The sequence below is a fragment of the Geotrypetes seraphini genome, chromosome 2, assembly GCF_902459505.1.
Source record: "Geotrypetes seraphini chromosome 2, aGeoSer1.1, whole genome shotgun sequence".
In the NCBI taxonomy this organism is placed as follows: Eukaryota; Metazoa; Chordata; class Amphibia; order Gymnophiona; family Dermophiidae; genus Geotrypetes; species Geotrypetes seraphini.
In genome coordinates, this window is record NC_047085.1 from 328,683,852 (window position 1) to 329,140,096 (window position 456,245).

The following is a 456,245-nucleotide window of genomic DNA, read 5'->3' on the forward strand; positions in this document are numbered from 1 at the left end:
GCCCTATCTACACTCATACATACTCTCTCCTACACACAGCTAGTCACACACACTTGCATCCAAACGAAAGTTCCTAATCCAAATTCCAGTACTAGAAATCAGAAACCTAGAAGCTTCACAATAGATCTATTATATAATTTACCGTATTTTTTTTTTTTGTCTGTGATCTATTTACCAGCATTCCGCCTTAGTACCTGTTAATAAGATTAGTGATTTAAAAAACTGATAAGAACTGGGAAAGACTATATCCCTCTGAGGCATGTTGGTGTGGAAGACTGCAGGCAGCTGAAGCTGGGCACTGCAAGCATTCCAGCTAAGAAGTCGCACGCTTACACAGAGTTCAGCTTGCTCTGGAACGGGAGATGGAGAAGCCACGGCCCTTGTGGGACAATCCCTTACAGTTTGTGTTTGCCTGTATTTCCTATGCTGTGGGCTTGGGAAACGTTTGGAGATTTCCATATTTGTGTCAGATGTATGGAGGAGGTAAGGGGGATTTGCTTCTGTTTCAGAATTTGCCATCAAAGGAACCTTGTTGTGGGGTATTTTGATTAGGAGGCAGGGGCAGCATTTTGCCTGAAGGGAACAAATAGTTTACATTTTTTTTAAACCATTACTTTTCTATTTAATTTATTAATTTCGGAGGTGCTGGATAGACAGCGTTGAACACAAGTCCTTCATAGGCAGAATTAGGATAAACTTCCTATGCTGCTCTACAGATGTGCTCAGTCCTGATCTGCAGGGATCTCGCTGGAGGCTATTTCTCCAAATGGGATAGCTTTGCACATACCATGACAGGAATGAACCTCACTCCTAAGCCAGGGTATGTGGAGCATGATCTCAGTCTCACAAATGTACTTCTAACGCTCGCTGTAAAACTTCCTTCTCGAGTTCATAAGATGCAGCACGTATAGGCAACTTATCCAGGTGTGTTTATCTCTGGGGGTGATTCAAAAAGAGATGCTGCACTTCTCTAACTCAGCACTAGAGAGTCCCCAGACCTTCAGTCAAGTTTTACTTCTGTGTTTAATTTTCTTGTTTTCTAAATCCCACCTTTTTTTCATGAATAGCCGGTATAGATCCAAGTGATGTTTTAGCAACTGATGCACAAAGCTCCGACACCACGGTAAAAAAAATACCCTAGTGAGAGCAGGTTTATATTTTTACTGGGGATACTCAGCATAATAGTATGCAAATTCTATACATGATATTAACTAGTTCCTCCTCCTACCTGCCCGAACTCCCCCCCAAAAAAAAAAGTTCCTGCTGTCCCTGCCTGTCAGTTCAGCTGCTTGGGGGCAGGAGAATCCCCGATCAGCTGAATCAGCCGGTCTTCCCAAAGCTGACGCAGAATGGTCCTTAGATGCCTGAGTCAATCAGGGCTTTAGGCCCCTCCCGGTACATCCCAGGATGCACTGGAAAGGGGAAGGCCTGCAATTTTGAAGAGGTAGGCCTAAAGGCAGGAGGGAGTGGCATCTTTCCTGCCCAACTTCAATTGTAAGGTATGGAAAGGGGTTGAAGGGGAGATTAACCCTTTGGCAGGAGGGAAGTGGCATCTCTTCTGCTGATTTTTTTTGTCTTGTTAAAGTTCAAGGGCATCAGGAGGATGTGGTGGGGGTCACAGGAGGGGGACTATGAATGGCTGGGGGGATTGGAGAGAGAGAGGAAGGGATTGGGAATTAAAAAAAAAAAAAAAAAAAAATTTGCAGGGGGGTTCTGCGCTGTCAAGCCTTATTTTCCTTTCAGTGCCTGAGCCAATCAGCGCTCAAGCACTGACAGGAAAGTAAGGCTACGACAGCTCAGACCATGCCATTAAAGTTTGCACAGGAAACAACACATTTCCCTGCTGTGCATTCCCTTGTAATGCATTAGCATAAGATTCTCAGTGACTGCTATGACAATCGGTAGCAGCCATGGAAAACCCTTTTGTGCACCAGGATGAAGGTTTTCCTGCCAGTAAGACTGCTTTAACAAGTCTTACTGGCATGGAAAACCTTTTGTGCATTGGGGCCTGACTTAGGCACAGATTCACTAAAGATAGTGGAGTCAATCGCAATGTCAGCCCAATTTTTTAAAAAGTTTTTAAAAACCCCACCCCCACCCTCTACTGACAAGTGCCCTTTCCCCCCTTCCTTCCCAAACCAAAATAAAATGTGTGCTCCCCACTCCCTCCTGCCATCTGTACCACTCCTGACTTCCCACGCCCCGCAAACAAATGGCAGGAGGGATGTCAACTCCCTCATGCCACCCAAGGGATGCCCCCTCCCCGGTCCCGGTCCCCTCCCCACCTCTACTCCCTGTACCTGTAACGGAGCAGGAGGGGTGCTCAGTCCCTCCTGCTCCAATGCGACCAGCGATGGTTCTGAGGTCTTAGGCCCCACCCCAGTGCATCATGTGATGCACAGGAAGGGGCCTAAGACCCTGATTGGCTCAGGTGCCTGAGGATCCTCCCTTGGGAGGGGCCAGATTTGCTATTGGTTTGCCAAACCAATAGCCAATCAGGGACTTCCTTAGGCTACTCCCTAAGGAAGTCCCTGATTAGCTCAAGAGCCTCAGGCCCCTCCAAAGGGAGGAGCCTGAGGCGCCTGAGCCAATCAGGGCCTTAGGTCCCTCCCCGTGCATCACATGATGCACCGGGGTGGGGCCTAAGGCCTCAGAACCATCGCGGGAGGTATTGGAGGAGGGACTGAGCACACCTCCTGCTCCGTTACAAGTACAGGGAGGGGGGTGGGGAGGGGACCGGGAACAGAGAGGGGGGTATCCCTTGGGTGGCAGGAGGGAGTCGGCATCCCTCCTGCCATGTGTTTGGATTTTTTTTTGGGGGGGAAGTCAGGAGTGGTACAGATGGCAGGAGGGAATGGGAATCTCTCCTGCCACAGAGGTGGCGATGGGCATCAGGTGACAACGGCAGTATGCATCTGCGCGGGTTAAAACTACGGCCTCACAATGCGCTTTTTATTGAATATATAAAAAAGGAAGAATGTTAAACAGATTTAATGCAGTTTTCATCCAATATCTTCAAATTAAGCATGCAAAAAAAACCTACTCCCCCCAAAAAAAATCACAAGACAAGTAGTACACAGTACATTGTAGTCTTTCAGCTGCACATGACATAAAACTGGATTATACTACTACTACTATTATTTCTATAATGCTACCCGACACACGCAGCGCTGCACAGAGTCACAAAGAAGAAGAAACAGTCCCTGCTCGAAAGAGCTTACAATCTTAACAGCCAAGACAGACAAACAAGATGTCATGGATACAGTTAAGAGGAACGGTTAATCAGCAGGCTGGGTTGGAGAGCAGAGGAGTAGGGTTGTGGATTGAAGGCTATATCAAAAAGGTGGGTTTTCAATCTCCTTTTAAATAAGGGAAGGGAAGGGACTTGACGGACAAACTCGGGTAATTTATTCCAGGCATAGGGGGCAGCTAGATGAAAGAAACAAAGTCTGAAATTGACATTGAAGGAGAAGGGTAAAGCTATGAGTGACTTATATCACTTGCTAATTGACAGATCATTTAGCGTTTTCACACTGCTGAAGACCTTTGCTTCCAAATGATAGCTAACCTGAGGCCTTCCAACTGAGAGGGGTTTAAGCAATGATTAATGAGAAGTGTTGTGCCAGCCCCACCTGGGGAATGACCTATCTGCAAAATCAGGTAAGACGGAAGAGCTCACAAGCAAGCTTTGCTTGTGGGTGTCAATTTCCCTTGGCTTGAAGCATTTCTAAGAGCAATGACAATGTCCTTCCCGTCAGTGGAGCAGTGATTCAGAAAGTCATGGAAGAGAAATAGTATCTTGCTTCTATGTAGATATTTATTCTTAAAAAAAAAAAAATCCTAACATTTATATTTTTGATTTGAAGAAATATGTTTTCTGTAAGAAATAACCCCAGTGTACTGTGCATTTTCTTTTGAGTGTAGTTTCAGGCACTTCTTGTTTCACGTAACTGTCCTGGTAAATGTGTGTTTTAACTTTAAAATTGCAGTAAAACGTGCCCTGCTAAATTACAGCAACTCAGAATGGAATATGATGCTGCTTTCTGTTGACATAATTCTCTAGCACATTGGTCTCCCTACCTAAAGAAGGATATAAAACTGCTGGAGAGGGTGCAGAGGCGAGCAACTAAACTAGTGAAGGGTATGGAGAAACTGGAATATGAGGATCGACTTAAAACACTGGGATTGTTCTCCCTTGAGAAAAGGAGACTGCGTGGGGATATGATCGAGACCTTCAAAATACTGAAAGGAATCGACAAAATAGAGCAGAGAAGATTATTTACATTGTCCAATTTGACACGGACTAGAGGACATAAAATGAAGCTAAGGGGGGGCAAGTTCAGGACTAATATCAGGAAGTTCTGCTTCACACAGAGAGTGGTGGACATCTGGAATACTCTCCCAGGGGAGATTATTGCAGAATCGACAGTCCTAGGCTTCAAGGGCAAACTAGATGCATATCTCCTTGAGAGAGGCATATAGAGATATGGTTGGCTATAGGGTAAGCCAGGTGTATACCTGGCAGGGCCTCCGCGTGTGCGGATCACCGGACTAGATGGACCGAAGGTCTGATCCGGAGATGGCGCTTCTTATGTTCTTATGTTCAAAAACTAAAAAGTGAAACTTAATTGGGGATTTCTGTATATGACACCAAACATTAGGCACTTCTTGCAGGCCAAATTTTCAGTATGGAAAAAATAGTTCTAATCTACGCTGAAATTAAAAAGGTACGGGAAAGGGGCACACGTGCAGGGCAGGGGGCGCTGCTCACCCTTGTTACGCTACTATCTGAGAACACTTCTTTTTACTTTCTTAGAACTATATGTAGCTAAAATAAAGGTAGACAAAGCAATGTGGCCGGATGGTGTACATCTGAGGGTGCTGAAGGAACTTAGGGAAGTTCTGGTAGCGCCGCTGACTGAACTTTTCAATGAGTCTCTAGAGTCGGGAGTGGTACAGGAGGACTGGAGAAGGGCGGATGTGGTCCCTTTCCACAAAAGTGGAAGTAAGGATGAAGTAGGGAATTACAGGCTGGTAAGTCTGACTTCTGGGGTAAGCAAATTAATGGAAACACTTTTAAAACAGAGAATGGTCAAGTTTCTGGAATCCTGTGGATTACAGGACTGGAAGCAACTAGAGGCAGGTCTTGTCAGACAAATTTGGGTGACCACAGAACTGGTTGGGAGTGCGCTAGATGTGGTGTATTTAGATTATAGCAAAGCCTTTGACAGTGTTCCGCACAGACGTCTAATAAATAAACTGAGTGCCCTCAGGTTGGGTCAAGAATTGGTTGAGAGGAAGGTGACAGAGGGTAGTGATCAATGGAGATCGCTCTGAGGAAAGGGATGTTACCAGTGGTGTGCCTCGAGGTTCTGTTCTTGGGCCTGTTCTTTTTGACATTTTTATAAATGATATTGCTTAAGGGTTGACGGGTAAGATTTGCCTCTGTGCGGATGATACCAAAATCTGCAATAGAACAGACACCCCTGATTGTATGGATTACATGAGGAACGACCTCGTGAAGCTTGAGGAATTGTCTGAAATATGGCAGCTAATATTTAATACTAAGAAATGCAAGGTTAAGCATTTGGGCTTCAAATACCCAAGGGAACAGTACCGTTTAGAGCAGGGGTGTCAAAGTCCCTCCTCGAGGGCTGCAATCCATTTGGGTTTTCAGGATTTTCCCAATGAATATGCATGAGATCTATTTGCATACACTGCTTTCATTGTATGCTAATAGATCTCATATGGGTGTCCCGAAAGTCACTACACACTTTTAATAAATTCTTAAAAATTGCACAAGAAACTGAGTTTATTCATATTCTTAGCATCAACAAAAGAGTCGTTGCAATTTTACTTGCTAGGCTTGTCATCACGTTCCAATGCCTCAAAGACTAGTTGTATACCTCCACATGAGCGCCTTCATTTTTGATAACTTTCAGCCACCTTCGGACGCATGCCTCTCCGACATTTTGTAGCATCTCTTCCCCGACCTTAGAAACATAGAATATAAAGGCAGAAAAGGGCCAACGGCCCAACAAGTCTGCCCACTCAAGAACCCTCCCTCCCAACTAGTCTGCCTACTCAAGAACCCTTCTTCCCTGGAGTATCTATCATTTGAGCATAACTCTGTAGTACTCCCACCTGTTTGTCCCATCGACTCTTGAAGTCGAGCATGCTACTGGCCCCGACCACCTGGCAGGGGAAGATCATTCCATCGATCAATCACCCGTTCGGTGAAGTATTTCCTGGTGTCACAATGAAATCTTCCTTCCTTAAGTTTTAGTCGATGCCCTCTTGTCGCCGTGGGACCCTTTAGAAAAAAGATTTCCTCCTCCGCTTTGATGTGACCCATGATGTATTTAAATGTTTCTATCATGTCCCTCCTTTCTCTGCGCTCCTCAAGAGAATATAAGCGCAGTCTGATCAGGCGTACTTCATATGGGATGTCTTTAAATCCTGAGACCATTCTAGTGGCCATTCTCTGTATCGACTCCATTCTTTTCACATCCTTTTGATAATGTGGCCTCCAAAATTGGACACAATACTCCAGATGTGGTCTCACCATGGATCTGTATAACGGTAGTATGACTTACGGCTTTCGGCTGATAAAGCTCCTTCTGATGCAACCCAGCATTTGTCTGGCCTTTGCTTAAGCTTTCTCCACCTGATTAGCAGCTTTCATATCTTCCCGGATGAGAACTCCCAAGTCCCTTTCTGCAGTAGTTCTTGTTAAGTTTTCACCATTCAAGGTGTATGTTTTGCATGGATTTCTGCTCCCAAGAGGCATTACTTTACATTTCTTGGCATTAAAGTTTAGTTGCCAAGTACTGGACCATTTTTCCAAAACAAGCAGGTCGTGCTCCATAGTGTTGGGCCTGGTTGCGCTGTCAGGTTCTGAGGCCTTGCCCACAACGCTGCATAGTTTAGCATCATCAGCAAATAGTGTAATTTTGCCTCAAAGGCCCTGAGTCAGATCCCCTACAAAGATATTAAATAGCATCGGGCCCAAGACCGAGCCCTGCGGCACTCCACTGGTCACTCTCGACATTTTTGAGGGGATACTGTTTACCACCACTCTTTGAAGCCTGCCACTAAGCCAGTCTTGTACCCCATGCTGTCAGTGTTTCTCCTAGTCCTAGCGAGTTCATCTTGTTTAATAACCTACGGTGTGGAACACTATCAAAAGCCTTACTAAAGTCCAAATACACTATGTCCAGGGACTCACCCTCATCCAGTTTTTTTGTTACTCAATCAAAGAAGTTTATCAGATTGGATTGACAAGACCTTCCCTTTGTAAAGCCATGCTGGTGGGGATCTCTTAATCTTTCATCTTCCAGGAACGTGTCTAATCTGTTCTTAATCAATTTTTCCATGAGTTTACTCACTATTGATGTGAGATTCACCGGTCCTTGCTGCAGGCCGTGCATATTCTTTCCTCAAGCTGTGACAGGTTACAGGGCTTATTCTTTTGCTGATGGCCTCAAGTCTCTCCGAATGATACCTGGAATGAAAAAGAAAAAAAAAAGTGTGTAGTGACTTTTCCCATATAGTGATTAGTTCCAGAGTTTTAATACTGCCAGAGTTTCCTAGTTCATTGTCCATCTAAGGCCCTTGGCTTGAGTCCCTTGACTGAGGCACAACTGAAGCTTGAAGGATATTGAGTCCAAAGTTGTTCGTGATCTACAAGGGACAGTCCCCTTCTAAGGGGATACCTAGCTGCCCTTTTTTTAGTCCATGTCCGGTAGGAGTATTTTCCATGATGAAAGAAGTGCTGATGCCTTCCATTTTGACTATAGTATCTTGATCGTTGTCATAGAGCAGTGTCCCTGTTGGTTTGAAGAAAGCAATAATTTGTCCGTTATTGAAAAACCGGTTGGATGGTAGTTTTTTACAGCATTTCCACCCAATTTCCTCATTAAATTTTCTTGCTAAGGTGCTAGAAAAAATAGTGTTTAGACAGCTTCAGGATTTTCTTGAAAAATATAGCATTTTGGATGATTGTCAGTTTGGATCATCAGTGGTGGGAGGGAGTGGGCTTCCCTCCTGCTGTCCTTCAATTCGGGGGTCTTTTTTTTTTTTTACTTTGTGGTGAGGGGGGTCTGAACTGTCAAGCCTTACTTTCCTGGCAGTGCCTGAGCCAATCAGCACTCAGGCACTGTCCAGAAAGTAGAGCTACAACAGCTCAGACCCTGTCAGAAAATGTTACCCGCAAATGTGGCACAATTAGGTTAGGGAATCACCCGGCGATGATAGAGAATCACCCAGAATGCTCCTTTAACTATTGAGGAGCCCATTTTACTACCATTTTAATATTAATGACCTTGTTGTACTACATTTGCATGTCGGAGTCTGCTAGGAAACTCGGAAAAGGCCATTCTGATTATCAGCTGGTAAAATACTGGCACGCTAAACCGGCTGGAACCGGTTTAGCAACCATTGTTAAGGGCACGGTAACTTTTGAGAATCCTCTGCTTAATATTGTTGCCAAGAAATGATCCCTTATCCTGGAACTGTCTTTTTTGGATGTGCTTGCATTGCATTTTCAGTTCTCCCCACTTTCCCCTCTGCCACCTTCCATGCAAAAAAGCAGCATGTACTTGGGAGAGATTGTATTAAAGTCAATAAGTCTGATATAGACACCTTTGACCATGATAAGAACAAATTTGAAATAGTTTTACAATGTGTAATAAAGTAAAAGTATATTGCTCAGCTTTGAATTGGCAAATGTTTAACTCAGAAATTCAGTGCATGTTCAAGGCCAGTTTTAAACCATCTTCAAATCTGACTAAGATTTTCCCCTCAACCCACTCCCCCCCAAAAAAAAAAATAAAAAAAGATGAGATTATATTTGAATTTGTATCAGGTCAAAAAGATAAATCAAAGGAAAATTAGACCAGAATAAATGTGGGCTAGATAGACATAATTGTTAGACATTTCCTTTTATTTGGGGTTTGTAAATCTATTCTTATTGTTCTTTCAAGAATTGTATGATGTAAAGGTTAAAAAAAAAAAAGAATAGAGTTGTGCATGTGCTGGATTCATGTATTTGGGATATGTCCCAGATGAAGTTGAACCAGTCTTCCTCCCTTTCCCACCTTGCTTCAGTAGGATAGGAACACAAAAAAGAGTATGTGCAAAACACCCTGAAACTACTGAGATTAGAGAAGAGTTCCACTTTCAATTATATTTCAAAAATGTAGAAAAATTTTTAACCATAGCAACTTACCCCCTCTTCTACGAAACCACGGTAGCGGTTTTTAGCACAAAGAACCGCACTGAATAGCTCACACTGCTCCCGACGCTCATTGAGTTCCTACGAGGTGTCGGGAGCAGCGCGGGCCATTCAGCGAGGCTCCCCACACTAGAAACTGCTGGCGCAGAGAGGGTTATCTTTGAGAAGGATTTAATCTTTGGTCAGAAAATCCCCTCCACTTGCTTGTCAAAATTAGAACCAGAAATGGGGGAAAAAGGGGAAGCAAGATGGCCGCGGTGCAGTGAGGACGCTCATTATCGGTTCTCCTGTGTTTACTATTTTCCTCGAGTCGGCTCGATATGCCAAAAAGAAGGGGAAGAGCGGCTGCCACAGCCCGGCAGGCTTAACTTACCCCGAGAAGACAAGAGACGATTTCGAGCTTCTTCTCTTCTTCCCCATGGGGCGAACCGGCTCAGCCGAGGCAGAGGGAGGTCTCGGCTATCGGGAGTGATATCTCACTTAGCCCTGCAGGACCTGAGCCTCCCCAACAGCCGCGAGACCAGGGAACTACGGCAGCTCTGCAGGGACAGGAAGGATCCACCCTGAGAGAGCTGGAGGGCTTACCGGTATCCCTGGTTGCTCAGGCAGAGACTTCAGCGTTGGAGAAGGCAGAGTTGGCATCAGAGGTTGGGGGACAAATTCCATCGGTCCCCCCACTGGTAAGGCCAACTGAATTCACTCTGGAATCTATCTGGACTGCTTTAGACTCACTATACAAATTATGTGCAGGAACTCTTCCTTTGGTAAATGCACATAATATAAAGATTAACTCTATGCAGGAGGAAATAAAAACTCAGGGGGAAAAGATGGATTGCCTGGATCAACGGGTCCAAGGCATTCAATCAACACAGACTGTTTTAATGAAGGACAAATTGCTATTAGTAAGGAAAGTAGAAAATTTGGAAAATTATACTAAAATGTTGAATTTAAGATTACTTAACTTTCCTAAAACTTTAGCAATGACGCCTAAAGATTTATTCTACAAATTTCTGAAAGAGATATTTAAATATCCTGAGAATGGTTTTCCTCCATTACACAAAGTTTATTACCTTCCAGTTTCAAAGAAGGCTTCTAAAACTGAGGCTTCAGCTAATTTAAGCCCTATGGATGTTACAAAAATTTTGGAAACCTCAGAGGATGAAGTCATCTCATATTCTACACTTCTGGTGACATTTGTTTTTCAGCAAGATAAAGAGGCACTTCTTAGGCTGTTTTTTAGGCTTAAAGAGGTGACCTTTATGGACTCAAAGATTTCCATGTTTCCGGATGTATCCAAATTAACTCAATCCCAAAGGAAAGAGTTCCTGGAAATGAGACAACTTGTATTAACTTTGGGGGCTAAGTTTCAACTCAGATATCCCTGCAAATGTTTGATCTTGTTGGATCAACATTCATATATTTTTTTTGATCCCCCCCAATTACGATTTTTTCTTGAGTCTAAAGGGGTAATGCTGTCCAGTGCTCCCACAGTGGAATAAGGTCTAGTTTTCATTTATTTGAAGAAGTAACACTGCATTTTCGTATTATAAATTTCTGTATAATATAAGGCCCTACTAATGTGAATTGCTTTTCCAATAATGTGGACTTTTTGGAGAGATGATTTATATTGCATTGGAAGTTGTTTAGTTTTCTTCTTTTTCCTTTTTATTTTTAATTAATGTGTTTAATCTCTCTTTCTCATATACATATTGTATGAATGTATATCTATAAAATTAAATAAATAATTTAAAAAAAAGAAATGGGGGAAAAAAAGAGGAGATCTTCTTAATCGACATATGAATTCATTGTACTTCACTTTACCATGAATCAATGCCAAGATCCAACTCGCTCAAAAATATTAAAAATTGCACTTATCTTATAAATGAGTTCTGTGTGTAAAGTTTTCTCCAGATCTCCTGAAAGAGATTCCCAGTTTCCCAAAGCTGCCTCGGGGATCATTTTCATACATCTTAAAATCGCTATCGTGGTTTTGTAAAAGAGGAGGGGGTAATTCAATTCTTCACCCTTTAATTGTGGAGAGATGGAGAATAGAATTACCATTGTTTTCTTTTTAATGTACATATATACAGTTATGTATATATCATTCCATGATTCCTAAATACTGAAATCTGTTCTATTTATCCTCTGCAAGCTAACCTGTGATGTTTAATTTATTTATTTTTTTTAATGATACATGATTAATTAAAATGTTAAAAAAGGTCACCAAACTGTACTAGCTCGTAAAGTCTTCACAGTACTCATTAGCATGTTATTTAAAAGGCAGGTGTTTATTATGGCTTCCAAACGATTCCATGAGGCATATTACATGCAAAGCTATATGTAGTGCAAAGCGTTCCGTGCCCAACAGCCAAAAGAGATGAGGCGCACGGAGACAGTGAGCAGCAGGGTGGAACAGTTTTAGAGAGCAGGAAGCCAGGAGGTTCTGCCTACTGGAGCAGAAGCAATGACCCGACAGACTAATAAGCACAGCAGGAAATGCAGGTGTTACAGCTGAAGTAGGGACTGGCTACCAGTTATTCTCCTTTCATTTTGTGATGGGCTTTTCCACTAATAATGTGGTGAATGACAGCAGAAAAAGACCAACCAATTCATCTAGTGTCTGTGGAGTTCTTCCTGTCTGCACTGCCAAGGCTATATCTTAGCTGCCAGCTAGAGTTTGGCAGCTTGTCAGGCCTCACTCCTTATCCACAAAGAAATGGGGAAAATGATGGTCAAAAATGTTCATATGGCCCATTCAGACTAACAACCCAAAACTTCAAACTTCACATACGGAATCAGATGTGTTATCCGTTGCATTATTGCCCATATTTTTTTGTCATCTTCCTCTCTATTTCATTTTAGTTTACTCCCAGTGCTCTCCATTCTCAGGTGCAATCACAAGATTCCTCAATAATCGAAACAGCAGAGCACATCTCATACCTGAATATCCCATGCCTTTCTAGATGGCATTCCTTCTTTCCCTACCAGTGCTGACTTGCAGTCTGGCTATATGAGCGCCTGTATTTCCACTTTTTTAAAAAAAATATATAGATCTCAGCTAAGTCAATCTCAACCTAATTCTAGTCCACCTGGGAAAGTAAACCCCTAGAAGAATCTCCTCTGTAGCACAGCCTCGTACCACAACGGCAACCGCCAACCATCATCCCTCAACAATAACCCCCAAAACCCATCACAGCTCTGACAGACCTAGTAACACAACATCTCCAGCACAAACCAAAACAAGGTAATAATCAAATCACAAGAAAAAGCCATAAGAACATAAGAGTTGCCATATTGGGACAGACTGAAGGTCCATCAAGGCCAGTATTCTGTTTCCAACAGTGGCCAACACAGGTTACAAGTACCTTGCAAAGAGTACAACAGATTTTATGCTGCTTATCCTAGAGATAAGCAGTAGATTTTCCTATCTGAATAATGACTTATGGACTTCTCTTTTAGAATATTATCCAAACCTTTTATAAACCCTGCTAAGCTAACTGCTTTTACCACATTCTCTGGCAACAAATTCCAGAGTTTAATTACACGTTGAGTGAAGAAATATTTTCTCTGGTTTGTTTTAAATTTACTACTTAGTAGCTTCATTGCATGTCCCCTAGTCCTAATATTTTTGGAGAGAGTAAACAAACGGTTTACCTCTAACTGTTCCACTCCATTCAGTATTGTATAGACCTCAAGTTCCCTCTGTCATCTCTTCTCCAAGCTGAAGAGCCTTAGCCGCTTTAGCCTTTCCTCATAGGAGAATTATCCCATCCCCTTCTTTGTACCTCTTCTAATTCCGCTATATCTTTACTGAGATTGGCAACCAGAACTGCACACAGTATTCGAGATGTGGCCACATCATGGAATAATACAAAGGCATTATAATATTTTCATCTTTGTTTTCCATTTCTTTCCTGATACAAGTAATTCCTAACATTCTAAAGACAGGACAAGGGAATGGAAGTGAGGAGAATGAACCTACTGGGAATAACCCAATGGATAATTGCTCAATGATCCACTCTCTAGGCCACTTTCTCTTCTGACATAGATAGAGTTATGATTCTTAAGTATTATTTTAGAAAAAAAAAGATTCCCTATTTTTTGGAGGTAAACTCCAGATATTTCTAGAATTACTAATCTAGATAAAAGCAATTTCTACAACTAAAGTCAAGGGTGTTGGCTTGGGGGGCAACTTTTTAAAGTTTCTCTCAAAATGTTTGGTATCTCTCTCAGACACATATTATGTTTTCTTTGAGCCAGATCAGCTGGAAAGATTAATTAGCTTCCTTATCCAATATCAATTAAATCATTTGTGGGTAATTGGTGTTTCTATCGAGCCTAAATGAGACCAGATTCATTTCTACATTTGGTTGTTGGATTTATGGTTATTTCTTTTCTCCTCTCGTGATGTAGACTAGTGAATTTCATATATATTTTCTTAATACCTATGAAAAATATTGTTTAAAAAAATTATGAGGGTTCTTCAAAAAGTGTCTGCACTTTCATATTTTTGTGGGAAACAGTTGGGGCAGAGAAGTGGTAAGAGGGCGTGTCGTAGAATGTCATGTGTCAGTCTGGCAAGCCCACTTACATTGCAGGTAGTGATGTAATTTGCTTTTGAGATATTTTTTTTATTTTTTTATTTATTATTTTATATATAGATACATATACATTGCTTGTATAAGAAAATAAAGAGAGAACTTCCACATATTTTTTTAAAGGAAAAATATATCTGGATACTGTCCATTTCATAATTAAACAAAATTTCGCTCTTAAGTTAGTCCACATTCTGGGTTCTGGAGGAGAAACAATTCACATTTGTGAGAGATATATAATGAATTAATTCAATAAACCATATTTGTAGAGTACATCTTCTTCTTACATTACTATGGGATTGATCCTACATTCCCTTCAGAGATATTTGAAGTTGTTATTCCCTTTCCTTCAAGAAAAAATTGTAATTGTGAGGGTTCAAAGAATATGTATGAATGTTGATCCAAAAGGATCTTACATTTACAAGGGTATCTCAATTGGTATTTAGCCCCCAACTGTATTACAAACTGTCTCAGTTCAAGGAACCTGCTTTTGAGATATTTAATAAATAGTGTTTAAAAAAAATAAAAGTGTGGAAACTTTTTGAAGATCCCTCGTACTTGCTACAGAAGTCCAACTTACCGACTTATAGTTCCCAATCTCTTCCATACTTCTGCTTTTGTGGAGAAGGATCATATCCGCCCTTCTATTGTCCTCTGGTACCATTTCCAACTCTAAAGAAGTATTGAAAAGGTAAGCCCATGAAGCAAGTAGAGTTTCCCTATGTTCCCTCAATACCCTCATAAATATGCCATCTAGCCCCATCACGTTGTCCACCATTAGTTTAGCTAGCTCCTCACAAACGCAGTCCTCTGGAAATCGATTAGGGTCTACCACACCTCTATTTCCTGTTTGCATTTGTCTTCTGCAGTCCTACTCCTGGCCCTTCAGCTGTGAACACACAGAAACATAACAAGAGTAGCCTTACTGGGTCAGACCAATGGTCCATCTACCCAGTAGCCCGTCTTCACAGTGGCCAATCCAGGTCACTAGTACCTGGCCAAAACCCAAATAGTAGCAACATTCTATGCTATCGATCTAGGGCAAGCAATGGCTTCCCCCATGTCTATTAAGTAATTAACCTTATATTTATCAGCTTCTATATATTCCTCCCCTATACCTTTGAGTCTTGCAATACACTTTTGCACTTCTTCCTATCACTAACATACCTAAAAAGAAATGTCACGTCCCCCTGTTTTACCGTGTTTGCTATATTGAAATTCAGGCCTGTTTGCAAAACTGAAAAGCTCTGTCCTAGTCTAAGTGTATTCTAAGTTGTGTAGCTTTGACTCCATTTTGTTGATGAGTAGCTTACACACATCTGACCTCTGCAAAAGGAGTAGCACATTCAGTGACAGGTTTATATAGTTAAAAAGTGATAGTTTAACTTCGTAAGACTGCTATTGATATGCAGATTCCAATGAATTCTAGCCTTTGCATTTTTTTATTTATTCCAAATAGGTGGAACGCCCTTAACCTTTTGCGCTTTTTTTCAAAATTTGCAGTCATTATGGAACTTCTCTGGGGTAAAATACCTTATTTTGAACTAGTTCCAAACAGTAGGTAAATAACAGTAGACAATGGCAAACAGAGAAACATTGAAAAATGAAGGCAGATAAAGACAACACGGCCTCTCCAATCTGCCCTTCCATGCCATATACTCTGCTTTTACTGACTTAGAGATCTTGTCCTGACCTTTCTTGCATTCAGATACAGTTTTCATCTCCACCACCTCTAACAGGAGACCATTCCAAGAATTCACCATACTTTGAAGAGCCGATTGCTTCTTCTTAACTACCCAGGATTGAAGTTAAGAGATGATAGACTCAAGAGTATGATTACCAGATTTTCCATCTAGAAAATCTGGACCCCCTAGACCGGCCCCCCAGGCCTGCCCAGTCCCACCCATCCCCACCCCATCATGCCCCTGAGCCCGTCCCAGCCCCGCCTCCATTCCCCCCAGCCCCCATTGCTTGTTCACATCTGGCAGCACATCCGTACATGCCCTCCTGCCCGAAGGAAAGCTTTTCAAAATCCAGACAAAGTGCCGGGTTATGAAAAGCTGTCAGGACCCCCGGACATGTCCTCAAAAGGAGAAATCTGGGGAAATCTGGATGTCTGATAACCCTACTCAAGAATAATCTAAGGAAATACTTTTTTACAGAAAGGGTGGTAAATGCATGGACTCATCTCCAGGTAGAGGTGGTGGAGATGAGTTCAAGAAGGCATGGGCAGGCATGTGGGATCTCATAGCGAGAGACGGAGATAGTTGATGCTGTGGATGGGCAAACTGAATGGGCCATTTGGCCTTTATCTGCCATCATGTTTCGAGGTTTTCTCTGTTTCTATGACTAGATAAAAATGTACACTGCTCCTTGTGACCCTGGGCAAGTCACTTAATCCCTCATTGCCCCCGGAACATTAGACAGAGTGTGAGGCCACTGGGACAGATAGAGAAAAAATGCTTGAGTACCTGAATGTAAACCACTTAGGCTATAAATGGTATATAAATACAATACTAAAAAAATAAATACATTTCAAATGCTATATAAATAAACTCCAGAATAGGAGAAAACAAGTTTGAAAAAATACTGAGAGAGTGGGTCCAATATACTGTATTATACATTTATGATTTACTTGGTTGAGGAAATAAGAATTGTATTCCATAAACTTGACTTTTGCTTGTTGAGTCACCAACTCTCAACAGTGACATCTAGGAGTGAATCTAGGATCCAGTGCAATCATCATCAATGGGCTTCTTTGAAGAACTGTTTTATAGTAACATAGTAGATGATGGCAGATAAAGACCTGAATGGTCCATCTAGTCTGCCCAACCTGATTCAATCTAAAAATTTGTTGGGTTCTTTTTTCTTCTTCTTAGCAATTTCTGGGCAAGAATCCAAAGCTCTGCCCGGTACTGTTCTTAGGTTCCAACTACTGAAGGCTCCATCAAAGCTCACTCCAGTCCATCTACACCCTCCCAGACATTGAAGCCCTCCCCAGCCCATCCTCCACCGAACGGCCATATACAGACACAGACCATGCAAGTCTTCCCAGTACTGGCCTTAGTTCTTCAATATTTACTATTATTTTCTGATTCTAGATCCTCTGTGTTCATCCCACGCTTTTTTGAACTCCGTCACCATTTTCATCTCCACCACCTCTCTCGGGAGCACATTCCAGACATCCACCATCCTCTCCGTAAAGAAGAATTTCCTTACATTGCTCATGAGTCTCCTATCTCTCAGCCTCAAATTATGCCCTGTGGTTTTACCATTTTCCTTTATCTGGAAAAGATTTTGTTGTACATTAATACTTTTCAAGTTTTTGAACATCTGAATCGTATCTCCCCTGTCCCTCCTTTCCTCTAAGGCAGGGGTGTCAAAGTCCCTTCTTGAGGGCCACAATCCAGTTGGGTTTTTAGGATTTCCACAATGAATATGCATGAGATCTATTTGCATGCACTGCTTTCATTGTATGCTAATAGATCTCATGCATATTCATTAGGAAAATCCTGAAAACCTGGCTGGATTGTGGTCCTCAAGGAGGGACTTTGACACCCCTGCTCTAAAGTATACATATTCAGGTCTTCCAGTCTCGCCTCATACATCTTTTGGCGCAAACCTCCTATCATTTTTGTCGCCCTCCTCTGGACCAATGCACTCCCTCCTTTGTAGATTTCAGTAACTCATCTGATGAGCATTGCCCCAACATGCTCGCTCTCTCCTTTGCAACTCCATGCCCACCACGGTAGCACTTCCCTGAAGCCGCGCAGCAGGCCCCGCAGCAGGAACAGCACTTTGATATAACTCACATTGTGGTCAGCCAACCTGTGCCACTGAAAACAAAGAAAGAAGCACTAACCCTCTCTGGTTGTTCCCTCCTTCAGCCAAATGCCCCTAAGTGAACCCTCTTTCTTTGCAGGGCCATGAGTGCACGCTGAATGTGGCTGACTCGAAAGCCTTCCCTTTGATGTCAGCTCTGATATCAGAGGGAAAGCTTCCGGGTCAGCTGCAGGCGGGGAGCATTGCAAGCGGCTTTGTGGAGGAGCGAGTGTGGCTGAAGGGCAGGAAGAAGGAGGCACTGCTGGACACACACTAGTGAAAGCCCTTTGAGGTGCCTCCATCCCCATGGGATCCCCACAGGATTCCTGTCAACCCCGTTCCTGTGCAGCTCTCTCATTCTGATAGAGTAGTGTTTCCCAGCTCTAATCATCAGATTCCCCAGCATATCTATGAGCATACATTCAAGAAACCAAGGGTGATGATACAGAGAAACTGAAAGAAATCTTGGTGAACTTGGAAGATGTTCTAAGCCAAATTGACAAGTTAAAGAGTGATAAATCACCTGAACCAGATGGCATACATCCCAGGGTACTAAAAGAACTCAAACATGAAATTGCTGATCTGCTGTTAGTGATCTGTTGCTAAAATTGTCTATAGTACCTGAAGATTTGAGGGTGGCCAATGTTACGCTGATTTATAAAAAGGGTTCCAGGGGAGATCTGGGAAATTATAGACCGGTAAGCCTGACTTCAGTTTCGGGCAAAATAGTAGAAACAATTATAAAACACAAAATTGTGGAATACATAGACAAAAATGACTTAATGGGACGGAATCAGCATGGGTTCAGCCAAGAGAGGTCTTGTCTCACCAATTTGAAGGTGTGAATAACCATGTGGCTAAAAGTGAGCCATCGAATGTAGTGTATCTACCAGTGGCGTACCTAGGGTATGTGGCACCCGGGGCCCATCATTTTTTGACACCCCCCCCCCCCCCCCCCCATGTAAAAATTTTTTTTTTTTTTTTTGCAATAACCATGAAATGGAATAAATGGTCAGAATAGAAACAGGCAGTGAAAATTTTCTTTTATTGAACCTCATATATGTAACCATTATTCCAAACATAACAAAACATAAATTATGTCTAAATTGTCATGACATTAGAAGTACATATGGAGTAGTTGCAGGCAGTGGCGTACTTAGGGTATGTGGCACCCAGGGCCCATCATTTTTTGACACCCCCCCCCATCTATATGAAAAATATGATTTTTAGTACCAATCTACATATCGCACCACAAGAGTGTACCTAGGAAAAGGCTGCATCTTAAACACTGCAGTGAGCACTAGAACACCAACACATACATTGTAAAACTAAACAAGCCAGATCCCGCACAGTCAATTGGTCCTGTAGTCAATGCCAACTGAAAACTATGTCTTTTTCATACACACAGAACAGAGATACACCCTCGCCCAAAATGGAATAATCACAAACTAAAAATAGAAATATGTAGACAAAAGTTAAACTGATCCGCCAAGAAACCAGACCCTGGATACAATGCAACACCACAAAAAACAGTAACACATGTCCTCTAATACAGTGCAAAATATAAAGACAGTAGATGTAAATTGAAAAAACTGATACATAACAATCACCACTTTATAAATTAACAAATAAAAATAAAACAAATAATGAGATATAAAAAAATACAATTTTATTGGACTAATCCCCGTAAGCTCGGTCCCCATCCCCGCAAACCACCTGATTCCATCCACACAAGCCTTGAATTGTTTATATTAAAGTATAAAAAGAAACAATATTCTGTACAATTGTCAATTTATAAATCAGCGTCTTCTCCCCACTCTCTTCCCCATTTCCCTTCAGCATCCTCAGCCCACTCTCTCTCCACTTTCCTTCAGCGCACGCACATAAAAACAAGCAAGTAATTTTATATCATTTTCATTCTATTCATTCATAGAAATTAAAGTCTAGATAATGCCAGTCACATAACAAAACATGATTTTACAAAAATAATTCCCTGCAGTCAAGCCTGCAAGGATTATTAGATGTCTTTCAGCAGTTCCCCTCCCTCCCTCCCCCTTACCTTTGTGGCCAAGTCAAAATGATCTACCAACAATAAATTTTAAAAACACAAAGCACGCTGTACGCAGAGAAAATGTTAATTATCATTTATATTCCGCGGGTTTTCAAAGAGGTCAAGGCAGATGACTTTATGCAATGTCACCTCAGTAACAACTATACAAAAATAGACAAATATTCCCCCTCCCTTTTTACTAAACTGCGATAGCGGTTTTTAGCGTAGGGAGCTGCGCTGAATGCCCCACACTGCTCTCGACGCTCATAGGCTCCCTGCGCTAAAAAACTCTATTGCGGTTTAGTAAAAGGGGGGCCATAGTGCAAAATATAGACAGCAGATATAAATTTTCAAAACGGACACATTTTGATCACTAAGTTGAAAATAAAATCATTTTTCCTACTTTTTTGTCTGGTGATTTCATGAGTCTCTGGTCCTTCTTCTTTCTCTCTCCCCTTGGTCCCCCTCTTTCTTTCTGCCTTTCTTTCTCTCTCCCCCTGGCCCCCCCTCTTTATTTTTTCCTTTCTTTCTCTCTCCCCCTAGCCTGCACAAAGCCATCGTGCCGATTTCTCCACTTCCACGATTCTTTCCCTACCCTCACCCCCAAGCCAGCAGCCGATTTCTCCCTGCTCCTTCCCCGATGTCCTGATGTCCTGAACTTCATCGGGCAGCAGCAGCATTCACAATTCACTGATGTTGCCCGCTTCAGGCCTTCCTCTCTGTCGGGTCCTGTCTTCATGAAAACTGGAAGTAGGCAGGACCAGGCAGAGAACAAGGCCTGAAGCCGGCAACAGCAGCGAATTGTAAACGCTGCTGCTGCCCGAAGAAGGTAATGGAGCACCGAGGCAGTCCGCTTCTCCCCCCTCCCAGCCGAACCCCCGCTGACCCTCCTATCTCCCCCCCCCCCGTGAACCTTTCCGACCTTCCCAGCGAGAGCAGCAAACCTCCTTCGCGGCTTTCTCCTCCCTCTGCCGCGTTACTGATGACGTCATCAGTGATGCGGCAGAGGGAGGATAAAGCCGACGCTACTGGAGGGAGGTTTGCTGCTTTCGCTGGGAGGGTCAGAAAGGTTCACTTGGGGGAGGAGAGAGATAGGATGGTCAGCGGGGTTTCGGCTGGGAGGGGGGAGAAGCGGTCTGCCTTGGTGCTCCAAGGCTTGGCGCCATTACCTTTTTCGATAATGGCGCCGATGCTGCTTTCGCTGGGAGGGTAGGAGCGCGATAGGGACCGGGCCAGCTGTGCACCCCCCCCCTAAGGCGGCACCCGGGATGGACCTCCCCCTCGCCCCCCTTGGTACGCTACTGCCCTGGGGAAACAGCCTGCAACAAGATCGCGCGATGCCAGAGGTCTTTGCCTGCTTCGGCTGTTTCCTCCGCCGCGGTCCCATCAGAGGAGGGGCAGGACCGTGGCGGAGGAAACAGTCGAAGCAGGCAAAGATCTCTGGCATCGCGATCTTGCTGCAGGCTGTTTCCAGACGCGACACCCGGCGCAGGGGGGGGGTAACTGGACCGGACCGGGAGCACCCCCTCAGGGCTTGGTACCCGGGGCGGACCGCCCCCCCCGCCCCCCCCCCCCTTGGTACGCCACTGGTATCTACAGAAAGCTTTTGATAAAGTTCCTCATGAGATGCTCCTAAGAGTCATGGGATAGGAAGCAATGGTCAATTGTTTATTAGGAATTGGTTATCAGAAAGAAACCAGAGGGTAGGGTTAAATGGTCATTTTTCTTAATGGAAGTGGTAAATAGTGAAGGATCTGTACTGGGACTGGTGCTATTTAACTTATTTATAAATGAACTGGAAATTGGAACGATGAGTGAGGTGATTATGGTGAGGTGAGGATGGTCTCGGGACTCAAAGACTTCCCGTATGAAGAAAGGCTGAATAAATTGCAGCTATATTCACTCGAAGAACGTAGAGAGAGAGGAGACATGATAGAGACATTTAAATATATCACCGGCCATATTGAGGTGGAGGATGATATCTTCTTTTTTAAAGGTCCCTCGGCCACAAGAGGACATCCGCTGAAAATCAGGGGTGGGAAATTTCATGGCGACACCAGGAAGTTCTTCTTCACCGAAAGGGTGGTCGATCGTTGGAATGAACTTCCACTTCAGGTGATTCAGGCCAGCAGCGTGCCGGATTTTAAGAGGAAATGGGATACACATGTGGGATCTCTAGGGCAGTGTTTTTCAACCTTTTTTGGGCAAAGGCACACTTGTTTCATGAAAAAAATCACAAGGCACACCACCATTAGAAAATGTTAAAAAATTCAACTCTGTGCCTATATTGACTATATATAAAGTAATTCTCTTGAATAGGAATCAAATAAACACAAAGAAAGTATTTTATAATGCTGCCACTGCCATCAACACCGTTGGTGGCAGTGGCACTCAAGTGGCTAGGGACAACACTGGAGGGTGGCCAGCTGTGCACCCCCTTGGGACGTAAACCTGGGGTGGGGCAGACCGCACCCCCCCACCCTGGTATGCCACTATCTGTACCTCACTCCCTCCCTATGACCAAAAATTCTCCTTTCTTCTATTCCCCGTGTACACAACCATCTCTTTCCCTCCCTTCCTCTCTCCAAAGTCCATGCCTTCTGTGTCCAAACATTCATTCCCTCCCCCACCTCAGCATCTCTTTCCCTCCCTTCCTCTCTCCCAAGTCCATTTCTTCTGTGTCCAAAAACGCATTCCCTCCCCCACCTCAGCATCTCTTTCCCTCCCTTCCTCTCTCCCAAGTCCATTTCTTCTGTGTCCAAAAACGCATTCCCTCCCCCACCTCAGCATCTCTTTCCCTCCCTTCCTCTCTCCCAAGTCCATGCCTTCTGTGTCCAAAAACCCATTCCCTCCACCACCTCAGCATCTCTTTCCCTCCCTTCCTCTCTCCCAAGTCCATGCCTTCTGTGTCCAAAAACCCATTCCCTCCCCCACCTCAGCATCTCTTTCCCTCCCTTCCTCTCTCCAAAGTCCATGCCTTCTGTGTCCAAAAACCCATTCCCTCCACCACCTCAGCATCTCTTTCCCTCCCTTCCTCTCTCCCAAGTTCATGCCTTGTGTCCAAAATGCACTCCCTCCCCCCTTTTGTGTTCCGTGTTTGCCTCCCAGCCCATCTTTGCAACTTTCTCAGCCAAACGAAGCTCAAGCCGCGAGGCTTGTCTTCTGCTTCCTGCCTGCCCTGCTGCGCACAAATAGCCAAACGGAAGTATTCTCCGACGTCAGCGCTGACGTCGGAGGGCAGGCTTTGCTTAAGCCCTCCCTCCGACGTCAGCGCTGACATCGGGGAACGCTTGCGATCGGCTATATGTTAGCTGCAGGGCAGGCAGGAACAGAAGACGAGCCTCGCGGCTTGAGATGTATTGAACTCCGCGGGTCCCCCGTCCAGCTCTCTCCTGTCCACGTGGGGCGGACCGCCCCTCTCCCTAGACTGGTGGTACTGCCCTGATGGCGGCCCTGACCGTACGGAACACCAGGCAACATCTCGCGGCACACTAACAGCGGTTGAAAAACACTGCTCTAGGGGGTTAAATTCAAGGGGGTAGGGTTGTTGGAGTGGGCAGACTTGATGGGCTGTGGCCCTTTTCTGCCGTCATCTTCTATGTTTCTATGTTTCTATTAAATTTGCAGATGACACTAAACTGTTCAAAGTTGTTAAAACACATGCAGACTGTGAAAAATTGCAGGAAGGAAATTTGAAGATTGGGCGTCCAAATAGAAGAATAAATTTTTAATGTGGACAAATGCAAAGTGATGCATAGTGGGAAGAATAACCCAAATCACAGTTACCAGATGCTTGGGTCCACCTTGGCGGTCAGCGTCCAAGAAAAAGATCTGGGTGTCATTGTAGACAATACACTGAAGTCTTCCACCCAATGTGTGGCAGTGACCAAAAAAGCAAAAAAGATGCTAGGAATTATTAGAAAGAGATAGTAAACAAGACTAAGAAAGTTATAACACCTCTGTATCGCACCATGGTGCAACCTCACCTTGAGTATTGCGTTCAATTCTGGTGTTTTTATCTCAAAACAGATTTAGTGGAACTAGAAAAGGTTCAAAGAAGAGCAACCAAGATGATAAAGGGAACGGAACTCCTCTTGTATGAAAAAGACTAAAGAGGTTAGGGATCTTCAGCTTGGAAAAGAGACAGCTGAGGGGAGCTATGACTGAAGTCTACAAAATCCTGAGGTGGAAGTGGATCGATTTTTTACTTCATCAAAAATTACAAGGACTAAGGGACACGATGAAATTACAGGGAAATACTTTTAAAATTAATAGGAGGAAATATTTTTTTACTCAGAAAATGGTTAAGTTCTGGAATGCATTTCCAGAGGATGTGGTAAAAGTGATTAACGTAGCTGTCTTTAAAAAAGGTTTGGACAACTTCTTGGAGGAAAAGTCCATAGTCTGATATTGAGACAAACATGGGAAAAGCCACTACTTGCCCTGAATCAGTATCATGGAATATTGCTAATATAGTATTTGATTTTTTTTTTTGCCAGGTACTAGTGACCTGGATTGGCCACTGTGAAGATGGGATACTGGGCTAGATGGACCATTGGTTTGACCCAGTGAGGCTATTCTTATGTTCTTAATATGTACATTAAAAGCATAGAACACATATATGCAAATGTTACTAATGAATATTCACTGTGAATAGCCTATACACTAGATCTGTTTGGTATGAAGATGGGGAAGGATTTGGGAAACATATTAAAGAAAGTGTGCACTGCCCCTTTAAATGATTTAATCATGCCTAATTATGTATTAAATCAATGTGTTGTTCAAATTAGGGAAAGCAGAAACTACTTGAAATTTAAAGTAGATACCTTTCAAATAGTATGAGCTAAACAAAATCAGCCAAGGTGGGTGATTGTTAATATAAGCCCAGCTAGGGGGTAACACGCTAAGTCCTCAAATGAGATGTATTATTGCTCAGTATTACACTCATTTACATCAATTACTGTGATGACTGCATTCATTTACAGGGTGGTGCTAGGCAAGACAAATATAGTCCACTAGAAGGAATGTTAATACAAGGGATTACATTCTGAATATGAAGATTGGTTTTCTGTTGTTGCATCAATGTATTTAGCTTGCTTTGAAGGAGAAAAGAAAGGAAAGACTTCATTCAGCAAAGCTGGTTTTGACCTAATCAGCAAATCTAGCAGAGGTGAATTCAAAGTCAAAGACAGAGGCATTCTTCTAAAGCGCTTAGGATGGGAGGGACCTAGAAAAGCACAGCATGGTGGTCAGTCAAGCGATCTATGTTTTACTACTACATACCTTTCTGGGACTGGGTAAAACGAGGATCTCCACGGACCTTGCGGATCGCTACCGCTTGACTTTAAAAAAAGAAAGCGGCCATGGCATGGGGTCCACATGGATCCTTGTTTTAACTCCCATGGACCTCACGGATCCCACTCACACCACGTATCTTCATCTTACCCCCTCCAGCGGGATCCGTGAGGTTCGCAAGAGTTTAAAAAATGAGGATCCTTACGGACCCCACACCATGGCCGCTTTCTTTTTAAGGCCATGCACTTTTATTTCTGTGGGGGCCGTGAGATCCTCTTTTTAACTTCGACCTTTGCTGGCTTCTTTTCTGTTGGTGGTTGGGATTGCTGGTACTGAATACTGCAATCTCACCCTAGTTCTCCCTTTTGTTGTGCCCAGCTTTTCTGCACCCCAGTGTCCCAAATTCCTTCTACCTGGAGGCCCCACAGATCCTACGGAGCTAAAGCGCACGGCCTCAAAAAGAAAGCAACAGTGATGTAGGGCCCAAAGCGATCCTCGTTTTAACTCCCGCAGACCTCACAGATCCTACTCACCCCCTGAGATGAGCACATTTTTTTTAAGGGCATGCAGTTAAGATTCGCGAGGTTCGTGAGGTCTGCATGGTCCGCGTTTTACCCAGTCCCTACATTTCTTTCTCTCGTTCATAATTGCACAAACCTAAGGGCAAACCATGTTGAAATCAGTGTTATCCGTGTTTTTAGAATAATACTGACAGGTACAGTTGTTACTGAGAGATCTATCTGTCGTATCGGCAAGAAATAAAATCCTTTGGCTCTCACCCAGATCAAAACGATCGCAATACTGGGTGTGCATGGGTGAATGAACTTCATCCAAAGACAAAGACAGTCCTTAAATCAGCTAAATTATGGCACCTCACCAGTTCAAAGTGCTCTTCAAAAATGGTGCTGCTACTTTATCATAAGCTGTCAGCAATTGATCTCATTGGTAATGATGCGATGTGTTGAACGGAGCTGCTGCAGCTGCTTGCAAATGCCTTGTTATATAATTTTATGAGAAAATGGAGTTGGTGAAAGCCCCTTGATAAACCTCCGGCAGTGTGTCTTTAATCACAGGATTTCTGACAAAGCCTGCAGCTCCATTCACTTTTGTTTATGGATTATTATGTAATGCTCAGGATTTGTTGCTATGATTTATTGTTACTGTGTGCCTCTTGCGAACTGGTACTTCACTTTGAGCAGGGGTTACCAGAGATCCAGATTTATCCAGACCCGTCCTCTTTTTAGAGGACTGTCCAAGCGTCCGGAAGGCTTTTCAAAACCCCGGCGCTTTGTCTGGGTTTTGAAAAACGAGATCGGGGCCACCCTGGAGGGCATCCGTGCGCGCGTGGGTACGATGCGGTGATGTCGCACGAAGGCGGGCGACATCATTGTGTCGCATCAGCACGTGCGCAGATGCACTCCAGACTCGCTCCAAAGAGACGAGGTTTGTGTGAGGATGGGGGAAGTACTAGGTGTGGCGGGGGTGGGTGGAATGGAGCAGGGCCGGGGCGGGGCCACGCCTCCTCTTTTTCCCAATCTAAAATCTGGTAACCCTAGCTTTGAGCACTATTTTAGCAATGATGGCAAGTTACAAATGTTACCAATAAATAAGTAATAATTAGCCTGCACAATGATGAAAAAGGAAACTAAAAGCCGATTGAATTTCAGTTTCAGTTTCGGATTCAGCGCTGACTGGCCTGAAGTTCGGGTTTGGATTTTGGCCAAAAATGTACCGCATTTTTGGCTGAAATCAAAACTTTCTCTCCCCTTGTCACAATCATTCTCTCGAGAGTACGACGGGAGATCACGGCAACCATTTCCTATGAGTGGTCTGCAGGGGCAGGAGCGTAGGAAGATCACTCCTGCCCCGAAAGCCCACTAGACCACTAGGTGAGGTACGGGATGCTGGGGCAAAGGCGGGAGGGAGGCGGGGGTGGGTCAGAGCCGGCCAAAAAGTTATTCACAAATTTTCAACATTCACGGTCCAGCTCTGCCCCTAACCCCCATGAATACTGTGGGAGAAGAGTACTATGTTTTCCACTACCATTATTACTAGTACTACATCTACTCTCTCGTTACCTGAGGAAAAAAATCAGCAGTACTGGGCTTTATAGTGAATATAAATGTTAATTTTTAGCTGTACCTCACAGACCCCCTGAAACCCATCCATGGAACACAATTCTTATTTCCTCAACCATGTAAATCATAAATGTAAAATACAGTATATTGGACCCACTCTCTTTAGTATTCTTTTCAAACTTGTTTTCTCCTATTCTGGAGTTTATTTATAAAGCATTTGAAATGTATTTATTTTTTTAGTATAGCCTAAGTGGTTTACATTCAGGTACTCAAGCATTTTTTCTCTATCTGCCCCAGGGGCCTCACACTCTGTCTAATGTTCCGGGGGCAATGAGGGATTAAGTGACTTGCCCAGGGTCACAAGGAGCAGTGTACATTTTTATCTAGTCATAGAAACAGAGAAAACCTCGAAACATGATGGCAGATAAAGGCCAAATGGCCCATTCAGTTTGCCCATCCACAGCATCAACTATCTCCATCTCTCCCTATGAGATCCCACATGCCTGCCCATGCCTACTTGAACTCATCTCCACCACCTCTACCTGGAGATGAGTCCATGTATTTCCTTAGATTATTCTTGAGTAGGGTTATCAGACATCCAGATTTCCCCAGATTTCTCCTTTTGAGGACATGTCCGGGGGTCCTGACAGCTTTTCATAACCCGGCACTTTGTCTGGATTTTGAAAAGCTTTCCTTCGGGCAGGAGGTCATGCACGGATGTGCTGCCAAATGAGAACAAGCAACGGGGGCTGGGGGGAATGGAGGCGGGGCTGGGACGGGCTCAGGGGCATGATGGGGTGGGAATGGGTGGGACTGGGCAGGCCTGGGGGCGAGTCTAGGGGTCCAGATTTTCTAGATGGAAAATCTGGTAACCATACTCTTGAGTCTATCACCTCTTAACTTCAATACTGGGTGTTAAGAAGAAGCAATCGGCTCTTCAAAGTATGGTGAATTCTTGGAATGGTCTCCTGTTAGAGGTAGTGGAAATGAAAACTGTATCTGAATGCAAGAAAGCTCAGGACAAGATCTCTTAAGTCAGTGAAAGCAGACTATATGGCATGGAAGGGCAGATTGGAGAGGCTGTGTTGTCTTTGGCTTGTGAGCTATTTTTAAAATGACCAAGTCAAAATGATCTACCAACAATAAAATTAAAAAAAAACACAAAGCACACTGTACGCAGATAAAATGTTAATTATCATTTGTATTTGGGGTTTTTTTCTGAGGTCACCTCAGTAACAACTATACAAAAATATACAAATATACTTCTTCCCCTTTTACTAAACTGTGAAAGCGGTTTTTAGCACAGGGAGCTGCGCTGAATGTCCCTCACAGCTCCTGACGCTAAAAACCACTATCGCGGGTTAGTAAAAGGGGGCCACAGTGCAAAATGTAGACAGCAGACTCAAAATGGACACATTTTGATCATAAATTGAAAATAAAATCATTTTTCCTACCTTTTTGACTGGTGATTTCATGAGTCTCTGGTTGCACTTCCTTCTTCTGTAAATCCAATATTTCTTTCTTTCTTTCTTTCCTTCTGCCCTCTCCCCTTTTCTTTCTGTCTCTCTTTCTTTCTCTCTCCCCTGCCCCCCTCTTTATTTCTGTCTTTCTCTCTCGCCCTGCCCCCTCTTTATTTCTGTCTTTCTTTCTCTCTCCCCCTGCCTGACTTTCTTTCTCTCTCCCCCTGCCCCCCCCAAGCCATCATGCCGATTTCTCCACTTCCCCGATTTTTTTTCTCTCTCCCTGCCATTCCCCCCCACCCAGCCACCACACTACCATGCTGATTTCTCCCTCCTTCCCCGAGCCAGACCTGACGTGTACAGGCGCCGGGCCCACAAGACTTCACCTCAGATGTTGGAGAGGAAGTTCCAGGCCAGCCAGGTAGCAATTAGCTGGCCCAGAATTGACGTCGGAGGTGAAGTCTTGTGGGTCCGGCGCTTGTACGTGCCTGGCCTGGCTCAGGGAGGAAGGAAGAAGATCAAAGGCAATGTGATCGACTCGCGTTGCCTTTGCAATCTACTGGTCGATCGTGATCGACCATTTGGGCACCCCTGCTCTAACCAGTCACTCATCTGAAGAATTCCAGACCATACTGAAAGTTGGGCACAAACTAAACTCCAAACAGGAATTGCAACCAAAACAACAAACTATTTACAGAGCCTCTTTTAATAGGTTTGGCATGATAATTGTAAATCTCCTATCTGTAAGATCCTCCAGGTTGGTGGAATCCTGATCTTAAGGTGGAGATCGACCAAAAGACATTCTCCCACCCAAAGCAGGAGCTTAAGAAACCTCTGATGATGTCACTCATGTATTTCTTTGAATCCACTAGTCAGAGAGCTCCAAGCCCTGCCTGGGTTCTCATGCACTGCACATTTCTAAAAGTTACTGGAAAGCTGGGTTTCCAACTGTCTTTATGCAAGTAGTTTACTGCTCACACACAGGGCATATCAGGTTTCACATTCCATTCACCTCTACTGATTAAGCAGCCCTAAGCTGGCTGCTGGCACTCATGTTAGACTCTGGGGAGATTCATGCATAGGGTTACTAGATATCCGGGAAAACCTGGGCATGTCTTTTTAGAGGACTGCCCGGGTTCCCGGACACTCTCCAAAACCAGGCAGTTTCTCCGGGTTTTGGAAAGCCCCAGACTTCGGCCATGTCTGGAGGACCTTCAACATTTATGTAAGAACATAAGAATAGCCTTACTGGGTCAAACTATTTTCTGAGTGAAAAAAAAATTTCCTCCTATTGGTTTTAAAAGTATTTCTCTGTAACTTCATCGTGTGTCCCCTAGCCTTTGTAATTTTTGGCGGATAATGTCACATGCATCCGCATAGCTGGAGATCGGGAAAAAGAGAAGCGGCTTTTGGGGGGTTGGGCTGGGTGGCAGAATGGGGCAGGGCCATGTGTCCGGGGTTTTTCCTTCTTTAATTCTGGTAACCCTATTCATGTACCCTAACTCCTCGCGTATATCCTGATGTATAAATCTGCCCCAGGTTACATTCTCCCCCTCTTGTTAATCAAATGATTATCTATTAGTGAAAATCATTTGGGATGTCCCTATCTGGTGCTTCAACCTGTACCAGGGAAATATAACTTCCTATGAGCCATCTGAAATCTCAAATAAATGCTGAACATCATGCATGCAGTGCAATGAATGTCCAGTCCAGAACACTACATGATGAACCCAACAGATGGAATAGAAATTAAAATGGCAAAATTAAAAAATAAAAATAAAAAAAAAATCCAAAACCCTTCAAATATGTTCAAAACTGTTTATTGGTCAAAAGCACAAGCAATAAGAACTTCAATAACAAATCAGTACAGACCAAGATTTTTAAAACATATTAAAAAAAAAAAAAAAAAAACACCCCAAAAACACCAAAACCCCCCTCAAAAAAAACCCCTCCCCCCTCTCAAACGAAAAAAAAAAGGAAGAGGTAGGACATGGAGTAGCATGAGAGCGAGCAGCACATACAGTACAGTTGAATCAGAAATGCACACTCAAATATTCAGTACATGACTATTAGCATACCCGGTCAAGGAGGCCCAAAAAGGCTAAAAATCTTCAAATATAACACACTCTTTGTCGCCCTGTATTAGAAGAAACACCTTCAAAATTTCTTTAACATTTGCTCCCTGGAAGGAAACCAAAATATTTAAATTACAATTTGCAAGAGAGTGCAACATTTCACCTGTTAATACATTTCACCAAATTTCAGACTTGTTTCCCTGTGTGGGGAGGAAATACCCACAATCCAAATTAATCTCCCTAGTAATACCAGTGATAGAGGCAGCGTTGGGCCAGCCACAGAAATATTTAGGTTAGGTGACAGCGTTGTTGCTACTTGAACATACTTGAACAAATGAAACCTGGGCCACTTTGGTTCCCAAATGTAGAAGCTGGAAAGGTAAGAAAAAAAGGTTAGCCTTCATAAATAACAAGATGTCGCAGAAAGATGAAGACAGGCAAAAACATGTGGAAAAGCTAAGAAAAGCTGGGAAAACTGTCAGAAAAGCAAAGATGCAAATGGAAGAAAAACTGTGGGACAAGACATTTTTTAGATATGTAAGTGATAAGAGGAAGTGTCAAAATGGCATTGTGAGGCTCAAGGGTGAAAAGAACAATATGCAGAAACTGATAAGGATAAGGCTGAACTGCTTAACAATTATTTCTGTTTTATTTTCACGAATGAAAGACCAGGGATAGGACTGCAGAAAACAAATGCAAATGGGAATGCATGTGGTAGACAAGGAGAGATTCTCAGAAGACTGTGTTTGTGAAGAGCTATCTAAATTAAAAATAGAAAAATCGATGGGCCCTACTCTCTACTTTCTAAAATAGAAAAAAAAAAAAAGGGATTCTGGTGATGGACAGTTATTTTGTAGCTGGATTCTTCAAAAAGTTTTCGCACTCAATCTCCTACCCCATTATTCTATTCCTTCTTATTTTAAGCTCTTGTAAACCATGCCAAGCTCTATAATTATGGAGAGGATGCGGTATATAAATTTAAGGTTTAGTTTTTCATATTTTTGTGGGAAATGGTTGGGGCGGGAGAAGAGGTAAGAGGGCGTGTCATAGAAAGTCATGTGACTAGTCAGGCACAACAGTGGAAAAGTGGAAAAGTGAGGTAATTCGCTTTTGAGATATTAAATAAATAGTGTATAAAAAAAATAAAAGTGAGGAAACCTTTTGAAGATCTCTCATATAAGAAAAGAATTTGCAGGCAGCTACCTAATGTTCCCCTTATTTTGCAGGTGGCTTTCTAATTCCCTACCTCATCATGTTAATCGTGGAGGGGATGCCGCTGCTATACTTGGAGCTAGCGGTTGGACAACAAATGCGTCAAGGGAGCATAGGTGCATGGAGAACCATAAGCCCTTATCTCAGCGGGGTTGGTATGTTATTTTGTCATTCTTGTGTACAGCTATTAACCCTCAAGCCCATTTCCATCTCTTGTGGCAATGTTGCGATGTTATTTTTAATTAAACTTACACAATTTGAAAAGGCTAAGCACGGTGCCCTTGCCAATTGACATGAAAGATAATGGTGGGACAATCGCGCGCCAGACACCAGTGCGCCGACAATCGAGCGCTGACAATTTGGCACAAGATACAAGCACGCTGCGGGAAAACTTAGTTTTAAAGAGCTCCCACTTTACGGCATACTGTTCGCGCTGCCGTTGGGGGGGTTTGGGGTGTGCAACCCCCCACATTATAGAGAAAAACGGAACTTTTCCTGAAAAAAATCGGAAAAAGTTCCGTTTTCTCTATAATGGAGGGTTCCAACCCCCCAAACCCCCCCCCCAACAGCAGTGCGAACACTATGCAGTAAAGTGGGTGGGTTCCCCACTCACATCCCGCTTCGGAGCTCTTTAAAACTAAGTTTTTCCGCGGCGCGCTGGTGTCTTGCGCTGAATTGTCTGCCCTCTATTGTCAGTGCGCTGGTGTCTCACGCATGACTGACTTTGAACCACGATAATGTTATCAAACTTTTCTCAAATTAGGGAGTACAAATAATTTAATACCTCTGTGTCCAAAAGTAATAGAATTTCACTCTAGATCACAGAAAAAATGTACAACAATACACATTTTTAAAAATTAGGGCATAAAAGGCCCAATTCTGTAACCAGCGCCTAAAGTTAGTCACCTATTTCGGAGGCGCCCAACTAGATAGGCGCCTATCTAAATTGAATAACAAGCTCAATTAAACTTTTTAATCCGCAGTAATTGAAACTTAGGCGCCTATCAAGAAAGCGTGATTCTGTAACAAGGCGCCTCTAAAAATTTAGGCGGCCTTCAAAAAAATAGGCGCTATGCATGTTAGGTGTGGGCATGGCTACATGTTAGGCGCCTTGTTGCAGAATCACCGCTCTTAAGCGATGCTTAAGTGCTCAGCTAGGTGCCTAACTTTTAGTTGTGCCTAGAGCTGGCCTATTTCTTGGGCGCCTCCAAAATAGGTTCTGCTCAGTGTGATTCATTAAACAGCACCCAATTTTATTTGAATTGCGCTGAACGGTGCCTAATTAGGCGCCTAACTTTTGGGCGCTTCTTATAGAATTTGCCCTAAAGTGCTCAGACCATCCACCAATGTGCTCAATAGGTTCGAGCAAAGGTAGCAACGGGACCATCACAGCACTTTGCAGGTCCCATACCGCCTGGAAGGTAATAAAGCACCCCAAAAAGTTGGTACTTATCTTAATATGGTAGAAAATGAAACACGGGTCCTGATGTCTGCTACTCTTTAGTGAACCCCTTGTGATCATACATAATGCAAAACAAATGAAAAAAACTGCTTCCCAATAGCGTTTAATCCTCACTATGTTGTACATTTTTTCTGTGATCTAGAGTGAAATTCATGAAATGCATACCCGAAAATTCTAGTTTTCGGGTATGCATTATACCCGAAAACTAGAGGCTACACCTGGAAGCCAAAGGATGATAACACCATCTTGGGTCCCTTGCTGTGACCATTGCAAGGACAGAGAATCAGAAGGTAGATGGTCCTTCAGTGTGCTGCTTCGTAAGGGAGTTCAGGCTCAATCCACCTTTCAGAGGCTGGGCTTTCACTAGGCAAATAGGAGAATACTGGGGTTTTCTGTTGTAGTTGACTGCACATAAATAAATGGATTTAATATGATGTGATATTGTGGTGCTGTTTTAAAGCACATGCAAATTTATTCAGAAAGGCCAAAATATGTGGGACATGCAGAAAACAAGGTCTGGGAGGGGCCTAAGACACTGACTGGCCCAAGTGCATAAGGCATAAGCACACATTTTCCTTTTAGTCCAGGGCTCTGAAATTCTATTTCAGAGGTTACTAGGCTGGAGAGTGGTTTATTACACTTCAATCAATAAATAACAAGTGTACCACTCTAGTTCCACTGAAAAAGTCACTTCTTTTTTTTTTTTTTTTTTTTTAATTCTTTATTCATTTTTGCATATTACAACAAGTGTATTAGATAAAATCATATGAACATAAATACACACTTGATTAACTTTCATGTAACACGTTAAATACAACATTTCATTACATATTACATATAAGGAAAAAGTCACTTCTAACGGAAGAAAAAGCTTCAGGTCTTTTGGTAGAGCATAAGCTCAAACCACCTCCGCCCATATCATTGGCTCAAAAAACATCTGCTTAGAGCGACTAATTGCTTTTTAAATTTTCAATAGGGACTGGGATATTAAGCAACAGTTTTAAATTATGTGCTAACAGACTTTTACGATGTCTCATATGTAGCCAACGTTTCACGGGTATCAGCCGTTTCTTCAGGGCTCTTGAGCTTTCATAATATGTTTACACAATTCTGTAAATATAATTTTATAAGGAATGTTTCACTTTCTTTTTTCACATAAATATATCTTAGCGTTTAAAACATTGTTACTTACTGGACTGTTGCGTAGTCAATCTCTCCAGCGTCCTGCTTGGAATATACCATTCTCTCAGATCTCCTTAAAAAAGAAGAAAAGCCAATCACGTTCCTCCTCGTCATTGTTGGAGGACGAGTTGGCTTCTCCTTATTGGTTGGCTAGCTCAGAAACTACAACCGTGGATTGGTTTGACGAAAAAGCAGGCAGACATGCAAACTAAAAGAGTTTTAATCAATAGTAGTAATACCAGTCTATGTATGCATTCAAACCTTTAGGAATAATAGAATCTAATTCATAGATCCACCGTTGCTCTTTTTTTCTGGAGGCACAACTGTCTGTTGCCTCCTCGAGTGTCTTGAATCACGTGGTCTAATATATAACACTTTAACTTAAAAAAAAAATCATGATCTGAATCAATGCAGTGCCTAACAATAGGCAATATGAAATTGGTGAAAGCTCATTTATTTGCGATGGCCGTTAATGCAGCTTGAGCTTTGTTTTTTGGGGGAATTTCAGCAGATGAGGCGGTTTCTTGGATTTTGCTATTTGGTAGGCATGTGGTTGTTGTTGTAACAGTTTGCATGTGCCATGTTCAAAGAAGTGTGGGATGAACATAGAGGATCTAGACTCAGAAAATAATATTAAATATTGAACTAAGGTCAGTACTGGGCAGACATGCATGGTCTGTGTCTGTGTTTGGCCGTTTGGGGGAGGATGGGCTGGGGAGGGCTTCAATGGCTGGGAGGGTGTAGATGGGCTGGAGTCAGTTTTGACGGAGATTTCGGCAGTTGGAACCAAAGCACAGTACTGGATTCTTGCCCAGAAATAGCTAAGAAGAAAAAATTTAAAAAAATTTTAATTGAATCAGGTTGGGCAGACTGGATGGACCATTTGGGTCTTTATCTGCCGTCATCTACTATGTTATTATGGGCTCCTTTTACAAAGGTGCATTAGGGCCTTAATGTGCAGAATGGCATGCACTAAAATGTCGCATGCGCTAGCCACTACCACCTCCTCTTGAGCAGGCAGCAATTTTTCGGCTAGCGCACGCTAATCCGGTGCGTGCGTTAAAAACGCTAGCGCACCTTCGTAAAAGGAGCCCTTTGTGTTGCTACTTTGTTTTATGTGCTGTTTTATTGTTACATTGGCATATATGTTGTATTATTTCTTATGTTTGTTTGTTTTTTAATCATACTCTGCTTAGTACTGTGGAGAGGTGGACTAGAAATAAATAAGTGCATTCATAAATAAATGTTGGTTAACTGCTAAGAGTGATTACAGTAAAGTGGCATAATTGCAAATCTCTCTTTAACATACTTGATGCAAGGCCATTCTGTGCAACACTCCAACTCCTTAGTGTTTATTGCTTTATGGCCCATCTATTCCTTTTCTTTTATTGATCCAAAATAGCTGAGATAAACTGTTTCAACTGTGGGTCAACCAGCTGAGAATCTACTGTGGTTATAATTAGGCATGGGTGTATGTTTTGGAGACGGAACAGAGGTGCTAGCCAGATCACAAATTTTATAATCATAATTTTACAACATTTAATCATGAAAATCTTGACAATTAGGCTCCCTTTTATCAAGCTGCGTTAGGGTTTTTTTTATTTATCACCGGCCGCTGCAGTAAAAGCTCCGAAGCTCATAAGAATTCTATGAGTGTTGGAGATTTTACTGCAGCTGCCGGCGATAAAAAAAAAAAAACCCTAACGCAGCTTGATAAAAGGGAGCTGTTACCGCTGCAGCCGGCACTAAAAACCATGCTATGGTTTTGTAAAAGGGGGAGTTAGCCAGCTAACGCTGAATATTAACTGTGATTTTAAAAAAATGGCTGGAGTATTCTATAACTTGATGCCTAACTTTTGGGAAGAACAGAAAATGGGGGAAAAAATTCCCTCAAATATACTGTATGTTAAGGGCAATATAAGATATAGGAATATGTGAACAACACAATGTTCAACATCCTTAATTCCTACAATTTCTAAGGTGTATCAAAAGAAATTAAACTTTGAATGCAAAGAGTATTTTTAAGTGTGCTTAGAGACCCAGAGATGGCAAAAGTGTTACTAGTCTCAGACATCACTTTAGGCTCAAGGTATAATCATTACACACAAAGGGCCTGATTCTGTATTGGACACCGGTATTGGCAGCTGCCTAAGAAGCGACCACTGATCGCATGTCAATCACGCAGCGGCGTCTTATTCAGAATCGGGTCTGCACTCCTGGACAGACGCCTTAAATGTAGGCCAGCATTTTGCAGGCCTACATTAAAGGCGTCTGTCTCCCATCTATGGAGATGCATACCGATGCTTAGGCCTACCCTAGGCCACTTCCGGGTGATTCCACGCCCATGCCCCACCTTGGACGTGCTTAAGCGTACCTGCGTGTCTCTGTAAATGCACTACAAATGCCTTCCTTACAGGTGTCTTTCCTCAGCAGCATTTTTTCTAAAAACATGCGTCCCGATTGTCTGCCGGATGGCAGTAGGACGCCTACCACCGCCTAAAATCGAAATGCACAGTTCGAGAATCAGCCCCAAGTTTTTCTTATAATCGTAGCAAAATCTACAAAACATGAATAATGTGAAAAAATATGAAAGAACTCTTTTTACTTAGCTTGACAAAATCAGGGTTTCAACATGGACCATGTTTTGACACCTGCTTCAGGGAACCAAATGCAAAGGTTTGACTAAAAAACTTCAATCTTTTCAAAATGTATCTGTTAGGATATACCTTAGAAATTGTAGGAATTAAGGGTGTGGAACACTGTTGTTTACATATTCATATATCTTAACTTTTGGGAATACCCATGACCCTCCTATGCTTCTTCCATGGATACTAGCTGTACTGCAAGACTGGATGAAAAATGACAATCTCCATATTGGATGTGATCATGGCCTGGGCAGGAATGAATGGGCATCGCTCCTGTACCAATGGACCCCCACTATACCACCAGTGTTTAAGGTAGGCCAAGGAGGGTTTACAGATAGTAGGTGGAAGGCCCACAGAGGTATGAAGAGGGCAAGCTGGAAGGGTGGAGCCTTGGATCATAGGGTGATCTGTTATTGCCAAACAAAACAATGCCCATTTTTGCTTGACAATGACAGGAACCAACAGAGGAAATGTCATTGACATTTCCTAAATCATTGTTAATGACTGCCCATCCCTATTTATTATTCTCCTCCTTCCTTTCTTTTAGTCCCTGGGATAAGGAACTAAGTCTCTGATAGGCCCCCTAGGTAGGGTTCCCCATTTTTTCTACTCCTCTGTACTCAGCTGTTCCTGAGGTGTTGGCGGGGCACGACTGACGCCAGTATAACAAGACCCACCTGCTTCCACAAGAGAGAGGAAGACTCTGCTCAGGTGAATTTCTATAGCTCTTTAGCATAACCAATAGAATGGCATGGCAAGTATCTGATCCACAAAGAAAAGACTGTTTATTCCACACTGTGGTCAAAAAGAAATGTCATCAAAACAGCTTTATAGCGTATAGTCCAAAATGGCTTTTGCAACAGAGATCTAGTATCCTGGCACAGCAGGGCCTTAAGGCTTGACTCTCAATAGGGCTCAAAGGTTCAAACTATTGTGGAAGTAAGGCCTCTCAAAACAAAGTTCCTAAATCTGCTTCTTTCCAAAAGACAGCCTTAAAACAGTTCAAGCAAGGCAAAAGATTCAGGGCTTCAGCATTCCCCAAACATATTCCACTTAAGATTTCCTTCTCAGCTGGACAAACGTTAAGTGCAGCTGACCATCAGCTCCTGTGAGCTGCAGGAGGGAGAATTAGAAAATCCACCTTAAGTTAGCAGCTCACAAAATGCTCACCATGTTCCCACACCTAAGATGACTGGTGAATTCTCCCCAAATTCTCTAATGCCTCCTCATGTTTCACATAAAAGAGAAAAATGCACACAAAAAACACCCTTTCAAATAGTCCCATAACCAGATCTCTACTTGTCCTGCTGAATCTGCCACTGCACAGAGAAAAAGGAATCTTCAAAGAGACAAAAAAACAAACTTTAATGCTTCTGTGCTACACCCAGCTGGTTAGTTTTACTAACTCACACAATTTTCACAGTCTCTGTGTCCAAAAATACAGCTCCCAAAAATTCAGCATTGCCTTAGCACAGCAGTAAAAGAAAAACTCTTTTAAACCAAAAGAGAATCAACTCACATTCATGGCAACTCATATATAAAAATATATAGGTTCTTTTCATGTTTTTTTAAACAATAGCACTCAAGCTTTGGAGTCTTCGAATTCTGTATTTCAGAAAGCCTGCCTCTGTTTTACAGATATTGGCAGAGCAGTATTATGAAGACCTTTAATATAGTACTACTGTATAATGCACACGATCTGGAGATAATACTGGCTCGACTGGAGGATGATGAAAAGATTAAAAACTGAGACTGTATTATTTGTCACTTTTCTCATTTCTTCTTTAGGCATTGCCAGCGTTGTTGTATCCTTCTTCCTTTCCATGTATTATAATGTTATAAATGCCTGGGCCTTTTGGTATCTCTTCCATTCATTTCAGGTAGGTAACAATAATTTATTCAGTTTGCAATGGTGAGGTTTTAAGAAATCTAAACAGTTTTTCCTTCATTGAGAAAGCACCATGGTTTTGTTTTTTTTCATAAATGGTCCCCATGTCTTCTTAAGGGTTTCAAAAAGCTTTTATATTTCACTGTAAATATTAATAAATTTCTTTAGACACTTCACTGAAGTATTTAATTCCAGATGGTCTTAGCTCAATCTTTCTTTGAATGTTTGGGGGCAAAGTTAAGTATATGGACCTAAGGGACAGATGGTGGCTTCCACATAACACAAGCACAGTCTAGCTTTGAAAATTACCCTGGCACAACAAAAAGTCATAAAAGTATTACAACTTTCTAATTAAAACTAACACTGAAGAAAGTCTAAAATGTATAGATTAGAAGTACAAGGATATGATAACAAATATCATGAGAAAGGCAGAGACCACAGGAGCACAAGAGGAGTAATGCTGAAAGGGGACATGAGAGAGAAAGAGAGAGAGGAGGAGATAGTGGGAGAGGAAAGGTCTGGACATTGGTGAGGAGAGAATAGATAAATAAAGGAGACGTGCTAGATTTGGGGAGGTGGAGGAAGAAGACTAAGAGGCTGGCACTAATAAATGGTAAGGTGGGAGAAGTGTCTGACGCTGTGGCTGGGAGAAGAGTTTGACAGACAAATGCTAAATGCTGGGGCTGGGAGAAGGGGGCTGAGGGCTGACACAGGGGCTGCGGATGGAATTGAAAGAAGGGGATTTTGGAAGAAAGGTCCAGTTCTAGGGTAGGAGAAGAGGGAAGATACTGTCAGGTGGTTGTGAAGTGATGGGATTGATGCTGGGGAGTAAGAAAGAAGAGGAGGCAGACAGTGTGGAGGATGAAGCAAGGACATATGTGGTAGAAGGTGGAGATGGAGAAGCAGATGCTGGGTGCAAATAGAACAAGCAGGGTAAATACATACCGTAGGGAGAAATTATGAGGGAATGGATGCAAGGGATAGTGTAGATGTGGGCAATGGATGTTAGGGAAAGGAAGAAATGCAGAGGGCTATGAGGAGAATGAGAGTCAAAGAAAGGGTACAAGCAAGTGAGAGAAGTTGAAAATAGGAAAGTAAAAGGGGTTATCTTAGGCCAAGCACGGAGTATATTCTCTCATCATCCATGGAGCCTGATACAGACATTATTAAAGTGTGCTATCACTTAAAAAAATGTTCAAAGTCTTGAGACTGTTTGTACTGCACATGCACCTGCACCATGCACCATGCACCATGCACATGCCTTTCCGCCCAACATGAGCTTTCAGGACCATCAACTGTTTTTCTTGTAGCTTTTCTAAGTGCACCAAACTTTGAGATTTTGTGCCTTCCCGTTTATTATTTTTGTGTTTTTTAATTATAGATTTTTATTTTTTCTTCTTACCTTTTACCCCAGTTAAAAATGCTTTCATTTTTTAATGTTTTTTATTTTCGGGCCTTCGGGCACTTTGAAGCCTGTTTTCAGGCTAGAAGCATCAAAGTTTTTCAGCAGTCCATTTACTTGACCTCCCCAGACCATTCAGTCCTTTGACCTTGTTTGACGATATTCCCCTCAATGACCAAACCTGCCAGTGGCTTCAAGCAGTACACTTGATGTAGCAGGACTATTTTGTCTATTGACCCACATAACTGGTATGTTCAGTGCCTAGGTCCTGACCACCGTGCTGAGTCTTACTCCCACTGCTCTACTTTGCAGAAGAGGTCACAAGGTAAGGCAAGGCCAATATGAAAAGCTTTTCGGTACAATATTGGGAACATCAAGGATGTCTGCCAACTCCAATGCCAATGCCCAAAGACTATCTTCTGCATTGATACCGGTGCAGGCATCAACACCGCAGTCCACCTCTATTTCATCAGTGATGTCTCCATCAGGGGAACTAGCTAAAAAGGTTAAGAAACACAAGCGCTCCTCTCCATCTAAAAATGCATCGGCCTCATCTCAAGCATCTACTCCATCCATTCATTCTAAACACCGATACACTGAGGCAAGATCATCTTATTGCAAGTGATGTCTCCTCAGAGGCGTGCCTCATCATTGAGGTCACCAATGCCTCAACACCCAACACAACCTGCACCATCTGGTCCAATGACTACCTTGATACTGGTGCTTTCCTTACAAGACCAGATCATAGAACTTGTACAAAAGGAATTGGCTGGGCTGCTGCAGATGCCCTCAGTGCCAATACCTGCCATGAAAGATCCAGTACCACTTCAGTTTAAGCAATACTTCCAGTAGTTATCGAGAACTAGATCCCAGATCCCACACTAATAATGTTCAGTGCCCAGGTGAGTTGCATCGTCGAGGGACCACAGTTCTACTTCCCACTCAAGGCACTCTTCAAGTCAATGTTGACACTGACGTTCTTCACCGAGGACATCTCAAAGTGATTCTTGACACTCCCCTCAATACTCTCCTATTCCCCCACGCATGCCTCAACCTTCACAACATCAGTCTCAACATTCTTCATCTATGAAGCAGGACATCAAGGAATATGATTCAGATCTATCTCACCTTTCCTCCTCTGATTACCCAGAGCTCTCTGCTGAGGAATATTATGGTATTGAGACAGATCCATCTCTTCCTCCTCCTCCTCAATGGAAAGTCTCTCATTTACAGAATTTATTAGGCAAATAGGACCAGCTCAACCCATCAAAATGGGTTCAGAGTCTGAGCCCAGAGCAGAACTCTTTGATGCATTGGACTACAAGGAATGGCCAAAGGATTGTCTCAATCTCATGAGAGCTACTATGTTCAAAAACTGGGAGGTGCCTCTGCTAATTTCAGTGGCTGCATGCAGACTGGACACTTTATATAGAATACAGTCTTGTCCAGGATTTGATAAGCCTCAGTAACAGCATCAGTCCCTGCTAGTCAAATCCGCTTTAAAGAAAGCAAGCAGCTCAAGAACTTATGTCAGTACTCCTCCTGGCAGAGAGGGCAGAACCTTAGATAAATTTGGTTATGTTAACCAGTAGACTCCTTACTTATAATTTTTATATGAAATTCTATATGAAACATCTGATTCAAAAGTTATCTCACAATGAGCACTATATCCCAGAAGATCACTTCAACACTTTTCAACACATTTCCAGTGATCTTCTAGAAACGAGGAAATATAGGGCATGCTTAGTCTTTGATGCCTTCGATGTCACCTCTAGAACATCAGCAGTTTCAATTGCTATGAGAAGGCAGGCATGGCTTTGAGTATCTGATCTAGATGCCAATGTCCAGGAGCATTTAGCTAACATCCCTTGTACTGGAGATGAATTATATGGTGACAAGAGAGAAGAAGCCATTCAGAAAATCAAAAGATATGAGGATTCTATGACCACTTTGTCATCTGCTAAAATATCTAAATCTCAAATGACAAAGCATTTTTATAATCCCAAACACTCTACTTATTATTCAAAATGCAAGTATAATCTTCTAGAACTCCTGCTCAGAGGCGTCCCAGATAGCAGCATACCCAAAAATCACAACCCCAGGCACAGCAAAAGTCTCAAAAGTCTTTTTGACTTTCTCATAGAGAGACTTTCTCAAGGAGAGACTTTCTCATGGAGAGTTTAGCCAGCATTTGTCAACCTCCATCTCTTCCTATAGGAGGTCATCTCACTCACTTTTACCAGTGTTGGACCCTTGATGGACCTTTGGACTGTCCTAGTATGGCAATTCATATGTTCTTATGAGACTACTGGGTCCTCCACAAGAGACCTCTAAATTATCCTCCAAGAAAGTCCAATTTCAATTCCCATCAAAAGACCCTTCTTAGCTCTCAGTCCTCCTCCAACTCAATACTACAGAGAAAGTTCCTCTACTGGAGAAGGTCTGAGGGTTCCACTCCAAATATTTTCTCATACCAGAAAAGACTGGAAATCTCCATCTAATTCTGGACCTCCATGCTCTCAACAAATAGTGAAGAATAAATTTCAAATGGTCTCTCTGGTTACCCTATTACTGTTTTTAGAGAAGAATAACTGGTTCTGCTCTCTAGATCTCCTACACGCATGTTCCCATCCTCCTGGCCCACAGGAAATACTTCTAACGAAGAGCAAAAACAGATATTCTGCTTGTCTTCAGTTACTTTCGGCTATCTGCTCAAAGACAAGTTATTTGCTTTTAATCCTTTTTATTTTTTTGTGTTTTTACATCAACTGGACTCCTGGGGAAGGTGTGTTCACCAAAACACGGACCGTGTAGGGTTCAGTCGGACTATTATATTTGTAATTGTAATTTTATGATTTTATTGTGAAGAGAAATAAATCATTTTCAGAACATCCTATCCACAGTCTGTTTTTGCTCTTCGTTGGATCGATTTTACTGTGGATTGTTGGGTCTTCTTTTGTTTTTTGTTGTGCCACAGGAAATACCTCCCATTTGGACTAGCATTAGCACCCTGAGTATTCATGAAATGTTTAGTAGTAGTGGCTGCAATCCTCTGCTCACACAGTTTTCCCATGTTCCCATACCTGGATGAGTGGTTAATCAAGGCCCCAACACCTCAACAAGCTCACCAGGCCACAAATTCAACAATACGTCTATTAGAACTTCTTGGATTTTCAAGCAATTACCAGAAATCTTATTTACAACCCACTGAAATTCTAGAGTGCACATGCCTTTTTGCAACAACAGAGGTTCCACACTCTGATTCATATCTGCCAGAAGATCTCCTCTCTTCAATGCATTACAGCACACCAAATGATGAATCTCCTAGGCCACATGGCATATACAGTTCATGTAACTCCATTTGCTCGTCTACTTCTCAGAAATCCTCAGTGAGCACTCTCAACTCAATAGTCTCAAGCCACCAGAGCATTATCCCAATGATTGTGAGTAACCTCGGAGCTTCGTCATTCCATGCTCAGTTGGGGAGCTCACCTCAATGTCTTCCACATTCAAGGCAGTTGGACCCCTAATGAGAAAACTCTACACATCAATATCCCCAAGCTTCAAGCAATCCGCAATGCTCTATGCACATTTCAGGATAACTTCCTCAATAAAGTAATACTTATTCATACAGACAATCAAGTAGCCATGCACTGGGGTATGGGTCTCACCGGCTCTGCCAAGAAGTGATCCAAATCTGGTCTTGGGTGATTCCTTGCAACATTTTCCTGAAAGTAGTCTACCTAGCAAGAAAACAGAATATCTTAGCAGTCAAGTTGAGCAGACTCCTACAACTTCACAAGTAGTCACTCAACTCGACTGTGATAAAATATATATTATCCCAGGACAAGCAGGCAGGTATTCTCACTAGTGGGTGATGTCATCAGACAGAGCCCCGGTACGGACGTCTCACAAGCACGTGTTGCTTGTAGAAACTTAAAGTTTCTAGATGCCTGCACCGCGCATGCGCCGGTGCCTTCCTGCCCGGAGATCCGGGCGTGTCTCCTCAGTTCTTTCTTTTCCGCGGAGCTGAGAAGTTCAACTTCATCATGCGCTAGCTGAATTCAGTTAAATTTGCCTTCCTTGTCCGCGTTTTCGCTTTCTTTTAATTACAGTTAACAGTACTTTTCTTTTTCAGTAAAAAAAAAAAAAAAAAAAGAAGATTATTTCCTCCGGCGGGTCGAACGGGCCGGCCACGTGGCTCAGGCCCACTGGCTTCGACCTCGCGGCGGAGATTTTCCGGCCTATGTCCCGGCCAATCACCGGGTTTAAAAAGTGCAGCAAGTGCCAACGCGCGATTTCACTCACGGACCCTCACTGGCGCTGTTTGCAGTGTTTGGGCCCTGACCACATCCCGAAATCGTGCAGGCCTTGCTCTACCCTTACGGCACGCTCATTCAAGCGGCGTTGCCTATTGTGGGAATCGATGTTCAAGATGGACGCAGCTAAGGATCCCTCAGCCTCCACTTCATCTGATACCTCCCCGGTTCGGGCGAAACCGGTATCGACCCCTCCTGCATCGAGTGTGGTGAAACCGGCATCGCTCAACCCGACACCATCCACGAGCTCGACGTCGGTGCCTGCCCCGGTCTCCTCGGTTCAGGTACCTCTTCCTTCCACAGTGCCACCAGTGGTCATCAAAGTGCCGAAAGCTACTAAGCAGAAGCACTCGGCCTCGAAGGAGCGCGATGTCCGTGCAGGAGGACCCCCTTTCGGTGCGGATCCCTCCTTATCGGCTTCGCTACGGTCCGTGCTGGAAGCTCAATTCGTTGAGCTCATGCAGACCATCGGACCCGGGCTCATCGCTGCCATACAGGGTGACCTCCCGGTACCGGTCCAAAGGGGCGGTCCGCCCCCTCCCCCTCCCCCACACCGTTCGACCTCGACAACCGACGAGGACGAACGGGGGAGGCCGGCGATGCCCACGCGGCAAGCCTCGCTTACCGATATGCCGCCATTAGAACCCATTACGCCTCCGCGCCAACATGGGACCAGACCTCCGATCGATACTCGAAGCCCTGGGCATAGTCAGGAAGAGTTCTTCCGTACTCCTTACCAGACTTGGGTAGCATCGCAAGAACCCGCATCGCAAACCCAGTTGCGATCCACCGCTTCCAGCCCTATCCACTTGGGGGCCTCGGGAGACCATGCGATGCACAGACGATCCCGATCCCCGTCTCGCCACCGAGACGGGCACCGATCGAGACACTCATCCTGGCACTCCTCACGCCATTCGGAGGTGTCACCGCAGAAAAAACTGCAACGTAGGGGATACTCCTCATCAGAGGTGTCCCCTCCGGGGGGCCCGGAGTACGAGGAGACATCGGTGCCCGATTCTCCTTGCCACTCCCCGATGTCCATGGACCTGGAGGCCTCCTCCTCCTCCAGCCCGTCCCACAGACCGACGCTGGCGGAACAATTGTCCTTCTCATCATTCCTCCGACAAATAGCGGATGATCTGGATGTGACCCTTGACACGGGCTCCCGATACTCCAAAGAGTATCTGGACACCATGCATTTACCTAACCCTCCAACGGAGTCGCTTCGGCTCCCCTTGCACAAATTACTGGACCAGACCTTCATGCAGTGCTTCGAAACACCGTATTCCATACCGGCGATCCCCAGCAAACTCGATGCTCGATACCGCATCGTGCACCATAAAGGGTTTGAGGGCCCTCAACTCTCCCACCAATCACTACTGGTCGAGTCCTCCCTTAAACGCTCTCATCCCTCCCAGGTCTACGCCTCTGTACCGCCGGGCCGAGAGGGGAGAACGATGGACAAATTTGGTAGAAAATTCTACCAAAACTCCATGATGGCGTCACGGGTACTAAACTACAATTTCTTTTTCTCTTCCTATCTGGAGTTCTTCTTGCCGGTGCTCCGCAAGTTCACTCCGTTCATAGACAACCAAGCTCGATTCGAGTTCGAGGAAGTGGTAGCCTCCCTCTCCCAATTACGCCTCCAGCTGATGCAATCCTCCTTCGATGCATTCGAACTCTCGGCACGCGCCGCCGCAAGCGCGGTAGCTATGCGTCGCCTGGCATGGCTCCGTACAATCGATATGGATCCCAACCTCCAGGACAGACTCGCCAACGTACCATGTGCTGGAGCTGACCTGTTCGATGAGTCTATCGAAACTGTTACCAAGAAGCTGTCGGATCATGAAAAATCTTTTCAATCCATCCTGCGGCCCAAACCCAAACCTCAACAGTCTCGACCTTCCAGGCCACCCCTGATTTACCAGCGGCGTTACATGCCCAGACAAACGCCTGCTGCGAGACAGCCTGCGAAGAGACAACCTCCCCAGAAGTCTCAGCAAAAACCTCAGCCACCGGCTGCACCTAAGGCTCCCCAGCCCTTTTGACGCCCCTCCCGGGAGCATAACCTCGGCCTCTCCCATAGGGGGCCGCCTCCATCTTTTTTACCATCGATGGGAGGCCATAACCACGGACCTATGGGTCCTCACCATCATAAGAGAAGGATACTCTCTTCAATTCCACCGGGTCCTCCCGGACCATCCTCCAAGAGAGTATCCTTCAAGCTCGACGCAGACCGCCCTTCTTCTCCAGGAAGTCCAAACCTTACTTCAGCTTCGGGCTGTCGAGCCGGTCCCGTCAGACCAATTGAACCGAGGGTTTTACTCCCGGTACTTCCTCGTCCCGAAGAAAACGGGCGACCTGCGACCCATTTTAGACCTTCGGGCCCTCAACAAGTTTCTGGTCAAAGAGAAGTTTCGCATGCTGACTTTGGCTTCTCTATACCCCCTCCTCGAGCAGAACGACTGGTTATGCTCCCTGGATCTCAAGGAGGCCTACACTCACATCCCCATTCACCCGGCCTCCCGAAAGTTCCTCAGATTTCGGGTGGGAAATCTGCACCTACAGTATCGAGTGCTACCATTCGGCCTATCTTCGTCCCTCAGAGTCTTCACAAAGTGCCTGGTGGTAGTGGCCGCGGCACTCCGGGACAGGAGTCTACAGGTGTTCCCATACCTCGACGACTGGCTCATCAAGGCCCCGTCAGCCCCAGAGGTCACTTCGGCGGCCTTGGCTACAACCTACTTCCTCCAAAATTTGGGCTTCGAGATCAACTTTTCCAAGTCTCATCTACAACCCACCCAGTCCCTCCCCTTCATCGGAGCGGTCCTGGACACCACCCGACTCCGAGCATTCCTGCCCCTGCAACGCATGGAGTCCCTTCTTCATCTCTGCCAGGCGGTGTCTACTCGCCAAACTCTACCGGCGAGACAACTGATGGTGCTCCTGGGCCATATGGCCTCCACAGTACACGTGACACCCTTTGCCAGACTCCACCTCAGGATCCCCCAGTGGACCCTGGCATCACAGTGGAATCAGACGTCCGATCCACTATCCAAACACATCTCAGTCACACCTGCTCTTCGGCAGTCTCTACTTTGGTGGATGACCTCTTCGAATCTATCCAGAGGTTTGCTGATGCACTCTCCCCCCCATCAGAAAGTTCTCACAACCGATTCGTCGAATTATGCATGGGGGGCCCACCTGGATGGTCTCCGCACCCAAGGATTCTGGACCAGTGCGGAAAGACTACACCAAATCAATCTACTGGAACTCAGAGCCATCTTCAATGCGCTCCAAGCTTTCCAACATCTACTTCACGACATGGTAATCCTCATTCGCACAGACAATCAGGCCGCCATGTATTATATCAACAAGCAAGGAGGCACGGGCTCGGCCCTCCTTTGCCAGGAAGCTCTACGAGTCTGGGACTGGGCGGTGCGCCACAACGCCCTACTCAGAGCAGTATACATCCAGGGGGAGAACAACGTCTTAGCAGACAAACTAAGCCGTCTGCTACAACCGCACGAATGGACTCTCCATTCCAGCCCCCTTCACCAAATCTTCACGCAATGGGGGACGCCTCAGATAGACCTCTTTGCGGCTCCCCACAACTCCAAACTGCCTCAGTTTTGCTCCAGGATCTACACTCCTCATCGCCTCGAGGCAGATGCTTTTCTACTGAACTGGGGGAAACGATTTCTATATGCGTTCCCACCATTCCCGCTGATCCAGAAGACTCTGGTCAAGCTGAAACTCGAACGGGCCACCATGATTCTAATAGCTCCTCGGTGGCCCAGACAACCTTGGTTCTCCCTCCTACTCCAACTCAGCAGCAGGGAACCAGTACCACTTCCAGTGTTTCCTTCACTGCTTACTCAACATCAAGGATCACTACTTCATCCCAACCTGCAGTCTCTCCACCTGACAGCTTGGTTCCTCTCAACGTAACCCCTCACCAATTCTCACAAGAAGTGAGGGAGGTCTTGGAAGCTTCCAGGAAGCCCGCCACTCGACAATGCTACTCCCAGAAATGGACCAGATTTTCCTCATGGTGTGTTTCTAAGTCAAAGGAACCTCAGCGAGCTTCCTTATCCTCCGTGCTGGACTATCTCCTACACCTATCTCAATCTGGGCTCAAGTCCACATCCATACGAGTCCACCTGAGCGCTATTGCGGCGTTCCACCAGCCCCTACAAGGGAAACCCCTCTCGGCCCATCCAGTGGTCGCCAGATTTATGAAAGGACTCTTCCATGTTAACCCTCCTCTCAAACCACCCCCAGTAGTTTGGGACCTCAATGTAGTCCTTTCCCGTCTCATGAAGCCCCCGTTTGAACCACTCAACAGGGCCCCTCTTAAGTACCTCACCTGGAAAGTGCTTTTTCTTGTAGCCCTTACGTCCGCTCGCAGAGTCAGCGAACTCCAGGCATTGATGGCGGATCCACCATTCACAGTATTCCATCATGACAAGGTGGTCCTACGCACTCACCCGAAATTCCTGCCTAAGGTGGTCTCCGAATTCCATCTCAACCAATCCATTGTACTTCCAGTATTCTTCCCTAAGCCCCATTCTCACCACGGAGAATCGGCCCTTCACACTCTAGACTGTAAACGTGCCTTGGCTTCCTACCTGGATCGCACCAAGCCACACAGAACCACTCCTCAACTTTTTGTCTCCTTCGATCCTAACAAGTTGGGAAGACCCGTATCGAAGCGCACCATCTCTAATTGGATGGCGGCTTGTATCTCTTTCTGCTATGCCCAGGCTGGATTATCACTTCCTTGTAAGGTCACAGCCCATAAGGTCAGAGCAATGGCAGCCTCAGTAGCATTCCTCAGATCAACACCAATCGAGGAAATTTGTAAGGCTGCCACCTGGTCCTTGGTTCACACATTCACCTCACATTATTGTCTGGATACTCTCTCCAGACGGGATGGACAGTTTGTCCAAACAGTATTGAAAAATTTATTCTCTTAAGTCGCCAACTCCCCCTCCATCCCACTGAGGTTAGCTTGGAGGTCACCCACTAGTGAGAATACCTGCCTGCTTGTCCTGGGATAAAGCAATGTTACTTACCGTAACAGTTGTTATCCAGGGACAGCAGGCAGCTATTCTCACGTCCCACCCACCTCCCCTGGGTTGGCTTCTCAGGCTAGCTACCTGAACTGAGGAGACACGCCCGGATCTCCGGGCAGGAAGGCACCGGCGCATGCGCGGTGCGGGCATCTAGAAACTTTAAGTTTCTACAAGCAACACGTGCTTGTGAGACGTCCGTACCGGGGCTCTGTCTGATGACATCACCCACTAGTGAGAATAGCTGCCTGCTGTCCCTGGATAACAACTGTTACGGTAAGTAACATTGCTTTTCAGGATTGGGGAATCCCAGAAGTAGACCTTTTTTGCTTCCCCCACAATCACAAACTTCCAGTCTTCTGTTCCAGAATCTACACGCCCAATCATCTGGAGTCCGATGCCTTCCTCCTTGACTAGCGAGACAGATTTCTGTATGCTTTCCCACCAATACCTCTACTTACAAAGACTTACAAAGATTTTTTTCTCAATCAGTCTATAGTTCTACCAGTCTTCTTTCCAAAACCACATTTTCACCCTGGTGAAATAGCACTTCACACATTAGACTGTACTCTAGCTTAGATCATACAAATCATCACAGGACTTCTGAACTATTCCTGTCATTTGATCCAAACATACTAGGAACTTCTTTTACCAAAAGAACCATCTCAACATGGCTAGCTGACTGCATTTCTTTTTGCTATGCTCGGACTGGGCTGATGTTGGAAGGTCATATCATGGCACATAAAGTTAGAGCAACAGCGACTTCAGTAGCCCATCTATGTTCAACTCCCATTAAGGGTTTTTGTAAAGCAGCCACCTGGTTCTCAATTCATACCTTCATATCCCACTACTGTTTGAAGAATCACTCCAAATGGGATAATCAGTTCAGCCAAGCAGTTCTACAACATTTATTCACTGTTTAAATGCCAACTTCCCTCCAGTCCTGATCATAAGACCTAGGGAGTCCCACATGTGAGAATATACTGCCTGCTTGTCCTAGGATAAAGCACAGTTACTTACTTGTAGCAGGTGTTATCCAAGTACAGCAGGCAGATATTCTCACAACTCTCTTACCTCCTCTAGTTGACTTCTTAGCTTTTTCTACAGAACTGATGGTTCAACGAGCTGACGTTGGGCGGGAAGGCATCAGGGCATACATGGTAAGAACGGTCTTGAGGCTTTGAAAAATGTTTAAAGTAATAATACACTTTAATACTCTCCTTACTGGGCTCTGTGGATGATGTCACCCACATGTGAGAATATCTGCCTGCTGTCCTCGGATAACACCTGTTACAGGTAAGTGTGTTGAATGAGAGCCTATTTAAGACAAAAGAAAGGGATTGGAGGTGGAGAAGGGATGAGTGACGGGGAACGAAACAGGGTTGGGTGAGGGGGTGAAAAGCAGAGGTAGATGAGGTTAGATAGGGAATGAATACAGAGGGTGGAAATAGGGAACTAGAAGGTGGCTGAAAGATGGGAATGAGAGATGATGGTAGAAATAGGAGGATTAGAGAAGTAAGCATCTGAAATGTAAGGACACAGAAATGTAGGAGGAAAAGAAGGAATAAAATCTAACTAAAAGATTAAAAGGCAGATAAGAATAATAGAGGAAAAAATGAAAAGATGGATCAGAGTCAGATAGAGCTGAAGGGAAAAAGACAGTGAGAAGAGAAACTGAAAATGGAAAATGAGATCCTGGAAAAGGACTTAAAACCAAGAGGAAGTGCGAAGAGAAACCAGGACCAACCAAACATGAAAAATAAAATGATCAAAAATACAAAATATTTGTTTGCAGTTCTTAGAAAATGAAAGTTTCAGCTTTGAAAATATGCATTACTTATATTTTGCTCTGTACAGGAGGCACATTTGGTTTTCTTTCTTTAGGGCTCCTTTTACTAAGGTGCACTAGCAGTTTTAGCGCACACAGAGTATTACCGCACGCTATACTGCACACTACATGGCTAGAACTAACGCCAGCTCAATGCTGGCGTTAGTGTCTAGCGTGCGGGGCAATGTAGCAAGTGCTATTCCGTGCGTTAATGCCCTAACACAGCTTAGTAAAAGGAGCCCTTAGTGTTCCACCGTTAACAGAGTCTGGCGTTTCCATTTAATTTCTATGTCTCCATAATTAATCTCTAATTTTCAGTCTCTTATATTTATTAGGTGATGGTCTATATTTTCTATGTACCACTGAAGTGATAGATTTTGGTGATGTATAGGAACCTGTAGTATCCAGCTGGTCTTCGTATACTATTTGGAGATGGACTGCTGACTTATTGTTGTTGCAGTCTGAGTTCTTAGACTTGCTGCTGGTATAGTTTGAGATGTTCCTGAGTGCCCATTTGCAGGGTTTTCTGTTACAGTGCAGTATCTAGTAGTGGGGAAAGAAGTCGAGTGTGCTAAGGGAGAAGGATAGCATAGTAGCAGACTGTTGTGAGCCAAAGAGGTCATGGATGGTAGACATACCAACTTTGTGCCCCTCACAACAGCACAGGAGGGGGGGGGGGGTAGGTGCAAATACAGAGCTTGGTATGTATAGCACAAAATAACTTATAATGTAATTTGTGACTGTTGGTTTTACTTCAAGTTGTTTGTTGGTTGTGGCCTGCCTAGAAGCATCAAGATTGGCAGGATATAAATAATGAAATGAAATACTGAAGAATTCTTTGGTAGGATGATAGTTCTGCTTGTCATATTATGAGAAGTGCTAACAAGAAAGACTTTTGTATAGAAGAATTTATCCGTATCACAACTGCAATGCTTTTTAATGCATGTAATTTACAAATATACAATAACACACAATGATATTTCAAATAAAAAGAACTAATTTGATAAAGCTTAATACTCTCCTAGTGTCCCGCATGGAATTTGTTGCTGCACCAGACCTCAAGCCCCTGTCCCACTCCCCCAACAATGGTTCCCGGCTCCTATGTTGCATTTAAATTATGATATTAATAAACAACAGTGAAAAGTTCTCATGTTTTCCTTTCTTGCTTGATCCTAAAAGGATCCACTGCCATGGTCCAGTTGCCCACTGAACAGCAATTTCACTGGTTATGTTGAGGAATGTGAGAAGAGCTCACCCACCCAGTACTTTTGGTACAGAGAAACCATCAACATTTCACCATCTATTTCAGAGAATGGGAGCATTCGGTGGGAGCAGGCTGTCTGTCTGATTCTGGCTTGGTTTACAGTGTATCTCTGCATCCTAAGAGGAACTGAATCAACTGGAAAGGTATAAAAAGAGGCAACTTCTGACCATAGCAACAACCTTTGGGTTCTATTAGCCTATGATTCATGTAACTATTTACCACATCTCCAATGTTTATTTCTTTAACACCCCCACCCCCCTACTTTTATGAAGCCAAGTTAGGCTTTTTTATCGACGGCCGCAGCTGTATTATCTCCGGTATTAGCACCGCAGCCGGCAATAAAAAAGCCGGCTTTGTAAAAGGAGCCCTAAATAATTTCTAGCCCAGCTACAGCTAAGTTTCTGTGTTTTCTAACTTTTCCAATCTTCTTTTCGAATCTTCCTTGCTGATGATTTAATTATTACCCTAACTGAACCTACTAATATCTTTACCTAATCTCTCAAAACTATTTAACCAGCCAGGAGCAACTCTTGGCCAGTTAAACAGCATATTGGCACCTAATTGCAGATAGCCTAGTTAGTGGCTACTTGATATCTGCTATATTGCGTGACTTAACCAGCGTGACATGAATTTCAGCGAGTTACCATTTGTATGACTATCCCTGTCATAATTAAGAAAAGCCTGCATTTATAGCAGTCCAGGGGGGGCTTAATATGCAGCAATGTTCCACATATAACTACCTCATATGTCAATGGAATTATTGATTCCAATATGAGATTAATATGTCCCCATAGTGACTTTCAAAGTTGAGTATCAAAGGACAATAGAACAACAGATGATCCAGTGTCTAGATGACAACAGATGATCAATGTCTAGATGACAGTGCCAGCATCTATTAGATTTAGAACTGTCCAACCTTTGACCCCTAACGGGGGTCCAAAAAGATCTATGTAACATTAAAAAACCATGTTTTCACAGAAGATTCTTGTTGAGGAGTTTCCACACTAAGTATTTTGGAAGGAGTTGAGGTTGACACCTTTCCTTCGGGCCTTTATGAGCACTGAGAAGGCAGCTGTGCAATGGGATTAGTGATCTCTAAGAATGCACACACCATTTTAAAAATTGTCTGGCAGTCATTTTGGGCAACTGTACTTTTAAAGCTACTGTAACAGAAGGTTCATGGAAGAGTCAACTCATATGCAGATCCGACCAGCTTTTGTGCAGAGAAGAACTTCTTTTAATCCTTCTGAAACAAGCAATCTCGTAGTTACAAAGGCAATTCAGACAGGAGGCACACGAGCAGGAATGTATTGGATCACTGTAGAGTACTTATGAAAGACTGCAGCTCATTGCAAATTTAATAATAATAATAACAGTTTATATACCGCAAGACCATGAAGTTCTATGCGGTTTACAATGATTAAAAAATAATACAAATTGAGTGGAATTGACAAGTTAATACTAGTGAATCGTGGTTCTAGGGATCAGTTAAGTGGGAAAGATTGTACAAATCAGTTGCCGAAGTAGTTCAGGAACAGATATTTTTTTAGGTGTTTCCTAAATTTCCTGTAAGTATTAGCTAGCATAAGTAATTGTTCCAGGTCTGTACCCCATAATGCTGCTTGATATGAGAGAAGATGTTGGTGGTGACTTTTGAATTTACATACTATACAAATTGCTTTTACAGTCAAAAACATGTTCATGATTTGGAAACTATGACTCATACCTAGCACATCATACCAGTCTACCAAAGAAAGACTAGATTAGGGTGACAACCTACCAGTTAACTTCTCAAGGATTGTCAACTGGGCTGATTTGCAAGGCAACTAAACAATTTACCACATATACTCAAATATGAGATTTGGGGGCCAAAAAAGTGGCCTAAAAATGGGGGTCTCATCCTATGTTCGGGTCAGCGCCCACCCGCCCCCCTCCCAGACTTGTTGCAGGCCTCCGCCAGCCTGCCGTATGACCTGGTGCCGTATGACTCAGAAAATTTTTTTACCTTCCTCCCGCGTACCTTTTTTAATCACTGGTGATCAAGCGGTATACTGGGCAGGAGCGAGTTTTCCAATCTCCTGCCACATTCTGTGCCTCTCTGAATAGCTGCTGTGAGTTCTTGCAGTCCAGAAGTGTACCGGGCAGGAGTGAGCTTTTTGCGCTCCTGCCTGGCACTGAACTGATCACTGAATGGCTGCCACCAGTTCTCACGGGATTCGTGAGAACTGGCAGCAGGGAACGGCTCAGGGCCGGGCAAGAGAGCTAAAAGCTCACTCATGCTCGGTACACCACTATGCCATGAGAACTTGAGGCAGCTATTCAGGGAGGTGCTCAGCGCAGGGCAGGAGTGCATAAAGCTCGCTCCTTCCAGGTACACTGCTGGACCACCATGGATTCAAAAAGGAGGTGGGAGGGAGGTAAAAAAATTGTCAGAGTTGGCCAGGACAGAAGACACGAGGGATCCCTCCTGTCCCAGCCTATCATTGGACCACCAGGTCATAAGGCAGGCTTGGTGGAGGCCTGCAGGACATTGGGAGATAGGGGGGACAGGGTACAGGGCAGGGAGGTGGGACAGGGTACAGAGCCTGTCAGGGAAGGAGGGGGACAGGGTGGAAAGCCTGTCAGGGAGGGAGGGGAACAGGGTAGAGAGCCTAGCAGGGAGGGAGTGAGGGAGGCTGGTGCAGAGCCTATCAGAGCAGGACACATGAATATTAACACACACACACACCACTTATATTCAAGTCAACCTTTTTTGCTCCTTTTTGGGGTAGAAAAGGGTACTTCAACTTATATTCATATTGTTTTATATTCAAGTATATAAGGTACATTAAAATAGTTTGTAAACCAAATACACAAAAATGTATCTTGTGAGCTTCCACTACAGACAATTTGAAAGCCAGAAGTACTAGGGCCCCCTGGAGGAATGAAGTTGTGCAGCTCCTGAACAGGTTCACAGTCAGGCAAGTGTTGCTGTCAGGGTGTGTCTTAAGTGAGCAAGGGGCCTTCTAATGAAAAGTATAAATACAATTTAACAATAAGTTTTTTAGGTTCATCATTACTGCATTGCATTTTATACTAGACAAGGGAGAAGATGAGAAAAAAAAGCATTATCCTCTTCACTATCTCACACTGCAAATAGTTGAATTATACTTACAGTTGTTTAGTCATCAGTGGCTATAACGCTATAGAATTGGGAAAAATGCACAGGAGAAATAATCTTTTATTGATAGGTAGCAGATAGCTATCAATATTGAACTACTGCCTCAATTTCAGAATGTCTAAATTTAGTTGAGTTTGATCATTGTTGCCTCTTTGTTGATAATAGGGCTTTCCTAGTCTCAAACTGGCAAAATATGTTTATGGAACAATAGAATGAAAATTCTTTCATGACTTTTTCATGTCGCCTGTTTGCTCTTTCTTACAGGTTGTCTATGTGACCGCTTCTTTGCCCTACTTTGTCCTCCTCATATATTTAATTAGAGGACTGACTTTACACGGAGCAGTAAATGGACTGACGTACATGTTTACACCAAAGGTACAGAAATAGATATTTTATGGTGAAAAAATGTATTTACAATAATACTTACAACAGACTATTATTATGAACTGTGGGAAGTCCGGAATATAATTTTTAAATAAAATAAAAATGTTATGCGATATTGCCTCTTCTTCCATGAAGCTTCTAAGAACCTGGTAGGCCCGTCCCAGGAGGTGCAAAGGAGCCAACTCAGGGGAGTCACAGGTTTGTTTATTTTTTTTTTGCTGGTTTTGACCCGTGATCGGGAGCGAGGGAGGGGGGCTTGTGGACCCGTGATAGGGAGGGATGGGATGGTTGGATAGGCTGGAGCCAGCAGTTGGAACTTAGGACAGTATCAGGTGGCCAGAAATATCAAAGAAAAGAGACAAGTTAATTTAATCATGTATTTTTAATGAGTACAACTAATGGGCAAACTGGATGGACTGTTCAGGTCTTTATCTGCCATCATTTACTATGTTACTATGTAGAAACAATGAACTTTTCAATACTTCATTTATTTGAGGTTCAAAAGATAGATAGATCAAAGTATCTATCTAATCTATCTATCTATCTATCTAATCTATCTATCAATCAGAAGTAATATTCTTTCTCTGAACAAACTCTGGGAAGACACCAAAGTGAAGCAGCAAATTGTTTATTTAGCATTCTTGCAAGACCGGGTGTCCAACAAGTAGGCACACCCGGCACACTTTTACTTCACATTATTTATTTTTTATTTAAAAAATTTCTATCCTGTTTACAACTAAACGGTTTAGATAGTTTACATACATAGTTTTAAAACAAAAACATGATAAAATAAACATAAAACCCGACCTTAAAAATCATGGCTGCAAAATAATACCATCGCTTTGTGTAATAGCGATTATGAGTAGTTCATCAACTCTACCAAAGAAAATTATTTCTAGAGAAAGGCATCTACAAATAACTGCATTTTAAGTAATTTCCTTTTTTTAAAAAATATATTCTTTATTCATTTTTTAATCTTACAAGTGTACAAATAATAAAACATTTAAAATTAAATACATCACTTGAATTTCTTTCTAGTATAACATATCAAATAAATAAATTTATTCCCTTCCCACCCACCCTTTCCTTTAGCATTTAATCAAAAATATACAAATATAAATATTATTTTCTATTGATTAAACCTACAGTAAACTTTAATCCACCCTCCTCCCATTTGCAAATATACTTTCAATAGAAAATGGTATCTACTCATTACAGTAAGTTGTCAATGGCCCCCAGATCCTTTCACGACAATTCCGTATCTGACCCACCAGAGAGTTCCATATCTTAACTCCTGCTAAACAAAAAGTCTTTTTACCAGTCTCAACAAGTTTATTTTCCCATTCCACCTCCTCTTGTCCACGTGCCCATTGGTTCAGGCTGAGGTGGCTCACATCCTATCAGCTCTCCCCTAAACTTCTTCCGTTCTCTCCTCCCCTATTTACATCTCCCACTACTCTCATTCTTCCCCTCCCAGAATGATCCCAACCCTTATTTTCTTTTACCCTTATATGGTCTATCTCTTCACCTACCCTCCCTGTCCTAACCTCAATCTAGGTTCATGGACATTGTTTCCTGCCTATGCTGCAAAAGCTGCTTATCTTCTATCTCGCTCAAGCAGTCTACTGTGTTACCCTCCCCCCCCCCCCCATGCTCCTGCCTATGCTCACCTGCAATAAGTAACATAGGGTTTCTCAATCACACAAATCTTAATAACCAGAGATAAAGTATATTTCATTTGATTAATCATGGTATGAGTAAAATTAACTAATCTGGAGATATTATGTTGATTAGATTTAGGGTCCATATTAGCTGACTGCCATAGGGTGATTGTAGCCCCTGGCTGAAGATTGTTGCTGTAATGATTAAGTTGACTTAATAAGGGGATATAAAAATAAGGGGAATAAATTCTTATTTACAAGAGAAGACTCGTGGCACCATGGCTAGCAGTAGTATATCCAATCTATAATTGGCTAACACTCATAATCCCTTGGGGAGAATGTTTGGACTTAATTAAGAATTAACTATTAAAGAAAAATTGAAATAATGGACATCAGTATGGGCCCATTACATACAAGCAGTAGTATAGCCAGAACTAAATTTTTTAGCAGGACGAGGTTATCTTGGGGGAAGGGCACTAGGCAGAGTGAATATTGACTACTTCCAATTCTCCTCTCATTGGTCTGTGCCCCTGATGCTGACTGGCTGAGCTAAACTTCAAAGGAAAGAAAGGAAGGAAGGGAAGGAGGGAGGTCACAGCTTACCTATGTCCATGTCCCTGGTAGCTAGGAGAGCTGAAAGCTCAGAGAAGGAAGAAACTGTCAGTCCAAAAGAGAAAAAATACATCTGTTGAATCATTTAGAAGGGAATGTGGCCTAGTGGTCAGAGCTGCTGCCTCAGCACCCTGAGGTTGCAGGTTGGATCCCAGCCTTCTCCTTGTGACTCTGGGCAAGCCGCTTAGCTCACCATTGCTCCAGGTACCACAGATAGATTATGAGCTTGCCAGGACTGATAGGGAAAATACCTAAGAGTAGCTGAATACTATTCAATGTATTGTAAACTGCTTTGGGTGAATCTCTTCATGTAAAGGCAGTTAATAAATCCCAGTAGCATTCAGGCAGTAGTTCGGTGCACTGTGTAGCGATACTTCATCTCCTGCTGGACTCAAATACTAATTGTTGAGGGATATAGCTACAGGTAGGTGGGGTGGGCCGGGCAGTAGTCTCCTTCCTCTCTTTTGGAGTTCAGCTCACCCAAGAAGCGTCAGCAGCAAAGGCCAATGAGAGGAGCTAAGAAGAGTCAAACTTGTGCATCCTGCTTAGCAATTCTGACTCATATTTCTGTCATATTACAGAATGCCAGAGCTTTTCTACAACCCTGGACATAGCCAGTTAAAATAGATGAAAATTATAACAAATTGATATATGCCAATCTTATGCAGAGCTGTCTGATTGCAGAGTATGTGTGTAGAGGGAGGGAAGACCCAAATGGCTGTGGTGCATCATTTGTGAATTCACTTGTACTTTTGCTTTGCCACTTGTGAATTAAGTTACCTCTGATTTCAGACAGTACGTCTATAAACCTAGAAGGGAATATAGGGCTTGAAGTGTACGCATACGCTGTTTGAATGGCTCCATTTTTCTTTTGTAGCTGGAGCAGCTAGCAAACCCTAAGGCCTGGATTAATGCAGCTACACAGATATTTTTCTCGCTGGGGCTCGGCTTTGGAACTCTGATAGCTTTTGCTAGCTACAACGAGCCAAACAACAACTGTGAAAAACACGCCATTGTTGTCTCACTGATAAATAGTGGCACCTCCATATTTGCCAGCATTGTGACTTTCTCCATCTATGGCTTCAAAGCAACCTTTAACTATGAAAATTGCCTGAGCAGGTAAGCAAATGTAGAACCTTTCTTGGTCTTCATGGGATGAAAGTATCAAAAATTTAAGAAACTCTTAGCTAAGAATTTTAGATTTCTTATTTCTGGCACCTAGGGGATAGCTTGGAGACTGTGATACAATAATAAATTCTTCATCAATGTGTTATTCTACAGTACTGTATATTAGCTTTTAGGGCCCCATAGGTCTTTTCTACAGAAATCTGTCCTTTCTTCCCTTCAAAGTATGCTACTATTTCTGGGGCTAATCCATCAACATTATAACATACTATCATTGATGACAAACTTGATAGCAGTGCACTTTTGAAACATTTAAGTACCTCACGGGACGTGTCAAAGTGGAAGATGATATTTTCTTTCTCAAGGGACCCTCGGCCACAAGAGGGCACCCGCTCAAACTCAGGGGCGGAAAATTTCATGGCGACACCAGAAAGTATTTCTTCACAGAGAGAGTGGTTGATCATTGGAACAAGCTTCCAGTGCAGGTGATCGAGGCAGACAGCGTGCCAGACTTTAAGAATAAATGGGATACCCATGTGGGATCCCTACGAGGGTCAAGATAAGGAAATTGGGTCATTAGGGCATAGACAGGGGATGGGTAAGTAGAGTGGGCAGACTTGATGGGCTGTAGCTCTTTTCTGCCGTCATCTTCTATGTTTCTATGTTTCTATGACCCTGGTCAACTCCCTTTTGGCAAGGATGGTTCATTCTATTCTAGAATTCAATGTGAGTTGCGAAGACAGAAGTCTTAAGCAAAATGAAATAAGATAAAACAATAATCTGAGCTTACATAATGAGAGTTAAATTTATATTCAGAAGAGAGTTGTTTCTTCAAAGTAGTTTTGAAATAAGTATGCTTTCAGGGCTTTATGGAATAGAATGGATGATGGTATGAGTCTAATCTGTAACAGAATATCATTCCAAATTGGAGCTACAGAACAATTTTTGGACTTTTATAGGGTCCGGATTGTTCCCTCTAAGCGGGCGGGTGTTGTGAGCAAACTTTTTTCACTGTGAGCTAAAAATATCGGGCGCCAGCAAGTTATGAGCCAAATAAATATGTTGCTTTCTACCACAGAACTTCCTTACGTTTGTATGGAATCTATCCCCTTTCAACTTTAGAGAGTGCCCTCTCGTTCTCCCTGCCTTAGCTACTAAGTCTATTCCCTTCAGTACCTTGAATGTTTCTATCATGTCCCCTCTCAATCTCCTCTGCTCAAGGGAGAAGAGGCCCAGTTTCTCTAATCTTTCGCTGTACGGCAACTCCTCCAGCCCCTTAACCATACGTGACAAAAAATCAATTCATGTAGCAAATGCTACATTTATCTTTTGGCATGGCCCATCATGTAGCAAATGCTATAACTGATGGGCCATGCCAAAAGATAAATATATATATACTAAAAAATAAAAATAAATATATACTAGGAGTAAAGGGGCATGCAATAAAGCTTTTAAGTAGTAGATTTAAAACAAACCTGGGAAAATATTTTTCATTCAACATGTAATTAAAAAAAGATTTGGATAATTTCCTTAAAAAATCTGCATGACATTATTAAGATGGACTTAGGAAAGCCCACTGCTTATTCCTAGAATAAACAGCATAAAATCTGTTTTACTCTTTTGCACTGTTGTGCTTTCAGCAAAATGTTTTAAACACAAAAACAGAAAATCACATGCACAGGCATTAGGTCACCCAGGCATCTAGAATTAGCAATCTTGCACAGCCAGCCTATGATTGACAGGAGCTGCCAAATCACATTGAAAAGGATGATAAGGAAGGCAGATAAGAGATGGTGGAAGGAAGACAAAACGAAAAGGCAAGAACAAAACTGAAGTAGAAACGAGCCAAACATACAGTATAGCATACAAAAAATGTATGTTTTCCTTTGGCTTCCAAAAACTGATTGGCATCCAAGTTCCCTAAAGTTTCACACAGTCATCTTCTAATAATGTCACCATATACAGTTGGCTTGCCAGAAATATGTTTAGGATGCCACTGCAACTCTACCAACAGCATATTAACTTAACAGTGTAGCTTCAAAATAACTGCATCTCTATCCTTCCCTCCCCCCTGTGGTTTTTAGCATATCTCTCTTCTCATTTCCTCCACTCAGATCTGATCATTCTCTGCTCTCTCTTCCCTTTTCTTCTCTGGTCTTCCTTCTCTATTTTCTGCCTCCATCTAAATTAAATTCTTTCTTACTATTTAGTCCCGTTTCCCTCTTTTCACTGTGTCTACACACAGCTTGTCACCCCTTTCCCTCACCCCTCCATTATCTTACTATTTTCTTCCCCCTTTATTTATCTCCTCCTTCCATCCAGTATGTGTTCTTTCCCCACTTCCATTCAGCATCTGCTCTCCCTTCTCAACTGACATCCATCTGCCTTCTGCTCTCTCTCCCTTCTTCTCACTTCCATCATCTGTCCCCTTCTCTCTCTCTCTCATCTCCTCCATTCCATCATCTGCCCCTTCTCTCTCTCTCTCTCCCCCCCCCCAACTTCCATCATCTGCCCCCCTTCCCCTCACCTTTGTGGGTCACTTTCTTTCCCCTGAGGGTGGCTCATGTCACAGGGGAAGCTTTGGCCGAGCAGAACCGCTTGATTGACAGTGGAACTTACTTGATTGATGTCGATGCTGGGGCCCGTTGCCGTTTGAAGGAAAAAAAAAAAAGGTGGAAAAAAGGAACCTGTAAAGGCGAGAGGAAGGGAAACCTCCAGGACAGCTGCTTTTTGCCCTCCTTCAGCGGCCCAAGAGTTCAGACCAGCAGCGGCAGCTCTGTATGCTTTTAACTTCGGCACAGAGCTGCCCCTAATCAATAGTTTAGCGCGGTTTCATGAGGCAGCCTCGGGGCCTTTGATAGCCGGCCCGCTTCGATGATGCGATGTGGGCCGGCCTAGCAAAGGCCCCGAGGCTGCCTTATGAAACCGCGCTAAACTATTGATTAGGGGCAGCTCTGTGCCGAAGTTAAAAGCATACACAGCTGCCGCTGCTGGTCTGGAGGTGCGGAGACAAGGCAGGAGGCAAACGCGGTGGAAGGCAGGAGTCCCGGCACAGCGACTGCAACAGGAAGTTGCAAGTCAGCTGACGCCGGCCTTTCGTTGCGGCGGGGACCGAATCCTTCGCGGACCGGCAAGATTTTGTTTGCGGACCGGCGGTTGAAGAACTGTGCTCTACACTGTGTGCGCTGTGACGAGAAACTTGTGCGCTGCGAGGTAATATTTTGTGCGCCAACGCACCCCAGCGCAGCTTAGCGGGAACACTACGAATATAAGGGGTAGACTCTGTCTCCAAGGTCTTTAAACGACAACTAACTCAGCAGTCAGTACTCTGTTTAATGTTAATTTCTTTGTTGACTCGAGAACAGATCCACAGGGGTGCAAATGAAAAATTCATTTTAATGAATAAATGTGGATGTTAACAATTTGGGGCCCAATATTAAAAAAAAAAAAGCTGAGCTCCTAAAGTTTTGCTCTTACATTGGTGCCCTATTTTTAGTCAGGAGCCTAAATCTTGAGCTGAAAATTCATCTTAAATTAGGAGCATAACAGTTATGCTCGTAGGGGTCCTTTTACTAAGGTGTGCTAACCGATTTAGCGCGCGCTAAAGATTAGCATACACTAAATGCTAATGCGCCCATTATATTCTATGGGCGCTAAATCGGTTTGCGTGCCTTAGTAAAAGGACCCCATAGTTTTAAAGCTGCCATTTGGTTGCCTTGATTTATGAGCCTAGAGCGGAAAACCAGTGCTAAGTTCCTAACTTCTTTCCTTAGCACCTAAATCCACCCCTGTTAACACCCACTTTTTGAAAACTCATTTATTTGTAGCTGCTTTTTTGTGAGGTTTAAGCAGACTTAGAGGTAGAAAGCAGCACATACACAGTGTTTATTGTTTTATTTTATTATGTATGTCCTTTAGGAAACCATCTAGGTGTAAACAGTATATAAATTTTTAAATTTTTTTTTTTTAAAGTTTTTAAATTTAAGAGTTCAGTGTAATTTTGAGTAAACCTTCTGCACTCAGCCCTAGAAAATTTCCAAATTAGCCAATTTATGAACATAGCTCTCAAAGTTAGGAGCATAAATCTTTGAATATCAGGCCCTTGATTTTTCCAAAATAAGCTCTGAAGTAGTCTTTGCAATCACTAGTGAGGTAAGTCAATCTTATCCTCTAGTGGTTATTTTTCCACCTTCTAGGACACCACATACAGGCCTCTGCTTCTGCTATTCCTTAGATCTTGACCTTGGTGTTATCCATTTCTCTAGCTCCAGGCACTATCCTCCCATATAAACCTTTTTCTCATGTCATTATACTCCATACAAATATTTATAGAGGTTTCTTCTTTTCTTGCACTACTAGTGCGTTAGATTGAATTGGTCTGCCCCCCTCACCTTGTACAGGTTTTAGTCCCTGGGCTTCCGAGGGCTCTGCATTATATAGGGGTGATAGGAAAGCTGCTGGGGAAAGCCTCCAGGTTCTTGGTTCCTTGGTTCAGGTGAGGCTTTGGCAGCACTCTCCTTCAATCCATTTTATTGCTTCTAGACCAACTCTAAGCCCTTTGCAATGAATCAGTTTGGCAGAAAGGAACCGTTAAGGTCAGGGAAATGGAATAACAAAGACCAAACCAAAGCCAAGACCAAGGCATAGGCGAAGACCCTTTTCCTCGACAAAACAGAGACTTATATAATTTAGGGTCCCTCAGTTCCTCCTTGAGTTCTTCCCCATTTTTAGGAACCCAGATAGAAAATAACTAGGGATATACTTTCTTATGTTGCTTCCAGGAAAGAATCAACCCTGAATGGGCCTGTAAGAAAAAATGTTCTTATTGCAAGGCTTTAAAGACACCCAGAAGACACTGTTCTTCAAACAGGACCCCCTGCCTCCCTTGGTAACAGCTCTGATACTCATAGGAATCCTATGAGCGTTGGAGCTGTTACCACTGTGGCCGGCGCTAAAAGCTGTGCTATGGTTTTGTAAAAAAAGGGGGGGGGATAGTTTAAAGAGGGAACATAATATGCAAATTTATGAAAAAGTGCCACAGAATTTTGACAAATCTTACATAATTTCCAAATTCTTGCTGCAGAATTATGAAAAAATTTGTTGTAAGAAACTGGGAGCTCTTCCTCCAATTAAAGCACAGACAGGATTCACTAGGTTTTCATGTTTTGTTGCAGCCCCTTCCTTCTCTGTTAGACAGCTGCATGGCGTGCACCGTTAAGGTAGAAGCATCATGCAGAGAAAACATGATAATTAAGAAAAATCTTTAGTTATTATAAAATAATTTGGAATTTTAGTAAATGGTCATAAGAACATAAGCATTGCCTCTGCCGGGTCAGACCAGGGGTCCATCGTGCCCAGCAGTCCGCTCCCGTGGCGGCCCCCCAGGTCCATGACCTGTAAGTGATCCTTTACCTAAATCGTGTATTCCCTATTCATTTACTGTCCTGTATAGTTACCCTCTATCTGTATCCTTCAATCCCCTTCATCTTCAGGAAGTCATCCAATCCCTTTTTGAAACCAAATATCGTACTCTGTCCTATCACCTCTTCTGGAAGCGCATTCCACCCTCTGAGTGAAGAAGAACTTCTTAGCATTTGTTCTGAATCTGTCTCCTTTCAATTTTTCTGAATGCCCTCTTGTTTTTGTTGTCCCCGCTAGTCTGAAGAATCTGTCCCTCTCCACCTTCTCTATGCCTTTCATGATTTTATAAGTCTCTATCATGTCCCCTCTAAGTCTCCGCTTTTCCAGGGTAAAGAGCCCCAGCTTCTCCAGCCTTTCAGCATACGAAAGGTTTTCCATGCCCTTTATCATCCTAGTCGCTCTTCTCTGGACCCTCTCGAGTATCGCCATATCCTTCTTAAGGTACGGCGACCAGTATTGGACGCAGTACTCTAGATGCGGGTGCACCATCGCTTGATACAGTGGTAGGATAACTTCCTTTGTTCTGGTAGTGATACCCTTTTTGATAATGCCCAACATTCTGTTCGCCTTCTTTGAGGCCGCTGCATATTGCGCCACCAGCTTCATTGTTTTGTCCACCAATACCCCAAGTCTTTTTCTAGGTTGCCTTCCCCAGTACCCTCCCTCCCATCATATAGCTGTACATCGGGTTCCCTTTCCCTATATGCAAGACTTTACATTTCTCAACATTGAAGCTCATCTGCCATCTTTCTGCCCACTCGCTCAGTTTGTTCAGGTCTCTTTGCAGATCTTTGCATTCCTCAACAGTTCTGACCCTACTGGATAGTTTTGTGTCATCCGCGAATTTTATAACTTTGCACTTCGTCCCTGTTTCCAGGTCATTTATGAATATATTGAACAGCAGCGGTCCCAACACTGACCCCTGTGGGACACCACTTGTGACCCCTTTCCAGTCAGAGTAGTGTCCCTTTACTCCTACCCTCTGTTTCCTGTCCGCCAGCCAATTCCTGATCCATCTGTGCACGTCCCCTACCACCCCGTGGCTCCACAGTTTTCTTAGTAGGTGCTCATGAGGTACCTTGTCGAAGGCTTTTTGGAAATCCAGATATACGATGTCTATGGGGTCACCCTTGTCCAATTGTTCGCTTATCCCCTCAAAGAAATGAAGTAGGTTCGTTTGGCATGATCTTCCTTTACAGAAACCATGATGGCTTGTTCTCATCAGATTATTTATTTCTAAATGCTCATTGATACTTTCCTTGATCAATGATTTGGCCATCTTTCACTTATTAAATAACCAAAGAAATAGCATTAAAATATGGAATTAAAATATGCATGTTTCATAATGCACATCAGTCTACAGATTTGTGCTTTATGTCAGGTTAATCTGAAATCTCCATTTCTATACTGAGGAACTGCAGTTTAACAACTTTGACAAATAGAATAAAAAATAGCCAGTCAGCCCCCACTCCCTTCCTTCATCTTTCCCTTTCTTCTACAACCAGAAAAAAGTCAGGGGAAAGGGGAAAAGCAGAGATCTGAGGAGTGGGAGAGAGTTTACTAATGGGAAAGTTTGAAATCTTGGCTATTTAAGAAATATTATTTAGACCTGTGTAATTAAGAAGGGATGGATTATGTGTGTTTTAATTCTGAAGTTGTCTTTAGGCCATTAGTTGTATTACTTTGGATTACTCTTGTATGTGATGATATAATCTGAGATCCACTTAAAACTTCTATTAAGGTTAAGGGAAATAGAAATGCCACAGTTAAATTAAATTAAATTCAAGACTGACAGAAGAATGCCAGAAATTACATTTCTGTTTTAAAAATCCTGCCAATAACCAGAACCAAATAGGGTGGCCAAATACTAGGCAGTTGCCAAGCTAATGTTCAACTAAGAATCTAAATCAATCTCAGCTCTGGTTTAGTTAGACTCCTGCAGCTCTGCCCATATTGAAATTAGTGGAAGCTTCTGCAAGCCATCACATTTCTTGAAAAAGAGATCAAAGGACTCTCTCAACTCTTAAAACCCAGAATGAGAATAGCATTGGGCCAGATTTGTTCTAAAAAGGGTTTTGACCTTAGCCTGATACAGTTCATTAACCCAGGCCAGCTGCAATCTGTTCTCCACATCGGGATGATTTCATTGATTGATTTCATTTTCTATCCCGTCCTCCCCAAAGAGCCCAGAATGGGTTACAGGTTGACATACATAATACACAGTTAACAATTTGCCATAGTTATATTACAAGTGTTTGGGTTTGGGGGGTTTTTTTGGAGGGGGGTTGGCACACGTGTTATCCTAATTTGACATATACTAAGTTTCTAATACCAATAAATTTATTTATTCAGTTTTCTATACTGCTTTCCCAGGGGAGCTCAGAATGGTCTGACATGAATTTATTCAGGTATTCAAGCATTTTCTCCTATCTGTCCTGGTGGGCTTACCCAGGGTCACAAGGAGAAGTGTGGCTTTGAACCCACAACCTGAGGGTGCTGAGGCTGTAGCTTTAACCACTGTGCCACACGTTCCCCTGTTACTCAATCTCTCTCCACTACTAACAAAAACCACACAACTGTTAATAGTAAAATGAGAAACAAACAAATAAATTGGTGCCTGACTCATCAAAGGACTTCTTCTGTGGACACAGTGTAGAAGAAAAGCCTCTACGAATCAGAGCCTAAATCGTTTCTTCAAATATCAGCTGAAACCAAATTACCTGAGTCTCACTGACTTCACAGGGTCATACTGCTGCTGACCAATACGTTTGATCTGGAAGAAGGACTCATCAATGCAGACAACCTTGCAGACATGAAAGACTTCCTGAATGCCAGCTTCCCCGACAAATATGCCTCTGTGTTTCCTCAGATTAAAAACTGCAGTTTGGAAGCTGAGCTGAACACGGTACGGTATTGTTAGTATTCATACTTTTCTTTTCAGCAGCTGCTTCTTACTGTTTACACAGTGTCGACGGCAGGAACTAGTAGTATTTTATTCCTCTGGGTACAGGAGAATCAAATATTACTGTATGCTGCCTTCATAAAGAGGTCTAGTGGACAGGCTACCCTTCTCATCCCGAATAAGATTCAAGACATCCTGTATCATACATCACATAATCTACGGTAACTCAGCCGCCTCTCTAATCAAACTCTTCTCTGTTGCATGGCCCGCCTCTCGCAAAATTCTTAACAGGATTCAGCGGAACCTCCCGTCGACAAAAAAATTCAAGTCCAAAAGAATTTTCCAATCCACTTTCATCTTCCTGGGCGTCAAAATTTGGAACGATCTAGCAGAGACAATAAGAACAGAAGCCAACCAAGACCTATTCTGAAAGAAACAGAAAACTCTACTCTTTGACAATTAATTTTACAAGATCTCCATACGTACCTGTTCTTTTGCATAGTATTATTAGGCTCTTCTTCTCCTCTTCCCCTTCCTTCCTCCATACCAGTGGTCTCAAACTCGCGATTCGCCAGGTACTATTTTGAGGCCCTCGGTATGTTTATCATAATCACAAAAGTAAAATAAAACAGTTTCTTGATCATATGTCTCTTTAACTATAAATTACAAAAGGAAAGATTTATAAACTATAGAGTTTTATCTCATGCAAAATTGTCATTTCTTTAATAAGACATTATTTTTTCTGAGGCCCTACAAGTACCTACAAATCCAAAAGGTGACCCTGCAAAGGGTTTGAGTTTGAGACCACTGCTCCATATGTACCTGCTCTTTTGCTTAGTATAATTAGGTTCTTCTTTCCCTCTTTCCCTTTCTTCCTCCCCCTACCTTTTCCTAGTCTAGGCCAAGCTCCCCTTTTCCTCTACAAGTCACCTAGAGCCTGTTTAGGTTTGTACGACACACAAATATTAGATTAGATTAGGCATGGAGTAATCCAGTGCATACACAGACCAGGGTAGGTGCAGTACTTAGCCTATGAGCCATATACTCAGGCAGTGACTCTGACAATGTCCCCGCTGTAACAGATAAACAGGAACAAAGCTTCCCACATAGAGAGTCAAAGAGAAAACGAGAACGTGCGAACAATACCACAGTATCAAGGTAAAACAATCAGGTTTATTGTGAAATCCAGAACAGGACCCGACACGGTCTGTGTTTCAGACAAACAGTATATATCAGCGCGTATCATGGCTTGTTGGCTTCTTAATACATATGTGCTGTTTGTCTCAAATGTGTTTGTTCAGATTGTGATGCAAATAAAACTCCTGAGGAAGGCACTATTTTGCCGAAACAAGGACCATGTCGGGCCCTGTTCTGGATTATAATATTCTTGTTATCCACATTTGAAAACTGATTTCACAATAATCCACATTATTTCACCTTGATACTGTGGTATTGTTCCCACTTTCTATTTTTCCTTTTTTCAGTGTCTTCCTGTGACAGCATGAGTTAAGTAGTAACATAGCCTAATCGGGTACATTTAGGAATTGGAGAAGGGAGGGAATTTTGTCTATAGGTCAACTGTTTAGGGCAGGGCTTGACAAACACTGGGCACCAGATCACCATGGAACTTAGAAATTGTACCAAGCATTTCACATCTCCCAAAATGTTTGTCCCTGGCTGCCTCCATCATACAAACAAGGTCCCTCCACCATGTACCAGATTCTCAGCACATTACAGGTGCAGGAACTGCCTGCTGATTAGACAAGAATCAGTACCTACACTGTACATCTCTAATGTGCTATAAAGCAGACACACAGTGCAAACAGTAGAGACCTTGTTTTGCGGTGGTATCGTTAATACACAGCAAGGTTTGAAATAGGGATGGATGGCTACACGAAGTCTACCAGCTGTTTTTCAAGGGATGGAGCTGCATTGCTGAAAAAATGGGGGAAGGTAAGTGAGAGTGAGATTGGTATGGCCCAAGCCACAGTGATAGATGATGCCAAGACACAAACAGCTATGTGGGAGGAATTGTTGGCTTCCTGTTGACAGCACATTGAGGCTATGTTTCTCCCAACATAATACATTGCAGGCTTGATTTACTAAGGTTTACTAAAATGTGGTAAAACCTTGTAATTGCCATGCCATAATTAACACATAGTAACTGATGGGAGCATGCTTAGCCTACAGTTATCACACAGTAAATGTATTGCTGATAATGTGGATGCGTCAGTATTACCAGCAATGCAACCACCATTTTCAAAATGGCTTCCTTTCCAGTAGAGATGTCTCTACTATTTTAGGTGTTTCATTGTACATTGCTTTGATATGTTGTCAAAAAAGGCAATTCATCAAATCATAATAAATATAAATATAATGCAAGTACCCCCACCCCCAACTTAGGTACCATGATCCTTCTATTCCTCATCCACCAATCTTCTCTTGGTTCCTACTGGAGTCTCCCTGGTGGCTAGTAGGAGACAGGAGTGATCCACAAATACTTATAAATCATGTAGGCCTAAGCTAAATCTGTATGTACTGGAGACACAGCATGTGCAAATTTCTCTAAATGCATATTCATTGTTGGAGAAGCTGAAAATCCAACAGACTGTAGGGTCCTCAGAACTGATTTAGGAAGGCCTTTTCTATTCTATTTTTTTGAGACTACATTTCTGTAAAAAGAAGTAGCAGCTATTAAATGTTTTTATTGCGTGACACGTAACTAAATACAGTGCTAGAGATATTTGGTTCATATCATGGGCAGGCTGTGCAAGGGACTGGCTTGGCATTCATAGTCTACTCTGAGGCAATAAAGAACATGGAGGTGTCCCAACTGTGGTCAATCCTTTATTTTTTGATGCTTCTGATGCTGGGACTGGGCAGCATGCTGGGGAATACCGCAGCCATCCTCACTCCCCTGACAGACAGCAAGTTCCTTTCCACCCATCTGCCTAAAGAGATGATCTCAGGTAAGTCAACCACTGCACAAAATGAGTTGTGTGGGCATGTGGGTGTGGTGGTGGGTTATTTCTGACTAGCTACTGGCTTTCTGTATCCTTAGTTTCCCATCCTTCATAGACCCAGAAAATATTTTTCAAAGTGTATGACTGGGAATTTAAAACAAAGAAACTCCTGAAGAAGATTTACCCATTGTTTCTATTAAAATAGGCAAATAATCAAAGTCATAGGTGTAGTTAGCTTGCTTAGCTTGGGGGCAGGAATAGCAAAGGATAGAAAATCATACTGGCAGTAGGAATAGGATGTTAATACCATAAGAGCACCTGAAGTATTTGAGGAGTGTCTCCTCAAACAACACCAGAAAAAGTAATTGGCAAGTGATCATTTTTATGAACACATCACCTATGGGCCCAATATTCGAAGGGAAGGGCTCCTGCCTGGTTAAACCCTATTGACTTGGACACCTGCCAATATTCAAAAGAACTTAACTGGGTAGGACCACTGAATGTTAGCTCTAACCAGCCCTTTGAAAACTGGTTAATCAAGGGGCAGTCCTTAGGTGGAGTTTGGGTGGAGCCGCTACTTAACTGGTTAGCAGATAAAGTTAGGACAGCATAAAAGCTGTCCTAATTTTATTATTGACCATTGCCTAGTTAACTTCCAGGTGCTGGAGCCTGGATATGACCCGACATTGTTAATTCTCCTCGTGGCAATCAGCTGCTTAAAAACTGCTACAGGCTGAATATTATCCCTTGCATTTCTAATGGATAATTTCCAAATGTAATCTTAACGATAATGCCTAGGGTCGGACCATTTTTTTCTCTTCTTCATCAGTGTTAACAATGGACAACTCCAAAACTGTAAGTGGACTTCTTACATACATACATAAATAGCTCTAAAAATGAGAGTATTATCATAACCAGCACTCTGTACCACCCATCTTATCCCCACCTAATATCTGTATTTGACCCCTCTGCTATAGGATAAGTTGCATTATAGAAAAGCATTAGGGCCATATTTGTTTGGATTTGTGCTTATTAGATGTTTCATAAGTATTATGTCATCATTTTAGTATATATTATATCTCATCTGAATTTCAGTGCTGGTAATAAGTATATTTTTGAAACTATTTCATAGTAGTCCTATTATTAAATTTCAATTTGCTGATTTTAACTCTACCTCATTCATTGTATTTATGTTTATATTTGGTCTTTTTACTATTATTTTGCTGTTAATACGAGGGCAAATCAAAAATTAAAGGCAATTGTTAAATTAGGCGATAACCGGAATAGAGCTAGCGAAATGCAACATTGCCAGTTGAATACTTCATCCATGCACAGTGCAGCATTCGGCCTTTAGTCGTGTGGCAGCCACAAGGTCAGAAACATGGACTCTCTATTGCAAGATTGCACATCGAAGAACATCGTGGAGTAGTGCGCTTTCTATGGGCAGAGGGAGTGAAACCTGCGGAAATTCACCATCAGATATTGACTCAGTATGGACATAACATCATGAATCAATGAAAGGCTTATGAGTGGGTTAAAGGTTTAAAGTGGGAAGAACAGGTGTAACTGCTGAAGGTTGTTCTGGCCACCTATCAACATTGCACACACAAGAGCACATTGACAGAGCAGACGCCTTGATTAGAGAAGACTGAAGGACAACAGTGTCTCAGTTGGCTGCAAATTTGGATATCAGCAATGGATCTGCATTTGCCAAAATGTATGACGACTTGGGATACAGGAAAGTCTGCAGACAATGGGTTCCCAAAGAACTTACTGATCTGCACAAGCAACAGCGTGTGGAGGTTGCGACCCAATTCCTAAGAGTATTCTGGAGAGAACTGACACAAGCAACAAGACGTGGGTGCAGCACTGCGACCTGAAGAGCAAAACACAAAGCATGATAAAGTAAAAGAAGCGGTGTCCACCTGGCTTCGGGAGCAGCCAACAAACTTCTTTTCTATAGGAATTCAGAAACTAGTTGCGTCGTCTTGCATCCATGGGGACTATGTGGAAAAGTGAAATATTCAATTGCTCATAGTTATTTCTATTAAAGTCGTTAAAAGTATTTTGCCTTTACTTTTTGATTTACCCTTGTACAATTGTAAGTTTTATGTTGAATTATACCTGCAATACTCTACCTTGGGTAAATTCTCTTCATAAAGGCGGTTAATAAATCCCAATCTATCATAATAAAACCCGAAGCACACATGCGCACTTTAATCTCTATGCTACGTGCGTTCGTGCTTTGTACTACCGTGCCGCACATGCGCAGTACAATAATTTGCCTGCCCCCGATCGCCTGTGCCTGCCTCAGCTGATTTCCTGCCTGCTGCCCTGATCTCCGATGCTGGCTGACTTCCTGCCATCTGCCTACACTGCTGGGACGCCTCTTCTTCTCACCCCCGGACTAGCAGTGGCAGCAGCTATGGTTTCATCAAGCAGCCGCGGGGCCTTTGCTAGGCCAGCCTACTTCGATAATGTGAGGCGGACTGGCCTAGCAAAAGCCCCCAGGCTGCCCGGGCTGGCGGATGCTGGACAGGGGCAGCAGGGAAGGGGTGCTGCTGGACAGGGGGGAGGTAAAAGGAAGGGAGAAGGGCTACTGCTGGACAGGGGAAGCAGGGAAGGGGTGATGCTGGACAGGGGGAAGGTAAAAGGAAGAGAGAAAGGCTACTGCTGGACAGGAGGAGCAGGGAAGGGGTGCTGCTGGACAGGGAGGAGGTAAAAGGAAGGGAGAAGGGCTACTGCTGGACAGGGGGAGCAGGGAAGGGGTGCTACTGGACAGGGGGAGGTAAAAGGAAGGGGGAAGGGCTACTGCTGGGTAGGGGGAGCAGGGAAAGGATGCTGTTGGACTAGGGGAGCAGGGAAGGGGTGTTTCTGGACAGGGGGGAAGTAAAAGGAAGGGAGAAGGGCTACTGCTGGACAGGGGGAGCAGGGAAAGGGTGCTGCTGGACAGGGGGGAGGTAAAAGGAAGAGAGAAGGGCTACTGCTGGACAGGGGGAGCAGGGAAGGGGTGCTGCTGGAAGGGGGAGGTAAAAGGAAGGGAGAAGGGCCACTGCTGGGCAGGGGGAGCAGGAAAGAGGTGCTGAAGGACAGGGGGAGCAGGAAAAAAGAAAGAAGGGCCTCAGCGCCCCATTGTGCTAAAAGTTTACACATCTATTCTAGCACCCGTTAATGCTTAAACACTAGTAAATAAATAAATCACAAGTCTTTCCTGTGCGCTGAGGCCACTGTTATTGCGGCTGTAAAATGGCCCCATTTTCCATTATGTCTATTGATGGCCACATTCTAATTTTAAAACCAACTGGAAGAGATAAATGTAATCACTTAATACACAAAATGCTTTATCTCCATCTGCTAAGGCGGAAAACAGACAGCACACAAACCATGGAGGAGAAAAAGATCTCACACTTTGTCAAGGCGCTCATCAAAACTGCAAAGCAAATGAGCCCTTAGTTCATCATAGGTCATAAAAAAAACTCCACCAGTAGTCTGTAGTAATCCAAGTTTTCATCCAACAGCAGGAACCACAAAAAAATAGAACAGTTCATCAATTAAACGAGATGTAAAGCAGCTACCTGAGAAAGCAACTGCTAAGTATAAAGGCCAGGCCATATAATGCATATATCCAAATCAGCTAGGCAAAGTGCAACATCTAAATACATGTACATAAGTTCCAAAGTATTTAGCTCATTTAGAAGATCTGATCCAAGGCTGGAAACTCTTTTGTCAAATTCAGTTATTGTTATCCATTCCACAAATACCGAACCCACTGCGCTGAGCACACGCGTAGTGAGGATTTGTAATCCCATGTTAATTTCCCCATTAGCACATGGCTATTAGCATATGCGCCCTTACTGACACCTATTTTCTAGGCAGTAAGAGCTCTTGCCCTAACCACGCACTAATTGATTAGCACACGGCAATGTAGCTGTACTAACCATTAGCAAGATGCATGCTTACATAAGAATTGCCCCACAGTCCGCTCATGCGGCAGCCCTAAGGTCAAAGGTTCTGGTTCAGCAGAACCTTTTCTTGAATCCCTGGAGGCTGCTTTCCCCTATAACAGCCACTGTAAGAGCATTCCATATTTCTACTACTCTCTGGGTGAAGAAGAACTTCCTTACGTTTGTACGGAATCTATCCCCTTTAACTTTAGAGAGTGCCCTCTCGTTCTTTCCACCTTGGAGAGGGTGAACAATCTCTCTACTAAGTCAATTCCCTTCAATATCTTGAATGTTTCGATCATGTCCTCCTCTCAGTCTCCTCTCCACCTCCATACCCCAAAGCAAAAAAATATTTTCTGTTGTTTTTTTTTTAGGATCTAGCACACATCAAACACAAAACCACACAAAACCACCTTATCTACATTTTCATTACCTCTTGCTTAGACTACTGCAACATACTTCTCTCAGGTCTTCCTCAACAATCTCTCTCCCCTTCAATCCATTCAAAATGCTGCTGCACGCTCTCATTACTCCCTCCTCACGTCACCTCATTGGCTCCCCATCCACTCACAAATACAGTTCAAACTCCTCTTACTGACTTACAAGTGCATTCCCTCTATAGCCTCAGTAGCTCTCCTCACTCATCTCCTTCTATGCTCTCCCGTGAACTCCATTTATCAGGTAAGTCCCTTTTATCTGTACCCTTCTCCTCCACCGCCACCTCCAGACTCCGTCCCTTTTTTCTTGCCACGCTATATGCCAGAGTCAATACATCATGCTCCATCTCTAGCAGTATTCAAATCCAAGCTAAAAGCCCACATTTTTGAAGTTTCTTTCAACTCTTAACACCCACTATCGGATACCTTTACCCATTGTATCATTCCTTCTGCCAGAAACTCCTAAGATGTCCTGTCTGCCTGTCCAAATTAAATTGTAAGCTCTTCAGAGAAGGGACCGTCTATTGAATGTTAAATATACAGTGCTGCATCTGCCTTTCAGCGCTGTTTATGCTATAGGAATGATAAATAGTAGTAGCATTGTGGGATACCTGAGCACACCTCGTGGTAAGCATGCATTAGTAAAAGGGTCCCAAAATTTTTTGCTTTTTTTTTTTAAATTATAAAGAATAATCATTTTTGTATCATGTCTAAAAGACATGTTTCTATTTATTGTATCGTAATAGCTAAAGATCCTGCTCTTGCACTTAAGCCAAGAGGAATTCATACTGTGCAATGCAGGATAGCCTTATTATTATAGAATGGCTATTATAAAAATAAGAAACTAAACCTCATAGAAATATGATGGCAGATGAAGGCTAAATGGCCCATCCAGTCTGCCCATCTGCAGCATCTACTATCTCCTCCTCAATATAAGGGATCCCACTTGCATGTTCCATGCTTTCTTGAATACAGATTCAAGGAAGCTATTCCATGTGTCTACCCTGTGTTCGCAAAAATAAATTTTTTAAAAATTATTCCTGAATCTATTGCCTCTTAATTTCATCCTATGCCTTCTCATTCCACAGTTTTTCTTCATTTGAAAATGACTCACCTCCTGTACATTAATGCCACAGAGACATTTAAATGTCTTTATCATATCTTCTCTTTCTATCTCACCTTTCTACTAAAGTACTGTATACATATTGATAGTGTAGTTTTTTGTAGCAAAAAAGATTCTAGTACTCAAATACCAGGCCTTTCTTCAGGAGTGGGGTGATCACTGAGCGACCCACCAAAGCAGCCAGGCTCCTTGTAACCAGCCACAGAATCCATGAAAATACAGCAATGAGTGGGTGAAACCAGAGCCCTTTTATTAATTCTTGGGGTCTACAGGTCATTTTTATCAAGCACTGGAAAAGGTGCTAGTACTTAGTACCCCCTCGAGTACCCCCTAAAATAAAAAGCCCTGCATATTGAAGTCTACAAGTCTGTCCTTTTATACTTTATAGCAGAAATCATTGACCAACTTTGTAGTTGCCTTCTGGACTAACTCTATCCTGTTTATATCTTTTTGAAGGTACGGTCTCCATTGCACGGTATTCTAAATGGGGCTTCACCAGAGACTTGTACAAGAGCACAATCATGTTTTTTCAAATGCTGGCCATTCTCTCCCTATGCATCATAGTTCAGCTGGAGTATACTTAGCAGCAGTTTTTAATTCTATGAAACACAAGCGTGTACAAGATACTTGCACTGTTTCCTAGGCATGCAGTGCCTTACATTTGACAAAATTGAGCCAGGAGGTGGCACCACTGCTTTACAAAGATGAATCAATCGGCGTATGCTATTTAGTTTCCAAGGAAGAGCTAACACTATTGTTTTGTTCTCAAAGGTTTGGTGTGCTTCATCAACTGCATTATTGGATTAGTATTCACCATGGAATCTGGAAATTACTGGTTTGACATATTTAATGATTATGCAGCTACTCTGTCACTGCTGCTGATTGTCTTAGTGGAAACCATTGCCATCTGTTATGTTTATGGTCTAAAAAGGTAAGGGTCTGACCAGAATCTTTCACAGCTATATATAGAAGGGAGATATAACATTTTAAAATAATGGGCATGTACTTCCCAACTGGGTCTGCCTATAATGGAGGCAGTTCTACAAAGGGCACTAAAAACTAGTCACCCAAAATCTGAGAGCTAAAATAGTATTCTCTAATAGCACCTGGAGTAAAGGGATTTGACATACCACTTGGGCAAGGTGTATTACATGGTTTACAGTTAGGTACTCAAGCATTTTACCTTTCTGTCCCAATGGGCTCACAGTCTATCTAATGTACCTGGGGCGGTGGAGGATTAAGTGACTTGCCCAGGGTCAGAGGGAGCAGTGTGGGGTTTGAACCCACAACCTCAGGGAGCAAAGGTTATAGCTCTAATCACTGTGCCACACCCTGGCCAACCAAATTTTGGTTTGGTTTCAGTTACAGTACCAAAACTGGCCAGAAAATCCCTGGAAGGATATTTTGTCATGTTTTTGGTTTCAGATGAAATTGAGCAGGCGTTTTTCATAGAAGCTGAAAATGTGTGCTTTATTCTATTTGTCTCCCTCCCCCCACCCCATCCATACGATCCTCTGAGCCAATCTTACAATCACTGGTAGTCTAGGGCAGTGTTCTTCAACCGCCGGTTCACGGACCGGTGTCGGTCCGCTAAAATTTCCTGCCGGTCCATGAAGGATTCGGGACTCCTGCCACGTATGCCTTATGCCTTCGCCGGGATTCCTGCTGCTTATGCCTCCTGCCTTCGCTGCGTATGCCGGGCCTCCTGCCTTTATCTTGTCTCCCCACTCCCGGACCAGCTCTGTGTGCTTTTAACTTCAGCACACAGCTACCGCTTGCAGTAGTTTAGCCATGATTTCATGAGGCAGCCTCGGGGCCCTTGCTAGGTCGGTCCGCCTCGCATTACCAAAGCAGGCCGGCCTAGCAAAGGCCCGAGGCTGCCTGATGAAACCGCATCTAAACTACTGCTAGCGGAAGCTCTGTGGCGAAGTTAAAAGTACACAGAGCTGCCACTAGGATAGAGAGAGGAAAAATTGGCTGGAGAGGGAAGGAGGGAAGGAAGAAGGGGTATTCCTGGACAGGGGAGGAGGGAAAGGGAAAGGAAGAGCATTACTATTGGATAAGGGGGAGGAGGGAAGGGAGAAGGGGTACTTCTGGACAGGGGTGGAGGGAAAGGGAAGGGAAGAGAGTTACTGTTGGATAAGGGGAAGGAGGGAAGGGATAGTGCTGGACAAGGGAGGAAGGAAAATAGGAAGGAAACAGCTGGCAGGGAGATTAGAGGAGGGGATAAAGTCAGAGTGGAATGGAGAGATCAGATGAGGGAAAGGGAAGAGACAGAAAAATGAGAAAGTAGAGAGAGATTGATGCTGGAAAGGAGGTTAGCAGAGAAATGAGAGAGGAACAAAGATGCTAGATCTGGTGTAGGAGAGATAAAAATGAAGAGAGCAGTGAAGCTGGAATGAATCATGTAAAAAGGAGAGAGTGAGCACAGGCTGGATTGAAAGGGGAGAGGGGCATAGAAAGAAGGCAGATACCATATGGAAGGGGGAGAGGGCAGACAGTGGATGGAAGGAGCAGATTCTATACTGAAGAGACAGGGCAGACGCTGGAAGGAAGAGAGTGAAAAGATGATGAAAGCAGAAATCAGAGACGACAAAAGGTAGAAAAAAATAATTTTATTTCTATTTTGTGATTAGAACATATCAGATTTGAAATATGCATCCAGTTTGACATAACTGGGGCTGCAAAGCCCGGGCAGTTCTTCTTTAGCTTCCAGCTGGCTTAGGGCTCTCTCTGACCAGGAGGCAGTTACCCTAGTTGCACTCCCCTAACACTATTCCTGTCATGTGTGACTGCGGTATTCTATTAGCATGATATAGCTGTGTACCATTCTATAATAATTTGACTTATTCAGTTTTCTTGATAGTAGATATATGTGAAGGGGAGGGGAGACAGGGGTTTTGTTGATCCTTGCTCTGTATTATTTGTATTTATAAAATGACAATTGTACAGAATATTGTTACTTTTTATACTTTAATTAAATACATTCAGTATAAAATCATACCTATTTGTGAGGCTTGTGTGGATGGGATTAGATGATTTGCGGGGACTGAGCTCACAGGGACGGGGCAGAGATGGGGGTTTTAAATTTCAGTCTTAGTAGTTTGCTGGTCCATGAAATAATTATTTTATTTCCGCTGGTCCATTGGTGTAAAAAGGTTGAAGAACACTGGTGTAGGGGTATAGGTGGGGCAGGAATGATCCCCAGTAACCATTCCGCCTCTAGTCTCAACTTGGCTACCAGGATTGGGTCATCACTCTTTCCTTGACTTTCCCACTAGACCACCAGGCAGTGGCATAGTAGGGGGAGAGCGGTCCACCCAGGAATCATCTTGGTGAGGGCGCAGATACCTGCCCTTCCCCGTTCCTTTCCTGCCCCCTCCCCCCCCCCCCCCACTGCCATGCATGCACGCCACTTCCCTTCCCTCAGTTCAGGGGCAGAAATGCGCATGCAGCAGGAGGGGGCAGGGAAGGAGCATGTGGAGGTGGGGGCGGATAAGGGGGTGGGGAGGGGCACCACCACCCCAGGCATCTCTCACCCTCGCTATGCCAATGCCTGTAAGGTAGTCTTGAGGGAGGGAGGCTATTCTATGTATTTTTTCTGTTTTGTTTATAATACTATTGCAGGTATGATTTTGCTCAATAGTTTATATATGATAGAGTCAAATAAATGCTTTTGAAAAAAAATTAATTTGAATTTAAATCTGTAAATTTGGGAAGATAAGCTCCTTAGGAATTGGCCTCTGTGTGGAGTTATGATGGCAGCTGTCACTTCAAATGTGGTGCAGTCAGCCACTGTAAAAAATACTGTTGCTTTTGGTTTGTTTTCATTAGCTGCGGTTCAAGAAGTAGTGCTGCTCGATTTGCCGATTCAAATTAATTCACTGATTCACTTCAGTGAATCGATTTAAATCGATGCGTTGTCCAAGAAAATCAAACTCACCGATTCAGCGACCAATACCCCCACCTCCCAGTGAGACCTGACATACCTCCAAGGCCTCCTAAAGCAGCCACTGCTGCAGCGGAGGACAGTCAGCAGCGGCATCATTCTGAATGGGTTGCTCGCAGCCTACCCCACCAGGACCTTGTCTCTGTCAGGGATGATGCAGCAAAGGGAAGCTCTAGCGAGGTAGGCCGCGAGTAGCCCATTCAGAGCCATGCCACTGCTGACTATCCACTGCTGCTGATTTAGGAGGCCTCGGAGGTATGTCAGGTCTCATAGTGGAAGAGTCAGTGGGGTTCTGCTGCAAAGGGGGATGGGAGGGAGGGAGGGATGGAAATCTACTGCACAGGGGGATGGGAGGGTTGGAAAGCTGCTATACTTGGGAATGAATGGGAGGGGAGGAAAGATGTTGAACATGGGGGAGAGAATAGAGAAAGAATTGTTGGGATGGAGGAGAGGAAGGGAGAGGACGTAGAAAAGGGTGAGAGGGAGAAATCCTGCATATGGTGGAGGAGAGGGAGATATGCATGGAGAAGAGGGGGAAATGTTGGACACAGGGTGAAGGGCAAGAAGAGATGGTGCATGGGAAGAAAGAAATATTGCACATGATAATGGAGGGGAGGAAGGGAGAGATGCTGCATAGAGGGGAATAGAGAGGTTTGACCCAGGGCACAAGGCAGGGAGAGAGAGATGGTAGACAGTGGGAAAGAAGCAAATGTTGGATGTGGTAGTGGAAGGTAGAAAAATAAATTATTTTCTATTTTGTGTTTACAATATGTCAGATTTGACATGTGTATCCTGCCAGAGTTGGTGTTAGACAGCGAGCATGAGCTAGGACCTAACAGAGAGGAAAAATCTTGTTTATTTTTACACCATGGCGCTGGGTGGGGTTAGAGAGGTAAAAGGGGATGGGGTAGGTGGAAAGGCTACAAAATAAACCCGCCAGGACATTTGAAAAAAAAAATAAAATATATATATATATATATATATATATACTCAATTGGTTAGGAAAAACGAATCGAATTGAAAAATCAATTTAATAGGCCAAATCGAATTTAAATTTTTTTCCCTGAAATGGGCAGCACTAGTGTGGAGGCTAGGTTGCTTGGAGGTAAAATATTTTCCTTCATTATTATTTAAATTTATATTCTGGCTTAGATACCGTGGGTTTAGCAGAGGGATGTAGACTGCAAACTCTGACAATGCCCAGTGGCCTTCATTGGTCCACATTCACACAAAAACTTGAATTTTCAGCTTCAATTTTGGCAGAAACCAAGTGATGAGAATTGGCTGTAGTTGAAAGCTATCAGGACAGTTTTGGTTTCATCCAAAACTGAAAAAAGCCGTGTCAGTCAACCTCTAATCTGGGAGTCCTGATTCCATTATAAAAGAGCCTAAATTTGCATTTAGGTGCCCGCATTTATGCCATGTTAAAGGTAGGTGTAAATGTGCACTTAGATGCTAACAGTTATGTGCTAATAAGTGTATACTATAAGTTTGGTGCCTCAGTGTTTGACCCACTATATATAGAATTGCACTTAGCTGCCATACGCAGCATTACATTTAGGTACATCCATTTAGGCCAAGAAAAGCCACACCTAAACACCTGTGCCTAAGTTGTGAGCGGATCGGGTGTAATCTATAACAATGCGCCTAACATTTAAGATCACCCATGATCCGCCCTTGCTCATCCTCTGGCCATGCCCCCTTTTGAGATTCATGCACCAGAAGTGAAACACACTTTATAGAATGCACCTAGAAAGTTGTGTAAATAAATAACAAGTGCTCCACTTTATTTAAACTAAGAGTCACTTCTAACGGAAGAAATAGCATCAGGTCTTAGGTAGAGCATCAGCTCAAACCTCCTCCGCCCACATCATCTGCTCAAAAAACTTCCGCTTAGAATGGCTATATGCCTTTTAAGTTTTTCAATAGGGACCGGGATTTTAGACAACAGTATTAATTATTGTGTTATCAGACTTTTATGGTGTTCCAGCGTCCTAGAGAGATTGACGACGCAAAAGTTCAAATTGTGTAAAGACAGTATAAAAGTCCGAGAGCCCTGAAGAAACGGCTGATACCCATGAAATGTTGGCTGCACCTGGGACACTGGCAGAGGACCATGAAGCATAAGGCAGAAAGAGGCATATCAGAAATGATCGGGTGGGGGTTCAGCATACCATTCCTATTTACCGTAAAAGATACGTATTATCAAGGTAAGAACCTAATATTTTTTTCTAGTGCAATAGTAATGGTATGTTGAACCTTAGGGATGTACCTAAGCAGTCCCTGAAGTCCCGGGTGGGAGAGATGGAATCCTCTTGTGCTGCCACATCCACCCTACAGAATTTAGTGAAAGTGTGTATGGAAGACCATGTCGCAGATCTACATATCTCTTCTGGAGATATCACTCTCGTTTTTATATAAGAGGAGACTACTCCTCTGATCAAATGTGCTTTCAATGATACTGATGGATCTCCACATAGGTGTAGATCGCTGTCCAAATCCACCAGGAAATGATGGCCTTGGAGGCTGGCCTGCCTCAGTCTGACTCTCTGGTTAGTACAAAGAGAGGTCCGATAGACAAAACTCATTTGTCACTTCCAGTTAACGCAAGAGAACTCTGTGGATGTCCAGCAGCTTTAAAGCTTTGTCTTTCTTCTTAGAACCTGTAGATTGTAAGTCTGGTAGCCTGACTTCTTGGTTGATGTGAAATGCTGAAACAAACATTTAACTTTTGTGCATAAGGAAGGTACTGTACACAAGGTCATTCCCATTGCAATTCTGAAACTTCTATCCAAGGTAACTGCAACTAGGAACTCCGCTTTAATCATAAAATCCATGAGGGAATCTTCCTCCAAAGGCTTATACGGGGCCATCCAAAGACCCTCTAACATGATGTTGAGATTCCAGGAAGGGAAAGAATCTCGGATCAGCAGCCTGAGCCTCAGGACTCCTTTGAAGAATCTAATAACATCTGGGTGAGCAGCCAGGGAAACTCACTTCTCTCAATCTCTAAAGCAAGTCAGGCCTGCCATCTGTACCTTAAGGGACACCACCACTAATCCCTTGACCAGGCCCTCTTGAAGGAAGGCTAGTACTGACGATACTGAGGCTGTTGGACTCCAGATTCTCCTTACTGCACTAGTGCTGAAAAGTATCCCATGCCTTGGCATATGCCAAAAAGCACAGTTACTTACCGTAACAGGTGTTATCCAGGGACAGCAGGCATATATTCTCACATGTGGGTGACGTCATCTACGGAGCCCTGATGCGGACAGCATTTCAAGCAAACTTGATTGAAGATTCAAGCTTGCTGGCTGCACCACGCATGTGTGCCTCCTGCTCCACTAGAGGGCGCATCCCCTCCTTGTGGTCTCCAGTTCACATATCCAGCAAAGAAGCCAACCCCGGGGAGGTGGGCGGGTTGTGAGAATATATGCCTGCTTTAAACTAGGTAAGTTGGGGGAGGGTACATACTTATATCCCAGAGCAGTAAGAAACCACCCTGAGGAGGCAAGTCGCACTCACACTACCAAGTCTAAGGTAAGTACCAATGATATCCACAATAATTCAGGGAGAAATATCACTGATAATTTAGGAGCCACACTAACTCATAAAGTAAACTCTTCACAGAAATGGAGGGCTATGTATGTTAATGCGCACAGCCTGGGTAATAAAATTCTAGAATTAGAAACTGAGATAACTAACGCCGATCTTGACGTGATAGCGATATCCGAAACCTGGTTCACGGAATCGCATGGGTGGGATATGGTTATACCAGGGTACAACCTACTTCGTTGCGACCGAGTGGGTAAATTGGGAGGAGGAGTAGCGCTATACACTAAAGAAAGCATCAAAACCACCAGAATCACTGATGTAAGCTACACCGGGGAATCCCTCTGGGTGAATCTGGCCAGAGGGAATGAAAGATGCCTATATCTTGGTGTGATATATAGACCTCCCAGGCAACAGGAGGACAAAGACATGGAATTAATCGAGGACATAGAGAATATCACTATGCGCGGGGACTCTGTAATGCTAGGAGACTTCAACATGCCAGATGCAGATTGGGACACACTCTCCGCGACTACGGGTAGCAGCAAAAGAATATTAACCTCCATAAAGGGCACACGTCTCAAGCAATTGGTATTGGAACCCACCAGGGACAAGGCGTTACTAGACCTAGTTCTCACCAACGGAGATAGCGTCACGGAAGTCTCAGTAGGAGAAACACTGGCCTCCAGCGACCATAATATGGTATGGCTTAACCTCAAGAAAGGATTCCCGATGGTCGTCTCTGAAGTCCATACTACACGAAGCAACAGACCGATACATAAAGACTGTAAGTAAACGCAGGAGAAACAAAAGACCCCAATGGTTCAGTAAAGAAATTTCAGACCTAGTTAAACAGAAAAAAGACGCATTTATCGTCTACAAACATTTAGGCAGAGAGGGGGCAAAAGAGGACTATCTAGATAGATCTAAAGCTGTCAAAACAGCAGTCAGAGAGGCCAAACTCCGAATGGAGGAAGAGCTAGCACGGAAAATTAAGAAAGGGGATAAATCTTTCTTCAGCTATATTAGCGACAGAAAAAGAAACAAAGATGGGATAGTACGCTTGAAGCAATCGGACGGTAACTTTGCAGAATCAGACTCTAAGAAGGCAGAATTACTAAACCAATACTTCTGTTCAGTGTTCACCCGCGAAGCGCCGGGAGCTGGTCCACAGCTGCAGACAGGAGATAACCGGAAAGACCCGTTTCAAGATTTCGAATTTACGCCCAGTAGTGTCTATAGCGAACTATCAAGACTCAAAGTAAATAAAGCCATGGGACCAGATAACCTACACCCCAGAATGCTCAGGGAGTTAAGGGAAGTCCTGGCAGAACCATTATCTGTTCTTTTCAATCTTTCCCTAAGCACAGGAAGGGTCCCATTGGACTGGAAAACCGCCAACGTAATCCCACTCCACAAAAAGGGCTGCAGGACAGAGACAGCAAACTACAGACCAGTGAGTCTCACGTCTATAGTGTGTAAACTCATGGAAACACTGATCAAACAGAATATTGATACAATCCTAGATGAAGAAAAACTGTGTGATCCACACCAACACGGGTTCACCCGGGGCAGATCCTGCCAATCTAATCTGATTAGCTTTTTTGACTGGGTTACTAGACAACTGGACGCCGGAGAGTCACTGGACGTGGTATATTTGGACTTCAGTAAGGCATTTGATAGCGTCCCTCATCGAAGATTGCTGAACAAGCTGAAATCGATAGGATTAGGAAACACTCTAACTACATGGATTGGGGATTGGCTGAGCGGTAGACTTCAGAGGGTGGTGGTGAACGGTACCCCATTCGAAGCATCGGACGTGATCAGTGGAGTGCCACAGGGATCGGTCCTGGGCCCGATTCTATTCAACTTATTCATAAGAGATATGACGCAAGGACTTAGAGGAAGGGTATCACTGTTCGCCGACGACACCAAACTTTGCAACATAGTAGGCAGATGCTTATTACCTGATAATATGACACACGACCTACTGCTACTGGAACAATGGTCAAATACTTGGCAGCTAGGCTTCAATGCTAAAAAATGCAAGGTAATGCACCTGGGCAAAAGAAACCCGCGTAGAACTTATGTACTAAATGGTGAGACCTTGATCGGGACCACGGCGGAACACGATCTAGGGGTGATCATTAACGAGGACATGAAGGTTGCAAATCAAGTGGAGAAGGCTTCCTCCAGGGCAAGAAAAAATGATGGGGTGTATCCGCAGAAGTTTCGTCAGCAGGAGACCTGAAGTTATGATGCCGTTGTACAGAGCCATGGTGAGGCCCCACTTGGAGTACTGTGTTCAGTTTTGGAGACCACACTACCGAAAGGACGTACTGAAGATCAAGTCGGTTCAGCGAACGGCCACCAGGATGGTCATGGGGCTCAAGGATCTCACGTATGAAGAAAGACTAAAGAAATTGCGGCTGTACTCACTTGAGGAAAGAAGAGAACGGGGAGATATGATTGAAATGTATAAGTACATCACGGGACGCATTGAGTCAGAAGATGATATCTTCTGGCTCATAGGACCCTCAACCACCAGAGGGCACCCGCAGAAAATCAGGGGAGGGAAGTTTCATGGCGACTCCAGGAAGTACTTCTTCACCGAAAGAGTGGTGGATCATTGGAACAGACTCCCACTCCAGGTGATAACGGCCAGCAGCGTGACGGATTTTAAGAAAAAATGGGATACTCACGTAGGATCTTTAAGGGAGTAAATTCAGGGGGGGATACTTGGAATGGGCAGACTTGGTGGGCTATAGCCCTTTTCTGCCGCTTTTTTCTATGTTTCTAAGTAACTGTGCTTTATCCCAGGACAAGCAGGCATGATATTCTCACATGTGGGTGACCTCCAAGCTAACTGATAAGGGATGGAGGGAGGTTGGCAATTCAAGAAAATAGGTTACGTAAGACTGATTGGCCAAACCGGCCATCGCTCCTGGACAGTGTATCCAGGCAGTAGTGTGAGGTGAAAGTATGAACCGAAGACCACGTGGCAGCCTTGCAGATATCCTCGATAGGCGTGGACCTGAAGAAAGCTATTGAAGCTGCCATCGCTCGGACCTAATGTCCCGTAACTCGACCGTACAGCGCGAGACCAGCCTGAGCGTAGCAGAAAGAAATACAAGCAGCTAACCAGTTGGACAGGGTGCGCTTGGAAACTAGGCGCCCCAACCTGTTAGGGTCGAAGGACAAAACCAACTGAGGGGCCGTCCGATGAGACTGGGTGCGTTGGAGGTAGAAGGCCAACGCCCGCTTGCAGTCGAGGGTGTGAAGCGCCACCTCTCCGGGATGATAGTGGGGCTTGGGGAAGAACACAGGTAGAACAATGGACTGGTTGAGATGAAAATCAGACACCACCTTAGGCAAAAACTTAGGGTGAGTGCGGAGGACCACCTTGTCATGGTGGAATACCGTGAAAGGTGGGTCCGCCACCAAGGCCTGCAGCTCGCTAACCCTCCGAGCAGAAGTGAGAGGTGAGTAGGAAGATCACTTTCCAAGTGAGGAACTTAAGATGACACTTATCCATAGGCTCAAATGGAGGTTTCATCAGTTGAGCTAGAACCACATTGAGATCCCAAACCACCGGAGGCGGTTTGAGGGGAGGATGAACATTCAGGAGCCCCTTCATGAAACGGGACACTAAGGGATGGAGTGAAAGAGCCTTCCCTTCCAGGGGCTGATGAAAGGCAGCGATGGCGCTGAGATGGACTTGAATGGAATTGGTCTTCAGGCCAGAGTGAGATAAATGGAGTAAATATTCCAGAAACAAGGACACTGGGTCCTGGCGGTGAGAGGAGCACCAGGACGAGAATCTAGTCCACTTCTGAGAATAGCAGAGTCTAATCGAGACCTTCCGAGAAGCCTCCAACACTTCCCTGACCGACTGAGATACAGGGAAGGAAGTCAAGGGGAAAGAAACCAAGCAGTCAGATGAAGAGACTGAAGATTGGGATGTAACAGTGAACCCTGACTCTGAGATAGCAGAGAGGGAAAGACAGGCAGAAGCAGAGGTTCCCTGACACTGAGTTGAAGTAGTAGGGAGAACCAAGGCTGGCGGGGCCATCGAGGAGCGATCAAGATCAGAGTGGCCCTCAGAGATTTTAGATGGACCAGCATCCTCAGAATCAGAGGAAACAGCGGGAACGCATAGAGGAACTTTCCCTCCCAATCTAGGAGGAAGGCATCGGCCTCGAGACGGTCTGGGAAGTATATCCTTGAACAGAAGAGAGGCAGTTTATGATTGTCGGGGGAGGCGAACAGATCTATCTGGGGAGTCCCCCACGTGTCGAACACCTGTCGCAGCACCTGAGAGTGCAGGGACCACTCGTGGCTGGAGGAGGCGGCTGAGCCTGTCCGCCAGGCAGTTTTGTTCCCCTTGGATGTAAACCGCTCGAAGGGAGATGTTTTGGGAGACCGCCCACTCCCAGAGCCGTAAGGCCTCCTGGCAGAGGGGCCAAGACCCCGTCCCTCCTTGCTTGTTTACGTAGTACATTGCCACCTGGTTGTCCGTGCGGACGAAAACCACCCGGTCGTGAAGCAGATGCTGAAAGGCCACTGCGGCGAGGTAAATGGCCCGAAGTTCCAGCACGTTGATGTGGCAGTGACGGTCCTCTGTGGTCCACAGGCCTTGCGTGTGTAGACCGTCTACATGAGCCCCCCAAGCGTACTCCGACGAGTCCGTGGTTAGGACCTTGTGGTGTGGTGGGGCGAGAAAGAGCAAACCCTTGGAAAGATTCGAAGAGTCGGCCCACCAACGGAGCGATCTTTGCAAGGAAGGAGTCACTGTCACGTGGCGGTAGATCGGGTCCCAATCCTGTCGCCATTGTGATGCCAAGGTCCACTGTGGTAACCGCAGATGGAGGCGGGCAAGCGGGGTAACGTGGACTGTGGAGGCCATATGGCCGAGGAGCGTCATCATCTGTCGTGCCGAGACAGTGGTCGATCTCGAGACTTGTCGGCTCAGATTTACCAACGCCTCCCGACGCTGAGGAGGGAGGAAGGAACGCAGACGGACCGTGTCCAGCACAGCCCCGATGAATTGTAAGGACTGAGAGGGGCATAGCTGGGATTTTGGGAAGTTTATCATGAACCCCAGACACTGAAGAGAAGTAATAGTCTGTTGGGTCGCTGAGATAACCCCCTCCCTGGTCGAGGCTTTGATCAACCAATCGTCCAGGTAGGGGAATACCTGCAGACCCTGGGAGCGCAAGGTAGCCGCAACTACTACGAGGCACTTCGTGAAGACTCGGGGGGACGAGGACAGGCCGAAGGGGAGGACCCGATATTGCAGGTGGAGGTCCCCCACCTGAAAGCGCAGGAACCTGCGGCAAGCAGGGTGCACCGGAACATGGGTGTAGGCCTCCTTCAGATCGAGGGAGCAGAGCCAATCGCCTTCGCTGATCAAGGGGTAAAGGATCGGAAGGAAAAGCATCCAAAACTTTTCCCGTACCAGAAACTTATTCAGGCGCCTTAAGTCCAGGATCGAGCGCAGGTCTCTCGTCTTCTTCGGTACCAGGAAGTAGCAGGAGTAAAACCCTTGGCCCCTTTGATTTTGGGGGACCGGCTCCACCGCCCGCAGGCGGAGTAGGTCCTGTGCCTTGGAGAGGAGGAGGGGCAACTGCGCTCGATTTGGAGGACACGCACTCGGTGGGCTGTCGAGGGGTACCTCCCGAAAGTTGAGCGAGTACCCTGATGAGATCACGCCAAGGACCCATGAGTCCGACGTGATTGCTTTCCAGCGAGGGTAGTAGGCTCGTAGGCGGCCCCCGATGGGGAGGAGGCCCGGTGGAGGTGCGGAGGGGGCCCGCCCCCATCCGCTCATTCCGTCAAAAGGACGGAGACGGCTTCGCCTGCGCCATGGGCTGTGACTTTGGTGGAGCCCTAGAGGGAGCCTGGGGGCTTCGCGGCGGTGGTCTGGAAAAGGCCGGTGTGGACTTCTGGGGGTAGCGGCGAGGTAATCCCCGGAAAGGGCGAGAGGCCTGTGGTTTAGGCTTCTGCCGGACAAGAGACGCGAAGGAACGTTCGTGTTCCGACAACCGTTTCGTAGCAGCCTCGATGGTGTCGTCGAAGAGCTCCTTCCCGACGCAAGGGAGGTTGGCTAACCGATCTTGCAGGTTAGGGTCCATATCGACGAGTCGTAGCCATGCCAGCCGGCGCATGACCACCGCAAAGGCTGCGACCCTGGAAGACAGTTCAAAGCCGTCATAAGCGGCATGGAACAAGTGCAGTCTGAGGTTGGAAAAATCCTCGAAGAGGAGGCCGAACTCTGTCTGGCAAGGGGTGGGTAAGCTCTCCGAGATGGAGGCAAGCCGCCCAATGAGGTGCTTGAGGTAGGAGGAAAAAGTAAAGGTGTAGTTCAAGACTCTAGCGGTCATCATAGAGTTCTGATACAACTGGCGTCCGAATTTGTCCAGTGTCCGGCCTTCATGTCCAGGAGGGACTGCCGTGGACACCCTAGAGGGGTGAGCTTTTTTTAGAGAAGACTCCACCAGTAAGGATTGGTGGGACAGCTGTGGTTGCTCAAACCCCGGGTAAGGTACCGTCCGGTACTTAGACTCCATTTTAGATGAGACCGCCGTCACCATGTAAGGAGTTTCGAGGTTCCTGATAAGGGTCTGCCTGAGTACCGGGTTCAGTGGTAGCCGGAGGGACTCTCGGGGCGGGGAAGGCATATCCAGCTCCGCCAGGTATTCCTTGGAGTACCTTGAGTCAGATTGTAAGTCCAAGTCAAGGGCACGTCCCATGTCCTGGACGAATCTCGTGAAGGATGGTCGGTGGGGTCCCGTGGCCCCTTGCAGGGACGGTGACCGAGACCTCCGTTTGGCCGAGAAGGAAAAGCCTCCCTCGAATAGCGAGGTTCTCGCTCAGACCCTCGGTCCGATACTGGAGACGCGCTGTGGAAGCGCTCCGGGGTCGAGGACCTGCGTCGTCTCGGGGAGCCCCTCGGGGACGACGCTGGGGTTCTGGGTACCGACCGATGTCTGGTCGGGGATCCCTCCCCGGACTCCCTCGGCGAAAGCCTTAGGTCTCGGACCGGAGCCCCGGACCGAGGGGGAGTCAATAGGAGCTGTGGGTTGGTGAGAGATAGCTCGGTAACCCTTAGCGGCCTCCCCCGATCGAGTTGAGGGGGTGTGCCCTCGAGCTGGAGGGGAACTCCGGGCTTTCTTAGAGAGATGACTCGATTTTCGTTTCGCCCCGCGGCACTCCGCCGGGGACGTGCGCCTCGAATGCCTCGGAGAGGAATCCGATGAAGAGGAGAGGCGACGAGAACGGCGCGCTTTACCTCGAGGGGTCTCGGCGCGTTGCTCAGGCTGGTCCAGCGCGCGCGAGGTCGAGGCCGAGGCCGGTTGAAGGTGAGCCATGGCAGCGGATAGCTCCGTTGTGATCATTGCCCGGAGCAGTTCCTGGAATACTGGCACGGACAGCATCGATGGCATGTCCAAGGCCGCTGTGCTCTCCACCGGGGGCGATCTCGCTTCGGAGCATTCCCGAGTGGTGGAGGCAAGTCCCGAGGTCTTCGGGGTTTTCACCGGGGCCGTGGGTAAGGAGTTCCCACTCTGTCCGGCCATTGTCCCCGAGGTTGGCTTCTTCGACGATGTGGAACCTGAGGAAAGAAGAGGGGACTTACCCGGGGCAGAGGACTTCTGAGAGCTCGAGGCCTTCGAAGTCGAGTCCCGAGGCAGGGCCGATGTACTCGAGGCCGAGATCGAGGACGGGGCCGATCTCGAGGCCGAGGGTTGGTCGGTAGCAAATAGTTCCGCCATGCGGGCCCGCCGTCGTCGTCGGAGCCCCCAGATCGCAAGAAAAAGGGCATGAAAAGCGCAATGAGCAGGAAGAAAGAAAAAATTTGTTACGCACAGCGAGTTTTAGCGACGAAAAAAGAAAAGAAATATAATAAATCGCGGTGCAAAGAAGGCAGTGGGGCAGCGCTAAGAAAAACGTGTCTTCTTAGCACAGCGGAAAAAATCGAACTGGAGACCACGAGGAGGGGATGCGCCCTCTAGTGGAGCAGGAGGCACACACGCGTGGTGCAGCCAGCAAGCTTGAATCTTCAATGAAGTTTGCTTGAAATGCTGTCCGCATCGGGGCTCCGTAGATGACGTCACCCACATGTGAGAATATCATGCCTGCTTGTCCTGGGATAAGAATGGATGGTTTCTTGCTCTTCTCACAGGTCATGCGCAACTGACCCGAAACTTCTCGACACAACTTCCTGGGCAGCTTGCGTCAGAGTTGTGGGGCAGTTGTGCGTGACTTGAGAAGGCTATGGCATTTGGGCCGCTCAGAGACAAAAAATTTTGAAAAGCACAAAGGTGAGGGGAAGGGAAAAAGATGCCCCGACAAGGGGAAGAGATGCCTGGATTGTGGCAATCAGGAGGGAGGGGGCTGCTGGACAGCGCGATCACGAGGAAGGCTGCTGACTGGGAGGGGTGGGAAGGGAGGCAATGCGCAGCAGATATTTTACTGCAGGGACAAGGCCATTCAACACAGCTACCAACTTTTGCTTTGTCCCGTTCCTGCAGGTTACCTGCGGCTAGCCACGTGTAACAGTCACTATGTCATTCTCTAGGTCAGACCAATGGTCCATCTAGTCCCGTATCCTGTTTCCACAGTGGCTAATGCGGATCACAAATACATGGCAGAAACCCAAATAGTAGCAACATTCTCTACCAATCCTAGGACAAGCAATAGCTTCCCCCATGTCTGTCAATAGCAGACTATGGACTTTTCCTTCTGGAACTCACCCAAACCTTTAAAAAACCCAGCTATATTAACTGCACAGAGGTCTTCCGATGCCGATATTTATGTGCAGATCATACCAGCACATGCACAGATATGTTCTGTTCATTTGATGAACTGCTCTTTGCTCAGACATGTGTACAGCACTAGTTGCCCTTAGCACAGGCTTTCTGCCTTTTGAATCCAGTGTACCCTCCCTGCTTAGTGTACAAATTCTGTACACAACTCTAAAGCAAGCTTTTCTGCATTGGCACCTTAGATTGTAAGTCCTCTGGGAACAGGGAACTATGGTACCAGTATTTAACTTGCCTTTATATTCAAGATGTGAGCTAAATTCTAATTCCATCACAATTTTTTTTTGTAGTATAAATTCTTCAGATAGTCTAGCTGGCTCAGGAATTTTGCAGAAGTGAAGCACGGATGAGATGCACCGATAATTTCCTTGCTATTTCACTACTTTTTTTTTCTCTTTCCTACTATCAGATTTGAAAAGGATCTTCAGTTGATGATTGGACATAAACCAAGCTGGTATTGGAAAATTATGTGGGCTTGTATTAGCCCCCTGTTAATCATAAGCCTATTTATATTTTATATAACCGACTACATCATCACAGGAACACTACAGTATCAAGCATGGGATGCAAGTGAGGTATGTCTAACACTGGCTTGCACTGAAATAAGTTGAAAAGATGTATGCATAGGAAGTATACAGCATTCTTAGCTTGCTCAACTATAGATGTGCCTGCAACAAATATCTCCATTAAGAGGTAGGTTGACTATGGTTCATGGGCCCAACCTGGCCTACCAAATTGTTTTTCCTGGGACACTAGATAAATTTGCATTACCTCTGGATTAGGGACACTGGATATAAATTTGCATTACTTCTGGATTAACTCCTTAACTGCTACGCAACATCATCATTAAAAGCCCAAAGTGTCAATCTATAGGACTAAATTCTATAAATGGTGACTAAAAAAAAACAACACTGGAAAAATGGCACTTTAGAAGAAAGCTTAAACAGAAAGAAAGGACTATTGGAAAAATTATATTAGCCAAAACACCTTATTAGTGATGGGTACATTTGGCTAGACTACCGTATTTTCGTGGATATAACGCGCGCGTTATACGCGTTTTTACGTACCGCGCATACCCTTCGCGCGTTATATGCCTGAGCGCGGTATACAAATTTTTTTTTACATATTTCACACCCCGCCCGATTCATCATCCGGAAGGACGCTCGCATCCCCACCGCTCGCACCCCCACCCCGAAGGACCGCAGACTCCCCGACAATATCGGGCCAGGAGGGAGCCCAAACCCTCCTGGCCACGGCGACCCCCTACCCCCACCTCGCACTACATTACGGGCAGGAGGGATCCTAGGCCCTCCTGCCCTCGACGCAAACCCCCCTCCCAACGACCGCCCCCCCAGCCGACCCACGATCCCCCTAGCGACCCCCACACCCCCCTTCCCCGTACCTTTGGTAGTTGGCCGGACAGACGGGAGCCAAACCCGCCTGTCCGGCAGGCAGCCAACGAAGGAATGAGGCCGGATTGGCCCATCCATCCTAAAGCTCTGCCTACTGGTGGGGCCTAAGGCGCATGGGCCAATCAGAATAGGCTCTGGAGCCTTAGGTCCCACCTGGGGGCGCGGCCTGAGGCACATGGGCCCAACCCGACATGTTTTGCATGTCAGATATTGAATCTGCCCCCCTATATAAGCACACTCAGTTTTACTGTCATCTTTTCTTATGGGAAGCATTATGCACATTTTGAGTAGAAGCTACTGTTGTCTAACTACAGACTGAAAAATATGTAGGCATATACTTCAATAAAGCAGACCTGGGCCAAAAAATGCTTTATAATCTTGCTCCTATAATATTCTGTTAACCATATACAAGTGATCCCTTGAAATTTGCCACATGAATAAGTCCTTTATTATAAATGAGCATTCATCTTTCATGGGGAGCTGACTAGAAGGGTTTTGTAATTTTTTAATAGCTAAATAAAGTTTCACAGCCATGTTTGAAACTACTAATATATTTTGTAAGCTGTTGACCCTTAATTTCTAGAATATCAGCTTTCCTCTGAAAGCCGGGTCCTTAAGCATCTAAGCTACGACTCCAACCTTCCCCTTCTGCTTTGACTAGGTGGAAATATATCCTAGAGAGCTCTGTGGCTTATTGCTCACATACATACCACTCTCTTGTTTTCATTTGGAAAGAAAACCTCCATGTCCCAAGCCAATTCACAGATACTAAAAAAAAAGTTACTCAGATGATAAAAGGCTGAGTAAGTAGTTACTTACCGTAACAGGTGTTATCCAGGGACAGCAGGCAGATATTCTTGACTGATGGGTGACGGCACCGACGGAGCCCCGGTACGGACAATTTTAGAGTGATTGCACTCTAAGAACTTGGAAAGTTCTAGTAGGCCGCACCGCGCACGCGCGAGTGCCTTCCCGCCCGACAGAGGCACGCGGTCCCCAGTTAGGATAAGCCAGCTAAGAAGCCAACCCGGGGAGGTGGGAGGGACGCAAGAATATCTGCCTGCTGTCCCTGGATAACACCTGTTACGGTAAGTAACTGTGCTTTATCCCAGGACAAGCAGGCAGCATATTCTTGACTGATGGGTGACCTCCAAGCTAACAAAAAGAGGGATGGAGGGAAGGTTGGCCATTAGGAAAACAAATTTTGCAAAACAGATTGGCCGAAGTGTCCATCCCGTCTGGAGAATGCATCCAGACAATAATGAGATGTAAAAGTATGAACTGAGGACCAAGTGGCAGCCTTGCAGATTTCCTCAATAGGAGTGGAACGGAGGAAAGCTACAGATGCTGCCATAGCCCGGACTCTATGGGCCGTGACAGAACCTTCCAGTGTCAGTCCGGTCCGAGCATAACAGAATGAAATGCACGCTGCCAGCCAATTAGACAACGTACGTTTAGAAACAGGACGCCCCAATTTATTCAGATCAAAGGACAGAAAGAGTTGGGGAGACGATCTGTGGGGCTTAGTTCGGTCTAAATAGTAAGCCAGAGCCCGCTTACAGTCCAAAGTATGCAGAGCCTGTTCTCCAGAATGCGAGTGAGGTTTCGGAAAGAAGACAGGCAGAACAATGGATTGGTTGAGATGGAATTCAGAGACAACCTTAGGGAGAAACTTTGGATGTGTACGCAGAACCACCTTGTCATGATGGAAGACTGTAAAAGGTGGATCCGCAACTAGTGCATGTAGCTCACTGACCCTCCTGGCAGAGCTAAGAGCAATAAGGAAAAGTATCTTCCAAGTGAGAAACTTGAAAGAAGCGGTAGCCAAAGGTTCAAATGGAGGCTTCATTAAGGCGGAAAGAACTACATTGAGATCCCAGATAACAGGAGGGGCTTTAAGAGGTGGTTTCACATTAAAAAGACCCCGCATGAACCTGGACACCAAGGGATGAGCTGAGAGGAGTTTTCCATGGACTGGCTCATGAAAAGCCGCAATAGCACTGAGGTGGACTCTGATTGAAGTAGACTTGAGGCCAGAGTCAGACAAAGAAAGAAGATAATACAACAAGGTCTCCACTGCAAGGGAAGTGGGATCATGATGAAGAAGACACCAGGAAGAAAAACGTGTCCACTTCTGATGGTAACATTGCAGAGTGGCCGGTTTCCTGGAGGCATCCAGAATTGAACGAACAGGCTGAGACAAAAGAGTATCATGAGAAGTCAGCCCGAGAGAAACCAAGCTGTCAGGTGCAGAGACTGAAGGTTGGGATGCAGAAGGGTCTCCTGATGTTGTGTAAGTAGCGAAGGAAACAAAGGAAGAAGAAAAGGCTCCCTGGAACTGAGTTGAAGTAGAAGGGAGAACCAATGTTGCCTGGGCCACCTTGGAGCAATCAGAATCATGGTGGCTCGTTCCCTCTTGAGCTTGAACAAAGTTCTTAACATGAGAGGTAGAGGAGGGAAAGCGTACAGGAACCGATTGGACCAATCGAGGAGAAATGCATCCGCTGCCAGACGGTGAGGAGAGTAGAGTCTGGAGCAAAATAGGGGCAGCTGGTGATTGTGAGGAGCTGCAAAGAGGTCTATCTGAGGAGTGCCCCACTGAGCGAAGATGGACTGCAGAGTTAAAGGATCGAGTGTCCACTCGTGAGGCTGGAGAATTCTGCTGAGCTTGTCCGCCAAGGAATTCTGTTCTCCCTGAATGTAGATAGCTTTCAGGAATAGATTGTGATCTGTGGCCCAAGCCCAAATCTTCTGGGCTTCTTGGCACAAGAGGCGAGAGCCCGTCCCACCCTGCTTGTTGATGTAGTACATCGCAACTTGATTGTCTGTGCACAGCAGGAGGACTTGAGGAAAGAGAAGATGTTGGAAGGCCTTGAGGGCATAAAACATTGCTCTGAGTTCCAGGAAATTGATGTGATGCTTCATTTCCTGAACTGTCCAAAGTCCTTGAGTTTGGAACTCGTTCAAATGAGCCCCCCAGGCATAAGGGGAGGCGTCGGTGGTAATGACAAGTTGATGAGGAGGTAGATGGAACAGAAGACCTCTGGAGAGATTTGAGGATATCAACCACCATTGTAGAGACTGACGAAGAGATGATGTTACAGATATGTGACGTGAGCAAGGATCCATCGCTTGGGACCACTGGGTAGCTAGGGTCCATTGAGGAGTGCGCAGGTGAAGACGTGCAAGTGGTGTGACATGAACTGTAGAGGCCATGTGACCCAAGAGTATCATCATTTGCTTGGCAGAGATGGAAATTTGTGGAAGCACCTGCTGACATAGAGATTGAAGCATTTGAAGACGGTTGGACGGCAGGAACGCTCTCATGAAGACTGTGTCCAAGACTGCTCCAATGAATTGAAGTCTCTGCGTGGGGATGAGATGAGATTTGGGTAGATTGATCTCGAACCCCAGCAAACGTAGAAATAGGATGGTCTGGTTGGTGGCCTGAAGTACTGTTTGAGATGAATTGGCTTTTATCAACCAATCATCCAGATAAGGAAACACCTGAAGGTGGTGGGAACGCAGAAAAGCAGCCACCACAATCAGACATTTGGTGAACACTCTTGGAGAGGAGGCAAGACCGAAGGGTAGTACCTTGTACTGGTAATGACAACGATTGATCATGAAGCGTAGGTACTGTCTGGAGGCCAGATTGATGGGTATGTGAGTGTATGCCTCTTTGAGATCGAGGGAACATAGCCAGTCGCCTTGATTGAGAAGAGGGTAAAGAGTGGCTAAAGAGAGCATTCTGAATTTCTCTTTGACTAAGCATTTGTTGAGATCACGAAGATCTAGGATGGGTCTGAGATCTCCTGTTTTTTTGGGAACTAGGAAATAACGGGAGTAGAATCCCTGCCCCTTTTGATCTAGAGGAACTTCCTTTATGGCGTTCAGAAGGAGGAGGGATTGAACCTCCTGAAGCAGGAGTGAAACCTGAGGAGTGTTCGAAGCAGACTCTCTTGGCAGACTTTGGGCAGGAAGTGTCTGAAAGTTGAGAGAGTAGCCGTGGCGGATGATGTTGAGGACCCACTGATCCGAGGTGATGGTTTCCCAACGGCTTATGAAAAGAGTAAGGCGTCCTCCTATGGGCTGCGGAAGGTGGGTAGCAGGATGGTGACTGGCTATGTCCTAGAGAACCAAGTCAAAAGGGTTGAGTGGATTTTTGTGAAGGGGGAGGCTTCACTTGTTGTTGCTGCTGTGCTGGTCTAGCAGCTTGTCTCTGTTGTTGCCTCTGACGCCTGGGTTGTTGCGGGGCCTGTGGTAAAGGACGAGCCACAAATCTACGCTGGTAGGCCGCCTGCTGGTGAAAAGGCCTGGTAGGGGGGGGTCTTCTTTTTAGTTTTGAGAAGAGTATCCCACCTGGTCTCATGAGCTGAGAGCTTTTGTGTAGTGGAGTCCATGGATTCTCCAACAGCTCATCCCCCAGGCAAGGTGCATTAGCCAGTCGATCTTGATGATTGACATCAAGTTCTGAAACTCTGAGCCGAGCCAGGCCAGGCGACGCATGGCCACCGACATAGCCGTGGCCCGAGAGGTCAGTTCAAAGGTGTCATAGATCGATCTGACCATGAACTTACAGAGTTGTAAGAGCGATGAAGAGGTTTGGCGAAAAGCAGATCTTTTACGGCCAGGGAGGTATTTTTCAAAAGATGACAAATTCTGAATGAGATGCTTAAGGTAGAACGAAAAATGAAAAGCATAGTTCCCAGATCTATTAGCCAGCATCGCATTCTGATACAACCTCTTGCCAAACTTATCCATGGCCTTACCTTCTCTGCCAGGAGGGACAGAGGCGTATACACTAGCCCCCGTGGATTTCTTTAAAGTAGATTCCACTAGTAAAGATTCATGGGGGAGTTGCAGTTTGTCAAAGCCAGGAATAGCTATGACCTTATACAAGGAGTCCAGTTTGAGAGGAGCTCCTGGAATGGTCAAAGGTGTCTCTAGATTTTTATAGAAAGTCTCTCGCAAAATATCATGGAGAGGCAATTTCAAGAATTCCCTTGGAGGCTGGTCAAAGTCCAGTGCATCGAGGAATGCCTTGGATTTTTTGGATTCAGCCTCCAAGGGAATAGAGAGTCGCACATTTCTTTGAGAAAAGAGGTAAAAGAAGATGCATCAGGCTTAGAGGACGGATCTAATACAGAAGGGTCCTCGTCCCCTGACGAACACTCTCCCTCAGAGAGAAGCGGCTCCTCTGAATCACCCCACAGATCAGGGTCCCTCACCTGAAAACTACGGTCCCGAGACTCCGGTGTGGAGGGTTCTAGGTGTCGAGTTTTGTGAGTCGACTTACCAGACCTCTGTGAACCGGTACCGGGAGATGTTATCGGGCGTGCCGGTGCCGAGGTTTGCACCGCCTGGTGTAAAGATCTCGGTTCCGGCGCTAAAACTGGCATGGATACCGAGGAAGCTGTTTGTACCGGTACCGACAAAGTGGATGCCGATAAAAGAGGCTGCTCCACTGCCGGTACCGGTAGCTCAGACCGGACCGGGACTGGAAGGCTTGGTGACAGAAGAGCAGGCAGGAGCTGCTGCAATTGCTCTTTAAGCTGAACTTGCAGGACGGCAGCAATTCGCTCGTCCAGCGAAGGCACCGGTACCGCTTTTTTCTTCTGCGGTACCTTTGGTGCCACTCTACACTCCGAAGAGGAACCCGAGGTCGAAGGGCTAACCTCAATCGGAGCAGAGCGCTTCCTTGGGCGCCTCGAGGTCGGCAGGATTGGGCTCGCTGCCACTGAGACCGGAGGGCGCTCCAGCGGGGAAGGCTTCTTAGCCGGCTTACCTGGGTGCGACGCCGGTGTGGTATTGCGCGGCGTCGAAGAAGTAGGTGCCGACTGTGAAGGTGCCAATGCCGGTGTCGATGGTACGGGATCGGACATATCAGCACCGAAAAGTAATCGCTGTTGTATCTTGCGATTTTTCAAAGTACCGTTTTTTCAACGTGGCACAGCGGGTGCAGGTGGAGGCCTGATGCTCAGGACCCAAACACTGTAGGCACCAGTTGTGCGGGTCCGTGAGAGATATAGGCCGAGCACACCGCTGGCACTTTTTAAAACCTGGCTGAGGGGGCATGAAAGTAAAAACGGCTTCAGCCAAATCGAAGGCCGAGGCCTCGATTGTGGCAGTAGGCCCCGCCGGGGAAAAACCAAATTGAAGAAAAAATTAAGGTTTTTTTTTTTTTTTTAACAAAAATAAAAGAAAAGAAAAAAAGGCAATAGAGCCAAAAGGGTTTAAGCGAGCAGGAAGGCGTAGAGAAAATTTTTTCAATGGCTGTTGAAAAACGCGTCTTCTTAGCTCTGCGGAAACTAAGAAACTGGGGACCGCGCGCCTCTGTCGGGCGGGAAGGCACTCGCGCGTGCGCGGTGCGGCCTACTAGAACTTTCCAAGTTCTTAGAGTGCAATCACTCTAAAATTGTCCGTACCGGGGCTCCGTCGGTGCCGTCACCCATCAGTCAAGAATATGCTGCCTGCTTGTCCTGGGATAATATATGTTAACAGAACGTTTCTTGTTTGCAGGGTCGACTGGTCCCAAAAGATTATCCTACATATGCCCTGGTGGTTATTGGGCTACTCGTTGCAGCATCCTTAATGTGTATACCGCTGGCTGCTCTCATCACCTTCATCAGAAGGAAGTCACAGAAGAACAGCATCTCAATTGTTGCATGATATTTTATTTTTACTATGACAGACCAATGAAAGCTTCTTGTTGCTTTACCAAGACCAGAGTAACCATTGCCATTGTAACTGCTGTATTTATGCACATATCTTGGTTGCTGCAGTATATTACTTACAATAATAATTTTTAAAAAACGACACACAAGTTGGAAACTGCACATTTAGTGTGGCATGCTAGAGACTTTTTAAACATTTGTTCATTTTCATTAAAGACTTATTTTGGTTGATTTTAGACATCCAGCTTGTCTTCTTTTTGTTGTTGCTTCTTTATCTCAAGACAAGGGGGTTCTTCTTTTTTGCCTACGCATGCTAGAGTTGGGAATATCTGGGTAGGGAACTTTGTGGAGAGAGGCATGGTGATGTACATTTAGTACCACTACAGAAAAAGTAAACAATATCAATCTCTGCAGACTGTTGGGTATATGTGAGACACTTTTTATCTATGGATTGGGTTTAGGTAGGGGCTGATATTGGAGAAAACATTCTCCCTCCTCCTCTTCCCCTTTCTACCCACATATCAAGTATCTCTTCAGACTACAGCCAAGAACAACATTCCTCTGCATCTTCTGATTTTCCTCCATCCAGGTAACAGGAGAAACTTACGTCCCACAGATGCAGAGCTAATCCACATGCAAGATCACATGGCTCTTATATGACTGACTGTCTAGCCTGCTGCTAGCTTAGATGGGTATCATGTTACCACCCATAGAATCTGTCCCTGTTTAGCTCTTCAAAAATGTATTGGTTTAGTATGCACACATACTGTATATGCTAATAGATTCCCTGCTCTCCTAAAAAACAATGGTTCCCATAAGCATCTTTATCAACCTTTTATTTGGCATTATTGCTCAGAAGCAACATATTTTTTATGGCTTATATGGGAGATCTGCATCTCCAAATGCCTGTTACTTGGCACTGCTGCTCTTGTTCAACGTCTGCCAATTAAAGGGTTAAACTAAGGAACACAAACTACAAAATTAATTACAACACAATTTCCACTCTGGCAGAAATCTACAAAATATTTTTATGCAGCTCTATTTGAGCTCAAAGCAAAGACCTAATTGTTCAGGCCGCAGAACTAGCCTAAGACCCGCAGCCAGCAGATAAGATAGAAAGAGCTCTGATCTAACCTGTTGATCATTCTTCTATCTAGGGGATGCTACCACCTTCTGGTCTTCAGTATATCTCCATCTCCAGCAGGACTACTAGGGTGTTATGCAGTTGTCTCTGGGCCATCTTTCCCCGATGCCCAAAAACATTAATGGCTTGCCTTTTTTTTTTTTTTTGGTCCGCGTGTTCCAAGTCTTCAGTATGGGCACCAGACCAGTTTAAGAATGTTAAATCAAACTGAAAAATCATCAGTGTTTATTTAATCCAATAAGTTATGTATTTTTTTGCAAGTGAGAACTGTACGAATGTATTGTATATACTACCTCATACTTTATGGGCGTTAATCTTAAAGAACTGTTTCTTCCATCAATTTTGCAGGGTGTTACACATACAAAAGTAATCCTTGAAAATTCAACATGAGCTTTAATAAGTTCAGCCTTGAAGATGTTGCTGCCATGTTCATATTAAAAAAAAAACTTTTTTAAAGAAATATGCCATTAAATTGCAGAAAAATGTCTTCCTTTTATGAAATTTATCACTAGTTCAAAGCAATACATACCAAATATTTAATTCAAGTAGTAGAATGCTTTGAACAAAATGCACCTTATTTTCATTAGTTATTTCATAACAAGAGTTTTCATTATACAGCACAAGGTTGTTTAAAAAAAAAGATTCTGTAAAAAGACTGAATTTCTGTGTTATTGTCTCTGTAAGCAACTTTGATCTTATCTAAAGTGCAAATGGTATAGCAATTTTTTTTAAACACAAAAACAAAACTCGGTATTAAATTCACAATGAAATTTCATCTCTTAAGACTACAGATTACCTGAATTGCCTACTGTGTATGAATATGAAACTACAAATGTGGGCTGATGAACTGAAGAGAGAAATTTTGTTCATACTTATTTATTAAAAACTGAAACAAAACCTGTACAAAAAAATATTCCATATCTTCTGGTCTTGGCATCTGTGCTGTTGAAGGAAAAATTATCGCCGGGGACCTCCTCTTCCTCTGCCACGGCCTCTACCTCTTCCCCGACCTCTTCCTCTCCCTCTCCCTGCAACTGTGCACAGTAAACAAAACAATTAAAACTGGAGCCGATTTCAAAAGGAAAATCTACAATTTATATCATTATATCCTACTACCACACTACAAGAAAGCTTAGGATCTTTAAGGAAAAGAAGAGATACTAAATGGCGTGGATTAACAGAATGCTTGGATCATATGGTCTGTCTGCCTTCATTTTCAGTTTCTAAAGGGATAGGGGTAGCTACCAACATGCATTAAGAGAATAATGCACAATATCTGTCCCTTAACAGCAATATTATGAGAGGTAAAGCATACAAATGCTACAAACAGGTTTGTATGTAACATCAAATAATGCAGCTTGTAGTGAACTTTACAATATGTTCTTATGAAAAACAATGGCAGCTCCAAAAAGCATGGGGCCATTAACACATAGCCTGGTGTTCCCAGGCACTTTCTTAGGAAGGGCCAGAGCAGCCCCCTCTCCACATACAATAATAATATCCCATCCCCATAGCACCCCTACTACTGCTCCTTTAAGGTTTCCTGAGAGTACCAGGCCGTATACTAGCAGCCTAATATTCCCAGAGAACACAGCTTGTGAGGTTGATTACACGTTGTTAATAATTTACTACAAGACTCACTAATCAGGGGTACTAAATTACCAAACTAAGCTAAAAGGCACATTTTTACTACAGTTTAGCAAATTCCCCCCTAAAATAGAGGTAGTGAGAAGAAATAGTACACAGCTAATTTGGGTACACAATGATTAGTCACAGGGGTTAGAACTAGAGATTATCCTCTTTTTATATGTTTTCTACCTAAGAATCTTAAACAGAAGGAGAAAATGTTTATTTCTCTCTTCTTGTTAGTAATGTGGGTGCAGGATTAGTGGTGCCAATAGCAAACAACTTTTTTTTTTTAAAAAAAGAGTCTGGATCCAGTTTATGAGCACCTGAGGTTCCTTTTCTCTTTAGAAAAAAATAAACGAGTTAACAACTTACAAATGGCTTATGTTTTAGCTGTAGATAAATAAAACTAACACCAGTTTATTACAGTTTTGAGAGCCAAGGTTCTTTAGAGAAAGGACAGAGGAATGGACTGTAGAGATTAGTAGTTGGTATGGATGGGCAGCCTGGATAGGCCATATGGTTTTTATCTTCCATCCTAATTCTATGCTTCTATGGATATAACTCATTAGCAATTCCTCATACAGTAGTAAAGGATAGTATTCTTACACAAAACTTCTATGTGCGTGCTACAATGGTTGAGGCAGCCCATCTTGGATTAAAAAGCTGCAACACAAACCTAGACACATTTTTCCAATTGCAATAGGTGGTCTTGGATAAGTTCAAGTTTCAAGTTCAAGTTTATTAATATTTGATTAATCCAGGGGTGTCCAATGTCGGTCCTCGAGGGCCGCAATCCAGTCGGGTTTTCAGGATTTCCCCAATGAATATGCATTGAAAGCAGTGCATGCACATAGATCTCATGCATATTCATTGAGGAAATCCTGAAAACCCGACTGGATTGCGGCCCTCGAGGACCGACATTGGACACCCCTGGATTAATCGCTTAATCTATATGCTAAGCGATGTACAGGATCATAAATTAACAATAGAAGTATAGAATTGCATATATATATTGCATATTTTTAAATGATTAATATACATATGAATTTTATTATTTGTGTATGGTTATGGGTGGAATATAAAGCTTTTAGATACACATTGTGATGGAATTTTCAAGTGACAATGTATTATGATAGTTTGTATTTAATGTACACTTGATGTATGTATTAAAATGAATAAAAGATTTAGAAAAAAAAAACAAAACAATAGAAGTACAAGGAAGAACAAACTAATTGACAAATATTTAACAAAAAACCAAATGGTAAATATTTAACGACAAGACAAACTTGAAATGGGAGGAGAGGGGGGGAAGTTACAAGCTTTTCATTGAGAAGAAAGAACAAAAAAGAAGAACAAAAGGGGACGGGGGAATATAAAATCTAAGTATAAAAAGCAAATTTAAATTTTAGATATTAAAAGCGTCTTTAAAAAGATGAGTCTTTAGACTTTTTTTTAAAGGAGGTGGGGCTCTTTTTCATTTTTAATATATTGTGGTAGAGAGTTCCACCATTGAGGGTCCATTACTGAAAACATATAAGATCTTCTTGTACCGATTATTTTGAAGGATGGTATATTTAAAAGATTCTAGGAGGAAGATCTAAGAGGTCACGTGGAGTTATGGGGTATTAACATACTGGCTATAAATTGAGGTTCTTTATAGATTAGAGTTTTAAATGTTAAGAACATGACCTTAAAGAAGATGCGATGGCTAACGGGAAGCCAGTGTGATTCAATCAAGAGTGGCGTAACATGATCATATTTTTTGGCGTTATGGATTAGTTTTATGGCAGCATTCTGAATAATTTGGAGTCTTCTTTTTTCTTTTAGGGAAATGTTAAGGAGTAGAGAATTACAGTAGTCCATTCTAGTTAAAATCAGCGAGTGAACTAAGATGTTAGTTGATTTAGGCTCAAGGAATTTGCTGATTGATCTTATTAAGCGTAGTTTGTAGAAACAGGATTTAACTATGTAGTTGATATGATCATGGAACATTAATTTGTCATCAATTGTTACCCCTAAAATTTTTAGGGATGAGACGGACTCTATTGGAATATTATTAAGAACAAATGGGGTCATCAAACTAATGTCTTTTTTCCAAGAAAAGAACATAGATTTTGTTTTTTTAATATTTAAGGCTAATTTTTTTTAATATTTAAGGCTAATTTATTTGAATTGAGCCAGTTTTGTATTGTTTCGAGTTTTTTGTTTATAGATTGAATATCATTATTATTTTCTGGACCCAAAGAGCGAATGAGTTGAACGTCGTCTGCATAAGAGAAGGAAGTAAAACCGATTGACTGACAAAGGCTCAGAAAAGGAGAAAGGAATATGTTAAAGAGAAGGGGAGACAGAATAGATGTAATGTAATGTAATGTAATTTATTTCTTATATACCGCTAATCCGTTAGGTTCTAAGCGGTTTACAGAAAATATACATTAGGGAGCATTAAAATTATAAGTAAGATAGGTACTTAGAAATTCCCTTACTGATCCCATAAGATGTTGAATAAGTGTTAGAATATTCATTATTAAACTTAACTGAAGAAGTGCGGTTAGAGAGATACGAAATAAACCAGTTAAGTATCTGGTCGCTGATGCCTATCGATTCTATTCTGTTAATGAGTAAGTCATGATCTATAGTATCAAAAGCTGCAGATATGTCCAAAGAGAACAATACAACAGATTTGTGGTGATCTAGAAAATAATGAATCTTAGTTGTTAAACCTATCAGAGAATATTCAGTGTTGTGATATTTACGAAAGCCTGTTTGGTTGGGATGTAAAGCATTAGTTGATTCAATGAAGTCAGAAACCTGGTTGAATATCAGTTTTTCTGTAAGTTTGGCCAGAAAGGGTATATTAGCAATTGGACGACAGTTTGTTGAGTCGTCTATGCTAGATTTATAGTCTTTAAGTATCGGGGTGATGATCGAAGTTTTCCAGAGGGAAGGGACTGATGCAGTAAGTATACTTTTTAGGATAATGGAGTGAATGGAGGGTCCAAAACAATGAAATAATTTTTTTTAGATAAAAAGGAGGGATAATTTCTGAACTAGAATTTTTTTAATTGATTTGTTGGAAGAGAGCTTCGATATCATTTAAAGAGGGAAGTTTTAAATTAGAGCACCGATTTGGTCTACAGCACAGTTTGCCATTCCTGCTTCTAATCTAATCTTCAATTTCTGGGTTGCTCTATGCCTATCTAAATTCAAGGCGACTTACAAATCAATAAATTTACATTCCATTTAGGAGTTATAATAATGAAATATAAAGTAAGCAGTATACTATGAGGTAGATACCAGATATAGGAGATGCAGTAATTATTTAATTGAGGGGGAACACTGAGTCATCATAAGAATTACAGTACAGTAGTTTGAAGTACAATACAGTTGAGTTAGTTACAAGTACATTGGTGCGATTATGTTATGCAGAATTTGGAAAAGCTCTTGTAGTTTTTGGAAGGGTGAAATGTTGTGTAGGTTGCTGTGGAAGAGCATACGTTCTCAAAAAGGAGCCTTCAGTTTCTTTCGAAATCTGTAGTTAGGTTCTGTCTTGATAATTGTTGGAAGATTGTTCCAAGTCTTGGTGCTGAGGTATGTGAGTTAAATATGCACTTGTATTTTACACCTTTGGGAGAGGGAAGGATCAACTGAAATGTTTTAAGTTTTCTGGCTGATACTGACCAGGAGTTAACAAAGGTTTATAAGTGGCTCTGTGGAGTTCACATATAGGATGTGGAACATTACACATGATAGTTTGAAGGTGATGTGAGCTTGCAGTCTACTGTAGTAAGGCAAGATGAAGTCATTTTTTTCAGTTTGAATATTAGTTTTATAGCTGTATTTTGTATCAACTGTAGTTTGGGCATGAGAGTAGAGTTAATGCCAGCATACAATTTTGAGTATCAAAACCCTTCCTCCAATTCCCTACAATCAGTGCTGATGCTGTACTTCATATTAGACTTGAGAACATTTGTGAAGCGTTAGAACCATTTTATAGGGTCCAATGTCATTAATGTTGTGCACTTACCAGCTTCCCTCTTTTTGGATTTCACTTTGGGCTCAACATCAACCAGCAGGGTATCAAGAGGCAAGCTGTCTGGTAGAATGAAGTATCGAATGTTATTTCCTCGAATGCTCAAGGTTTCCAGCTGCACAGGTTCTCTATTCTTTAGGGTCATTTTCACAGCTTTAAGATGGGTATTCATGCTGACATCCACACCTAATGAGAAAAAGGAAAAAAAAAACCCCCATCAAAACACACAATTTATTTTTGTATTTAAGTTTTATTGAACAGAATTATGAATGGATTTGTACAAAGCAGTATAGAACATGGTAAAATGCATCTATCCAGAGCAGCGATTTTCTAAAAAGCTAGATTTTTCAAGATTCTCAGGTAACTATAGCACATTTGCATATTAAAATTGAATGTGTACTATGGTTTATTTAATTTTGTTATAATGTATGTCAAGCATATCCAGATTATTTTTGAAAAAGTTAGGGTAAAGTATGGGGTGGGGTTAAAATTTAGACTCATATTTATACTTTAAAACAAAATGGAAAATTAGATTCTTACTTTGTTAATCTTTTTTTTTTTTTATTTTGTTTATAATTTTACAAATTGTTAAACAACAATGTAATAGAAATAAACATTTAAGAAGAAACATAACATAAATTATAAATCAAAGATTTCACAAATTTAACTAAGTTCATAGTCCACAAGCTAGGGAGAGAGAATCCTACACCTCCAAGGGAAGTTGGTTTTTCAAGAAATGTTCATTCAAATTAAATTAGGAGATCAAACAGTTGGATTAAATTAAATTATCATCCTGGTTAATTGAAAAGGCATGGAGGGAATTGGAGCTTAACCAGCTGCCTTACCCTCAAGAAAAAATTTCAACTGATCAGGTTCATAAAATATATATCTATTATTCTGATAGGTAATACAGCATTTACAGGGACAACGTAACTGAAAAGTTGCTCCTATACTCAAAATTGACTGACGATAAATTAAAAATTTCTTTCGTCTATCTTGAGTCCATTTTGATACATCAGGAAAAATTGAGACTTTTGAACCATGAAATTCTGAATTGTCAGTCTTATAGAATAGACGAAGAACTGCTTCCTTATCTTGTTGAAAAACAAAGGTTACCAATAAGGTTGCTCTTCCCATAATTTCTTCTTGTTGAGATGTTTCCAGGATAGCTGTGAGATCTAAATCTCCTGCTACGGTTCCTTTTCCTTTATCCTCTTTAGGAATATTTAAATAATAAAGTTTATGTACCGGTGGTAAATTATTTTCAGGAAATTTAAGTACTAGTCTCAAGAAGGAATGAAACAGTTCTCTTGCCAATTGGAATTTGGAAACAGGAAAATTTAAAAGTCTAAGGTTCAAACTCCTGTTAGCATTTTCCAAATTTTCCAATGTTCTAACAAGTAAATTTTTATCCTTCAGTTGTAAATTAATTGAAGCTTTCGCTTCAGTCATAGATTTTTCCAATTTGTCTATTCTATCGGATTGCTTTAGAAGTTTCTCATCAAAAGTCTTAAACTGTATGTTGGTACTCTGGGCTGAAGTGACGAATTGAGAGCATATCTTATACAGTGATTCCAAGCCACTCCAAATAGCCTCCATGTCTATAACATCAGGTCTTATCAAAGGAGGAAGCAAAGTTGTACCGGGAATCACTCCACTGGACTCCACCTTCTCCTTCTCTGTAGCATTACAGGTTTCTGTTCCTCCATTCTCCACTGTCGGCTGCACAGGAGCCGACAAGCTGTGCAACTCATCCGGGGTCAGAGGGGAAATCGGCAGCACCACCGGAGGAGTCAACTCCGGAGCTTCCTGTGCTGCAAATAACGCTCCCAACACCGTTCCGGGACGAGGAGGAACTCCAGGTCCCATCGGGCTGAGCGAAGTCTCGCCCTCCAAGATCAAGGTCTGCCCCCCTCGATCAGCGGACACGCCCGCTCCAACTGGGACGGCAAAGCTGGTAATCGCCGTCTGCGTCGACGGCGAAGAGGCAGAGAAAGTAGGAAGAACGCCCCTCTGTCTTCCCCTGCGCTTCGGCATTGTAAAGCCAGGAAAAGGAAAGCAAGTGAGTAAATATTTTGCCGATTGTGCAGGAGCCTCTCGCCGACACAACTTACTCCGTCGCCATCTTGGATCTCTCCTACTTTGTTAATCTTTCCTGTAAACAGGAATATCAGTCTTGAGCAGCAGGTATTTACCCCTCTTTTACTGTGAAGTCTGTAGAAAGCCTAATTTATATATTCTTTTGCTCTTCTTCCTCTCATTCTGGGCTGGATTTCCTCAGTCTGTATCAAAGCAGTTAGTCAAGAGTGGGAATAGAAAGAGGGAACAAGGGGATTCTTTTCCAAGACAACACAAGTCTATTCTGCTCAACAAAAACATTAAAACATTTTTGTAAGCATAACGAGGCGAAATTAAACTTGTGTGCATCCTGCATCAACAATTAGAAAGATACCCAATTTGCACATTTGGGGCTTTTTTTCACACTATTGTAACAAATTTATTTTTCTCCCTGACCGTAAGGGAGAGCAGAAGTAATCAAAATGTCTGACCCTCCAGACATGTCCGAGACAGAAAGCAAGCTAATGAACTGACAGGGTGGGTGTCAAGAGCGATATTCCTGTTTACAAAGATCTGTGAAGATTAACAAAAGTAAGAACCTAATCTTCCATTCTACTGCAATAGGAATATCAGGTCTTGACCAGCAGGACATACCAAAGTAGTCCTTAGTGCCTAGGGAGAAACAAGTGAGCCTGCTGCCAGCACCGCAGAACTAAACTCTGCATAACATAACAAATTAACTTACCTCAATTGGTGGCTGTGTGCCCCAGGTGATGTAAGTCATGGAAATCTCCCTTCGTATCCATCAAGCGATCGAGGACTTGGACGCTGGCCTACCATGGTGAGGCACAGTAGTGAGAACAAAAAAGTGATCAGACAGCCCAGAACTCAATTCGGTCTTTCCAAATAAAGGAACAAGATCCTACGGACATTTTAGGGGGTGAAGAACAGGACATGGGTGTGATTGTATGTGATGATCTTAAGGTGGCCAAACAGGTTGAAAAGGTGACGGCCACGATAGTGGCCCATCAGATTGTACTGCCAACATTTGAGAATCTTCCCCGTGATGAATTACAGATCTAAAAAGAAATCTGTTTTGTGCTAGTCTAGTAAGGTCCTCCAGCGTCATCTCCATGGTTGTTTTCAACATGTCCAGCCATCAGTCACCCTCTTCAACTGGTTCCTTTAATCTTCCCAAACATGATGTCCTTCAATGATCTTTCATGACCAAAATAAGACAAGTTGTAACTTCATCATTTGGGTTTCCAATGACATAACCAACTTAATCTCTTCCAGAATAGATTTGTTAGTTCTTCTGGCTGTCCACAGCACACAAAATCCTTCTCCAACACCAAAGCTCCAATGAGTCATTTTTTTATATCCATAGTATCCAACTTTCATATTCATAATTGACTAATGAGTGCATGAACAAGTCTGATCTTCGTTTGGAGTGTTATTTCCTTGCCACCGAATACTTTGTCAAGAGCCTTCATTTTGTCAAGAGCAACCAAGTGCTAATCTGCGGAGTATTTCTTCTCTGTTAGTTGTTTTTTTGTTTACAAAAAAGCCCAGGAGATAGAAGTTGTAAAGGATTTCAATCGCCTTCAAGCTCAAAATCTTTATCATTTTCCGTGTTCATGATCTTTGCCTTGATTATGTTCAGTTCTAATCCCAGTTCTAATTTTCAGCTTTGACTTCCTAGCCCATTCCTGGAGAACTTACTTGTCACTTCTAAATGCCACTGAAGAGCTCTCTGCATATCAAAAAGTATTTTAATGTTGTTGTTTTGATGTTTGTACACTTGATGAAAGTTTGAAAATGAATAAAGATATTTTTTTTTTAAAAAGAGATCTTCCCAATCTTCCTGAGAGAAGGCAAGTAATATAACCAACTAGTTAACACAGAATACTATCACAAAGTTGAGGAGAAAGGAGGGGGTCTGTCTTAAGGGAAACTTCTGTTTCAATAAAATACAAGGGCATCTAATAGCATGAGTTTGCTAACTGAACAGATCACCATCAAAACCAGATCAAATCCTTAAATGCCCTCTTGAAAGGATTAAATGGCACTGCCAACAGAGCTTCAGCACTAAAGTGAGATTCCACATTAGCATCAGCAGATTCTGTCAGTCCTCTGCAAATCCCTTGGCCTGAGTTCTGCACTGCCCTACACCTGCTTTAACACAAATTTGTAGAGCATAACACAAACTCTTAAAAAAAAAAAGTTCTGTTCTAAGAAAGGTTTGGACAATTTCCTGGAAGAAAAGTCCATAGTCTGTTATTAAGACTGACATTGGGGAAGCCACTGCTTGCCCTGGATCGGTAGCATGAAATGTTGTTACTTTTGGGTTTTTGCCAGATACTAGATACCTGAACTGGCCACTGTGAAGACGGGCTACTGGGCTAGATGAACCATTGGTCTGACCCTGTAAGGCTGTTCTTATGTGTATGGTATTCCCTCCCACATAAGCTCCCTCCAGGGCTAGGAAAGATGGAAGGGCAGTTAAGCTTTCATCTGGGCCACAAAACAAAATAGTAGCTACGTACATGCTTTGTCATCCTCATTTGGAATTAGGAGCCAGCCTCAGCTAACTGGCACACCCCATCAGTAACCATTGAGCTGACTGAAGCAGAGCTTGTTAAGGAAGCCCCAGCCATACAACTTCACTGTTGCTGTTATTGTGCTACAACCACCATCAAAGCACTGTTTAGCATATTCCTAGGGTTCTTCCAACAGTTATGGTGGGGAAAACTTTATACATCACACTGACTTTCACTTTTGCCTTGCATTGCCATCCTTGACCCTTAAGGCCCCACTGCTTAAAGCAGGGGTGTCCAACCTGCGGCCCCGTGAAGTATTTTGTGCAGCCCCGGTCGAGGGCAATGCAGTGTTTTCCTCTGCTCCCCCTGGGTGTTTGCCGTCTTGTCGGCTCCCTCCTCTGTCTGTCTGCAGCGTTTATGCAGCCCCAGAAACATTTTTTTCGGCCAATGCGGCCCAGGGAAGCCAAAAGGTTGGACACCTCTGGCTTAAAGAGAGCCCACACAACTTGTATCACTTCCTGGGCAGAAAACAGAACTCCAATGTCCAACAAGGCACTATCTGTGGCCTTAACCCATAGTTTAAGGAACACCCAGAGACAGTGGTATACCAAAGGTGGGGGCAGTGTGCTCCAAGTGCAGCCAGTAAAGGGCTGCAGGGAGAAGCCTGTGGCTACAGACTGGTGTGCATGACTGTTGACCCTGCCAATCCCTCCAACGTCAACTTCCTGTTCTAGAGCAGGGTACAAGCAGAGCAGCCGCATTCATCAGACTGCGCCACTGTGATGCTAACCACCCTGAAATAAGGGGAGGAACACAGTAACTCAGCAGCCACAGGAGTTCCATCCTGCTGCTTAGCAGCACTGATCTCGCTCCTTGAATCCTCCCCACATTAAATGTCCTGGTCCACTCAGTTATCAGCAATTTATACTATTGCAATTCACTTTACAAAAGAATCACAATTAAAAAAACACCAAACTGCAAATGACTCTAGATCAGTGTTTTTCAACCTTTTTACACCTATGGACCGGCAGAAATGAAAGAATTATTCTGTGGACCGGCTGTTGAAGAACACTGGATTAAGTCGTGGGCCAGACTCTGCCCATCTCTACCTAATCTCCACCCCAGACCCTGCCCCCATAATAGTACTAATTGCACTTTGCACATCCCGTGCCTCATCTGGAAGCCTTCCCTCTGACGTTGCAACGTCAGCGAGAAGGCTTCCGGTTCAGACGCAGGATGCCCGTAGGAGCCACTGCCCGTGGTTTTGTGCACCGATTCAGTTAGGAAGAGGGAGCTGGCTCGAAGATAATGCTGCATCGATCGCACCGTGGACCGGCGGTTGAAGAACACTGTTTTGGGCCTGATGCACGTGCTGGCCCTGTGGACCGGCAGGAAATTTCTATGGACCGGCACTGGTCCATGGACCGGTGGTTGAAGAACACTGCTCTAGATCATCCAAAACACTGCCATAGCAGCCATTTTAGTCAGGGGCAGAAACGTAGGAAGATCACGTCTGCCCCAGTTCACCACTGGACCACCAGGGCTTTCAAGGTAGGTTTTCTAGAGGTTTGGGAGGCAGGAGAGAGGTATGATGTTTCAGAATTGACCAGGATAGAAGGCGGTAGAGATCACTCCTATCCCGACCCACTGCTGGACCACCAGGGCTTATGGCAGTCCTGGGGGAGGCCTGCAATATATCTTGTGTGTGTTTACTCGAATATAAACAAAGACCCTAATTTTTGGGCCCATAAATCTGTTTATAATCATGTAACATAGATGACGGCAGATAAAGACCCGAATGGTCCATCCAGTCTGCCCAACCTGATTCAATTAAAAAAAATTTTCTTCTTCTTACCTATTTCTGGGAAAGAATCCAAAACTCTGCCCGGTACTCTGCTTAGGTTCCAACTACTGAAGTCTCCATCAAAGCTCACTCCAGCCCATCTACACCATCCCAGCCATTGATGCCCTCCCCAGCCCATCCTCAACCAAACGGCCATATACAGACACAGACCGTGCAGCAAGTCTGCCCAGTACTGGCCTTAGTTCTTCACTATTTACTATTATTTTCTGATTCTAGATCCTCTGTTTTTATCCCATACTTATTTGAACTCTTGTCACCGTTTTCCTCTCCACCATCTCTCTCGGGAGCACATTCCTGGCATCCACCACCTTCTCTGTAAAGAAGAATTGCCTTACATTGCTCTTGAGTCAACCACCCCTCAACCTCAAATTATGTCCTTTGGTTTTACCATTGTCCTTTCTCTGGAAAAGATTTTGTTCTACATTAATACCTTTCAAGTATCTGAACGTCTGAATCATATCTCCCCTGTCCCTCCTTTCCTCTAAAAGTATACATATTCAGTCTCTCCTCATACGTCTTTTGGCGCAAACCTCCTACCATTTTCATCACCCTCCTCTACACCAATTCATTCAAGTCTTCTTATGTCTTTTGCCAGATACGGTCTCCAAAACTGAACACAATACTCTAAGCAGGACCTCAACACCTTCTTTCTTCTACTGATTACACCTCTCTCTATTCAGCCCAGCATCCTTCTGGCAGCAGCCACCACCATGATGCACTGTTTTTTCACCTTTAGATCTTTGGATACTAGCTCCCCAAGGTCCCTCTCCCCATCTGTGCATATCAGCCTCTCACCTCCCAGCATATACAGTTCCTTATGATTATTAATCTCCAAATGCATTACTCTGCATTTCTTTGCATTGAATTTTAGTTGCCAGATATTAGACCATTCCTCTAACTTTTGTTGATCCTTTTTCATGTTTTCCACTCCCTCCTCGGTGTCTACTCTGTTACAAATCTTGGTATCATCCGCAAAAAGACAAACCTTTCCTTCTAACCCTTCAGTAATGTCACTCACAAACATATTGAACAGGATCGGCCCCAGCACCGAACCCTGAGAGACTCCACTACTCACTTTTCCTTCCTTCAAGTGACTTTCATTAATCACCACCTTCTAGCATCTGTCCGACAGAGAGTTTCTAATCCAGTTCACCACTTTGGGTTCTAACTTCAGCCCTTCAAGTTTGTTCAAGAGCCTCCAATAAGGCGGTAATTGTGGTTTTTGATGTGCCACTTGCAATGTGTTTTCTAACCACTATTTCCTGTGTTCATGCATGTTTGTTTTCTTTACTTCTGGACCTTTCCATGTTACAGCTGAGAAAGCACCTGGCACAGTAATATTACACTATGCAGAGTTTAGATGTAACTAGTAGCAAGTTACAAAAAATAAAAAAATCAATACCAGTAAACAGAAAAAAATCAGAGATTTGCAAAACAACTTACGTACAGTGCCTATTTGGTAAATAAGTCTCAGCACAATCTTGTGCAGAAACATGAAGGTTGGCAACTGAACTACCATATATACTTGAATATAAACTGAGATTTGGAGGCCAAATAAAATGGCCCAAGGTCTGTTTATAAACAGGTCAGCACTGACCTGCCCCCTCCCCCTCCTGGTGGTCCAGCAACGGCCAAACAGGAAGGATCCCTCATGCCTCCTGTCCCAGCTGATTCTAAGAATTTTTACCTCTCTCCCGCCTTCCCCTGCGTACCTTTAGGATCCTTGGTAGTCCTGCGGTGAATCATGGCAGGAGTGACCTTCCTTTGCTCATGCCTGTGCAGAACCGCTAAGAACAGGAGGCGCAAGGGATCCCTCTTGTCCCAGCCACTGCTAGACCACCAGGTCTTATGGCAGGCCCAGTAAAGGCATGCAAGTCATCGGGAGGGAGGGAGTGGAGCTGGGGCAGAAAACTGGCAGGGGAGGGAGTTGGGGGGGGGGCTGGATGCAGAGCCTGGTGAGGGGGGGGAACAAGGCACTGCACTTGAATATTAACCCCCAAATTTATATTCGAGTCAGCCTTTTCTCCTCCTTTTTTTACGGGAAAAATGGGTTGCCTCTGTTTATATTTAGGTCAGTTTATATTTGAGTATATACGGTAACTGTATATTATGAGATTCAAATTACATACCTGTGATTGTTCCATGGACCTGTGTTCCATTCTTCAGCTCAACAGTCACAGTCTCATGACTCAATTTCATTAGAAATCTGCAAACAGTCAATACTGCTTTCAGTTAAACATGAACAACCTGATCATTAATAAATACTTTAACCACATACATATTATAAAAACTACCAAGGATAAACTCAGAGTAGAGAGGTCTGTCATGTTATACATAACTAGTATTTTAGCCCGTTACATTAACGGGTGCTAGAATATATGTCTGCCTGTCTTTATTTGTCTCTCTCTTTCCCTCCCACTGTCTTTCTTTCTCCCTGGCCCCCCTTTGTCTGTCTTGTCTTTCTGTGTCTCTCCCTGCCCCTGTGTCTTTCTTCTTTTCTTTCTGACTCCCTTCCTCCCACTGTTTGTCTTTCTTTCTATCTATCTCTCTCCCTGCCTCCTATGCAGCAGCATTTCTCTCCCCCCACTTCCCTGTGCAGCAGCCACAGCAGTATTCCCTTCCCCTCCATTTCCCTGTGCAGCAGCCACAGCAGCAGCATTCCCTACCCCTCCATTTCCCTCCTCCCACACCACTTCCCTGTGCAGCAGCGTTTCTCCTACCTCCCCTTTCTCTTCCCGCGGTCTGGCCGGCTCCCTTACTGCCCCCCCTTCCCGCGGTCCAGACAAACCTACCGATTCCAGCAGCATGTGCAGCACTCTACACACGCTGCTTCAGGGCCTTCTACTGCCTTGATTTACTGTGGCACATCCCTGATGACATCATCAGAGACCCGGCAGAGCAAATCAGGGCAGTAGAAGGCCCCAAAGCAGCGTGTGTAGAGTGCTGCAAACGCTGCTGGAATCGGCAGGTTTGTAGTTGGGACCGCGGGAAGGGAAGGGGGGCAGTAAGTGAGCCATGTCTCTGTCTCGCAGCGGGCTTGCCGGCTCCGGCCAGCCAAAGTTCATTTTTTAGTTCAAAGCTGACGCTGCGTCTCCTCTCTTGATCCCTGCCGCCAGAGTCGGAAGTCTTCTCCGACTCTGGTGAGGTTCGATAGAGGAGCTGTGGTGGGGGTTTTGAACAAAAAAAAATGAACTTTGTCTGGCTGGAACCACAAGCCTGCTGTGAGACAGAGAGATGCGTGGTAAGTGCGCATGTGCACTCTGCCGGCCACGGAACTACAGATCAGGCAACATGGCGTTAAGAGTGCGCATGCGCGCTTAGCGTTTTATTATTATAGATTTAGTAAGACTGGCGCTAGATGGCTGATCAAAAAGTACCAATTTAGGATGTATGAATAGGGTCCTAAACTAGAACTTCTACAGCAAAGGCACTAAGGTTTGAGGAAGAGATTCAGTATCAATCTGGTACCACTCAGTTTTGCACACAAGTTTTTCATGCCTAAACGCAACAGAACAAAAATATATATAGAGAAACATATATAGAAAAATATATATAGAAAAACAAAGAATCAGATTACCACTTAGTTCAAGTCAACAGTAGAGCTGTGCACAAGAATGGGGATAAAGGGAAATCTGCATGAATCTACAGGAATGGAGAGAGAGAAAAAAAGCCTCTGTATTACTATGGGAGCTGATTAAAATTGAGTGGAGGGTATGGGGACTAAATTAACCTCACCACATGGAACCTCCCTACTTGTAGTACCTGTCCTGATTTAACTTGGCTACTCTCCACCACCTACTTTTAAATTCAGTCTTCAGCCCTGCAGAAGTGTGTTTAATTTTGTATGTATTTTTGGGACCAGCTTAGTACCCTAGTGGTAGAGCTGCTGCCTCAGCTTGTGGGATCAAACCCCTGCACTGGTCCTTGTGACCTTGGGCAAGTCACTTAATCCTCTATTGCCCCAGATACAAGTTCCATTCCCTTCCCACCCTTTAGGTTTAGACAGGTCAAAGAGTGAATTTAAAGGTAGGAGGTAAGTGGCAGAGAGCAGCCGCATTGTGTCAGAGGGGAGGGAAATAATGCCAAACTGGATGGGTATGAATTTAAAAAAAGGAGCAGGACAGAGTCAAGACAGGAGAAAGGGAGGAAATAAGAAGAGATTCCCTTCTCAATCAGGGGCCAGATGGACCTGGGAGTAAAAAGAAAGAGAGAGAGTTGGACCTGAAGCTGGGGGCAGGGAGGGAGACCTGGGGGTGGGAGAAAGGAAGACATTATTAAACTTGTTAAATGCAGGTTGACAATGAGAAAAACTATGGGGTTGGTGCATGATAGTATCAATAAGTCAGGGACAGAAAAGGATTGACTAGGCCGGGATAGGTGGGGGTAGTGACCAGAATAAGTCCCCGCACACACCCCTAGCCACCCCCCCATCACCTACCTATCCCAGTTAAAAACTAAATAACTCGAATTTGCTGTTAGAACCTGCCATTGCACAAAATCGAACTTTTGATCTGATGCTGTATAGCAGATCTAACAAGTCACAACTGTTGAACTTCACTTCTGCCCTTACACACACAAAAAAGGAGTGGAGCAGAAACGGATTTTTACCCTTTGACTTTATGCTAGTTCCGTTGTTTTTATTTCAAATATTCAGAGGAAGGAAAGGCCTCCAGAAATCCATATTTGAGGGGGGGGGGGGGAGCGGGTACAACGATAACACACATTGCCTCCATTATGCAACATATAAAAAGTTAAAGCACAATCTCAACAACATGCAGCAATACAAGAATCCAGCTGGTCACAAAAAGGACAACCCTTCACTACTGATCCTGTCAAACATCTCATCACCTTAACACCAGCTCAGAGAAAGGTTAAACCTATCTATCCAAGGGTGGGTCCACCGAAACTAAACGCACACCATAGCAGATCTTCGAAGATGGGAAGCCTGAGCAACAGCCGCTCAAGTCCCCCATTGTGGCCGCTACTGCTCACTCGAAGTCTCGAGCCTCTAACAATTAAACCCTTTTGGCGCGCGTGCGAGGATTCGCAGATGTTCATTATGACCAGTTAATCGCGCACTCGTTCCCGCTCTACCAGGCCTAAAGCCGCTCACAGAGGCCGCCAAAATCGGGGAAACTGCCTGAGCGGCTCACCGCGCGAACGGCCATGCACAATAAGGCATTATCAGCCCCGCGCCAAGCAATACCGCCCTACTCTTTCCTTCGCTCGACTACCGTGCCCCTCCCCCACCTCCTTAATCCTCGGCGCACCAACGCGCAACAAAAACAACAAGACATTCCTCAGAGCACAATTAGCCAAGCGGCTGCATCCACCGCCATCCTCCCTTCCCCCGGCACCCAAGCGGCTCCACACCTGACAAGCTTCATGCTGGCTGCGGACAAAGAGGAGAAGTCGGAAAACCGCGGTCTCCAAAGAAGATTTACAGCGAAAAATATTGAGCTGACGAGAGCCAAAAAGCTCTATCGCTCGATCAACGTTTGCTTTGAATGAGTGGCGTCGGGAGACCCGGATGTGAAACGTAAAGGTTGTGACGTCATTTTTTTTTCTTTCTTTTAAATAACTTTATTTCTAAAACAACCAGACAAGAGGACGGAGGATCAGTTCTGGACTCAGCCATTAATTTGTTTTTTGCTTGTTTGTTTTGTTGAGGGGGGAAAAGAGTGTAGAAACTGTACACATATAAAGTTATCACAATTTTATAAACATCTCTAATTACTTACACAAGAACATCCTGCATGTTCTCTTTGATCATTAAGAATAAGTTGGAGTAGCTACTTTGTTCTATTGTACCTTAGTTAGGTAAACTAAAGTCAACATTATCCATGCTTTAAATCCAGTAAAATGAGTCCAAACACACAACTGGAAAATTGTTCTATTATCTTCTTTCTTGGTCTAATTGACAGTAATGGAAAACTTTTATTTTCCTCTTCCCTGTGTTAATTGAGTTTCTAGTGCAAAAGGCATACGAGTCTTGAAACTGGGTTATTCACCTCTAATTGTGAGTTGTGTAAGACCTCTTGTATCTCTGAGCTGTGCTCCAGCTTCTCAGCTGTACCTTCTACATGCCAGGTGAAGGTGTCTGTCTCTCATTTGCTCTGATGTCAGGTTGTTATTTTGGGATTATTTATCCAGAATTTGAGGGTTCTTGGTGCTTCAGGAGTTCCTGGTTTTACTGGGGTAGCTCTGCCAGGGAAAGACACAGACTTTCCTATCAAAAGACTGTAACTAGGAGATTAACCCTTTTACAGGGCACCAACCTACTAGCCAGCCTGCACTATGACTTTTCAAAGGCTTGGGGACCGTTTCCTTAGTATAGGGTTACCAGATGTCCCCCTTTACGGAGACATGTCCTCTTTTTAGAGGATTGTCCAGGCATCTGTACAGCTTTTAAAAACCCAGCACTTTGTCCGGGTTTTGAAAAGCTTTGAGCTGCCTCTGGAGGGCAACTGCACATGCGCAGCTGCAACACGGTGATATCAGACTGGCACACAGTCAGGAGTCTGTGGCAACCCTGGACCAAGGAGAGGACCTGACCGTGTGTTGCCTTGTTAATTCATGAGCTTTGGGGGGTCATTACGAAGGGCTATCAGCGTGGGAGGCTTTTTTTTCTTTTATGGGGCAGATAGAATGTGTGTAACACATGCACATCTGTGCCATTAAAACAAAAAAAAAAAAAAGCACAGTCTGGCTGCAAAGCACATTCTGTTCCATTGAAATGATTCTCGTGGGCCCAATGAGTGCAGCCACCCCACCCCCTTTCATTTTGACCTCAAGCCTGTGCAGAGAGCAGGCGCATGTGCGGATCATATCTACAGGCAAAGAGGATGGCCTGCGCCTGGATTGCTCTGCAGTGATCCGTGGGGGGGGGGGGGGGGGGGTCGCTAAGGGGCATGCATCCAATCACTTCATTTACATGAGGACACTGTAATGAATTGGTCGCCCGGCAAGACTCGGCTATGGACCGCCCAGATCGGTGAGTTTTCGTGAATCTAGACCTTAGTGCATTGTTTGGTTAGTATTTGAAGGTATCCCTTATCAGAAATAAGCAAATGTTGACAAATACCAGTATAGACAAATAAAACAAACCATTCCAATGATAGACTTACAGGAGAAGGGAGGAACGGGTAAGGTGGAAGACAAAAGCCAGGATTCACTAACCTGCCAGATCGGGCCCGATCCAGGCAGGTCCGACCAATTCAGAAAACAAAAATATGCAGATATGGGCGATCAGAGGAACACCCCCCCATCTGCCTGCACGGCTTGCGCATGCACAGACCCAGCACTGCGGCGTGCAGCCCCACTTTAAACCCACAGGCTCGCACTGGAGGGAAGGCGGCAAAGCCAGGGGAAGCAGAGAGAACATGTCAGGCAGGCATTCAGTGCATGCAAGCCCAGGGATGCAGGACTGTGAGAGTTGGGGCAGGCAGATCAGGGCTACAGGAGGTGTTCAGGGCTGCAGAAGATCGGGCTTGACAGGGCAGAGAGAAGGGCAATAGAACAGGAATCGGAAGGACGTTTTCGACCGCTCCCCAACAGTCACTTCTTCCATTGATCGGCCAGCTCTGTCAGCCGTGAAATTTTGTGTAGTGAATCAGGTCGCTGTCCAATTTGCATGCGTTTCTCCTCATTTGCATGCATGGATTTGAAGCGGATCGCAGGAGAGGTAAGTGAATCAGGCAGGGGGGAAATTTGCTCATTAAGGGGTTGCAAACTGATCGGTACACAATTGGTTTGCTTAGTGAATTTATCCCAAAAGGGAGCTGGGTGTGTGAGAGACAGAGATATGGGTAGGGATAAGAACTAAGGTGACAAAGCAGTACAATTTCATGGTTTGTAATGTAATAAAAAAACAAGGTCATTGTTGAGGCCCATCTTTGGACTAGATTCACAAAGCAAACCAACTGTGTACCTCTCCTGCGATCTGCTTCCGATCCGTGCATGCAAAGTAGGCAGAGAACCGATTCACAAAACAAATTTGGGACACCGATTGAGCTGGCCCATCAAGAGAAGAAGCAACTCCTGGGGACCAGTCGCACACATCTGTGTTGACTCTCCTGCGCCATTGCCATCCCGATCTTCCAGCCATGCCTGATCTTAGCTGTCAGTCTTGGGAAGGGGGGTTTCTGCAAGCAACAAAATGGAAGCTTGTCCAGTCCTGATCTTCCAGCCCTGCTTTCTCCCCCATGTCTTCTCTTCTTCAAGCCCTGGATCTCTGCCGTCTTCCCTGCAGCGCGAGCCCGCGGGTTTAAAGAACTGCAGGGAAGGTGGTAGAGATCCAGGGCATGACCAGCTGACAGTGTTGGTGAAAGGGAAGAGGCTGCTATTGCCACCAGGGATAGCCCTTCCCTGGGAGAGGAGAGGCCTGAACCCCCCCCCCCCCTAAAAAAAAAATAAAGACATAAAACGCATGTGCAGACCATCTGCAGGGAAAGCAGATCTGCACATGCGTCAGGATTGCACATTAGTGATTCATGTGGGCAGCGGGGGGGGGGGGGGGGGCGTTCCTCCTCATTTCAATATTTGGCTTTTGTGAATTGGTCGGACCTGCGGAATCGGCCACGGATCAGACCTGGAAGTCAGGTTAGTGAATCTAGCCCTTTATCATTTTAATTTCAAAGGTCTTACGTTCCTGTATTGTCTTAAAATTTCCTTTTAATATTCTCAGGAGACTGAAAAGGAGAAATAATATCCCATCTAACAAACAACAAGAAGCAAAAACAAGTGGGACATGAAAGAATCCAGGATTATAATGATTTTTAATGCACAATAACAAATCACTCCTCATAAAAAACACAAAATATGTATCACATCAAGCTCTCAACACAGCCATGTTTCGGCAGATTCAAATTCATCAGAAGGAACAATACCTTACAAATAAACACACAAAGTATAAAAATCAAAACATCAATAATATTGTATGCATCATACATAATAAAAAGCAATCAATATTATATACAATGAAAAAATAAATAAAAATTTACATTAATAAGAAAAATTGTACATAATATTGAATTGTAAAAAAAAACCCATTAATGATGAATAAAACCAAATAAGACCACAACTCTAATAAAATAATTGTCATAAGATAATAAAAAAATACAAATACATATTTAAATGCAGGAAAACAACATAATGAATAAAACAATAATGAACTGATAAGCAAGTACATAAAAATCAAACAGATAAACAATTACATAAAAAACTGATGAGCATTTGCAAGCCAAAAGTAAATAGTGTTATAACTTCAGCAGGGACTAGATTGCTAAGAGTCAGAAAAAGCACTGAACTATAAGAAAAAACAGACTGACTCAACAATATTATTGAGTCAGTCTGTTTTTTCTTATAAAAGTAAATAGTGAACATATCTTGTTTATCAAGTTGTTTATATGATAAAGTACAATTAGAAACACTCAAATGGGTATGTACCAATACAATTTTTTAAAAATTATATATTACACTTTACATTGTATAAAAAGTGTAAGAAATGCAGCTGTCCCTCATTGAAAAACAGTGGATCGTCAGTCATTTAAAATGAAGTATGATCTTAGACAAGTTTGAAACGGTACATTGTCCTTAGTATTCTCACCATAAAATCATTGATGCAGTGTTCTGGTTTCTTGACATGTTGTCTTATAGAGGTGATACTCTGGTTGGCTTTACAATTAATATATTTCTATAAATTAATCCTAGTTTTTAGTATTTGGCTTGTTTCTCCAATGTAGCACGCTTCTTTACACTTTACACTTGGAAGATGAGGACACGAAGCATTCCTTTATGCTGAATGATTTTCCCATGTGAGCGACTGTAGTTCTTTGAAATGGCAGTTTGCAGCTTGGAATATTATGAGTTTTGTGGGAGTGTGTTTTTCACCAGTTTTGTTTTAGACTATGAGCCGGATTCACTAAGGACACCGATTGTGTCCTGACCAGTTTGCGATCACTTTGCAACCCGATTTACTAACCTCAAGGCCAATCCACACATGCAAATGAGGGGAAATGGCATGTAAAGTAGGCAGGCAGCGATTCACTAACAAAAAACTGGAACATCGACTGAGCTGGACGATCAAGAAACAAGCTATTGCTGGGGACCAGTCGCTCATGGTCCTTTCCGACTGCATCTCCTGCTCTCTGCCCCGATCGCTGCTCTGCTTCTGCCCCGACTCCTTGCCTTCTCCGCAGGGTTTAAAGCAGATTAAAACCACGGGCTCAAAGTATAAGTTTTTAAAAAAGTTTTAATAAAAAGGTCGCTGCTCTGTAAGCATGCGCAGACCATCTACAGATGGTCTGCACATGCGTCGGGATCGCTAGTCAGTGATCTGTGCAGTCAGTTGGGGGTATGATTCTGATCATCCCCACTTGCATGAGGATGCATCGTGAATCAGTCCCCTGGCCATGGATCGGATCGGTAGGGGAGTTTAGTGAATCTGGCCTTTAGTGACTGTCAGAAGGCCAGCATGGGTGAAGCTGGGAATATTTCTTTCAGTAATTTATCATTCTGGAATAGTGGTTGTACGTCTTTTGTAGGTCTTTTTGTTTCACCTTACCCACCCCTTCCTTCTCCTGTTAAGACTATCATGGGAATGCTTTGATGTTTCACTTATATATATATATGTATGTATGTGTCAACATTTGCTCATTTCTGATCTGAAGGATTACCTTCAAAAGCTAATCAAACAATGAACAGGCTGCTTCGGGGCCTTCCCTCTGCCACGTCATTGAAGCAGCCCGTTCAGAGTGCTGCCACCAGTACTGTTTTGGAGGCTTCAGCGTAGAGGTATATCAGGCTCATTGTGGAAGGGTCATTGGGGTTCCGCTACACAGAGGGATGGGAGGGAGGGATAGAAAGACGCTGCAGCAGGAAGGACACGAAGCAACCCGTTCAGAGCACTGCTGCTGTTTTTGGAGGCCTTGGAGCTACTGCACAAGGGGATAGGTGAGAGGCGAGGAAAGATGCAGCCTTCTCGCACTGCGGCTTTCTTTTTCTTTTCTTTATTTCTTACTTAGCCGCTGTGCAGCGCATCTCTTTAAAAAAAAAAAACAACCTTATTTTTTTCTCCTTCGGTTCTCATCCGGCAGGACTTGGGCTTAGGCCATGCCACCGGCCCTCATTCGGCTGCGGCTGTATTTTTCTTCTATGTCCTGGCCTCTTACCAGGTTTAAAAAGTGTAGCCAGTGTGGCCGGGCTATCTCTTTAACCAACCCCCACCATTGGTGTATAAAGTGCTTGGGACCTGAACATTGTCCCGAGTCCTGCCCGCGCTGTACTACCCTTCAGAAACGAGCCCTTCACAGACGTTGTGCCAAAATTCTGGAGCTCTTTTGCTTTATGGAGCAGTCTGCTGAAAAGGCCTCGACCTCGGCCTCGACACCAGTGGCAGCCTCATCATCCAAGTCCTCGACCTCAAGCAAGTTACCCTCGACCTCGAAGGCCTTGTATGCTGTGCCTCTTAAGGTCTCCTCTTTCCTCCACAGGTACGCTACCTAAGAAGCCTCCAGCTGAGTCTCAGGCAATCCAGGTGAGTGCAGTTGTGCCAGTTGTACGAGACCTCCCTCCAAGCGTGCCTCCAAACATAGGGAATACTCATCCTCGAGGTCTATGGAGCGCACTGCTGCACCTTCCATACCAGAGTCATTGGTCTCGGTGCCTGTTTTCGAGGACATGCTGCAAGCCATCTTGACCGCGCAGCTTACCTCGGTTTTGGCCAAGCTTGCCCCTGCTTTGGCCCTTTCTGTGAGCCAGTCTGAACATACTGTCGAAACACCTCGAGCAAAACCTCTGCGGTCTCGACCTCTGCCCTCTAGTGACTCCTCGCCTCGTCCTGCCAGGTCTGGGTCTCCTGCTACTCATCCTGTTTGAGATGTGGTGGAGAAGCCTTGACCGAGGCCTCACTCGAAGCATTCCTTGTCCTCGAGGCACCTGGCTTTGAAGAAGACTATAGTATCTCCTAGGAAAAGTTCCGAGTCTCCTATGCCTCGTTCCTCGAGGCTCATCGAGATCCCTTCGAAACCCAGGCATAGCTCTCGAACCCCGAAGCTATCAATGCCTCGTACTTCTCCACCTCCAAGCCTGTCCAGGTCCTGGACTCCTCTCGAGGCCTCCTCCCAGGGATCCTTGTTCACCTATTTCTATGAGGCACGAATCGAGACCTTCAGTTCCTCATACACCTGGAACTTCTCCATCGAGGCATCTTAAATGTAAGCACTCACTGACTCCTCCAATGTCAAGAGGGGCTTCTTCTGTGATTCTTACGTTGGATATGGACATGCCTTCTCAATACTCCAGGGAGGCTTCTCCTCCTTACTCAGCAGCTCCTAGGTCTCGCTCCACTTCTCCTGAGTCATCTTCAGCTTCAAAATCCACATCTTTTTCAAGATTCATTTTTGATATGAGTAAGGCTCTTCAAATTGAACTTCAATCTGAGTCTAAGTATACTCCTGAATATTTGGCTGAAATGGAATTGCCTCATCCACCAAAAGACACCATGAGACTTCCCATGAATCCTGTTTTGAAACAAACTTTCCTCAGGAATCTCGAGACTTCTTATTCAATTCCAGCTATCCCCTCTAAAATGGAATCTCATTACCACACGGTTCCTTGTAAGGGGTTTGAGAAATCACAATTTTCACACCAATCCCTGGTGGTAGAATCATCACTTAAAAAATCTAATCCCACCAAGGTGTAAGCCGCAGTCCCTCCAGGCAGAGAGGTACGCACGATGGATAAATTTGGACGCCGTCTCTACCAAAATTCCATGTTGGCAAACAGGATCTTGAATTACAGCTTCATGTTCACATCCGACTTGAAGTACTGCATTAAAACTATGCCCTACCTTTTCCCTGATCTGGTTGAACACTGGTTGCCTATATTTAAACAACTTCAGCAGACCCTCTCCCAAATACATCTCTTCATGCTTCAAGCCACTTATGATGCCTTTGAAATGTCATCGCGGGTCAAAGCTTTTGCTGTGGCAATGCGATGTCTGGCTTGGCTACGCATTGTAGACATGGACCCTAACTTGCAGGATCGTTTAGCCAATTTACTGTGCCAAGATAATGAGCTCTTTGACGACTCCATTAAGGCTGCCGCTAAGCGTCTCTTTGAGCATGAGCAGTCTTTTGCCTCTTTGATTCGGCCTAAGGCTAAAACTTCAGCTTCCAAGCCTTTTAGACCGCCTCCACGTCGATATCCACAGAAGTCTACGCCAGCTTTCTCCAGGCCTCCACCTAGGAAACAACCATAGCAGCAGCAAAAACCTCAGACTTCTGCTGCAGCCAAGCTGACGGACTTTTTGACAATCTAAGTCTGAGCATAACGTCCACCTTTATGCATAAGACTTCTCTCCTTCCCATAGGAGGTCGGCTCCATCACTTTTACCAACAGTGGGAGCAGATTACATCAGACCTATGGGTTCTCACCATCATCCGAGAGGGTTACTCACTTCAATTTCTTCAAATTCCACCAGATCTCCCTCCAAGAGAGTTTCCTTCCAACATGTCGCAACTTCCCCTTCTTCGCCTCCGAACTGTCGAGGAGATCCCCTTGACCCAACGGGACACGGGCTTTTATTCCCGTTATTTTCTAGTCCCAAAGACGACGGGGGATATGCGACCTATTCTGGATCTCAACAAATTTCTTGTCAAAGAAAAAAGTTTTGGATGCTCTCTCTTCCAACACTTTATCCCTTGATGGATCAAGGAGATTGGTTATGTTCCCTAGATCTCAAAGAGGCTTATACTCGTATCCCAATTCATCCAGCCTCTCGCAGATTCCTAAGCTTTCAGGTGGGGAATCTACATCTTCAATACCGGGTCCTTCCTTTCGGCCTCGCCTCATCTCCCAGAGTCTTCACGAAGTGCCTGGTGGTGGTGGCTGCAGCCCTGCGGACACAGGGTCTTCAAGTCTTTCCATATCTGGACGATTGGCTCATCAAAGCATTGTCTCAACAAGAGGTTATTGTAGTGACCCAACGGACTATAGCCTTTCTCCAAAGTCTTGGGTTCAAAATCAATTTGCCAAAGTCCCAGTTACATCCCTCCCAAACTCTACAGTTTATCAGAGCCATCCTGGACACTGTTCAACTCAGAGCATTCCTTCCTCAATCACGTCAGGATACTCGCATTCACCTTTGTCAGCAGGTGTCTTCCCTCATGTGAATTTCAGCATGACAAATTATGGTTCTTCTCGGTCACATGGCCTCTACAGTTCACGTGACTCCTTTTGCCAGACTTCACCTCAGACTTCCTCCGTGGACCCTGGTGTCTCAGTGGCAGCAAGCTTGCAACCCACTCTCAACACATTACAGTGACTCCTTCATTGAGACAGTCTCTCCACTGGTGGATGCTCTCTTCCAATCTTTCCAGAGGTTTAATGTTTCACACACACCTTCATTAGAAGATTCTCAGAACAGATTCATCAACCTCATCTCGATGGTCTCCGTACTCTCAAGGCCACTGGTCCAGCACAGATCGTCAGTGTCACATCAATCTGTTGAACTCGGAGCGATCTTCAATGCTCTCAAAGCTTTTCAACACCTTCTTCACTACTGTCAGTCAACTCTGCACGAGAGCATCCATCCAGCCCCTCAGCCTGAAAATCCCTATGCTGGCTGAAGAACCATTTTGCTTTGGTGTTGAAGCACTTGGTCATGAGGTCCTTCATCAGATGACCCCATGACCGAACTATCAGATCAAAGGCCTCCAACTCCTAGTGACCACTTGCCAAGATCTAGCACATGACTGAGAAAATCCGCTTTGACATTCTGCACTCCCATTACGTGGGACGCTGATAGGTCGAGCAGGTGGGTCTCCACCCAGGCCATGAAGAGCACTGCCTCCTGAGCCACTAAATCAACTCTTGGTTCCACCACCATAGCACTGTCGGAAAGGACCCTGACTGCCTTGCCTGCCAGCAGGGACAGAAAGGTTGAAAGTGCCAGCAAAATGGCTCAGGTTTTCAGAACATTGATCAGCCAAGAAGCTTCTTCTGGAGGAGATCAACTGCCCTGAGCTGATTGAGACACTGGGCTCCCCAGCTGAGAAGAATGGCAGCATAACTGTCCATTGGGACTGATCCAGACTCACTCCCTGGACCAGATCAAGGGACTATAACCATCAACGCAGACTGCAACGAGCTAACCCACGAAAAGGTACTGGCATTTCCAAATCATGAGCCTGTAGAGACAACCTCTGAAGGAATATGTGCTGCAGGGGTTGCATACGAGCTCACGCCCACTGGACAACCTCCAACAAAGCTGCCATTGATCCCAAGACCTGAATTAATTCCTGAGTTTGAAGACAATTTGAGCCCATAAGACTGCAAATCTGCAACTTCTGCACCCACACCTTAAGAAACTCTCCCTCCAGACCAGTGTCGAAGAGAACTCCAAGATATTCCAAGCACTGGGATGGAGTCAGCCAACTCTTGGCCCAGCCCAATGACTGGAGTAACTCCACTACCCGTGCAGCAACTTTTGCGCTCTCCTGGAAGGATTTTGCCTGGATCAACCAGTTGTCTAGATATGGATGAACCAAAATTTCCTAATTCCCTCCCTGCTTAAGGCTTGTATCTTGTTCCAAGTAAACCTTGGCCTCAATAAGTGATTTAAGTTTTCTTCTTATAAAAAGTTAACACGTATTAACAGCACAGTTTTTACATAAAGCCTATGTGCTGTGATTAGAATATCAATTGCACCACTGGTAAAGGAGAATTTACCACGTTTACCCTGTGAATACATCTATGAGCACATGAAAATTATCCTAAAACATTGTGATATATTTGGACAGTTTGTGAAAATTGCTTATCTCTGGGGGATTTTTTGATGTAAGGTTACTTTTTACCTCTGGGCAAAGTCGTTGCAGGAAAGCAAAATGATTTCTTGGAGCTAAGAGTGCTGGTGTGACATCTGTGTATCTGCATCCCCCAGAACAGGATGACTCAAGTAAAACAAAATACAATGTGGAATATCAAGCTTCTCTATTTAATATTCATCCTTACAGTTAAAAGATAAAAAATAATGAGATCTTCAGCATTTAGAAAAAGTTGCAGTTTTATTATGATTTGTAGATACAGAATTATGCCTAATGCAGAAATATAAATCTATTTCAAAAGGATGTCAGAAGAACACCAGTTCTCTTATCATCAAACCAGCAGATATCCAAATTTTTACAATACAGCTACATTAGCAGTAGGCTTTGGTCTTTATTGCGATTATTTATGTCAGTCTGGATTCTTACTGGGAGAAAAAATATATATATACACCATTTGGTTATGCACTTCCAGCAGTCCAAGAGGTCTAACTGAACTTCCTTGCAGCACAGAGAAATAACTCACCAGCAGATTTCATATTTCTACCTCTCTATAAAGATATTTTAATAATTCTTAAAACAGCGGTGTACCACCATTTATTCACTGCATGCACCACTTAAATAATGCACTAATCTAGACTACACATGCCCCCCAAATTCCATATAATACGCCTAAAGTTTTAAGCTTAGCTGATGTACACTCACAACTTGAATAACCTTAATTGATACTGATAACTAGCATAGCTGGCATTGAGAGTTGCAACAACACACACGGATCAACTTCTAGATTATCCAACCCACAACAAAATATCTATTAACAAAGAAAAGGGGGGTATAAAGGATAATTTATGATATTTATTTTAAACAAGCTTCTTTTGCACATCAGTGTCTTATTTTATTTATGGTTAATATTTCACTCTTATTCACCCACTATTCTAATCCATTTAAATGATAAGTCACTTAATCCCCCCATTGCCCCAGGTACATTAGGTAGATTGTGAGCCCGCCGGGACAGACAGGGAAAAATGCCTGAATAAATTCATGTAAACCGTTCTGAACTCCCCTGGGAGAACGGTATAGAACAATTGAATAAATAAAAAAAATTAAAATAAAATTACCCTGATTTAACAATAGAACTCATCCCAAAATTTGATAGAGAGGTTGAAGTATCATAAAATATGCGTTGTTCTCAGTAAAGAGACCTCTTATAAAACTTAAGATGTTATTTCAAAGTCCTCAACCTGAAAAAAAAAATCGATTAAAAGGGTTGCACCCCCAGTTAGTTAGGTAGCTCTTTTAATAAATAAATAAATAAATAAATAAATAATCAAGGTTAAGAAGGAGGTTTTGAAGTAAATGATTACATCACATGAATTCAGGATGAGGACTTGAAATAACATCTAAGTTTTATAAGAGGTCTCTTTACTGAGAACAATGCATATTTTATGATACTTCAACCTCTCTATCAAATTTGGGGATGAGTTCTATTGTTAAATCAGGGTATCATTTAAATGGATTAGAATAGTGGGTGAATAAGAGTGAAATATTAACCATAAATAAAATAAGACACTGATGTGCAAAAGAAGCTTGTTTAAAGTAAATATAAATTATCCTTTCTACCCCCTTTTTCTTTGTTAATAGATTAATTGAAAGTTAGGCACAAAGTTAGGTGCAAAGCATGAAGTGGCTTGCGCCTTGTCCAATGTGTGTAGCTAAAAGCGGGTGTGGTTAGGAGTGGATCATGGGTATGAGAGTTATGCGCATATTTTTCTCCTAGGTGCAGGCATTTAGGCCAAGAAAATCTTGGCATAAATAGGTTGCACTAAGTTGGGCTAGCGATGCTTAGATGGCACTAAGCACAAGTCTATATAGTTCTCATAACTTTTATAGAATCACACTTAGTGCATCGCTAGTTGGCGCTGATCTTTTGGACATATACAGGATCTGGCCCTCAGTTCTTGCCTTTTTGTTTCAGCCTTGAAAGTACCGATGTTATTCTGTTCCATGCATATTTCTAAAACACGCCGGAAGAACAGCACAAGGAGCCATCCCTAAAAAACAAAACACACACTGTCCTCCAATTCACATGCCGACTGTGCTTGCAAATTTATAGAATACCAGTACTTATGTAGTTACTACTACTAATCACTTATATAGCACTGAAAGGCATACACAGCACTGTACAAGATGGTCTCTGCTCAGAAGAGCTTACAATCTAACTTGGGCAGACATGACAGAGGATAGGGAATGCAGAATCCAAGGTGAGAGTTAGGAGTCGAAAGCACTCTCAAAGAGATGGGCTTGTAAACGGGCCTTGAACACTGCCAAAGACGGAGCCTGCCGTAGGGATTCGGGCAGCTTGTTCCAAGCATATGGTGCAGCAAGGCAGAAGGGACAGAGTCTGGAGTTGGCAGCTGAAGAGAAGGGCACAGATAGGAGGGACTTAAACCCCCCCCCCCCCATGAGGTCTCAGCTGGTATCATAGGGGGAGATAAGTGAAAAGAGATAGTGAGGGGCAGCCAAGTGACCAAGTAGGTCAGTAAAGAGGAGTTTTAATTGTATTCAGAAACGTATGGGAGTCAATGTCAATGAAATGACTTTAGAAGGAGTAATGTGAGTAAAGCGGCTCTCCCCGAATACGAGTCGTACAACTGAATTCTGGAAGGATTGGAGGGGAGTGAGATGGCTGAGTGGAAGACCTGAGAGAAGCGAGTTGGAGAAGTCTAAGCGTGAATAAGTGTTTTGGTAGTGTGCTCAGAGAGGAAGGACCTTATTTTGGTAATATTATAGAGGAAACAGCAGCAGGTTTTAGCGATATGTTGTTATCTGGGCGGTGAAAGAGAGAGGAGACAAAAATGACACCGAGATTACGAGCAGACAAAACAGGAAGGATGACAGAGTGTTGGCCACAGAGACGGAGAACAAGGGAAGCAGAGAGGTGGGTTTAGGCGGGAAGATGAGCAACTCTGTTTTAGCCATATTCAATTTTAGATGACAGACATATCCAGGTGGCAAAGTCAGACAGGCAGGCTGAGACTCTGGTCTGGGTTTCAGTAGCGGTATTTGGCGCAGAGAGGTAGATCTGGGAGTTGTCAAAATAGAGGTGATACTGGAAGCCATTGAGAGGAGATCAGTGTTCCAAGTAAGCAAGTGTAGATTGAGAAAAGGAGTGGTCCCAGGACAGAGACTTGAGGTACACCAATTGATAGCAGGAAGGCTATGGAGATGGAACCACCATTGCATACACTGAAGGTGCAATGGGAGAAAGGAAGAAAACCAAGAGAGGGCAGAACCCTAGAATCCCAACTAGGACAATGTATCAAGGAGTAGGCAGACAGATCGAGAAAGATGAGGATAGAGTAGAGACCTTTGGATCTGACCAAGAACAGGTTATTGGAAATTTTAGTAAGGATAGTTTCCGTGGAATGCAGTTTCCTGACTGAAGCAGATCCAAAATAGCATGGGATGAGAGAAATCCAGGCAACAATGGTGAACAGCACGTTCAAGTAACTTGGATAAGAAAAGGAGGAGGGAGAAGGGGTGATAGTTGGAGCGACACGTGGGGTCCAGTGAGGATTTCTTGAGGAGGGGTATGACAACCATATGTTTGAGCATTGGGTAGTTCACAAACCCACCAACGTTGGTTTTGGCCAGAAAGCCATTAAGATAAGTGTTGCTGTTCTTCTCTAACATATTGAATTATATTTGATGGATTGAATGAATCAATTTGAATGTTAGATATTATAATTAAATTTATTAGTAATGTGATAAGTTGAATAAAATGACTTCAAGTTACAATATTATAATGATGATAAGTTGAATCATATGATTTAAGTTAGGATATTACAAATTAAATTAACATATATTTATTAATTAATTTAAATAAAAGATAGGGCTAGGCTTTGCACTCTTAGTTAATTAGTCTTAACTTAATTAAATACAATCAATAAAAAAATTTTTTGAGATAGGAAGGAGGTCTCAGGATTCAGGATGCATTCAGGATGAAGACATGAAATAACATCTAAGTTATAAGAGGTCTCTTTACTGAGAACCATGCATCCTTTGATACTTCAGCCTCTTAATTTACACAATGGGGTTAACATGTTAATAAAACGGTTGCTCTCTATGATAAAAAATGGGTTTCAGTGATGATAGATTATTTACAAAAAAGTAACCAGACACTGATGTGTAGTAAATAAATTTATTGAATTAGATTTTTGTATAATTATCCTTTATAACCCCCTTTTTTCTTGATAACCATATGTTTGAAAGCAGAGACGTTCAGTGTAATGGGGACATGAGCGCAGGATGTGGATACGGGGGGTGAGCCAGGGTTGGGGTTTGGCATGCCTAACAGAACTGGAGGAGCAAGGGTATCTAGAGCAGATGAGAGAATGGTATTATAAGAGAGGACGGCTTTGTTAAGTCTTGGGTGATATAGTAGTTGAGGAGAGGGACAAGAGAGCCCTGGAGGTCCTGAATGTGTTGGTAGCGATTGGTCAGATCTGGGGAGTAGGGTGATGAATAGTCAACGTTAACAGGTGATGGTCAAAGAGGGGAAGGGTGGTATTGCAGAATTTAGCAGCTGAGCAGTTGGAGGATAGAATTATGTCTAGGCAGTGTCCTTTCTGGAGTGCAGGGGTGGTGGAAAACAGGCAAGAAATTATTATGAGGATGTCAGGACAAGGAACTTAAGAGGTGAAGGAGTCGGAGGGGGGTCATCAACATGGATATTGAAGTCACTGAGGATGAGAGGTGATGAGGGCTCGAGGAAGGAGGAGAACCAGGAGTCAAAGTCAGTGAGGAAGGAAGAGTGGGATGTATCGGATGGTCAGTAGATGACTGCTACTCAGAAGGTAGGGGAGCAAAAAGATGGATGGAATGAACTTCAAAGAGCACTGGGATGGCGGTGGTGGGAAAAGGGGTTGAAATTTGAAGAGGGTGAGAGTAGTAGCCCCATGCCTCCTCTTTTACCAACCAGGGGAGGCGTGTAGGAGAAAAGGTAGCTGCTGAGGTACAGTCATCAGAGCAGATCCAGGTCTGTTAGTGCGAGCAAATGGAGAGATCGAGAGATGAAGAGGTCATGTATATAGCAAGCTTGTTGGGAATGGAGCGGGCATTCCATAAGGCACAAGAGAAGGGAGGAGAGGAATAGAAATAAGGTTGGTGGTATTGCGGGTTGGCTCATAGGAATAAGGTACGGTTGGCTCATAGAAATAAGGTAGATCCTAAGAGTAGGATGGGAGTTGGTTGGGAGGATCAGGATTGGGGTTGTGATCCCAAGCGGAAAGCAAGAGGAGGAAGTTACATGTGAGGAGGCACAACAGCTGCGACATGGGCGAGGTGCACACAGGGGGAGAGGGGATAAAGTATAGGATCTTTAGAGCAGAGTAGAGAATAAGAGGAAGAGAAAGACAGTGGGTTTAAAAGAGTGAAGGGTGAGGTGTTAAGGTTCTCAGTGGCTTAGGAAAAAGGGAAAGATTGGGGATGGTTAATATCAGCAGGAAGGGAAGTAAGGGAGTCATAACAGTGGAAGGGGGGAAGGGAATAATAATTTTAAATAAACTACTACTTAGTGTGATTTTTGTTTCTCGCTTAGATTTGTGGATAAGTGGGTTATAAATAATTTTAAATAAACTGGGAAAAAGCTTGGTTGTGGACCAGTCTAGAGAGCAGAGGAACATGCACGAAGGTAGAGTATCAGTGTTGTAAAGAGGCAGTGAGGATGAGATGAGGGGGTAAAAAATTTTCTGCTAATGCCTATTGTGCAGTCATGTGATTCAAGGAATGGAGGCAGTTGAGTATAGAGAGTTGTGCAGGGACAGAAATCCTATCCCCGCCAGTATCCCGCCCATCCCCCTGGGGAATCCCCTCCGTCCCCCCCATTAAAGTAACATGATGCTTTCTTCTTAGACATATCAAAAGGTTGTTCTTGGAAAGGTTTTTATAATTATAATATGAACGCGTAAAGAAATAGAATTTAAGACCATTTAATTTTCTCACTGCTTCAGGGGACAACCTCTGATGCAGCTATTTTCAGCACTAACTTCTTTCTTCTTTCTGTCATTTTTTATTCTTTTGTACCTGAGGATCTGAGGGGGGTTGGTGGCTGACTGTTGTATGCATGGAGGGTGGGGGGGGGGGTAAATGTTGGTAAGATGAGTGGTTGTGAGTGGTGTATTAGACATTTGAGGGTGTATCTAGGGGAGGGGTGTCAAACTCAATCACATATGGAGCCGAAATCTAAAACATAGGCTAAGTCGTGGGCCAAATTTTTTATTAAGATACTTAGGGGTCCTTTTATTAAAGTAAGCTAACCGATTTAGTGTGCACTAAATGTGCACCTTAATATAAGGACCTCTTAGTCTTAGAAGTATAGTATTACAACCTCTCCAACCCCACGCTGGCTCTGTGAGGTAAACAAAATAAGACTTTTCCCTCTCTCTTTTAGGTCCTAGTTCACGCTTGCTGTCCAAAACCAGCTCTGGGAGGATACACATTTCAAATCTGACATATTGTAATCACAATACAGAAAATAAAATTATATATCTTTTGTTGTCTGGTCATTATTCAAATCATGTTGGTCCCAGGTTCTGGTTGTCTTCTGATAACTCACTTGCCTGGTCTCCTGCCCATTTGTCATTTTCTTCTTTCTCCATCTATCTTCCATCTCTGTCCTCCCCTTCCGTTTTCCTTCCCCTCTCCCTTACCCTCAGTCTGGCATATGCATGTCTATTTGGACCCCTCCTTCCCTCCCTCCGTGTACTTCTACACAAAGGCCCCCCCATCCTGAAGGCCTGGATGTTTCCCCCTTTTTCCCACTCTCACCTTCGAGATATGGCCCACCCTTCCTCTGACGTATGGGAACGTGGCAGATGAACGTACTGCAGAGGCCGAGGCAACCTGCTAGGTTCGCTATAGCCGAATGGTGATCCTCTTGCAGGCTGTTTTGAAAATGAGACCGGGAAGCTGGAATGGAGGGCTGGAACAGTGGGCCAAATCTCTGGCCAAATTTAATTATCCCGAGAACCAAATTTGACCCATGGGCTAGATTTGGACACCCCTGATCTAGGAGGTAAAATAAAAAGGTGGAAGAATGCTAAGGTTTACAGTATGTTCATTCTGTTTCTTCAGTTCTTGACCGGACTAATGTATTTATTCTCGTTTCTCTCTTGCCTTTAGGGATGGTTCGGTTATATGTGTCAAATATATCTTTGTACACAACTGTTTCTGTGTTGTCAATGGCTCTGAAGTACATTTTTTAAAAAAATAGAATTTAGGCGGGAGTTGGGACCCAGAAGAGAGGAAGGCCTGAGTGTGACTGTGTGAAGTGAACACTGCTGCTGGCCTTCGAGGAGTTCACATTGCAGAGCATGACTGTACTATGCCAACCCCAGTCCACCCCCTGCGTTGGTAGTATGCCATTGGTACTTCAGAATTTTTTTTTTAAGTTGTTACCTGCTCCGGAGCACACTGTATGCTGCCCAGTCTCTCCCATTCTACTCTTCTACACAGCCGCAGTGACTGGTGGTGAGCTGCTTTGAGTTACGGTCCTTGAGAGGAGATATCACGTGTCGCCAAGGTTCACCACTGGGAGAGCTCTCTACCAATCTGATTGCCATACATCAGTGGTCTCAAACCCAAACCCTTTGCAGGGCCACATTTTGGATTTGTAGGTACTTGGAGGGCCTCAGAAAAAAATAGTTAAATGTCTTATTAAAGAAATGACAATTATGCATGAGGTAAAACTCTTTATAGTTTATAAATCTTTCCTTTTGGCTAAGTCTTAATAATAATATTGTAATTTATAGCTAAAAAGACTTATGATCAAGAAACTGTTATTTTACTTTTGTGATTATGGCAAACATACCGAGGGCCTCAAAATAGTACCTGGTGGGCCACATGTGGTCTCCGGGCCGCAAGTTTAAGACCACTGCTGTACATCCACCAATCTGAGAGAGAGAAAGAGCTGGAGCTCGATGGCCAATCAGGAGCACTTCTACAAGGAAGTGCTCCTGATTGGCCATCAAGCTCCAGCTCTGTCTCCCTGATTAGTGAATATATGGCAATCAGCAACTGGTTGCTTGAGGGGTTGAACTTAGAGGGAACATTAGGCAGGCCCCATGGGAGTCCTGCAGACCTGGGGGGGGATCCCTGTTGGAGTCCCACAGACATGGGGGATCCCTGTTGGTTCCCCACAGAATTCCCACAATCCCCATTCCCATGCAGACTAGTTGAGAACAGGTAGGCAAATCCAGCAGGGGTGTCTCAGCAGAAAATACAACTTTTAAAACATACAAAATATTAGCTGGAAGAGTCCCCACCTCCACCAGACTGACATGCAAACTTACATGCATATATGCTAGTTGAGTGCCGATTTGTTTTAGTTTTTTTAGCACATAAGTGCAAGGGAGGTGCATGGATGGGTCTCACATTTAGGCCCATATTTTACATGCATTAAGTGCTACATTTAGTTGCACCCATTTAAGACCATTGATATTGGTGCAAATGGGCATTGCTAAATGTAGGTGCCTAGATGCCCAACATGTTAGTAATCTTTAATGGAACCTTGGTACCAAGATGCTGTTGTAGAATCAGCATTCAGCATACTGCATATCTAGGTGCCTAACTTGTGGCACTCAAAGTTATACAGTAGAATTGCTCCTTATGTGACCCCCCAAATCATAGCTTGAGTTAACAGAACCGTCCTTGTTCTATAACATTACACAAAATCAAGGACTTCAGAAACATTCTGGGATAAAATACAGCACAGAAGAATCAATCAATAATGTTAACTATAATTGCAGGCCTTTAACAATGAAACACGAACAGGTGTGTGTGTGGTTTTTTTTGTTTTTTTTAAATAAAATACAAGATCCTTTAACTGACATTCTGAAAACTAAAAATTCTGACGTGACACACGCTGAAACCAATGCAGGTTCATGTGTTTCTCCTGTTCTCTATGCAATTCAAGTCAGAGGGGCTGGAAAAATGTCAAAGAGCCGCAGATTCCTCCCAGGGTGGCAGTGAGAAGGTGGTCTGTCTTTTTTCCCTGATTTAACATTACCATTCCAAAATTCAAAAACCAAAATATGCCCAGGTCACAAGGATTTGGATAAAGGATCTAGTACCTATACTATGACAGGCGACAGATGAGCCAGCTTCAATAATTCTACTTGGTGTCTTCTGCTGAAGATTTTGCTCATTGCCAATAGCAATATCAACATGCTCACAGGCATTAATTAACCTGTTCAGGCTTGGAAGCAGGCCTCATGTTTAAGTTTGGAAATTTAAGTCATACAAAAATAATGCATGAAAATTTAAAAAAAAAAAAAAATTTAAAATTGGTCCTTGATTGGGTTATTTATATTTATAAGACATGGAAGCACTAAATATCGTCACAAATATGTTTTACTGCTACTCATTAGAATACTACCTGGAAAGTGCAGTCAATATGAAGGAGGTTACTGCCCAGCACATGGCTTGACATTGTGAATGATCATTCTCCTAGGTTTGTGCCAATCATAAATCAAGCCCTATCATTTATAACCAAATAAAAACAGCAAAACCAAAATAGTTACCATATAATATTTCTCCCAAGTGTACAAAAATATCATGCATAAGATGCTGTTTTTGAATGTAGGCATGGAGTTTAGCACAAAACAGCTAACACAGATCTTTAAATGTTTTCCTTCTGAAGGTTACTCCTAAATAACCAACAGTATTAGGATGTAGCCGATCAGAGAATACTGTTTAGTTTTTTAAAAATATAATTTTCACACTGTGTTCTTATAATACAGTAAAGCTTTGGATCTTTTGCAGGAAGAAGATTGAAAATACAGTAATTACACAGATTACATATTTCCACTTTCATAAATCACACAGACCATTGTCTTAACTGTATTTAGCTAGAATTTCAGGACTGCAGTAGGTAAGTGTGCAAAAACATATCTGCAGATTCAGAAACATCACACTAGCTCCCTGAAAGCTAACCGGTACTAGAACTGCCCATAAATAATAAAAAAAGATTACTGTATATACTCGAATATAAACCAAGATTTTGGGGCCAAAAAATTGGCCCCAAAATGGAGGTCCCGGTTTATATTTGGGTCAATGCCCCCTCCCATAATTTTCTAAGGCCGCCGCTACCAGGCTCTGCCCCCCTCCTCCCTATCATACTAGTACCTCTGCCATCCATGTTGGAGATTCAGCAGGTTCTCTGCTGATCCGTGGTGGAGATGCAGCGGGCAGATGCAAGCTTCCCAAACTCCTGCCCTGCTGCTAACCGGCTGCACGATCCAATTTCTTCCACAGAACGGCAAGAGCAGCAGCACGATTTGGTGCTGCTTCTCGGCACTGAGCAGCTTTGTTACTGGCTCCCGCAAATCTCACGAGAGCCAGTAAGGAAGTCGCTCAGCGCCAAGAAGCAGTGCCAAATCGCGCTGCTGCTCATGCCATTCTGTGGAGGAAATTGGATTGCACAGCCGGTTAGCAGTGGGGCAGGAGTTTGGAAAGCTTGCTCCTGCCCACTGCATCTCCACTACGGATCAGCAGAGGATCCGCTGAATCTCCAACACGGATGGCAGAGGTATGAAGATAGGCTGGGGGGGGACAGAGGGCAGAGCCTGGGAGGGAGAGTGCAGAGCCTGACAAGGGAGGGGGGAAAGAAGGGTGCTGGGTGCAGAGCCTGACAGGGGAGGACACTTTTATTAAGTCGCCCGACTTATATTCGAGTCAACCATTTTTTTTATTTATTTATTTTTTTTTTCCCCTCCTTTTGGGGGGGGGAAAGGGGGTCTCGACTTATATTTGAGTATATACGGTATGTACTTACCCTGGTAAACTCTTTTCTAGTAGATGGGTGAGACATTCTAGACAGATGGTAGTGTCCCCATGGCCGCATGCCATCTGCAGAAGGAATTCACTGCTGATTTTTTTTTTCTTTTGCCTCTGTTGTACTTCAGTGGGCTCCTTTGCTCCACCTACAGTTAGTACCCAAGCACAAAGAACCACCATAGAAATGTGAAATAGAGGCACCTATCACAATCAACTTCAGCAACAACTGTTCTGCTCAAGTATCAAAACATAAACTGCAGACAGCCAACAAAGGCCTCAAAGGAGCTCAGAACCTACACTCGCAGCAAAAACATATACAGTACTCCCCCAATATTCACAGGGGTTCTGTCCAGGAACCCCCATGAATCCTGAAAAATCTAGAATACGGTTTTTCGTGGGGGAGACACGGGGATAGGCAGCAACATAGCAGCGGCAGCCACTGCCCGGCCCATCAGCGAGTCTGAAGAACGCTGAACAGAAAAACCGTGAATACACTGAACAGAAAAGCATGCGATTCGGGCACCTCACAGGAGGCACGCACTCTGGCGAGGAATCTCAGACCAGCTGTGTGTGGTTGAAGTCAATTGCGTAGGTGTTACTAGTGGGGGAGACAGGAGAAGGCAGCCGGAACACCTGCGAGTGAAGCTTTGATACACAGCTCCTGATTGGTGAGGCCCGACTTTAGTTCAGGAAGAGGCGGTCGGAGCATACCGCGAGTGATTTATTTCACTCGCAGGTGCTCCGGCTGCCCTCTCCTGCCCGGTCATTCGCGGTTGCAGCCTTTGGCGGTCCTGGTCATCACAGTCGGAAAATACCGTGAATGACCAGGACCGAGAATTGCTGACCTTGAATGACCAGGGAAGTACTGTATACAGTATTCTTCCCAGACCTCCAAGGGCTGACAGTCATCCAAGAAACATCTTGAAGAAGCAAACAGATTGAAACAGTACATAGGCGCAGGAAGGACAGGGTGGGCGTCTAGAATGTCTCACCTATCTACTTGAAAAAAAGCTTACCAGGGTAAGCACATAATCTTTTTCCAGTGCAATAGGTGAGACATTCTAGACAGATGGGATATACAAAAGCAGTCCCCAAAAAGCTAGGGCGGGCTTGCTGTGCTGGCCTGTAAGAAAGAGGATGCAAAGGCAGAGTCCTGTCTCGTCGCCACATCCACTCTGTGAAACTTGGCAAATGTGTGTAGAGAGAACCACAGTGCCACCCTGCAGATCTCCTCAGAGGAGACAAATCTAGCTTTGGCCCACGAAGAAAACATATTCCTGGTAGAATGCGCCTTACCAGAAACAGGGGACCGTGTCCCAGAAAAAATATAGGCTGACAAAATGTCCCTATAAATCCATCCGCTTAACAGAATGAATCAGCACAAATAGATGGTCAGAGATGTGAAATTCGTTAGTGACCTCCAGATAGTGAAGAAGCACCCTGCGCACATCAAGTTTCAAAAGACGATCTTGTATCCTTTGACCAGTAGGCTGAAAAGCAGGCAAATGTGCTTCCTGATTAACATGGAAATTCGAAATCACCTTCAGCAGGAAGGAAGGAACTGTATGTAGGGAAACACCAGTCTCTGAGATGTGGAGGAATGGTTCCCTACAAGAAAGAGCCTGGAGTTCAGAGACATGGCGTGCTGAGGTAATAGCAACCAGAAACACAGTCTTGAGCATCAAGTCCAAGAAGGAAGCATCCTGAAGGGGCTCAAAGGGAATCTTGGTGAGGTTAGACAGCACCAGGTTGAGGTCCCAGGAAGGGAATGATGGCTTAACCAGTGGTCTGATGCAAAGAACCCTTTCAGAAATATAGTGACATCAGGAAGAGACACCAAAGAGGAACAACGATCCTAGGCTCTAAACAAGAGAGCATGGCGACATGGACCCGAAGAGATGCCAGTGTGAGGCCCTTATCAAGACCAGTCTGAAGAAAGGCAAGAATCACCAAGATCGGAGCCAAATAAGGCTCCACCTGGTCCCAAGTGCACAAATGTTGAAAAGCCTTCCACACCTTAGCATAAGCAGAAACTGTAGACGATCTGTTAGATTTGAGATGAGTGTCAATGACCACATCAAAATAGCCTTTGTGTTCTAAGGCTCTATGCTTAAGCGCCACCCCATAAGAGCAAAGCCACCCAGATCCTCCATGCAGACTGTACCTTGCATATGAAGGTCCAGATGGGCACTCAGCTGAAGGCCACAACCCCTGCGAAGACGCATCAGATTTGTATTCCATGGTCTGTGAGGCCAGTCTGGAGCTACCAGAATGAAACGGTTTTGATGGACCGCAATCCGCCGAATGACCCAGCCTATCATGGGCCAAGAAGGAAAGACATACAGAAGAATCTCTTGAGGCCACGGCTGCACTAAAGCGTCGAGCCCCTCGTTAATGGGCTTGGATCTACAACTGAAGAAACAATCCGCTTTCTTGTTTCTTGCCGTGGCAATGAGGTCGAAACGGGGCCGGCCCTGCACCAAGGCTCGGAACACCTCTGCGGACAAGGCCCACTTGCCCAGATCCAGAGTATGTCTGCTGAGGAAGTTGTCTTGAACATTGTCAACTCCTATCACGTGCGCTGCTGACAGCACTTGAGGTGATGTTCCACCAACAGAAAAAGGTAAGCAGGCAGGCTTCCTGAGCCAGAGGGGTGCTCTTGGTCCCTCCCTGGTGACTGACGTAAGCAACTGCCGTAACATTGTCAGAGAAGACCCCGATTCTAGCCCTCCAGAATCTTCTGTAAGTGCATCAGAACTAGCAAAATGGCTCTCAGCTCCAACCGGTTGATTGACCAATTCCTCTGAGAGGGAGTCCAACACCCTTGAACAGGATGACGATTTCAGAGGGCTCCCCAGCCCTGAAGGCTGTCATCTGTCATCACCATGATCCAGGAGGCAATTTGCAGCAGAATGCCCCTGCAGAGCGACTGTGGGATAAGCCACCAATCCATGTTGGCCCGAGCCTCCAGAGTCCAGGGAAGACAGGTCTATAAAGCATCCCCTCCGCAGAGCCCAGTGAAAGAGTAATTCATGCTGGGAAGATGCATGTGCACACTCACCCAACAAACAACATCCAACATAGAATTTGGCAGCTCCAGCAAAGAAATTTAGGCACACAAGTTTCTGCCTGAAGCCTTTTGGCAGACAGACGCGATACGCAGCCATATCGAACTGGATTCCCAGATATTCCAACAACTGCGGAGCATCAGATTGCTCTGTCTGTAGTTCACAATCCAGCCCAAGTTCTCCAGCATCTGGATCACCCAATCCACCATGCGCCGACCCTTGTCTAACAAGGGAGTCCTGATCAGCCAGTCGTCCAAGTAATGGTGTATCTGCAGAACCATTTTCTGCAGGAAAGCTGCTATGATCACTATCAACTTGGTGAAGGTCCAGGGGGTCTGTTGCCAGCCCATAGGGCAGAGCCGAGAACTGGTAATGCTGTTCCAGAACATGAAACCGAAAGAATTTGTAATGGGCTGGAAATATTGGAATGTGCAAGTAAGCTTCCGTGAGATCCAGGGAGGTGAGGAACTCTCCTGGGGCCACCGCAGCAATGACCGATTGCACCATCTCCATGCGAAAGCGTGGAACCTTGAGAGCTGCATTCATGTGCTGAAGGTCCAGAATAGGACTCGAATCTGCGGAGCCTTTCTTTGACAGGATAAAGTATATAGCGTATCTCCATGAGCCCGAGAGTTCTGGTGGCACCAGTTCTATAGCTTGAATATCCAGAAAATGATGAATGGTGACCTGAACCTTGAACGCTTTGTCCAGTCAACCTGTGGGAGAGTCCACAAACCAATCTGTCAGAGGCTGGGCAAATTCCAGTTTGTAGCCTGACCGAATAATGTTCAAGACCCACTGGTTGGACAAAATGTGAATCCAGGCTGAAGAAATGCTGAAAGCCTGCCCCATATCTGTAGAGGGGCATTTTTTGGCCTAGCGTCCTTGTGCCTTTTTGGCAGAGGGTGCGGAATGGGAGGTGGAGGGCTGAGATCGCCTATAGCCAGCATACCATTGTCAGGAGCCCTGGGAAAATATCTGTAATGCGACACTTGCAGATGGGCGGGACCACCGAGAGCCATGAAAATTAAAGCGAACAGAACCTTTAGAGGTCTTGGGTCTGTATCAGGCAGAGTCTTAGGGCAACAATCCACCACAGAATTTGTGTGGTCATCCAGACCCTTGCCAAACAGTAACTGCCCCTTAAAGGGAAGTCTAGCCAAAGTGGCCTTGGAAGTGGAATCATCAACCCATTGCCCGATCCAAAGCATCCTGTGGGCAGAAATGGTCATACAATGCATCGGCAACATAATCCGACCCAGCCAAAAGAAATTGAGGAGGATTCTACAGCCTCATTCTCCAGCCTGCGCAGTCAAGAGAGAGAGATGCGTGCCGCAAAGGACACCACCGAAGCAGCCTTTATGCCTAAAGCAGCTGCATCGAAGAGTCTCCAGATGACCAACATCCACACGGCAATCTTGCATATCCTTAGAAAGAGAAGTAGAAAAGTGTGTTTAGTCACCTACACAACCAAAATCCACCCTAAGCTGACCTAGAAGCTACTGACACTCCTGTGCCAGAGGATACAAGCGTTACTTGGCTCTTGCTATCTTGCTCCAAGACCAGAACACTCATATCAGGGTGCCTGTGAACGCTAGCACACTGAATGCATATTACAAAGCCAGGAGCTGGTTCAGTGACTAAATTCAACTTCTGCAAAGACTCAGAAATAAGATCCAGCAAAGCTGCAGACTTAAAAACACAGAACCTTGGGAACAACCCCAGGTTCCAAAACCCCAGAAAGATCCATGATCCAGCACATAGCCTCTGGACCCCTGCCCAGAGAAGCACGGTGCCTGAAAATAAGGGGGTCAGCAAACTGATCAACATCAGAAGGATCTCCCAGATCAGGATCAGGCAGTGCAAAAACAGCGGCTGGCTGAGTCGAAAACGTGCCCAAAACAGCACCACTATTGAGACTGAGCAGGACTGCACAGGAGAAGAACGCCGGCTTTGAAACTCTTTCCACAAAGGTTTCATAAATTCTGACAAAGCCTCTGGTTCGTTAGATGACTTAACTAGGCTTAGTTTCTTAGGCTGCAGAGGCTCCACAACCAAGCAAATGGAACTAGCAGCCATGTCAAGCCCCGAAAGAAAAGGCTGTCTTAATGGGCTAGCCGAGCATTTTGTCTCCTGCTTAAACAGGGGAAAGGCTAAGCTTGGTGCTGCCACCTCTCACGGTTGGCCAATAGCACTAGAATGTTCTGAAGGCGCAAAATTGTGCAATCCTGGCAAGAATCCACATTAGGAGAGCCCAAGGACTCCATCCCAACAAGTTTTGAGGCACAAATTGCAGTTTTGGAGAAGCAGGGAGCTTTTAGAAAAAAAGATGTCCACCACTAAGAAATTCACACCAAAATTGTGACTTTTTTACATTAAACAAAGTGCAAAAACTGTGATTTTGGGATTATTCAGGTGGGGGAACCCAGGGAGACATGCAGAAACCCTCAACTTTAAAATTTCAAACCTTCCCCAATTCACCTCATAGGATGCGACAGCCTTTACTCACTGTGACCTGTGCTGATAATGTGCTGCAGCCTAACTCAGCTCTCTTACAGTAGCTGGAATCAGAAATTCACTTCCTCATGCTGGGAATGCCTCTGCATCGCTGATCTTCAGGCTGCTAGTCAAACCCTATGCCTTACTGCACCTCCATCCCTGCAGACTGACGGATGCACTCAAGGACAGGTGGAGGCGAGAAGAAACCCGAGAGCCTGAGAGACAATGCCGAGTCTCCAACGGATGCCAAACAGATTGTGCTCCAACCTTCGTTTGGCAGAAGAGAAAGGTAGGGACGGCCCTGAGCTCCTGTGAAGCAAAAGCAGACTAGATGACAGGTACCACCAGGGATTGGCCTATCTGCTGCAAACTGAAGTCTGTGTGATCTCAATGCAGGCACAGCTGTATAATTGCTCTGAGCACAAGAAATCCTGAAAAAGGGACAAACACACATCAAATAAAATAATAAATGTGGAGAGCAGAATACACATACTCCTGCAGGTATGCATACAGAAGGGAGAAACTGTAGGTGGAGCTATGGAACCCAGGGAAGTACAGCAGAGGCAAAAGGAAAAATCGAGTGGATTCCTTCTGCGGATGGCATGCGGCTATGGGGGCACTACCATCTGTCTAGAATGTCTCACTTATTGTACTGGAATAATAATTTTAAAGAAAAAAAGGCAGGGGAGGGCAGTAAATCATTCCTTCACCAAACATTTATGATTTACTCTCAGAGCAGGCTATCAAGGGAAAGTTACACCAACAAACATGGAAGTGGCGCATGCGATACTGGAGCCTCTACAGTGGCTGCAAGAGAACACTAGGAGTACCATGCTAGTAAGGACACACTACTCCCAGCTCTCCCACTCCACTGGCATGGTGACAAAATTGAAAAACCAACAGTAGGGGGCACTTCAATTAACCCTTACGTATTACAAAGTAAATCTTGTTGCCAGAATGAAGAAGCGATGCTTTATTTCCCAGGAAGTTTGTTAAACCTATGGCCGCAAAATGTTGGTTGGTATAATCCAGACTAATGGTAATTGTGATATATTTCAAAAAATATGTCCAGATTGTATTGGTTCAGCAAACCTGGCGCCTCAGCCCCACCACAATATTAAATTTAAAAAGCGGGAGATTTACTATGGGTGCCTCATCATTGGCTGCCGGGTTTATAGCATAATTCAAATCACTATATTTATTAGTTTTATGTTTAAATATTTTTTAATTTTTTAACCTTTAAACTTTAAGAAGTTTTTAAGAAATAAATATTCCAAGACTCTTCAATTTATGAACGCCATGATTCTAAAAGTACTTAATACTTATCTCAGCATAGACCCAGGGAGTCAGACCCGACATGTTTCACAGAATTGTGTTTTATCAAGGGTCTCCCTGCAGAATATTCTGCAGGGAGACCCTTGATAAAACACAATTCTGTGAAACATGTCGGGTCTGACTCCCTGGGTCTATGCTGAGATAAGTATTAAGTACTTTTAGAATCATGGCGTTCATAAATTGAAGAGTCTTGGAATATTTATTTCTTAAACTTCTTAAAGTTTAAAGGTTAAAAAATTAAAAAACAATTAAAAAATATTTAAACATAAAACTAATAAATATAGTGATTTGAATTATGCTATAAACCCGGCAGCCAATGATGAGGCACCCATAGTAAATCTCCCGCTTTTTAAATTTAATATTGCGGTGGAGTGGTGGGGCTGAGGCGCCAGGTTTGCTGAACCAATACAATCTGGACATATTTTTTGAAATATATCATTATTTCCCAGGAAGACATGTTTTCTAACCTCCATCTTCCTTGAGCACTATGAAAGGGGGATCTGAAACAGTTTTTAACCAGCAAAACTAAACAGATTCATAAAGAGAGACTATATGGACTTTACCAATTTTATATTTCTCTTTAAGCTTCCTTCAGAGGATAAAAGATGCACTTTGATAGCCATTATTATTTAACAGAGCTCTATTCACAAAATATATACACCAGCTGCTCATGCTGTTACTACATTCAAATTTATCATAGTTGTGCCTGTATGGGGTTCTGATGAGGAACACCATAACACCTCCATTTACATACTGTTATCTCTTGTTCCTGAATTTGATACCCTTCTGTTCAAGTTCCAGATTAACGAGGCTTTATGTGATGTCCTATTCACATTGGAAAACTTATCTAGGATTAATGAGATTCACTTGGAATACAAAATAGATAAAACTAATCCTGGGGTTGACTCCAAAGCGGCAGTCATATTTAAGCCAAAATTACTCTTGAAATAGCTGATGCTAAGCTAGGTACATCTGCGTGGTCTTAAATTGCTCCAGGATTAAATATAAAAAAACCTCACTTTGCAATATTTTTCTAGCATATTTGTCTAGAGCAGTAGGCTTAGCTATCCACCAGCAGCTTTCAAACACCCAAAATAAATATATACATGTGAAAGAGATACAAACCCAAACACAGTGAGGACTACTGTCCCAGTGGTCCAAGGTCTCTCCCCCCCAGGATGCAATCCCATGATCATTATCCAAAAGTGAACTGCAGTGGTCAGATTTAGGGTCCATTATTGCAGGGCTATAGAAGCAGCTTCAATGTCTACTTGTTGGTTGAGGACTAGCACTGGAGTGATGAAGTCAATTAAGTTGGGACAGGATATAAAACAAGGGGGAAAATATCCCTGGTTACTTAAAAGCTAGATTTGAAATCAGCTGAATACCAAATAAGGTCAAATACTCCTGTCCTTCAAAAAAAAAAAAAAAAATCCCGGTATGGCAAATGGGCTGTGTTGTATTTACTACAAAGGACTTGCAAATTGAAGCTTTATAAAAGAGGCCCTTGGTGATCTTTTGTGCTAACAAGAAAATTACCATTAAAACCATCTCCACACTCAGTTATGGTGCTTTAACAGTTGTTTCTATGTCTGCAAGCAGATCCTTCAATAATGGGCAGTGTCAAGAGCCTCCACAAAATGTCAACATGCCAGTGAGACAGGAGAGAGGAAAAGAGGTTTGTTTTGTTTTTTAATAGAGCCTTAGGAGTGGGTGATGTAGTTGAAAACATTGACCCCAGTGACCCATCTATTCATTTTATGAAAAAAAGTAGACTCTCAAAGTATGGTTAACTGTTAATAAAATTAGAAAATGTATGGAAAACATTCATTTAATACACACACAGATTAGGATATCAAGAACATGATCTGGCCAAGTATTAACAGGCAACTTAATTTTAGAACAATTTTTTTTTTTTTTTTTTTACCTTATGGGGCAGATTCTCCCATTAAAAAACCCTCAAAACTCTGGAATCAACAAAACATTTTTGCCATGCTACCACAAAGATCTCAAAAGAGAGTGAATTTTCTTAGCTCACCGGGGCCTTTGAGGGTCGTGTAATTTGCACTTTGCACTCTTTCACTTACCTACTGCAGTCAGGTAGTTTTACTCAAGCTGTAATGCCCCTCTCTTAAGTACATGTTCACCAGCTAATGCAGGACTCCTATCAGGAGTATGCCCGACAAGAGGCAGAGAACAGGCCTCTGTCACAGGCCACCACCACCACTGAACAGAAGTGTTTTTTGTTTTTAATCATTTCTAAAGATGTAGATATAAAAAGCACTGGCTGGTGTGGAAAGCAGGTCAGTACAGACTGCACATCTGGCCCAAGGAGTCATTGTTCCCAAGCCGCTTTCCACACACACAGATTCAGTCCATCTTCTCTTTCTGCACCAGCTTGGGTGCGTCAACAAAGTCCTTGCCATTGTAGAGGATGATGGCACCCGTCACAATGCTTGCACTGCCCCAGAAGAGCACATAGGCCAAGGTTTCTGTCCATGTATCACCTGCAAGCAACATCAGAGAAGTTGTTCATTTTACGGCCTTTTATCATCCTCTCTCTCTAGTTAGAACAATTAAAAAAAAAAAAAAAAAAGTCTGCCACGCTCACCACAGGCTTCCAATTCTTCTCTCCCATTAATTCCATTCATAGATCTCTGATCTAGAAATGATCTAACCCCAGATAACTTATTTGCACATGATCCTGCTTTTTGGTTCAAATTTCTACCCACCTCCCACCAATGACTTGGCAAATGAGGCCTCACAACCCCCAAAGGGGTTTCTGTTGATACCACTGTTGGTGATGACAGAAGTAATTGAGAATGGGAATGAAGTCAACTTGTGCTTGTGGATCCAACCTCTCAATGTAGGTAGGAAGGAGTAGCCTAGTGGTTAGAGGTACAGTCTCAGCAACCTGAGGTTGTGGGTTTAGACCCTACACTACTCCTTGTGACCCTGGGCAAGTCACTCAATCCTCCATTGCCCTAGGTGTGTTAGATAGATTTTGAGCCCACCAGGACAGATAGGGAAAATGCTTGAGTACCTGATTGTAAACTGCTTAAATAACCCTGATAGGTGGTATATAAATACCTAATAAAATAAAATAAATAGAAGCCTAGAGATGTATGGGACCACTGTCTTCTTTTCATGCTACCACCAAGTCCAGTTTGGAAGGACAGGGTAGAAACAAAACTATTAACGGGTCTGTTGGAATGGAGGGTGACATTATCAGTTTTGCTCCTCTAAGCAGAAGCCTAGTAGGACTCTGTGTTAAACCAGGCCTAGTGGAAGAAATGGCGATTGCTGTTGCTGCTACTGACAGATGAGCAGAATCAACAGGTATCAGTCTCAGAGGAAAAACCTTTACTGCAGTCCACAATCAATGGGTGGTACATTTTTGCATGAGGATGTGTTCCACAGACATAACAGCTATTAATTATAGATTCTAAAAAGATACTTTCCATTTACTCTATATATAGAGTTAAAAACAGTATACCCAGTTCAAAATACATACATAATTTGGTCAGTTCTGTGGTGTTTTCACAGGTTTAAGAAAAAAAGTGGAGTTTAAGTATAAGAAAACTGAGCTTTTGCCTATTTGTAAAAAAAAAAAAAAAAAAAATTAAGAAAAAAAATAAATCCCAAAACCATTTCAGTAAATTCTATAATTAAAGAAAAATTATTAAAATTTTACAGGCAAACACGTACTTGATGTTGAGATGAAAGCCCTAGATGCTTTCCACTATACAGTTTCAAACATTTAGACAGGTTTTCTTTTTGCACTATTATATACACACAAAACAGCAGCTAAGGGTTTGGACTAGAGGTCTGCATGCGAACAGGGATCATGGGAATCCCATGGGTCCCACGGGGATCCCCCCTAGGTCAACAGGACTCTCAAGGGGACCCCTCCCATGCCCAAGGGACTCCCACGGGGACCCTCCAAGGCCCCCTGGACTCCCACGGGATGGAACTGGGGTTCCTATCTTCCAGACTCGAGGCCTACCTTATTTCCAATCTGGCACTGAGCTCCGAGTCCCAAAGAATCAGCAGCAAGTCACGTAGGCATGGAGCTCATCATGTAGGCAGTAAGTTCAACACAAGCACACATTGGTTCAGCAGCAGCACAATGGGCCAATCACAAATGAACTCAGAGTTCTAAGGTCATTTGTGATTGGCCCATTGAGCTTCAGCTGAACCAATGTGTGCCTGTGCTGAGCTTACTGCCTACGTAATGAGCTCCAGAGTAGAGAATGACACAGTGGCTGTTACCTGCAGCTAGCCACGGGTAACCCACCAAAACAGTGGTGAAAAAACTGTTCACAGTGGCTACGGGGACAAGGCCATTCACCGCCTCATGGAGCGGTGAATGGCCTTGTCCCCACAGTTAAGGGAGGGAATGCGCGCGGTCACCTATCGCACTCCCTCCCACCTTACTGATAGCTGCTGCTGCTGCTGCCACCCAGTCCCAACATCTCCCTACTCCCTCCCTGCCCCTTACATTCGTGGCCAGCGATTTCTAAACTGCCTTCTTTCAGCAGCCGGAGTGTTGAAGCTTCGTGTGGCTGCCGTAAAGGTCATCTCTGATGCAACCAGAAGTTTCCTAAGTGCACCCTTGCCTTGTGACTCATGGATTACTACAAAAATATTTTTTTATAGAGAGGAGAGGAGTATTTAAAAAAAATGATTGCATTTTATTGTTGGTTTAAATAAACTAAGGCTTAAAAAAAAAAACACACACAACTTTCTGAAGTAATTGCTGCTTTTTATGGTAACAGGTAACTTTTATGGGGACTGAGGGGATTCCTCGCGGGGACGGGTGGGATTACTGTCCCCGTGCAACTCTAGTTTGGACACAATTCCAAGCATCCTTTCCATAATAGCCATTCACTCTGGCTAATATGGAAAGTGCTGCATACTTTAGCTCTCCTCAGTTTACAGTTAACTTGAGCTGCTCTTTTTAAGTTAAAAGCAATACCCACATCTTATCCCACTTGCTTGAATACTTCTTAAAAATTCTGAAGGCCACAGAGGTGGCCATAAAGTGCAGTGTACACACATTAGCCAAAGATGCCAGCAGCTCTGACTTACCTGCCATCAGCAAACAGATGATGCACATAGAGAAAGCGACCACCATGATAATAGGTAGCTGTGGAGACAGAATAAACCCCACACACAGTTAAAGCTACATACTGAAATGCCACTAGCCTAGATTTTCTTGAAAGGTTGAACAACTATTTGAACTGCAGTTTGTATTTCTGATGAGTTTTCTTTTCTGTGGACAATTTAGTTGCTCCATGCTTAACTAGAACAGCACAAGGAACAGCCTCCAAAAAGTTAGGGCACCTGCTATTCATATGGCACACTAGAGAATGACATGGGGACCAATTTGTCTCCATCCCCACAGGAGCTCAATTTCACCATCCCCGCGAGTTTTGTCACTGTCCCTGTCCCATTCCTGTAAGCTCTGCCTTAATTGAACAAGCCTTGAACACTTAAAGTGCTTGAGACTTGTGCAGACGAGGGCAGAGCTTCCAGGAATGGGGCAGGGACAGGACAAGAACTCGTGGGGACAGGAAAATTAATTCCCATGGGGACGGAGAAAAATGTGTCCCCATATGATCACGTTAGTCCCTATTACACTAAACTCCACTGGCTACCGGTGGAGGCAAGGATCATCTTTAAATTCGCCTGCCTCTGCTTCAAAACCCTAGCAGGCTCTTCACCAATCTACCTATCTGAGCACCTAGAAATTGCAGGCCCCTCTCAAAAACGAAACACTTACCTGTTTTCCTTCCCTTCCCTGAAGAGCTGCCTCTACAAGAAATTCCTAGATAAATCCCTAGCATTCCAAGCGGGCAAATGGAACAAATGCCTTACCGCCCTCATCTCCAATTCCCCCCCCTATCAAATGTTCAGGAAGTCAATCAAAACCTACCTTTTTGACAAATTCCTCTAACTCCTCCCCTGATCACGACACACCTCCAGTCTCTCCGACTCCTCCACTCTTGTTAGCCACTATCTTGTTTAGCCACTATATGACTTAACAAATGGATCACTCAATCTAACTAATTATCCTGTCTTCGTTACCCATCATACCAAATACCTCTGATCTGCCATATTGAACATCGCTGTAAATGTAACTTTGCTACTTCGCTGTAAATGTAACTTCACTGTAAATGTACAGTCTCTTCATCTGTTAACCGCATAGAACTTCCATGATTTTGCGGTATACAAGAATAAAGTTATTATTATTATTAATATCTAGTGCACACCTAACAGAAATTTCTGATGGCTACTGGTCTCACCAGTCTGAGTTTTCCAGCCTCCATATTCAGTGTCTAGGGGTGAACTACTGCCATTGCTTTCTAGGAAAATGTAGCTCTACATTTCACCAATTGTTATTTGTTGATCAAAAACTCTAGCTTTGGGTTTTGGCAGAAGATATTTTGGCCTGGATTCTCTAACCATAAAAGTGGCTGCCAATCATGTGACAGTGCTTATTACAGAATCATGGCAGGGGAATTCCATCTAAAACCAAAATCCTCTGGTTCCACACCCACCTACAAACAGCTCCCAACAGCATTGTTCAGCCTTCTGAAAATAAAATAGATATAGAAGAAACCTCCAAAGTACTGGGTGTTATACTGGACTCCACACACTCTCTCAAACCTCTGGAAAAAACCTTCTCCACGAGACAGCCGAGACTCAAAGACCCTACTTTCAAGAACGACACTCGCCATATTAGTACAAAAACTAATTTTGTCTCAGCTTGACTACTGCAACTCCTTCTACGCAGGCATCAACACAACTGACCCACAAACTACAACTAATCCAAAACACAGTGATTTAGACTCTCAAGCTAAAAATAAATAAATAGATTAAAATGACCCAATCTTCACATCTCAAACTGTTACATTGGCTGCATGTCACTACTCAAAATTTCCTGCATAAATCTTCCACATCACTACATGGAAACTCCACTTTGCCACTCAAACCTATTCACTTCCTCATGGTCCTCAACCAGAAATCTTAGTAAGCTCCTCATGAACTACCCCTGAACAAAAGGCCTCAGATACAAATGGATTTTCATCACCATGTTTACATATATTGACACAAAGACATGGAACAACCTCCCAAAAACCATCAGATCTGAACCAAACTACCTCACGTTCTGAAAGAAAATAAACCTTTCTACACCACCATATTCAACATAGAAAATGACCCCTCAGCCTACAATACACCTTACTACTTCAATGATACTAAGCACACTGTCATCCACGTGATAATGGACTATAAGTTACCTTCTCCTACCTCGCAGCATCACTCCTTCAACAATACTAGTTCATCTCTTCTTGTTTTGTACCATCTCAATCTGTATTTTATCTCCTTAAATCGTACTCTAAGTCACTTTGAACCTATTTAGGCATAGTTCAACTCAAATCCCTGAAACCGTGGATTCTGTCTGCTCAGCTATCAGGGACACCCCTGCTGTGATCAGCTGAACCAGCAAGCTGTGCACTATTTGCAGGATCCCCCAGCAAATGTAGGCCAGGGTTTTCTGGCCCTACATTCCCAGCACCTATCTTTGTGTGAATCGCACCTACGAAGGTGCTTTGCCTAATGTCACTTCTGGCATTGGCCACACCTACTTTGGCGTTCAGTGGCCTAAAACGCCTAAGTAGGCGTGATTCTGGCACCTTTTATTTAGGCACTTTATTTTTACCATTTTTTTGCTGTTTTAAACAGAGTTTCTCAATTAACTTAGGGGCTGATAGGGCGATTAATTTTCAGCGCCATTTATAGAATATCCCCTTTTGTGCATTTCTGCTTGCTTTGGTAATTAAAAGGATGTTTGGTGTGGAATGTTTCAGGTTACTTTCCCAGGCAAACAGAAGGTGCTACCATGCAATGCATTCCACCTTCCCTGAAAACATTCTCTTGGGGGAACCTAGGCTCTTTTTATTGGCTGCTTCTCTCTGGAGTTAAGAGCTTACTTTATTTTTAAGCTTCAAGGTCAAATTGCAATGAAAAACTATTAATACACGAGACTTAGAGAAAAAGGAGGTGTTTTAACCCTAAAATATTACCACAGGCCTTAAAAATAAAGGGGGGATGCTTTTTGTATCTACACAAATGTAAGTCAGATGTGATAAAATGCATAAAACTTACAGCAAGGAATCTCCAGTCTGTTTGCACATGTAGAGGACTAGCATATTCCGTTTCATCTATTGAATAATTTCCCAGAAATAAGTCAATGGCATCCTGGCATAGACAGAATTAAAAAGGAAGTAAGAATACCAACAAATCTACAACTCTCAAAAAATCCCAAAAACCCAACCCACCACACTTGTAAAGAAATAAAAAGCCAACAAACCTTAGTTCCCCCTCCTTCAACCCCCACCCAGCCCCCAAAACAAACCTTTAAACCAAAAGAAAACTAAAGGCTTACTTGTCGAAATCCATCAGAGAAGTTGTTCTTATAATATCGTATCATTGAGTTCCAGCCATCCATCACCAGGCCCCACTGAGTTCTCTTTCCAGTTCTGCAGAATATAAGGCAGACACTTGTACAGAGCCCAGGACATTTTACTGTGATATAGCCCTTGGATTAGCTCCCACCAAAATGCTACTGACCTCTTAAAGTGCCAGTTTCATCACCCTACTTATGAGCTTTTAAATCTGTAGCATGGGTTGGGAGGCTGAAGGAAGCCAATCAAGAATAAGAAGCTCCTCAAACAGCATCCAGATAGAGGGCTATGCTATTCCTCCCCCCTCTTTTTATTAAACAAAGATCCTTAAAAAAAAAAAAAAAAGCCCACAACTTCCTATATGTTGCTAGTGAGTGCAACCAACTTGTTGCATTGTTTTAAAGCGGATAGCATGGAAACAGAAAAATGAAGGCAGATAAAAACCATATGGCCCATCTAGTCTTGGTGGGGGATGGCGTTAAGACACAGGGACTTGGTAATTTGTTCCTTAAGAGATGTCCTACAACTGACAAATGCGTTCCTAGTGGCTGCATAACACAAATTAAAAAGGGAAGGTCCACCAACTGCCTCTTACCTCAGACCTCAACTCACAGGGTAGAAACACAAAGACGTAATGTTTTAGACATATGCAGTGCTATTTTTAAAACAGAGTACTGCTACCAAATGCCATAGACTGCTCCAAACACAACTGACTTTGCAGGAAGAGTTCTGAACTCTGTCTTTGGGGGGTGTTAATACTATCATGACAGATATCCTAGGCAGGGGGGTTGGTTTGTGGTTCTCAAAAGGTTACTGGTTACAAATTCCCATGGATGAAAGTAGCAAAACGCATTCAGCCATAGCACAATAACGGCAGAGTGGCATTCCAACAGCACGACCCCCCACTGACCTTGTGAAGTCTGTCTTTAAGGCACCTGTTCCAGCATACTGTTTGGCACAAGCATTTGCATTATCGGCCCAGGCTGCAAAAAAGCATCACCAAAGAAACGGTAAAGCAGGTGGAATGCTGCTCATAATTTATTTTTTTTAACCCCCCCCCTCCAAATAAACTTTCCATCTCACTAGCAAACCACCAGGCAAGTTAAAAAAAGAAATCACCATTTTTGTAAATCTTTTCAAATTCTGCTTGCTCTTCAATTCTCTGTCCAGAGTGAAGCACACCTAGTCTCTGAAATGAGAAGGCACAAAAGTGTAAATGGTAATTATACTTAGCTGACAAGTGTTTGACCATCAGGTGATCATTCTACATTAGAGCAGTCACCTGGGTCTGGGGTGGGGAAGAGTACAGCACATGCAAAAACTGCAAACCAATACTGAAAATTTAAACATCCTAAGAATGCGAATTATTCAGAACACGGCAATTAAACTTATATATAATCAAAGGAAGTATGACCATGTTTCTCCACTGTATCGACAGTTGCATTGGCTCCCAGTGGAGGCACGTATTGCATTTAAGCTGGGCTGTTTATTATAAAGTCGCTACTGGTCAAGCTCCACAATATTTGACCGATTCATTTGTCTTTTCAACTCAGAAAAAGACAAGAAAAACTCACGCTTTGTTTTCCCTTAAGTTAGTGGATGCAAGTACAAAAAAAAAAATTTCATGAGCGACAACTTTCTTTTCAAGTTGCATTGCATGATGGTGACTTTAAGAATCTATTCCTAACATCTTACTCTTATCTTCAATTTAGAAAACAGTATACTTTCAAAAAATTAATAAGACAACTAATTCTTTAACTATTTCATCCTGTACGTATTACTAATCTTTTGTAAACTGCATTGAACTACCTGGTTATATGGTCTAGAAATTGATTTATTATATTGTATTCTATTGTATGGAAGGGGGCCATCTTGCCCATGTGGTTTTAATGAGCATAAGGAAATAGTCTTGAACACTAAAGGACAAATAGAAAACAAGGTTGGGTCACTTCATGCTGACGTGGTCACCAAAATATACAGGGATATCACAGACCCTGGCATATCACAAATATTTAATGCCAAATAAGATGAGAAAATTAAAAAAAAAATTCTAGGTGATTAACATCCTCCAGTTCAGTTTACCTGATCTTTTACATTTCATGCTAGAAATCTGCTCGGTGCACAACTTCTCAAAACTTGCCCAAGACCTACCGTACTAAAATTAGTCAGGGGGGAGGGAGACAGTATCTGCCACAGCTAAGGAGGCAGAGCAGCATTAGTCATACGTTCTTCCCCTCCACCCCTACTCACAGATTACTTCAGCGCGGCAAAGGCAGAATACACACACAGATTAATAATTTTCATGCATATATGGCCACATGAACATAAATCATGTTATAACTCCTCAACTTTAGGAAAGTAATAAAAAACATCTCTCTTCACCTAACCCCTCCCCCTGCCCATGACCGATTATAAAGAAATGTATATTGACACAAGATGCTCTGTATGTGTCGCATTGGGATAAAAACTTGTACTGAAAAATCTTGCACTTTAACTATGGCAAAATGCAGACTGCAAACTGTATATTATGTATATTGGTATTAGATCCTTAATATGTGTTGAGTTAGGATAATAGAACAAAGAGTGGAAATGTCCAATAAACCTGGTGAATGTGTTCTTTAAAAAGTCCTTTATTCATTCATAAAATCAATGACCCAAACAATGACCCGACATGAACATGTTTCGACCTGCTTCAGGAGTCTCAAATTCTTCTGAATGTGGGAATCTTAAATAAAAACTTCCTGGTCATCCATTTTATATTGTGGCTGTTGGTAGAAAAAACGCTACCAACAGCCACAATATAAAACGGATGACCAGGAAATTTTTATTTAAGATTCCCACATTCAGAAGAATTTGAGACTCCTGAAGCAGGCCGAAACATGTTCATGTCGGGTCATTGTTTTGGTCATTGATTTTATGAATATAAAGGACTTTTTAAAGAACACATTCACCAGATTTATTGGACATTTCCACTCTTTGTTTTATCCTAATTCAACGAGAATAGAACATTGTACTGCAACTATGGCAAACTGTAACCTGTTAACTGTATATTATGTATGTTAGCTTGTACCCTGTTCTGAACTCTGAGCATTTTGGGGAGGACGGGATAGAAAACTAACTAACTAACTAGTGACCAGTGTTGGAGTCCACACCATAACATAATGCTGCTAGGAATGCACAGGGGCAGAATTCAGGCACCATACAGGCAAAGCTGACGAGTGTATACACAGGTTAAAATATGGTAATCTTTGCACATATGTGAATAATCTAGGTCAGTGTTTTTCAACCTTTTTACACCTATGGACTGGCAGAAATAAAATAATTATTCCGTGGACCAGCGGTTGAAGAACACTGGGCTAAGTCGTGGGCCAGACCCCGCCCTTCTCTACCCAATCTCCACCCCAGACCCTGCCCCCATAATAGTACTAATTGCACCTTGCATGTCCCGTGCCGTGCCTCATCTGGAAGCCTTCCCTCTGACGTTGCAACATCAGAGAGAAGGCTTCCGGTTCAGGCGCAGGATGCCCATAGGAGCCACTGCCCGTGGCTTTGTGCACTGAATCAGTTAGGAAGAGGGAGCTGGCTCGAAGATAATGCTGCATCGATCGCAACGTGGACCGGCGGTTGAAGAACTCTGTTTTGGGCCTGTGCTGGCCCTGTGGATCGGCAGGAAATTTCTGTGGACCGGCACTGGTCCATGGACCGGTGGTTGAAGATCTAGGTGCAGTCACTTATGCCTGTGTGAGAACAGGATGTAAATGTCCACGCTTATAAGGTTGCTGCGATTTCTGCTGCTTACACTTGCATTTTACAACAGACATCTTGCTAGTTGCCCTCTTAAACCAGCACCCCCTGTTCTAAAATTACTCTCCAGGTACCCATTTGCTGCACTACTGCTATCTCAGGAATACCACCACCTTGGACTTCAGTCCCAGTCCTTGAAGGCCATCAGAAAGTCAGGTTTTTAGGATACTTTGAATATGCTTTATACTAGTTTTTAAAAAGGAAAAAGACCTTTAGGGAAATCAGCTCATGAAAATTATTCACATAGTCGCACCTGCTAGTTGTGCGAGGTCTTTTCCTGTGTGAACTTTTAAGTGAGTATTTTAAAACTGCTAACACTATATAAAAGTTCCAACTCCAACCCTGGGAATGCCTCCCCCTAAATACACATAAACCTTCTTGTATAGTGGTACAATGGGACAACTGAAGAACACACCGACAAAAAAAAAATGGACCAAGGATAGAAACAACAGTAAGGGCGGACGACTTGGAATCACTATGGATTAAGCTACCTGGAGGAGCTGGAGCAGACATAAAATTGGGCCTGTACTATCGCCCACCTGGACAAACGGAAGCACTCGACCAGGACCTGGAGGCTGAGCTGAGGCAGATATGCAAAAGCGGAAGCGTGATGGTGATGGGAGACTTCAACTACCCTGGGATAGACTGGAGTATTGGACACTCAAACTGCACAAGGGAGACCAAATTCCTGGAAACCACGAGGGACTGTTTCATGGAACAGCTGGTCACGGAACCAACACGGGGGGATGCAACTCTCGACCTAATCCTCAATGGGCTAGGGGGACCTACAAAGGAGGTGGCGGTGCTAGAACCCCTAGGAAACAGCGATCACAACATGATCCAGTGCAAGCTGGAAATTGGACCATCAAAGGTGAAAAGATCCACAGCGACAGCACTCAACTTCAAAAAAGGGAATTATGATGGCATGAGGAAACTGGTGGGAAAGAAACTCAATGGTAGCGAAAGGAAGATGGAGTCTGTAGAAAAAGCCTGGTCCCTACTCAAGGGCACGGTGCAAGAGGCACAGAACCTGTACATCCCCAGATTCAGGAAGGGGTGCAAAAAAAACCGAACAAAAAACCCAGCGTGGATAACAACTGCAGTGAAAAAGGCGATAAGTGACAAGAAAACATCGTTCAAAAAATGGAAAAAGGACCAAACAAAGGACAACCAAATGGAACACAAAGAACACCAAAGGAAGTGTCACCGTGTGGTTAAAAAAGCTAAAAGGGAATATGAGGAGAGACTGGCGGGGGAAGCAACAAACTTCAAATCGTTCTTCAGATATGTGAAGGGGAAGCAACCGGCAAGGGAAGAAGTGGGGCCATTGGATGATGGAGACAAAAAAGGAGTGGTAAAAGAGGAAAAAGAGATAGCAGACAGGTTAAATAAGTTCTTCACGTCAGTCTTCACGAGGGAGGATACATCCAATATTCCGGAACCGGAGGACATCGTAAATGGGGATCGGGATGAAAAGCTGGTCCAACTAGAGGTAAGCCAAGAGGATGTCCTCAGGCAGATAGACAGACTAAAGAGCGACAAATCGCCAGGTCCGGACGGCATTCACCCAAGGGTACTAAAGGAACTAAGGAACGTAATAGCAGAGCCACTTCGCCAAATATGTAACCTATCCTTAAAGACTGGAGAGATCCCGGAGGATTGGAAAATTGCAAATGTCACGCCCATCTTCAAGAAGGGTTCAAGGGGGGACCCAGGGAACTACAGGCCGGTGAGCTTGACCTCGGTCCCGGGAAAAATGATGGAAGCACTGATTAAGGACAGTATCTGTGAACACATAGAAAACAATGGACAGCTAAAGTCGAGCCAGCACGGCTTCTGCAAGGGTAGGTCATGCCTCACAAACTTATTGTACTTCTTTGAGGGAGTAAATAGACAGGTGGATAAAGGAGAATCCATTGACATCATTTACCTTGACTTTCAAAAAGCCTTTGACAAGGTACCGCACGAAAGATTGCTTAAAAAACTGTGGAGACACGGGGTGCAAGGGGAGGTCCACCGATGGATCAAAAACTGGCTGGCAGACAGGAAACAGAGGGTTGGAGTGAAGGGCCATTACTCAGACTGGCATGGGGTCACGAGCGGAGTTCCGCAGGAGTCGGTGCTGGGACCGCTCCTGTTCAATATATTTATTAATGACCTGGAGGTGGGAACAAATTGCGAAGTTATTAAATTTGCGGATGACACCAAACTCTACCGCAGGGTTGAAACCATGGAAGACTGCGAAGATCTGCAAAGGGACCTAACGACGCTAGAAGAATGGGCCAAAAAATGGCAAATGAACTTTAATGTAGGGAAATGCAAGGTCATGCATGTAGGGAAAAAGAACCCGATGTTCAGCTACAAAATGGGAGGATCACTGCTAGGGGTAAGTAACCTTGAAAGAGACCTGGGAGTGATGGTGGACACGTCTTTAAAGGCGTCGGCACAGTGCGCCACAGCCTCAAGAAAAGCAAACAAAATGTTGGGTATCATTAAGAAGGGTATCACGACCAGGACAAAGGAGGTCATCCTGCCACTGTATCGTGCAATGGTGCGACCGCATCTGGAGTACTGTGTCCAATATTGGTCGCCGTACCTCAAAAAGGACATGGCGGTACTTGAGGGAGTCCAGAGAAGAGCAACTAAACTGATAAGAGGTATGGAAAACCTCTCATATACTGACAGACTGAAAAAGCTGGGGCTGTTCTCCCTGGAAAAGCGGAGACTTAGAGGAGACATGATAGAAACCTTCAAGATCCTGAAGGGTATAGAAAAAGTAGACAGGGACAGATTTTTCAGATTACGGGGAACCACAAGTACAAGGGGGCACTCGGAAAAATTAAAAGGAGACAGGTTTAAAACAAATGCCAGAAAGTTCTTTTTCACCCAGAGGGTGGTGGACACATGGAACGCGCTCCCGGAGGCTGTGATAGGCCGGAGCGCGTTACAAGGCTTCAAAGAAGGTTTGGATAGGTTCCTAGAGGATAAAGGAATTGAAGGGTACAGATAAGAGTAGCGGTAGGTTATAGGGATAGTCTGGGACCATTGCTCAGGCAATGGGCCTGATGGGCCGCCGCGGGAGCGGACCGCTGGGCGAGATGGACCTCTGGTCTGCCTCAGCGGAGGCAACTTCTTATGTTCTTATGTTCTTAAGTAAGTTTTGATCTATGTGATTTAATTTTGTTCATCAAGGCAAAATTTGCTGTAGCATATTCCTTTGCCAAAACTCACTTAAGTCCATGGTATTTTAATGGTTTTGGGTTGAATACTTTATGCAAAACTTGCACAGTCTGAAAGCCACTACCTACTTTTCTCTAAAGTGCTACTGATAAGACTAAGTTTTGGAAAAGTGCTCTTCAATTCTATAACTGTGTGCCTGTGTGTGGGTAGGAGCCTGTTCTATAAAGAAATTTAGGCCTTTAAAAAATTTCTAGCATAATCCTGAATATGGTACCAAGCACCTGCCATAGGTCTGGCATAAGCTTGTGCCCCTATGTGCACAAGACATGGCCGTTAAAATAGTATTCAGTAATATATGTTCAGGTCCTGCCTATGCTCATGTAAAATACACACTAATATACAAATATATCACAGAATAGCGCTTAGGTAGAATTTTGGTAAATAAAAACAAATCCTATACTATAAAGCGAGCAATAATTGTATGTAGGTAGGTAGGTAAATTGTATCTTGAAAATGACCAAGGGTTTTAGTGAAACAGGGGGAATCTAGGATTTTCAGGTAGGAGAAAGCTATTTAGCAAGGTCTGGAGTTTGGCAAAATCCATTTGGGGGATTTTGCTAATGTTCCCGCCTCCCCCTGCAGCCCATTGGTCAGATATTCCTAACAAAGCTTAGCCAGCCAATAGCCTGCAGGAAAAAAGTAGGACTGAAGGCTGCTAAGGTACTGTCTCTACAGCTACTGCTCCCACCTCCTCCTGCAGGCCATTGGTCACACATTCCTAAGGAACCTTAGCCAGTCAATAGGTGACAGGGAAAAGCAGTACTGAAGGTTGCTAAGGCACTGTCTCTCTGTGAGAGTCTGAGGGAAGACATATGGAATGTGAGAAGACACAACTGAAGTTAATGCAAGATGGGAGAGCCATGGAAAGTGATACAAAAATAACTGAAGCCCATTGGTCAGATATTCCGAAGAAACCTTAGCCCAGGGTCCCCAAAGTCCTTCCTTGAGGGCCGAATCCAGTCGGGTTTTCAGGATTTCCCCAATGAATATGCATGAGATCTATGTGCATGCACTGCTTTCAATGCATATTCATTGGGGAAATCCCGAAAACCCGATTGGATTCAGCCCTCAAGGAGGGACTTTGCCTTAGCCAGCCAATAGCCTCCAGAGAAAATCAGGACTGAAAGTTGATGTCTCAACCTATTGGTTCTGTTTCTTCTGCAGCTCATTGGCTAAGGAAGAAAAGCTGCAGAGTAGGTAAGGGTATGTGTAAAGCAGTGGTCTCAAACGCAAACCCTTAGTGGGGCCTTGGATACTTGGAGGGCCGCAGAAAAAATAGTTAATGTCTTATTAAAGAAAGGACAACTTTGCATGAGGTAAAATTCTTTAGTTTATAAATTTTTCCTTTAACAATTAAAGGAAAGATTTATAAACTATAAAGAGTTTTACCTTATGAAAAATTGTCATTAACTATTTTTTCTGCGGCCCTCCAAGTACCCTATTTTTTCCGCAGCCCTCACATTTAAAGTTTAATATCTTTCCTTTCTCAAAACTGACATTTCAATCACTATATTGAAAATAAAATCATTTTCCCTACCTTTGTTGTCTGGTGACTTTATTTTTCTGTGCATTTAACTATGTTTCCAGAGTCTTCTTGTCCTTTTACTGGTTTTCTCTCCGTCTTCACTTTCTGCCTTGCATCCATCTTTGGCATTAACTTAATATTCAATTTTTCTGCTTTCTTTTCAAAATCTATGTTTCCATGTCTTCCCTTCCCTTCTATCTCTCTCTTCTTCTGTCCCTATTTCCATGGTCTGACATCTTTCTTTCCTTTCTCTCCCTCCCACCTTCCCCCTGGTCTGGCATCTGTCTCCTTCCCTCCCCCAACTTTTTATTTCTTTCACCCTACCCCCTTCTTTCTTTTTTTCTCTCTCCATGCCCCCTTTCTTTCTTTCTTTCTCCATGCCTGCCCTTACTTTCTGTCTCTCTCTCTCCATGCCTCTTTCTGTCTGTGTCCCGTTTCCCTTCTTTCTTTCTGTCTCCCTGTCCCCCCTTTCTTTCTTTACTTCTCCCTGCCCTCCACCAAGCCACCACCATTGGGGAACAGGCCGCCACCGCCGCAATCAGGGAACAGGCTGCCGCTGCCACAATCGGGGAACAGGCCAGCGCCGAGGTCTTAACTCTCCCTACTTATCTTCCCCAGCGCGGGGCCGACCAATTCACGCCACCCGACGTCAATTCTAACGTCAGGGAGGAACTTCCGGGCCAGCCAGGCACTTCCTCCCCGATGTTAGAATTGACGTTGGGTGGCAGAATTGGTCGGCTCCGAGCTGCAGGGAAAAGCAGGACTGAAAGTTGATAAGGCACCGTCTCTGTAGCTACTGCTCCAGCCTCCCCTTGCAGTTCACACCCCCTACTTCTCCAAGCAAGGCTTGGTCTTCCAGATACTATGTTCTAATAAAATATATATGTAAGTTGGCATATAACAGAGCATTTTATAAAATTTCCCTCTACAAATGTGTAGGGCAGACATTTTTGAGAAAGGCTGTTTCTGCATGTAAATTGCCTCCATACATTTCATTCACTGCACAGATAACTGAATCTTCAGGTCAAGATCCCTTTTTAAAGAGGAAGAAATTAATTCTTTCATATGCAACCCACTTTTCACAAGCCTAGGGACTTACAGCTCAAGCTGTTCCATTGAAGGGAGCTGGGATTAGGGATCCTCACCTGCAGTTGGGCCTGGAGTGAGCGGCGAGCCAACAGACTCTGTACCACGTTGGTGCGATCTAGGCAGTCCATGCAGTTACTGCGGAAGATCCCATCCTGCTGCAAAAGCACCTTTCCATCCTCATCCACCAGGAAATAGCTAGTAGTACAGATATTTATGTTAGATACATGCATCCCCAACCTAATGTATAGATGACTCGTGCAAGACAGACACTTTTCCACATCTGCATAAAAGCACTTCATATTGAATTTCCACGCTCATGGAATAGGCCACAAGTCTGACTTTCAGCATATCAAGCGCAAACTGCCTCTAATCTTTCACCAAGTGTAAACAAATGCGTCAAATTCCTAAAAATCTGATCTGTCTGCAGTCCTCAAAGATCAGAACTGGCAATTCCTAGATTAGGGTGGTGGCTCACCAGATTCCACAAAACAGTTAATTCCTGGCAGGCACACATTACCTTCAAAATGTTGAAGAGAGATCACCACCTATCCTTCTCATCTTTAAGTTCAGTGCTGCTTTACTTCTCTTCGCTACAAGATATTTGCAATAAATATGCATGAGGTATACTTGCATACAATGGAGGTACTGTTTGAAAATGTATCTCAATCATATTGATTAGGGATATCCTGAAAGCCTGGCTGGCTCTATACCAAGGACTGCACAAAACCCATGACAGAGTATGAGCTCGCATTGGAGACCAGGGGACGAAACAGAACAAATTAATTGCAAAGACTTGGACTGAGAAGCTGGCCTTTGCGCCATTTTCCTGCATTTGGTATCATGTGCATCCCCTTTTTAATAAAAAATTTGTGCATGGAAGTGTGAGATAGATTGATATGCTACAATGCTCATGGCACCCACAGTGCCCTCATGGAGGTTCATGACTATGGAGAAACTGATGTGACTAATCTCTTTCATGTGTGTGTGTGGGTTTTTTTTATTGAGAATGGGAAGTAACTGTGATTGATGTGACATTTAGTGGAGGTAAATGTAAGATCAGTATATCTTTGTGCAGTATGGTTGAGTGGTCTTTGAGGGATGAGAGGGACGCTCTGTATGGGGGAGAGGAGAGGTTGTAAGGATAGTCCTTGACACTGGACTACATAAGAATTGCCATTCTGGTACAGTTCTAAGGTCCATCAAGCCCAGCATCCTGTTTAAAACAGTGGCTCACCCAGGTCCCAAGTACCTAGCTAGATCAAGCGGTAAAACTTTTATGCTGCTTATTCTAGGAATAAGCAGTGGATTTCCCCAAGTTCTCAATAATGGCCTGTGGAATTCTCTTTTAGGAAATTATCCAAACCTTTTTTTAAACCCTGGTAAGCTAACTGATTTCGCCATATTCTCCAGCAACGAATTCCAGAGTTTAATTACATATTGTGTGAAGAAATATTTTCTTCGGTTTGTTTTACATCTACTACTTAGTAGCTTCATTGCATGCCCCCTAGTCCTAGTATTTTTGGAAAGAGTGAACAAGCAATTCACATCTACCCTTTCCACTCTACTCAGTATTTTATAGACCAGAGCTTCTCAACTTCTTCAAGCCAGGTACTCTCTAATTCTAACAAATATTAACAGAGTACCCCTGCCCATGCTCCATCCCAGACCCGCCCAAGATCCATCCATGACCCCACAATAGTATTAATTGTAATGCAATTTATTCTGTTCATTTTTCATATACCCCCCCTCCCTACTGGGGTACGCCTTTACTATTTGCAGGATATTGAAGCATGAAGGGCACACTTATCAAGTTTGCTGCAGACTAGAAAATTCTCTGTGCTTCAGCTTCCCAGAATAGTCATAAAACTCCAATATCCTCAAAACTAATGCTTCCTCTAAGGATTGGTCGGGTGTGTGCAAATTTTCTCATATGAGTGACAAGTTCTGAGTGCGCATAAGGCATTGCTGCAAGGAACTGAACAGCATCACAGGCTTTCTTATCTTAAGTAGACATTGAATTTTTGAGCGTTTGGAATACCATTGGTAGATTACTACACCAAACTGTACCAAATTGTATGTTTTCTGTTATTTTTCACAATAACGTGCAGATATTGAAGGTTCATTTAATAAAATACTGCTAGATTGTTTTTGCATAAAATGTATTTGATCAGAGAATGTTTTCCTATTTTTGGGGGGGTTTATGGAATCTGACCACACTAGTTTTAATAAGAATATTGGAGATTCTGTAGTATTATTTCTATACTAATTATTCTTTTTCATAGAAACATGAAACATGATAGCAGAAAAAGGCCAAATGGCCCATCTAGTCTGCCCTTCCGCAGTAACCATTATCGCTTTCTCTCTCCGAGAGATCCCAAGTGCCTATCCCAGGTCCTTTTGAATTCAGACAGTCTGTCTCCACCACCTCTTTTGGGAGACTGTTCCATGCATCTACCACTCTTTCTGTAAAAAAGTATTTCCTTAGATTACTCCGGAGCCTATCACCTCTTAATTTCATCCTATGCCCTCTCAATGCAGAGTTTCCTTTCAAATGAAAGAGAATCAACTCATGAGCATTTACATTAGGTAGCTATTTAAATGTCTCTTATCATATCTCCCCTCTCCTGCCTTTCCTCTAAAATATACAGATTAGATCTTTAAATCTGTCCCCATATGCCTTAAGATGAAGGCCACATACCATTTTCATAGCCTTCACCTGGACTGACTCCATCCTGTTTATATCTTTTTGAAGGTGTGGCGTCCAGAACTGTACACAATATTCTAAATGAGGTCTCAAAGTCTTATACAGGGTCATCAATACTTCCTTTTTCCTACTGGCAAGACTTCTCCCTATATAACCTAGCATCCTTCTAGCTTTCGCTGCCACCTTTTCAACCTGTTGGCCATCTTTAATATCATCACCTACAATCACACCCAAGTCCCGCTCTTCTGTTGTGCACATAAGTTCTTCATCCCCCCTAAACTGTACCGTTCCCTCAGGTTTTTATAGCCCAAATGCATGACCTTGCATTTCTTAGCATTAAATTTTAGCTGCCAAATTTCAGACCATTCTTCAAGCTTTGCAAGGTCTTTCTTCATGTTAGTCACACCATCCGGCGTGTCTACTCTATTGCATATTTTGGTATGATCCGCAAAGAGGCAAATCTTACCCGACAGATTTGACATAAAATGTTTTTTTTATCAATGTATCATTGCCGAGTGTGAAAACATAAAAGTTATAGCTATAATACCAAGGAATTTGCTCCATTAAGCAGAAATAGTAGGATTTTAAGAAAAATGTTGCCTTTTGTAAATCGGTGGCTTTGAAGTACCCCAGGATGGACTTTAAAACATTAAAAAAAATATATATTTTCTGATCAAGCACAAATCAAATTCATGGCAAAAACTTCAATATGCACAATTTTTCCAACTTTAGATTTTTCTGGACAAACCTGTAGACTAGCGAGACTAATTTCAGTGCCGGGAAAATAATTGAAACAGTTATAAAATAAAGTTATGGAATATGTAGACAAATGTGGTTTAGTGGGACATGGGTTCAGCCAAGGGAGGTCTTGCCTCACCAATTTGCTGCATTTCTTTGAAGGTTTGAACAAACATGTAGTTAAAGGAGAGCCAGTTGTATCTAGATTTTAAGAAAGCATTAAACAAGTTTCCTCATGAGAGGCTCCTGAGAAAATTAAGCAGTCATGGGATAGGAGGCAATATTTTGTTGTGGATTAGGAATTATTGGACAGAAAAGAGGGGTTAAATGACTAGTTTTCTCAATGGAGAAAGGTAAATAGTGGAGTGCCACAGGGATCTGTATTGGAATTGGTGCTATTTAACATATTTATAGATAATCTGGCAATTGGCACAAGTGAGGTGATTTAAATTTGCAGATAACACTAAATTGTTAAAAAGGAATCCAAAATGCAGAATGGATGCGAGGTTTTAACTTGCTAATGCTAGGTTGTTAAAATGCACACAGACTGAAAAATTGCAAGCAGACCTTAAGAAATTTGAGGACTGGGCATTCAAATGGCAGATGACATTTAATATGGACAAATGCAAAGTGATGCTTATTGGGAAGAATAATCCAAATCATAGCTACTGGATACTAAGGTCCGCCTTAAGTGTCAGCACCCAAGAAAAAGATCTAGGTGACAAGAGGTCTAGGTGACAATACGCTGAAACCTTCTGTCCAATGAGCGATGGTGGCCAAAGAACCAATGAGATGTTAGGAATTATTAGAAAAGGGATGGTAAATAAGACTAAGAATATTATATATCCATGGTGCAACCTCATCTGTTGAATATTGCAATCAATTCTGGTCACTGTATCTCAAAGATTAGCAGAATTAGAAAAGGTTCAAAGAAGAGTGAATATGATAAAGGGGGTGAACTCCTCTCGAATGAGGAAAGGCTAAAGGAGGTTAGGGCTCTTCAGTTTGGAAGAAATGGCCGATGGGAGATATGATTGAAATTTACAAAATCCTGAGTTGTGCAGAACGAATACAAGTGAATCAATTTTTTACGCCATCAGAAATTAGAAAAACTAGTAGACACTCAATGAAGTTACAGGGAAATACTTTTAATACCAATAGGAAGAAATATTTTTCACTCGGAGAATAGTTACGCTCTGGAATGCATTGCCAGAGGATGTGGCAAGAGCAGTTAATATAGCTAGTTAAAAAAAAAAAATGGTTTGGACAAGTTTCTAGATGAAAAGTCTATACTCTACTATTGAGATAGACATGGGGGAAGCCATGATTTGCCCAGGATCAGTAGAATGAAATGCTGCTGCTATTTGGATTTTTGCAGGTACCTACGACTTGGATTGGCCTCCGTGAAGATGGGATACTGGGCTAGATGGACCACTGGTCTGATCCCATAATGCTATTATGTTCTTATCAGACATGGCTAATGTTGATTTTGTAATCTATTTGTCCATGAACACCCCCAAATAGGTATACTGCAACTGGGAGAAACCCAAGCCAATTTTCAGCAATGAGTTCAGATCCAGGAGCAACCAGTCAAACCTCCCTCCCCCCACCCCCGATTAGTAATCCATCTTCCCCCTCCCCTCCATTTTTATCCACTGCAGTACCTGCTGATTATAATATCCATATCCGATTACCCTCACTTGCCACTTACCTCCTCTTCTATTAAACTGCGCTAGCAGTTTTTAGTGCAGAGAGCCAAGCTGAATGGCCCGCGCTGCTCTCGATGTTCATAGGAACTCTGAGTGTCGGGAGCAGCGTGGGCAATTCTGCGTGGCTCCCTGCGCTAGAAACTGCTAGCGCAGTTTAACAGAAGAGGCCCCAAGCCTCACTTGCCACTTAATATATTTATAATTTGGAGCTCTTGACAACTCATTTTCTCTTGCATTAGCAAACTTGCTAATGCTAGGTTCTCTCACTTTCAAAAACTAAATTTTACAGTATACGCTCTAATTTCTTGAGTATTTTAACTGGGATATACAGTATACCGAGTTCTGCAAAACAAAGATAAAAATTATTGCTACAGTTGTCTGGATCTCACTGCATCTAGGTAGGTAAAACGAACGTTTCAGCCATCATGCAGTGGCTTTCTTCAGGGTGTGCTGCAGGTTGTGTTTACATATAGTGGGGTTTAAAACTTGATTGGATGGGGCTTGAGGTGACTGAGGCAGGAAAGTCTGCTGGTCACAAAAAGCACAGTTACTTACCGTAACAGGTGTTATCCAGGGACAGCAGGCAGATATTCTTGACTGATGGGTGACGGCACCGACGGAGCCCCGGTACGGACAATTTTAGAGTGATTGCACTCTAAGAACTTGGAAAGTTCTGGCATGCCGCACCGCGCACGCGCGAGTGCCTTCCCGCCCGACAGAGGCGCGCGGTCCCCAGTTATGATAAGCCAGCTAAGAAGCCAACCCGGGGAGGTGGGAGGGACGCAAGAATATCTGCCTGCTGTCCCTGGATAACACCTGTTACGGTAAGTAACTGTGCTTTATCCCAGGACAAGCAGGCAGCATATTCTTGACTGATGGGTGACCTCCAAGCTAACAAAAAGAGGGATGGAGGGAAGGTTGGCCATTAGGAAAACAAATTTTGTAAAACAGATTGGCCGAAGTGTCCATCCCGTCTGGAGAATGCATCCAGACAATAATGAGATGTAAAAGTATGAACTGAGGACCAAGTAGCAGCCTTGCAGATTTCCTCAATAGGAGTGGAACGGAGGAAAGCTACAGATGCTGCCATTGCTCGGACTCTATGGGCCGTGACAGAACCTTCCAGAGTCAGTCCGGTCTGAGCATAACAGAATGAAATGCACGCTGCCAGCCAATTAGACAACGTACGTTTAGAAACAGGATGTCCCAATTTATTCGGATCAAAGGACAGAAAGAGTTGGGGAACTGATCTGTGGGGTTTCGTACGCTCTAGATAGTAAGCTAGAGCCCTTTTACAATCCAAAGTATGTAGAGCTTGTTCCCCAGAATGAGAATGAGGTTTTGGAAAGAAAACAGGCAGAACAATGGATTGGTTGAGATGGAATTCAGAGACAACCTTAGGGAGAAACTTTGGATGTGTACGCAGAACCACCTTGTCATGGTGAAAGACCGTAAAAGGTGGATCTGCAACCAGTGCATGAAGCTCACTTACTCTCCTGGCAGAGGTAAGAGCAATAAGGAAAAGTACCTTCCAAGTGAGAAACTTGAAAGAAGTGGTAGCCAAAGGTTCAAATGGAGGCTTCATTAAGGCGGAAAGAACTACATTGAGATCCCAGATAACAGGAGGGGCTTTAAGAGGTGGTTTCACATTGAAAAGACCCCGCATGAACCTGGACACCTGGGGATGAGCTGAGAGAAGTTTTCCATGGACCGGCTCATGAAAAGCAGCTATGGCACTGAGGTGGACTCTGATGGAAGAAGACTTAAGGCCAGAGTCAGACAAAGAAAGCAAATAATCCAACAACGTCTCCACTGCCAGGGAAGTGGGATCAAGATGATGAAGAAGACACCAGGAAGAAAATCTCGTCCACTTCTGATGGTAACATTGCAGAGTGGCTGGTTTCCTGGGGGCATCCAGAATGGAACGAACAGGCTGAGACAAAAGAGTATTATGAGAGGTCAGCCCGAGAGATACCAAGCTGTCAGGTGCAGAGACTGGAGGTTGGGATATAGAAGGGTCTCCTGATGCTGTGTAAGCAGAGAAGGAAACAGAGGAAGAAGAAAAGGTTTCCTGGAACTGAGTTGAAGTAGAAGGGAGAACCAATGTTGCCTGGGCCACCTCGGAGCAATCAGAATCATGGTGGCTCGTTCCCTCTTGAGCTTGAACAAGGTTCTCAACATGAGAGGCAGAGGAGGGAAAGCGTACAGGAACAGATTGGACCAGTCGAGGAGAAATGCATCCGCTGCCAGACGGTGAGGAGAGTAGAGTCTGGAGCAGAATAGGGGCAGCTGGTGATTGTGAGGAGCTGCAAAGAGGTCTATCTGAGGAGTGCCCCATTGAGCGAAGATAGACTGTAGAGTTACAGGATCGAGTGTCCACTCGTGAGGCTGGAGAATTCTGCTGAGCTTGTCCGCTAAGGAATTCTTTTCTCCCTGAATGTAGATAGCTTTCAGGAAGAGATGGTGCTCTATGGCCCAAGTCCAGATCTTCTGGGCTTCCTGGCATAAGAGGCGAGAGCCTGTCCCACCTTGTTTGTTGATGTAGTACATGGCCACTTGATTGTCTGTGCACAGCAGAAGGACCTGAGGAAAGAGAAGATGTTGGAAGGCCTTGAGGGCATAAAACATCGCTCTGAGTTCCAGGAAATTGATGTGATGCTTCTTTTCCTGGGCTGTCCAAAGACCTTGAGTCTGGAACTCGTTCAAATGAGCTCCCCATGCATAAGGAGAGGCGTCGGTGGTGATGACTAGTTGATGAGGAGGTTGATGGAACAGAAGACCTCTGGATAGATTTGAGGATACCAACCACCATTGTAGAGACTGACGAAGAGATGATGTCACAGATATGTGTCGTGAGCAAGGATCCGTCGCTTGGGACCACTGAGTAGCAAGGGTCCATTGAGGAGTGCGCAGGTGAAGACGTGCGAGGGGTGTGACATGGACTGTGGATGCCATGTGACCCAAGAGTATCATCATTTGTTTGGCCGAGATGGAATGTTGTGGAAGCACCTGCTGACATAGAGACTGAAGGGTCTGAAGACGATTGGATGGTAGGAATGCTCTCATAAGGAGTGTGTCCAGCATTGCTCCAATGAATTGAAGTCTCTGAGTGGGGATGAGATGAGACTTGGGTAGATTGATCTCGAATCCCAGTATTCGTAGAAACAGAATGGTTTGGTTGGTGGCCAGGAGAACTGCTTGAGCGGATGTGGCCTTGATTAACCAGTCGTCCAGGTAAGGGAATACCTGAAGGTGGTGAGAGCGTAGAAAAGCAGCTACCACAATAAGACATTTGGTGAACACCCTTGGAGAAGAAGCAAGACCGAAGGGCAGCACCTTGTATTGGTAATGACAATGATTGATCATGAAGCGGAGATACCGTCTGGAGGTTATATTGATCGGTATGTGAGTTTATGCCTCTTTGAGATCGAAGGAGCATAGCCAGTCGTCTTGATTGAGAAGAGGATAAAGAATGGCTAAGGAAAGCATCTTGAATTTTTCCTTTACCAGATGTTTGTTGAGATCGCGAAGATCCAGAATTGGTCTGAGATCTCCTGTTTTTTTGGGTACTAGAAAATAACGGGAGTAGAATCCCTGCCCCTTTTGATCTAGAGGAACTTCTTCTATAGCGTTCAGAAGGAGGAGGGATTGGACTTCCTGAATAAGGAGGGCAGATTGAGGACTGTTCAAAGCAGACTCTTTTGGCAGGTTTTGGGGCGGAAGAGTCTGAAAGTTGAGAGAGTAGCCGTGACGGATGATGTTGAGGACCCATTGGTCCGAAGTGATAACTTCCCACCGGCTGAGGAACAGAGAAAGACGACCTCCTATAGGTTGGGGCAGGAGAGCAGATATAGGAGTACTGGCTATACTTTGGAGAATTAAGTCAAAAGGGCTGTGTCTTCTGCTGTGGAGGTGGCTTCACAGGCTGCTGTTGCTGCTGCTGTCTGGGAGGCTGACGTTGTTGCTGCCGCTGACGCCTGGGTTGCTGAGCTGTTGCTGGCAATGGGCGAGCTGTGAAGCGGCGTTGATAGGCTGACTGTTGTCTAAAAGGCCTTGTTGGGGGAGGCTTTTTTTTTTTTTTTAAGCAGGGTATCCCAGCGTGTCTCATGAGCAGAGAGCTTTTGAGTAGTCGAGTCCATGGATTCCCCAAAAAGCTCATCCCCTAGGCACGGGGCGTTGGCTAACCGATCTTGATGATTAACATCAAGTTCAGATACCCGAAGCCAGGCCAGGCGACGCATTGCCACAGACATTGCTGTCGCTCTGGATGTAAGTTCGAAGGTGTCGTAAATGGACCTAATCATGAACTTACGCAGTTGAAACAGAGACGACAAGCAATGGTGAAAGGATTGCTGTTTCCGTTGGGGAAGGTACTTCTCAAATGAAGCCATGGTGGTAAGGAGATGTTTAAGGTAGAAAGAAAAATGAAAAGCATAATTACCAGCTCTATTTGCCAACATTGCATTTTCAAGTTTCAAGTTTATTAGGATTTTATATACCGCCTATCAAGGTTATCTAAGCGGTTTTACAATCAGGTACTCAAGCATTTTCCCTTTTTGGTAGAGCCTCTTACCAAATTTATCCATGGCTTTACCCTCTCTGCCAGGAGGTACAGAAGCATATACACTGGCTCCTGAAGATTTTTTAAGGGTGGATTCGACAAGTAAAGATTCGTGTGGAAGTTGAGGTTTGTCGAACCCAGGAATGGGAATTACTTTGTATAAAGAGTCTAATTTACGTGGGGCCCCTGGAACCGTTAAGGGAGTCTCCAAATTCTTGTAGAAAGTCTCCCTCAAGATGTCGTGAAGAGGGAGCTTCAAAAATTCCTTTGGAGGTTGGTCAAAGTCAAGGGCATCCAAAAAAGCTTTAGACTTTTTAGACTCAGCCTCCAAAGGAATAGACAAAGAGTCACACATATCTTTCAAAAAACTCGAGAAAGATGAAGTGTCATGCCTAGAGGACGGGTCATGTACAGCAGAATCCTCCTCATCTGAGGAACATTCCCCTTCCTCTGAATCTCCCCACAGATCAGGATCCCTGACATGGGAAGAACGGTCCCGAGACTCTGGAGTAGATGGTTCTACATGTCGGGTTTTGCGCACCGACTTACCCGATCTCATCGATACCGAGCCAGGCGATGTAATTGGTGGCACCGGTGCCGAAGTCTGCACCGACTGATGTTGAGCTCTCGGCTCCGGTGCGAGGACTGGCATCGATACCGATGAGGTCGAGTGAAGCGGTACCGAAGGAGTGGATACCGACAGCACAGGTTGTTCCACTATCGGCACCGGCTCAGTGCGGACCGGCACCGGAAGGTTCGGTGCCAGGATAGCTGGAAGGAGCTGTTGTAATTGCTCCTTGAGCTGCACCTGGAGAATGGCCGCAATACGGTCATCAAGGGATGGCACCGGTACCGCCTTTTTCTTCTGCGGTACCTGCGGTGCCGCTCGACGCCCCGGAGATGAGGAGCCCGATGTCGAGGGACTCACCTCGATAGGAGCGGAGCGCTTCCGCTGGCGCCTCACAGTCGGCAGGATTGGACTCACTGCACTCGAGACCGGAGGACGCTCCAGCGGAGAAGGCTTCTTAGCCAGCTTACCTGAATGCTGGGACGCCGGTGCGGTGTTGCGCGGCGTCGAAGAAGAGGGTGCCGACTGAACTGGTGCCGAAGTCGGAGTCGATGGAACGGGATCGGACATCTCGGCACCGAACAGTAATCGCTGTTGTATTTGGCGATTTTTTAATGTTCGTTTTTTAAGTGTGGCACAGCGGGTGCAGGTGGAGGCCTGATGCTCAGGACCCAAACACTGTAAGCACCAGTTGTGTGGGTCCGTGAGAGATATAGGCCGAGCACACCGCTGGCACTTTTTAAACCCTGGCTGAGGGGGCATGAACGTAAAGACGGCTTCAGCCAAATCGAAGGCCGAGGCCTCGATGGTGGCAGAAGGCCCCGCAGGGGAAAAGCCAAATTTGACTAAAAAAGAAAAGTTTTGGGTTTTTTTTGACAAAAATTAAAGAAAAAGGAAACAGGCAAAAAGCCAAAAAGGTTTACGCGAGCGGGAAGGCAAGTCAAAAAATTTTCAACAGCCATTGAAAAAACGCGTCTTCTTAGCTCCGCGGAAACTAAGAAACTGGGGACCGCGCGCCTCTGTCGGGCGGGAAGGCACTCACGCGTGCGCGGTGCGGCATGCCAGAACTTTCCAAGTTCTTAGAGTGCAATCACTCTAAAATTGTCCGTACCGGGGCTCCGTCGGTGCCGTCACCCATCAGTCAAGAATATGCTGCCTGCTTGTCCTGGGATAAAGCTTCTGTTGCCTGCTAAACTGAAGCCTAGTACATGGTTCTTCACACACAAGAGTTGTTAACTCAATATGCAGTTCAAATCCATTCTCCACCTATAACCCATTCAGTCCCCCCACCATAGGATGGGTTTAGCACTCAAAAAGAACATGTACTCTTGCCAGCGCGGAAACTATGACTGCATTTGTATGCTAGTTCACATACTAACTGCTTAGCACACTTTGGTAAATAGGCCTCCTCAGTGGTAAAAATTAGGGCCCACAATTCCAGAAGCAGCCCTTGTCCAAAGTCCCTGGCAGAGGAATGCTGCTCTAGCAACTGGGCTACATGGACTAGCAGGGGGGCAGAAAACACAGGATAACACTTCCTGGGTAGATACAAAATGATGGCTTATAGTTCTGGATCCCAAATAAAAGCCAGTCATAGCACCCCAGCTTTGGAACAATTTACCAATCTATTTACGTGGAAAAACCTTATTAGAAAACTTGAAAAGCACATTAAAATGCTACCTGTACAAAAGACGCATTTAAGTCATAGATAAGATAATTTATCTATCCTAAATCCCAGACCTTATGTATAGGTCACAATCTCCCCCATCCTCTTTTTTGGCTTAGCCATATTTGTAAAACATTCTTTATTACCCTCTTGATGTTGTTTTTTTCCTTTAATGTATTTTTACTTTCCTTAAAGATTGTAGTTCACCCCTCTTCCCTTATGTATCGCTAATTACTTGTGTACATACATTGTATGTTTACTTGTACAAATTGTTTTATTTTGTCTCCCAATTTTTTATTGTCAGACGCACTGAAGTATTTGATATTGCGTGTACAACAAACTTAATAAACTTGAAACAGACGGGGCATAAGAAAAAAAATGACTTGTATAAAAAGGCAACTCATGAAAAGTACAGGGTAGAGAATGACACGGGGACCATTTACTGCAGTAAACCATGGTCACTGCAGTAAATCTGCAGGAATGGAGACATTTGCAATTGGTTTACTGCAGGAATGGGGACACGATCTGTCACCACCCCACGGAAATAGGGACAATATCCTTTACTGCCCTGTGGGAGCGGTGAAAAGTCTTGCTTCTGTGGTAAAAAAAAAATTGCGCCAATGTCAGACTTGGCATCTCCTCCCCAGCTCCTCTTAAGCCTATTTTACCTTCAGGAGCCAGCCATGCGACAATGAAGACAGAAGGAACCCAAAACCAAAGCCTGAGACCAATGTGATTTGAAGACAACAAAAAAGTAGAAATCTTTTTTCATATTTTGTGATTAGAATATTTCAGATTTCAAATATGTATCCTGCTAGAGCTGGTATTAGACATAACTGGGGACCGCAAAGCCCAGGCTGTGCTTCTTTAGCTTCCAGCTGGTTTAGGGCTCATTCTCTCAACCAGGGGGCAGTTGCCCTAGTTGCACTCCCCTAACACTATTCTTGCCATGTGTGACTGAAGTATTGTTAGCTTGATTTTTCTACATAGCAGCATTCTGTAGTAATTTGGTTTGTTCAGTTTTCACAATAGAGGAGGGGATATTTGTGAAAGGGAGGGGAGACAGGGTTTTTTTTTGTTGATCCTTGCTCTGTATTATTTATTTATAAAATGACAATTGTACAGAATATTGCCTCTTTTTATACTTTAATAAAATAAGTTTGGTATAAAATCATAACTATTCGAGGCTTGTGCGGATGGGATCTCACAGTTCGCAGGGTGGGGACGGGGACTGAGCTCGTGAGGACGGGGCAGGGACTGGGACTGAGCTCGCGGGAACGGTGATAAAAATTTTTCCCCATGTCATTCTCTAGTACAGAGCCACCCAATCTACAGACTGCTGTTCTAATGGTTTGTTTTAAAGAGTTCCCTGATCACCTTCATGTGCTCTTTCAAGTGATGTGCAAAATTACTTGCAGTTGATCATCTGACTCATGGGGAGGTAGGTTGGAGCTTCCTCTCACCTGAACTCATCTTGTAGATCAGATACGTTATCCACCAAGATCTGCAGTCGCTCCCATCGCATCCGACTGCACTCCTTATGGAAGTCAAAGGCAACGTATCTACATAAAGGAGGAAATGCCCCATTTTAAATCCACAACAGTAAGGAATCTATTTACCATCCCCGTCCATGGTATTAGTGTTAAAAGTTCTAGATATTTCCTCCTACTGTATGTTTCAACCATAGCATGCCTAACAGGAAATACCTTCCCTCAATATAGCTGCCACTCTTACCTAACCATCCCATTTCCCAAGCTGGACACCATATTTTGAAATGTCTGCTCTAAAGGTTTCTCCGAGCCCTTCTGGTTAACCTGTACAAAAAAAATAAAAAAAATCCAGGAAGGGATTTGGAGGTGAAAGAGTTCAGTCTCATATGCCTGAAATGGAAGTAACAACATTTAAATGCATGCGAGCAATTTGGCACAGCATAGCATACCAAGTTCAGAATCACTTGCTTCCCATAGCTGATGATCTGCGAGTCAAAATGCCTCTGGAAACCATCCATCTGCGAAAGGGAAGGATGAGAAGGACGTTTTATGACAAAAGCAGTAACAGAATTCCAGAAAGCCTGGATATGGTACAGAGGATCCTCAGTTGCCCATAAGTGAAAAGGAAAGTCAAAAACTAGCGATAATCTGGATGGGTTCTAGACTCCTCACATTTTACCTATATACATGATCAAAGTTTTAATTAATTCTTGAGAATCAACTACATGCTATTCATATTTTGAACTTTCCTATTTTTGTCTTTCTTCTGAGGATTTATTGCAAAGATATCGGAAGGAATTAACATGAACAGAGGATAACCTTACGAATTTGTGTGTCATATTTCAGAGCAGATCATTTGAATAAGCCCAGGAGATGGCACCCGATGATTCAGAATCTTTGGATTTAATTGCTTTTTTGAAAACCTCTCAGGTTATTTCTATAACAACTATCCTCCTGGTTACATTTTCAAAATGAGCAGGAAAAAGTTAGCACAATTAGGGGGGCCTTTTACTAAAGATTAATGCATGTTATCTGCCACAGGACCCATTTTATTCCCATGGGCCCTGTTGCATTAATTTTAAGTAAAAAAAAAAGCCCCCTAAATGTTTAAAGTGTATTTCTGTTTAAGGATGCACAGTTCTGTGGCCATCCTGTTTGGATTTTTCCACATGTGGCACCTCAACTGCACCGAAAGCAACTCCTTAAGTTAGAAGGCAGGATAACTGACTGGTGGCATTTTCTTTTTGCAGTTCCCCTGATTAAGTGTTTGGGTCAACAAGGACGTTTCTAAGAGGGGTACTTGAGTACCTTAATTTTAGTTATGGCAATTTTATAATTTGCTTTATATTATCCAAATTATGATTAACCTTGTTTTAATTCTTTCATTAACCACTTCTCCTCGCGAATGTGGATATTTCATTCCTTATTTTCTTGATGGAAATATATAAAAATTAGAATCACCAGAAAAAAACGAAAAAAGAAAAACTGAATTCTAGAAAAGCAAACAATTTGTAATAAGAATTCAAATTCAAAGGTTAGAGAAGTTCAAACATGTGACTGCTTTTAGATCCCTGATGTGAAAATCAGCTAATCTCAATATTTTGGATCTACGAGCAGGTCATTTATTTACATTTTCGTACAAACAATTCATTCTCTCTCTCTCATATGAAACATGCAAATGTTCTCTCTACATTCCATTAAAACTATTTAAAAATGTATTTTATTTCTCTTTTCTTTTCAAAAACTTACATGGTTTATTGTTTTGTTGATCTGGGGCGTTGGTTTGTACCTGAGGTTTGGTCTCTGTGACCAGAAAAATGGAATTGATCCACGAGTCTGCAAAGGAAACAAACATAGTATTTATGGGATAAATAACCAAAAGCTTACCCATGTTATTATAAATCCTGTGGGGATTCTTAACACTCCCTATACTCCTCCACGTGAACACCATTCATCGGGCAATCCCCTCTTATCTGTACCCTTCTTCTCTACTGCCAACTCCAGACTACCTTCCTTCTTTCTTGTTACACCACAAGCCTGAAACAAACTGCCTGAGTCATTATGTAAAGCTCCATCCCCGGCAGTATTCAAATCCAGGCTTAAAGCCCACTTTTTGAGGTTGCTTTTAACTTCTGACCTCACTCGCTGATAAAGCAAACATGTTTGCCAAAAAAACTCCCTAACCCCCTACTTGTCCTGTTTGTCCATTCATGTGATTATAAGCTCTACTGAGCAGGAACTGTCTCTTACATGTTTTAATGCACAGTGCTATGTACTCCAGCAGCACTATAGAAGTGATAAGTAGTAGTTTCTACCAATAATTAAAGCAAAACCACATATCAATTATCATTTTCAATTTAAAAAAAAAAAAATATATGACCACAAAAGTTATCACATGCTTTCTCTGCAGGTAAAAATTCCCCTCACTCTATAAACAGGGCACCTAAATGTAAGTGCTTAAATCAGCACTTTTGTGAGTGAAAGTACACTTGTGCACATACGTGCCAGCAGAGCACTCAGCAGTATTCTATAGTATATGCCCACAAATGCTTTAGTGTGTAAATGCAAAAGGGGAGAAGAACAGGTGGCACTCCTACTTATGCACATAAAACTTACAGAATACTGTTAAGTCACATGCTAAAATGCTGCATTTAAGTCACCTATAAACCTGGCATTAAGTGGGCATGCCTTGAAATTAATTTGTGCTAGTATTCTCTAACACCATGGCGCACAGAAGCTGTTACAGAACTGGTGCTCATCACTGGCACAGCTAACTGGGAGGCTCCCAGTTATAGAACTGCCCCCAGCGTATGTACAGTAGTATAGCACAGTTACTTACCGTAACAGGTGTTATCCAGGGACAGCAGGCAGATATTCTTGACTGATGGGTGACGGCACCGACGGAGCCCCGGTATGAACAATTTTAGAGTGATTGCACTCTAAGAACTTAGAAAGTTCTAGTTAGGCTGCACCGCGCATGCGCGAGTGCCTTCCCGCCCGACGAAGGTGTGCGGTCCCGTTAGGATAAGCCAGCTAAGAAGCCAACCCGGGGAGGTGGGAGGGACGCAAGAATATCTGCCTGCTGTCCCTGGATAACACCTGTTACGGTAAGTAACTGTGCTTTATCCCAGGACAAGCAGGCAGCATATTCTTGACTGATGGGTGACCTCCAAGCTAACAAAAAGAGGGATGGAGGGAAGGTTGGCCATTAAGAAAACAAATTTTGTAAAACAGATTGGCCGAAGTGTCCATCCCGTCTGGAGAATGCATCCAGACAATAGTGAGATGTGAAAGTATGAACTGAGGACCAAGTAGCAGCCTTGCAGATTTCCTCAATAGAAGTGGAACGGAGGAAAGCTACAGATGCTGCCATAGCTCTAACTTTATGGCCCGTGACAGAACCTTCCAGTGTCAGGCCCGACTGAGCATAACAGAATGAAACGCAAGCAGCAAGCCAATTGGATAGGGTGCGTTTAGATACAGGATGACCCAACTTGTTAGGATCAAAAGACAAAAACAGTTGAGGAGATGATCTGTGATGTTTAGTGCGTTCAAGATAGTAAACCAAAGCACGTTTACAGTCCAAGGTATGCAAAGCCTGTTCACCTGGATGAGAATGAGGCTTTGGAAAAAATACAGGTAGGACAATGGACTGATTAAGATGAAAGTCAGACACAACCTTAGGGAGAAACTTGGGGTGTGTATGTAGAACCACCTTATCATGGTGAAAAACAGTGAAAGGTGGATCGGCCACTAGTGCATGCAACTCACTGACCCTCCTGGCAGAAGTGAGAGCTATCAGGAAGACCACTTTCCAAGTGAGAAATTTGAAATGTGCTGTGGCCAAAGGTTCAAAAGGAGGCTTCATTAAAGCGGAAAGAACCACATTGAGATCCCAAACCACAGGAGGGGGCTTGAGAGGTGGTTTTACATTGAAAAGGCCCCTCATGAATCTAGAAACCAGAGGATGAGCCGAGAGGGGTTTTCCATGAACTGGCTCATGAAAGGCAGCAATGGCACTAAGGTGAACTCTGATAGAAGTAGATTTAAGGCCAGAGTCAGACAAGGAAAGAAGATAGTCCAACACCAGTCCCACTGCCAGAGACATGGGATTATGGTGATGTAAGAGGCACCAGGAAGAAAACCGAGACCACTTCTGTTGATAACACTGAAGAGTGGCCGGTTTCCTGGAAGCATCAATGATAGAACGGACAGGCTGAGAAAGGAGTGAATGAGCCGAAGTCAGCCCGAGAGAAACCAAGCTGTCAGGTGCAGAGACTGTAAGTTGGGATGCAGCAGGGACTGTTGATGCTGAGTAAGCAGAGAAGGAAACAGTGTGAGAGGTATGGGTTCCTTGCAACTGAGTTGAAATAGAAGGGAGAACCAATGTTGCCTGGGCCAACGTGGAGCGATGAGAATCATGGTGGCTCGTTCCCTCGTGAGCTTAAACAATGTCCGCAGCATGAGCGGTAGAGGGGGAAATGCATATAGGAAGAGATTGGTCCAATCCAGGAGAAATGCATCAGGTGCCAGACGGTGAGGAGAGGAGAGTCTGGAGCAAAACAGGGGCAGCTGATGATTGTGAGGAGCTGCAAAAAGGTCCACTTGAGGAGTGCCACATTGGGCGAAAATGGACTGAAAAGTCGTAGGATCGAGAGTCCATTTGTGAGGTTGGAGAATTCTGCTGAGATTGTCCGCTAAGGAATTCTGCTCCCCTTGAATGTAGACAGCCTTCAGGAATAAGTGACGAGCTGTCGCCCAAGACCAAATCCGTTGGGCTTCCTGACACAACAGGCGAGAGCCCGTCTCTCCCTGTTTGTTGATGTAGTACATTGCAACTTGATTGTCTGTGCAAATGAGTAATACTTGAGGAAAGAGAAGATGTTGGAAAGCCTTGAGGGCATAAAACATCGCTCGGAGTTCCAGGAAATTGATGTGGTGTTTCTTTTCCTGGGCAGTCCAAAACCCTTGAGTTTGGAACTCGTTCAAGTGAGCTCCCCAGGCATAGGGGGAAGAATCTGTGGTGATGACTAGTTGATGAGGAGGTAGATGGAACAGTAGACCTCTGGATAGATTTGAAGATGTCAACCACCAAAGAAGCGACTGTCGAAGAGACGAGGTCACAGATATGTGTTGTGAGCAAGGATCCGCCGCTTGTGACCACTGAATCGCTAGGGTCCATTGAGGAGTACGCAGGTGGAGACGTGCGAAGGGGGTGACATGTACTGTCGAAGCCATGTGCCCCAATAGCACCATCATGTGATTCGCAGAAATGGTAATCTGTTGAAACACCTGTCGACAGAGATGAAGGATGGTCTGAAGGCAGTTGGATGGAAGAAACGCCTGCATCAGAACAGTGTCCAGAATGGCTCCAATGAATTGAAGTCGCTGGGTTGGAATGAGGTGCGACTTGGGTAGATTGATTTCGAAACCCAACAGCCGAAGAAAGTGAATGGTCAGGTTGGTGGCAAGCAGAACCGCCTGAGGAGAGTGAGCTTTGATCAGCCAGTCGTCCAAGTAAGGGAAGACTTGAAAATTGTGAGAGCGGAGATAGGCCGCTACTACAATCAGGCACTTGGTGAATACCCTGGGAGAGGAGGCCAGACCGAAGGGTAGCACCTTGTACTGATAATGGTTTTGATTGATGAGAAAGCATAGATATTGCCTGGACGCCAGATGGATAGGAATATGTGTGTAAGCCTCTTTTAGATCGAGGGAGCAAAGCCAGTCGCCCTGAGAGATGAGAGGGTAGAGGGTGGCAAGAGAAAGCATTTTGAACTTCTCCTTGACCAAGCATTTGTTGAGATCTCTGAGATCTAATATAGGCCTGAGGTCTCCGGTCTTTTTGGGAACTAGAAAGTACCGGGAGTAAAAACCCTGACCTCTCTGATCTGGAGGAACTTCTTCGATGGCAGAAGAAGGAGGGATTGAACCTCTTGAGCTAGAAGGAGGGACTGAGACTTGTTGGAAGCAGACTCTTTTGGCAGGCCTAACGGCGGAGGAGTCTGAAAATTGAGGGAGTAGCCGTGGGCTATGATAGAGAGCACCCACTGGTCGGTGGTGATCACTTCCCATCGAATCAGAAAAATGTTTAGTCGACCTCCTATAGGTTGTGGAAGAGGACATGAGGGAGGAAGACTGGCAATGCCCTGGAGAAGCGAGTCAAAAGGGCTGAGTCGGTTTAGGCTGAGCAACATGCTTCATGGCAGGCGGCTGTTGTTGGCGAGCCTGTTGTTGCTGCCGTTGCCTCCGAGGCTGAGGAGGATGAGGCTGAATCGGTCGAGCAGAAAAACGTCTCTGATAGGACGTCTGCTGCCTGAAAGGACGAGTAGGAGGGGGTTTCTTTTTGTTTTTCAATAAAGTATCCCACCTCGTCTCATGAGCAGAAAGCTTCTGAGTGGTGCTATCCAGAGATTCTCCAAACAGCTCATCACCCAGGCAGGGAGCATTGGTAAGGCGGTCCTGGTGGTTCACATCAAGGTCTGAGACGCGAAGCCACGCCAATCGTCTCATCGCTACAGCCATAGCAGTAGCTCGGGAGGTCAGTTCAAAAGTGTCATAGATGGAACGGACCATAAACTTCCTGAATTGCAAGAGACTGGCAGTGCATTGTTGAAAAGCAGAAAGCTTGTGGTCAGGAATATAGTTCTGAAAAGTGGCCATCTGCTGGATAAGATGTTTCAGGTAAAAGGAAAAATGAAAGGCATAGTTACCTGAACGGTTGGCCAACATAGCATTTTGGTAGTCGTTTACCAAATTTATCCATGGCCTTGCCTTCTCTGCCAGGAGGGACAGAGGCATACACACTAGAGCCTGCAGATTTTTTGAGAGTTGACTCCATCAGCAGAGATTCATGTGGAAGCTGAGGTTTGTCAAACCCTGGGATAGGAATAACTTTATAAAGTGATTCCAATTTCCTTGGAGCTCCTGGAATAGTGAGAGGAGTTTCCAGATTTTTGTAAAAAGTTTCCCTTAATATATCATGAAGGGGTAACTTTAAAAATTCCTTGGGAGGTTGGTCAAAGTCCAAAGCCTCTAGGAATGCTTTTGACTTTTTAGAATCAGACTCCAAGGGGAGAGAAAGGGTGTCTGACATCTCCCTCAGAAATTTGGTGAAGGAAGAGTGCTCTGGCTTACTAGCAGGATCCTGCACCGATGGGTCAGCCTCATCCGATGAAAAATCCTCCTCGGTACTGAGGGGATCATCGGAGTCATCCCATAAATCAGGGTCCCGTACCGATGGGAAACGGCCCTGAGACAAAGGAGTAGAGGATTCGGTATGCCTGGTTTTGCGTACCGATTTGCCTGAACGCATCGACACCGTACCCGGTGACTGTAAAACGGGACGGGTGTCAGAGAGCGGTACCGGATCAGAAGCCGAGTGAGCTGTACGCCGAAGAGACTTCAGCTCCGCCGATAAAATAGGCATAGAAATGGAAGAGGCAGATTTAAGCGGTGCGGATAACGTCGATGCCGACAACATAGGCTGGTCGACCATCGGTACCGCAGGCTCAGTGGGTACTGACACCGGAAAGTTCGGAGTTAGCAGAGCCGGGAGCAGGTGTTGTAATTGCTCCTTAAGCTGGACCTGAAGGATGGATGCTATACGCTCATCCAGAGAAGGTCCCGATTGCACCGGTACTGCTTTTTTCTTGCTCGGTACCTGGGGTGCAGCTCGACGCTCAGGCGAAGTCGATGCCGATGAAGAGGCAGTGACTTCAATGGGAGCGGAGCGTTTGCGGGGCCGGCGCACAGTCTGCAGGACTTGGCTCACTGCTTGTTCGACTGGCGGGCCAAGGACAGAAGGGGATGGCTTCTTAGCCGGCTTACCTGAAGGGTGCGACACCGAAGAGACCTCTTGCGGTGTTGAAACCACCGGTGCCGATTTGGAGGAAGTTGCCGGAGTCGACGCCGGTGGAACTTCCATAGCGGCACCGAAAAGAATCCGCTGTTGAATTTGGCGATTTTTCAAAGTTCTCTTTTGAAGAGAACTACAGCGGGTGCACGTTTCTGCCCTATGGTCCGGACCCAAACACTGAAGGCACTACTTGTGCGGGTCGGATAAAGAAATAGGGCGTGCACACCGCTGACACTTTTTAAAACCCGGTGAAGGGGGCATGAAGGGAAAAACGGCAGTAGCAAAATCGAAGCCCGAGGCTTCGATGGTGCCAACAGGCCCCGCCGGGGCCGACCGAAAAAAGTCGAAAAGAAAATGGACTTTTTTTTTTTTTTTTTAAGAAAAGAATAAAACGTGAAGAATTTCACAAGAAAAATTAAGCGAGCGGGAAGGCGAAAAAAGGGAGTCCAACAGCCGTTGGAAACACATGTCTTCTTAGCTCCGCGGAAACTAAGAAACTGGTGACCGCGCGCCTCTGTCGGGCGGGAAGGCGCACGCGCGGTGCGGCCTAGCTAGAACTTTCTAAGTTCTTAGAGTGCAATCACTCTAAAATTGTCCGTACCGGGGCTCCGTCGGTGCCGTCACCCATCAGTCAAGAATATGCTGCCTGCTTGTCCTGGGATAATGATTTATATGCACAATGTTTCCTCCCCAGTCAAGAGCTCTTCAGACTGCTAAAATGTTGCATATACTTATATCTGCATGAAGGGTGGGCAACAGAGAGCCCACTTACACAGGCAAAATTCATGTAGTTTTTAAAAATGTTGTCATCACTTGCCTATCCATTGTCAAGGGGAACGGGGGGGCAGTCTGAGGATAAGAAGCATGCCAATTCCTCATAAGTTAATTCCTCACCAGTTTATATAACCATAGAAAATTGTAAAAAAAGGGGCTAGATTTTATTTACTCAAGCAACAGCTCCCCCAAGTAGCCTCTTTTGATAAATACATAAAGGCGCACAGTATAAAAAAAAAACCCAACAAAAAAAAATAACCAAAATGGCAAAGATTTAAATCTGAACATGTCTTTTTCTACCTGGGTCCCATGTGAAGATGGGAGCACAATTACTGGACATTTCAAAAGGAATATTAACTACATGAGCACAGCAGATTCATATTAGAGAATGACACGGGGAAAAAAAATCTGTCCCCGTCACTACACCGTCCCCTTCACCGCCCCTGCAAAATCCATACAAGCCTCAGTATTCCAATATTTAGCTTATTCCTTCCTTATAAAATCAAAGCTCTGGCTGCTGAACTGGAGAAAGAGATGTTCAGCTGGCACGGCTTTGTTTATAAATTTTTATCAACACAACTAATGTACTACTTTATCCTGAAGAGAAAAAAAAAGAAAAAGAAACAATTTTTTTTCTACCTTTGTTGTCTGGTTTCTGCTTTCCTCATCTTCTCATTCAATTCCTTCCATCCACTGTCTGTCTTCTCTCTGCGTCTTCCATTTGCTCTGTTACTGTGCCTCTCCCTTTCTCCCCCCCTTCCAAATTGGTCTGGCACCCATTTTCTTCCCTCCGCTCCCCCATAGTCTGGCATCTCTGTCTTCTTCCCTTCAGTGTCTTCTCCCACTCTGTCTTCCCCATATCCTTTCAGTGTCCTTCTCCCCCCCTCTGTCTTCCCCATGTGCTTTCTGCATCCTTCTCCCCCCCTCTGTCTTCCCCATGTGCTTTCTGCATCCTTCTCCCCCCCTCTGTCTTCCCCATGTGCTTTCTGCATCCTTCTCCCCCCCTTCTGTCTTCTCCATGTGCTTTCTGCATCCTTCTCCCCCTTCTGTCTTCTCCATGTGCTTTCTGCATCCTTCTCCCCCCCTTCTGTCTTCTCCATGTGCTTTCTGCATCCTTCTCCCCCCCTTCTGTCTTCTCCATGTGCTTTCTGCATCCTTCTCCCCCCCTTCTGTCTTCTCCATGTGCTTTCTGCATCCTTCTCCCCCCCTTCTGTCTTCTCCATGTGCTTTCTGCATCCTTCTCCCCCCCTTCTGTCTTCTCCATGTGCTTTCTGCATCCTTCTCCCCACTCTGTTTTACCAATTTCTCTTCAGTGTCTTTTCCTCTCCACCCCACATTTCCTCCTCCCTGCCCCTTACCTTCGTGGTGCTTTCATGCCCCCCTCCTTCCCGGACAACAGTCCCGGTCCGACAAACCTCCCTGCCCTTTACCTGTGGCCGGCGATGTCTAAACTGCCTTCTTACAGCAGCCGGAGCATTGTAGTTGCATATGGCTGCCGTAAAGGTTGCCTCTGATGCAACTTCCGGTTACGTCAGAGATGACCTTTACAGTTTACGCAGCTTCAAGGCTCTGGCTGCTGTAAGAAGGCAATTTAGACTCGCGGCCACGAAGATAAGGGGCAGGGAGGGAGAAAGGGATCTGTTTCAACTCGGCAGCGGCAGTAGGGAGAGAGCGCGATAGGTGACCGCACGCGTTCCCTCCCTTAACTGCAGGGACAAGGCCATTCACCGCTCCACGGGGCGGTGAATGGCCTTGTCCCCGTAGCCACGGTGAACACAGGTTTTTCCTCAGCGTTTTGGCGGGTTAGCAGCGGGTAACAGCCACCGTGTCATTCTCTAATTCATATACTGTCAATGCTGTAGGACATGTGGAGGGCCATTTTCGATATTACATCCAAAATCTTAGTTTGAACGTTTTGCAGAAGACACAAAAATCCAGTACCAAATGTGCCATTTTCAAAACTGTAGAACATTTTTTCAAAAATGGATATTTTTCAGATGTGTATCTTTTTGAATCATTTTTAGGGAAAACCCCCCCCAACACACATCCCAAAGAAAACCACACAAATGAAGCCATTGGGATGTAGGAGGGGCCAGCACTCTTAGTAGACTGGCAATACAGACAACCCTGCAGAGCAGAGAGGCACTGTAGTGAATGTCATAAAAAGGTCCACCAAAACTCACCCAAAACCTACTGCACTGGACCCAACTGTACATCACCACAATATTCCTTATACTTGTGCCACCTATATGTAGGCACAGTGGGTTTTGGAGGACTCACATATTCTACCATAAATGTAGTAGTTAAGAGTGGGGTATAGGCCCAAGTCCACATCTCTATGATTAACTACACCACCCACTAGGCTACTCCAGGAACCTGTATGCTGCTCTACTAGGACTGGCCATAACATCTAAAAGCTTTCATACAGGCAAGTATGTACAATTTCATTTACATCTTTGGGGGCCGCCATCGACCCCAAGACTTGGAGGAAATCTCGCGCCCGAGGACACCGGGACGCCAAAAGCAGGCGAATCTGAGATTGCAATTTGCTCACCTGGGCCTCTGGAAGGAAGACCTTCCCCAAGGAGGTGTCGAACAGAACCCCAAGGTACTCCAGACGCTGAGCCGGGACCAACCGACTCTTGGAAAGTTTGACCACCCAGCCCAGCGACCGGAGAAACTCCACCACTCGAGCCGTAACCCGGGAACTCTCCTGCAACGACTTTGCCCAAATCAACCAGTCGTCCAGATAGGGGTGTACCAGGATGCCCTCCGACCGCAAGGCTGCCGCGACGACCACCATCACCTTGGTGAACGTCCGGGGAGCCGTGGCCAGACTAAAGGGAAGCGCACAGAACTGATAGTGCCGACCCAAGATCGCAAAGCGAAGGAAGCGCTGATGAGAGGCCCGAATGGGAACATGCAAGTAGGCCTCCGTCAGATCAAGAGAAGTGAGAAACTCCCCCGGCTGAACCGCCAGAATGACCGACCGCAGAGTTTCCATGCGGAAAGATGGAATCTTGAGAGCCCTGTTGACCCCTTTCAAATCCAGGATGGGCCGAAAGGTCCCCTCCTTCTTGGGCACCACAAAGTAAATGGAGTACCTGCCTGTGCCCCACTCCGGAGGGGGCACTGGAACAACTGCCTTGAGATCTAGCAAGCGCTGAAGGGTCTGGCGAAAAGCCTGCGTCTTCCAAGGAGTCTGACATGGAGAGGCGAGGAAAAGGTCCGGCAGAGAGCAGGCGAACTCCAGGGCATAACCGTCCCGCACCACCTCCAGGACCCACTGATTGGACGTGATCTCGGCCCATTTGGGGAAAAATTCACGCAGCCGGGCCCCCACCAGAACCAAAGGGGGCGCCGGCAAGGAGTCATTGTGCAGGACGGGAAGCGGGGGAACCGGCGGAGGGATTCCCTGCCCCCTGACGGGCCCCCCGAAAGGGCTGTATGCGCTGGAAGAACCGACCCTGGGAAAACCCTGGAGCCGGGAAAGAAGCAGCCCCACGCACAGGGCGATACTTGCGAAACTCCCGCAAATGCCCCCGGGCAGCGCCACCCCGAGACGCAGGGCGGGCACGGTCCTCAGGCAGACGGGGCACCTTTGAGTCCGTCAGAGTCTGAATCAACTTATCCAATTCCTCCCCAAACAAAAAGGACCCCCGAATGGGAAATTTAGTAAGCTTAGCTTTGGACGCAGCATCCGCCACCCAAGCGCGCAGCCACAAAATACGCCGCGCGGCCACACCAAAGGCCATAGACTTAGCCGAGATCCGCACCAAGTCATATAGAGCATCTGAGAGGAACGAGGCAGCCATCTCAATCTTCGCCACCTCCTGATCCACCAGAGACCAGTCATCAGACTCCCGATCCAGGACACGCTCAGCCCACCGAAACACGGCGCGAGCGACCAGCCCCCCACAAATAGCCGCCTGGACCCCAAAAGGCAGAGACCTGAAAATTTTGCTTAAGGATGTTTTCCAACTTGCGCTCCTCAGAGTCCCGCAAGGCAGAACCGCCCTCAACAGGCACGGTATGCCGCTTAGAAATCACCGAGGCCACCGCATCTACGACTGGCGATGCTAAAGTAGCCCGATCCCCCTCTGGGATGGGATACAAACGAGCCATGCTGCGCGCCAAACGAAACGGCGCCTCCGGCGTTTTCCACTGTTCAAGTATAATATCCCGAATATCCTGATGCATAGGAAAAGAGCGGGAAACGGAACGGATTCCCCCGTAGCAGAGGGTCCCCCGGCGGCGCATCCTCAAAACGCAACACCGAAGAAACCTGTTGAATCAGGTCCGGCAGCTCATCTCTCTGAAAAAGGCGCACCACTGACGCCTCTTCGCCGGAGGACGGGAAACCCGACAACCCGCCGCCAGCGGCCGTCCCCTCGAGAGGGTCCTGGAAATCCTCAGAAAGGTCCAGGTCCTCATCCAGACCGACACGCTCCTCCGACCATAAATCCTCATCCCACGACACCCGCGGACGCTTGGACAAGGGAGGAGGAGGAGGGGACACCACAACAGACGAGAGAGGCAAAGCCGCAGGGAGCGCAGAGGAAACCCCACTCCCTGAAACCCCCTGAGCGCAACCGGGACCCCCAGCCGCCTGAAAATAGGCTCTGCACAAGGAAAAAAAGAAATCAGGAGAAAAACCCCCCGAGGGTCCCAAGGGACTCCCTGCCACAGCAGGGGACCCAGCAGAAACCTGCCCCAGGGAAGGTCACCTGAGGTGGAACACAAAATGGAGGGGCCAGACTGAGAAGATGGCGACTTTCCCGCCAAAAAAGCTCCCACCATAGCCTGTAGCGGCTGAGAAACCTGAACAATCCCAGCCGTTAAAACAGGCAAGCCGACATCAGCTGTCAAAACATCAGCTGAGAGGGAATCCCCAACAACCCGACCGTTGGCGGCTCGGGGAATCCCTCCGTGGGCGGTTGGGGAAGACCGGGCTTCCCCACTGCTCCCAGCCGACTCGCGAGGCACCATTGGCGGGGAGCTCTGGGCGCCTGCAGCCGCTGCCGACGGAGCTCCTCCACCGCACCGGCCTGAACACCGCTTGCACAGGCCGGCCGCGAGTGCCTCGCGCCTGGAGCACAATGAGCACTTTTTCCCTTTAGAAGTGCTCATTGCTCCATACGCGACCTAGCTATAAAAAAGTGCCGGTTAGATGAAAAAATACAGTAAAATACAGTTTTCTTAAAAGGGAAACAACCCTCCAGACCAGCACTACCTCAGGATTTTTTTTTTTTTTACAGAACAGACTCCACAGGCTCTCGAAGCAATATGCCTTGCTTGATTTAGGGGGCAAGGCTTACTGCTGAGGCTCCTCTAAAAAAATGTGGGGAGGTGGAGGAAGTGGGGGGAGGGACCCCGCTCGAGACCTGCCGGGTCCGCCCAAACAGGGTCCGCCCAAGCTCCGTCCGGCCAAAAACAGGGACTATAAACCCCCTAAACAAATTCCAACAGCCCTACCAAGGGAGATGGGTACAGATCACATCAACACCTGCTGGAGACTGAAAGAAAACTGAGGGAAATAGAGAAGGGAGTATAGTATATACTGTCCCACAGTTTTGTTTTCAGTCTCCACCTGCTGGTCATGATTGGATATATACCTATTCGTAAAGATTAACCTCTACTGGTCTGGAGAGTGCTAAAGAAGTACAATTTCATTTACATCTTTGGGGGCTGGGAGGGCCAAGTTTATATCCCTCCAGTGATCATCTGGTCAGGGTACTTTTTGGCACTTATTTGTTATTAAAACAGGTCTATAGAAAGGGAACTGAGCCACAGGAAGAGTGCCAGAAAATTGCAGGTAGGAACAAGAGCCCAGTCAGATCGAATTCGTACTTATAACTTCACTCAGGCCAGAATCACAGATCACAGAATGTCCTATGAAGTTCGCAATATTAAGGAGTTTCTGTGTGGGGAGAAGCTATTGGATGAGCTTATTGACCACCTGTTGCAGCTGGCAGATATCGAGATGATGCTTGAACTTATAGAAAATGCTGAAAACCAGAACTAATATACCGAAAAGATCCTAGCAACTACTGATACCTTTCAGTATTTAATGAAAAGAAGTATTTCCAGGTGTTTGCCTTTGTGCCTGTTTGAAATAAATATTGCACAACAGTAAAAACAAAACAAAACAAAAACAAAAACAGGTCTAGCCCCAAACATCCAAAAACTGTGCCCTGGACGTGTTCTTAAATGTCTGATTATGGTAGAAAAACATCCAAGTAATAAGCCCAGTCTAGCCTTGCCCACATCACGCCCCCTTGAGATTTCTAAAGGCAAACTACTGATCAACAGCATAGATATCCGTCTAAAAAAACTGCAAGGGTTTGGCAAGAAAGACATCCATCTGCCCCTTTGTGCCATTTTTGGGACATTTTTCTTTTGAAAACAAGCCCCAGAGACAGTGCCATGAGGGAAGCATCACCATTCTCTCTCATGGGGATGACCACAACCCAACCACACCCTAAGAAAGCAGCCTGGGAATTATCCAACAGACTTGATTCTTTAAAAACTATGAAAGCACTGATCTTCCAGCTGATATCTGAACGTAATTTCTTTACAGTGTGTCTTGCAGTTTTGCTAGCAGACAGTGATCGAAGAGGTACATGGGGGAGAAAGGAAGACTGATGAAGTTTAGCGAGAGACACTCTAGATTTTACCTGGACAAATGAAGCTTTGCTCCCATTGTAGTGAACAATTTGCTCAGTTTCAACAAAGTTAGCTGCATGTCCTTCAGAATCAATGCCTGGATTAAGGAAAATAAATACATTTGTTGTCTCACTCTTGGAACATTTTTATTTATGTATTTATATTCCACTTAGGGCAAGGCAGATTACAATCAAATATACATATTATCAAATTATATAAAACACAAACAAAAATAAAGCCTGACAGAAGCAATTCCCTGCCATAACACACAAAATTAAAATGTACATTTTTAAAATGAGAAAGCCATGACAGTGGGAAAAGCCAATAGTATCCAGAGCACCCAAAAAGTTTATTGCAACAATTCTTGGTTGTAGTAGCAGCTTGAAAGTACGACTCACAATCCATTTCTTTTTACAATGTTTGGTCTCCGACGTTTTCACAAATAGTGGATTAATCTGGACTCCTGAAGGCAACACTTTTGGCTGAAACATAAACCATGTCAAGTTCTCCCTATTTGATTAACTACTAACTACATTGGACATCTGTTTATAGCTACTACAGCCAAGAATTGTTCCAGATACTGTGTTGGCTTTTCCCACTATGTTATATATGTGGCTTTCTCTCTCCGAGTGAGATTCTTTTGACCCTTCCTTATTGTGTTTTCATTCTTAAAATGAGCATATGCTTTCCCCCCACCCAAAAATCTAGAGAACAATTCAATGTCAGCTAGTAGACTCATTCCAAATATGAAATGTATGACCTGCTCAGTCAAAATAATAACATACTACTCGCAACTGGAATGAGAAGGGGCAGCTATCTAGTTGGAAGGCATGTGCATGTTTTGGTTTTGGTTTTTTTTTTTACAGGCAGCACTGGGCTTTCACTCATCTAACTCGATTACAGACATAGCAAAAGGAATAACTAACCACAAGGACTAAATCTGCTTTACTCGGGAGTCAGGACCAGGGGACACTAGCTTCCGAGGGCAACAGTAGGCTCATTTCCTTACCTCGGACGTAGTAGCGCACACCTGCTCGGAAGCAGCTTCTCCTGGAAATGAGAATCCAGTCAAAAAACTTCCCGTTGATGCAACAGGAGTGAATTGCGATAACTAGGTGGAGCCTCGTGTTAAGGAAATACAAAACAACTAGGGGAGAGAGAGTAATAAGTTGCCAAAAACAAGTAGGACATGACAAGCACTAACAATTAAGACATCAAAAAGCCAACCAGTTAAGATCTACAGAGGTACAGTGGGGGAGGGATGGCGCAAGCTTGGTGTGCAGAGAGGTGCCAGCACCCCCATCGAGATGGCACTAAGGGCAGTTTGTCCCTCCCCTCCCATTTACTATGCCACTGGCTACTGTGTGCTACCCCTGTGGAAGTCAAATACAAAGAAGGAGGAGTGGCTTATTACTTCTTAATAAAGGGGAAGTGTAAAGTTCAATAATGCAATAGATAAGAAATGTGCTTCCCAAAAATTACAATTTATATCATTCAATAAACTAAGGACAGTGAAGAGATATTGTCCATATAAAATTTTTCTGACAGCTTTTTGAGAGACTGATACCCAATGTGAATGTAAGATTTACATTCTTTAAGAGCTTTATCGTTTGGCTTGCTGAAAGATCAAAACGTGGCACGTCTGAGCCAAATAAATTCAACAGGATAAGTGCTTTTCATCCACTATAAGCTTGAATACATTTTTAGGATTGTTTTGTTATTGGAAGAAATGCAATGGTTGGGTGGTAAGGTTTTGGGGGAGGAATATTATTCCCCTTTTTCCTCCATGTCTCTGAGCACAAATTCTTCCTAATAAAGTTTATTGAATGATATGAATTGTGCGCAATTTTTGGGAAGCATGTTGCTTATCTATTGCATCCCTGTGGAAGTGGCACCACGCTGAACCTGAGACTGGAACCTGCATAAATCAAGGACACTAACATGGTGCAGGAAAAGTGAAGGCAGACACTGAACCACATAAGTGCTGTCAGAGCAGTTAAAAGTTAGAACTGGCATTGTGTAGCATGGAAACTAGTCTTCAATCTTTTCTTCTATTTAGCTTGTTTATTCTCTTGTATTACCTTTCCTATTGCTAACCGAGTTGAGCTCCAATTAGTGATGACCCGGTCTAAAAATCTTAGTTAACTGGCATTGTGTAGGGTGGTAGAGAAGGCTTTCACCACTGCAGATCCTAGGAGGCTACTGAGAATACTCCGCCTACTGGCCAATACACAGCATAGCAAGGTATCGGTATCATGCAGCATAAAGAATAAGGGTGCTGAACAGACCTTGCTGGAAAAAACACTGCATATGGTTAGAAGGAATTTCATGAGCCATGATGTATTTGCTTTTCATGTTGCATTCTCATTTTCTCTACTCAAAACACCTTACTTTGTCCTTGTGCTGCTATTTTCGGTCACTACTAATGTTCTCCTCTCCTCTTTTGCCAAACCTGTCTTCCTTCCTATTTCTCTTTCTCCCCCTCCCATATCGGACTCATTTCCTTCACCATCCCATCAAAATTCTCAGTCTCCCCCCAGCAGTCTCCTTATTCCATCTCTCCTAAAAGCTTCTGTACCATCCCCTTCTTCCCTTCTCCCCCAGTGCAGCTTTGCCCTTGTTCTTCACACCTCTCATCCCCTTGTCCCTCTCGTTCTCCTGACCCATCACTCAGGCTATGGAGTTGCACTAGCATATTATTTCCCACAAACCTGATCCACTGAGCATCCTAAAAGTGGGCCGACACTACATCTGTGGTTCCCAAACCTATTCTAGCAGTCAAGTTTTCAGGATATCTGCAATGGATATTCATGAGAATAATTTGCATGCAAAGTTGAAGAGGTCTTCTAAAATCTTTATTAAAGTACTATCAAAGACTTCAAACTTTGACCGTGTCTGCCTCCATGATTTCCCTTCAGGTGTACATGTTTCAGATTTCCAGTGGCTTAGAGTTACCACTTGAAGCCACACAGCACACCAATTAACAGAGGAGATATGGCAGTGGTAACCAGCAGGAAGGATACTTGCATTGCAGAATAATGCTGGGAAAATTGTCCCTTGTTCAACAGGACCAAGAGAGTCAAAGCAATTCAAGTTTTGCCAACTTTGCAACCCAAGCACTGAACTAGTCCTACCGTGTTTTATGATGCCTCTCAGCGACTTGCTGTTTACACTGCACTCCTTAAACAACTGCTCTAAAAAATTTTGACTTGAGATCCAGCCAGTTGAAGGAAGTTAAAGCTATCAAAAGGATACATCCATGGATCACTGGAATAGCAAATCTGTGGATCTGATGGAAAAGGGAAAACATGAATTTTTAGAAATACTATTCTAGACTTTGTATAAAGCAAAAAGAAGCATTTTATCTGTACATTTAAGGGACAACTTACGGGGCAGGCACACACTTCACAGATACCTCCAAATATGTATGAACTGCACCCCCAATACACACCACTGCTCCCACATACTTAACTTGAATGATACTTTTACCATTATCTGGCACCAAGGAAACCCTTTTGTCCACCTGCTATGCAACTGCTCACTAGTTATGTAAGTTATGCATCTCAAGGGTGACAAAATAAAAGCAGATGTTCCACCACACATTAAATACATCAGCAAAAAGGAGGCCTGAAACTGGAAGCAGAGGACTTCTCCTACTTTACCATTATTTGAGGCAAAGGAATTGTAATTGCACACAAGCAAAGAAAAGGTCCTGTGCCATTATCCAGAGCATTTTTAGCTGAAAAATAAAACATTAAGACTTCTGCACCTGTGTTATGTGAGCTTTGAAGGAAGGCAAGCGTGGACACCAACCTAACCCCACCCAACCCTAGCAATTACCTCTGGCTGAGCTGCAAATTCTCGTAAGAGGTGCCCATTCCACACAAATCGTTGGTCTGCCTGAAAGTCAAGTGACAACTTTATTGCCCATCATCTCATGATGTCAGAATGCAAAGTCAAACTCCAATATTCTATGCTGACCTTTAATGTTAAGACAGCTGCAATAGAAAGGAAGATTTTGGTTCTTACCTCGGTAATCTTTTCTGTTAGAAGATATAGGATTTTGCACTGAAGCAGTTAACCTCCTATAGTCTTCCAATTCTTTTTCACCAGTGGAGAATAGCGCCCTCTTCAGATAGTACCAAAGCAATCAACTCTACTGAAACAGAAGAACGAACAAGGGGCATAGGGGTACTTCCCCGGAGACAACATACATCTCTGTTCAGCTATGTAGCTCATAATGAATAATCAACATGAACTTGCAACTTGAGAATACCTAGGAACCAACCTGCCCCGTCCCGTCCATACAAGCCTTAGTACTGCAATATTTAGCATATTCCTTCCTTATAACTCAAAGTTCTGGCTGGAGAGACACAGACAGACAAGAGAGACAGACAGAGAGATAGAGAGACAGACACAAAGACAGCAGACAGAGACAGAGAGATGTTCAGCTGGCAGGGCATTAAAAAAAAACAAACAAGAAATAGAAATTTTTTTTCTACCTTTGTTGTCTGGTTTCTGCTTCCCTCATCTTCTCATTCAATTCCTTCCATCTGTCTTCTCTCTGAGTCTTCCATTTGCTGTGTTACTGTACCTCTCCCTTCACCCCCCCTCCCAATTTGTCTGGCACTCATCTTCTTCCCTCCACTCCCCCATAGTCTGGCATCTGTCTTCTTCCCTTCCAGCGTCTTCTCCATGTCCTTTCAGCATCCTTCTCCCCACTCTGTCTACCCCATTTCCTTTCAGCGTCTTCCCCATTTCCTCCACCACCCTTCCCTCTCACCACCTCAACACCCTTCAGTACCCCTTGCACAGCTCCCTTCCTCCTTCCTACCTACCCAAATCTCCCTCCCTCCCTCCCCTTTACCATCACGGCGCATTTTGAGTAACTTTCACAAAATCATTGGAGCCTGCAAACAGTTGCGTCAGAGGAGAAGCTTCCGCCCACACACGCATGATACTGCTTGCAGGGTCCGATGGCTTTGTGAACGTTAATCAAAATGCACCGCGAAGGTAAGGGGGAAGGAGATAAGATAGATTTGGGTAGGAAGGAGGGAGGTGACCGCGCGCATTCCTTCCCTTAATTGCAGGGACAAAGCCATTCACCGCTCCATGGGGCAGTGGATGGCCTTGTCCCCGTACCCGCAGTGAGCACTTTTTCTCCCCTCACCATTTCGGTGACATGAGCACTATCCTATAAGACCCCAAAGGATAAAAAGAATAGCTGTAAATTTTTTTTAACTCATCCAAATGACAGGAAAATAAAACTTGTGACGGACACCAGCAATGTCCAAGGCAAAAAACAGGTAAATCAGAAGTCTGCACAGGGTAGGCCGTACTGAAACCTATGACTAACAAAAGAAAGATTACCAATGTAATAACCTAATCTTCTATTCTCTTACAAAGACTTAGGATAATGTACTGAAACCAATGTACCAAAGCAATGCTAGATGTCTAGGGAGAGAAAGATGAGCCTGCCCGCAGCACCAAGGATCCAATAATGGCATCCTCTCAGACCACCATATTCACTGTAAAACCTTGTAAAAAAGGTATGAAGAGTAGACCAAGTAGATGCTCTACAGACTTCATTGGATGGAACAGCCCAGGACTCCACCCAAGCGGCAACACTTCTAGTTGAATATGCTCTAATAGAGAAAGGTAGCAAGTTTTCCAGCAGGCAATATAAAGAAGAAATTGCTATGCAAATCCATCTGGCAATTGAAGCTGGCCTGCCCTGTCTTGATTGGCTGGTCAGCATAAAAAGATGGTCAGATAGACAGGAATCATTGGTCCTCTCCAGGTAGTGAAAGATTATTTCGCACATCTAGCCTCTGCAAAATCCTATCCTCTGTGGCTGAACCCGTAGGGTGAAAAAGCGAGCAAACAAATCTTTTGATTGATGTGAAAAGTTGAGACCCAAGGTCTAAAAGGGACACGTCTTGCAGAGGCTCATATGGAGCCTGAGATAGACCCTTCAAAACAACATTAAGGTCCCATAACAGGAAAGGCTGATACAATCTGAGCGTTCCCCTCAAGAACCAAGAAATGACCAGACGAGACGCTAGTGACTGCTTACCTCCAAGCCCGAAAAGTACCAGAAGCCTGTTACCTGTACTTTGAGGGACAAGACCGATAGGCCTCTATTTGATCCGGGTTACAAAAATGTCAGGATCACCAGAATTGGTGCCTAACAAGGTTCTAACTGCTCCTTGGCACACCATAACTGGAAAGCAAACGTCGAAGGCTTCTTGGCTTTAAGGAGGGTCACAACGACTACCTGCAAATAACCCTTACGGGTTAGGGCCGTGTACCGAAGAGCCATGCTGTAAGACCAAAGCACTTTGGATTCTCCATGGGAATTAGGCCCCAACAGAGGAGCCCTGGATGAACCGGCAGCTTGACACACTTATCTCTTTGTAGTCACACCAGATCCACATACCAAGGCCGGTGAGGCAAATTTGGGGCCACCTGTATCACTAGAACCTGGTGGCCTGTGACTTTGCGGATGATCCAGCCGACCATGACCTACGGTGGGAACACAGAGTAGACTCTCTGTGGGCTAGGGCATCCAAGTCTACACTTCAGCTCTACGACTGTAGAAGCAATCTCCTTTTGTGTTCTTGGCTAAGGCTATGAGATCCATTTCCGGTCTTCCCCAGCATCTCACAATGAGGCTGAACACTCTGGGAGAAGGACCATTCCCCTGGATTCAGAGTCTGACTGCTTAAGAAGTCAGCCTAGACATTCTCTACTCATGTCATATGAGCTGCTAAGAGTGCCTATTAAGTGAGCTTCCGCCCACTTGAACATCTGTGCCCCCCAGGCTTCTAGTACCTCCTTGCCTGTTCACATAAGCTACCATAGTGGCAGTCAGAAAATATTCTAACTGCCTTTCCTGTCAGGAGAGTCTCTAATGCTTTCAACGCCAAATGAATGGCTCTCAGTTCGACAATTTATAGACCATTTGCGTTCCGATGAGGTCCACTTGCCCTGGAGAGGTCGACCACAGCAGTGTGACCCCAGCCGCTCAGGCTGGAGTCGGTCACGAGTGTTTCACCCATGAGGTAATTGAGGGACATGCCCTTTGATAAAGCATTCCCCTGGAGCCACCAACGTAAGTTGCATCAAGCCTCCGATGAATAGGGGAGCTGCATCTGCAAAGAATGGATTTGGAGGAGGAGGGAATCCTGGAGTGGGTGCATATGTGCTCTTGCCCAGGAAACAACTTCCAGGGAGGGCGCCATCAAGCCCAGCAACTGAAGGTAATGCCAGGCTGTAGGGCTCAGTAACGCTAAGATCTGTGGTCTGCTTCCTGAGCTGTTTGCGTGGCATGGGGAGGAAGACATGGCCTTTTGCTGTGTCAACTGGACTTCTAGATATTCCAAGCACCAAGTCGGCTGTAATTGACTAGCTGACTCCCTGGAGGATATACACCACCTGCTGCACAGAATGTACACCTTTGTCTTGAGGGAGTTCAGATTAGCCAATCGTTCACAGGCCCATGCTACGAAGGAGGCAGTCACTACCGCTTTGACACCCAAAGCCAGTGCTTCAAACTATCTTTAAGGACCACGTCCACCTCGCGATTCTGCTCGTCCTTCAGCATCACCCCTTGCTCACTAGGAAGGGAGGTATACAATCATTTGAAGAGTGGAATCCACCTTTGACTGAGAAAACAGCTGTTTGAAGTCCAGAGCCATTGGATAAAGCCTGGACATAGCTTTTGCCACCTTTAGGGGACTCCCATTGGTCAGCGACTTGACGACATGTGTCTGGAGGAGTCGGAAAAAAAAGTCTGCGTTTTGTACCGCTCATAATGGAACACTGGGAGGTGGAGGGCTGCTGAAGGTGTGTCCAAAATGACATGCGAGATAAGTTGTGATCTTGAAAAGATGGCACACTGATAGATCGTCTCCCTGATCGATAGCAGCTACAACCTCCTGACCCAGACAGTGACCCTAATCATCTAAGGATGCAGTGGATCCCTGAGATAATAAAAGGCATGGAAAGGGACTTCCGGTCCTGCTCCGAGTAGTCACTAATGCTTGGAGCAGACTTGTTCCGAGGCAGAGGAGCCTGCTGGGGACTTTAATCTCCCTGTACCAGATCACGCATGCTCACCCCATCCCAGGCCCGTCAGATAAGCTTTCCAAAAAGGACAGTCTGAAAACTGCTGGACAGAAGGCCCAAAGGACTCCTGCAGGACCCCTGACTGGGGTAGTTGGACCTCTACTGTCTCCATGCACTTGCGTTTCGCACCCTTGTTGCATGTGGCTTCTGAATGGGATTCTCTTCCCTGAAGCCTGGAGTTTTGGGGATTCTCCCGCCCTGGAGGACTCTAAGGAGGCTGAGCCTGAAGCTCCCACCCCTTACTCCGGTGCCACATAGAACACGGCTGCTCGTCTGCTGCCAAAGCTGCACAAAAAAAAGGCATTAAACAGGGGAAGATTGGCCTGAAGGATCCATTAGAGATGATCCTTGGGGAAAATGAGAAGTTTTAGAAGCAGAAAAAAAGCTTTTGCCAAAAAAAGAAGTAAAAAAAACCCAACAAAAAAAAAAAAAAAACACACCCCACAAAGAAAACCAAAAAAACCCAATAAAAATCCCAGATGTCCGCCACCTGTAAATTGCACAAAAAATGGCCTTGGCAGCTTTACTGAAAAACAACAACAAAAAAAAAAAAGTCAATGGCATTTTGTAGGTGGGGGGAACCCAATTCTAACCCAAGAAAACCTCAGATCTACTTTTTTCAGCCCCCCTCCCACACACACACATACACAATTTTCCCCATAGGGAATAATGGGGAGTACTCACCGACTTCTGGTGCCTGTGTCAGTTTGTAGCAGCCTGCTTGCAGGGAAAGGATGAGGATGTAGATATGACATGGAGGTAAAATAGCTTTTCTTAGCAGGTTGGTGAGCGAGGAAGATTAAGTAGGAGAATGTGGTAACAATTCAGGATTATATTTGTGGTGGCATGCGAGCTTTAGTGAGCTTCAGTACAGAATCCTATGTCTTTGCAACAGAAAGGCTGTTACACTTAGGAGGCATAATGTGAATCAGTATAAAAGACAGAACAGTGCTGAAGGATGTCCAAGTAAATGAAAGAGCAAAGATTAAAATCAGTATCTTTTTTACAGCTTGATAAAAATGGTATGTCAAAGAGGTCTCATCTCCCCACAATATGTACAAACCGTGTTCCCAATCAATCACTGGATCATTTCCCACCCCTCTTAAGTTCAGTCTGACACGAAGTAGACATGAAAAGAGCTGGTATGATCAGTGCACACCAGAGCCCCTTGCCAAAGAACAGATGAGCCCATCCCACCAAGGGACTCACCCGTTCCAGCAGGCTCATCTCCTGAAATTCTGGACTGGTGTTGGCCAGTCGCTGCAAAGTGTGTGTCAGGTCATATGATGTGGAGAAGTAGAATCCGTCCACAGCCAGGACATGGTTCATCATCACTAGGAAGTATTTATTGTCCTGTATCTGGCAAGGGAAGAAATGCAAGAAATGGAACACACAAAATTAACATAATGCAAAGCAAACAGGATGTACTTTCTTACCCTCTGCAATCAAACTGGAAATAGTAACTTGTGACAGTGAAAAAGCAGCCACCCTGTGTTCAAATAAGTATAAATATTTACAGAGCCATAAATAAAACAGTGTAATATGTAGATGAGGAGAGTGTGGTGTAGTGGTTAGAGCTACAGCCTCAGCACTCTGAGGATGTGAGTTCAAACCACATGCTGCTCCTTATGACCCTGGGCAAGTCACTTAATCCTCCACTGTCCCAAGTACATTCGATAGACTGTGAGCCTGCAGGGACAGATAGGGAAAATGCTTGAGTATCTGAATATAAACCACTTAGGCTTTAAGCGGTAGGTATATAAATACTTAAATAGACTTGAAACTCCTGCTGCTCAGCCTTTGGATAACCTCTTCATGTGCCCAGCAGAAAGAGCAGTCTGACACTGATCTTTTTCCCCTGCCACTGACATGAAGAGGGGAAGAGCTGCCAGGCACAAGATGGAGACATTTAGCACCTAAGGGCATGATTTTCCATCTGGTTTACCAATTATACATCAACAATGTTTTCAAGCAACAAGAAAAACTACCTGAGAAAAAGTTGAACAATGCAATAAAAATGAGCAACTTTTGTATGAGGTCATAAGACCATAAGAATATCCTTACTGGGATCAGACCAATAGTCTATCAAGCCCAGTAGCCCGTTCTCGCGGTGGCCAATCCAGGTCACCAACACCTGGCCAAAACCCAAGGAGTAGCAATATCCACGCTACTGATCCAGGGCAAGCCGTGGCTTCCCCCATGTCTCTCTCAAGTAAAAGCAATACATGCTTAAGGAATGATGCCTTTCAGTGTGACAAGTAAACCAACTACAAACCCAGAGAACACAGTAGAAGAGCAAGGATCATTGAATGCCACAGTTCATACAACTCAATATTTCCACACAGTGCCAGGTCAGCCTGGACCAAGCAGTGAAAATATGATAGGGGGATGGGGCTAGCCACTTCTGAAAATGGCCTAAGGCAGCACAGTTTCAGAGGTGGGAGGTCACCATCTCTACAGAAGACTTAGCATGGTTGGCATGGGGCTTTGGTTATCCATATGGCTCATGGCATACCTCATCCACCCTTTCCAAAACAGGATATTCAATGGAAGAGATAATGACAGGCCTCAAGCTCACAAGTATCTTTACCAGCTGTATTGATTCTTTTTTAGAGATACTACCAGTATCTAAAAAACTCAAATTGTGCTGACCTATAGAAGTCATGGAAGAGATGGTAGGAATTAGAGGGGAAAAAAGGCCTCAATCTCCCCTGGGGAGAGGGGTGCACAAAATGGCTGAATGTTTACCTAGTGTGTCATGTACCTTGGGGAAACAGAAAGGCATGCCAGGATCCTACAATTCTGAAAGAAAAAAAATTGGATGCAACAGATATGGAACAGCCTACACTATGTACTAATGTTAACAATGTTGGAAACTGGAAAAATTGTTTAAAAAAGGTCAAGTCTTTTTCAGAGGATAATTAGGAGTAGTTGTTCCTTTTGTCCTCACCCCCACACACAAAATAATCAACAGAACAAGGGTATTCTGCCTTTGGATATCTATTTTGAAAGTCAGGCCATGATATCATTTACCACATGAAATCATTTATTGTTGCCGTTCTAGTTGTCTCATACCTGGGTATCAGTCAAGTGTAGCATAGTCTTCTTGTAGGAAAGGATATCAAAGTCTGTTGCTTTCCAGATTGCATGATTTAGCAAGTCCCCAATTTTTTTCTTCTTTGTTATTATGATAAGATAATTACCTGTCAAAAACAAAACCAGGAGGGGTCAGTGACCATTTTACCATAAAATGACTAAAGGAAAAATGATCAGTAGCAGCACACTGAGCCAGCAAGGAGCATACACAGGACCAAGGAAGTGATATAATTGAATTATCTAAAAATTAAAGTCCAAAGGAAGCTCAAATGCCTTATAGATGGAGGCGCAACTGACCATGTGGCCTAGGATGCAGCCTTGTAGTTTCAGGGAAACTTGGGCTGGCTGTACTGGCTCAGAAAGGGAAGTAAAACAGCCATTAAGGTTAGTCTACAGACGGCATTTCTCCAGCCTAAGGTTCTCTTAGCTGTTCAGGCACATCATTTGAGGAGGAGAGAAAAATGCTTTTTGTTTGATTTAGTAAACAAGAATTCACATCAGGATGGATATAGACTTTTGTTTCAAAATTTAGAGAAGCTGTTTGAATGAAGGCTGCTTTTTAATTTCCACTTTATTGAAGTTTCTTGTAATTTAATACATTTGATTGAAAAAATAAAAAGGATGCAAAAAAAAGTAAACCACAGAAACAGAAAATTTAGGCCCCAAAGTAAACTAAAAAAGGTGCATGGGGCAGGGGGAAGAGATGTCAAGAAAGTCACCTTTACAAGACAAAAAAAACAAAACCCACCACACCCAACACAGAATGTGTTGTCAAAATATACTAAATTTAGATACAGTACTACAACCCAAATCTTCAACCTCCACTCCAGTTGTCAGGTGAGGCCCTAGCCAACTTGTTGGGCAGACTGGATGGACCATGAGGATCTTTTCTGCCATCACTTACTGTGTAAACTTTTATTTTATCTCACCCCAAGAGACATTTTTTCAGATTCACAAGGTCAAAGTAAATCTTTTCCCTTTAGCTGTGGAGAATTTAAGAAACAAAAATCACATCTAGCACCAACACATGCGACTTAATCTTCCTCACTCTGACCACATCAGACACAAGAGCCACTTTCTGACCACAAATGGAGACTGTCTTATTCTTAAAGAAATACTTGAACAGGAGCCCAATGCTTATTTCTAGAGCAGCCCTAAGAGGAAATGTTATCTGACAACTCCAGGAAAGCGGAAATGCCTAATCTGCCTACCAAGACCAACTGTCTACTACCCGTCCCTGCAGGAACTCAATTTTCTTTCCCCGTCCCTGTGAGTTCTGTCACTGTCCCTGTCCCATTCATGTAAGCACTGCCTTAGCCGCACAAGCCTCGAACACTTAGGATTTTAAAATGTTTGAGACTTGTGCAGATGAGGACAGAGCTTGCAGGAATGGGACAGAGATAGGCAAAGAACTCGCCGGGACAGGAAAATGAGTTCCCGCAGGGACAAACTAGTCCCCGTGTCGTTCTCTAGTTTACATTTAGGTACTCGAGCATTCTTCCCATCTGTCTCGGCAGGCTCACAATCTAACGTACCTGGGGCAATGGAGGATTGAGCGACTTGCCCAGATCACAAGCAGCAGCATGGGACTTGAACCCAGAACTTCAAGGTTTTGAGGCTGTAGCTCTAACTACTAGGTCACTGTTGTCTCCTTGCTGATATACAGAATGTTTTAGAGATTAAGGGCTCCCTATCTGGGATCTTCAGGATATCCCCTCAAATATCATATTCCATAGTTTCTAGGGCAAGAAAAATCTGGTTTGCAATTTGAGATTTGTTAAATTTTTCCCCACTTTATTGACAGATTCTCCTAGATCTCAATTTTATTATGGAGAGCAAACTACCCCTAACCTAAACCTGTTTCATCAATACCTCCCCTGCCCCACACCCCAAGGAACCAGGTTACCTTTCCGCACCCCCTTCCAAATTTGGTAAAAGTGGCCCTAGAAAAAAAAAAGTCACTCGTCTTCATAAGAGTTTAAAAGAAGGCTCTTATTGTCTGGATAAATATGAAATCTCTAGCCTTCTTGGAAAAAAAAAAAAAAAAGCCATCTTTGGGCTATAATTTTCAAACAAACAGAATCTCAGCCTCCAAACGTTGGTCATTAATTACTTAAGAGCTCAGGGCAAAAGTGCCAGTCAGAACCCTCTGCATAAAAAACTCTCCCAGACTGCTCAACACATGCACAAAATATTTTAAAATATGCTCTAAAATAAAATCTTATGGAGACGTCTTAAAGTGACCCTCCAATGACACAAGTCATTTTGTAACAGTGATAATTTACTCACCAGTGGTTAGCCTGTGACTAAGCTGACATCCTGAGCTTTGTCTTGAACTGAATATTTTCTTTGTTGCCCTTGCAACACTTCTCCCTCCGTATTCGCTGTGATAGGGGATTAACAGACCCGCGAATACAGAAAAACCACAAATAACCTTTTCATATGTTATTCGCTGTTTTGTTTTTTTATTAAAAACTACTGCGAATATGGTGAAACCGCGAATAACATGGTGGGAGACCTGGCCTGTTCCTGAAGGAGAGGCAAAACACGGTGACGAAAGTGCTGGGAATCAGCGATTTCTCTATGCAAGCTGATGTCATTTGGGGGGAGGAGCCAGCAAGCTAAAAACTGCAAATAATCGAAACCACGAATAAGGAGGGAGAAGTGTAGTTTATTTTGCTTGTCCCAGAGCAATTGAGATCTTTTCTTGATTGAAGAAAGCCCCAATCTCACAGACAGACCCTATACCTCTTTCAGAGACTGGTAGTTTAAAAGGAAAGAACTTTTTTTTTTTTAATCTATCAAGTTTTCATCATTATCATTTATACAAATAATAATAAAGAAAGGAGTAAGGAAAGAACATTAAGCCCGTTTTTGTATTATAATTTTTCCTCCCCACTTCTCCACAGTTGTATTTTTCCACCCCTCAGATTTAGGTCAAATGTGATTGGGGGGGGGGAAATTAAGTAGTATTTTCCTATATGAGGTTAACATTTAAGTTTTTGATTTATTTTTCCCTCTCTCGTTTAGATAACCTTGATAGGCGATATATAAAAACCTAATAAAACTTGAAACTTGATGCTTGCAATCGTTTTAAATTTCAATAAATATAAAATGGAATAAAAACCCAAAACAAAACCCTAAACACATATCATGAGCATTAAAGTCAGAAACACATCACACAATTACCAAACCATCTCTGTGGCAATACTGGACACACGCATAGCCATCAATACAGGATAATGCTCATCCAGAACAGTGGAAGGACTGCTTTGTCAAAATCCAGGAGAGATGCACAACTTAGTTGTATGCAAACCTGTGCCTGATCAGATTCTTGCTTTTACCATAGACACCAGTTACGGCCACTCTCTCACTTAAATACAACTTATCTATATGAAAGAATTCCCTCTCCTAACCCATCTCTCACAGGAAACAAAGAAGAAAATAAAAAAACCTTACAAAATAGAATCTATAGTAATAGAAAAAATATACACAAATACATACATTAAAGACACGCACACAAAAAATAGATACAAACTGAATAGGGGAAACCCTTGTGTAGGGACAGGAGGCAGTGAATAAGTAGCCTTAGGCCCTGCACACACTAAGGAAAAATTACATATCATACCTGATAATTTTCTTTCCTTTAATCACAGCAGATGAATCCACGGAACTGTCATAAGCTTTGGCAGTACAGTAAAACCTTGGATTGCAAGTAACTTGGTTTGCAAGTGTTTATTAAATTTTAACTTGATATACAAGCAATGTCTTGCAATACAAGTACATACAGTATATACACACATTACAATTAAGCCGATGGTTCTTTTCTCTCCAACACTGCAGGAGTGTAGTGACTGTTCTAAACGAGCGAGGTCTTGCAATATAAGTATGTATAGTATTTTGTACTACAGTTTTGGGGTTGTGGAACGAATCGTCTTGAGTTTCCATTATTTTCTATGGGGATATTTGCTTTGATACACGAGTGCTTTGGATTACAAGCATGCTTCTGGAATGAATTATGCTCGCAAACCAAGGTTTTACTGTATATCAAATTTTAATAAACATACGAGTGAGTTGTGTCCATCCACCATCAAGTGGAGAGAGAGAGTACCAAGCAGAGTTCTGGTGTATAGGATGGTATCCTCACAGGTAAGCCAGAATTCCTCATAACAAAGCAGTAGGATCAACCCACCGAGAAAGAACTCTCTCCTCACCCTAATACTACAGTTGACAAAAACGCCAAATCCACATAGACCACAGAACAAACCCTACAAACTAAAAAGGAAATGAGACAAAGGAATAGAAAGAATCAGAAAGAGTGCGACCCTGGAACCATGTGCTGTGACTAGAGAAAAGTGACTAGCGTAAAAGAAAATCATACACACATAATTTTCCCTTCCCTGTCATCAGCAGCAGATGAATCCAGAGACGAGTGGGATGTAGCAAAGCAGTCCTCAGTACGGTGGGACAGAAAACAGCAAATGAGATCCAAAGCTAGGCTTTCCGCCAGCCCCCAAGACATGAATGATGGGTCAAGGCAGAACTGTTCTCTCTAAGAAACAACACATAGATTGCCCAACCAAAGGAGCTCTACCTTGGACAGACCTAGCAGCCCCACCGAAGGCAAGATCAGAAGCTACACACCAAGCCTCCAAGGAGCGTGATGTGTTCCACCAAATGCAAAGAACACCCCCCTCCCGATCTCTACAGGAATCCAGACCAAAATCTCAGCCTGCCTGTCCAACACTGTCCTCTCCTGCTCTGGCTGGATTGTCCCGAGTACTACTTTCCTGTTCAATCAGTTCTGTTTATAAATGTTGAGCAGGATATTATACATCAATAGAGATGTCCTCATTCATTTATATATTGAGAAAGATTGAAAAACTTCTTCCGATATATCTCAATATATCATAATAAATATTTCATCAAGAACTTCATCAAATATTTAATTCCTTATTAATTTCATTTAGGCAATATGGGATAAGACCTCAGTGGCTACATCTGTACAGAATAAGATCTGTTATAGTACAGAATTCCTAACGTAGCTAGCCTCCTCATTGGTCTTGTCCCTGCTACCTCTCTTATGTTAAATAATCTTAATCTCAGTATTTCTTTAAGTATTAAATATTTTTGTGAGGGGGGTCACGTGATGCACTCATCCTGATCAGACGTGTCTGAGTACCTCTCCCGAACTCTGGGCTGATTTTTAGCCATATCCCGCTCTATATCTGCCTCTCCAGCCTGTTTTCTTTGGCTAAAGTCTGGGGCAAGTTCTTGGCTGCTCGTCGGTACCAATTCTGGCAGGGGCGCTCCGTTATGCCGGCCAGAGTCCAGAGGTCTGCTAAAGTTGTACGAGGCCCTGCTACACCAGCTAAGATGGCGGACCATACTCCCTCTGACCGCATGCAGCTTACCCCAAACATCATGCTGCAGGCCGATGCGATCGAGGAGCTGAAAAAACATCTTACCACCTTTTTGGATGACAAACTGACTCGATTGCAATCCACGGTCGACGGTCTTAAAGATTCGGTGGAGCGGCAGACCACTCGCCTGCAACACGTGGAGGACAGGGTCTCGGCGCAGGACGATCGCACGGTGGCTCTGGAGGCGGGAGTCAGAGCCCTGGAGGAGAAATGCCGCAAATTGGAGGATCGGGCTGAGGATATTGAGAACCGGAGCCGTAGAAATAACATACGGCTTATCGGACTTCCAGAGTCACTTTCGGGTGCGGATTTGCATGCCCTGGTCTCCACGTGGCTACCCAAGGAGCTGGGGATGGATACTGGAGATTCGCCCCTCTTGGTCGAGAGAGTGCATCGGATCGGAGCCTACAGGGAGGGAGAACGGAAGCCGAGGCCGGTCATTGCCCGCATCCTTAATTTCGCTGACAAGACTAAGCTTATGATTCATTATAAAGCGAAAGGCACTGTCACGTATGAGGGCCAGCGGCTTCTCTTGTTTCAAGATTACTCTCCTCGTGTCTCCGAACAGCGCCGTGCTATGGCTCCGTATTGCACGCAGCTACACTCGAAGCAGATGCGTTTTGCCTTGCAATACCCGGCAAAGCTGCGGGTCCACCATGCCAACAAATCGCATTATTTTAACACCCCGGCGGAGATTCGAGCCTTTCTAGAGAGCTTGCCAGCCTGAGTATCCTGCACTTGCCTGTACATTACCGTTCCAGTCTGCACCGCATCGGAGGCTTGATCCTGCTCTGTGCCCTGTGAGGTTGATACCCGGCTGCAACATGGCTGATCTGGACATTGTGTGATATTTATTTTTCTGCTTTGGCTTCTTTCCTCCTTCTCCCTCTATTCTTTGCTGTTTGGGGTCCTATGGGATCCGGGTGTGCACCGTTGTTTCCAGTGGGAGGGTGAGCTGGTGATCCCTGGGCCCTAGATCGAGCGGACATGGCTTCGGGGTCCTATCTCTTATTTTTCCTCTTTTTTCCTCTTTCTATTCTCTATCTTGCACATGTGATCTGACTATGATTATTCTCCTTGCATGGAGGGGGCTCGAAGCTGTGTGCTCCTTTTTGTGCGCCTGTTTCTGCTAGTTGCTGCCTTTTTGGCTTCTGTTATCAGCCGGGCAGTGAGTGGGGCACTTGCTGTTGAGCACTTGCTGTTGAGTCCCCCACGCTTTTTTGATTTTCTCCTTATCTGGGGTTTTGCCTGCTGTCTCTACCGTCTTCTCACTTTCCTCTCCTGGACCTTGGGGGGGGGTTGGAGGGGGGATTTGGGTCCGGGGTGGATTGTTTGGATATGTGGGGGTAGTCGTTCTATGGCTCTAGTGGGTCTCCGGGAGATTGTAATGAGAAATAACTATGCTTTGCTCCTATCTTGCTGTGTATCTGCTTCTTGATCTGATTGGTTTTGCCCCCTGATGGGATGCTGTTTTTAGGACTGCTGGGCATTTCATCGGGGCATGAGGGGATTTCTTTTCATTCACTTTTGGGAGGTAGGGGTGTCCAGGTGTGTTGGGAGTATAGCTTTGTTGGGTATGAGCTAGCGGGCAGGGGTTTGGTAGCTTAACAGCGTGGGTATAGACTGGGGTGTTTTGGGGTGGGGTAGGGAGTCAAGGTTAGGTTAGCGGGAGTTTCTTTTCTGCCTGATATCGGCTGAGGGTAAGGGAGGGGGGTGGGATGGTTGAGTGCAGACAGTTTTCCTTGGGATTGGGGTATTGGAAAGTCAGGGGAGGACTTTTCGGGAGTGGGGAGTGAGGTGGTAGGGGGGGTATGATGTGTGTTGTATGGCTGTGGATGCTTGTCGGGGGGGGTGTGAGTTGGGGGGGTGGGGTGGAGATTAAGGGTCGTGCTGACTGGGGGACCGGAGGGGCTGCGGGACACCTGTTTTTCTCTGGAGCCGGGCTTGGCTGGGAGGTCCGGTTTCTGGCATGTTTTTCTTTCTTTGCTAATAGATTGCTATGGTGGCTTTTTTTGCTCAGCAGTTATGGTTAACTTAACTGTAGTTACTCTGAATGTAGATGGTATACACTCTCCGATTAAACGCAAGAAAATTCTCACTTGGCTTCGGCAACACCACGTCGACGTAGCCTTCCTGCAGGAAACCCACCTGACGGGTACTGAACATGAGAAACTACGGAGAGAATGGGTAGGAGATGTGAGTTACTCCGCTTACAATGGAAGGCAGAGAGGGGTGGCCATTTTAATGCACAAACACATACCGTTCCACACTCATAAGATTATTTCAGATAGAGATGGCCGATATGTCATTGTGCTGGGAGAGGTCTGGGGTTCTCAACTCCTCTTTTGCAACCTTTATGCCCCAAATGTTTATAGTCACAGTTTTTTTTCTGGGCTGCTGGGAATTCTAGCTCAATATCCCACTTATCACTTGATTGTGGGGGGGGATTTTAATATTGCTGCTGATTCGACCTTGGATTGCTCTCCTGCCAAGCCGCGGCCTAGACACTATGCTCGCATGGGGGTGAATTTTTTATGTGCTCAGCTGGGGGTAGTGGACGCTTGGAGAACTCTTCATCCATTTGATAGGGAATATACCTTTTACTCTAACCCTCATTCTGCGTATTCCCGTTTGGACTACATTCTGGTGTCCACTAATTTTTTCCCCTGCGTGGATAGGGTTGCCGTTGAAGATGTTCCCTTCTCTGATCATTCGGCGGTAGTGCTTACTTTAGGGATCACGGGTCTGAAGGGGGATAGAACTTGGCGGTTCCCTGCTGCTTTGTACTCGGACCGAGATTTCGGAATATATTTGAGGACCCACTGGCTGGAGTATATTGCACATAATGATACCCCTGACGTGGACTCCGAGGTGTTTTGGGACGCTTCTAAAGCAGTGATGCGGGGCCATATTATTCAATATGTGGCCACTAAACGGAAACAGCAGGGAGAGAAACTTCTTGCTCTTACGGATCGCTTGGCTGTGTTACGTGCCCGTCACCGGACGTCCTTAACGGAGTCTGATGGACAACAGATCAAATTATTACGCCAGCAGATCAATGAGATCTTGGACTATCGGGCTCGTCAGGATCTCTATTATCAGAGGTTTCGGCTTTATCGATGGGGTGGTAAGGCGGGTAAACTTCTTGCGAACCTAGTTAGACCTTATCGGAAGAAACAAATCATCCGGCAGGTGAAGAATGCTAGGGGGGATAGCTTTACGCAGGAAGCCCAAATCCAGGAACAGTTTGTGGCTTTTTATAGCGCTCTTTATGCGCGAAGGGATTTTACGGAGGCGGACCGCGATTCCTTTTTCCGGGATATTTGTCTCCCACGGATCTCCGTTCCTCAGGCTGAACACCTGAGTGCCCCTATCTCTCTAGAGGAAGTCCGTTTAGGGATCCGAAAGTTGAAGCTTACTAAGGCTCCAGGGCCGGATGGTTTCGGTCCGGAATATTACAAACTCTTACCTGATCTTCTTGCGCAGCCCTTGGGGAATTTCTTTAACTTTCTAGCCGCGTCTACATCTGGTCTCCGGAGCAACATAGCCCACATCACCCTGCTCCCTAAACCCGGAAAGGATCTTACACAGGTAGGATCATACCGACCGATTTCGTTGCTGAATCAAGATGTTAAATTGTTGGCTTCCATCCTGGCAGCACGACTGAACATGGTTCTGCCCCAGCTTGTCGCGGATGATCAGGTTGGTTTTGTTCCCCAACGGTATGCTTCTATGAATCTCCTTAAAGCTTTGACGGCGATCCATGAACACCGCGATGGAGGGGGCACCTCTGCTATCGTTGGGTTGGACATGGAGAAAGCCTTTGACAGTATTTCGTGGCAGTATCTCTTTTGGGTACTTCGGGAGTATGGCATAGAAGGGAACTTTCTTATGTGGATTCAGGGCTTATATACCTTACCGCAGGCCAGACTTATCATTAATGGAGGCCTTTCCTCCCCCTTCTCGCTCTGTAGGGGCACGCGTCAAGGGTGCCCCCTTTCCCCTCTTCTTTTCGTCTTAGCACTGGAACCGCTCGCCATTAAGATCCGTAATACTCCTCTATTGCGGGGTATCCAGATAGGGAGCGTGGAGTGCCGTATCACGTTGTTTGCGGATGATATCTTACTATTTTTGGACCAGGCGCCCCTGCATTTGCCGGTGGCGTTGCGTTTGGTAGAGGAGTTTGGTGTATTGTCGGGTCTCCAAGTAAATTGTGCTAAGTCCGAGCTTCTTCCTCTATCTGGCCTGGGCCCTGAACCGTGGCATGCTACTTTGCAGATACCGCCGGTGCGGAAGCCGATGAGATATCTAGGTATTTATCTTCATACTGATCCTCGGGTTATGTACAAAAGTAATGTGCTAGCTGCTATTGATAAAGTTCAAAACTTGTGCTCTGCCTGGCGAGATCTCCCGTTGACCCTGTTGGGGAGGGCGGCTCTGGTTAAAATGATCCTCCTACCTAAAGTGCTGTATCCTTTACAAACTGTGCCCTTTTGGGTGCTGCAGCGAGATGTTGGGCGGCTTCGGTCCATTTTTACCTCGTTTTTATGGCGCCAGAAGGCGGCGAGGATAGCTTATGTGAAATTGACTCTTGCTAAACGGGAAGGGGGCTTGAGCCTCCCGGACATCCGCGCGTATAATGTGGCGGCTCTCTTACGTTTTGTCCATGAAGGGGTGACTGGAGTTGCTCGTTTTTCTCCGTCGGGATGGCTGACTGGGTGGTGCGCACCTTACACTTTTATCAACCTCCTCCATGTGTCTTCGGGCAGGTCGGGGGGCGGAGCGTTGCTCTCTAAGTTGCGGTTCTTGCGCCCTTTCCGTTTGGCCTGGCAGTGGTGGCGTAGACTACAGGACAGGTCCCCAATTGCCTCCCCTTTTTTGCAACTTCAGGGTAATCCTGGCTTCCCCCCGGGTCTCGGCCATTCTTCATTCGACTCCTGGGCATCTAGAGGGGCCTCTAACCTATCTTTTCTGATTGAGGCTGATACGGGTGCTTTTGTCTCGTTTGCTTCTATTCGGGACCGATGGGGCATCCCAAACCAGCAATTTTTTGCTTATTTACAGGCCCGGCACTATTGCCAGACTTTGCATCAACAGTTTGGAGTGGATTGGCTGTGTGGCTCTTTGGATGGTTACCTACTCACTATCCCGGCCTCTCAGAGCTCCTTGTCGGTATGGTATAGGGTGATTCGCTCTGTGGCCTCCCAGGACCATTTAGCTGCTCTTAGAGAACGGTGGAACCATGATCTTGCTGCTCAGTATACCCATGATACTTTTCTCGATCTTTTCTACACTTTGCATACTTTTGTGAAGTCTGCGGCTTGGCAGGAAACTCAATTTAAAATCCTCCACAGGGCTTACATTACTCGAGAGCGAGGGGCGGGCATGGGATTGTGGGAAGACCCGATGTGTACTAGGTGCTCAGGGGCTCCGGGGACGCTCATCCACTCCTTTTTGGAGTGTCCTTGCTTATCTATCTGGAATTTTTCTTCTGCACAGTTGCAGTTGGTCTTGCAGCGATCAGTTGAGTGGGATTACAAGACATTGCTCCTCGGGGACCAGTCTCTGTTGGAGGAGCAGGGTTTCACGGTGCCGCAAAGGCGCTTCATTTACATGACTGTACTGACGGTTAAACGAACAATCTTACAATATTGGGTGCAGGCGGGATCTGTCCCCTTGGACAGCTGGGTGACTCAGATGATTGAGCTGGCGCGTTTCGAACTTTGTTATTTTAAATGTTCTTTTAACCCTGAGATTCTGGCTTACCTGGCTCTTTGGAGGGTGTTCCTGCAGCTACCTCTGGTTCTCCGGCGTGGGGTAGGTGGGGAGGGGGGGGCTGGTGTGACTGGATGGGAGGTATGGGGAGTATGGAAGGGGTTTGCATGTCTGGTTGACTGATCTGCGTGCTTATTCCTTTGTGGGGCCTTATGGGGGGTGGGATGGGTCTGTTTTCCAAAAACACAAACAAGTCATGAGGCTTACATAGAGGCGGGCTGTTACTATTTGGAATGAACTGTGCTGGGTGGTTTTTCGTGTTCTTCTGTCAAGGATTGTTCTGCATCTGTATTGCCAGCATGTATCTGCAATTTTGTTTTGCACTTGTGTTCTGTAGTATTGGATTTTTGCCTGTTTCTATTGTGGTCTCTTGAATAAAAATGATGTTCAAAAAAAAAATATATATTTTTGTGAAATAAATTAGTTTTTAACTTAGCTTTCTTTGCTCGGGCGTTTAAACGGGACTCCGACACGGAACCACGTTATGCTAAGGCTGTCTCAAGGAGCAGGGTATTATATACACGAGTTTGAATTCAGAGTAAATCAAAAGGCCTCATTTTTGCAATGATATCAGAAGATGGGCACCCAACCATAAGGGGTATATCTAATACTAGGTGCGACTCTTGTCCCATCACTCATTTGGAAAGGCAATTAGATACACGCTACCCAAACTCATCTTTAGCATACCCATATTACAGTGAAATGCACCAGCACACAATCCTCAGTCAGAATTGCATCCCATACTTGCTCCCCTGCATGTGCATGGTTTGGCTAATTTCTTCTAATGGATTTTTATATTATTTTTAACTTGTAAACATTATTAAATTGCAATGTGGTTGCTTGTGGAGCAGTCAAGATCATAGTGCTGAACAGTGAAAAGTGATTTAATAAAACCTAGGGTTAGTTGAGTCACACACACCCCTGCTTATCTCTCCCTCATCTCTTTTGTCTACCTAACTCCCCATACAAATACTGGGCTTCCATTCCGGCCCATATCCCTCCCTGGCCACAAGGCTTGATTATAACTCCAAGTGTGGCAGTGCCAGCAGGACCAGAAGTAGTCAGAACACAGCTCCCAGCAATAACAACTGCCCCAGTTTCTCTGCCATTATTTCCCTTTTGTGCAGACTGTCTTGCTGCACATGCATATTTCAAGTTCTCCCTTATCTACTCATATACTCATCTGTAAGTTGATCTCATGTATAGTAATGCGAGGGCAGTTTCGGACTAAAAAAGGCCAAAAATACTGCGACCTGTGTAGAAGTTGTCACGATTGCTCCCTCTCTCTTTCCCCTCCAGCATCTCCCTTGCCTTTCCCAGACCCACCCCCTACCCACAGCACACACCTTCACAGATTTCAACAGGGTCAGAATAGACTTGAAGTCAGAAGGAAACAGCTAAGTCATCAGATTTCAGTATGCGAGGATTATATAATTTATCCCTCATCGATACATAAGTCTCTCACTCTAAACTTCTTTACTAAAGCAAAAGGTATTTTCACAAATCATTCGCCCCTTCCTATCCAAGGAGGACGTTTTACTCAGGAACCAGTATTTCTCAGCAGCCACAAACTGTTATTTTACTCCCCCCCAAAAAAAAAACCCCCCCAAAAACAAAACAAACAAACAAAAAACCCCCAATCAGAATGTCACTCACCAATTCTTCCGGATTGTCTCAGCTAAACTTCCTCTTTAAACCTATGGCATAAGCCACGAGTAAAATCAAATAGCTTTTAGCTGTCAACTGATAATTGTCACGTACACTTCCCTCAATGAACACAAATTTTCAACCAGCTGCTAGAACACTTACAGATTTTAAAACAAATTACTGTTTCCAAGATTTACAACCAGCTAAAGACTATCATTTGGTTCGAGGTAAATGGGAGTTGGAATTGCAGATTAATTTGAGGCAATGGGATGTTGCCCGTACTTTGAAGGCGACGCACGGGGTGACCCCATGTGCCTGGTTTCGGGAGACGTATTACAGGGTGATCTTACATGCCTTTTATACTCATACACAGTTGTATTACAGTGGAGGTCTGCCCACACCACTGTGTCATAAATGTAGGACGGGGGGATACACTATGGGGTATGCTTTTTGGTCTTGCCCCATAATCCAGCGCTTCTGGAGACGTATCATCTCTTATATGTTGGGGTTGATTGGAAGAGCTATGCGCAGTACCCCGTCCCACTTTGTATTGGATTTGCCAGAGGCTTATGGCCATTTGCATAGGGGGAATTGGGCTCTCTGCAGGAAGATGATCTTGCTGGCCAGGAAATGTATTCTTCAATACTGGACAGTCCCAGACCCTCCGGCGTTTTGGCATTGGAGGAACCAGTTGCATCAGTTGGCTACCTGGGAGGCACGGGATGTGGGAGGGTCTAGGAAGCGGAAGACGGTGTTCTTGAATGTCTGGGAGCCATATCTGCAGTCTTTACATCCAAAGGGATAAAGTGAGATTTTACAATGGTTGTCCTGATCTGGGCGCTCAGCTTGCTGGGGTGAGAGAGCAATGGTGAGCTATGGTGGGGTGGGGTGGAGAGTACCAATGGGGGGGGGGGGGTTGGGAGGGTCATGGGGGGTTCGTGTGGTTCCAGCATTTAGTCACAGGTTTATGTATTGGGAATAAGTTGGGGGAGGGAGGTGGAGTGGCTTCTTCGGGGCTCTGAGTCCAGGGCCTTGGGGGGCCATTCTGCCGACTCTGGCCTCGCTTGCCATGAGTCAATTTGAGGGGGGGGGTTTGTTGCCGTTACTATCTCCTGCACATACTTGATATTGTGTTGAATATGATGCATCAATGTTTGTACTATGAATCTTTTGTGTTCAATTGTTTTGCATCAATAAAAATTGTTTGAACCTAAAACAAATCACTACTAATTTTAAATCACTCACCAGTCTCATTTGCACATTTCTTCTAACTTCTTGTCTTTAATTTGAACACTGTAGAAATTCACCCTGAACTAAGAATTTTTCCCACCCCAGGAGGATATATAGTACTGGCAAGCAACAGCATCACAGTCAGACCGTCTACTCCACTTCTATGAAGCTTTCAAGAGTGCTATGGCACAGATGAAAATAAAGAAGGTGACTGGTTGGTGCTCGATCTCCTTTATTAGATATGACACCGACTCGACACAATCGTGTTTCGGCCTAAAAAGGCTTGCCTCAGGAATCTGATTTTGTTAATTGAGGAGAACAAGATATTTTAGAGATTCACAAATGTGTGACACGTCTTTTAGTCTTTAAAAAGACTTATTTGTTAGTCTGTTGGCACAGGTATGGTACTTAGAGGTAAAATAAGGTTTAAAATGTCCGCCTTATAACCCCTCTGTGTGCTGACAGATGAACAAATAAAAGTCTTTTTAAATGATTAAAAGAGACATGTCACACGTTTGTGAATCCCTAAAATATCTTGTTCTCCTCAGTTAACAAAATCTCCTGAGACAAGCCTTTTTAGGCCTAAATATGATCGTGTCGAGTCAGTGTCATATCTAATAAAGGATATCGAGCACCAGCCAGTCACCTTCTTTGTTTGGTTCTTCGCCTTCCACGATTCAGGAAGGAGGGATCTCTTGTTTTTTCTGAACAGATGAAAATAACCCATAGATAAGATGACCCTAGTTTACTAATGGGATTTTGAAGCCAAAATTTCTTGACTTTATGATTATATATAGAACTTCCCTTCCTTCTTCATTCTCTCAAAATTTACCTTTTGGGCTCTTATTTGCCTTACCTGACACCAGTCGTATTGTTCCCAGAATGCCATATATCGGTCTTGTAACTGCTGACTGAGGGACATCTTTCTTACCTGAAAAGGCAAAGCAATGAATTGGATCATGCATTTGATAAACTACCTTTAAGTATTCTGGGTTAAAAAATTTGATTCTGTGGTTCAAAGAAAAAAAAAAAGAGATGCTAAAGGTTTTTAAGAAAGTTCAGCTGGATTTCAAATCGAGAGCATACCAATGGGTGGGTCCAAGCCCACCCACTTCCATCCAAGGCTCACCCAGAAGCAGTGCACCCCAGGTAACCACCATCCAACACTTCTCCACCTTTTCCCCTGCCGTGGTGCTTGCAGTTCTGGTTTTGGGAATTAGGCCAGCCAGCAGCAATTTGCATGGACCACTCTGTGGCTTTCCCTCTGCTATGAAATGCTCTCTCTGATGCAACTTCCTGTTTTTGAGAGGGTGGATTGTGGTGGCGGGAGGCGGCCCTGGGACAGGCTTCCGTTGATTGCTGCTGGTTGACCCCACACCCCTGTTTTGAGCTGCAGGCACTACTACAGTGGAGGTGAGGAAGAGAAAAGACAGATATGTGTGTGGGCAGGAGGGAAGGGGAAGAAGTACTGCATTTATCAAGGGTGGCTGGAGGAAAGGGGAAAGAGTGTTGGACATTTAAAGGAAGGGATAGCTATGCAAATAACCCGCAATTGGAAAAATTACGAACGCCTCAACTTTCCTTTTTGGTGGGCCAGTTTATGTTTGGGTTATAAATATGAAAATATGAATGCCGATATGTTGGGGCATAGCAATTTTTTAAATTTGGTTTGGGGGCCGTTTTAACATCTTTTGTTACTTCAACATAGTTGTCTTATTTTATTTTGGTTTATTTTTAAACATATTCAGGACAGGGTGAGGGGGGGATATCTTTTTGGTTTATGTCTTGATTAAATTGTTGGATGGGAGGGATATTTTTCTTCTGCATTGTTATTGATGAAATTTAAGTGCTTACGTTGATTATTAATGTCTGTATAATTTCTGGCACTTTGTATTAGTTTTGAAAATTAATAAATTTACAAAAAAAAAAATTTGTTTGTAGTCAATTATTCTATATTTAGCATTTTTATTCTATGTATGTAACCAAAATGCTCTGTTAGTATGAATTTTCTATGTCACCTTCTGTAACAATTTGGTTTACGCATTTTCACAATAGATGCATTACTGGGGGGAGGGCGAGGGGGTTCTGCGATTGCAGAATTTTTTTTATTTGAATAATATATATGAGAAGTATGTGTTAGGGGACCAAGGCTCAATAGAAGCTGAAGAGTGAAATCTCTTGTATTTGCCATTAAACCTGTACTGCTACCCTTATTTTGCTTTGAGTTATAAAACCAGGACTATAAATACCTGCGAGGGTGACTTCTGTGGACACTCTGTCGATGGCCAGAACATCATTGGCACCAGTATCACACGCTTCAATGTAGAATTTTTCTGGTGTAGTATGCCTGGGAAAGAGAACACTGAAGGGTCAGGCTTGGGCTTAGCAAGCATGCTCTTAGCTTTCATGAACAGATTGTCAGGTTTGAGAGCGATGTCACCAACAAGTTTTCTCCAACTCATGATTCCAGCTGCAAATCTAAATTACTTCAAAAAGCTCCCCCCTCTCTCTCTCTCTCCAAGAGAAGTCTTAAATCAGTCTACTGTATTTTTGAAGACATGAATGAAGACTGTCTGATCTTCAAGGCCCTTAAAGGAAAAGGCTAGAGTACTTGGAAAAGGATCTCTCTTCTACATACCTCCAAGGTCACCAAGGTCATCCCAAGGTGTATCCCTAACCACACCCTCTCCAAATGTAATGTAATGTAATTTATTTCTTATATACCGCTAATTCCGTTAGGTTCTAAGCGGTTTACAGAGAATATACATTAGGGTGCATTAAAATTATAAGTAAGATAGGTACTTAGAAATTCCCTTACTGTCCCGAAGGCTCACAATCTAACTAAAGTGCCTGGCATCACACAATGCAATACCCACCAACAAGTCTTCTATGGAATAGCCCCAAAGCTCTGGAATGCACTTCCTGAAAGGCTTCGCTTAACGCAAGACTATCTCTGCCTCAGGAAGCAGGTGAAAGCTTTGCTCTTCAACCAGGACTTTAAATGGAAGAAACAACTAACTGGCTAGTCATAAAAAAAGAGTGACACCAGCTATACTTACTATGTAGCAGGATATGTTTACCCACTCCTACCATAGCAAAAAATAAATTTTCAAGCACCATTCTGACTTAAAGGGCAACTTTCTTTAAAATTAGTCCCCTTATCCTCTACCTACATATACCATCTTTGCTTACTCTCTATACCATCTATTAAAATGTTTTATTGCATATTGTGTTGACATAATATAGCATACTATGCCATACTTTGTATTGATATTGGAATTGTCTATTGCATATATTTGACTTATTCTTGCCGTACACCGACTGGCGTGAATTTCTTCATAATAGGTGGTAAATTCTAATAAATAAATGAACAAAAAGCCAGCCAATACAGTGACAAATGATATCTGAAAACCCAGATAAAAAGTCCCTCATAAGAGGCTTCTGAGCAAATACATCAAACTAAAAGAAAAAATCTTTATCAGGTCCACATTATTACGGGGGCCGATTGTCCTGTTGGAGTCACCAGAAAAACAAGGAAAAAAGAAAAAGCAAATATACCATAATCACCTGAGTCAGGCAAATAAACATTCTACTTTCATTCAATCTCAACCTCTGTATTAATTACAGGCAATGTGTCTAATTTAGGTTTATCTTGAAGAAAAGTTTCTAAATGAGCTGGATCAACAAAAATATATCTAGTATTCTGATAAGTCACTAAACACTTACATTGGAACTTAAGAAAAAATAAAGCTCCCACAGCCAAGACACCAGTCTTGAGTTGCAGGAACTGCCTTCTCCTGTATTGTGTCTGTTTAGGGTTCATAGTCAGTTGCGCGCAAGATAACTGGGCCAATACATAAGCACACGGACAAATGGGCACGGACAAGTGAGCGAAAGAGACATGCGAGCACAAGACATCTAAGCGCAAGACAAGTGAGTGCATGATAAGTGATCACAAGACATCTGAGCGCAGACAAGTGAATGCATGATAAGTGAGTGCATGATAAGTGAGTGCAAGACATCTGAGGAAAAGTTCCGTTTTCAGTAATAATGGCAAGGCAGAGGGAACACTATGTCAGTGCGCGTTTGACCCATGCGTTTTGTCCCATCACCAGACGGTTCATAGTTTGATCCGCGCGCTTTTGTCTCATTACCAGACAATAGCGCGCAGGATGTTGGAATGTAGGGTAAATAGGCGTAGTAGGTCCTTATTGTGTTTTCAGTGGGTTCATCGTTCTCAAAGGCGAGTGAAATACGAATTTGGAAATAGAGTCGCTCTCACCAAAGGCGAGTGAAATCCGCGCAAGAGAAATACCTGTTATAGAGCAAGTTCTAGACCAGACCTATAACAGACATAGTCAGGCAGCGAAAGGAAAGTGGACTGTTCTGAGCAAGTATAAATGGAGCAAACATAACAAATCACAAAGATGCTAGCAAAAGGAGGGCGGGCTGTTCCGAGTACGTAAAAAAGGAGCTAACGTAACCAATCACAAAGATGCTAGCGAAAGGAGAGCGAGCTGTTCCGAGCACGTAAAAATGGAGCTAACGTAACCAATCACAAAGAGGCTAGCAAAATGAAGGAAGGCTGTTTCGAGCATCATAGTAACGTGAACGTGCGCGTGATTGTCATGGCGCTGATTTGTCCTTCCGCGCTCTTGTCTTGTCACTGTTTAGAGATGTCTGGAAAAATATTTTATCTGTTGATCACTGTTTACTCTCCTCCATTGAGAAAAATGAGCATTTAACTCTAACCCGTTTTCTATCCAATTCCTAATTCACAACTGAACTATGCCACCTATCATAGAATGACACAATGGCAGTTACCCGTGGGCAGCCGCGGGTAACCCGCTGAAACGGTGTGGGGGGGAAATGCTCACTGCGGGCACGGGGACAAGGCCATCCACCACCCCGTGGAGCGGTGAATGGCCTTGTCCCCGCAGTTGAGGGAAGGCACGCGGCCCCCTACCTACCTACGTCCAAATCTATCTTCCTCCCTTACTGAAGCCTTCGAAGCCTGCCTGCAGTCACGCGTGTGTGGGCTGAAGCTTTTCCTCTGACGCAACGTCCGCCCATACACAAGCGACTGCAGGCAGGCTTCAGTAAGTTTCTTTACTAAAGTGCCACAAAGGTTAAGGGAAAGGGAGGGAGATTCTCAGGCCGCTGAAGGGCGGTGAGGTGGCGAGAGGGAAGGGTGGATGCTGCGGGGACAGGGTGGTGAAGGGGGCTGCGGGGACAGGGGCAGTGAACGGGAACTTCGGGGGCAATGGTCCGGGGACAGATTTTTTTCCCGTGTCATTCTCTACCACTTATCCCACGACTCTAATTTTCTCAGAAGCCTCTCATGAGGAACTTTATCAAAAGCTTTCTGAAAATCTAGATACACTACATCAGTGTTTCTCAACCTTTTCAAGCCAAGTACCCCCTAACCCTAACAAATACCAACCGAGTACCCCTGTCCAAATCTGCCCCAGACCTACCCAAACTCCTCCCCCAACTCTGCCCCATAATAGTACTAATTGTAATGCAATCTCTTTCATCCATTTTTCAAATACACAAAATATAATCTTAATACATAATAGCAACCACAAAATTAAAAAAAAAAAAAACAACCCAAAACAAACCCCACCACACAAAGCACACTGGCCTGTCAAGTGCCCCCATACACACAAATACGCTCCCCCCCTCCCGGAAAAAAAAAAAAAGCAAGAGGGATGCCATCTTCTTAAAAAAAAAAAAACAACAAACCAAAAACCCACATTCCCAATGCTGCCCCCCCATCCCGTGCAAATAAGGCAGGAGGGATGCCAACTCTCCCTCCTGCCACCAACCGACACCCCCCCCGACCAGCAGGGCACTCATCCCCCCACCCGACCGGCACGGCCCTCGCCCTTCCTCTCCGCAGCCTGGACAGCCCTTGCCCTCACTCCCCTGCCCCCCGACCGGCACGGCCTACCGCCTGAACCAAAAAGTTGGGAGCATCCAGGATGGTCAGTCCTTCCTGCTCCTCCGACTCCAGTGACACATCTGGCTGGGCCTTAGGCCTTACCCCGGTGCTTCATGTGATGCACAGGGAGGAACCTAAGGCCCTGATTGGCTTAGGTGCTTCAGGCCCCTCCCAAGGGAGGAGAAGCCCGAGGCACCTGAGCCAATCAGGGCTATAGGCTACTCTATATGCATCACATGATGTACTGGGGCAAGGCTTAAGGCCCAGCCAGACGCGTCGCTGGAGTCTGAGAAGCAGAAGGGACTGAGCACCCCTCCTGCTCCCAACTTTTTGGTGCTGGGGGTGGGCCGTGCCAGTCGCGGGGAGTGAGGCCGAGGGCTGTGCCGGTTGTGGGAAGGGAGGCCTAAGGAGGAGAAACCGAGTACCTCTCTTGCTCCCAACTTTAATTCGGGGGTGTCGGTTCGAGCCGAGCTGTGCCGGTCAGGGGTGTGTGCCGTTGTCGGGGGGGGGGGGGGGTGCCGTGCCAGTCGGGGGGCTCTTTAAAAAAAAATAATAATAATAAAAATAGGCCTCATATTTTGCGGCCTATTAAAAAAAAGCTGGCAGAAGCACTGACAGCAGTGACAGGAGGCTGCTTTTCCTGTCACTGCTGTCAGGGTCTGCGTATACTCCAGGATCGCTCTCTAGCGATCTTGGCCGTAGGTAGGGGGGGGAGGGAGTATCAACGATCGTCCCCATTTGCATTCAGGCCTTTTGAGAATTCGTTGGCCTGCAAGCAATTGGTAATGGATCGGAGATAGACTCAGGGGTTAATGAATCTAGCCCATTGTTACTTACAACGGAACTGAAGCAGAAAAACTGGAGGCTGCGCTGGGTCCACCTCAGCCACAAAAGGCCAGTTATGGCACAAACCATATGAGAGTGTTAGAAATAATCAGTATTATTTCATCTCCTAGAAGCACAGGAAGGCGAAACAACACAAATCAATGAGAATGAAGGAAGAGATGGAAAGAGATACGATTCTGCACATACCAGGCTATTCTGCAGCAAGTGCCACCCTTGCTACAGAATAGCCTCGAGTGTTATGTCACAGGATCATAACACTCATGGGAGCTGGATGTAAACCACGAAAGAATGCAAAAAAATCATCCACAGCTTGACTAAACATCAGGTTTTTGGATTTTTGTCAAGTTAAAATCCAAGCGTCTATCTTCTGCTACTTCAAAACATACTACACTCTGCATAGAATATCCTCGTTTCACAAAAATTGCTGTGTTAATGGAGTTTTGTTCCGATGATCTCATCCTTTGCTTAAAAAAAAAAAAAAAAAGACAGCAGTAATAGGTCTGGTGCCACTTAAGATATAATTTTTAATTGATGTATCTAAGAGAACAAACATCCTACATCCTCATGGGGCTGCAAACCACCTCAAAATTCTTGCCCAAGTATAAGATCATTAAAAGAAGAAGAAAAAAAAAGAGTCAATGCCCTGAACTGGTTGGTGGCGGAGAAAGATTGTGCATGATACAGCCAAGCACATGACCAGTAGTGCTGCCCGATTCAGGAAAAAAAATTTTTTTTTGATTCGATTCAGCCTATTGGTTTTTCGATTCGATTTACCTGCAAACAACTTGGTGGGTTTATTTTATAGCCTCTTCACCTCCTTTGCCTTCTCCTAACCACAATAGCGCTGTGGTGTAAACAAAATAAACAAATAAAAAAAGACTTTTCCTCTCTCTGTTAAATCCTAGCTCACGTTTGCAGTCTAACACCAGCTCTGGCAGGATATACGTTTCAAATCTGACTTATTGTAATCACAAAACAGAAAATAAAATTATTTTTTCTACCTTTTGTTGTCTGGTCATTATTCAAATCTTGTTGGTCCCAGGCTCTGTTTGGCTTCTGATCAGGGTCTCCTTTTTTCTTCTTTCTCCGTGCTAACCATCCATCTTACTCTTTCCTCCCCTGGAGGTCTGGCATCTTTCCTTTTTTTCATCTCCATCCACAGATCCACCTTTTCTCAATTACCCTTCCATCCAGCATCTCTCCCTCCTTCCCCACCACCCCAGGGTCCATCTCTCCCTTTCTTTTCCCAACCCTCCTATCCAGTATCTCTATCACCCCTCCACACCATCCCTTGTGTCCAACTTCTCTCCCTTTCTGTTCCTTCCCTCCCTAAATCCCATTGTCCATCATCTCTTTCCCTCCCCTCTATTTTTAGACCAATTATTTCTTCTCCCCCAAAGTCCGACATATGCACATCTTTTTGAACCTCCCCTTCCCTCCATCCCTCCGTGTACTTCTACACCAGGACCCCTCCCCTGAAAGCCTGCACCCCACCCCGAAGGATTGCACCCCCCTCCCCCAGGAAGGCCTGCCCCCTGGCCTCCCGCGTATCTAATAGGAGCAGCCTGCAGAGAAGATCGCGGTGCTAGCAATCTTTGCAAACTGCTTCAGAGCTGTTTCCTCTGCCACGGTCCCGCCCTTCCTCTGACGTCAGAGGCAGGATCGTGGCGGAGGAAACGGCTCTGAAGCAGTTTGCAAAGATCGCTAGCACCGCGATCTTCTCTGCAGGCTGCTCATATTAGGTAAATAGTATGCGGGAGGCCAGGGGAGAAGCCAGACACCAGCGGGAGGCTAGTGGGGAAGCCGGACGCCGGGTGGGATGCCGGACACCAGCACTTCCCGACTGACCCTCCCCCCTCGCCCTCTAAAGCAGGTGCAGCACTGGCCGGCCAACAAGAGCAGCACTGCCACTTCTGCTTTAGGGGGACGGTCAGCCGAATCGGGAAGACGATTTTTTTTTTATTCGAATCGGGCAGCACTAATATCCAGTACTGGTCAGACCAGCAATATTCACACCTCTCTCAGCTAGTAAGAACTTACTGATAGCAAGTAGGAGCACCAAGTAGCGGTCTTTTCACTCACACAGACAGGGAACAAGATCACTATTGTCGCTCAAAAGCCAAAATACTATAAGGGACCTTGAACCGTAGCCTCTATGACAGAGTGATACGACTTGGACAATAATGATGGAGGCTGTCCAGCACCAAACAGATTTCACCTACTTATTGCTCAAAAATGCAGTGAAGGTTTTATTGTAAAATTTAATAAATATATTATTTTTTTTTAAATGCAGCGAAGGATATTACTGATTTTCAACAGATTTGCTGATGTGGGAACTGAACAGATAGATCTATTCATCTTTCTGCAGGCACATTAACTTCCCTCCGGATGGAGCCAGTCAGAATCAGATTTGGAAAGAAGCCCAGCCTTACCGAAACTAATCAGAATTACCGTATATACTCAAATATAGGCCAAGGTAGCCCTTTCCCCCCAAAAAGGAAGAAAAAGGGTCAACTCGAATATAAGCTGGGGAGGTTGTTAATATTCAAGTGCCCTCCCAGGCTGTGCACCCAGCGTCTCTCCCTCACTCCCAGGCTCTGCACCCTGTTCCCCTCCCTCCCTTGCACCTTCGCAGGCCTCCACCAGGCCTGACGTAAGACCTGGTGGTCCAGAGGTGGGCCGGGCAGGAAGGATCCTTCCCACCTCCTGTCCTGGGTGACTGACAGTTTTTACCTCCCTTCAGCCTCCCCCATGTGCCTTTCAATTCCTTGGTGGACTCGCAGCAGTCATTCAGCTAGGGCTCTGCAGTCTGCACCGAGCAGGAGGGTGGGAAGATCGCTCCTGCTCATTTTATTACTGGACCACTAGGGAATTGAAAAGTTACGCAGGGGAGGCGGAAGGGAGGTAAAAATTGTCACAGTCAGCCATGACAAAATTAACACACACATAGGGAGAGAAACTTAATTATATTCTTTTTTTTCCAAAAAGGTCAAGGCAGATGACGTTAAAATATGCAATGTCACCTCGGTAACAACTATAGAAAAATAGACAAATATAGTGCAAGACAGCAGATATAAATTCTCAAAACTGACACATTTTGGTTACTAAACTGAAAATAAAATAATTTTTCCTATCTTTGTTGTCTGGTGATTTCATGAGTTTCTGGTTGCACTTCCTTCTGACTGTACGGCTGAAGGCAGGAAGGACTGTTGAGGTAACTGGGATCTGGATCCCCAGCTGACCTGGAAGACTTCCCTCTGACCTCAGCCAATATCAGAGGAAAGCCTTCTGGGTCGGCTTCAGAAATGCAGCTGGGAAGGCAGGAAGGAGGGCAAGGGATCCCTAGCGGCAGCAGTGATTGTGGAGAAAGGGGGGGGGGTGTGCGGGAGACCTGTGCAGTTCCATGTACCCCCTTATAAACGGCTCACATACCCCTAGGGGTAATCATACTGTGTGTTGAGAATATAGGAACTGATTTTTTTTTTTTTATTGTGGATTTAGTCCCGGTATACTCCTGTGTTTAAGAAGTTTTGACTGCATATATGAATGAACATTGCATCTGGTGGAGTTGTTTTGAGAGACTTGTGACTATGACTAGCCCTATTTTGCATAATTTTGTTGTGCTGAATTTTGTGGGTGTATCTATTCTGAGGTATTTTTCTCACACATTTCGGTGTTGCAATTGTTTTCTCATAGGGATCCATACTGTTTTAAGTATTTTTTTTTTTTAATTACGTTTCATATGTACTCCATGACAGGGCAGTCAAATTACCTAAATTAAAACAATGTTTTAATACACCCTGTTTGTTGGACCTGGCACCAACTTAGGAAATATGATTTATCATGCTCATTGCTCTCATTACCTTCTTATACTTGGTAATAAACAATCTTGCTTGCTTTCTTGGCTGCAGATTGGGTGAAAGTTTTGGTGTATTGTCCACAAAGACACCCAGATCTTTTTCTTGCGCACTGACCCCCAAGGTGGACCTTAGCATCTGGTAACTGATTTGGATTATTCTTCCCAATGTGCATCACTTTGCATTTGTCCACATTCAATTTCATCTGACACTTCGATGCCCAGTCTTTCAATTTCCTAAGGTTTTCCACACTTAAACCAATACTAATGCAGTTAATTCAACAGCTTTTATATATTATTCAGCTATTCAAACCCTTTCTTTTTAGTCTCTTGAATATTAAACTGTTTAAATCCAGCATTTCCAAAACCTTTTGAGCCCCTTTCAATTCTGACTGTCAGCACTGTAGCTGTAGGCTCCTCCCAAGCTTCTTAGCTTGGTCAGGGGTAGGTAATTCCGGTCCTTGAGAGCCAGAGCCAGGTCAGGTTTTCAGGATAGCCACAATGAATATGTATGAGATGGATTTGCATGCACTGCCTCCTTGAGATGCAAATCTATCTCATGCATATTTATTGTGGATATCCTGAAAACCTGACCTGACTCCGGCTTTCGAGGACCGGAATTGCCTACCCCTGTCTTAGTCACAAGTTAAGTGTGGCTTTGTACCTAGATCCCTTCTTCCCTTTCCAATCCACCCTCGCCCAGTCCCCAAGTTCTCACCCATTCCTTGGAAGTTCTTAGGGGAAGTAAGTCTGTCCTTCTTAGCGGGTGGGCTTGCCTCTATGGCAGCTTCTTAATGGCTAGCTCTGAGGTCCTTGGCCCTCCCAAGAGCACTCCACCTCCACCTCTAGTCTCCAGGGAGCCTTCTCCCTTGTTGAACCAGTGGTGCCGATCACACCCCAGCAGCCTAGTGCTTATGTTGGACTAAAATCAAACGATCTTAAATCAGAACCATGGTCTAACCCCTGTGGAGTTTCACAAGGGTCACCACTGTAACCTATGCTCTTCAACTTCTTAATATCCTCCCTTGGGACCATTCTAGATAACCTAAATGTAACATCTTTCAGCTACGCAGACGACATCACCACACTCCTCCCTTTTGATTCTCCAGATCCCACCTCAACAGAAAAACTGAAAAAAAACACCAGAAGCAGTGGAAAAATGGATGATAGACCACAAACTGAAACTAAACTCAGACAATACAAAATTTATTTTGCTCGAAAAGGCCAAAACCCCTTCCATTTCAGAATTAGAAATTAATGCCACTAAATACCCTATACAGTCCGATCTTAAACTCCTAGGAGTGATGATAGATAGATGCTGCACAATGCAAATCCAAATCAACAAGACTACCCAGAAAGCATTTTTAACCATGAGAAATCTACTAAAAATAAGAAAATTCTTCGACAGAGCAATATAGGCTCATAGTCCAATCCCTAATCCTAGATCTAGTGGACTATTGCAACATCCTCTATGTACCATGCCCTGCAAACATGATAAAACAACTACAGACTGTACAAAACACAGCTCTCAGATTGATCTACTCGCTAAGTAAATATGATCACATCACCACTGCCTACCTAGGCTCACACTGGTTACCAATACAAGCACAAATTAAATTCAAACTATACTGTCTATTATTCAAAGCATTAAATGGCACTGCCCTCACTTACCTAAACAACCACCTAAATCAGAACCTTACTACTAGACAAAGAAGAACTCGGACCCCATTTACAAAGGTACTTGGCGCAAAAAGATGTTTGACAACCTACTAGCGAAGCAAGCAGCGAAACTTGACCACTCCATCTCCAACTTGCCGACAACGAGCGATTTCAAATCATTTCGAAAAGGAATCAAAACCCTGCTATTCAAAAAATTTATCCAGATATCTTAACTCTTCCCCTTGTCCTTTCCCCTCCCTTGTAAATTCCCCCTCAAAGTCTCACCCTCTCTTTTTTTTTAAATTCTTTATTCATTTTCAAACTTACAATAAGTGTGACAAATGTTCAAACAAATTAACAATAAATACATCACTTAATAATCATGATACAAATCATAAATTCTTATCACCCCCTTCCCATCCCTTTCTAACATATAATCTTGTAGAATATGTAATAATAAAAATAACCCCCCTCCCCCCTCACTACTAAACTTGTAAATTTAAGGGAAACAAACTCATCTAATCAGTACAATACTCACCCTCTCTTGTAATTTTTTCTCTCCAAAGTATCAACCATGTATACAGCTCCCTAAATTGCAAATCTCCTGGAAATGTCCAGTTAGCTTCTTTTGTAATCCGCCTAGAACTGCTAGGTACGAGCGGAATAGAAGTCACTTATGTAATGTACTAGTGCTGATCTGAACTCCAGTAGCCTTCCCCTCCTTCAAGACAGCTAGGACTCTACAGCTTGGAGAAAAAAAGATGGCTGAGGGGCAGATACATTTATCCATTCTTTGGTAATTTCTTATATATATTACTGTAATGCCCTCTATAAGGGCATTACCAAAAAGGAAATAAGATGCCTACAGATAGTACAAAATACTGCTATTAAGATCTTTTATGGCGCAAAGAAATACGACCATGTCTCTCCCCTTTTAATCGTTGCTCATTGGCTGCCTGTCGAACACAGAATTAGTTATAAAATTCTACAATTAACTTTTACAACTCGTTCACACAGTCAACGAGAGTTTATTGATAGACTTCTTACTCCCTATTATCCCGCTAAATCTCTTCGCTCTGTATCACAAAATCTCCTAGTTGTACCATCTTTAAAACTAATACATACATTGAGATCTAATAATTTTGCCGTCACTGCACCCTCCCTTTGGAATTCATTGCCTAATCATTTACGAATGGAATCTTCGACAAAGCAATTTAGAGCAAAACTCAAAACATTTTTATTTGAGGATGCTTTTGGATAAAACTGTCCTTCTTAGGACAAAATCAACTACAGTCCCTTTTCCTACCTATTGTTTTACCCCTAAGTGTGCTTTATTCAAATATTGTAGTTCAGTCCCTCTTTCCCAATTGTGTGTTAGTATATGTGTTTTTTGTAAATGTCTACTAACCTAACATTGTTTTGTATAATATTTTAACTCTAATTTGTTTTGTTTCTTTCAAAAATATTTCTTTTATTATTGCTGTACACCTCCTAGAAAATTGAATAAGCGGTATAAAATTTTTTTTTAAATAAACTTGAAGGTCTATAAAATACTAATCAGAGTGGAACGGGTAGACACAAATCGCATGTTTTACTCTTTCCTAGCACTAGGGGCATGCAATGAAGCTATTAAGTAGTAAATTTACTGTATTTTTTGCTCCATAAGTTGCACTTTTTTCCCCAAAAAGTGGGTGGAAATAAGGTGCGTCTTATAGAGTGAATGTAACCTTTCCTGCCTGCCCCTACACCTTCCAAACTGTATGGAGAGTCTACCAATGTTTTCGGCAGGGAATGCAGCAGCAGCAGCATGCTGGCCTTCTTTGTGGGCCGAGGCTCCGTTGTGGTGTTAATGAGCGTGCAGAGAGAAGCATGTTAAAGGGCAGGCAGAGACAGGCAGCTACAAACCGGCCAGGAGACGCATGCAGCTGGGAAGTGACATCAGTGCGCCACGAGCCTGGGTCCTGCTACGACCGAGAACGGCGTCTACCGCCTTCCTACAGCGACCAGTTGAGGACACGCTGAGCTGTGAAGAGCATTGGGGGCAGCCCTGTTGGTCTCCATCCTGGAAGGTGATCACTTTGTCCAGGAAGCTTTCATGTTCTTTTCTGTCGGGCCCTGCATCTTCCAGCAGCAGTAAGTCACTGCTTGGGCTGACCCCAATTCAACTATGCTGCATCCTATCTGGCTGACACAACTTCCCAGGCTGTGAGTTGTTACCACCTTTGGAAGAATACAGAGGTTTGAAGGACAGAATTCTGAGAAGGTAATGAACTCGGAGTGGGAGGGGGTGGCACCAAAGGGCTGAAAGAACTGGAGTCTTGGGGAGGGGAGGATGATGCTACTATTAAAGATCTGGCAGATTCCAGGGATTCCAGCAAACCATCTTTTACACCGTACCTACACACCATGCCTGCATACCACTGGAGCAGCTGCTCCTCTGCTGGTATGCTGGCTCTGTGCAACACACTTTCGGGGTGTTCACACACCAGTTGAGAACCACTGCAGTAAAGTTACCTGAATCTGTCTGCACAGGGGTACAGAGCAGGGCGGGGGGACAGAGTGCAGAGCCAGGCAGGGAAAGGGGCTGGGAGTGAAGGGGGTGGATGTAGAACCTTGCAGGGAGTGAGGGGAGCTGGCTGCAGAGCCTGGTATATATTAGTATACAATTTGGTTCAGAATGGTTTTTCTTCTTGTTTTCTCCTCTAAATCTAGGGTGCATCTTATAGTGCGAAAAATACGGTACAGTGTTCCCCTGGTCATTCGTGGTTCACTGTTCGCAGTCCCAGTCATTTGCAGATTTTCCATCCGCGAATGACCAGGCAGGAAAGAGCAGCTAGAGTGTCGGTGAGTGAAGGAAATCACTCGCAGTATGCTCCGCCCACCTCTTCCTGCACTAAAGTTGGGCCTCAATCAGAAGCTGCATGTCAAATCAGCTTCTGATTGGTGAGGCCTGACTTTAGTGCAGGAAGAAGCGGGCAGAGCATATCGCGAGTGATTTCCTTCACTCGTCGACACTCCGGCTGCTCTCTCTTATCTCCCCTGTTAAAAACCATATTCGTGGTTTTTCAGCATTCGCGGGGGTTCCTGAAACGGAACTACTGCGAATATTGGGGGATTACTGTATATCTTTTATTGTCTTTGTATTGTGCATGAACATACAGATAACAGTTTCATGTACAGTTAAAACAGTTTTCATATAATCGTATATGCAAAAATTAAAAAGAAATCTAATCATGTGAACTTCCCTGGTTCAAATCTCTCTTATCCCACAATTCTCTCTTCTACAAACCAATTACTGCAGGCAGAAATAGCAGTTATGAGATACTAGTTTTAGTCAAAATTTAAAGTTACAAGTTCAATGTGTTTATGAATGTTGAACGTACCCTCTCAGGTAGTATGTGTAAGTACAGGAGATACAAATTAAAAAAAAATTCTTATCCTGTCTCCTCCATTCTTCTACAGATATACAGTAATCTTTCCATAGTCAATAAGTTATAATTCTGATTAAGCCATAATGTGATATTAGGTGGAGAATACCCAACCCAGCAGAATAAAACTTTTTTCCATGAACGTTGCTTTACTTAAGAAAAGACAGGATACTCTAGTTCCTTCCATAATATCAATAAACCGTTTTGCAGCAGGGCCTGCAACCTCCTCTTATAAACATTTCCAAGATAAGTCCAAATTTGGGTCCAATAATTTCATATAGATCGACTGTCCCAGGTTCAATGTTTGTATGTTGACTCCTTATGGCCATGTTTTTGACAGGTTCCAGCTGTAGGGAAACACATCTTTTTGGTGAGGGTAGGATGAATGTACAGTACAACTTTATTAATAGATTTCCTAGAGTTGAATACTTTTTAGCGATTTTATATGGGCCTTCCTTCAGACTTTCAAGAAGGCTTTCCAAAGTATAGTCTCCAAAATCAGCCATCCATTGAGCCACAATAGAAGTTATGGTATTCTTTGATATGATCTCTTTAATGCCATCATAATAGTGGCCTGATAGACCCTTGGGCCTGCAGGTAAAGGCCAATGTTTGTTGCACTCAAAATTCTTCAAAATCTAGCCGATTAATTGTGAAATAAAGATCTCACATAATGTTGTAATTTTAAATACAAGTATCAATCTCCCCTCTTGTAATTTATACTCTTGATTTAAAAGTCATAAGAAAGTGTCTGAGTTTCATCCTGCCCTACCACATGTTGTATAAGAGTTATATCTTTTATTAGCCCATCAATTTCAGCCTGTGCATATTAAGCCTGGCATGAAAGCTAAGAATTATTAGAAAAGGGATGGTAAACAAGACTAAGAATGTTATAATGCCTCTGTATTATTCCATGGTACAATCTCACCGCAAGTATCGAGTTCAGTTCTGGTCTCCTTATCTCAAAAAAGATATAGCGGCACCGACTTCACACGCATGGGAGATTTCGTCCATCAGACGCTGCAGGACCAAGCAGAGACCGGCAATGCGGAAACTATGTGGTCGTACCTGAAATCATCCATACACGAAGCAACTAATCGCTACATAAAATCAGTAGATAAACGACAAAGAAACAACAAACCCCAATGGTTCACTGAAGAGATCTCGCACCTCATTAAGGAAAAGAAAAAAGCATTTCTTTCCTACAAACGTACGCAGAGAAAAGAAACTAAAGTAGAATATAAGACCAGATCTGCAGCGGTCAAAACAGCAGTTAGGGAGGCCAAACTTCGAGTGGAAGAAACTCTGGCAAAAAACATTAAAAAAGGGGACAAATCCTTCTTTAGGTATATCAGTGATAGGAAAAGGAACACAGACGGTATATTACGCCTTAGACAACCGGACGGAAACTACGCAGTGGCAGACTCCAAGAAAGCAGAACTACTAAATGAATATTTCTGCTCAGTCTTCACCTGCGAGGCACCAGGACACGGGCCACAGTTGAAAGTAAAACAAGGCGTGGATGACCCATTTCAGAACTTTGAGTTCACACCTGGGGACGTCTACAACGAACTGGCAAGGCTCAAGGTAAGCAAAGGGTTGCAAGGCTGAGGCTGCGAACTATAGACCGGTAAGCCTCACCTCAATAGTGTGTAAACTCATGGAAACACTAATTAAGTATAAATTAGATACGATCCTGAACGAGGAAAATCTCCGGGATCCCAGTCAACATGGATTCACCAAAGGTAGGTCATGCCAGTCCAATCTTATCAGCTTCTTTGACTGGGTAACAAAAAGACTGGACTCAGGCGAGTCCTTGGACGTCGTGTACCTGGACTTCAGCAAAGCGTTTGACAGCGTCCCACACCGCAGGCTGCTGAACAGGATGAAATCGATGGGATTAGGAGAGACTCTAACTACATGGGTCAAAGATTGGCTTTGTGGCAGACTTCAGAGGGTGGTGGTTAATGGTACCCTTTCTAAAATGTCGGAAGTGACTAGCGGAGTGCCACAGGGTTCAGTCCTGGGCCCTCTCCTCTTCAACATATTCATTGGGGATCTGACTAAAGGGCTTCAAGGCAAGGTAACCTTATTCGCTGATGACGCCAAACTATGCAATATAGTAAACGACTATAATCTAAAGGATGCTATGGAGCAAGACCTGCGTACTCTAGAAAGTTGGTCCTCGATCTGGCAGCTGGGCTTCAACGCCAATAAATGTAAGGTCATGCATCTCGGTAACAGAAATCCTTGCAGAACTTACACCCTGAATGGAGAAACTTTAACCAGAACTACAGCGGAACGAGATTTAGGAGTAATCATCAGTGCTGATATGAAGGCTGTCACTCAAGTGGAGAAGGCTTCATCTAAAGCACGGCAGATGATAGGTTGTATCAGGAGAAGCTTCGTCAACAGGAAGCCTGAAGTCATGATGCCATTGTACAGAGCCATGGTGAGACCTCATCTGGAGTACTGTGTGCAATTTTGGAGGCCACATTACCGTAAAGATGTGCTCAGAGTTGAATCAGTTCAGCGGACGGCCACCAGGATGGTCTCGGGGCTAAAGGGTCTCCCGTACGAGGAAAGACTGAGCAAATTGCAGCTCTACTCTCTCGAGGAGCGTAGGGAAAGGGGAGACATGATTGAGACATTCAAGTACATCACGGGACGGGTTGAGGTGGAAGATGATATCTTTCTCCTGAAGGGACCCTCGACCACAAGAGGTCATCCGCTCAAACTCAGGGGAGGGAGGTTTCGTGGAGACACCAGGAAACACTTCTTCACGGAGAGAGTGATTGAGCACTGGAACAAGCTTCCAATGCAGGTGATAGAGGCACGCAGCGTCCCAGACTTCAAGAATAAATGGGATACCTATGTGGGATCCCTAAGAGGGTCAGCCAAAGGATAGGATCACTAGGGTATAGAATTGAAAGAGCGGGTCAGTAGAATGGCAGTATTACAATTAGACTTAAAAGGGAGGGTCGATGGTGTGGGCAGACTTGATGGGCTGTGGCCCTTATCTGCCGTCATCTTTCTATGTTTCTAGAAAAAGTTCAAAGAAGAGCAACCAAGTTGATAAAGGGGATGAACTCCTCTTGTATGAGGAAAGACTAAAGAGGTTAGGGCTCTTCAGTTGGAAAAGAGACAGCTGAGAGGAGATATGGTCTTAGTCCACAAAATCCGGAGTGGTGTAGAATGGGTACAAGTGGATCGATTTTTTACTGCATCAAAGATTTGCAAAAACTAGGGGACTCTCGAAGTTACATTGTTATATTTTAAAACCCAAATAGGAGGAAATATTTTTCACTCCAAGAATAGTTAAGCTCTGGAATGCATTGCCAGAGGATGTGGAAAGAGCTGGTTTTAAAAAAGGTTTGGCCAAATTCCTGGATGAAAAGTCCATAAACTGCTATTGAAACATGGGAGAAGTCACTGCTTGCCCTGGATCGGTGGCATAGAATGCTGCTATTTGGAGTTTTTTGCCCTATACTTGCGACTTGAATCGGCCACCATTAAGATGGGATACTGGGCTAGATGAACCATTGGTCTGATCCAGTAAGGCTAGTCTTATATTATTTATTGAAAGCTATTCTTGACAATTTGTTTTATAATTATATCAATTTACATAGTTCAAATACGTCAGTTTAATTTATTAGTCCACCTTGTTCACAGAAGTTTTTGGGTTTTTTTTCCAGGGGGGGGGGGGGGCAAACACAACTGCTAACACTTCTTATCCCCAGGTGACAGCACTGAGCACTAACCAAGTGAGGAACAAGCAGAGACTGCCTTCAGAGGACTTCAGCCAGGTCATGCCCCAGGGACCCAGAGCCACCCTGAAAGGGGTGGTACATGTGATAGACATTATACTGTAACTGCTTCATCCTTGGCAGTCAGCACACTAGAGTTAATCTCTACCCGGATGCTGTTATAGAGGAAAGCACCCTTCAGGGATTCAAGAAAAGGCAGGATAAGTTCCTACTGAAACAGAACATTCGAAGGTAAGGCTAGATTCAAATAGAGCACTGGTGTTTGACCTAAGGGCCGCTGCGTGAGCAGACTGCTAGGCACAATGGACCACTGGTCTGACCCAGCAGCGGCAAATCTTATGTTCTACCCAAAACCAGGCCAGCAGCTGTCTCTATGATCCAGCTTGGGTACAAGAGATCAGATTTGCCCTTCCATTTCCCACCAGCAACTCCATCTTTCTAGAGGCCAGAAAACCCATGCCATTAGAAGCAAGCAAAAGTTACCCTGACCCCCATTAAAAGTCATTAACGTATCAGAAGGGTTTTCAAATATGGGAATTAAGAGGAAGGAGGGAAGGGACGATTACTACTACCACTACTAATATAGCCCTACTAGTCACTGGACATCAAAACACAAAAGAGAGATAGTCCCTGCTCAAAACAGCTTACAATCTAGTCAAGACAAACTGGACAAGAAGGTGCATCAAAATACACTGGGGGGGGGGGCGGGAATTACAGATACTGGAAGTTTGGAATTGAAAGCATCTTCAAAGTGGACTGCAAAAACCTGAACAATAAACGTACAACTATATGACAGCATTATAGCCCTAGTCCTTCCGAAACAAAGAACTTGAACGACTAAGCTAAATACGTCAAACAAAATGGGGCTACTCGTACTCCCTTCATTAGGCAGGTGGAAAAAGAGACAATGAACCTAATGCACGGCACAATTTACTGAGCTCCTTCCTTGCCGCAAAGGGACAAAGCCAACCCATTGTGACCAAACAAGCTACACGTTCTAGTGTAACTAACGCCGGCCCGCGTGCTGACCTCCCCTTCAGCAGGACGCGGGCAGCCCTGAACCCGAGGGGGGATCAAGGAACGCATCCGTGACGTCACGATTCGCCTCATACTCACAGCTTCAGCTCCTCGTAGGCTAGCGCCATCCCCCCACTCGCTCTCTCACCCGCAGACCGCGGCGCACAGGTCCCAGTCACCGGTCGGAAGCAAACAAACGAGGGGGGCGAAGAGCTGAGGACGGAGCACCGCACGGGACAAACTGAGTAGCAGCCTTCGCTCTGCCCCTCCTTTCGCTCTTCTTCTTCCTCCTCCTCCTTCTTTTTCACGGTCACCCATGCCCGCCCTTCCCTCCGCCCACAGTGACATGTTAGTTTGCGCATGCTCTTTCCAGGAGGAGGCGCCTGAGTGATCGCGCTGCTTTTGTTAGTTTACGTCTCTCGACGCGAAGGAAGCAGGAGGCGGAGAGAAGGGCAGCTGCTTGAATGGAGAGCGTCGGACCCCTCATAGCTGTGACGTGGTCGTTCTAGAATCCCCGCCTTGGACTAGTGTACGATTCAGTCGCGCGCCCTCTGTTGGGAAGTGGTTTGCTGATCCCCTCCAGTAGCAGGTTACGTTCGCTGCTTCGACTACTAGAGGAAAGGTGGCGCGCAAGAGTGTTATTTTAAACTTTGCTTTAGAAGGATATTGAAGAGTCTAAGTTTTTGTGTCCCATGGCGACGGTGTCAATTTAGAAACAGCTCTTATTACTAAGAAAAAGAATGCGTGTTGTAGTTTCACGATGCTAGTCAGTAAAATATAAAGAGGGCAATGATGTTTTCGCAGCGGGCCAGTGGCGCAATGGATAACGCGTCTGACTACGGATCAGAAGATTCTAGGTTCGACTCCTGGCTGGCTCGTTCCCCTTTTGTTATACTGTTGTTGTTTTTTTTGGGGTTTTTTTTCTAGACATGAGTTGGTGGTGTTTGGCTGTAGCAAGTTTTCTCAGTTTCATTTAATTTTGTAAAGTTTTTCATCGTACTATTGATAAACATGTAAACTTGTAAAGTGACATTTAAAGTTGCCTGGTTCTTCTGTTAAACTGTTACTTTGATCATTTGGAAACGTTTCAATTGGGATATGTGTAAAAGAACTCAGACAACTTGACAAAAAAAAAGAGGAAGGACCAATGGGTTTGGCTTGTAACCTTTTGTTCTTAATATTTCATGACTAACCAGTAGAGTTCTCAGTCTCACCTGATTCAAAAATCGAGAGGAAGGCTGCAAAGTGGTAGAAGGATGTTGGTCATCTGCACAAGCCTTGAACACTTAACATTATATTTAAATCTTTTTATTAAAAAGGGGCAATATTCTGTTCAACTGTTATTTGTAATTCATAAATACAGCCTTCTTTTGGTACAACTTTCCAAAAATTCAGTTACCTGTTTGTTTGTTTGTTTTTTACATCATCTGGGAATACATGGGTATAGAAGAGAACCAGCTTAGTGTTATGGAATGGATAAACAGAAAAATAATTGACTATTAAATGATGGAAATGCTCCTTGATGCCAGCAGCAATGGATGAATCTGTTGTGACAGTAAGATGCTTGAGCATTTGGGCACCTGATGGAAGGATATTGCAGATGGTATTAATTTGATCAGCAGACAAGACTCTTATTGCTATATCAAAGGCAAAAATATGTAATTTAACAGTAGTTCATTTAAATCCAAAAGCACTTTCTGCAATTTTTTTAGTCATTGAATTCAGTTGCTAGTTGTTTAGGATTTTACATATTGATATTAGCATTTTATAGATGCTGTTCCATTTAGATCAGACATGTCAAACTCTGGCCCGCAGGCCAAATTTGGCCCACAGGGTGATTAAATTTGACCTGCGATCTGGCCAGAGATTTGGCCCGCCGTTCCTTCCTGCGGCAGACAGAATGCATGGGGACGCGTGAATGGCTGGGGTCGGCACTCTTCCTCATTGGCCCTTCTGCTTGTCCGTCACCACTGAAACAGACGTCCAATTGGTGAGAGTGAGCATGCTCCATTTTCCTCCCTCCAGCATCGAAATTGGAGCCCTGCTGCCGTCTCAGCACGTTCCCCACCGAGCCGCAGCATGTTCCCCAGGCACCAACAGTTGGGGAGCTGAAGGAGACGATGAAGGGCGCATCCAGTCAAAAGCATCCAGCTGTACAACATCCAGGCAGGCCCCGTCAACCAAAAGCGATCCTTCAACGACACCTGTGGGCCACGACACTTCAACCAGGCCCCGGTAGACAGGAGCGTGATCCCAAGAACACGAGATAGCAGCAGGGGAAAAGTGGCCGAAATTAAGAGGCGCTCCCGGTACTTCGCACCACACAGGTCTATAACAGGCAGAGCCCAAAAACATCAATGCAGACCAGTAAATAAGATTGAATTATTCTGCCATTAATGGCCATGCTCGGGTTGTTTAATGAGAGAGGATAAAAAAGACAAAATAAGGATCGATCAAAACAAAATCAAATAGTAAAAATAGGACAAAAACAATAAAAGAGAGTAAAATAAAACAAAAATGATAAAAGGATGGCAGGAGGCACCACAACACAGATCAATATGGGATTACAATATGTCAGATTTGAAAGGTGGATCCTGCCAGAGTTGGTGTTAGACAGCAGGCGTGAACTAGGACCTAAAAGAGAGAGGAAAAGTCTTTTTTATTTATTTTGTTTACATCACAGAGCCGGCATGGGATTGGAGAGGTTGTAATCCTATACTTCTACAAAGATTAAGGGGTCCTTTTATTAAGGCAAGTATTTAGCGCGCGCTAAGTCAGTGTACCTTAATAAAAGGACCCTTTAAGTATCTTACTAAAAAATTTGGCCCGCGACTTAGCCTATGTTTTTGATTTCGGCCCCTTATGCAATTGAATTTGACACCCCTGATTTAGATGGAAAAGCCTGTTTAAGGCTAGTCTCAAACTTAATAGAATGAGATAGGGACACAGTTTCTCCCTGTGGCCACAGATTCTTCCCATCCCTGCCCCATGGTTAACTGCAGGTACCTGTCCTTATGTCATTTAAGGAGAGCTAGCTTGGTGTTTATTTTCAGGGGGAGGGGAGGGCACAAGGGAGAATGACTTGTGATGTGAACGGGGCAAAAGCACTTAAACACAAAGTACCATAGTAACTCTCAAGTTTCCTCAACTATTTGGCCTTCATCTACTGCTAGCTCACACTCTATGCTGACTTAATAAGGAAAGAGAGAAGCATAAATGGTGAAGTACATTGATTTTGTGTTTCTTCTTCTTTAAAACTAGGTCTTTTTTTTGCCTCCAATATACAGCAACCCTTCTAGGTTGAGTAACCTCCAAAAATGTGTAACTGATAATTCTAAACTTTACTGCTACATTCCAAGTCTTCCACTATGCCAGGAGGCTCAAGAAGGAAGAGGGAGGAATTTTGGGCAGTTAGGGCCAGTGGGACAATGGATAACATGTCTCACTACAGAACAGGCTAGGTTCAATTCCTGTCTGTCTGGCTCATGTGCTCCCCTTCTTTTCCTATTAGACGGTAAGGGCCTGTGATTCCACAGTTCTAGAAGCTTAAAACCTCAAACATGGTGGTGGCAGAATATCCACACATGGCCAAACACAACCAACATACATCAAAAATGTTACTGTTTGTGCACTTGAGTAATGACCCTCTTCTTTTCAAGAATGGGGTTTTCAGGCTTCTTGGACTCCTTATGAAGCATCACATAAAATCTAATCCAAAACCAAGAAAGTACCCCAAAGAAGTCAGGCATCAACTCCTTCTTCCGTTTTGACTCTCAGGTTCCCTCTAAACTACTTGGCCTTCATCTGCTGGTAGCTCGCACTCCTTGCTGACTTAATAAGCAAAGAGAGAACCATATACAGTGCAATGCACTGACTATGTGAGTTTCTTCTTCTTTAAAACTAGGTCTTGCTTTCTCCAATGTACAGCAACACTTCTAGGTTGAGTACTGTGACCTCCAAAAATGTGTAACTTAACTCAAAGCTTTACTGCTACTTTCCAAGTTTTCCACTATGCCAGGAGGCAGGGAAAGAAGAAAGAGGGAGGTGGGGCAGGAAGTTAGGACCAGTGGCATAATGGATAACACATCTGACTAAGATCAAACGAGTCTAGGGTCAACTCCTAGTTGGCTCAAGCACTCCCTTTTTTTCCTATTAGATAGTGAAGGTCTTTGGCCCCATAGCTCTAGATGAAGTCAAACGTGGTGGCAGAACATCTACACGTGGCCAAACACAAGTAAGATACATTAAAAAATGGTCCTATTAAGCATACTGGAAAAGGTAGTTCAGGCTTCCTGGACTCCTGAAAAAAGCATCACATCCAGAACCACAGAAGTACCTGAAAAAAGTCAGGCATCCACTCCTTTGGCTTTGACTTTCATTTCCTCTAAAGTACTTGGCCTTCATCTGCTGCTGGCTCGTACTCCTTAATTCTAGGTATCACACTTCATTAATCACGCATTTTATTATATCTCTATATAGTTTTTTTCCTTATGGTCTTGCAGTTTCTCTTTCTTATACTAAGGCTTCTTAATGTTATTCTCTATCTTAAACCATTAACACCCCCCCCCCTCCTTTTATCAATTATCAAGCTGCGCTAGAGGTTTTTAGCAAGGGCCGACGAAGTAAGTTCTCTGACGCTTATAGGACGTCTAAGAGTATCGGAGCATTTACCGCAATGGCCCTTGCTAGAAACCTCTAGTCCACTCTAAATTTTGTATTTTTATTTTTTCTCAAGTAATTTCATTTTCTATGTTTTCCTTTGCTCTTAATTTGTTCCTATGATTCTATCATAAAAATTGTAACAGCCCAGGTTAAACAATAAGCTAAGATAATTTTTTAAAGAGGAAATATCTTATTTGTTTCAACCTGATTTTACATTTTGGTCTCACTTCTGTTCTTCCATTGTTGCCCACTCCATTTAGTTATTTTCTCTACTACTTCTCCAGGTAGCTGTCTTTTATTGATTCCCTCATAAGTCCCTCTTTACTTTTCTTATTGACTTTGAGGACATGTGCCCCTCTGCCTGTTCCACTCACAGCCCTGTCTCGTTTCACCCTCGGCCCCACACAAACCTCGTCTCTTCCGGGCCGCATCTGGAGGGCATCTGTGTATGGGTGAATATGATGCAATGATGTGTGATGTCACCATGTCACATCTGCGTATGCACAGATGCCCTCCAGACACAATCCCAATTTCAACACTTTTCAAAACCCAGACAAAGTGCAGGGTTTTGAAAAGCCGTCCGGACTAAAAAGAGGACATGTCCAGGTAAATGTTAATGATCCCTCTAACTCATATGCCTTTATGTCTCTTATTTTAACCTCATTCAATCTCCTGCTGTGCTCTACTTCCCCTACTCAGCAACATGCCCACTGCCTTTTTCTTGTCTTCTCCAATTGCTAATTTTTTTTATTTTTTCATCTCGGTTCTTCCCCTCTCCATCTTCTGATAACTTTTGCACTTAATTACCTTCCTTTTCAATCTGGTACAGTCTCCACCAACACATTTAAGAATCTACAGACCATTGAGATTTGTACTTTTCCCATCTCTCATCCACCTATTAACCTCTGTCAATGAAGCCATCTCTTCCTATAATACTATTCTTTCATCTCCTCTGGATACTATCACTCTTCCCATTCTTCATTCTGTAAGGTGTACCAAAGCCTGCGTTTGGCTGGCCTTCAAAATTCACTACCCACATTCCTGTGGTGGTGCTGAAATTTTATTCCCTGCTGATTTCATACATTTAAAATTCTTGGTGAGCCCATTCCAGTCTGGTATTCCAATTATAAAGAATATCCATTTAACAATCACTCTTTTCTCTAACCTTCATTGTTCCTTTGGCACAGTGAGCTCCTTCCTCAAAATGCCTCCACTTCTAACCCCTATTCCCTTCACTTTTTGTCTAGAGTCTAGACTATGGCCAAAAATGTCCATGACAAGGTTCTCAAGGTTAATCTTGAATTCTCTACCAAGTCACCTCCACCTTCTCCTTCCCCATTTATTCTTACTGCCTTCCTTCTGCCCCTGCTAACTTTGTTTCCATTTCTAAAATCAGAGAAAATAAAACTGTACATCTTCTCCTGCTCCTCCAAATTTTAATGGTATTATGTTTCTGGTATTTAAAGGGGTGACTGAAGAGTAGACAACATTGAATATCATGCAATTTTACGTTGATTGTATCATGAACAGATGGAAACACCACCCCTGAGGAAACCTTCAGTATGAAACGTTTGAATTAGCATTGAGTGAAAGTTAAGCATTCCCATTTTTTCTTTATGGACTGAAAGTAAATTTGCAAGAGTAATTATCTCAGGTATTGAAATTATTCTTCACAATTGATGGTTAAAAAAGAAACTGCAAGGTTTTTCTTTTAAGACCAATGATATTAATCATACTCCAGTAAAGACTGATTGAATTATCATGTCTGGGTATTTGAGGTCCCTTTTCCTTGCTTGATGACATATCTCAAGCTAATATCTAAGGGCTCATTTTATCAAACAGTGGTAGAGAGTTTTACCGCGGGCTGGCAAGGTAAATGCTCCAACACTGAAAGGAATTGAACGAGTGTCAGAGCATTTACCTCTCCAGCCTGTGGTAAGAAGTTCTTCCACGGTTAGTAAAAGGATCCCTTAATGTGGGATGCTACTACTACTTATCATTTTTATAGCACTGTACATTAGAACAGAGGTTCTTAAACCAGTCCTGGGGGACCCCCAGTCAGTCGGGTTTTCAAGATATCTCTAATGAATATGCATGAGGCATATTTGCATGCCTGTAACCTCTATTGTAGGCAAACCTGCCTGTTTAGGAATATCTTGAAAACCCGCTTGGCTGGGGGTCCCTCAGGACAGGTTTAAGAACCACTACATTAGAACATGGTCCCTGCATGATCCACTGCATTATAACCACTGAATTCAAGACATGGTCCCTACTCAGGGAGCTTACAATCTAATCAGATTCCTCGTGCATCCCACAGTAAGCCCTTGTAAGCTGTGGTAAGCACATGTTAGTGCATACCTCCAGTGGCGCCTGGGGCAGTGACGCCCCCTCCCTTGCCCTCTTCTCCACCCCACCCCCCTTCCCTTTCCCTGTGCCTCTGTAATTTTTCCAGCACGAGCAGCATCATGAACTTGCTGCCCACGTTGTGTTGGCTCTCCCTCGGATGTCACTTCTTAGGCGCGGGACCCGGAAGTGACATCAGCGAGAGCTGACACTGAGGCGGGCAGCAAGTTCATAATACTGCTCACACCTTGAAAATGAAAGAAACATGAGGAAGGAGGAAGGGAGGGACGCACACATGCAGCAGAGAGGGGGTCAGGAAGGAGCTGGGGGGCTGAGAGGAGGACGGGTACTGGCCGCCGGCACCCCACCAAAACGGTGCCTGGGGCAGACCGCCCCCCCCCTTCATACTACAGCACTGCATACCACTGCTTAGTAAAAGGATCACTAAGTGTCATATCTGATTTGCACTGACTCTTTGTATTTAACAATCCGCTATAATAAAACCCTTAGCGCACATGCACACTTCAATCTCTGTGATCCGTGGGGCAATGCCACCGCATGTGCAGTAGAAGAAGCCTGTGGCGATTTGCGATGCGTGCAGAAATTTCCCCAGCGGTGGTGGCTGTTTGTGACGCGTGTGGCGGTTTCCCCAGCTGAATAAGGAGCCTGCGGCGGGTCCTGGCAGAGCTGCTTCAGAAAACATGGGAGACATCAGAAAAGAGCAGGGAAGGGGTACTGCTGGACAGGGGGAAGAGACAGAAAGAAAGAAAGACAGACAGGGGGCCAGGGAGAGAGACAGAAAGAAAGACAGATGGGGCAGGGAGAGAGAAAGAAAGACAGACATACAGAAAGAAAGAAATGCACATCTATTCTAACACTCGTTAATGTAACGGGCTAAAAAACTAGTTTATTAATAATACCACAGAGCTGCTCAGGCACCAAAGGTTAACAGATCAAGTGAAACCAGGTTGGGAATGACCTGGCCAACACAAATGCAAACAATCAACAAGCAGTAATAATTTACTGATAAAAGATTCACAAACTAGATCATGCCTAAAATCCAGCACATTCCAGCAACTGCCTGCATCAGCGATGTCACAAATGATCTTGGATTATTTAAAACTTATGCAGTGAGCAACAGAGGAACAGTTCATAGGTCTGACAGGCATTCAGAGACCAATCCTATCTCAAAAAATGATGTGCACCGATATCAAAATGCGCAGTGATAGTATCGTAGTCAATGAGGTTAATCCAAGGCTTGATTATTTCTAATTGAAAATGCATACCCAAAAAGCAGATCAATCCAAATAAAAGAAGTAAATCAGTCCAAATAACAAGAAGTCTGATTTTTAATATCAATGCCCCAGCATGGCTTCTTGTGTTCACCTTTGAAGGAAGAACTGCTGCCATTTTAAACAAGAAGTTTTGATTTACTGTGTGATACAGAAGTGCTGATTAGCAGGTGTTTATTTCTTGTTCCTTTCCTCTACAGCAGGGGAGTCAAAGTCCCTCATTGAGGGCTGCAATCTAGTCGGGTTTTCAGGATTTCCCCAATGAATATGCATGAGATCTATTTGCATACACTGCTTTCATTGTATGCTAATAGATCTCATGCATATTCAATGGGGAAATCCTGAAAACCCAAATGGATTGCGGCCCTCGAGGAGGGATTACCCTTGAACATAGCCTTTGGGAGAAACGTAGCCACACCGGATCATTGATATTTATAAATTGGATTTCTCGTTATTTGGACTGATTTAATTTTTGGTTTTGCATTTGATTTGTGGCAGATCATTGCCCCATATTTGTGTTGTTGCCAATATCAAAATGGCAACTACAAATCAAGCAATATCTTGCACTGAAACTCGATAAGGCTGTTATTTGGTTTTACTTTTAAAATATGCCATACTGCCTACTGAGTAGGCACAGTAACTACCCTTGACAGAGCCTTTGGGAGAAACGTAGCCACACCGGATCATTGATATTTATAAATTGGATTTCTCGTTATTTGGACTGATTTAATTTTTGGTTTTGCATTTGATTTGTGGCAGATCATTGCCCCATATTTGTGTTGTTGCCAATATCAAAATGGCAACTACAAATCAAGCAATATCTTGCACTGAAACTCGATAAGGCTGTTATTTGGTTTTACTTTTAAAATTTGCCATACTGCCTACTGAGACTGCCTCTTGGGTAACTTATACCACGAGGCCAATTTAAAAAACAAACAAACCAAAAAAAAAACCATAAGAATAGTCTTACTGGGTCAGGTTTTGAGTGGGTTTTGGAGAGATCACATGTTTCACCAGTTCTAGTTAGAGTGGGATATTGGTCTGAGTCTCCTTCTCTATAGTCCACTATAGTTTCTGCTCTCCTCTGTCTTCTCTTTATTCTCTTATCAGGATTTTTTGTCTATTTGTCATTTTTCTCTCTCCTCTTGTCTTCTTCACTCCCTCCATTATATCTGTCTCCAGAATCAATTTTTCCTTTTAATTTCTTCCATTTATTTTCTGCCTCTCTGTTCAGTTTTCATTATTACTACCCAGTCTTCAATTTCTATCTTTTTACTGCAGTCTCTTTCTCTCATTCTGGCCCTCCCCTGCTTCATATTCCCCAGATTTTCACTAACTCTGTCCTCTCATTTTTCCATCTTTTCTCTCTCCCATTCCATCCCATATCTGCTTCCAACCCCCTCTCTCCCCCTTCCATCCAGCATCTTTAATCTTTCTCCCCCTTTCATCTAGCATCTTCCATCTCTTTTCCCCTTCCATTCAGTGTTTCTGCCTTTCACCTTCCATCTAGCATCTATCCCTCTAGCTCCCCTTCCATTTTCTCTCCCTTCTATCAACTGTTTTACCTCTCTCTCCTTTTCCATTCAGTATCTCCCAGTTCCCCCTTTCCGTCTGGTTTCTCCTCCTTCCACCCAGGATCTCCTCTTTATCGCTTCCCCTGTTATGCCCTGCCTCGCCCCAGCCATCCAAGATATCTTACTCTTTCTTATGTTCATGCTGTCCAACATCACCCTTGTCTCTCTCGGCCCCCACCATCCTACATCACCTCTTTCTTCCCTGTCTAATATCACTTTCATCCCTTAGCATCCATCATTACCCTCTCTCTCCTCCCTCTACATTCACCATTGACTGTTTCTCCTCTAATATTTCTCTCTTTTTTCCTTCCCCCATCATGCAGCATCATCCTATCTCTCTTCTTCTTACTCCACTATTGTCCCATATCTCTCACTTTCCACTCCACCCACTCCTGGTCACTCATTGAAACCTCCTCCTGGCCACTTTCATCTGGAGTCTTCAACAGCCTACATAACCATAGGCTTCCCTTTCCTCTCACTCACTTGTTCCCCTTCCCCACTTGCTGCTGACCTGTGACCTCAAACAGAAAGAAACTCTGCATGGGGTTGTAATCTTTTGATTGCTGCTGCTGGCTTCCCCCCCTTCTCCTCTCCCCAAAACAGCGAGTGAGAGGCAGGGAAGTAAAAGCTTGCAGCAACTCCAGGCTGTCGCAAAGTAGAGAATGACATGGGGATGGGTGCCTACGGTTAACCGTGGGGTGGGGATGGGAAGAGAGCCCATGGGGAGGGAACAGAGACAGAGCCTGTGGAAATGGGGCGGGGTCAGGGACAAACTTTGTCCTCCATGTCAATCTCTAAAAACTTGAGACTATTATCAATATGTAAAAATGTTCTCAACTTAGACAATTGGCAACTGAATTAAATGATTTAAAAAACTGCAGAAGCTTCTTTTGAATTTAAATGAACTACACTTCTCCCTCCAAATTTGCAGGTTTAGGACTCACGGCTTTGGTTATTCGTGAGTTTCTAAACCATGACCCACCACCGCCTCCCGAATATCTCCACACTGTACCTCGTGGCCTAGCGGTGAAGCGGGGCAGGTGCGATCTTCCTACATTACTGCCCTTTGCAGAGCCGTCAACAAAAATGGCTGCCGTGAATTCCCGTGGTCTCATGAGACTACAGCGGAAACTCATGGCAGTAATTTTTGCTGACAGCTCTACACAGGGCAGGAGCATAGGAAGATCGCTCCTGCCCCACTTCATCGCTAGGACACCAGGTACAGTGTGGAGAGGTCCGGGAGGCAGGGGTGGGTCAGAGTTGGCCCTAAAAGTTATTCGCGATTTTTCCATATTTGTGGGCCGGCTCTGCCTCTAACCCCCGCGAATATGGAGGGAGAAGTATACTGTTAAATGACATCAAATGACTTATCTGCCTTTGATGTTGCAACAAGAGTCTTGTCTGCTGATCAGATTCCTTCCATCTGCAGTGTCCTTCCATCATGTGCCCAGCTGCTCAAGCATCTTACTGTTACTGCAACAGATTCATCCATCGTTACTGGCATCAAGAAGCATTTCCAACTTTTAACAGACATTTTCTGTTCATCCACTGCACTGTTTATGTTCAGAACTAATGGAGCTGTGGAGAGGAGCTCAGTAAATAAGAAGTTATAATATATGTTCTCCTGTCCCCATGTTTGTTTAGGGTTGTATTTTTTTTTTCCTTTTAATCAACCCTTTAGTAGTAATATTCAGATGTGCTGTTTGACTTTAGTCTGGAGTATTTGAAGTATTCATATGTTCAATACTTTGCATGTGCCATCAAATGTCACTGTTTCAATGAGAAAGATACCATATAAGTCACCAGACCATGCTCTTCCTCAGTACTGGGCTATATTGTTACTATAAACACCTCAAACAAAAGGTTGACCCTTAATGCTCCACAGAAATAAAAATCTGATAAAAACAAAAACACTGGAGAAGATGATGCTCAAGATGCAGGCTTTATTAAAAGTTCAATCCAATAATCCACAAAAAGAAATGCCTAGGACCCAAATCGTTGGGGACTATGGACCCAACACGGTCTGTGTTTCGACAAAACTGTCTTCCTCAGGGATCCCTGAAGGCCCTGATACAGAAACTCGTGGATCAGAGGCTAAAAATGACTGGGCAAAACTCTGCATGGTAAGATACGTTCAGTACCATAGAAGTGCATTCACTCGTTTATGTTATTCCAGTAAACCAAGGAATCGTTATGTGAGAATAAAGGAACTAGTTCTTTTTCTCTGTGTCTGTACCATGAGTAATGTGTTCCTGGTTCCAGAAGATTCTTACTTTTAAGCCAGGAGCCAAGTAGTTCTGCAGATTCCTTAGGCAAATTCAAATCATGTACTAGATCATTAAGTGTACTCTGAGAGGACTGTTGTGGAGTAAAGTCGTATTCAGGCTGGTACACATCATTAGTATCGTCTTTGGTGATTGCGTCAAGTTCACTTTCAACATCGTCTTCTGCCAGGCTCTCTAAAACAGCTGGAGGAAGAGGAGCATGCAAGTCTTCTCCATGTGGAACTGGCCTAATGGCTGAAGGAATGCTTGGATACACAATTTGGTTCGTATTTTTGGAATTGCACCCCTGAACGTTAACTAAACAGAAGTAACAGTCATTAAGATGGTCTTTAGACTCCCTCCACACCATAGGAATTGCAAAATGGCATGCACATTTTTTTTCCTTTTGTCCACAAACTTAACCTCTTTCCTTTTATCCACAATCTTAACCTCTCAGCACAATAGCGGCAAACTTTCTTTGGTGCCCATGCCTTATCGTGGTCACCAAGTTTCACTTTAAAAATAAGCATTGTAAGCTTTTTTCACAAAGCCTGTTATATCCGTTCTTTGCTTAAGCACTGTATAATTTCCACAAATGTAACAGAAAACATTTGAATTGTTCACACACTTGCGTGTAGACATTGTATTACCTGCAATCACAATAGAGAAATAAATTGAGAACAGCACTTGTAATGCAAGCATCTGAGAAAAACAACCCCTCTTTTTTTTTTTTTAGTTCAATCTTCTGTTACTAGCCTCCTCCAGGTCTTTTTTTTGTCTGTGCAATTGTTTTGCGGTCTGCTTGGCAGCCTTGTAATCCATCCTCAATAGCAGAAAACCGCTGCTTAAGATGCTCAGTCCTCTTATTACATGTATCCATTTGTTGTGACAGGCTTGCAACTTCCGCTTATAACGCGGAGATTTTAGACACGCTTTCCTTTATCAATGTTTTAATGTCTTTCAGTTCAGACATTAGAGGTTCCAGGATATCTGAAATAGTAGTGTGGGCAGGTCAGGCTTAGGCCTCTTTGCCACTGCCCGCTGCAAAAGCAGCCTCCAACTTACTTTGCTTTCCAGATGCCATCCTGAAACATATATTATACTCACTATATATGTCAGGGGTGTCAAAGTCCCTCCTCAAGGGCTGCAATCCAGTCAGGTTTTCATGATTTCCCCAATGAATATGCATGAGATCTATTAGCATACAATGAAAGCAGTACATGCAAATAAATCTCATGCATATTCATTGGGGAAATCCCGACTGGATTGCGGCCCTCGAGGAGGGACTTTGACACCCCTGATATATGTATATAATGACTACTCCTAAATTGCCTGTGTTTTATACATGTGTAACCTGCTAGTTAGGAAAAAAAGATGGAGAAAGGAGAGAGCCGTTGATTCAAACGTCCATTCCGCATCAGCGCCAACCACACCCCTTTGATAAACACTTCCAAGGTCACACAATAACAATTAGCAGCAACAGTTGTGCCAGCCTAAAGGCTTACAGGTCTGTATTGAGAAATTTCCCTCCAACAAGACTCATCACCTACTGGCACAGCAATAAATCTTTGAAGTAAAATTGTGAAAAAACTGATAGAAGAAAACTAAGAACAGTTCTGGAATCAAAGTGAGGTAATATCACATATTAGTTTTCAGTCATCCGATATCATGCAGACTAGGGTTATGGATTAAGAACTGGTTACAAGATAAAAACAGAGAGTAGGTTAAATGGTCAATACTTTCAGTGGAGAAGAGTACTGTAAATAGTGACCCCAAGGGTCTGTACTGGGACCACCACTATTTAACATATTAATCAATGATCTAGAGAAGGGAATAACTAGTGAGAGAATTAAATTTGCTGCTGACACAAAGTTGGGATCTTGTCAGGTATGTGCGACCTGGGTTAGGCACTGTTAGAAACAGGATAATGGGTCTGATGAACTTTCGGTCTGTCCCAGTATAGCAACTCTTAGTCTTATGACAGTTGACTGGACTGTATGACGTCAATAGCTGAAGTGAGATAATGCTAAGCACAAGATAATGAAAGGATGGTGGTTAAAATACAGTATAGGCAATGAATGGTCTTAAGGAAGCCGAAGCAGATAGTAACATAGAAATACAAATTTTCTCTTAGCACTGAGCTCTCTTACGGGACCTACAGCTCCAGAAGACTTCAGATAGGGATCATGACCAGGGCTTGGCTGTGCTTCATGTCTCCCCCCTTGTGCCAAAGGTGTGCTCTTACGTTGGTGGGCCCGCTATTCAAAAAAAGTTAACCTTCTAAATTTATGCTCCTATGTTACAAGCATAAGTTTTCAGCTAAAAATTCAGTCCTGCTATTCATCATGCTTACATTTATGAGTTTAGTACTGAAAACCAGTGTTAAGATTTTTCCCACCCTAAATCAACCCTGATACCACCCATTTTTTTATGCTCCTAGATTTAGAAGTTTAGTAAGATTTTGAATATAAAGTTATTCGCTGAGTTCTAGTAAATGATTATGGGCATAACTCTAAAAGTTAAGGGCAAAATTCCTTTGAATATTAGGCCCCCTGTTCTAGCCTGCAAAGCCATGGCTTAGAGACAGATATACTTAGATATGGGGATATAAGAATATATAAGAGTTGCCTTATTGGGACAGACCGAAGGTCCATCAAGCCCAGGATCCTGTTTCCAACAGAGGCCAACCCAGGTTACAAGTACCTGGCAAGATCCCAAAAGAAGATTTTATGCTGATAATGCTGTTGTATAAGTCTCTTGTGAGGCCCCATTTAGAATACTGTGTGCAATTCTGGAGACTGCATTTTCAAAAAAATATTAGTAGGATAGAGTTGGTCCAGAGGGCTGCTACAAAACTGGTTAGTGATCTTTGTCATAAATAGTATGGGGAGAGACCTTAATATGTATATTCTGGAAGAGAGGAGAAATGATAAAATTTGCTGTGAATTCAAGATAGCGTGGGACAGGCATGTGGGATCTCCTAGGGAGAGGAGGAGATAGTGGATGCTGTGGATAGGCAGACTCGATGGGCCATGTAGCCTTTATCTTCCATCATGTTTCTTTGTTGCTTATCCTAGAAATAAGTAGGGCATTTCCCCAAGTGCATCAACAATGGTCTACTCTATTCTCACTACCTGCTTTCTCTACCCCAAGTCTTTTTTTACGCCCAAGTCAATTCACACAAGTTTCCATGGAATCTAGCTACTACAGTATATGAGATTCAGGTACTTGAGACCTGGATTAGCCACTATTGGAAATACGATACTGGGCTAGATGGACTATTCTTATGTTCTCCCCCTTCTCCTGCTAATCCCCTTTAATTTATCTCTCCTCCTGTCTTCTTCCCCCCTCAGTTCCTCCCCAAACACATTTTCATCAATTTCTCTTTGTTCCTCCCAGTCATTCTTTATCAGTCTCTACCACCAGCATCACCCTTCAATATCTCTCTCCCTTCCACAGCCAGCCCCCATCAATCTATTTCTTTATCTCTTCACTCCTAGCCCTACCATGTCACTGGCATGCCTTTCAATTAATAAGTCTTGTCACACCACAACAGGAGATTCTTTTTGCTTCTAGACTCACCCTGGCATGTTGCAGAAAGGTTTGCAGAACATTTGTTGTACAGTATCATGTTTAAAATACATGAGTTAGAAGGATACAGGGGATGGGATTTGATATACCACTTTTTTTTGCACCTGGGGCAATGAAATGTTAAGTGACTTGCACAGTCACAAGAAGCTGCAGTGGGAATAGAATTGACAACTTCAGGATGCTGAGTCAGCTGCTCTAACCACTAGGCCACGCCTCCATGCCACACTGATTCAGGTTGTTTAAAATAAACTGACACTCTGGTGGTAACCATAACACTTTGAGCTCACCCTTCCCAAAGAGCAAGTCCCAACCACAACAAGCAAGAAAACAGAGCAGAGTATGCATAAGAGATTTTTTATTATTATTATTGAGTTCCTTTTCTTGAATTTTCAATGGCCAGAAATACATGCTAATTCACAAAACAGATAAAATAAGGCAATTTTCTGACTGTTCTTTTTGGTTTCTGTTTACCATTTCTATTCAACTGCAAACCCAAAGCTGCTCAGCAAGTAAAGACTTCAGGAGGAAAAAAAAAAGCATGGCTTCCCTCACTGGCGACAGAATCTGTATTAACTGAAATAACAAAAGCCCAGTGATCGTAGTCATCTGTTGTAAAAGGAAAAAGAATATAGAGAAAAGGAGTTCTCTTCACAAGCTGGGGAGGAACCCATGTATGCTGGTGACGTCTGAGAATCTTGTCACCAAAACCAAAACATTCTTAATGGTGAGGAATTCACAGAACTCTGTACCGCCTTGTTAAAGCTGCCTGAGATATAACTGGATAATTGTCTGGATGGTGATAAAACTTTTATTCTTTTCAAAAAGACGCCTCAGCCCCACCACTCCACCGCTTATAGTGTTTCATACCGCGGGAAGCATATTGTGGTGCTTCATCATTGGCTGTCAATTTTTGAAAAAAGTTTTCATCTAAATTTTTCTTTCTTTTGAATGCTATTTTGTGATTTATTTAGAAGGTGAATGTTTCAAACTATTTTTACTTGTTTCTATCCATCTGTATCATTTAGCAAGTAGATAGTACTTATCTCAGCCAAAAAAATTCTTTTTCTCACAAACTATAGGAGTCGGATGACAGCGGCACCCTTGGGAGACCCTTGATAAAACACCAGGACGTGTGAAACATGTCGGGTCTGACTCCCTGGGTTTTTTGGCTGAGATAAGTACTATCTACTTGCTAAATGATACAGATGGATAGAAACAAGTAAAAATAGTTTGAAACATTCACCTTCTAAATAAATCACAAAATAGCATTCAAAAGAAGGAAAAATTTAGATGAAAACTTTTTTCAAAAATTGACAGCCAATGATGAAGCACCACAATATGCTTCCCGCGGTATGAAACACTATAAGCGGTGGAGTGGTGGGGCTGAGGCATCTTTTTGAAAAGAATAAAAGTTTTATCACCATCCAGACAATTATTCATTTCTATATTTATAAAGATTTGACTGGATATACCACACTTATAATTTTTTGCCGCATTTTTTAGCTTTGAGATATAACTGGGGCATAGCCAAAGTCTTAAATCACAATAGTGCTGAAGAAGAAGCTGTGAACTTGTTTCCAAAGGGAAGAGGAAGGGATTTAGTTCACAGTTTTTTTTCAGTTCTAGCTCGAGGTAAGTCACATTCAGGTACAGTAAATATTTTCTTATTGACAGAGGGTTTGCAATCTAATTCTATATTTGAGGAAATGGAGGGTTTAAGTAACCTGCCAGGATCACAGGTAGCAGCCATGCAATTTGAACCCCTAACTTCCTCAGTTCTCAGCCCTGTGCTTTAACCATTAGGATGCTCCTCCATTTCTAGTCTCACTCATATTTACTGTACCTGCGCTGCATATGAATTAAAAGGCACTGGGGTGCACAGAAGATAGAGAAGATATAAGCTACCTGTGGAGTGACTGCTGCCAAACATTAGCTGCAGTATGAGGAGGTTTTTATGTGTCTATGTGTTGGAATTTTACTCCATTAAACACTGAGCACATCGTAAGCTCTAATGAGCTCCACAGGTAGGAGTGATGTGCAGTAGACAGCTTCCCGGACTTCCACTGCCATCAAGAAATAGCACACATAACTGACTTGATGCTACTCTCCTGCTTTCCTGTAAAGCCAGCTGTTCTGGATGTCCGAGAGAAGTGGGGGAATTCTCAGCAAAATGTATAAAATGAAAGGCACTTTATTAATAAATCCATGGTGCTGTGTCTCACACCAGTGCTGCAGAGAGGTCCCAAACCAGTGGAGTTCTGGCACTGTCAATTTCAGCTAAGCAGCCATCAAGATACCTCTTGTCCATTTCTTACTAAGCATTCATCTTTCTTCATTCCCCTTCCCGATCCTTTCCAGCTCTGAGTTGAGAGGAGAAGGGAATCAAAAGAGTGAATTCTTTATGTCTCTGCCTGCATTTGGGAGCCAGTAGCCGGGTGCCAGCTCACTAGTAGGAAAGCTGGTATTCTGTGGAAGACAAGGCACGTTGTTCTATCTGCTTAACATGACAAGCGTGACAAAGCAAATGATTGTCCAGGGGATAGCATCGATGGCCATCCTCATCATTGAGTTCCATTCCACAGTCCTGAAACAAAGAAAAAGTAGGTTAACCATCTCGATCTGTGTGACCCTAGGTACACCACATGCAGAATGCACAGCAAAGTCCAACTGGACAGACAAGTAAAGTGACGTAAACATAGAAACATGACGGCAAATAAAGGCCAAATGGCCCATCTAGTCTGCCCATCCGTAGTAACCATTATCTCTTTCTCTCTCCAATAGAAAATTAGAAACATGACGGCAGATAAAAGCCAAATGGCCCATCTAGTCTGCCCATCCACAGTGATGACCAACTCTACTCTCTGAGGGATCAGAAACCAAAACAAGCTTAATCACTGAATGATTCTCTAAAATTTCTTACCCTCAGTTTGTATTTTCCTTTTATGTATCCTTTACTATACTTACTGCAGTTCTCCCTACTTCCCTTATGTATTGGTACATCATGTCCATCTGTGTTGGTTTTAGTTAATAATTAAGACCCTGTTTTAATTGTAAATTGCTTTGAATTAACGATATTGCGATACATCAAAATTTTAATAAAATTTGAAACTTGTCAACACTATTTGTGTCAATATTTTTATTTACCTTGAAAAAGAGACCTGCCTAGAGAAATAGTTGCCCAAATCTACGTTATATGGTCAAGGAAAGGATGATGATCTCTTTTCAGATTAGAACTCAGGTCTAGGAAAAGTTACCTTAAACCAAGGTACATGTGTCCAATTGTCAGTTAACATTTAAACTTTAATGGCGGACCTCACGCGTCACTTAGATAGGATTTTAGATAGTGCTAGGGAGGAGTCAGCTGTCTTGGTACACATAGGTACCAATGACTTAGGAAAATGTGGGAGGGAGGTTCTGGAAGCCAAATTTAGGCTCTTAGGTAGAAATCTGAAATCGAAATCCTCCAGGGTAGCATTTTCAGAAATGCTCCCAGTTCCACGTATAGGATCCAAGAGACAGGCAGAGCTACGAAGTCTCATTGCATGGTTGAGACGATGGTGCAGGAATGAGGGATTTAGATTTGTTAGGAAATGGGCAACCTTCTGGGAAAGGGGGAGCTTGTTCCAAAAGGATGGACTTCACCTTAACCAGGATGGAACCAGGCTGCTGGCGCTAAAAGAGATAGAGCAGCTTTTAAACTGAGATGTGGGGGAAAGCCAACATTCATCCAGGAGCGGATGGTTCGGTGTAAGGTATCCTTGAAGGATACTATTGAAATAGAATATTTAGGGAATCCCAGTAGAGAGGTTTCAATAATAGTGAAAGAAAGCCAGCAGCCTGTAGTTACAAGGAAAATCCACAATTTGAAATGTCTGTATACAAATACTAGAAGTCTAAAAAATAAAATAGGAGAGTTAAGAGTTTATAGCACTGAATGCTGAGGTAGATATAATAGGCATCTCAGAGTCCTAGTGGAAGGATGACAATCAGTGGGACACTGTATTACCTGGGTACAAATTATATCGCAAGGATAGAGTAGATCAAATTGGAGGGGGGTTGCGCTATATGTTAAAGAGGGAATGGAACCAAATAAAATAAACATTCTGCATGACATAGATAGCAGTGTGGAATCCATATGGATAGAAATTCCATGTGTGAAGAGAAGGAATATAAAGGTAGGGATAAAATGAGCAGACAGATGAAGAAATGTTTTCAGAGATTAGGAAAGCTGGAGAAAAGGGCAACAGAATTTAATGGGTGATTTCAATTACCAAAGAAAAAGCAAAAACTATGCTTGACACAGTAATGATCACTCCACTGACCACTATGTAGTACAATATAGGGTGAGAGAGAAACGCAGTATTTTGCACTAAGCTAAACACAGCATATAAATATGTGGAGAAAAAAGCTTCAGTTAATGCTTCATGGGCTCAAAAAAACTCCACAGCAGTATTTACTGCAGTTCTATCACAATGTCCATACAGTGTTTCATTCACAGGATCAATCAGCATCAAAAGCAAACGCTACAGTGTACTAACACCATGCACTGTTGAAACTAAGCAGGAAAAACATATCTGTATTTTCATTCATGCACAATGCTGCTGCTTATTTTTTCCACACACCAATACCCCGACAAGGAGTCTCCGTTTCGCCGGTCAGGGCTGCGTTGGGATAACAACACTCCAGCTGCAACGCTCACACATGCTGCAGCAAGCTTGGGCTAATCCACACCCGGTTTCATGAAGAACGACACAGTACTACTCGAAAGGGTTCAGAGAAGAGCGAATAAAATGGTTAAGGGGCTGGAGGAGTTGCCGTACAGTGAGAGATTAGATAAACTGGGCCTCTTCTCCCTTGAAAAGAGACTGAGAGGGGACATGCTAGGAAATTCTACTTTACGGAGAGGGTAGTGGATGCCTGGAATGCGCTCCCGAGAGAGGTGGTGGAGAGTAAAACTGTGACTGAGTTCAAAGAAGCGTGGGATGAACACAGAAGATTTAGAATCAGAAAATAATATTAAATATTGAACTAGGCCAGTTACTGGGCAGACTTGCACGGTCCGTGTCTGTGTATGGCCGTTTGGTGGAGGATGGGCAGGGGAGGGCTTCAATGGCTGGGAGGGTGTAGATGGGCTGGAGTAAGTCTTAACAGAGATTTTGGCAGTTGGAATCCAAGCACAGTACCGGGTAAAGCTTTGGATTCTTGCCCAGAAATAGCTAAGAAGAAAAATTAAGAAAATAAAATAAAATAAAAAATTTAAATTGAATCAGGTTGGGCAGACTGGATGGACCATTCGGGTCTTTATCTGCCGTCATCTACTATGTTACTATGAAACATTCAATATACTAAAGGGAATAGACTTAGTAGATAAAGACAGGTTGTTCACCCTCTCCAAGGTAGGGAGAACGAGAGGGCACTCTCTAAAGTTAAAAGAGGATAGATTCCGTACAAACGTAAGGAAGTTCTTCACTCAGAAGGTGGTAAAAAACTGGAACGTTTTTCCGGAGGCTGTTATAGGGGAAAACACCCTCCAGGGATTCAAGGCAAAGTTAGACAAGTTCCTGCTGAACTAGAACATATGCAGGTAAAGCTAATCTCAGTTAGGGCGTGAGCGGACTGTCGAGCACGATGGACCACTGGTCTGACCCAGCAGCGGCAATTCTTATGTTCTTATGTTCTATGAAGATGTGAATAAACATGTGGATAAAAGTGAGTAGGTTGATGTAGTGTATGTAGATTTTCCAGAAAACAAAGTTCCATAATGCCCCCAAGATAGCCAGTTTTTGTTGTTGTTATTGTTGTTTTTTTTATTATATATTTATTGAATTTTCAATATAATCAAGCATTAACTTGTACAGAAAGGAAGTTCAGCAAGAAATTAATATAAAAGTAAACAATTACAGTTATATGATATATAAAATCATAAGAAATATAAGATAAGAAATGTTATGTATAAAATACATTATAGAAATATCAAGTGTATTATTAAGATAATTGTATGAAAATTTATGACACTTGTTGTTAAATGAAAAAAAATCAATAAAAAACTTAAACAGAAAAAAAAAAAAAAAAAAAGATTTTTCCATTCAGGGAACCCCACTTGAATGGCCTGCTTCAGTTGCAACCATCTAAAACTTTGTGATTTACCAAGACCAAATTTATGTTGCATCTGTGAAAAGTCAAGCAGCTTACCATTAAATATAACATCATCTAAAATACATATACCATTTTTTAGATACAATTTTTCTTTTGAAGATATACCATGTAAGGAAGGGAGGGGGGAGGGGATGTTTGGATAAAATGTTAAAATAAAATTAATAATAGGGATGGAGGGAGGGTAGGGTAAGGATTTCTTTTAAGTTAATAGAGGATAATGATAAGTTTTTCAAGTTTTTAACTAAGTGTTGTTTCTTATAATTCTTGTACACTTTATGAGAGGGTAAAATGAATTAAGAAAAATAGTGTTGGGAGGGACAGTAGGTTATGGGTTTATATATATATATATATATATATATACACAATTGTTATTGTTTTGATGGATTTATCAAGTGTTGTTTCTGAGACTATGTATGATTTTTTTCTTGTACACTTGTTGAATGATTAAAAAGGAATAAAGAATTAAAAAAAAAAAAAAAAAAGTAAACAATATAAAAAATATCAAATATAAGCATAAATTTCAACTCAAGTCCTCAAAAAAGATCCAAGGTGGATAATAGGCGAGTAATAAGAACATTACATTTACGCAGGTTTATTATCTTCCATATAGGACCCAGGATCAACAACAACAGAAATTGGGACATGATTTAATGAATATATCTAATATTCTGGAAATACCTGACAAAGAATTAGTGACCCCAGCCACTTTACTTTTGACAGTAGCTCTCGCGCACCAGATAAAAACTGGTTGCTGAGACTTTTCTTTAAAAATAAACAAAAAAGAATTTTTAGGTTGTAAAATTCAGATGTTCCCAGATTTGGCTAGGGACACGCAGAGGAGACGTGAATTCTTGTTAAGGAAACCTGGCGTTATAGCCCTGGGGGCGACTTTTTACTTGCGACATCCATGTAAATGTGTAATTATTTGTCGTTCACATAAATTTGTTTTCTTTGAGCCATCTCAACTGACAACTTTTCTCTCAACTTCATGTCTGGAGAAAGATGAAATATGAGTGCTCAGTTTAAGAAGGGTGCTTTAACCTCATTCAACTAGTTATTACTTTCTAAATGTAATGTTCTTATTACAAGATAGCCAGTTTTATGTTTGGCACTAACCACAACATTCAGTGGCACTTAGCCTGAGAAAATTAGAGTCATGGGATTGGTGTCAAAATTCAGTTGTGGATTAGGAATTGGTTATCAGATAGAAAACAGAATGTAGGGTTAAATGGTCATTTTTCTCAATGGAGGAGAGTAAACAGTGAAGTGCCACAGGGGTCTGCACTGGGACTGGTGTTATTTAACTTATTTATAAATGATCTGGAAATTGGAATGACGAGTGAGATGATTAAATTTGCAGATGACAGTAAACTGTTCAAAGTTGTCATAACGCATACAGATTGTGAAAAATTGCAGGCAGACCTTAGGCAATTGGAAGACTGGGCGTCCAAGTGGCAGATTAAATTTAATGTCGACAAATGCAAAGTGATGCACATTGGGATAAATAACCCGAATCACAGTTGCCAGATGCTAGGGTCCACCTTGGGGGCTAGCGCCCAAAAAAAGGATCTGGGTGTCATTATAGACAATACGATGAAACCTTTCACCCAATGTGTGGCGGTGGCCAAAAAAAGCAAACAAGATGTTAGGAATTATTAAAAAAGGGATGGTTAGCATGACTAAGAATATTATAATGACTTGTGGTTTCCTTGACTCCAGTCCTTGGTCTCTTTTTTCCACTTAGATCTTACCCTAAGACATTAAGAGGTCAATATTCAGCCATTGGTGGTGAGCATTTTGCTTACCACCAAAGGTATTATTCACGGATATTCAAAGGCAATACCTATGCGGGCTTTGGCTTTGAATATCTGGTTATTTTTAAGCCGGCTAACACATAACCACTTAAGTCAATATTCGGCACTTAAGCTGCCATAGGTTACTGCATAAAAGCAGGCAGACATTTACATGGGCCCATTTAAGCGCTAACCCCGGCTGCTTAAGTCCTGAATATTAGCACTTAAGCAGCCAAGTACTGATTCCACTCCATAATGCCCCCAAGATAGCCAGTTTTGTGTTTGGCACTAACCACAACATTCTGCGGCACTTAGCCAGTTAAGTGCCACTGAATATTGGCAGCTAGACCAACCAAGTGATTTAACTGGTGAGTGGCTGGCTAAATTGTTTGGAATATCGGGCAACATGCATTCATTTCATGTCACAGCCACTCCTCCCTGTGCTAGCAGACAAGTGTTCAACAATGCAAATAACTGGCCCCAGGTTATAGGAGCCAGAATGTGTCCTTTTCTCTTACCTCACAGTGATAGCATTCCACGTGGTAATCCTTATCCATTGATACCACTCGAATAGTTTCATCTGACCCCTGCAAGAATCAAAGCAAAAGCACAAATATGAGCCCAGATTAAAAAAAAAAAAAAAAGATAATAAATTTGAAGCTGGGGATAGTATCAATGATGAATCGAGCTCCTGAAGGATACTTGGATGCAAAGGGAGGAATGGCTAATGGTATAAAAAAAGTATATAAGTCTCTGGTGAGATTTAATTTGGAGAACTGTGTGTAATTCTAAGGACTGCACTTTCAATATGAAACAATTTTTTATTGATGTTTATAGGCAACCAATACACAGAAGAATACAAAAGACACAAGAAAAAACCCATCAAATTATGTCATATAATAAAACAATAGTGCGTTAATCCCAACCCCTCCCTTGCCCAATACCCCCCTCCCAAATATGCAACAAAGCAAGAAACCCTCCCAAAGAGAGAAGAAGAGAGAGAAAAACAGACTGCATTTTCAAAAGGATAAACACAGGATAGAGTGAATTTAAAGGACAAACTATTAAATGATCAACAGCTTTCATCATAAAGCACAGGAGGGCAGATATAAAGATGTAAACATGTATACTTGAAAGACAGGTAGGATAGAAGAGATATGTGCATACAATAAGGGGCAAATTCTATAAATAGCGTTCTGATTGTAGGCGGCGGTAGGTGTCGTACCGCTATCTAGCCAGCCAATCGGGACGCACATTTTTTAAAAAAACTGCCCCAAGGAGGGTCACCTATATTGTAGGCATTTTCACGAACCTAGGGAGGCGCATGGTTTTGCCTGGAAGAACATAAGAACATAAGCATTGCCTCCAATGGGTCAGACCTGAGGTCCATCGTGCCCAGCAGTCCGCTCACGCGGCGGCCCAACAGGCCCAGGACCTGTACAGTAGCCCTCTATCTATACCCCTCTATCCCTTTTTCCAGAAGGAAACTGTCCAATCCTTTCTTGAACTCCAGTACCATACTCTGTCTTATTACGCCCTCTGGAAGCGCATTCCAGGTGTCCACCACACGCTGGGTAAAGAAAAACTTCCTAGCATTCGTTTTGAATCTGTCCCCTTCCAACTTTTCCGAATGCCCTCTTGTTCTTTTATGTTTTGAAAGTTTGAAGAATCTGTCCCTCTCTACTCTCTCTATGCCCTTCATGATCTTGTAGGTCTCTATCATGTCTCCTCTGAGTCTCCGCTTTTCCAGGGAGAAGAGCCCCAGTCTCTCCAATCTTTCAGTGTATGAAATGTTTTCCATGCCCTTAATCATTCGTGTCGCTCTCCTCTGGACCCTCTCAAGTATTGCCATATCCTTCTTAAGGTATGGTGACCAATACTGAACACAGTACTCCAGGTGCGGGCGCACCATTGCCTGATACAACGGCAGGATGACTTCTTTCGTTCTGGTCGTGGCCTTAAGTGAGCTTAGGCGTCTTCCTAGTACTGCGATAGGTGCCTGAAATGTAGGCCAGCAAAATGCTGGTCTACATTTCAGATAGGGAATTTCCCTGCCGCAAAAAGATTAGCGGCCAGGGCAGGGAACCCATGACCCCCACCCCATGCGAAGATTACCAGCAGGAGGGATGCCCATTCCTTCCTGTCGGAATCCAAGAAACCGCCCCCCACCCCCAAATGTCTGCAGCAGGAGTGCCCATTTCCTCCTGCCGCCACCACCCCAAGACATCCCCTGGTAGTGTCTAGGTAGGTCCCTCCTATGGTTTCCAATAGGGCATAATTTATTAGTTTGAGGAGTTTTATATGTGCTTCCTGACATTTTTTTTGGGATGTATGGAACCCCCTTCCAAGAGAAGTGGTAGAGTCTAAAACTATGAACGGATTTAAAAATACATGGGATAGACATAGGGGATGTGTAAAAGAGTCAGGGATTCTCCCTCAGTAATTATGTTATTCTATCACTGGGCAGCAAAAGGCGCTGGCCCAGTAGTGCAGAAACTACAGTTTTTTGGATATCAAAATCCTTGACTGTCTTCTCAAAATGTCGCTTAGGAGAGTGCCCTTGTAGGCCCATGTGCATAAACAAGCCTTAGATGGCATCCACCACCCAGTATTTAAGCTTTAGTGAGCGCAGAGTCTAAACGTCACCACCATGGATCTGGCTGAAGTCCTCAGCAAGTCACAGAGGGCTCCCAATTCCAGAAAGGCCATTTCTGATTGGAATGAGAGGGCATAGGATGAAGTTAAGAAGTGATAGGCTCATGAGTAATCTAAGGAAATACTTTGTTACAGAAAAGGTGGAAGATGCATAGAACACAAGAGGTGGTGGGGACAGAGACTGTGTCTGAATTTAAGAAAGCCTGGGATAGGCACATGGGATCTCTTAGAGAGAGGAAGAGATAATGATTACTGAGGATGGGCCATTTGGCCTTTATCTGCCATCATGTTTTTATGTTTCTATAATAGTCCAATTTTGCATAGGAAACCATGTGTCTTCCTAAATAGAGTCTTTTGAAAATTACTCTTTTAATGTCATGTACAGCGCACTATGTAAACGTCATACAAAGGAAATTTGCAGAGCTCTGCAAGCAGATGCAAAGTCTGTGGTTACCTGCAGACTCTGCACCAATTCTCAAAGGCAAAAGGCTTTCCCTTTCAATTGTCCAGAAAAAAAAAGAACTTGGCAGCAAATTGTGCCTGCTTTTACTGCAGGCATTTTCCATGATAAATAATGGTCAGAGTTTAACCCTCCCTTTTCCAAAACCGTAGCACGGTTTTTAGCGCCAGCCACAATAACAGCTCCGATGCTCATAGAATTCCTACGAGTGTCAGAGCTGTTACCGCTGCGGCCGACGTTAAAAACTGCACTAAGGTTTTGTAAAAAATGGGGGGGGGGGTTAAGTTTTTAAACAGCCTGACCTCTTTTTTCCTACAGCTAAAAGCACATGTGCTGCTGATCCCCACATGTATTTTTACCATGGAAAATACTGGTCAATTTTAAGGCAGTCTATTTATCCAGGTACAAAAATTATTTCAAAAATGCCCCTCCCCCCCCAAAAAAAAAGAAAAAGTGACTGGGGAGCTATATCACAGGGAGAGAATGCATAGATGGAATAGGCTGCAGTGTAGGGCAGGGGGGAGGAATCCTCAGGTGCGTGCCAGTACCTTCTCTGGGGCAGGTATTAAAAATAATCTTACCTCAGATGGCAGAATAGGCTGCCCACATGCGGCACATTTTGGAGCTAAAACTCTGAAACAGCAATCAGAAACAAAAAGAAAAGTTATATACAGTGAGAGTCCCAATCCATTAGCTCTTTACACAACTTAAGAAAACCCCTGTTCCGCACCTCTATTTAGACAGCTACAATTGCCAAAAGACTCATGAGCCTGGTTTCCTCTATACCCTTCCAGGAAGCTATTGAACTCTAAACCCTGGAATATATATGTATATATATGGTGCCGACATATTGGCGTGGATCCAAGATGTGCATGCAACAAAATTACTTAAGGAGCTATCAAGCATTAATGGGCCTTAATCAATAATTGCACTTAATTGGTATTAATTTGAATTTCTACACACATCTGCTTGCATACTTTTCTATAAGCCCGAGCACTTAAATCCCGTAGCTCGCAACTCAAAAGGGGCAAGGCCAGGCCAGGAGTGTTCCAAAGGTTTGTATATCCCACTCTCCCTCAAACCTATGGGGCTCATAATCGAAAGAGAAAAACGTCCAAAAACCGGCCTAAATTGGCACTTGGACGAACATTGTCAAAATACGTCCAAGTGCCGATAATAAAACCGGGTTTTGGATGTATTTCTAAACGACCTAGGCCTTCATAGTGCTGCTGAACGACCAAAGCTAAATGGGGCATTTCAAGAGGCGTGTCGAGGGCAGGAGTTGGGCGGGACATGGGCCGGTTTAGACTTAGTCGTACAGCATGTATAACCGAAAGTTATACAGCCCACGATCGACGGAACTTGGATGTTGTGACTTAAGACCATTTAAAACATGATCTAAGTCACAAAAACCCACCTAAAGTCACCAGATAAGCACTGCAAACACATAAAACAGACCCCCACACACTACCCCAGTGATCCCCGACTCCCCCACCCCCATAAAAATATTAATCACACCTTTAAAATTCAGCCTCCAGACCATCATCACCTGGCAGCCTGGCATAGGAAAGCCTAGTAATCCAGCACAGAGGCGGCTTAAGCCGTCTTGAGGGTGGGTTAGGGACTCATGAAGAAGAGGACCCATGCCCGTAAGCTCCTGTAATCACCGCATTGATACTTAAACATGTGGACTCCCCTATACACCCCAAAACTCTTTTTTACTGGAATATAAGTGGGTCTAGGGGATTCTGGAGGTGGTTTGGGGGGCTTACCATGACCTATAAGGGAGCTGTAGTGAGGAGAAGACATGGCACCCTTTTTATGAAGTTCACAGCAGTGCCCTCTAAGGTATCCCACTATTTAAGTGCCATGTCTGGGTGTTCAGTCCATCACTTTGCAGACCCCTCCCACGTCCAACAGGGCTTGTTCTAGGCGTTTTTGACTTGGATGAAAAGTTGGACGGAAATGTGGTATAAAGATAGACAATTTAGCGACTTGGACGATTAGATCGGTAGGACGTATAGTTAGTCGATTTTCGAAAGAAAAAAAATTTTGGACGTATTTTTCGAAAATGTGTCCTAGGCTGTTTTTTACTTTGGACGACTTGCAACTTAGACGAAAACGGACTTAGACGTCCCTTTCGATTATGCCCCTCTATGTCTTTAAGGCCCGTCAGTTTATTGGGAATACCCTGAAGTTGAAAAACTCTATACCAGATTGATGGTTCATGGGCTATCACTTGAATTTGAGGAATCAACTCTTTAAGCATGGTGTACTGTATACTGAGGGCTCTTTTTATCAAACTGCTGTAGAGCTTTTTATCAAGGGCTGGTGAGGCAAATGATCCAATGCTCATTCAATTCCTATTAGCGTCACAGCATTTACCTCGCCAGCCCGCAGTAAAAAGCTCTACTACAGTTTAATAAAAGTCAGTGTAAATTGCATATATTTAAGTAGTAAGTGTAACACGTGTCTAAGTTGGATGCATTTATAGCTTAGTTTTTGAGATACTGTTGCATTTGTAGCATACTGAAAAAAGGCACATCTCTTAGAGACTAAAGGAACATCAATATCCTACTAATGTCTTCAAGAAAGCAAAGAAAAGATCTTTTTTTTTTTAGCCCTCGCTCTGAGTTGTTGCAGTACAAGGAAAATCATGAAGCAGCTGAAATTATCCCTTGTGTTTTGAAGCAAACTAAAATCATTAGGAATAGTTTCAAAAAAATGTAAGAAACATTTTCCCTTACTAAAAATATTACCTTGTTTGGAATCTACACATTTTGTACTGGCATTTTCCAGAAGCAGAAATTTATGTGATATTTTATGTCCAACATCTAATGAGAATTTTGCAAAATCCACAGTAGTTCAGTCGGGTGGTCTCCAGCCTTGAGGCCACTGTTCAGTATGTGATGTTATGGTCACTGTCGTGTCTTTTCAGCATCCTCATTCTATCAAAATGTATTTGTTTTTTTAAATCTACAACTACTCATCAGTTTCAATTTTCTATACTGCTCTCCCAAGGGACCTCAGAACAGTTTATATGATTCAGGTACTCAAGCATATTTCCCTGTCTATCCTGGTGGGCTCACAATCTACCTAATGTACCTAGGACAATAGGGGGGATTAAGTGACTTGCCCAGGGTCATAAGGAGCAGCATGGGTTTAAACCCACAGCCTCAGGGAGCTGAGGCTATATAGCTTTAACCACTGCACCAGTTTGACTATTTAATTATACAAAGAATGTGAAAACCGAGTTTTTGTATTGCAGTGGAGTTTTTCTTATGACCAATGATGATAAAAGCACCATAAGATTGTGTTAAGATTTGGGAAGTCTTTTTTTCTCCACTGCCTTTTCTTTGTTATTAGAGGTTCAGTGATTGCCCCAGCAAACACTTGTAGCAGTACGTTCTTTTTGTTGTTGTTCCATTTATAGAAAGCCAAGAAAGGTAATTCATATTTTTATGCAGTTCAAGATACATACACAGTCTCGATCCTTCCATCGCATCTATATTGCACTGCCCTTATAAATTCAGTCCTTTCAGCTAGAAGGATAGCTACCAAACCTACTGGGAGATAGAGCATACTGGATGTACAGAAGGCATGCCAACCTATAAGACCACCTGTTAATCAGTTTCTCTATCTCCACCTGCTGGTCGATGTGTGCTATCCCACTGGTCTCTGGATTCATCTGCTGCTGTGCTAAGGAATGGTACTATCAATTTTAATAAGTAAATTGAACCATAGAGAATAATGCATGTTAGATAAATACTACACCGTGGACTGATTATCCACTTGTTTCAAAACCTTGCGAGTAGTGCTCAGTATGGAGCTAAAGATCTTGCAGACTTGTCATGGCCATTATGATAAGTAATTGGAGAGGGTATAGCAAGCTTCTTTCCAGTGTCAGCTAGCTAGGTTACCTGCAGTAGGTACCCTGAATGATCCAGTGCATCCTGTGATGCACAATATAAGATTTGTGATATCCCCAAAATTAGGAAAATTGACCCCTCTGTTCTCTTTACCACCTTGCAGCTCTTCAGTGCAATTCTTGGAGTTTTATCGCTCTACATGAACTGTGTATGTATTTTGTCAGTCCCCATAAAGAACTTCTTTGAAAAGAGGATCGGAATCATTCCTAGGCTTTACATGATCACCAGTGCAATGGACATTTTTACTGTTTCCATCTGTCCTCACCAATTCGTGAATTTAAGTTCCCATTTATTACAAAACTCTTGAACCGTAGTAATTCTTCTCTGGTCACACATCTCCATTCAAATGAATGCCCAAATACTTAATACCCACCAATTCCCTTTTAAAGGGATAAGGTTTCATAATCGCATTGGTACAAAACAGATATTGTCCAATTTATTTTATATCCAGAAAATTTCTCAAAAGAATCGATTAAATCTTACAAGTCTCAAATCAATCTCTGGGATAGTAATGTATAAAAGGGCATTGTTGGCACAAACTAAATATGGTCTTTCTAACTTATACCTTCAATAGCCATGTATGCCCGGATAGCCATAAGAATAGGTTCTAATACAATATCAAAGAGTAGAGGGGAGAGTGGGCATCCCTGCCAGGTACCCCTAGATAGCTGGAATGATTTTGACTTCTCATTGATAACATACAATTCTGCAGTAGAATTACCATACAACTTTACCATTTCTGCAAACCTTTCCCCAGGGCCTAAGCCAAACCACTGTAATATAAAGAACATATATGGCCACTCCACCCTATCAAATGCCTTTTCTTCATGTGAATTGGAATGGTTTTGAGGGAGGCAACGCTCATCCAAAAATACAAGATCAGCCTTGTGAGTTGTTGCATAGTAACTAGATTGTTGTATAAATAGCTCTCCTCTTGCTCAAGCACATGACAGGCCAGTAAGTGAATTTAAGTCTTCTTAGGATTTCAGGGTCCTAACATACTAGCCACTATGTAATCTCTTCTCTAAAACTTTAATTTCCTCTTTCACATTTTAAATCTTAGCCTTACTTTTTTTTTTATTCCATTAGCTGGCATAGCTAATAAAGACACCACGGATGGTAGCCTTAAATGCATCCCACTTAATTTCCCAGGACACTGGAGCATGCTCATTAAAATGAAAGTATTCCCGTATCATGTTTTACAACTTACTAAAAGTCATCCTCTTGCAGCAATACGCTATTAAATCTCCACAGGAGAATGTGGTGCAGTGGTTAAAGCTACACCCTCATCACACTGAGGTTGTGGGTTCAAACTCACACTACTCCTTGTGATCCTGGGCAAGTCACCTAATCTTCCCCCTCCCCCCCCCCCCATTACCCCAGGTACATTAGATAGATTGTGAGCCCACCAGGACAGACAGGGAAAAATGCTTGAGTACCTGAATAAATTCATGTAAAACCATCCTGAGCTTCACTGGGAGAACAGTATAGAAAATGGAATAAATAAATATAAGAATTGCTGTTGCTGGGTCAGACCAGTGGTCCATCGTGCCCAGCAGTCCGCTCCTGTGGCGGCCCCTAGGTCAAAGACTAGTGCCCTAACTGAGACCAGCCCTACCTGCGTATGTTCCGGTTCAGCAGAAACCTGTCTAACTTTGTCTTGAATCCCTGAAGGGTGTTTTCCCCTATGACAGACTCCAGAAGAGCGTTCTAGTTTTCTACCACTCTCTGGCTGAAGAAGAACTTCCTTACGATTGTATGGAATCTATCCCCTTTTAACTTTAGAGAGTGAAACCTTGTCCAGGACCACGGTGGAACGTGATTTAGGAGTGATCATTAGCGACGATATGAAGGCTGTAAATCAAGTAGAGAAGGCATCGTCCAAGGCAAGACAAATGATGGGCTGTATCCGTAGGGGTTTTGTCAGCAGAAAACCTGAAGTCATAATGCCGCTGTACAGATCCATGGTGAGACCTCATCTCGAGTATTGTGTTCAATTCTGGAGACCACACTACCGAAAAGATGTGTTGAGAATTGAGTCGGTTCAGCGAATGGCTACCAGGATGGTTTTGGGGCTCAGGGAACTCACGTATGAAGAAAGGTTAAAAAAACTGCGGATGTACTCACTGGAGGAGCGAAGAGAGAGAGGGGACATGATTGAGACCTTTAAGTATATTACTGGGCGTATAGAGGTGAAAGATGATATCTTCAGTCTTATAGGGCCCTCAGTAACCAGAGGTCACCTGCTGAAAATCAGGGGAGGGAAATTTCAGGGTGATGCGAGGAAGTACTTCTTCACTGAAAGGGTGGTAGATCATTGGAACGAGCTGCCTCAGAGGGTGATTGAGGCCAGCAGCGTGTTAGATTTCAAGAGAAAATGGGATATTCATGTGGGATCTCTGAGAGAGTAGGAGTCAGGGGGTGGGTCATTGGTATGGGCAGACTCGATGGGCTGTAGCCCTTTTCTGCCGTCAATTTCTATGTTTCTATGTTTCTATGTTTCTATGTTCTCTCTACCTTGGAGAGGGTAAACAACCTGTCTTTATCTACTAAGTCTATTCCCTTCAGTATCTTGAATGTTTCAATCATATACCCTCTCAGTTTCATAAGAACATAAGAATTGCCGCTGCTGGTCAGACCAGTGGTCCATCGTGCCGCTCACGCGGCGGCCCTCTGGTCAAAGACCAGTGCCTAACTAAGACTAGCCCTACCTGTGTACATTCCGGTCCTGCAGGAACTTGTCTAACTTTGTCTTGAATCCATGGAAGGTGTTTTCCCCTGTGACAGACTCCGGAAGTTTTCTACCACTCTCTGGGTGAAGAAGAACTTCCTTACGTTCGTACAGAATCTATCCCCTTTCAACTTTAGAGACTGCCCCCTCGTTCTACCCACCTTGGAGAGAGTGAACAACCTGTCCTTATCTACTAAGTCTATACCCTTCAGTACCTTGAATGTTTCAATCATGTCCCCTCTAAATCTCCTCGGCTCGAGGGAGAAGAGGCCCAGTTTCTCTAATCTCTCGCTGTACGACAACTCCTCCAGCCCCTTAACCATTTTAGTCGCTCTTCTCTGGATCCTTTCGAGTAGTACCGTATCCTTCTTCGTGTACGGCGACCAGAGCTGGACACAGTATTCCAGGTGAGAGCATACCATGGCCCGGTACAGCGGCATGATAACCTTCTCCGATCTGTTAGTGATCCCCTTCTTAATCATTCTTAGCATTCTGTTCGCCCTTTTTGCCACCACCGCTCATTGCGCGGACATCTTCATTGACTTGTCGACCAGTTCTCCCAAGTCTCTTTCCTAGGGGTTTCTCCAAGCACTGCACAGGACATCTTGTATTCGTGTATAAGATTTTTGCTATCGACATGCATCACCTTACACTTATCCACGTTAAACCTCATTTGCCATGTCGCAGCCCATTTCTCGAACGTGTTTATGTCACATTGCAGGTCTTCGCAATCCTCCTGTGTCTTTGCTACTCTGAATAAGTCCGTATCGTCTGCAAATTTAATCACCTCGCTCGTCGTACCAATTTCCAGATCGTTTATAAATATGTTGAAGAGCAGGTGTCCAAGCACCGAACCCTGTAGCACTCCAATGGGGATACTTTTCCAGTCCGAGTATTTTCCATTTACCCCCCCCACTCTCTGTTTCCTATCCGCCAGCCAGCTTTTAATCCATGTGAGTATTTCACCCTCGATTCCATGGCTTGCAATTTTTCGAAGTAGTCGTTCACGCGGAACCTTGTCAAATGCCTTCTGAAAATCCAGATATACAATGTCCACTGGGTCACCCTTGTCTATCCGCCTGATTACTCCCTCAAAACAGTGCAGCAAGTCAAGGACATATCCCCATGGTCTGAAACAGAAATATTACCTGAACCAAACTCTTGGGAGTAAAAAAGCAGTAAATTCTAGAAAACAATTTATGGACTTGGGAGTAAAATGTGAATTCTTGTCATTCAGATACACAAGTCTCCTTATGTCTACTACACTTTCATCCTCCATCAAACATCTTAAGTTTTTGTGTAGTGTTGTTGCATACCTATAGCTCAGAAACTTAGCCAGTATGGGATCTACTAAATGATTAAAATCAGCAGCAGCTGCTAAAAAGGGCTGCCGCCATGGTTTGTGTAGTTTGAAAGAATGCCCCCTTCTCCCACAAAGGGAGCATGTATATTCCAAACGAGTCATAAGAACATTAGAACAGCCACATTGGGTCAGACCAATGGTCCATCTTTCCCAGCAGTGGACAAACCAGGTCACAAGTACCTGGCAGAATCCCAAATAGTAGCAAGATTCCATGCAGTGGCTTTCTCCATTTCTAGACTATGGACTTATCCTCCAGGAACTTGTCCAAACCTTTTTAAACCCAAATACACTAACTGATGTCACACCCTCTGGTGATGAGTTCCAGAGCTTAACTATTTATTTTAAAAGCATTACCATTTAACTTCATTGAGTGTTCTCTAGTTTTAGTAGATTTTTGGATTTTTTTGAAAATCAGTCTTGTCCCAGGCAGGGTAGATGGATGATTGTTGTTATGATGATGACTGTTGCGAGAGACAAGAATGAATGCTGAGGGTGTTTCCTGGAGGCAGCATCTGTCTTCCCCCCCCCCAAACTTTAGGCCATCAGACGGATATCACTTGGGAGAGAGTGTGGTCAAAGATGGAGTGTAGCAATTTCAGGGAAAGAAAGCCAGGAATGTTTAGAAAAAGATATCGCATCTTGTTTATTCTTCATCCTTACTTAGGTCGACAAAATAGACTAATATCCCTGAAGGAACATTTTTTTTAAAGTGCAGAATTTGAGCAGCTCTATTGATCTTGGACACTTCTGCAGTCTAAATCATTCTCTGGAAGGGGATGGGGGGAGTAAAGGCTGTCAAGCCACATGCTGCCTTATGCTTTTATACAAAATTTTTGCTTGCCCCATTATTTACCCATTCTACCCTTTCTTTCTGTCCCTCCTTGCTCCTCCAAGATGCACACTTGTTCAAAAATTGCAAAAACTTCCTCGTCCCCCAAAACTAGGGTTGCCATATGGCTCCAGAAAAAAGAGAGGATGGATTGAGACATCCGGGTTTTACTTCCATTGAAAGCAATGGAAGTAAAACCCAGATGTCTCAATCCGTCCTCCTTTTTCTGGAGCCATCTGGTAACCCTACCCCACAATCACACCAACCCCATTCTTGTGTGAATCCCTAGATGCTTCTCCCTGGTTTTGTGCACACTCCATTTGCATCTCTGCAAGGCCTGAGCTACCAGGGCTGCAGCAGGCCCTCCCTTACTTGTGATAGTCCCTGACACAGTAGATTTTGCTATTAGTGTCCACGGTGAAAGGCACGCCATCCAAACACTCGTTGCAGACCACACACCGGAAGCAGCCTGGGTGATAAGATTTACCCAGTGCCTGCAGGATCTAAAAGGAAAGAAAGATGGTGATAGCAATGCAACCATTTCCACTGAGATGATACACGTACATGATGCATCCAAGGTCCAGACCACTCCCTCCCGCCCAAGGATAAACACATTGCCTGTGAAAAGAGGGGAGGGGGGCATGCAAAATTTGGTTAGAAAGGGAGAAACCACAAACATTTTTTTAGCCCATCTTCCCAATCAGGTATTCAAGCATTTTCTCTCACTGCCCCATTGGTCTCAAACTCGAGGCCCGGGGGCCAAATGCAGCCCACCAGGTAATATTCTGAGGTCCTCGGTATGTTTAACATAATCACAAAAGTAAAACAGAACAGTTTCTTGATCATATGTTTCTTTAGCTATAAATTACAATATTATTAAGACTTAGCCAAAATGAAAGATTTATAAACTATGAGTATAAAGAGTTTTACCTCATGCAAAATTGTCATTTCTTTAATAAGACATTAACTATTCTTTCTGAGGCCCTCCAAGTACCTACAAATTCAAAATGTGGCCCTGCGAAGGGTTTGATTTTGAGACCACTGCTCTGTCCTGATGGGCTCACAGTCTTTTCTAAAGTACCTGGAGCAGTGACTTGCCCAGGTTCACAAGGAGCAATGAGGGGTTTAAACCCACAACCTCAGGGTGAAACACAAAGGGCCTGATTCTGTACAGTGTGACCAAAGCTGCATATGCAAATCTCTGCGCTTTGCCAATTTGCGGTGCGCAACTTAATTGTATAACAAGCCAATAAGCGGTGAGAGTTGGCAATTAACAAGTAATAATTGGCACTCATTTGAATTTATGTGCACAAATTTCTAAGCATACTCTACAAAGTGGCACTTATAAATTCTAGTGCGCAGATCTCACAAGGAGGTGTGGCCAGAGGAGAGGCATGGGTGACAAGAGCAGGCGGGGGGAGGGGGGGCTAGAGCAGGACTGGGGAGCGGGATTAGGGCATTACAGGGCGGGGATGGGCGGGCCTTGGTGCGGGTCTAGGGGTCCTGATTTTCCGATTGAAAAATCTGGTAACCCTAGTCATGGGCATTTCTAAAAGTTAGATGCCTCTGTTATAGAATACACCTGATCTGCACACAACTTAGGTGCAAGTCTTTAGGCCTGGTTTTCATCGACCTAAATGGGTACGCCTAAATGTTAGTCATGGCATAGGGGTGCTACTTGTGATTCTATAAACTGCGCCTAACTTTGGAGGCATTTTATAGAATCATGCTAAGAGCTGTTCTTTTCGGTGCCAATTTTTTTTAGGCATCATGTTTATTCAAAAACTTTCTATATTGCATAACAGCCTAAAAAAGGACCTAAGTGGTGTACAACATATAATACATATTCATCAAGAAAGGAACTCCATTTTAAAATAGGATAGAGAAGAGTAAAAGCAAAAGTTAATTTGTTTTTTTCTAAAATACTAAGCAATCAACATCTCCATCATAACAATTCTAATAACAGTTCTAATAAAAACAGTCAAATATTAATAACTCATAATTAATGCATACAAATTTAAAAAATATGTTTTTCCATATCTGAAATTAATCACTACATTAATACAAATTACAGATTACAGCCCCAAACTCAATTATTCAATTTGAGAAAGCCAATTGAAAAAAGTGCGCTTTTAGATGTCTTTTAAAGTTTATATATGATTGATTCTTCTTTTCTCAAATCTATGGGCAAATTATTCCATAACCGTGGAACTAAATAAAAGAACGCACAGTCTCTAGTTGATGCAAGATGAGCCTACAAAATATGAGAAACATGGCCCAAAGGAAATGATTTTCACATAGCCCGTGCAGTTTCATGCAGGCATGTTCCCTTTGAAAATAAGGGAGGTAAAGAAGTACACAGGATGATTTCCCTCTCAGCTGCTTACAAAGTAGGTTGCTGTTGAAAATGTCTCCTGTGCACATTCATTTCCCTCAAAGGACTGCAGCTAAAAGCATCTAGGAAGAGAAATTTCCAGACTGTTCAATTCACTCCCATGAAGACTTATGAAATGTGCCCTCATAGGGGGAAATTCAGTAACAGAGGTGCTAATATAGGTTCCTATTACATGTGCAAATTTTTAGAATACTGGCATTTACATATGTAAATGCAAAAATTTGGCCTATGCACTTCGCTGAAAATGCTTGTTTGAGTTATATGGTGAAAAGGAAGCGTACAGATGGGTACATATTTTATGCATGTTCTACAGCTGGCATTAAGGCTCTGATTCTATAAACAGTGCCTAACATATAGGTGCTGAGGAGAGCATGTGTCAGTCATAAGTTAGACGCCATTTAAAGAATCGTGCCTAAAAGTGGTCTTAGGCACCAGTAGGCATTGAAACCTTAGGTGCACTCTAGGTCAGAGTTTTCTTGGCCTACATGAGTGCATCTAAGTTAGGCGCCTAAGTCAAAACACGCCCATAATCCATCCCCTAAACGCAAAACTCGACCCCGTAACCATGCCTACTTTTTGGTAGGCGCCTTGGAGTAGACCTACCACCTAATTAAGTACGATTTAATTTTCAATTAATGTCACCGATTAAGTTAACTTAATTAAGAAATGCATTTAGATCGGCTAGGCACACTGATCTTGGCACCTAACCTTAGGCATCTTTTAAAGAATCAGGACCTAAGTGCTCACAAGTAAATGGTGAGGGTGGGAGAATTCTATAATTGGTGATGGTATCACCAGCTGCCTAAGAAGCGGCCACTGACAGCATGTCAATCACAAATCAGTGCCGATTATATCATTTTGCTTTTTAATTTTCACCTTAAGGTGCTGGTGTCACGCTTATGGAAGGCTTACACCCCTGCCGGCCTTAGGCGTCCTTACACGCCCCTAAGCGCGTCTGTTTGACGCCTTCATTGTTTTAGAAAATGTGCTTCCAGACTGGTTGGTTAGCGCCCTACCACTGGCTAACCTTTGGCATGTCTTAGAGAATTTCCCCCTACGTGCATATATACTCAGTTATAAGGGAAAATAGGCAACTGCGTTCTTTCATAGATTAGGCTCCTGTATTCCACAGAAAAAAAGAAAAACACAGCTTCACGTATAATGATGCAAAGAAAAAGAAGGACAACCAATTTATTGGTAACATATAAATAGCTAACACATATACAAAGGATGATGCAAGCTTAAAGAGAGTTTTTTGATCCTTTTAGTACTGGACCCAAACACAGTCCGTGTTTCGGCTCAGAAAGCCTTCTTCAGGGGTATATAACAGAAGCCTGAGTGATTCACCAAAACAGTAGGATGGGTGACTGCATCCCTTCCCCACTCCTTCTTTTGCTTTGCATAGGTTAGGTTCCCACCAGACATTCTATCGTAGAATTATCCTCATTGTGGGTTGTTGTTTTTTTTTTAAATGTAGTTTCCACTTTATAGCAGATCATGCAATGGTTGAGGATGATGGAAGGTCTGCTTCTCATAGGGACACAAAGTTAGCCAGTTCCCGCATGGAGATTTTAGGTCAATCCTGGATTTCTAATGTCTCCACTGTGAAGCATTATAGGACCTACAAAGCTGATATAGGATGTAAATGCAAAAAGCAGGACTGGCTAAAACGTCTCCCTCCTGGAACTGACAACTTGGTGGCTCTGCCTCTAAGTTGGAAGGAGCGATGCAGTGCAGGTCTCAGCTATATTCCAGCAACAGATACAGAGCACACTATTGCTAGGATCCAGGAAACCTTGCGCCAGGCTGCTGACATCCAGCTGCAGAATGAGAAATGGCTCTAACAATCACAAAAACAACACTTGTGGGTTTTTTAAAATTAAAGTCAGATTTTTTTACATGAAATATCGCTCTAGAAAAGCAAGCAATATGCCGAGTGCTTATTTCTGTGCTATATTTTATTGTTAGAAATACAGAGTGGATATCTGGCTGCTTATAAAGACATTTTAAAACCTGAAAATGGTGATCATATTTTGCTCTTTGACGCTGCAATTCCATCTTGTTGATGTTGCCACCAGATGGAGGTTGGCCACGACAGGATGACCCTGTTTCACTGTGCTTAAAGCCTTTCCCAATAGCAGGGGTTTCAGATTCTTGCTTCTTAAGAGGATACTTTTGAAGAGCATTTTAAATCTGGAAATGGCTGTTCACTTGAGGACACAAGCTTTCTGAAGACTGTCTACCCTTTATATAGCTAACAGCATGCACCTGATACAACGCCTTTTCTTTCACCTGCATTTTTGTGGAGGAATTAATGGTAATAGAAGGCTTCCCTTCAGACCGGCACTGCCTCAGAATTTTTTTTTTTCCAATACAACTTTAATTTAAATTGAACAGACCCACTGGCTCTCAAAGCTATATGCCTTGCCTGAATATTGGTGGCAAGGCTTACAGCTGAAACACCTCTAATGTAAAATTTTGGGGAGGTGGGGGAAATGGGGGGGAGAGACTTGCCTGGTTGAGTGTGGCACCCACAAGGTCACATGGACCCCCGAAAGAGTTCCCCAAGCTCAATCTGGCACCACAAACAGGGACAAGAAAGCCATTAAATAAATCCAACAGCCCTATACTACAACAAGGAAAGACTGCACAGGCTTATCACCTCCAACTGCTGGAGACTGAGAATAGGCTGATTGTACTTGGGACTGCACAGCCCACTTATACTACAGCCACAAGTCAGTGTTTCAGTCTCCACATGCTGGCAGAGGAACGTAAACCCATCCATTTCTGTGCCGGTCTGGATGGACGATTTAAAAAAAAAGTATTTCCTTAGATTACTCCTGAGCCTATCACCTCTTAACATCATTGTATGCCCTCTCACTCCAGAGCTTCCTTTCAAATAAAAGACTTCTCAGGTGCATTTACTCCACGTAGGTAAATATCTCTATCATATCTTCCCCTCCCATCTTTTCTCCAAAGAATACATATTGAGATCTTTAAATCTGTCCCCATACGCCTTATGATGAAGACTACCAACCATTTTAGTAGCCTTCCTCTAGACTGAAGCCATCCTGTTTATATATTTTTGAAGGTGCGATCTTCCGAATTGTACACAATATTCTGAATGAGGTCTCATCAGAATCTTATACAGGAGCATCAATACCTCCTTTTCCCTACTGGCCACACCTCTTCCTATGCACCATAGCATTCTTCTAGTTTTTGCCGTCACCTTTTCAACCTGTTTGGCCACCTTAAGATCATCACATACAATCATACCCAAGTCCCGCTCTTCTGCCATACAGAAAAGTTCTTCACCCCCGACACTGTACCATTCCCTTGGGTTTTGCAGCCCAAATGCATGCCCATGCATTTCTTAGCATTAAATCTTAGCTGCCAAATTTCAGACCATTCTTCAAGGTTCTAGGTTCTTCTCATGCTATTTACACCATCTACTCTATTGCAGATTTTGGTATCATCCGAAGGAGGCAAATCTTACTTGACAGCCCTTCAGATATATCATTTTCAAAAATGTTAAACAGGACAGGCCCAAGAACAGAACCTTAAGGCACAACACTGGTAACATCCCTTTCCTTAGAGAGATCTCCAATGACCACTACCCTCTGTTGCCTTCCATTCAACCAGTTCCTAACCCAGTCATTTTGGAGCCCATCCCGAGGATACTGTTTATTTATTAGACGTCTGTGTGGAACAGTGTCAAAGGCTTTGCTAAAATCTAAATACACCATGTCTAGCGCACTCCCTCTAACCAAATCTCTGGTCACCCAGTCAAAGAAATTGATCAGATTTGTCTGACAAGACCTACCTCTAGTGAATCCATGTTGCCTCAGGTCCTGTAATCCACTGGATTCCAGAAATGTCACTATTCTCTGGAGAGGAACCACAGCCACCCTTCTCCAGTCCTCCAGTACCACTCCCATCTGGCCCCATCACTTTGTCTACCTTTAGTTTAGCTAGCTGCTTGCGAACATAATTCTCTGAAAATCAATTAGGGTCTCCTACACCTCCATCCCTATTTGCATTTGTCTTTTGCAGTCCCACTCCCAGGGCTTTTAGTTGTGAACACAGAACAGAAATATTTGTTAAGCAATTCAGCCTTATAAAGCTTCTACATATACTTTTGCATTTCTTCCTATCACTAATATACCTTAAAAAAAAGTCTTGTCCCTCTATTTTACTATGGTTTTTATTTATTAAATACCACTTATATCCTAAGTGGTTTTACATTCAGGTATTTTATCATATTTCCCTATATGTCCCAGCTCAAACTCTATCTAGTGTACCTGGGGCAATGGGGGGATTAAGTGACTTGCCCAGAGTCACAAGGAGCAGCGAGGAATTTGAACCCACAACCTCAGGGTGCTGAGGTTGTGGTTCCAACCACTGCGCCACACACTCCCAAGCTGGCTATTTTTCTTCCATTTGCAACTTTGCTTTCCTGACTACTTGACCAGAGATCTTTTGTAGTTTATATAGATGTGTGCTGACTCTTGTACTCTTTGGGCATGTGAACATTGAAATTGCCTTCACTGTAGAACATTGTGTGAATGAGTCTAGCAGGCTTCCCTGATTACTGCACAAGTTCTGCATTCTTTGAATTTGCATCTCATTATCTTAGTGCATCACTGCAGAATATTTTCTTGCTAATCTAATGGTAGAAGATGTATGCTCAGCCATCAGCACACAACTCTACAGCATGGCTTTCTGCATTGACTCCTCTGATCTCCTGCTTCTGAAATATAATAGATATATCCGCAGTACAAAACACTGGGAAAAACATGTCAGTGAACAAGGCTCTTTGTCACTCGAATGCTTCACTTACCATATCCATGATCATATGGCCACAGACGAAACATCTATCTGCCGACTGCTGGAATCCAGAATACTAGAAGCAAAGAAAAGACGATCAGCTTCCAAGAAACAGGTTGCAATGTTTCTTTTCTTTTATCTTGTTAAACATTGCGTTGTGAGATGCCTAAGATAACAACTCATTGATACAACCGAGACATTTTTGAGCAGGATTGTGAGGGTGCAATCATAGTTGATTCTGAGACTTATCTACTATAGCCATGCAGATACCATTCTGAGACTCTATATACACTACCCCTGGGCTCCTGGAGAGGACGGGCTCTAAAACTAAATAAATAAGTAAAAGATGGCTGGCCCCTTACTAAATACTGTGGTGCACAAGCTTGGCCACAAAGCATTACGAGTAATCAGGGAAATACTTGCACGTGTAGAAAGACACTCCCTCCCTCAGGCCTTGTTCAAACCAACCAAAATATATTGCAAGAGCGGTCAGACAGAGGAGAGTGGTCAGAGACGTTTTACAAATCTGTGATCCTCACTACATAGAGATGGGGAGAAATGCAGCACCTCTGACAAGCTGCAATGAGAGCCCACTGACCACTCTTCCATAACATCCACGACTGTGAAACCCCAAAACTCTGACCACAGGCCTTCTATGTTGCAGCATTCTGTAGAAGAAGCCATTTTGCTGATCAAACGAGTCTTAGCCCTTTACAAATGTTAGTCTATAACAAGCACATATCTATATATATATTCTGATAAATATTCAGAGAAGAAGGGGCTCCTGATCTGGCCGCACCCAGATTTTCAGCAGCACTTACCCTAGATAGATAATTATTATATAATCAGATTTATCCTGACCCACTTCAACACAAAAAGCCCTGTTTGTCAGGAATGAAGTGAACCAATTCAAAACAGACCCAGCAATACCCATGGCTTGTAATCTAGCCAAAAAAAATTTGGTGATTAATAGTGTCAAAAGCTGCTGAGACATCCAAGAATATCATGAAATATATCCTTGAATCAATATTAGTATTAATTGATCAATATGAGTATTAATTTTTAATGTTTAATACCAAGTCTGAACAAACAAGTCAAGGCGGTATACAAACTTGACCCCCCCCCCCTTTTATGAAGCCACATTAGGGTTTTTTAATCGCCAGCTGCGGTGGTAAAACTCCAATGCTCATAGAATTCCTATTGCGGCTTCATAATTGGGGGGGGGGGCGTTAGTATAAGTGTAAGCTTGAAATCTCTTGGTGGTCCTCAGAGCTTTCTCGTATTCATAGTGCAGTCCTTTACATGAAAAAGGTTGGATACCACTGCTGTAAAGGGTGCTCTGCGCGGAATGATCTTTACAGATTACTACCTTTGGGCACATTTCCCGCCTCACCTTAGGGTACGAGCATTTATGCCTGCTGTAAATGTTCACACCCAGCTGAGGGCAGCTAGGTTCGCAAATGCAGGTATTCTTTAATCATACTGATTTTTCACACCCCTGAGTCACTTATGCCCCTCCCAAGGCCACACCCCTTTCTGGAGTTGCATACTGTGAAATTGAAGAACACATTATAGAATAGGGCATATAGGGCAGATCTGTGTGTAACTCCTAATTAAGCTTTGTTAATGCCAATAATTGATTGCTAATTAGCTAATCAGTTTACATGTGGAACAAAGGTCTGTGTGGAAAAATTGCACACCCAACTTTAGTCAACCTATATAGAATCCAGCGGTGAATGCCTGGGACTAAAATTCAGCAGGCAGTAGTCAGATTTAAGAAAACGCTACATAAATATACATTCAGTTTGTTGATAGGAAAGCAAGATGTACTCTTCTGCCACAGAGTAACTAAGTTCAGCACTTGAGGTCCACAAACAGTTCAGGTTTCAAGGATATCCTTAATGAATAATGAATATCCATGAGAGAGATTTACATGCTATCTCATGCATATCCATATTAGGGATACCCTGTAAACATAACCTATTTGTGGTCCTCAAGCGCTGTACTTGTGCACCCTTACTCTATGAAGACAATTTGCAAATTTTAGCTCCTCCAGGAATGGACCTTAAGGCCTCAGTTACTCTTTTGTTGCTTGCATAACAATTTCTGCACGGATATTGTTCAGCAACTTAAAGCTGAATGCTAAGAGAGCTGAGGTTTTCCCGCCCACATTAGATAATGGATCTCTATCTACGCTCACTTATAAAGTGTATTTGGAGCTCTGCTTTGAAGCCCACACCTCAGAGAATGCAAAATGAATTCTCCTTAGCCTTTGGATGATTAGCCAGCTCAAAACATTTGTGGCTCCTTTCAGTTTGAATACAACAATAAATTAAAGAAGACTAAATGGTTACCTATTCATTAAATATAAAGTAAAGAACCATTGATAGAAGTCAAAATGACCCTGCAGGTGATTGTCTTTAATTATTAATTAATTAATAATTAGAGAAAATCACCTGCAGGGTCATTTTGACTTTTTTCAGCCTTTCAGTTTGAGAAATATTTTTCTGGTCCTTTTTGTCATTTTTGGATTACAGTACACTTCTCCCTCCGTATTCACTGTGATAGGGGATTAACAGACCTGCGAATACAGAAAAACCGTGAATAACTTTTTCATATGTTATTCGCTGTTTTCTATTAAAAACCATTGTAAATATGGTGAAACCGCGAATAACATAGTGGGAGACCTGGCCTGTTCCTGAAGGAGAGGCAAAACACGGTGAAGAAAGTGCTGGGAATCAACGATTTTATCTGTAAACACGTGGAGGGGCATAATCGAAAGGGATGTCTAAGTCCGTTTACGTCCATCTCGCAAGTTGTCCAAAGTTAAAAAGAGCTTAAGACACATTTTCGAAACATGCGTCTAACTTTTTTTTCATTTCGAAAATCGTCTAATTATACGTCCTTCCGATCTGATTGTCCAAGCCACTAAATCGTCCATCTTTATACCACATTTTCGTCCAACTTTCTGTCCAAGTCCAAAACGCCTAGAACAAGCCCTGTTGGACGTGGGAGGGGTCTGCAAAGTGATGGACTGCACACCCAGACATGCCACCTAAACAGTGGGGTACCTTACAGGGCATTGCTGTGAACTTTACAAAAAGGGTGCCATGGCTTCTCCTTCTTACAGCTCCCTTATAGGTTATGGTTAGCCCCCCAAATCACCTCCAGAATCCCCTAGACCCACTTATCTACCACCCCAATAGCCCTTATGGCTGCAGAAACCACTTATACGCCAGTACAAAAGGGTTTTGGGGGTGTATAGGGGAGTGCACATGTTTCAGTATCAATGCAGTGATTACAGGGGCTTATGGGCATGGGTCCTCCTCTTCATGGGTCCCTAACCCACCCCCAAGACAGTTTAAGACGCCTCTTTATAGAATGCGCCTGCCAAGTTGTGCACATAACTTCTAATTTGTGCTAATTAGCATCAATTATGAGGTGTTACTTATATAGAGAATTTGGGGGATAATGCACTCAATACATATGGAGCGCACAAAATGCATGTAAAATGCCAATGTAAAATGCCAATGTAAAAAAACTCATAACGCTCCACGTGTATAACACACACATATGTGTAAAAATTAGGCTTTTCTAAAGAAGAATGCATGGCGACATACATTTCAGCCATCCATGCCCATCCCCAATGGAATCCAACCCATACCCGCTAATATCCATTTCATCCTCACCCCTACCCAAAGGAGTTGATATTATTACTATTATTTACTTGCTTGCAGGCCTCTGTTTCCTCACATCCCCAAAATCCATACGTCTGGATTTACCCAGATGGTTTACTAAAACCTCCATGCCGTTTCTCCAGCTCCCCTCCCTCCCTCCATGCCATTTCTCCAGCTCTACCTCTATGCTTCTTCACTAGCCCTCTCTCCCTTCATGCTGTTTCTCCAGCCTCCTTCCCTCCATGCTGTTTCTCCAGCCCCTCCTCTCCGTCCGATGCTTCTTCCCCTCACAAACTCTCTAGCTCTCGACTCCTCACCTACCTCCTCCCTGGACCCAGCCATTGTAATTTAATCTTCAGTCAGCCGACAGCAGTAATAAGGTGAGCCTGCTACCTTGTCCTACCCCGGAAGATGCCTCTCTGCAGTGACTTCCTGTTCCCGTGTAGGTGGGACCTGCAGAGAGGCAGTTTCTGGGGCAGGCTGACGGCAGCAGGCTTACCTCATTACTGCTGGCACCTGCCCAAAAATTAAATTACAGCAGCTGAGCATGGGGGAGTCGGGACAGCCAGCTAAACCCGGACAGACTCCCCCATTTTTAAAAACCATCCAGTCCTGTAAAAAGAGGACATGTCTGTGTTTTCCCAGACATCTGGTAATCCTATGTCTAGGGACCTGTTCTGAATCACTGTGCACTGCTCTGAACCACTAGGCCATGCTTCCTCTCACTATATTTGTGGGTCAACAGACTCAAAATAAATGACAATTTAGATAGACATATATACAAACAGCACATACATATACAAGCATATGTTCATTTACATGTTAACATCGCTTGTGTGACTTGCAAAGTTTGCTAAAGACTCTCAATAAGAAGAAATGTGCACTCACCAAAAAGTCTTCTTCACAAAACACTTTGCCACTGACAAAATAAAAGGCTTTTCCTCTTAGCTTTCGACCTAAGAAAAGAGAGGAAAAAACCCCATATTGTTAAAAATAATATGCAGCTGAGGACACAGGAGACCATTTGAGAAAATGTAGAGCATTGTGAGCTAAGCAATATTTTGTTCTCAGGCATCTAAGAACACCCAGGACATAGAAACATAGAACATGACGGCAGAAAAGTGCCACGGCCCATCTAGTCTGCCCACACTAATGGCCCACCCCCTAACTACCTCCATGAAGAGATCCCACATGCCAATCCTATCTTTTCTTAAAATCTGGCACGCTGCTGGCCTCAATTACCTGTTGTGGAAGATTATTCCAGCGATCAACCACCCTTTCGGTGAAGAAATATTTTCTGGTGTCGTCATGAAATTTCCCACCCCTGATTTTCAACGGATGCCCTCTTGTTGCCGTGGGTCCTTTAAGGAAAAAGAGATCTTCTTCCACCTCGATAAGGCCCGTGACATATTTGAACGTCTCGATCATGTCTCCCCTCTCTCTGCGTTCCTCGAGTGAGTACAGCTGCAACTTACCCAGGACAACACTCTGCTCACTGTAAGAGTTCTCAGAAGCTACTTGTACTGCAGGAACAATGCTTACTGTGCTGTGGATGCAAATCCAGGCTCTGGCCTACATCTGGAGGACCCACCAACCTTCTGTCAGAACTGAATCACACTAAATAGCTGCAAAATTTGTAATGCCATTCTGCATCAAGTGACTTGCTAATGTTCTTTCTCAAAAACATCCAGTCCATTATGGACTGGTTTGGTGACTGTACCTGTGAAATGTCTTAGGTCAAGCTCTTAACTTGTCCTCCCTTAGCAGGCAAGAACTTATTTCCATAAATTTTACAGACATCACTTTCTCCAGAATCATATAATGCCTTTGTATTGCTCCATGTTGTGACCATACCTTGAATGCAGTATATAAATCTGGTTACTGCATCTCAAAAAAAGATGTGGTGGGGCATTTTCGATAAGACATCTAAGTCTAGCTTTGGACATTTCCAAAGTCGGAGACGGAGAAACGGCTATTTTCCAAACCGGCAACCCATAAAATGTCTTTTTTTTTTTTAATCGCCTCCTTAGATGTCTTGGCCACCAGGACATCCAACTTTGTTTGCCATTTTCAACCACAAAACCATCCAAGTTCAAAATGTCCAAATCCAGACCATTTGGACATGGGAGGGGCCAACATTGTAATGGACTGGCCCCCCCCTAGACATGCCAATAGAGCAGCGGGGCACCTTAGAGGGCACTGCTGTGAATATTACATAAAGGGTGCCAGAAGTACATCTCACATAACCCCCTTATAATGTATGATGAGCTCTCCAAAACTCCCCCAAAACCTACTATACCCACCTGTCTACCACCCCAATAGCACTTCTGTCTGCAGGTGGCACTTACAGTATATGGCAACACAGTAGGATTTTGGTGGGCTCACACTTTCCACCATAAATGTAGTGATTAGATTGGCTTATGGGCCTGGGTCTTTCTCTATATGGTTCACTAACTCACATCAGGCTATGATGCTCTACTAGATTTCTCATACTAGGTATAGCTGTTCTACAGACAGGTATGTACTGTTTCATTCTGATTTTTGGGGGGTGGGAGGAGGTCAGTGACCACTGGGGGAGTGTGGGAGGGTAATAACATAATCCATCCAGTGGTCATCTGGTCAATCTGCATACCTTTTTTGGCATTTAGACAATTGTAAAACAGATCTAACTCGTAACATTTACATTCCATCCAGGACATCTTGAGATAGGTTTGATTATTACTACAGGACGTCCAAGCCCGCCCAGAACACGCCTCCAACATGCCCCTCCCCCTTTAGTTTTAGACGCACGGTGGCTAGGACGCATCGCAAGACATCCAGAAAGAGGGTTTTGAACATTGGCACTCGGAAGATTTGTCGAGAAAAACATCCAAGTGCAAATTTATACCATTTTTGGAACATCTTTGTGTTTTGAAAACATCCCTAATAGTGGAATTAGAAAAGATATAGAGTAAGGTAACAAAAATGATAAAGGTGGGAGAGTGTGGCACAGTGGTTAAAGCTACTGCCTCAGCACCCTGAGGTTGTGGGTTCAAACCCACACTGCTCCTTGTGACCCTGAGCAAGTCACTTAATCACCCCATTGCCCCAGGTACATTAGATAGACTGTGAGACCACCAGGACAGACAAGGAATTTAGGAAGAAGTAGAACATATATGATTGGAAGCCAGTGATGAGAACCACGTAATTCTTCCCGCTATCAAGGTATATTCTAGCAGTGGAGTGGTGGGGCTGAGGCTTTCTCAACAATTCAAACAAAGATATATCATAAGGTTATTTATTCAGGAATCAAACATTTAAGTAATATTCATTTATGCCATGTAGGTATTTAAATGTCTCTACCATATCTCCCCTCTCCCATCTTTTCTCCAAAGTATACATATTGAGATCTTTAAGTCTGTCCCCATACATCTTATGATAAAGGCCACTTACCACTTTAGTAGCCTTCCTTTGGACTGTCTCCATCCTGTTTATATCTCCCTGAAGATGCAGTCTCTAGAATTGTACATAATATTCTAAATTGGGTCTTATCAGAGTCTTATACAGGGGCATCAATATCTTCTTTTTCCTACTGGCCACACCTCTCCCTATGCACAATAGTATCCTTCTAGCTTTCACCATCACCTTTTCAACCTGTTTGGCCACCTCTAGATCATCACATATTATCACACCCAAGTCCCGCTCCTCTTTAATGTACAAAAATTCTTCACCCCAAACTGTACCATTCCCTCAGGTTTTTGCAGCCCATGGCCATGCATTTCATAGAATTAAATCTTAACTGCCAAATTTCAGATCATTCTTCAAGCTTCAGGGGTATCTACTCTATTGTGGATTTTGGTATCATCCACAAAGAGGCAAATCTTACCTGATAGCCCTTCAGCAATATCGCTTACAAAAATGTTAAAAAGAACAGGCCCAAAGAACCAAACTTTGAGGCATACCACTGGTAATAACATCTCTTTCCTCAGAAACATCTCCATTGACCACTACCCTTTGTCGCCAAACAACGTTCCTACTCTTACTTCATACCAAGCCACAGGAATTGAATGCCCCCGCAGATCAGATCCCTTGAAGAACTCCTCAGCTTTAGAAAAGCAATAAAAACATACCTCTTCACCTAAACCCCTGCCCTTGACCGATGGACTACAAAGAAATATATATTGGTACCAGAATCAGTATGTGTCGCATAAGGTAAACTTGTATTGTACAATCTTGCACTGTAACTATGGTAAATCTAACTTGTAAACTAGCTATCTATGTGTGTCAAGTTAGGATAAAAACTTGTACTGAAAACCTTGCACTGTAAGGATAACTATGGCAAATTGTAACCGAGAAACTGTATATTATGTATATTAATATTAGACCCCCTAGTATGTGTCAAGTTAGGATAAAAACTTATATCGTAAACTTGTACTGAAATTATTTATGTTTAACCTATAACTCGTAATGAGCTCCTTGGGGACAAGAGGATAGAAAACAAATTCAATCAATCTCTTCCAGAGACAGAAAAACGGTAACACTAGAGGGGGAGGGGCTCAGGATAGGTAACCCTAGAGGACATAAGATGACATTGCAGCGGGAGGGGGGTAGACTCAGGAGGAACATCAGGAAATACTTTTTCACAGAGAGGAAGGTAGATGCCTGGAAGGCCCTTCTTGGAGAGGTGATAGAGGCAAAAACAGTGACAGAGTTCAAAATGGCGTAAGATAGACACAAAGGATCCCTGAATAAAAAGAGAAAAGTATTGACACAAGACTCTACAGAACAAGAACTACAACTTCATTCATGATGAGCAGGTGTGCGCAAAATGGCAGCCCCAGAAGCTTCTACAGTCTGGGTCCAGTATGTAGCATGACGCATCCAGATAGGCTGGAGTTAGTTTGGACAGCGACTCCACCAGGGGGGCAGTGTGGCCAATGCCGGGCAAACTTCTATGGCCTGTGTCCTGTATGTGTCAATATGGAACAGGAGTAAGAATGCATATTTTTACAACATTCATTTAGCCAGAGAGTCTTGCCTATCTCAGGGGAGAGGGGAAAACATCTTATAGTGGAATTTGGCAAATAAAATGGAACTTATCAAGTAAAATGAATAATTACTGGATTGGTTTAATATTGCCTCAAAAATGAATGTGACTGTTGGGCAGACTGGATGGACCACACAGATCTTTATGTCATCATTTACTATGTTCCTATGTCACAAAACCAAAAATAGTTGATTAGTTTCTATAAGTAAATGACTATTTCTCTAATGTTCTTGAGTTTTCTTGTTTATAATTGCTTCTTGCAAGATTTTCTCCATAATAGGAATGGAAAGTTCTGTCTGTGCACACTAGAGGGCACTGTGTGGCAGGCTGCAGAAGGCACTGTGCACAACTTCTGTATATCTCAGTGTTTCCATGCACAGTAACCGCAGGGTGTGTGGGGGCAGGTTGAAACTAGAGTCTGGTCAAGAAACAATTTGAGTGTCAGACATCTTTGCCCCAACTGTCTTCACACAGCCAACAAACAGGGGAGAGAACTTGTGAAAAGTGAAAAATTAGAGCTGTACAATCCCAGCTGCTTCACTTTTTCCATCACAACCAGCCCCATTCCTGTCGCACTTCACCATGAGTTTTATGTCTGCAACACTTTAAGTTACAATCTAAATGACCGTCTCGTACCAGCACTGGTGGGCAGAAAATCTATTGAAGTTAGCTGTGTACTAGTGCAGTGTATCTCTCAAAGAAGGAACTAGAGGCTAGATTCACTAAAGTCCACCTTTCCGAGTCATTCTGGCCAATCGATTCAGTAAAGCTTGTCCATGCAAATGATCAAATCATAAACACACTCCCACGTCTCACTGTAACATCGATTGACACGCGTGCGCACTGTCTCCTTGTTGGTTTTGAAGCACATAACGCATGCTCGAGCTCTTTAGGATTTCACTGCGTAGAAATGGGGCGGGGTTTACTCGCGGACGTCATTGGCGGGTTCCGAATCTGCCTACCGCAAACCATTGTTGTGAGTGAGCAGTGGAATTCTTCGAGTTCATCCTTTTTTTACAGATCGATCTCGAAGTTTATTGAGCGCTTCCAAACAGCTTAACATTTCTCTCAGGAAAAGAACTGTTATGGTGCTAGAAGGCACAATAGTTAACAGCAGTTGAATGCGCTGGGATCACGCGCTGTTTTATACAGCCTACGAATCCCAGGAGACTGTGCAGCTCTTTCTGTTGTGAAGCACGAAGCAACCAAAGGCGACCCCGTGACATCAGATGCACACGACAATCTAGCGGAAGGAAGGGAGGGGGAGGGATAGCTGGCCCTCAAAAGTTATTTTTGATTTTTTTTTAAATTTGTCATTGATATATGAAATGTACAATGCGCAAGGAGAGCACGGGGTTAATCTGGGATTTTCTCGCCATGCACATTACAAATCCGAGATTCACTCCCATGCTCACTATGCGCATTCCCAAAAAATCAAAAAAATATTTCTAACGCTTATGTATATGAAAGTTTACATATATTTAAGTTTAGATATATTTTGGATTTTTTGTGGGGTAGATATATATTTTTAATGGGGTTCTTAACATGCATGCAGCAGTTGCTAGGCAGGAATAGTTGGCGAGGATATAAAGCGACTAGTTCTCAGCAGTCAAAACTTTTTGAAACGGAAAGGCCAGTCGGCTTGGACGAAATGGTTTCATGAATCGATGCCTTAAGAAATTTACAAATAAGCTTGCTATGCACAATTATTATGTAATATTTTTTAGGTGATTTTTTCAATAATGTTCTGCTTAAACTCGACAGTGATCTTAACCATCTGAGATAATAAACACCTTTTACTATACAGTTTTTCTGGAACCTCAGGCCACCACTCAGAGCTCAAACTCGTTCATTGCTCTAAGCTTTATGTGGAAGCTCCTCATTGGATCCTTTTATATTTTTTTAAGCCTCTTTTTGCTTTTGTAATTAGTTTTTTCTTAAACAATTTTATAATCAGACTCAAAGCTTAAAACATTAAGCGATACTTAGCTTGATCTTGTGGTCTTTGGCTACGGGGGATTTCATACCAACATGTTTCGCTAAACAGCTTTATCAAGGTTTGACCCCTAAGATACAACAAAAATTTGGCTTTTGTTGTATCTTAGGGGTCAAACCTTGATAAAGCTGTTTAGCGAAACATGTTGGTATGAAATCCCCCGTAGCCAAAGACCACAAGATCAAGCTAAGTATCGCTTAATGTTTTAAGCTTTGAGTCTGATTATAAAATTGTTTAAGAAAAAACTAATTACAAAAGCAAAAAGAGGCTTAAAAAAATATAAAAGGATCCAATGAGGAGCTTCCACATAAAGCTTAGAGCAATGAACGAGTTTGAGCTCTGAGTGGAGGCCTGAGGTTCCAGAAAAACTGTATAGTAAAAGGTGTTTATTATCTCAGATGGTTAAGATCACTGTCGAGTTTAAGCAGAACATTAAGAAATTTACATGCATTTTTACTCATTTGCATGCACAGATCGGATCGGGTGCGGATGGGGTCTGGAGGAAGGTTAGTGAATCGAGCCATAGTAGGAAAGTGAGCACAAACCGAGCGGTACATGATAGGTTTGCTTAGTGAATCTAGCCCAAGGATTACTTCTTATGTGTTTGTATAGTGCCAAGTACACCCTGTAGTGCTACAGAGAAATCTAAAAAGTGATAGTAGTAGTAATAGAGATGGTCTCTGTCACACTTACTGCACACATCCTAGTGATACACCTGCTAGAGGCTGTGCTAAAATTTATGGAAGCCCTTTCACAGAATAAAGGAAATAATAGTAGAAGATGTTAAAATTTCTATGGTGATTGTGAGCAATCCAGACAGGAACTATATAACAAGAAAAGCAGAGAAAGTTCATTCACTGATAAACCACACTTAGCACCACAGGAAAGGCATCCCCCCCCCCAAAAAAAAAAAATCAAACATTTCAGCTGTGGTGCCATATGCTGCCTAGTCCAGAGGCAGTGAACAAGCAAATCTCTCATGCATATCTCTCTCATTATGGATATCCGGAAAACCACTAGACAGGCTAGGGCAGTGGTCTCAAAGTCAAACCCTTTGTAGGGCCACATTTTGGATTTGTAGGTACTTGGAGGGCCTCAGAAAAAAAATAGTTAATGTCTTATTAAATAAATTACAATTTTGCATGAGGTAAAACTCTTTATAGTTTATAAATCTTTCCTTTTGGCTAAGTCTTAATAATAATATTGTAATTTATAGCTAATGAGACATGTGATCAAGAAACTGTTTTATTTTACTTTTGTGATTATTATAAACATACCGAGGGCCTCAAAATAGTACCTGGCGGGCCGCATGTGGCTCCCCAGGCCACGAGTTTGAGACCACTGGGCTAGGGGTACTCCAAGATCAGCTTGAGAAACACAAGCCTGGACTATGGAGGCTTTCACAGAGAGGGAGAAGGGGAAGAAAACAAGAGAAAGAAACAAAGTAGAGCAATCTGGCATTTCCAATATTTACAGGTTAGAGAGGATGGTCCTATAGGATCTCATTAGACCTGAAATAGAATTGAGGGGGCAATCAGAATGTCCATTCACTTCTCACTCACCCTTACCACTAAAATCTATTTTTATTTTATTTAACATGCTGTGAAAGTAAACAGTTTAGTGTGTGTGTGTGTGTGCGCACTTGCAAAGATGCCAGGTTACTCAGTTCCAGGCTGGAGATTTTGGGACAACCCTGGTCTTCTGACCATCCCACCCTGGTGCATTATGGGACTTGCAGCACTGATTTTAATGATTAGGATCAGGCACTACAAATCCCACACTGTTTTGAGATGTAAGTTCAAAACCAGGCCTAGCCAAAAAGTCTTCAATCTGGACCCGGGTAACTGGCCATCTGCAGTGCATATTGTTGGTAAATGCTGTAAATTCAATCCTTACCACATAGCTAAAGATTCTCTATTTCCCCTCCCAAGTGCTCTACGTAGTTCTTAAATCTGCTCTATGGGATTACCAGCAAGCTTGACTTTTAGGATATATTATCATTGGTTGCCAAAAGAAGTGAGGGTTCAGTTTAAGTTGTATGTGGTACTTTTTAAGGTGATGTATGGAAATACTGCAAAGTATCTGGTGGATTTTATTCGACTTTTAGTTGGTCAGAATGATTTTTCCTTACAGAAATCGATTGTTGAGTTTTCTGTCCCTAAAGTTAATTAGATTTTTTAAAATTTCTATCCTCTTTATGCTATCAGGCAGCTTCTATATGGAATTCTCTACCTTTCACAATTAGGCTTTTACAAAACTATTTTTATTTTAAAAAAAAAAGGCTTAAAACATTTCTTTTTAAAAAGTATGTGGGTTGAATTGAGGTCTCGTGCTGTCTTAGATTACATTGTATTATTATATTATGTTTGCTGTTCTGTATTTACAGTTGTGTTTGAATACTATTACTTTATTCCCAGATTGTTTGATCTGGCTTTTATTAAGTGTGATCCGCTTAGAACTGGAGGCAGGTATGTACGTTTTTATTCTGAACTTTGTGGGGGGTGCAACGGGGTCAGTGAACACCTGGGGAGCATGTGGGGGAGGTTTTTACTTTGTCTCTGCAGTGGTTATCTGGTCTCTTTCGATAGCCTGTCTTTTTACATCGTCTAACTCACAACGTATAAGTTTTGCCTAGGCAGCCTCGTCAAACATTCGATTATCCCTGCAGGATGACTAAGTCTAGGCCGGCCCACATTCTGCCCTAACCACTCCTCCAAAAACACTCCTTTCAGCTCTGGGTGCACAGCGTGATTCAGAGGCCTAAAATGTCTCTGGATACGTCCAAAATGCCGTTTCGATTAACAGCACACGGACGACCTGTCTTTTAGATCATCCAAGTGCCGACTTGGGCGGGTTTTTAGACGTATTTAAGTTTCAATTATGAGCCCTATAGACTCCTACAATTCTCCTGCAGCAGATTCAGGAATGATGCATGGCCACATTAAGAACAGTGTGTGGTTGCGCATGCTGTACCTTAGAGGGGACACTGGTAGGGACAGTTGGCCCTTTTGTCAGCTGGGAACAGAGGTAAGCAAGTTCTGAGTTACATACAAATCCGACTTAAGAACAGCTTTAAAAATGCAACTCGTTCTTAACTCGGGGACTGCCTGTATACTGAAAGCCTAACTGATTGGGTCTGACGGAATGACTGGGTTGAAAATCTCCGGCACAGAGGGACTGTCTCTTGAATGTTTTAATGTACAGCGTTGAATACGTCTAGCAGCACTATAGAAATGATAAATAGCAATAGAGGGTTACCTCATTCTGTGGTAAATATTTGTGAGGTCAGTGATCTGAGGTGAAATTTGATATTTCACCTGCGATCACCAATCCTTAAATGAGATTGCCACATCCCATATCCCTGACCCCCAAAGCATCCCCAATCCCACAAATCACCCTTTTCCAGGACCCCCCCCCCAAAAAAACAAAAAACTTCTGGGGGTCTTGTGCTCTCTCCCCCTCCTGCAATCTTCCTCAATCCACCAATCATAAAAACAGTGTCCCTGGTGGTTTAGTAGACCCTGAATCCCCCACTTAGGATACAGGAGTGAAGTCTCTTTGCTCCTGTTTCAGCGCCACCATCTTGCAAAATAGCAGTCCCTTACCCCGCTCATTGCATCTTGGGAGCCATTAAGCAGGGTCAGTCTGCCAAATAAGGGGTCCATATGAAAGGAGAAGATTCACTAAGCAATGAAGGATTTATTTTTTTTTGGGAGGGGGATTGCTGGGAGAAAAAAGAGATGTGGAGTTAGAATTACCATATGTCCGGATTTACCCGGACGTATCCACTTTTTAGAGGACTGTCCGGGTGTCCAGGTGGTTTCCTGGACTGGTGGGAGTTTGTCCAGGTTTTGGCCTCACTCTCTCCAGCTCCCCACCCCAGAGTCTTTCTGCGTGTTAACACCCCCCAAAACAGATCACAATCTAAAGGTTAGGATGTGCTGTGCTTTAATAAACATTTGAAATCAATAGCGCTGCATTGATTTGGGGGTCAAAAATAGGCACACGCCTTTATACATTTCCAGCCCTTGAAAGAGCTTCAGTCCCGGCTCTGCTATCAAGCTTACCAGGATTCCGAGCTCCCCGCCCCCTTCAGCCGCACGAATGCATGTGGCCACTTCCGCTTCGGGAGAAGGGATTGTCCCAGCTTTCGGCATCGGGGCCCAGAGCGCCTACTCATACACCCGCACACACAGGCCCTGCTCCGACAGCCATCTGTTTTCCGGGCGCGCGTGTACATCCCTGTCCTGCCACCAGAGCTGCAGGATGCAGGCTCCTTTGAGAAATCAAATTCTTGAGAAGTTGACTCTGAAGAAAAGAAGATGCCTCCCACTAACCCCAGACCAGAAAGCAGAGAAGAGAATGGGCACAGCAACTGCTGGCAAAATAATTCTCTCCCCCCAAAAAAAGAAAGCGTTCTCTCCCAGAAAAAAAGAGCCCAGAAGTTTATTAAATTTTTACTATACCGACTATCAGCAAATATCTAGCCGGTTTACAAGTTAAAATAAGATAAAAAATAAAATTAATACAATATAGAAAATAATTGAAATGAAAAAAAGAAGGGGGATTGTGAACATTTAGACTTTAACTGGACATACTGGAAAATGATGGTAGGGAAAAGGAGTGGAAGGGGAAAAAATACATAGTTCAATTTAAAAAAAAAAAAAAAATGGAAAGGGAGGGATGAAACATAAGGAATGGGATCGCTTCCTAAAAGCGGTTGAGGTATTGAAGAATGAATTATATTTGGGAGCAGGAAAACGCGTCTTGGAATAAGAAAGTTTTTTAATTTAACCTTAAATTTATCAATTGATGTCTCGTGACGAATGTGGGATTGCAATGAGTTCCATAGGGTAGGAGCGACTACAGAAAAGTTAGTCTTTCTTGTATAGAAGAAATCTTTGATTGTGGGAACAGATAGAAGGTTTTGATCGGCTGATCTAAGGGTCCGTGATGAGCAGTAAGGGATGAGAAGTTTATCTAGAAAAGAAGGTTGGCGGAAGAATCTAATTTTGAAGACTTGCATAATTGTTTTATATGTGATACGATGGGTTATAGGTAGCCAATGAGCTTCTTTCAGGAGAGGTGTAACGTGGTCATATTTTCCTAATTTGTAAATAAGTTTTATGGCTGTATTTTGTATGAGTTGAAGTCGTCGTAGTTCTTTTTGAGGGAGTCCATTGTAAAGAGAGTTACAGTAATCAAGGTGAGAGATGACAAGTGAATGAATTAGAGTTGTGATGGCTGTAGTATCGAGGATAGATGATAGAGAACGTATAAGCCTTAGTTTGTAAAAACAAGTTTTTACAACTGTACTAATCTGGTCATGAAAGGTAAGATCCTTGTCTAGGGTAACCCCTAGTAGTTTTATTTTGGTTTCCATTTTTGCAGGATGAGTTTTGATGAGAATCTGTTCATGAATAGTTTCGTTCTTTATGGTAGGAAAAAGTAGGCTGCTTGACTTATTGATGTTTAGAGAGAGAGTTTGTTTTCATAGAGCCATTCACTTATTTCGTCTAATTTTTTTTTGTTGTTGTTGATTGTTTGAATATCTGTGGGATTAGAGGTATCTACTGGATGAAGTAATTGAATATCGTCTGCATAGGCATAGGCTGTAAATCCTATTGACTGGGCAAGAGTAAGGAGATGGGACAAAAAAATATTGAACAGCAGAGGAGATAAGATGGAGCCCTGTGGGACACCATAGGTTTGAGATATGGGAAGAAGAACTTCAGGCAGCAAGACATACAGATAAGCTGCTCTCTTTCCTGCTCCTCACCAGCTCTAGGCCTCTTGCTGCATAAGCTCTCCAAACCCAGAATAGCAGGGCTTTTTATGGTTCATAGACAAAACCGCGGAAGACAAAGGCGCGCGCCAACAACTGAGCGCAAGACGAAGGTGCGCGCCGAAGAAAATGACAGTTTTTAGGGGCTCCGATGGGGGGGTTTGTTGGGGAGCCCCCACACTTTACTTAATACAGATCGCGGCGGCGTTGTGGGTGGTTTGGGGGGACAGTTGTAACCCCCCTCATTATACTGTAAACTTAACTTTTTCCCTGTTTTTAGGGAAAAAGTGAAGTTTTCAGTAAAATGTGGGGGGTTACAGCCCCCCAAACCCCCCACAACGCCCCCACAACGCGGCACGATCTGTATAAAGTAAAGTGGGGGGTTCCCCCACACACACAACCCCCGTCGGAGCCCCTAAAAACAGTTATTTTCTTCAACGCCCTTTTTATAGTTCTCTCTACATGTCTTACAGTGATGGATCTCTTAGCCAGGGCCAGCCTTAAGCAGGGGCAGCCCCAAAAAGGGGTAACACACTGGATGAAAGTGTGGGGAGAGAGAGGGAGCACACTGGAAGGGAGAGAAAGAAAGGGGGATACTGGATGGTAGCAGGAAAAGAGACAGAAGGACCTACTGGATGGAAAGGGGTGGGCAGTGGCAGGGTCAGGTGTGGGGCCGGGTTGGGGCCATGTGTCCTCTTTTTTGTCCTCACAAATGTGGAGTACAAAGGGATTTTTTCCCCTCAAATATCTTCCTTTCTGTCAGTGAATTAGCCAAAACCCACTCACGCACTGACAGGAAGGGAGACATTGTACTTTTCCGTGCATCAAACGACTGGTATGTACTGTTTTATCTGACAATGCACATGTTTTTTAACTCTATGGTAATCTGCATATTTTCTTACTGCACTGGGGAACTAAAATTTTGCACTAGGCTTGCTATGCCCTATGTAAGGTTACCGCATCAGGCCTGAAGTTAGCAAACTCTTCAGAAAAAAAGTCATATGTCCCAATGAGGCCAGAGTCCAGCGCACAGAGCTGCGAGGGCTATTTGCTTAGCTTCTACTTCTGCCAAAGCCAACTCTATCCACAGCAACCAATTCCTCAGAGTCACTCCTCAAGCAAGAAGCCACATGAATGCCTACCTCCAATAAAAAGCCTTTCACAGTCTGAGTTCAGCTAATTCGTACATATTATCTAAACATTTTCCCATCTGCTGTGCTTATTTCCTTCCTCTCGGACATGCTTCCTCCTCTGGTCACGCCTCACGTTTCCTTCACACTTTCTTTGGTATTAACTTGTCCTATTTCCTTCCATGACCAGATGGTTCAGAGAGGAAAAGCATGAACCGTGGTGTCAGCACATTTAGAATGGAGGGGCAAAGGGATGAAGACGACTCAAATGAACTCTAAGCAAAAGCAGAGGTCCATCAGGCACAGCCAGTGCCTTTGCTATCAGCAAGAAATGCAGTACTGATAACTGAAGTCATTGGGGTACTATGGCTGAAACAGTTTTATTATTTGTATGTTTGCTTTTTTTTCTTTGAATAATTTTTTAATGGAGCAGAAACAGTCAAAGGACTAAACAGAGACATGTTGAAGCCATGGAAATAACAAGACAACATCCCTGGGCGGTCAGACTACCATCCCCGTCCTGCATCCAGTGGACCAACTCATTACCCAGGAGGCTTTTTTCTTTTAAGCTGGTAGTTTGATGAGGTGCTACAGACTGCAATAAAAGTGTCCTCCTCTCTCTACACACACACAAGCAGATTCTAAAAAGGGCGCAGATCCCAGATCGGCACTCAAAATAATTAATTAATGGGCTCCAATGATTTGATGTCAACAAACACTTAATTGGTACTAATTATGATTTGGGCGGCGTGCTATTCTGTAACAATGGGTATCTAAATTGGGTCATGCACAACTCAGAAGGGTAGGGTTACCATATGTCCAGGTTTCCTCTTTTTGAGGACTCTGTTAGGAGTCCGGGTGGCTTTTTTTTTTTTTTTTTACTACTTTAGTCTGGAGAAACTGAACATCTAGTAACTCTACAGCAGTGGTCTTCATTGCAAGGCCATCAAGCCAATGGTGGTTCACAGAGACCTTCTTGGTGGCTCACGCACCTATCCTGAGCCCCTCCCCCACACCCACCCCCAGCGAGATCTGGGCGCTTGCTCATTATTCTCGTTCCCAGTGGTGCTGCTTTTACTCTTCAGGTTGCCAGCAGCATGAGTGAAGTAAACACGCTGCATTTGGTGACCCGGAACCTTTTCCCTGTGCTACTGCTTCCTGTCCCCGCATAGGCGGGAGCAGTAGCAGACAGAAAGCTTCCGGGTCACCAAAAGAAACATGTTTACTTCACTCACTCTGCCAGCGGCCCAAAGATTTACAGCAATGCCGCTGGGACGAATGGTGAGCAAGCACCGGAGGCCGCGGGGCATGGGGGGAGGGAGGAATACCATGGGGTTGGTAAGAGATATGCTGGACCGTGGGGATGGGGAGGATAGGGAAGAAAAGATGCCAGACCTCTAGGGAAGAAAGGGAAGGGGCAGATAGAGATGCCAGACCACGGGAGGGGGTGAAGGGAAAGAGAGGGATGTCAGACCAGAGAAAGGAAGGAAGGAAAAGATTCCAGACTAAGACAGGGGGAGGGCAAGGAAAAGACAGAGACAAAGATGAAAATGTTATAATGCCCTTGTATCGTTCTATGGTACGGCCGCACCTCGCATACTGTGTCCAGTTCTGGTCGCCGTATCTCAAAAAACTATAGCGGAATTAGAAAAGGTACAGAGACGAGTGACAAAAATGATAAAAGGGATGGGACGACTTCCTAAGAGGAAAGGCTAAAAAGGCTAGGGCTCTTCAGCATGGAGAAGAGACGGTTAAGGGGTGATATGATAGCGGTCTACAAAAAAAATGAGTAGAGTGGAAAGGGTAAATGTGAATCGCTTGTTCACTCTTTCCAAAAATACTAATGACCTATGTAGACGTTTTGGTCCTTAGTACATCTATCTTTTTTGGCCATTCTCAAATATAAAGATGTCCACATGAAAAACACGCAAAACAAGTTTTTTGGACTTTCAAGCAGCTAGCATTCTTAGCAAACTGTTCACAGACAGCTGAGCATTTCTCAACACAGCAGGATTACTGCAGAGAATGTCATATTAAAGTACCAGGTACAGATGTCACTTTAACTTGCTTCTATTGTATGCTGAACCCTTCAAAACCCACCCAAAACTTACTGTACCCACCTGTATACCACAACAACAGCCCTTTTGCCTGTAGGTATCATCTTAATGTAGGTTCAGTAGGTTTTGGAGGGCTCACACTACAGCAGAAGCAAGTTAAAGTGACATCTGTACCTGGGACTTTTAATGTGAAATTCACTTCAGTACTTCTTAGAAGAGCCTCTCTGCTCTCTGGGCTCAAATATCTGTGTTAACATCTGAAGCTGCTTGGGCTGAGAACTTTTCAGCACCCCTTTGTAATACAGGCTAGAATGTACTGAGGCCAGGATTTTTAAAAACTCACATTAAAAAGCGACGATCTGCTAACGCAGCTGTTTTAATAGCGAATTGAAAAAGTGAGACATACTCAAAAAATTGCGCATACAAATGAGGTCAGCAGACAGCAGCGAAGATTCGCTACATTTGCATGTGGCCATCACTGGTGATAGTGATGGGCACATGCGCAGAAAAAATGCGTAAAGAAAAAAAACCACACAACAACATCAGGCCTCCGCGCCAATCAGAGCCTTAGGCCCCTTCCCGGTGCATCTGGTGATGGGCTTGAGGCTCTGATTGGACCAGGTTGTATAAGGCCTTAAACAACTTGGGCCAATCAGAACCTCAGGCTCCTCCCCAGGGCATTCCAAGATGCACTGGGGAGGGGAAGGCCCATTTTTGATGACGCAGGACATCTGGGAGGAGGGAGTCTGTGTCCCTTCGTGCATCAATTTGGAGTAAAGGGGAGGGGACATCGGAGGCAGGAGGGGAGGTGTTCTATGGCCCTGCCAGCGGGGGAGAATGGGCATCTCTCCCGCTGTGGGTGGGGGGGGAGGTACGCAGACGGTATTTCTTGGCAGCGGGAAAGTGTAGGCATCTCTCCCGCTGCTGGAAGGGGTATCACCGCCATTCCGGAAGGGGGTGTTCACTGCTGCTGCTGCAGGGGAGGGGTGTTGTAATGCAGTGGGAGAGAATGGGCACCTTTTTAGCATTTAGATGCTTTTAAAAATGGTCTAGTTTCAAACATCTAGAAAAATCCCAGGACCTTTTATTAAAGATTTGATTATGCCTGATGGAGCATCCAAGTCCTAAGCTCATCCAAAACACGCCTCTAACATGCCCCCTTAACATTTGGACGCAATGGAGACAAAATGACCAGGAAGACATCTAGAAAGTCTGTTTTGAGAATGCCCAAGGACTGTTTTATGCAGTCTTTTGGACGTCTATCTTTTGAGAAAGTGAGCCCCTCGGGGATTTGACCACTATGGTTTGGACACTGACAAGATTGGAGTATTGCTGGTAATGGATTCTATAAGCATCACTGGATCCAAGATAAGTACCTTCTAATTTATTTTTTTTAAATACATAATAATCAATTGCAGTGTAGAGGTTTAGGGAAAGTGAAGTGATGTTATAATGAATCCCATGCTATCTTCCATTACCAGTGTATACGGTTGATAATAGGGTTTACACTGAGCACCATTTTTTCAAAATATTTTACTATATTACAGAAAATGCAACACCATTTAAAAAAATGTATTGGATTTTTTGGTGAACTTTTGAAGGTAACCCTTCTTTTTCAATTTTTTTGGCAATTCAATAGATCTTCTATATTTTTATAATTACCGTTTGGTCTATTGAAGATCATTTTGATAGGTTGAGCTGCAGTTATTTATTAAAGTGCATCATAGAAGCCATTAAAAATTGACTGAGGCTGCTTAACTCAACACAAACAGCCCCTCTCCAGATACAATGGAATAGAACTGTCACCTATAGGAGTGTATTTGGGGGACTGCTGGGATTTCAAGTTTAATCAAATTTGATAAATCGCTTATTACATACTAAGCGAGTGACATTAAAATATATGTTGTACAGCTTTAAAAGGGGATAAAAACAAACTGACAAAACAGACAGACTCAGATACATAAGGGAAGGGAAAAGATAAGGTAAAAGTTACAAAATTACTGTTATTCAGATGAGAAGAAAGAAAAGCCAGGTAGGGGAAAAACATAAGGATTGGGATAAAATTGTTAAAAAGGATTGTTTAAAGATTAAAAGAAGCTTTAAAAAGAAAAGTTTTTAAATTGGTTTTAAATATATTGAGGTCTTTAACTTCTCTTATGTATAAAGGCAGGGCATTCCAGGTAAGAGGGGCCATTACTGAAAATATGTCATGACGTCTGGTTCCAATAATTTTCACGGAAGGAACCATAAGCAACCCTTGAGTTGTAGAACGCAGAGAACGTGTCATGTTATGTGGAATTAGTAACCGGTCTATAAATTGAGGTTCATTGGTGGATAGTGTTTTAAATACTAGAAGTAATATTTTATATGTTATTTGTTGATTAATGGGAAGCCAGTGTGAGTCTATTAAAGTGTCTGTTCCTGGGAAGGTCACTGGCATGTTCATTACTGGGTCTTACAGGCCTCTGGGTTTCTCTTTAGTCAAACCAGCGGGTATTTTTAATGTCACACTGAAGGAGTTAGGCGAAGATGACCGTGTAAATCTTCCGCAGCAGTAACAGCCTCTGCTTCTTTCTTTCTTTCTTTCTCATTCTTTCTTTTTTCCTTACTTGGTAACGTTCCTTTCTGCCTTAAGCACTGCACACCAGAGCAATGGAAGGAATTTCTGGGATGAACTCCGTGGGGGGATGAGGGAGAGCAGAGGGTGTGTGTGATTTAGGAGCAGGAGTTCTGCTCCCAGTTACAGCCTGTATTGGGCAGTATCCAGAATGAACTTTGTGCCAGGCCTCACTGTGAAAAGACAGTCATAGTTTCACTGTGTCTGCTCAAGCCAAGCCAGATGGCTGCAGATCCGCCCTGGGTAAATTTCCTCAAAAGGGTGGTAAATAAATAAAATATCAAATGTGCCAGATCACACATGAACTAGACTCAATTTGCCTAAACCCACCAGTCTAACAATGACCTGCTCTTAGATATAAAATACACAAACATAAGGATTTGTCTAAGATTGCTCTTAGCCTGGTGGATCTAAGTGAACTGAAGGACTGCAAAAATAACAAATTTAATTTTATTTCTTTTTTTCCCAGGCACTGGCTTTGTCTGTTTTCCAATCAAGCTTATTTCCCCCCCCATTTTGTCCTTTTATAAGTCTGCCAAATCCATCTGCGCCCGACACACAGATGAGTTTATACGAGGGCGAGGCCAAAAAAAGTATCCCCCTAGAGGTTTTCCCCATTTTTTTCACCATAAGGACATAAGAAATAGCTTCGCCGGATCAGACCCTAGGTCCATCCAGTCCGGCGACCTGCACCCGCGGAGGCCAAGCTAGGTGTTCCCTGCTGAGAAACCTTGTTTACTCGTATCCCCCAATGTGATTTGCAAGAAGGTGTGCATCCTTGAATCCCAGAATGTTGGTCTCCATCACGACCTCCTCAGGGAGAGCGCTCCAAGCGACCACCACTCGTTGTGCGAAACAGAATTTCCTAATATTTGTCCTGGGCCTGGTGCCCCTCAGTTTCAGTCCATGACCTCTTGTCCGAGTCACATTTGACAATGTGAATAACGATGTTTCTTGCTCTATTTCGTCAAATCCTTTTAGTATTTTAAGTCTCTATCATGTTTCCTCGCAGTCTTCTCTTCTCACTTTGAATTTCAATGAGAAATTTTACATACTTACTTATTCATCATACTTATGTCTTACTATTAAACAACATTTAGGGCTCAGAGAGAAGGCTTCCGGTTCAGGCGCAGGACGCACGTAGGAGCCTTTTCCCACAGCTTTGTGCACTGCAGCATTCAGGGAGCCGGCCCGAAGACACCGCGTTGATCGCACCATGGACCAGCGGCTGAAGAACACTGTCTTCTGCTCGATGGACATGCCGGCAGAAAATTTCTGTGGACCAGTGGTTGAAGAACACTGGTCTAAACCATTTTGAATACTGGGGCCCAAGAATATGGTGCAGCTGCAGTGCTATGTGTTGTAGTGTGGAAACCTCAGCTTGACATCCCAGACCTGGTTGGCAGAGGAGATGTTCTGGGGAACAGCACTGATGGTCTCCAAAAGTAGGGATGATTGGTCAGCGCTAGGTTGCGTCTCTGCCATGTTTGGAGAAAATGTAATGTGTGTTGGAGGATGGCAGGGCGGCAAGAGAAGAGGAAATTAATCAAGACAAGTCTATAAGATAAAAGAGAATTTGGGAATTTTATTTATTAAATAAAAAAAAAAAAGAAAATTAAAACTGACAAGGCTGTGATCAGCAGAATCAAGGGTTATGATCCAGAGCTAGCCTCAAAACAGTGTGGATCTTTAAAATGAATTTAAATAAGGCTAGAGAGGCGTCAATTCCAGGCATATGGCACCGTGAGGTAGAAAGAAGTGTGAAACTGGCAGAGGAGAAGAGCACAGAGATGAGTGATTTACATGATAAGTGGAGTTTATGAGGAGAAACAGTTAAGAAAGGAGAGGTACAAGGAAGTCAATAAGAGAAATTTGAACTGTCTGCAGAAATTGACAGGGAGTCAAAGACGTGTCTTGAGAAGAGGGGTTATAAGTGTAGCGATGCTGTTGAATAAACATTGTGCAGCAGAATTTTGAACAGATTAAAGAGAAACAATTCAGTGGGAGACCTGTGAGAAGCAAGTTAAAGTAGTTTATGCAGGAGGTGATAAAAGACTGGGAAGGGATTTTGGCAGTATATTCAGAAAAGAAAGGGCCAATTTCTGGCAGAGTTACAGAGGAATAAACAATATGTTTTAGCAGTAGTTTGGATGCCTCTGAAAAAAAAAAAGAGAGAGAGTAGATAACGCCAAGGTGATGGGCTGAAAGGAATGGGAGGATGACTGTTATTTACGGAGCTAGATAGAAGTATAAGAGGATGATTTTCAGTCCCTTTTTCCCCAATATATCCACAGCACTCTCAGACTTCCCTTAGAAAACTCCAAAAACACCACTGCCTTAGTAATTTCTCCATCTTACGCATACTTTGCAGGTCCAAGGTATGCAGTATAAGCAATGTGCAGTGATTTAGGAATGAAATCCATGCCTGTCCTTGAGCTGGCCACCCTAATCCCACCCCAACTCTGTTCCTTTTCACATAGGGAAAGTACATATGCTGTGAAGAGTGCATATTTTTCATTCTTTCTCCTGCAGGGTGGGATGGAAGAGGAAAATTTCATAATCTTTTTTTTTTTCTTTTGTATTCCTTTGGGTGAACACAGTACTCCCCCAAAATTCACAGGGGTTAGGTTCTCGGAGTGACCGCGAAAAGTGAAAAACTGCAAAAAAAAATGGATGTGGTACAAAAATGCCCTTCCCACTCTGTTTTTGGCTGCTGCCATTGGTCGCCGTCGGCTGGAAGGCTCCATTGTGCAAGCAGGTTCTACCACTGCAACTGCCACCGATCTCCTCTCTCTCTCCCCCCCTCCCCAATCTCCCTCACAGCAGCCGCGCTGGAAGAAGTAGGTGCCGTTGTAGCAGCTGACGGGCCAAACTCCATGGCGTGAAGGGTAGTGGTGTTGGAGGGGGCAAATGAGCAGCAGCAACGGGCGCTGGGAACCGTGTCCTCAGTCGCCTCCCACATGGATGCAAGCTGCTGCTTCTCCTCATGGGTCCTTCAGCTCAGCGCAAGCCCTTATCAAAAGCAGCAGGAGGAAGAAGAAAAAAAATAAATAAACGCGAATGATTGAGGCCGCGAACGCTGAACCGCAAATTCGCGGAGGAGTACTGTACCCGTTTACCATGAAAATCCTTTTGAAAACTGCCCTCTCAGAAAATGTATTCTCAAAGCTATTTACCCAGCTAAACTGGCCTGCCTGAAAAATGTTCTCAGAAGACAGTGTGAGGCCCTGAAAATGCAGAAAATTGGAGATACAGTGGTACTTCGGAATCCGAACGCCCCAGAACTCGAACGACTAGGAATCCGAACTTTTTTTGGTAGTAAATTTTGTCTTGGAATCCGAACGCCCTGCACATTGTATGTGCCCCAGAATCTGAATGCTGCTTTGGAATATTTGTTAATATTTTACCTTAAAATCCAGTGTATTTCCTGTTAAAATTTGAGTTTGTGGGACCCAGGAACGGATCAATCCAGTTTCTATTATTTTCAATGGGAAAAACTGTCTTGGAACTCGAATGGGGTTCTGGAACAGATTAAGTTCGGATTCCAAGGTATCACTGTATTTCTGGAGCTGTGTTTAGTCCAGGGGACTACATTGTGAGTACAGAATAAAATTTTCAAAGCTGCCTGCAGAAACAGGTGGCACGAACATTTAAGCAAGCAAATCTTTTTAAAAAATAAGAAAAGTTACATAGTTGGGGAAGTATGCAGAAAATCACCTATGTTATGAAGGCAACCTAGACACCTGCGCATCTTTTCTGCACAGACTCTCAGCTATTTCTATCAGCACATAAATTCTCTCACATAAATATACCCCTGCTCTGAAGAACTTGTATATATGTCTCCACATGAATTTATAAAAATGTAATAATCTCTGGAAAAAGATGGCTAAAGTCACCAGAATTTTAAAAACTGAGGGGCTCATAATCGAAAGAGAAAAACATCCAAAAACCGGCCTAAGTCGGCACTTGGACGAACATTTCTCAAAAACGTCCAAGCGCCGATAATAAAACCGGGTTTTGGACGTATTTAAAAATGACCTAGGCCTACATAGTGCCGCTCAACGTCCAAAGCTAAACGGGGCGTTTTGGGAGGCGTGGGCCGGCTTAGACTTAATCATACGGCATGTATAACCGAAAGTTTAACAATAGAGCCTAGATGGAACTTGGACGTTGTGACTTAGACCACCTAAACTCACCAGATAAGAACTGCAAACACATAACACAGACCCCCCACACACTACCCCAGTGATCACCAACCCCCCTACCCCCATAAAAATTTTATTAACAACTTTAAACTTCAGCCTCCAGATCATCATCACCTGGCTGCCTGGCATAGGAAAGCCTATTCGTCCAGCCCAGAGGCAACTGAAGTCGTCTTGGGGGTGGGTTAGGGACCCATAGAGAGGAGGTCCTATGCCCATAAGCCCCTGTAATCACTGCATTGATACTGAAACATGTGCATTGCCCTTTACATCCCCAAAACCCTTTTTTACTGGCATATAAATGGCTCCTGCAGTCTTATGGGCTATTGGGGTGGTAGATAAGTGGGTCTAGGGGATTCTGGAGGTGGTTTGGGGGGCTCACCATCACTTATAAGGGAGCTGTAGTGAGGAGAAGCCATAACACCCTTTTTGTGAAGTTCACAGCAGTGCCCTGTAAGGTACCCCACTATTTGGGTGTGCAGTCCATCACTTTGCAGACCCCTCCCACGTCCAACAGGGCTTGTTCTAGGCGTTTTGGACTTGGACAGAATGTTGGACAGAAATGTGGTATAAAGATAGATGATTTAGTGTCTTGGACGATCAGATCGGCAGGACGTATAATTAGACAATTTTCAAAAGTAAAAAAAAGTTGGACGCATCTTTCGAAAATGTGTCTTAGGTTCTTTTTAACTTTGGACGACTTGCGAGATGGATGTAAATGGACTTAGACATCCCTTTCGATTATGCCCCTCCATGGTTTTCATGAATTCTGTTAGAGTGAACAATTTGTAATACACAGTCTAAACCCCATCGTTATAGAAGTTCACACATGTAACTTTTGTAGCTGCTTATGAACCCATGACATGAACCACTGGCTATTAATATTTTGGATTTTTACTTTAGTCACTTTTATTACAGACAGTCACATGTATAAGTATCTAATCTAAATTTCTCTATCACACTTTTCCAGTACAGGTTCAAAATGATTTACAAGCGAAGAGGCCCATACAGTGATATGCGGAATTACTGTGACATAAACATGTCAAAATACAGACTTATGAGTTTACATAGGGAAATATAAAGTCAACAAAGTGGGTTTACAGAGGTGTTAGTATTCAAGGGTCAATCACTGAAAAAAGTTGCCATAACTGAAATGATTGAATGTCAGTTAGCATTGAGATTATATTGCTGATTGTAAAAATCTGTCAAATAAAAAAAAAGTTTTCATTTTTTTTCATAATCTGATGTAGTTCAACTCTGGTGATGGTAGGAAGGTCAATCTAGGTTCTAGGTAAATAGGGAGAAAAATGCTTAAGTACCTGAATAAATTAATGTAAACCGTTCTGAGCTCTCCTGAGAGAAAATTGATTGAATGAATGAATGAACAAATGTTTGTATTTGACTCCTTTGGATGACGGGATAATCAGCTGGTGTGTGTCGCAGATTCTAGGTGATCAGAAAAAAGGTTTGGAAAAGAGGTGAGTTATTAATTCTGACGTGTTGGCGTGTAGGGTATGGAACATAATGCGGGATATATGCCTGTATGTCACAACTCTATCCCATTTCCACTCAAATTATGCCCCTGAGATCACCGGTGCACAGACTGCATGAATGTGTGTGTGCTCTTCTTGGCACACCCACTTCTTCACATGCAAGCCCCTGTATAATTTTATTAAAGTCATTTTTCACGTGTATAACCCACTTAATAGGTAAAAAAAATTCTTTATAAAACAACCTCGTAACATTCTTTGAAAATTGCCTACCAGGTTTACCTTGAAATCTGCCCCCCTTGAAGTGATTCCACAACAGTGTACAACAGGTCAGTTTCTAAAGCCAGATATTTTGACCCCGAAGGTACAGAAGGCCATATACTGCTTTTTTTGCATTTTTACAATGTTCTAGATGCGAGAATAAAGACAAACTTTGTAAATTTAGATCAGTAAGAGCTGAGGCCTAAAAATGGAAACAAGGAAGCAGCCAGGTGCAGTCGGCCATTCAGAAGATGGCACATTCACACAAACAGGAAGGCGATTACTTAAATAGGGGGAGGTGGTCACAAAGAAAGGAATGCATGTCGGCAGGGCCGGATTTTCCTATAGGCTAACTAGGCTTCAGCCTAGGGCCTCAAGATCCGTGTCACATTTTTTTTATAAAGGTTAGTACCAATAACAACATGTTTCATTTAACATATTGATATATATCACAGTAATGATATATTTTATTATCTCTCATGTAATTTACAAACTTAAAAATGGGAGGTGAAAGGGCCTCATAAGTGGAATAGCCTAGGGCCTCTTTTCATCTAAATCTGGCCCTGCATGTCGGCATGGAGAGAAAGAAGGTTTCATACTCTGAATCTAGCCTGACAGGTTGGAAAAGAACCTGAGCGTTAGAAGAAAACAGAGTAGGACTATGGTCATTAATGAGCAAAAGGTGCAGTGCCACAGGGACACTTCTAATACAATACAATGCTATTGTTTATAAACCAACAAGTACCATATAGCTCGAGCCCCCTGTGAGAATGTATAGAAAATTAAATCAATAAATAAATTGTGGACCGCAAATTACAACAACTAGTTGATTGCTAGGAATTAAAGTATATAAAATTATTATACACACTGTCCATGGCGGAGTATCCTAATGGTTAGAGCAGTGGGATGAGAACCTGGGAAATGGGTTCAATTCCCAGTGCAGCTCCTTGTGACCTTGGGCAAGCCACTTAACCCTCCATTGCTCCGGCTACAAAAACTTAGGGCTCCTTTTACAAAGCCGCGTTAGCAGCTTTATCGCACGCGACTTTTTAATCACATAGAAACATAGAAACATAGAAAGATGACGGCAGAAAAGGGCCACAGCCCATCAAGTCTGCCCACTCTATTGACCCACCCCATTGAGTGCTAGTGACCCAGTTCCTTAACTTGACCCTCGTAGGGATCCCACGTGTATGTCCCATTTATTCTTAAAATCAAGCACGCTGGTGGCCTCGATCACCTGCACCGGAAGTTTGTTCCAGTGATCTACCACCCTTTCCGTGAAGAAATACTTCCTTGTGTCACCACTAAATTTCCCCCCTCTGAGTTTGAGGGGGTGCCCCCTTGTGACCGAGGGTCCCTTGGGAAAGAATATATCGTTTTCCATCTCGACGCGACCAGTGACGTACTTAAATGTCTCAATCATGTCGCCCCGTTCTCTGCGCTCCTCCAGGGTATAGAGCTGCAGTTTGCCCAGTCTTTCTTCGTATGAGAGACCCTTGAGTCCGGCGACCATCCTGGTGGCCATCCGCTGGACCGATTCAGCTCGAAGCACGTCTTTCCGGTAATGTGGCCTCCAGAATTGCACACAGTATTCCAGATGAGGTCTCACCATGGTTCTGTAGAGTGGCATTATGACTTCAGGTTTGCGGCTGACAAAGCTTCGATTGATACATCCCATCATTTGCCTTGCCTTAGATGAGGCCTTCTCTACTTGTTTAGCAGCTTTCATGTCTGCACTGATGATTACCCCCAAGTCCCGTTCCTCTGACGTCCTAGCTAGCGTTTCTCCATTCAAGGAGTATGTTCTGCATGGATTTCCGCTGCCGAGATGCATGACCTTACATTTATTAGCGTTGAAGCCCAGCTGCCATGTCGAGGACCAGTTTTCCAGCGTGATCAGATCCTGCGTCATACTGTCCTTGAGGTTGCTTTCACTTACTATGTTACACAGTTTGGCATCATCGGCAAACAGTGATACTTTACCCTGAAGCCCCCGGGTTAGGTCTCTTATGAATATGTTAAAAAGGGATGGACCCAGGACTGAGCCCTGCGGCACTCCGCTAGTCACCTCCGAAGTCTCAGAGAGGGTGCCGTTGACCACCACCCTCTGAAGTCTTCCACTCAGCCAATCATTGACCCATGCAGTTAGTTTCTCACCCAACCCCATTGATTTCATCTTGTTTAATAGTCTACGGTGTGGGACACTGTCGAAAGCTTTACTGAAATCCAAGTATACTATGTCCAGAGCCTCTCCTGAGTCTAGTTTTCCTGTCACCCAATCAAAGAAGCTTATAAGATTAGATTGGCATGACCTGCCTCTTGTGAATCCATGTTGACAGGGATCCCTTAGATTCCCTTCATCCAATATCGAGTCTAATTTACCTTTGAGTAGAGTTTCCATGAGTTTACACACTATTGATGTGAGACTCACAGGTCTGTAGTTCGCTGCCTCTGCTCGCGCTAACCCCCGCGCTAGCCAAAAAACTACCGCCTGCTCAAGAGGAGGTGGTAGCGGCTAGCGCGGGCGGCAGTTTAGTGCGCGTTACACCGCTAATGCGGCCTCGTAAAAGGAGCCCTTAAATCGTGATCTCACTAGGAACAGAGAAGGTATCTATATATAATAAATGCGAAGTGCTTTGGTTGTACCACAGAAAGGAAGTATATCAAATCCACCATTTAAAATAATAATTATAAACTCTTCTAAAAGTCAAGGAGCAAAAAGTTTTTGAAATGACAACGTATTCGATTTTCACCATTGCTCTTTGGTGAAGACTCAGGGTACTGGATGGAGGTCGCAGCTAGCCTAGAACACTCCCATCTCAACTCAAAGTGACCATTTTACATACTCTGCGGTCCTGTAAGAGGGAAGAAATACCTCTCCTGCCGCGATCGTTACCGGTGCAGGAGAGGGGGGGGAACAGGTTGCCTGGGCAGCTGAGCTGATCGCGGCAGCCACGATCAGCTCAGAGGCCCGATTAGGAACTTATACTTGTTTTGACTTGGTGGAAGTCAAAACATAAAAGTTCCATCTGGCAACCTGTCAAACCTTTTTGGTTCAGATCTACCTGAACGTAAACTGCCTTTGACAGAGGAGGCGATAGCTCCCTAGTAAACTGCAGACATTCCACCATATATCTTTTCAATAACTTCACGCTAGAAATAGACACACTGAAGGGAAAATGAATTACTCAAGCATTTTTTCCACCAAGAGCAACTCTGAAGAGATTTTGTCCTTCTGGCTCTAATCAAACTATTTCTGGCAACCACAGAATTGAATAAATCAATTTATATATTAAAAAAAAAAAAAAAATACAAATAGGAAAGGAGTCATGCAAACTCCTGAGCATCCAGTAAATCACAACTCAAAAATGAACACTGTCTTGGTCCTAAGGAAAAAAAAATTTCGGTCAACAAAAAAACTGGAGAGAAAAAAAAAAGACATTAGCATACGCTCACAAGCAGGGTTATCATATGTCTGGATTTACTTGGATATGTCCTCGTTTTAGCGGACTGTGTGGGGTGGTTTTTGAAAACCTGACAGTTTGTCTGAATTCAGGAGCTCAGGGCCGTGTCTGCCCTGTCCCACTTTTCCTCAGAAATACACATATTGAGATCTTTAAGTCAGTCCCAACATGCTTTATAATGAAGACTACCGAACATTTTAGTAGCCTTCCTCTGGACCGTCTCCATCCTGTTTATATCTTTTTAAGGTGTGATCTCCAGAACTGCACACAATATTCTAAATAGGGTCTCACCAGAGTCTTACACAAGGACATTATTATTAGAGAATGACACGGTGGTTATTACCCGCGGCTAGCCACGGGTAACCCGCCGAAACGGGGATAGAAAAAATAGTGGTCACTGTGGGACGGAGACAAGGCTATTCACCATCCCGTGGAGCAGTGAATGGTCTTGTCTACGCAGTGAGGCAATCACAGATCGTGCGGTCCAGCAGCCCCCACCCTCCCGATCGCAGCGTTCCGCCATCTCCCTCCGACGACCTCACCTTAGATGCTGAGTTTGCCGACTTTCTTTTTCGCCCAGGCGCACGCTTTCAAAAAGCCGCGCACACGCGGCTGCTCCAGTTGTTCAATCTTCTCCTCTCCTGCAACTTCCTGTTTCCGATTGCATCAGAGGAGAAGATTGAACAACTGGAGCAGCCACGTGTGCGCGGCTTTTTGAAAGCGTACAGCTGGGCAAAAAAGAAAGTCGGCAAACTCGGCATCTAAGGTGAGGTGGAGGGAGATGACGGAACGCTGCAATAGGGCAGGAGGGGGCTGCTGGACCGCGAGATCGCGCTTGTTCCCGGCTCACACTAGGAAGGAGGGAGTGAAAGGGAAAGAGATTCTGGGCCAAGGGGATGAAGAGGGAGAGAAAGAAACCCAGAGCAGGAAAGAAAGGGGAGGACAGGCAGGTGAGCCAGATGCTGGAAGCAAGGAGGGGGGGGGAGAAAGAGGGAAAGAAGCTAGATGGCGTTGCGGAGAAGAGACACATTGGTGTGGAAGAGGAAGAGAGGGGAAATCTGGACACAGGAAGGTAACAGAAACAGAGGGAAAATTATGTGCATAGGGCATAGGGACAGAGACATAAAGGGGACATACATGCCATGGGGATGGTATATGGACACGGGGGGGGGGGGGCAATGCCAGATACATAGGGGAAATATTAGAAATAGGGAAAATAAGAACACAGAAGCGAGATGGTTTGTGGTGATGGGATGGGGACCGAGCTCGCAGGCTCCAGCGGCTTGCACAAATTACATTGTAACGCACCACGAAGGTAAGAGGGAGGGAGATAGATAGTTAGTTCGCGCGAGGGGAGCTGAAGGGTGGTAGAAAGGAACAGATGGTGAAGGAGGGAGGGAAGGGTGGTGGTGGAAAGGAATAGAACAGACATTGAAGGAGGGTGGAGAGGAACAGACGCTGAAGGGAAATGTGGAAGACAGAGTGGGGAGAAGATGCTGGAAGGGAAGAAGACAGATGCCAGACTATGGGGGAGCGGAGGGAAGAAGATGGGTGCCAGACCAATTGGGGAGGGTGAAGGGAAAAGCAAAGTAACAGAGCAAATGGAAGACGCAGAGAGAAGACACACAGTGAATGGAAGGAATCGAATGAGAAGATGAGGAAAGCAGAAACCAGACAACTAAGGTAGAAAAAAAAAATTGTATTTCTTTTCTTTTTTTTTTTTTTTTGCTTTAGGATAAAATAGTATATTAGTTGTGTTGATAAAAATTTATAAACAAAGCCCTGCTAGCTGAACATCTCTTTCTCTAGTTCAGCAGCCAGAACTTTGATTTATAAGGAAAGAATAAGCTAAATATTGCAGTACTGAGGCTTGTGTGGATGCTGCGGGGATGAGGCAGTGAATGAGATGGCAGTGACGGTGACGGGGCGGTGAAGGGGACGGTGGGCTGGGGACAGGGCAATGACAGGGACAGATTTTTTTCCCCCGTGTCATTCTCTAATTATTATCTCCTTTTTCCTACTGCCCATACCTCTCACTATGCACCCTAACATCCTTCTAGCTTTCACCATTGCTTTTTAAACCTGTTTGGCCACCTTAAGATCATCACATACTATCACACCCAAGTGCCGCTCTTCTTTTGTGCACAAAATTTCTTCACCCACCTAAACTTTAAAGCTCCCCCAGGTTTTCACAGCCCCTTGCATTTCTTAGCATTAAATCTTAGCTGCCAAATTCCGGACCATTTTTCAAGCTTTGCTAGGTCCTTCCTCATGTTATTCACACCATCAGGGGTGTCTACTCTATTGCAAATTTTGGTATCATCCGTAAAGAGGCAAATCTTACCAGACAGCCTGTCAGCAATATCATTTACAAAAATGTTAAAAAGAACAGGCCCAAGAACCGAAACTTGTGGCACACCACTGGTAACATCCCTTTCTAATCTAATCTAATACAAAACTTGTTAATCGCACTATACGAAAAAGGTTTAAGGCGATTTACATTCAAAGAGGTTGTAACATCTATGGGAAAATACAAAAGCAATCAATAATTAAAGTATTATCATAACATGAATATTACAACAAGTCATATAAAAAAGTTTTCACATTTTTATGAAACCTTAATTACCGTATTTTCTCGCATATAACGCGCGCGTTATACGTGGTTTTTACGTACCGCGCATACCCTTGCACGTTATACGCGTGAGCGCTTTGTACAAAATTTTTTTTACATAGTTCCCCCCCTTCAGGGTGGGGGTGCGGGTGCGTGCGAGCGGTCCTTCGGGGTGGGGGTGCGAGCGGTCCTGCGGGGTGGGGTGAATCGGACGTCGGGGGGCATCAGGCTTTCAGGGTGGGGACAGGACTTCAAGGGGGAGAGGAGAGTCGGGGCCGGCGAAAGGAGAGTCGGGGTGGCCAGAGGAGAGTCGGGGTGGGCGAAAGGAGAATCAGGCAGCATGCGCGGTATACGGGTGTGCGCGGTATATAAAAATTTCTGTACATAAATTTGTGTTTTTCGCGTGCTATACCCGTGTGCGCGTTTTACACGGGTGCGCGTTATCTACGTGAAAATACGGTAATTTATATCAGTCCTAATAACATCATTCAGATTACTGGCGCAGTCGCTGATCCTATCTACCCTAGATTACTGCAACATCGCCTACCTGGGTATCCCAAAAGAACAGTACAAAAATTAAGATTAGTGCAAAACACTGCAGTTCGCTTGATCTTCGGACTGAGAAAAAAAGACCGCATTAGCCCCTATTACAAGAAATTACACTGGCTACCTGTGGAGGCGCAAATACTGTTCAAATTTTCTTGTATCTGCTTCAAACAAGTCTGGGGCCTAGCACCTTCCTACCTGCAAACACAGTTCACTCTACATAACCCCACACGAACAACCAAAAACAAAAACATCTTTGCATACCCAAAGATCACAGGCTGCAAATACAAATCCTTCCTAGACAGAACCTTCATGTTCCAAGCAAACAGACAGCAATCCTGGCTGGGAAACTACATAAATAAAGTCAGACAAACCTACAACACATTCCGAAAATCAATTAAAACCGTTCTATTTGGCAAATTCCTTGCTTAATCAGATCACCTCTCTCAGGTATTTTTTTTTTCTTCCCCTTATAACCCCGTTGTATTATGTAACATCTTTCTTCTCTCATGTATTCTTTCCCCATGCTTCTCCAATTCATGATGTAACTTCCTTCTTTCTTGCATTTTGTAATTCGCTGATTGTCCAACCTTCTTTCTATGTGAACCGCCTAGAAGTCAGTTTGACTATGGCGGTATAGGAATAAAGTTGTTATTATTATTATTATTATAATGTACAAAGGTACATTATTCTAAACTGTAATGGCAGCGTAAGCAAAAGAGGAGTTGAACTGTCATTTATACCGTACTCCCATCTGCGAAAAATATAGTAATAAAATACCACATAATCTGGTAGAAAAATAATGTAAGTGAGAAAAAAGTAAAATCAGATTATTTGAAGATGAACTATGCAAGAGGATATCTCTGCAGCCTAGTGCACCAACCATTAGGCAACTCCAGGAACCTAGTTGTTATTCTAACTGGACTAGCCTTAAGATCTGAAGCTGTCATACTTTTGGAAGGGGTCAGTGACCACTGGGAGAGTGTTGGGGGGGGGGGTCATGACTTCAATCCTGCAGTGGTAATCTAGTCAATCTGGGAAGGGTTACCAGATTTTTCATCTGGTACAAAAGAACACGTGGCCCTGTCCCGTTCTGACCCCAGGCTCGCCCCCATTACATTCCCAGGTCCATCCTGCTCTGCCCCCAAACCCACCCCACTCCACCACCCCAAACCCAGCCCCACACAAACTTTTTCTCTTCGGGCCAGGGCTGGAGTGCATCTGAACATGCATGCACAGATGTATCCCAGCCCTGGCCCCGATTACACCAGTTTTTCAAAACCCGGACAAAGTGCTGGGTTTTGAAAAGTCATCCGCATGCCTGGACATGTCCTCTAAAAGATGACATGTCCGGGGATATCTGGCACCTTTTCGATATTATTTGTTACTGAAACAGGTCTAGCCTCAAATGTCCAAATTTTGCTCTGCACATTTTCTATGATGTTCTATTATTGCAGAAAAACATCCAAACCATAAGCCCTCCCTAGTCCAGCCCAAATCATGCCTCCAACATGCCCCCTTGAGATTTAGACACACTGCAGATGAACAGAATAGGAAGCCATCTACGAAATGTGTATTTTACTATCCAGATGAGAAGCTCCTTCAGGACTTTCCACACTTTACATTGGTTCATAGACATAATCGCGGAAGACAAAGGCGCGCGCCGACAACTGAGCGCAAGACGGAGGCGCGCGCCGAAGAAAATTACTGTTTTGTTGGGGAGCCCCCCCACTTTACTTAATACAGATCGCGGCGGTGTTGGGGGGGGTTTGGGGGTTGTAACCCCCCATATTTTACTGGAAACTTAACTTTTTCCCTAAAAACAGGGAAAAAGTGAAGTTTTCAGTAAAATGTGGGGGGTTACAACCCCCCAAGCCCCCCACAACGCGGCCCCCCGTCGGAGCCCCTAAAAACAGTAATTTTCTTCGGCGCGCGCCTCCATGCTGCGCTCAATTGTCTGCGCGCGCCTTTGTCCTGGCGTGCTTTTGACCTGACACCCTTTACATTACTTGACTGAGGAAGACTACTGCAATTCTCTATTGAAAGGAACTTTTATCACTGACATTTGTTGTCTTCAATTACTCCAAAATACCACTATTTGACTGATTAAAGGTGCACAAAAATGGAATCATATCACCCCACTACTAAGGAAGGATCATTGACTGCCAATAGCTCACAAAATCTTTTTCAAGATTAGTATATAAACTTCTTCATTTTGGGACTCAATATATTATTCCATACACTCCACCTAGAATGCTATGATTGTTCCAACAGAATGTTTTAGTTGTACCATCCTTTTGCTAGATTCATTTGGACTCAATGCAACATCCTATCTTTAGTGTAGCAGGCCTCTTTCTATGGAACAGTTTACCAAATTATTTACGATGAGAACTCTCTTACACTCGTTTTAGGAAAATTTAATTTCAGAATGTCTTTGGTACCCAGTAAAATAGGAAGTGGACTCCAGCTCAGCAGATGCATAGACCTTTATAACACTACTTTTAATTTTCTATTGATATTTTAATTGATGTAACTGTTTTTCTTCTTTTATTCACTACTATTTTATTATGTTACATTTGTTGTAAACTGCTACGATGGATTGTCGAAACTGGTATATCAAGCAAACTAAACTAAATAGAACATTAATAAGATGTGCCATTTTTGAGATGCCCCCCTCTATCCCATAGTTTTGTTGGTGGAGATACTTACTGCATGCGCCACAGGTGAAGCAGCCATCATGGTACAGGTTCCCCATAGCCTGGCAGGCCTGATTAGCTCCATATACACCTTTGTTGCACTTCACACAAGTCCCTGAAACAGAAACAGAGAACAAGGTCAACAATGATAAGCACCGAAGACAAAACAAGCCACAACAGAGCAACCATCCACGGTGCCTAGTGCAGAATTCTGAGGAGATAGAATTGAGAGCAGCCTGGTGCAGTTGCCAGTAATTGCAGTTTGGTACCTTCTGGCTCTAATGCAATGGTCTGAGTTTCATTATATTCACAAAGAGGCAAACTAACCCATTTCTCAGAGCAAGTATAGAAACATTCACTGGACAACTGGAAAACCAGGGATGTGCCTCAATCTTCCCCTACTACCCGTACAGCTTTTGAGAGCAAGGCTAGAAAAAAATCTATACAATAAAAAAGGGCAAATAGCTCAACTGCAATAAAATACACAACATTGCCAAATACTCTAAGAAATTAAAAATGTAAATTGTTGAACAAAACACTCAGGGAAGAAGATTTAAAAAGAGGGAGAAAGAAAGCACAAACGTAATACATGATCAAAATAAGAAGGGTACAAATTTTATTCTAAACAAAATTTTAAAATATAAACAATAAAATATATTCCGTAAAAATGAAGCAACAGAGCCAAGAAAAAGTCAGGCGAGACAACTTTCTAAGGAAGCTAAATTAGCTCCAGATATTCAAGGCCAGGGCACTAGCATTGAGGTTAATTTAAATTAAGGGCTCCTTTTACGAAGGCGCGTTAGGGCCTTAACGTGCGGAATAGCGCATGCTAAAATGCCGCATGCACTAGCCGCTACCGCCTCCTCTTGAGCAAGTGGTAGTTTTTCAGCTAGCGCGCACTCTGGTGCGTGCGTTAAAAACACTAGCGCCCCTTCATAAAAGGAGCCCTAAGTGTGTGGGGTGCAGTGGTTAGAGCTACAGCCTAACTCCTTGCAGTTGTAGGTTCAAATCCCACACTGCTCCTTGTGACCCTGGGCAAGTCACTTAATCCCATTGCCCCAGGTACATTGGATAGAGTGGGAGCCCGCTGGGACAGTTAGGGAAAAATACTTGAGTGCCTGAATAATTTGTATTCCGCATGCGGAATATAAATTATTTAAATAAATAAAAATAATGATTATGCTGACCACCGGAGGTTATGTGGGTCTTGCCTGAATATTGGCTGGGACCTGCATTAGATTTATGAGCAGGTCTGGATTTCCCATCCCACTCCCTGGAAAAGCCCTCTTCCAATCTATAGGCAGGCCGAAACTGGGGGGAGGGGGGATTTCCCCAATTTCGGCTGAAACTAATAATGTGTAACCACTTTTGGCTGAAACCGAAACTTATCACTTGATTTCGGTCAAAACCAAAACTCAAAACTAAAGTTTGGCTGTGTAAATGTCACTATGAAAATGACCTTTTTGCAAAGGAGGTCACGATATGAGGCTTAAAGAAGGTAGGCAATGGAGTAGTTTTACTAAATATTTGTTCTTAGAAGTGATGGATGAATAAATAGCTTCTCAAAAATTGACACAGTTCCACACAATATGAGCACAGCAAGGTGCAGTGGATCACTGGGTAAAGAGAAGGGGAAGCTGTGAATCAACTGGGGTCAGTGGTACTGCACCAGGAAGGAAGATGGGCAGATTGGATGGGTCTTACCATCCTTGCCTGCCCAATGTTTGCATGGGACTCTCTTGATACAAAGCAAAAATGAACACGGGACAAGTAGCTGAAATGTGGACTCAAAGAAGGTGATTCGTCTCAAGGCAGGGCAGGGCCAACCACCAATGGCACTCTTACTCGAAAGAAAAAAGCACGATAATATATGCAATGAAAACAAAGTATCAGAAATCAAAATAAAACAAGTTGAAAAGTGCACACATATAAAGAGAGAAAACGGCACATTTCTCCTTCCTCTGTTTGCAAACTCATCCATGTCTGTTCAGGGATAGGCTGTGAAAGCCATGGTAAAAGTGTGTCAGGTAGTATTTGTATAGAGCCTCTGAAATAGGCACTGAGTGAAACAGGTCTAAAAAGAAAGAGACATGGAAGTCAGAACTATGAAGAAAGTAGCACACAGATGTTTTTTAAGCATCTAGCAGGAAAGGGAAAAGAAGGTACCAAGCCTCGAAAAAAACAAAAAGAAGCACTGGAGATGTTCAATCCAACCAGGTAGTCAATGTTCCTTTATTAACAGTTTGTATCAAGGTAAAAAAACAAGCAAAATGCCCAGAGGCAGAGTCCCAACTAGGATCCGAGTTTCAGCGAAAACACTGCCTTCCTCAGGGGACAATTGTAAGCATGTCGGCATCTCTTCAACCAAAAGAAGCACCAAACCATTAAAAAAGGAACATTGACCAGCTGGTTGGATTTGACATCTCCAGTGCCTCTTTTTGTTTGGGGTTTTTTTAAGCATCTAGCAACCAGGACTGTTCTGAGTTCACACAGGCCACCGCTGTCATATTGTCCAAGAAGACTCCGACTACCTTGTTTTCCAGATCCAACGTGGAACAACAGAAGATCATCAGACAACATGGAGATTAAAGTCAGATTTATTTAAGGTGCTCCCAGGAACTGTGTCCAAAGTGTTTCACCAAACAAGGATGCCTCAGGGGCATCATCCGCCACACCCCTTCCCTTCCTTGTTTAAAAGCAGACTGAAAACTGACCTTTTTGATACAGCCTTCAATCCATAACCCTACTCCACACTAGTGCTGCCTGATTCAGGAAAAAAAAAAATGATTTGAATCGATTTTTTGATTCAATTTTCCTGCCCAATTGGGTGTTGTTTTCAAACATCCTGGTGGGTTTATTTTATAGCCTCTTCACCCCCTTTTGCCCTCTCCTACCCACACTGGTACTGTGGTGTAAACAAAATAAACAAATAAATACTTTTCCTCTCTCTGTTAAATCCTAGCTCATGTTCACGGTCTAACACCAGCTCTGGAAGGATACACATTTCAAATCTGACATACAAAACAGAAAATAAAATTATTTTTTCTACATTTTGTTGTCTGGTCATTTTTCAAATCATGTTGGTCCTAGGCTCTGGTTGTCTTCTGATAACTCGCTTGCCAGTGTCTCCTTCTTTCTTTGTGCTAACCATCCATCTTCCATCTCTGTCCTCCCCTTATGTTTCCCTTCCCTCCCCCGAAGGTCTGGTATCTTTTCTTTTTTTTCATCTCCATCCCCCTACAGCTGCAGCAAAGGACCCCACCATCCTCAGATCCACCATCTCTCCTTTTCTCAACTACACTTTCATCCAGCATTTCTTCCTCCTTCCCCACCACCCCAGGGTCCACCAGCTCTCCCTTTCCCTTCTCAACTACTCTTCTATCCAGTATCTCTAGCCCCACCCCCCTCCACACCATCCCTTGTGTCCAACTTCTCTTCCTTTTTGTTCCTTCCCTCCCCAAATCCCATTGCCCATCTCTCTCCCTCTCCTCTGTTTTTAGACCCATTATTTCTTCCCCCTCCCCCCAGCCCAGTATATGCACGTCTCTTTGAACCCCCCTTCTCTCCCTCTGTGCACTTCTACATCAACCCCCCCCCCCCAGGCCTGCATGTTTCCCCAGCTTATCCTGTCCACCATCCATCCATCCTCCAGCATCTCTCTTCTGTGTCCCTGTCCCTATTCTCCTCTCCTGTAGTGACCCCTTTTTGTCCCTGTTCCTATGCTCCCTACATGCCCAACATCTTTTCTCTGTTTCATGTCTCTTTCCATATCCAGCTTCTTCCTTCTCTCTTCCTTATTTCCTGTATCCCCTTCCCAGGTATAGGCTTTCTCCTACTATCTCTCCTGCCATCCTGCACCCTGCCCACCTACTTTGGAGCAGTATCTGTCCCTCTTGTACCCTTCCCCTTGTGGTCTTGCATTTCTCTCGCTCTCTCTCTATTAGTCCTTATAGGTTAGAGTGATTCCCCCCCCCACACACACACACACCAACCCACTATACCCACCTGTCTACAACCCCAATAGTCCTTATGGCTGCACCTATATGGCAGCAGAGTAGGGTTGGGGGGGGCTTTGGTGGGCTCACATTTTCCACCATAAATGTAGTGGTTAGAGTGGCTTAAGGAACTTGCTACTCCTCTTTATGATCCACTAGCTCACCCACCAGGCTACTTAAGACACCTGTGTGCAGCTCTACTAGGCACCACACCCATCTCACGCTCTGAACGTACAGCGGCTGGAACATCTCACTAGACATACAGAAAGACGGTTTTGATTATCGGCACTTGGACGTCCTGGCGATTAGGACATCCAAGTGCTGATTAAGGATGCTTTTTGGACGTCTATGTTTTTTGATTATGGGCCCCATAGTAAATGATGGCAGATTCATGTGTCTATGTTTCATCTAACAGACATCTCCTCTGCATTCCTCCCCCTCTTTTTGTTTTGGTCTCTCTCTTCCCTTCATTTCATCCCAGATCTGGCATCTCCCCTCCCCTCTCTTACTTTTTCTTGCCCCTTCTTCTTCCTCCCTCTGCACAGGCCTAACAGGCATCTCTCAATCTTCAACATACGAGTATAGCAAATGTGTTATACTGCCCCCTGCGAAGGCCTGCCCCCCCTCCTGTTGCAAAGGCCTGCTCCCCCTGCAAGCCTGCATGTTCCTCCAGCTTCCCTGCTTTTATCTTAAGGTAATACGGCAGCCTGCAGGATCGCTGGTGCTATAGCAATCCTTGCAGCTGCCGTCGTCCTCAGTGGCACGTTAGGGGCAGGATCGTGGCAGAGAGAACGTGCCGCTGAGGACGATGGCAGCTGCAGGGATCGCTATAGCACTGACGATTCTGTAGGTTGCTGTATTAGCTTAAGGTAAGAGCGGGGAAGCTGGGGGAACATGCAGACCTTTCCGACTGATCCTCCCCCCTCAAGCAGGAGCGGCAGCGGACAGCCAACAAGAGGCAGCACTGCTTCTCCTGCTTTAGGAAGGCACGGGGGGAGAAGGGTCGGTCATCGAATTGGGAAACCAATTTTTTTTAAAATTCGAATTGATTTGATTCACCTGATTCGAATCGGTGAATCGATTTGAATTGAAAATCGGGCAGCACTATTCCCCACTGCCCACCATCCCCCCTCTGTATCTCCACCCTAGCAATCTGTTTGTCTGTCCTATCTGTTTAGATTGTAAGCTCCTTCAAGCAGGGACTGTCTCCTTCATGACTCTATAGCGTTGAGTATGTCTGGTAGCACTATAGAAATAATTAATAGTACGTAGTAGTAATAGCTCAAAGTGAGAGAATAGACCACAGTAGATTTCAGACCACCTTGGCAGCCCCCTGCACAAAACCCTTAGAGAAACATTCCCTACCCAAATAATCCAGACAAATTAATTTTCTTAGGTTCAGGCTGGGAGGATGATTTAGCACATGGAGATAGAAGTACGTGAAGTCTGTCAGAGGTCCTTGGCAACACAGGTGCCAACCTTGTGGGTGCTTGAGCATCCCAAATTATTGAGTTAATTTCTTAACTCTGCATAGGGAAGAAAGGGAGCATTTGTTTAGTTGAGCACCCCTAATAATTTTGAAAAGCTGGCTTCTCAGCTTGGCAGCAGGGGCTTGTGACAGGACTCCGTGATTTAATTAGAAACAACTCCCTTACAGAGAGGCATCACTGCTACTCATCTGGGCTTCCAGAAATCACCCCCTGGACTTCAGAAATGTTTGGCATTCCACACATAGCTCCTCTGGAATCTGCCATGTCCCTAATAGTGTTGCAAATAACCAAGCCAGAAACATAACTTGCCTCAGGGGAAAGTCAGCATGCTTTCAGGAAGAAATATGGAAGTTTCACAGGGACCCACACAGCTAACCCCACTGCAGAGGAAAAAGGCCACATGCAAGCACTAATGCTGAACTGTAGAATGCAGAGCTATAGAAAACTGTTTTCCTTCTCCTCTCTTTTTTTTCTCATTTTCATCTCTACATACTTCAAGGTATGGGATCTTAAGGATATTCTAATTTTTTTAACACCATTCTGCAAATCATAACCCCTCAGCTTGATGGCTTCAGTATCTCAGGTCCCTGTTATTTGGGGGGGTCATTGTCCTCATTGTTCTGCTATTCTGCTTCATAGATAAGTGGCTCTTATCTCATTCCTATGTCATGCATGCCTGCTACCTTGTTTCACAGGCAACTTCTCCTGAATGTCCTTCTTTCTCCACTAGTCTTTTAAATGTCTGTTTACTTCACCCTAACTCACATTAGATCACGGCTTTACTACTGGACTCTAATCCTGACCTCCTTCTTACTGAGATATGGTTGATAATTGATCATCTTTCATATCTGTATCAGACTTCCCCCCCATCAATTTAATTATGTTCCTATGTAATCTGCTATGCCTTCCATTTATCGGCCGATAGCCTTGCTTTAGCTCTTGTACAGAAAGTTCAAATGTTGAAATCTTTGCTGCCACTTATGCAAGCCTCACCCCATCAATCTGTTCCTCTTGCAGACACTAATCTAATTTTGGAGGCTGTTACCTCAGATGCTCTAGTCACGGTTTATAAATTTCTGATGCCATCTTCTTTGGAGGTCTCTCATGCAGTCACATCTCTTCTTCAGCTTTCCCTTCAGATCCTACATCTGCCTATCTTCTGAAAGTGTCTTGATTTGCTGCTGTCTTTGTTATATGCCATCAACATCTTCTTTCATATCAGGCAGCATTATGGGGTAAAGATCTGGAACAATTGCTTCTGCTTACTAACACTTTTGGGGAATTTAGGAGACACCTAAAAACATACTCTCATGGTTTAAAGCAGGGGTGTCCAATGTTGGTCCTCGAGGGCCGCAATCCAGTCGGGTTTTCAGGATTTCCCCAATGAATATGCATGAGATCTATTAGCATACAATGAAAGCAGTGCATGCAAATAGACCTCATGTATATTCATTGGGGAAATCCTGAAAATCCGACTGGACTACGGCCCTCGAGGACCGACATTGGACACCCCTGGTTTAAAGGCTTCCTACAATCCAGAACCTACAGGATTAAAACAAAGATAGAAAAATCAGAAACATGGTCCAACCCCTGCGGAGTTCCCCAGGGATCACCTTTGTCTCCCACACTATTCAACCTATACATAGTTTCCCTCAGCTCCTGCCTAGACAAACACAGCCTAACCTCATACAGCTAGGCAGATGACATCACCATTCTCCTCCCCTTCGACCATCCAGAGCCCACCATGACAGGCACAATACACAGAACACTCGAAACAGTAGCAACATGGATGACAGAACACAAACTAAAACTTAACTCTGACAAAACAAACTTCATCCTCCTAGAAAACAGCAAAACTCCAATCTTAACAAACCTAGTAATAAACTCGATCTCATACCCCATTCAACCCACGCTAAAACTTCTTGGCGTACTGATTGACAGAGGCTGTACCATGCAACCATAAATCAACAAAAAAATAAAAGCATCATTCGCAACTATGAGAAACCTAAGACAAATTCGAAAATTCTTTGACAGGAAACAATTCCAACTTTTGGTCGAATCTCTAATCCTTGGACTAATAGACTACTGCAACATATTATACCTCCCTTACCCAGCGGCCATGATAAAGCAACTACAAACAATATAAAATACAACCCTAAGACTCATCTACTCATTGAAAAAATATGACCACATCACAGAGGCATACCACAACTCACACTGGCTCCCAATACAAGCAAGAGTATACTTCAAATTCTATTGCTAACTATTCAAAGCTATTAATGGAGACAGCCCAACCTACTGGAACAACCGACTAATTCAAGCCACCTCAACCAGACACAGAAGAACCTACTCGTTATTCAAACACCCGCCAACCAAAAATGTCAAACGAAGAAAACTATTTGACAACCTAATGGCCACCAGAGCAGCAAAACTAGACAGACAAATCACTAATCTGCTGTCTTCGACCACAGACTACAAAACCTTCAAAAAAGAAACAAAAAAACTCTACTCTTCAAAAAATACATAAAACCTATTTAACACGACCAGTTCCTTCCCAAGCTCCACCTACCACACTGTCTACTCCTATCAAATCTAAAATGTTCAAATTACCCATGTATTACCTTAATTTCTCGACAATTCTGATGTAATCTGCCTATATATCTTATGTAATCCGCCTTGAACCGCAAGGTAATGGCGGAATAGAAATCACAAATGTAATGTAATATCTGTTCCTGATGTACTTAGGTAGCTGATTTGTTTAATCTTATTACACAATAATTGATCTTTAGGGCTCTCAGTTACTAGTTCTTAATCTTTGTAAATTTTACTTAATTGGTACCATTTTTTGGTGACGGGAAAAAAGTGTGGAAGACAAACACGCACCGACATTTGAGAGTGGACAATTGAGTGCAAAACTTCAGCGTGCCGCTCTAAAAGCTTATTTTAAAGGGCTCCGATGGGGGGTGTGGGGGGAGAACCACCCCCCCATTATACAGAAAACTTAACTTTTTACCTATTTTTTAGGGGCAAAGTTAAGTTTTCTGTAGAATGGGGGGTTACAACCCCCAAAACCAATCCCCAATGTCACCGCCAACACTATTAAGTAAACTGTGGGGGATTCCCCCCACACCCCCTGTCGGAGCCCTTTAAAATAAGCTTTTAGAGCGGCGCGCTGAAGTCTTGCACTCAATTGTCCGCTCTCAAATGTCGGCGCGCATTTGACTCGCACGCTTATGACTGTGAACCCATTTTTTAACTATTGTAAACCTCATAGAACTTTATGGTCCTGCGGTATATAAACTGTTATTATTATTATTATTATCATTTTAAAGGCCAGAATCAGGAATTTTTCCATAAGACTAGAAAGTTATCTATTGTTAGACCTCACTGAAGGGTATGAAATTAGATCCTTCTGCTAAATCTAAATTACAGTCAGTGGCATAGCGAGGGTGAGAGGCACCCGGGGAAATGGCACCCCTCCCCCAACCTCTTCTCTGCTCCCATCCCCATCTGCTCCTTCCTGCCCCCCTCCTGCTGTGCATGCACCCCTTCTCCCGTACCTCCTTAATGTTCCCAGTGCGAGCAGCAACCCCAACCAGCTGCATGCGCCAGCTTTTCCTCCGACATCACTTCCTAGGCACAGTACCAGGAAGTGACATCAGAGAAAGAGCCGACACTGACCTGAGCATCAGGTTGGGGTTGCTGCTTGCGCCAGGAACGTTAAAACAGCTGCGGAGGATAGGAAGGGGCACGCGCATGCAGTAGTGGGGGAGGAGAGGAATGGATGAGTTCCAGCGCTCCCTCCAAGACCACCCCCACCCCCCTTACTAAGTCACTAATTACAGTCCAATATCAAGGGTTCCTTTTACAAAGGTGCATTAGGGTCTTAACGCTTGGAATAGTGTGCGCTAAAATGCCGCACGTGCTATCCACTACCGACTCCTCTTGAGCAGGCAGAAGTTTTTCGGCTACCATGCGCTAATCTGGTGTGTGTGCTAAAAATACTAGCACACCTTTGAAAAAGGAGCCCTAAACCTCCCATTTCTTTCAAAAATCACTGAAAAGGTGGTTGAATCACTACTACTAATCAATAAATTCTATTATATAATACTTATAGATACAACCAAGTCATAACAGATTTACATTATACATAGGAACCAACAATCGTCCTATACAATAACAGTTATATATCAGAAAAAAAAGCGTTCGACAAGGTTCCACATGAAAGACTTCTCAGGAAACTACAAAGACATGGAATAGAGGGAGATATACTAAGATGGATAGGCAAATGGCTGGAGAACAGAAAGTAGAGAGTGGGCATAAATGGGAAGTTTTCAGACTGGGAGAAAGTGACTAGCGGTGTGCCCCAGGGCTCGGTACTTGGGCCCATCTTATTCAATATTTTCATCAATGACCTAGAAGAAGGAACATCCAGTGAGATCATCAAGTTTGCTGAGGACACAAAGCTATGCCGGGCAATCAGATCGCAGAAGGATAGCGAGGACCTCCAGAGTGACTTGTGTTAGTTAGAGAAATGGGCAGAGAAATGGCAGATGAAGTTTAATGTGGAAAAATGCAAAGTAATGCATTTAGGCAGAAAAAACAAGGAACACGAATATAGAATGTCAGGCGCAACTCTGGGTAAGAGTGAACAAGAAAAGGATCTGGGTGTACTGATAGATAGGACCCTGAAACTGTCAGCGGCAAAGAAAGCAAATAGAATGTTAGGCATGATAAAGAAAGGAATGACGAGTAGATCGTAGAAAGTTATAATGCCACTTTATAGGGCAATGGTCAGATCACACTTGGAATACTGTGTCCAACATTGGTCTCCCAACCTAAAGAAGGATATAAAACTGCTGGAGAGGGTGCAGAGACGAGCAACGAAGCTAATAAAAGGTATGGAGAACTTGGAATACGAGGAACGACTTAAGAGACTGGGATTGTTCTCCCTTGAGAAAAGGAGACTGCGAGGGGATCTGATCGAGACATTCAAAATACTGAAAGGAATCGACAAAATAGAGCAGGAAAAAAAAATATTTACAATGTCCAATGTGACACGGACAAGAGGACATGGACTGAAGCTAAGGGGGGACAAGTCCAGGACAAATATCAGGAAGTTCTGCTTCACGCAACAAGCGGTGAACACCTGGAATGCTCTCCCAGAGGAGGTTATTGCGGAATCCACCGTTCTAGGATTTAAAAGCAAACTAGACGCACATCTCCTTACGAGAGGCATAGAGGGATATGGGTGACTAAAATTACGCCAGGTGTACACCTGGCTGGGCCTCCGCATGTGCGGATCACCATACTTGATGGACCGAAGACCTGATCCGGAGATGGCAGTTCTTATGTTCTTAAGAGAGTGGTAGAAAGCTGGAACGCCCTTCCAGAGGCTGTTATAGGGGAAAACACCCTCCAAGGATTCAAGACAAAGTTAGACAAGTTTCTGTTGAACAAGAACGTGCGCTGGTAAGGCTAGTCTCAGTTAGGGTGCTGGTCTTAGACCAGAGGGCCGCTGCGTGAGCGGACTGCTGGGCATGATGGACCACTGGTCTGACTCAGCAGTGGCAATTCTTATGTTCTTAATTAAAACAAAGCACAAATAAAGGTAGCTCACTAGCAACTACCAATAGATAATAACAATAATTAACATATAATTAACAGCATGGATTAATTTTAGATAAATAAGATACAATGCATTGCAACTTAAACAGATTGAATTCTGTTCACATTGTTCCACAGAGCAATCTCTCTTGGGTATGGTTCAAATTCATTCATGCTGCTTTTGACCAAGGGAATGAAGTTCTACACTCCATCTCTCTGCTGCTTTTGATTTAGTGGACCATTCATTGCTTTTTTATCAGCTTTCTAGATATCAGATCACAGGTACAGTTTTTCAGTGTTTTTAGTTTGGGTCTTCATTTGGCCACTAGCTTAACTCTGCTTCAGTCTTTCATTACTATTCATGTGGGGGTCCCTCAATGCTCTGTTCTAGGGCCTATACTCTTCAATATTTTTATTTCTCCATTGGGGGTGCTCATTACATCTTTGGGATTAAATTTGTTTATCTATGCAGTTGTTGATTTCTATGGACTTTTTCTTTCTTCTTTTTCCAAGACATTTTTAGAATAAACGAATACAAATGAACATTAACAAAGATGCAAGTCAATATAACAGTATTTTTGTACACATGATGCACTGAATCAATCTGAGAACATATTTTAGGAAATCAAGTAAACCTGAATAAGTGTTGCTACAGAAGAGGACAAGAAGGGCTGGATTCTTTAAATGGCGCCTAAATTGACAGACACTTACAAAATGTGCTGGCCGTATGTCAATCGTGCGTAGGCGCCATTTAAAGAATCACAGCTAATGGCACCTATCAGAAAACTTGGGGGTCAGCAACGTAGGCCAGGGTTTTACTGGCCTACATTACAAAGCCTAAGTTCTTTTGAGAATTGTATCTCATGCCACATAAGGTCATCTCTACCCCCTAACCACGCCTACTTTGACCTTAGGCACTGTTAGGTGGCTTGTTCTAGACATGATTATGACACCTACTCTAGTAGGCACCTCCCAGCGCCTACTTTTTTTTAACAAGTTTTTAATTGGTTTAACGGTGCAGTCAATTACAATGCCGATCAAAGCCAATTAAAACAATTATGTTAGGCGGCGTTATGTCGCCTACCGCCACCTAATTTACGGAGCCGTTTACAGAATCAGGCCCAAAGGGCTCAGGTTTTGCTGAAACTGAGATTATGATTTTTTAATAGCAGTAATTTCCTCATATTTTCTGATAGAACAAAGACAGCTCCATCATTCCAATGTATTAAGGCGTGAGTTGTTTTTCCAGTTGCATATAATTAAATGGGTGGCCAATGCAAGCAGAATATTAAAATGTTTACTGTGAGCAACCGAAACATTAATATCAGGGTTTTCTTTCTGCTCTTACCCTTAAACTCAATAAGATTGTTGACTGGTTGTCCACCCATGGGATGAAACTGAATCCAACTAAAATGGAAGCAACATTTTTTATCTTGCATAACATTACCTCTAATTTGGATTCGTTCATGATACACAAGAGGCAAAATTGTGTCTTCAGGGTCACTTTAGAGAAATATCTTACATTTGATACTTAGGAGCAGGAACTGAAAGCTGGCTGAGGAGAAGCAGGGAGGCTCCCCGGGATCACTTTTCATAAGGCCGACTTGGATCAGGAGCTGAGCTACGGTAAGTCCTAGCTCACAGCAGCACTGGGAGAGCCTACTATGAAATGGAGGATCACCTCCCATCTTCAGCGTATTTATCCAGTGAGGGCACATCTTGAGCATGCTTGTCTGGCCCCAGCACACTGGAATCATTCGTCCATGCCTTTCCCCCTCCTAACAGTGCCACACGGAGATTTTCTTTGAAGACAGGGTTCAGGATTTGCCCCTGCAGCCCCCTTGGTAGCTGCTGGGCATGCCAGAGCCGTAGGCCAGATAGGACTTGGGTATTCTCCTCATGCTCCTTCTGGTTCTCTTTCTTCACCCACAAGCCCACTGTGACCTGTGGGGGAGCCATATTTCTGGCTTCTGTTAGGAGATGTTATTTTGTTCAATTTGTTCTTTTCTCTGTCAGAAGGTTACTCCTTCATTCATTAATCCTGTAAGGTTTAGATTATTGTAACTCCTTATATCTTGGCTTGCCTATTTATAATATCAGATGACCACAGCTCAAAAACACTGCTCTTAAGCTCCTGGTAGGTGCTAGAACAGATAGGATTACCCTTTTACTTTCCCACGAACACTGGCTACCAGCAGCATATCATATTCCCACTTTAAATCCTCATCATTCCTTTTCTGATATATCATACCAAATCTCTGCAATTCCTTTCCAACATGCTCATTCCTTACATTCCAATACATACAATATGTTGCATTCCTCCCAATTATCTCTTCTGGCTGTACCTTCTTGCTTAACGATTCGACTTGACCATACACGTTATTCTTGCCCCCTCACTGCGAAATGCTTTACTTATAAATCACTATGAAGAAACTTCATTTCAACGAGTTGAAAATATTACTTTATCCAGATCAGACAAACTTCACCAAACATTTGAAACAGTCACAACCTGGATGAAAAATCACAAACTTAAACTCAACCAAGACAAAACCAAATTCATCCTTCTCGAAAATGACAAGGTCCAAACCACAACCAACTTAGAAATAAACGCAATCAAATATCCAATCCAAACCACCATAAAACTACTTGGCATGACCATAGACAGATGCTGCACTATGCAACCGCAAATAAATAAAACAATTCAGAAATCATTCGCAGTCATGAGAAATCTGAGACAAGTCCGAAAATTCTTTGAAAGAACACAATTCCAACTTATAGTACAATCCCTAATACTAGGTATATTGGACTACTGCAACATCCTCTTCCTTCCTTGCCCTGTAACTACGATTAAACAACTCCAAACAATCCAAAATACAGCTTTGAGACTCATCTACTCATTGAGAAAACATGACCACATCACTGAAGCCTTCATCAACTCACATTGGCTTCCAATCCAAGAAAGAATCCAATTCAAATTCTACTGCATACTATTTAAAACCCTACACGGAGACAGCCCATCATACTTGAACAATCGCCTCATCCTAGCACCCACTACCAGACACAGAAAAACACACTCCCCATTCATACCCCCCCCCAATCAAGGAAGTAAAAAGAACAAAACTACACGACGGCCTCCTAGCCACTCAAGCCGCAAGGCTGGACAACCAGATCTCCAACCTTCTGATGACCACCCCAGACTATAGGACGTTCAGAAAAGAAATAAAAACCACACTTTTCAAGAAATTCCTGAAGCAGCAATAACATCACGACCTCTGAGTAACTCTAAAACCGACATCTGATCTACCCATTACTGCACTAACAACAACAAAAGAACCTCCACTATGACCAACTATTAATTCTCTTACAAACCACCTCACCCTCAACAACCCGTTAATGTTTATAAAATCTACAACTTACCTCTCTAGCTAATCATTGTAACTCTGTATTTTTTAAATTAACCTTTTGTAATCCGCCTTGAACCGCAAGGTAATAGCGGAATAGAAATCCCTAATGTAATGTAATGTAATGTAATGTAATCTTCCCCACTGATTGACCAGGCTGCAGGGTTGATGGCGATACTGCCAGTAATTCACTTGTCTGACTGTCTATGTAACATCTATGGCACTGTCCATCAAGTAATTATTTATATGATATGTTGATTATTAATGTAGTTAATTTTTTTTAAGCATTGTAACCAAACTTTTGTTTCCTCATATTACCTGTATCTTCCCCATTACTGTTTTTTTTAAGGCTGTCTACCATTTAGATATGCTATTGATGCACTGATGTAGTAAAGGGGGGAGGGGTAGAGAAGAGAATGGGTGCCTGCGCCTTTTACAAAGACGGTGGGTATGAGCAGGTGGGCATATGGCGCAGAGAAGTTTCTGCTTCAAAAATGGTCATGCTCGCTACCGGATTTCTGTGCGTTGTCCACAAAACGTCCAAACTCGGACTTATGGAAAATGTCGCGTCACATGTTTTTTGAGATGAGGTAACCAGATTTGCACAAAATACTCAAGCTGTGGCCTCACCATGGAGCAATACAGAGGCATTAAGATATTGTTTTATTCTATATTCCTTTCCTAATAATTTCTAACATTTTGTTTGCTTTTTTTTTTTTTTTTTAATCTGCTGCTGCACCTGCCGAGCCTTCCTTTTATGTCAAAAATGGAAGGGGGATGGCAGCTCTCACCAGAGTATGAGGACTTGCAAGATTCTGACTTGATAGGGCAGCCAAACGAGGGGTGCTGGGAGCAGCAGCAGAATGATCCGTTACTCGCTGACTCTTCCTGTGGCTCAGAGGAAATCATGCGGGAGCGGGAAGATAGAAGATATGACCTTGCAGGGGGCAACGTCCGCTCCAGTCCACACTCCCTTTCTGTTGCCAGAACTGGCTGGTAAGTACAGTCAAACCTCAGTTTGCGAGTAACGTGTTTTGCAAGACGAGCAAAACATTTGAGCAAACTTTAACTCGCAAAACGAGTGTTGACTCGATAAGCAAGCGCGGCCCATGCCCAAACCCATACATCCAGCGTACACCACCACCGAGTGCGGCCCACCCTCAAACCCTTACCTCCAGTGGACACCACCACCTTGCCCATACCGTATCCAGCTCCGCCGGAAACAGGAAGTGTGATCATAAGGGGGCGGAGCTTGGATGACGGCATGGATGCAATGGAGGACTGGGCTCTCAACGTATAACTAAGGCTGGCGGGCTGCTGGCAGCTGCCGTGGAGGCCCCGGGGTCAGCATGGGAGTCGGGGTGAGTCCGGCAGGGGTAGGCCAGTGCCTAGAGAGTACTGGTGGGGTGGCGGTGGCGTCCAGGGACTATGTACACATGAACTGGGCCAACGGTGCTATCTGGGGTTGGTGGCAGCAGCTGTGGCCATGATACAAGAAGCACAGCCAGCACCTTGGAGCCAGGGATGTGGAACGAATCGTCTGCATTTCCATTAATTCCTATGGGGACAGATGCTTTGATATGCGAGTGCTTTGGTTTACGAGCACGCTTCTGGAACGAATTATGCTCGCAAACCAAGGTTCCACTGTATTTGCTAACATATCAAGTGGGACCCACTCTATAACTTATATTGTACCTCTCAAGAAGGAAGTATGACTATTTTTGGCAATGTACTAACATTTTAATCACCCCCCTACTGTGTGTCCCCCCCCCAAAAAAAAAAAGGATGATCTTGTGGGTCAGCTCAAGTTTTTAACATGAAAGATGATGAGGATGGGATTGCAGTGGGGTGTGGAATGAAATACAGCGCTGTGTATGTCCAGGAGCGCTACAGAAATGATTAGCAGTGGTAGTAATGGTAGGGTGGAGAGAAAGGTTTTTATGCAGAAGCTGATTTGGAGGGCTAAGTACTAGGGGCTCCTTTTTCTTAAGGTGCACTAGCGGTTTTAGTGTGCAACAATGCCGCACGTGCTAAATGGTAATGCCTCCATAGAGCTGGCATTAGTTTTTTTTTTGTTTAGCGCGGGGGTTGCATGCGCTAATCTTTAGCGCACCTTAGTAAAAGGAGCCCTAGGTTTCTCTGTCACTACAAACAATCAACCCAAAATTCATCAAAATGAAATCTTGTATTTCTTTGTTTAAATCAGAGACACAGAATTTTTCAACTTTACCAAAATGGTTCCTCTTTTGAGTTTCTCTTCTATTAATGATATTACTCCGCAAGACACACGAGGATACCAACACAGGGAGTGCTTCCTGTACAGCAGCAGAGTCAAACCACAGCTGAGCCAGGTTAAATGAGGAAACATACAGCAGTACTCCCACGCGACACAGCGATTCATATCCTCCTCTTGCCCAAGCCTCCAAAAATCCAAAGGTCTGATAGGCGCTGAAGCATGTAAGGAAACAGAGAGCAGAGCTGTACAGCTCGCACTACAATAATGTGGACCTGTCAGCACTAAGATGACTGGATTTCTGGTTCGATGGAATAAAGAGGGAAGGAAATACATCATATGAAATGCAACAAGCAAAAAAAAGGATGTTACATGAGGTGCCACTATAGATATCATAAACAAACTATAAGGGAAACTGTTAAGATACTAGAGATGTGCAAAGGACAAAAATTTTCAGTTTGTTTTGGGCTTATTTCTCAATTTATGGGCTTTCTTGGTTCATTTCATACATTTGTTTTAATAAAATCATTTTAAGACACATTAGAACTTCTTCGTAAGTTGATGTGTGTTAAATCAATTTATTAACACATAATTTTTTTAAGGTATGCTAATGATGGCACATCCCTATAGCAATGTTACTTACCGTAACAGTTGTTATCCAGGGACAGCAGGCAGCTATTCTCACTAGTGGGCGATGTCACCAGACAGAGCCCCGGCACGGACGTCTCACAAGCACGCGTTGCTTGTAGAAACCCAAAAGTCTCTAGACGCCCGCACCGCGCATGCGCCGGTGCCCTCCCGCCCGGAGATCCGGGCGCGTCTCCTCAGTTCAGGTAGCTAGCCTGAGAAGCCAACCCAGGGGAGGTGGGTGGGACGTGAGAATAGCTGCCTGCTGTCCCTGGATAACAACTGTTACGGTAAGTAACATTGCTTTATCCCAGGACAAGCAGGCAGGTATTCTCACTAGTGGGTGACCTCCAAGCTAACCTCAGTGGGATGGAGGGGGAGTTGGCGACTTAAGAGAATAAATTTTTCAATACTGTTTGGCCAAACTGTCCATCCCGTCTGGAGAGAGTATCCAGACAATAATGTGAGGTGAATGTGTGAACCGAGGACCAGGTGGCAGCCTTACAAATTTCCTCGATTGGTGTTGATCTGAGGAATGCTACTGAGGCTGCCATTGCTCTGACCTTATGGGCTGTGACCTTACAAGGAAGTGATAATCCAGCCTGGGCATAGCAGAAAGAGATGCAAGCCGCCATCCAATTAGAGATGGTGCGCTTTGATACGGGTCTTCCCAACTTATTAGGATCGAAGGAGACAAAAAGTTGAGGAGTGGTTCTGTGTGGCTTGGTGCGATCCAGGTAGAAAGCCAAAGCACGTTTACAGTCTAGAGTGTGAAGGGCCGATTCTCCGTGGTGAGAATGGGGCTTAGGGAAGAATACTGGAAGTACAATGGATTGGTTGAGATGAAATTCGGAGACCACCTTAGGCAGGAATTTCGGGTGAGTGCGGAGGACCACCTTGTCATGATGGAATACTGTGAATGGTGGATCCGCCATCAATGCCTGGAGTTCGCTGACTCTGCGAGCGGACGTAAGGGCTACAAGAAAAAACACTTTCCAGGTGAGATACTTAAGAGGGGCCCTGTTGAGTGGTTCAAACGGGGGCTTCATGAGACGGGAAAGGACTACATTGAGGTCCCAAACTACTGGGGGTGGTTTGAGAGGAGGGTTAACATGGAAGAGTCCTTTCATAAATCTGGCGACCACCGGATGGGCCGAGAGGGGTTTCCCTTGTAGGGGCTGGTGGAACGCCGCAATAGCGCTCAGGTGGACTCGTATGGATGTAGACTTGAGCCCAGATTGAGATAGGTGTAGGAGATAGTCCAGCACGGAGGATAAGGAAGCTCGCTGAGGTTCCTTTGATTTAGAAACACACCATGAGGAGAATCTAGTCCATTTCTGGGAGTAGCATTGTCGAGTGGCGGGCTTCCTGGAAGCTTCCAAGACCTCCCTCACTTCTTGTGAGAATTGGTGAGGGGTTACGTTGAGAGGAACCAAGCTGTCAGGTGGAGAGACTGCAGGTTGGGATGAAGCAGTGATCCTTGATGTTGAGTAAGTAGTGAAGGAAACACTGGAAGTGGTACTGGTTCCCTGCTGCTGAGTTGAAGTAGGAGGGAGAACCAAGGTTGTCTGGGCCACCGAGGAGCTATTAGAATCATGGTGACCTGTTCGAGTTTCAGCTTGACCAGAGTCTTCTGGATCAGCGGGAATGGTGGGAACGCATATAGAAATCGTTTCCCCCAGTTCAGTAGAAAAGCATCTGCCTCGAGGCGATGAGGAGTGTAGATCCTGGAGCAAAACTGAGGCAGTTTGGAGTTGTGGGGAGCCGCAAAGAGGTCTATCTGAGGCGTCCCCCACTGTGTGAAGATTTGGTGAAGGGGGCTGGAATGGAGAGTCCATTCGTGCGGTTGTAGCAGACGACTTAGTTTGTCTGCTAAGACGTTGTTCTCCCCCTGAATGTAGACAGCTCTGAGGAAGGCGTTGTGGCGCACCGCCCAGTCCCAGACTCGTAGAGCTTCCTGGCAAAGGAGGGCCGAGCCCGTGCCTCCTTGCTTGTTGATATAATACATGGCGGCCTGATTGTCTGTGCGAATGAGGATCACCATGTCGTGAAGTAGGTGTTGGAAAGCTTGGAGCGCATTGAAGATGGCTCTGAGCTCCAGTAGATTGATTTGATGTAGTCTTTCCGCACTGGTCCAGAATCCTTGGGTGCGGAGACCATCCAGGTGGGCCCCCCATGCATAGTTCGACGAATCGGTTGTGAGAACTTTCTGATGGGGGGGAGAGTGCAACAGCAAACCTCTGGATAGATTCGAAGAGGTCATCCACCAAAGTAGAGACTGCCGAAGAGCAGGTGTGACTAAGATGTGTTTGGTTAGTGGATCGGACGTCTGATTCCACTGTGATGCCAGGGTCCACTGGGGGATCCTGAGATGGAGTCTGGCAAAGGGTGTCACATGTACTGTGGAGGCCATATGGCCCAGGAGCACCATCAGTTGTCTCGCCGGTAGGGTTTGGCGAGTAGACACCGACTGGCAGAGATGAAGAAGAGACTCCATGCGTTGCAGAGGCAGGAATGCTCGGAGTCGAGTGGTGTCCAGGACCGCTCCGATGAAGGGGAGGGACTGGGTGGGTTGTAGATGAGACTTGGAAAAGTTGATCTCGAAGCCCAAATTCTGGAGGAAGTAGGTTGTAGCCAAGACCGCCGAAGTGACCTCTGGGGCTGACGGGGCCTTGATGAGCCAGTCGTCGAGGTATGGGAACACCTGTAGACCCCTGTCTCGGAGTGCCGCGGCCACTACCACCAGGCACTTTGTGAAGACTCTGGGGGACGATGAGAGGCCGAATGGTAGCACTCGATACTGTAGGTGCAGATTTCCCACCCGAAATCTGAGGAACTTTCGGGAGGCCGGGTGAATGGGGATGTGAGTGTAGGCCTCCTTGAGATCCAGGGAGCATAACCAGTCGTTCTGCTCGAGGAGGGGGTATAGAGAAGCCAAAGTCAACATGCGAAACTTCTCTTTGACCAGAAACTTGTTGAGGGCCCGAAGGTCTAAAATGGGTCGCAGGTCGCCCGTTTTCTTCGGGACGAGGAAGTACCGGGAGTAAAACCCTCGGTTCAATTGGTCTGACGGGACCGGCTCGACAGCCCGAAGCTGAAGTAAGGTTTGGACTTCCTGAAGAAGAAGGGCGGTCTGTGTCGAGCTTGAAGGATACTCTCTTGGAGGATGGTCCGGGGGGACCCGATGGAAGTGAAGAGAGTATCCTTCTCTTATGATGGTAAGGACCCATAGGTCCGTGGTTATGGCCTCCCATCGATGGTAAAAAAGATGGAGGCGGCCCCCTATGGGAGAGGCTGAGGGGTGCAGAACGGTGTCGGTTATGCTCCCAGGAGGGGAGTCAAAAGGGCTGGGGAGCCTTAGGTGCAGCCGGTGGCTGAGGTTTTTGCTGAGACTTCTGGGGAGGTTGTCTCTTTGCAGGTTGTCTCGCAGCAGGCGTTTGTCTGGGCATGTAACGCCGCTGGTAAATCAGGGGTGGCCTGGAAGGTCGAGACTGTTGAGGTTTGGGTTTGGGCCGCAGGATGGATTGAAAAGATTTTTCGTGATCCGACAGCTTCTTGGTAACAGTTTCGATAGACTCATCGAACAGGTCAGCTCCCGCACATGGTACGTTGGCGAGTCTGTCTTGGAGGTTGGGATCCATATCGATTGTACGGAGCCATGCCAGGCGACGCATGGCTACCGCGCTTGCGGCAGCACGTGCCGAGAGTTCGAATGCATCGAAGGAGGATTGCATCAGCTGGAGGCGTAATTGGGAGAGGGAGGCTACCACTTCCTCGAACTCGAATCGAGCTTGGGTGTCTATGAACGGAGTGAACTTGCGGAGCACCGGCAAGAAGAACTCCAGATAGGAAGAGAAAAAGAAATTGTAGTTCAGCACCCGTGAAGCCATCATGGAGTTTTGATAGAATTTTCTACCAAATTTGTCCATTGTTCTCCCCTCTCGGCCCGGCGGTACAGAGGCGTAGACCTGAGAGGGATGAGAGCGTTTAAGAGAGGACTCGACCAGTAGGGATTGGTGGGAGAGTTGAGGGCCCTCAAACCCTTTATGGTGCACGATGCGGTATCGAGCATCGAGTTTGCTGGGAATCGCCGGTATGGAGTACGGTGTTTCGAAACACTGCATGAAGGTCTGATCCAGCAATTTATGCAGGGGGAGCCGAAGCGACTCCGTTGGAGGGTTAGGTAAATGCATGGTGTCCAGATACTCTTTGGAGTATCGGGAGCCCGTGTCAAGGGTCACATCCAGATCATCCGCCATTTGTCGGAGGAATGATGAGAAAGACAATTGATCCGCCAGCGTCGGTCTGTGGGACGGGCTGGAGGAGGAAGAGGCCTCCGGATCCATGGACATCGGGGAGTGGCAAGGAGAATCGGGTACGGGTGTCTCCTCGTACTCCGGTCCCTCCGGAGGGGACACCTCTGATGAGGAGTATCCCATACGTTGCAGTTTTTTCTGCGGTGACACCTCCGAATGGCGTGAAGAGTGCCAGGATGAGTGTCTTGATCGGTGCCCGTCTCGGTGGCGGGATGGGGATCGGGATCGTCTGTGCATCGCATGGTCTCCCGAGGCCCCCAAGTGGTGGATAGGGCTGGAAGCGGTGGATCGCAACTGGGGTTGCGATGCGGATTCTTGCGATGCTACCCAAGTCTGGTAAGGAGTAAGGAAGAACTCTTCCTGACTATGCCCAGGGCTTTGAGTATCGATCGGAGGTCTGGTCCCATGTTGGCGCGGAGGCGTAATGGGCTCTAATGGCGGCATATCGGTAAGCGAGGCTTGCCGCATGGGCATCGCCGCCCTCCCCCGTTCGTCCTCGTCGGTTTTCGAGGTCGAACGGCGTGGAGGAGGGGGAGGGGGCGGACCGCCCCTTTGGACCGGTACCAGGAGGTCACCCTGTATGGCAGCGATGAGCCCGGGTCCGATGGTCTGCATGAGCTCAACGAATTGAGCTTCCAGCATGGACCGTAGCGAAGCCGATAAGGAGGGATCCGCACCGAAAGGGGGTCCTCCTGCACGGTCATCGCGCTCCTTCGAGGTCGAGTGCTTCTGCTTAGTAGCTTTCGGCACTTTGATGACCACTGGTGGTACTGTGGAAGGAAGAGGTACCTGAACCGAGGAGACCGGGGCAGGCACCGACGTCGAGCTCGTGGATGTTGTCGGGATGAACGATGCCGGTTTCACCACACTCGATGCAGGAGGGGTCGATACCGGTTTCGCCCGAACCGGGGAGGTATCAGATGAAGTGGAGGCTGAAGGATCCTTAGCTGCGTCCATCTTGAACATCGATTCCCACAATAGGCAACGCCGTTTGAATGAGCGTGCCGTAAGGGTAGAGCAAGGCCTGCACGATTTCGGAATGTGGTCAGGACCCAAACACTGCAAACAGCGCCGGTGAGGGTCCGTGAGTGAAATCGCGCGTTGGCACTTGCTGCACTTTTTAAACCCGGTGATTGGCCGGGACATAGGCCGGAAAATCTCCGCCGCGAGGTCGAAGCCTGTGGGCCTGAGCCACGTGGCCGGCCCGTTCGACCCGCCGGAGGAAATAATCTTCTTTTTTTTTTTTTTTTTACTGAAAAAGAAATGTACTGTTAACTGTAATTAAAAGAAAGCGAAAACGCGGACAAGGAAGGCAAATTTAACTGAATTCAGCTAGCGCATGATGAAGTTGAACTTCTCAGCTCCGCGGAAAGAAAAGAACTGAGGAGACGCGCCCGGATCTCCGGGCGGGAGGGCACCGGCGCATGCGCGGTGCGGGCGTCTAGAGACTTTTGGGTTTCTACAAGCAACGCGTGCTTGTGAGACGTCCGTGCCGGGGCTCTGTCTGGTGACATCGCCCACTAGTGAGAATACCTGCCTGCTTGCTCTGGGATAAACATTTATTTAGCTTCATTTAACTTTATAAAATAACAACACACTCACCCCCTTCTGATTCAAAGTGCAGTAACTAATCCTGTGATATCAAAATGTTAAAACAATAATTTTCAAATCATCTACACTGTAACAAAGTCCCCTGGTACTTTTTACGCAGGGCCAGATTTAGGCATAAGGAAACTAAGGGAAAGATTCTCAAAACTAAAATCTGCCTTTAATGTGCTCGCTAAACCAGTTTAGCGTGCATGTATTTTAGCGGTGGATTATCAAAATGGCTTACCAAGGTCTTTTTCAAGTTTTCTAGTAGTCTCTGATACTGCCATGCAAATAAAGTACAACGAGGTCATTAATATTAAAATGATCACTCCAAGTGATTCTCTATAATTGCTGAGCGATTCTCAAACCTCGTTGTGCCACATTAGCCGCCAAAATTTGCCGACAGGTCTGAGCTGTCATTGCCTTACATTACTACTTCTACTACTAAGAACATAAGAATTGCCACTGCTGCGTCAGACCAGTGGTCCATTGTGCTCCCGCGGCAGCCCTTAGGTCAAAGACCTAAGGGCCCTAACTGAGACTATCCTTACCTGCGTATGTTCTGGTTCACCAGGAACTTGTCTAACTTTGTCTTGAATCCCTGGAGGGTGTTTTCCCCTATAACAGCCTCTGGAAGAGCGTTCCAGTTTTCTACCACATTTTAACATACAATAGACAGTCCCTGCTCAGAAGAGCTTACAATCTAATTTAGAAAGGATATTTCAGGGTTGGGGAGATTATAGTGGATATAGGTATCTGGCAGCAGTGAGGGGGAGTTAAGAGTTGAAAGCAGTTTCAAAAAAGTTGGCCTTTAGCTTGGATTTGAACATTCTAAGCAGTGCCTGAGCACTGATTGGCTCAGGCACTGACAGGAAAATAAGATTTGACAACTCAGACCCAGCCCCCCCCCCCCCAAATTAAAATAATAATTTAAAAAAAAATTTTGAAGATCGGCAGGAGAGATGCTCCTCTCTCCTGCCATGTCAAATAATCACCTGACACTGCTAACCCCTCCCCTCCAGCGGGAGAGATGCCCATTCCCTCCCGCTGCCAAGCAACGCCTGCCCCAACATCCTCCAGCAGCGGGAGAGATGCCCACTACCTCCCGCCGCCGTCAAATGACCCCACACCTGACACTCCCACCCCTCGGCAACGAGAGAGATGCCCACTCCCTTCTTCCACCATGCAACCTCCCCAACACTTCCCGTGCCTCCGATGACCCCCGCCCCCTTCTCCTTAACTTACTTATGATGGCTGGCCGGATGGATGCCTACTCCCTCCGGTCAGCATGCCTGCCTCTTCAAAATGGCAGACCTTCTCCTCCCTGGTGCATCCTGGGATGCACAGGGGAGGGGCCTGAGGCTCTGATTGGCAAAGGTTGTTTAACGCCCTCCTATAGGAGTGGCCTTAGGCATCTGGGCCAATCAGAGCCTTTGGCCCCTCCCCTGATGCACCAGGAAGGAGCCCAAGTCTCTGATTGGCGCAGACGCCTAAGACTCCTCCCATAGGAGGGGCTTTAAATACCTGGGCCAATCAGAGTCTAAGGCCCCTCTCCGGTGCATCCAGCAAGGGGCACATGCAAATGTAGCGAATATTCACTACTCTCCACCAATCTCATTTGCATGAGTGTTTGAGAATGACTTGCTTTTTTAAAATCGCTACAATAACGGCCCATTGGTTTTTAACTTAAATTTTTGAGAATCTAGCCCTAAGTGATAAATATGATTATGCCAGGGAGGGAGTGTTTAAGGTAGAAAATGATATGATTATGCAATGAAGAATGTAGAAATGAAGGGGTTTTAAAAAAATATTTAATGTCAGCACATTTGTCTGCCTAAGTTACACCAAAGGGTTAATTTCTGCCTATGGACTTTTGTACAAACTTTCAAAATGGAAGCATGCACACATTTTTGCTAAGTTTCAATAGCTGCATAATTCTCATGGACCTGGCATATTTTCTGTGGCAAATAATTCACACACTGTTGAAAATTCCTTCTGTGCAAATAGTATTCCTCTCCCGACAAAACAAAATATGTTCCCAGGAATGCCTCCTTTCAATGCAGCTACAAATATACTCACTCTGAAACAACCAGGGGGAAAGCTTTTGGCACTCAGTTAAGACCATTTTCAGACAGCCAATTCTTACACCCTAATGGCTTTGAAAATTGGCTTCCAGGAAACTGGGACATCATATATAGAGCTGCTGGCAAAGCTCCAACACATGCAGACTGCAAACCATCACCATAATTTCAGCATAAAATCTTAAATACACAAGCATTCTTAAAAAAAAAAGAAGAGGAAAAAATATCTAAAAACTACTTGCCTAATACCAACATTCTACAATATACATAACACCTACTTACCTTTGCAATATCCGAAGAATTCCAGCCATGGCCATGTTTCATCATAAGGAACTGTTTCAAAAAGAAGCAACTACCGTATTTTCACGCATATAACACGCGCGTTATACGCGTTTTTACCTACCGCGCATACCCCTCGCGCGTTATACGCGTGAGCGCGGTATACAAAAGTTTTTCTACATAGTTCCCACCCCGCCCGACGCCCGATTCACCCCCCCCAGCAGGACCGCTCGCACCCCCACCCCGAACGACCGCTCGCACGCGCTCCCACCCGCACCCGCATCCACGATCGGAGCAAGAGGGAGCCCAAGCCCTCTTGCCCGGCCGACTCCCCGACAATATCGGGCCAGGAGGGAGCCCAAACCCTCCTGGGGGCGCGGCCTGAGGCACATGGTCGGGTTGGGCCCATGTGCCTCAGGCCGCGCCCCCAGGTGGGACCTAAGGCTCCAGGGCCTATTCTGATTGGCCCACGCGCCTTAGGCCCCACCAGTAGGCGGAGCTTTGGGACGGATGGGCCAATCCGGCCTCATTCCGTCGTTGGCTGCCTGCCGGACATGCGGTTTTGGCTCCCGTCTGTCCCAACTACACAAAGGTACGGGGAAGGGGGGTGGGGGTGTCGTGGGGGTCGGCCAGGGGGGTCGCGGGTCGGCTGGGGGGGCGGTCGGAGGTTCTTGGGGGGGGCGGTCGTTGGAGGGAGGGGGGTTTGCGTCGAGGGCAGGAGGGCCTGGGATCCCTCCTGCCCGTAATGTAGTGCGGGGTGGGGGTAGGGGGTCGCCGTGGCCAGGAGGGTTTGGGCTCCCTCCTGGCCCGATATTGTCGGGGAGTCGGCCGGGCAAGAGGGCTTGGGCTCCCTCTTGCTCCGATCGTGGATGCGGGTGCGGGTGGGAGCGCGTGCGAGCGGTCGTTCGGGGTGGGGGTGCGAGCGGTCCTGCCGGGGGGGAGCAGGGCAGGGCAGGGCGGGTAAACGGAGAGTCGGGACAGTGCACGGAGAGTCGGGGAGGGCGAAAGGAGAGTCGGGGTGGCCAGAGGAGAGTCGGGGCGGGCGAAAGGACAGTCGGTCAGCATGCGCGTTATACAAAAGTTTTTATACATAAAATCGTGGTTTCTGCGCGCTATACCAGTGTGCGCGTTATACACGGGTGCGCGTTATCTGCGTGAAAATACGGTAATTCTCTCTCTTTATTTCAGGGTCTGAACAGGAAGTTTCTAGAAGGCTCCAAAAGCTATTATAAAATCTATCATCTCAATCTAGAAACCTACTGTTCTGCCCCTGGCAGCTTCATACTAGTTTATGACATAATACTGAAAAGACTGTGAATTATAGGGGATATAAGAAATTCCATCCAGCATAGAGTGCTTCTGAAAGGACAGTCTTCTGCAATCTTTTTCAACAGCAAAGGGCTATTTATATTTCGGCCAGTGCATATCAAATACATAACACAATAATCTCCCTCTGTTATTATGGCAGCCAACTGAGCCTGCAACTATGAAGACAGGTTGAATGAAAAGCTTGGATTTTCTGAATGACTGTGTCCAATGTATTGGACCATTTAGAACAGATATATATATACAGTAAAACCTTGGTTTGCGAGCATAATTTGTTCCAGAAGCATGCTAGTAATCCAAAGCACTCGTATATCAAAGCGAATTTCCTCATAGGAAATAATGGAAACTCAGACGATTTGTTCCACAACCCAAAAACTTGAATACAAAATGCTATACGTACTTGTATTGCAAGACTTTGCTCATTTAGAACAGTCACTACACTCCTGCAGCATCAGAGAGAGAAGAACCATCGGCTCAGTTGTGATGTGTGTATACTGTAAGTACTCGTATTGCAAGACATTGCTTGTATATCAAATCAAAATTTAACAAAATGTTTTGCTTGTCTTGCAAAACACTTAAGCAAGTTACTTGCAATCCAAGGTTTTACTGTACTGACAACTCATCCCATGAAAACCTTCCTGTCAAAGCGATTTAACATTGTGGGGGTCTCCTAGAAGTAGGGAGATCCTGGATTTTCTTTAGGGAGAACTGTTCCAGCAATTAGTAATGGAACCCATGCGAGATGGAGGTCATATTGGACTTAGGCCTAGATTCACAAAGCTTACTGATCGTGTCCCGACCAGTTTGCGACCCCGTCCTGATTCACTAACCTTCCTCCTGATCTGATCCGCACATGCAAATGAGGGGAAACGGCATGCAAAGTAGGAAGGCAACAATTCACTAAAAAGAAGGAACACCGACTGGGCTGGCTGATCCAAAAAGAAGCGACTGCTGAGGACCAGTCGCTCACGTCCTTTCTGACTGTTCTGCTCTCTGCCCCCCCTGAAATCCCAGCCCTGCAGCCCTGAAATAAAACATCTCCTTTGTTCCAAAAGTGCCATGCTCTCTGCCGCCCTTCGAGCCCATGGTTTTAACCCGCGGGTTTAATGCGTGTTCTGTAAATGTAATGTTTTGGGGGTTTTCTTACATGTGCACAAAAGATCCCAAGGTTGAAGATAGTTTTGTATTCAAAGCATCAAGAGAAGTTCACCAAAAATTGTATATTTATTGATTTCTAATCTCTACTTATGCACCCGAATGTCCCAGAAGGGAGAATTTTTTTTTTCGCAAACTGTTTATGCCACGGAGAGCAAGCGCATGCGCACATCATCTACAGGCAAAGAAGATGGTCTGCGCTTGAGTCAGGATCGCTCTGCAGGATCGCTCTGGGGTTGCTGTGGGGCGTGCCTCCGATCGCTGCAATTTAAATGAGGACGCGGTATGAATTGGTCGCCTGGGAAGGCTCGGCGACGGATCGCCTAGCAAAGGTGAGTTTAGTGAATTTAGGCCTTAATGCTTACGAATGTTTCGGATGTTATGGTGGGCGACCATCTGGCATCCATTCTTCACCGGATGGCGTGGTTTAAAGACAGACGTAGAGAGGGCTCATTCAAAAGCGAAGATTCTAGACTTAAAAAACATAAGAGTTTGCCATACTGGGACAGGCCAAAGGTCAATTGAGCCCAGGATTCTGTTTCCAACAGTGGCCAATCCAGGTCACTAGCACCTGGCAAAATCCCAAAAAAGTAAAACAGGTTTTATGCTGCTTATTCTAAAAATATGCAGTGAATTTTCCAAAGTCCATCTTAATAATGGCTTATGGACTTTTCTTTTAAGAAATTATCCAAATGTTTTTTTTAAATCCTACTAAGCTGCTTTCAACAAATTCTCTGGTATCAAATTTCAGAGTTTAATTACATGTTGAGTGAGTGAGTGAGTGAAGAAATATTTTCTTCAGTTTGTTTTAAATTTACTACTTAGTAGCTTCATTGTGTGCTCCTAGTCCTACTGTTTTTGAAAAGAATAAACAAGCGATTCATTTCTAACTGTTCCACACACTCAGGGCCGCTTTTATTAAACTGCGCTAGCAGTTTCTAGCGCAGGGAGCCACGCTGAATAGCCCGTTCCTATGAGCGTCGGGAGCAGCGCGGGCCATTCAGCGTAGCTCTCTGTGCTAAAAACTGCTAGCGCAGTTTATTAGAAGAGGGGAGGTCAGTATTTTATAGACTGGTGATCTTCGATAATTTTTATGTGAGGGCTGTTTTGGGTCCAAAAGGGCTGAAGAAGCGCAGACAAATGTCTTCCTACTTGGGGAAGTGATGCCAATAACCATTTTCGACATTCATTCCTACCAGAATACCTGGCCTTGGTCATAAAATGCAGAGCACAGACGAACCCTATTGCATATGCAGGACCAAAAACTAAAAGTACAGCACCAGAGAAATGGAACGAAATGAATTTTCTTGAACAGTGCAAAATATAGACCACAGAAGTAAATTCTCAATACTGACATATTTCAGTCATTGAATTCAAAATAAAATCATTTTCCTACATTTGGTGTCTGGTGATTTTATTTTTCTAAGCATCTTTTCCCAGGCTCTGTCCTGTTTCCAGGACTTTCTTATCCATTTGCTGTTTCTCTTTCCTTCACTTTCTGCCCTACATCCATCTTTGGAATTAACTTTTAACATTCAATTTTCTTCCATTTTTCTGCTTCCTTCTAAATCCGTCTACTTCTCCATGTCTTCCCCTCTTCTCTATCCATATGCACCATAGTTTATTAAAATTTGATTGAACGCTTATCATAACATTCGAAGCGTTGTACAATAAAAATAGTTTAAATATAGATAGGGGAACAAACAGTTAATAAACATAATCCTTACATGACAGACAAACTTGATTTGGGGAAAGGAGTGAAAACAAGAGGAGAAGAGGGAGAACTACAATTTGTAGAAAGAAAACGTAAAAGGATAAAAACAATGGCATATGAAAAGGTAGGGATTAGTTACGGGAGTAAAAAAATAAATAAAAAGATAGGATAAATCAATCGTAGGCATCTTAAAAAAGAAAGCATTTTAAACTACTCTTGAATTTATCCAAGTTTTGTTCTGCTCTAATATATAATGGGAGGGAGTTCCAAATTGAAGGAGCGGGGACCGAAAAGATAAAAGCACGACGGGTGCCAATTATTTTTAATGAAGAGACATTGAGAGTGTGTTGAGAAGCGGATCTTAAGATTCTGGGGGGGATCGTATGGTATTAGAAGTCTATGAATGCAGGGGCATTAGTCTTTTGAGTTTTGACAGTTAGAAGAGCAATTTTATATGTAATCTGATGCGGAATGGGTAACCAATGAGCATTCTTTAGCAAAGGAGTGATGTGATCAAATCTTTTTGAGTTCGTGATGATTTTAATGGCCGTATTTTGAATGAGTTGGAGATGCCTAATTTTTTTTTATACAACCCTTTATATAATGCATTACAATAATCGATTTTTGATATGAGAGTGTGAATTAGGATATTGAGAGAATTAGAGTCAAGGAGAAGGACCAGGGATCTTATCATCCAGAGTTTATAGAAGCAGTTTTTGACCAAAGCACTAATTTTGGGTCGATATGTAAGTTTATTGTTGATGATGACACCTAGGATTTTTGTTGCTAAAGTGGATTCAAGTGGGGTATTATTGATGTATACCGGCGAAAATAGCTATAAACCTTCTTTCCAAGGGAAAAGAACAGTGCTTATTTTTGTGATGCTTAGAGAAAGCATATTTGAATTTAGCCAGTCACGGATTTTAACTAATTTGAGGTTAATGGAAGCAATATCATTTAAGTTAGAAGGATTAATGACATGAAGAATCAGCGTATACGTAGACTGAAATAGATATAGAGAAAGATATTAAAAAGCAGAGGAGATAATATTGAACTTTGTGGAATGCCGAAGTTAGTATGAAAAGGCTTATAAACTGAGTTATTGAAATGTACAGTGGAAGTTCTGTCAGAGAAGTAAGATTTAAACCATTCGAGAAACTGGTTTGAGATTCCAATAGAGACAAGTCTTAGAAGTAGAAGCTGATTGTCTATAGGGTCAAAAGCTGCTGTGAAATCCAAGGAAATAAGAAGCACTGACTTATGTTGGTCGAGATAGTAGTGGATGGTTGTAGTAAGTCCTAAAATAGAATGTTCTGTTGAGTGGTTCTTATGGAATCCCATTTGATTGGGATGTAGAATTTGGGGTTTATCCACAAAGTCAGAGAGTTGGTTAAAAATGATTTTTTTTAGTTAGTTTGGCTAGAAATGGGAGGTTGGCGATAGGTTGGTAATTTGCACAACCCATAGAATTATTTTTGGGGTTTTTGATGATAGGATAGAGTGTTTCCAAGCCACTGGTAAACTGGCTGAAACAAGGCTTTTGTGAATAATTTGGTATCTTCCCCTCCTTCCCTTTCCTTCTCCCCCCTGTTGTGGTCTGGCATCTCTCTCACCTCCTTCTCTTCCCTCCACCTCCTCCCTACTGTGGTCTTCCATCTGTCTCTCATCCATCCCTTCCCTGGCAATTCTTTCCCCAACATCTTCCTCCTTCTCTTCCCCTCCTTCCTTTCCATCCCTGCTCTGCATCTCTCTCCTTCCCTTTCCTCTCCTATGATCTCGTAGCATCACTGTCCTCCCCTTCCCTTTCTTTCTTTCCACAGAGGTCTGGCATCTTCTCACTCTTTCCTCCCCATCTCCACAGTCCAGCATTTCTGTACTACTCTCTCCCTCCCCCCACCCCCGGCAGAATCCAGCACTTTTTCACCCTTGTTTCTAGCGCTGCACTCTTCAGACCACGGGCAATGCAAGTGAAGTAAACAGGATGCATGTTGTCTTCAGTGGCCCTAGAAGCTTTCCCTTTGCTATAGATTCCTGTCCCTGCAGTAGGAAGCTGTAGTAAAGGGAAAGCTTCCAGCACTGTCGAAGGCAGCGTGTTCACTCACACTGCCCACAGCCTGAAGAGTGCAGCACTGGAAACAAAAATGGTAAAAAAGTGCCAGATCCCAACGGTAGATGGGAGGATTGATATACTGCACAGGCTCCGTGGGCCACCCCAGAGGTCTCAGAGGGCCGCCAATGGCTCGCAGGCGTTGCAATGAAGACCCCCTGATCTGTCTCTTCTCCAAGCTGAAGAGGCCTAGCCACTTTAGACTTTTCTCTTTGCCAAACATGGACAAAAACACTGCAGAGTACAACTGGATCCAAACAATTAGTTGAAAGGGAAAAGCATGTTTGATTTGCAGGTGGATGCAGACCAGCAGTTGTCTTCTGCGTATCACTCTGTCCCTTTCTCTGCTCAGGTCCACAAATAGCAGTGAGGCAATCAAATGGCTCAGGCTATAACAAGGCTGAGCTATTAAGAATGCATGAAAGTCAAATAAAGCATGTCCTGAGCACAGCAGTAAAAAAAAAAAACCAACATACAGATAGCTGCTAAGTGCAAAAGGACAGATTATCTTGGCTATAAACATGCAGGATGTATGAGAAAGAAGAGAGTTCAGGACGCAGGAGAAGGAGACAGTCCTATACTCTGGTGGGGACACAGTTTACATGGAATGTAGGCTGGCCTAAAACCAACACTCACACATACAGGCTAAGGAGCCCTAATATTTTATAAGAGGAGAAAAGCAGCAAATGGCAACTTCTAGGCTGAAAGGGGCAAATGGGCTTTTGAAGCAGGTTTTCTGCTAACAGTAGGTAACCAGTACTTCTTAGGTGGAGTTTGTGCTGCACACATGAAATGGTCATCTCATTTTTTTTCAAATACACCCCTCTAAAAACAGTTTTCTACAGCTCCCAAAACCACATATTTAACATGCAGGAGCTGTGAAACTATGGATCCTGGGGTAGCAATGGGGGCATTTAAATGAAAAAAATAAAAGCATGCAAAGCAGAGTGGCAGGAGTGATACTTAGAAATGACTTAGGGCTCGTTTTCACACAAAGTACCGCAAGAAAAGAGAGTTTGTGGGTGGTATGCAGAATTTTAAAATAAAGCCCTACACCCCCCTTCCCTCCAAAATACATCAGAAACCATAGTCTGCCATCCAGATGGCTTGCTCCCCTCTTTGCCTGTGCCTTTCCTCAATGTTTCACGAGTCACACTATACTGATGTGAAGTTTCGCTGCTAACAGGGCAAGCACACACTCACAAAAAGGCGAGGTTTTTCATTGTATAGCTGACACAACACCTCCTATGCTCAGACCAAAAGCTATTGGTGCCATCACAGAAAAAAAGCTTTTACGGCCTCTATTACAAAGCCGCACTAGTGGCTGCGCTGCGCTAACGGCCCCGAAGCCCATAGAGATTTAAAGGGCTTCGGGGCTGTCGCTGCGCGGCTTTGTAAAAGAGGCCGTTAGTTTCAGAGGCTGCTCATTAAGCTATAAAGCCTGGTTGTTCCATATTAGCAATATTATTGTCAGCAAACTTTTAGGAGCCAGGGAAATTATATTTATCCCTAATTAACTTACTAACTAGGGGCTCCTTTTACTAAGCAGCGTAAGAGCATTTTATTGTGGGCCGGCAAGGTAAATGCTCCGATGCTCATTGAATTCCTATAAGTGTTGGAGCACTTACCTCGCTGGTCCGTGATTAAAAGCTGTTACGTTGCTTAGTAAAACCCAATGTATATTTGTCACAGTTTTCTTGGTGTTCTTTGCCTCTGCCCCATTCCTCTCATCTAGCTTCTTCTTTTCCCCAATTGATCCAGCTCAGGGAGCACTGGTATATCTTTTTTGGTTAGAAAGATCAAATAAATGTATCCCTCACCCTCAAGATCTCTAGTTCCTGATGTTCTATTTGGCAAAATGTTAGTCCCAGTATCCTACCTTATTCTGCTACCTATGGCCCTGCCTTCCTTTCCCCCACCAGTTTCTTCCTCTTCCTCCCTACCTTCCTCTTCCCCACTTCCAGTCTCTTTTTGGCATGATTCCACAGCAAGAGGTTTCCTTGGACCACAGTGCGAGGCATCAAAGGACAAATATGGGTTCCAATGCCCAGAATTTTTCACTAATCCCACACGGGGGGTGCGAGTTTTAGTTTTCACATGAGCATGTATTAATGTCATTAACTAATTTCCCCCTCCCCTTTTATAAAGCCACACTAGTAGTAGCTACCGCATGGTAAAGGCCCAAAGCCCTGTAAATCCCTATGGGCTTCAGGGCAGTTACTGCAGCGCAAGCTGCTAGTGTGGCTTTGAAAAAAAGGGGGAGGTTGTTAGTACATAGATCTCATTGCATAAAATAGGACCCTTCATTCTTGCAACAACCTTGATTCTGGCTGGCAGGGATGTTCAGATCCCATCTGCCAAAAAAGATTTACCGCTGGAGCTTCCGCCTGTGCTGCCTGCAAGCAGTACAACACCAGAGAAATAGAATGAAATGAGTAGTAGGAAGTCATTGGGGTGCACCAGCCACCAACCCCAGTACTTCCACGCATGATCAGCTCACGCATTAAACTGAGCACGAGTGGAAGTGCTGGCCATGAAGGTTAGAGCAGCCGCCAGTTTCCTCCCTGCTTAGCCAGCTTGGGCAGGAGCTCCAATAGCAAATCTCTTCGGCTGGCAGGGCTTTAGCATATCCCTTGCCAGCAAATGTATGATGTGGCAGTGGCTAGGGGGGAGGAGGAGAATGGAGAGAGAAAATGCTTGCCCCTCCCCCCATAGTCCACTCCCGAGCACACTTCAATATTAAGTTCTGGCTATGCCTCTGCAAAATACCAACTGAAAGGGTATCCATACATTTGCACCTGTCATATGTGACTAGTTTTATGTGAAGCTTCAGAAATAAAGAGAAAGAAATACAATGTAGGCAGGGCTTCTATTATAGCAAGCTCTTTGTGCCATGGTATCAGTAACCTACTAAATTATTTTTCTGACAAGGCAAACACATGGCAGTTTTATAACTACGCACTTAATTTGTGCAACTAATAAATACAAAAACTTTCTCTTTCAGAATGATTCCACCAAACCTACCCACACCGAGTTGCACCTGCTTTTTAATATGTACAAACATTTCTCACAGGCACACATTTGAAAATCCCAGTGTTCTTATTAAATAAGTCCAAACCATGCCCTTCTCCCCTATGTAAAAGGATGCGTGAAACAGCATGATGTGGATTTTTTTTTTTTTACCTGCTTTGGGCAATGTTATTACATGCCTTTTCTGTGCATCAATCACCTTCTTGTTCACTAATGGGTAAAGCGCTTTGAAAAATATCATTAAAATATGCAGGGCCAAAACTGCAGAGGGTTCATTTACACACAGTTAATTGCTTTATGGCAGTGAGGGATTCTCCCTCTTTGGGACTTCTGTTATGCCTCTGAGCAGCAGAGGGCACCATGTATTTGAGAAGAACTACAGGTCCCAGAGTGCCCTGCACTGCTTGGCTCAGTGCTAAGTCAGCGGGGCGGGCCTCAGGGAGCAGTATTTCTGCCCAGGCTTGACGCAGTTAGAGGGGGGTCCAAGGAGAAAGGAGAGATCTGAGGTAGACTCAGCATTTAGCTGAGGTAAGCCAAACTTCTATGAATTAAGTGTGAGGCAAACTGTACAGAAATAAAAAGTGTTTTGTTCTTAAGCCATTGTGGTGTGGTTTCTATATCTTGACCCTCCTAAAAATATAGGCTAGCCTGCCACTCCAGGTGGTGTTACACACTTCTAGAAAGTCCAATGGAACTGGCCTCTGACTGCAGATGTGCAAAAACAGCTTTTGCTAGTGCTCTTAAAATCTTGCCCAAAACAACAAAGGAAACTCTGTTCAATGCAGACCCTGCCAGGAGCGACTCTATACAAGCAAGTGTCACTGCTTTCAATGCCTCATGTGTCCTTTCTATTTCCCTTTAAATCACCCAATATACTTCAACAGGGCTGGTTTCAGTACATGGAACCCAGTCTCCCTGGTGCTCTTTGCAGTGACCCATCATTCTTCCACCTCAAATTGATTCTCCTCCCCCACCCCACCACCCTGCCTCCAGAATCTAGCAACTGGCCATAAAACCTTATATCACATAACAAATATACCTGAACCCCCAAGGTCTCAGTATATCACGTCTGCCTCTATTGATGTAGACAACAAAAACTGGACATGGCATTCTGTATAGCTGAGATACACACAGGTCTTTCTATTCATGAGTTATAAGATCCAGAGTAGAGAATGACACGGGGAAAAAATTTGTCCACGTCCCTGCGGGCTCGGCCCCATCCCCGTCAGCTCAGTCCCAGTCCCCGTCAGCTCAGTCCCCGCCCCCGCCAGCTCGGTCCTCGTCCCATCCCCACAGCTCAGTCCCTGTCCCTGTACCACCTCCCAAGCCATCTGATCCCATCCACACAAATCTGGAATAGTTATGATTTTATACTGAACTTGTTTTATTAAAGTTTAAAGAGAAACAATATTCTGTACAATTGTCATTTTATAAACACAAATAATACACAGCAAGAATCAACAAAACCCCTGTCTCCCCTCCCCTTCACAAATATCCCTTCCACTATCGAGAAAACTGAATAAGCCAAATTATTACAGAATGCTACACAGAAATATCATGCTAACAGAATACCGCAGTCACACATGACAGGAATAGTGTTAGAGGAGTGCAACTAGGGCAACTGCCCCCTGGTCAGAGATCCCTAAGCCAGCTGGAAGCTAAAGAAGCACTGCCTGGGCTTTGCAGTCCCCAGTTATGTCTATCACCAGCTCCAGCAGGATATATATTTTAAATCTGATATATTCTAATCATAAAATAGAAATGGTGACATTTAAAAAAGGAAGAAGGAAACCAAAAATAATCCATAATGACTATCATTTTAAGTACATTTTACATAGTTATCCTAAGCACAATTAACGTGAAAAGCTTCTGTCAAAGCCATCAGTTTGTTAAAGCATGCCTAACCTATGTAAGGAGTGGAGAGTGTAGTTCAGAGGTAGGCAATTCCAGTCCTCGAGAGCCAGAGCCAGGTCAGGTTTTCAGAATATCCACAATAAAAATGCATGAGATAGATTTGCATCTCAAGGAGGCAGTGCATGCAAATCCATCTCATACATATTTATTCATTGTGGATATCCTGAAAATCTGACCTGGCTCCGGCTCTCGAGGACCGGAATTGCCTACCCCTGGTGTAGCCTAACAGTGAGTGCTGCAGGCTGAGACCCAAAGGAGCTCAGTCCAAACCCCACTGCAACTCCGTGATCTTGGCCCTGCAGCCCACTCAGATGCCATGATATCCACTATTACCTCAGGTACAAGTAGAAACTCAGATTAAGAGCCCTCCAGGGACAGGGCAATAACCAGTGTAACTCACCTTGAGCTACTACTAAAAAAAAGTATGAGCTAAATCCAAATAAATTAATGAGCCCCAGTCCAGAAATACACTCAGAGGATTATTATTTAGTACCTCCAGTTGATCACTGGCTGAAACTCTTTCCAGCTTTAGAGTCTATTCTGCAGCCAGACATACTGGTATTCAGCAAAAGTCTAAACTTGTTCACATATTTCTGACAGAAACTGCCTGGTTATCATTTACGAGTATTTAACCAAGGCCACTTGTTTATTTAAGAAATTTCACTTAATTATAATCCAGACTCTCTCAGAGTTGCATCTGGTAATTAAAAATCACTGCTAAGCCTGGCTACCAGCTGCACTAACTGAAACTGAAGTCAATCAGAGACCAAAAAAAGGGTGCTTTGTGTGCTGCGTAGATCCCAACATAGGCTGCAGATCATCCCAATAATCATATCCATGTGCAGACTAGAGAATTCCAGGTCTTCACTTGAATTATGTGATTCATCTGCTGTTTTGTACTCCAGGAAAGGAAAATCTGACATACTCCAGGATAAGGCCTAGTCTGTCTGATAGACAACGTCAACCATACACAGAGCCAGTCTTTTTGTTTTAAGATAAATCAGGGCAATGAGAGAATTTAACTTTGGGTTTAAAGAACGAAGACCACAGAATAATAATAACTTTATTTTTGTATACCACCATACCCAGGGAGTTCTAGGTGGTTCACATCAATTAAAACAGAGTTACAAATGGTTCAATATCGATTGATCAGAGTTGTAGGCAACAAAGTAGTTGAGTTTGGAAGGAGAGGAAAGAGTGGGTCAAGGGAGGGATAGGGTGGTACAATAGGGGGAGGGAGGGAGGTTTTGGTTCTTTGAGGAGGGGGCATTAAGGGTCCTGGCCTTGGAATAGGTGGGTTTTGAGTAATTTTCTAAAGCTGAGGTAGGTGGGGCATCAAGGATCATTTGGGCTATCCATGGGTTTAGTTTGGCAGCCTGGAAGGCAAAGGTTTTGTTGAGGAATTTATTGGATTGACAGAAGATGACAGCAGACACCTACTGCATCCATGTCTAAACACATGACCTAGAAAATAAATATATACCAAGGATACATGTAGCACCTTACTAACCAACCTGTGAAGGAAAATTCCTGCCCAAAAAATTAATCTTCCATTTAAAAACAGCTCAAGTTAATCTTTGGAAGAGTGTGAGGAAAGTGTGACAGAAAAGCATAAGGAAGGGGGAGAAAAAGTAGTGGTGTAATAGCATTCCTTTAAAAAATCACCTCTTCCAATAAAGCCTTAACGATTTATAACCATTTGACATTCAACATTCCAGAGAGTTTTAGTTTCACATTCTGTCCTCTGTTGCCTGGTCAGTTTCTTTTCCCTGTCTATCCAGCCCTCATCAAAGACCCATACTTAGAAGCACATAATCAAAACATCCAGACATCCAAAAACCTGCCTAAATCAGCACTTGGAAGTCCAAGTGTTGATAATCAAAACCAACTTTCTGGACGTACAACAAAACTTCCAAGCCACTGTGCGTCCAGAGCTTAAAGGGGTGTGTTGGGAGGAGTGTTCTGGGAGATGCTTAGGTGGACTCTGGGCGGGCTTAGACTTAGACGTCCTGCAGCGATAATCAACACTTTTGGCAGACGTCCTGGATGGAAAATATACGTTTTAAAAGGGTATAAGTGTTAAAAAGCTACCCAAAGTCACCAGATAACCACTGCAGAGATAAAGTAAAGAACCACACACACTTCATCAGTGCTCACTGACCCCCCTCACACCCACAAAGTTCAGAATACAAATGTACATACCTGTCTCCAGAACATCAGCACCTGGTATAGGAAAGCCTAGTAGAGCTGCAAATGTCTTAAGTAGCCTGGTGGGTAGGCTAGTGAACCTAGAGAGGAGTAGCAAGTCCCATAAGCCACTCTAACCACTACATTTATGGTGGAAAATGTGAACCCACCAAAAAACCCCAAAACCCTACTCTACGGCTATATAGGTGTCACCTGCAGCCATAAGGAATATTAGGATTGTAGACAGGTGAGTATAGTGGGATGTGGTGGTGGGTTTTGTTTTGGGTTTTTTTTGGGGGGGGGGGGCTCACCATAACCTATAAGGGAATTCTGGTGAGATGTTTATCTAGCACCCTTTATGTGAAGTTCACATTAGTGCCCTCTAAGGTGCCCCACTGTTCTGTTGCCAAGTCTAGATGGCCACTGGCCAGTCCATTACAGGACTGGTCCCTCCTACATCCAAATGGTCTTGTTTTGAGCGTTTGGGACTTGGATGAAATTTTGGACAAAAATGTGGTATACAGACATCCTGGCGGTCTTGGCGTCCTCCCAAAAATTATTTCTAGATGTATGGTGGTTTCCCTTTCAAAAATAGGCATTTCAACTTTGGATGTTTAGTGCTATACATCCAAATCGGACTTAGATGTATATTTTGAAAATGCCCCTCTCATGTATACATACGATACATGCATATATAATAGTGTAATAAAGCAAATACAAACATGTTACTATAGCCAAGCAGCTAGGAGGCTAACCACAATATAGTGGAATCCATCTGAATCTGTATTTCAAATCCATTACAGATGTCTTAGAAAACCGTTCTGAGCTGACTTCCTAGTCATTAGTAGCAGTATAAATGTTTCCAATAAAGACAATGATAAAGATAACGCCTCTAAGACTTTCATCCCAAGTACCCTCTTGTAGTACAAGCAGTGCTGGCCATTCCATGAGAGCTGTCCTTGGGTTGAATCCTGACTCCACCACCCCACCTGCCCTCTATGTCCTAGGCAGGGAGAGGAGCACAGAGACTCAAATCTGTTGAAAACAATAACCACAGGGCCACAGGAACAGACCCCCTTCGATCACAACCATCAGCAAAGTAGATTGACAGCTGCTCCTCATGATCTGGCATAACGTTTACACACTTTTTCAAAACGGAACACTCCCTGACAGAAAACTAGCATGCAGGCCAAAAATATCCAGAGGAAAATGTAAGTGGAAAATCCGTGACAGAAATGCTATTTAATGGTGACTATTCAGAAAACCTGAAACAAGTCTCAGTGAACCTGTTATAATGTGACAAGCTGAAAACCTAAAGAGTAGGAAATCACCTGGACTAGGGGTCTGCAACTTTTTTAAAGCAAAGAGCCATTTTATCATAAATGTTTGATCCAAAATTAACAAAAAGCCACAATGGGTAGAGAGGATTTGAGATAAAAAAATTTTAAAATGTGATATGGGTGTACAGTATATGCATTTAGCACAAAAACAAAACTTCAAGTACTTACTTGAAGTACTTACAGAAAATAAAGAAAAAACAATTTAATGAGACTTATGACACAGTATTTCCACACAGAGTTGTTTCAAACCCCACATTTATCCTGGACCCTGTGCAGCATCTTTTGCCCCTGCCCACCAGCCCCATGCCTAACATTTTTCCTTCTATCACCCCTCTCCAACACCATGCTGCATCTCTCCCTCCATTCCCTCCACCACCATGTCCAACATTCCTCCTCTTGCATTCATTTCCTTTGCATCGCTATCTTCCCCCTGCATCGCTACCTCACTCCTCTCCCACCACCATGTCCAATATTTCTCTTTCTCCCTATGCCCAACAATTCTCCTCTCTTCTTTTCCCCATGTGCACCATCTCTCTTTCTCTCTCATTCAGACACCCATGCCCAACAATTCTCCCTTTCTATTTCCTCCCCACCTAAGCATCTTTCCCTCCCTTTCTCTGTCCTTTCGTCCTATGTCCCCAGCTCATGTCTCCTCCTTCACTTCATCCATTTTGTGTCCCATGTTTGCCCTCCCTTCTGTGCCCCAAGTTCGTGCCCCCCCTCCAACGGTGTGTACCTGTCTCCTGGAGGCAGCCTCCTCCTCCTTCCTTCCAGGCAGCCACACGTGTTTCTACACAAAGCCGCAGGAAGTTGTTCAAACTCACTGCCCGCAGCTGACCCGGAAGGCTTTCCTTTGACGTCAGAGGCCTCTGACATCAGAGGGAAGCCTTCCAGGTCAGCCGCGGGCAGCATGTTTGAACAGCTTCCTGTGGCTCTGTAAAGAAACAGGAACTGCTGTCTGAAAGGAAGGAGGAGGAGTCCAGGAGTCCAGTATACATCGTGGGAGCCGCAGTCATGTGGTCAAAGAGCCACATGTGGCTCGCAAGCAACGGGTTGCTCACCCCTGACCTGAACCAAAGAGTATACAGTGGTGGTCTCCAACCTTTTTCGCGTAAAGGGCTGCAGTCTCATCACGAGAAAGCTTCGAGGGCCACCAAAAGATTTCAAGCTTACACATACTACTAATGTCCCTCTCTTTTATCACGCTGCGCTAGAGGTTTTTAGTGTGGGCCAGTGCGGTCAATGCTCCGACACTTTAAACATTAAAAATGAATACTAATATTGATTCTGTAACACTTCAAGGATATATTTTGGATTGCTAACAGTGGCAAATTCCAGAGGCTGTTATAGGGGAAAGCACCCTTCAGGGATTCAAGGAAAGGTTGGATAAGTTCCTGTGGAACAGAACATACCCAGGTAAGGCTAGATTCAAATAAGGCACTGGTCTTTGACCCAAGGGCCGCCGCGTGAGTGGACTGCTGGGCACGATGGACCACTGGTCTGACCCAGCAGTGGCAAATCTTATGTTCTTATGTTCTTAAATGAGACTCCTGAGTAACACATTTAAGATATTGTTTGCAGTTTCTACAACAAGTGGACAAGACTGAAATTAACACATTTATAAGATTTGAAGAGCTTTTAGCCAAGTGTTTGAGAGCTGCAATGGAGGACCTTAGGGTGCCCTGGGGCTGCACATTGGAGACAATTGGCATACACCCTAGATTCTGGATAACTTGAGAAGACAGGACATTTGTCCCTGGTAGGCAGTCAAAAAAAAGCATCGTCTTATTTGTGTCTGGCTGCTCATCACAGACAAATGTCCTGTTCTCTTAATTACTGCTGCTGTCCTAACTCTGAAAAGTGGACTGAAAAATAGAAAAGCAAAGAAGCTGAAGAGATATTTCGAAGGCAGACACTGAAAGCCTATATCCAGAAGATGTTAATGACAGCCTCGAAACAGCAGTAACATTTAGGGTCTTTCATCAAAAAGGCTGCCTCTTCCAACCATGCCTGATATAATTGTTTTTCTCCACAGTGAGCAGCACCACTCCCCCTGAAGGGTTCCACTAATTGCTCCCTCCGAAAAAAAACCCCTGCAGATCCAATGAAAGCTTTCAAAAAAACCAATACAACCCAAAATAATAGGAAAAGAAAAAAATCTGGAATTCAACAACTTGTCAAACAAAGCCGTTACAGTTTATTGCAGGCCAAAGCTGGTCATTTTCTGCACATCAGCAATTCATCATGACCAGTCATGGCACGAGACTGATGGCATCTCCTTTCATGAATTTCAGATATATGTGTGTCTGAAACTTTCTCTAGTCACCAAGCAAATACAACTGGTGTAGTGATATGCTTAAAACTAATCCCTAAGCCTGAAGCTCAGGCGAGGTTTGGGTCCAGGGATTATTGCCAGGGCAATTCATCTAGTCTGGCCTGAAAGCAAAGGAACAGCTCAGTGCCAAGTCAAAAAGCAGTCCATATGATCAAGCATTTTTTGAAAACCAAAATAGTAACTTCAACCAAATACTATGGAAGCCATTTTTTTTTTGAAAATAAAATGTATCCAATTGAAGGTTAAATTAAAAACCTGCTTTCGGGGAACCATCACAAAGACCACACTTTCTAGTGGGTGAAGGCTTAATGCACTATTATGTGGCCCTGCAGCTCACTCAGATGCCATGATATCCATTCACTATGGTTTTCCCCATTAGATGGTGCCCCATATAACACCATCCCACTCCTATCCTCCTCTAAGAGTACCACAGCTTGTAAGAAAAAAAGAATAGTCATACGGGGTCAAACCAATGGTCCATCTAGTCCAGTATACCATTTTCACAGTGGCCAAGCCAGATCACAAGTACCTGCCAAAACCCAAATAGAATCATTCCATGCTACTGATCCAGGCCAAGCAGTGGCTTCCCTCCTGTCTCAATAGCAGACTATGGACTTTTCCTCCAGGAACTTGTCCAAACCTTTTATAAAACCAGCTATGCTAATCACTTTAACACACCTTCTGGCTACGCAATCCAGAGCTTAACTATTCTCAGAGTGAAAATTTTTTTTCCTCCTATTGGTTTTAAAAGTATTTCCCTGTAACTTCATCGAGTGTCCCCTAGTCTTTGTAATTTTTGATGGCATTAAAAAAAAAAAAAAAATGATCCGCTTGTACCTGTTCTATACTGCTGAGGATTTTGTAGACTTCAATCATATCTCCACTCATTCCCAAGCTGAAGAGCCCTAACCTCTTTAGACTTTCCTCATACAAGAGTAGTTCCTTCCCTTTTGTCATCTTGGTCCCTCTTCTTTCAGCCTTTTCTAGTTCTGCTATATCTTTTTTGAGATACAGCGACCAGAACTGAATGTAGTACTCAAGAAGAGGTCGCACCAAAGAGTGATACATAGGCATTATAACATTCTTAGTCTTCATTACCATCCCTTTTCTAATAATTCCTAGCATCTTGTTTGCTTATTGAGCAGATGGTTTCAGAGTATTGTTTACAATAATAACCAAAATTTTTTCTTGGGCACTGACCCCCAAAGTAGACCCTAGCATCTGGTAACTATGATATGGGTTATTTTTCCCAATGTGTATCACTTTGCATTTGTCCACATTAAATTTCATTTGCCAGTTTCCTAAAATTTGCCTGCAATTTTTCACAGTCTGCATGTGTTTTAACAACTGTGAACAGTTTACTGTCATCAGCAAATTTAATCACATCACTCATTGTTCCAATTTCTATAGATCATTTATAAATAAGTTTCATAGGACTGGTCACAGTATAGATCCCTATGACACTCCACTGTTTACCCTCCTCCATTGAGAAAAATAGCCATTTAACCCTATCCTTTGTTTTCTGTCTGATAACCAATTCCTAATCCGCAATTGAACATTGCCTCCGATCCCATGACTTTTTAATTTTCTCGGGAGCCTCTCATGAGGAACTCTGTCAAAAGCTTTCTGAAAATCTAGATATACTACATCAACTGGCTCACCTTTATCCACATATTTATTCACACCTTCAAAAAAGTCAAGCAGATTGGTGAGGCAAGACCTCTCTTGGCTGAATTCACGCTGATTCTATCCTATTAAAACATGTTTGTCTACGTGGTCCACAATTTTATTCTTAATAATTATCTCCACTATTTTGCCTGGCAGTAAAGTCAGGCTTGCCATCTGTACTTTCCAGGATCTCCCTGGAACCCTTTTTAAAAATCAGTGTAACATTGGCCACCTTCCAATCTTCAGGTACTATAGATGATTTTAGCGACAAGTTATTTCAGTACCCTGGGATGTATATCATCTGGTCCAGGTGATTTATCACCCTTTAACTTGTCAATTTGGCTTAGTACATCTTCCAGATTCACATTCATAAAATAAGCCACAGCCCAGCAGACTATCATTTGCTGTCTCTAATACCTAGCCATACTTGGTAGAAATACCTAGCCACACTGGTAGAAAAAAGAGAAAAGGGAACTTAAGAATGAGAAGACAATCTCAAGCATGCAAAGGCCATGACATCTTCTGTATTCAAAGCATTAGAGAAGCATGCAGATAAATTAGCTAGTAGGGAAAGCATAGATCCAGAAATATTTTCCAACATTGGTTACTGACTCTGGTGGAGCACTGCCATCTTTAGGATTATAATGCTTTAACCTGGCTGATGATGCAATTTTTAGACATCATGTGGTTCTACTAAACCATTGATGCAGCCCTTGCAAGGGCAAAACACAGCCTGTGTCGGGTTTTTTTATGTGTACTGTGTCTCCACTGATCCATGAGCTGGGCAGACGAGGAGAATGGCTGCTATAGGCAGGAGTGGAGCTGACCCTGGCGATTACTCTTCTGAGCAGGCGCAAGGCACAGTTCCTCCCCTCTTTTATGGGGCTACTCCAAACAAAGAGCATGCATGTGATTTGCATGCTATTTATTTGTGCATAGCCCTGTAAAAGAAAATCGCTCCTACTACGATATTTTTTACCATAGTGTCAGAGCATTGTGTATCGGGCCCTTAATGACCAGAGGGGCGTTGCAGATCTTCAAACATGCTTTGGTGATTTCCAATTTACACTGTTGTAATTCGGTGCTGAAAGGGATTTGTGAGAAAGATGTGCGTTGCTTACAACTAGTGCAAAATAGAGCAGTGAAGTTACTTTTAGATGGCCATAGGTTTGACCATGTGAGTCTCTTCCTACAAACAGAACATCGGTTGCTGGTGAAATACCGTATCCTTTTTAAGTTGATTTTGATGGTATTTTTTGCCTGTAAGGGGTGTCTTCAGATTTTTTAGTCAAAATATATAACATTATACAGTATGTGCCAAGTAGATCCTTGCCTTCATTCTAGCAACTCCTCTTGCAGGTACCATCCATCTGCAAGTGATCAAATGTTATTGAGAGGAAAAGGGTCTCAGAAACCTGCTGAAGACTAAGTAAGGTCTGAGACTTACTGGTTATTCAAATCAGTTCAACTTATCATCTTTTCATCAATGCCAACAAATAGTCTAACATGAGTAAATGATCCAAAATGAATCAAACACTTATCTCGATCCACTGTATACAGCCTAAACGGGACCAATTTCGCTGGCTAAACCAGCTGCATCAGGGGTCGCAATTATTTAGGCTGCATTCAGATCGTGCCAATCGCAGTTGTCAGCGAAACTAATTCTATAATGGTGCTAAAAGGTGCATTTCGCTGTATACTGTGGATCATGATAAGTGTTTCTTTTTGGATCATTTACAGCTCTCCCTCCGGATTCGCGGTTTTCCTATTCGCAAATTCGATTATTCGCGATTTGTTTTTCTGCTTCTTGCAGGCTGCCCGAACCTCCCCGAACCTTACCTGGTGGTCTAGCGGTGACGCGGGGCAGGATCGATCGTCCTAAGCTCCTGCCCCGTGCAGAGCCGTCATCAAAATGGCTGCCGTGAGTGCCCGTTGTAGAGATTATTCTAGTTCTTGCCCTTTTTCCCTTTTGTTCCCGTTTGTCTGTGTTTTTAATGTATTTTCTGTAATTATTATTGTGTTTAATGATGTCTTGTCATCTTAAATATATGTTTTCTTAGTCATTACATGATTTTATTACATTGTGCACCGCCTAGAAGGCTGATTAGGCGGTATAAGAAATCTTAATTGTCAGGATCACTGGCCCTGGCGGGTGGGGTCAGAATTATTCTATCTACAAATCCGTAGTTACTGTTCCTCGCTCCGGTTGCCGACAGGGCAGATGCCTACTTTCTCTCCATTAGATGAGGCTTTTCTCTCCCTCTCGCTAGAGTTTAACACGTTGTCGGCCTGGTACAAGCTAGGGAGGACCTGGAAGCCTGCGGAGGTTTTTCTGTCTAGGATGGCGGAGGCTTGGAGTTCTGAGTTGGGAGAGGAGGTCACGGTTGACGACTTGTCTTTGTGTTTTGTGGAAGGTGCCGCGGCGACCCCCAACGTAGCTTTACATGAGATTCATATTAAGATCTTGCACAAGGCTTATATAACTCGATGCGCAGGGAATGCTATGGGCCTGTGGCCTGATGCCTTTTGCACCCGGTGCCCTGCTTTCAGAGGCACGATGGTGCATCATTTTTTGGAATGCTCTTTTGTGGGACCACTGTGGGTGCGGGTGCTTCGGGAGCTGGATGATGTTCTGGGGCGCTCTTTGGAGTGGTCATACAGGACTCTGCTGCTTGGTGTCACAGGTCCCTTGGTTGAGGTTGGGATTTGCGAACCTTCGCGACACTTTGTGTTGGTGGCACTAGGGCTAACCAAGAAGCTCATTTTGCAACATTGGGTAGGAGGGGTAAGCCCTACGTTCCAGCAATGGAGAGCTAGTATGTCTCAGATGGCAATTTGGGAGAGGCAGCGCAAAAAAGACGCCACTAGTTGGCATTCAGTGGCTTATTTGGAGTGCTGGAGCTCTTTCTGACTGGGCTCGATTTCTAGGATGCAGCGGGGAGGGTGGGGGAGGGCGGTGGGAGGGAGGGGGGGTTGTTTTTTTGTAGTTTTCTTTGAAAAAACAAAATGTAGGACTTTTCACGAGAGGTCCCTGTCTGATTACTTGACTTTTTCTCTAGCTGCATTGCTCATCTGTATTACTGTTTTTATGTGACGTTTTTGATGACTTGGCTGCTGTTTGTTTCTCTTGTGATTTGTTCTTCAATAAAAATATATAAAAAAAAAAAAAAAATAAACTTGATCACTCCTGCCCCACGTCACCGCTATATCACCAGGTAAGGTCTGGGGATGCAGGAGGGGGGCGGAGTGGGTCAGAGCTGGCCCCAAAGCTTATTCACGATTTTACCCTATTTGCAGGCTGGCTCTGCACCTAACTCCCGCGAATACGGAGGGAGAGCTGTACTCATATGTTAGATTATTTGCTGATATTGAAGAAAAGATGATAATTTGAACTGAGTGAAAGTATTGCGTGAACCCATGGTTAAATTGCATAAGTAGTGATTTTTTGCACATTAAGATTCATGAGAGGTTTTTTAGGGTCGATAATTTGAATCTGTAACTAGTAAGTCTCAGATGTTTTGAATTTACTTGGTCTTGAGCAGGTTTCTGAGACCCTTTTCCTCCCAATAACATTTGATCGCTTGCTGCGATTATAACTGGATCTTTATGTGATGTGTTTAAGAATTTGAGTGACTCCAGTTCCATCTTTTAGATTGAAGTAGAACCCTATTTCATACCCCATACATTACTTCAACATATAGGACAGCAGTATGAATCTAGAAAACTGAACAAGCTAAGCATTTCTAACACTACAACAGTCAGTACATTTCAGGAGGTGGATCACAGTTACTTCTGGGCTGAATGTCGCATGATCAGCTGCTTCAGAAGATGCTGGGGGGTGGGGGGGAAAGAGGTAGAATAAAGGAATAAACAAATGGAAATTGAGAACCAGATCTTGTTAATACTATCATTGTAACTTTTTGCGCATTGCTAAACACATTAAGAACAAGATTTTAAAAAAGAGGGGTGTAATGAGAGAAATATGTACTTACCAAAATAATCAGCCTTGGGTTGGGCTTCCATCTCCTGCTCCAGACGTTTGGTAAGTGCTTCTAACTTTAATTCAGCAGCAGACAGCCCTTGATCCTGCTGTGGAAAGAGGGTCTGACAAGGCAGCTTGACTTTTGTGGGACTAGAATTATCCAGGTGTGCACCAGTGTGGCCAAAATCCATTGGACAATTACTGACACCTGCTGGTAGGGAGGTCTGCGAAACCTCAGAAATAAACTGTCCATGGGAAGGCATGCTACCAAGTGAGGTCTGCTGAGGTTCTACACCAGGTCGCCTAGAGGTGTCAGATGCTGAGTACAAAGCGCTTGACTGTGGGCCCTCTGTATTCAAGGACAATGAAGCAGGCACTGAACTAGAGAGATAAGACCTAGGACTACCACAGTACAGGGACCGGGGATCAGGGCTGGGTCTGTTCACTGTGTCAGAGGCCTCCCTCTCAAGCCCGGGGTTCATCTTCACCAGGTCATATTGACTGTGAATTCCTGGGTTAGGCAGGACTGTTGGAGATGAGACTGAAGATGATCTCTGCTGAGGAGATCCCATTTGTGAATCACTAAAAACAATCGATGAGGATGTAGGATCCATTATGCTTGAGAAAGATGATGGCCTTTTGCTCACTGGTTTCTGCTCATAGCTTCTAGCATACTTGTTGTCATTTGTACCCTCCTGACCTTCAGATGTGCTACCGGTGGGCCTGCTGGACTTTACCACATGCTGATGTTGGTATGCAGATTCAGCCTCTTTTGTTATGGGACTTTTGGGCAGCTGGACATTGTAAGACATATTTGGAAAAGCATTCCCAGCTCGTAACGCAGGGTCGGAAAATGCCTCTTTATTTCTTCCCCAACCAGTGTTGCTCACATGAATATCAGAATGGTCGCTATGAGGATAAGAAAATTGGGAAGTGTTACTGGGACTAACTAGGGCTGTTCCCAAGTACCTCTGCTCTCCAGAGACCGATGAATCCCTCAGGCCATCACTGCTGGCTCTTCTGCCATCCTGAGATAACTTGGTTTGCTGCTGAGAATCGGTCATTGCATACGGCAGCTGGTGAGAGTTCACCATGCTGGGAGATAGACCTGAGGCTGCTGCTGACAAGACCAAGGGAGGTTTGACCATGTGTTCCCCAAATGGCCATTTGCTGCTGCCTGAGGCTGCTGCTGATGAGGCCAAGGGAGGTTTGGCAGTGTGTTCCCCAAATGGCCATTTGCTGCCACCTGCAGCTACTGTTGGAAGAGGTGGGGTTGATAGCTGTTGCCACTGGCCACTAGATCCGACACTTCCATTTATAGGATCAGAGCCTGATGTCATGAGCAGCTCTTGCTCTTGCTCTTGCTGTTTTTGCAAATGGATTTTAGCCATTTTTGTGGCAAAAACCCTCCTGGTCTCCTCAAACTCTGGGTTATTATTGCCAAGCCCCTTGTCCACTCGAAATAACCCATCCTTGGAGGCTTCATACAAATTCAGGTCCTCAATAAATTTACTCGCTTCTAGGCCCAGGTCATTGTATCTGTCCATTTTTTTTGTTGTTGTTGCGTACTTCTTTTTCAACAATCAGTGCCTCACAAAGATTTAAATTCCAGGTTAGAATGATGAAAAAAAAATGTGAAGAATGCTGAATTTCTCTCCCGTGACCAAAAGCTTTTTATTTGATAGTTTAGGACAGTCTACTGAAAAGCTTCACCCTGAGGAAATTATTCTTAGTTCCAAGCATGAAAGTATCTGGAAGTTTCACCAAACCAAAATGGGGTGGTGCTTTAATTCAGCTCTGAAGCTGCTGGGATGCCATCAGTGTTCCGAATGATTCTGTTCTACCTGTTTCCCAAGGAAAGATCTTCACTCTATATTGCACTGAGGGGCAATTCCCAGTGCTGCAGAGAGGTGAGCTGGCTTCTCCAATCCCTCACACATATACTTGGCTGATCTACACCTAGAAGGGGGGCCGGAAGCTCCCTCTGGTCTTCGGACTTCTCTCCTTTTCTGCCCTCCGGCTCTGATCTGTTTTCATCACAGAGAAAGAAAAGCATTGGATCAGAAATGCAGAAGACATGCAAAGTTGTATTATCCTGATTGAGATATAACAGAAATAACTTAGCTGGCCAACCGTGTACATAATGAAACTTTCTTGCTTTCACAGTGATCAGCCTTACTTTTCATTATTTTTATTTGTATTTCAGGCAAAACTAATCAACTGAAAGCCAACTGAGCTGAACAGCATATATAGCATCTCATCATCTTATTTCTACTTCTGCTATTAAGCACAGTTACTTACCGTAACAGGTGTTATCCAGGGACAGCAGGCATATATTCTCACATGTGGGTGACATCATCTACGGAGCCCCGATGCGGAAGCATTTTCAAGCAAATTTGATTGAAGATTTAAGTTTGCTCTGCTGCTCCACGCATGCGTGCCTTCCTGCTCCACTAGGGGGCGCATCCCCTCGTGGTCTCCAGTTCACTTAACTAGCAAAGAAGCCAACCTCGGGGAGGTGGGCGGGTTGTGAGAATATATGCCTGCTGTCCCTGGATAACACCTGTTACAGTAAGTAACTGTGCTTTATCCCAGGACAAGCAGGCATGATATTCTCACATGTGGGTGACCTCCAAGCTAACTGAAAAGGGATGGAGGGAAGTTGGCAATTTAAGCAAATAGATTTCGCAATACCGATTGGCCGAACCGGCCATCGCTTCTGGACAGTGAGTCTAGACAGTAGTGGGAGGTGAAAGTATGAACCGAAGACCACGTGGCAGCCTTGCAGATTTCCTCAATAGGTGTGGACCTGAGGAACGCTACGGAGGCTGCCATCGCTCGGACCTTGTGTCCCGTTACTCGACCAAGCAGCGCGAGACCAGCCTGAGCGTAGCAAAAGGTGATACAATCGGCCAACCAGTTGGACAAGGTACGCTTGGAAACTGGGTGGCCTAACCGGTTTGGGTCGAAGGACAAAAACAATTGTGGGACTTTCCGGTGTGGTTGAGTGCATTGGAGGTAAAAGGCCAACACTCTCTTACAGTCATGAGTGTGAAGCGCCACCTCTCCGGGGTGAGAGTGGGGCTTGGGAATAAACACGGACAAGACGATGGACTGATTGAGGTGAAAATCAGACACTACTTTAGGCAAGAACTTTGGATGTGTGCGGAGTATCACCTTGTCATGGTGGAAAACAGTGAAGGGTGGGTCCACTACCAGAGCCTGTAGCTCACTAACTCACCGGGCGGAAGTGAGTGCAAGCAGGAAAATCACCTTCCACGTGAGGAATTTAGGATGGCATTTGTCTAGGGGCTCAAATGGAGGTTTCATTAGTTGAGCCAGAACCACGTTAAGGTCCCAAACCTCCGGAGGGGGTTTGAGAGGAGGGTGGACATTCAGAAGACCCTTCATGAAGCGAGAGACTAAGGGGTGGAGCGAGAGGGCTTTTCCTTCCAGGGGCTGATGAAAGGCCGCAATCGCACTGAGATGGGGAGTTGGTCTTTAGGCCGGAGTGAGATAATTGAAGTAAATAGTCAAGGACCAGAGGGACGGGGACCGACACCGGGTCCTGGCTGTGAGAGGAGCACCAGGCTGAGAATCTGGTCCACTTTTGAGAATAGCAGGTTCTCGTCGAGGTCTTTCTAGAGGCCTCCAATATCTCCTTGACTGATTGAGACACGGGGAGAGAAGTCAGGGGGAAAGAAACCAAGCATTCAGATGAAGAGATTGAAGATTGGGATGTAACAGCGAACCCTGACTCTGTGATAGTAGAGAGGGAAACCGAGGCAGAGGCAGTGGATCTCTGACACTGAGTTGAAGTAGAAGGGAAAACCAAGGCTGGCGTGGCCAGCGAGGAGCAATCAGGATCAGGGTGGCTTTCACTGTTTTCAGGTGGACCAGCGTCCGCAGGATCAGAGGAAACGGCGGAAACGCGTACAGAAATCTTCCCTCCCAGTCGAGGAGGAAGGCGTCGGCCTCGAGTCGGTCCGGGGAGTGTATCCGGGAGCAGAAGAGGGGCAGTTTGTGATTGTGGGGGGATGCGAACAGATCTATTTGAGGCGTCCCCCACTTTTCGAACACCTGTTGTAGGGTCTGAGAGTGCAGTGACCACTCGTGTGGCTGGAGGAGGCGGCTGAGTCTGTCTGCCAGACAGTTTTGTTCTCCTTGTATGTACACCGCTCGAAGGAAGGTGTTGTTGGAGATTGCCCATTTCCAGAGGCGCATGGCTTCCCGACAGAGGGACCAAGATCCTGTCCCCCCTTGTTTGTTTACGTAGTACATTGCTACCTGGTTGTCGGTTCGGATGAGGACCACCCGGTCGTGAAGCAGATGTTGAAAAGCTACAGCTGCGAGATAGATGGCCCGGAGCTCTAGCACGTTGATGTGACAGCGGCGGTCTTCTGCTGACCACATCCCCTGGGTGCGGAGGCCGTCCAGGTGGGCTCCCCAAGCGTACTCTGACGAGTCCGTGGTGAGTACCTTGCTGTGAGGAGGGGCGAGGAAGAGCAAACCTTTGGAAAGATTTGAAGAGTCGGCCCACCAGCGGAGCGATCGTTGCAAGGAAGGAGTCGCTGTCACGGGACGATCGATCGGGTCCCGGTCTTGACGCCATTGAGAGGCCAGGGTCCATTGAGGGATTCTCAGATGGAGACGGGCAAAGGGTGTGACATGGACGGTGGAGGCCATGTGGCCCAGGAGAGTCATCATCTGTCGAGCTGATACCGAGGTCAGCAGTGAGATCCTTCGGCTCAGACTTACTAACACCTCTAGACGCGGAGGGGGGAGGAAGGAACGGAGGCGAACCGTGTCCAGCGTTGCCCCGATTAATTGTAGGGACTGCGAGGGGCGTAGTTGGGATTTTGGGAAGTTTATCTCGAACCCCAGACTCTGTAGGTAGATAATAGTCTGTTGGGACGCTGAGATAACCCCTTCCCTGGACGGGGCTTTGATCAGCCAGTCGTCCAGGTAGGGGAATACCTGAAGACCTTGGGAGCGTAAGGTAGCTGCGACCACCACGAGGCACTTGGTGAAGACCCGAGGTGACGATGCTAGGCCGAAGGGGAGGACTCGGTATTGCAGGTGCAGGTCTCCCACCTGAAAACGCAAGAACTTGCGGTGAGCGGGGTGCACTGGAACATGTGTGTACGCCTCCTTCAGATCGAGGGAGCAGAGCCAGTCGCCCTCGTCGATCAGGGGGTAGAGGGTCGGTAGGGAAAGCATCCGAAATTTTTCCCGTACCAGAAATTTGTTGAGGCATCTCAAGTCTAGTATTGGGCGAAGGTCTCCCGTTTTTTTCGGTACCAGGAAGTAACGGGAGTAGAAGCCCTTCCCCCGTTGGCCGGGGGGAACCTCCTCCACTGCTCTCAGGTGAAGCAGATCTCGAGCTTCAGAGAGGAGTAGGGGTAGCTGCGTCCGGTTGGGAGGGCAATTCCTTGGGGGGTTGTCTGGAGGAATGGCCCGAAAGTTGAGAGAGTATCCTGATGAGATCACGCCAAGGACCCATGCGTCCAACGTGATTTGTTCCCAGCGAGGGTAAAAGACTTTGAGGCGACCCCCGATGGGAAGGAGGCCTGGGACTATGGCGGAGGGGGCCCGCCCCCTTCCGAGTATCCCGTCAAAAGGACGGGGATGGTTTGGTAGTCGCAGGCGGTTGGGACTTGGGCAGAGCCCGATGGTGGGCTTGCGGATGCCTGGGCGGAGGCCGCGAGAAGGCAGGAGTGGATTTTTGTGGGTAGCGGCGCGGAGGGGCCCTGAACGGCCTGGACGCGGGCGGTTTAGGCTTTTGCCGCACGAGGGAGGCAAACGAGCATTCGTTTTTGGAGAGGCGTTTTGTAGCCGCCTCGATAGTGTCATCGAACAGTTCTTTACCCACGCAGGGGAGGTTAGCCAACCGGTCCTGTAAGTTGGGGTCCATGTCGACCAGGCGCAGCCAAGCTAGTCGGCGCATGGCGATAGCAAAGGCTGCCTCTCTGGAGGAGAGTTCGAAGTCATCGTAGGCCGCGTGGAATAGATGGAGGCGTAGGTTGGAGAGGGACTCTGAAAGCAGGCTAAACGCTCCTTGGCGAGAGGCCGGTAAGTCAGTCTCAAAGGCTCTCAGTAGTCCAATGAGGTGTTTGAGGTAAGATGTGAAGGTGAAAGTGTAGCTTTGCACCCTAGAGGCCATCATCGCATTTTGATATAGTCTCCTGCCGAACTTGTCTAGGGTTCGGCCTTCTTGGCCTGGGGGGACCGCCGCTGAGACCCTGGAGGGGTGAGCCTTTTTCAAGGAGGATTCTACTAACAGCGACTGGTGGGAGAGCTGCGGTTGTTCGAATCCCGGGAAGGGTACTATACGGTACTTAGCCTCCATTTTGGAGGGTACTGCTGTGACCATATAGGGGGTCTCCAGGTTCCTGAAGAAAGCCTGTTGGAGTACCGGGTTAGGCGGTAAGCGAAGGGACTCTCTGGGCAGTGATGGCATATCCAGCTCCGCTAGGTACTCCTCAGAGTATCTGGAGTCGGACTGGAGGTCCAAGTCCAAAGCGTGGCCCATGTCCTGGACAAAGCGAGAGAAGGATAGGCGGGATGTTCCCGAGGCCCCGTGCGGGGTTGGTGAACGAGACCTCCGTCGGGTGGAGAAGGATGGGGAGGCTTCCCTCAAGTATCGAGGCTCCTGCTCTGATCCACGCTCTGAGACCGGGGAAGCACTGTGAAAGTGTTCCGGGGTCGTGAATCTCCGACGTCTCGAGGAGCCCCTCGGAGACGATGCCGGGGTTCGGGGTACCGATCGATGTCGAATCAGTGACCTCGACCCGGACTCCCTCGGTGAAAGCCTGAAACCTCGGATCGGAGCCCCGGTCCGAGGGGGAGTTCGGAGGATGCGCGGGTTGGAGAATGATAGCTCCGCCACCCTCAGCGGTCCCGTACGAGGTGTAGGTGAACGGCCTCGTAGAGTGGGGGAACCCCGGGCCTTCTTGGAGGTACGGCGGTTCGAGGTTTCTGTCGTTTTAGCACGATGTTTTGCCCCGCGGCGGTCTGTGGAGGGAGAGCGCCTCGGGTGTCTCGGCGAGGAGTCCGAGGAGGATGGGATGCGGTGAAGCTTGCGCGCTTTTCCCCGAGGTGGCTCGACACGAGGCTCAGGCTGGTCTGGCACATGCAGGGTCGAGGTCGAGGCCGGTTGTAGATGGGCCATTGCAGCGGACAGCTCCGATGAGATCATCGCTCGGAGTAGGTCCTGGAAAACGGGCACGGACAGCATCGAGGGCATGTCCACTGCCTCGGTGCGCTCCACCGGGGGCGACCTCGTATCAGAGTATTCCCGTGTGGTGGAGGCACGGCCCGAAGGCTTGGAGGGCTTCGCCAGGGCTGTGAGCATGGGACTTCCGCCATGCGTCGCCGGTGTCCCCGAGGCTGGCTTCTTCGCTGTAACGGAACCTGAAGAGGGAAGAGGGGACTTACCCAGAGCCGAGGCTTTCTGCTGTCCCGAGGACTTCGGATTCGAGTCTCGAGGCGATGCCGAGGTATTGGGGGCCGAGGTCAAGGCCGGGGCCGAGGCCGGGGCCGACCTCGAGGCAGAGGTAGAGGGTTGGTCGGCGGCGAAGAGATCCGCCATGCGGGCTTTTCTTCGGCGGAGGGCCCGGTTCTGGAAAGTTGCACACTGGGGGCAGGAGTCGGTTGGATGAGCGGCCCCCAGGCAGAGGATGCACCGGCGATGCGGGTCTGTGATGGAAAGAAGCCGCTCGCACCGGGTGCACGTTTTAAAGCCGGTCAAAGGCTGGGACATAGAATCGAAACTGGCCGCGGCTCGGGTCGGTCAAAAACGAAGCAGGAACAAGTTGAAACAAGAAAAAATTCTCGCACAGCGACTTAATTGAGAAAAATAAGAAAAAATCACGGTGCTAGAAGGCAGTTGGGGCAGAGCCTGAAGAAACACGACTTCTAGGCTCAGCGGAAAATTTTGAACTGGAGACCACGAGGGGATGCACCCCCTAGTGGAGCAGGAAGGCACGCATGCGTGGAGCAGCAGAGCAAACTTAAATCTTCAATCAAGTTTGCTTGAAAATGCTTCCGCATCGGGGCTCCGTAGATAACATCACCCACATGTGAGAATATCATGCCTGCTTGTCCTGGGATAAATTTATTTATTTTAAAAATTTCTATACCGTTTTATTCCAAAACAGTTTACTATAAAATTACATACATAAAATATTGAAACAGGTCAGAACAGATAAAAGCTAAAGCAAAGAGATTCAATCCTTACAATAGGTCAAATGCTCAAAGAAATGCATCAACAAATAATTGCATTTTCAGCAATTTTCTGAATGAACTCCTATGCCATTCCACAGTTTTACTCCTGCACATGAAACGGTCATGGCATTCGTTTCCACATACTTGGGACTGGCCTTTGTTTTCAACAATGCTAAATTATTTCTAGATTGCTACCAGACATACGCAGCGCTGTACAGAGTCACAAAGGAGACAGTCCCTGCTTGAATGAGCTTACAATCTAAATAATCAAAACAGAATGCCAGGGTAGGATGTTACAGTTAGAGGGGATGGTTAAACTGCTCTCTAGGATGGTAAGCAGAGGGCAGAGGGGATTAGTGTTATGAGCTGAAAGCTGTCTCAAAAAGATGGGTTTTCAGCCTTCTTTTGAACGAGGGAAGGGAAGGTGTGGTGGACGGGTAGTTTATTCTAGGCATATGGGGTGGCGAGATGAAAGGAACGAAGTCTGGAATTGGGAAGTGGAAGAGAAGAGTACAAATAAAAACAATTTGTCTGAGGAACAGAATTCTCGTGGTGATGTTAAAGGAGAGACAAGAGAGGAGAAAAACTGAGGAGCTACAGAATGAACACACTTGAAGGATAGTAATAGGAATTTGAACTGTATGCAAAGGCGGATAGGGAGCCAGTGAAGTGATTTGAATAGAGGGGTGAAACGAGTGTAGCGAGGCTGGCAGAAGATAAGTCATGCAGCAGAATTTTGTACAGATTGCAGGGGGGAGGTGGTTCAGCGGGAAACCTTTTAGAAGTAGATTGCAGTAGTCTAAGCATTGAGGTTACGAGAATGTGGGCGAGGGTCCAGGTAGTGTGCTCAGAGAGGAAGTGGTAAATTTTGGTGATGTTGTAGAGATAGAAGTGACAGGCTTTAGCAGTCTGTTGGATGTGGGTAGAAAATGAGAGGTTACAGTCGAAGATGACTCCAAGGTTAAGAGCAGAGGAGACAGGAACGATAACTATTGTTTACAGAGATGGAGAATGTTGGGAGAGGAGCAGAGGGTTTAGGAGGAAAGAGCAGAAGTTCAGTCTTGGACATGTTTAGTTTCAGGTGGTGGCAGGACATCCAGGCAGCAATATCACCTCAGGTTGAAACATTTTCTTGAACTTTAGGTGAAATCTTGGGTGTAGAGAAGTAGATCTGGGTTCAACATATAGGTGATACTGGAAGCCATGGGAGGCACTGAGGGAAGAGGTCCTAACCAACCACTAGTGGGATAGCAGCAGAGGAGGACCCACCTAAAGGTGTGATGGGAGAGGTAGGAAGCAAACCAGCAGAGGACAGATTTTTGGAATCCAAGCAAGGACAGCGTATCAAGGAGTAAGCAGTGATTAACAGTACCAAACACAGCAGACAGGTCAAGCAGGATGAGGATAGAGTAAAGGCTCTTAGATCTGGCCAGGAACAGGTCACTGCAGACTTTGGTAAGGGCAGTCTCTGTGGAATATGAGGGGTGAAAGCCATACTGTAGAGGATCAAGAGTCTGTCGAGATGAAAAGAAGGCAAGGCAGCACACTCAAGTAGCTTGGATAGGAAGAGAAGAAGGGAGACAGGGCGATAGTTCAAGGAGCAGGTAGGGTCCAGAGAGGGTTTTTTGAGAAGCGGTTTAACAACCGCATGTTTGAAGGCATCAGGAACAGCAGCAGTGGAAATGGATAGATTGAGAATATGACAAATTGCAGGGATAACAGTATGTGAGATAGGGTCAAGAAGAGGGTGGGAATAGGGTCTGAGGAGCATGTAGTAGGCCATGATTTCAGAGAAGGAAATAAAGTCGGCGGGAGTTGGAGGAAGGGCAAAGGGAGGTGGATCAGGAGAGGGAGGATGTGCGGGTTCTTCCTGATTTGTTTGGGTGAAGGAAGAAGGGATGATGGGAGCTGGAAGGTCAGGAGAATTGATGGTGAAAAGGGGAGAAGGATATGACCTTGCAGCAAATTCAAGGGTGATCTTGTGAATCTTGTCATGGAAAAATTCAACCATCATCTGAGTAAAGAGAGGAGGGGTCGGAGGAGGGGACACTTTGAGGAGGGAGTTCAACATGGCAAAGAGATGGCATGGGTTGGAAGAATGGGTGGAAATTTCAGTGCGTCTTATGAAGCGAATGTAACTTTTTTTTAAACACCCCCCACCCCGGTGAACCTTTTTAAAATGATACACTTGTTGGGAGTATGCGGGCTGACTGCTGCCCGCCGCTGCTCCCCGCCGCTACTGCTCCTGCTCCCTACTCACCTTTGTGCAGGAAGAGGCGGTCGGAGCATACAGCGAGTGATTTCCTTCACTCGCCAGCGCTCCGGCTGCTCTCTTCTGCCTCTCCCGCTGCCCTCTCCAGTCTCTCCTACGAAAAACCGTACTGTAACCTTATTCACTAAACTAAAATCAGCATGTTATCACAAGCTAATGCACGTTACAAGCCTCATTAATCTCAATGGGGCCTAGTTATTAAGCAACATAAATCTGGTGAACAAAGATTAGAAAATGAGAGCCTTTGACTGTAAGGGACAGGGACAGGGACAGGAAATATCTACTCTGTCCAAATGCAGCTCACCTCAGGTATTAGAATGATAAATGAACTGCTTACTGTGGCAGCTCGCTAAGCTGAAAACTCACCCTTCCTCTCCCGGCAGTCTGTTACAAGACATGCACATAGTGACCAAGGGAAAATAAAAACTGCTCATCTGTAAAGCATGTCCAGCTTTTCCTCTTGCTCCAGGAACTGAGTATATGATATATTATCTCCTATCTGCTTTTTGGGTTGCACTCACCTACATTGACCCTGAGCCTTTTGCCCACTTACTTAGGGTTACCATGTGGCTCCAGAAAAAGGAGGACGGATTGAGACATCTGGGTTTTACTTCTACTGAAAGCAATGGAAGTAAGGAGGACATCTGGGCTTTACTTCTATTGAAATCAATGGAAGTAAAACCAAGATGTCTCAATCCATCCACCTTTTTCTGGAGCCATATGGTAACCCTACGGACTTACTACCATTTAAAATTCTGGGGTGGGGGATGGTGGAAAGAAAAACCATGCAGCTGAAGTACTGCAGGCCTTCTTTCATGGCTGCCAATTTTTTTGTTTTGTTTTTTACCCAAGGCCTCATATTCCTCCTCTTATAGCCATTTTTGAAGAGGGAATTGCAGACCTGCCAAGTCTCCCACTTTCAGTGGGTCATCTCCCACACTCCCATGGGCCGAGCTGTGATCTCCCACTGAGTGGTCTCCTCGTCCAGCAGCAGGAGATGACATTTTATGAAGCATTTCCTACTGCCTCTGGTTGGGGAGGCCACTCTGTCTCTGGCCACCAATTGGTTGTGCTGGGGCAGAGCAATGGATGGGGCCAGGTGGAACAGTGGGCGGGCCAGGCAGAGTGATGTGCAATTCTGGGCAAAACCAATGGGCAGGGCTAGGGGTGGACCCTAAATCTCCCATTGAGTGGGCTGGACCCTTTGGCAGCTCTGGAACTGCCAAGGCAGGAGTGACTAGGGGACACTTTTACTCCTACTAGACCACAGGGTTGAGTAGATGTAGAATTTGAAAAAGGGATTGGGACAGGGCAGAAGGTGGATTCGTCGTTTTTATGAAGCGATCTGGGATGGAGTGGGGCTACCATACTTGCACCAACCCCTTAGGGATAGCAGGCTCCAACTCCAGCATTACTGAAGCCATCAACAACTGATGTTCCCAGCCACAACAATGCCAGCTCTGTTTCTCATTGAGCTTAGTGAATCCTGTAATAAAGTTTCCTATAAAATTACACCCAAATGTATTATACAGCAGGATAATAAAGAGGGGTCTTTACCCCTCGGGGGACAACAAACTACCTGTTGTACCTGAATATAACTTGCCTCGAGTTACCAATAAAGAGATGTGAGCTAAATGCAAATACTGTACATGAAATAATTACACACATTGTTGCAATACACACCCCCAGCCTCCAACACACACAATCCCAACCTCCGAGAACATTTCCGCTGAATGCAGATGAAAAGTACATGCTTTATCTGTAAACGTTGACCAGCAAACAATTTTTAATAGCATTTTTATCCACGCCAGCAGCCATTTACACAGATAAACTGCTTTTAAAAAAAACCAACAAAAATCCTACACTGTCATGCTTTTAGCCTAATTCAGTGTATTTCAAACTATGTGCCGGGGCACATTAGTGTGCCTTCTGAGATTCCTAGTGTGCCACGGCACACTGAGGAGGAAGAGAGGCGCCTGCCAGCTGACTTCCCTACACAGTATGGCGCCAGCACTGCCCGATTCGCTGAAGGCCTGCATGTTTCCTCTTCTCTCTAGCGTCCTCCAGCTTCCCCCCTGGCCTCCCAGTCTCACCTTTAAAGCTAATTATAGGTAAAATGATTTTATTTTCAATATAGTGATTGAAATGTGTCAGTTTTGAGAATTTATATCTGCTGTGTATATTGTGTGTATATGAAAATGAATAGAAAAAATTGCATTGCAATTAGTAAAGGGGATGGGATCTGGGTCAAAGCTTTGGGTGGGCCTAGGGAGGTCTGTGATTGGGGTACTCAGTTGATATTTGTTAGACTTAGGGGGTACTTAGCTTGAAGTAGTTGAGAAACATTGTTGTAGGCAATCAGCTGGAGCCAGTGCCTCTCCTTCTCTCTTCCCTGCTGGCACCCCCTACTGGCGTCTCAGGGCCCATCTGGAGGGCCTCTGCATGCGTGGACATCGACGTGATGATGTCATGCATACGTGTGATGTTATCACAGCGACATCCGCGCACTTCTGGGTGCCTCAAGCCCGTGGCCACTACCTTTACTGTGCCCTGGCTAGAGAAAGTTTGAGAGACACTGGCCTAACTGATCAAACTCTCAGAGGAACAGTAAATCTACACTTAGCCATGGAGAATAAGCTACCCGATTCCCAAACAGAAGTTCAGTACCCTGCTTGTATCACAGGCTTCTTTATAAGAAGCAGGGAACCATTATATAAAGAATATTTCATGGTGGGGGTGGGGGTTGCATATAAACAAATCTGGCCTCCAATGAAACTCTTTATCCAATACATTATTTTTCCCTAGTGAGAAACAAAAGAAAATTATTTGTATAATTTGTGCATGTTCTTCCCTATGTTTGACTGCATATTTCTTTTTATTTCAGTTTGTTACTTATGTTTCTGTCTAAATGCAAAATTTTCAATAAAATATTTGAATTTAAAAAGAAATACAATTTATATAAAGCAAATGTCAGTGACATCATTAACCCCCACCGTCTATAAAACTGTAAGTGCGGTTTTCAGCGCTGGCCACAGCAGTAACAGCTCCGAGTAAATAAACACATAAATACCACTAAATGCATTAGTCCCCAGGGTCCTTAGCTCTTAAGTATGAAGGCGCTTGGAAATATGGTACCATCAGTGCATTTGTATAATACAGCACAGTGTTTAAGAAGAACTGCCTTTCCTGTGCCTCCTCAGATTGTTTCTATGTTGATGGTGAGAAAGGGGAGCTTACAGCTCCTTATGACCCTGGGCAAATCACTTAATCCTACACTGCCCCAGGTATAAAACTTAGGGCTCTTTTTACGAAGCCGCGTTAGCGGCTTTAGCGCACGCACAGTTTTAGCGCGCGCTAAAACCCGCCCTAGCCGAAAAACTACCGCCTGCTCAAGAGGAGGCGGTAGCGGTTAGCACAGCTGGCAAATTAGTGTGCGCTATTATGCGTGTTAAACCACTAACGCGGCTTCAAAAAAGGAGCCTTTAGATTGTGAGCCCTCTACAGACAAAGAATGTACCTGCATATAATATATGTAAACCCAATTTGGCTGTACCACTGGAAAGTGATGTATCAAATCCATGACTCTATATGTGGAGCCATAAGACTGCAGATAAATGACCTTAGAGCACTTTCAGTAAGACTAGGAAGACTTAAGCACCTTGACTTAACTTCACATGAAAGACTGCACCCTCAGCACTTCCCCTTTACAATAGGCTGGGGTACTGGTTCCATACTACGGCACAGAGTGGAGGGCTGCCTAGTGTTCCATGGCAATCTCTCATCCAGGGGCCCGGTCCACCCTTGATCATGTCCTCTAATCCAGGAGTTTTCAACTCAGTCCCCGGACACAGCCAGCCAGTCACATCTTTATGACACCCACAAAGAATATGCATGGAATAGATCTGCATACAATGGAGGTAGTTCATGCAATTGAATCTCAGGCTCGTTCACTGTGGATAACCTGAAAACCTGATACGTTAAGTATGTCCTAAGGACTAGATTGAGAACTACTGCTCAGTCTCTCTTACATTATAGTCTGTCATGCACGCATAATTAGGGTTACCAGATTTTCTCTTTAAAAAAAAAAAGGACACCTTGCCGTGACCCACCCCCACACAAACCTTGTCTCCTTCTTCGAGATCGGGGGTCACGTCTGGAGAGCCCCTGAGCAGACATCAACACGATGACATCAACCCCATGTGTGCATGCATGTGATGTTATCATGTTGATGTCCATGAATGCGAAAAACCCTCCAGATGTGGCCCCGAGCTCAGGGCCTTCCAAGACCCAGATAAACTGTTGAGTTTTGCAAATCCATCCAGGCACCCGGACAGTACTCTAAGAAGTGGACACGTTCAGGTTTCCCGGACATCTGGTACAATTAATGCTGCATAATAGGATAAATTACCAGTAAGCATTATGCCGAATATGGGAACACAACTCAGAAAACTTCCACTTATTACATCATGGGGACAGGTCCTCTTACGCTGAGAGGTCTCACAGATCCTCTCCTGACTGTCAACTTGGAAAATACATGAATAAAGTTCTTGCTTACTAAACTACAATACAAAAGGCTTATGAGGTGGTAGCGGTGGGGATATGTTATGGATATCACAGAGATGCTGGACCCAAAAAAAATGGAGACACTCAGACTTTCCTGGAACTCACCATTACAAAAGAATTACATTTTATAAAATTAAAAATGACAAGCCAAACTCAACAGTCAGAAGGAATATACAAAACATTCTCTGAAGTGGGAAAAGAAGTAATAAAAATGCTTTCTGTCTCCAGGCGGTACTGCAGCTTTCAACGAGATCCCTCTCCTCCGTATAAAAGGACTTGCCTCAGCACAATTACTTGAATATATCTGATGCAATATGCAACTTAATGTTTCAGCAACGGCAGAGGAAATTAAGTTTAGTTCTTTGGCACACCACTGAGAAGTCACAACGTTGTGTTTTAAGCTCTCTTCACATACAGAAATGTGATCTCCTAATGTACAGAAAGGAGCAACTGCCTAGATACTTGAACTGCAGCCTTATGACTTGAGTCAACAACATCCATGGATGCAGATATCAGCACATGAGGGTGGGGACCAAGAATGCTTTCTTCTTAACTTGCTGAATATGTCTATTCTGGAAAAACAAACTCAGAACTCTCCTACTCCTAATGCAGTCATCCTTTCAGTTGAGACGACAGAATCAGTCTGCTGTCTCAAGCTCATTCCACGTAGCAGCCTGCACACATAGACTGCGTGCGATTACCAATAGTCACCATAGTAACATATAGTAACATAGTAGATGACGGCAGATAAAGACCCGAATGGTCCATCCAGTCTGCCCAACCTGATTCAATTTAAATTTTTTTTTTTTTTTTTTTTTTTCTTCTTAGCTATTTCTGGGCGAGAATCCAAAGCTTTACCCGGTACTGTGCTTGGGTTCCAACTGCCGAAATCTCTGTTAAGACTTACTCCAGCCCATCCTCCTCCAAACGGCCATGCACAGACACAGACCGTACAAGTCTGCCCAGTAACTGGCCTAGTTCAATCTTTAATATTATTTTCTGATTCTAAATCTTCTGTGTTCATCCCACGCTTCTTTGAACTCATTTGAACACCATTTGAACATCATTTGAACTCATTTGAACACCATTGCAACTAGCACAGTGCTTCTCAAACTTTTAACTGCCACGAACCCAGTTAGCACATGAGGAAATCTGTGCAACTCAGGCAGATACGGCTGGCATACTTTCCCTTTCTCTCTCTCCACCCCCCTCCCCACCCACACCCCTTCCTTTGACTATGTCAATTATGGCAAGAGGAGCAGTAGAGAAGTAGCATGTCAGGCTCTGTCCTCTTCCCTAGGGCTATAGTGCCAAAGTCAGCACCATGGAGTCAGTCAATAAAATTGTACAAACTCTGACTTCAACTTCAAAATGTAAGCTTACAATATTATAATATACTAGTCTTTAAGCCCGTTACATTAACAGGTGCTAGAATAGATGTGTCTGTCTGTCTGTGTTTCTTTATCTCTCTCTCTCCTTGGCCGCTGTCTGTGTCCTTCTGTCTCCCCCCCCCCCCCCCCGAGCAAAGCTGTCTGCCCCCAGCACACACCTCCCCCCAAAGCAGCCCCCTTTCCCTCTCCCTAACTGTCTCTCCATGGCCCTCTTCTGTCTTCCACCCCAGAGCAAAGCTGTTTGCCCTAAGCACACCCCTCCCCCCAAAGCAGCCCCCTTTTCCCTCTCCCTGTCTCTCCATGGCCCCTTCTGTCTTCCCCCCAGAGCAAATCTGTCTGTCCCCAACATACCTCCCACCCAAAGCAGCCCCCTTTCCCTCTCCCTATCTCTCCATGGCCCCTTATGTCTCCCCCCAGCACACCCCTCCCCCAAAGCAGCCCCCTTTCCCTCTTCCTGTCTCTCCATGGCCCCTTCTGTCTTCCCCCCAGAGCAAAACTGTCTGTCCCCAGCACACCTCCCCCCCAAAGCAGCCCCCTTTCCCTCTCCCTATCTCTCCATGGACCCTTCTGTCTCCCCCAGCACACCCCTCCCCCAAAGCAGCCCCCTTTCCCTCTCCCTGTCTCTCCATGGCCCCTTCTGTCTTCCCCCCAGAGCAAAACTGTCTGTCCCCAGCACACCCCTCCCCCCAAAGCAGCCCCCTTTCCCTCTCCCTCTGGCCCCCTGTATTGATCCCCCTGCTTACCCTCCCTCCATCCTGGCGTCTTCTGGCCTGCTCCTCTTCAAAGCAGGCTGCGATCATTGTGGCGGGCCCTAGTGAACCTCACAGGCCGCTCCCCAACCCGGAAGCATGCTCCCCCCCCAACGTGATCCCGTGCGTCAAAGGGAACGTGCCACTGAGGCCGGAAAGCGGCCCATGAGGGCCGCCAAAGCCGGCCACGATCACAGGCTGCCCTGAAGAGGAGGATCAGTGGCGGCAACAGCAGCGGTGAGCGAGGGCGGGAGGTGTGTTCGAACTTGCTTCGGGTTGGTGAGGTGAGGGCGGGAGGTGTGTTCGAGCTTGCTTCGGGTTGGTGAGTGAGGGCGGGAGGAAGGGAGTGGCCAGAGTGATCACTGGCCGGGTTCTAAAATGGAACACGGCCACGGATCACACACCACAGCGGCAGGGATCATGCTTTTTTAAAAGCGCATGCGCCGCTAACGTTTTATTATATAGGACTAGTTTATTAGCCCCGTTAAATTAACAGGTGCTAGAATAGATGTGTACACTTAAGCATTTCTTTCTTTCTGTATGTCTGTCTCTCTCCCTGCCCCTGCCTGTTTTTCTTTCTGTCTCTCTCCCTGGCCCCCTGTCTGTCTGTCTGTCTTTCTTTCTTTCACCCCCCTGTCCAGCAGCACCCCTTCCCTGCTCCTTCTGAACAGCAGTAGCCCTTCTCCCTTCCTTTTACCTCCCTTGTCCAGCAGCCCCCTTTCCTGCTCCCCCTGTCCAGCAGTAGCCCTTCTACCTTCCTTTTACCTCCCCCTGTCCAGCAGTAGCCCTTCTCCCTTACTTTTACCTCCCCCCTGTCCAGTAGTACTCCCTTATTCCTTCCCTGCTCCCTGTCAAGCATCCGCTAAGCCGGGCAGCCTTGAGGCTTTTGCTAGGCTGGCCCACCTCGCATTATCGAAGTGGGCCAGCCTAGCAAATGCCCTGCCGCTGCTTGATGAAATCGCGGTTGCTGCCGCTGCTGGTCCGGAGGTGACAAGAAGAGGCGTCCCAGCAGCGGTAGCATAGTCAGAAGGCAGAAAGTCAGCGGGCGTCAGAGATTGGGGGCAGGAACATTGCTGGGGAAACCACTGCATGTGTTGCAAACCACCTCAGGCTTCTACTGCGCATGCGGCGACACGGAAGCACGGATCACGAAGCACGGACGCACAGAGATTGAAGTGTGCATGCATGCTAAGGGTTTTATTATAGCAAATGATAAAATTATCATGTTATATTTATATATCTTTGTCCAGGATTTAAACAACTGGTAAATATAAGCTATATTTACCAGTATTTCAGATGCAGAATAAAAAATTTAAAGCCTAATATAAGGAGAGAAACAGGAATTAGGATCAAAAGTTTGGTGTACCGACTCCATAACCCTGCTCTCCTTCTCTGCAGTAGCACAGGACACTGTATTGCCATGCAACTCAAATCTGCAGGGGAGGAGAATGTGGACTGATATGCAGCTGCTTGTCCCCTCCTCTTGTGACAGCTCATGCTGGATTCACAAGTTGTACAGATGCCAGCAGAGCCCAAGCTCACACACTTTGTAGGAGACAACACCACCCCTGCTAACCACAAGGGCTTCCAACACTTCCTGTAGTACAGGATTATTTCAGTCTCTGTTCAAGCACTACTTACAGAAAAAGAAAACTGAAACTATGGCAGCTTGAATTTACTCCTAAATCAATAATGTTACTGTAATTGCATCCCTGAAACACTGTGGTAGTACTGTGTCATCACCCCAGACCGAGCCTATGTCACATCCCTTCCACCATCCATTGCCATTTCCTGTTCAGAGGATGGGAAAGGTGGGGTGGCATGCCTGCAGAGATGCATCCCTAGCCCTCTGCAGACTGGAGCCACATGGGCTGTTCCAGTGCCCCTACTGCCACAGCACATCCTAGAATCATACCTTCTCACCCACAAAATTGTACGAGACAGCTAATTCCATCTCTGGATCAGAAGCTAGCTCACTGGATTTAGTTAGCCTTAAACCACAAAAACAAGAGTATGTCATTTAAAAAGTAGATGCTTGCCCGCCTGTATAAACCTACTCTTATGGAGTCTGGGACTGTTCGACTGAATTGGCCCAGAGGTTGTCTTAGACAAGGCTAGTCAAAAAGGTCCCTATTTGTTAGGTCAGTTGGATAGTCATTAACTAATCATGCCAGCTTTCCAAGTTGGTTGATGATACTAGCTGAGTCCCTGCATTTGCCAGTCTTTCTAAAGTTCAGGACACCATCCGAATGAAAAAAAGATCCAGAAACCATTGGCATGAACTTCACACCTAGTAGCTGCACATTGCCAGCAGTGAAATGCAGCAGCAGACAAGGACCATATTATAAGATCTGGGGATGTTAACCTGCCTTTAAAACAAACATAGGAGATATCAATGAAAGATCAGAGGCTTTGTGTTTTTCTGTTTGAGGGATTTTTTTAATGTTCAGAAAACCTAATTTGTGGTTAGCTAATCATGTTATTTCAGAGGATTTAAAGTTTGTATTTCACTTTTGAATTTTTTTTGGGGGGGAATAGGTCTTGAACAAACCAGTATGCACAATAAAAAGGCACTCCATTAACTATGCAGTCTGTCTGGCTCGACACCCACACCATCTTTCAAATTACATGCTTGAACACCACATGTGTGATCTTGTAAAAAGCAGGCAGAAAAATCAACAGCCCATAAATAAAAATACTATAGTGCTGACATCCAGCTCCAAAACCCAGGAATGCCTTTTTTTCATGAATTTCCCTCCCTCGTGCCGCGTTTCCAGCGTCAGGACCTGTAAGAGGTCACCGACAGGACAGTGGTAGCCAGAAGTGGCTCAGGGAGATCAGAAGTCAAGGTGCAGAAAATGGTGTCACTGTTGCATGGGGCTTCCAAAAAAGGCAGGGAGGGGCAACTGGCATGGAAAGTCCATGCTTACAATCCAAACCTTTGTCAACATGCTTGGGAGACGAGAGTTCCGATAAAAGACATGGAGGGATGCCCTTCAGCCATGGCCTCGCATTTAGTTTGTGGCACACTGTTCTATACTATACTATACTGTTCTCCCTGAGGAGCTCAGAACGGTTTCCACGAATTTATTCAGGTATTCAAGCATTTTTCCTTGTCTGTCCCGGTGGGCTCACAATCTATCTACTAATCTAATCTAATCTTCTATTTCTGCGTCGCTCATACCTAGGTAGGCTCAAGGCGACTTAAAGAGGAGGGGTGAGGAAGGAGAAGAGAAGAGGAGAGTAGGAGGGGGTAGGGTGAGGGTGAGGGGTGGAGGGGGAAGAGAGGATACAGGTGTTTAAGTGTTAAACAGATGAGTTTTCAGTTTCTTCCGGAATATGGTGTAGTTAGGTTCCGTCCTGGTCATTTCAGTAAGGTCATTCCAAGTTTTTACTACTACTACTACTATTTATCACTTCTGTCTCTAATCACTAGGCTGTTCCGTCAGCCATCATGTTTCCTGCGAGCCCCATTTCAAGTTGTGAAAGGGTGTATGCTGTAGATAAACATCAGGAGTGCTTTGAGGCTAGTCTGCAATTGCTAGCCTGTTTGAATCGGAAAAAATCCTGCCTTCCCTCCCAGCATCACTCTGAAAATAGACACAGGCTAAAAGCTGGCACCTTTTGTTGAAGCATTTACACACGCTGTTAAAAGAATCTACATATTCTCTCTCTGGCCGGAAGCACCTGTTGTATCTGTATCTGACTCTCATCTGTCCCTGCAGGCAAGAAAGCAAAGTTCTTGATCATTGTACAAATGTTTCCTGAGCAGTTAAACTTTTGCGCTCCTGAGGTGTGTCTAGCTGAACCACTTAAACAGGTGCAAAAATGACTTATTGCTTAATGAAACATAAAACCAAACAATGGGGAGTAAATTATTCAAACTTCCCTGTGCTTATAAATCAGTATTCTAATTGTACACAGGCTATATCCAATATATATATAAAAAAAAATAATTTAACTAAAATCAGTTAGACTGAAACTGAATCCTGACATAACAAAATTAATCCTCCTCAAAAATAACAAAATCCCAACCATAACAAACCTAGTAATAAACTTAATCGCATACCCCATTCAACCCACTCTAAAACTTCTGGGAATGCTGATAGACAGAGGCTATCAACAAAACAATACAGAAATCATTCGCAGTCATGAGAAACCTAAGGAGAGTTTGAAAATTCTTCGACAGAAAACAATTCCAGTTCTTGGTCCAGTCCCTAGTCCTGGGTCTTCTAGGCCAGTGTTTTTCAACCTTTTTACACCTATGGACCAGCAGAAATAAAAGAATTATTTTGTGGACCGGCATCGGTCCGTGCACTGGTGGTTGAAGAACACTGGGCTAAGTCGTGGGCCAGACCCCGCCCCCATAATCTCCACCCCAGACCCCGCCCCCATAATAGTACTAATTGCACCTTGCACGTCCCGTGCCTCATCTGGAAGCCTTCCCTCTGACGTTGCAACGTCAGAGAGAAGGCTTCCAGTTCAGGCGCAGGATGCCCATAAGAGCCACTGCCCATGGCTTTGTGCACTGAATCAGTTAGGAAGAGGGAGCTGGCTCGAAGATAACTCCGCATTGATCGCACCGTGGACTGGTGGTTGAAGAACACTGTTTTGGCCTGATGCACGTGCTGGCCCTGTGGTCCGGCAGGAAATTTCTGTGGACCGGCACTGGTCCATGGACCGGTGGCTGAAGAACAATGTTCTAGACTACTGCAACATCCTCTATCTTCCCTGCCCCACAACAATGATAAAAAAAACTACAAACAGTACAAAACACAGCTCTGAGACTTATCTACTCATTGAGGAAACACGACTACATCACAGCGGCTTACCTCGATTCACACTGGCTCCCAATACAAGCAAGAATACTATTCTAATTCTACTGTCTACTATTTAAGACCATAAACGGAGACTGCCCAGCCTACTTGAACAACCGACTAATCCAAACAACCACAACCAGACATAGGAGAACCCACACTCCATTCACACACCCTCCAATCAGAAATGTCAAACGAAAAAAATGTACGACGGCCTCCTGGCCACTTAAGCAGCAAAACTAGACTACCAACACTCCAATTTACTGATCACGACCCCAGACTACAAAACCTTCAGAAAAGAAATAAAAACCCTGCTATTCAAGAAATCCTTAAAGACAAATTAACACAGCAAGAATCATCTCAATCCCCAATAGCAATCCGCTCCACTCCATAATACCACGGGAAATGTCCAGATAACACATTATGTAATCCGCCTTGAACCGTAAGGTAATGGCGGAATTGAAATCACTAATGCAATGTAATGTAATAAATTATTTTTTTATATATATTGGATACAGCCTGTGTACACTTAAGGTTCCTTTTACTAAGGTACGCTAGCATTTTTAGCGCACGCACGAAATTACCACGCGCTACACCGTGCGGTATGCTTCTAGAATAACGCCAGCTCAATGCTGGCGTTAAGGTCTACTGCGCACGGCAATTTAGTGCTCGCTATTCCGCGTGTTAAGACCCTAACGCACCTTAGTAAAAGGAGCCCTTAATGAAACATAAGCAACAGAACAGGTTAAAGCACATAGTGATTTTAAAATAGAAGCACCTGCCAGCCCTGCCAAACTGGGTGGGCTGGCTAAACCCAAACAGATCCCCCCATTTAAAAAGGAAATGTCCGAGTTTTCTCAGGCTCATGGTAACCCTAACTACACATGCACATTTCAAACAGATGCATGGACAGACAGATATACACACCTCAACAACAGACATCACCGCCATAGCAAAACACACCTGAAGCATGTGATAATGATTTTAATCATGAACTGAATTTAAGAAAAAATGTTTCAGGCACTTCCACCTTCAGGACCTTCCATGTACAGAAGAAACATATGCTGTGGCATTATAATATTTCTATTTATATTATTTGCGCTTATGACACTGAGCTTAAGCCTTTTAGCACTTGAGGGTGTTTATGGACATTGTTAAAAAGCTGATCTCTGCACTTACACAGGAAATATCTGTAGCCTGGAACGTATGTACACGCACGCACGCACACACACACACTGCCTAGGCTGTGGGCTGAGTGTGGCATGCTGCATTTGTACACATATGAACATAAGATATGCTGATGGGTCAGACCAGTGGTCCATCGTGCCCAGCAGTCCGCTCACACGGCGGCCCTCTGGTCAAAGACCAGTGCCCTATTTGAGTCTAGCTTACCTGCATATGTTCTGTTCCTGTAGGAACTTATCCAACCTTTTCATTGGCTTAGCATGTCTGTGTGACTCCTTAGCTGGCACACACAAGTTCTGCCTTCCTGGAAACGGCAGCTTTTCTGCTTGGAAAAGCAGCTGTTTTGGTTTAGCCACCTTGCAACTTGAAAACTTTTTTTTTTTTTTTGCCCATGCAAAGCTGCACCTCACAGATACTGTCTGTGAATGCATGAAGAACGCAGTAACTGCAAAATACAAAATTGGCTACCGTCTGTTATAGTTCTGGGCATTTTCTGTTTAGTTTTCTATTAATTTTTTTAATTACTCAAGAATTCTGTGATACTTATTTTAAAAACTGAACATATCAAAGGGCTTAAAATCTACTTGGAACCTACAGTAGCTAGTTACTTGTGGCCTGGGTTTGGCCACTGTTTGAAACAGGATACTGGGCTTGATGGACCTTCGATCTGTCCCAGTATGGCAATTCTTATACGTTAGGTTTTGATAAAGAAAATACTGTGCCCTTAAAATCCAAATGCTAAAAAATCTAAACTGCAAGATTTGTACAGTAGACTGAAACCACCACATCTGTTGATAACAGTCAAGGTATAAAGTGAAACTTGTCAGCTGCCTTCTACACTAAACTTCCTTCTGTGGGTGCTCAGCCAGTGCATAAAGAAAATGGAGATAGGATGTCTTCTTTTTGTAGGTAATGCCACCAAACTACAGGGTAAAAAATGCCTATGGATGTCTGACACAGGAATGTGGAGGATGATAAGCGGGTCAAGGAATGTGACCATTAGGGTTTGCATTAGGGTTGCATACAGCGCACAGAACTGTATCAGTGGCTGTCAGTTAGAGGAAGAGACATCAACATTTGCATAAAAACACAGGTATGGTTACGGGTAGTGAAGGAACAGTAAAAGCATCGCACTACCCCCCTCCCGCCCTTTAGAAGTGTGAAGCACAAGCAATAAGCAGAGGGCTGGATTCAGTCCTGTACTGCTGCTGAGAGAGTTCTGAGAGAGCCAGAGCTGTAAGGGCAGAGAGCTTGGAGAGTAAGGTTACCAATGTCCAGATTTACCTGGACATGTTCTCTTTTTAGGTGTCCAGACCAGGTTTTCAAAAACCCGGCACTTTCTCCGGATTTTGAAAACCACTGAGCTCGGGGCTGCATCTGGAGGGCATCTGCGCATGTGATGGCATTGCGTTGGATCCACGCATGCAAAGATGCCCTCCAAACACGGCCCTGAAGAGACGGGGGTTTGTGTGGGGCTAAGTTTGGGGGGCAGGACTATGGGTGGAATGGGGCGTGGCTGTGGGTGGAAAAGGGTGGGGCCAGAGCGGAATGGGGCAAGGCAACACATCCTCTTTCTTTGAGGGCAAAATCTGGTAACCCTACTGGAGAGGGAAAATGAGGGGTTACACATCCCATTGATCTTTTTGTCCACCCTGAACCTGAGGCCACTGCCAGCTGGTCTCTCAAAAGGCAATTCTATAAAATAGGCACTAACAATTACACATTGATTATGCGTGTAAATGTATAGAATAATGGCTGTAAGTGCACCAAATCTGCCTAAGTTCTATACTGCAAACACACACGCAACTTATATAGCGTATATTTGCAATAGAGATGGGCTGTCATTTGAAATGAATGCCGTCTACCTCTTCTTACATGGTGTACCCTCTTTTCCCAAAAGGGGGAGCATTACACAAACTATTGCACATGCACAAAGCATTGAGTAGGCTTACCCTATGAGAAAGAAGGAGCAGTATGAGTGTCCAAAGTTGGGCACGCTTTTGAGATGCGCGTGCAAATAAATTGGCTAATAGGCTTTGAGCCACCATAATTAGGTGTTAATCAATTATTGATGTTAATTGGCACCCATTAAAATTTGCACAAGCATCTGGATGCATGTCATTCTATATGGCACGGTGCCAAACTTTCATGGCAGGCATCTGAAAAGGGAGCATGGCTATGGGCGTAAAGGGCGTTCTTAAAAGTTGCACGCACCTAGCCTGGGCACTGGCACTTACACCGGATTTCAGCAGGCGTAAGTCCAGCGCCCAAAAGTTAGACCCAAGATCCGCACTAAATGCTATTGTATACAAGGCACACTCCCTATAGAGGCCAGCGCTGAGCGCTGAATTTTTAGGGCACCGTTTATTCCCTCCGTAGCGCACTCTCTTTAAGAAGAGGGTGCACCGCTCAAAACAAATTTTTAAAAATATCCCAAACACGCCGAACCTCCATTTTCTCTGTAACTGCTCTTACGATTTGGAACGCTCTTCCGCTTTATTTAAAAACCGAAAAAACTTTAAAAACGTTCAAAAGCAACTTAAAATGTTTCCTTTTTAAAGATGCTTTTAACTGAAGTTTTATTATTTTTTTTTTTTAAACGGATTTTAACTAAAGTTATTTTAGTCTTTTTTTTTTTTTCTCTTCTATTAACTCCTGCCCTTTTGTGTTTACCCTTAATGTCTCTCTCATTTACTATAGCGATTGTATTTCTTCCCTCTTTCCTTCATGTGTCTTCTGTTCGTTCGTTCTTAATAACCTAGTATGTGTAGTAGTTTGTCCTACAGTTCTTTTTTTGAAAGTATGTTTTAATCGTAATTTTGTTTGTTGAAATGTCATTTTATGCTTTGTACAACGCTTTGCAGAATCGATAAAGCGTTTAATCAAAAAACTAATTAAACAATAAACAATAAAACAATAAACAAACACAAAAAACAAGAAAATGTTCTGGTGTATGTATGGGTGTGGCTCCCACTTAAGCACATCACTTATAGAACATGGTATGTTACATGTGTATCTCTAACACTTAGGCATGAGCATTTATGCCAGCTTCAACTACTTGTGCCTCGCTTTTAAGTACATATATCCCAGATAGGCTAACATTCTGTAAAATAATGCAGATGCCTATGTGTAGGGTTACCAGATTTCTTCATTTAAAAAAAAAAAAAAGAGGACATGGGGCCCCACCTCACGCAAACCTCATCTCTTCTTCCCTGAATCTGAGCTGCGTCTGGAGGGCCTCTGAGCATAAGTGCATGTGACGCGAAGACATCACACACATGTGCGCTTGGGTGTAACATCATCACGTCACATCCACGCATGCTCAGGGACTTCCAAAACATAAGAACATAAGATTTGCCGCTGCTGGGTCCGACCAGTGGTCCATCGTGCCCAGCAGTCAGCTCATGCGGCGGCCCTTAGGTCAAAGACCAGTGCCCTATTTGAGTCTAGCCTTACTTGCGTATGTTCTGTTCCAGTAGGAACTTATCCAACCTTGTCTTAAATCCCTGAAGGGTGTTTTCCCCTATAACATGTCTTCTAAAAAGAGGACATGTCCAGGTTTTCCAAAACATCTGGTAACCCTACCTACGTGCCTTATAGAAAAGGCTCCTAGCAGGTGCTCTCTTATAGAGCCGCCCTTTCAGAGCTAATGCTGTGACTCCTGTTATGTCTGTTTCGAGGGATGATTAAAGAGGGTGACTACCCTTGACCTGTCTCCTGCTTTAGAAAGATCTAAGTATACAGTAACTGAAAACCAAGCCCTGATCAGCCAAAATACTGATTACGGGTTTAAGGTTTTAAACATTCTACCCGTGTCAGCTGAAAGCTAGACGACTCCCAGCTACAGAAAGAAAACATCCAGTGTTCGACACTTCACTCTCCTTGTACAGAAACCGAGCAGGATTAAGAAGCTGTCTGCACTTAAAGTTACCAATCAGTAGTACTACTGGCACCTGCAGAGATGCCCAATTACTCAGTTCCAGGCTGGAGATTCTGGGACAGGCCTAGATTTCTGACCGCCCAATCTTTGTGCATTCTGGAACTTGCAGCACTGATTTCAATGGGCACGATCAGGCACTACAAATCCCACACTGCTTTGGGATGTAAAACCAAGACTAGCTAAAATGTCACCAGCCTGGCAAATGACCTGGCATTTCTGCACCTGCCAGGTAGGAGCATTTTTAGGGTTACCAGATGTCAGGGTTTCCTGGACACGTCCTCTTATTAGAGGACTGTACGGATGCCCGGGGAGATCTCCAAAACCCGTCAGTTTGTCCAGAAGCCCCAAGCTTGTGCCGCATCTGGAGGGCCTCCGAGCACTTGCGAAAGCAATGTGACATCATCACGTCGCATGATAGAAGGATCTACAGATGCAGCCCCCAAGCTCGGGAAAGAAGTTTGTGTAGGGGCGGGGCTGGGGGTCATGTCCTTTAAAAAAATAAAAAAGACAAAATCTGGTAATCTTAAACATTTTAAAAGCAAACACCAGGAGGAAGGGGTAAAACGCCGACTTCGCGGATCTAAAACCGCAGGTCCTTAAAAATCTGAGGTCCGTGCACTTTTAGTTTCTGGCTCTGACAGACCTGGATGACAATTTAGCTCTGACGAATCCATTTCAGCAGAGGGACTGAAAAGTATTAGGATCCGTCAACACTAAAATGTCATAGAGGTCTGTCATAGAGGTCTGTCAGAGCCAGAGACTAGTGCTGGAGCGGCTCTAAAACAAATCCTTTAAACCGGTTTCCTGGTAAAAGAAAGTGAGAGATGGTTGTGCTTGCTATATCCCTATCCCACCCTGCCTATGGGGGTCTGCTTAAACCTGACTTTCTTTCTGGGCGCTGTCCATTCTCATTCATGTTCTGTATCACATTGGTTACTGTTGTTTGTTTTCAGTAAATTTAAAAATCTGAGGTCCGCGCCACTTTTAGTCTCTGGCTCTGGCAGACCTCTATGACATTTTAGCGCTGACGGATCCTAATACTTTTCCCTCCCTATGCTGAGACGGATCCGTCAGAGCTCAATTGTCATCGAGGTCTGCCAGAGCCAGAAACTACAAGTGGCACGGACCTCAGATTTTTAAGGACGAGCGGTTTTAGATCCGCGAGGTCCGCGTTTTACCCCTTCCCAACACCAGGAATCCTGGCAGCAAAATACATTCGTTTAAAATTCATGCAGTTGAATTCCTCAGTGTTAAGAAGGAAAATGGAATCCACCATACCTGAAAGCGATTCCCACATCCTGAAGGGGGTGATCCTCCAAGGAAAGATGAAAGGAGATAACAAGATCTACAATAAGAAAAAATTAATTAATTAATTAAAAAAAATTTAAAAAAAAAATATATATATATATATATATGCAGGGGTAAACATCATGTAAAAGGGACTCTGTGGACAGAAAACAGCAACTAACAAAATCCTTGAATTCCCAATGGGTGGTAAGTGAAATGAGAGAGAAGGTTCAGAGAACTCCCCAATACAGGTTCCCGCCGGATCTGCTGCAACTGGAACGTGGCCCCGGCCAGAAATAGAGCCTGACCCGATCTGCTGCCATATGTCAGCATTACACAGCATGGACGAGTCATTTCGTTGCAGCAAATACTGTGTAACATAGTGGGGTGGGGGAGAGAGAGAGAGACAGGTAGGAACTGGGAAGAGTCGTCTGGCAGCAAATCAAGAATGGCAAAGCTGGAGAATGATGTCTGCAGGGCACTGGCGGCGCACGTCTCGGTTCCTACCCATCGCCTCGGTTTACCTAAGAAAAGCAACAGTCCTTGAGCCCCGTCCAGCTATCGCTCCGGACCGTGCAGCTCCGCCAACCCCCCTTCCCGACGTCACTCCGGATCCCTTTCGGGTGCCACTCCACTTCACCCCGAATCCCCAGTGCCAGTCCGCCAGTTCCGCAGACAACTTGGGCAAATCGGATCCGCCTCACCCCCTCGGCAAAGGGGGTGGGTGGGTAAGTGAACTTTCCCCTTTTAACCTGAGCTCCTTTCAGAAGGCAAAGCGCGATTCCGACCTTCCCTGATTCCGGCGCGGGCTTTCCGGACCTCACTTGCTCCCCGCAATCAGGACCCGCGAGAAAGGGGGGGGCGGCGGCGGCCTGCCCTGTTCCCCGGACACCGGACGGAGGATCGCTGACAACGGGGCTCGACCTGAGGCTTCTCTGGCTGGAAGGGGAACTGCTGGTAAACAGGAAGCAGCAGCTCGGCTACAGTTAGCTGAATAGGAGCCCCGGGGAGGGAGCGATGGGCCAATGTCCTGCACAACAGCAGCATCTAGCGCCAGGAGAGTTTGTGCAGATGTTGGCACACCACTGCATTCTTTAACTCATGGTCTCTCTACAATGTGGATGTTTCCTGCCACTGTCCCTGCTATTTTTATTTATTCTTTCTGGAACCTATTGATTGTATTTTATTCCTCTTTCAGTCCCTCACAATCACTCCCTGCAGCAGCTTCCACTATTTAGCTCTGCAAGTTGCACTAACTGTGTGGACTGATTTTCTGTCATTCTGCAGGAAGTCCCCTCCCCTTTTGTTGACATCATTGTCCTTTGCCAAGCCCACCTACAGAAGAATAGAACTGCATCACAGGGGGCGGGACTTTACCTAGAAATTCCCCACTGAAAGACAACCTGTTGCTGTCATTAAAAAAGAGCATTCCATTCTTAAGGTGGTCTGCCCTACATCCTGGAGATCCTGAGAATCCTGCAAATCATGGTTTTTTTTACCATGTTTCCTCATGATGTGATCGCGCGAGTGCGTGGGTTTTCTGTGCTAATCGTAGGCTAGTGATTTAATGCCCACGAGCTGTGCTACTTTTGGGTGCCCTTCATGTCATATTCAAAGGCAAGTAAATAATACTCCAAACGAAGATCAGACTTGTCCAGGCACTCATTTCCTCAGTAGTCAAGGATGTGAAAGCTGGACACACAGAAAGAAGATTGACTCTTTTGCGCTTTGATGCAGGAGAAGGATTTTTTGTGTGCTGTGGACCGCCAGAAGAACTAACAGATCGATTATGAAAGAGATCAAACCGGCCATGTCACTCAAGCCCAAATGATGAAGTTAGGACTGTCTTATTTTGGTCACACTGTCTTTAGGATGACAAACTTTAGGCTCAAACTTAATTCAGATAAAACGACTTTTTTCATTGCTTCACCACATCCACTTGACATTAAATCACCCCTCTGTATCAATAACCTTAGTTACCCTATCCAGCCCTCCATAAAGATACTAGGTGTAACTCTGGATCAATGCCTAACCATGAAAGACCAAGTAGATTCCTTAATCAGAAAGGGATTTTTCACTCTCTGGAAACTCAGATCCCTTAAAGCTTATTTTGTTACATCGGTTTTTAGAATCCTAGTCCAATCCCTCGTACTAAGCCTGCTTGACTACTGTAACATCGCCTATTTGGCAATTTCCCAAAAAAAATATGCGACGCCTACAACTGTTGCAGAATGCGGCAGTTAGACTAATCTTTGGACTAAAAAAATTTGACCACGTGACACCCTACTACCGGCAGCTACATTGGCTGCCGATGAAGGCACGCGTAAAGTTCAAATTTGCTTGTTTCTGCTTTAAAGCATTACACGGATTTGCCCCCAAATACATTACTGACCTTTTCTCCTTCTCAACCAACAGACACAAGAGAAGTTCACATTCCAACTTCATTTCCCCCCCAGTGAGAGGTTGCAAACTGAAAAAACACCATGAATTCCTTCTCTCACACCAAGCAGCATCATGGGGTAAAGACCTAGAACAATTACTTTCGCCCTCTACTTATGAGATATTTAGGAAACGTCTAAAAACACACCTGTTCTTAAAACATCTTGACAACTGATCCACTTATCTCTTTCCTCTCAATAGCGACCTACTGTCCTTTTGATCACTTTTGTCCTCAACAATGAATTTCCTGTCTAATTACTTCTCTTTCTTCTTCCCCTCTTGAAGTCAGTCAATTTGTACCTTTGCTTAATCTTTTGTAAACCGCATAGAACTTCATGGTATTGCGGTATATTAGCTGTTATTATTATTATTATTTAGAGAAAGACCATTTGAGACGGACGTTAACTTTGGGAAAAACGAAGTAACCAGGTGAAGAGGGCGACCTACAATCAGATAGCTTTACATGTTGAAAACAATCACGGGGATGACTCTGGAGGATATTACCGGACTAGCACAAAACCGATCTCTTTTTGGATCTGTAATTCGCTAGGACTCAAGCACGAGTCAATGGCACTTAACTCATGTCATAGTAATTCTCCACCTCCTCGTCTCGTAGGACAAAATTGGATTATGGATTCTCCAAAATGTAACCGCACAAGTGGCGGTTGAAGGTTATGAGGAAGAATCCGCCCCCCTCTCAACTTAAATTAATCAAATAGCCACTTCAACACAATTTGCTTAAAAGTCACAAAGAGTAAAACTGAAATAAATAAATAAATAGTAAATACATAAACAGAATTGTTGATTTGACTTTGTATAAAGTAGGTTTGATGGGCCTAGTTGTTTTCTTCTGCTTTTCAGTTACAACTGGCTTCTCCTAGGCTATGGTACCGTGATGGCAATTCTAAGGTCACCAAAATTTAGGCCAACTTTCAGTGTAAGAGTCCTTACACAGAATACTAGTATAAATCAGCATTGACAGACCTAAATATAGGTACAGTACTCCCCCAAAATTCGCAGAGGTTCTGTTCCAGGAACACCCGCAAATTTTGAAAACCCGTGAATACGGTTTTGTAGTGGATCGAAGGCAGGAGAGGCAGGTAAGCAAACTTCAGTTGTGGCACCGGCGGGTGCTGCTTTGACTCGCTCCTGATTGGTGTAGCCTGACTTTAGTACCAGGAAGAGGCGGTCGGAAAATACCGCAAAAGACTGAGTCCGCGATTCGCGAAACATGAATTCGCGGGAGAACACTGTACACACATTTATACCACTAAATTCCTACCACCACCACCCACATTCGAACACTGAGCTCCATATCTCCAAACATATTCTCCCCCTCTCTTTTAGCATTTATAAGGTTATTAATACATTGACATTTACCCATGCCATAAAATCCCCCCCCCTGCCTTTTACAAAACTAGCGTGGATTTTAGCACCAGCTTCGGAGCTGTTACCACCATGGTCGGTGCTAAAATCCGTGCTACGGTTTTGTAAAATGGGGGGTTAGTTAACGCTCTATTAATTATGGGAGCATACATAACCTGTCATTTCTTGGGGCGTAATGACCATCTTTTAAAATAATTTTATTAATTGAAGGATGTAATATACAGAAACATTTCGCAACAAAGGCAATTTACAACATTATCGCTTATAACTAATTAGATAACAACCATATAAGCATTTTTATATAAGATAAACCTCTCCTTTCCCCTCCCCCCACCAGCACTTCACCATGAATAAGCAAGCTAATAATTACCACATCCTGGTTCCCCATCAGGTAAGGGAACCACTTACAAATCGCCTGATCAATGTCTTCCAGAATCCTATTCATCTTTAAAAGCATACTGTTCCACATCCTTATAACAAGGGTCTGCTGAAAAGTTCTCAGTCCAGCCAAGAAGAGAATGACTGCACTTTTCTTGACACTTTTCATTTCAAAAATATGAAATAACTGATTCCTATGATTGAAACCACACGAATCCTACTAATCATAGTCTGATGTATTATTTGGGCATGTATGGACATACAATAGTTACTCCATCCTTTTTGTTGATTACTGCAGAAATAACATGACCATCATCACTACAAATATTTCACAAAGCCTAGAATAATACACCTACATGTAAAACAGAACAAGTTGGACTACTAGAGTTCTATACAGAAACTATGTAAACAGAACTGAGGTGTGACCCAGTTTCTCTTTTTCAATTGCCCGTTTTCTGTTCTTTCCAGTTGGTGCTTTTCAGGTGGTGCTGTCTATTTGTCCATTCTCCACTTTTTCTATCTTCAGGAATGGCTTAGTGGTAGAGCAGCTACCTCAGCCTGTAGGATCAAATCATAGTTCAGCTCTTTGTGACCATGGCAAGTCATTGCCCCACAAAATAAATACTGTACCTGTATGTATGTAAACTGCTTTGAATGTGTAACCAAGTCCATGTCCTCACTATATCTATCGCTGACATATTTCCTCTTTCTGTCTGAATTTTCATTCAAGAAAGCATGGGACAGGCATGTGGGGTCTCTTATGGAGGGGTGAGGACATTATGGATGCCGTGGATGGGCAGGCTGGATGGGCACAGCCAGTTCAGCATGGCTGTTTAACCACAGCTGTTTCATTGCGGCCTTTGCAATGTCAAGCACTTACCTTGCTGAAGCTGTGAGGTTTGAAAGAGAGGGGGGGAATAGCCTCCCTCATCCCATTGGTGCTTCTTTCTTTTCCCTTCACCCACCGTGGTCTTCTCCTGCCTCCGCTTCATCTGGTGACTTCAAGGTTTGAAAGGGGGGAGGGGAGGCATCATCATAGATTAATCAGGCGCATCGTAAGGTTTCCCTTTATATTGGAACAGAAAGTTGTCCAGAGGGAAGACTTCCAGGATAAAAGGTTGACTTTGAGAGGGTGTCTCAATATTAGGAGATGAAACAGCCTACGCTGAAAGAGCCATAATGAAATGGCTGTGATGAACTGTCCCATGCTGAAAGGATGGCTCTGAAAGAGCTATGCTGAACTGGCCACGCTGAAACAACCGTGATGAATCGTCCCATTCCTGACTGGATGGACCAGTTGGCCTTTATCTGCCATCATGTTTCTATGTTTCTTTCTTTTGGCTCTTACTGCCAGCAAATAATGAAAAATGCATGCATTATCTCTAATATATTGAGCTGTCATAAAACCAATCTAACCCTTAACTTAGCTACCCTTGTCACCATAATGGTACAGTGGTTAGAGCTGCAGCCTTGGCACCCTGAGGTTGTGGTTTCAAATCCCACACTGCTCCTTGCGACCCTGGGCAAGTCACTTAATCCCCATTGCCTGAGGTACATTAGATGGAGTAGGAGCCCACTGGGACAGTTAGGGAATAATGCTTGAGTACATGAATAATTTGTAATCTGCGTAGGATATGCAGAATATAGATTATATATATTTAAAAAATGTTCAATAAAGAAATGGGATAATAATTCTAAACTTTATCTCTCCCAGGTTCAGATATTAGGCATCACCTGAGCTTCACTAAATTTACATTGCTGAGATGGGTTTTCAAATATAGCTTGATAGACTTCAAATGGTTTGGGCGGTCAGCTTTGAGTTATACTGTTTATGAAATTTCACTGAATACTTCTTGGGCCCAGGTGCTTTGTTGGAGGATGAAGCCTTTATTGCTTCAACTAGTTCATGGGCACTAAGAGGGGATCCAAGTGCATTCTTTGAAGGCTCTGAAAGAATAGGATGAGAGAGATCTTTTCAAAACTTGTCTATCAATGGCTTGGATTCCGCATTGATAGACTGGAATAGGCTACAGTAGTACATAACAGACTCTTGAACAATCACATCTTTCTCAACTAAGGGCCTGTTTTACAAAGCCGCGCTAGCGGCTGCTGTGCGGTAACGGCCCCGTAGCCCATAGAGATTTAAAGGGCTTCGGGGCTGTTGTTGCGTGGCTTTGTAAAACAGGCCCTAAGTGTTGATTGACTTTAGTCCTTATTGTTGTAATCATATGATTTTTTTTATAGCTATGTACTGTGCTAACAATTTTCCGCTATGTTTACTCCCATATATTTACCAGTATGCTAATCTAATCTAATGCAAGATTTCTGAATCGCTCTAATACCATATAGTTCAAGGTGATTTATATCAGAAAGAATCCATAATAATTCTATGGGAAGATATAATTCTTTGGTTAAAAAGATATCCTTACAATTCTTTAGATAAAAATACTAACTTTACAATCTATAATATAAAAGTGTTTAAGCATTTTACAAAATATCTCCTGCCTAGCATTCAGACTTAGGAGTCCTTTTACTAAAGCTTAGTAAAGAGAGTATGGCACAGTGATTAAAGCGAAAGCAAAAAGTGGAGCACGAGTTTCCAGCTGTCCAGGAGATATTATTATTTATTAATTTCTCAATTCAAATAGTCATATAAAAACAAGTCAAAGCAGCCTCAGGATTTATATAGGTACACACTGTATCATGGATAATACAACCTCACAAAAGTGAGATCAGGTTTCAACAACTACAGTGGTACTTAAACCTTACAGCAACTGTTGAGACGTGTACGAGCAATTTCTTCCAGCGGAAAGTAAAAGTTTCCAAGTTAAATACAAATTTTGATTTTGATTGCAAAATCTTAATTCAATGCGATTTACAAGTACTAGTAAAATTCAAGTTTCAAGTTTATTTGAAATTTGATGAATCGCTTATACATAAAATACTAAGCGATGTACAATAAAATCCAAATTTGAATGTAAAATAAAATACAGAATAATGATAATAAATAAAACACTAAGCGAATTACTATAAAATCCAAATTTGAACATATATTAAAATACAAGGTAATAATAATAACAATAACAATAAATCAAAATAAAAAGGGGGTTTGACCTACAGACCAACAGACTCAACTGGAAGGAAGGGAAGAGGGAATCAGGTTACAATATTAATCATTTTAAAAAGAGAGAAACATAAAAGGAGAAAACATTAGGAGGGTTACTTTTTTTTTAAAGACTGGTGCTCTGCAATTATTCCATATTTGAGGTAAACGCATCTTTAAACAGAAGGGTTTTTAAGTTAGTTTTGAAATGACTAATATCTTTTTCATCTCTAATATATTTGGGGAGAGAATTCCAGGTTTGAGGTGCAACTACTGAGAATATATCATATCGTTTTGTGCCAATCACTTTCAAAGAAGGGACTACCAAAAGATCTTGGCTTGATGAACGAAGGGTACGAGAAGAGTTGTATGGGATGAGTATCCTGTTTATAAATTGCGGTTCATTTGTGGATAAAGTTTTAAATACCAAAAGTAAAATTTTGAAAATGATGCGATGATTGATGGGAAGCCAATGTGAGGCAATCAGAAAGGGGGATACATGGTCATATTTTTTCCCGTTGTGAATTAATTTAACGGCAAGATTTTGAATAATCTGCAGACGTTTCTTTTCTTTTTGGGTAATATTTAGTAATAATGAGTTACAGTAGTCTAGCTTTGAGATGATGAGTGAGTGTATGAGTATATTTAGGGATTTTGGTTCCAGGAACTTGGAAATAGAACGAATTTGGTGTATGCGATAAAAGCAGGATTTAACTATGCTACTTATGTGCTCATGATAAGAAAGATTTTCATCGATAATGACTCCTAATAATTTTAATGATGAAACAATATTAATCGGAGTGTTATTGATGTTGAAAGTAGAGCACAACTATAGTCCTTGTTTGTGTGAAAAGAGCATAGCTTTTGTTTTATTAATGTTTAATGATAGTCTATTGGAATTCAACCAATTTTTGATTGTTTCTAATTTCTGGTTGATCTGATGTATGTCTTCTGATTTTTCTGGATTTATGGGATGGGACAGTTGAATCTCGTCCGCATATGTGTAGATTGTGAAACCTATGGATTGACATAGGCTCAGAAGGGGCGATAGAAAAATATTAAACAGTAGTGGAGATAGTATGGAACCTTGAGGGATGCCGTAATTTAGGGAGAAAGATTTAGAAGTAGTATTATTAAAATGTACGGTATATTTTCGATCTGACAAAAAAGAGGTGAACCATTGTAGAACTTGGTCGCAGACACCAATGGATTTTAGCCTGTTTAAAAGTAAGATATGATCGATGGTGTCGAATGCGGCGGATAAGTCTAAAGAGAAGATGATAACTGAATTGTGATGGTCCAGCTGATAGATTATATTTGTGGTTAACCCAATCAGAGAGTATTCTGTATTGTGATTGGGATGCAACACATTTGTTGCTTCGATAAAGTCGGATAACTGTTCAAAAACTACTCGTTCTGTGAGCTTTGCCAAGAAAGGGATATTTGTGATGGGGCGATAATTTGAGGCTTCCTCTGAACTTATCTTATGGTCTTTCAGTATAGGAAAAATTGCTGCAGATTTCCAGGAGGAAAGAACAATGCCTGTGCTGATGCTGTTTAGTACAAAGTGATGTATGAATGGACCAAAACAGGAAAAAAAATTTTTTTAAATTAATGGAGGGATAAACTAGAACCTTTTAAGTTTACTTTGAGGAAAAGGCATTTAATATCCTCTAAGGATGGGAGGTTAAAGGCAGAGCATTTTGCTAATGGAAGAAGATTGTTATCTGGATTATCAATTAGGATATCAGATATGGGTTGATCAAAGTTTTTGTGTATTATCGTGATTTTTTCACAAAAGTAATTAGTGAGTTCTTGGGCTGATGGTTTATTTTTATTAGCATCTATCAGTGCATTAGGTGATAAGGATTTTACAATTGAATACAAAATAGAGGGGTTTCTTGCCTTCGAGATTTTTTTAGAATAATATTGTTTTTTTGTGAAATTGATTTTAGACTTGTAGAAGTATGCAAGTTCTTTATATGATTTTTGGTTTTCGTCAGATTTATTTTTCCGCCATCTTCTTTCCAGACACCTCAGTTGTCTTTTGATCAATAAGAGTTCATGCGAGAACCAAGGATTGCGTATTTTTTGAATAGGAATGAGTTTATTAATGGTTGGGGCTTCCTTGTCCAGTAGAGATTGTATTGATGTATTCCAGATTGATAAGTGCTCATCAAGGGTGCCTTCTAAGAAGTTTAGTGTTTCTGGGTTTATGATTGGTTGGATATTTTTTTCCTCGAGTTTAGAGTAATCGCGATAGCTAATTTTTCTAGGATGCAATACCGGCTTTATTTTATTTCTTAGATGCAACTTGAAGGAAATTAGATGGTGATCTGACCATGGGACTGAAACATTGAGGAGGTTATCCAGGGTAAAAAACTGTGATTTCGGAGTTAGGATCATGTCTAAAGTATGACCTGCTGAATGAGTTGGATCCTGGATCATGGGCAGTAACTTCAAGGTGTTAGTGTAAGATAAAATTTCTTTAGTATAGGTATTTGATGGCTCATCGAAATGAAAGTTGAAGTCACCTAAAATGAGTGGGTAATTTTATGATGAACAAAAATCAAAAAGCAAATTTTGTAAAAGAGTTGAATTACTGTGATTTATAGGGGGTGGAATGTAGAGTAGTAAAATATCTATTTTAGGATTGGTCTTAAGTTGAATTTGGAGAAATTCTATGGTAAAAAAATTAAAAACACACCTGTGAAGCAGGGAAAAATGAAAAAAGGATTAAATACAATTTGTAAATCAGATCAAAAAGGGCAAGGTGATGAAACAAAAGGATGGGGGAAAGGTTACCCGCTCAATTTTTGCTTATCGATCTTACTATTACTCTAACAAGTATCCTGGGGATATAAAATAAGCATGACTCAGGTAAAAGCATCCTTAAAAAGCCAGCTTTTCAGGAGACTTTTAAACTTACCAAGTAATTTTTCTTCCCTTATATTAGTTGGGAGCGAATTCCAGCCTCAGCACCCTGTGGTTGTGAGTTCAAACCCATGCTGCTCTTGTGACCTGGACAAATCACTTAATCCCTCCATTTTACCAGGTGCATTAGATAGATTGTGAGCCCATTGGGACAGATAGGGAAAATGCTTGAGTACCTGAATAAATTAATGTAAACACCATTCTAAGTTCCCTTGGGAGAACAGTATAGAAAATTGAATAAATAAATATGCTAAGAAGTCCATAGGCCCATAAAGGCTTCTTAGCATAAAAGGGCTCCTTAATAACTTATTATAGTCATACTTTAATTGGACCAATTCCTTTAAAACAAAATTTATGGATCATTTTATATGTTGCTCCTCCAGTTGTCCAAATTGTTCTTCCATTTGTCGCAAGCTGTTGCAACTTTTGGGTTTTCTTCCAACTGCAGTAACTAATTATTTCTTCCCAAGGGTCATTTTATAAACTTCCTAAGCTGTAATTGGAGCAATCTTAGTGGTATGATTTATCTTGTGAAACACATAACACTCTTGCTCAATAACCCATCATTTCTTAAAGCACCAGAGACTGGTTAGTCCTCCGTCCTGCATAGAGAACACTGACCAAATTCATAACACGATCTGTGATCAAAACGGTGAATTTTTGCCTCTGTTACTTGGGATACACAAGAGATAGACATCAGGAAATAATCAATTCTGGTGTAAATTTGATGGAAGACAGAATCATTTGTATAGTCTCTTTCCCTGAGATTATATACTCTCCACAGATCCGCTAGTCCCACCGTGTTGTATATTTCCTTCTAGGGTCTAGACAGTACTGGCTTACTTTGTGATTGTCAATTCAAAAAGATCATATATTTAGTTAAAAATCCCCTCCTAATATCATTTCAACTTTTGTGTGTTCTAAAAACATTTTAAAAGACCTTCCTAATATACATTCAGTACATCCAGGGGGGAAGGGGGGTAAATTGACATTATTTTTTAAGATTTATGAACTGCCTTTTCATGAAGAGATTCACCCAAAGTGGTTTACAATCCACTGAATAATAATCAGGTACTCTTAAGTATTATCCTTATTCAAGTTTATTATGGATTTGATTAATCGCTTATTCAAAATTCTAAGCGATGTACAAAACAATAAAATTACAAGTTTCTGGGGGAAACAAACCAAATAAATACGACTAACCTGTCAGAACATATAATACAAAAGGAAAAAATGGGGGAAAGAAATACTTGTCTTATTTACTATCAATAACTTTATTGATAGTAAATAAGACAAGTAAGGGCAAAGACAATAGGAGGGGGGAGAGCAGTGGGCTTCAAAAAAGTTAGGAAATAAGATTCAATTGAGGCTCCCAATCTAGCTTTCTAGCTGTCAAATGCATCTTTAAAAAGAAAGCATTTTAACTTGCTCTTGGATCTGTCTAAATTGCGTTCTTCCCGTACGCAAATAGGGAGGGAATCCCATATTTGTGGGGCTGTGACAGAAAAGATGAATTGCCACAGGCTCACAATCTAACTATGTACCTGGGGCAATGGAGGATTGTTGTGTTATGTATATCCGGCTGAATCCTTATTAATCTAGGTGGGTTACAAGCAGCATATCATTACATAGAATTCTATGTAGAGTTAAACATGTTAAAGAGTGCAATTTGATACTTTTTTTTAAATTCAATTTTTCTATACCGTTTTCCCAAGGGAGCTCAGAACGGTTTACATTAATTTATTCAGGTACTCAAGCATTTTTCCCTGTCTGTCCCGGTGGGCTCACAATCTCTCTAATGTACCCGGGGCAATGGGGGGATTAAGTGACTTGCCCAGGGTCACAAGGAGCAGCGGGGGTTTGAACCCACAACCTCAGCGTGCTGAGGCTGTAGCTTTAACCACTGCGCCACACTCTCCCCAAATTGTACATACAATCTGAGGTAATCCATCAAAAGATATCAGCTGACCATTAAGACCATTAATATTGTCTTTAATGTGGGTGACATTTATTAGCCTGGGTCTTTGGTAGGGATTTCTTAAAAAACAAACAAACGAGGTCACGTGATGTGCTGAGCCGAGCAAGACGTGCCTTGCTCGTGCTCCGGGGCCCCGAATCTCTCAAACCCTGACATTTCTGGTTTTTGTCGGCCCGCACATCTTCGGAACTTTTGGACCGTGCATGGACCGGTTTGTGCAACCGACTAGCCCGGTCATGAGCAGCAAATCGAGTCGTGCCACTAAAGACAGGGAGACCCGTTCGGCGCGGCCGGATCCGAAAATGGCGGCGGGGGACCTGGGTTCCGCGCTCCCCTTGTCTGAGGCGCATATAGCGGCGCTTTCGGCTTCGGTGGTGCGGGCGCTGGACTCCCGCTTTGATCATCTCTCGAGCCAGTTAACGTCACTTGAGGCTCTGCTGGGGGAGACCACCAGGCGCACGGGAGAGCTGGAGAGCCGTGTCTCGGGAGTTGAGGACACGTGTTCGGCCTCCGCCGCCGATCTGGTTTCCATGAAGGCACAGCTCCAGCGCCAGGCCGACAAGCTGGAGGACCTCGAGAATCGCTCGAGGCGGGACAACTTGCGCCTGGTGGGTCTCCCGGAGACGGTCCCCGACGCCCGACTTCTCTCCACTTTGGAATCCTGGCTCCAAGCGGCGCTGCCGCTCCCAACTGGCGTGGGACCGTTGCGGTTGGACCGCGCACACCGCCTGGGTCGGCGCTCGGATGATCGGGAGCGGGCTCGGGTTATTATCTTCAAAATACATAACTCGGCTGTTACAGCGGAGTTGATGAGACAGTACAGGCTAAAGCGGAATACCTTATCGTTTGAGGACTCCCCTGTGCGGCTGTTCCAGGACTACTCCCCTGCGCTCCAGGAACGCCGGAGGCGCTTCTCACCGGTGTGTTCGGCTCTCTACGACCGGAAAGTTCGATTTCAGCTTCTTTATCCGGCGCAGCTCAAGATTTGGACTCCCTCGGGCTGGCGTATGTTCCCCACTGCTGAAGCCGCGCAAAACTATCTTGACGCGCTACCCGGGGAAGCGGGGCCCTCTTCGGCCCCCTGAGTTTCTGGTCCTGGCTGCTGAGCTACCCTAGCACTCATCTGTGGAGCGCTTCTTTTCTAGATCAACAGTCCCGGCCTCGAGAATGGGATGGCCTCCTGCTTCCCTTCGTGCCCTCTGGCATGCTGGCCCGTGTTGGATGGATTCTATTCCCATGTTTGTTTTAGTTGCGACATTTACTTTGCCCCTCTGTTTTCTATGTTGTCGCTTTCTGCTATACCTGGCCCCGCACTTTGGCAGCACCGGTTCTCCTTGCTTGGTTGGCTGTTATGTTCTAAGGTTTGCTTGGGGATCTAGCGGGCCGGCTGCCTGGGTGTGGGGCCTGAAGGGGCCGTTGCCATACCTCGCTCCTGACACCTTCGTAGGAGGGTGACCTCTCTTGGGCTTGCCTGGGGGAATGATCGGCTTTGGAAGGTTTTCCTGAGCCTCCTACTCACCCTTTCCCCTTTTGGTGGGCCTCTGGGTACTGGCTTCCTGTTGGTTTTAGTTTGGACGCAGATCCTGTCTGGTTGGGCTGCTCGTGGAGTCTGGTGTGGCTTTGGTCCTGCTGTGAATGTGTTTGATTGGTGTGTCTGTTGGGGGGTAGAGCCTGCTTGTTTTTCTTGGATTAAATGGACTTTGCATGGTTTGGGGGCCGCTTCTCAGTTTTTGTTTGTTGGGTCTCTGGCGTGCTGCTGGGATGCGAGGGAGTGCTGTACTATTGGCAGTTCCAGGGCTTCTTTGTTCCTGTGGCTTTCTGCCCTGTCGCATTTGTGGCACCTGTGTCTGCTGCCTATTGCTGAGGTTTGTTTGATTGAATGGATGCGTGTGGTAGAGCTTGGGGTGCTTGTGTTGGGTGTGGGTTTGGGGATTTGGGGCCCCATAACCATCTCTGTGTGACTCCTTTCTGTTCCACTTCTGTGGAACGGTTTCTTTCTTGGGGTTGGAGGGGTTGGGATGGGTTGGGTGATGGAAAGGGTATTGGGATGGGGTGGGGTGGGTTGGGTTGGATTGGGGGGGTGGGGGGTCCTCCTTCTATGGGGTTTGCTTTTGTTACTGTCTGGAATGTTATTGTGGGTTTCCTCTTGGATTATTGCTATTGTGTGTTCCTGCTCTGGGGGGTGGCTGGGCCCTTGGGGTGGTTTTTCAGTCTCTTCTTTCTTCTCTTCTGTGCCTTTTTCTAATTTAGGACCTGAGTACCCCGTTTAGACTCACCTCTTGGAATGTTGGGGGGATCACGTCGCCTGTCAAGAGATCCAAAATACTTGTTGCTCTCCAACGCTACCGATCTGATATTGCTTGTCTACAGGAAACTAGATTAACTGATGCAGAACATCTTAAGTTGCGTCGTTCTTGGGTGGGGGAGGTGTTTTTTGCTTCTTCTTCGGGTCGTCATGGGGGCATTGCAGTGCTGGTCCGTAAGTCTTCTCCAATAGGTGTCCAGGTTCTGGATAGGTCGCCTGACGGTCGCTTCTTGCTTCTTCGCCTTACTCTGGGTGGTCGCTCTTATCTTCTCCTTGTGGTATATGGCCCTAATTCTGGAGAATCAGCCTTCCTACAGCGATTGCTTCATCTTCGTTCTCGCTTTCCTGATGACCCGCTGCTTCTTTTGGGAGATTTTAACTTGGTGATGCATCCCGATCAGGATAAGTCTAGCTCTTCTGCTTCTTCTTTGGGTTCTAAGAGTCATCTCCTTTCCGATTTCTGTGACTCACTTTCGGTTGTAGACTCGTGGCGTCTTCTCCACCCTGAAGTTCGTGACTATACCCATCTCTCTCGTGCCCATGGTACTTGGTCCCGTCTCGATTATATTTTCTTATCTAACTCTTTGTTTCCTTCTGTTCACTCGGCGGAGATTGGACCTGTGTCGATTTCGGATCATGCCCCGATTTGGGTTGATGTTGTCCTGGATCCTACCTACCTCCGCGCGCCGTCTTGGAGGTTTCCCTTTTATCTTGCTAAGGATGAGGAATTTCGTGCCTTTTTGCAGACCCAGTGGGACGATTATTCTACAAATAATGCTTCCCACATGGCTGATCCTATTTTGTTTTGGGAGGCTGGGAAGACGGTGATTAGAGGGCATATCATTTCCTTTCTCTGTGCTCGTCATAGGCGTATTAATCAGGGGATTGTTACCCTGGAACGGGCTTTGCGTTTGGCAAAGCGGTCTTTTTCTCTTCACCCTTCTCCGGGGACTCGGGACTGCTACTTGTCTACTCAGGTGGCCCTGAACTCCCTTCTCCATTCTCGTTCCCAAAAATGCAAAGCCTTTTATCATCATCGTTTCCTTCGCTACGGTAACAAACCCGGCCGTCTTATGGCTTGTTTGGTTAACGCTACGACTGGCAGGAAGCCGATTTTATCTCTGCGTACCCAGGGCGGAGGTGTGGTGTCTCGGACTTCTGAGATCTCTGGGGTCTTATTTGATTTCTTTAGTCGGTTATATGAAGCTCCGGAAGACGCTTCTTTGGATATGATTTCGGACTATCTTCACTCTTCTGGGTTGCCTCGTTTGTCAGCGGATGCGATTGCCTCTCTTAATAGTCCGTTTAGGGCGGTTGAATTGGAGTCTGCTATTAAATCGCTCCGCTCTGACCGGGCTCCGGGTCCGGATGGGTTCTCGGGTGATTTCTATCGGCTTCTTTCTCCGACACTTTATGGACCTTTATTGGCATATTTTGATGCTGCTTCGGCCCGTGGTTCTTTTCCACGTTTTGCAAACGAGGCCCTTATTACCTTACTCTTGAAGCCTGGTAAGACTGCTGATTTGCCGGAATCTTATCGTCCCATTTCATTGATCAATGTGGACCTTAAACTTTTTGCTCGTATGTTGGCTGATCGTCTTGCTCCTCATTTACCTCAGCTTATCCATGAGGATCAAGTAGGCTTTGTTCGGGGCCGACAGTCTGTACATAATGTTCGCAAGGTACTTCTTGCTCTTGCCCAGTGTCAATCTTTCCGGATTCCGACCTTATTTGTCAGCTTGGATGCTTCTAAGGCGTTTGATAGTATTCACTGGTCCTTCTTATTTCGTACCTTGGAGTATGTGGGGCTCGGGGGATTCTTTCTAGACGCTGTGCGTTCCCTATATTCCAATCCCTTGGCATCATTGCTTGTTAATGGGACTTGTACTGACTCCTTCCCTATTCTCCGTGGCACCCGACAGGGCTGCCCTCTCTCCCCTCTTTTGTTTCTTCTTTCTTTGGAACCGTTGTTATGCACTCTTCGGGGGTTTGCGGAGGTGCGAGGTCTCTCGGTCGGTGACTTCGAACTTAAGACCCTGGCGTACGCAGACGATATGTTTCTAATTCTTACCCGACCTGAAGATTCTCTTCCGGCGGCTCTGGATCTCATCTCTGAATTTGGGTTTTATTCAGGGCTGTCTCTTAACTTAGATAAATCCTTGGCTTTACCTTTTCCACTAGATTTACGTACTTCATGGCGGGGTGTATTCCCTCTTCGGTGGGCAGATTCTTCTTTGCGGTACTTGGGGGTTACTATTCCACTCGACTTGTCTAGTTTGTACCGGTTGAATGTAGCCCCGTTGTTTCAGACGTTACAGAATAGGTTGCACCTTTGGGAGTCTCTTCCTTTCTCACTTTTGGGTCGAGTACACCTGTACAACATGCTACTGGTCCCCTGTTGGCTTTATGTTTTCCAGGTCCTTCCCCTTTATTTGACGTTTCGGGACGAGCGCCGCTTGGAACGACTGGTCCAGAAATTTCTTTGGGCAGGGAAGAGGCCTCGCTTGCTTTATAAGCGGGCGGCAACTCCCTGGTATAGGGGTGGCTTGGGATTACTGAATCTCCGCTATTTGACAGTTGGTTGTGGAATGAGGCATATTAATGATCTTTTACGGGGTACTTCGGCATTCACTAACTCAGCTCTGGAACTTTCCTGCTTTTCTTCTACTCATTTCAGTGCATATCTTCATTCTGTTTCTTCTTCAGAACCTGAATCTCTTTCTATGAAAGTTTTACATCGACCCTTAAGGAAGGTTTGGCGTTGGGTCTGTAAATTTCACTCTCTTTCTCCTTCTGTCTCTCCCTTCCTTCCTATTCGTTTCAATGGTTCTTTCTTACCTGGGATTGATGGGCCGAGTTTTGCTCGGTGGGAAACAAGGGGCATTCATTATCTATTTCACTTGGTTAACGATGAAGGCGCCATTAAATCTTTTGCTCAGTTGCGAGCTGAATTTGATCTCCCTGCTACTGACTATTTTGCTTACATGCAAATCCATCATTATATCTCTTCCTTACCTTCTAGCTCCTTGAAGGCCGCTTGTCATGAGACTTTGTCCACGGCCTTTACCCTTGGTTCTCAACAATCGGTCCCTCTCAAGTTTCATCACCGCCACTTGAAGGATGAATGCCCTTTGTTTGACCATTCTAAGCTGCGAGATGCTTGGTCCGGTGATCTTGCTGTTGATTTGCCTTCTGATGTCCTTCTTCAGGCTGTCCGGCGCCTGCCTGCTTTTCGTAAATACACTACCTTTTGGGAGCAGCATTTTAAATTGATTTTTCGTTTATATGTTTCTCCTAGAAGGGCTTATTTGGCTCACTTCCGTCCCCATGCAGCCTGTCTTCGTTGTCAGGCTCCGGAAGCCAGCTTAGGCCACATGTTCTGGACTTGTCCTCAGATACAACTTTTTTGGACTGCTGTATTTGCTTTTGTGGAGTCTATTTGGCATGTTACTGTTCGCAGTTCCCCTTTGCTTTTATTTGGGACTGTTCCTCACTACTTTCCACGTTTCAAGGGAGTTGCAGCTTTCCTCAAGTGGTCTATCCTGATTGCCTTGAAATGCATCCTGCTGAAATGGCTTGAAGCTGAGGCACCGGACTATTCCCTTTGGAGGAGCCGCATGATCGCTCTTTTGATGTGGGAGCGACGGGATGTGACTGACCTGGCTTCTCGACATGGTCGTCTTTTCCAGACCACTTGGGAACCTTTCTGGAATACTTTGACCCCTCTGGCTCGTAGCCGGATACTTAATTGATGCTTTGTCTGTACTTCCCTTTTGTGCCTTTTTTGTATAGTTTGTTATTCAATTCTTTGTTAATTTGTGCTCGAAGGAGGACCCAGGGGTGGGTATGGTAGGGAGGGGGGTTTGGGGGGGGGGTGGTTCTTTTGGGGACTGTTTCAAAAAACAAAATTTTGAGCTGTTTTTGTACTTTGTGCTACTATGTTGTGTTCTTGCTTGCTCAATAAAATATATTTGACCAAAAAAACAAACAAACATGTTTTTAGATTTTTGCAGGATAGTGTATTTGGTGTAGCTGTGTGAATTTCAATGGGAAGTGAGTGATTTGACTTGCCCAGAGTCACAAGGAGGGGGCTGGGATTAAACTCATGACCTCAGGGTGCTGAGACTACCTCTTCCACTCTGCATAAAGAGTATATGCAGTGACCAATAGATGTCAAGACTAACGCCTATCTACCGTTGTCATCCATAGTCTGACATAGACCTACATGTCATGGCATTTACAGATCTATAAAAAAAAATAATAGATACGCCTCCCTTTTTGTTGATCACTGGAGAAAGAACACGGCCATCAACCCACCCACAGAGATGTAAGCATGGAATTGGAGACAAATGAGTTTACTGGAGCATCAACAAATCTTCTGATGGTGCTATTTAACCTTTTTTTTAAAAATGCTTCCATAGCTTTTCAGTGATTTTGGTTACTCTGTCATATTAGTTGGACCGAGCTTTATTTTATCCCAGACCTGTCATCTGTGAACATATATGCCATAGTGACCCCTGATGCAGGCGTTCCTCAGACACCGAAACACAGTGCTGTGTCGGGTCCACAGCTTCTGCTTGTGTCCTTTTATGAAATAAACAAGTTGGTTTTACATCAGTGTTCTTCAGTGGAGTGTTCATTGTCCGTTCCCACTTCCTTTTGAACTGCTATTTAACCTGTTGACACCAGACACCACCTTAGTAGATGAAATGCTCAAAAGTATAACATAGTAAATAGGAAGAGGTAAGCCTCATCCTACTTATTACATAGCCCAAATTTTTCATCAGAGTTGTTACAATAATGCTAAAAAAAAGTGTTCTTCCTTACTTTTACAAATAGGGGACACAAGTTAAGCAAGCACTTTAATTACTAATGTTCAGGATCACACACAACACCACACTCATCAAGACCTCCTGTGAACTATTCAGTCTTCCCTTCACATGATCATACTGACCCAGATATACACCTTTTCAAAGTGGTACACATTCTTCCATGCCATATCTTTCACCACGATTAGAATTAATTAGGAGATTCAAAAAAAATCAACAAATACATCTCACATGTACCCTACAAAATGCATATCAGCAAAAAGAAAAAACACCAAGGTAGTGTCTTAACATTTCACTTCTTAAAAATGAGCCAAGCATTCCAATTGTTCTTGCATTGACCTGTTGATTCTTTATATATACCAAAATGGTTCCAAATAAAACGGTATTCAAAAACAGGCCAGCGGCAGTGAGCAGGAAGTTTTCTCTGAGCGTGACGCCAGCAAACGTGTGTACTGAGGAATCCCCCAATGAAGGTATATTTAAATTGTACCTTGCTTAGTAAATCAAATAAGCGATTGAATCAAATTTTAATTAAAAAAAAACCTTTAAACTATAGCTCTAAGCAGATTATATAGCATCTCCTCCTGCATTTTGCTGGGAATGACAAATATTTTGTTACATATATTCTGACGCTGCTTTCAAGTCATTTTCTACTATTTGCCCTCCAAAGGTTTAAAGAATTTAGGGCAAACGGCCCTTGCAGTGTTTTCATTTTCTATGTTTAACACACAGAGATAAATATCCCATGTGAATCTTTAGCTGTAGTACTGAAATTGAGATTTAGTTAACGTTCTGTGGGACACTGACTGGAGCCCTTGCTTTCACTGTTCTAGGGAACCACATGCTTTGCCTTTCCATGACCTTATCCAACTATGACAAGAAAGTTTCCTTCCTGCATCAAAGAGGATAAAGTCATCAGGGTGAACAATGCATGGCAGCTTTGACAATTCAGAAAACATCTAGAGAAAGGTTCTCTTTACTAATCATTTACAGCCATTTCAGACCTGGGTTTCTGGCAACCTCCTGGTACTAAGAAACCAAAATTTAATTGTAGGGATTTGCTAAAGGACAACTGGCACTATTCTATTACTTGCACACACAACTTTTAATTCTAATTCTATAAAAAGTGCTAAAAATTGTACATGTGAATTTGGGCATGCAGTTTAATTGAATAATGAGCCAAATTGGCCCCAATAATTGGGATCTTAACAAGTAATTATTGGTGCTAATTGAAGCTAATAAAAATTTACACGTGCATTTTTCTGGTACAGGATCCATGTGTACATTTTACACACAGTTCCAAAAAGAGGGTGTGACCATTGTGGGGATCATGGGTGTTCCTCCAATTTACACATTAGGTTATAGAATAAGGGGGTATCACTTAATTTAGGCGTGGGGATTTGCACCACATTTCAGTTGGAGTAATGGAAAGATCATTTTGTTAGTAGGATGAACAAAATTACTTAGGGAAAAATGTATTAACATGAGTTTTCATTAAGGCGTTTGTGGTTTATGGCTTATTGGTGTTTAATATATCGCATTTTCCAATGTATGGACCAATGCAGTTTATATTTCTCTCTATTCGCGAACTCTATTTTACCCTGTCTCGGCAGGCTCACAATGGCCAGAATTCTGGAAATGGTGTCTGCATCGGCTGGCGCCTCCAAAAACGGCGCTGGCTGCGTGTCAGTCACGTGTAGGTGCTGTTACCAGAATCGTGGGTTACGTCCAACTTAGGCACCATTAATGTAGGCCAGGGTTTTAAAGGCCTACATTACCGACACCTACATCGGACGGAGAATCACGCCTAATGGTGTCTAGGGTCATTTCTGCATATAAAAGAGAACAAACTCATATCAAGTAGATTTAATTACCAATCCTCAAACACACAAGGCAATATTTATTAATTTTTCATGCCCTCACTGGGGTGGTGTGTTCATCATTGGTCTTGGTAAAGTGGCGTGTGCAAATTGATTTTTAATTGATTTATAACAGGCTCTATAAAATTATGAAGTGCTTATAGTGCTATGAAAGGAAGGCACTTATCTTTCATGCCCGATGGCCGCCCAACCGTTTCACGCTTGGTTTCATCAGGGGCTATGCCTCCTTGCGTACATGCACCAATTTCTAAAAAAGAACCACAAAACTTGATAATCAATTTAAAATGTGAAAATCCTAACATGCCTGTTTAAATTAATATATTAATATATATTTCTTAAGCATCTCATTAATGATGAATTCAAAATTGATAAATGTTTTTTATAATTAAAAATTCATTAATTATATCATTTCATTATTAGATATTAAATATAATTGAGAATCCCCAAGCCATAAAACATATTACCTAATTTAATTACAGTCTGAATAAGTCCTTCTAAAACCTTAACAATAGATAGTATTAGTGTACTAGATCTTCATGAGTGCATGGGATACCCTCACCACCATAACCATGGCTACTCTGACCTTAGAGTATGATGGTAGAAAAGGGTCGTCTGCCCAACACATCTGCCCAACATGTCTGCCCACATATGGGATACCCTCACCACCATAACCATGGCTACTCTGACCTTAGAGTATGACGGCAGAAAAGAGTCGTCTGCCCAACACGTCTGCCCACATATGGGATACCCTCACCACCATAACCATGGCTACTCTGACCTTAGAGTATGATGGTATAAAAGGGTCATCTGCCCAACACGTCTGCCCACGTATGGGATACCCTCACCATTATAACCATGGCTACCCTGACCTTAGAGTATGACAGCAAAAAAGGGTCATCTGCCCAACACGTCTGCCCATGTATGGGATACCCTCACCACCATAACCATGGTTACTCTGACCTTAGAGTATGACGGCAGAAAAGGGTCGTCTACCCAACACGTCTGCCTACGTATGGGATACCCTCACCACCATAACCATGGATATTCTGACCTTAGAGTATGACAGCAGAAAAGGGTCGTCTGCCCAAAATGTCTGCCCAACACGTCTGCCCACGTATAGGATACCCTCACCACCATAACCATGGCTACTCTGACCTTAGGCACTGTGACGTAGTCATGATTCCGACGCCTATCGGGGCAGGTGCTTGCCAGTGTCTTTTTTTTTTTTTTGGCTTTGAAGCGGAAACAGTGAAAAATTAGTTGAACTCAATTACGCACTACCCCGCCTTAAAAAAGGTTTGCGAAATGTGTCGGCCTATAAGGGGAGGAGCATATAACAAAGCTAAGTACTATTCTTCATGATAAATTGATGTCTTACAGAAAAATATACGTATACTATATGAAAAAAAAGAAAAAAGTAGCAATGTCAGATTAACAAATCGTTGGGACTTATGAGGATTGGAACCACTTGAAGTTACATCTGTCGGTGGTGGTCTGAAGATCCCTGAGTAGTAAACTCAAGATTTGTGACATTGAAAGAGTGGTTATGTAGTGTCTATAAAGAGAATAAAGTTTGAAGTAAATAGTTTTGATTCAAGTTGTGAGATGGCCTAATTTACAGCACCATTTCCAGAATTTGGTCTAATCTAACTATGGTACCTGGGGCAGTGGAAGGTTAAGTGATTTGTCTAGACAGTCACAAGGAGCGGAGCCGGGATTGAGCCCACAATCTCATTTGTGCTACTTAGCACAGGTGCCATTTTATACAATGAGACCTAGTTACTAATAACTAGGACTAACAGTAAAATAGCCCACATTGTTGATAACTTTGTCTCTTGGTTTGAAGGGTCTACTATGGGATTTGCAGGTCTGTGGGAATTATAATTGCCTATCTCATAAAATCTGAAATTAATAACTAGTGACCAATGCATTAAAATATGAAAACCATTTCCACTCTGATTATACATGCAGCTGTTAAAAAGAACATGAAAAGCAATCAGAATAACACCAAAATTAATCATGAGTTACCGTTTCCATTACACTGAGGGATGATATGTGTGGGTGGGTAGTGGGGTGGAGGTGCTGGTTTTCCTCTTTTTATGGGAGGCCCATCAGCAGAAATATCTTGTTTTGTCCGTTTAAATGCAATTATACTGAGATGGCATATCAAAATTTATCTTGAGAGTTTTGATGAATTTTATTGTTTTCTCTGAATAAATAGAACCTCCCTCCAGTCTGAAGAAGTAAAACAATATTTCTTGTCCCCCTTAGGTTCACAGTGCTATAGTCTCACATCAACCCCATCATTCCATGACAGGCCACCTAAATTTAAGTTCCATTTGCTTGCTTAAATGTATAGGGGACTGCCATCTACAAAAAAAAATGAGTTCATCTGAAATAATAAAACGCTAGCCGCGCATGCGCACTCAACTGCGTGATTCCATTTTTCCTGATCCGACATGTAGGTCCGTGGACTTGCAGGAGTGCGCATGCGCGACTCCCCGGAAGACGCTGGACAGAGAATCCCTGCCCTCTCCAAGCCGGGACCGCAGCCAGCCAACGATCGCCTCCACAGCCCGACGACTCCCCCCTCCCGCACAAACCACTGCCGCTCCTGTTTGAAGCGACCTGATGAGGTTCACGGCCGGCTGTATTGAACCTCGCAGGCCGCTCTCCACATGACGCGATCGCGTCAGAAGGAACATGTAACCATATGGAGAGCGGCCTGCGATGTTCAATACAGCCGGCCGCGAACCTCATCAGGCCGCTTCAAACAGGAGCGGCAGTGGTTGATGCGGGAGGGGAAGCCAAAACGGGAGGGGAAGCCAAAAAAGGGCTATGGAGCAGGCAGAAAAGGGAGCTGTTTTGGTGGGAGGGTTGTGCTGAGTGCACGAAGCAGGCAGGCAGGCATTGCACAACGGGGGAGAGGCAAAGGGGGCTGCTTTGGGGGGATGGTTGTGCTGGGGGCTGACAGCAATCATGGGGGGAACAGAAAAGGGTCAGGGAGCAGGCAGCCATGCCACAACAGGGGGCCAGAGGGAGAACAAAAGGGGGCTGCTTTGGGGGGAGGGGTGTTCTGGGGGCAGACAGCAATCAGGGAGGGGGGAGGAACAGAAGGGGGCCACGAAGTAGACAGGCATTGCACAACGGGGGAGAGGCAAAGGGGGCTGCTTTGGGGGGATGGTTGTGCTGGGGGCCGACAGCAATCATGGGGGGAACAGAAAAGGGCCACAGAGCAGCCAGGCATGCCACAACAGGGGGCCAGAGGGAGAGCGAAAGGGGGCTGCTTTGGGGGGAGGGGTGTGCTGGGGGCCGACAGCAATCATGGGGGGAACAGAAAAGGGCCACAGAGCAGCCAGGCATGCCACAACAGGGGGCCAGAGGGAGAGCGAAAGGGGGCTGCTTTGGGGGGAGGGGTGTGCTGGGGCAGACAGCAATCAGGGAGAGGGGAGGAACAGAAGGGGGGCCACGAAGCAGGCAATGCGCAACAGGGGGAGAGGCAAAGGGGGCTGATTTGGGGGGATGGTTGTGCTGGGGGGCAGAAAACAATCATGGGGAGGAGGAATAGAAGGGGGCCATGGAGCAAACAGGCTTTGCACAACAGGGGGATAGGGGGCTGCTTTGGGAGGAGAGTTGTGCTGTGGGCAGACAGCAATTATGGGGGAGAACAGAAGGGGGCCATGGAGCAGGCAGGCATTGCACAACAGGGGGAGAGGGAAAGGGGGCTGCTTTGGGGGGATGGTTGTTCTGGGGGCAGAAAGCAATCATGGGGGGGAAATAAGGGGGCCACAGAGCAGGCAGGCATGGCACAACTGGGGGCCAAGGGGGGAGGGAAAGGGGGCTGCTTTGGGGGGATGGTTGTTCTGGGGGCAGACAGCAATCATGGGGGGGAACAGAAGGGGGCCAAGAAGCAGGCAGCCATTGCACAACAGGGGGAGAGGGAAAGGAGGCTGCTTTGGCAAGCAGGGGGGCCAGGGAGACAGACTGAAAGAAAGACGCACAGACAGGGGACCAGGGAGAGACACAGACACAAAGAATGACAGACAGACAGCGTCCAGGGAGAGAGAGAGACAAATAAAAAACCACAAAAGACATACAGACACCTACTCTAGCACCCGTTATTGTAACGGGCTTAAACACTAGTACATGTATAAATGACAGAAGTGTGTATAATCACAGTTCTGCATTTACGCATTAAAATGGCTTAGCATATATGTGCAAAGAAGGGGCGTGAGCTATGGGTGAAAACGGGGCGAGCTATATCCCAAATCCCTTCTTTTAGCATTCTTGGAGTAACGAGTCGGGTCTTCCAGATTCACAGAATTTGAATGCAATGCACCTAAGCAGTACAACTACTGGTGTGAAACAGACAGAAAGAGGACAAATAAATTCCTTGCAAAAGTGGCTTACCCATGGCTCGGAACTACCCCAGCAGGCTAGTGTATTTTCCTGCAGCGTTCAGGTTAGTTATTCAGAACTGGCTTCTTCCCCTTAATCAAAGCATTGTTGTCAATCTGTCTCTAATTCTATGGTTGTCAGGTCCTGTCCTCTGGTGAATAGGATACTGGTTCTTAAAGGACAGGCAGTTCTTTGTAACTAAACTTTGAAAATGACTTGTTACTCATGGCAAGTATGCTTGTGAATCATTATTAAACCAGTACAGCTAACAAGTGTCAATAATTGCACTGGCAGAAAGTGAATTGCTCAGTCTGATTAAAAGGTTTCTTCAAATCAGGCCAGACTGCAACATTACTGATTTTTTTTTTTTTTTTAATTGAGTTTGCAGATATTTATCAGGGGAATCTACTACTACTACTATGAATTATTTCTATAGCGCTACCAGACGCACACAGCGCTTAACACAGTAACAAAGAGTACGAAAACAGTCCCTGCTCGAAAGAGTTTACAATCTAAACAGACAAGACAGAGAAATAGGATGTCATGGATACAGTTAAGGGGAACGGTTAATCAGCTGGCTGGGTTGGAGGGTAGAGGGGAGCACAGGACAATCAAACCATTGTGACATCACTGATGAGGTTGGCTCTTATTGGTGGAATGAGGCATTATGACATCACAATCTCAGCTCTGCTTCCCAAAGACTGAAACTCTTCACACTTCTATGAATTATTTCTATAGCGCTACCAGACGCACACAGTGTTGTACAGAGTCACAAAGAAGAAAACAGTCTCTGCTCGAAAGAGCTTACAATCTAAACAGGCAAGACAAACAAACAGGATGTCATGGATACAGTTAAGGGGACCGGTTAATCAGCTGGCTGGGTTGGAGGGCAGAGGAGTAGGGTTAAGGATTGAAAGCTATATCAAAAAGGTGGGTTTTCAGTCTGCTTTTAAACAAGGGAAGGGAATGGGCTTGACGGACAAACTCGGCTAATTTATTCCAGGCATAGGGGGCAACTAGATGAAAGGAACAAAGTCTGGAATTGGCAGTGGAGGAGAAGGGTAACGTTAAGAGTGTCTGAAAACTTGACTTCCAAATAGCAAAGAATATTTTATCATCATCATTGTCATTATCATCTACATTAGAAGCAGTGCGGTCTAATAAATCACTTACATGTTCATTTTCATCTTCATTATTGTCATCATGCTGGCCAATTACAGAGAAGGCTTTCACAAAGATGGAATCATTGTCTGTTGTTGTTCTGACAATGTTTCATCTGATGGTAACTCTGTTTGAATATCTATATGAACCGATGCAAGAACGTCAAATGTGTGGGGAACCCTTTAGTCTTGGAGCCACACAAGCAGGCTTCCTTTCTTAAGACTATCAATCTAGTGGATAGTCACCCCATTGTAAAATATTCCATCAGATGACCTGCAGTCTATTGTGATAAAGACATATCTATTTACCAAGAAATGCAAAACAAAGGAGATGCCACAATGTCCCCTGAGGAAGGTAGTGTTCTGTCGAAACCAGGATCCTAGTTGAAATTTCCCATAGGAACTTTCAATAAAATCCCTTGAGTTGTATTGTGACATCAGCTTTGCCTTTCCTTTGTTTTACTTCTCGCTGTGCTGGGCAAAGGAAGACTCCTCTTTTTCTGTTGAGTTGCAAACCAAGAAATGCAACCAGCATCACTGTTATCTCTACTTCAAAGTACCCAACTCATCACTGTTCAGTATGGCTGGAAAACAGTAACCAGTTCAACAAACTGTTCCCATAGGCCAGGGGTAGGGAATTCCGGTTCTTGAGAGCCATATTCCAGTTGGGTTTTCAGGATTTCCCCAATGAATATTCATTGAAAGCAGTGCATGCACATAGATCTCATGCATATTCATTGGGGAAATCCTGAAAACCCGACTGGAATACGGCTCTCGAGGACCGGAGTTCCCTACCCCTGCCATAGGCTATATTCACCAAACAGCAACATTTAAGATGATGTGATCCATTGATCTGCTGTTTGCTGATGAGATTTACAATAGCAAAAGCCAGTTCCAGGTTTTGCTATTTCATTTGGTTTACTGAGGAATTGTCATTTACATCTTGCTTCTGCTTTTACTACTTCAAGCATCAGATGTAACTAGTAAAAGTAGTGAAAATTGGAAAAATTATTACTTCAGTAAAAGTAAAAGTAACAAATGTTATCCACAGTATTTCTTTACATATAAAAGCAACAAATTTTTTACTTAAGTACAGTAACTAGTTACAATTACTTCCCCCCCCCCCCCTTTATACTAAGCTGCGATAGAGATTTCTACCATGGCCTGGAGCGCTAAATATTCTGACACTGCTCTGACATAGAATTCCTATGAGTGTTGGAGCAGCCTCAGAGCATTTAGCACCCTGGGCCACAGTATAAACCTCTATTGCATCTTAGTAAAAGAGGGCCTTAGTTATTATACAACATTGAAACCCACAGTATCAAAGCCAGAAAATAATAATTTAAATCATGAAAAACCATATTTTACTTTCAAGCAAAATAGCCTCTGCACACATGGACCACACCTAATGAAAACTGAAACTAAAAGTCACAGTGATTTTACAATGGCTGGCTTTGCGCCACACTCAGAGAGTGACAGTTGATGTAATAACTTCACAGAGAGCTAATTTCTAAGGAGCTTATCATACCAAATTTAAACCCCCCTTCCCCTGTTTACAAAAACATGCTAGCAGCTGCCATTGCAATAACTGCCCTGAAGCCCATAGGGATTTGAAGGGCTTTTGCTGTATGGCTTTGTAAAAAAAAGGGGGTTACAGACTTAAATTCCTATTAAAATTTTGTTTCAAAAGCATTTATTTGAAGCACTCTATTTACATGTACACTATTGTGAATTATCATAACTCTGCTGCTTGCAATCTCAACAGAATGCTGGGCATGATTAATAAGGGGATCACGAACAGATCGGAGAAGGTTATCATGCCGCTGTATCGGGCCATGGTATGCCCTCACCTGGAATACTGCGTCCAGCACTGGTCGCCGTACATGAAGAAGGACAAACTCGAAAGGGTCCAGAGAAGAGCAACTAAAATAGTTAAGGGGCTGGAGGAGTTGTTGTACAGTGTGAAATTAGAGAAACTGGGCCTCTTCTCCCTTGAAAAGAGGAGACTGAGAGGGGACATGATCGAAACATTCAAGATAATGAAGGGAATAGACTTAGTAGATAGAGACAGGTAGAGAGAATGAGAGGGCACACTCTAAAGTTAAAAGGGGATCGATTCCATACAAACATAAGGAAGTTCTTCTTTACCCAGAGAGTGGTGGAAAACTGGAACGCTCTTCCGGAGGCTGTTATAGGAGAAAACACCCTCCAGGGATTGAAGATAAAGTTAGACATGTTCCTGCTGAAACAGAACATACGCAGGTAAAGCTAGTCTCAGAGGCACTGGTCTTTGAGTAAAGGGCTTCCGTGTGAGCGGACTGCTGGGCACGATGGACCACTGGTCTGACCCAGTAGCGGCAATTCTTTTGTTCTTATGTTAATTGAAACAATTTTTATTGATGACAAAGGAATATAACACATCAGAAAAGGCAAACAATACAAAAGGCCACAGCTAGACCAATCGTACAAAAAAAGAGAACATTCCAAGCATCAAAAGCTTTTCTCTGTATAACAATAAAGGCCCCCCTCCCCCTTCAAATACCCCACCCCTGAACTCCCCCCCCCTATTTGAACCTCCCCAAAGGCAAACCAATAAAGTTCAAAATCAAGAAGATCAGGGACCAGGACTCTTGAGCCCCTGATCATAGCAGAGCCATTTGAGGTTGGTCTCCAAAGAATTGATGAAGAGAAATAAAAGATTCAAACAAAGTAAATCATAACATATTCAAAAGTAGGCTGCATCCCCAGGGTTGCAAAGACTGCACATAAGCAAAACATTTTCCATCTGCCTAGATGGCCCTCTACCATTCTGGCCTCCCAAGTAACCAAAGCATGGAGCTGATTCCTCCACTTCCAAAAAGATGGAGGTTCCGGGGAAGTCCAAGACTGCAATATACATTTGCGGGCCAGGAGATACACCTTACAACAAAGGAGACGATGCCCCCGAGAAGAAAAAAGAGTTTAAAGCGTAGCCTCCTTCCCCAAGAAATACCTTACAATTCCTGGTGGTTTAGAGGTATAAATAATCATGGCAGGGGTAACTGGAAACTGCTCTTGCCCCAACTATAACCCTAGACTACCAGGAATTGTAAAATAGGCCTGAGGGGGCACTCAGGGGGTCCAGGAGGGGGGGCTCCTTTTTTGGGAGAGGTGGGAAGGAAATAAATGGGACAAAGCACAAGTGTTCAATTTCCACTGGAAACACATTGTTATTTTCAGCCAAAACACAAAAACATGATTGAAATACATAACATACATAACATAGTAGATGACGGCAGATAAAGACCCGAATGGTCCATCCAGTCTGCCCAACCTGATTCAATTTAAATTTTTAATTTTTTCTTCTTAGCTATTTCTGGGCAAGAATCCAAAGCTTTACCCGGTACTGTGCTTGGGTTCCAACTGCCGAAATCTCTGTTAAGACTTACTCCAGCCCATCTACACCCTCCCAGCCATTGAAGCCCTCCCCTGCCCATCCTCCACCAAACGGCCATACACAGGCACAGACCGTGCAAGTCTGCCCTGAGGTCCATCACGCTCAACAGTCCACTCACGCGGTCCAAATCCCTTCTTGAACTCCAATACCTTACCCTGTCCTATCACTCCCTCTGGAAGCGCGTTCCAGGTGTCCACCACCCCGTTGGGTGAAGAAGAACTTCCTAGCGTTGGTTCTGAATCTGTCTCCTTTCAATTTTTCCGAATGCCCTCTCGTTCTTGTAGTTGTCGAAAGCTTGAAGAATCTGTCCCTCGGAGACTGTTCTCGTTGGCAGATGAAATTTAGCGTGGGTAAGTGACACACACTGGGGAAAATAAATCCTAATAGCGGGTGTTATTCTATAACTACACGGACTGCTCAAAGGTGAAAAGCATGCATGGTTTTTAGCAGAGCTGAGAGGAATTTTCAAAGCAGAAGTTCTTACCAGCACTTCTGCTTTCAAAATGACCTCAGAAAAACTGTGCTGCAAAAAATTTCAGTGATAATTTATACATATGTGGTTGACTTTAAAAAAAAAAAAATTCTTTATTGATTTTAATTTAAAATAATCTTTTGGCTGTAATTGAAACAGCCAGAAAAAGGATACTGGGCTGGTTTAGCACCGTAACCAAAACCAAAACTGTATGCCTATGCATTACGAAGTGTTGCTGAGGCTCTAGGCCGGTATTTAGGGAACATTTTGAATAATGGATAACAGTCTTGCATTTCTCCACTTCCTCCCCCCCATGGTCCAGTATCTCTCCCTTCCCCCTTTCCCTGACATCCAGCAGTTCTTTCTCTCCCTCTCATTCTCTTCCAACCCTCCTCCATGGTCCAGCATGTTTTTTTCTATCTTCCCTACCTATCTTTCCCTTGTAGATGCACTAAAAACAGTTTTCTCTCTCTCTCTTTCTGCCTGCTCTCCCAAATGTCTCTTTGAATCTTTCTTCCTTATGCCCTTATACTTAGTGACATAGTAAGGGGGGCAGTCCTCCCGGGGTGCTGTCTTGTGAGGGTGCTGGCACCCCTCCTCCTCTCTACACCTGCTGCTTCCCATTCTACCCCTCCCCCCTCCACACCTTCACGTCCCTCTCACAGTACTTCTATCTCTTCGCTGGCATGAGTAGTAACTCCAACCTGCTCCTCTGATTCGTCCTCACAGCTCTCCTTCTGACGTCACTGTAAGGATGAGCCCCCCACCCAAAATGTAAGGTTTTGGAGGGGTAATGTTGAAGCAAACAAGCCCCAATGATATAATGTGGTGGCCTTATTATCCGCAGGTCCTGGATTCAATACCCTCATAGAAGATTCTCAGTAGGAAGTGAAATCAATGACAAGGACAGCCAAGAGTGATTGCATAAAGAATGTATTGTGTAGAAATAGGCTTAATATTACAGAAAGGCAATGTTTAGAAAGATACAGTTAAGCTTTACAAATACAGAGTGGATTCAGAGACTGCTGGTGTATGTGAGGGAGAGAGAGGACAGTTTACCTGCATTAATGTGTGTCTGTGAGAAGAGAAGGAGTAGGCCAGGGTCCAGAAGAAAAGAGAGAGAGAAGGGGGGGGGGGGGGGGGGGGGGGGGTTGGTCCAGGCTTCAGGGAGAAGGAGTAAGCCAGGGTCTAGGTTCCAGAGAGAGAGTGAAAGGATTTTTACCTCATATTTATATCTTTTGTAAACTGTTTGAATCAGAGGGACTGGAGACTGGAGTTGCTGTTAATTTCCAGTATCACTCAGACAATGGTTTCTAATTAACCATGCAGCTGGGGCTCTGTGTATCTTAAGCACAGTCATTAACACATCTTCGCACCTCAGGGCTGTATCAAAGTCTTTTGTTACTTTTAAGCACTGATGTAATTTATGCATCCTGAAGTTGCTGGTCTATGCACTGACATGCCCCAAGGTCAGATATAACTGATATGATTTCCCATAGGCCTTTGCTGACATTGGTAAGACCAACAGAAAATGCTGACAGCTGAGGCTGGGTTGACATTCACTTCTGGGTCCTGTGCCTAGGAAAAGACATCAGAGGGACAGCCAACGCAGGCAGTGAGTTGGTGCTCCCATGCGTGAAGGAGCAAGGAGCGGAGAAAAGGGCGGAGGAGGGGCTCCACCACCCCGGGTGCCTCTCACCCTTGCTACACCACTGCTTTTGCTCCTACCTGGGTCAAACATTTCTCCCTCTCTCTTCTTTCCTCCTCTGTGGTCCAACATATCTCTCTTTTTCCCTCCTTCCTTCTCTCTCCCATGTTCCACCACCTGCTTCTCTCTCTTCCCTACCACTTTTTCCCCCAAGAGCCATCATCCCTCCCTCTCTCTTCCATCCTGTGCCCCCACCCTATATCCAGAATCTCTTTGTCTCTTCCCTACTTTCTCTTCAATCCCTGGGCCCAGCATCTCTCACCTCCCTCGCCATAGTTCAGCATTTCTCCCTCTCCTACCTCCTGGTCCATTTCACATTGTGTTTATGGATAGTAATCACCAGTAGTGGCAGCAATTAACCCAAGCTACTTTTCATTAGTCATGAGGCCTATGCCAAATTGCACCCCGATAAGAACAGGAAGTTGAGTCAGAACTAAAAGGAGATAGCATGTCTAAATTGCTGCTGTTACTGGTGACCACTGGCCATAAATATACGTTTAAAGGTGGACCATGGAGGGGGAAGGAGAGAGATGCTGAACAGGGGAAGCAAAAGAGAAGAGGAAAGATTCTGGACCATAGAGGAAAGGGGAGATGCTAAGTCTCAGGGATGGGGGCATTGTCTCCTGAATGTATGTAGTGCTTGAATGTGAGGGCAGCCCTGAATGCATGTGTCACATATCTAGTGCATGTATAGGATCAGACAATCTAGTCAAATCCTCCAGAGCGGCTACATGTATTTCATAAATTCTTCATGAACATGTTCAATATAGCAGAGTAGTTACTGGATAAAAGGATGATGTTGGTGTCTCCTTCCCTTTTGGACCTATGCATTGATAGAATCACAGACTGACTCAAAAGGACAGACTTTGGGCAGCTGGCCTACTTGCCCACCTCTTCCTTCTGACACAGAGAAGACTGAAAAATTATGTAAATATGTAAAGGGAAATAGCTTTGCTTCTTAAATACAAGATCTATATGTAAAGTTCTGAAAATGCACTATAGAACAGTCAGGGAATTTTGTTGCCTTTGCAACCATATCTGTTCATGTACCACTGCAGAAATCTGAAGGCTATGACTAGAACCTTGACTTTTTTGCCTTTGTATTCTGATTTGCATCTAGCCTGTAATCCTAACACAATATCCACATTCATGAAACATTCTGTTCAGCCTTCAGCCATTATTCGTTTTGGTGCATTTTTCTCAGCTGAGGTTCAGACCCTCCCTCTTTTGTTGTACAGAATGTTCAAACATCCCTCCAGCAAACACACGTCGTTCAGAAAACTTTCACACGGGAAAAGAAACAGAAAGAAATGATTTGTAACTGTACCCTTGGTATCTTATCTGCCCACAAGGATCTCGGGAGACCTGTATTTAAAGCTATGCTAAGAAAGTGCAATTTGGTTCCTCAACATAATGACATATTAACGCTATTGAGTCTGAGTTCTAGATTCTTTCCATCTGGAATGTGAAAGAATTGAAAGCATCTCATATGAAGCCATTAATACTATGCTTTTATGCTTGCAAAATAATCATCCCTCTGTGGCTAAATTAATTTTTAGGCTTTCTGAAATTGCACAAATGTTTTCACAGTGTGCTTCTAGCTGCATGGAAAGAGGTGTTCTGGGCAGGTGGTAAACTATGGTGACAATTTTATAGATTTGGCACCTCATTTTAGGCAGCACTTAGGGGTGTGCTTAGTGCCAATTCTATAATTGCTTAAGTACACAGCTAAGCTACTGTAGAATATTATGTTATGACAAGTAGCAGCTGAGGTGGCCAAGTGGTTAAAACCTTTCATCTACCATTCATGGGTGGTGGGTTCAAGTCTCCAAGAAACAACACGGTGTTCTGAAACATCTAAACGGAACATACAACGCTGAAAAATTGCTTCCTAGAGCTTTTGGGAGTGAAGGAGCAGCCTACTGGTTAGTGTAGAGCAGTGGTCTCAAACTCAAACCCTTTGCAGGGCCACATTTTGGATTTGTAGGTACTTAGAGGGCTTCAGAAAAAAAATAGTTAATGCGGCTTTCCCGCAGAGGAGAGAATCCTGCATTCACCGTGGGCCTCATCTGGGGCAGCCTCCTTGGAGCGGCTGGGGCACGGGCAGTGTGTCTGGGAGGGAATGCATGGATGGGAAAACATCGCAGGGGAGGAGACATAGGCATCCTGGGACTGTCTGCCAAGTCTCTTCCCTGAAGAAGCCCTTTCTGGAAACGTCAATCGCTCCTCCTAAACTTACTTGCTCCACTTCATCACTGACGCTGAAACCGTGGATTGAAGACAAAGTTTTATTTTATTTTTCTTTCCAGCTTATGATTTATCTTTAATCTTATCTATTGTTTTGCCTTTTGTCTTTGTTTTGTTCTATTTCTATCATTTAAATTTCTCCAGAATTCTACTGTGCAACGGCTCCCCCTTCTGCTTCTATTCCTTTCTCTCCTCTCTTCTACCTTCCAAAGTATTTAGATCAATGCTGTCTTGTTAAAATGTTTATTTTATTTTTATTTTTCCTCTAACTCTACTTTTCACTTCTCTATTACCCTCCAGGTACTTTAGTTAGATTGTGAGCCTTCGGGACAGTAAGGGAATTTTTCAAGTACCTTTCTTATTTCTAATCTTAATGTATATTTTCTGTAAACCGCTTAGAACCTAACGGATGTAGCGGTATATAAGAAATAAATTACATTACATTACATTACATTATTACAGAAATGACAATTTTGCATGAGGTAAAACTCTTTATAGTTTATAAATCTTTCCTTTTGGCTAAGTCTTAATAATAATATTATAATTTATAGCTAGAGATATATATTACATTACATTACATTAGTGATTTCTATTCCGCTTGTACCTTGATCAAGAAACTTTTATTTTACTTTTGTGATTATGATAAACATATCGAGGGCCTCAAAACAGTACCTGGCGGGCCGCTTGTGGCCCCCGGGCTGCAGGTTTGAGACCACTGGTGTAGAGGGCTTTGATCCTGGGGACCTGGGTTCAATTCCCACTGAATCTCCTTGTGACCCTTGGCAACCCTCGGCACCCAACCCTCCTAATGCTGCTCCAGGTACAAAAACAAAAAAACAAAATTAGATTGTGAGCCCATTAGGGGCAGAGAAAGAACCTGCATATATAATGTGTACATCATTCAGTGGACTGGAGGAGTAGCCTAGTGGCTAGTGCAGTGGCCCAAGAATCTGGGTAACTTGGTTCAATTCCTATTGCAGCCCCCTGTGACTCTGGGCAAGTCACTTAATCCTTCATTACCCGCAGAACAAAATGTGTACTTGTATATAATACATATGTAAGCCATTTTGATTATAACCACAGACAGGCAACATATCAAATCCTATCCCCCTTTCCCTACAGCAGTATAAAATGATTAATAGTCATACATTTTTGCCAACTCCCAATAGTGATTCAAAGCAGAAAACAACATTGAAAATATCACAATAAATATTAGTGATGCATAAGAAACTTTTCAAATAATTTTTAAACCTTTGCAAAACATCAAATATGAGGGGGTATTGAAAAGTTCTCAGCCCAGCCAACCAACTTCCTAAATTCTGAGTGTTATTTTGCCACTGTAGCTGAAACGAGTGTTATTTTATTTCATTAAGTGCCAATTTGCAGAAATGAAATTCTATGTTTTGACATTGTTTCAGATCATTGATTGGACCATATCCACGTCTTTCTCTTGGTTGGGCTGAGAACTTTTCAGCACCCTCTCATAAGAGTTCAAAGATCTCAGTTCTACAGGTAACAAGTTTCAAAACTGAATGGCTTGGTAACACAAAGAACATGTCAATATGCTCTTGTAACAAATACCACGAAGGTAAGGATAATGTAATAAACATGAACTACAGTAGAAATATGAGGAGCCTATATAATATTAGAGAATACTCAAGGGAAGACCCATCAAAAATTTGGAATATTCTACATGCCAGTTAGAAAAGAATATGGATCTAATGTAGGTGAGCCAAAGATGGAGTGGCATGGTCAGACAGACTTCTTGAGATGGAGAATCAACTTGGCTGCAGTATTCTGGAGTCTGACATTTCATTGGAATTTAAGTGTGATTATTACATACAGGCTATTACAATAATCTAACGAGGATAATATAAAAGCATGAGCTAAAAGAGCAAAATGATCTTCAGAAAAAAAACTATACATAGATGACAGAGTTGTCTTAATTTCAAAAGAGATCGACTTAATAATATTATGCACTTGTGGTTCAAGAGAAGGCATGATATCAAGACTAACGCCTAAAATCTTAGAAGTTCTTTCAATCTGCAAAAATAAACTATCTGTTAAAGTTAAATCTATTGGAATAGAATGGATTTGATGGCTCAACCATAAAAGTTTGGTCTTATTTCTATTGATCTTTGTATCTCTCTTTTAACATGGTAATACAAGTAGATAAGAGTTGATTGTCCAAACTTCTTTAACTGGCCTTAAAAGAAACATATCACCTGCATAGGGGAAAAAAATTAACTCCAAGTTTTCTAAATCCAACAAATTGAGAACGATTCGGATAGGTTATATGCAATTGCAATTGTTATATAGATTAAAACCTATGTTACCAGCATATGATTTTCATAGTGTGGTGCAAGCAGTAATACTAAGTAGAGTGGACTATTGCAATTCTCCTTATTTGGGAGTTACTAAAGTGAAGATGAGGGCACTGCAGATGTAAATCATACCTCTTTGATAAATTTCTCTAACTCCCTCCCTCCCAAACTACTAAACTCCCGCCTCCCTTCCTTCCCTTTCCTCTCCCTACTCACCTATGTACCTCATCTCCCCCGGTTTTCCTATCCCCTTTCTGCACTCCCTTGTAATTGTTATTGGATTATTTTGTAATTGCTACTGGCTATATTATACACTTGACAACTAACTCTCTGTATCTTCGCTGTATATGTATAGTCTCTTCTCCTGTAAATCGCTCTGAACTGTTTTGTGGTATTGCGGTATACAAAAATAAAGTTATTATTATTATTATTAACTCTGCCACAAGACTGATTACTGGGGTTTCAAGAATGACTCATCTAACCCCAGTGTTGAAACAATTGCATTGGTTACCTATGCAGCAGAGAGTTCTTTCAGTCATACAGCAAATCTTATATTACGTTTCTCCACTGGTACTAAAGGAGTTTCTTGAAATCTATCAACCCAGAAAATGTTTGAGATCTGATAATAGTATGAAGTTGAGTTAGGAGGGTAAGATGTTAGTCTCTCATGTTAAGATTGTGTGTTTTTTTTGTTTTATGTATACTTTAGTTTATTAGTATATGTTCTATTTTATGTATAAATTTGTATTAAGTTATTTGATTTCCTGTAGTTTTGATTGATATGTGTAATTTATGTATAAGATGTATTATTTGAAAAAGTTAATAAAAAATATATTCAAAAAAAGAAGAAAAAAAAAGATTGGGGAAACAATGCTGTCTATAGGTGCCAAGCTCTGAAATGCGCTGCCTGGTATTCTGCGATTCTGTGATGGGAAACTGAACTTTAAGAAAATGTTGAAAACACAATTATTTGTCAATGCCTTCATGTGCTAATGCTATTTTCTGGTAATGCTTTCCCATCCTGTAAATGTTTTTATGTGATTTTGTCTTTCCATCTTGTAGGATGGATTTAAAAGAAGGTTTTAATAATGATACCATTAGTTAATGTTTTATTTTGTTTGTCTTGTTGAAACATGTTTAGCATTTTTAAATATGCATCCTTTAAAATGACATCAAATAAGCAGAAGATGCAAGAGACGCCAGCAAAATCTACAGGAAAGTCTAAAAGATTAAATGAAGATACACAGAATCCTAGTGGGATCCTCTGCCTATGGATGCATTAGATATGATAGAGGTAATGGAGGAACCGAGGAATATTAATTTATCGCTAATTGAGATAAGGAAGGAAATGAACCTCATGAACAGTAAGCTGGATATAGTAACTTACAGAATAGACAAGATGGAAAACAGAATAAAGAAGATAGAACAGGTGCAAAAGGATAATAAAGAAGATCATAACATATTAAAAGAAATGGGGGAAAAAAATGACAGATCTTGAAAATAAAATTTTTTTTAAAAAAATATGTATGCATGTAATTTTGTAAACCGCATAGTTTTTATGCAGTATATAAATTTTTAAATAAATAAGGTCAGCGACAATGGAGAGCTTTGAGGCACACTGTACTGGGAAACTGCATTCATTTTAACATTGTAATTTCAGCTACATAAACATTTCTGAACCAGTTTAAGACTGGACCCATAATACAAAGAAAGTTTAATGTAGAAATTAAAATAGCATGATCAACGCTGCTGGCAGGTGAAACTATAATAACAACCAAAACGTGCCCCCCCCCCGACCCAACCTACCGGTTGCACCCATCCTTCTGAAGCTTCCTTGGTGGTAGCCTTCCTTGCAACCCTCCAGTGGAAGCCCTCTTATAAAACCCACCGTTCCTGAGCTTTCTGTGTTGTTAGTGGATAATGGGTGCAGGAATGATCCTCATTTGCTCCTACACATGGCTGGCAGCTCCTTCAAAATGGCTTCCAGGACCTCCAGTGGCAGGATTATGAGGGAAGGATGGTGGCAGAGAGAAATCCTTAGGGTGGAGGTTGGGGTAGTTTTAATTTCAGCATGTAACCAGAACCTGGATTTCAGGCCTGTTTCGATGCAAAATCTGAAAACGAACCCAGAATTTGGTTGGCCTCTACAGTGACGTTTATGCTGTCTCATGGAAGTTGAAGAATAAGTTGGTGTTTCTATTTTGCAGTCTGAAATCTTTGATATATGGTCCTTACCTCTTGTAAAGATTTAGTGCAAAGCAACACTGGCATGCCAAAGGTTAGGCATGTATACTTATGACAGAGCTGGTGTATATGGGCGTGCCTACGTGCATCTAAAGTATTCTATAATTTGTGCACATTGCTTGGGGACACGCCCATATATGCCCATACTCCGCCCACATATATGCTCCCCTTACAGTTGTACACTAAGGGCCCGATTCTATAAATGGTGCCTAAACCATAAGTGCCTAGGAATGCAGCGCTTAGTGCATATTAATCTTAAGTTAGGTGCTATTTATAGACTCATGCCTAGTGGTGCATAAAGTAGACTTAGGCGCACCCTATTAATGCCAGGGTTTTTTGACCTAAATACCAGCACCTAGGTTAGGCGCCTACCCTTGCCTTAGTCCAAAACAGGTGCCCAAATGCAAAACATGCCCACGATCTGCCCCTAACCACAATTACTTTAAAAAAAAAATCTTTATTTTTCCAAACTTATACAAAGTGCAAACAAATCTACATTCAGATAAAACATATAACAGCACTTATATTCGAACAAATATTAAACAAACTACCTCCTCCCTCCCTCTCTGAATGTGTGTAGAAATCAACTAGGAATTAAAGGTTAATCGCTTAATCATTCTTTTGTTTAACAAATGCCTCCAATGGACCCCATATGTCTTTAAACCTTTTATTATGTCCCAATTGTTCTGCATCCATTCTTTCATACCGGTAATATAAACAGTGTTTCCCACCAAAAAGAAAAATTTAATCTGTCCCAATTCTTCCAGTTTCTGGTTATCAATTGCATGGCCACCCCCGTCATAATCAGAAGAAGTCTATTTTTATGTGTGTCTATTGGACTCTTAGATTTCAACAATGTCCCAAATAGGACCACGTCATAGGACAATGGTATATAGACAATTACTTTCTGATAGGCACCTTGGACTAGGTACCTACCTGAAAGCGGTCTGAGTCTACCGAGTTAGGTGCCTACCAATACATTCAGTTTAGTTTAAGCCAATGATGAGGTGCTAATTGCTTGGTATTGGAGCCAATTACTCTTTTTAAATTATTAAGTTAGACACCTAGATCAGCTAGGCGCCTAACTTTAGGTGTCTTTTCCCACACCAAACTTTAGGCACAAATCCTGGTGCATAAGGTAGGCATGGATCCCTGGTATTCAGTAATATCTTGTGCATCTTTAATGAATGCCCCTGACTCGCCCATGCTCCCTTTTGAGTTGCACATTACAAGATTTGTGTGTGGATCTTTTATAGAATCTGCCAGTAAGTGATCTAGGCAGATTGTTTAGCACTTATGCACAAAACTGGCAATTAATGGCTCCAATCAAGCACATAAAAGAAAGAGATAATGGTTACTGCGGATAGGCAGACTAGATGGTCCATTTGGCCTTTATCTGCCATCATGTTTCTATGTAAACTGGACACACTATTGCCCTCTAATTCTACAAAGTTGTGCATTCAAGTTAATGTTTAGTGCACAAAGTTGTGTGTGCAATTATAGAATAATATCAGTTGCACATGTAACTTAATTTCATAATGAACTACTATTTAACATTAACAACCAATTATTGGCTACAGTTAGTTAATTGGTGCTCATTGTCACTAATTATGAGGGCCTTCCAATAATTTATCTACCTCAATATGAAAGAAAATAGCATGTTGAAACAAGTCTGTGCATGTTGTGACATGTCTCAAGGTTACTCATGTACAGTTGCAGCTTAGTGCAAGTCTAACATTCCAAGAGACAGGATATCAGGAGAGTCCTTGTATGAATCAAGTAAGAAACTGCTAGATTTGGAGTACTGTTCAGTGATAACATTTCTCACAAAAGAAGGGATCATGAATGGTGAATCTGCCCCATCATCCTATGATGTACAATTTTGGAGAAAGCAGTATAAGTGGTGTACAGAGTCCACTGAAGATGACCCTCACACTGGACGCCTTGTGGAAGCAACTTCCACAGAAATGAGCAAGAAAGTTAAGGATTTAATTATATCAAATGAATTAAGATTTCTCAAATAGCTGAAGAAATGGGCATCTCGGCAGGTACAGTATGGAAAATAATTCATGAAAAGTTGGGCATGTCCAAGGTTAGTGCAAGATGGGTTCCAAGAATGCTGACGCCATGTCAGAAAGCCATGAGGCTCCAGTGCTGTCAGGAGAACTTGGAGATGCTCTGTGAAGACCAAGTGAATTTTTTTTTTCATTGTTTGGTAACTGGAGATCAGACTTGGATCTATCATAGAGATTCTGAGCCCAAAATGGAATCAATGCAGTGGAAGGCCTAGTCATACCCCACCCCAAAAAAACTCAAGACAAAAATCTACAGGTAAAGTCATGGCAACTGTCTTTTGCAATGATGAAGAACTTTTGCTTCAGGGGTTCATTCCACACAAGACAACCATAACTTGGGAGAGTTGCGCCAACATAATGATCACTTTGTGGGAGTCAATCAAGGAGAAAAGATGAAGAAATCTAACACCTTTGCTGTTTTTATTGACAGTTTATAGAATCACACATAGCCCCCATCCGCACAATTAACATTTAGGTGCAGGCATTTACGCCAATGAAAACTAGACTCAAATGCCTGGGCTTAAGTTGTGCACGGATTGGGTGTATTCTATAATAGTGTGCCTTTTAGGAACCTCCATGATCCTCCCATTCTCCTCCCTTGGCCACACCCCCTTTTGAGATCCACACACTAGAATTTACACGCACCACTTTATAGAATAGGCTTAGAAATTTGTGCATGTAAATTCTAATTAGTGCCAATAATTGCTTGTTAATTGGCAATTATTGGCATGGATTGACCTGTTAAGCAATTAAGTTGCACATGCAAGTCAGCAATGCACATAGATTTGCACTCACAACTTTGGCTGCAGTATACAGAATCGGGGTTTACCACCTTTCCAAAATGTAATTTTATAGTTGATTAGACTCTGTATACAAAATACTGGCAACCCCACTCCCCCCAACAATGTAGCACTGTAAATTCTTGCTAAATGTTATTATTTTCATTTAGGGCTCCTTTTACTAAGCTGAGATAGCAGTTTTGGCGCGTGCTAAATTGCCACGCCCACCAGACGCTAACACCAGCATTGAGCTGGCGTTAGTTCTAGCCGCATAGCGTGGGTTTAGCGTGTGCTAAAAACACTATCGCAGTTTAGTAAAAGGAGCCCTTAGTTCAGATGAAACTGTTGGTCATGTGTGGGGGAAAAAAAAGTCAATGGTTTTACTGTACCATGAAGAGTGTGTACACAATTACAGTCTCCATTCTAGACTGTCTCGCTTTTTATTCTCTTTTGATCTCTACAGCTATTGTTTCTTTTTCAAGAATTCCCATTTCACATTGCGTCCCGAATGGTTTACTACTAGCAGAGGAGGTCTTAGGTCACCTTGAAATGAGGATATGGAAGCAATAATTAATGATAATAAGCATGCCTTAATGCCAGGCTAGTGGATCTCTCAGATGAGTGGGGGCTAAGGGTGACCCCAGAGGTGGTTACACAAACAAATTTAATAGTGTCTGCAGCCAAAATATACAACTCTACTCAAAATCCTTCTCCCAAGTGCAGACTGGTTCATTGAAGGGTCCCCTGATTGCTGAGCATTCAATTAGAACAAAGCCTCTGGCAGGCATTGTAATAACATTGTAAAAGAAAAAGGAAGGAGACTTCTGTAGAGGATTAAAAAAACCTCCTATTTAATTCTTCCCAATGTTGAATAATGTTGATGTGTTTTTAGGTCTTTCCATGTGTTGTGTTCAAGTACTATGAGCTGTCTGTTTGTAAGAAAAGAGAATCTAGAGCAGGCTTGTCCAACCTTTTTCTATTGTGGGCCACATTTTATACTTTATAACATTCAGAGGGCCAAAACAGGCACATACACGTGCATTCACGTTCTCTTTTATGAGAATCACACACGCACTCTGAGAACATTCAGTCTCTTTATCTCTTTCTCTCATGTACTCCCACCCAACCTTCACCCAGTCTCTCTTTCATGTACCGCCTCCCCCGCCATCGCCCATTCCTTCTTTCATGTACCCCTCAGTCTTTACCCAGGTTTTTTTTTTTCTCTCTCATTTACAACCCAACCAGCATTTTGTCTTGCTAAGTTTCTGTTCTACTGCTTTAGTCTCAGTGCTAAAAAAAATAAAATAAAAAATAGAAAGTAAATGGAGTCAGGGAGCCGGGCTGTTTTACTGAAGAAATCAGTTTAGTCCAGGCTTGTACACCCCCTCCTCCGTCTTCACCCAGTCTCTCTCTCTTTCTGTTCCCCCTGGCCTTCATTCAATTTATTTTTTTCTCTTTCTTGTGTCCCTCCTCCAGGCTTCAGCCAGTTTTTTTTCTCTTTCTCATGCCCCATCCCTACTCTTCATCAAATCTCTCTCTTTCTCGCTCTCATGTATCCCCCTACCACCCCCCCACCCCCCGCTTTCACCCAGTCTCTTTCCCGTTACCTGGCTCCAGCACAGAAGCTTCCTGCTTCCCTGCATGACTTGGCTATCTGTAAGTTTGAGCCATGTGGTGCCAGAAGTTTGAGCTGGTCTTGCAAGACTTGAAACTGCGAGGTTAACCCAAACTTCCGGCACCACGCAGCTCTAGCTTGTAGATACCACCTGAGTTGCATAAGAAGAAGTAGGAATCCCGGTGAGCTTCTGAGGGCCAGGTTAAAGCTCTCGGTGGGATGGGTTTTGGCCTGCATACTATAGGCTGTATGAGTCTGATTTAGGGCCAGATTCTTTAAAGTCACCGTGCATTTAACGATGATGCTAAACCATCGTTATATGCAAGTATTTGCATATGCAGATTATGAAAACAGCTCACCGTGGTCTTTCTTGTGCTTTCTAGCAGCCATCAATTGTACTATGCAAATATAATACAATGAGGTTATTAATATTAAAATTGTAGTATAACATTACATTACATTTCTAAACTGCAAAAACTTCCAGATCAATGCGGTTTACATAGTCAAGAAACTGTAGAAAAGAGCGAATTATAAAAATGGTACCACAGATCTTAATTTTCTAAAAATCTTACAATAAAGTCATAACGAGGTCATTAAAATAAAAATGAGCTCTCCGGACGATTCTTGAAAAGGAACACCCCTCCATTTACATGGAATCAGGGACGATATGTAGTGGCATAGTCTGAACTGTCATAGCCTTACTCAGACCTGCTACCACGAATAGGCCCGATTCCTCCTAAATGGAGCCCAAAAATAAGCCTGGTGGTCTAGTACCCCCATCCCGCCTTTGCTGCCCCCTGCCTTGGGAAAGGTGCTAGGTTCCTGGGCCAATCAGGGCCTTAGGTCCCTTCCTGGTGCACTGAGAGAGGCCTAAGACTCTGTTTAGCCCATGTGCTTAAGGCCCCTCCCATAGGAGGGGGTCTTAGGCACCTGGGCCAATCAGGGTCTTAGGCCCCATCCTGGTGCATCCCAGGGTACACTGTAAAGGGGAAGACCAGCCATTTTGAAGAGATGGACCTGTCAGTGGGAGGGCATGAGCATCCCTCCTGTTAGTCTTTTAACAAAGATACGGGAGGGTTAGAGGGGGGATGACACACTAGACCACTAGGCTTGGTGTGGTGAGAGGCTGTCGGGGAGTGAGCTTGCTGTCTGGGGGGTCCCTATGCATGGAGGAGTCCCACCGATCCTGCGGCAGAAGGGAATGGGTAACTCTCCTGCTGATATTTCAGAAGGAAAAGTACCTCAATGTCGGGGGTGTGAGGAGGGCTTCGAGCATCAGGGGGGGGGGGGAGCTTTTTTAAATAGTGCACAGCTCTTGTGTGCGTGATGTGGCTGCACCCATTAAAAAAAAGCAACCCCTGCTCTCCCTGCTTGCCCATTAAGGCAGGGAGAGCAGGGGTTTGCTTTTTTTTTTGCAGGCAGGAGGAGGAGCTGTGCTAGTGATTGATCTTCTGAGCAAATGCCAGGCCCAGTTTCTCCTCCCCTTTACTGGTGATTTTTCACAGACATACACACAGAAGCCTTCCTATACAGCAGGGCTGCCCAAGTCCAGTCCTCGAGATCTACAGGCAGGCCAGGTTTTGAGGATATCCATAATGAACATGCATGAGAGATATTTGCATACCAAGAAGGCAGTGCAGGCAAATCTTTCTCATGCATATTCATTGTGGATATTCTGAAAACCTGGCCTGTCAGTAGATCTCAAGGACCAGACTTGGGCAGCCCTGCTATACAGCATCTCTGATTGTAACTTAACTATTTCCAGATGTTGCCTCAGGATTTCTCCTTAGAGTTTCTTCAGATTTAAACTATATAAAATATTGGAAATTAAGTATACACTATTCTTTCACATATCTTTCATACATCATTCATTCGGGGCCCCATTCACACACAACACAATACAGTGGTATCTCGGTATGCGAGTGTTTTGCAAGACAAGCAAAACATTTGCAAAATCGGTACCTCGGAAACCGAGCATGGCTCAATTTACGAGCGCCCCCCCCCCCCCCGCGATCCAGCACCCTCCCCCTGCTATCCGGCACACCCCCCCACCATGATCGGGCACCCCCCTACCGCGATTGGGCACCCCTCCGCTGCTGCTTACTGTCATCTGGGCACCGGCATGTCCTGTGTGTTGGTGCCGGTGCCCGAAGATCGGCTTCCTCTTCTTGCTGGGCCTTGAGCATCTGCGCATGCTCAAGGCCTGCGAGTTCACGGAGAGATGACAGTGCCAGCATCTATTAGCCTACATAACTTGTATAAAGCCAGTACAGCTTATTATTCAAGCTGAAGCATAAATGAAACGTTATTTACAATGTCCAATGTGACACGGACAAGAGGATATAGACCGAAGCTGAAGGGGGACAGGTCCAGGACGAATATCAGGAAGTTCTGTTTCTCGCAGCGAGTGGTGGACACCTGGACTGCTCTCCCAGAGGAAGTAATTGCAGAATCCACCGTTCTAAGATTTAAGGGTAAACTAGATGCACATCTCCTTAAGAGTGTCATAGAGTGATACGGGTAAGGCTAAATTAGATGCACATCTCCCTTGAGAAGCATACAGTGATATGGGGACTAAAACTATGCCAGGGTATACCTGGCGGGGCCTCCGCGTGTGCGGATCACCAGACTTGATGGACCCAGGGTCTGATCTGGAGATGGCAATTTTTATGTTCTTATTAATGTGATACTAGTACTGATTGTGATCCACCAGAACAGGAATCTCCCAACCTGACAACATGAAATGTTTGATTTCACAACCCAAGTCAATAGAGATGGTAATGTGTTTTAACATTGACAAATGCATTCTTACATTGTATAGGATAATATTAGCACCTATTAACTGAAATCTTTCTCAGTGATTACCTAGAACACAGGTGTCAAAGTCGGTCCTCGAGGGCCGGAATCCAGTCGGGTTTTCAGGATTTCCCCAATGAATCTGCATGAGATCTATTTGCATGCACTGCTTTCAATGCAGATTCATTGGGGAAATCCAGAAAACCCGACTGGATTCTGGCCCTCGAGGACCGACTTTGACACCTGTGACCTAGAACATCCAGGGTCTGACATATTCAGCCTTTGGAGATAAAAGCAAAGACTCATAACAATGGTATAATCACATTACGGGAAACCAGGCCAAAATTCAATTGTGCACTTCCCTGCAGGCTTCAGAAAGTTGTTAGTTCCTGCCACAAAGCAGAAAAACAGGGGGAGGAAATTGTGGAAAGCTGTTATGGGTGGGGGAGTCTTATAGTCTGGTAAAGCAAGGAATTAGCAGAATGTACGATGCCTATTGAAAAAAAGGTGAAAAATATTTATGGAGTAAAATATTAAAAAAAAAAAAAAATTTTTACTCCAAATTCTACATCACACCTGTATCTGTGTTTCTCTCTATCCCCTTTGGGTTCTTCTTAATTTGACCATGAATATTTTCATCTAGCAAATCCAAAATTGTCACCTCCCAAGCAAAAGGCAAAATCATTTGATGTATCATTAGTTTTTTCCTCTCTCGTGAACTTCTCAAATTCGCTTTTGGCCTACTTTATTAAACCCTTATCTACTGGAATGGATTTATTGCACTTGCTATAACCGCTATGACAAATATATTAATACTGCAATTTAAATAAAATTACAACAGAACTATATTACAGACAGGATGAATGTGCTTTCCTATTTTTCTCATTTAGAATCTCTCTCTTTTTGGTTTTAATTGCTCTTTTCACCTCATCATTTGATGATGTCAAAAGTCATTCAGTGAGTCTTCTTTCAATCTGTTTTAATATGTGGCTTCCAAGATTCTTCAAAATACTACAGTCAGACTTCATGTAAACTCTTGCACCTAATTCAGCAAAAAAAATATTGTATCTTGTCTTCTGGCCTGAAAAATGATCTAATATGAAACAGCACCAGAACCCAGACATTGTCTTAGTTATTACACTTTTTGCACTTTTATTTTTTTCAGTTTTTTCCTAGTTGCTTTTTTTTTCTGTAATATATGCATGCATATGTGTTGCCAATATAAATTGTCATGCCAATTAAGTTTTTTTGCATCTGAATGTGAATATGATATGACAACTCCAGAGCTTATGCATAAAGCATGTGTGCTGGGGCAGAGGCCTGTTTTGTGATCAGCAATGACATCTACTGGTTAAGAATAATAGAGCAATAGAAATCTCTGACATACAATCGCCCTTGGCCACCGTATGCATTCCACATTTACTTCCTGGCAGCTATAATTAATCAGTATGAATTGACACTGTGCAATAGCATATCAAGTAATGCTAAGCATTGACTACTTCTTGGTATATAAAACAGCCTCTTGTGCCAAAATGTTCAGTTGCTTGGTTACATGATTTGCATATTATTTTCCCAGCATGCCACAATTCTGAGTTGATTCAAACTTATCTCATATTTCAAAAATATATTTACTGTATATATGGTATTATTATTATACTCATCTTAAAAATGATAGAATCATAAAAGCAGAGATCTGGTACTGAAGTATCATAGCAAGAGGGAATTACCACAACCTTAAAAGTAAGAAAATCATGGAGCTATATATATCAACTGAGCTAGTTTCATGTCTTGGCTGGTCCGAAGGTTGTGGGTTATCAATTGATTGTTCACAGTCAGTTACAGATTTCCTTGTTCTCTCTTCCCCCTTCCCACTACTGCACTTGACCAGTCTTTTGTTGCCAGATATGTTTAATTTATTTATTTAGCATTATCATTCAACCTACATGTTAACATCTGTGATTCAAGAAATCATTAAAGCCCTTGCAACCAAAGTGAATTTTCTCTTTCATACCTAATCTTGGTAATATATCCAAGGGGTCGCTGAAAAGTTCTCAGCCCAACCAAGAAGAGAATGATGTGATGCCATGAAAATTACATGTTATTCCATACTTTTAATTTCATATCATTGAAACAAAAAGTGTCAGGAAAAGTGTGGAATAACTTGTAAGTTTCATGCCTCCACATCATTCTCTTCTTGGTTGGGCTGAGAACTTTTCAGCAGCCCCTCATAGAAATAAAACAAAAACACAAAGGAAATAAAGTAAAACCTTTTTTTAGTTGACTAACTTAATGCATTTTATGATTAGCTTTTGAAGGTAAATCCTTCAGATCAGAAATAAGCAAATGTTGACAAATATCTTTGGACTAGATCAGGGGTGTCAAAGTCCCTCCTTGAGGGCCGCAATCCAGTTGGGTCCTGAAAACCAGACTAGATTGCGGCCCTCGAGGAGGGACTTTGACACCCCTGGGCTAGATTCACAAAGCAAACCGATTGTATACCGATCGGTTTACGACCCCTTAGCGACTAAATTTCCCTCCGGCCCGATTCACTTACCTCTCTGCCGACCATCCTCCGATCCGTGCATGCAAATGAGGGCAACGGTATGCAAAGTAGGCAGAGACCCGATTCACAAACCAAAACCCTGCAACACCAACTGGGCTGGCTGATCACGCCCAAGCGACTGCTGAGAACCAGTCGCTCAAGCCCTTTCCGGCTGCCCTGCCTTCTCTCGCTCTGCTTCTACCCTGTCAGCCCCGACTCTCCCGCTGCCCTGATCTCCTGACTGCCCTGAACTGCCATGATTGTCTGCCTACCCCAATTGCCCCATCTGCATATTTTACTTTGCTGAATTCGTTTGACCTGCCTGGATCTGGCCCGATCGGGCAGGTTGGTGAATCTGGCCCTTTATAAATAAGGGAAACATTAAAGCATTCCAGTGATAGTTTCACAGGAAGAGGGATGGGTGAGTGGGTAAGTAGGAGATAGAGAGGTGACAAAGCAGTTTAAATTTCTTTGTAGCTTGAAAGGAAGCCAAGGTGTTTGTTAAGTCCTGTCTGGTAGTTATCAGAATATTTCATCCATTTTAATTTCAAAGGTCTTACATTCTTGGATTGTCTTAAAATTTCCTTTTAGTATTCTCACCATAAAATCATTGATGCAGTGGTCAGTTTTTCCAAAGCGTTGCTCAACAGAGGTGACATCCTGATTGATAATGCAATTTTTAATATATCTGTGTAAGTGATCCTAGTCATTAGCATCTGACCTGTTTCACCAAATGTAGCAGCCTTCTTTGTACTTTTTGCATTGACTGATATACATCACATTAGAGGATGAGCATGTGAAAGATTCCCTTATGTTGAATGTTTTCCCCATATGAGTGACTATGGGATCCTTTGAGATGTGCTCACACAGTAAGCAGCTTGTGTAGGGAGTTTACTTCTTCCCAGTTTCTTTTTCAGATTAGGTGGCTGACAGAAGGCCAGCACAGATGTAGCTGGGAATATTTTTTTTAGTAATTTTTCTTCTTATAATTTTTTTAAGTTTTTCCAGCTCTGGATTGTATGTCACTACCAAGGGAATCATTTCTGTGTTTTTCTTGTCCTTATAGTTCAATAGGTTTTCTCTGGGTATTTTAAGGGATGAGGCAATATTCTTGGAGAATATTTTAGAGTTGTTTGCTTTTTGTTTGAAGGATTCAGTCAGGGTTTTTAGGTGTTTATTTTGGGTCAGAACAGATACGGTGGTATCATGTGGCTTAGCTGTATATAACAGATTTTAAAAATATATATATATATATGTGAGGGGTAGAAGCTGGAGTTGTAGAGGTAGCTGCATTTTGTCTGTAGGTTTCTTTATATACTGTAGATGTTTATATGTAACCACTGTTGATAAAGACTGTGGTGTGTAGAAATTTGACTTTTTCTGAGGAATAGTCTTTTTGAATTTTATTGTAGGATGGTATGTATTGAAGGAGTTGTAAAATTCTTTGAGAGTTTCTTCTCCCTCAGTCCAAATCATAAAAATGTCATTAATATACCAGTGCTAGTTCAGGGGTTTAGTCTGATATGTATTTAGAAATGTCTCTTCTAGTTCTACCATGAAAAGGTTTGCACATTATGTTCAAAATAAGAAAAAGCATACTCTACACAAGAGGGGTCACAACATATAAACTGAAGGAAAAGACCTGTTCTCAATTCTGGGAACTATCTTAAACCTGCAAGCTTTCAAAGTTTGCACTGCTTGATTAATATTGGTTAGATACACCAGGAGATTCCTGGTGTTGCATATTATGTTGCCATCTTGGTGCCCATAGCAGTGGCCATAATTTGCAGATAGATATAATTGTTAAAGCTGAAATAGTTGTTAGAATGAATAATAGCTTCAGGTGAGTGTTGGTGGTCCAGGGTAATGTTTTTAGCAATTTTTCACATGCAACAATGGGGGATGTTGCAGCGCATTAGGTGGTATCTGCTTGATACTATTTAATTTGTTCAAGCAGTCCGTGTTTTCTTGTATGAAGCTTTTTGTCTTCTGCACAAAGGGTTTAAAGAATCCTCTTTATAGATCCAGGCATTTCTTCTGTAAGTGTGCCAATAACAGATGATTGGTCTGACAAGTTTATGGATTTTTGACAGCATGTAGAATGTGTCCACAGAAAGATGGTTAGATAGGTGTTTCTTTAAATGAATGTACTTGCTTTGGAAGTGTTTTGATGATGGTTTTTAGCTGTTTGGTATGATTGTTTGTGGGGTCTTCAGTCAGTTTGTTGTAGTATGTGTTGTCTGACAGTTGTCTACGTCCTTCTCCAATGTAATTTTGAGTGCCAGCTGGTTACCAGTAGCACAGAGAGTCCAATATAATGTCAACTCTATTGTTCAAACGCTTTGCCATCCAATACCTTTATATTTTAAGCAATTGCTGATGTTATACTGTCCTTGTAGAGCAGTGTCTCGCAAACTTTGTCGAGCCGTGGCACACTAAATGTAGTGGCCATGGCTTGACACATCCGGAAGTGTGTGAATGTCACCATGATGATGTCATGCACATGTATAATGTTATCACGTTGATGTCCACACAAGTGCGAAGGCCTTCCAGACGGGCCCTGAGATGCCAGTGGTGGTGGAGTGGAAGTAGGGTAGAGCGCAGAGGCGCAGTGCTGGCACCTGCTGATTGCCTACAGGATGTGCCTCTCATCGCGAGAGACACATCCTGTAAGCAGTCAGCCGGCACCAGCATCTCTCCTCCCCAGTGTGTTGCAGCACACCTGAAATCTCAGGAGGCACTCTTGTGTACTGTGGCTCACAGTATGCGATATACTATGGTAGAGCAATGTGTTCAGAAAATGCCTTGTTACATGAAACATTGACTAGAGCAGCTGCTTTTTGTGTGGCAGGTCTTAAAATGTGGAATGCATTGATAGGGCAATTACGCCTAGGTGCTGACAGATTGAAATGTACAAAACTCTTGAAAACACAGTTATTTGCATCTGCTTTCATGTAAAGAAAGCTATTTGTACAGGTAATAGATGAAAGTAGGCAAGAAATGTCATAAAGACTCAGCCTTTTGTAATGTTGATTTTATGTTATGTTTTATATGGAAACTGTCTAGATATAGATGGTGTATAAATTTTAAACATAAATAATACTACAGAGCCTCTTTTGTCTACAGGTTTGATAACAATAGTTTGATAATTTTGTAATTTTTATAGGACAGTTCATTCGGGTAGGGAAAGGTTGTACAGAATTTTTTTTATTTGCTGGAAAGTTGTGATTTTACCCTATGTCTGAAACTGTCTATGTAGTTAACTAGCTTTGTGTTTTGTCCAGCCTGTGGAGTAAAGTATGAATTTTTAAAAAAAAATTAAAGTTATACTACATGCATGTTCAGATTTCACACATGAGCAAAAATTTAAGCATGTGCAAGGCTGTTTGACAAAAGGTGATTATGCGGGGGTGGGGGATTAGAATGACAAGTCAGACTGTCAGTCCCATTCAAGACATGAAAGGGGGTCCCATCAGAAGATAGTTGGAATTTGTCTGGCAGGAGGATCCAGGACAACTGGGAGAATGCAGTATTGGAGATTTTTCTTCAGAAATCATTCCTGCTGCCACTGAAATAAGTAGAAAAAACCCAGAAGGTTGAGAAGTGTCCTCTAAATTCTGCTGCTAGACATCAGGGAATTCATTAGTTTTTTTTTATTAGTGGGGCAGGGGTGGAAATCAGATCAGAGGGAGGGGGCTGCTAGACTACCAGGGAAATGAATGATACAAAAATTCAGTATGTCAGGGTGGGGGGGGGGGGGGAAGAGACCACTAGATGATTTGGGGGCTTAATGCAGATCTGGCAACCACAAAATGTTCTTCTTCCTGTCAGTGTGTGAGCCATTGTTTACTACATCTCCCCTATATATTTTGGAATTAATTTAACAATAGAAGCTGCAAGCTAAGCCATGAGTATGTGGACCTACCTCATGGCTTTCTGCATCAACATTTCTATATCTATGCCAGACAAACCCTGCACTGTACATTAAACATGTAAGAGGCAATCCCTGCTCACTAGATTCATTTAAAACACTTATCCCCATAGATGGTTAATATGTGGACTATAACAATGATACAAACATAATAAAAACTTTGTGTGCAACTGGACGACGTTCTGGGGGAAGAGTAAGCTATTCAGGAAGGATGGACTCCACCTCAGTGGAGACGGAATGAGGCTACTTGCAAGCAACATCAAGAGAGAAATTGAGAAGTTTTTAAACTAGGATGAAGGGGAAAGCCAACCAAGAGTCGATAGTTTGAGAACCAGTATACGCAGAGGATACCATGCAGGAAGATAGCGGGGAAGACTCACTAGCACAAAGGCAAGACAGAAATCCTGACGGATCGAAAGGGATACAAGAGGGAAAGAAATGCAAGAAAGTAACAGGCCGCAAACTCAAGGGTATGTACATGAATGCAAGGAGCCTAAGGAATAAGATGGGTGAATTGGAAGCTATGGCACAAATAAATAACCTTGACATCATCGGCATCATGGAAACACGGTGGAACGAGGAAAACGTTTGGGACACTGTGCTACCGGGATACAAGCCATACTGCAGAGACAGAGTGGGTCAAAAAGGTGGGTAGTATTGTCCTATACATCAAAGAGGGAATTGAGTCTACTGGAAAAAACACGCCAGAAACGAAAAATAAGGAAGAGTCTCTATGGGTCAAAATTCTAGGAACAAATGGAACAGAAACAAAGATCGGCATCTGCTACCGACCCCCAGGGCAGTCTGAAGAAATTGATGGAGAAATGATGGATGAGATTAAATGCAACTGCAAGGGAAGCAATGCAGTTATGGGTGACTTCAATTATCCGGCGATAGACTAGAACCTAGGCACCTCTGGCTGCAGTAGGGAGACCAAGTTCCTGGATGCTGTAGGCGATTGCTTCCTGGAACAACTTGTCAAGAAAAATACAAGAGGAAATGCAATTCTGGACTTAATTCTAAATGGGCTACGAGGACTGGCGCAAGGTGTAGAAAGAAGGGACACTGGGAAGCAGTGATCACAATATGATCTACTTCAACCTGGACACAGGGTCAAAACATCGATTCAGAATGATGACCACAGCACTGAACTTTCGAAAAGGGAATTACGAAGGGATGAGACTCATGGTGGGGAAGAAGATTAAGAGGATAAGCACTGTAAAAATGCTAGAGCAAGCATGGTCCCTTTTTAAGGACACAAGTCACCAAGGTGCAAAATGTATACGTACCGTGTATCAACAAGGGATCCAAGAGGAAAAAGAACAAGGAATCGGTGTGGCTCACTGTAGCGGTGAAGGAAACGATCAGAGACAAGAAAACTTTGTTTAAGGAATGAAAAAGGTCAAAAATGGACAAAAACTGAAAAAAGCACAAACAACATCAAAGCAGGTGCCATAAGGCGGTAAGAGGGACCAAAAGAGACTACGAGGAAAAAATAGCCAAGGAGGAAAAAAAACTTCAAGACGTTCTTTCAATATATTAAGGGGAAACGACCTGCAAAGGAAGCGGTAGGGCCGGTGGATGACCATGGAATAAAGGGAGTGGTAAAGGAGGACAAAGCCATCGCCGACAAACTGAACACATTTTTTTGCGTCTGTATTTACCGAAGAGGATATACACAACGTATAGGAAGCCAACAGGCTATACGCAGGAAACGAAGACGGGAAACTGACAGGGTTGACGGTCAGTCTAGAATAGGTATGCAGGCAGATTGATAGGCTTAAAAATCCCCGGGACTGGATGGCATCCATCCAAGGGTAATCAAGGAATTGAAAAGGCCTATAGCTGAACTGCTTCAACTAACTGCCAATCTTTCGATCAAATCGGGAAGGATTCTGGAAGACTGGAAGGTGGCGAATGTTACGCTGATCTTCAAGAAAGGTTCAAGGAAACTACAGACCAGTGAGTCTGACCTCGGTACCGGGAAAGATGGTAGAGACGCTGATAAAGAACCACATCATTGATGGATACGATCTGATGAGGACCAGCCAGCACGGCTTCAGCAAAGGAAGATTTACTCGAAGAACTTGCTGCACTTCTTTGAGGGAGTAAACAGGCAGATAGACAAGGGTGACCCAATCGACATCGTATATCTGGATTTTCAGAAGGCGTTTTGACAAGGTACTGCATGAAATACTCACGTGGATTAAAAACTGACTGGCGGATAGGAAACAGAGTGGGGGTAAATGGACAATGCTCGGACTGGAAAAGCGTCACGAATAGAGTGCCGCAGGGTTCGGTGCTTGGACCTGTGCTCTTAAACATATTTATAAACGACCTGGAAATTGGTACGACGAGAGAGGTGATTAAATTTGCAGACGATACGAAGTTATTCAGAGTAGTGAAGACGCAGGATTGCAAAAACCTGCAACGTGACGAACACGCTTGAGAAATGGGCCACGACATGGCAAATGAGGTTTAACGTGGATAAGTGTAGGGTGATGCATGTCAGTAACAAAAATCTTATACACAAATATAGGATGTCCAGTGCAGTATTTGGAGAGACCCCCCAGGAAAGAGAATTGGAAGTACTGGTTGAAAAGTCAATGAAGCCATCCGCACACTATGTGGCGGTGGCAAAAAGGGCAAACAGAATGCTAGGAATGATTAAGAAGGGGATCATGAACAGATCGGAGGTTATCATGCCACTGCACTGGGCCATGGTATGCTCTCACCTGGAATACTGCGTCCAGCATTGGTCGCTGTACATGGACACAGTACTACTCAAAAGGGTCCAGAGAAGAGCAACTAAAATGATTAAGGGGCTGGAGGAGTTGCCGTACAGCGCGAGATTAGAGAAACTGGGCCTCTTTTCCCTTGAAAAGAGGAGACATAGGCTACATGATCGAAACATTCAAGATAATGAAGGTAATAGACTTAGTAGATAAAGACAGGTTGTTCACCCCTTCAAGGTAGAGAGAACGCGAGGGCACTCTACAGTTAAAAGGGGATAGATTCCGTACAAAAGGAAGTTCTTCTTCATCCAGAGTGGTAAAAAACTGGAATGCTCTTCAGGAGGTCGTTATAGGGGAAAACACCCTCCGGGGATTCAAGACAAAGTTAGACAAGTTCCTGCTGAACCGGAACATACGCAGGTAGGGCTGGTCTCAGTTAGGGAACTGGCTTTGACTTAGGGGCCGCCACGGGAGCAGACTACTGGGCACGATGTTTCAATGGTATGATCCAGCAGCGGCAATTCTTATGTTCTTACGACACATTTCAATCACTATATTGAAAATAAAATAAATTTTCCTTACCTTTGTTGTCTGGTGACTATTTTTCTGTGCTTTTAACTATGTTCCCAGGACCTTCTTGTCCACTGACTGTTTTTCTCTCCGTTGTCACTTTCTGCCTTGCATCAATCTTTGGCATTACCTTAACATTCAATTTTTCTGCTTTCTTCTCAAAATCTACTTTCCATGTCTTCCCTTCTCTTCCTATTTCTCTCTCCTTCCTTCCCTATTTCCATGGTCCAACATATCTCTCCTTCCCCCCAATGTAACATTTCTCTTTCTCTTCCTCTATTCTGTCCTCCCTTCCAGTCCAACATTTTTCCCTCCTTTTCACCAGTCCAACATTTTTTTTCTCTCTTCCTCCTGCATGCTTCCCCTCTGGTCCTCCTTCCAACAAAACATATCTCTCTCCCCAAGAGTCCAACTTTTCACTCTGCCCTCTCTCCCTTCCCAGTGTAACATTTCTCCTTCCCTCCTTTCTGTCTTCTCCATCCATCTTGCTCTCTCCACGAATCCTATACTTTCTGCCTCCTGCACTTTCTCTCCCTCAGTGGCATCCCTCCTTCCCACCCCCAACCCAACATGCTCTCTCCCCATGTACCATCTCACCCTCTCTTCCAGTGTGTAGCACCTTTCCTTTCCCTCCCCTTCTGCCAGGTCCAGCAGCACTTCTCCCTTCCTTTTAACGCCCCCCTGTCCAACAGTACCCCTTTCTCCCTTGTCTTCCTCCCCTCCCCAGCAATACTTCTATTTTGAGGCCCACGGTCTGTACGCACTCTTGCACACTGGGCAGAAAGAGAGGCTCCGGTATCAACTGACTTGAAACTTCCTGCTGCCATTGCCTATGCCGGGACTCCTACCTTCGTCTTGTCTCCGCACCCCCTAGACCAGCAGCGGCAGATACGTGAAGGCAGGAGTCCCGGCATATGCGATGGCAGCAGGAAGTTTCAAGTCAGCCGACACAGGTGACGGAGCCTCTCTTCCTGCCCAGTGTGCGAGATCACGTACAGACTGCGGGCTGCAAAATAGGACCTGGGGGGGCCGCATGCGCCCCGCAAGTTTCACACCGCTGGCATAACCTGATACCAGTCATTTATTGTTTATTAAAACTTGATATACTGCCTAGTTTTGAACATCCAATTCAAAGCAGTTTACAATAAAACCAATATGAAATATTAAAAGTAGAACTCCAATAAAAGGAGGACATTCTCACAGATAGCAGCAACACCACTGTTCGCCCCTGTATCCTCATTAACATTGTTTCAAACTTTAAAAAACTGCTGCAGAAACCCATCGTATGCTCCAGGAAGTCTTTGGAGATAATGCCATGTGCCAAAGCAAAACCTGTCTTTGGTACAAATGCTTCAAGTTCGGATGAACATCTGTCCACGACGATGACTATTCCAGACTAGAGAGCTGCACGGGAACGGGGACGACGGGCATCCCGCGGGTTCCCCCTTCGGGTCACGGGGATCCCGTGGGGATGCCCCCTAGGGTCGCGGGGTTCCTGCGGGCTGGATGTACTCAAGTCGTGCGGCTTTTCTTCTCCCTACCTGCTCTGCTTGCAGCACAGAGCCGAACGGAAGTCTTCCCGACGTCAGCGCCGATGTCGGAGGGGAGGGAGGGCTTAAACAAAGCCCTCCCTCCCTCCGACGTCAGCGCTGACGTCGTGAAGACTTCCGTTCGGCTCTGTGCTGCAGGCAGGGCAGGTAAGGAGAAGCCTCGCGGTTCGAGTGGCTACCAAGGGAGGGGGGCGGTCCGCCCTGGTTGCAGCACAGCCGGCCAGGTCCCCTTACTTTTGTGGCACTTCCCCGACCGACCGACAACAGCCCCGGTCCAACAATCCTCCCTGCCCTGTAGCCGCGAATCTAAATTACCTTCTTACAGCTGCTGTAAGAAGGTAATTTAGATTCGCGGCTACAGGGCAGGGAGGATTGTTGGACCGGGGCTGTTGTCGGTCGGTCGGGGAAGTGCCACAAAAGTAAGGGGACCTGGCTGGCTGTGCTGCACCCGGGGCGGTAGAGAAGGAGGGGAGAGAAGGACGCTGAAAGCACTGAAGACAAAGGGGTGGAGAAGGACGCTGAAAGGCCATGGGGAAGACGGGGGGTGGGTGGGAGGACTCTGAAAGCACTTGAAGATAGAGGAGGGAGAAGGACGCTGGAAGCACATGGGGAAGACAAAGGGGTGGAGAAGGATGCTGAAAGGACATGGGGAAGACGG

The 456,245-nt window shown here is 44.0% G+C and overlaps 4 protein-coding genes and 1 non-coding gene across 9 annotated transcripts; 2 read left to right on the forward strand and 3 right to left on the reverse strand.

Annotated features, from left to right (window-relative positions):
- Positions 1–273: 273 nt before the first annotated feature.
- On the forward strand, positions 274–101,399 carry SLC6A20 (solute carrier family 6 member 20). The gene is made up of 11 exons (XM_033930177.1): positions 274–483; positions 31,837–31,977; positions 38,900–38,991; positions 52,803–53,030; positions 56,312–56,422; positions 59,582–59,823; positions 67,993–68,155; positions 70,917–71,121; positions 77,391–77,550; positions 93,352–93,517; positions 100,877–101,399. Exons 1-11 carry the CDS (start codon positions 363–365, stop codon positions 101,024–101,026), a joined length of 1,779 nt encoding a protein of 592 aa, XP_033786068.1. The 5' UTR covers positions 274–362; the 3' UTR covers positions 101,027–101,399.
- Positions 101,400–102,548: 1,149 nt separating this feature from the next.
- On the reverse strand, positions 102,549–119,832 carry SNRPD1 (small nuclear ribonucleoprotein D1 polypeptide). Of its 2 annotated transcripts, none has more exons than XM_033930178.1 (4): positions 119,673–119,832; positions 116,429–116,505; positions 107,832–108,023; positions 102,549–103,209 (listed from the first exon to the last, which is right to left on the reverse strand). In XM_033930178.1, the coding sequence occupies exons 1-4, from the start codon at positions 119,684–119,686 to the stop codon at positions 103,133–103,135; spliced, it is 360 nt and encodes a 119-aa protein (XP_033786069.1). In that variant the 5' UTR covers positions 119,687–119,832; the 3' UTR covers positions 102,549–103,132. The 2 variants fall into 2 exon arrangements, with proteins under 2 accessions (XP_033786069.1, XP_033786070.1); XM_033930179.1 differs by lacking the exon at positions 119,673–119,832 and adding an exon at positions 119,148–119,168.
- Positions 119,833–149,676: 29,844 nt separating this feature from the next.
- SACM1L (SAC1 like phosphatidylinositide phosphatase) lies at positions 149,677–240,895 on the reverse strand. Its single transcript, XM_033930180.1, has 20 exons — positions 240,641–240,895; positions 222,275–222,372; positions 220,882–220,956; positions 205,930–206,057; positions 204,064–204,213; positions 198,565–198,624; positions 197,980–198,013; positions 195,734–195,835; positions 194,736–194,821; positions 181,176–181,262; positions 179,876–179,944; positions 179,671–179,750; positions 179,400–179,498; positions 166,047–166,185; positions 157,452–157,521; positions 157,243–157,315; positions 156,314–156,407; positions 156,034–156,126; positions 152,953–153,010; positions 149,677–150,368 (listed from the first exon to the last, which is right to left on the reverse strand). The coding sequence occupies exons 1-20, from the start codon at positions 240,667–240,669 to the stop codon at positions 150,232–150,234; spliced, it is 1,761 nt and encodes a 586-aa protein (XP_033786071.1). The 5' UTR covers positions 240,670–240,895; the 3' UTR covers positions 149,677–150,231.
- A 451-nt stretch (positions 240,896–241,346) lies between these two features.
- TRNAR-ACG lies at positions 241,347–241,419 on the forward strand. Its single transcript has one exon. It is a non-coding gene; the product is annotated as a tRNA-Arg (tRNA).
- A 16,198-nt stretch (positions 241,420–257,617) lies between these two features.
- On the reverse strand, positions 257,618–398,829 carry LIMD1 (LIM domains containing 1). 4 transcript variants are annotated; one of them, XM_033930181.1, is made up of 10 exons: positions 398,562–398,829; positions 397,765–397,831; positions 369,354–371,370; positions 320,980–321,081; positions 287,971–288,038; positions 283,419–283,481; positions 276,556–276,686; positions 267,913–267,964; positions 264,735–264,803; positions 257,618–258,851 (listed from the first exon to the last, which is right to left on the reverse strand). In XM_033930181.1, exons 3-10 carry the CDS (start codon positions 370,888–370,890, stop codon positions 258,714–258,716), a joined length of 2,160 nt encoding a protein of 719 aa, XP_033786072.1. In that variant the 5' UTR covers positions 370,891–371,370; positions 397,765–397,831; positions 398,562–398,829; the 3' UTR covers positions 257,618–258,713. The 4 variants fall into 4 exon arrangements, with proteins under 4 accessions (XP_033786072.1, XP_033786074.1, XP_033786075.1 ...); XM_033930183.1 differs by having other exon boundaries at positions 398,526–398,829; XM_033930184.1 differs by lacking the exon at positions 398,562–398,829 and adding an exon at positions 398,298–398,478.
- Positions 398,830–456,245: the final 57,416 nt, after the last annotated feature.

Coding starts and splice junctions, on each gene's coding strand:
- SLC6A20 (XM_033930177.1), top strand. CDS start 363: ATGGAGAAGCCACGGCCCTTGTGGGACAATCCCTTACAGTTTGTGTTT. Junction 38,992..52,802: donor ATCTCTTCCATTCATTTCAG/GTAGGTAACAAT, acceptor TGATCCTAAAAG/GATCCACTGCCATGGTCCAG. Junction 59,824..67,992: donor TATGAAAATTGCCTGAGCAG/GTAAGCAAATGT, acceptor CTGACTTCACAG/GGTCATACTGCTGCTGACCA.
- SNRPD1 (XM_033930178.1), bottom strand. Junction 108,024..116,428: donor GGTCCATGGAACAATCACAG/GTATGTAATTTG, acceptor TTTTCTCATTAG/GTGTGGATGTCAGCATGAAT. Junction 103,210..107,831: donor ATCCAAAAAGAGGGAAGCTG/GTAAGTGCACAA, acceptor TACTGTGCACAG/TTGCAGGGAGAGGGAGAGGA.
- SACM1L (XM_033930180.1), bottom strand. CDS start 240,669: ATGGCGCTAGCCTACGAGGAGCTGAAGCT. Junction 206,058..220,881: donor AACAATACGACTGGTGTCAG/GTAAGGCAAATA, acceptor TGTTTTTGACAG/GTAATTATCTTATCATAATA. Junction 156,127..156,313: donor TCTCTGATGGATTTCGACAA/GTAAGCCTTTAG, acceptor TGTCTATGCCAG/GATGCCATTGACTTATTTCT.
- LIMD1 (XM_033930181.1), bottom strand. CDS start 370,890: ATGGACAGATACAATGACCTGGGCCTAGAAGCGAGTAAATTTATTGAG. Junction 283,482..287,970: donor TTTGTGAAGAAGACTTTTTG/GTGAGTGCACAT, acceptor CTTTGCTTCTAG/TATTCTGGATTCCAGCAGTC. Junction 267,965..276,555: donor TGTGTCAGGGACTATCACAA/GTAAGGGAGGGC, acceptor TTGCTGTTTCAG/AGTTTTAGCTCCAAAATGTG.